This window comes from Panthera onca, chromosome B2 (genome assembly GCF_046562875.1).
Source record: "Panthera onca isolate mPanOnc1 chromosome B2, mPanOnc1 haplotype 2, whole genome shotgun sequence".
NCBI lineage: Eukaryota > Metazoa > Chordata > Mammalia > Carnivora > Felidae > Panthera > Panthera onca.
Window position 1 is genome coordinate 36,451,741 of NC_138343.1, and position 489,500 is coordinate 36,941,240.

Sequence of the window (489,500 nt, forward strand, 5' to 3'; positions counted from 1 at the left end):
GCCCGCACAGGCGGGCAGGTGGAAGCTGTCTGTTCTGTTCGCTCATGCAAGTGGGAAGCAGGGTCATCAGGTGCAGGGAGGTTGGATAAGGAGCAGGAAAGGTTTGATGGAGATGTTAAAGGTGGACTTCTACTGAAATGAAGTTTTAGCTCTAGGCCCCTCACTCACCAAGACCCCTTCTAAGTCCTGGTGGCCGGCCTTGGCAGTGAATCTGCCTCTGCCCACGGTTTTATAAAATTTGCAAGGGTGAGATTCTGTAGCTGCAGTTGGTTAAAGCTGGTCTCTCTCCACTCCAACTTTCTCTTCTGTTGTTGGGTGGTGCTGAGGTGATGTGGGCATTTTGGGGATTTGGCCAAGGTGAAGTCGAGTTGGGGACATATTTGGAGTGGTAGGACGTATTTGTGTGGTTTGCTGTCACTTCGGTGTTTACTGGGTTATTGATGGCCTTCCTGGGGAGAAAGGATGGCTTTCAGAAGGACACTTTGCTACCGGCCATGCTGATCACCACGCTGACTAGAAGGAGGGGAGGCACAGAAGGGAGACAAGATTTGGAATGTTTGGGAGGCTCCTGGATGGCTCAGTCGGTTAAGCGTCCGACTCTTAATTTCGGCTCGGGTCATGATCTCATGGTTTGTGAGTTTGAGCCCTTTGTCGAGCTCTGCGTGGAAGGTATGGAGCATGCTTGGGATTCTCTCTCTCTACCCCTCCCCCACTCGCACACACGCTTGCACTCTCTCTTTCAAAATAAATAAACTTAAAAAAAAAAAATGTTTGGAGCCGGAGGCTAGTCTGTGGAAAATTCTTCCAGTCATTGGATGTGTAAACTTACAAGCACAAGACTTGATTCTCATCCATGCCTGCTCAAGATGGAAATCTCCTCTTGTTAGGAGCATGCTGGGCTGTGCGGCACATACAACTGTAAGTGCCTGTGCCTTGTGCAGTGCAAAGCGTGTTAAAGATTAGCCTAGGAATTCCCGACATGCCCTGGAATCCTACACCTCACACGTGGAAGAAACCTAATGGTGGTTTCCTCACATTTGACAAAAGTTCCCAAAACTTATGTCCGTGCCAGTGTGAGTTGTGAAGAGGAAAGAAATGTGAAGTATCAGTAATTCAAAGTTTGACCAAGGGATGAAAGATTGAGGAATCTCTTTGCTCTTGAATGGCATCAGGAAATCATGCAAAGGGTGATCCGACAGCACAGAGCCCAAGCCTTATAGACGCACAGCACAGCCACTGAAACCATTGTGTTGGTTTTCTAGAATTCTTGATGTCTGGGTATGTGTCAACTTTGAAAAATGGGTGATTCGCTGTGATTTCTAATTCTTCATCTTTGAGCCTGACTTTATAATCATATTCTTTATTCTTTTTCCTAAAGAGGGCCCCATAAAGGCTGGGAGAGAGTTGAAGGCATGAAATGGTGGCTTAGTTCCCAGCAAGACCTGAGGGGCCCCACAGCCCTTCCCCTGTGTCACAGGCCCAGATGAGCTTGGGTCTGAATGTAAGTCGGCTAAATAGTTAAGCACTCGCTTGGGTCAGCCGACAGACTCTCCTGATGAGGAAGCAGTGTGCTGGTGTGAGCACCTTGTCATCCCACAGGCTGGCACTTTGAGTAGCACTGGATGAGAAATGTCATGAAGATACCAAGGAGCCCTTCCCCTTGAACATGTGCTGGCTGTGGAGACTTGCTTTTCTGATGACTAGCATATGGCAGGAGTGATGCTTCCTGGCTCCAGGCTAGATCTAAAAGGCATAGGATAAGACTTCCACTGGGCTCTCTCTCACACATGTGCCTTGGGAGCCCAGGGCTGATAAGTGAGTCACATCCTCTGGGACAGTGATGATCAAAAAATGGAAAATAAGTGTTCGCAAGCATGTGGGGAAATGGGGACTTTCATCCATTGATGGTAGGAGTGTACAATAATATGGCCATTGTAGAAAACTGTTTGGTGGTTCCTCAAAAAGTTAAACTGAAATTACCATATGCCAGCAATTCCACTCCTTGGAATCCACCCCAAAGACTTGGAAGCAGGGACTCCAGCATGTGTGTGCACACATGTTCACGACAGCTCTATTCACAATAGCCGAAAGGTAGAGACACAGCCCAGGTATTCACTAGAAGATGAACAGGAAAACAAAAGGTGGTATAGCCATACAATTCGGCCACAAGAAGAAATCAAATACACATGCTACAATGTGGACAAACCTTGAAAACATTATGCTAAGTACAACAAGCCAGTTACAAAAGATCACACGTTACATGATTCTGTTTAGGTAAAATGTCAGAATGGGCAAATTCATAGAGACTGAAAGCAGGTGGGTGGTTACTAGGGGTTGGGGGGAGAGGAGAATGGGCACTTAATGGGTATGGGTTTCCTTTTGGGGTAATAAAAATGTTCTGGACTTAGCGGTGCTGTTTGTACAACATTGCAAATATACTAAATGCTACTGAATTGTTCATTTAAAATGGTGGGTTTTATGTTATGTGAATCTCACCGCAATTAAAAAAAAAGCCTGGCTGCCCCAAAGCCGGTGTACTGGAGAGACCATGTGGAGAGCCCAGGATGAGAGAGGGAAGTCCAGGAGCCCAGCTGTCTGAGTCCCCAGGGCACTCGTCAGATACGTGGGGAATGAGCAAGTCTTCAGATGAGCTGGTCCAGCCTTTCTGTCTGACCCAAATGATACCAAGGGGAACAGAGATGGCTGTCTCCACTGAGCCCTTAGCAAACTGGAGATTTGTGATCAAAATAAGTGTTTTAGGCCACTAGGTCCTGGGAGGGTTGGTCTGCAGTAATGTGAGCTGAGCAGGTGATGTCTGACAATTGCAGGGAGTCCCCAGCCCCCTGGGCATCACAATGGCAAGTGGGTTCAGCCAGCCAGGTTCTTGGAGGGTGGCACTGGGGATCAGAGGTGGTAGTGCCAAGCAAGGACAGCGGAGCACCGTGGACCAGACAGCTGGTGGGGGGGTTAGATGAGGGGTGAGGGCACCCCAGGGTGCCCAGGGTAACCAGGAACAAGTGTGTGGTGGCAGCCGTCACGATGGACTCAAGCAGGTGCTGATGAAGCAGTGGATTCTGGCACCTTCACTGAGCTCCTCAACAGTGACCGACCATCCCCTCCCAAGTTTGCCTGATCAGCCCCAGTGGCAGGGGGGGTAGCCCTGACCCCAGGAGGCAGGACACAGATCTTGTCCAGCTGGGCCTCTCCCAAGTGCCTCTCTGCCAAGGGACCCCCCCCCTCTGGCCTGCTCCTTTGCTGGGGAATGTGGAAGATTTCTCCATCCTGGACACTCCCCTGGGGGCTCACAGAAGTCCTTGAGAATAATCTGTGGAGCTTTTACAAAAATTTCCATGCCCAAATCCATCCAAGACCAGGTCAACCAGAATGTGTCAGGTAAGCATGGCCATAGATGTTTGTTGAAAGCTCCCGAGGCCGTTCTGGGGTGCAGTTAGATTGAGGCCGCCGCTCAAACGCAGCAGCATCCTGCCCCATTCTTTTTTTTTTTTTTTTTTCAATATATGAAATTTATTGTCAAATTGGTTTCCATACAACACCCAGTGCTCATCCCAAAAGGTGCCCTCCTCAATACCCATCACCCACGCTCCCCTCCCTCCCACCCCCCCATCAACCCTCAGTTTGTTCTCAGTTTTTAAGAGTCTCTTATGCTTTGGCTCTCTCCCACTCTAACCTCTTTTTTTTTTTTTTTTTTCCTTCCCCTCCTCCATGGGTTTCTGTTAAGTTTCTCAGGATCCACATAAGAGTGAAAACATATGGTATCTGTCTTTGTATGGCTTATTTCACTTAGCATCACACTCTCCAGTTCCATCCATGTTGCTACAAAGGGCCATATTTCGTTCTTTCTCATTGCCACGTAGTATTCCATTGTGTATATAAACCACAATTTCTTTATCCATTCATCAGTTGATGGACATTTAGGCTCTTTCCATAATTTGGCTATTGTTGAGAGTGCTGCTATAAACATTGGGGTACAAGTGCCCCTATGCATCAGCACTCCTGTATCCCTTGGGTAAATTCCTAGCAGTGCTATTGCTGGGTCATAGGGTAGGTCTATTTTTAATTTTCTGAGGAACCTCCACACTGCTTTCCAGAGTGGCTGCACCAATTTGCATTGCCACCAACAGTGCAAGAGGGTCCCCGTTTCTCCACATCCTCGCCAGCATCTATAGTCTCCTGATTTGTTCATTTTGGCCACTCTGACTGGCGTGAGGTGATATCTAAGTGTGGTTTTGATTTGTATTTCCCTGATAAGGAGTGACGTTGAGCATCTTTTCATGTGCCTGTTGGCCATCTGGATGTCTTCTTTAGAGAAGTGTCTATTCATCTTTTCTGCCCATTTCTTCACTGGGTTATTTGTTTTTCGGGTGTGGAGTTTGGTGAGCTCTTTATAGATTTTGGATACTAGCCCTTTGTCCGATATGTCATTTGCAAATATCTTTTCCCATTCCGTTGGTTGCCTTTTAGTTTTGTTGGTTGTTTCCTTTGCTGTCATCCTGCCCCATTCTAAGAGGGCACAGAGAGTGAGTGTATTTGTAACCATCAAAACACTAATTCTCAAAGTGGTGTACCCCAGCTAACAACTCATTAAAAAGGTACTGGGGTGGGGACACCTGCCTGGCAGTAAGTGGAGTGTGCGACTTGATCTTGAGGCTGTGAGTTTGAGCCCCATGTTGGATGTAGAGACTACTTAAAAATAAAATCTAAAAAAAAAAAAAAAGTACTGGGTGGATTTCTTCAAAAATGTCTTCCCATTTTTTCCCCTTTAAACTTTGGAGCCTGTAGGAGATAAGCAACAGCATGTGACACAGGACATCGGACTCTGCCCCAAACAGCAGTGTGCTTTTCTTCTGTGGGCATCTGTTGGGTTCTAAACAGATCACCCATGAGCTCCTCCTCCTCAGGGGTGTGGGCAGGACCAGGGGCAAACCGCTAACCTTGAGCAGCCGTGTGGGGAAACCCCAGCAGGTGAGCCAATGGCACCAGGGTTTTAGGCTGTTGGGGTGGCACACCCTAGCTGGGGTGGGCCCTTTGATGGAAACAGAAGGACACATCTTAACAATGCTGCAGATGCCAACCAGGCCCAGGAGACAGCACTCGCTGGTTAGGTGCCCCAGATCCCACGGGGCAAGGATGACACAGACTCAGGAGGGACGTGGTGGCCTGGCTACTCCTGACAGCTGGGCTGACTGGAACCAGGCATTGACTTACCTCTGCTGCACCTGATGATGCCTTGAGGCCATGGGAAGAGCACCCAGAAGCCCCCCAGCCTCCTCGGCAGTGGATCACTGGTGTGGAAATGCAGGATGCAAGACCGGTGCTGCTCCCTGTAAACCTGACCAGGTGGAAGGCCTGAACACGGCGGAGCCAGGGCCCCCGGACAAAGGAATTCGTCATCTTGGAGCCTGTTGTGACCAGGAAAGGTCCTGCCCAGCATTAACCAAGGATCAAAGCCAAACGGGTTTAAAAAGCAAGAGGAAAGTGATTTCATGGCCAGAGAATATTACTGGGAAGAGTTTACAAAGGATGTGACGTTAAATTGTGTCGGAATCCCACTAAGGAAAAAAAGAGCCAGGGCCTCTGTGGAACCATGCCGTCTCCAAGTCTGGAGCATCGTAGACCAACATGTGTCTCCTGTTCTCACCAGAGGCCCCGCCCAGGTAGGGTCTGTTACCCTATCCCCCCAAAACCCCTATGTTCCCATCAGGTTCTCCTGCTTGGCTTTCCCCTTGTGGCTGTCCAAGGTCAACGTTTGCCCCCTGCCCCGCCCACCAACCCCCAGAGGATCACACCCCTGAGGAGGAGGTGCTCAAGATGTTCTGGGCTCAAGTTTCCAAAGGGCACCGAGAGGCGTCTCCAAGGAGAGCATCAGATCGGGGAGCTGAGGCCTGGGGACTATGTGCCTATGAAGTACAGCTCAGAACTATGTCTAGAGCAAGAGAAATGCAGACCAGGCCACCGCGTTAGGCCAACAGGTAATCACAACAGCTGGCATCTATGACACACCTACTTGGAGCCAGGTGCTGTCCCAGGAGACTGTCACACACTGATGTCACCCTCCCCAGTTGTATGGAATGTCACTCTTGGCTGGCAGAGGCGAGGTGACGGCGATTGTCTGCCTAAGTTCCTGGCTGCTTCTCTCCAGAACAACAGCAGCTGCTGGACACTGGGTGGGGCCCCAGCAGGAGGACCCAGCACATCCCCTTCTGTCCCCATGCTTTATGCAGAAGGTGCCAGCAGAGCCATGACCACTTGAAGACTCGCTGTGTGTGTCATTCTGAATGCCCTCCGTTTGTGGTGTGTCTTGTTCTGTGTGTCAAGGTCAAATCAAGCTCATGGTTTTAGGCAATCCCTCTGTTGATCTTTCACCATTTCCTGAGTTTCTCAAATCTCCTCCTGGTTTTCCACTCTGGTTATTTTTATTTTCAAACTCTGTATCTTTTTGGTCATTGCTTGTGATTTAGAGGAAGGGGGAGGCAGTGTGTGCTCATTTTACCTTATTGCACACGCTAAATTTTAGTCAAGACAGCCAGATTGTACTCCAAATAGCAGTCTGCCATCTTGAATTCAAAGTCCAGGATCTTTAAAATTTAAATAGATGAGACCTGTAGAATATACTGGAAGCTTTGCAGTCCCAGACAGGTGAAGGGACAGAAAATGCGTAGCCACTTCAAAAGGGTTCATCCTAACAAGCCCTGGGCAAGTGTGTCCTGGGTGCAGATATTGTAAGATAACCATTGGTCACTGGTGGAAAAATATTGTCAGTGGAAGAAGAACTAAGACTGTCAGAGGCAGGCAAATGCTGTGCTTGAAGTCTGATGCCAGTCCTTAGTGAAATGAAGGAAGAGTGTATTAGGTAAACATTGAGAAAGGAAAGTGGGGACCCCAGGTGCCCACACATGAGTTCATAGCCTCAGGCACTGTCTCAGAAGTGGTCAGTTCCAGAAAAGAAGCCCAGAGAACCAGATACCATCAGAATCGGGCACCCCACCCCCAAATTCCATCAGTCCTCAGCCCTCTTCTTTTCTTGAACCCTCAGGGGATTTGACACACCGATCTGCCCTCACTTGGGCTATCACCACCAGGTGTTCAGACACAGGGTCTCCTGGTCCCTCAGCACCTTTGCTGCTCCTTCTCACCTCCTCAGGCTCTATCCACTGGGAGCTCTAGGGCTCAGCTCAGGACCCGTCTCTTCCCTGCTTGGTGATCTCCTCCCAGTTACCTGAACACTGGTGGTGACACCTTTCTCCCCAGCTGACACCTCAGCCCTTGGCTCGGGGCTCAGGTTCCCAGGGGCTCGCACATCTAGTTCAGTGTTCCTCCAAGCCAGGGTGGGTTGTCAGCACTGTAGCAATGGATGCTTGAGAATGCAGATCCTTGGGCCATGACAGCCCTGGAGTCCAGACCTGTAGGTCGCAGGTGTGGTCGTGGACACGTTATCAAGTTCCCGGGGGATTGATCTGTGCTGTGGTCTGAGGACTGCTTCTAGTACTCATCTCAAACTTCTAGGAAAAAACCCGACTCTCTTTCCTGGTACAACCATGACAGACTTTCCACACCACTCTCAGAGAAAACAGAAACCCAGCACCCTGAGCTAAACTGAAATTAACAGGGCCATCCTGACATGTTCTGGTTCCCATAACAATACAGTCTTGAATATTTCCTGCAAACCAATACTGAGTTAAAGCAGTATTATCCCTAACTTCTGCGGAGCTGATGTACCAAGGTAAATTGTGACCTTGAGGACTAGGGATAAGTGAGAAGTAGCTCCTTTTCCATCACAGACAGATGAGTATGAACTTGAGCACCTTGTAAAGTTTGTATGGTTTTCCTTAAACGCGTGTTGGGTTTGTGTTTGTTGAGCAGGTCCTTGAGAAGTTCAGCTTCCTTGCCTTCTCTCTGGACAAACCCAGCATGTCCCAAGCAGGCTCCCCCCATCCCTGGTTCTGTGAAGGCCACCCCACTTGGAGTCTACCTTGACTCTGTGGCGTCTCTCACCGCACCCACCTACAAATCCTGTCACCCTGCCTGCCCCAGCCCCTGAAGCTCAGCGAGCCCAAAAAGCACCCCCTCTCCCCAGATTTCTACAACAGCCCTCACCCCTACTGCTCTGTCCCTTATCCCTACAAGAATTCTCCAGTCAGGAAGCCATTGAGCCTGTTAAAGTGTGAGTCAGACCAGGGCCCTCCTCTGCTCACAAACTTCCACCAGCTCCACGACTTAGAGAAGAACCCAATGTTCTCTAAGGATCCTGGGGCCCTCCCCTGCCCACTGGACCTGTCACACTGGGCCTCACGTCCCACCCCTGCCTCTCACTAGTCCCCACCACACCAACCATGCTGCAAGGCAGGGCCCTCCCTTTTGCTCTCTCTTCTCCTGGAAAGAACCCCCCCCCCCCCTTCCCTTGGCCTCAGTCTTTGTCCCTTGTCCCCAGGGCTTTGAAAGCTTCTCTGGTTTCTACCTGGGCAACCACTTCTAGCCCTCTCCTTCACATGAGCACACAGGCGTGAGCCACATTTACACTCGTGTATGTTGTCTCTTGTCTGTCACCTTCCTCTGGAATGTAAGTGCCATGAAGGCAGGCCATTGGCCTGTTTTGTCCTCTTTGATCGTTGCTACATACCCAGCACTTAGAAAATGACCTGAGCTGCCTTTCAGCTGGAACCGCCATCTTCCAGTAATTCACCAAAATGACCAACACAAAGGGAAAGAGGAGAGGTACTCGCTATATGTTCTCTAGGCCTTTTAGAAAACATGGAGTTGTTCCTTTAGGAACATACACGCGAATCTACAAGAAAGGTGATATTGTGGACATCAAGGGAATGGGCACTGTTCAAAAAGGAATGCCCCACAAATGTTACCCAGGCAAAACTGGAAGAGTCTGCAATGTTACCCAGCATGCTGTTGGCATTATTGTAAACAAACAAGGGCAAGATTCTTGCCAAGAGAATTCATGTATATGTTGAGCACGTTAAGCAAAGAGCTGAGACAGCTTCCTGAAGCACGTGAAGGAAAATGATCAGAAAAAGAAGGAAGCCAAGGAGAAAGGTACTTGGGTTCAACTGAAGCACCAGCCTGCGCCACCCAGAGAAGCACACTTTGTGAGAACCAGTGGAAAGGAGCCTGAGCTGGGAACCCATTCCCTATGAATTCATAGCATGATAAATGTAAAAAAAAAAATAAAAGACTTTTCAAGACTGTAAAAATGATTCTTTTAATTGAGTACCAGCTTGGTATCTTCTCCCCCGAAGAAGTATTTAAAGCAAACTTTAACTGTGTCCAAATTCATTGGGTGATGGCTTTATTCCAATTTTGTGGGTTTTGAGGCACCTGGATGACTCAGTTAAGCATCTGACTTTGGCTCAGGTCATGATCTTGCAGTCCATGAGTTTGAGCCCCGAGTCAGGCTCTGTGCTGACAGCTCAGAGCCTGGAGCCTGCTTTGGATTCTGTGTCTCCCTCTCTCTCTGCCCTCCCCTGCTCGTGCTCTGTCACTGTCTCAAAAATAAACGTTAAAAAAAATATGTGGTGGGGGTTTTTTTGCTGAAAGATGTGAAGTGGTTTATTGTACAATATACTCAATTTATTAGGAACTGCCAGATAGTACTTACAAAATATTTAATCGTAGTTTGAAAATAGTCCCTCTAAATCACTAAGAAAAAAGAATTTTAAAAAACAGATGAAAGTTTATCTGTTGCGATTGCATTTAAGCACGGAAAGTTGAGTACTTGTAATTGTATCAGGTCTTTTTTTCTTTTTTTAACATTTATTTTTGAGAGACAGAGAGCATGAGTGGGGAAGGGGCAGAGAGAGGAGGAGACACATTATCCGAAGCAGGCTCCAGGCTCTGAGCTGTCAGCACAGAGCCCGATGTGCGGCTCGGGGCTCGAACTCACAAACTGTGAGATCATGACCTGAGCGGAAGTCAGATGCTCAATTGACTGAGCCACCCAGGCAGCCCTGTATCAGGTCTTAAATAGCTATGTTTTAAGGATAAAGAACTTCCTTTTGAAGCCTATTACTTAAAAAGATTGTTTAAGCACTCTGGTTCCTACTAAATTGTTTTCCCTGTCATTTCCTGTTAAGTGTTTTTCTATATGGTGTTAGGAAAAATTTATTTATTGGAAATGCTCTTTGTTGGCCTAGGTCCTTTGCACTTGCCTTTGCCGGAGACTACCTACACTTTCTAAAGTTGGTGAATTTCTGATTGTCCTTTGTTCACCTTGCATGTCATAAGTGAACCTTCCCTGATGCATTTTTTTTTTTTTAACGTTTATTCATTTTTGAGACAGAGCATGAATGGGGGAAGGTCAGAGAGAGAGGGAGACACAGACTCTGAAACGGGCTCCAGGCTCTGAGCTGTCAGCACAGAGCAGGACGCGGGGCTCGAACTCACGGACCTCGAGATCATGACCTGAGCCGAAGTCGGACGCCCAACCGACTGAGCCACCCAGGTGCCCCTCCCTGATGCATTTTAAGGAGAGAAATGAAACTGTTTGGAATCAAAGGAGAAAGTCTGGTTTGGGATGATAGAATTAAATCCCTTATATCTGTTACCACGGGAAAAAACAAAAAAAACAAAAACGACTTGAGCTTGGTGGTGTTCACAGGCTGAGGGGACTGGGGGAGCAGCTGCTTGGTGAACCCCAATGCTCTCTGGGGTGGTTTGTCTTGTTCAGTACATCAAGGGATTGTTGGAAATGCTGTCAGTGCTAGACGATCAAAATCTAGGCACTCACATGATGGTGCCTAAATCAAGTTTAAAAATGGTCTTGACAGTAAGTTCCAGTGCTCAGCTAAAACCACTGGATGGAAGTTGGCAAAGAGAAATGTCAAGTCCTGAGTTTAGGTTCAGAAAAGAAACTACGTTAGCAGTAGCACAGCTGCCCGATTCAAGTGAAAAGGGCTCAGTGCGAGCCCAAGGTGAGACGTGGCCAAGTGCAGGCTTGCGTTCTGCACGTGGAGTCAGGACTCCGCCTCCACGCATGGAGTCAGGGCCCACTGCCTCCTGTGGAGTTAGGTCCTCTGGCGCTTGGAGTCACACCCCCGCCCCAGCGTGTGGAGTCTAGGCCCCGCCCCCTGGCACGTGGAGTGAGGGCCCCGCCCTCTGGCGCTTGGCATCAGGGCTCCCAGGTGCATGGAGTCTTAGCCCTGCCTCCGCACGTGGAGTCTCGAGTCTCGCCGGGTCCCCACGCATGGAGTCTAGGCCCCGCCCCCAGGCGCGTGGAGTTAGGCCAGGCAGGCAGCAACGGAGCTGCAGGAACGTCACCCTCACTTGCAGGCGTCATGCGGGGGCCACATGCAAGGACAAGGCGCTGAGTGAGAGCGAGCTGAGGGTCGAGACACCCACAGGGGAGCACCTGTGAGTCGGTCGTACAGAAGAGAGAAAAGGATGGCAGCCGGACTGACCAGGGCCGCAGAAACGACGAGGGAACCGGGCCTGGGCTCAAGGTGATGGAATTTTCTCTCCACCAGAACTGGCATGGAACAGGCACTGCAGGGGCTGAGAGGGCTCACAGGGGCCTGGAAAGGGTTTCCTGGGCCGTCCTTGCTCAGAGAAAGCTCCAGGGAGTGTGGTCACAGGGCGAGTCCTGGAACTGCATGTAGGGGCCCCACCCAAGCGGACAGCGCTGACTCGGCTGACTCCGGAGATGTCTGTCCCCTCCCTCCCAGAGGCATGGAAAACAAGGGGGGGCCCTGGGGCTGGCAGAGGCGCTGAGGGGAGAGGGACGAGGGAAGACAGACACAGGCAGCCGTCACTTTATTTTTAAGAGGAAACGCACAGCAGCAGGCTCACAGACAGGACCTTCCGGGTGTTTTGAACTCATACATTTGGTATATTGGATAACTTAGGTTGCTCTGCAAAATGAGGAAGAGGCTGCATCCTGTTCACAAATTAATGCTTATTCTAAACAGCAACCTGCCCTTTGGGCTTTTTTAGAACTTTGGACGGAGCTCCTGGAGTCCTCCATAGATGGCTGAGAAGGGCTGTTCCCACCCCGGGTCCAGCATGAGCCCCCCACATCCCGGAGGCCTGGGAAGGGGGGTGGGGGCAGCGCCCACCAACCTCTGCAGCCCAGAAACCCGAAGCGGGTGGAGCGTCATGGTGTCTGGTAAATTCAGGGTATACACAAGTTTGGCAAGAGTAGCTCAGAGGTCAAGCCGCATGCCAGCCCCGGAACATCACCCTCTCCACAGTCCCCTGGAAGCTGAGCCCCAGGCCCACCGCACCTCTGGCCTTTCCAGGTGCTGGGCTGGGGTGGCCTCAGGACCTTAGTTTTGGGGGAGGTTTCTGTTTCTCAGAGTGGGCACTGCCTCCCAGAAGGTCACTCTGGAAGGGAGCCCCGAGAGCTGAGCTGCCCTCCAGGGGAGTGAGTCCAGGAGAGGCGGCACCCAAGGGCTGTGGTCAGTAGGCTCTGTGCCCTGCTGTCCTTGCCTATAAGCTTCTCAGATCTCACGGTCAGTGCGTGGCACCGTGGATGGGGGTGTGGGCTGCTGAAAGCGAGACCCGACTGCTTGGGACAGGTCTCGGAGGGAGCACCATCAGGCCCCAGTGGAAGGAGATGTGGATGGGGACTAACCCTGACCCCGGGGCTGGAAGCAGCCATGGGAGGACCAGCCTGCCCCTGCCCCCTGGACAGCAAGCAGAGGCCACCCACCCCAGCGATGTGTGTGTCCGTCTGGGTCAGGTGCCCTGTCTTGGGCCACAAACCCCGGGGCTGATGTGACAGGATGGGACTATTTGGTGATGGATGGGTGGACAGAAGCGTTGCCAGTGTTCCCAGGGCATCCATGGAAACCCAAGCCCCAGAGCCCAGATGCCTATCCTAAAAGCCTCTCAGACCTGCTGTTCGGGGTAGCGCTGCCCCACCCTCATTCTGTACAGAGCTGAGGCCTCCCTCCCACCTCTAGATGGGATGGAGCCGCTCTCCGCAGGTTCTCAAAGTTGGCATTCTTCAGCTGTCCCAGCCCAGTGACAGCCAGTGACAGCTGAGCAGGAGACAAAAGCGGAGACAGGTGTAGGCTGCTGCCTCCTCTGCCTCCCCCTGCTCCCCCCTCTCAGGGCTATAAATACTCAGGATGCAAATGGTAAATGCTCTAGATGTTCATTATAAATTATAGGTGGATGATTGTGAATCTTTAGGCCATGAGGCCCCTTGGGGGAATATTTCAGTTCTTTTAAAAAAAAAAAGAAGAAACTAACCTGATGGTCCAGGAGGGCCCCTTCATAGCCTGGCTTCTGTCTGGGAGAGGCCAGGGTATGGGGAAGGATGACTGGGGGTGGGGCAGGGGGCACTACCACCCCTCAGTGAGTCAATCACAGAGGACACGAATGACCTGGCTCAGGTCAAGGGTGACTCTGAGCCAGATGAGAGGGAGGGCACCTTTGTCCCTACTGTTAGGTTGGAATGTTATTCCATGAGCATTGTTACTTTACTGATATATTTTTTGTAATTAGAGCACGCGAGCCGAGAGAGGGTGGAGGGAGAGAAAATCCCAAGCAGGCTCCATGCTCTGCGCAGAGGCGGATGCTGAACCCACTGAGCCACCCGGGTGCCCCTTTAATGTTTTTTAACCATTTAAGAGACCAGTGATATTCAAAAAGTGTGTGTTGTTGGGGTGGGCGGGGGAGCTCTTCTATACTTGTTCCACACTCCTGCCACGGAGACAGGTTCTGCCCGCATCCTTCCGGCAGGAAGTCCTGCCTAAGGGATGTGGGGGTGTGTGGTGGGGGAGCTCACAGTCATCTGAACAGACCCTGTCTGCAGAGGCAGGAGGCACAGGGCCCTGCCAGCCAGTCTGATGGAAACCAGCAGAATCGCCATGTCCTTTCCCACGACACTGCACAGGGGTCAGGCCGAGGCATATGGGAAGCTGGTCCTATCCTCCAACCCAACCCTTCTCCATGTATGCTCTCCTACCACTGGGGCTTCTAGAATCCTGTTCAGTAATTGGGGGTGACCAGTCACCTTCCAGGAGGAGAAAGAGTCCCAGTTGTCCTGCATGGTGTGTAAACCATTCCCTTCTCCTTTTCCAGAAACTCCTGAGCAAACACCAGGCACTGGGATGACTTCTAATTTAATACTATAATAATAAAACCCACGGTGGTACAGAACCATGAGCTGCATTTTAAATTCCTAGGGCCACTAATGAGCACTGAACTCCTGCTGGAGCTGTTGTCAGGACAAACACACAGAATCGATGGCTGTGGCCGCAAAAATAAATGGAGCATGGCCTACGCCCGCCGCAGCCATCACCAGCGACGGCCACCCTGACCTCGCAGCATCCAGAGGAACCGACCACCTGCACAGAAGGCAGGATTAAAAGGTAACACCAAAATGCAAACGCTAATGAGGAGAAACTCCTGGAAGGAGAAGTTTAATTTTCTTTCCCTCTTTTCACACCGTTTTTCCCTGTCCAAAGGGAGGTTCTTGATCGAAGCCTGCGGTGGGGCATGTATGCTCCCTCTATTACCCAGTGGCCCTGGCACACACCATGCTCTCCTTTTTATTGAAGATGATACCTTGTTTTCTTTTCCAAGTCTCTATCTAGAAAGAATAAGTGATTACAATTTTGTTATCTTCTAAAAAAAAAAAAAAGGTGAAGTGGATGGTTCAGATCCATCTGCACAGCGATTTGACAATTGGGGTGACAGTATAACTACAGAGCAATTTTTTGCACAATTGAGAACTCTTTTTTTTTTTTTTTGGCCAAGGAATCAGTCTAACAAACACATCCCACTCTTGCTGAAAATAATTTCTTTTCCCAACTCTTCTAGGAATAAAACACTTTTAATGTATTTGTCAGGAATCGACACTTCATTTAATAAGATTTAAAAAGTGACAATTTAAAGAGCAATTGAGAAGAGTCCCACATTCATCACGGCTCATGGTTCTAACTAAAATCAGAAGAAGAAAACCAGAAAAAGCACTGAGACCATGAGAAAACAAGCATCTGTGTCTGGGTGGGTGTGCGCACGTGTCCTACTATTACAGCTGGTTCGGGTCCCAAGTGCTCAGCAGCAACCTCACCTTTCAGACCGCCTTGACCAGGCCGCCAGCCCCACTGGGACACGCCCCGCCTGGCCTGCTGTCACCCCGGCTGGCCCTCCCAGGAGCCACCAGAAGGTGAAGGCCATCCCCCGCCAAAGCCCCAGTGCGGTTTGTTTTTTACTCTCCTGAAAAATATGATCTAAAATGACGAGCAGGGGATTCTGGCAGTGTTCTGTTTCCTGACCTGGGCAGTGGTTGCACAGTTTCTAACTGAGAAGCATCCCAGTAAAGGGCCAGGGGCCACAAGCACCCCTCTGTCTGTCTCCCCTGGGGGCCAGGCCTCACCAGGCCTCTCCTCAAACCAAACACCACCAGGGCTGCATCCTCACAGGGGTGGGGGAGCCACAGCCCCTCATCGGCCCTGGCCCCCTCATCGCTGGGCCGTTTCCCTCCTCACACTTCACGGCGGAGTTAGCCTCCACCGCCTGTTGGGTTGAGGACTCTGTGGGCACCTGGGAATCCTTCCAGCTGTGTGCCAGGCTGTCTTATCTGCTCTCCCATTCAGCTCCCTTAGTCTGTTTAAGCTTCGGGCCATTTTGGTCTAGTTGGCTGCAGGGAGAAGTCCCCCGCAGGGCCAGCCAGGGCCCTGAATGCCAGTCAACTGAGGACCTCTTCTCGGCTGCCCACTCACCCCTGATTCCCCGGAGATCTGTGCTTCACCCGGCATCTGTTTGGTGCCACACACCTCCACCGGGCTCTGCAGGCCCCATCCAGAAGGCCCTGGCCCAGCTAGCAGAAGGAGCCCCTCCCTGCTCCCGGATCAGAAGGCCCATCACGGGAGATGGAGCCCACTGGCCTGGTAACGGGAGGTAGACCAGAGCAGCTTCTGAGCTCTGTCGGTGTCTGCCTGGGGTCCCGAGAAGGCTTCCCTGCAGGCAAGGCCTCCAGTCAGCACCGGGAGACGGCATGGCCAGCTGATGGCTTGCGGAGATGCCTTCAGAACCACCCCACGCCTCCCGCCCACTGTCGTGTGTGATCGGCATGGCTTCATCTTCCCCTTCTTCCCTTACTGGATCAAAGTCCATTCTCTCAAGACCTCATAGCGACGTGTGGAAGGTGGGAACACCGATGGAAATCTGTGGGAGAGAGGAGGAGACAGCAAGCCGCTGGCTGGGCAAGGCCCAGATGTGGGTCTGGTGCTAAAGCCTCATGGTCTGTGCCTTTTCGGACGGGACGGTGAGCTGCCAGACCAGCTTGGTTACCTGTGCCTGGGATGGCGACATGTACCGCGTGGGGCAGTGGGGCTGCACGGTCTGGACATAGAGGGTTGGAACCTTCCAGGTCCTCGCCAGCCCGCTCCCCTCTTCCCAGGTCAGCAGTGCCAGCCCCTGAGCCCAGGGACTCCTCTCTGGACAGGAGACTTCAAAGTTGAGAAGGAACCCTCTGAATGGATACTTTCCAAACATCGGAACTCAGCCCTTGCTGACTTATGGGGCTCCTCTGTTCTCGCTGGGCAGGACTGCACTGCTGAAGGAAGTGCCGAGTGGACAGGAATTCTCCAGGCTAATTGGCAACCACGTGCTGAATGCTGACAAAGGCAGCGGCCAAGTCACAGAGGGCAGCCACCCACGGCAAGCAGGAGGCACTGCCATCTGTTCCAGGAGCCTCCCTCCCCTCACGAGCTGCCTGGCACCCCTCAGGGGTGCCGTTCACCCCACACAGTGGGGAAGGGGTCACATGCATGGGCTGAGGGCAGAGGGGGACCTGGAGCCCCCTGTGGCACAAGCAGGGACGCTGGCCCCATGGTTTCTCCTTCCCGCCAATGTTCAATCAGAAAGCCCACCTAACTTAACTGTTTAATCATGCGGTTTGATGACCCCCTGTTCCCATGTCAATAGATCACTCAAAACGAAGGTATACTGGGGAAAGCATTTAGTTAGTTGGGCCAGTGGTTCTGTGTACGCCCACAACCGATATCTTTCAGACACCAGAGAAGAGCCCCCATGAAAGCCCATCTTCCTCCAAGTGGGGTCACAGGGTATGCAGAGGACCTGGGTGTGCATCTGGGGGACCAGAGGACCACGGTGCCCAGCCTGACTGAGCTTCCCGTGGAGTTGAGTGTGACAGAGCCCTCGGGTGAGCTCCGGAGAGGAGTGAAAATCAAAAGGCAGTCTGATCAAGTTCCACGGGGTAGTTAGCGCTAGACTGGAAATTACTAAGTGAGAGACATGACAGAGCCAGATGAAGCGACGGCAGTCAGAGAAGATGGTCTCGAGGAGGATGAGGAGAAAAGCTTCTTAGAACGGCTTTTTCTTCCAATCCCCAGTTGAATCGTGTGGTCTGGGGGTGAAACACAGCAACCCCCGAACTGCAAAGGCCCAGTTTTGTGTTCCAGACACCGACGGGCAGGAGGGCTGCCCTCCACCAGGCTCAGCTAACCTGTGGTGGCTAGAGGGAGGGTTCCACCCAACTGGAAGCCGCTACAGACTTATATATATACATTTACATACGTGTGAACATTAAATTAGCGGGTGGCATAAGAACTAGTTCCTTGTCAGCCTCCCAAGCTTAGAGGCGAGGTACATTTCAGGAATGACAGGCGAGTCACTCAGGAACTCGAGTGACCATTAACTCCAGTGTCCTCGCACTGATTTGCTGTGTGTTTTCTTGAACTTCCACAAAGGATTTTCCTGGTCAGACCGGGTGCCATGATGAGCCGAATCTCAGCCTCGTGCAGGCCGTGTGCACAGTATCTCTGCTCCACCCCAGGCTTAACCGTTCAAAACCAAGGAAAGAAAATTACAGCATCAAAAGGGATTAAAACAAGTGATTTGCTGTTTGAGCGTTTCAAAAAGAACTGGAACACCTATGATTCAGCAAATGGATGCTAACTAAGAAATAAAAAATCATTTAGTTGCCAGGGCGATGTGTTCCATGAAAGTAAACACTCTACGGAAACCCATTTCCTACAGGGAGCCTCCAGGTAATAAAGGCCTAACATATTCTCCTCCGCTTGAGTGCTGGCGGGCCATTTCTGTATTCTGACACGGGCCTGTCTACCGCTTCCTCCTGTCCCCTTTGCCCGGGTTAGATTAGAGAGGTAGGGTGTTAATGGTGGGCTTGATGAAGATTGAAGACCCATTTTCTCCCCCTGGAGACCAGCCTGATTTGAACAAATTGAGGAGAACAAAGCAGCCCCTTTCTGTCCTTGGGAGAAAGCCTGTTCTGTGTCCATTTTTGCAGCCAGGTCTGCTCCTCCCCGGAGGGGGAGAGGGGCAGTCCACAGAGATCCCTCCTGGGAGGACACCGGTTCTTGCCGCTGCCCCTGGGGTCCACCCACATCACTCCACATCTGTGCCCCGGTTACTGGTGTTGCCGGTTGGGAGAGCGGGAGACGGAGCCTGGGCTGGAAGGCAGTGAGCTGCCACCGGGGGCCTGCAGGGCGTGGGGGTCGAGCGGCGGCCCCACCAGGCTGGGGTCCCCCGTCCCCGACTCCTCACTGTTGTCCTCCTTCTGGCTGCTCTGCTGCTCTGGACACTCAAAGTGGACACAGTGGAACACCTGCAGAGAGAGAGCAAAGGCCGGTGAGCGACGGCCATTGTCCAGCCTCCGGAGGCTGCCGATGTCCTGCCCGCCGCCCCTGCGCAGACCTGGGACAGTGACTAACAGGTGACACATGGTTCAGTCAGGTGGGGTGAAAGTACATGGGCCGAGGGTCTAAAAGGTACAGCCAGCACGACATGGATTCCTATAGACTGTTCTCACCGGATGACTCCATTTTTGGTTACCTTCATCATATGAGCTCTTCTTTTTAAATTAATTAATCCTTGCATTTGGCAGCAGGGTTAAAAGTCAACAGGGGTTGACTGGTGACAGCGCAAAACTGTAGTAAAACCCCCTGCATTGTACACTATAAATGGGTGAGTTGTATGGCAAGTGAATTATATTTCAATAAAGTTGCCCTTAAAAATAAAAAGCCAGCAGGGTGTCACCCTGGGGGAGGAGCAGCTTATCTCCAAGGGTCCAAGTGAGTCCCTCCCTCTCATGCTCTTCCTGTGCCCTCAGGAAGGGAACAGCTCCTGACGTGTAATTATCTGCTGGGCAGCATTGCTGGGGAAGGGGCTTCACCCTGACGTGGTTTGGGCCAACCTAGAATGAACACCCTCACGTGGATTCTGGACTTCAAGCTGTTATTACAAAGCTGTAATCATCAAGGCAGTATGATACTGGCACAAAAACAGACACACACATCAACAGAACAGAATAGAGAACCCAGAAATGAACCCGCAGCTAGATGGTCAATTAATCTTTGATGAAGCAGGAAAGATCATCCAATAGAAAAAAGACAATCTCTTCAACAAATGGTGTTAGGAAAACTGGACAGTTGGGGCACCTAGGTGGCTCAGTTGGTTAAGCATCTGATTTCGCTCCGGTCATGATCTTGAGGTTTGTGAGTTTGAGCCCTGTGTCTGGCTCTGTGCTGACAGCTCAGAGCCTGGAGCCTGGTTCGGATTCTGTGTCTCCCTCTCTCTTTGCTCCTCCCCGGTTCACTCTCGGTCTCTCAAAAATAAACATTAAAATTTAAAAAAAAAAAGGAAACTGGACAGCAACATGCAGAATGAGATTGGACCACTTTCTTACACCATACACACACAAAAAATTCAAAATGAATGAAAGACCTAAATGTGAGACCAGAAACCATCAAAATCCTAGAGGAGAACACAGGCAGCAATCTCTTTGACCTTGGCCACAGCAACTTCTTACTAGACACGTCGCCAGAGTCAAGGGAAGCAAAAGTAAAAATGAACTATTGGGATGTCATCAAGATAAGAAGCCTCTGCACAGCAAAGGAAACAATCAACAGAACTAAAAGGCAGCCTATGGAATGAGAAAAGATATTTGTAAATGACATATCAGATAAAGAGTTAGTATCAAATATCTATAAGGAACTTACCAAACTCAACACCCAAAAAACAAATAACTCAGTTTAAGAAATGGGCAGAAGACATAGATACTTTTCCAAAGAAGACATCCAGATGGCTAACAGACAAATGAAAAGATGCATCACCAGGGAAATACAAACCAAAACCACAATGAAATACCACCTCATATCTGTCAGAATGGCTAGAATTAACAACACAAGAAATAATAGGTGCTTGTGAGGATGAGAAAGGGGAACCCTCTTGCACTGTTGGTGGGAATGAAAACTGGTGTGGCCATTCTGAAGAACAGTATGGAGGTTCCTCAAAAAACTAAAAATAGAACTACCCTATGATCCAGCAATTGCAGTATTAGGTATTTACCCGAAGGATACAAAAATACAGATTCGAAGGGACATAGGCACCCCAATGTTTATAGCAGTATTATCAACAATAGCCAAACTATGGAGAGAGCCCAAATGTCCACTGACTGATGAATGGATAAAGAAGGTGTGGTATATATACAATGGAATATTACTCAGCCATCAAAAAGAATGAAATCTTGCCATTTGCAATGATGTGGATGGAACTAGGTGTATTATGCTAAGGGAAATAAGTCAGTCAGAGAAAGATAAATAGCATATGATTTCACTTATATGTGGAATTTAAGAAACAAAACAGATGAACACATGGGAAAGGGGGGAAAAAGAGGAGAGAGGGAAATAAATCACAAGAGACTCTTAACGATAGAGAACACACTGTGGGTTGATGGAGGGAGGGAGGTGGGGGGTGGGCTAGATGGGTGACGGGTACTAAGGAGGGCACTTGTGATGAGCACTGGGTGTTGTAAGTGATGAATCACCTGAAACCAATATTTCATTGTATGTTAACTAAGATTTAGATTTTTAAAAAAAGGAAAAGAAACCCTCACATGGAAGAGCCAGCCACCCCCAGGAGCCAGGAAAAGCTTACTACCTGGAAGCATGACCGAGTTCTGTACTCAGTGTTGGGCCAACTATTATGTGAACAGGGCACAGCACAGAGCTCAGCAAGTAAGGGGGAGGCATGGCCAACCCTGAGAATACACAGCATGGGGTGTGTGTGTGTTTGTGTGTGAGAGCCTAACATACCCGCTGTGAAACAGAAGGTGTGTGAGCTGGGGGTATAGTGACAGGGGACAGTCAGGAACTCTGTCAGAGGTGGGCCTTTGGGGAAGCTGACCTACGCCCTCCCCTGCACACACGGAAGTTCCTTTCTTCACTAACAACCATATCCTTCTGGGGTTCTAGCCCCCTGGGGCCTGCCCTGAACTCTTGAAGGGGAGGAATCACATCCTCTGCAGTGGTGGTCTCTGGTGTGGGGTACACAGATTCACTTTCCAAGGAGCAAGCTGGCAGTTCTGAGGGAATCCGTTTCCAGGTCCTCAATATCTGTATTTTCCAACACTGTCTAAGAACATGACTGAATTCACAACACCCTTCCCCACCTCACAGAAGGAAAGCACAGCCCCCTCACCTGCCCTCAGCAAGGGGCCCTGACACCTCCTGGCCCCCCTGAGGGTGAAGATCCGCTCAAGTGTATTCGTGCCTCATGTAATTTCTTAAACGTAATTGGGATTTTTCCAGAACTAAAACATTTTCAAGATACACTGGCTAAGGCCCATGAGTAAAAGTTTTGCACAATGACTTTCGGATTTGGTATGCCTTATTTAATGAATTGGTTAAAATCATGTCACCAAATATTTATTCCTAGTAATTGGTCATCTTCCATCTTACAAAATGTTTATTTTTTAACCTCATATTTATAAAAATAATTGTATTTAAACTTAGTAGCTCACTTCTCAACCTTAAATGTTCAAAGGATTACTTTTTTCCAAAGTTCTTTTATGGGATAAGTGAACAAAATGTTTGAAGGCCATGACTGCTGTACTTAGGAGACTCGAAGGGGAAAAAAAAAAGTTAGGGAGGGTGGCAAACCATAATCGACTCTTAAATACTGAGAATAAACTGAGAGTTGATGGGGGAGGGAGGGAGGGTAGGGTAGGTGATGGGCATTGAGGAGGGCACCGGTTGGGATGAGCACTGGGTGTTGTATGGAAACCAATTTGACAATAGATTTCATATTAAAAAAAAAAAAAAAAAAAAGCTAATAGGCATGGCTTGGAGGGAAGGAGAGGGCATCGGGTTTAGAAGTGTTCCAGGCAAGGGGAAGAACACAGGGGAGGAAAGGGCCCAGTGATGTCGGAGGAAAAGATCCGAGTCAGCAGGGCCGGCGAGGTCTCTGAGGCAGGAACACCCCATGACATGCTCATCCCATGTCCCACAGAGCTGGGCCTGTACATCAGATCCAACAACAAAGACTGACCTCAAAAGGACCCGTGCTGGTGATGCACTACTGGGATATTTGAAAAGACTCATCTGGCAATGAGGGCAGGGTGGTCAGCTTGGGGCCCACACGCTGTCCTCAACAAGGGGTGAGAGCTTTGGGCGGGAGGTCAAAGAGGCCAAGGAGAGGAGTTACAGCCCATGAGGTGATTAAAGAGAAACACACACTGATCTTGGTTACTTGTTAGAGGTGAAGTTCAGCAAAGTGGGACAAATCCAAGAGGGGTCCCAGACTTCTGAGATGAGCTGGCACAGGAGGCTGGAGCCCAGGCATCTGCTGGAGCCCAGGCAAGAGGGGCCGCACAGGCTCACTGGGGAAACTGAGAGGCGAGGAGGGCTCTGGCAGTGGTGGATCCCAGCGAGAGGCAGGGGGGTGACGGGAGGGAGGCAATAGGGGCAGATGAAGCCTCACCTGGAATGGGGTTTAGGGATGAGTCCTAAACCCTTAGGGACTTAGGGATGAGGGCCTGATGGCACAAGAGAGTCTTAAACAAACTGGTATGCTAGGCTAGGCTGGGCTGGGACAGGAACTGAGGCTGGGGGACCGATGGGGCAGAAGCCCAGCCGCTAGACCCAAGCATCCTGGACAAACACCTCGTTCTCCCTCTCATCCCCAGGCTTCTACTTAAAGAAGTAAGTGGTGGAATTTGTAAAGTTACCACTGAACTTGGCTGCAGATGCTGAGTGTGTAACTGCTTTGTAGTGATATTCATGCAAAGGGCTGGTGGGAGCCTGGAGCCTGTGCAGACAGTGTGCAAGGCAGGCTGTGTGCCACAGGGGCATAGGGGCATGGCACACTCCCGGCCCTTCCCTGGTCACCCAGTGCTTCCTGGAGAACTGCAACCCCTGCTCCCTTGGATGGGGGTCCACCCCTTCTTTCCCAGGGCCTGCTGGCTGGAGAGGAGCCATTCAACTCTGGATCTGCCCATGTTTGGTGAGTCTGCTCCTGGATGAGGGTCCATCTGTAGTGGATATGGCACTGGTATCCTGGGAGTGGGCAGGATGTGGGGCAGGGCTGGTGGGCACCTGTTTCTCTCCCCAAGGGAGGAAGTGCAAGCAGAGGGTGGGGGGCGGGGGGTGGACGAGGAACCATCTCTCCTTTGTCCCGGGGGCTCTATGTCCTCCACGGCTCCAGTGTGTGCATGCACATGCATCGTGCACACATACACACATGTGCATGTACACACACACACACACACACACCCTTTTTACTGTAGAATCAAATTCACAGAAGGCAAATGTGGTATCAACTATGAGATTATAAATTCTGTGCTTACCTTCCTGCATCACTATTTTCTCCACATTCCCACTTTAATTCATTTATCTACAGCTGTTTCAAATTTCACATCTCAAACTCTAACGTGAAGACTGAGGCCATATGTCTTCAGGTCTATCCTGTTCATTTTGGCAAAGCCGGTCTCCCTCAGAGCGAGCAGATTCCACTCCCTGAAGCTCAGGTGGCCCTGTCCTCACCATGGTGCTTCCTGGGGGCCTCACGGTGCCAGCTGCCCTCAGTACCCCCGTGCCACCTTTCCTCTCTTTCCTTCCTCTGCCTGTTCTAGCACATCTCTCTGCTTGGGCCCATCTGCAGGTGCTTACTGGTCAAAAGTTCAATGGGAGAGCCTTTCATGGGGATTTTAAACTGTCTGGGCCATTGGCTCTGACCTGTACCATGCAGGGCAAATTTGAACAGCTTCCTGGTAGCAGCTATCCATCTATTCCCCTCCATCAATTTAACGTTCTCACAGCTTTTCAAGTGACAAGACCATCTTTCGGTGGGTTAGCGACAGTCCTCTGGCTTTATTAACACTCCTCTTTCCAAGTAAGGAGGGGGTGGGGGGTTGGGAGGGAGGGGATGGTGCTGTTGGGCACAGCTCTGCTGCCTGGAGCCCCACCCCCACCCCTGCCCCCTCTCCCAAGCCCCTCCCTGGAGCTTTTCCTAAGCCAGCAAACATCCTGTTCTCTTTCTCAGTCCGACCGACCAGTCACACTCTGTCCCCAGAGCCCACATCTCCACCCTCTGAGAGGGAAATGTTCTGAACATGCTGTACTTACTGCACCTTCCCCTTTCCAACCCTGAGCCCTTTTCCTGTCCCATCGTGCTGTTGTTTGTGTAATCCCATCGCCTGCGTTCTCAGCCCCGATCTCCAGAGGTTATCCCTCAGGCCCCTGAGCTGATGCTAATCCCTGCACTGACTGAGACTTATCCCCCTCCTTCTCCTCAGTGTCCTTAATTTCTGGGTGAGCTCTTGCCCCACAGGCCCTGCGAGGCTTTAGGCTCCCCTACCAAAGCCCGGCCCCCTCCTGCCTCTGTCTACCCACCTTGCAACCTTGCAACTCAAGGACCAAGGTGTGGCTGCCCTTTCTCCCATGCAGCCCTTGCACAATGATAAACACATCAGTACAAATTCTGGATTGAAAGATAAAATTTAAAAAACTCTCAGTGAGGCTGGGCGCTAACAGCTGGTCCTTCAGAACATGCCTCTCACCTGGGAAAGGGTCCACATCAGCGACACTACCATCTGCTCTGCATGGTGCTGGTGAAGCCTGGGAAGACTGTATGTAGTGGGTGCCTAATGAATGCTTGCTGGCTTGCTTCTTGTTGCCCTCATTTCCACTGTCATTCCCGCTTCTAGCCTGCATTTCTTTCTTAACTTGGGTGATGCTGACTGCACAACCGTCTTTAGCCCATTTGACCCACCTGTTTTAAAATAATAGTGCAAACGGCTGTTATCCCCAACACACCTCACAATGCTGACAGCGAATCTCCACTGGCTGTTTTGTGTTCTGCTCTGGCTATTCCTCCCTGAGAAATCATAGTCGCTGATCCCCTGCCACCAGTGGTCAGTCCTTCCACCTGAGGTAGGGCAGACTGGAGGCCGTGGAAATCCCAGCTGCCTGACTGTGTTCATGCGGCCCCGGGGTGGGCACACATGTGACCGGACCAGGGGATGGGGCCACACCTCCGAGCTGAGCTTCAGTTTGGGACTTGGAATCCTGAGTGTCACTGAAGGACCAATTAACTTTAACATGGGTTCCCTGAGCATCTCCAGGGAGCCAAGCAGGCTCTGCCAGATTCAAAGGCAACACACAGGAAACAGTTAATTTTATTAAGTCACAAACTGGTGTAGTGAGGATTTTAAGTGGAAAAGGGTGTTTTACAAATAGAAAGGTGGGTAAGTCTTACCCAGTGACTGGAGTCACTGAAGGGGTAAAACGTGCAGTGGGAATCAGAACGAGCAGGCAAAGGGCGGGCGGGAGTCGGGAAATGAAGGGTGCCTCTGTGTGCCAGGCACTGAGGACAGAGCGAGCCCCACACAGGCGGCAGGTGTGGCTAGAGGAACTGGGTGAATGGGGCCTGGAGGTCAGGAGGTTTGAGTGCATTCATTCACTCCACAACACTTATGATGCACCACCTGCATGCCCACCATGCGGGTCCTGGCCCCTCAGAGGGTGCATCATCTGATGAGGACAAAGGACACCTCACTGGACAGGCAAAGGCTCTGGGCCTACAGGGAGCCATGAGGGTGTGGTGGGGTCCCAACCGGCCCGGGGGAGTCGGAAATGCTTCCTGGGGGAGGAGATGCCAGAGCTGAGTCGGGAAGCTTGAGGCAGCCAAGCAGGAAAGGCCAGAGGAGGGAGCCCTTGGCGCAGCAGGAGAGGGGAGGCTACTGTAGCTCTAGCCTTGGGGGGGAGGGTGATGATGGAGAGAGCAGGAGGGTGCAGGCTGGGTGCAGTGGGGCCATGGCCCAGGGCAGTACCATGAGGGACTGGCCAGACCTGGGTGGGGAGCAGGGGACAGGGGCTCTGGACAGAAGAGACTCTTAAAAAGGGATTAAATTTAAAATATTACAAAAGAAATACATGTTTATGGTGACAACTAATAAAAGTGGTTAAAGGAGGAAGGTAGATGACAACAAATCCTTCAACACTGAAACCCCCTGATGTAGACTAGCCATTTGGGATAAACAGAAAGAGTCCTTTTTAAAGGAAGAGTAACAGAACTGGGTAACAGATGAGGTGAGACCGACACAGGAAAGAAAAGGCTCCGGGGATTTTCTGGGAGGACAGAGATGGCAGCAGCGGGTCCCAGGGGGCTCCCGGCTCAGCCAACCTCTGAGGGCCCGTCCTCATCTTCAGATCCTTTCCCTGCTTTTGTTTTTCACACTTCAACTGCCCCACTGAGCACAAACACTGACCAGGCGCTAAGCAGGGGTGCCCCTGCCTGTAGGAGTTTACTGTTCTGCAAAGGAGGCAGCAGTGTGCCCAAGGTCACATGCGTGGTGGCATTCTGCCTCAGGGCCAAGCAGCTCTGAGCCGGCTCACCCGTCTGCAGAACAGTGTGCAGGCTGGGCTGTGGTTGAGGATCCACCCACCCGCCAGCTGAACCTAACACAGTACGAAGCCAACACCCGCCACGTCCTGGGCTACGGCACCTCACCACCATCATCTCGTGCAAAACTGCGGTTCCCCCTGTCGGGACCTTGGGCACCCAGAGAGGAGGCCTAACTGTTCTCAGGAGCGGGGGTGGAAGGCGAGCCTGTTGTGGGGAAACTGGCTCCTTCCTCGGGGATCACGTTGGTCGGAAGGGGCCTGAAGCGCCTCCCTCCTCCTGCCGCAGGGCCCCTGCTCTCACACGGAAACCAGGGGAGGGAGCGATGGCTCGGGGGCGCGGGGTGCCATCGAAAGTGTGCCGCCTGCCCGCCACACCCTCAGGCTGCTCTGCCCAAGTGCACCTCTGGCCTCCCTCTAGGTGGAACAGCCAGGTTCTGAGTTTCTCTTCGCTCAGAAGCTTGTGCAATTCAATTTCTTTCCTGCGAACCTTCCCAAGACTGCAATACCCCTCGGAAACGATGTGACCAAAAGTGAATGAGGCATACAGGGCAGAGTCGCACTACTGATTTATGCAAAACCATTACGACCGCCGCCGCATCATTTTCCCTTCCCCTTTTCGGCAATCATGTATCCCATTAGCCTGTTTGATTGCCGCCGCTCACAAAGGGGCACCTTCGCTGAACCAGCTTCAATGGCCTCTGGATCTATCCCTGGAGAGGAGCCGGCTAATTTGGAATGTAGTCGTGTGTATGAATCCGACACAGCCTTAGTCGCTATCCGGGTGTCCTTTTTTTGGTAGCTGCTGTTTATTATCACTTTGCCTTTCCTCTCTGGGAGCCATAATTTTCGACATGTTTGAGATAGTCTGGGGTGTTCTTTTTCTCTGTGAGCCCTGGAAAGGATGAGCACAAACGCTCTGGCCTCTTCTCGGTGACGGGGCTGGCTCCTTGGCTGGCCGCTGTCTGCCGCCTTTCATTACAGGGACTCTCCAAGCACGCTGTGCTCGACACATCTTCAAGGGTTTTAGAAGCAGAGAAGCCTCTGCTAATTTTCCCAAGTTGCACTAAGAGTCCGCCGTGAACTGTAGCAGAAATTGGGAAAATTTAATAAATGTTGATCCGTGGCTCTACCTTGCTTTTCTGGTTTCTCCTGAGTAATTTTCACAGACTGCTTTCATGCCAACCAATACAAATAGGATTCCTGACCCAAGCTTTCAGCTTACATTTCCAAGGTGACATATCTTTATAGATACCACCTCTCAGTGATATCGGCCCGTAAGTCAGACACAGAGACATGGCTTCTGAATTATGCCACCCTGAAGACTGCCGATCTTTCTTCACCCCACACCCACTGTGCGTTCAATGAGCATTGACAGATCCTGACGCTTGTGACAATTGACATCTTTCTTACACTCACCTCAGGGGCAGAGGTCAAGAGTCCCCTCTGTAGGCTGCGGGGATGTTTTACTTTTTGTTCCTTTAAAAATGAAGTCCAAGTGTCTCTGACAAAACACCCCTTTTTATAAACAAAAGTTCTGTAATTGTACATCTGAACAGCCCAAACCATTGTTTTCAGTTAGGAAACCCTCTTCAGAGGGAGATATTTCCAGACTCTGAACAATACTTTTTCAGTATTGCTTACAGATGATAGGATGCCCACATCGTTTTGCACAAATATTTAGTCCTAATACATGTAGAAGTACATTTCTTGGTGACACTGCTTTTATATGGCAAGTTTTTAAACTTTCCAGTATCACTTTCCCATATTCATGTAGGCCAGGGCACCCACAGATCCCTGGAACTTCACTGCTTGGAAGGTTCTGGAAAAAGAGTCTTTCCAATACCTATCAATACAGGCAGCCCCACAATCCCCAGTTACTGTTTTTGATGTGTGCACACTCCAGAGTTCCAGGGAGAGCGATTTACTCTCTTCGTAATTAAGTTGGCCCTGGAGTATTAGTGGCTTCTTTTTATTTTTGAAAAACTAAGAAACAGAAACGGGAGATGTTCTAGCTCCCAGGCAGAGCCTGGCAGGTGTGGCCTTACCAAGGCCCCCTTCCCACATCAAGGGAGAGTCTGTCTGTGGCCACTAGCCCCGGAAGGCCGGCACGCGTAGCCCCAGCTTTCCGGGAAAGTTCTTCACTTCCTCCAGGTGATGTGTGTCTGCTCCGCGTCGCAGCCCCAGCTGCTTGGAGATTTCGGGCCGGCTGCTAACTGCTGGCTCGGCACTAGGACGCCATTCAAGATTATCCTCACAAGCCGGGTTATCTCCCTTCTTTGCTGCTGGGTGGCCCCACGCCTCACCCACTCAGGTTCTTTGGGTGCCGCCTCCCAGGGCAGTGGTTTGGTGCCGAGTCGGTGCGGCTGCAGCACGGCACACACGAGGACCTTGCGGATCGCAGCGTAAGTGCAATGACACATGCTCACTGCTGGGTCGTTTTCCCTCTTCCCAAGCAAGTCTTCCATAATAGGCATTTAAGAATAAAGATGCCTAGAACAGGTCTTCTTTTGTAATTATGCTACAAATTAAGTATCTTCCTGCTTTTTCTGTCTCACTGGGAAGGAGACTGGATTTAAGATCGAATTCACTCTCCTTATTTCAAAGACAAGTGTCCTGAGAGCCAGGGAGTGAAGTGACTTGTTGGGGGGTCACAGAGCTGGTCGGGGGGGGGGGTGAGGCTGGCACCAGTGCTGGGGTCTCCCGAGCCACACTCCACGAGGCCCTCCCTCCCTTCCTTCCACCCTCTGCTCTCTCCTCCTCCACTCGTTCCCTACTTTGCCAGCCTGCACATCAGGGTTATTTCTCAGAGCTTACTTCTAGACCCTCTCCAGCCCTTTCTTCTTAGCCCGACTTCTGAGGTACTTGACCTGGATTGCGAGCTACATGTGTACTCCTTAAATCCACATTTTTGTGTGGATGGCACCTGTAACTCCCGCTCACTGTGTCCTACAGTATCTTGTAACTAAATGCTTCCACAGACTTTCCCCCAGCCACCACAGCCCTGCCATTCTCCAAGGTCATGGGGATGACAGCCCGGTGCAATCTTTAGCTCCTCCTCGTTCCTCAGATGCAAGTTGTCACAGGTGATTCCTGAGAGCTTATTTTCCTCAGAACACTGCACTATAGCTATGGCCCTCAGTCTGATTTATGGAGGGGCTACTGTGTGTGGGGCACGGGGCTGGGTGCTAGGACACGAAGATACCATGACACTGTCTCTGCTCTCAAGAAGTGCGGTGGAGGGGCACCTGGGTGGCTCATAATTAGTATCCAACTCCAGCTCAGGTCATGATTTCACTGTTCGTGGGTTCGAGCCCCGCATCGGGGTCTCTGCTGTCAGCGCAGAGCCTGCCTCAGATCCTCTGTCTCTCTCTCTCTGCTCCTCACCCCTCTCTCAAAAATAAACATTAAAAATTAAAAAAAAAAAAAGTGCAATATAGTGCGGGACCCAGGCAAAGCCTCTATTAATTAAGCAAACTCCTAGATGCCAGGCTGGCTTACCTGTCCCCATGCCCGGGGCCCTGCTGTTCCTGTGCTTCCCTGGTCTCTGGCCCACACCTGGTCCCGCCCTTGCAAATACCACCTCCATCTTGCATATACCCCACAGGGCATCCAGGTGCCACCTGAAACCTGGCTTGTGCTCGTTATTTCTCTTCCTGAGTAGGTTTTCTTTGTGCACATCCCTTCCCCATCACTGCCACATGATGCCCCCAGATGGCCCGGTTCCTTCTCCCTGACAGAAGTGGGAGTTTGAGGGCTGACACTGCGTCTCTGTAGGTCTTCCGAGGGAGAGGCTCACTGGTCCACTTTCTCTGTATCTCTCTGTGTCTCTGCCGCTGGGATGTCTGCTTCAGTTCTGGTGCTGACCGACCGGAAGTTCTGGCCTTGAGAGCCAGCCTATGACTGCTGTGACGTGTACCTGCCTTTGGAAGCTTAGAGCACAGCCTCCGGAGGATGCTGCCAGGGAAATCCCGGGGGGACCAGAGAGGGAGTGATCAGACCTGGTGGGGGTTTCTGGGAAATAATTATCACCAGGCCAGGAAGGAGCCTTTTCCGTTTTGTTTTGTTTCTAAAGAGCCCATTTCCCTGTTTTTGTTTTTTTCCCTTCACTAGAGCCACATGTTGCTATGGGAACGAGGATGGCACTGGGACCCACAGCCACTCACCGGCCTGACAGAAGCCTGTAAATAAATTCTGCCTCACTCCGGGCTCTGCGCTGAGTGGTCCTGGAGGGCAGCTCAAGCAGCCACTTGCTGACACTCTGTCCTGCTGGTGCCGGCGTGCGCAGGACCCTCCTGCGGCAAGCTCGCGAGCTGACTGCTATTCTGCCACGGCGAGCACGGAGCGTGCGGGGGAGTCTGCAATCGCCCACCCTCCGCAACCCTCCACGACACGATCTCGTTCGTGTCTATGGGGTCCCCAGGGCCAGGATCATCTGACCCATTTCACGGATGAGGAAACCCCCTCCTCCGGCCCCGGCCCCGCATCCACGCACGCCAGCTGTGCTGCTTGGGCTGGCAGCCCGCACTGCCGTCTCCACCGCGGGCTGCCCTCCACGGTGCCACGAGTTCAGGCGCCCCTCACGTGGCTGACTTCCACCAGGCGCGAGGCTGAAATCCCTCTAAGGAAGGGCCCTGCCGTGGTTTCTCTCCTAGGCACTGGCTGGCACAGGAAGTGTGCCCACAGAAGCCACTTGCTAAGTCTGACTGTGCCGCGGCAGAGATGGGCTCACCTCTGTGGCTTTACTATTTATTATGCATTTGTGGGACACAGAGCAGCCTGGATGTTTTGAGAGACCAATTACCCGGATTCAAATCCTCACTCTGTCACTCACTAGCAGCATGACCCAGCAAGTCACTTAACATCACTTGGCTTTAGTTTCCTCATCAAATTTTCCTTTTTGCTTGAAACATTTTGGCTGTGAAAACCATGCACCAAAGAGTACATGGAAATGCAAACGTATAGCTTGTTGAATAACTATGTAACAAAAGCCACGCAAACTTTCAAGAACCCAGGAACATTGCTGGTGTACCATGGTCCCTCCACATGGCCGGCCCTTCCTGATCCAAGCCTCCCCACCCTGAGGAAGCCACAATTCTGGTTTTAATAATAATAATTCCTTTGCTTTTTTTTTTTTTTTTTTTAAGTTTTACCACCTGTGTCCACATCTTCAAATGTGATAGGTTACTTTTACCTGTTCTTGAAGTTTTAAGAACATAATCCTAATTTACGTATTCTTTTGTATCTGACTTCTTTCCCTTGGCATGCTGTGATATTCATCATGTAGATCACAGCCCCCTGGATGACGTACTAGGCTTGGCTTATCCATCTCCCTGGTCAGATGACTGGGTGGTGTCCCACTTGGGTCTGGTATGAACGAATGGTGCTGCTGTGAACATTTTCATTCTTGCATAAGAGCTTCTTTAGAAAACACACGAGTGTGAGATGCTTAGTCTTAGGGCAGCATGCAGATGTTCAACTTTAGTAGATCTTACCAAACCATCCTCTTCAGCAACTACAGCAGGTCATACTCTCACAGCACTGGATGTGAGTTGCCCGCTGCTCCTCATCTTTGCCAACACTTGGTACTGAGCTAATTCACTTTTAAAAAAATATTTTATTATTATTTTTTAATATGTATTTATTTTTGAGAGAGAGAGCACGAACAGGGAAGGGCCAGAGAGAGAGGGAGACACAGAATCTGAAGCAGGCTCCAGGCTCCGAGCTGTCAGCACAGAACCCGACGCGGGGCTTGAACCCACGAACCACGAGATCGTGACCTGAGCTGAAGTTGGATGCTTAACTGACAGCCACCCAGGTTCCCCTGAGCTACCTCATTTTTAAAAAGTGAGTGAGAGTAGAATCTACTTCCATATGACGGTTAGATAGTGTAATAAACCTAAAGGGTTTGGAATAGAGCCTGCCACACAGTAAGTGCTCAGTACACATGAGCTCCTGTTTTATAATTTATAATAAGAATAATCATTATAAAGGGTCTTGAACTAGGACATGCTGAGGTATGTGGCTTATTTACCTTTCCACTTACAAAAGTGACTGGTTTAAGAAACTCTTCATTGTGACTACAGAAAGTCTGCCTTAGACCACCACAGTCTCTTGATGGTGAGAACCTGTATTACTGAACCCTTTACATGGCTGATTGATGCACAAGGGAGACTGAACAATTCCTTCACTCACTCAGCCAACAGGTACTCTATGCTGATGCGCACCAGGCCCATGTGAGGTGCCTGGGATACAAAGATAAATATGACACAGCCTCTTTCCTCAGCTGCACACACACAATAGGTGAAGTGGGACCCTGAGAGCAGCCTACAGACCATCAGCTCTATCCTCAGCTTCTGTTGACTTGGCAAAGGTTTGCATGTGGCTTCTTGGGAGCGGGACCCCAGTCTTTCTATATTGCAGATAGTTTCTTCTATAGTCTTTTTGAGCCCCCAGGGGCCATCTGTGCCCCTGAGCTCTCTGCCTACTGAAAAATCACTCCAGAACGTGCTCTCAAACCCGGGTTCCCATCCAAGCCATAAAAAGAAACAGGTACCACTTCTACTTCCTTTAATACACGGACAGATTTGCAGACAGCTCTCATCTGGACCTCGTCTGGCCTCTGAGGATGGAGGCATGTCCCTCTGTGGCCCTGCTACGATAATTAATGAAATGGAAACGAAGGGGTCCACGCAAGGTGCTGCTTCAAAAGCAGCAGGGCTCCTCCACGGTCTCCAGAGCTGAAACTGGAGATCTGCCGTGACGTTTGTGGTGTTGTTGACAAGGCCCGGGTTGCGACCGTTTCCAGAAAAGAGAGCCTCAGAAAGCTAAACAGTACCTGCCTCCTGAACACGCAGAGTTGATTAGCAGTTGAGGAAGATGGGCAACCACGCGGGAACGACCTCACGACTGCCAGACTGGCGGCTGAGACCACCATAACGTGACTGAGGAAACAGCCCAGGAGGACCTTTCGGGCCACTGGCCCTGGGGAGAATCAGACAAATGGAAACAACTGAAGGAGAGCAGGATGAGAGGGCGGGCATGCTAAAAGACGCGTGTCTGCCATCTAGTGCCAAGCAGGACAAGAAGACAAAGGAAACCCTGCGCGTGGACAGAGAAGACATGCAAGAAAGGCAACCGAGGGTAAAGGGGAGAAACGCGAGCCGTGTGGGAAACACGCCAAGCACAGGGAGACTGTGGAGCAGGGGATGACAGAGCACACGCTGGCGGGGAGGGAGAGGAAGCGTAAGAAGCGAAGATAAGTGACAAGGATGATGCCAAGTACACAAGGAGCGGGAGGTCACACGAGGCAGCGGTGGAGTCTGTAAGGTAAGCGTTAGGGAAATTTATTGACAGAAGTCGTAAACGTAGCTAAAAGATGAAATGAATTCATTGCTGCGGTGCTCACAAAGGATAGATGAGAGACAGATGCCAGCAGCAGACACACACTTCCCAGAGGAAAGGGATGAAATGCTGCAGGAAATCAGAAGCGTGCCAAAACAGGTGATCAAGAAATCTGAACCTCCACAGTGGCTGAGGCTGCTGTCACCTGAGAGCCCGATCGCAGGGAAGCGGGGAAATTAACATGCAGCGGTCGCAGGCGGACCTCGGGTGCAGGAAGGCCTGGCTGGTTGGGGTGGGACGCACACCCACGCTGGGCAGGAAATCCCAGGCTGTTTCAGCTCAGAGGCCTCTGCTGTTCCAGCAGCAGCCGGGATCCGGGGTCGGGGTAGGTTCCAGCACCACAGCCGCAAGCTGCTAGTAGCCCCAGCCACTGACACACTGTGCGGGCCACTTTCCACCTGCCACCAAAACAGACCGCCCGCGCCCCCCAGGAGTGTTCAAGTCAGAGGAACCTCTGAGCTGGGCCTTCCCTGCCATCCCCTGTCAGACCTTCTCCCTGGAAGGGGCAGCACCTGCAGAAAACAGTCTTCCTGGGAGATGTGGCAGTTACCCACATTTCTCTGTTACCCACACATGCTCAAAACCAATCCCATCTACGCTTCTTGAAATTAGCACAAAGCCTGTGGGTTGGTAACACTCAGTATCTAAAGGTCCTGCTTCTGACTAAATGAAGGCCACAGGTGTCATTTGGCAAACAAGCAGTGACAGGCTGAGGAAGTTCTGCCTCTCCCTATACCACCCTCAACTGTGAGACAGAGGGGCCCAGACCCCAATACCCTGATGGCAGATTTCTGTCTTCCATGGGACTAGAGATGGGCTTACCCTGGACCCCACCTCCCTGCCATCCTGGTTTCCTGACTCTGCCCCCAGCCTCCTTTCCCTGGCTGTCTGTGCCATCATGGCTCTCCTCCAGGGCTGCCTTCCCCAGGAGTCCTGCCCCACCAACCTTAGTCACCCCTCTTCCTATACTACAGCCTTGTCTCTCACACCTCTGAACATCACCACCCCAACTTAGACACATTCCCACTGTTCTCTAAGATAGGTGATACTTTTTCCAAAACTAGTATGCTGTAGGAGAGAATGCTTTGAGAGCTGCCATATTCTTTAAAGAAAACAATTTCTTTTGGTTAATATTTATTTTTGAGAGAGAGAGAGACAGAGTGCAAGGGGGTGGGGGCAGAGAATGAGACACAGAATCCGAAGCAAGGCTCCAGGCTCTGAGCTGTCAGCACAGAGCCTGACCTGGGGCTTGAACCCACGAACCATGAGATCACGACCTGAGCCGAAGTTGGACGCTCATCTGACTGAGCCACCCAGGGGCCCTGAGAGAGTGCTAGATTCTTGACACTCAGGGAGATTCAGCACTTTTGCGTCTTCTTGTGTGCTCTGAGAAAGACAGTTTGTGGGTGTTGCCTTATGATCCCATTCATTATTCATGTTATGATTTCAGATGTTTCCCAGTTGGCAACACCACATTGAGGCTTTTTTCCCTGAACAATAACTGACTCAGTCAGGCAGCCTGGCAAGTTGCTGCTCAGCCAGATGCAACAGATCACTGGTTAATTAGTCAACCTGTACAGACGGGCTGGTGAGTGTACTTGGAGTTCCCTGCATAGACAGTTCTAGAAACTCATTGGGAGGAGAAGGTCTTGCACTCCAACTTTAGGGTTCTGTAATGGGAAATTATTCCTCATTTGGTTACTGAGGTAGGTGACAGGGTTGGGGCTGAGTGCCGGGAGACCCTCCTAGATACATCCCAGTGCTCCCTGGCCTTCTCTGACCTAGAATTCCTTCTGCTGGAATACTAGACTGCAGAGTCCCATGTAGGGATTAAAGACAGAACTGGTTTGTTTTTTGGGGATGTATTATATAAGAAGTGACTGCACATGAAAAATATTCAATTTTAGCTTGATATATTATGTGAAGATAAATTTAAATTGTTTTCCAACTTGGTAAATAAAAAACACATAACTTAATGTAAGTATAAGTGGCAAAAAAATTGGGATTGATTGGCAAAATTTAAAAAATATGCTGAGTAATGTATGGGACGGTTGAATCACTATATTGTACACTTAAAACTAATATTAACACTGTATGTTAACTTTACTGAAATTACAATTTTTTAAAAAGATTAGAAAAAAATTTTTAAAAATAGGATATTTGGTTTGGGCCTCAAATATACATTGATTCAGATTCAAATTTACTTTTGTTACCTCATCAAAAAAAAAAAAAAAAGTGCTTTTATGACCTGATATTTAGAGTTCTTTAATTTTGTGCCTTAACAAATATCAATTTGTTTACTTTTACAATTTTCAGGTTTGGTTAGAAATGAAGAGGTAAGAGAGAAAGTTTCAGACTACTGTTTATAAGCTCTGCTCTCTAAGAAGCACACTGTAGGCACACTGTTCTAAATGAATAAAATGCAAATGCAAATGAATAAAAAGGCAAAATGAGTATAAATTATCACAATATTTTCAGTTTTGAGAATGCAAGTTGAAGTACCAGAAACACCCTGGTATGCTCTGGAGAATTCTGATTTGACAACCACAATGCACGAACCCAGGGCCAGCTATGTAATGTGCAGGGCTCAGCACAAAATGAAAATGTAGAGCCTTCTGTTCAAAAAAGCAGGAATAAAGCTTTATGTTTTCTCCCACAGTTCCTCTCTTGACCGGACACAGGGTTTTCTTTTGCTACTTAATGTTGCAATCCCTTGGGCAAGGGGACTCCGAGGCCAGGGCAGACCCACATAGGCGCCCGGGGCCCTATCCCGTGACTCAGGTGAGGGTCACACCAGACCCTGACCCTCCCTGCAAACACGCTGGGCCTCCAGGGGGAGTGGAGCGTGGTGGGAGGCATGGGTCAGGCTAGGATGGGGAGGCTGGGCAGGTCTAGGTACCAGGGGTCAGTGGGTGGCTGAGAACCTGTCCTGGGAAGGTGAGAGGGGGCAGAGGTGGGTCTGTGTGTAAACTGAGGCTCCCGGCCCCTGGTGAGTGCTCCACTTCCCCATGGGGCTCCCATTATGAAAACAAATTCACAGGTTAAATTGTGAAGAATTCAAGATGGTGCTGGAGAACATAAACCCCAAGCACAGAGTCCCCTTCTGGGTGTGGAGCCTCACGCAACTGCCCTGGTCATATGCCCATGAAGCCAGTCTTGTGCAGAGCTGAGAAATACCACGTTGAGGTGAAAACTACAGAATGGTTACTATTTTGATGCCTTTCATTTCCTCTTGAGTTTCAGCTTTCCTGTTCCTTATGATTCCTGTCTTTAAGTTTATTTATTTTGAGAAAGAGAGAAAGAGAGAAAGAGAGAGAGAGAGAGACAGAGAGAGCATGCACACACACAAACGAGAGTGGGGGGAGGAGCAGAGAATACCAAGCAGGCTCCATGCTGAAGCACAGAGCCCGACATGGGGCTCCAACCCACTGGACTATGAGATCATGACCTGAGCCAAAACCAAGAGTTGGATGCTCAACCAACCGAGCCATTCAGGCACCCCGTGATTCCTGCCTTTAACTAGCAGTCCTTCAGAGGTTCACACTCAACACTCATGACTGTATAAAAAGCAAGGGTGTAATAAGCAGATGAAGCCAACAGAGTGGCCACTAGTGCTCACTCAACACCCGAAGAACAGAAAAGGTAAGTAACGAACTTACAGTTGACTGACACTATTCACATCTTAAATGGAGTGACTGAATCCGCAGGTACCCCTGTGAGCTCACTGGAAATCCATATTGTCGAGGGGATGACGGTCCAGGCGTGCCTGGCTCATGTCTGGTTTACACTTGCCGTCCTAGTGTGATTAGGAATCATGCCCTCCCTCACACTCAAGTGTCCTGGTTTCTCTGTTCACCAAGGGCACTGTCTTCTCTCTCCTGATCCAAGGGATCCAGTGCATTTTTCTGGGGCCATTTACATTCCCGAGAAAACAGCCTGGTGGTTTGAGGCTCAGACCCATCACCTGACTGCTGCCCTGACTGTGGGTACCCAAAATGGGGGGAAACAACCTGCCCACTCTCCCCCCGTTAACTCCAAAAATGAAGGGACGTCTACAAACAACATGATCTGCTGGGGCGATCCAGACCTGGACACCAGTGGAGGAACAGGCCCACTCACAAACATTTATGTGCAGTCTGGCCCAGGACAGAATAGACAAGCAGAGAAAACCAGCAACTGTCTTCCACGGTGGTCCCGTGGGGCTGGGGTCCCTTAAACACCATGTTCAGAGCACTGAGGGACCTCTGAAATAGCTGTCGTCTGGGAGGGCAGAAGACTTGAGGACAGGGTTGTTTGACCTCTCAAGGTCTCTGTGGTTGCCGATTCCATAGGGAGGCTGGTGGGAGTAAGCAAAGCCATAGGAGTTGGCTCTCATTTCCCAGTGAAGAGACATCTAGAAATGATAATGATATCCTCACTGTGCAGGAGCAGGACTTTCTTCTGTACCGAGCTGTCTGAACAACAGGCCATTAGCGGGGAGAACAAACAGTTCCACTTAACTCGGGATGTAGCATTTACCTGGACATCATGAAACAGCACAGCGTCTTTCATGAAAGGAGACCCTTACCTCATTTGCTGTGTTGTGTGTTCCCACGATTCGGATGAAGGAGGCAGGCTGTCTTTCAAAAGTTACAGATTGCCAGGACCTGTGAGAGGAAGCACAACCATTTGCCTGGTTAGATTGTACGGTTAACCCTGTCGGCAGGCAGGGGGAGCCAGGTGCTGAGGAAGGAGGGTGCCTGTCCTCTATCCTCAGGAGGCCTGTGAGGTGGCAGGGGCGGAGGGGGCGGGGAGGGGAATGGGAACAGGGCTCTCCCTCATGTGTGCCTGAGGAAGGCAGTCAGTATGTAGTGTCCCTACCTTCTGTGAAGGCAACCTGGGACTCACATAAAGCTCCCCCGTCAACACACACAAAGTACAGACCAAGTTCACGAGGGAACAATTGTGAGGCCGAAAAGTGATCAAGGTCAGTGAGAGTTCACAAAACACATTTCCTCATCTGTGAAACGGGCCTGTTGGCTGAATGGGCGTGCGCCTGAGAGGCATGGTGGGTTCTGGGAGGAGAGTTTTGAACCAGGGCAGGAATGTGGACTGAGCAGGGCAGGGCAAGGGGAGGGGGAGGAGGGGCTCACTCACTGCCATGAGTGCAAGTGGTGGCACCTGGGGAAGAAGACGCGGCTTCTCCACAGGCCTCCACCTCCCCCCCTTTCCTGCTTCCAAAGGCATCCCCCCAAGGGCTTATTCTCAGGACCTGCCAGTCTCTGGGCGGGCTCAAAGCCAGCTGCTTTAAAGCCCAGCCAGGCAGGCTCTGAAGCAACCCCGAGAGGAGGAGCTCTGCTCTTGGTTTAAGGCTCACAGCTCATCAGGATGCACTGGAGGAGAGCTCGGCACCCACGACTGTAAACTCCAATAATATTTTCTGTAATAAATGTGAGGAGTTCACAGTTGTTGCCATCCCTCCTCCGCTCACACAGTGGAGATGCCAGCTGCTGGGAAGCTGTTTCCTGTAATTGTCTAATTACCAAGCAATGCTACCAAAGAAAATATATGTATTTGTGGTTTGTTTTTTCCCCCTTTGGTTTCAGGTGTTCCATCTTCTCTCTCACTGTGAGCCTCCCACTGAGATTGATTCACTGCTGCCCGGACACCCAGGCCCCTTCAGGTCATTAAAAAGTCGTTACCATCCTGTGTGCAAAGTCTGTGCCTCTGAAAGCAGTTTTCTGGAAACAGCGTAAGAAAAATCATTCTCTTTGCAAAAATGCTATCATTCATATGTGAAGGTGATGCCATCTGATCATCCCCAGAGAGTGCACTCTTGGTCCCTGTCCTCGGTTGGGGGGGTGGGGTTTGCTCCCACACCCATGTGGCTCCCCTGGGGAGTCTGCTGGATGGGATGCAGCCCGTGGGCTGGGGCCAGGGCTACAGAGGGAGGCCCTGTGGGGCTTCAACCCTGGACCTGGGCTCCCACAGGCAAACCTGTCACTTCTGAAGTGAGCTGTGTGACTGACGGACTGGCATCCTTCCTCTGGCAGGTCAGAGGAAGCGAGGGGTCCACGCTGCGTGGGGCAGCAGAGGCCCATCCCAGTTCCTAAGGGAAGCACACACTGAGTCTGGGCCACTGCCTGCTTCTCAGATCAGCCCTCCAGGAAAGGGAGACAGAGCCAGGACAAGTGACAGCAGCCGCTGACAACTATTATGTTCCGATTGGTTTCAGAAAAAGGACTGGAGTGGAGAGGGGCTGGGTGTGGAGGAGGTGCAGACTGTGTTCTTAGGTTTCTAGCTGCATGCCTATCAAAAAAACCCTTAAGTGCTTCTGGACATAGAGGTAAAACTTGGCTCACGGTCTTCAACAACATGCTTGTGTCCCTGAGAGTGCTGGGGGATCCAAATGATGCCTCCTGAGGTCCCACCTGTCCTCCTCTCACAACAGGGCTGGGAGCCCAAGGCAGTGAAGGGAGGGAGATCTCGCGGGAGTTGCCTTGGGCAGAGCTGGGCTCCCTGGGCAGCGGGCTCACGGCTTGGGCACGTGTGCCCCCTGCCTGTGCCTGGGGAAGCAGGGCTGGCAGGGCAGCAGCCCAAGTGGGAGGGAGCATTTGTGGAGTAATAAGATCAGAAGGCCTCAATTTAATACCAATCCTCCATTACACCGCATTAATATCTAATCACATTAGAGTTCATTTTCACTAACACAGCCTGAGAGTTGCAAGATGATTTCATTTTCAGCAAAACTGGATACCGACCCTAAAACAAAATATCAGGAGGAAGGGATGCTGGTTAGGGTGAGGTAATGAGCATCTCTCCCTACCCAAGTATCAGATCCCATTTCCCCTCAACTTCTTGCAAACAACTTTAAATGCTGCTCGATGGGGACATGATAAGGTGGCCCCGGAAGTCCTTGTCACGTTGGGGCCGTGTATGCAATCACCGTGCAACTGGAGGACGGCTGCCTGAGCCGCGATCTCACAGCGCCAGGAAACTACAGTCATCACTCAGTCCACACGAGGCTCCACTGCCATATTTATTGAGCTTTACTGATAGCTGTATAAAATATCCCTCCTTGCCAAGTACCCTGAGTCCCTTCCTTAGCAGGCAGCATGCCCAGGGAGGCAACGGAGTCTTAGGGGCGCGGCACCCATTTTGGCTCATGGCCATGACTGGGTGACGGAGGAAGTGTCTGCACAAGAGCAACGGGTGTCAAAGCACATGTGGTCTCTGCTTCGAGCACTTACACTAAAACAGAAAGCCCTACCCTGGACTGAAGTCCCAAGCTGTTACTCGCAGGAGGGGCTCTCGACCACAGGAACCACTCCCCGCCTTGAGCTGCAGGCTCAAGAACAGGCTCCCCCGGTTACAGAAGTAACCTCACCTGGAGTGCGCTCCGAAGGACCGAAGGACCGGGGAGTGTAAATATGTATCTACACACAGATGTGTTCAGAGGGAGATCCGAAAGAATGTTTGTCAAAATGTTGATCAGGATTTTAGCTTTGGATGAAAGAATTCCCAGAGATATTTACTACACTTTTGTACTTTTCTGCACTGTCTGAATTTGGTAGAATGTAGAGGTAAGCATTTTTGAAAAGTACCTGTCCTGCCTACTACTCAAGGTTTTAATACAGATCATGTGACATGAAGCAAGTGAACATGCCAACGCTATACTATTATGCAAGATATTTCTAGTGGGGGGAACGGGGCAGGGCAAGGGGGGTGACAGTCAAGACAGGAGGCTTTGATCCTGGCCCTTCATGAACTAGAGGTGGTACGGCACACTGGTTGACAACATGGGCTCTGGGTCAGAATCTCAGTTTTGCACTTTTACCAGCTCTGTGACCTTAGGCAAGCTGCTTAACCTCTCTGGGCTTCAGGCTCCTCATCTGTAAAATGAAGATAATAAAAATATCTAGCTTTTTGGGTAAAGATTAAATACATTAACAAGTATAAAACATCTAGAACCATGTACTAAGTACTAAAGCACTAAAAATGGTACTGTTATTACTACCGGAGATGGTATTGTTATTACTACTATAATCACTATTCAGCCAAAAGAGTCTGGACAGGACACACTGCTTTCCTGGGCCTCATCTGGGAGTCACCAAGTTTGTTACTATGCGATTTACTGACTACTGCAGAGGTTCCCAGGGGTACCCATGGCACCCCATCAGCACCCATTTCTTGGAGGCAGTCAAGGTGGCTGGGCTTTGGAGGAATTATGCAAGCATTTCTTGAATATACTCTAGAGCCTGGCACCTGATTTTCCAGGGGATCCACGCAAGACGTAGTACTGGCCCTTATGGGCTTCCTGATCTCTCTGGGGAGATCAGCTACCCTTCTGTGAACTACGGAGAGAGAACAATGTCAACAGTGCATTGGTCCCAACTCACAAACTGGTGGTGTTCCAACGCTTCCCTTGTAATTGGTTGTTTGAAGCTTGGAAGCAATTTTTCCAGATAAATAAAGTTATAAATTTTGGTTGGGTTTCCAGACCCACCCATAACATTCAATTTAACCCATAATGAGGCTGAAATACTATATATATGAAGTTAAAAAAAAAAAAAAAAGGAAGAAAATGATGTTGTTGCCATCGTGGTAATTAAACAAGCCAGAAAAACAAGAGCTCGAGAACAGTCTCTCTAAAGCTGCTGCTTGATGAAGGATTAAGTACTGTCAGGCGCATGCAATCAGGCGCCTGTGGCTGGCATACGGTAGGTGGTCTGTTTAGGAGTGAAAAAGTAGGCCAGGAGCTGTCCTCTGTCTGCAGACCACTGCGTGGTCACAAAGTGCTTCGCGATCATGATCTATCACATTTGGTTGCCAGCAATCTGTTAGGTACCGAGGCAGCCAACTGCAATCCCATTTCTGAGGTGAGACACTGAGGCAGAAAGAGAGGTAATCTGTCCACATTCCAGTGCCACCAGGTGTAGAGTCAACAGAAGCCAGATTTAATGGCTGTCTGTGCTCCTTCCACCCAAGGGCACAGTGAGGAACTTTCTGACCGAGAGGCTGGGGCACTGACTAATCCCTGTCGCCTGGGTCCTCGAGTTTCAGACCTCATTTATGTGCTGGTACCGTGATGCCAAGCTGGAGATCACGCGTGTGAGCGGATCGCAGGCTGACCTCTGGGTCCCTACATGCAATGGCGGTGAACTGGTTGGAAGGGTTCAATGGGGCGATGGTGTTTGGCACACGGTGGGCGCACAGTGGCTGCAGGCTGCTGTTCTGTCTTCATACTCACATGTATGGAAGAGCGAAGAAGAGGCTCCCTAGGTGCTCCCTCTCCACACAGATCAGCATGGAGACATGGAGAACACATGGGGTCGTACTGACAGGCAAGTCAGGGGACTGCATCTACAATGTGCCCCCCACCCCTACAGCCGCACACATTACTCATGGAAACAAGCATGCTTACAAAATATTCTTAAATATTCTGGAAGGAGATAGGCTGAGTTCATGACAGTGGTTGTCTCAGAGAGAGGGTGAGGAATGGGTTTGCTGACAGGAGTACAAAGGAGGCTTCATCATTAACTGGAATGTTTTATTTCTTTGATTAAAATAAAAAAGATGAAGTGCATGTGAGAAATATTAACTACAGTCAATTCTGGGGATGAGTATGTGAGTGAATGTTATAATACTTCTTATTCTTTTCTGCATTTTAAACAGTTCTTGAAATAGAGAAAAAAAGAGGGAGAAGAAAGGCAGTGAAACAGTGCCTGTGTTTATACGAGAAAGAATTTACCAGGGGTGGAGTTAACCAAAGGGCAAATATAAAACGTAGGGGGCTAGGTGGAGTCAGCCCCTCGGTGGGCATGTGGATTGCCAGGTAGCGCCGCTGGCTCCGGGGACACGTGCGTCTTTGTGGGAGCAGAGGACAGGAGAGCTGCCGGCTTGGGGAGGGGTGCAGCGGCCATCTGTAGGTGCTAGGCTTGTGTGAATGGCTCTGGTGACAAGGGCCACCAGAGAAAGGAAGGCAGCAGGACTCAGCTGAGATTGGCTTTCCATCCTAAGCCTCATCCTACCTTCTCTGGGGGTCCTGTAGATCCTGTACCAAGGGAAGCTGGTCTTTTAGGTTCTGGAAAATTATGTGATTCTGATGCCTATGCTATAAAGAGAATGCCAGGGTCAGAACTTTTTTGGAGCAGACCTGGTAAACACTGGGGAGATGGCCAGGGCCACACTGGCAGTTAAACATGGCAAACTGAACACACGGGTTAATCTTTGCTCCCTCCACTAAAAGGGCAGTAAGGAAATCTAATATATGCATCATATCAAATAGTAAATATATGTGTTCTAACACACACGCACGCACACACGCCAAGCAGAGAAACAGTGAAGACACATTACCCTCTCTGTGTTTTTGCCTGAGAGACAATGCACAGGAAGCAAGTAGATTCACACTACAGAACCCTAGAAAAGCTCGTGTCCCTGCGTCATCAGTTACCTTGGAAGGTGGGGGTTATACAGGGGACTCAACTATAAGAACTGGTTGAAAGTAGGTGAAAGGAGCAAATTGACTCCCCATATCCCTTCTCCTTCCTCCTGTACAGCAGGGATGAGCACTCTCCCACCTTGGCAGAAGACAGAGATTTCACTCTGGAGTCCTTGAACAGAAAGGGTCTACTCCAGGGGATCGAGGCACAGTAGAGGGTGGGAACCTAGGGGTCTATGAAGAAGGATTTACATGAAGTGAATGTCTCAAATGGTGAGACTTCCAGTCCCCTACCCACCTTGTCTTGGCTTTCAGGCCACCGTCATCCAGGCTTAATCCCCACGCAAGACACTGGAGGATCCCTCTGGAGACTCTAACCAGCCCAAGAGGAAAGACCGAGAGCCACTTATCCAGTTTCTTTCTTCCTGTCCCTCCAGTCTGCTTTCCATAGATATTTATTCAGTGCTTACTATGGAGTAGGCCCTATTTTAGACTCTGCCATCAAGAAGCCTACATTCTAGTGGGAGAAAGACAAATAAATATAGGGCTAAGTAGAAAAGTAAAGCAGTGTAAGCAGATTCAGAAGTGCACACTGCTTTTAGAGAACATATTTAAGGAGGTTCGCTCTGGTAGGTGACAAGTGAGCGAAGACCTACACCAGCGGAGTAAATGGCCACATGGATCTGGAAGAGTGTTCCGGTGAGAAGAAACAGAAGGCAGCTGTTGTGCTGGACCTGAATGAGATCAGGCAGGGATCTCCCAGTGAAACACCAAATCCCTGTCTGATAACCCAGAAGGAAGCCCGCAAACCCACCCTCACACGAAAATCTTCCAACCAGCTTTCTCATCACCTAAGGTTTGAAGGAGAACAGCCAGTTGAGGATCACCAAAAATCCTAAGATGGAAAAGAGAGACCAAAAGCACAGAGAAAAGAAAAATAATTCAGAAGATACAGTTATAATTCAGTAGACAGAATAAAACTTCAGGAATAAACCCCTATACACTGCCAGATAGATAAAAGAATTATTATACTCTTTAAAAAAATTTTTTTTTTGTAATCTTGATTTATTTTTGAGAGCGAGACAGAGTGAGAGCGGGGGAAGAACAGAGAGAGAGAGAGAGAGAGAGAGAGAGAGAGAGAGAGAGAGACACAGAAACCAAAGCAGGCTCCAGGCTCTGAGCTGTCAGCAGAGTCCGGCGCGGGGCCTGAACTCACGAACGGTGAGATCATGACCCGAGCCGAAATCAGATGCTTAACCAACTGAGCCACTCAGATGCCCCATACACTCTTGAAATAAGAATAAGATGATATGAAAGGGGATATTCAGAGAACAAGAAAATGCTCTTATCAATTGAGGCTATGTTGAAATAAAAAATCTAACAAAGCTTAAGTTGAAATTTTGTGGAACATCCAACAAGACAGCAAAGATAGAAAATAGAAGAAAAAGGATAAGAAAATGAGAGGACCAACTAAGAGGTCCACTATCCAACTAGGAGGTGTCCCAGAAAAAAAGAGCAGAGAAGGTATGAGCTATAATACTGTCAAAGTAAAAAGAAATTTTCCCATATATGGAGGACATAACTTACTAAATTAAAGAGCCCACTGAATGGTCACTACAATAGGTAAGAACACAAAACATATTATTGAGAAATTTCAGAAGATCTAAATGTTTCTGGACAGGGCAAACGCAAATCAACCTAAAGATGAGGGAACCAAAATTACATGAGATTTTTCAAGAGCAACACTGGGAGTCAGGAGAAGATAGAGCTGAGCTGTTCCTTCTAAGTGTTGAGGGAGAAATTAGTCCCAGCCAGAGGGCTATTCCTAGCCAAGTCACATATTTGGATAGAATAAAGAAACTTGGATTCAGGCATATAAATCTGAAAACATTTACCTCCAGGGTATTCACTAGAAACTTCTGGAAAATGTACTCCATCAATAACAAAGGATTAAACTAAGGCAAAGAAAGTTACAGGATCCAGAAAAGAGATGACCCAGGAGGATGGGAAGGGAAAGTTGAGGACGAGAGCTGAGCAGAGGCTTAAGGGGACCAACCCTGCAGGAGAGGGAAGGCAGGGCTCCAAGAGGGAAAAACCAAGAGGTGTTAGGCTGCGGGGATTTGTGTGGCTCTGACAAAAATAAGTGATATGTACCTATAAAATTAATGAATGACAGATAATATGGAAAACAAAGTAATTTTTAAAAATGTTTATTTACTTTTGAGAGAGAGAGACAGAGAGAGAGAGAGAGAGAGAACGAGCAGGGGAGGAACAGAGAGAGAGGGAGACAGAGGATCCAAAGCGGGTTCCGTGCTCTCAGCACAGAACCAGATGCAGGGCTGGAACCCTCGAATCGTGAAATCATGACCTGAGCGGAAGTCGGATGCCCAACCAACTGAGCCACCCAGGTGCCCCCTAAGTAATTTTTAACTCCAGGAATAACAAATTATATTACAAAGAAAGGCAATTTTAGCAAACTATGTGGCTTAGCCCAGAACAATAGTCAGTCATACTAATGCCAATGCTAAATGCTAAAAACTGATTTAACGGGAGTGAGAAGAGGGGAGAGGGAGAGAAATACGATCATGGGAGGGAAGGGTAAGGAAGCTAAATCCTTATCTTCCAAAGTAGGGAGATGATAGATAATTTTGGTAACAGCAGCAGGATAAGCATATAGTTTAGAAACCTGAACCAGGATAAGCATATAGTTTAGAAACCTGAAGGTACTGACCAAAATAAAGGTCTATAAGACATGAACATGTTTGCCTCAAAGTCTAAAAGTCTGATCATGTGTTATGGTGGACAAGTGGGAGGACACAGGCGCCCTCACACCCCGCTCGCTCAAGGAAGTGCCAACCAGCAACATTTTAGATGTGCATACCCCCAGAGCCAGCGATTCCTCTTACATCACTTGAGCTTATGACACGTTTCCAGCCTGGGGACCCAGGAGTAAGGACTGCAGTGTAGCACTGCTTGAACGGCAAGAGAATAGACACAACCCAAATGCTCCTCACTGGTCAAGTGGATTATGGTACATCTCTTTCCCTATGATGAAAGACCGTGCAGCTGGAGAGGGCAAGGGAGACGGAGAGGGTGGGGGAGGGAGAGAGGAAGGCAACATTCTAGAGCTCTCCTAGGTATAGAAAAATCTGTATGAAAAAAAACAGGAAAATACACACATTTGTTTATGTATAAACGATCGAATCTCTGGAGCAAGAGGTGGTGGGTGAGATACATTTTGCTGTCTTTAGTCCTTAATTTTTAACCATATTAAAGGCATTTGCTCTGAATGTATTATCCTTTACAAATATTAAAAGACTGTTGGGGAGGAGGAAGGCAGGCAGCTGCCTCTGGTGAGTGGGACCTGGGCTGGGGGCGGTGAAGCAGCATACCGCTGCTGTTGTTAATAAATCTTGTGCTGCTACCTTTTAGTTATTTATTTAAAAATGTTCTAATGTTTACTTATTTTTGAGAGAAAGAGAGAGAGAGAGCGGGGGAAGGGCAGAGAGAGGAGGACACACAGAATCTGAAGTAGGGTCCAGGCTCTGAGCTGTCAGCACAGAGCCCGACGTGGGGCTTGAACTCACAAACTGTGAGATCATGGACCTGAGCTGAAGTCAGTGCTTAACCAACGGAGCCACCCAGGTGTCCCTCTACCTGACTTCTAAAACAACGTACATGTATAACTTGGATAAAAAATAAGGAAATTCAGAAGCTGAAAAATACAAGCAGAGCCGAGAAGAGGAGACAAACCTACGGTGAGGAGGCATGGAAAGGGTATGTGGGGAATAGATTTATTTACAACCTTTGGGAGCAGGGCCGGAAGGCAAACATGAACCTTCGGAGAAGATTCCTGTAAAGGAAGGGAATATTAAAGGCTGTCCCCTATCAACTGAGCTGCAGTGACATCGGAGCCCTCTCGGAGCTGTGTGGTGCTGAGACGTGACAGGTATTAAAGGCCTTGAGTGAGCCTCCAGACTAGCCTGAAGATCCCTCTGACAGTTCTTTATGAGTGCGCCTCTCATGCTGACCCCACAGCTGCCTGCCGTCCCTTCGCACGCGCTGTTTTTACTGTCTGCCTCACAGCTGCGACAGGCCCAGGATCCCACATTCATCTCTAATCAGATCTAACACCTCACTGGGGCCTGGGCATGTGAGGGACGGTGCATCTTGTACAGCACTGGGGGAGGCGAGAATTCTAGAGTTGTGACAGTCTTTAAACGGGCCCGGCGTGTCTCTCCCCTGCACATCTGGTGAGCACCTGGCACATCCAGGGAGCACCTCCCTTGCCCCAGAAGCAGAGTAACATGGTGTCCTATGCAGCAGAGAGGCAGGGTCGGCCCAGATTCTGATGAACCCCTTCCCAAGAGCTCCCGGTCCTCAGATCGTGGACGCCAGTCTAAAGGGAAGCCTCTGTGTGGTGCAGGTCTAATCTGGCACCATGGGAGGAAATTCTTTTGTCTTCCACGATGCTTAACTGGAGTCTATGGCTGTCTCACTGCCCTGACTTCCAGGGAATTCTGGGTTCGCTCCATTTACCCTGTCTGTCTCTCCATTCAACAACTATTTACAGAAAGCCTTCTACATGCCAGGCCCAAGAAAAACACTGCTAAGTTAGTCTAACCTGACTGCAGACCTGAGGTGGCAGGAAAACAGATTGTTAGGAGCACCTGGGAGTTGTGACCATTTAGTCACATGCTGATCAGCCACATGCTTACTGAGATCAAAGGTCACACAGGGGAGGCTCCTAAGCATATTTTGCTGGTCTACTGAGGATTTTTAAAAATCCGAGTTATCTCCCACTTAAAATTCGGGAGATTTCACATAAAAATACAAACTTCTAGTTTCCTTTGAAAGCTAGAAGATCTGGCATCCTTGGGTCCTCTTTTCTGCAGAGACAACACTGGCTAGAGCTGAGGTGAACAAGACAGACTGAGGTCAGCGGGCTTCTGGTGGTCTCCATCACTCTCTGGAGCCTGTCCTGGCCTGCTGTGCGTGTTCCCATCACCCATTTGGCCCAAGGAAGTGGCCAGGTTTCCATCCTAGCCTTAGAGAGAGCTCAGACAGTGTTAAAATGGAACAAATTAAATATCAAACTCTTGAACAGGAATTGTACCACCTCCAAATTCTTTGGGAACCTAGCACCAGAATAGATACACAAATTATGTTTCATTAATTAAAAAAAAAAAAAAAATCCGGCTCAGTTGGTGGAGCATAAGACTCTTGATCTCGGGGTTGTGAGTTCAAGCGTCAGCTTGGGTGTAGAGATTACTTAGAAGTAAAATCTTTACAAAAGACTATCTTCTTACACTGTTCTATTCTTGGCCTTGAGAACTGGTACGACTGAGGGCAGAACAGCGGATACCGATAGTCTTTAGTCACTGCTGCTTGTCTTCCCCTGGGCTACAGTCAGTAGTAGAAGGTTTTCTGTGGAGCTTCCAAACATTCCGTCCAACTCCCAGGCCATGCCCCTGACTGATTACACTCAGAATCCCTGGGGGTGGGCTCTGCATGAGTCCCACTGAAACTCGTCAGGGCATTTCACTGTCCAGTGGGGGTGGAGCCCTTCCCCTGGCTGGGGATGAGGGTTGGGGGGCAGCCTGCTGGGACAGACACGTGTGTCCCTTCCTATTTACAGTGCAGGTGAGCCGTCCCCTACTTTCCTCCTGCCCTGGGGGTTTCTGGACCTATGTGGGCATTTCATGCTTTCTGGCCTCTTTTCTCTGGTGAATGCACTTGCATTTGCTGTTCTAACATGAACTGGTCTTGGGTTTTACCTTCCCTGCTCCTAGCATAATTTTCCCTTTTAGAGGAGTTTCCTCTCAAAGGAAGGGTCAGGACCCTCCTGCCAGCTCCTTGTAAGAGTGGAGCCGGGAACTTCCTACCCTGTGGCAGCCACAGGAAGGTCTGTGTCCTGGGGATATTCGTAGAGTGTTCAAATGAGCAGTGGGGGAGCAAAGGGGAGAGGGGCCGTTTTAATACTCTGCATTGCACTCAGCCCCCCATCCCCAAGCCCCCGCTCCCACTCTGTGCCATCCACTCCCTGCCACGGAGCGCTCCTTGATTCCCCTAAGGGGATGCAGTAATTGATGATTAGCATTCCAAAGCTTGGCTTACATCCTGCTAGCCCGTCATATTTAATTACATTTTAACTATATTCGTCTTCGATAATAGCACGAACATAATTTAGATAATTATCTCTCTCTCTCTTATTCTCTGACTCTGTCTGTCTCACTTAGAGCTCCTTGCAACAAAAATCGCTTTCTCGGCTCAAACACATAAACAGACTCTGGGGCCAAGAGCTTTTCTTTCTCTCTCTCTCTTGCAGCAGCTGTGCTAGAAACGCAATGGTTTTGAGTATCATGCAGAAAAAAAGAAAATCTATGTGTCTTCCTGCCTCTGTATTCATGTTTGTACACAGCCGGTGGTGGGAGTTGGTGCGTGCGCGTGTGTGTGCGTGTGCACGCGCCCACGTTTGCACCTGGGCAAGAGCTTTTGCGCGGTATAGCAACAGGGGAGGCCTGGTCAATCAAATTAGTGTCTATAAGGCACCCTCGTGGTCTGGCATTTCTCTCTTCCAAGGTTTAATGGCTTCTCTCGCAAATTTAAACTCTGTTGAAACAGTTCTAAATGTCTGGGAAGTCTTTTGAAGAGATGTGTTCTTTCTAATAGGGTTTCTGTCACACTTGGATCTTATAATTAATGACCTTTACCCTTGCCTATTATCTGCCTCCTCCAAGAGCCCATCAGGTACGAGAGGAAAACTTGGGGCTCTTCCAAGGGAGAGTGTGTCTCAAGCCAATTGCTACAGTGTTAGGAGTCCCTGCAGACCTTCCCAACCACCACTGGGTCATGTGCTATCCGTGCCATCCGAGTCCCCGGCCTAATCATGCCCCTCCTCTCCCCGCTGAGAGTAAAACGTATTCTTCGGGAGCTTTGTTAGTTTTCCTGGCAAAGCCAGAGAGAGCTGAGCAATTTAGGTAGGAAGATTTTATGTTACAGAGTTCACACCTCTAAGGTTTTTGAACGCACGAGGGAATAAAAAATGGCCTCAGAAACAGCTACTATCCAAGATAATCCTGCTCAAAGTCCAGAGATCCAGAGCCCGCAAGGATGTCGACACACTACTTTACAAGATACAGTGTGGGGATGGGGAGTCCTTACCCCTAAACACTTCAGGTACTGTCCATTTCCTTGGTGTCCTCAAAGGCTCCAATAAATACAAGATTTCGTATAAAAACATTCCCCTTGTCTGATATTGAAGGATTACCCACCAGTCACTATCTTCTCCAGACAAATTCATTATTCATTTGGCTCTCGGTCCACATCAGAGACAAAAATCCTTTTTTTCCCCCATGAAGAATAAATACCACCAAGTAGTCCCCACACTGGTGACAGCCAGGCAGGAAGAGGTTGAAAAGGGGAGTGTCTGTGTAGTTAACAAACATAGGGACTCTTGCTGCCCCTTATTTGGGAGGCCAAAATTCCTAGCTCACTCTGGAAATAAAGACACAGACCAGACTTCAGGAAGCCAGGGAGAGCAGTCTAGACCAACATTTTGCCACCAGTGTGTTCAGTCCACCCACTGACTCTTCTGATGTGACTAGGCCCAGTACTGGTTCATGTGCAGAAGGGAAATGAACCCTTTCAGCAACATGATGGTTCTGGCAACTGAGTAGTAACTCTCAGCCCACCAGAGAAATTAGAAACATCAATGTGGTGACCCGGGAAGTTGTGAGGTCCCGTCCTTGGTGATGTCAAAGACCAGGACAGGAGCAGCCCTCTCTCTATCGCACAGGTTCTGGGCCATTCACCTCGCTCAGTGATGGCAGCTGGGGAGAATGCTCTAACTGGGTTTCATGTATTGTGAAGTTCCTGTCTAGGACGCATTTGGCTACTTTAGGCCAGGCCTACGGTGGGCTTGAGGGGACACACTTCTTCTCCCTCATGGCCCTGAACAGGCTCCACATACCTTGATTTGCTCCATATTGTTTAGGAGGGATGTTCCTACTTTTGATCGTTTGCTGCCCAGCTCAGGTGCTTAGGAATTCTGCTGAAATCTGCCTGAAATGTAACAACCACCTGGGTCTTGGTCTCCACTGAATGGATGGAAGAGCCAGCCATTGGCCATACTTTTCTGCCAGCAGGTAGCTCTAGAGGCTGGTGGGGGCGAGAGAACATTCAGTTTGCTCTTCCCCAGAGGATCCCCTATCCCCGGCAAGTACAATGCTCAACAGAATTATTGATTTAATGACGTGAGTGGCTCCTTTCAGCCTGCAAGGAGAGCAGACTCGCTCTGAAAAGGATGTTGCCTCTGAGGAGAGAGCCTCCTCCTCCTTGGCTCTGTGTGACTGTCCCAACGCCACCTCCATTTCTCCTCCAGAAGCACGTTCCCTCGGAGATGCACGCTGGAAATGTGAGGACCATGCCTGAGCAGGAGCCAATTTTCAAATGTTAAGAATTTGGCAATTTTGTTTCCTAGTGTTTTAAATACCAAAAGGATTGAGAACACAATGAGGACTAAACAGTCCTGCGTTGCAGGTTTTAAAAAAGGGCTGCTTTTATGGAAATTCACGCCAAATGCCTGTGCAGAACAAAACTCGACCCTGACCTCAGAAACCCACCACAGCACATACACCTAAGGTGAGCCAGTGGCCCTCCAGAAGGACTGCCAGGCATTCTCTGAATCAAATCTGACCAATTTCATAACTAAAATTACACCGAGCTCCTGCGGGTATTCCAGATCTGATGACATATGCCAAATTCGTTCAGCACCTAACACTGGGGAGATACTCAGTGAAAACTTAAAAATAGACTCTCCCTCTCCAGCCATTAAGGGCCTGATACTTGCAGCTGAACAGGTAAGAAATTGGGGGCATTGGGGAGAGCTTTAAAAATCTCCAGAGTACAAAAGAATGTTTCTTTATGATGAAACCTATCACTCTCTGCATGGAGCCGTCCAAGATTAGCCTAGAGCCGCTGAACGCACTGGAGTCTCTGATATGAGTTCCACAATAAAAAGGTGACAAGTGTTTCTGGCAGGTCCCATAAAGGCCCTTTCTGGAATTTGCATAAATTGCCACATTCAACACAATTAAAGCCGATGTAAGGCAGTATGTAACAATCTTTCTTCTGGGACATTTTCTGTTAATAAAAAAGTGGAACTTAAAAAGATAATTTCTCTCTCTTTTCAAACACTTTCTTGATAAAAAGTCACTACCACCCCCCACCCCAGCTTAGCATCAATGGATTTCTGGGTGCGTGTGCTGTCTTGCAGGCCCCCTTGGCTCTCCTGGTTCTGAGTCACTCTCTGACCTCTTCCCTGGACTCAGGCCTACATGCTGGCAGGGAAGAACTCCGCCCTGTGACCCTGCTCTGCTCGTCTTAGTGTCTTCAGCCACACCACCGTAGTGCAGGAGGGAAAGAGGCAGCCCTTGGCTCCCTGTGAGCTTATAAAACATGGTGGTCAATGCAACAGGACAGGAGACAACCAGGGCAGGTATGAAGTACCAAAATTAGGTTAAATAATTTAGGTAATTTATGACACAAAAATCAAATGCCAAGACAGGTAGGGGGATTTAGCTGGGCAAGGAGAGTGGTTGGAGGTATGGGAGGTCAGGGGTCTGTTTGGATCATTTTAATAAGCCATAGGAGCAAAATCAGGATCAAAACCATAGGTGCAAAATGCATGGGAGGCATCTCACTGAGTCCCCTCAGGCCAGCAACCTCAGAGATTCCCTTCCTGTATTTTGTAAACCTAGACGTCGTGTGTACACACAGGTGTGTGTGTTTGTGTGTGTACACATGTGTCCGGGACCAAGATCTGATGCAGTGCATCTCTTAACACCTGCTTTGAATTTTGCTCATGCCCCAAGGCTAAGACATCAAACAATGACTTCTTTACTACTTCATAGTAAACAAGCAGCCATGAAACACGCACAAAAATATGGTTTCCTTTCAGGTTGTGTTTTAATCTACCCCTAGTTATTTGCTGTGCTAGTCCCCTGCCCTGAGGGCTTTGCAGAGTTGAAGGCAGATGCCAAGAAGTCAAACTGCATTCAACAAGGTTAAAAGTTACCCTTGGCACGTGGAAATCTCCTGCAATAAAATACTGTAAGACGGTTGCTGAAGCTTAATCAGCTTATTGTTCTGTATTATTTCTTGGGGAGGAAGGTTTCTAGGTGAAGGGATGGGTGAGAAAACTGACCAGTAACTCTTTCTGATTCCATTGTCAGCCTTTAAAATCAGATAGATCAGCTATTAATCTCAGAAAGCCAGCAGTGAATGTGTGCAATAAATTTGTCATCATTTTATGAATAAGCTCTCGGTCATGAGGGCTTACTGTCTGGCAATTCACCTTTTCCATGATATTTTCTATCAATTGCATTTTGGAGCAGCTTAGAAAGAATATTATTTGTGTTCCTGGAGCTCGGGACATAAAAAACCCTCAGAGTGATGGAGATGTACAGGCAGGCTTCCTGTCTGCCCCTGGGCTTGCTAAGCAAACAGTTTACTGATGCTTGAGTGAGCACCACCAGGGGACAGGAATCACTCTTCTGGGTCCAGGAGAGCACTCATCTCCTCAACAGTTGCTAATGAAGGCCCTGTTAGCACTAGATGACGTTGCACACGCCCATTGGCTTTCTGTCAACGACTGCCAAATAGAGCTGTTGGTAATCACAGCTGGCAAGTTGTTTAGTCAATATTTTTGAAAAGTTCAACCAAGTGTGTGAAAGCACAGAGTAGATTTTCCTGAAGTTGCGAGAGGATTTACTCTTTTCCCTGCTTCGTTGTGGCTCTGCCCCCATCAGGATCACGCTGGTGTCCTGCTGTGTAGTCCTGAAGGGCTGTGGGGTGTGAGGTGTAGAAATGGATGAAATTTCAGCTGTTCTGTCATTCAGCTTGTTTTTTTCCATCAAGTCAGCGGAATTCTAGATCTGAGACTCTGAACTACAGATGAACACAACAACAACAACAAAACCCTAACCAACAGTGCCGTCACTAAGAACAGCTCCAGCTCTAGCTTAAAAACTGCCCCCGGGAGAAGGCCCCTCAACATCAATTTTAAAGCTTTAGGGAGGATATCAATATTTCTGCCCTTCACTCCTCACGAAGGACCGTTGCTCTATTCTACGACTAAAGATGGCAAATGTCCTTTTTGGAGCCATTTCCCCGGATGTGACAAAACGTCGTGAAAGAGAACCACACTGAACTTGGAAAGCAGCGGGCACTGCTACATTTGTTGACTCAGAGCATATAACTGGGGATGGCTGCCCCATCTTTGGTGGTGGATATGGATATCCATCTTTGTTTTCATGATTTTCGTTTTCTTCATTTTTATAATCTTTTCTGGGAATGATCATGACTCCCAACTTTGGGTCAAAATACCCTGTTAGCAGTAGACTTGGGACCAGCAAACTGGTATAGGCTCTGCCGAGCTCTTCAGAGGGGTCTTGTCTCAGCCTTCTTTTTATAGTGACTGAGTCGAGTTAGGGACACTAAAATGCATTCCACAGCAATGCAGCATTTGGGAAACACAGGTTTCTGCTGAAGATCTTGGATACTGGGACTCCCAGGTCTGGGTCCCTGCATGTACAGTTGCAGGTTTATTTTCCATCTTCTTAAACTTCTCCCCCCAGTACAGGGGTGCTTAGCAGCTGATGACAGCATCTGAAGAATTTGCCGTGGCACTGAAATTCCCACTGGTTCTCATAACTGAACCAGTATACCCTGACCTGTGCTGTAGCTGTCACTAACACCCTCATGGTCACTGAAGAATACAGGAACCACCTTCTGGAGGGAACACTGACATGCCCTAGGCTCAGGGCTTCCCACAGGGAGGGAGGAGGTGTAGTCCATAAGATTCTGATGCACATTCTGATGTACTGTTCCAGGGGGTCTCAAACTCATCAGCAGCATTTGGAGGGTATGTTAAACAGAGACTGCCAGCCCCCACCCCCAGAGTTTCTGATTCAGCAGGTCTGGGGTGGAGCCTGAGAATTTGAGTTTCTAACAGGTTCCCATTTCCCAGGTGATGCTGATGAACGGGGGACCCCACTTTGAGATCCACTGTTCTATTTTGTAACAAAGAGGACAAGCCTATGTTACACTAGGTAGAAGGCAGCAAGCTGGAAAAATCATAGGTAGTTTTAGAATAAGGCGACCAGAAAGACATAAGAAGACAATTACGTGGTAGTGAGGATGGGGGACTGACATGGAAGTGATACTGTGGGCAGCAAGAAGGTCTGAGAGAGAAGAGAGAGAATCTGAAGCAGGCTCCATGCTGCTAGTGTGGAGCCTGATGTGGGGCTTGATTTCATGAACCGGGATATCATGACCTGAGGCGAAATTAAGGGTCAGGTGCTATGAGCCACCCAGGTGACCCAGCAGGAAGGTTTTAAATCCAGCTTTCCAAAGTACTCCACAGGTATCCTGGTCAGGTGAAGAGGTTTGCTGGCCAAGGATCACTACCCTGGGAAAGGAGCTGTGTTGGAGCAGGAAGTTCATCAGCCAGTAGTGACAATATCCGGGTTTTGGCTGGTTCTACCACTCACTAGCTTTATGGCCTTGGGCAAATCACTTGATCTCTGGAGTCCTTGCTGTCACACCTGGAAAATACCTATCCTGCAGGGAGTCAAAGGAAGCAGAGGCTGGGAGAGCCCTCTATAAAGTTACTATAAATGTCAGAAATCCCTCTGCTGCCACACTACCTGTGTCCTTGAGGGATTTCCACCTGCTGTGGGACCCACCTGACTCTCCCTTCCCTGCAGTCCCTACCTAGTTCCATCTCCCCCCACCCTAAGTGCGGGGGGGGGGGGGGTTCTGCAGGAAGTTACTCAGCACTAAGGTGAGCCCTGCTTTGGACCCTGTTCTCAAGTAGTTGGGTCCTAGGAACTGGCTCTCACCTCATTCCTTGTCATTCAACAAGCACGTTCCAGTAATTATTCTGTACTCAAGTCCACGCCTACCCCCAGGGTCAGCAATCTTTTACTATCAAGGGCCAGAGAGTAAATATTTTAGGCCACATAGCTCCCTGTCACATACTATTCTTTCTTTATTTGTTTTTTACAACCCTTTAAAAATGTAAAAACCATTCTTAGAGGCCATATAAAAACAGGCTGTGGGCCAAATACAGCCCTAACCCCTGCTCTGCTGAATTCCCTCCATTCCCTAAAGTCCTAAGGTCCTGCTATAACCTTTCCAGTCCAACAGTCTATTTCTGAACTCCAATATCCAAGGTGGGGTCTCTGCACCTTGCTTGGAACACTCCCTAAGTACCAGCTCCTAGGCTGTGCTGTTTCTAGAACGACCTCCTGGACCTACCAGACTTCCTCCTAGGACTGCTTATCTGGACTTTTGCCCCTTCCTATTGCAGAGATGTTCTCAAATTTTCTCTTCCATCTCAGCAGGAAGTTGAACCCATGTCCAAGTTCTGACGTTCTTGATCTGGAACATCTACCACCAGTTGCCTGAGTTCTAGCCTATAGGCTGAGTGTGTGTAACACGGACAGAAACTCAACATGGAGAGCCATGTGAAGCCATGATGACTGGGCAACATAACAAAGGAAACACTGGTTGTCTTAATTTTCTTTATTCTCAAATCCCAATGATCAGCAGATTGCGTATTTCTCAGGCACAAACCTTTAATGACTAGTTACACAGGATATGTCATTTCTATGAAATTTAATTTCTAGGTGGGTATGACATTTTGTCTGATAGGGGAAAACAATCAATTTGTTGAGTGTGACTTCCTACACAGTTTTTTGTGAGTGCCCCCCACCCCCCGGAGTGTGCACCAGGTTTGTTAACACTGGCAGCTACTGATGACTGACTAGCTCTTTGTGGAGGGTTCAGTGGGTAGAAGCCACACGCTCCAGTGCTGCTCAGTCTGTTCCTTCAGAGGGAGCACGAGGACATTCATTTATCACATTCTCTTCTTTAGACTAAATAGTCTCTCCTTACTGAATTAGCCACCCACGTCCAGCTTCTTAACTTTCCTCTTTCTGATTAATTCTCAGACTTGAAGCAACCTCCAATTTTGTCCTACCATGTAGGACAGTGTCGGCATCTCACGTGCGACCTGACTGCAGAACAACACAGCCGCACAGGTTTGTAATTCACCAGAACGAGCGAGGCTGGGTGGTCATGACCGCACAGCTTTGTAATTCACTAGGAACAATGAGGCCGGGTGGTCATGAAGTGGGTGTGTGTTCTTACAGCAAAATGAACTCAGCAGTCACTGAAGATGAAAAAGCAGACCACGTTGGCCATTTTTGCCATACGAGCCGTCTAGAAACATTTGTTACACCTTTCCACAGATACGATGACCTAAAATACACACGCAAATGATTTCAAACCTTGAGGAAGGCATTCAGCGGTCATCTTGCAGATGCCCTCCACAAAGGTGACGATCAGACCCTCTTTGGCAAATTTATTTTTAATACGGCAGATTGATGGTATTTAACATGGTAATACGGTCTATCAGATTCATGATTCATGAGCTGACATGGCTACCTGTGGCTAAAATATCCAAATAAACAACCGTGGAAGTGAATTTGTTAAACATCAAGATAAAGGTAGGGCAGTCACTTCTTAGGCTGCAGCGTCTGCCTGTCTGGACTGCTGAAGGAGGAGGTGGGGGTGAGTGAGCAGGAGCGCAGGGTGTGTCGCGGGTGGTACGTGTGGTGAGGACAGTATGCTAGGGTGAGCACGCCCCGTCAGCACAGGCCCCCTCCACCTCGGCGCTGTGGTTCTGGGTTACTGACCTTTACCAGCCCCACTGAAGAGCAAGCTGTGTCCTCGTGGCGCCAAGCTGAGTAGAGAGAACCTTTGAATGGGAGTTTACTCTTGGCTTTCTTTGAATAAGCTTCTTTGGCAGTGAGAAAAGCTTCTTACCTCCCCAAAGTAGCTTGTACTTGAAATACGGCTTCTAAGAAAGGGGTGTCACCCTATCAGCATTTTCACTGGGATTTGAAGCTACCCTTCCTGCGTGGTTTGACAATATACACTTGTACTGGCCAACAAGGGATCTTTAACTCAACTCCCATAAAGTTTTACAATGCGTGATTCATTTCAGAAATGAGACCTGATAATGCAGATTTATCACGATGAGAAGCCTGCCTTTAAAATGTGATTTAATGGTGCCTATACTTATTCACTGACATCTTTATAAAACTGTTAGTGTGGAAATATATTTGTCTTTTTGAAAATAAGTCTTCCTTTTACAAGTATTGTGCAATACCAGAGCCATACATTAAAAATGCAGCAGAAAGAGTAGCAGTGGTTTAATTACGCTGAGGCAACACTGCGCTGAGCACTGCCTTCTTCAGATTCTGGCTACACCACCAGGCACGGCAACCATCTCCTCCTTTCCAGCAACCTCCACTCATGCATGTGAGTCCCCAGCTCAGGGCCGCTACTGTAACCAGAGGGTAGAGAGAGGCTCTCCAAGGTCACACAGATACAATAATGCTGTAAATAAACAAGCTACTGATTATGATTTAATGCTGCTTTTCTTCCTACCTTAACTTGGTTTATGAGCAGATCTTGATGATTTAACCTTTCAGCCAATTAGAACAGAAGGTTTGATTGACAGTAAATGAATAAATAACATTTTAGTGCAGGAGATAGAATCATCCTCCCCTATTAATCAGTCCCTCTGCCCGTGTGCAGGTAACACGATATTTATCATGCCACTCTGCTACAGTCCCTTGGGGTGTCATTTCATGGCCTACCAGTAAAAACTTCACATTTACAGCAACTGCCCCTCTATTACTGTCGATAACATCTAATTGATATGTCAAACCTCCAAGGAATGCAGTAAATTGAAACACTGCCTCCCCCAAAGAAAATAAACTGGCAAACAGGTAAGTCAGCACCTGCCTTCTTATAATCCCAGACGCCTCCCGTCCAAAAGCCTCCCACCAGGAGCCCACTGCCACCTTCTTTATTCCAGGCTCAGACACTCAACACCCCACTGTACACACACGAGGCCAAGAGCACCACCAGATTCCTACCCACAGAACGTCAGGGAACCCTGAGCACGGCCCGAGACAAGCCAGTGCCTTTAAATCATTTTGCCAGTGAAAGCCCAGCTAGACTGTGGGCGCCACGAGCATTATGTGCTGTGCAATTTGGAAGAGAGCAGTAACAGCCCAGTAACAATACTGCAGATTTCCTCTGAAGACCAGGCAGTGCTATCAGAGATGTGATCTCATTTACCTTCCAAATATCCCTACGCGTAGGGAGGAACTGGCATAATTACTCATTGTTCAGAAGAAATGAAACCCAGAGAAGCTAAGAGACTGGTCTAAGCACTTATCATGAATTGGATACATCTGACACTGAAATATAAGGTTTGTCTTAAAAAACAGGACTTTTAGCTACTCAAACATAGCACTTAAAGGTACTAATAAAAATGCTTCAAAATCACACTGATGAAGAGAGAAAGGACTAAATTCGCATTGATAACTCAATCATTTTATTGACTTGACAAAAAACCTCTGATTTTAATAATGGACAAAATGAGATGCAGAATATAATCCCAAGGAGGCACCATGAACTGAAAAGGTTCCAGCTAAAGAATATACAACACTCACCTCTGTCTCTCAAAAATAGGAGCACCACATACATCAAAAGTAAATGAGACATCCATATAAAATGTTCACTTATAGCTAGACATGTTACACACATGTAAGCAGGGGGGTGGCCACAGATGGTCTTTCTGGCATATTCCATTCTATCTCCTCTCACTGCTTTCTTTACCCATTCTGTACCTTTTTTTTTTTTTTTTTTAATAGATCTGATGTGGTGTGAACCAGCAGAAATGAAGTTATAATCCTGAGTTTGGGAGAAGATTTGTAGATTATCACAATAAAGAATTTAAAAGGATTCTTTTTTCTTAACTTTGTTTAACATTTATTTTTGAGAGACAGAGAGAGACGGCAAACGAGAGAGGGAGACACAGAATCCGAAGCAGGCTCCAGGCTCTTAGCTGTCAGCACAGGACCCTATGTGGTGCTCGAACCCACAAATTGTGAGATCATGCCCCGAGCTGAAGTTGGATGCTTAACTGACTAAGCCACCCAGGTGCCCCTAATTTAAAAGGATTCTAACAGCTGAACCCACCGAACTGTAGTGCCAGATAACCACCCTTCTAAACACGAGAAGTTGTCCTTGCATAGGCATTTGGGATTTAGATACTCAATTATCTTTCTTTTTACCCAATTCCTCCCCCATCCACAGGTCTGTCCCCACCCTGTCACACTGCTCCTGCTCAACCTTTCCATTTCAGCCAAATGTTTTCTTTTATTTCATTCTTGATTTGTTTCTTTTTTTTTTTTTTTTAATCATTTAAACCCAGCCCCAACATCTTCCCCTAACTTGCCCAATTTCTCATCTTGCTTTGAAATCCCTGTATTGGTCGGTCTTCTTCCCATAGTCTTTTGGAGTGTCTGGGAGTTCTTTATAATTCTGAAGTATGGATAATTCAGTAGTAAGATTTATTCGAGTCTTTTGGCCTGCACAACCTCTTTTTCTATGTTGTCATTCCTCTTCTTGGATTTATCAGTCTGCCTGGCTCAGCTGGCAAGCCCCTGGCCTTCTGAGCAATATTCCTAATGTTGGATATGGTCACGAGCATACTTCTGGATGAGGGCCATCTCATAATGATGTGAAAGAAAAGGATTGTCAAAATCCAGTGTCACTGCTTGGGGGAAGATGATCCTTGGGGCAAAACCAATGTTGGATGAAAAATACTTAAAAACCTTGCACAAAGCCTTTTAGAGATTACCAGCCAAAGTACACACAATGTACAAAGAGTAGAAATGGAGAGGCTCTGTCTACTGGAAGGTGTGAACATGGGCAAGGAAGTGCCATGAAAGAAGGGTAAACATGTAAAAAAAAAAAATGCTGTGTAAGAGCAAGATCTGCGGAGAGAAAATGATCTATTACTGAGCCAAACAGTAGTATGTAGCTAATCCAAGCAGAGAGCTGACTTTTTTCCCACTTCTAATTTTCATGATTTATATATTTAATCAGAGTTATCCAAGTATCACCCATTACACACTTGTGCAGCTTAACATGGGACTTGTTTCAGAGCGTGCGTGTCAGGTGGTGCTTACATTGCTTACAAGGCTTGGTCATTCAGGATGGGATTGTAATTTCAAGGTAATAATGAAGTGTGATGCTGCAATTCCACAATTTAATTTGGGTAAACCCATAAATGTGGGTCAGAAAGTCACAGCTTAAGGTAAGTAACTTCTGATGGAATTCTTGCTGGCATGTGGTGAAATGTATGTCTTAATGAGCTTCCCTATGAGATGGGCACGTATAGTCGCCATGGACAGGAAGATATGAGAGTATGCTTTCTTTGTGGATGCTCCCCAGGGCGGCCTTTGCACTTGGCCCTGCATGCTTGGTCAGAGGTCCACCTACCCAGCTCTGTGCCTCCAGAGCCTCAAAACCACCCATCTCTTCACCTCCCACAACACCAGGGACAAATGGAATGAGACAAATTGGTTAAGGAAGTTGCCACTTCTTACCCAGTGATGTGTCCCTAGAAGCTCTGAGATCCATTTGAATCAAGTCACCAGCAGTCAAATTCAGTGGTCATGGGAAGAGGTGGGATGCTCAGGATTCATGAAGAAGCTAGTCCAGAAAAACTGGTGAAGGTCAAGGACTTCCCTAGTTGATACGATCTAGGAGAACAGAGGCATTCTCTGGCTCTATAGTGGCTAATGTCCTCCTGCAAAACCACTCCTTTAGTAACTCAAAAAATATTAATATGTGCCAGGTATTATATGGGTATTGGTAATGTAGATATGAACAAAGCAGACAAGGTCCTACTTTCATGAAACTTAAAGTCTACAGCAAAGACAGAAATTAGTAAGTAAATTACAAGCAACATAATATTATAAATTGTGACAGGTATTATGAAGGAGAAAAACAGGGTGCTATGAGAGAGACTAACAGAGGAGGCCAACTTTACTTTGCCTGGAAATGGTCATTTAACCAGTGTGGCTCAATGGTCACTTGAGCAGCCAGGCAAAGAGCAGAGATTAGGGACTACCTTTGAGAGTCCAAAGAAGTGTCAGAGGCAATCTTGGATCTGAAGGAGATTATGACTTAGATGAAGAGATCTAGTGATGTCTTACTTTTGCACAGAGTTTTACCACTTGGAGATGACCTCATTGTACACGGATTTGAGGCAGGTATGGCACACACATAAAAAGAGACTAACAATACTTGTGCTCAATGAGCGAGCACAGTCCCTTGGCTGGGATGGAATATAAGGCTAGAAGCCAGAGGCAGATTGACTTCTCTGCTTTCCAAGCATCCCAAATCCTAGGGCACAGCAGCCTGCCTTGCCCCAGGGTACTTACCTATTCCTGTTTCCTTACAAAAACACCTGCCCTGACTTGCCCTCTGCTCCACCCACAGGAATGTTAGTTAGGCTTTGGTTCAAGTTCCTAGAAATAGGTCACCACTGGTTTTAGAGAGGGGATGGGAGCATGAAACCCTCTCTTTGGAAAAATGCTAAAATGCTGATCCCTATCTCGGTGGTTGGATTGCACAATTCAAAGTATGGTGACTTAGAGAAGTCATGGTCTCCGGGGGTCATCCCAACAGGGGAAGGCGAGTGTTCGCCTTTTTATAGACATGGGATGCAGAGAGTCAGAATGGAAGTGCCCCTCCAAAAAGATGGAGGCGCCCTAGAGCCCCACTTCACCTGCCCCTCCTGCAACCACGAGAAGTTTGTGAGGAGAAAATGGACCATGCCAGCAACACTAGGATCATCTCTTGAACGGCACGCCTAGAGGAATCCCACAAGCCCATCACATTACCTGTCAGAGGCAGTGGACGTTACAGAGATTAGACAGATGCCTGTCAGGCAGCCAACCAGTAACATGGCAGAGGACCCACTCCCCTGGCAGTTGCACCTGCTGTGGACCTGCCCAGCAGCCCAGCCCTTTGTGTGTATGGAGTGGGTACGGATGTGGTTGTGAGTGTGCATGGCTGTGAGGGTGTGCTTGTGGGCATGGATTCACCTCGCTTTGAAAGCCTTTAACTTGCTGGCTCCTTTGCCCTTGTGTCCTGTCATCCCGGGCAAGGGCTCTCCAGGACTTCCCAGGCTCCTCACCCACCTCACCAGCACTCCACCCATTTGAACTGGACTGCCTGCCCCCCTTTCCTGCCTTCCGAGGCCTGTGGCCTGAGAATTAAAGCTGCAGTCCCACTGGCCCCTAGGCTGGGCCCTGGCAGAACAGCTCCTTTTCATATTAAGTTGCTTTTGTAGAGGAAGAAGGGGCTGGGTCTGGGATGGCTGTCAGTCATGAGCCCTTAAATAATGCAGTGATGAAAAACAAACAAAACAAAGCAAGACAGGGCAACAGGAAGGTACTTGAAAGCTTTTACAGATTTGGGACAGTGGGAGCCCCTGCTGGTGCTGCAACCTTGAGAAAGGAAAGTCAGTAAGTGGGGACTGAATGGCACACAGCAGCCAGCAAGATGGTGGAAGTTCGTAAGGGGTCTGCGAGTATGGGTTAAGCCATGGTCGAGAAGAGTCTGGCTCAGCAGCTCCAATCGGCCCGAGAACAATACACACAACAGAAGAGTGTGAGAGAAGAAAGGTTAAGAATCTAGGGATGATGCCAAGACTTTTGACTCTGGAAAAACAAGTATTAACACTCGCAAAGCTGAGACCTGGACCCAAGAACACTTGTCTCATGGTGCTTGCTCAGGTGTGAGTGCACATGTGTACACGCACACGCATGCACACAGTCACAGAGTTACTTCCCCCAACGTAAGCGGCGTCTGAAGCCATTTAACCACAGCCTCTCACAAACATTAACACACTAGTTAGACATGAAAAACACTGCTGTGGCCCATCAAAGGCAAGCTATAGCTCACAGAGTAGCCCTGAATAAAACAAAGACCTAAAGACAGCAGGGTTGCTTTGGAAGCAATAGACTTTATGACCACAATTTGACCCAGGATTTTACAGCTGAGACAAGCAGAGGTTTGGGCAGCGCGAGGCTTACAACACTTCACAAGAGTGTCCTGGAGTGGCTTTCTTATCCAACGTGTACCTCCAGCCTCCCCTGTGCAGGCCACTTAACAGGGAGACCAAATGCTGTACCGCAAGGAGACGCAGAACATCATCCAGACAGACGGTCAGGTAGTTCCTTTCTTCAAGTTTTCAAAAATGCTGGGATTCTGATTTCTCTCCAAATGGGACCACTGTTGGGGTCTGTGCTTTGAAGTCCTGGCTATAGGCATTAGTGCTGCCACTTGCTGTTGTTTTAAGAGTACATACTTATTCTGCACTTCCCAGCTTAGATTCTGCTACCCGCTGGCTTCAAATTCCTCAGATTTCTAATCCAGAGATTCTTGAAGGAATGAACAATGAGCCTCTCAAAAATGGCTGTAGAATAAAGAGCCACATGGTGAGGCTGGCCGGATGCTACAGAGCCCTAGACACGCATGGCAGTGACTGTCCTTGTCTCCGCTGCTCTGGTGGGGCAGGACAGAAGGAAAGTGGTTGATGGCACGAGGCGGAGGAGACAGCAGGGCCGGCCGGCCACAGTGGCAGCCAGAGTCAGCTGGCTGAGGAAGTGGTTCGAGAGTGCTTCAGAAGTGGCCTCTGCAGAAGTCCGCGACTCTGTGTCTGTGAAGAAAATGAGGGGCCACTCTGTCTTGTGCTTGCGGCTCCTCCTGCTGATGGGGCTCTGAGGGAGAGCATGATGGGAGAAGGCCGCAGTCTCTCCATGCTGAGAACTCAGGCACCAGGACACAGACTGGTGGGCAGACTTGAGAACAGTGGGTTCTGCTGCCATCTGGCACTTCTGGAACAACATGTGTGTGGCCCAGAAGAAGCCCTTCTGCCTCTGTTGGGCCCTTGGCTGTCCAGCCTGCTGACTGGTTGCCCCAGTTCTGCCCCACTGCCCCGGGCGGGGCACTAGAGCACAGAGAGAATTTTTCTTGCTCTCCCGAAAGGGCTCCCCACCCCACTTCAGCTTCTTACCCGGAATACTGCTCCCATTCTAGTGTAGATGCTCGTTAACCCTTGTCTCTAACTGCTGCTTCCCTGTTTTCCTGTCTCCTGGTTCTCTTACTGCCAATTCATTCTAGTTACTGTTGTAAGCACAATCTACCTGAACAAAGCACACCTTTAGCAGTCCTCTCTTCTGCATTAGAGGAGACCAAGGTTACACTCCCCATCATGGCATCCAGGGACTTCCACAGTCTGGTCCCAGGTTGTCCCTCCAGCCTTCTCTCCAGCTTGTTCCCTGTTGTCACACTATACTTCAGGGGCAGCCCAGGGTACATTGTTGGACAAATCCTCCTCAGCCCCGAACCAAGAAGGGGAAGTCCCTGGACCTCCCACCCCACTCTCTAGTCATGCCAAACCATGAACACACCAAGCTATTTCACATCCCATGCCCTTGCACACGTCACTCCTGCTGCCTGAGGCACCTCCAAATACCCCTCCCCACCCTACATGGTGCCCCAGCCAGCATCTACTCATCTTTCAAGATTCAGTGTAAGTGGTACCTCCACCAAGAGACCTTTCTTAACCCTTCTCAGCTGGAATGGTCGCTCCCTCCACTGTGTCCCCATTGTACTCAATGAATACTTCTACGGTGGCATCTGGAATACTCTACTGCATTCATTCATTCACTCATTCATTCATTCATTCATTCATTTATTTATTTATGTATCTGTCTCTCTGGACCGTAATGGAGCACCATAAGTTCAGGAGCTTAAAAAAAATTGTTAAGTGGGAGAGAGTAGATGCTCATTAAATGTGTGTTGAAGGTATGGATAAAAAATGTTAGTGCCGACTGCTGGGGTTCATAGAATTAGTCTCTTTTCCACAAGATGGCTCTGCAGACATTTAAAGATCATTATCAGGGGCACCTGGCTGGCTCATTTGGTAGAGTATGTGACTCTTGATCTGGGGGTTGTATAAATTCAAGCTCCATGTTGGGCATAAAGTTTACTTTAAAAAAAAAAAGAGAGAGATCATTATCGTGACCTCACAACCCACTTCCTTGGTCTTGTCATACCTGGGTCTTGTTTTATCCTTGGTTCCTTCAGTTGATACCCTGCCCACTCCCCTCCATCATGAATCAGCTTCCTGAACTCTTATCATCTAGTCATCTTCAACGTGCCTCTTTAAATATGGATGCATGCGTCCTGACCAACACAGAGCACAAGAGGAAGGTCTCGTGGGTATATGGACACTATGCAGCCAGCGCAGACTAAGACTGCCTCACGTTTGTAGCAGCCTCATCCTAACAGCTCATACTGAGTTTGTGGTCAACTAAAACCACAGCTTTTTTTCACATAAACATTTCTCAAGCTTCACTGCCCCCATACTGTGCTGTACAATTGATTTTCTGAACCTAAATGGAGGGCATCACATTTATTCCCATTAAAACCCATCCTGTTGGTTTGGTGCCACATTAGAGGATGGAGAGATCATTTTAAATCTCACGTCTGCCTTCTGTCTTCTTTCAGGGCATTGATTAAAACAGTGAAATGTTGAAATGTCCAGGACTAAGGACAGAGTCAAAAGGTATATACCAGGAGCTCTTTCTCTCCTCTCTCCCATCCCTACTCTGGCTCCCCGTCCAGTCCATCAGCAGTATGTTTTCCATAGCCAACCACTTCCCATCATCCCCAGTGTCACCAACTTAGTCTGAGACCCTATCATGGCTTTTCAGGGTTATAGCACCAGCCTCCTTACTGGTCTCTCAGATCCATATTTACCTCCCTTCAATTCATTTCTCACACAGCCACCAGAGTGATCTTTAAAAAGTAGAAATCAGTTCATACCACTCGTTTGCTTAAGACCCTCCAACAACTCCTCATTGCTCTTAATTTTTAATTTGTTTATTATTAATGTTTATTTATTTTTGAGAGAGAGAGAGACAGAGCATGAACGGGGAAGAGGCACAGAGAGAGAGAGAGACACACACAGAATCTGAAGCAGGCTCCAGGCTCCGAGCTGTCAGCACAGAGTCCGATATGGGGCTCGAACTCACGGACCGTTAGATCACGACCTCAGCCGAAGTTGGATGCTTAACTGACTAAGCCACCCAGGCGCCCCTCCCCATTGCTCTTAGAAGGAAACTTGCACTCCTTACACCAAGACCTAAAGGTCATATACGATCTGAGAGGTCCTGGCCTCTCCATCCCATCTCATACCACTCTCTGACTCCTTCCTCAAGCTTTGGCAACCCCAGCTATTTCTCTGTTCTGCACATACACCAAGTTCATTTCTTCTTTGTGACCTTAAATTTTCCCGAAATTCTCTTTCCCCAAGCCTTTGTAAGGCTGGCTTCTATATCACTGAGCTCAAATGTCACTTTGTCAGAGAGGCCTGAGCTCAAGTAGCTGCTTTTTGCCTAACACAGCCTCATCACTATCTATTATTCTGTTTGATTTTTTTCATAGCATTTATCCGTAGCTGGAAGTTTCTTATTTATGTTATTGCCTGTTTCCCCCTGCTAAGATGTATACTTGATGTAAGTAGGTATCTTGTCTACTCTTGTTCAGTGCCTAACACTTAGTGGGTGCTCAATTTATTTCTTAAATGGATGAATAACAGTGAGAATTACGGAATCAGGAGAAACGAAATAAATTTGCTATGACTTCCCTTGTATTAATAAAAATGGTTCTTGGTTCCTTTCTTACCATTGTTGTTATCAACTTTGGTTTGTTATCAATATTTTATGATGCTATTAAAGAATCAAACAGAATTACCAGCAGTGAGTTAGGTCAGACAATAATTGGTAGTAAAAATGTATTATGTGAGATAACACAGACATGCCACTTAAAAACCTCTGAGAGACCTCTAGTATGATGCTGGTGCAGAATTAACATGTCACATGTAGCTCTGTGGTTACAGGATTAGATTGTTTTCACATCACAAGGACCATTTATGAGGGCTGTTGCTCAATCAGGTCAAGTTCATGTAAATGTCTCTAACCTGTGCATTTATATATGCTTATTCTAGTGTAACATTAGGGGCAAGAATCATTCTGATTTTAAAATTTGAATTTTATTGACTTAGAGTCCCATTACAATGTCAGACTCTATAGAAGGAACTCATACTGTTGACCTGGTATCCAACATATTAAGTGGGCTAGAAATGGGGCTGCAATGGCTCAGTGGTGGCCCAGCCACATGTGAGGAAAATAGGACCATTCTTTTTACTATGTAAGCAAGGCCCTCTGGTCTGTATTTTGCTCTCTTCTCACCCCAAAGCCCCAGAATGAAATCTCTGAATTTGCATTTGTAAATTAAAAATGCATTAGAGCAGTAATCCCTGGCCCAGCCACACAGGAGCAGGAAACAGGAGAGAAGGGAAAAGTGAATTTCTTAACCATGCCTCTCTTCTTCCTTCTCGAAGGAATTGCAAGGACAAGGCAGAGAAAATGTAGTGGGGAGAAGTTATGTTTCTCTGCTGCGGTCTCAGTGTAGTCTCTTTCTAGGAGCTAAGAGCCCACCAACAGCAGTGTGGTCCTTCTGTGAGCCAAAGCTGCAGGGGGTCTGGAAGCTGGAATTCATGCTAACAAAACGGGGCAATGTGAGGGCCTTCCTACTGTGAGGAGCTGTCCCTAGTCCCTAACACGAGTCCTTCCTGCTTCGTGCAAGGGTACTTTTAGCCCCCACCTGGGAATGCTCCACTGACTCTTTGTTCTGTTTAAAAAATAACAGCTTTAGTGTGATATAATTCACGTACCATAAAATTCACCCTTTCAAAGTGTACAATTCAATGGTTTTTAGTATATTCACGGAGTTGTGCAAACTGTCATCACAATCAATTTTAGAACAGTTTCATCTCCCCCAGAAGAAACGCCTTGCCCTTTAATGGTCATTCCCCATTCTCCCCAACACCCTCAGCCCCTGGGAGCCCATGGTCCACTTTCTGTTTCTATGATGGATTTGCCTATTCTGGACATTGCAGATACATGGATCATATAATACACAGCTTCTTTCATGTAGCAAAATGTTTTCAAAGTTCATCCGGGTTGCAGCATGTATCAGTACTCCGTTCCTTTATTTATGGCCAAATACTATTCCATGGATGTACCACATTTGTTTATCCATTCATCAGTTAGTAGACTTTTGGAGTGTTTCCAATTTGAGGCCACTATGACTAGTGCTGCTGTGAATGGACACACATGTCCGAGCTTTTATGTGGACATACGTTTTCACTTCTCTTGAGTGTATGCCTAGAAGGGGAGTCTCTGGGTCCCGCAGTTCCTTTTTGACGACTATGTTATCCACGAGCTCCTCAAGTTCCAGCAGTGACTTTTAAGTTCTAGATCAGGACACACATGGTCTCCTGGATCCTTCATGCACATTAGCATGTACTGAACTTGTACCAATGGCAGGAACATGGAAGTGAACAAACCAGATTCAGTTCTGCCCTCCTTACCATGCAATTAAAATACTTTCTTCTGAACCCTTTAAGTGGCTTCGTCATTTAGCCAGGCCTGAAATCCTCCGCTTCCTTGCTAAGTCTGTGAGTCCAGTTTCAGGGCTGATCAAGGAAGAGCGGTTCTCACATTTAGCTGAGTTGGGGATTCTAGCTATTCCACGTTTAGTCTGGAGGGGTCGTGATGCACTTCATAGAGAACAAACACTAGGCTGGGCATAAAGGATGACCCAGAATTCGCCAGAGAAGGGGCAGGGGTTAGGGATGGACAATAAAGACCAGCATTTGAGGTAGGAGCAATAACATATGGACGTTTCAGCAAGACGAGAAAGCACAGATCAGGTCCAGAGAACAAGAAGGGGCCCACGGCATTGAAAGCAGAGGGCGGATACAGAAGCAAGAGGAAAAGAGGTGGATGTGAAGTTTGGGGTCAGACTGTAGGATCTTGCAGAGATCCTACAGATGTCAGGCAGAGACACCTGGATTGTGGGCAAGTGGTGGTATGATAGCTCTGTTTTATAATGGCAACTATAGAGGCAGAAAGGGAAGAGAGACAGGAGGTGGAGCGGGAGGCTGTGGAGACCAGCTGAGAGTCGGTGAGAAGACAGAAGCAAACACAATCGATCTAGACAATGGAAAGAAATGAGTTGAGTATGATTAGATGTTTCTAGGTTGGGGGAATAAATGGATGTGAATATAGAAGAAGGCATTAGCTTGTGTGGGACAGCAGGGGAGAAGGAAGTTGAGAAGAGTGGACCCTGAGGAGTCTGTGAGACGGCCCCCTCGGGGTTCTCGTTAGAGGACACTGTGGGCCATCATGTGAAGCTGGTCGTGGAGGTTTCTCCATCCCCTGCTCTCTCTGGACGTCTACAGCCCCACAGGCTGCTGCTGTCCCTTGCTGACAGAGGATGCTTTTACGGGCAGGGGTAAAATGGAGAACCCCGGTGCTAGCTCTCTTGGCTCATAACTACACGAGTGCCTCAAACGTAAAGGAAACCAATGAGATATTTCCTTCATCATCTCTCTACACCAGCCTCTGAGAGACACAAAGACAAATGAGTGGGGCTGGCATAGTCTCTGCTTCCTAACAGATCAGTCATCCATGCATCTGGCAGGTACACTCCACCTCTCCCACCCCACCCCTTTCTCTTCCCTGAATGAGGTTTTTTTTTAACAATAATTTTTTTATTGAATGTCTGACGTGTAACTTTGTGTAAGTTTAAGGTGTACAGTGTGTTACTTTGATACATTTACATATTATCATATGATTGCCATTGTAGTGATATTTATCAGTTACATAATTATAGTATAACATTGTTGTCTATATTTATTATACTGTGCAATAGATCACTAGGACTTATTTACTACTTGTTGCAAGTTTGTACCCTTAAACACCGTCACTCTTATGCACCACCCCATCCCCTGGTAACTGCCATTTTACTTTGTGTGTGTGTGTGTGTGTGTGTGTGTGTGTGTGTGCGCGTGTGTGCGCGCGCGCGCGCGTGCGCTTTACAGGTTTGGCCTTTTTAGGTGCCACATATAAATGATAAACAGTATTTATCTTTCTCCGTCTGACTTATCTTGCTTAGCATAATGTGCTCAAGGTCCATTGATGTGGTCACAAATGGCAGGATATCCTCCGTTCTCACGACTGAGTAATACACCATTATGTATACACACCACATCTTTTTTATTCATGGAATGACTTAGGTTCTTAGGAAACTCAGAGACTTTTTTGTTTGTCAATAGGCTGAAAGTTTTGCCTTCCAAGGGCTTCCTAGGGAGACCTATGATGTAGAAAGTCCACTTTCCAGGGCTCAAGGAGGAGTTCAGTGAATTCTCAACCTGATTCAGGACACAGAACAATGAGTATGAATGTAGTGCTGACTCTCCCTTGTGTGCAGTGCATGCCAAAATATGTGTTGAAAGAAGCCCCTTTTATGCTTTCCAATGATTAGAGATGTAGAAGTAGCTTCAGCCAGAAGTATTCGGGAAAAACTCTTGGAGCCATCAGCACCAGTCCAACACCAGAGGCGAAGGTGGTCTTGTCTGCCCAGGCTGAGGAGAGTGCCAGAGGAGCAAATGGGAGGGGGTATGCGCTACACATGGAACCTCCCGCCTAATCTGAACCATCCCGGCAGAAAAGGAGGGTAGAAAACAGGGAACAACCCAGAAAAGTTTTTATCATGTTCCCTAAGAAACCTGAGATAAATAAGGATTCTTAAATAGAAAGAGATAAAAGATACAAGAGAGAGGTAGCATAGCATAAAGTTCTTCCCAGAAGGTTCCTGACTGTCATTGGACTTAGAGCTGCAGTTCATTTAATGAGGCCTTTTTATTTATTTATTTATTTTTTAATTTTTTTTTTAACATTTATTTATTTTTGAGACAGAGAGAGACAGAGCATGAACGGGGGAGGGTCAGAGAGAGAGGGGGAGACACAGAATCGGAAACAGGCTCCAGGCTCCGAGCTGTCAGCACAGAGCCCGACACGGGGCTCGAACTCACGGACCGTAAGATCATGACTTGAGCCGAAGTCGGCCGCTTAACCGACTGAGCCACCCAGGCGCCCTTAATGAGGCCTTTTTAAACGAGTCTCTCTGGATCACGGATTACTATCACATAAAGAGGTCAAGCTTCCTCCTAAAGCCCAGGCTTCCTCCTGCCTGCTCTAGCAAGCTCTTCCCAAGGGATGCTCCACTCATCCTGTTCCTGAATCCACCCAGTGAGGAGCTAGGCCTACAGGGTTTTTAATCCAAAATGTAAGCAGGGTGGTCACACTTCCTTAGATGGGAGACTACTTCTCTACAGACCTGTAGGAGGGCTCAGGTTTTTGATCTCCTGGACAGAGAGCAATAATTTGGTTTGGATTAGTTTCAATCTCATTTTCCACTCTTCCGTAGTGATAACCTTTATCTAATTAATTCCCTGTAAGTCTGAAAACCTGTGTTCCCATTCCATTAAGAAAAAATGCCCCCCAAATATAATCCCTCATCATTCATTCATAAGTTCATTCATTCATTTGCTCACGAATCATTTCTAAGCTCCTACCACATGTCAGTCTGTGTGCTGAGTTTTGGTGATTCAGAAACAAATAAGACATAGTCCCAGACCCTCGAGGAGTATCAGACAAACCTGTAAATATATCTGAGGACACAGTTAATTGCTGTAACCACAGCCTCAACACCAGCAGTGGGTGTTTCCAGAGGAGCACAAAACCCCCTTAACCCCATTCTGTTACAGCCGGCACAGGGCTAGGCAGAGAGCAGGGGCTCAATGAAAAGCGATCCACGGCCATTGCACGATTAACGCGGCTTCACTTTGCCTGCCAAAGCCTTTCAATTCTTCCCTTTTGGCAGATAGAGTTTACCATGAAGCAATAGCCTTGCTACTAAATGACAGAGGAACACGCTCTGAGGGTGGATGACCTTTGTATTCATTTAAACAACTCAACCTTTCTCAACCAGAACAGTCATCCACCTCCACTTGTGAACCTGAATTCGGCTGCCACATTTGCATGCATAATGTACTGAAAAGCCTCCTTTATAATGTTTACTTCTATGTTTCTTCCAAATGAAATCACTGAAGGGCAAATTTGATTTTCAAATCAGTTTTAAAACATCTGCCTTCTAAAAAAGTAAGAGTAAAGAGATAAGGCTTTTAGATTAAAGGCAAGGGCTAATTATTTTAACTGATACCACGGTGTCCATGCTAAAAATACAAATGTTAAAACATTTTTAATGCATACCCACCATCTACTGGATGTTAATATTTCATTAGGAAACGGCTTCCAGTCATGAGGTGTGTACTTAGTGACTGTAGAAGGAAGAGGTGAACTTCCTGACCCTTCTTTCAACACAGAGTCATTTAACCTCTATTCGTTGTTCTACATGACCACGTTTCTTTCAAATATAACTTTAGTGTATGTATTACAGCTTTTATCTTCAGGAAGCTCAAGGTATTTAATATATTTCATTTTATTTATTTATTTTTCACTCAACAACAAGAATATCAGAGGTTGCAGGCCTCTCTCTAGAGGTGGAGCTCCTCGTAGCTGTTTGGGCCCGGTTCATGGCAAAAAATGAGAGTTTCCAGGGGCTAGGGAGAGGACAGAGAAGCAGCTGGCTCTACCTCACATGCAGGAGTTTATTAAAGCTCATATATATATTTTATATGCATAGCATACATGCATGTTGGTGTCGGTACATCTGTCCAGCCAACACATACCCTAGTAGGACTTGAGAATTGTGGTATGTAAACTTTAGAAGGAACGTTAGAGATAAATCCATTGTACTTTATGTTTTACATAACTGTTTCACATTTTTGTTGATAACAATGAACTGTACTATTTTAATAAGTACAGTTCCCAGAGCCTGCACATAAGCCTTTGGTGTTTTACAGAGGTGGAGACAGAGGTACAGGGAGAGTAAAGGACTTGCCCTAGGATGCTTGGCCAGTCAGAGGCAGAACTATGGTTGAGAGCCAAGCCTCCTGATGTCTAGTCCAGGGATTTTTATTCTGCATGTGCAGTTAATGGTACTGTATTGCACACTTTCCCTTTCTGGTGGAAAGATACTGGTAAGTACTTCAAGAACAAAATCCCTAATATAAAGGCTGAGATTGAAATATTTTACATTAAACCCAAACAATTCCAACACAGATTTTCATTTTTTATCCATGCGTACGTTATTTCATCCACTAGCCTGTGCCCTCCTTGGGGGCGGGGCTCTGATGTCTCTACCAGCCGGGGGCCTGGGAAGCAGTAGGTGAACAGTAAACTGCTAACCCACAGGCAGCCTGCACTTCACACTCTCGGTAGTCAACTGGGGCCGCCAAGATGCAAGCACCAGCCCACTCCCATGCGCTCTTGACTTTTGTGGTCAGGTGGATGCTTGCCTGGCATAGTTCCAACCTCACAGAAGGTACCTCATAAAAATGGGTTGAATGAATCAATCAAGATCTGCACAGGCTTCCTGCCGGGAAAAAGGAAGCCCTGAGAAGGGGGCAGGTGGGCCTGAAGGGCTAGAGCATCGGCTGACGTGAAGCCAAGGGCTGGCTACATTTCCCTAGCCCTAATCTTTTAGAAACAACCTTCAGGACTGATGTACAAATGCAGCTGTGAAGGGAGAAATGATTCTGAAATCTGAGCCTGGCGAGGAGGACTCGGTTTCAGCGTGAACTTCATTTGGCCCTCAGCAGCACTGGCTGAAGCAGAACAACTGAAGTCACCAATTTCAAGGTTTAAGATAGAGAGGTCAGTAACGAGGACGAGCCTGACATGCTCACTTTAGCGGCAAGTGGCCCCAGACCTAAGGTGCACACCAGATGGAAAGGTGACTGAAGAACAACTAGAAATCAGGTAAAAAAAAAAAAAAAGTAAATAACACAATTACAAAGATGTCTGTAACCAACACCTCCTATTTTTATCAAAGTGTCTGCTTTATCCAAAGCAGACATATGTGAATATTCCTTTGACCCTTAGATCTTCCCTTTTTTGTGCCGTGGCTCTCTCTGGAAATCTGGTGAAGCCTATGAACCCCTTTCTCAGAATGTTTTCGAATGCATACAACCAAACATGCAGGGAAACCAATGATAATGAACTACAGTGCTGTCCACAGACCCCATGGACAAAAGGACACTGAAAGACACCTGGCAGGAGGCAAAAAGAATAAGCCTCATCACCTGACATAATTGTGCTACGTGGCATAAGACTTCAGAATCTGGACAGAACTGGAGACTCTAGACCTCCTTCTATCAGAATCTTCATTTCTTAAGAAAACATGAAGTTAGATGCTCTTATTAAGGGAAAGGAACGCCTCATTAAGAAACGATGACATCACTCATCATCAGGGAAATACAAATCAAAACCACAATGAGGTACCACCTCACAGCTATCAGGATGGCTAACATTAACAACTCAGACAATGGCAGATGTCAGTGAGGATGTGGAGAAAGAGGATCTCTTTTGCATTGTTGGTGGGAATGCAAGCTGGTGCAGCCACTCTGGAAAACAGTATGGAGATTCCTCAAAAAACTAAAAATAGAACTACCCTACAACCCAGCAATTGCACTACTAGTCATTTATCCAAGGGATACAGGTGTGCTGTTTCAAAGGGACACATGTACCCCCATGTTTATAGCAGCACTATCAACAATAGGCAAAGTATGGAAAGAGCCCAAATGTCCATTGACAGATGAAAGATAAAGAAAATGTCCTATATATATATATATATTTATATATATACACACACACACAATACTCGACAATCAAAAAGAATGAAATCTTGCCATTTGCAACTACGTGGATGGAACTGGACGGTATTATGCTAAGTGAAATTAGAGAAAGACAAAAATCATATTTCACTCAAATGAGACAAAACAGATGAACATAAGGGAAGGGAAACAAAAATAATATAGAAACAGGGAGGGGGACAAAGCATAAGAGACTCATAAATACGGAGAACAAACTGAGGGTTAAGGGAGGGATTGTGGGAGGGGGGATGGGCTAAATGGGTAAGAGACATGAAGGAATCTACTCCTGAAATCACTGTTGCATTATATGCTAACTTGGATGTAAATTAAAAAATAAATTATTTTTTTAAAAAAAGAAACAAAGCGGTTTTTATATTGCTTTCCCCATGCCCTTTCCCCCATATCCTCCCTGGTATTTACTTTTCCTCCTCAGCTTCCCTTTCGAAACAGAATGGAGACCAGGAATTGGCAACACTCGTGCAAATTTTAGGTCTTCTCTTTGAAAATACAATTCTGTTTTTTCCACAGCAACCTCCCCTTTACTTTACTTTTCACTGTAGTAAAATTAACAAATCATCTGACTTATACATTGCTAAAGAACAACACTGGTCTGTAACATCATTTCGAACTTAGAAAGCTCCCCCAACCTGCAAATCCAAACATCCCACACCCTACCGAAGGCTGAGCAGTAACACCCAAGTCAAAGGTAGGGCAAACCACTTCTGCTTTGAAGGAAAGACCACTGTCATCACACCTGTCTGCCAACACACAAGTTCTGTCTGTATCGGGGGTCTCCATGTAAAGTTCCTAAGTAAGAGGATCACAAGAGCTATAAACCCTACCTTAATTAAATCAATCTTAGTACACCCAAAGACAACACGCTAGGCTAGAAATCAAATCCCAGGAAACAAGTGGAAAATGTGGGCACCGGGTAATGGTAGGGCTCCAGAGGTTTTGGCAGAAAATGGGTCGTTCTATTGGCACTTGATTAAAAATCTGCTTCCACCTGGGTCAGTGCGTTTCACAGGCACGATTCAGCTCTGCATGCAGAGTAGCCGTGTCAATGGAAGGCCCCGCGGGAGGAAAAAAAGAAAAGCAGTAGCTCCCCAAACCCCAGAGCCACTGAAATGGTATATCTGGATTCGTATCTGGGAAACAAAAGAGCTGCGAGAATATGATGTACCAAATGGATGAGAAGCACTTTCTTTGAGCAACACTGTCACCGCTGTGGGGTCTGCAGGAAGCCAGGTCTCTGCCCAAGCACACGCTCCTCCCCACATCTCCCTGATCAGCGGTCTAACTTGGTAAAAGCGCGACTTGCTTGCTTTTTAGTTCTAATACATTGTCTTTATAAACCGCACACTAGTTCTTGTGTAATTTCGATGAATCTTCAAGCAGACATGAAGAGCAAACAATCACTGGGCTTCAGTTTGCTTTTTAGGTGACACTTGGAAAGAGAGTCTTTTTTGATGTGTAATGTTGTTTTTGAACTAGACTACAGGCAAGTGGTCCATCTTCTCTTTTCCTCGTGATCCCACATGGAGCTCTGCACGCAGAGAGGATCAATCTATCACTTTGATGGAAAAAATGCAACCGTTTGTGCCAGAAAGGCACAATCGTCTTTTAAATGTGAGGTCAGCTCAGGCAACTTCTGCACCTTAGTTGCAGCCATTCACTGACATCCTGCTGTTAGCAGGTCAGACACACCGAAGTGCCAGGCAAGAAATCCACAGGAAGGCCAGCTCTGTGACAGACAAATGGCAGTGCCCAGTGATCACGAAGTACCAGGGCTCCCATCAGCATGATTCATAAGATCTCCCTGATATCACAAACTCAACAGCTGTTGGTCTTGCTTAGGCCATCTGATAGGGATAAGTGGTTACCAAGAGGCCCGCAGAAATGAACGAATGAATAGATAATGCAAGCAGCATCTCAGAAAGGGAGAAGACTGTCTGATGAAAAGGCAATCTTAATTCATTACAGGGAAACACTGAATTTTATGGTCTTCTGAGCATCAAGGGAAAGTCAGGAGATGACTTTAAACAGAGGTGGAGGGATTTCAACGTAAAGCTTGAGTCCATTTCTTTTCTGAAAGTATTTCCCAATGATTAAAAAGAAATCATAGTAAGAACCCCATCCAGTCTTGACAGTGTGTGACTCGGAAGAGAAAAGTACACAGCATAATAGCCCTCTTCCTCTCAGGGAAGAGCACCAAGTCATCTAGGGTAAATTCACTTTATACCTAAGATATAATCTCTTACAGGAAATTTAAAACAATAACTTGAGACTTGGCAGTTTTATCATCCAAGCTATTGGGCTAAGCTTCAAGCTACTAATCCCTTGAGGAAAAGCATAGCCAGGAGACAGCTAAAACGAGCTTAAGAATGTATATAGTCATTTTATTATAAATGGCTACTTTGGAACCATTTTGTTTGACTTTGACTCTTTAAAGGCAAAGATTAGCCAATATACATTTTGGACACACTTGGAAAACAACCTGTCAATTTATCTGTGAAAAGAGAGATGCCTCTGAAAATTCATGCATCATGTCGGTGAGGGTGGGGGGGCGGTTGCCGGAAAAAAAAAAAAAAACCCACATTTTGGCTATTGCTAAAAGCCAAGCAGAAACCTCCTGTTATCAAGGATAAGTGGAAAACTACTGCTTATTATATGGTATTACACAGTTTATAGCAACTGCAAGTGCTCATTACAAACTGCACATCACACTTATCATCAGAGAGGGCAGCGAGAGCATGGGCACAGGCGTGCAACAAAACACGCTCAGTTTGCTAAGCATCCCTACGGCTGAGGTTATTGTTACCAATACAAAGGTGACAAAGAAGTGGACTGGCTGAGTTTACAGGCTGCAATCCTGCCACCTCCGGGAAGATCTGTGCTCAAAGGCACACTTGAACTTCCCTCCAGCAGGCTGAAGGGAGGAGGAGTGATCTTTATTTATCCACCGAGGCCAAGCCCACTCCCTTCTATGTAGTATGTGTGTCCAGATTTAGCATGCTGCTTGCTCCCATAAATGTTATCTCTACTGAGTCATTCAGAGAAGATTTGGTCTAGCTAAGTGTGTCAGAGTCCACAATTGCCTCTATTTACATTTAGATCAAGGCCCTTCAGTTACTGCTGGTCCTGAGCTGATTGGAAAAGCTTAAATATAATGAGCCCATAGAGGAGGAAAGTGCCCACCCAGCACAGTGCCTGACCTAGCGCAGTGGCTCGAAGGCTGTCTGCTGTTAAGTTAATGGATGGATAAACAGCAAGTTTGGGGTTAACATGGGCCCATGCTCCACAGACTGGGGGCTTTAGCAGAGCAGTGATTCAGTATTAGTTGCAAGATAATCTTGGTTAAGGAAGTGGCAAAAGGAGAAAATAGTATCTGAGAGTATCAGGTGTTCCATTTCCAAATATGAATGGTTTAGAAGAATGTGCCCTATGTTCCCTTCTCATCTCCTCAGAAATTTATAAAGTTAATTAATATTAATGTAAGAATATGATATTAATGCACTGTGAAGGCATAAATTTGAAAATCAGACAAGAAATCCAACAATGAATGCATTTGTTGATGACAGTACACACCACGTCTTACGAAACACCTATTGTGGTTCTCTGTCCCCACAGGGCAATAGAACCACTTCTCTATGTATTTGAGGCCTTCGATTAGTCTACCTGGAGGACCTACAAACAGACAGAGGCTGTATATGAGGGGCTCAATGGGGCTGTGAGAACATGGACTTTAGAATCATACCCTCCTGTTAGTTGAAACCTGTGATCCAACATTACGTTAGTGGAGGTTTGGACTTTTATTTTATTTAGGAGAAATGAAGTGAGAAGATTCAGAAACGTGAAGCAAGCCCAAAGCTTCCATGAGCCTCTCCTCCCCCCCCTTACCCCCTCCCTGCGGCTCCCGGCACACCCTGGAGAAAAGTCTATACATTTCACAGCTCCAGCAGTCAGAATTTCTATTAAGCCTATGTATCTACTGCCAAGTCCTATAGAGAATTCAGTAACTCCCTAGAGAATAAGGAAGGAAAAAAGAACAATATAAATAAGTTACCTTCATCTAATAGCAGCAGTACCAACAGGAGCTGCCCTCCTTTGCCTGAGCATCACCCCCACCTAAGGAACTTACAGTAGAGGCTCTGAGAACCAGAGATAAGAAAGCAAGGGATATTATCCAGGTTTTTTCACCAGAGAAAAATCAGGAACTCTCTGGTACAAGCTGAATGTGCAAAATGCCTGGAAGGAGAAATACAAACAAGACGACTATTCGTCACCCCCTCCAGGTCCAGACTGTGAAGCCACATTCCTGGGAGTGCAAACATTCTTTTGCTCAGTTTAGGTTTACTATGTGGGCTCTGTACTGTGGTATAAATTTGGATAAAGAGGTGAAAAGTGTATGAGCAGAAAGCACTCAGTAACTCCCTCCAAAGCAGCTGGTAAATGTGGCAATTCCACATGATCACCAATCTGCAACTACACTTTAAAACTTTGTAAGAAATGTTTATTACTGATACTCAGTACGTAATTTACAACACCGTGGTGAAATTCGTACATTCCATTTCAAGGGCTTGTGAAAAGAAAATGTCAACTATGGGGGAAATATGCTTTATGGATCTTGGCTGAAAACAGACGAAAAACACACATGCAAGTCTCTTTTGGTAGAAGGGAATAATCTAATAAATAGCCTAATGAACAGGGTAATGATTTTTTGTTTTTTGTTTGTTTTTTTGGGTTTTTTTTTTGTAGGCAATAGGAAGGAAAAGGGAAAAAAAAACAGAGACTAATAGACTCCAAACCTGGATAATGAAGCCCTAGGTGATTTGATATAGAGACTAGGCTTTTAAAACCAATTTGTAAAATCTGAATTATGATACAGCTAACAGGCTGGATACATTAATATTCTGCGGAAGAAGTAGTAATGAGAGCAAGGTAAGAGATCATGTGAAAATATATGTGGATTTCTTTGTAATCTATAGTCTTCATCAGGCCTTCTGGAAGGTGAGTCTACTTCCGACTTGTACCTTTATGTGATTTTCAAATCTGAAGTTCACAGCTTCCTTTGGTTGGGAATGACTAGGTTCAAAATACATCTTCTCAGAAAAAGTCCCTAGCTGCATGGTATATTCTGATCATGTCTATATTCTCATAGCCTTCATATGACTGTCTCTCACCATGGGCTTATTGGCTATGCAGCATTCTGGGAACAAGGGATGCAGAATCAGGAGATCTGGGTTGGAATCTGGATCCATCAGATGAGAACTTGAGGAGGCATTTGTACTCTGTACCTGTCTCAGAGTCCCATCTGTAAAATGAGAGGCTTAGACTATGATTTCCAAGGTATTTTTAGTTAAACTATTTTATGACTACAGGATCCTGTTTTGTATTTTGTACTTTGTGGGTGTGGGTGTGATGGTTCCTAAATATTCAGAAATTGTGGACATCCTGTAAGTTCCTTTGGAACAGTGTCTTGTGTCTCCTAGTATTTGCCCTCACAATGTAGCTTTTATCTACCAGGGTCACTTAATAAATATTAGGCTGAATCAAAGCTGGCTGGGCTATGCATTTGATTACAGATGTAGAAACCAGAGACTACTCTGGAAAGATCTGGCCTGTACTTCCAGGGGATAGATCCCAGTGCATCTTGAAAAATGGCTAGCTCTTTTTTTTTTTTTTTTAATATGAAATTTATTGTCAAATTGGTTTCCATACAACACCCAGTTCTCATCCCAACAGGTGCTCTCCTCAATGCCCATCACCCACTTTCCCCTCCCCCTCACCCCCCATCAACCCTCAGTTTATTCTCAGTATTTAAGAGTCTCTTATGGTTTGCCTCCTTCCCTCTCTGTAACTCCCCCCACCCCCTTCTCCTCTCCCCTGGTCTTCTGTTGAGTTTTTCAGGATCCACACATGAGTGAAATCATATGGTATCTTGTCTTTCTCTTCCTGACTTATTTCACTTAGCATAACACTCTCCAGTTACATCCACGTTGCTACAAAAAGCCAGATTTCATTCTTTCTCATTGAAAAATGGCCAGCTTTTTAAAAAGCAAACTTCCTCCCAGCCTAGCCCCTTATTTTCTCCCTCCTCTGACACAGAACCAAGAAAAAGTGAATGTTGTCCCAGCTACACAGAAACAAAGTACAGTGGGCATTCAGCAAAGGGAGCAGTTGGCTGTATTTAGGAGGAGAAAGATCAAGGAAGAACTCACAGGACATTTTGGGCTGGGTCTTTAAGGCAACTGGGGTGGGTTAGAGACTCAAAGACTGGCCAGTGGCAATAATCAGCTGATCTAAAGCATGGACTCATTTGACAGCAGCAACTGGGTCAGACTTAAAGGAAAAATGATACCTACAAGGAGAGAGTTGAAGAAATAAAGGTAAGAAAGTTTGGTGAGTCAGATAACTATGGTCGTTATATATTTGAAATCTGAACATGAAGTCTAACAGTAGGGCAGAATATTTGAAAACGAGATGTTTGGGAAAAGTTGGTCGTGTGGAGACCGAAGGTGATCCAGGCAGAGATCTGAGGCTTTTCTCATTTGGCCACTGGAGGAGCCTGTTCAGGGGAGGAAAGGAGTCATGGCCAGACGGATCTGGCAACAGTGTTCCAGATACCAAAACAGCAATAGACGCAGATAGAGTACAGATTGGGGGAAATCACTACAATAAGCTAGGTGAGAGGTAGAAGGTCTGAGTTAAGATGGAGGCAATGGAAACAGAATAAAGAAAAAAGGGTGTAACAGAGAAGACATGGTTCCTGAATGGCTGTGGAGGGGCAAGGAGAAGGCCAGAGTCAAAGGGTAAAAGATGCCCAGGAGAAGGGGTTTACCACCAACACAAGCAGGGACATCAAAGGACAAGAGGCTTACAGGGAAAGATGATAAGGAGCTCAGTTTTAGACAAGGTGAGTTTGAAAAGCCATTCTAGACGGGGCCAATGTTTAATGGAAAATATGAATGAAAGAGACAGCTGAAGCCAAGAGAATAAATCAGAGAGCCAAGGAAAAGTGCCCTTTTAGCTCTAAAAATTGGTTCTATATGCATGCTGGATCTCTGAATTCACAGGAACACTTTTTCCTTTTTCTTTTTTTAAGTGTCTTTTTTTTTTTTTTTTTTTTTGAGACAGAGAGAGAGTGCATGCAGGAGTGGGGAAAGGGCAGAGAGAGAGAGAAGAGAGAGAATCCAAAGCAGGCTCCACACTGCTAGCATGGAGCCCAATGTGAGTCAGTGTGGGGCTGGATCTCACAAACTCCAAGATCATGACCTGATCTGAAATCAAGAGCCGGAAACTTGACTGAGCCACCCAGGCATCCCTTTCCTTTTTCTTTTTTTTAACTTAGAAGAAATATGAGCTCCTTCACACTCTGGGCTAAAGCTGAGTCAGCATTAATCATGGTGAGATTACCAAGACAGCACTCCTCACTTGGACCCAGAGACAAACGAGGCAGGCCACTTTAACCAGATATGATCAAACTATACTGACTTTCCTTCCCACTGCCTTTGTTCACTGCCTAACAAATAGGCTCTACTTTCTTTTTGCAGATGTGCATGCTGACTATTCATTTTTATAAATGGATTTCTATGAGGACTGCTATTCTAGTGTCACTGTGTGCTCAACTTGCTTGCCTTCACTGAGGTTATGTGACTCTGACTGGAGGCCCCTTGAGGGGCTATCTGCATTGATTTTAACGGCAATGCCTCTCTCAGGGAAGGTCATGGTAAGGCTTGGTCATGGTAAGGGGTACCTCCTGAGCACCCGTCTGGACAGTGCTGGGACAGGACCCTCCGCAGCCATCCTGAAACCAGGGGAAGGTTTTCATTTTTCATTTTTTGCCATTCCTCTTACAGGTCCATACTTCTTTATCGTTCAGAGCTCCAGGACTTCAGAGTAAGGTCTGTTCGGTTGGACAAACTCTACCCTGGTGGGACAGGTACATGGACTGCCTTGGCAACTGGTTTGGAGTTCCCTTCTGGAGAATAAGGCCAGGTTTTTTTTTTGTTTGTTTCTTTGTTTGTTTTTAACCCTTTCCTCTAAAAATCCAGAGAAGCAATTAAAACATATTAAGCTGACAAACTTGGGATTTTAAATCAAATCAATTTCCGAGGTGAAAGGGCACAGCTGGCAAACAGTCTGTAAATCACATGGCCCCTCTGTAAAGAAAAACTTCACTCTAAGAGTGGTTAAAAATAAAGGTAATGGACTTCCAGCCAGTAACCAATCTCGAGTGATAAACTGTTACTGGGGGATCCAAGTCATTAACTTGAGGGGCAAGGATAGATGCAGAGACCAGAGCAAACTGAACCTCTGGCAAGGACTGAATCTGTGAAATAAGGCTGTGAATGAATCAATGATGGCAGATCAATAATGGATTCATAAAGAGAAGTTGGGAAGACATATTCCTAGTTCTACAAGGACTACATGATCAGGGTCAACGAGCACCTTTTATGCTCTCCCACAAACTCTCCTTTGCTCCATGTGACAGCCTCTGAACTGGGATGGACAGACTTCCAGATTGAGCCCTGTGAAGACAACAGCTCCAGATAGTTGCAGGACAAATGAAACCAACATGTATCATGATCAGAGACAGAGTGGTAGTGCTTATCCAACCATTCATTCAGACAACAAATGCTAGGTCCTTGCTAGGCTACCATGGGTAAGAATGAAATGGACCACATCCCTGCCCTGATGGAGCTTACATTCTAGCAGAGAGGAAAAACAGTGACCTAATACTACGCTAAGGAATGGGTCCCTGCAAACTGCAGTATCAGCTGTGAAGGAAAATATCTTGGTTCTACGAGACGGAATAAAAAAGCACTCTGATTGAGATGGGTGGTCAGGGCAGATTTTCCTGAGAAAGTGGCCCGTGAGTCAAGGACAATGGGGGTTAGCCAGTCAAAGCACAAGGTGTGGGTTCCAGACAGAGGTCATGACGTGTGCAAAGGCTCTGTGGGAGGGCAGACAGCATGATGCATGGTGGGGCCCGAGAGGAAGCCAGGCTGATGTGAACATAGAGAGCATAGGAAGACTGATGCAGGAAATGCCTGCAGAGGCAGGAGGGGGCCAGATTGTGTAGGTAGTCTATATCATGTGAAGAATTTGGGTCTTTATCCAGAGAGCAATGGGAAGCCAGTTAAGGGTTCATGCAGATATAATATCAGAATTGTGCTTCAGATGTGCCACTCTGGCTATAGTAAGTAACTTGAGGGATGGTATAGAGAGACCATGGTGGGGGCAATTAGCGGAGTGGAGGACAGGACAGAGATGACTGTAGTTGGGCTAGTGTGCTCTTGATTGATTTTTGTCATTTAGAATGTAATATTAACATGAAAGTCATTACCATAATGAAAGAAAAATCTTTCTGACCATGCATATTTTAAGTGTGTTCACACAGCTCATTGAGAAAGTTTTACTGAGGTATGCTTTGTTTTGTTTTGTTCTTTTTTTTAATAGGCACGGAAAAATTATTGTCTTCACAGAGTAACGTGGCTCCTGGGTTAAGTAAGGGGAGGGAAAAGAGCTCTTAGCTTCTTCCTTCTGGTCATTTGCTATCTGAGGGGATTTCATTTCCTTCATGCTCCTTCATCAAATGTTGTGGTGTGGAGAGGCCTTCCCAGTGGTGGTCCACAGAACCTGTTGATATCTAAATTCAGAACTTAGTTCACATACTTTGCATAAAAATCTACTATCCACATGGCTTCCAACATATGGGTAAAGTTTTGCATAAAAAGTTTAGTAGAACAACAGATAAACACTTTCTCTAGATGAGTAGGTATGAGTAACTGACTCCTTACTGATGTTTTCTACTCCAGAATATTCATCTATTTCTGGTACTTTATAACTGCATAAATAACAGTTTGATTAACAAGTGTCTGCAAGTCTAATAGACAGATGCCTTCTACAAGGCAGGCTCTGACATCTTCTCATTAACACAGGGGTCTGCCTAGTACCAGACTTGTCCTCCGTGTGTGTGTGTGTGTGTGTGTGTGTGTGTGTGTGTGTGTGCTATCTGAATTCTGTTATTTTTTTCATTTTTCATTTTTTTTTTGCCATTTCTCTTCCAAGTCCATATTTCTTTATCGTTCAAGTTCTAAGACTCGTGACAAAATTAACACCAATGCTTTTGCCCTTTAAAAAAAACACAGGAAAGAACATGACTGGCTTTTTTCATTACTGTCAAATGCTGTGTAGAAAAATGGAATTAAGTCTGAAAAGAGAAAAATAAAATCTCCATAGAGCATTTTAACAGTGACAATTACACAAGCAGAGCCCATTAATTGGCTCACTCTTCTTGAAGGAGCAGGCAAGTGTACTCCTCCAACCTCACGGGGATGGGCAGCTGGGCAGGTGAGGGTGACCGTCTGTTAGCACAGCACAGACTTGCAAGAACTAGTAATATTTCAATATAGGACCTCTGCCACAGCCAAGAGCTGCAATCCTGTCCTGGAAACTAAAACTTGACACTTGGTATGAACTTTTTCTGTCAGCGGTCTCAATGGAGGAGACATTTCCTTCTTTAAAACCCACTTTCGTTCTATTGCATCACATTAGTGGTGCGAGCTCTCTACACACAACCCCCAGGGTCACATGGTTAGCTGTGACCTCCTGGAATCAGCCCAAGATTTTCGTTTTGTTAAGGGTCAGGCTAAGAAACAAAGCTGGCGGAAAGAAGGCTTTTTCAACTTTAGCACTGACAATGGCAAAGAAGATGCAGAAAATAGCAGGCAAGGTAAATAGCCTAGGTTCAAATGTCTCATTTTTCAATCTTGCTATGCTTTAGAAGAGTTTTCTGAGGCTGTAACTCTGTACCTTTAATTTATCCTATTGTCCTCAACCACTGCAGCACTCAGAAAAAGAAACATGACTCCTCTTTCTCAGGTTCCTGGTGAATAAATAGCATCAACTATGGAAACAGACCCCAGGACAGAAAGAGTTGCCCTTCGCCAGGACTAAATGACAGTATATTCAGCAAGGGGGACACACTGCTTCTCGCATATTAATATCATCATGCTGAAGCCCAGGGAGAAGGTGAACTGACCCCACAGAGGCCTTGCCAGGTGACTGAGGCTGTCAAAGTGCTCCTCAGGGAACGCACAGGGGAGAAACGTTTAAAGTTAAGATGCTATAGAAACTGCCTGATCCATGGGACTGCTCCAAGGTCTCAAGCAGGCCAGACCTCTATGAGAGGGAACACCCAGGTAGAAATGGACTTTTGAAGTCCTGGGGAAAGGCAAAAGGAGGAGGCACTCTCCCAGAATGGGGCTTTAAGAGGCTCACGGGAAGAGGCAGCTCAGGTGTCCTTTTCAGGAAAGCACAACTCGTGCTTGGGGTAAGTGGCTGCAAGGTTCTGAAAAGCTACTAGGATATTGCTATGGACAGCACTTACTTAATTTCTTTAATTTATTGCTGGCAGTGAATAAACCATGCACTCTGCTAGCATATGCTACTCAAATAAAGGCAAGGACAAACATCTACAAAACATTTATGGCTGCAGCAAGAAAAAAAAATCTTTTCAAATACAGTCTTCTTTTTGATTGTAAAAGAAATATATGTAAATTGGTCAAAAATATAGAAAACTAGAAATACTTTACATAATCCCAGTACATAGAGGCAGCCACTAACAACATTTTGGTGTATTTCCATCTGGCTTTCTTCTTCCATATTTCTTTTTCTACTTGTGATATAATACTCTTACAGTTCTGTACTCTGCTTTAAAAATATCTTATTATATAAGTATTTTCTTAAGTTATTAAAAACTCTTTCACAACATTTTTAATGAACACTTAGGTTGGAGATACAAACTTATTTAAAAGGGAATCTGGATAATATATCTGGCAGGCAGACAGATAGCTTGTGAGCAAATTCAGCTAAAAACTAGAAATCCTAGGTAGTTCTAAATTATGATCATAGAATTCTCAAGTGGAAAAAAATTCAGTATTATCAATGATTAATTCTTTATATCTGATAATTTATTTATATTTGCCAAAACGTTTGCAAAGGGCACAGTCTTGGAAAGATAATGGCTGAGGTCATTACTACTTCTACAGACAAAATTATCAGTCAATGGGACCATGACAAAGTGAAGAAATGGTTAAAAAATGAACATGAATGAGGTCAATATGTTAAGGAGTACATGCTAGCAGGAAAAAAGACAGCTATATAACATGGGACAAGGGCAGCCAGGCACAAGGAAGGAAAGGCAAAGGATTTAGGGTCACTGGGGAGTATCAACAGCCCATGTAATAGAGCTTTAGGGAATTCAGGTTCACGATGGATGACACTGTAGGCACACTGACCTTTCTCCCTTCCTGAAAACCAATGAGGTGACATCAAAGAAATACAAAGGAAATACACTCATAAAGGTGCTGCAAACTGGAGGGAAGGATATAAGCAAATCAAAATTTTTGTGAATTTCTAGAAAATGGCAGGTGGATGAAATATTATTTATAAATCAGTGGGGAGCTGGGCAGATCTCCATAATGAAGCAAACTAAGCAGGATAAATGAAAATGGTCCACATCCAGACATATCATTATGAAATTTAACACCTCCAATAATGAGAGGATTCTAAGGCTTCTATAGGGAAAAATACATTACTACAAATAAGAAGAATCAGATTCTATCAGATTTCTCATCAGCAACATTAGATGCAAGACAGCAATAAATCCAAGCTTTCAAAATGCTGAAGGAATGGAGTTCTATACCCAAACTATGATTCAGGCATGCAAGAATTCTAAAAATTTGCCTTCTACATACCCTTTGTTTCTGAAAACAATTCTGAATACATTTACTCTGTGCAATGCCTCTGAGAGATCTTGACTGAGACCCAACCAAGTTCTACTTGGCTTCGGATTCATGCAGGGGAGCGAACAGAAGACCATGCCACTAGAGCAGCAGCAAGCATTTCTCCTTAGTGGGAGTCCTTGTAGTGGTCTATGCAACTGTACGGGAGCTATTCCTGCTGGCACACAAGAGGACAGCTCAGGTGAGTGGGCAGGGGTGGAGCCACTCTGGCTTAGAAACCCCACATTCCAAATCCAAACTATTATCTCTTGTAATAGCTCCATAAACAAAGATCCTAGAATTTTCACAAGGGACATGCCCAGTCACAAAAGTTATTGTACTCAGGAAACCCAAAGCTATAGCTTCCAACCAGATATTTACAGTCCTTCCAGGCCAGATGCAATTTGTTAGGGGTAATTTTCATCATAAGCAATGTCGTCTAATAGCCGACATTCTACTTCTATCATGTTTTCAGGAGAAAAGATCTAAAAAGGTAACTGGGCCCAAGGTCAGTATCTCACTGCAAAGCAAACAGGGGTTTGTTAACCCTTTACCCACATGCTACAAGAAGAAAAAGAAATCCAAGAAAAAGTGAAAACCAACCTAGAAAGAAAAAGAATTGTAAGTTATATATATATAGGCCTAGGAAGCAGTCTGTTCAAAATTAACCAATGAACAAATAGTGTGCCCCAGAAGCTTCTGTAAACAGGAAAAAAGAGGTAATTAGAAACTCCAAGAAAACAAAAGCTGGCTAATATGAAGCTACTTATTTATTACTTGTAGAATAATTCTGAGCACTTGTAAGAAAACCAAATCTATTTGATCTGAACACAGTACAATTGTTTCAAGAGGGACACAAGTTTAGTGATATAGAATAATATTTCCCTTACTATAGATCCACTGAATTATAGATCTGTAGTGAATAATGTTTACATAATCATAATATTATAATGAGGTTTTACTGGCTTTCCCTTTTCAGGACCAATTTATAGTTAACACATGGAAGATTTAACTTAAGTTAAATATAAGTTACCCAACAGAAAATAAGTTACCCAACAGAAAATAAGTATCATAAATCTTTAAAATGTCAATGTGGTGGGACAGTTAACAGAAGATGGGAAAGGGAAATGTAGGGTGGTAATTTCTTCATACATAGTAGGGAGAGTAAAGAAATACTATCTACAATTGATGGATCAAAAAATAGAGGTTTAAGTATATCGTTTAATTTAATTTTTAATTTTTTAACATTTATTCATTTTTTTGAGAGACAGAGAGAGACAGGGCATGAGTGGGGGAGGGGCAGAGAGAGAGGGAGACACAGGATCTGAAGCAGGGTCCAGGCTCTGAACTGACAGCACAGAGCTCGATGTGGGGCTTGAACTCACGGATCATGAGATCATGACCTGAGCCAAAGTCAGATGCTTAACTGACTGAGCCACTCAGGTGCCCCAGTATATTGTTTAATTTTAAAAGGTAAGTAATAGCAGGACTAAAGAGAAAAATATAACAAAAAATGAGAGGTAGTTAAGTTAATAAAGCTGATAAATTAATAAACAGATATAAAAATATTATTTATAGTTGAGACGTTATGAAAACTAAAAAAAAAAAGTCAAAAGTACTTCTGAGCACAAGATGGGAAGATAAAATTTTACTTTTCACTTCTATCTTCCTGTATTGTTTAAATTAATCTTTCATGCATGTTTTACATTTATAATAAAAAAAACTGCTATTAGTGCCTTACTGTATCAAAACAGATGTAGGGCTCAACAATTTAGAAGACAGTAGAGAAAAGGAATCAAAGACTGAAGGTGACGTCTTTGGAATAAAGCTAAAAGGTACAGAATTATATTATGTGAAAAAAGAGGGGTAAAAAGTAATTTCAGAAAATCATTTGCAAAAACATGGATAAACCTTGAGGGTATTATGCTAAATGAAAAAGGTCACACAGAGAAAGACAATACTGTATGATCTTACTTAAACGAGTAATCTTAAAAACAAAAACCGAATTTATGGAAACAAAGAACAGATTGGTGGTTGCCAGAGGGGTGTGTGTGTGGGGGGGAATGGGTGAAGGGGATCAAAAAGCACAAACCTCCAGTTACAAGATAAGTAAGTTCTGGGGATGTAATGTACAGCATGGTGACTACAGCAAACGAAACTATTGCATATTTGAAAGTTGGTAAGAGATCTTAATAGTTCTCATCACAAGAAAAAAAACCTGTAACTATGTGATATGTGAGATGGTAGTTGTGTCAAGTAAACTTATTGTGGTGATCACTTTGCTATATATCTCATTGCATTGAATACCATACACTTACACAATGTTATATATCAATTATTTCCGAAAAAGCTGGAAAACACCCAAAATCTGCCTATTCAAAAACATGGCTACCTGTGATGGTAAATAAACCTTTATCCTAAAAGTAAAGCAAGCAAAGCTGCAGCTATAGCCGAAAGGACTCAGGGTAGCAATAAAGGAAAATGTCCTGTTCTAGGAGCATAGGGTCTTAAGGGAAGACATTTGGAGAATCTCATTCTCCAGGTCTGTCCAAAGTCTGTCATTTAATTTCCTGACATGGGTAGAGTGCTATCAAGAGGCAGGGCTGTGATCTCTAAAGATCCTATAGAATTTCATTCATAACATGACTCACATACTTTATTTCAATAAAAAGCAGGCTATAATTTTTGAAGCTAGTAGAATCTTCTCAAGGACTGCTCTAGAGTATATTAGTTAAAAAGGGAAGGCTTTCCTGTTTTATCATCTGCATATCTTCTATTATATTTTTTAATACCTAACTAAAAAATGAAAGGCACAACAGATCTGGGTTATACCTATAAACATAAAATCATAACCTTTGGTTCCACTGATTCTTAGGGGGTTAACAGGCACTTGCCTTCTTACTCTTAAAATATATTATTTATTTATTAATCTCTAAAACACCTATTGCTGTAGCATATATGTGCTAACATGGAAGGTTAAAAACATAAATTATTTAAATCCACCAACTAATGGACATAAAATATAAAAAAAAAGGGGGGGGGGGAAGATGTCAATGACTTAATACAAAGCTAATGGGAAGGACTTAATGAGTGAATGCCTTTTTGAATCAAGCAAAAACCCATTTGAATAAATATAAAACCATTATAATATGTATCTGTGTCAGCAGTTAGTCAACCAGTTCTTGTCAAAAACTCATACTGTATAACACCTTCAGTAGGGGGACATAAAGAGATGAGGAATCTAATTTATAACACATAAAATGACAGACAAGATGGGTGATGGTAACCAGTGAGATGTGTAAAAGATGGGGAAGCAGAGGGTCTGGCCTGTGAGCTGTATACTCAATGAGCAATGGCTCTGAAAAGATAAATGGGCAGTTGTTCATGGGCCTTGAAGGCCTTCCTATTGTATGGAAAGGGTTCTGGGAGCTTGGAAATAAGGTAATCACTTCATTTCCCTGTTTCCATCATCTAGCTTGGTTTAACCCTCTTTAGTAATGCTTTGAGGTACAATGGAAAGAGCCCTTCATTTTCTCTTTTAGAAAGAGAGGACAATATCCCACAAGGTGTTTTATATTCAGGAAAAAATGAGACAAAATACAGGAAAGTGATGGAATACTAGTTACTGAATAATTGCTAGTTTTCTCATCCAATAGCAGAGATGGCCACAAGATGTGTGCTCCACTGAGAAGTGGCTGCCCAGCAGAGCCATGCTTCCCAGCCCGACCAGCATCCAATGTGGTAACTGACTACTTCTCCCCAGTGGAATATAAGTGGAAGGGATGGTCACTACACCTAGGCCAAGGCCGTTCAGAAGAGCCAGGTATACCTTCTTTCTGTTCTTTCCCCATTTGCCAACCAGATGCAGATGCTGCTGCTGAGGCCCTAGGAGAGGGCAGAGCCACAAGAAGGAAGATGCCTGGGTTCTTCAGTCAAGTGTGGAGAAGAGCCACCTGACAACCACAAACACCCCTACTGACTGTTGCATGATTGAGAAATAGCTACTGTGTTAAGGCATTGGAATGTTGAAGCCACTTTTTGTCACAGCAGCAAGTGTTACCTTAACCAATGCAAACATTAAACATGCTCTAAGATAAGTACTATAATAATGACAGTAAGTGTGTCAGACATTGCATCAAACAAGCCGTTATTGATGCTATTATGAAATCCTGGCCAAGTAAGTACATGAAAAGACGTTCAACATCATTAGCCACGAGGAAAATGCAAATTTAAACCACCACTTCACTCTCACTAGGATACCATGAACGAGAAGATAGACAGTGACAAGTACTGGCAAGAATGTGAAGAAATTGGAACCTTCCTGTATTGCTTGTGGGAATGTAAGACGGTGCAGCTGTTGTGGAAAAGTCTGGCAGTTCCTCAAAAACTTAAACACAGAGTTAGCATAAAACCCAGCAAGTCTACTGCTAGGAATAGATCCAAAAGGACTGAAAACGTATGTTCATACAAAATCTTGCACAGGAATGTCCCAGCAGAAATACTCATTTTAGCCAAAAAGTGCAAATAACTCAAATGTTCACCCACTGATGAATGGATAAACAAAATGTGACATATATATTTCCATATGATAGAATATTATTCAGTCAGTAAAAAGGAATGGAATGCTGACACGTGCTGCAACACAAAAAATAAGTTTGAAAAAAAATATGTACTAAGTGAAAACAGCTAGAGGAGATCACATACTATTTAATTCCACTTGTATGAAATGTTCAGAATGTGCAAATCCATAGAGACAGAAGGGAGCTTACTAGTGGTGAGGGGCTGTGGGAACTGGAAGGAGATGAAAAGACTGCTAATGGGTAGGAGGTGTCCTTTTGCGGGGGGATGAAAATGTTTGAAACATTAGATAGTAGGGATGACTGTACAACAGTGTGAATACACTAAAAATCACTAAATTGTGCATTTAAAAGGGTGAATTTTATGGTATGTGAATCATATTTCAATAATAAAAAAAAGAGAAATCGCAGCTATTTTCTTTACCTTGCCTCCCAGTGAATCTGGCTCTACACAAAAAGGCACTGAGCTCTTTTTAGGTAATGTTTGGGAAAAGGTATGATTCTAAGATGCTGGAAACATGCTAATCTTGATCTGAGTGAGTTATATGGGTATATACACATGTAAATAATCATTCTAGTCATGATCTCAGGCCAGTCAGAACCCACATAATCCTTCCTCCTAGCTTCCCCTACAACAACGTAAATGCAGAGGCTCAATGCCATATACATTAAATGACTAGAGACCTACATATCAAGCTTTCTTTGGTTTAGGTAACAGTGTAGCTAACACTGAGATGAGATAAATATTTAAAGCTAACCTTGAGAATCATATGTGGCTGGAAAATGGAGTCCCAGAATAACTACTAAAGTGTGTATCACATCAGCAAAATTCTCGAAGGAAGAAACAAGTTCTAAAGAGGTAGTGTGCAGTGACGGGGGCAGGGACACAAAAGAGGATTGCATATGGAAATCCTTCTTTTCCCTGCTCAGGTACATGCCATTTTCTTTTTTTAATTTTTACTTATTTTATTTATTTTAAAATTATTATTATTATTATTATTATTATTATTATTTTTAGAGGGAGAGCAAGAGAGTGTGAGATGGGGAGAGGGGGAAAGGAGGAGGGAGGGAGAGAGAGAGAGAGAGAGAGAGAAAGGGAGAGAGAGAGGGAGGGAGGGAGGGAGAGAGAGAGGGAGGGAGAGAGAGAGGGAGGGAGAGAGAGAGAGAGGGAGGGAGAGAGAGAGAGGGAGGGAGAGAGAGAGAGAGGGAGGGAGAGAGAGAGAGGGAGGGAGAGAGGGAGGGAGGGAGGGAGGGAGAGAGAGAGGGAGGGAGGGAGGGAGGGAGGGGGAGAGAGAGAGAGAGAGAGAGAGAGAGAGAGAGAGAGAGAGAGAGAGAGAGAATACGAAGCAGGCTCCACAGGGCTTGACCCCACGACTGACCCTGGGATCATGACCCAAGCCGAAATCAAGAGTTGGACGCTCAACCAACTGAGCCACCCAAGCGCCCCTACATGTCACTTTCAAGAGTCAAGTTCAAACCACAAAATAAGGAAAGTTTGTTTGAGCATATAAATTCTCACCGAAGTACTTAATAGTCAAAATTGAAATGAAGGATCATTAGGATGTTTTCAACCTCCAAATAAGAACGTAATTTGGTGATTCCACAAATCTTCATTAGAAACTTCTGAATTCATCAGATAAGACTCTTTTAACTTGTAATAAATTCTGAGAAATGATGTAACTTACTTGCAAGAGACTTTAGTTCTGTCGGCCACCATGGTCCATTGTTGCTGGTTGGTGGAAACCTCAACGTAGTAGCTATAGCTTCGATCATCACAGTCCCAAAGTAATAACCTGAACAAAGAAAAATACGTTAAGAATGCTGTGAATGTTCTCACTGGCTGTTTTCTGAGGCTGTGGGCATGAGTGAATCCATGTCTGCTGTACCCCTCCTCCCTGCCTCCTTTGCCCCACCACACTTCCAGGACTGGAAAAAGGAAGAGAATCCCAGCAAAAGTATGGTAGGAGGAGGTGGAGTCAGTCTGAAGAAGAAGCAGTGTCTTTTTAGGAGTTTATTTCACAAGTCACCCAATCTCAGGCAGCCTCTGTCAAAGTTCTTTGGTTGGCTTATCGGTGAGAAGATGGCCCCAAATCCTCCTTCCTGATTCATCTCCAGTTGACTGGGCTGACCAAAAGTGATATCCTTGAGACTCCTGTTCATGGGGATGCTTTCTAATTGGTAGTAACTAGTAAGTCCCAATGACCTTAACTATCATGTTTCAAATTCCTTCTCATTCTTAGCAGACTTTTTGCATAGCTGTAGTATAATGATCTGATTTGGAGATACAAGCAAACATATTCATTAGTAAAACTTTTTTATTATTTAGAGATTGATTATTTTGGCTCTGTTCTTCTTATCTCCTTTTGAGTCCAGATAAGAACCAAAGCATAGACTATGTAATTTAATTTACATGAAGCTCAAAAGAGACAAAATTCATCCATGGTGACAGGAATCAGAACAGTGATTACCTCTGGGAGAGGTAATGATTGGAAAGGGTATGAAGGAACCTTCCAGGATGCTGGAAATGTGAGGACTCTGACTGAGTGGTAGTTCATGGGTATACACACAGTAAATACTCATTCGTACTATATATAAAAGATTTGTGCACTGTATGTGTATTATTCCTCAATTTAAAACCTACAATAAGAAAAAAGGATCTAAGAATTGCAATACAGGATTAGACTTCGGTCCAGCATTTTGCTTCTGACAGTGCCACAGTGGTGAGGGACGAGAGACCACTGTTTTCTATGATTTCAGCTTCCAAAGTCCTTCCCATACAGGATATCTTACCGTTTTATATTTGGTCATGCACATTTGCTTCCTCCACCAGCTAGAACAGAAAGTGAGCTCCCTAAAGGCAGAGCCTATGTGTTCTTGATCTTTCTATACCCAATACTTGGCACAGTGTCTCAAAGAGCCTATACTCAATGAATGTTTATTTGTTATGACGATTATTATCATAATAGTCAACATACCTTTAATGTTCACACTGTGTACCAGTCCCTGTGTTAAGTGCTCTATATAATTTATCTTATTAAATCCTTCCAAAAATCCCCTTAGCAAGCATTATTCTTCTCATCAAATTATATATAATTATATATATATATATATATATATCATATATATTTAATTTATATATTCCATCTAAATACAAAATATTTAATTTGAGAGAGAGAGAGAGAGTGAGCGCAAGTGAGCCTGACATGGGGCTCAATCCCATGACCTTGGGATCATGACCTGAGCTGAAATCAAGAATTAGATGCTCAACCGACTGAGCCACCCAGGCACCCCTCTCATCAAATTATAGACGGTGAAAGTAAGGCTTAACACTGTTGGGTAACGTGTCTATACTCAGTTAGTGTTGGCAGATACAGGGGGTTCATCAAACCTGGTATCCTGGCCAAAGCCCATTTCTGTCATCCTTCTGCCAAGTGCTTCTTTACTCCCAGTTTATGGGCCTGGGTCCCAATTTACAACCTGCCACCTATGACTCTACAAAAGTAGTTCATATTATTTCTCCTTAATCTTGTGATTATAATCAATAAACACCCTTGCAAAGCTCAGTTTAGTGTCACCTACAATGCTATTATTGGGGATCAGAAATGCCACTGTGTTCCCCTTTCCCCTTACCCTTTGTTCCTTATTTTCAAGTGTAATTTTGTTTGCTATCAATGACTAAACCCACACTACCTAATATTTTGGAATTCATCTTTTAAGCAAAGCAGAAACAGAGTTTGCCTTAATCTATCTGAATATTCACCTTAATTCACCTGAGTATTTAATCTCTCAAAGTACTCTGAATGAATCAGACAGGATTCCACCCTATTGTTTTTAAGTGTCTAATAATTCTGCTCTTTACCAGTTTGCCTGGTAAGAAAGCGAATCATTTCCCTCATTAGTCATTTCCTTGTATATTATTCTAGTTTCTTAGCACTTTTATGCAGTTAGCTTGTTAATTTACATTCATGTTGAGTAACTTGTAAAAGTGTAATTTTTGTTTCTATGTTTGTCTAGCTCTTGTAAAGATTATAGAAAGACTGTTGATCTTTCTCTTTTTAAAAAATTCTACTCTGAACATATGGGTTCTGTTCATAGTGTATGTTTCATACATGTTCTGGGCTGAAATAACTTATAACTTTGCCAGAGTAGATTAAAAACAAGAAAAAAACCCCTTCAAATTAATTAATCATTCTCTTCACTTAACAGCCTTGGTAACAGGCTTTTTGGGAGACAATGTTGAGGTTATTTTCTCAAGGGGATTTTGGATCATTGATGCAGAGCCAGTTTTATGATAATCCCTATCCTTCTGGATAATCATGAGTTAGTGTTTCTACCAGTGTATCCAAATGAAAATAATCAAGCCTTTTGGGATAGAATGTAACTAGATTCCAAAATATTTCATGGAAAAATACTGGGATGTGGGAGATAGGATATGAAGAAGATAAAAAGGAAGACCAGTTATAAGTAAGCACCATAAATGCTCTGGTAGAAATTCTTGGGAGTAAAAGGATATTAAAAGAATTTTTAAGGTTGCACACATTTTGTCCCATAGTAGCTTTTCCTATAAGCCCTCCAACTTGTTCTGAGACAAATGTTTGTTTTAAAAGGAACATCACCTGTGATTCCAGGTGTAAACACATAGACATGGTGCAATTTTTCTTGTAACTTGTTTCTTTCGCTTAACGACGTATTATGAATACGTTTCTTTTGTATCTATCAAATACTCTTCCTCATCACACGTCCTGGCTTCACGGAATTTCACTGTATGGATGCCCCATAAATTATTTAATCGGCTTCTTATTAGTGGTCATTTAGGTAGGTGACAGTATTACACTGCTAGTAAAACTCTGTGATGAACGTCCTTACACTACATCTATGACTGTTGCCTGTGAAAGCTTCTGTGGGTGAAGCTGGAGCAGGGCACGTGAGGCCTCGACGCGATTACCAAACAGCTGCACGCTTCTCCCTTTCCCCTAAACAAAAGTCTGAACCAATTTATACTCATACTACCAGCAGTGCATAAGAGATGCCTGTTTCTGTGTGTCACTGCTGATAATCATGTATTATCTTTAAAAACACTGCCAATTCGATAGATGAAATCTCTGTCATTAATTTGCAGCCTTTCACTTATCATTGAACTTGAACATTTTACCCATTTTCTACTTATATTTATCCTTTTGTTAATGACTTACAAGATGCCCTCTATATTTGACGGATATTAATCTGCTGCCTATCATAGTTGGCATGCTGAAGATATTAATTTTTATTAGCTCACTCTATCGATCTTTACTTCAATAATTTCTCCTGGCCTAAATTCTTTTTTCTGAACAGCAGCCAAATGCACACACTGGTTGAGACATCTCCTTTCTATTCCTCTATTAAGAGTCCCTGAGGGCTGGAAATGGGGGGTCATGGTGACTCCTGAGTAGAGAAGGGACACTGATGGATCTCAGGTTATCAAGCCACTTACACTTTGGAATTTTTAAGATAGATTCTAATTCATGTGCCAGGATGCATATTTGCTTGGAATTTCGGCTTAGCCAGGCATGAAAATACCTTTGTTGATTCGACTGAAAAAAGCAAGCACAGTCTAAGGACACTACAGGAAAAATTGGCTCAATCTCTTTTTTTCCACAGAGAGGAATTTTGTTCTAAGAAGGCACAATTGAAAAACCCACCAACTCCCTCACTTCTTTCCTTGCCAGCAAAGTCTGTTCCCACATCTGTGCACCTGCAACAACACAGAGATACTTCTGATTTGTAATCTGCCAAGGAATGTTTGCCCGATGAGCTTGCCCAGGGCAGACACACCCCCTCTGACCTTAACTGAGAAGAGTTTCTTAAACATATCCCCCTACATCTACACACCTCCACCCAGACATCAGAAGCTATTTTCAAAAGGGGCTGAATAAAGGAAGCTGCTGGCCAAGATCTATTGGTGCAGATCAGGTCTGTACTCAGCTGTTGCCATGAACCCCTCTACCTAATGAGCACTGCATGAGATGCCTGGTGATATTAAACACTGTCTCCTCCATCTTCCCTCAGACTCATTGTGGAGTCTCCCTTAAAAGCAGTGAAGTGCTGGGCTTTTTGTAATTGATTAGCAGATGTGATTTTGCTTACATCTTCCATAAATGCCCTGGCTGGCTGCATACCATTGATTACCGGGGTTCGGTTTACAGCAACTAATTGCTCTCCTTGCTGGTGTTTTGATACAAAATTCAATAGTGAATATGTTTTCAAAACTCCTGTCTTTGCGGCTTGAGTTAGAAGTGACTTGAGGCAAACCCAGTGGACTGAGTTTTCCCTTCTTTAAAATAATTGCTCTCTCATCAGTCTGTGAAGAAAGTTTTCAAATTGTAGCATTCTAATTGGAGAGTCTGCATTATGCATGCGATGACAAACTATGTTGTGCTGAATGGCATTTTTTTCATCCCTTTCTTAAGGGATTAATTCTGTGCCAGATTCTGAACAGTGCTGAGGTTTAAACAGTGGAGATCAACAGCCTCTCCGCTGAACTGGTATCTTTTAGGTCAGAAGCAAGTGTCTGTTTGCCTGTTTCTAACTGTCCGCTGTTCGTGGGAGACTCCACTGGAAGGCCTGGGGTCACCTCTCCTGCTGCTGCCATGTTTCCTTGCTTGGGCAAAAGCAGGCAACTTGAGAGAAGAGAACTGCCAAGATATTAGTAACATAATTTATTATCAAACCCATTTCTAATCTCTTGGTCAAAATCAAAGAGAGTCTGACCTCACAGGTTTGGAGACCATTCTTTGTTAAAGATCTTGAGAAATTAAGTTCTTTAGAAATAATTTTCTTCTGTTCCACAAATACTTACTGAGTATTGACTAAGTGACATTAGGCAAGTCACTTAACTTACTTGTACTTCAGTTTCATCCCATGTGAAATTAAAGATCTAGATTCAACGGTTTCTAAGGGCTCTTCCAGTTCTAACATTTTATAATTTGCTGTGACAGCAGTAGAGGTGATGGGTTGTTTGTTTTTTAGTTTTAGTTTTTTCTTTGCATGTCTGTCCATTATACAGTAACCTCCCTCTTAGAGAACTGTTTCTGGCCTAGCCCTAAGGTGGACACAGGGGGTTCCTGAGCTTGGCTTGTGGACCTGAGTGCATGCTGGGAAGACACATGGCCCATGCTGTACCAACTGAATTTCGTTTCTCAAAAATTGAGAATTACGTAAGATTCTAGCTTAATTGGTCCTGTTCACTTAAAATAAGATGATTAAAATGCAGGCCTTCTGGGGTGACTTTCTTTCATCAGAGACACAAAGAAGCAAAGAAAGTTACCTGCAATGAGAAACAAAGAAGACAGATGATGTGGCCCAGGGAGGGTTATCTGGGCTCCCAGCAGGATTCTAGTATCTGACTATAGTCCCTATGAGGGTCACCAGAGTTTCTGCCCTGGTGTTCTATGAGAAATCTCCCCATCATTTTAATAAACTTGCCATATATGGCTTAAGCCATATTTATGTGGTTTCTTTAGCTTGGAACCAAAGAGCCTAAGATAAGCTCCTAGCAGAGAGTGCATGAGCCAGAAAAGCTACTCAACTTACAGCAGAGGTTCTCATGATGAGGATGATGTGATGGCTCTAGGACCAGAGAGATAGGAGGTGAAGGACAGGGATGGTGAGGAAGCTCACTTTGAATGGAGATCTTCATTCAAGTATGAAAGAAGATTCTTGATGGAAGCTGAGAGTGGCAGGGCTGCATTGGGGGTGGAAAGGCAACCTAAGCTTTGGAGCAAGTTCTGTGGGGTCTGCAGAGCTGAGGGAGGGGGCCTTGCAGAGACAGGACACTCAGTGTAGCTGATAACTCAGGACCACCAGTGACAAGGGGGATTCAGGGCAGGGTCAGGGAAGACAAGGGCCAGTTGGAGCAGTGGCCAGTTTGAAGCTGCTGAGGAGTTAACTGGGGCCAAAGGGGGCTGACTGACTTTCAGAATAGAGAGGGACTACAGGTCGTGAAGCAAAAGAACAGATGCAGCAGACATAGAGGCGAGGGAGAAGGGTATGGAGCTGTGGCCACAGAGGGAAACTTCAGTAAGCAATGGGAGCCCAGTTTTCACTCTCCTGAGTGAGGAGCCGGAAGACAAACATCATGACAGAGGCTCCACTCTAATCGCTGCTGCTGAGAGGCAGGGGGGAGCCGGCAACAGCTGCCAGAAGGAATTATACTGCTTCGGAGGAAGAGTATTTTCCTGGGGGAGAAACTGGAATTTTCCCACAGATGAGAGAGACCCTCACTGTGGGCTGTCACGGGGCTCAGTCACGCAGCTTCCTCTGCAGGTGAAGAACAAGGTCGAGCTGAGACGAGCTGCTGGAGGACCACGAGCCCAAAATGAGATTCTCAGCAGGAGACTGGAGCCAAGTAACAACGTTTGATGGAAAGTGCGGGAGGCAGAGCAGGTGGTTGCCCTGCAGATTCCAGACATGAGAACCCCCGAGGAGCGGCCACCACAGGGGTCCTACAGCCTTTCAGGGCGAAGGGGACACCCTCCTTCTTCTGACAGCAGGAGGAGGGAGACAGGCTGCTCGCCAGACGGAAGGGGATCTTGGGAGATGTGTTAGTCACAGGGCATCACAGAGCCTACGCACTGTCTGCAACCGCGGAATTGCCCATGTCTCGGACACAGAGGGCGGTTTCTCCAACAGAGGAAGAAATAATGGCACTGGCTAACAAGATTCTCTTGCAGCTGGTGAGGGAAAAGACAGGTGCAAGCGCTCGGTCGTCTGGCATATGCAGTTTCTGCATTTAGTCACTGAAGCCCCAGGATGAAAAAAAAGTGAGGAGATGGGGCAAAGCATACACTCGGGCTTCACCGTGCAGGCTGGTTTACTGAGAAGGGAGGGAATAAAAGAAGGGGCTTTCTCTCCTACAAATCCTACATTCCAGGTAAATTCTATGGCAGTAGAGAAATGCTGATGGAGAACATGCCCGCAGGATAAGGCTATATGGATAGCGGATGGGACAAAACTTTCCAGGAGTTTGAGACAGTACAAAACTCCTGACTTTTAACAGCTAATTGAGACTATCATTTCACTCCTTGGCGGGATTAAGGTTTTAATTTCAAGTTTTAGGTGATAACATACAAGGCAGCATGGCTGCCTCTGCAACGTTCAACAAACACCAAGGCTGGAACGAACAGTGATAGACTAATCATAATCCCACCTCACATTCACACAGACCTCACTGGCTTCAAAATGTTTTTGCATGCATTATCACATTTGGAAAAAACCCACAATTTACAATCAGCACATTTCCTGCTTTCAATGCAAATCTATTCTTCTAAGTTACTTGGTTAATTTTCTTACAGGGGCCAAACACTGCCCAAGCAATCTTTCACAGATTTCACTCAATCACTTGGCAAACCCTTTATTAATAAATAAGGTTTGGCCTAGACTTATGATCTAGATTCCATACGACACAGTCCAATTTGACGGAAATTCTTTCATTTTATGCTCTCAGTGTGGACATGTGAGAAAATCTTGTCCAGGCCAAACAGCCCTTAAGAAGAAAAGCAGTTTTCGTCTACTTTTCAAGGTGCCTCTTTCCAATACAGTCCCTTCCTGAAGCAGAACGTTGGCATCAAAACCATCGGGAGCCATTTCACATGGTCTTGTTATATTTTACAAGGTGAAGTCTCATTATGTTGTAGACCTTTTCGGCAGTGACACATTGAGCAGGGGTGCAGCTTTCACAGATCTTTCCCTGTGTTTAAATTTGGCATCATCAATGTCCCTCTCGGCAGCAAGGCCATCTTCCTTGATCCCAGCAGCTTCCTCATCATGACGCACACATAACATCAGTGACATGGGTGCAATTTGGCCCACCAACAGGGTTGGAAAAGGATGTGCAAGAGGTAGAAACAGAGAGGCCCCACCCAGACCACAGGGCTTGGCTCCCTGCATATCAAGTCCAGCTCACTTTTAAGGGGCATTTGCTAGGAAAGGCTGTTGTGATTTAAAAAGGCAAAAATTGGTTTCTTCCGTTAATGGCCGAGGACAGTATCCATTTGTGAGAGCGTTTCTGTTCCCTGTACCCAATTCTATGAAATTATTCGAAGGGTGAGAAGGTGCTGGCATGTTTAAGAGCTCAGAGCTCACTGATCTACCAGCTGTGTGTTAGGGATCTGATTCACCGGATTTTAACTCACTTTTATGACCCCTGTAAAATAAGATGGCCCCAGTGTGAGTCTTCATCCAACAGGTAGAGGAGTAAAGTGTCACCTGGCTCCAGGTTCCCTGTATAACACTATCCAAAGGCCCCTCCTTTAACTTTCAGACCAAGTCCAGCCAAGAGGAACCACCCTGACCATGCTTTGAGAGTGCAGGGATCATGCATGGCTAATGTCTTGGTATTCCCCATGGTCCCGGGCATGTCATAAGCTCTACTGAGTTGAAGTAAAGGAGCTATGGGGAACAGGACAGGAGAGGATGATGGAGAGAAGACAGGGAACTACAGATAAATCCCCTTTCTCACAAAACCCAGGTAGCTCCATCTTTTAATGCTCCATTAAATTACTTTTCAAGCTGAAACACCCCCCTAGTCAGTCCTCCACTCCCACTCCATTTGCAGGGTCTCACTTAAGAGATAATTTATGAAGGGGCACCTGGGTGGCTCAGTCAGTTAAGCGTCCGACTTCGGCTCAGGTCATGATCTCACAGCTCGTGAGTTCGAGCCCCGTGTCAGGCTCTGTGCTGACAGCTCAGAGCCTGGAGCCTGCTTCAGATTCTGTGTTTCCCTCTCTCTCTCTACCCCTACTCCACTCATGCTGTCTCTCTCTGCCTCAAAAATAAATAAACATTAAAAAAATTTTTTTTAAAAAGAGAAAATTTATGAAGTACATTAATGCTCACTGCTATTTCTTCTCTTGAGCTTTTTCTCCTGCCCCTCCTCTGACCACATGCTAGTATGTGTCCACATGCACACAGCCTACAAAGCTCCAAGAAGCAGAGCCAAAGAGAAATTTAATAAGCTCCACAGCTCCTTTCTATTCCCTTAGGTCAAGTTTTTACAGGAATCCGTGTCTGTGGGAGAACTCACAATTTAGCTACAGGTAGATCTTTGTATTACCTCAACCTGGTGATAAAGGGAGAGAATGGAGAGGCAAAACAAAGGTGGGGAAGGCTTGACTCTGAATATTACAGCGTTCCAGCAGGGCTGAGCAATAAGGCAAAAATCTTCCTATTCAGGCAGGTAATCTCTTTATTTTTGTTCTCACCAAATCTCTCCCCTGGTCTCTCTTAACACAGCCAGTACTATTTTCCTATGTCTCTCTTTTTTTTTTACCAGCCTGACCTTTTCACCCAAATCAGATCTGGGCTTCAACCTTTGCTCCAGCTTTGAATCAGCTCCTTTTCCCCACAGGGCCCAACCTATAAAGTGCTGGGCTCTTGACGAAAATGATTTGAAAGCACTTGCCCATCCAATACAGGCCCTCATCTGCCGTCAACTGCACCAGCTGTGTTAGCCACTGCTTGTTCCTCTTTCATGTCCCCTCTCTGCTAAGTCACTGCCCCCTCCGTCGGATTCCCAACTCTAGTATTTATCCTCCTCGGCCCTGCACGATCAGATGCTTGTCTGCACTCTTTTCTCATGCTCACCTGGTCTAAATTGCCTCCCTTTCAGTCCCTTCTCTAATGAACTTCCTTCACGAAATTCTTCTGTGAAGGCTTTCACATGAAAAAAAAAAAAAAAAAAAAAACTAGACTCTAAAGCAGAAAAAATAAAACTGTATAAGTTGCAAGTGCTATAAAATTAAAACACTTAAGCAGATTATTCTATTTGAAGTCTGAGGTGTCTGACAAATCATAATCCTCCGTGCAGTACATGACTTACCATTAAAATAAAGACCACATTAGTGAGAATAATAATAGGGGCATCTCTACCACTACATAAAAGTGAGAATCCTAACTATGACAAGTTCTTATAAACAAAAGATAATTAATTAATTTAATATGTAACTATGTGAGAAAGCTTTTGAAGAATGGCAAGAATTAAGGGAAAAAAACAAGATTTTATAGAATTTTTTGTAATGGCTAGAGGAAAAAATGGCTAATTATGTTTTTCAGTGGAATTCTTTTGATCACTGGCCGCTCAGTACAGGTTTCTTGATCCAGGTCTTCAAAGCTGGGATGATAAGTTTTAATTCAAACGTTTTCAGCTGAACATGAATAACTCTAACTTTTCTAACTGCTAAACAGCTGTAATCAAATCAAACTCGTGTGGGTTACAGGACCAAAGGCTAAACAGGCATTTGCCATTTTTTTTTTTTTTTTTTTTCTGGAATTGCCTATACTATTTTCCCCAGGGTGGAAGGCCCGGGCAAAGGCTCCGAATTCAGAGGGGCCAAGGTGCCCCCCACTGCTGCAGGAGATGGAAGAATGCAGTTTTCTGTCTCATAAATACTCACCAGCATTGCAGAACAGCTTCCCCTCCCTCCCACATTTGTTTGGTTGAAGGATCATCAGATGGGAAAAATACTGCCTCTTTAGAATGCATTCTGTAGGAACTACCCTTTTAGAAATAACCCTTCCGGGTGCCAACATGAATATTCACCAGAGTGTACCGAGCACAGGGGCCAGTCTCCATGCCATGGACACTAATCCTTCAAAATGTATTCCAGGCAAGCTACCAGGGTAAACTCCTGTATAGAAACTGGGCTTTCTGATGATGGATATTGGATGGCTGAAAGGAGAAAATCTGAGTGAAGGAGGCAGGGATGAATAAATCACTCATAATCTGTCGAAGGCCCTGATGTAGCCATACCTTGCCATTGGGACTCAAACACAGCATGAGGATGCATTAGAACATTGCACTCTGCGAATTAAATGGTTTCTTTTGTTGATCTGGCTTGTGCTTCCTCACCAAGAACAACAAACATTTATCTCCCTTCTGCCCCATAACCCTCAAACCCCCTTTTTACTTTCTTTTTATTTTGGCTGATAGGATATACACGGACATCCTGAGAGCATAGTCCTCATACCACGCAGGCACCCAATGTATGTATGTTCATGTACATGCACGTGAACACACACACACACATACACACACACACACACACACACACACACACCTCACCTGCTATATCACTGCCCTGACTCACCTTCAGAAATGTACAGGCAGAAAAGATGAACAACTCTTACAAGCCAGGGAAGAAATCATACCCAAGGTAGCAAGATCTCAGATTTCTAAGTATCCTCCCACTCTGGCACCAAATCCCAATAGTCAACATTGATAATCAAGTTGAGAGGCAGAAGGAGACTGGCTAAGACAGCCTGTCTGAGTCACACGTGATACTGTTGTAACTAATGCTCTTCAGATAACCAACAATTACCTAGCCGACGATGTTTAGGTGCCAGAGGCTGGGAGACAGATCTGGGATAACTTCCAAAGAGGTTGGTGCTGGAATTAGTCCAGCTCTTGGCACAGTTTGTACCCTGGAAATTGGGGCATTCAGGTGCTTGGGGGCTCCTGGTAGCTCAAAGGAAGAAGGAATGTGAGCAAGGAAGAGGAAAACAGTGTGGCCTCAAGTGGCATTCTGGGTCAAATGATCTTCTCAGTCTATTTGGAGCAGGAAAAGCTCCAATGACTCTCCCACTGCCTCTGAGGGACACAAGGACATTCCGAAGCAATGCGGTATAACCAGAAGCAGTGGTGGCAGATGGGAGACAGGGGTCTCAACTCTGCCTCGGTCTTGGAACCCTATACTTGCAGATTTATAATCTGTTTAATGGGGCGTGGGGTAGGAGAAGACAGGGAGATGAATTTTAATTTAGATGATTTGTGGTTCCTTTTATTTTAATCTGTTTTTTTTTCTATAATCACAAAGTAGTACACAATAAATCCTTTGGTACTTCTTAGAAAGTATCTATTAGTATTAGATATCTTTTAGTAGATACAATTAGCATCCTTTACTAATTGTAAAAAAAAAAAAAGGTAAACCAACATTTTAAAAAATGTTCTTTGGTGGCAGAACCCCTTCACAGACAACATCTTAGAAGAACCTCAATCTCCATGACAGATGAAAGTAAAACTGCTCTACCAGGGTCAGAGTTGGGGATGAAGTCTCATTGCCAGGCTTTCTCATCAGCCTGTCCTTGTGTCAGCCCCCAAGGCTCACCTCCTATACACATGGTAGGAAAAACCACTGAGTCATGGTGTGCATGTTGACTGACTCCCAACTAAACAGTGATATTAATATTCATGTCTCTTGATAACAGGCTTATAGGTATTATTACTCACATTGTTTGGAACTATAAAAGGCAAAGGGGCTTCCCTAATTCTTTGCTCCCACCTGTATGGACCAGAGCTGTTAGTGAGGAAAGGAACTGGATAGATTAAGCACAGATAAACTGTGGCCCGTGGCTGCCTATTTTTGTAAATAAAGTTTTATTGGAACACAGCCATGCCCAGTCAGCAGCTGAGCAGTTGTGACAGAGACTATGGCTTACAAAGTCTAAAATATCCACTACCTGGTTCTTTCCAGAAAAAGTTTGCTGGCGCCAGGAACAGGCAGAAAACTAGAACTGTTCTTATTGAGCAGTAAAGAGTTATGGCACCAAGGCAAGAAATAAAGGTATAGTTTAAACCAAGGCAGAGTTTAGCCTAGAAATGTCTAAAATCTCTTTCTTCTGTTGAAAGTGTTTCAACAGATTTTCATATAGCAAATTCCATGTGGAGTTTTTCGATTCTGCTATAGTCCTGTCTTTGTTCTGTGACAACTGTACTGACAATTCTTGGCTTGCCTTTCACCCCAAATTTCTGGTATTTCTCCTAAGGGTAAAAGAACAAGAAAGGAAACGAGACCCCCCACCCCTCAAAAAAAAGCTCCCATTAAAAATAAAAATCTGAAAACCATTCCCAAACCCTCTCTACTCCCTGAACTGATGAAGTGTCCAGGAGCCACATCCTCAAATTGAAGACATGTGCAAACAGGACAGTCGCTACTGACCACCACTCTCCAGATGGCATGGAAATAGTAGGATAAGGCGAAGAGGTTCCAGGGATGTTTAAAGTCAATAACCAATACGTGCACACGAAAGTTATACAGTCACTGATAGGGTGGTTAATATGACAGCAGTAAAATAATGTATCAGTTATAGGGGAAGATGACACCACAGACGAAACCACACTAATTAGGCAGACAGTGTTGTTGTTTATTGGTCACCAGGAGAAAATAGATATGTATGGATCCATCCCCTTGCTATCTCTCCAGCTCTGTCTACTGTGAGTATAAAAAGCATCTTACAAGATAGCTGACCGGGGCAGTCTATGACCACAGAACAATAAAAACCGTAAAGTGTTTGGTGTGCTAACAGAGCTTTTCATCTGGAATCTTTTAATGAAACCAATTTTAAAGGGATGACTCTGTTTAACATGTTCTTCCCAAATAGTTCCAACCAATCTCCATGAATTCTCTACTTTTTCTGTGAGTCTAACATATACAGCTAAAATCTCACTACAGTGAACACAATCGTGACATTTACCTGTTCAATCAAGAAGGCTGTTATCAAAAGGATATTATTTATCTGATTTACCACCAACTCTCAGGCAATTCTCTATAGACTATACTTATCTGTTTCTAACAGTGCTACTATAAACTTCCTAATAAAGATACCTATTTGATTATAGATGCTTTATTATTTTTTTAACCTCCAGGAAGAAATGAATATAGAAGATTAGATACCAAGAAAAGATTTGAGAAAGGTTTGCATTAGGCATCAGAGGACATTAAATGGTAGATGCCTAAGGGACTTAGGAATAAAATCTTATTAGCCTAGACCACAACTACCCTTCCCCACAAGGTTCTTGTATACACCAAAGAGAGTCCCAGCAAGTGAGAAGCAAGTGAGAAGGGATACGTGATCACTAGTGGAACTTTTGGCCCAAAACTCTTATGCAAAAGGCATAAGACGTGGAGTACTCCCTATTCCCGAGTTGGTTATGCCTCAACAATTTCAACCAAAGCAAGCTAGGTGGCCTGCCTTGTCTCTTCTTCAACACCCAAAACTTATTCTTGGTTCTTACCACTACAATTTTAGAAAGGATCAACCCAACAATACCACCGAAACAGAGTGAGCGGTAAGAGATCATTGGCTTCTGCTGTCAGGCACTGAACTGTCCCTGAGCTGAGGCTTACCTTACCTTACCCCAGCTGCCCTAAAAGATAAAAGAGGAAGAGTGCCCAAGGACAAAAGGATGGGTATGCTTACCATTTTGTTGTGAGGGCAGAAGAGAGAAAAGGAGTGAGGAGAAGCCTGGGAGAGGTTGGGACAAGGAGGGAAGGCAGGACATCACTCTAACAGAGTTAGTCCTGGCCCATACCACTTAGGGCCCAGTGGGAGACCAGAGACACAAGAAATGATTCCATTGAACTGTGGCCCACTCTCAGTCCTACAAACTCACCAATATGATCAGCATCTTTCCTGGAAAAAAACTAAATGCTTTGACCATGACCAGCATTTTGGGGAGGAGTGAAGAAATAGTGGCAGGAAAAGCAGAGGGTATTTGAATTTCTTCTCTCAAGATCTAAAATCATAGTATTACTATCATCACCCTCTGACTGATTGTACTTCTTATTTCAAGTGTTCCAAAGCCATGTGGTATTTGTCTTTCTCTGACTGACTTATTTTGGTTAGCATAACACTCTCTAGCCTGATCCACGTCATTGCAAATGGCAAGATTTCATTCCTTTTATGGCTGAGTAATATTCCATTGTGTGTGTGTGTATATACAGGTATGTGTGCATGTGTGTATATACACCACATATTCGTTATCACATTCATCAGCGCGCACGCACACACACACACACAACATATTCTTTATCCGTTCATCAGCCCAAAGCCAGAAACACTCACTATAATCCTACGAAACAAAATACCACATTCCAAGAACTCAGAGGAGGGAAAAACTGGAGGTGCTAGGGCGGCTACTGCCCAACATCCCCTTTGAAAGTCAGAGATCTTTTAATGTATCATTTTATTTAGGACAGATGGATAGGAGTCCAGATCTTTTAAAGACTTAAAAAATTATTTCTAGCAGGACTTTTGACATAATTCGTCTGCCACTACAAAATAACACGGATATGCAGTGAAGTTCTGATGTGAGAATGTGATAGGTACAGAAGAAAAGTCAATTCTCTATAACTTGGTTAGGTAAGTAGGTGCTTTGGTTAGTTAAGTAAGTATGTCTGGTTAACAGACTCTGTATGGACTGCCGATTTTAACAAGAATTCAGATATGATAAAATATCCGAACTAGATAACTAGAGTAAAACCACACCAAATAAAATTTATTCACCTTTTGATGTATTAGAAGGTACCTGGGATCTTGTCCTGCCTCTCCAATTTCATTTGGTGCATCCACTGTCATTATGGTGGTAAAGCATGAAGACCAGTTACAGAAAACAGCAACAGTTTGTAACAAAAAGTGAAGTGTTTTTCAAGAGATAAACTTCATGACTAAGAAGTCAAACATATATAATGAGTAATTCTGCTTGTTTTGGATCAGAATTATCCAGTAGGCAGATAATAGGCTTTTTATTTACAGAACATTTTTGAAGCTGAGAATAATATAAAATACAATTATTATATTTACTCTTTTGGATAAACCCAGAAGCTACAAGCTCAAAGGGTGTCTTTAAAAAATAAATAGAAAAAAAAACCCTATTGAATTGTATACTTTAATTTTTTTTTTTTTTTAACATTTATTTATTTTTGAGACAGAGACAGAGCATGAACGGGGGAGGGTCAGAGAGAGGGAGACACAGAATCTGAAACAGGCTCCAGGCTCTGAGCTGTCAGCACAGAGCCCGACACGGGGCTTGAACTCACTGACCGTGAGATCATGACCTGAGCCGAAGTCGGCCCCTTAACCGACTGAGCCACCCAGGCGCCCCTTGAATTGTATACTTTAAATGGCTAAATGGTATATGAATTATATCTCAATAAGGCTGTTTAAAAAAAAAGACCACATGAAATATGGGGATTTATAAAAATTCCAAGGTAGATGTGAAATGTCGAGTAGGAGGTAGGGTTCTGTGGCAGAACTGTTGACTGGATGAGCCAACCCCTTACCATGACCCTCAACTTCCTCTCCAACCTTGCCAGGGCTGACCGTGTAACATAGTTCAACCCAATAACTAAGTGGAAGTCAGTTGGGTGGAGCTTCAAATAAAGCTTTGGCTTTTCCTAATAAAAAGGTGCAGACTTGGCTGGCAGGTCTCTTTACCCTTTGCCCTTCTCCTTCCTTCTGCCTAAATGAAGATGAGGTAGTTAAAGCCTTAGCAGCCAACATTTTCCTGCGGCCAAAATGCATGTGAAAAAGACCAAGAAAATTGAAGAGCTCACCGAACTGCAGAACTAATACCAGCAACCATCCACCTGTGGACATTTTGTTATGTGAGACCAAAACAATTAAGCCAAAGCAAAATAAACAAACACACACCTTTAAAAAGTCTTAATCAGATTCTCTGTTATTTGTAGCTAAATGCAGCCCAAATGCAAGCTCCTTTGGGGCAAACGAAGGCTAGCAATAAAAACAAACATAGTCAAGGCTTAGCCACAACATTTAATGAAAGTTACTGTAACTTACACCCTTAGGAAAGAAGATGGATTGAACAGAAAGTATGATGCCTTCTCTCATTTTCTTTTTAAGGCCATAGGAAGCTCTTGTAGGCTTGTGCAATACACTGGAATCTTCCCAGCTAGGGTTTTAGCACTGGCTGCATTGTCATGTTCATGGTGGAGAGAAAGAGAAGGAACTCAAATTATACTTTGGTTTCTTCACCTCTTACATGGAGACAATGAAGCAACTAAAGCTTCAGAGCTACTGTAAGACATGGCAAGTAAAAGGACCATTAGCCATTTCTAAACATTAAACTGTATGGAACATCTCAACAGTCTAGACTGGTATTCAGTTACAGTAAAAGAATAATGTGGCAGGGGGGCTTATGTCATAATCATTGCGGGACATGGTTTCAGATAGCATAAGGCAAAAGGAAGAAAGAGGATCCTACTGTGAGGTCTTAAGGGGGGAAAGAAAGAAAATCCAGGGAGAAGTAAAAGCATACTCTGCATTTATCTAGGTAACCAATACCCCTTATACTGAATCTAATACATTGTTGAAAGATGCAACAAAGCAGAAAGACAAAAAAGATTCCTCAGCTGGATCTCAGCCCCTGAGTATCCAGGAAAGTTGTTGAAAATAGTCCCTGAGGGGCACCAACCAGCCTGTCATCATAATCATTTTTCCTTGGAGAAGGATGGAGGTGGGCAGAGGGGAGAGGCAACAAGGGGTGTTGGAAGCATTTTTTCTTGATCTCAGTCCTTCTGCTGGTTCAGAATGTTTCAATCAAATGCCTCTGTGGTTACCAGTTTACAAAAGGCTAAGCTTAAAAAGAGAGAGATACATAGTATCAGGTGCTACCAAGCAAGATGCATCAAAAGCAACTTAACAAGGTGACAAAATTGGGCTCCTAGGGGAAAAACAATCTCTGATTTAAGGGCATCTAAGGAAGTGAGGTTTTTTCAAAGGTAGATTGCTGCATTGGATTAATTCAAGGATTAACCTTAAATGTCTGTGACCCTTCATCAGCGTTAAGAATAGCTTTATTCACTTAATACTTAAAAGGTATACTTAAGCAATTTGATGTATTAAATTTGTAGTAATTTTGGGCAATTTGCTGAAAGCTCTATGCTTCTGTAAGTTCTCATGAGAAAAGCTGCATTTCTGTGGCCCTGTATGGCCTATGGGGCCAGGTCAGGGGAGCAGTGTGTAAATTATCTGCCAAAGTGAAACCACATAAAGAGTAGGTTGATGCTTTCCTTTCATCTGCTCTTCCAAGGTGAATGATTCTGGTGTTTAAAATGACTGTTTAACAAACTACTGGTGAAGTAGTATTCATTTTAGAGGGTCTTATTTTTTTTTAAGTTTTTAAATCCAGTTAATATACAGTGTTATATTAGTTTAGGGTGTACGATATAGTGATTCAACAGTTCCATACATCACTCTGTCTTCATCACAATAAATGGCCTCCTTAATCCCCATCACCTGTTTCACCACCCCCCTTCCCACCACCCCCCCCCCCCCCCCGCCCCTGTGGTAAACCAATCTTAACTCTCTAGAGTTAAGAATCTGTTTCTTGGTTTCTCTCTTTTTCCCATTGCTTATTTGTTTTGTTTCTTAAATACCACATATGAGTGAAATCATAGGGTATTTGTCTTTCTCTGACTTCTTTCACTTAGCATTATACTCTCTAGCTTCATCCATGTCATTGCAAATGGTGAGATTTCATTCTTTCTTACAGGTGAGTAATATTCCATTGTGTATATACACCACATCTTCTTTATCCATTCATCAATCAATGGACACTTGGCTGTTTCCATATCTTGGCTATTATAAATAATGCTGCTGTAAACATCAGTGTGCATGTATCCCTTTGAATTAGTGTAACTTGGTGTTCTTGTGTTCTTTGAGTAAACACCCAGTAGTGCGACTGCTAGATCTTATTTTTAACTTTTTGAGGAACCTCTATACTGTTTTCCACAGTGGCTGCACCAATTTGCATTCCCACCAACAGTGCACCAGTGTTCCTTTTTCTCCACATCCTCACCAACACCTGTTGTTTTTTGCGTTATTGATTTTAGCCATTCTGATAGGTGGGAGGTGATATCTCATTGTGGTTTTGATTTGGATTTCCCTGATGGTAAGTGATGATGAACATTTTTTCATGTGTCTGTTGGCTATCGGTATGTCTTCTTTGGAGAAATGTCTGTTCATGTCTTCTGCCCATTTTTTTAATAGGGCTATTTGTTTTTTGGGTGTTGAGTTTTATAAATTCTTTAAATATGTAATATGGATACCAACCTTTTATTAAATATGTCATTTGCAAATATCTTCTCCCATCCCATAGGCTGCCTTTAGTTCTGTTGATTGTTTCCTTCACTATACATAAACTATTTTGATGTAGTCCCAATACTGTATTTTTGCTTTTGTTCACCTTGCTTCAGGAGACATATCTAGAAAGAAGTTGCTACAGCCAGTGTCAAAGAGGTTACTGCCTGTGTTCTCTTGGAGGATTTTTATGGTTTTAGGCCTCACATTTAAGTCTTTAATCTATTTGGAATTTATTTTTGTATATGGTGTAAGAAAGTGGTCCAGTTTCTTTCTTTTGCATGTTGCTGTCCACTTTTTCCAACACCATTTGTTGAGGAGACTGTCCTTTCCCCAATGGATATTCTTTCCGGCTTTGTTGAAGATTAGTTAACCATATAGTTGGGGGTTCATTTTTGGTTTTTCTATTTGTTCCATTGATCTATGTGTCTATTTTTTGCCAATATCATACTGTTTTGATTACTACAGCTTTGTAACATAACTTGAAGTCCAGAATTGTAATGCCTCCAGCCTTGCTTTTCTTTTTCAAAATTGCTTTGGCTATTCAGGGTCTTTTGTGGTCCCATAGAAATTCTAGGATTGTTTGTTCTAGCTCTATGAAAAATACTGTTGGTACTTTGATAGGGATTACGTTAAATGTATAGATTGCTGTGGGCAGTATAGACATTTTAAGAATATTTGTTCTTCTGATTCATGAGCATGAATGTCTTTCCATTTTTTTGTGTCATCTTCAATTTTTGTGTTTTACAGTTTTCAGAGTATAGGTCTTTCATCTCTTTGGTTGGGTTCATTTCTAGGTATCTTATTACTTTTGGTGCAATGGTAAATGGGATAAATTCCCTAATTTCTTTTTCTGTTGCTCCATGATTGGTGTATAGAAATGCAACAGATTTCTGTACAAAAATTTTGTATTCTGACACTTGACTGAAAGTTTATCGTTTATCAGTTCTAGCAGATTTTTGGTGTGTTTTGAGTTTTCTATACACAGTATCATGTCATCTGCAAATAATGGAAGTTTTACTTCTTTACCAGTTTGGAAGCCTTTTATTTCTTTTTGTTGTCTGATTGCCGTGGCTAGGACTGCCAGTACTATGTTGAATAAAAGTGGTGAGAATGGACATCCTTGACTTTTCCCTGACCTTAGGGGAAAGGCTCTCAGTTTTTCCCCATTGAGGATGATGTGAGCTGTGGGTTTTTCATAGATGGCTTTTATTATGCTGAGATATGTTCCCTCTAAACCTACTTTGTTGAAGGATTTTATCATGAATGGATGTCGTACATTGTCAAATGTTTTTTCTGCATCTATTAAAATGATCATATGGTTCATATCTTTTCTCTTATGGTTGTGATGTATCACATTGATTGATCTGTGAATATTGAACCACCCTTGCAACCCAGGAATAAATCCCACTTATTGGGATGATTTCTTTTAATGTATTGTTGGGTTCAGTTTGCTAGTATTTTATTGAGGATTTTTGCATCTATGTTTATCAGAGATACTGGCCTGTAGTTGTCTTTTTTTGTGGTGTCCTTATCCAGTTTGGTATCAAGATAATGCTGGCCTCATGGATTTAATTTGGAAGTTTTCCTTCTTTTTCTTTTTTTTTTTTTGGAATAGTTTGAGAAGAATAGGTATTAACTCTTCTTAAATGTTTGGTAGAATTTGCCTGTCAAGTCATCTGGTCCTGAACTTTTATTTGTTGGGACTTTCTCAATTACTGATTTAGCTTCTTTGCTGCTTATTTCCTATTTCTTCCTGTTTCAGTTTTGCCAGTTTATGTTTCTAGGAATTTATCTATTTCTTCTAGGTTGTCCAATTTGTTGGCATATAATTTTTCATAATATTATCTTCTAATTATTTGTATTTTTGTGGTATTGGTTATTTCTCCTCTCTCATTTATGATTTTGTTTGAGTCCTTTCTCTTTTTTCTTGATAAATCTGTCTAGAAATTTATCAATTTTATTGATATTTTCAAAGAACCAGCTCCTGGTTTCATTGATTTGTTCTACTGTTCTTTTTTTTTTTTTTAGTTTCTTTCTTTCTTTTTTTTTTTTTTTAATTTTTAGAGAGAGTGTGAATGGGAGAGGGGTAGAGAGAATCTCAAGCAGGCTCCACGCTTAGCACACAGCCTGATGTAGGGCTCAATCCCACAACCCTGAGGTCATGACCTGAGCTGAAATCAAGAGTTGGACACTCAACTGACTAAGCCACTTAGGTGTCCCTTTTTTTTTTTTTAAGTTTGTATATCATTTATTTCTTTTCCAATCTTTATTATTTCCTTCTTTCTGCTGGTGTTAGGTTTTGTTTGTTGTTCTTTTTCTAGCCCTTTGAGGTGTAAAGTTAGGCTGTTTGAGATTTTTCTTGCTCCTTGAGGGTAGGCCTGTATTGCTATAAGCTTCCCTCTAAGATCCCCTTTTGCTGCATCCCAAGGCTTTAGATGGTTGTGTCTTCTCAATGAATTACTTTTCTTAATTTTTTTTTAAAGTAGGCTCCACAACCAACATCAGGCTTGAACTCATGACCCAGAGATTAAGAGTCGCATGCTCTCTTGACTGAGTCAGCCAGGCACCCCTGGACAGTTGTGTTTTCATTTTCATTTATTTCCATGTTTTTAAAATTTCTCCCTTTATTTCCTGATTGACCCATTCATTGTTTAGTAGCATGTTATTTAACCTCCATGTATTTGTGATCTATCCAGACTTTTTCTTATGGTTCTGGTTTCATAGTGTTGTAGTCAGCAAAGATGCATGGTATGACTTCGATCTTAAATTTACTGAGGCTTATTTTATGGCCTAATATATTATCTTTCCTGGAGAATTTTCTATGTGTACTTGTAAAGAATGTGTACTCTGGTGCTTTAGGATGAAATGTTCTGAATAGATCTGTTAAGTCCATCTGGTCCAGTGTGTCATTCAAAGCCATTGTTTCTCTGTTGATTTTCTGTTTAGATGATCTGTTCATTGATGTAAAGGGGTGTTAAAGCCCCCTACTATTATTGTAGTATTATTAATTCTTTCATGTTTGTTAACTGTTTTATGTATTTGAGAGCTTCTATGTTGGGTGCATAAATATTTACAATTGTTAGATCTTGTTGGATTGTCCCCTTTATTATTATATAATGTCCTTTTATTAGAGTCTTTGTTTTAAAGTCTATTTTGTCCAATGTAAGTATTGCTACTCTGGCTTTCTTTTTATATCCATTTGCATGACAGATGTTTCTCCATTTCCTTACATTTATTAAAAAAAATTTTTTTAAATGTTTATTATTTTTGAGAGTGGGAGAGACAGCATGAGCCAGGGAGGGGCAGAGAGAGAGGGAGACACAGAATCTGAAGCAGGTTCCAGGCTCTGAGCTGTCAGCACAGAACATGATGTGGGGCTCGCACCCATGAACTGTGAACTCGTGACCAGAGCCGAAGTCAGATGCTTAACCAACTGAGCCACCCAGGCACCCCTCTATTGCCTTACTTTTAATCTGTAGGTGTCATCCTAAGTCTTTTGATTGGAGCATTTAGTCCATTTACATTCAAAGTAATTACAAATATATATTTATTGCCATTTTATTACTTGTTTTGTGGTTGTTTCTGAAGATTTTGTTAAGGAGTGTCTTAAAAAATTTTTTTAATGTTTATTTATTTTTGAAGGAGAGACAGAGTGTGAGTGGGGGAGGGACAGAGAGAGTGGGAGACACAGAATCTGAAGCAGGCTCCAGGCTCCAAGCTGTCAGCACAATGCCTGATGCGGGGCTCGAACTCACAAACGGCGAGATCATGACCTGAGCTGAAGTTGGACACTCAACCAACTGAGCCACCCAGGCGCCCCTTAGAAGTGTCTTAAATAAAAATTCTGAACAATTACTAAGCATGTTTGTACATGAAATACTGGGTCAAATGGGCTGATAGCACCTATAAAAATGTCTTCTTGATGGGTTAATCTTTGAAAAGTACAAAAATTTTTCTTTTCATGTATCCAGCTATATTTTATGATGACTAGTTGTCAAGTTCTCTAATCACTCAAGAGAAATAAATGGCTGACATGTGAGGTAAATCAAACACATACACACACAGATTCTCTCTCTCTCTCTTTCTCTCTCTCTCTCCTTTTTTGGGGGCATTTAACCTTTCCTGCTTTTCCGAAGAACATCTGAATTCTAGTGCCCCTCCTGTATTTTTAACATTCAACTTAGTTGCCATAGCAATACTTTCTGGTCTTGAAATACCTCTAGGATGAAACTGGCTAAGACATATTTACCTTGCCCCCAAACTCTGTTATCTGTTTCTAGGCTCGAGGATTTCTAGTCCCCTAAGCATTCACCCAGCTCAGACTCCAGTGTCTACTGGGAACCACACATACAATTTCTTATTCAACAGTTTTTCTGGGAACCAGAGTTCTGAGGTCTGGGGGTGATAAGAGAAGACTTTAGTGCAAGGCAGATAGGCTGAGAGAGAAACAACGCTTGGTAAATAAATCATGGATCAGTGAGACAAGGAAGAATTCTTTGGTTCAGGGCTGTGACAGAGATGCTCAGCATGACTGATATGAAGCAAATTTCGTAAAATATCTTTCCAATTTTGACTAGAATTATAGGCAATCTTAATCCAAGCCAGAGGAGTCATATATTTAGATGTTTGTTGTATTCCTTAAACTATAAAAAGGAAATTTCTAGCTCTCTAGGTTGCAAAGAAGGCTCTCCTGATGTAAATAGATGTACTGCTTGCCTATGCGGCACTCAGAATGAAATGGAAGCGGCATGAAACGTGTGAGGCGAGTGCCCTTACCTGTGCTAATGTGAGTGAGCACCTGACTCCGGAGCTTAATTTCAGTCATTTGCTGGAGATGCCAAATCTTTAGCAGTTTCCTCACATACACTTAGATCAGACACACTGAGCAAATATGATGTCCAATTTAGTTGATAGATAGAACTCCCTTTCGCTGCACTAACATACTACGCTGTCAGTTCAGTCAATGAGTGTTTATTGAGTACTCACAGCACAGAGTACTTGTACTAGGCACCTGGAAACCACCGCCAGGAACCCACGTCCATCTCAGTACTATAAAATCACTATCTTCAACCGGATATTAACCGTGCTCCTATGAGAGACCGAGGGCAGCACAGATGTCGAAAATACTCAAACAATTACAAAACATCTTTTGCGTCATTAGCTTCAATTCCTCTCCCCACCCTATCGACCAAGGCTTCATTTGGAACTATTAAATAGGAAAGGAAATTGAATGGTTTGTGATTCCTCTCCTTTTTCTTTTCTGTGCCTATCCTTTGGGAGGGAAGTGGATGAGCAATAGCTTGGCAGGGTGGTAAGCAGTGGGAAGAAGGGAAAATAGCAGTCGAAAAGGAGTCTCCATAATTTACAAACGGAAGAGATAATCTACAGTTGGTTGTAGCCGTACAATAATGAAAGGGCGGCTGAACTGGGCCTGGGCTTGACAGCTCCCAGAGAAAGAAAAATACACTGGGATGAATAAGGACCATAGAGGCATACCTAATTTTTTTTTTTTTTTTTTTTTTTGAGATCAACTTGCTATTGCTTCATTTTCTCTATGTTTAATAACTGCAAGAGAGAAACTGATTCATGTTTTGGACATTCTGCACCACATTAACTTCTATAAGCGGTAGAACTTTTTTCCCTATTAGAAAATAAAAAGAGGCTCATCCCTACAGACTGAAGAGATCATGAATACCCACCAAGAACATACTTTGGGCTGGACCCATTTTGTCCTTACATATTATATTCATATAACATTTTCCAACTGAGGAGCCTTAACTATTTTTGTGTCATTAACTCCTTAATCCTCACAGCACTCAGACAGACTATGGGCAGTAGCATCTACATGCACGGCGTCATCTCTGGATAGCCTACTCACAATGAGGTTTGTTAGTTAAAGCATTCGGGGCGTTTTACTTACGGCATTGCACATATCAATTACAAAACAATCATTTTCAGGCAAATGTAAAAATTGTTAATTCAATTGACTATCTTATAATTAGGGTTTCCACAAAGTGCTGTCACTGGTTAGCTGAAAAAGACTGAGTGACAGGCATACGTAATACACAGCATATGTGATTCTCATACCAGCCAGAAAACAATGATAAAGATATCATGATTAGCAAGTAGAAAGATAGTAAGTCTTAAACTAAGGTGACAGAGGGACTATAAACTAAGACATTAGGTAGATTTGGTTAGTTATTATGACTTTACCCTGGTCTTTTTATGTGATCAGGCCTCTGAAGGTTTCCTGTTATTTAAATTTTAATGTTTAAAAGGGGCACGAAAATGATATAATTACTACTCAGTTACCCACACGTAAGGTACATTGCAGGCAGTTTCTCTCTTTTTCTCTCATAGACAATGAATAACTCTGGCTGTGCCTGTACACCTAGCAACAACAAAGCCAAGCTTCTTTATTTCCCAGTTACACTGCCTGCTCTGGCTCTTAGGAGAGAGAAAAAGAAGAGGGAGTTGGGGAGCAAGTTTCCTGTTGAGCTTTAAGGACTGGACACCTCTGTGGTTTCTCTTCCAGGAGTTGGCTGGATAAAGGCAGGTCAGGAGCAAGGAAGGCGCTTCTGAAGGCATGATGGCCTCCCCACCAGACCCCTCTTCTCCTCAGCCCAGAAAACTCTTCTCTCATGGTGCTAATGAAATGCAGGGATGGCTGTGTGGTGGTGGGTGGGATGGTTTTGGGAGTTGGTGACTGAATACAGAAACCAAATGGCAACAAATCTCAGGGCTGTCGCCTCTCCAAGTCACCTCCCTTGCCTTGCCTCTTGCTCTCAGCCTCCCTCACCCTGCTCTAGTCACACTGGCCTCCTCACTGCTCCTGCCACCTGGCAGACATGCTCCCTCTTGGGGCCTTGGCACTCTGTGATGCTCATCCCCTAGGTCCCCAGATGGCTTGCTCTTCCCTTTCTTCGGGCTCTGCACAGGCCTTCCCTGACCACTGCATCTAACACTGCACTGTTTCTACCTGCTAGTCCTCCCTCCTGATTGCTCCGTGGCACTTCGAAAAATCTGACATATTACAGTGTTGTTTACTGTTTATCTCCCCCTGACAAGAATGTCAGTTCTATGACAGCATCGATGTTTGTTTTCTTTATTCGATGCTCTATCCCCATGGCTGAGAACAGTGCCTGGAACACAGTAGAAGGCTCAATAAATGTTTGCTAAATGAATGAAAGAAAATGGGGGGAGGAGGGATGGTCAGGGGTTATGTTTCACGATCAGCCTCTCCAGGATACCACAAGGTACTGGTACCAGACACACTAGCAGAATTAGGTTTCCGAGGACTGTGGTTAGGAGCAAGCATCGCCAGGCAAAGAAGGCGGCTCTGCCTTCCTACCTGCCTACAGCTAAATGCTCAGGAAAGGAAAAAATGATTTCTGAGGATGAAAACAGACAAACAAAAGACATCTCTATCCATAAAACACTTACATCCTCCCTTAGGAAAAAACATCACAGTGATTAAGACAATTCATGTTTGAGTCCTTTGCCTTCCTAGTCACCGTCTACAAAGAAACCTGAATTTTTAAAGCCAATGTACCATGTGACTGGGCTTCCTTTCCTAGAGGAAGAGTTTCCAGGATTGCCAGATCTCCTATCTCCTAGACGGGGAAAGTGTTAGTTACTCAGCTCTGTAACACTCTCCCTCTGGGTGTCGATTCAGAATCATTGAGCTTTTTCAGATACAGTGACTAGGAAAGCAAGTCAGTCATCACAAGCAATAGAAGCTGCGGGTCAAATGTCACTGACTAATCATCCTGTCATTGGTCAATTACCTACCCCCACGAAGAGGTGCCACTGATCTAGTTTCCTATCAATAAATGTCTGTCTGGGCACATCAGCAGCTGCTAACCATGGCCCGCCAAGATATCCAGCATTGTCCACAGGCATCGGTGGTTAAGAAATCCCTCTCTCTTTCTTCTTAATAATGTCACAGAAGAGGCAAATGCAGATCCTGACAACATAATGTTAGTTTCACAGAAACGTGTCTCTTTGAGTGCTCAGCCAGTTACATGGGGCTTCAATTGCATGGATTTTCTCACTGCAAAAACAATAGCTGGGCTTAAGGAAGTTTGGAGGCTGAGATAGACAATTCTACCTTTGGTTGTGTTCATGCTCATTATCGCCACTCTGAGTCATGGAAAGAAAAATTAGTTCAGGGGAACCATTTTCATTCCATGTTTAAAGAAAACCAAATGGGCACTGTTTTCTCTTGCTTTAAGCCCAGTGACACCTTTTTCTGGAGTCAGATTGAATATCTCTGATTCTCTCGGTAGAGCCAGAAGTCAAGGAGGCTTTGTCACACAAAGAGCCTTTTGGCTCACTCTGAGTTGTCACTTGGGCAGTGACCTCACGTGTTCCTGCTGGATCTAAAATTCTAGATCTCCTACTGCACCTGCTATAATTTCCCCTTCTACACATTTTCTCTGACAGGGATGCTTATTGTGAGTTGCCACAGGCTTTATATATCAGGTGAGGCTGTGAGGAGGCAGTAAGTAAATGATTATAATACAAATATAATTCCTATTGGAATGAATATATAGAGAATGAATGGGATCACTGAAGAAGGAGGTCTAGATCAGCCCAGGAGATGATGGGCAGTTAGGGTAGCATTCCCAGAGGAACAGAGTCTTGAAGGGGGAGTAAGAGCTGGGTAGAAAGGGGTGAGGAGAAGGCAGTGAGAGACACTAGCAATGGAACAGCACGTTCAAAGAGTTGAAGGCATAGAGGTGAGAGAGGGGTGGCATGTGCAAAACTGCAGGAAGCTGGACAGGCTAAGACGGGCTCGTGTAGGGGTGGGTGGAGAAGCACAGGACAAGGCTGTGTAGACAGAAGCAAGTCAGATTGTTCTTAAATGCCTTCGTCTGAACTTTCTCCCGAAGGGGCGTGACCGCGTCAGATCTGGGGTGAGGAGTTGGCTGCAGGTGGGGAAGGAAGGGCCAGATGGAAGTCTGGAAGACCAGGCAGAGAGGAGAAACTACAAAGGTACGACTGCAGTGGGCGTGGGGAAGGGTGGAAGGCTTTGTGAGATATGTAGGAGCCAGTACGGACAGAACTGGTTGAAGAGGAGAGGCGAGGGAGAGGAGTAAATTCAGGAAGATTGCCGTACTTTTAGCGCAGTCTACGGATAGATGGGTGGTACCACTGAATGAGCTGAGGGAAATCTCAAGGTGACTTGAGCAGGGGAAGGGAGGATAACGGAATTCCATTTCCGGCGTGTCGGTGTGAGATGCATGTGTAACATTGTTGGGGGCAGAGGTGGAGTACCAGGTAAGCGGGTAGAACACAGGGAACATTACAAGAGAGTGGGAAGAGCCACTAAGCTGCCAGTTTGCTTCCATCTTCATTGGCGAGAAGACTGGTCTTCAAATTAGAAATGGCAGAACAACCGTAAAAAAAGGGAAAACTGAAGCCCCAAATAGGTGAAGTGAAAGAAAGAGAGTATCTAGTCAATTTAAACGATTCCAAGTCTCCTAGCTCCGGTGAGTTACACCCCACGCCTGCTGAAAGAAATTGCAGATGTAATCTCAGAGCCACGATTGGTAATCTTCAAGAGACTGTGAAGACTATAAGGAGTGCCAGTGACCGGAGAAGGACAACTGTTCCCCAGATTTTTAAAGCGAAGAGGAATAGATTGTAATGGGAAACATTTGGGTAAGTTTCACACCATCTATGACAAAAATTCTAGAATGGCTTATTAAATAGATGGCCTATGACTGCTTTACTTCACACCCACAGCTGAGAAAAAAGGAAGGACAGGGATGTTGTTTGCTATCTGACAGAAGTTTATTTGCACTGGTAGCTTGTCCAGACTGACTGTGGCTTCTCTTCCCCCTTCCTAAGCACAAAGTGGGTTTGTCTGGTCTGCAGTGCTTCTCTATCTGTGTGACTTGTTGCCTATGTTACACAACCTGTATGTAGCCCTTTATGAAAAGGGGTCAACAATTTAAATGAAGAAATCCACAGTCAGAATTCTCCCAGCAATCCAGCATCACTCGTCAGGGGGCCCCTGGGGACTGGCAAGCTGCAGTAACCTCTGTGGTTATTAGCCTTAACATCAATAAACCTTTGCCTGTTAGAATCCTACTACCTTATTTTTTTGGTGTTATTTCTCTCTTTATATACGCTGACTTTACAATGAGAACAGAAAACAACAAGGCAAATGTGGAAGACAGTGATGGGGCAGGGGGGGAGGCAGTCCTGTCCCACCCACATCTCCATGTGGGTTATCATGTAAAATACCTTAACTACTGCTAAACATAAATATAAATATGTAACATAAATATATATATATTAGTCTTTCAGAGGCCTTGTTAGAACCTTCATAAAAAAAAGCAAAAAAGGGCAGCCTATTCAACACCCAGATGGCTCTCTTGAACTAAAGTATATTCTCTAGGGGATATCATTAGTCTCGCGTTTTAAAATTATATGAGCCTATATGTCAAACAATGTTGGGTTAAAGTTCCTTTCTTAAAAAACAAAGCAAAACAAAACAAAACAAAATGAAAACAACCACCCCAAGCCCAGATTTTTCATTAAGAAGATTTTTTTTTTTTTAGTACCAGGTCTCATACTCGCATTTGTTTGGTTCGTATGTAAAGCCATTTATTGAAGTTGAAAATTAGTTTTGATTCTACATAACCTCTCTTGAATTATCCTCTAAGCCCCTAACCAACTCAAACAGACTTAAGAAGGAAGTGAGCCAGAGGCCTGGGTGGCTCAGTCAGTTAAGCTTCCGACTCTTGATTTTGGCTCAGGTCATGATCTCAATGTTCATAGGATTGAGCCCTGCATCTGGCTCTGAGCTGACAGTGCAGAACCTGCTTGGGATTCTCTCTCTCTCTCTCTCTCTCTCTCTGCCCCTCCCCTTCTCATGCTCTCTCTCAAAATAAATAAATAAACATTTTTTAAAAAAGGAGGTGAGCCGTACCCAGGGAGAGCCTCTAATCTAGTCTCTCTGCAAGTCTAATCTTGGTGTATCCTCCCACCAGAAGATCCAAACAAGCACCCTGTATCTCTCTCTGTTCCCCCTTCAATATTTAGAGCACAGAACAGAAATGTATCTTCACTGAAGTTAATGGTATCATCATTGTTCTAAAACAGAATTTGCACATGTGTCTTCCATTTTAAAAGTAATGAATGAAAAGGAATCTCCTTACCGTATTGATCCGATCATGTACGGCTGTGCCAGTTGAACCACAATTGCACCACTTCCTAGCTGATGACACGTATAGCCAGAGTCCCAATCATAATTCTTGGTGTCCCCATTCAGCAAGGCATTTCGGCTCCGGCTGACTCCTTCAATCACACTGGCACAATCAGCAATTGTTGCAACATTCTCCATGGGAACTGTGAGTGCAACATAAGATTCAGCATCAAGATAAGAGAAGCCAAATATATCCTGATAGTGTGCAATGAACAAAATTAATTACAATCTCAAATCAATGATAAAAGGGAAATTAGAACATCTTGATTATCTCAAGACATGAACACACTTTCCATGCCAAATAGCTTCAACACAAAAAGTTGAACCTAAGATTGGAACAAACCAAACAGCATGTAATAATTAACCCTGAAGTATTTTACTATAAAGAAATATGACACTGCATAAAACACAGAATGGATAAATACATTTGAAAATATTACTATAATAGGAAACTACACAGTAATTGACCTCAGTGAACTATAGCTATATACAAATAGATGAATCAAAAACCATAATGTTGCTTCATAAAAAAACGTGACTTCTAAAAAGCTAAAAACTCAAAAAACAAAACACATAATGTCTAGTGAAAAAAGCGAGGCACAAGAAAAACACAGAATATGAGTTCATTTATACAGAGTTTTCTAAAAAGGCAAAACTAGAAATACACTTTGTTTAGGATGGAAATCCAGGGAATTATTATATCAAACTCAGTATAATGTGTCTGGGAACGGGGAATGAAATCTCGCAGGGCGTCCTACCAATGGGTCCAAACATTAATTGATTTCATTTCCAAGATGAAATCTTGGAGGGGCTTCAAAAGTGCTGGTCTTGTTGTGTTCTTAAGCTAGGTGGTGGTGAATACACAGGCACTTGTTTTATTAGTATACTCTAAACTGTATATATTTACTGCACTTGGTAAATATAATAAATTTGTTTGGAGAAACATGATATAATAGATTGTTTTAAAATTCATAAAGCAGGAAGATGATCTAGGAAATGGTACCGATCCCTTTTCAGAATACACAGCTGCCCTCAGCCAGGACTCGTTTCCCTTTTTTGTTTGTTTACTATTCTGAACATTTCAACACATAATGCTCTTCTCTTTGTTCATGAACTGCTATATTTTGAGCCAGCTTTGTTTTGATTTTGAGTCTCTCTCTACTTCGAATCCATACCAATCTGCTCACTTATAAAAGTAAAGGGCTTCCACAAAATGACAGCTGTCTAAAAATGAAATATGGGGAACCTGGCTGGCTCAATCGGTGGAGCATGTGACTCTTGATCTCAGGGTTATAAGAGCCCCATGTTGGGTGTAGAGGTTACTTAAAAAACCCACAAAATCTAAAATAAGAAAGGAAGGAAGGAAGGGAGAAAAGAAGGAAAGAAAGAAAGAGAAAGAGAAAGAGAAAGAAAGAGAAAGAAAGAGAAAGAGAAAGAGAGAAAGAAAGAGAGAAAGAAAGAAAGAAAGAAAAGAAAAGAAAAGAAAGAAAGATGGATATAGATTCTCTGAGACGAGTACGATAAAAGGCCAGGGCCTTTTAAGTCCCCCTGGGACCTTTTCTGTGCATTTACTAGTGTTGGGGTTTTAATGTAATTTATTATTTAAACCAAATCTACAATTAAACCCAGCTACTTACATTCAAGGTCTATAACTTACTTTATTTACATAATTTAAAAATAGGTGAGCAAAAAGACAATTTTTCATTAGATATATACTATACTTTTCAGTATATTACATACTCTCTGAAGAGAGAGGGTAAGCAGTAGACTATCACCATACCAAAACTTTCTACCTTTATAATGATGTAGAGTAAATAATCTTAAACATACATTCTACATGATGCATTGCATTTATTTTCCAAAGTTGGGCATGCCTGACTTGAGTCCTCATCTTACACAGCTTCACTAATTGCTTTGTTCTCTGCAGAGGAAGCCATCCACAGATTAAAAAAGGGAGAAGGGAAAGGAGGAAGGGAGAGAGGATGGATTTTTGGTGATAAATCCCTTGACTATCAAGCTTAACTCCAAAGCAACAAGCAAAAACACTCTAAGCAACAAGAAATAACCTCTGAGTACAGTTTCCTGGCAGAGAAGGAGGGGGCTCAGAAAGAAGTTCCCTGTGACTTTGGAAAGACAAGAAAGGACTGTATTTGGAGGCTAAGTCATGGTACCTCTATCTCATGGAAAAGGGGAAGTATTGCGTGATTTGGAAGGCAGAACTTAAGGAAGTGGCAGAAGATGCACAGTAATTGAGTTGAGACATAAAATAATACTGTAGTCTGAGGCATCTGGGTGGCTCAGTCTGTTAAGCATCCGACTTTGGCTCAGGTCATGATCTCACGGTTTGTGAGTTCGAGCCCCATGTCGGGCTGTGTGCTAAAAGCTCAGAGCCTGGAGCCTGCTTCGGATTCTGTGTCTCCCTCTTTCTCTGCTCCTCCCATGCTCATGCTCTGTCTCTCTCTGTCTCTCAATAATAAACGTTAAAAAAATTAAAATAATACTGCAGTCATAGCTTAGGCTGCAGTAACAGCCCCCATTCTCCCTTTCCACAGCACATATTTATTTTTTGTGTTCCCTGTGAATACACAGTATTCATACATTGTATCACACAAGGATCCAAGTGACAGGGGCTTTGTATTGCTATGGGTTTTCTCAATTACAGCAGCAATGAGAAGTGACCTGTGTCCTGGTTCTTAAGACTCTTCCTTCAAAGTAACACATGTCACCTTTGTCACATTTGGTTGACCAAGGCAAGTCACAGGACTTTACCTAACTTCAAAGGGGGTGGAAAAAGTACAACCCTGCTGTGTGCCCAGGAGAAGAAAGGGGAATGCTTGGGGAATAGTATTAACTTTTAGCACAAACACTAAACCAGGATGAAGGAACTTTCAACGGAAAGATAAATCTAGTCAATTTATGTAAAGTATATGGCATATTTCAATGCATAAACATACCAAAATATATTTATCTAGTCTCCGCAAAGGGACATTTAGATTGTTACCACCATTTTCTTGGCGATCACAAAGGTGTCTTCTTGTGTACATGGCTAAGAGTTTCTTAAAGGAATACATAAGATATTGTGCAGCTCATGGCTATGAGTTACCTTCAATTTTCCTGGATATTGCCCAAATGAGTCACCAAAGTGGTTGTAAAAATGTACACTCTCAACTCATTGCACCACATCCTTATCAGCTCTTGGTGATGTCAGACAGATGAGTGTGACATATCTCAATGTGGTTTTAGTTCTTCATTTTTTTTTGTTTGATGAAGTTGAACTTTTTTTTCTTTTTTCCTTTCTGTAAACTACCTATCTTTTGTCTATTTTTCTGTTGTCTTTCTAATTGATTGCAGGGTGCCAGTCTTCTGTTGGTTAATGTCTTGAGATGAAATATTCATCTTTTCCTTTAAGATTGGTACCTTTCTTGTTTATATATTCTTTCATACCCTCATTTTATAAAGATATTTTCCTGTATTTTATTCTACAAGTTCTCAAATTTTGCTTTTCACATACTTATTTTTGGTTACCATAACACAGAAAATCTACTTTCATTTTTTACCCATAAGTTTAGCTAATTTCCCTACCACCATTTAATGAACTCTTCCTCCCACTGATTTATGAGACTTCAGTCACATACAAAGTTTTCATATATATTCATGTCTCTTCTTAAGATCTGTGCTATGTTTCACTGATTTGACTAGCCTTGTGTCTTTACCATGCTGTTTTAACTACTGGGATTTTACAGTAATCTTCAAATCTGATACAGTGAACACCTCTGTTCTCTCTCCTTCCCCCTTTTCTTTTCCTTTTTCCTCCAAATTGTCTTAGATATTCTTGGCCCTTTTAGAAAAAATTTTCATTTTACCCAGTCTTTCAAATACAGTGGCATAAAATTTTTCAGAATGCTTCCTTTTTCATTCCAAATATCTGTATTTGTACCTCTTCTTTCAGTCCTATACAGGCTTGTCTACTTATTAGCGTTTTCAAAGGACCAACTTTTAATTTTGTTGATTCTTTATTTCCTATTTCACTAAATTCTGCTCTTCTTTTTATTTCTTCTTCAACTCCTTTTAAATTACTGTTTTGTTTTCCAACTGCTTGAAGTGAATACTCAACTCATTAACCTTTCCTCTTTTCATACAGTCAAAACTTATTTACCCACACTTACCAATTTATTCACCATTACTGTTTTTTACATCCTCCTTTCTTCTTGGCCCACCTTCTTCCTTCTTTCTAAGACATGTCCACTAGCATCCAGCAAAGTCTCTGTTTGAAAGTGCATGTTGCCACCACTCTTGGAAAATAGGTTAATTAATATGGAATTCTAGTTAAAAGCTGTTTTTCCCCAGCACTTTGATGATATTATTCCATAGTCTTGTGACTTTTACTGTTATGTCTGCTAAAGTCTGCTATCCCCCTAACTGTTGTAATTGTTTTTGTCTACAGTTAATTTTAAGATTTTCTTTTTGGTTTTGGTGTTTGGCAATTTAACTGAGTTGTACCTAGACGTAGGTTACATTTATCCTTCTCAGGCATGAATAAGAGCATTTATGGCTTTTATTAAGTCTGGAAAATTTTGGCCATTATTTCCCTGAATATCAATTCTCTCTCCTTTTCTGTTTTGTTGTTGCTGTTGTGCTTCTCAAATTCCTACTGGACCTCTGTTGGAAATTTTCATTCTTTCCTCCATGTTTCTCAACCTTTCTTTCATTTTTTTCCTCTTTGTACCCCTTTCTGAAGCATTCTGGGCAATTTCTTAAAATTACTATTTGTGTTCACTAATTCTTTCGGTGTGTCTAACCTGCTGTTTAACCTGTTCACCAAGTTACTGAAATTTCACTATTAAACAAAAACTACAGTTTTAAAAATAAATGAACTAGAGCTATGTGTACCAGCAAGGGTCAATCTCACAAAGAAAGTTGGTTAAGGAAAGAGCCAAATCAAAAAACAAAACAAAATACTGAGTATGATTCTACTTCTGTTGTTTAATGATACACACTTAGGTGGTGAGATCAGAAAGCAAATCTAGGGAACAGTAAACACTGAAATCAAGAAGAGAGTGGAGAAGCATGAGTGGGGGCTGGGGAGGGACACACACAGGGCTTTAGACGTTTGGCAGTATTCTATTCAGCATAGTGGTCAGCATGTGAGTATTCCTACCCCCCAGACTTCACATATATGTTCTTTATATTCTTTTGCACATATGGAATACTGTTTGTTTTCCAAGTTTCACACATTTAAACACTGTTTTTTAAACACACAGACACATCTCAACATACACACACAGAGATAAACTGTATTAGTGAAATCTACCCCAAGTCCCAAATTTCCTTTTAAGAAACAGCTTTTGCTAGAACTCTACTGGCAACTTGATAAGCAACTGTATCTACCGGTAAGGTACAAAATCAAAAGATTACTACTTTTCTTAATTCTCACTCCTATTTTTTGATAACGAGTCAAATTAACAACATAATGACCAAATTATACTAAATGATCAAAAGAAGAAAAGAACGGGGACCTAGGCACAAACCCAGAGGATAATGACATTTTATAGGCAACCAAGATGAGACCATCATTCCAGCACTGTGCCGATTCTTAACATTCTGACCAGTATGCCGATCCCATCTAAGGGGACAATTGGAGAATTAAAATGTGAGTTTCATAAGGCAGGGGCTTTTCTTGTTTTCATTGCTCAAGTCCCAACTGCTAAGAAGCAGGGCTGGCTGAGCATACATAGTAGGTGTTAGATAAATACTTGCTGAATGAATGAATCAGAGACAGAAAAAAAAAAAAAAGGATGCTTATGTAAGTTGTGGCGCTTAACCTTGCTTAACATAGTTCCTCACCAAAAGCTAGAAAATCTCAAAGTTACTGAATAAAGCAGGGAAAAAAAATGCTTTCTCGGTGAAAGTTTTCTTAGAAAAGTAAAGTATGATCAATTTTTGGGTCCTGACCCAAACATTAAAAAGAAAGTAAATACGGTCAGTGTGGAAGAGCTGCTGTGTAAGCATTCCACACACCTTCAACCCTCTTGACTTCTCCTTCCCTAAAAGTTTACCCCACATACAGAAAGCATGGTCGCTCACGGTAGACAAAAATATCTTCTGGCGGAGAAACCATTCTGTGGAGAGGAGGAACGTATGTGACAGTGTGGCTTTTACAAAACAGAAAAGCTCTTGTATGCCTGCAGAGAGTGCTATCTGCTTTAGTTACACTACAGGAATCCTTCCAGAAGAGGTTTGTCCTGAAAGTCACTTCTGGGCCTACTAACACATAGAGACCATGTTTTCCATGTCAGCAGAAAGTAATTCTGTTATTAAGTTCCTCTTCCTAGAAACACAAACTTCGGCCTGCCTAGTTGAACGGTCTCAATAATTACTCAACGGTTTGAATAAATTTTGTGGTCTTTTTTTACTGGGAAAAATTAGAGAGTGATTCTGCCTGCAAAGCACAGAAGGTGCCATTACTGTTTTTCTTCTTCGTAGGGGCCAAGCCACCCCCCGTCTGAATGTTCATCACAATCTTTCATAATGCGTCTGATAAATGTATTAAAAACACCATCTGGATGGGACTTGGCTTTGTGCTGTATTTCCAGTCTTCCAGTTTCCTCTCTTGTCCCCCTGGAATTTCTGCCCCAATTTGTGTCACTTTGTTTACAAAACCATACTGCCAAAATCCAGCATCTTGTGTCTGTCTCTTTCTGTTTTTCCTTCACCATCCTTCGGCAGCAGGGGTGGCCAACAGCTTGCCAGTAAATTTAATTCAGGAGTAATAAATTTTTTAAAAGGCAGTATTACTTCACTGGGACATGACCTGAGGGCCACCTGTACCAGCTCCATTTAAAGATAAGACTGACATGTTAGTTAACTGTCTCCAGAGATCACCTTTGAGAGGTGAGGGAAAAAACCCACTTGAGGCAGATTTTTAAAAATGAAAGGACATGTGGCACTTACAGAGGACCGTCATCCTCACAAACCATACCTGTGTTAGGCTTTATTCAATGTTTCCCTGGCTGTTTTTATTACAAACTGTTTTCTAATGGCACAGTGACTCATGATTCTTCTCCACTGCTAAGATTTTCACAAAGAATTTCTTTCAAAAAGACTACTAAGGTTATTACCTTAAGATCACACCTAGATATTCCCCTACAGACAAAAACTTTTTATTTTTACTTTTTTAAGTTTATTTATTTAAACTTAAAGAGACAGTGTGCTTGTGAGTGGGGGGAGGGGCAGAGAGAGAGGGAGAGAGGGAATCCCAAGCAGGCTCCGTGCTACCAGAACAGAATCAGATGTGGGGCTCAATCCCATGGCTGCAAGAGCATGACCTGAGCCCCTATCAAGAGTCGGAGGCTTAACCAGCTAAGCCACCTGGGCGCCTCCCAAAACTTTTTTATAAAAAAAGGGGCTCGCCCGAGGCTCCTATCCGCAGGCCTATACCGCAACTTTGCAGAGCATGCAAACTCCCAACCGGATTGCAATCCAACCTTTGGTCCAGTTTTCAAAGGAGAAAATACCCGCAGCTGTTACATCTTAACAGCTGTAAAAGAACAATAGCTAATTAGAGCACAAGCCCATCATTCTTGGAAACTATGAAAAAGCTACAAAAATGTATTCTACAACACTGGCACTAAGTTACATTAATTCCTGGTTTTTATCTATCAGGTTAAAAAAATCACTTTTCAATCATATGTTACATCAATCGTATCACTGAAGAAGAACCATTGATCATTTAGGGCATGCAATGTTTAAACTTTTTTCCCCAAATTTCCCCCAGTTCCCAATTCTGTGAGAAGACTGCTTCCTAACACAATTGCAAAGGATTTGGACAGGATCACCTCTCCGCACTCACAGGGGAAGCCCAGGAGAAGAAAACAGACCACGCCTTTTGAATGCTGGACCACCCCCGACCCCCCTCACCTTCCTCTGTGTCTCTTTCCTTTTCTCTTTGCTTTCCACTCTCCTCTGTTTGAGTTAGTATGAATCTGCATGCTCCCATCATTCCTGTCTAGCTTCACTTCCGGATGTTATCAAAGTTGCCCAAATCACGCCAACTCCTGAGACTGTAAGGGTTTTGACAGTCATGCTGGGCTCTACTTAGCCAGTGAAAGGAGGAGGTAATACTTTTCCAAAGTTCAAATGTGCCCCCCTTCCCCCTTCCCCAAACATATGCAAACTATGTAAGGCCATAGCTCCAAACACTTCAGAGGGAAGGTGAGAAATCAGAGGTGGTTATCCCCAGGGCCAAGGTGAGGTGGGTGGGGCCAGTGGATCTCAAAGGTACAAATTCACTAGGATCAGTGAATTCTCTCTCATACTGGGGGCTTTGAAGGAAAGCATGGTCCAGAACTAACTGTTTAAGAGGTTTACTCTCTTAGGTGTAGCTTGAATGCTGGAGGTTTTAGCTGTGAAAATCTTCAATGCAAAAAGACCTTAAAGAATCAAGCATCAGATGTTTAACAGCAGTAACCACTGCAGTGTATCAAAGAGGGATTCACTCTGTAGGCGAGGCCTTGAAATTTAGGACAAAGGCATTTCCAGGTGTAAGAAAAAAGATATCCCAAACATCCAACTATGTGTTTGAACTAATAGGCAATATCTCATTGGGGTGACTTTTTCTTTTTTCTGGACATAATCTATTAGAGAAAGAGCCTCTACATCTGCCCCTACATCAGGACAAGTGATTCAAGCTCATACAGGGGGAAATACCTAACACGACAAAGAGTCGCTGAAACTGGTTTTGAAATTTTTGGAAACTCTCAAAAAAATCACAAAATTATAACGTAAAAGGCATTTTTTTCTATGAGTGGTATCATTAAGTTTTACATGGATTTAGTTTTCCTTATGTCCTAAAAGATGGTGAAATCAACAGAATTATTTTTGTTCCCCACCACTGGTTAAAAGGTCTTATCAAGCCACAACCATTTTATGACTCAAGATCAGAGCTGTTACTATAGCTAGGGGGAGTATTTCTCATTCATGCTGGGCATAGAACAAAGGATGTGCAAAAGGTTTTTACTTCTTTCCCCATGAAAGAAGTAATGGTTTGCTCAATACTTACTTTTTAAAATTTTTTAATGTTTCTTTATTTTTGAGAGAGAGAGAGAGAGAGAGAGAGAGAGTGTGTGTGTGTGTGTGTGTGAGAGTGAGAGCAGGGAAGGGAGAGAGGGAGACAGAATCCGAAGCAGGGTCCAGGCTCTGAGCTGTCAGCACAGAGCCCAACACGGGGCTCGAACTCACAAACCATGAGATCATGACTTGAGCCGAAGTAGGAGGTTCAACCGACTGAGTCACCCAGGCGCCCTGCTCAATACTTTTTTGTAAGGAGATTTTTTTTTTTAAAGTTCCTTTAATTAAGCAGTGGCTTTCTTTTTATATAAGCTGAAGGATGCATCTGGTTCACACTTTAACAATTTTCAATCAGAATGATTCTGGGATCATGGATGACTCTTGAGTTTTAAGATCCTGAATGATATTTCCTTAAAATGCATCAATAACTATAAAATTTGAGTTTTTACTCAAAGTAGTGTCAGTAGTGAGGCATCCCAAACATTAAGTGGAGCCCTGTACATTGTACAGAAAATGTCCTGATCGGATCTGTGACAAGTATGTTCCTACAACTCTGCTTTGGCAGAATCTTCCTGCCACACCTTTTGGAGGTAGACAGAAAAAGGTTGGAGATAATGCCAAATTCTCACATGTTTTAGCTCCCACAAACCATCCTGGACTGAGTTATGTGAGAAGGAAAAGAATCTCTGAGAATCTCAAGGGAGCAAGACTGGAATTTAGAAGAAACAGATAGGTAAAAGTGAGTCTCAACTTCTGAATACTGGGCTCTCAGAATTAAGACTCTGTAGTCAGACCACACTGGATGCCTGAGGGAAAAATCCTGCCTCCTGGGCACTCTCCCAGTTTTAGTCTGAGGGACCACCCAGGGCTGTGGGGGAATGGAGCAGTCCCCCTGGGTGAGGCACAAGTGATGCCTCCTCACTGATGAACTTGGGGTCCCTGGGAGAATCTGGCTACCTGGCTTCAAAGACTGACAATCAGAGTTTTCCAAGTGACCTGGAACAACTCTATTCATACCTCTAAGTAGTTCTCAGGAAAGAAAAAAAAAAGCCTCAGCAAAACCTACAATGTATACTACCTTCTGGAGGCCAAAGTTAATCCAGATTGAGGAAACACAATCATGCTGCATTTTCCAGTAGACTTACAGTGTGTGATGAAAAAAGTCTTTTCTAAAATACAATAAAAAAGTAATTTAAAGAGAGCCTTTTGCTACTATTTTCGATTATTCTTTCAATGGTTTACACTTAGTGCTTTGGGAAATGAAAAATGGGTGCAAGTATTTTTAAATGAACTTTATTATGAATATTGTCAAACCCGCCTAATAAGAAGCATCTCATTTTTGAGTTCTAGCTTTCTTCATATCATATCTACACACTTTAATTCTGAGAGGGGAAATGCTGCTCTCCCCTTCCCGCCTTCAGCTCTGACATCCAATGGACCAGGCCATGGACTGAATGCAGGCACCCAAAGAACTACCCTGAGTTCCGGGGATGGTTTCTTAGGCTATCTTGAGGAGGCCATTTAACTGCTCTGGGACTGAGTTTCTTTCCTTAGTGAATAATCCTTTCTTCTCTCTACCTTCTTATGAATATTGACAGAAAAAATTAGATGTTTACAAAAGCACCTTGAGACCAAAAAAGCACAAGACCCAGGACTGGTACTTTCTTAGCCATGAAAGAGTCAGGGTTTTGGCCATGTGGTATGGGTAGGTGGGACCCGCATTTCAGAAATCTCGGTATCATACAAGAGGGGAGACTCTTTTTCCCACGGGGTACCCCATAATTGCAAAAGGACAGGGCGCAAGGGAAGGAAGAACCAATAACAATTCTACTGACCTGCAAAAACTATTAGCACCTGCTAGTGTAATATGCAGCTGGCAGTTTCAGAATAACCAAGAAAGCAGTTCCTTCTGGTCGATATTTGCTGGGGACAGCAATTTCTGACCTACTGAATCAGATCAAGATCATCTGAGTCATTAGACCAAAGAAGCCTCTTTGTGCTAACGGTACAGTGGCTGGGGGTCTCTTTTCATTAAACTAAGGGGTCTGCCTGCAGCCTGTCTTCTAGAAGAGTCACTGCTTTGAGGTTTCATGAACTATCACAACTGAGTGAGCAAAATCAAAACACATTAAAAATATTGCAGACACAAATGGGCATATCATTTATCAGTGAGGCAGGCAGTGGTAAATGCCATGTGGCTGCCCCACTCTTCTTGGGGGAAGGCAGGAGGGGGCACAAGGAGAGAGGGGAGGAAGAGGGAGAGTAAAGGTTCCCTACAGTATTTAGATGGTCTTCAAATGTTCATAATTTCCTTAGGGTGTGCTCGTTGCCAGGTTGACAGATGTTGCTGGAAAAACCTGTACTATTCTGAAGAAAGGCTAACCTTTCAAGAGTGGGAGCGGGGGAGGGAGAGAGCCCACGTATTCCAGTGAAGAGATGACATTAAACCGGACAGCAAACCACCCTGAGCCCGCTGGATCTTTGAAAGGCTGTGTGATAACACTGCCAAAGAGAACTGTCCTGGGAGAAATCTCATTTCACCATGGCCTTCCCTGCCATGAGTTTAAATTAGTTTTTAAAACTAAATATTAGAATGCCCTAGACAAGTAACTGATTATTAATTATTGCTTTTTTAAACTGCCCTGACTCTGAGTGGTAACATTCCCCTAAGAGAAGTCATGGATAAGCCATTTTATACTCTCTCCTAAGCGTTTGTCCACTTTCTTTTTTCATTCTTTCTTCCTTGCTGTCCTTTATGCATAAAGAGAAATGGGTTCCTCAAAGCAAACTGCCAATGATGTTAAACAGACTTCCCAACTGGGTGCAAGCTTACATGCTTCCTCTCCTGCCTTGGCTCTTGACATTTCCTAAAGAATGCCTCCCAACTGAAGATCAAGTATGTTGAGGGCTAATTTATGGGACAAAAAGCCCCAGTCCTTTACCACAAGATAAGAGGAAGCAAACACGTTAGGGCTTGCCTGTTTAAGATCCTCAGTTCATCAGTCAGTGTAGCAGAATCAGCATTTGAACTGGAATCAGCATTTGAACTGAGAAGGAGAGGGGAAAGCCCAATGCGCTGAGGCCTCACTTTTCAACATACACTGCCTGTGTCCTCTTCCTGAGGGCTGTGGCTTCTTCTCCAACATCGCTTTCTGGCATTCCCAACTCTGAACCTCCTGATCAAAAATCCACATGCTCTTTCTCGTTAATGTGACCATGAGTCATTTCTTCCTGTGCCCTGGCTACACCCAATGTTTTTTTTCTATCAGCTCTGATTAAGGAGTAAGTCACCTAATGTCTTCTCATGGAAGGCAGATTAACCAACCTATCCATTTAAAGATTAACAGTAATGTGCCATAAGGAAAATTATACCTCCAGCATGAAAATCTGCAATTGGGGAACCATTTTACAGGATCACACTCATTTATATCAATTATCTTGTTTATCAAAGACAATGAAAACCAAACTGGTAGTAAAAAGGTACAGAGTGCACTGTGAGGAATAATTAGGTCTTACCCTCCCAGAGGCCGATAGCCATTTACCACTTCACTTTGGGAGGTGATGTTTACAGTGTCTGTTTTATAACTCTCTTCACATTAACTTTCAAATGTCAAAAGCAGGCAGTTAATTGTTTATTATACAAAATGTCACAAATGTAAAATACTGAGGCATAAAATTATTATAACTGATCTACCACAAGAAATCCTGCCTTTTAGATTTTATAGCTTGTTTGTCAGTCTCTGGATCTCAGCTTAACTGCCATTATATGGACTGTGTGTGCCGGGTAGTCGCTGTCTGACGAGTAATGTTCTCTGCATGCACTGTGTCCTCAGCCAAATGAGAAATAAAAATAACATGATATAAAAATTACTATTATGGTTTAAAGTGGTATGTACTAAGAAGAATGGGAGATGTCAGAATAGTGATGTCACATGTCCCAGCTGAGACTGAGATTCAGAGAATCATGATGCAGTTGTCCAAGTGGCTTAAGCTCACAAGAGTGAGTGTGTAACTGCTCAAGTTCTCCAAAGCCACTGGGTATAGACACCAACACCCTGTGTCTGCCCCAGAAGCTCTTCACCATGGAATATGCACCTGCATGAGAATTTCTTCTATATCACCTGCTAAATTTGCAGAGATTGAATCTCCTCCCTCCATTACCTACAATTCCAATTTTGCAAAACTCACCCCTTCTGGCAATGCCTCTGTCTTTAGGCTCAAAGAACCCAATTTTTCTCTAGAGCCATAAAAATCAGAAAGATGGGAAGGAGAAGAGGAAAGAAGGGAGGAGGAAGGAATAAAATAAAGCAGTGTATTTCTATGGGCAAGGAAATGAGAGTCCAGGAAGTCAGTTGGGGTGAGAGTAAGGCCAAGAAAGCTCCTTTATAATGTATTAGATATAATTTATACGAAATTTTTGTGGTTACAATTTAGTAAAACCAACGCATGGATGAAAATAGTTATGAGTTGGTCATGGAGCTCCTGTTTACAGCCATCTGTACACACGATGGAAAACACACCATTTTTGCATGCACGGTCGGTTAACCCTCTCTTGTATCACTGAGGTGATGAATACTTGTGAATTTGCTTGGCTAATCCACAAGACCAGTGAAACACTGGTAAGAAACCCATAGCTACCAGAGCTCATCAAGTCATCGAAGTTATAGTTAGAAAAGAACCTTGAGAACCTTTTAGTTCAAGGAATAAATAATTTATCTCTTATTACAAATTGATCCAGAAAACAGAAAAGGAGGGAAAGCTGCTCAAGTAATTTTAATATAACTTTGGTTGTGAACTGACCTAGAGATGGGTCAAAAAAAGAAATTTACAGGCCCATTTTATTTAAGAAAATAGACGTAGGGGCTCCTGGCTGGCTCAGTTGGAAGAGCATGAGACTCTTGATCTTGGGGTTGTGAATTTGAGCCCAATGTTGGGCACAGAAATTACTTTAACTAACTAACTAACTAACTAACTAGAAAGAAAGAAAGAAAGAAAGAAAGAAAGAAAGAAAGAAAGAAAGAAAGAAAATAGGTATAAATATTCTAAAATAAATATTAACCACCACCAAATCCAATTACTTAGAAAATACATCATGTTCAAGTAGCAATTATCTTAGGAATGCAAGTAGGGGTCATCATCAGAGCATCTATCATTTCAATGGATTAAAGAAAAAAAAAAAAACAAACTCTGAGTGATTCTGAGCAAAAGGGTGTTCCAATGGGCTCACCCTGGCTCGAGTGTGAGAACAGTGGGAAGGACTAGAGAGGATGCGGGAAGAGCCAGGGGCAGAAACATTACGCAGCAGTTGGGGGGATGGTGGTGGCTTGCACTGGGGTGGTAGCAGCAGCAGTGGCAAGAAACTCACTAGGAATGAAAGAAGTGCAAATTGAACAACACTATGACCTTAGGGCCATCAGGTCACTGTAAGGGCAAAGAACAGAACACCCACCTTGTATGTGGGTTAAGGGGATGGGGAGGAAAAGCGCTCTCATGCACTCCTGGTGCTGGGAATGCGAACCAGCAGCAGCCATACAGGAAGGCAATCTGGCAGCAAGGGGCAGAATGAAAGCCGTGTGCTTTAGTGCTCAAGGATCATACTTTGAATACAGGTCCCAGAGAAATCCCCATGCAGGTACAAAGGAGATAGATACAAGGACATTCGTCACAGGGCTGTTTTTGAGAGCAGGAATCTGGAGGCAACCTAGGTATCCATCACAATGGGGAATGAATGAGTAAAACAGGTAAGAGAATAACTGCCTACCTTACAAGACTGTTGAGAGGGTTAAATGATTGTACATAAGAGCTTAGATAGCGTCTGGCAAAAAGTAGGACTATATAAGTTTGTTAATATATTTATAATTATTATGATGGAATGCTAAGTCACATTAAGAAGCAATGATACATAGGTCTTAAAAACATAATATTCCTTGAGAAAAGTATGAAAATGAATAAGATTTATAGCATACGAACATTTTTGAAGATGAAAACACATATACAAGACATGCCAATGTTATAGATTTTACAAATATAAGTGCATATTAAGGATATAGCCAAACATGCTCAAGATGATGTCACAGAGAAGGAGAACAGAAGCAGGGTTCAAAGCAAAGAAGAAACACAAATTTAAAAAAAGGCCTTGCTTGGAACACCGAGGATGATGTATTAATGCCCTGAGGTATATGATTAACACAATTATCTACACCCAAAGGATGCTTATTTAAAAACAAAACAAAAAAGAAACAGATCATTCGGTTAGTTTTTTCATTTTATAGCTGAGAATTCTGAGTCTCAGAGAGATGCTGTCTTATATTACATGGCAAATCGGCAGCAGAGTGGGAACCAGAATCTGGGCTAATCTTCTGGTCCTCAGAATGCAGCACACCATTCTGTCCATCCATCCATTCAATAAACATTTATTGAGTATTGGGATTCCACGTCCTGGGAATATAGCAGTGAACAAAACAGACACGGTCCCTTCTATTATCAAACCATGTGAATAAAATGTATCATTGCAAATAAAACTAAGAGCTTCTGAAGGGAAAAAAATCCATATCTATTAGCATCATACAAAGGTAGAGGGTCAGGTAAAACTTTTCTTAAGAAGTAACATTTAAACTGAAATTTAAAGGATCAATAGGAGGTTACCTAGATAAAAGGGGTGAGGTGTAATGGGGGGAGAGTAAGGGACATTCCGGAGAGAATGCCAAGTGCAAGGCCCCGTGGTCAGAGAATGCCCTGTCCGTTCTGGGAATGAAGAGAAGGCTTGCGGCTTGAACAGCAGAAGGCTAGATGGGAACTGGTATAAGCTGAAGCAAGTATGCGGGCTCCAGCTTACACACGGGTTCACAAGCCACGGTGAAGACTGAATTTCTCTTAAGAGGAACGGGAAGGCTCTGAGTGACTCTGGGCAAAGGGGTGCTCCATGGGGGTGTGGAGAACAACGGGAAGGGCTGGAGAGGATGCGGGACCCTGCTGAGTAGCCAGGCATGACAGCAGTGCTAGAGCCAGTGGTGGCTCGCACTCGGATGGGAGTGGCCGTGGGGCCAAGAAGGGAATACATTTGACATTTGGAATGCAGCATCGATATAAGTTATTTCTATAATATAAAAATATCTCTGATGATACATGGCTTCGTGTGCTTCCACAGCTCGCTGAGGTTTTACTGAGGTGTGCTTCCAGTTTTTTATAACCAGCAACTACTGAACATTCTCCAAAGGATCACTGGGAAAAAGTCTGATAATGCTCCTGGGTCAACTGGCTCCTTGGTTTCGAGCAAGAAGGAAGGAAATGGGGCTCTAAGCTCTTCCCTAAACTATCGTTTGCCACCAAAGACCATTGCTGTGTCAGCCGGCTTCGCTGGCCAATAGCAAAGCAGTAGCTGCCCAGTTAGGACGGGGGTGCAGCGTCTGCCTCCGGCAGGCACAAGGGCCGCCTGTGGTGCCTACAGTCCTGAAGTTAGAACTCAATCAATTCATCTTTAATATTTTACAGAATCATTTCCTGAAGATTCTAATTTGAACATCTAACACCTTCTGCACTTTTACATCTCACTTGAGCCCCTCATTTTTACACTCCACTTTATTGCCATTTTAGTTGATTTCAACACAGCTTCATGGAAAACAACTTCACCAACGACCATTGCCTGTCATTATGAGGGCAGGATTGAAGTAATCCCCTGCTTCAGTACTGGGTGGTTTTTATGATAATTTTACCACAGGTAATGTTGTGATTTTAAGTACATTTCTCTCTTGTAGCACTGTACCAGTTCCTGTCTTTAAAAAGCTAAGTATCGAATGCAGCTATAAAAGAAACATACCCATCTTCACAATATTAACGAGCCAATAAATTCAAAAAGATTGCTGCGTCCCGGACTGGCTCACCTACCAGGCACCCAGTATCATGCAATCACTTAATTTTACTCAAATCAGTGACACACCCAAGCCCTGTTACACTGAATTATGAGGCAGGAAAAGGCCATCAGGTTTAGAGGTCCCCTCCCAAAACATTTTACACAGCAGCCTGCTCCAACAGCTTCCAAATCCCAAGGATTTCATTTGATTCACAGAAGCACGGCCCTCGCGTTGCTATTTTAATAAATAAGGAATACTGTAAGGCCCCAAAGGCTATTGGAATTTTTCCTTCCAATTCCCTCTTCTCATTTTTAAACATCTTTCTTGAGGTATAATTGACACACAGACCATTTCACATATTTGAAATGTAGAATTTGATGAGTTAGACATATGTGCACACCCATGAAACTATTAGCATAATCAAGATAACAAACCTTTCCATCATCCTCGAAAGCTTCCTCATGCCCCTCTGTAATCCCTCCCCCAGCCCCAGAGGACTGTGAATCTGCTTTCTGTTAGTATATGTGAATTTGTATGATCTAGAATTGCTTGTAAGTGGAATTATACAGTATATCTTCTTTTTTTTGTTTGGCATCTTTCATCTAGATTCTCAGGGACTCCTGGTTTACTTGACAGAATCATCATCAGGTGAATCACTATACTTCACAAAGAAATTCCCCTACCTAACCCAGAAATAGGACTTAATTTAGTGGGCTATATTTGGGAGCACGTGGGGTGCTGTGGTGCCTGGAGGGCACCGGTGCTGGCCCTATCCACCCTGCCTTGTCTCTCTCTTAGGATAGGCAGTGTGGAAATAGCTTTATTTGAAAAAGAAACATTAATATTTTTTTCTGATCATAAAAGTAGCACACATTCACTGAAGAAAATATATAAATGCAGAGAATATAATTAAAAAATTAAAATTGCCTACAATCTCATCATCCAGATAACCTCAATTAACATTTTGATGTTCTTCTTATTGTCCTGTTATAACAAGGGCTGTTTTCATGAACTGTTATAGACTGAATTGTGTCCCGTACCCTGCAAATTCATAATGTGAAGGGGTAACCCCCACTAACCTAGAACGTGACTGTATTTGGAGATAGGACCTTTAAAGAGATAATCAAGATTAAATAAGGGTGGAAACCTGCTCCAACAGGACCGATGTCCTCATCAGAAGAGGAGGAGACGTCAGGGATGGGAGTGCATGCTGAAAAACCCACGTGAAGACGCAGTGAGAAGACAGGTATCAGCAGGCCAAGGAGAGAGGCCTCAGGACCAACCTAACCTGCCGACACCTTGATCTTGGACTTCCAACCTCTACAATTGGGAGAAAGTAAACATCTGTTGTTTAAGCCTCCCAGGCTCTGGTATTTTTTTATGGCAGCCCTAGCAAATTAATATACAAACATATAAAAATACACATACTATCTTTAAAATACTGGCATCAGTTTGGCTATAAAGATGGCATCCTGCTTCTACTTTATATTACGAGCATTTCCCTATGTTATGAATGATTATATAGAAATTTTGATGTGTGAACGTGCCAGAATTTATTTCACTATGCCCCTATTGTTAGACATTGCAGTCCTTCCACTTTTTTGGTTATCATAAATATGACACTGCATTATACATTCATGTAAAAGAAATGTTCTTCCTGCATATTTCCTTAGGATAAATTACTAAAGTAGTAGATTGAGGGGTATTTTCAAGACACTTCATCTATTGCTAAACTGCCTTCAAGAAAACTTACACGTTTCTCCACAGTATGACATTGCCCATATCGTGACAGCCTCACTCATACGAAGTATTTTCATTTAAAATATTTTTGCCAACACGATTTTGAAATGAAACTTGACAAGCTGATTTTCAAGTTCATTGGAAAAGAAAATCTGAAAGAATAGCCCAGAAAATTTAGAAAAAGAATAGCTATAAATGTGGATTTGCAATACTAGGCAGCAAAATAGATTATAAAGCTGCAGTTATTTAAATGATGTGTCACAGAATCTAGGATGGAGAGATCCAGGATACCTGCTATTTTAAATCAATGTGGGAAAGGATGAAATAATCAATAAAGGATTTCAGAACAAGTGGTCACGTATTTTATTTTTATTTATTTTTTTAAGTAGGCTTTATGCCCAACATGGGGCTTGAACTCACAACCGTGAGATCAAGAGTAACATGCTCTACTGACTGAGCCATCCAGGTGCCCCCAACTTGTCACATATTTTAGAAATAAAAGGGGAACCCCTTCCTCAGACCAAACACAGAATAAAACTTAAATGGATTGAAGAGCTAAATGCTACACACACATGTAGCAGTAAGACAACAAGAACGAACCACTGACAACAGTGAAAGAGGAGCACATTTTTATATTTTGGGCTGAGGATGGAGTTTCGAAGCAAGTCACAAAATCCAGAAGCAAGAAAAGAAATGACTGACAGGTATGACTAAGTCAAAATAAAAAACTTCTGCACAACAAGGACATCACAAAGTTAAAATAACAGTGAGGGAGAAGATATTTGCAACATGTATAAAAGACAAAGAATGATTATCCATAATCTACAAATAATAAAAAACACAAGCAATCAAAAAAGAAGTTGAGAAAGAACATGAAGATATAATTCATAAAAAAAGTAGGAATGGCCAATAAACATAAAGATACTCAAGTTTAGCAATAACTAGGCTAATACGTGTTAAAATGGAAATATCTTATTTCACTGTATATATTTTTGTGTTTGTGTTTTGGTGAGAAATGATTGTATTGCTCATGTAAATGAAAAATTTTAAATTAAAAATACTTGCCGATAAAAGAGGACAAAAATGGTATCTTAGTTTGTATTTCTTTGATTATTAGTGAGGCCACACTCTTGTCAAGTTTATTGACAATTATGCTTTTTCTTTCCTTTTTAATAAATTGCTGTTTGTGCACATTACCTGCTGGGAATTCATTTTTTTTTAATGAATTTATTTTATTCATTTATTTTGAGAGAGAGAGAGAAAAGGGACAGTGAGTGGGGAAGGGGCAGAGAGAGATTCCCAAGCAGGCTCCGCACACTGTCAGCCCAGAGCCCAATGCAGGGCTCAGAGCTCACGAACCGTGAGTTCATGCTCTGGGCCGAAGTCGGACGGTTAACTGACTGAGTCACACACGTACCCTGGGAATCCACAACTTTTTTACTCGTTTGAAAGTACTTTCTTTATATTAAAGGTAATTACTCATTTTCATGTATGCTGCAATTATTTTTTCCCAGTTTGTCAAACACCTCTGAGCTCTATTTGTGCTTTCTGCCTTTGCTTTTGTGCCGAGGAAGTACCTCCTCAACCTTGAGCTCAGATAAATACTTATTAACAGTTCTCTGTGGTTCTTCTGGAGTAATATTATACAATCTAACTCTTTTTTTTTTTTTTTTTTTTTTTTTTTTTTTTTAGCGTTTATTTATTTTTGAGACAGAGAGAGACAAAGCATGAACGGGGGAGGGTCAGAGAGAGGGAGACACAGAATCTGAAACAGGCTCCAGGCTCCGAGCTGTCAGCATAGAGCCCGACACGGGGCTCGAACTCACAGACCGCGAGATCATGACCTGGGCGAAGCCGGCCGCGTAACCGACTGAGCCACCCAGGCGCCCCTATACAATCTAACTCTTAACAGGAAACTATTTTGGTATACAGTATGTGGGGAAAATCTCAGGTGTTTTTAGTTACCAACTGCTGCAGCATTTACTATATTACCTTTCCTTTCTCAACTCATGGGAAATGTCATTTTTATCCTGCACTATATTCTTACATATGCTAAGATTTAATTCCGAGTTGGCTTAATTTATCTACCAGTTTATTCTTGCATTTAATGCCATACTACTGCAGTATGTAGTACTAATTTTAATACCTTAATACTAGACCTCTCTTTTTTTTTTTTTTTTTCTGTTTTTGGGAAGGGATTTCCATGTATTTATTCTCTTGGAAAAATTCTTTTTAACTCAAAGTTTTTTGTTCTGTTTTGTTTTTAAAGCACAGTTGGGATTCTGAGTCGTCCTGCATAAAACTGGTAGATTAAGATGGGAAGAACCAACATTTTTACTGCATTAAAGTTTTCCATCCAGAAATACGTCTTTCCATTATTCAGTGTTTCTTAAAGACTTATAGTTTTAATTAGAACATGTGGATTTATTAATTTTATTCCTTGGTAGGTATTTGTTGTTTGTGAGGGGAAGAAAAGTTTAAAAATTCTGGCAGATCTTCCTGGCGTGCTCCCCTCATAATCTACAGTTACGGCTCCCACCTTTGCTTTCCTGACCCTGCTCCCATCTCTAAAGGCGTAAGAGGGGTTTGGAGATGGCTGATCCTTGGTCACAGGGCTAGGGATGGACTAATGTATGGCTCATGGGTTGTTACTGGGTGTTTGGCAGTTTTCAATGCTATTATGAATGGAATTTCGGAATTCCCCTCATTATATTTTCCCTGGGTTGTTTTTGTTTTTGTTTTGAGAACACTTTATTTGTATTTATTATTGTGACTGGCTACATTCCTCAGAGTTCTTGTTATTTCTAGTAATTTTTCAGTTCATTTCCTTGGATGTCTTATCATATCTCATCTGCAAATAATGGTATTTGGTCCCTTTTCCTCAATATTTATCACACCTATTTGTGTTCTTCCCCGGGTCCCCACACCAGAACTTCCAGACGTACCAATGTTAAATAACAGCGGTAATCAGGGCCCCTTCATGGGCATGCAACCAGTGCTCTCAGACAGGCCCTGCACTCAGAAGCAACCTGCCATGAGTTTAACACTCTATTATATTGGTCTTAAAATTCTTAACAATCTTATCTCTGAATTTATGTTTTTTAAGTAAAGTCTGATGGAACTATGGAGCAAGCCTATGAATACAGGAGATACGCAACATGTGTGTCCACAGTTACCTGCTGCCCCCTCAGTACAGAATTCCAGTGAACCCACACCATATAGGTGCTGAATGAGACTCAAAGCAAGGACGACGTAAACACACTGTGAGTGTGACTGAGTGAGTGAGGCTGCTGACAGCCTAGAGAAGCCACACTTCCCCAAGGTAGAACTTGCCTCCAAGGGAGAAAGAAGGCAACAAGTGCTCCAAGAAGCACTAATGACCAAGGAACTGCCTTGGAACTTCTGTCTTTTTTCACTCCTGTTTCCCTATTATAGCCAAATATTTATGCTGGTAGTAATAAGATAAAAAAGGAAGGGAAAGATCAGGCAACCCATAGTTCCTTTCCCCCTCAGTCCTTCCTTATTAAGGAGGCTTACCGATTAAGCCAAGGGTGGAGAGTTTTTATGGAATGTCTGTGAATTAAGAAGTGAAATAAAAAAATTCAGTTTTGCGCAGAATTTCCACTGTTCTGGTAAGAACTAAACACATACACATGAGCTACCAAATGTGAACTGTAAAATTTTGGTTCCACACGTAAGATAAATGTTCTTTTATCTGCATTTAAAACCACCAATACATGGGGCGCCTGAGTGGCTCAGTTGGTTGAGCGTCCGACTTTGGCTCAGGTCATGATCTCTCAGCCAGTGAGTTCGAGCCCCGGGTCAGGCTCTGTGCTGACAGCACAGAGCCTGGAGCCTGTTTCAGATTCTGTGTCTCCCTCTCTCTCTCACCCTCCCCCATTCATACTCTGTCTCTCTCTCTGTCTGTCTCAAAAATAAACGTTAAAAAAATTTTTTTTTAAATAAAATAAATAAAACCACCAATACATAATATAAAGATGAATAAAATTTGTGCTAATAATTTAAAAGTTTATTTTTTCAGGGCACCTGGGTGGCTCAGCTGGTTAGGCGTCCGACTCCTGATTTAGGCTCAGGTCATGATGTCACAGTCATTAGCTTGAGCCCTGCACTGGGCTTCACACTGAGCATGGAGTCTGCTTAAGATTTGCGCTCTCTCTCTCTCTCTCTCTGTGTTGTCTCTCTCCCTCCCTCCCTCCCTCTGCCCCTCTCCCCTGCTCATGCTCTCTCTCTCTCAGAAAAAGTTTAAATTTTCTTTACTTCGAATGACATTAAATGGTAAACAGAAACATCATGCCACCCCAGATGTTCCATGGCTTAGGTAGCAAAGGTGGCTCCCGCTGGGTCTGAGTGTCACCAGCCCCTCCCCCTGGAGACTGCTGTGGTAGGCCATCCTCTGTTCCCCTGTAACCCTGTGCCATCGAAGGCTGTGATCCAAAATGCCAATATGTCGGAGGCGATGCAACAGGGCTTGGTGTTGAAATGGAACGTGGAGAAAGCCACTGTAGCTCATATTAAGAAGGAGCTTGACAAGAAGTAGCTCCTCTCCCCAACCTGGTACTGCATCCTAGGGAGGAACCTGGCTAGTTATGTGACACATGAAACCAAACACTTTAAGCTACTTCTGTCTGGGTCAAGTGGCCATTATGCTGTCCAATATGTGGGCTATGTCACACACTCAGTGACCCATCTAAAAACAAGGACCACAGCCTATTCCAAATACCAGAGACTGAAATCTTCAGCCTCGCCTTAGGGATCACCTCAATCTTTGCCCCTTTATTGTGTTCTTTTGTACAGGGAATTCTCCACATGAATCTGTTGTGGTCATAAAACAATTAGCAAAATGGCTCACATTCTATTTATTTTCTATTCCATACCTCTGCCCCATGTTTTTTTTCTCCTCAAAATCCATTCCTTTAAAAAAAATAAATCTGTTGTTGAAAACATACACACACACACACACACACACACACACACACACACACAACACCACGCCAACCAGAAAGATTGCAAAAGAAAGGAAAAACATTTTTTTCAAAGTGCCTTTAAAGAAGACATACAAATGGCCAGTGAACATATGAAAAGATGCTCAATATCACTAATTATCAGGGAAATGCAAATGAAAACCATAGTGTGATATCACCTTACACCTGTCAGAATGGCTAGAATAAAAAAGATAAGAAATAACAAGTGTTGGGGGCACTTGGGTGACTCAGTCAGTTAAGTGGCCAACGTTTGATTTCAGCTCAGGTCATGACCCCACGTTTCACGAGATCGAGCCCTATGTCGGGCTCTGCACTGTTAAGTGAAATAAGGCAGAGAAAGACAAATACCATATTATTTCACTCATATGTGGAATTTAAGAAATAAATGAACACATGAAGAAAAAAAGGGAACAAAAACATAGACTTATGCAGAGAATGAACTCTCCTTGCCAGAGGGGAGGTGGATGGAGGGATGGGTGAAATAAGTAAGGGGATTAAGTGTAAAATTAATGTGATGAACATAGAGTAATGTGCAGAAAGAGAAAAGGGAAACAAGTACCTTTAATAGCATTTTGCCTGTTCTTTGAACAGGGGTTCCATGTTTTCATTTTGCCTTCTGCCTTGCAAATTATATAGCTGGTCCTGGGAATTATAATGGGTATTTTTGTTTGTCTGTTTGTTTGTTTTAGGCTTTATTAGAATCACCTCTGATTAAGCCTCACTATTTATAAAATGGGTCATTACTGAATTGTTATTGATAGTAAAATACTGGAAACACCTACATGTCTATCAAAGGGGACTGTTTAAATAAATTACAGGGCCTCTATTTAATGGAATACTGCACAAATGTAAAAATCAAAAGCATGAGAAAGCTCTATGTATACTGGTAAGGGAAGATCGCCAAGAAACACGAATTGAAAAAAATGTATGAGAATATGTGCTATGATTTTTAATAAAAAGGGGGAAATAAGTATATATATTTGTATTATCTATTTAAATATTAAATTAGGGGCGCCTGGGTGGCTCAGTCAGTTGAGCATCCAACTTGGGCTCAAGTCATGATCTCACGGTTTGTGAGTTCAAGCCCTGTGTCGGGCTCTGTGCTGACAGCTCAGAGCCTGGAGCCTGCTTTGGATTCTGTGTCTCCCTCTCTCTCTGCCCCTCCCTCAGTTGTGCTCTGTCTCTCTCTCTCTCTCAAAAATAAATCAAATGTAAAAAAAAAATTTTTTTAATATTAAATTAAAAAACTACCTACTAGGTTTGGGGTAGAGGCCTGCACTAGGGACTAGACCAACAAAATTAGATTTTACACCCCCTTGACCACTGGAACATCCTTCATAGTAGGTGCCAGAGAAACACCCTGCCTATTTACAACGTGGCTACTCTTAATGCTAGTTTGAGGGAGAACCATGATTTGTGAGAAAGTGATACTATTGCATAATGTTGGATTTACGCTCCATGATGTCCTATTTAAGACAACTTGTGCATGTTTACATTAACCTGGATGAACAGACACACACACACACACACCCCACTATACCACTGTTACAAACAAGGGGATATATTAAGTAGGATCCAAAAAAAAATCAATCCTGTAAATTACAGAAGCAAATTCTGTAAAATTAGAGCAATAAAATCTTTTTCAGGTTGTCTTTATTCTCAAACAAAACACCACCACCACCAGAAACAAAATATAGGTATAAAGGAAAATGAAACTTCCATGTGCACCAAGGACCACACACTAGACTGAGAATCCTAAATGGTTATGAGTAAGTTGCTTTCTAACCATTCCTTCGCCCTCTGCCCAACGTAAGAACTGGAGCCCATTCCACTGGCGAACACAGGCTCACTAGGGAAGGAGGCAAACTGTGTTACATTCTGTGGGCATTACTGTGGGGCATTTACTTTATCTGAGTTTGTTTTTAAACTCTAAGATCCTGTAAGAAGACAGTGCTTAACCTTCTCCTCAGGAAGGTTGAGAGACCACAACTAACTTAACTCTTACTCCAACCCTTTGACCAGATGCAAGGTGGTCCACTGGAACGGGCACCAGCTTTGAAGAAGGTCAGAGATAGACAGGCCTTTGCACACACTGATCATTTTCCGTGATTTTCCCCTGACCCTCCACTTTCTGACTTTGTTCAGGGACTGACCCATTCATCACCTCCACTGGGGGCTCTTCCCTGACACCATCCCCAACTCAGGTTGGGTGCCCCCATTCCAGTGTTCATGTAGCATCTGCTGAAATCTCCCAATAGATGAACTATTTTACTGTGTTGTCACCTTCTATTTAAGTGTCTTTCTCCTCCATTAGCTCACACGATCCTCCAAGGCAGAAACTACACCTCTGTATTTTTCAATCCCCAGTGCCTAAGATATACTTGGCAGCCTCTTAATAAATGTCTGCTTAATGCCAAGTAATTTACAGTAGATAAAGAAGTTAAGCTTCACCGACAATTAGAACCAGCTTTAATATCTGGTTAGAGAAATAGGCTGGGAAAAGCATAGCCTCTTGGTCTAGACTAGTCCACACTCAGTAGTGTCATTTTAGGAAACCATATGCATTAAGGTCTTTAGGGCCCCTCTGCCACCTCCTGCAAGCTTGCTTCGATGCCACATTGTAACACGTTCACCCCCTAGTGAACTCTCCCACCCCCAAATCTCTGTTTTTGCTCCAGAGTACACTTATTATTTAAACACAGTTGCAAAGCACAGAAGTCATATTCTTAGTTCAGTGGATGCCAAAAGCCCTTCACAGCACAGATTTGTAACTGTTTATTTCCCCAGGAACTTAACGGAATTCTAAACACACTGTTACAATTTCAAAATACTTTCAGATGACAGGAGCAACTATAGACAACCTATTTCTATTTCCTGCTTCCAGCTCTTCTGAGCGCACTGAGCATCAGCCATTTTTGCTGCTATGTGAATTAGCACTTTTGTAGTGCTCTATACTATTTATTGAATTCTTCAGGGCCCAGCTCAAAATACCATTAAAAATTTTTAATATTTATTCATTTTTTTGAGAGAGAAACAGAGAGTAAATGGAGGAGGGGCAGAGAGAGAGAGGGAGACACAGAATCCGAAGCAGGTTCCAGGCTCCAAGCTGTCAGCACAGAGCCCGACGTAGGGCTCGAATCCACACACCATGAGACCCTGACCTGAGCTGAAGTCAGACGCTCAACCGACTGAGCCACCCAGGCACCCCTCAGAATACTACTATTCTTCAAGAAGCCTTCTCTTACCAGGCAAGAAAATATCTCTACTCCTTCAGAGCCCAACTAAATACTCTCAGAGTATCTCGGAGGCTAACGTTCCCCAAACCACATCTCCCAAGCTTGCCAGCTTGGTTTTTGGTGAAGTTCTGCCAGTAGAAGAAACTAGTGAGAGACCGGAAAGTGGGAGGAAGAAAGGAAATGTTTCTATCTGCTTCTGGTGGCAGATGAGCACGGGCTCCCATGTTCCTGTGCAGACAGCACAACTCCATGGTGGCGGTGGCAGTGGCGGTGGCAGTGAGTGCTCCCAGAGCTTCAGAAACAGAATTCCTGTATTTGGGTTGCCCTACATCAATTACTAACAAGAAACTAGAGCAAAAGAGCCACTGGTCCTCATGGATACGTCCCGGCAGACACAGAGGTAGCCCTTAAAGGCCTAAACCTGGTACTGGAAGCTTCTTGTTCTTTGGAAGGATTAAAGGACCTTGAATTTTGAGCCTAGGGCTCCATGCTCTAGCCTACTATCTCTTTCTTAAGCTGCGGTAGAGCCAAAGATAAGGACGGAGAGGGACTTATGACAGCTTATGTTTCCCAGAAGAAGTAGGAGACCTTAAGAAGGGAAACTAGACTCATGTAATGCTAAATACCACAGTCTAATATCAGTGTAAAGTGTTTACTGCTCCCCCAAGTCTTACTAAAAGCATATTCTCTATTCATCTACAAGACTCATAAGAAGAGAAGAGCTATTTAAAAAAGAAAAAATGCAAATGGCCCTTAGACATACGAAAAGATGCTCAATTTCTCTCAAAAGAGAAACGTAGTTAAAAGCGCACGAAGACACCATTTCTCACCTAGCAAACTGGCAACAAGCCAGAAGCGTGATACTACCCTCCGCTGGCAAAACTGTGGGGAAACAGTCATTCTCCTATACTGCCAATGAGAACGTCAAAATAGTATAATCCCTGTGGAGGTGATTTTGGCAACACCTTGCAAAATTAAACATGCATTTACCCTCTGACCACGTAATCCCCTTTCTAGGAATCTAGCCCAAGGACAGAGTCGGAAAACCAGGAAAAGACTTCTACCCAAGGCAATAGCACAATTTGTAGGGGAAGACAGAAAGCAACCCAAATGTTCATCAACAGAGAACTAGTTGAACAAATAAACTACAGTACATCTATTCTAATGACTACCATGCAGCTAGAAAAAGGAATGCATTGTATCCTCCTATATAGCTAGTTCTGGGAGGAGTGTTAAGTACAAAAAGGCAAGCCACAGAAAGAAAGTAGGAATAGCACATGGTGTGCTACCAATTATCAAAGAATACTGACGAGGATACAAAATATAAATTATATGTAATATAACATAATAAAATATATTGGTTTATTTATTTTTCATCATTTAAAATAGAAGGATAACCCAAAAAACTCAAGGGTTTTGAAAAGAGATCACCTATAGGAGTAGAAGGGACAGGAAGAGAAGCTAGATTTCTTTAAATACAGCTTCTTTGCAGACTTCACTTTGGAACTGTGTATATAGTTTACACAGTTATAAAACAAAACAAAATTTCTTTAAAGGCAATTCCCAAACACTGAAAGCAAAATGGAGTAAATGAATCCAACTGTATACTGAAACAGTGGCATGACCACACAGAGAATTATTTTAGATGACTTTATAACAGTAATTTTAATATATATCTCTAGTGGGATATACCCTAAGGGCCCCCAAAATAATTGCAAAAATCTTAAACTATTTTCAGTAACCATACGGTAGCAATGATACTGTAATTCTGAGGCTGTTTTGTATGTTCTGGGGACAAAGCGAATGAATTATTGTGCTGTATCACTGGTAACCAAGATTTTTAGTATGGGAAAAAGGAGCTGCAAGACGAAAGGCTAAACAAAAACTTTGCGTACTGAATTTTAACTGGATGTGTCAGCATGCACTCATGATATATTTAACCTGTCAAATATATGATAAACACATAAAGAAATGTGCACGCATTTCCTAGTTCCATCCACTGGAAAGACCCAGAAATAGTGACCATCCCAGCAGCAAGGGCTTAGACTGAGGTTTCCAAATGTCATTTCCCACTGAAAGGAAGCAGGGCTTCTTGCAGAAATGGCTGATTCCAGATCGGGGCAGGAAATGTACAAAACGAACCCAGGATGTCATGTCCTGCCAGAAATCAAGGAATTATTAAGGACTATGGAGGTCATGTCAGAAGGACTCAAGAGCCAGTATGAAAAGGCTAAAGAAGGGGACAACTTGAATGTCAATAATAGTAACTGCAAGTGATCAAAAGGTGTCCAATTTGTTTAATCCCATAAATTGAAAATGATGTGTATTCCTCTCCCTTCCCCTGCCAACAGTCCCCACCAACAATTCTCAGTGGTCCCATGTGTAAGAGGGTAGGTAACTACCTACCTGAAAATGGCAAATACACAGAAAGGGTGTGACATTTACCCTTCTTTTCCCTGGCCAATTGCATCTCAGAATTATCAAATAAGCGTCGAGGAAATTTTTCTCTTCCTAGCCACTAAATAAAGAAGGAAGGATACGATAAGAAAATAATCATTTTGCAATTGCAAATTATGAAATAATGAATCCAGGAAACAATCATGAATGAAGGGGAACATCCAAAAGAGAGAGACAATCAAAGATTTTCTGTGTTTCTTAATAAACATATATATACTACCACCTACACAGCATTTTTACAAAAAACAAAACAAAACCAACCCCCCAGAACCTGAATCAGATTAAGCCTCTATCTAACTACTAAGTTACAAAAAATACCACAAAAAACAAAAAAAATGACAATGTTACCATGGGGATTTAATCACCCAAATCTAGCTGTTAGAAACTCTACAGGACAAAAACCTAGTTTCTTCAACAAATAAATCCATAGAGAGAAAAACAAGAGAGAAAGAGATGGACAGAAATGTGGAAGGGAACCTACAGATTTAAAGAGACTTAAAAGTCATACTGTTTATTGATAGTATGGACCTTATCTGAATTCTGATTTAAATAACCTGTAAAAGCACATAAACTCACTCTAGACTTTGATCCAATTAGGGACATCTGAGCACGGACTGGATATATTTTTTTTAATGTTTTTTTTGAGAGAGAGAGAGAGAGAGAGAGAGAGACAGAAAGAGGCAAAGAGAGAGAATCCCAAGTAGGCTCCTCACTGTCAGCGCAGAACCTGACACAGGGCTCAAACTCATGAACCGTGAGGTCATGACCTGAGCCAAAATCAAGAGTCACTCTTGAACTGTAACTTTTTATGAGTATTAAATATCCTGGAGCACCTGGGTGGCTCAGTCAGGTGAGTGTCTGACTTTTGATTTTGGTTCAGATCATGATCTTAAGATTTGTTGGTTTGAGCCCCCTGTTGGGCTCTGCACTGACAGCGTGGGGCCTGCTTGGGATTCTCTCTCTCTCTCTCTCTCTCTCTCTCTCTCTCTCTCTCTTTCTGCCCTCCCTCGCATGCTTGTGTGTGCACGCTCTCTCTCAAAATAAATAAATAAATAAATAAATAGGGGCGCCTGGGTGGCTCAGTCAGTTGAGCGTCCGACTTCAGCACAGGTCATGATCTCACAGTCTGTGAGTTCGAGCCCCGCGTCGGGCTCTGTGCTGACAGCTCAGAGCCTGGAGCCTGCTTCGGATTCTGTCTCTTTCTCTCTCTCTCTCTGCCCCTCCTCCACTCATGCTTGCTCTCTCTCTCTCTCTCTCAAAAAGTAAATAAAAATTAAAAATAAATAAATAAATAAATAAACTTAAAAAACAATACAATAAAAAGTTACAGTTCAATTTGGGGATATTACAATGACATCGTCATTATGGGTACAAAAAAAGGGGGTCTTACTTTTTAGAGACAACATACTGAAATATTTATGGATAAGATGATAAAATGTCTGGGACTGGTGTCAAAATAATATGACAGACAGGAAGTGGGCAGCATACAGACAAAAGTAGGTTGTCTGTAAGTGAATTTAAATGCAAGATTAAATGAAAGGAAGCTTTGGCAATTATTATGAAAAAGTACAAGGACTTGGCAAATGCCATTGTGTATCACAAGGTGGAGTGCTAAGGCAAAGCAAATGCCTTCTTTGGGAGGTTGAATGGTTGTAAAATAGCGGTCATATCTATTCTAATTATTCCTTCCATGCCTCACGGGTCAGAAGGTTAGAGTTCTATCAACACCTCCTAACAAAGAGGAGATGGTCATCACAGGCTGACTCTCACAGGCGAGGATACATCCCAGCGCGATCCAGAAGCAGCCACCAAATGAGAAGGGGCTGTGGGGGCAGCAGCCGATGAGCTGGGAGAGGCTGACACCAGATCTGGTCAGTGTGGTCGAGGTAGGGCCTGTTCCCAGGGATTTCCCCACAAATCTGCACAAGTGAAGATGTGTGAGGGATGGACATGCAAGAAACTCTCCGCTGGGAAACAGGACTAAAACCACACAAAGCTTACTTTTTCCTGGCATCATGGTATGTTGTAAGAAATGATCCTAAAATCTGATTAAAAGAAAAAACCACCACAAATATGTTTAAAGTAATCTTGAGGCCTACAAGGAGAGTACTGCCCCAATGGGAGTAGCGGGAACTATGAAACAAAGATCAGGAGCTGTGAAAGAGAGAGGTTCTGAATCTTAAACCGTAAAAGGAGGGTCTGATACCCTACTAGTCATTCACGACGATATTATGTTACTTTTTACTTTTTTTCCTCCCTGAAAGCCGGGAGTGCATAGCAGTGGTTCTCAAGGAAGAAGTGTGTACTTCACAGGGCACAGGAAGGAGTAAACAGCAGGCAGCTCCATCTAAAAGTGACTCCAGATGATTCTGACGTACACTGTGCCCCCATTGGAGAACCACTCCCTTCTTGGAGGCCCCTGACGGGCGGCTGGCTGAGGCCTGCGTGCAGCCAAAATGCACCTGAGATCATCAATGTGGAAAGTTGGCCATTGCTATTTCAAACGCCCCTTTAAACTAAGCAGCGCTGCCATGTCAGACAAGGATAATGCAATCCCCCTGCACTCCCCTACGACTCACACCGCCTCCCTGTCTGCCCAGCGCGGGGACAGCTTGAGCTGTGAGGATGGCAGGAGGAGGGCCAGACAGGATCCCACTTCAGGCCATCCACCGCCAAGTGCACGCACATACCTGCCAACCTGCCCCACTGCTCCCATTCAGTTGAGGGACGATGACAGGCAGATGATTGCAGTGCTCTCTGCACTCAAACTCACGAGCATCAGAGAAAAGGGCTCGAAGAAAAGTGTTTGACCAGAAACCAAACACACTTCCTGCATCTCTGCAATCTTCTTTCATCCCCTGACATGTCTGAGACCATTATGGCTTCTGATAATGCTGACTACTTCGCTTTGGACAAAAAATGCAGACCAACAACAACATCCCTCACCACCACTGATCCTGAGTTTCATCCTGTAATGGATTCTCATGCCACACAGACCTGCTTCTTGGATAATTACCATGTCCACAAACCTGTTCTTCCTCCAATAAGAAGGGGAGACTGATTGAAGTAGAGGGTGCCTGCTATGCAGCATGTTCAAGAACGCAGTGCACGGGGTCGAGATGGGTAGCCAAGTGGTGTGCACGCCAGGACTAGGAAGGTGGTTGGGTTTCTAAGATCCTTCTCGGTAAGGACACCCCTAACTACACAATCACATGCACAGTGGGGCCCACATATAACAGAACATGGGTAGCAGGTGAAAATATGTGCCCTCCTTGCAACCATCCATCACCACAATTCCATACAGCCCACAGAATTAAAAGCCTTAACAATACCAGGAAATGTTTCAGCACTGTCGACTTTCAAATTACTTACAAGTCGCCACAGTGATTAACATTTGTATTTAATATCAAAAGTTACATGCACAACAAAGGTAATACCAAATTATTTATCTTAGTTGAGCCCTAAATGTTCTCTACACATTGGAATAATTTCTACTCCTGCTACACTATTAATATTAGTCTTCCAAACTTCCCTAAGTAAAGGATTACATTTAGGACACAGCAGGTATTAAGGAAATTTAGACTTAGGACCTTCCCAAGAGTTAGGAAACATTTACAAGTTACACTCATCTTTCCTGTTCTGGTCATCACCATGTTTTCAGGACGTGTGTCCGTATGTTACGTCCCAGATGGAGGGGACCTCAGAAGGAGAGAAGACGTGGATCCCTTTATAAAGGGACAAAATTCTATTTTAGAAATAGCAAGTCAAGGGCACCTGAACGTACAGAGTCCCTTTCCAAAGAAGCTGCAGTAAAGACACAGATCTGAGGCACTAGTGAGTCAAACTAGGATCTCTGCAGCACGTGTATAAAAAGCCGGGGGCATGGCTCGCGCTATCTAGGGTGCCAAGACCCGGGATGGGCTGTAAACAATGCCAGGCTAAGTATTATCTAAAACAAAAACAAAACACAACAGAACACAACCAAATAGCAACTAAAAATACTCTTCTGAAAGATCAGTCAGACAGTATTTCCCACAAGATAACCTGACTTTCACAATGACAATTCAGTTACTCCGGTCTTATTTAAATTACAGGCAGGCATTTTCAGCCAAGGTGAGCTTGGCTAAACAGTGCAAACATGGACTGATGTGTCCATGAAAAGAAGATACTCTCACAGTGAGCACAGCATTCATATCCAATTAAAGGCCAAAATACTTCCATAGCCTTGGAAAGCATGAGCGTTGGATCAATATTCTACAGACTTCCTCCGTGATCCTACCTACCATTAAATATAGAAAAGCCTTTGGTGTAAAAGGCTTTGCCTGACTATCATAAGCATTCCTCACATAGCAAGTCTGAATGCATCACTGGAACATTATCAATTCTTAACTCCTAGTGCAATATTTATATTTTTTAAGGTTATTATTATTTTGACTACTTCTAAAAATATAAGACTTCTTCTATGTTACTCAGCCATAAGGCATTCAAATCAACCAATTTTTAGTCAAAAGCTGATTAAGAGGTGGGTTAAGATGAGTTAATGAGATAGCAAAATATTTGAAGATAAAATATCTAAGCATATATACAAAAATGTAATTGTGATACTTACCTATCAGCCCCTTCTCAAGAGTGAAGGTTTTGTTTGTAAACATACATTCAAAAGCCACAATGTGAAAAATCTTGTTCACTGTGTTGTGAGTCCCAACTATTCGAATATACCTGGGGGTAAAAAGAAAATCTGTTGAAGAAAACAAGCTTCTATCACAACCAATCCAGAGACAACAGAATAAAGTACATTTTGTACACATACAGTGTGCTAGGACTGAAGTAGACTTTGAACTTGACTTCAGACCCTCTACCTGCTCCTTAGGGCTAGCTCCAACTGAGCCCAGAAGAATTACGGCAGAATTAGGGACATACCACTTTCCAGAGAACTAAGCAGAACTTAGATTTGATTTACCCAGAAATTCAGACCAGGTGCTATTCAAGCTCAACCCCTGAATGTCAGTATAACTGCATGTCCATGAGGCATTTACACTGGAGAATAACAAACCGCTTCCACCTTCGTCTTGTGGTTAGGAATGTGCCTGTGCACAGGTGCACAAACACTCGCAAAATCAAATGTTTTCCAACTCAAGGAAAGATTTCAGCCATTGGAGGCAAATGCATGAAATCAATGTTGCCTTCTTGTGTAAAAGACAGATCCACCGAAACTGTTCACAGTTTCTTATATTTCAACACTGCTCCTAGATCCTTGTAGAAAGTTAACCCTATATACTTACGCCAGCCCCCACCCCCACCCCACTTGACTGCTGGGAAGCCTTCTCCTGACCAGAGGAAGTGATCCGCAGAGGTACCCAGCCTGCTCGGCAATCTCCCTCCTGGCCACATGGATCTGGCATCCGGACACAGTGCAGAGTTTCATGGGGCAGTCCTTGAGCATCCTGGCCTGCCCACCCTCTGCGTCTCCCTGGAGGCTTCACCTCCGACAAACAAGCATTAACCTTGGAGTGACTTGTTCCTTTCACTCTCCAAAGGGACCCGCCAGTTCACAGGTTAATGAACAGACAAACTCATTCTTCTGAGTGTCACACAAATCCCTGGGGAATGTGCCACACACACTGTCTTACCGGGATTCAAAGGAAGAACCAGGAAAAATAACTAGATTAAGTGATAGCACTCTCCCAAATTATGAGCTATGCACTCTGAAGGATGGGGCATATTAAATGAACACATTTCAATTAGGCGATGACAGACCGGGCAAGGTTTTAGTAATATCCTTCCTCTGCTGTGTAAAACAACCTTCGACTTAGATGATATAATTTTACTTCTGAGTTAATCGCTGTTCACTAATTCGGTAATTCCCTTACATTTCTCATCACTCCAAGTTAACTGTATAATGTAAATGCCAATTTAAAATATTCACATTAAGGAGACTGTATTTGGGGTTTTTATCTCATAAGCTATCTTCCCTCCTGTTCCTTCAAGCATGAATCTCACAGCATTCCCGGTACACCTCATTTAGCCATCTGCTCCTTGACATGAGCTGGCCACTCATCTTCATAACCCATATGAATGCTATCTCCCGGGCATGCCCACTGCAGGGAGACACCATCCTTCCTGTGTGGAGAGTCACCGCAACTGCTGCACTCATCAGAGCCCTCTGGCTAAGCAGGAGGCTGGCCCCGATCTGTTCCCTCGAGCCCTCAAGGCAGATAGAAGGTACTGATGTTACTGGGTTTGGGTGGGTAGGTGCAGTTCGTGTAACATAAGTTCTAAGTGGTCTGTGTAGAACAGGAATTGTGCTGTTCTCTACTGCTGGTGGTGACAGGTCTCTACGGACTTGCTGGAAGGGAAGGGGTGTGTTAAGCCTGGAACAGTGGCCTGGATCTAATTTTGTCCATTTCCTTAAACTTGCAAGAACTCAAACAGCATAGCACTTTCAGGTGCTCATGGTCGTGACAGCCTGAGTGCTGCTGTCTGCAACCTTGGAGGGAATGGAGGGAATGTGGTTTGGGGAATTTGATCAGATCACTTTCCTGTTCCCTAGGTTGAGTCTCCACCAAAGGAGAGGCAGCTCTCCTAACACTGTACAAGGTAGAGGAGCCAGGAAATGACAGATAGATCAGAGCCTTCCTCGTTGGCAGTTCTTAAGGTTAAGACTCCACGCTGACCTAAGGGAATGCAGTAATGTCCCCCCCCCCCACTTCTTTTTAAATCATTACATGGTACCATGTTCTCAACTTTAGATAAACTTAACCCTGGTGCAAATACCAAAAATAAGAGAAAATATACAACCTCTCCCTCCCCCCCTCATCTTCTAAGTGTAGGAAACTGCAAACAAAAGACTGTCCTGGAATACATTTTACAGCTTTAATGATGGTGCTTATGATAACAAACAAGATAATGTATATGGTTCGAAGAGCACTGAGAGATGCCTCCAGATAGAAAGTTCTATATAAATGAAGATAATGTTATCTCTGCCGCATAATCCTCAGGTCAAATTAGCAATTTGCCACTGTACATCACACTTCTTGATTAGCCTGTTACACGTAATGCTCATAACAAGTTTAATTATTCTGGTTCTACAATACTTTCAAAGTCTCCACAAAATTATAGCATAATTCACAAAAATGGCATGAAGTCCTTATTCAAATACATTAAAAAAAAAACGGTAACCAAGTCACAAGAAAAACACCACACTCCTCTTTCTCAGCAGGGTGTTGTTTAGCACAGGACTCTGTTCTTCACTAAAGGTCTGTGCTAGAAGGTGGGAAACAGGCTTCCACTAATCCCTCAACTTCAGTGACTGGCAGGGGTACCTGGAGCTCTACACTGAGAACTCAGAGGCCTGGACCCATGAGCAGTGCTTAGAGGGAGAGGGACCAGCACAGGTACCATCTCTGATGACAAGCATGTTTCTTTCATGGTGCTCACAATGGAGCATCCCTGAGGCAGAAGAGAAGTTATTACCTGCACTATTGAAAGTCCAAGGGATGGGGATAGGAGAGGGTCTAGTCTCTCTTTCTTTTTTCTTTTTTTTTTTTTTTTTTGAAAAACAAAGCCAGACTTGCTTCTGGGTCATAACACCTAAACAGGAGTGGATATCACATTTTCTCTGCCACAAAAGATTTTGAATAAGGGGCAGAGCTTAAGATTAATTTTTTCTCCTTTCGGCATCTCTCCAAAGCACAGTCAGACTCTCATTTAACCTGATAATAAGGGCAGTGGCAGCTAGTGACTTCATCAGTGTGCAGAGAGGAGCACTGCTGAAAAATCTCGCAGCCGGCCTTTGTTCTCTCAGAGATCCTCAACAGCAGCTCAGACAGTTGGAAGATAATTAAAACTTAAACAGCGCTGAGAAAGGCACATATGCAACAGATTGGCCATTTCTGAGGGGGATGAATGCTGTCCACGTGAGCCCTCATGTAACCGTCTGTTTCTAATGTGCTCCTCCCTTCCCCGGGTTAGTTGTCTCCTCGTCCCCGACAGGGGCAGGATCCCGGAACACAGTTCACAACAGGATGTTTCCAGGCAGAAGTTTCCAGGAGCTGTAATATTGTGGGTGAAAAGAGATTCTTTCTTCTTTAATGAAATGAAACCTAAAGCCTCCAAGGAGAGCACTCTAAAATTGAAAGGCACTATGGAGTTTTGAAGAGTGTGCTTTCGAGTCTAACAGGACCACAGTTGTCGCCCAGCCGCATCACTTAATTAGTTCTGTCACTTTGGGCAAAAAACCAAAAACCAAAAACCAAAAAACAAAATGCCTTAAACTTTTGAACTTCAGTTTTCTTCTCCATAAAATGCGGTCTGTAACACACACCTTATAAGATATTTAAATGAGGTAAGAATTTAAAGTGTTTAATGCAGCACTCGGCATTAATCAGAAATTCGAAGAGTAGAGATCACTGGATACAAAATATCTTGGTTTGGACCCTGAGAACGCTGATTGTCTGGAAGAGTGTCCCTAGCTGTGGCTATTAAGAAGGTTCGTCTAGGAGGAGGCAGGCCCACCCAGGGGCAGACTTCAAGAACACAGGCTGGCACTCGCTCTTCCTCTTCGGGCACCACAGCAGAGGCACTGTGGCCACAGCAGTACACATTCCAGCTGCAAATGACCTGGCTCTACGGCATTTCATTCTTCAAGCGTCTAGTCCCCAGAAAAGTCTATTTAAAATGTTCTTGACCTGAGTCAGCTTTACATGAAGAAGCAAGCCAAGAATCTTTTGCCCATATTGAGTCTAGTTACCCAAGCCCACAGAAGAGTTTCGTTTCTGTGCAAACTCTAGAAGTTTGGAGTTTTAATTCATTAAGGAAAACACGTTAGCATTTCCTAACAGAGAGACATCATAATACTGTGTCCTAGTGGGATTTTGCTTTGGAGACTCACTGCATTCCCTACCAGTTCTGGGAATGTACAGATTCCTATTCCTCACCTATTGTTCTATCATTTCTTGTCAGGGTGCTACCAGATTGGATTTGTAAGTCACATACATCTTTAACATACTAAGGGAAGTACAGTAAAGTAGAAAGTATAGAAAAATAGCAACTTGTACATTCCCACTCTAAATCCTTTGGTATTCTCTAGTCTTCAGTTCTGGTGGACCACAAGCCCACCTGAGGTTACAGTTAACCCTTAACCTTTGCCTCTAGTTACAGGATCACCCACGTCTGTACTGAGTGGGTTCTGCTACCAGATAAAATTGAATTCAGTAAGAAATAGTTAAATGAGCTCTCAAGGGAACACCTGAAGCCAAAATCCATCAGAATTCTATTCTTTGGTAAACAAAGTTTTATTCTCGAGGTGAACTTCATACCCTTGGGTTAAACACAGACTCTTGAGGAAACTAGATTCAGCCTGAGACTGTAATGCAAGAAGGGCTCCTTAACATTTTGGCTCTTCCTCTGAGCTAGCCAGAGAACTCTGCTGCGGCCAGATGCAGCCATCTAGCGAGAACCTTAGCTCCACATTTGCTAGGGACTTGCAACTGTGTGGGGTTTGGATTCATCACTTCTAAGACTTCCTGTCTGACTTTTCCTTTCAAGGAGGTGCTAAGAATGTACATAAATAATTCTCTGACCCAAGAAGCAGGTAATGTCTGCAGGTCTCTCCAGTATGGTATTTTCTTCCAGTTCTGTGTACGGTGTTAGTGTTCTTATAATCAAACCGCAGACTGGAGGGGGAAGTGACTTCAGGTCTTGTTGCTAAGGCAGCAAGTGGAAAACAGTTTACTGCCAGAATGACAAAAAGCTTCTAGAAAAAGCAGGTTGCAACAGAAAAGATTTGTTACTCTTAGAAAACCTTCCCTCTGGCTGATCTGTGGAGCTATAGATTCTCCTCTACTGACTTCAGCAAAGGGCCCCAGCAGCATTTGCTTATTTGGGAGAGGAAGAATTATTGAAAGGTTAAAGAGTCTGGGTCCAGAGTTAGCCTAATCAGAGGCTACCCTCTCAGAGAGCAGCCCCCATGCTGTCTGACCATAAGGCCTGCAGAGGGAGCGATCATGTCCCAGCACCTCCACTATCCAATTTGAAGGGCAAATGAAAGAAGTCATCTTGGTTTCCCGAGAAAATTGATGCTGTATCGAATCAAGTGTGCAGAAGGGATAAGATGGGTAAATATTACTAACACATCGTAGCCCGGTGCTACCAAAATACAAAGTCATTTCAACATTAGAGATAAATATTTAAGTGTTGTTTTTTTATTTGGAAAAAAAGTGAATTTTCAATAGTAGGCCTTCTCCCCACCCCCAAATATGTAGAATTTATCCTGTCATAATAATACACGTTCAACTCACGTAATTATATTTGGAATTAATATCACAAAAAGAACTTAATTATAATATTTACATAAATCCTGTGAAAATGATATAATACATAACATTTAACTTCCTGATTGCACATTAACCAGTCAACAGTCCTTGTAGGGATACGGGGTAAATCTGCTATTAACAAAGATTTAAGAAACACCTACTAGGTGCAAGAAATTGTGCTAAGCACTGTAAGGAATGGACCTAAACAACAGGACACACACCTTCATCTGAAGAAGGTTACAGTGTAGTTCAGAAGGCAAGACTAAAACACATTAGTAGTAGGGGTCAAGAGAAAAACATAAGAGCTTCTTATCTATTCATACATGGTGAAGAGGTTAGCCAACTCTTATAACACTGAATTTAGCACTATGAACTTTAAAAGTCCTCTCTGTGAACTATTTTTGCTTCAAAGACCAAAACAAAACAAACGTGGCTAAAAGAAAAATAATCCTCAGACTCTCTCTCACATACACATACACACAAATGATCAATGACTCACCTGACGAGTATTAATTCAGTATTTACTATGTGCTAGGTACTGTTGCTGCATGTTGGGATATGGGATTGAACAATACAGATAAAATCTCTTCCCCGTGGAATATTTATTTCAGGGTCAGGGGACAGACAAGAAATAAAAAAAAAAAAAAAAAAAAATCAAATAATTACCCACTGGTTGATAGGTGATCTATTTAACATTGAACTTTATAGACAAACTTGCTAAACTGGAAGAATAAACAGTTATATAACCTCTCCCTGCAGGAATAAAAGGGTCAAATGGGAAGGCGCGACACTGAGCCTGAGAACACAGATACACTGTAAATGAGTCTGATGTACAGACACAGTTCACCTATTACAGATATTTAGCAGGATACAGGCAAAAATCTAATTAAGTAGGCTTCTTAAGCCTGGAAAGATCTGGAAAGAGGAACTGATTTGAATTTCATGTGAAGAAATGTCTTATTTATTTCATGGTTTAGTTTTCTTTTTATCTTTGCTTTTTTTTTTAGATTGTAATTTTCAGGGGATTATAAAGAGACAAAATGGGAAGTGGAAGATATAAAATGAAAAATGAATAAGGGAGACAGGGAGGGAGAGGAGGAGGGAGAAGAGAGAAGGGGGGTAAAGGGAGGGGTGGGGAGTGGAGAGGAGTGAGGGAGGGAGGGGAAGAGAGAGAGAGAGGGAGAGCATGAATATGAATAAACCAATCCCTTCTTCTGTCTCTGTTATGTGCTGATGTGAACAAATCCCCATGTGGGAATACTGTTAACCAATTTTATTACTCAGTAAAACACTGAAACCAACAAAAAGTATATTTTAAGAAATACAACTAAATTACCAAAAGTTCAACATTTGCATTTTTTCATTAACTTTTCTCCTTGCCCAAGATGCTGGGGGCCGGGGAGAGGATTTCACTACTTTGATCTTTTAAATGGCTGCATTATCTTTTTCAGTTAATCCAATAGGCTGTGCATTCCCACGAATGTAGACAAATGAGTCTAATGGAATTGTTCACTAGAGAAAAAGCAGAAGAAAATTAAATTTGTTAGTTTCCCTATGAATCTGTAAGAACTCATTTGGTGACCATGACCTGTAGCAAGCCTGCTTTAGGATCATGGTGGGTAAGGAAAGGTACTCTTTTTTTAAATCTAAGACTATGGTAGGTATATGCAATTTATTATAACTTAAAATTTTAAGGGTCGGAGGAGCCCCCCCCCCACCCTGCCCCCACCGCCTTTGTCCTTATAGAGTAAAAGATAAGGAGAGAAGGAAGAGAGGTAAAGAGAAGGAGAAAGAATTTGCTGCTCCCCAAAGAAAAATCTAAGAATACTTCTAAGAATGTAAATATTTGACATACTGAGAAGATAAAAATTGCTCAAGACAGTCAGAATAACAGAAGTGAAAACAAAGTCAAAGTCAAGAGAATAATAAAGAGATCATGGGGGTAAGGAAATTGCAGATCTTCACTCCAGACCCTTGAGAAACCAGCAGTGCAATTAAAATAAAAGCCACCAACTTCTGAACACCTCCTATGTGCTACGCTTTGCAATGCATTATTTCCTTTAATGGAAAACCCATACCCCACACACACATACCATCAGGCTGGAGATATCAAAGATCAACAGAACCTATGTCCCCCAAAGCCTCTGAATTCTTTACATGCTATGCAAAGAAACCTGTGTTTCAGGCAATAATAGTTCCTCAGAGAACTAAGTGAAACCCAGAAAAGTCCGACTCTTGCCATATACTATCCCCAACTGCTTCGATGCTCACAGGAAATTTGAGGGGTGCTCCTTTGCCCATTGAGAAGTTCTAGACCTTTACCTAGAAAATGGATGAGGGGGAAAAGAAAAAAGTCCCAGAGGTTTACCTAGCACATTAGTTTGAGCATCAATATAACTATGTACAAACCTACCAACAAGAGGCAGAGAAATCAAAGTAAATAAAACTACAGAAAACTTGGGAAGAATGCTCACCGCCAACACCACAAAATATGCAACTGATAGCAGAAGAGAGAAACAGAAGTCTTTTTGTCCTGGGTGCAAAAGTCAGTATGGATATGTACAATGTCCTATATCTCGGGGGTCATTAAAGCTGGGAGTGAAGGGCTGATTCCAATGGATTCAAGCTTCTGAACAGCATGAAGGATTACTGATTTCAGCACTAGACTGCTGTAAGGGATTTTGCTGCTAAAATCTGTCAGTGTGGTAGAACTCTCACACGAGCAACAGAGAAGAAACAGCAAGATGCCCCAGCTGGCACTATTTGGTGGTCTACAGAATCTGCAGCTAGAGCACGGGGTGAGCAGGCATGGGCCGGGTCCAAATCTAACAATCTGCCCAATCATTTGAAGACACTTCCCCGTATACCTTTTGTGTTAAGAGTCCTGTGTACTACTGAGGTTCAGTTTTTGAAGCCTGTTCCCAGTCCATATTTCTGCTGGATTAGCAAGCAGGTTGGGAGGTGTAGTAGTCTGGCAAGGCTTTTGTTCCCCCTCCCCAAAGCTTTTTGAGAGTTCAACCATTCATGACTTAGACTTTACTGGTACAGTATTAGTGCTAAGCCAGTGGTCAGAGAGAAAATGTCAATCCTTACACTTGTTTCAGAAATTCAAGGAGAGGAAAACTTAGGAGAGGAACACACATCAAGTAAAATGCATACTTGGTAAGAGGGAATTTTCTAATAAACAAGAGAATTTTATAATATGACCAATGGTCATGGCTACTGTTGTGGTGTTTGGCCTCATTAAAATAAAACTGGCTTAACTATTTCTTTTTCTTCTTTTATATTTTTAAGATAAAGTTTTATACATATATAGTTTGAAAGGTCAAATCGCCTGTTTTATTATAAAAAAAAAATACTCCTCCGTGCTCCATTTCCTCCCCTCTCTGCAGACAACTGTTTTTACCTGCTTACGTGGATTATTTTAGGATTTACTTCACATCTATAATTATCACACTTTTAATGCTACTTCTTGATTTTCTGATTTTAGGCTTTACCAACAATCTACTATCGTGGAGGGTAAGTATATAGCTCTCCCCTCTCCACATGCACCCTTTCCCATCCCCCAATTTAGATTACATTGTAACTTCAGCTGAATCAATAGTCAGTGTTTACATTATGATTATGTAAACATTATTCATAACAAATATATGGAAGTACTTTCTTTTCCTGCACATTTTTTTCACTTACAGAGTTAAAAATAGTCTTGATTTTTGTTTTCCTTAGTTTTGTATGTGCTCAATACTAACTCACCCCCTCTCTCCCAGTTGTCCCTTATTTGAACTAAAGCTTCCCTCAAAACATTCTGACACATCAGATATTTCTAGTTATTTCCTCTTCCTGAAGAAGTCTTCCCAGGCCTCTGGCTAGTTTCAGTCAAGTGTGGGTACCCTCTGATGTGATGCAGGTGTTATCCTGGGATAGGTCTTCCCCATCTCCTTTCATCTATCTCCTGTGCTCGACTGTCTCTGTTGTATCTCATGCTGTCTTCTTTCCTGATCTACTTGCTCATCTCGGTGGAGAGCATCTCCCAGTAGCTTGCTCAGAAATGTTATCTGGAGGGTAAAGATTTTAAGGCTTTGCGTGTCTGAACATACCTACGGCCTACCTTCATATTTGATTTTGACTGGTAATTTGCCTGGGTATAGAATTTTAAGTTGTTAGTAGTTTTCCTTCAGAACTTTGAAGGTGTTATTCTACTGCCTGTCAAGCTTCTAGTTTTGCCATTGAGAAGTCATGCTGATACCTTATCTGGTTTCTCTTTTTCTTCTTTTTTAAGAAAAACTATGTCCTGCTCTGGAAGCATGTAGATTTTCTCTACATCCTTAGTATTCTGAAATTTCATGAAGATGTGCCTTAGTGTGGGTCTATTTTCTTCCCTTAGTTTGGCCACTCAGAAGGCCCTGCAATCTGGAAACCCATATACTTCAGTTTTGGTAAATTTCCTTGAATTATAGGTACTGACTGCTTCCTTAGAATTTTGTTTTAATCTCGCTCTCTTTTTTAATGTTTATTTTTGAGAACGAGAGAGATGGAGCGCGAGTGGGGGAGGGGCAGAGAGGGAGGGAGACACATAATCCGAAGCAGGCTCCAGGCTCTGAGCTGTCAGCACAGAGCCGATGTGGGTCTCGAACTCAAGAACCCATGAGATTATGACCCGAGTCAAAGTCGGACACTTAACTGACTAAGCCACCCAGGAGCCCCTAAATCTCTCTTTACGAAGCTCTTTGTTTTGGATATTAGCAGTCTTATCTTCACCCACACTTTTACAGTTTCTCTGTTTGCTACCATTTTGTCATTTGGTTCTACTTTCTGACAGAGTTCTTCAACTTTATCACCTGTGGTAACTACCAAGTTTTTCATATCTGCTTTAATATTTTAAATTTCCAAGTATACTTATTATTCTCCAAATGTTCCTTTTTTATGGTATTTTCTTGGTCTAAGATTGCCATATTTACTCAATCTCTCTGAAGAAAACAATGTGTTTTTTTTTTTTTAATTTTTCATCTCCATGTATAGTTTTGTTTTTGTTTTTGTTTTTTTCCTGTTTCGGTCTTTTACGTTTCATATTAGTTTCCTCAGATGTCTCGCTGTCAAGAAGGTTATTAGGAAGGAACCTCTGGACATACTATAGGAAATGCTGAGAATACAGTTGCCTAAATGGGTCACCTGCTAGGAAAACCTGACTTTCAGATTCTTTAGCTCTTCCCACTTGGGACAGGCAAATTACGTAGGAAGAGGTTTTTAATCCTCTGCATGGATGGTATGGGTCTGCCTGCCAGAGTTCCAGAGGCTAAGTGATGAAAGAGGGCAAAGGGTATTTGTCTGTGTGAGTGTTGGGGGGGGGGGGGTGTGCATAATTACTGTGACGGGGGATTCTCAGCATACGCCACTTACATCTTTCTATATAGCATGGCCTTCCTCAACTGTGCATGGTATCTTTCCTGGTTCAGAGACACTGTTTGCCCCTCATCGAAGAATAAACTTCCAGAGTCAGACAGAGAAAGACAAATACTACATGATCTCACCTACATGTGGAATGCATAAAAGCCAAACTCATAGAACACAGTAGAATGGTGGTTGTGGGGGGTGGGGGGAGAGGGGAGGAGAGAAATGTAGAGACGTTAGTCCAGGAGTACAAACTTCCAGTATAAGATGAATAAACTCTGGAGATCTAATGTATAGCATGGTGACTGACTACAGTTAACAAAACTGTATTATATACTTGAAATCTTCAAAGAGAGAGATTTTAAGTGTTCTCCCCACAAAAGAAAAGGACTTCTATGAAGTGATGGAGGTGCTAACTAACTCTACTGTGGTAATCATTTCACAATGTGTAAGTGTATCACATCATGTTACACAAAGTCAGATATCAATCACACCTCAGTAAAGCTGGAGAAAGAAAAGAATACATTTCTACTTTTCCATCAGAGTGAGGGAGAAGCAAAGTTCTGTGGAGCAGGGAAGGGAATCTGAGCTCTTAATTGCCGCATAAACACATAGTCAACCAATCTTCATTTTAGCCCTTTCCTATCTGCCTTATTCACTGTGGCTTCAAAGGTGCCTGGTTCCTCTAATTCTTAAGCCTTTGAGAATTCGGTGGTTTAGGAATGAGTTTTCTTGAGCCTATTAAATCTTTTACCACTCGTTTATCTGCTTTACAGCTCCTTCTTTTGTGTTTTTACTTCCTCTTCCCCTTTTCCTTATCCTCGTAGGTTAATAACCTAAAAAAAAAATCCCTTTACTGTCACTTTAGTGGAGTATTGTCCTAAAAGTCATGACAATCAATATGTGTTCAATCTGCCACCATTACCTGAAACCTTAACCATCTGTCACAAGAGTATGTCCATGGCTGCGGTTATTCCTATAAGATACCGTTTTAATCCAAGATCTCCGCCAGACTTGGGTCTGAGACCTTGGGTCTTCCAAGCTGCTATGGCCACAAGGGTACAACCTTTAAAACTGTCTGGTAGTTAGGACGATAATACGAGAGACAATAACCATTCTACCTCATTTCCTTCCCTGTCTTTAGTCTGAGGGCTACAGCTCTGTATCCCTTCTTGTCTTGACATCACGTTGTCACCTTGTTGCCGTCCCTCCATCTCATTTCCTTGCCCCATTCTTTCTACCAGCTCTTCAAATGGCTGTCTCTGATGATTTAGCTATTTTATTTATTGGACTGGTTTTTCACTAATTAAATGTCCAAACAGGGATATGTCCAGACAGTCCCACAAATTATCAGCATTCTGCAGAAAGATTCAAATCACCGAGTGATTTGGTTAGCCACAGTCTCCCTCTCTCCAGAAGAAAACGGGTGCGGGGGAGAGTGTTAATTCCCACTGAATAAAAATAAAATAATTCGGCTCATCCTCACCCTGAAACAGCTGCACAGACAGCACTGGCTGCTCTGTTTATCTTGATAACTGTGGAAAAACACCGTCTCCTCCCCTTCCCACTCTCTCCAGAACAATCACCATGCTCCACATGCAGATGGGGTGATTTAGACTCTCTGGAGCACAGACAGGCCTGTCTGGTGTTCTTCCTGCACATTCGCACTGCACCCTTCCTTTGCTGCTGTCGGCAGGACCCAGTTGGTTCAGATAACAGCTGCTGCAGGGGACTTGAGAGATTCAGCTGTGGGTCGCCTGGAGGCTTCCTAATGCCCCAGCTCAGCCAGCTGCATCTAAGCAGAGCCACGGGAAGCCAGTGCCAAAGTAGGAGAAAGTACATACTGTACATCCTCCTTAATCCTTGCAGTTACTGCGACCGCGGCAAGAGGAGAAGGGGAGGAAGAACAAAGAAATACCTCACAGGCGTGGGGAGCAGGGCGGCCAGGGGTTCTAAATTAGGCAAGGGGAGAGCTAGATGCAAGTGGAGGAGGAAGACATCTTTCAACAAGGGTCCATTCAATTTTACTGCTTACTCCAGGGCATCCAGGAAATTCTCAAGTTTTTTGTTTGTTCTCATTCAACGAATCAAGACAGGAATTAAAGACAATAGGAAATGATTTCCAACTGACTGGGAGCTTTTCTTTAGGCTGAGGAAAGGAGTTAAAGCACACAAGATGACCAACCACCCAGGCTTTCCCGGGACTGCGATGGTCTTAGTACTGAAAGTCCCACAGCCCAGGGAACCACTCAGTCTCAGGCAAACCAGGATAAATGTTCACCTCATGCCACCAACAGCTACTTCCCCTTCCGGGGCTTATGTGAAGCTGGCTGCATTCATATTCCACTCAGCACCTTCCTTATCTTCCAGGGCCACTCCTGCCACACAAACACTTTTCAGCCTATATCATGCACAGTCTAACAGACAAGGGCATTAAAAGGCCATTCTGTGCTTGCCTCTCAGTGGAAAAGGGAGCTGTGCCATCCAGAGTTCTCCCTGCTTCCTTTCTGGAGTCCCTATCAGACACACAGGCCTTCTAGCCCACACAGCTGAATCAAAACGATGGTGGCACAGACTGAAACCATGGCTTGTCTCAGGGCCTGGAGAGACAGTGCACCCCTCAACAACTCTAAAATGCTGAACTCTGAAAAGAAGGAAGCCAAAAAAACTCAATTACACAGAGGCTGGTAATTCAGAGTGCACATTACTCTGGCTTTCTTCTCTGCTCTCCCCTCCCTCTGGCCCCACTCATTAGGCCATTTCACTGCTCATTAGCAGGGAGGAGGAGGGGGCAAGTCGATCTAGCCGATTTTTCTTTTTATGAGCAGGTTTCTAGGGAGGGCGTTCAAACTATTGGCTCCAGAGGCTTTTCCGTGGAGACAGAGAATTGAGAATTGGGGATTGGGCACTATGTTGATTTTAATCACTCAGATTCTCTTAATTCCCCAATAGGATGAATTGTTGGTCCTCAGTTTTCATTGAAGGGCTAGCAAAAGTATAAATGTTAGACAAAAAGACAAAAAAATTACTAGTTAACCACACAGGGTCCCATCTTTTTGAAAAGATTATTTGACAAGCTGGTAATGCTGCCAATTTACAAATTCATATAATTAGATGATTGTATGTTGTGTTTTAAAAACTTACAGACTAGGGACACCTGGGTGGCTCAGTCAGTTGAGTATCTGACTCTTGATTTTGGCTCAGTTCATGATCTCCTGATTCATGAGGTCGGGCCCTGCGTCAGGCTCTGTGCTGATGGCATGGAGCCTGCCTGGGATTGTCTCTTTCCTTCTCTCTCTCCCCCTACTCCTCACTCACATTCTCTCTCTCTAAATAAACAAACTTAAAAAAAAAAAACAAAACACCTAACAATTTACAGCCTAAATAAGAGAAGTTCTAGCTTGTTCAGATTAAATGTAAAATAGTAATTTGAGAAAGTTACCACAAGGGCAATTCAGTTCTGGTTTAATCACTTAACTTCTTAAAGCCTCAGTTTCCTCATCTGTAAAGGGAAAAATAATAGCACCTAACTTAGGGGTAAAATAATACTGGTATTAAGATTAAAAATACATGTGCCCAGCAGCCAGTACTTGACCAGGCACATAAGTTCCGTAATTGGTAGTTAACATGTAGTCGGTACTCAAAAATGTTAAATGAGAGGCACCTGGCTGGCTCAGTTGGTAGGGCATGTGACACTTGATCTTGAATTCTTGAGTTCAAGCCTCAAGTTGGATGTAGAGCTTACTTAAAAATAAATAAATAAAAATAAAAGAGGGGAATTTTAAAAAATGTTAAATGAACACATTTAGTGTAATTTAGCATTTTTTTTTTAATTGAGGAACTACTGTATACTCAGCACTGTTGGCACTAGATATAAAAACAAATATGAGTAAGTCAATTCCTCAAAAGTCTACCATTTTAGTGCAGACAGGTAATTAAAATAGATAACTAATAAATGTTATTATGCAAATTCTATATAAAATAGCATGGTGGCACCAAGGATCATCACCTAATCCAGACTGGGAAGATTAGAGGTGGCTTCCCAGATGTGATTGCTGCATACTGAAAGATGAGTAGGTAATTCCAGGGAAAAGACGTATGGGGAAGAAAAATCCAGGGGGAAGAGCAGCACATGCAAAGTCTAAGAATGTGATACCCTGGAAGGTCAGCAAGACTGGGCAGCACAATGGGACTAGAGTCTAGACTGTCTGGGTCAGAGCAGAAAGAGAACTGAAAGCACAGGGCCTGGCTATAAAGAGAACAGCAGGATGATGGCTAGAGGGAGACTGGAGAGTCAGGAGAGGGGTCCGTTTTAATTATAAGTGGAAGTGATACAGGAAGCTTTATTTTACTTTATTTTTTTGATACAGGAAGCTTTAAATGCTACAGGGGAAAAAGCTGTGAGTAGAGAGGCAGAGGTTGCTGCTTCCTAGCAGTCAAGAGGGGAGTGGGTTCTGACTTAAGGGTACCCCTTTCCACCTCTAATGAGTCAGGGTCTCACTGGGTGCCTCCACTAACCTGTTCAAGAGTTGAGGAGGTCTGTATCAGTGGTTCTCCACCCTGGCTGCCCATCAGGATCACTGAGGAGATTTAAAAATATATGGATGCCACCCTTAGAGATTCTAATTTAATAGAGACTGTACTATATAGTCAGGGGTGGGAACCATTAGTCTAAATCATAATAAACACCTATAGTCATACATCAATAAAGACACCCATTTCAAAAGCAAAGACTGATTAGTTTGGGATTAATCCTCCCCTGGATCACTGGACGGCTGCTCTACTTTTTCAGTGTACCTCCACTTATTTTTCTGGCTCCATTATTAGCTACCTCTATCATATGCCCTATGTTTGAATCATGGGTCATTCCTCAATGTGCTTCAGGTGTCTATGCCTTCCTCATGGAGTTTCTGCTCCCGGGCATACCCTTCTTTCCATACTTCCTTAGTGAAACCTTAACATCTCCCGTAAATCCAGGCTCACACTGTATGTAATATCCCATGATACTGATTTATCCCGAGAAGCATTAACTTCTCCCTGATTAGTGCTCACATAACTTCTATTATAGCATATCTCACATTGTATGACAGTTCAGTGTCCATTTTCGGGCCTCCCCCCATTGGATTTTGATTGTTCTGAAAACAGAGACCTCATTTTCCTTTTCAAAGCACCCAGTACGGTATCCAGTGGAGCGCAATGAATGCCCTCAAATGTTTGCTAAATGAATGAATGAATGTGGATAAACAAAAAGTGATCATTGTAAGAACTGCATTAAGGATTTAAGAATTTTTTAAAAAGGATATAGTAATTTTAAAAGACAGTTAAAATTCATCAAAGCAAATGATATTTATGTGAAATTACTTCTTAGAGGAATATAAATTATTCCCAAAGGGCAAAGGACAAAGAATTTTCCAGCAGTGTTATACCAAGTATGGAAGTAGATGCTTAGGCTTTAGTATATTGGAAGTCTCGATTAGACAGTATTTCTTTTTTCAAAGCCTTTTTTTTATAAGGTAGCTGTATCCTGGTGGGACAGTGCACAGTTGCAGGAATGAGGTGGCAGGATTTGATGAGGATAGCAGAAGAAAGGAAAAACACCAGTAAGGATTCTAAATGACAACCGTCAGCAGGTTAGAGAATTGCTTATAAATACAATAGAATTAAATAACCGTGGTATGATAGCAGAGTTGCTCAAATATCATCACAGAGGAGAGATAAAAATTCCTCTCTAGAAAGAGGATGATATTGAAATCCGGCTTTCACTCATGGGAGTGTCAGTAATAGGAAAGAGTAGCCCGGAAATGATAGAACTGAATGATTTAGGGGAAGATGAAGGTAAAAGTAAGAAAAAAAAACCCCTCAAAACTATCCTGATTATTGCTATGAGAAGGTGCATATTGCCTACTTCTATGGGACTCATCAGCATGTGCTTTTTAAAAGTTACTCTCACTCTGAGAAGTCTGCAGGTAACACCCTCCAGTTCTAGCGGCAGGATTACGCTTGCCATGAATGCTCTGGGCAAACGTACCTGGGAGAAACAGAAAGGGAGGAGACAAAATTATTTATGTCATCAGAGAAGTACAAAGAGAATATAAAATGGCTTGAGAGGTATATTACTAGGAGTAATGGAAAGAAATTAAGAAAATGGTGAAATTAGGTTGCATATCAGACATTCTCTCAGCATGATTTTTACTGCAGTGTGAAAGCATCTTTTGGAATAATAATGTTAATTTTAAATGCCCTCTTAATAAAATGCTCAGGTTGCTACAGCCTATTAGGCAGCAATTAAAACCTTGTGAGCTCTGCCACCCCTTTCTTGGGTCTGCTGCAGCCTGGCTGTCACAGGAAAGGCCTTGTGAATCTTGGGCACCATGGGGTTACGCTGGCCAGGTAAAAGATGGAAGTCCCATCACTCAAGTCATTTAAAATTGGACACAACATGAGAGAAAATGCAATGGAGCTGAGTGGAATGAACTAGAGAAGCTAATGTAGCATTAAAAAAAAAGTCACATTCATCGGTGCCAAGGGACATTTGGAGGACACTGTGTTTAAATTTTGGACTCATTTTTCAGGAAGAAGTGTCAACGGTCCTTGGTCTTACAGCTGACTCTACACACAGGCCCTCCCTCCTAAAAATATTAAGCAAAGCACTGACAACCTGATAGAGAACAGTTTAAATCTTTAAATCTTCAGCTCATGAAATAATTTCCTTTTCTTCCTTCTTTGGTTCAGTGATGATGATGTCATCATGCATCTGTGGTTTGTTATTTTTATATGGACACAAAAGCAGACAGAAAATACATTAAAGTGATGTGTAATTTTCCATGCAAATGCTTTCAGACTAACAAGAGTTGTGCTTTATGATTAAGTGGAAATTGGTTATTTGCTTTAAATATTTATGATAAAATGTTTAGAATTAACATTTAAGTGATTCAATCCACGAGATATGAAACTCTGCAATATTCCTTGGCTGACCTTGGCAACTCATGTGATATGGTACGTATGTCAACTTAGCTGTGGAAGGGTTTCATGTTAATAAGCCACCTCCACAAGTAGCGGTCAAAGTGGTTTTGTGCCTAGTTCTGCTACCAAACCCAGGCAATCTAGAGCAAATCCTTTCACCTTACTCTTTCAGCTCTCCAAACAGGGTAAGATGAAAATACTGACATATGAGTGACTGCAGAAAAACCTAGCCAAACAGGCTGATGCATGAGACAAGGTCCTGTGGCACCTGAGAGATGATGCATTCTCCCTGCTCTAAGACTTGTCCCAGAGATTCCTCAAAACCACTGAATAAAGCCCTAGGAACACTGAATCCTATGACAACAGAAATTCCCAAGTACTTGAGGGAGACTGAACAATCCAGGCCCCAGAAGGTGTTTTCAGGACAGTGTTAAACTATAACACAACATCAAGGCTAATGTCAAACGGTTTATAATGCTAAATTATAAGAATTATGGCAAGGAAAAAACAATTCAGCATGGAGTCTATGCCAGGCACTATACTGAGCACTTTACACATTTTATCTCATCAAATCTTCATAATTCATGAGGTAGACATTACTACTATCCCTATTTTCAAGATAGTAAAATGAGGCACAATCCTATGTTTAACCAACTTGCTCAAGCTCACAAGCTGGGAAGAGCTACGCTTTGAGCCAGGCTACACATCAAAGCTTCGTTTTAAACGTTCACTAAAACTGCTTGGCCAGCACACAGCAGCTATGGTAAGTCATAGGTTCCTTTTTTATTTTTATTTTTTTTATTTTAAAGAATTTTTTAAGTATTTTTTTAAATTTATTTTTTGAGAGAGACAAGAGTGCGAGTTGGGGAGGAGCAGAGAGAAAGGGAGACACAGAATCTGAAGCAGGCTCCAGCCTCTGAGCTGTCAGCACAGAGCCTGACACGGGGCTTGAACTCGCAAACCATGAGATCATGACCTGAGCCAAAGTCAGATGCTTAACCGACTGAGCCACCCGGGCGCACCACAGGTTCCTTTCTAAAAAAAAAAAAAAATACCAAAAAAACTTAAACTTGCATCTGTCCATAAGTCCCAGGCCATGGCCTTGGGGTCTAATCTCCATAGCTAAAACAGGAAGTAAAAATCTGACCCACTTACAATCATGGTATGCATACTAGTAACCGTAACAAGCTACCACAACTGGTACATAATACAATCCCTCGAGACCAAATCAATCCGTACGTAACACTTTTGTGTCTCCTTAATAATTTGTAGATGAATGATTAAAAAATAAATTCTGCTTTTAAAAAATGGAAGGAAAGACTGCTCACAAATTAGACAATGCCGGTTTCCAGAAGCAAGGTTCAGAAGAAACAGCAGAAAACACAGACTTTTGTTTCCAACATTAACTGGATACCTCTCACTCAAAAGGAAGAGAGAACATTGAAGACGGTTGCTTCCGTAAGGTATCTGGTTCTGTAGTGCTTGAGAGTGAGAAAAATGCCAGCTTTACTTGTTAAGAATTAAAAAAGGAGAATATGATCTGCTTCATAAGTGGATAGGCTTGATCTATCAAAATGTAAAGAACTTGCAAGTTAAACATTTATTAAAACCCACCGAATCTGATTTTCACTTGTCAAGAAAAGAGGTGCACAATTTTAATTTGCAAAATACGCACCCCCTTCCTCGCCTCCACCACAGCAATTAAATGCCTCCTTAAAATGAAGTGCAGGCATATTGCTCGGCAGTTTCCTCCAGCTTCTTTTCAGGGAAAATCTTTTCCTGTCTACAGATTAATTCTGACAGCTATCTGGAGTCACCAAGGAACCACTCCATTTCCCCAGCACTGGGAGTGCCAGTCAGCTGACACAAAAAGCAGGGTCTGAAAAGGAAAGCTGTCCCCAAAGCATGTCATAAAAAGCATGTATATACTGTAGACTTCATTACAGGGCACAACCAAAGAGTATGTGTAAAACAGAGGCCCGGCCTTCCCTTAACAAAACAGTATTATTGGTTTGAGAATTAAAAACAAAAGAGGCATTTAAAATCATAATTTTGGGAGTTGCTACACATCAAAATGCTCCTAAGTAGTTTCAAGCACACAACTGTGATTGATCCCATGAAAGAAAGTGGGAAAGAATGATAAATGTAATGGTGATCTGTCTTTAGGGGCCTTTTGGAAGAATGGAAAAAAAAAAAAAAGGCTTTCAGTTTTATGACCATTCACTAGTAATGGAAAGAAGAATGATCTTTCTGTCTAATGATACAAGTTCAGTCTCTTCTAGCATTCCCAATTTGTTGCTATTGCAGTTTTGCTGCATTTTGGTGCTTGGGTAGGAAAGGTAAGCACATAGCATGCTCTGAACGTTCTGACTGTGGAGGCCTGAGACTAGCACCATTTTCAGTAATAAGGCTTCAAGATGAGTACAGGTTCAAAGGGCCGAGTTGTTTTCCTGAAGTGCAGTTACCCTATGAAAACCCTCACACACATATGTTTAAAAATCCGAACACTTTAGGACAAGAGTTAATGCAGATAAATGATTTCTGGCTTAATGAACCACAGTGGCCAGAAACCTGCTGATCTTGCTTTCCCCTTCCAAAACTTGCTGCTCTCAGCTCTGGTCCCAAGGGTGACCAATAATTTACATTAAAATAAAAGAATGGAAACATGAGTGAAATTTGGCTAATTTGACCATATTTTTTCATAAGCAACTAATAAAAGAATTAAGATAAGAAACATACATAATACATTACACGGTGAAGTGACAGCCCCTTGATACTTTGTAGTGACTTAGGTTTTCTGGGACACAGAGCGTGATCTCTGACAATGACACGGCAGCAATGGCTTGCCTCTGAAATGAACTGCTGCTTTTACTTCTGAGGGAAAGAGAAGGTCCTCAAAGAGCATACCAGGTCCTCTTTGAATTCTGTAAAGCTCCTCAACATTTAGATCTAGTGTCATGGGCAGTGAGGCCTCAATAGACACTCAGCGGAGGAACTTATTAGCCACAGAAGAGAAGGTAGAGAAAAGGCCCAAGGGAGTACAATTCTTGGAAGCTTCTAGCAAGTGCAGACCACAAACGCTGCTTTCTTTCTCACTTAGCAGACAGAGTTAGGAGACATCTCTATTAATGGGGAAGACTGGTTTTAAAATGTGCTCCCAACTCTAGATGTTCATAACCTTAATTATGTGCATCATTTTGAAAGAGGTTTGTACCAGAAATGGAACGAACACACACACACACACACACACACACACACACACACACCATTTCTGGAAAATGCAGTGTTTTCCCTTTATTCCTGGTCCTCTTAGTAACTGCAGCTTACTGTACTAGAACTTTTCAGAAGGTATATACTGGGTATGTGTGTGGTGGTAGTGACAGTGATGGGTTGTAACAGATGGGGGGAAAAGGTGGGCTGACAGCAATAAACACTACAGATTCTTTTTGTTCTCGACTTTCAGACACGGATGGTAAGGAACGCCCACTGCTTCTCTTACTCCACATCGATGTCTTGCACCCTTTCCTCATTGTCACTCTGCTAAGGAGCCTTTTAAGACATTTTCTTTCTAATCGCTCCGATGAAATTTTAACACCACAGGTACACTGCATATATGTAAGTCTACACTTTATACAGTAAAAAGAACACGGGTTTTTTGTTTGTTGGTTTGTTTGTTCTTTGCCCCCTTTCAGAATGCATGCTTTACACCAAAGCTCCATAACAATTTTTTGATTCATGGACCTTTCTGAGAATCTGATGGAAGCTATAGACCCTTTCCTCCCGCCCTCTCCCCGCCCCTAACACATCTGTACAAAATTTTATATACAATCAGAACATTTATTAGAACCTCTGGGGCCTGTCCATGGGCCCTAGGCTAAGCATCTCTGCTCTGCATGCTCTCTTGGGGTTATTGTATTCTCATCCCTCTAACTACCATTTGAGTACTCTGGAATCCCACTTCATCTCCAAGTTTCAGACTCAGATGCTGAGACCGAGAGAAATATCTATTTCAATGTCCCACAGATACCTCGAACTCAATTGTCCAAACCAAGCTCACGGTCTTCCACTCAAACCTACTTCTGGATTCCAACTCAGTTCCTATCACCCTGTCTCCCAGTCTCCCAGGCAGAAAAAAATTTGCATTAACTTTGATTCCTTTCTCCTCACTTCACAGTCGTCCCATCAACAAGTCTTGCTCATTGTTCTTCCTTAATGTTTCTCAAATGGGTCCCTCCCTTCTACTGCTCTGCTAGTTCAGGCCCCATCCCCACCCAGGACTCTCAAATGATGTCTCTGCCTCTACTCTTGCTCTTCTTGAGCCAATCCATTCTTCAAACTTCTGCCTAAGTAAGCTTCCAAGGATACAAAATCTGTCAGTTCTACTTAAAACCCTTTAATGACCAACTCTCTGGGGAAAAAAGATACCCAGACAAACCCATACACACATGAAGTCCCAGATTCCTAGCAGAGCCTCCAAATCACTTGCTCCTGTCTCATTTTCATGCCATTCACGCTGCACACTTGGGGCTCGGCTGTTACCAACTGCGTGCAAATTCACACGGCACATCATGCCGCTTCACATTCCTGCCATTTCTTCTGCCTGAAACGTCCTCGGTATCTTTTTTCCCTTCTGCACCTTATGAAGTAATTGCTCTAAAAACGTCTGTAATGCTCACGGAAGAAAGACAGGTAGGTAAGGGAGGAGGAATGACAAGAAGCATCTTAGGCAAAACTGGAGCTTTGGCCCTAGTGCCCTTCTGGTGTTGGACTACCCTGTCCTCCTGGACATAGCTCTTTGGCTACTTGACCACAACGGGCCAATCAGTTTCTATCTCAAGGAATCTGGAATTAGGAATCAGGATCCTAGCTGGTTGGCAGGTATTTCTTGAACTGGGAAGTAATATAAACCTGAAATGAAGGCAACCATGGCTGGTCACATATTCACAGTGAAGAAGAAAGTCTGCCTGTGCATAGAAGCAGTGATGAGAGACAAAAGACTGGAGGGACAACGAAAGCAACACGAGCTCACGATCACTTTCTAGTCCCTATTCTGGTCTCAAATGAAGCCTGACCACATTTCCTTCCTGGTTCTAACGGCTATCCCGGTCTCCTGGTTCTAACGGCTAACCCGGTCTCCTGGTTGTAAATTCCCAGTTTGTTTCAGCTAGCCTGAGTAGATTTCTGTTCCTTGCAACAGAAGGGACTTGATGATGTCAGCATCGGTTCAGCACTGATCCAACATGGGATCCACATCACCTTCTTTTGTTTCAGAGCCAGTGGTACTCACTCGTCCTGCCTCTTTGAAAATAATATATTACTTTCTGTGTAAATGGGAGGGCAATCATAGCAAAAGTCATAAATGTACCTCATTTAAATAAACTATCCAAGCTTTGATGCTCCAAAAAACATAAAACAGAATTGAAAACAAATGAATCTTTGCTTTGGGCTTTAAGGCTTATGAATTAAATCAGCTATTAATCAGACTTGGAAAAACACTGGCTTCTTTCCCGTAGTCGTTACTATAGAATTATTTTAAAGAATCAATAGAACTCACTAACCTATATGACTTTCTGATACTTTCACTCTCCAGTTTACTCCAGAACTTATTGCTAATTACTGTAGGTCTAAGAGAATACACACACAAGTGACAAAAGATATAAATTATTTACAGGGCTATTCATCTGCAATGGACATCCCATCAGATTCAACCTTGTAAGTGTCACAGGACCAGTTATTTTTAAATCAGATTGTATTTTATAGGAAATAATAAAGATGCTACAGCAGCACAATAAATTCACACCAACAGCAGATCTGCATTTCATGGCAACAAATGTCTCTACTCTATTAAGCAAGTACTGAAATTTGCCCTTAAGATGCCAGAGAGTCAAGGGTTCCCCTCGAGAGCTTCTGCAGACTTGCAGGTGACTGAGGCTAAGGGCCTGGTGTGGGACATTTTTTAAATCCTCCCCACCCCCACACCCCTGCCCAGTTTCCATGTGGGAAACGAGACTCTCTTGGATCTGAAGGGACTTGCTCTAATCTAAAAGGACCTTGTTCCTGGCATTTATTTTTCTCATCTGAAACATTTTTTCTTCTCTGCCGTGATCCATTTTGTCTCTGCAACAGAACCATGTTTATCATCCAGGACTTATCGCATTGCTCTTGCTGACTGACTGAGTGGTCAGCAAAAAAACAAGTTGATGAGTCTAGGATGTGAGTACTTGGCAGCCCCCCACTGCTTTAATGGATCTCAGCAGTGTCAGTTTACTGAAAGGCGATCCAGTGCGTCTGGGACAATTTACCATTCCGTGTATTGTGCACAGATGAGACCTTTTATTTTGCTAGAGTTTAACTTTGGCTTTCTCTCCAAAAGACAGAGAAATTTACACTCTGAAAATGTTCCAATAATCAAGCAGCAATGAATAAAATCAGCCCTGAGTGATGGTGATGGATGCGAAGGCCACTCAGGATTACCAGATCATCCCTGGCCAGGGGGACTGGGGGAGACTGTAGGCCCTCCTTCTCAGGATCTCATCCCGCACATGACAGACAGGCCTGTTCTGCCCAGGGGTGTTTGTGAGACACAGACCTGTGCAGAAGCATGGGGTGAATGAGATGGATGGCTTCTCAAGGTCACTGCCATGGCCATGATTCATTAATGTCGAACAGGCTGCTGCTCTGAGCTGTGTTTTCCTAAAGCAATAGACTCTACTGTCCACCTTCTGTAAATAATAAATCTCTCAGCTTTCCAATCTTTCTGTAATCTGCACACCAGCGCATTGAAAATAATGTAAACAAGGTTAGCTCACAAAATAAGGCATGTACCCACAGTGAATCGAGTAAGCATGACGTGGTTGATGATCTTTCATTTCTCTGAACTGTTAGAGCAGTATCTAACCTGTGCTTGCAACTGCGAAAATAAAATTTTTAAGTTATGGTGCCTTTTATGGCCTCAATGCCTGTATCTACTTTTTATAAAATCGAAGGAAAGATTATTAGTGTATAGTTTTGGACCATGCAAATAAAACAAGAGAATTTTATCCACAGGCTAACACCTCAATGTAACAACAAATCACAGCGCCTCAACGTAAAACAAGTATGTTCAGTTAGATGTCCTACTCCTGAGAATCCCATGGGAAAAGGCAGTACATATGTTTTGCCATCTCCTAGGCCATCAGCCACATGTGTCAATAAGGAGACAAGTGTCCCTGGGCCATGAGCAACAGAATCTTAACCTTATCTTTGGCTCATTCATAACCCCAAACCTAAAATGATTAAAATTTAAATATCACCAAAATCCCTGGGAAATTGTATCTTTGTAAAAACTGCCAGTTTATTCTCTTCTCACATGGAGTCACACTCATTATTAAAAGATGCTAAGCCTAATCACAGTATGATGAGGTACACTAATTTGTCACTTCCTCAGGCTATTTCTGCAGCGGAGAGCTGGGGTTTTAGTGGGTTGGTATGGACTGACATAACCCATTTTCTAAAAATCAAACATAGCACTACAGCAGCTCGAAGAAAATCCTGCTCCATCAATCTACAGATCTTTCAAGAAAAAAAAAAAAAAAGAACACTTTAAAGTATGAAGAAGCAGAACAGGATAAAACCCCTTTCATCCATATTTTCAGGAAAAACAAATTTATCATTTTCTGTGTTATATTCCCTTTTTAGGGAATACACGTTAGGCACTGTCAGCATTGAGAGCATGGCCCACCCATCTGGTGCTAGAAAGTCCTAGAAGGGCTGTTCAGACTCCCCGGCTTTGCCCTCTATACCCTCCACTCAGACCACATGAGCCTCTTTTCAGTCTTCCTTCCAACAATTCCCCCAACCTGACATGATTTCTACCCTTTTCCACCTGTGATATATCCAAATGCCTTCCCTTCCAGCCAAAAGCATCCCACACTTGCCATAAAACAAGTAGAGCAAAGGTCTATCATTCTGTGAAAACGCTAAGCTGGACTTCCTTCTCCATTTGTTTCTTTTTCCACGCCTTTCTCTACCATCCCCCCCTTTTTTTAATATTTATTTTATTTTCTAGAGAAAGAGAGAGTGTGAGCGGGGGAGGGGGAGAGAGAGGGAGACACGGAATCCGAAGCAGCACAGAACCTGGCACAGGGCTCAAACTCATGGACTGCGAAATCATGACCTGAGTTGAAGTCGGTTGCTTAACCAACTGAGCCACCCAGGAGCCCCATCCTCTCCAGGTTTTGTATGCCTTGCATATGTATGTGCGCACCTTTCTCTATCTTTCAGAGAATTAAGTTCTTCTATTAGCTTTTTTTTTTTTTTTTTTGCAGCTTAAGGTCTGCTGGCTAACTGTGTGATGACCAGAACCAAGAACTTAGAAACCATGATTTGAAAAAAAACATGGTGTTGGTCATTCCAGGCCACCCTCCTCAGGAAGCTACACAGAGAGCCTTAAGGGATCAAGAATAAAATGTGTCATTTGCTGCTTCCCAGAATTCTCTGGACAATACTGAAAATAACCTTAAATTCAGAAAAATTCCTGACTAAGCTTTGGATCTCATTTAGTAGGTTTTAAGTTCACTGAATATAGGAACCGTGATTAAGTCATCTTTGTATATCCCACATTATTAGTACATTATTTAAATACCCTATTTGTGTTAAAGGAAATTTATTGTGATAGTTTCCTTTTTAATGAGACCATAAAATATGCACTTTAGAAAAGCATTCTGCTATATTTAGTATTGGGAGGTACACACAAACTTGTTAATATTGGTTTAATACTCAGGTTTAAAAGTTAATATCAAAACTATCAAGGTCAACATTTAACTCTGCTTCAATGCCTAGCATTTCTCTGAAATAGAAGCTTTTTATTTTTTACTTTATTTTTATTTATTTAATTTATCTTTGTATTTTTATTCATAGAGAGAGGCAGAGAGAGCACAAGCAGGGAAGGGGGCAGAGAGAGAGAGGGGGAGATAGAGAGAGAGAGAGGGAGAGGGAGAGGGAGAGGGAGAGAGAGAGAGAGAGAGAGAGAGAGAGAGAGAGACAGAATCTCAAGCAGGCTCTACAATCAGTGTGAAGCCTGATGCAGGGCTTGATCTCACGACCTTGGGATCATGACCTGACTGAAATCAAGAATTGGACGCTCAACCAACTGAGCCACTTCTAGGCACCCCTAGAAGCTTTTTAAATATCAACACTCTAGCTACATAATAGCAAGAAGAGACAGCATAGAGATTATAGTCTGTGAACTTCAAAGCCAAGTTTATTGAAATGTCTGTATTATTACAAATACCATTATTTGAAAATTTTATAAATTATTTCAACTTACTGTTTCCTAATAAAAGAACTAGAACTGTCTCCCCAAGACTTCTCACTTTTAGCATAATCACCAGAATGAACAAACTAATTAATGAAATGTTTCAATTTAAAACAAATTATTCGAAAAAAATTTATGCATGCATGCAGATACCACCCCCCCAATACACACACACACACACACACACACACACACACACACACACACGACCTACAGAGAGAACTAACCCTGCATAGAAATCAGCATGAAATCAATACCTTTTATGTGGCCTTGAAAACACTGATAGACCTATGGATACACTTACTGTGTCTTAGAAAAGTATCACTGGCTTTCTTCCCTGACTATAGTAACAAGGAAAGTGATTCAGAGTCAGCAGCGACATTTTAGTGATCTTTGGAACACAATGCCCAAAAAACACAAGGCAGTGTCCAGCAGCAGCTGAGATGTGATAGTCATCACTCTGGAGATTTGAGGAGGGAAAAAGAGGCTTACAGTTGTCTTTCATATTTTCTTGTCTTTAAGGCAGGACTACCGAATCACTTCTCAATATTCCTTCCATCTATGGAATTCTAAGTCCCCTGATAAAACCAGCATTGAAGGAGAAGTCAGGAGGCAAGATGTGCCAGGACTACGTAAGTACAAGGAAAGTCAGTAGAAGAAATGCTGCTGAGTTGTCCACATGAGCTCTTGCTCAGAATGCAAAGTGACTGACAGTCAGTATAATAATGAGATATAAATTTGGTTAAAATCACGTTCAACAGGAACTGTGGAAAGGCTTATTTGGACAACTGAATTGCTTGTATCCTGCTTTTCATTAGCATCAAATATTTACTGAGCAATCATAAGATGCATACTACTGTGCTAGAAGTTGGCATTAAGAAGTTTTAATGTAACTTAGAAAGTCTGTGCTCTGAAAGTGCTTGTAATCTTCAAGATGAGTTCAAGCAGTACCAGATGCTAATCACTGCATCCACTAACTGCTGAGGATGGGAAGTTGGCAAGCATCTAAAGTCAGAGAGCTGAGGCTGGGAACAACGTTTTCCAGATAACAATCCAGCACTGCTAACCATAGCATGAAGGGTTACCAGATATTTGAACTCTGGCAACAATATCAGACCTTTTCTTGCTCAGAGGAATTTAACCATTTGAATTATTGAACAGACTTCTTCAAGGGAGACAAGGTCTGTGGGAAAGGGCAAGCTGGAAGATTCAGCCATGCTTGAGTCACTAGGGGTGGACGCACACATACACATACACTGCACACTGAACAATTCTAGTTCTTTTAAGATACTGGCAGTATGTTTTGGACATCAGTTTATTACTAAAATAAAAGCAAATTTGGACTTAGCAAAAACTTATCTAAAGTAATTAACCTTCAGCCAACCAAAAAAAAAAAAAAAAACCCATGCAGAGGTAACTATAATAGGAAAATAAAGCCCTGTCTGCAATCTCATGTCTCATTCAATATAACCAGAAAGCATAATACCCATATTTGGGGCCCAAAAGCTAACACCAAATTATCCCTTGCTGCTTAATGAGCATGAGAAATCACAAAGGAAAAGTTCCTTAAGAAAAAAAAAAGATGTTATACATAGTGAAGAGAAATTAGGGAAAGCAATGCATGTGGAAAAAAGGGGGCAATTCAAACAGAAAGACTGTAAGAGTTTGGCACATACCATTTAGCTAAGGGCTGACTAAACAGGGTCATACTCTCTACAAATAACATCTAAGAGTATTCCAAGGATGAAGAATTTTTTGGGTAATATTTGTTAGTGTGCTAGGGAAACAAGGAATTGAGGAGAAAAAGGAATTAAATTAAAGGAAAGAAAATTTATCCTCGATGTCAGAACTTTTCCACATCTATATAATATAAATACCATGTATGAAGGTTAATGTATAAAAAATACACATCTCAAAACATGCAGATATGTGTGCAGATAGACATTTAAGTTAAACAGAATGAAGGCTGTAACAAAATTATTCTAAACCTAGAAACAAGAGCTGTGTTAACTCTCTGATAAAAGGGAAATCATTATGTAAATCATTAACCACTAAGAAACCTCCTAACACCCTGCAATGTACATCAAATTTTATTGCAATTGTGTACAAAGAAAATTGGAGACAAGCTGATGTATTCTAATATCATTCATTTTACCTAGCCTACGCACTCTGGGTACTCAATAGCTCTGTATGCTTATTACCTTATATTTGTCCTTCTTGGAGTGGTTATAATCATAAAAAGCTATCCAGTACCTTGAATGGACTGGATAATTAGAATTACAATGACTGCCATCGGAATATACTGTGTGTCATAATTTCCTTTAAGTGCATTATCCTACTGGTGACACCTACCCTCCCAGCATGCCTTGTATTAAAGGCTGCTTTCCAAGGCACAGAGTTAAGTTTTTTGAGCAAAGTTAGGTTTATCTCAACCAATTTCTTGAGTTGATGGATGAGGTCTCGAATATTTCATCAGGTTCACTTACTTGAACCTACTATATTTCTTTTATAACTGTCTTGTTTGGTTCAGAAAGTACATAAATTTTTGGTTGAACTTGTTATAAGTGTATTTTGATATGTATATAAATGAAAAGTAAACACTTTACATAATGATTTCTTACTTCTTTGTAGAAGATGCATTTGAGAATGTAACTATATACTGCTGCCTAATATATTCTTCTCAGAAGAAACCATGTCAGGCACAGCAAGGAAGCTACTCTGGGGCTAAGACTAGTATTTCCATCGGAAACAATTACTCAGAGCAGAATGAAATCATCTTCTCTATTTAGGGATGAAGGAACAGACATTATTTACCATGGCACCTTTTAATAATATCAGAAACCAGTGAGGGTGTACAACTGTTAACAGCTGAGGCCAAAGCAATCCTACTGTCTAAAGATGAGGAATAAGATTTAACCTCTACTTTGAGTTTGTTTCTCAGTTTACTGTGTATTTCATTCTTGGATTCATAAAAATCAAGAACACACATATGTGTACACACACACACACACACACACACACACACATCTTCTTTTAGATTTATCCAGAACTATTTCTCATTTCAATAATTCTGGACTTTCCTAGGAACTTCCAGTTACAATATTTGAGAACGTGGATGTTCCTCTTTTTTTTTTATAATCATGTTTACCTAACACATTAATTTTCCACATAGTACTTTTTCCATTTTGATAGAATTACTACTTTTTCTAATCTATGAAATGTTGTATAATCAATAGGGAGGTATAAGGAAGAAACATAGTAAGTTCTTTTTTAAGAAAGAAATCTTTAGATTCCTTCTTGAAAAATTCTTTTAGGGGCGCCTGGGTGGCTCAGATGGTCAAGCATCTGACTCTTGATTTTAGCTCAGGGCATGATCTCATGGTTCATGGGTTTGAGCCTCATGTTGGCCTTTGTGCTCACAGTGCAGAGCCTGCTTAGGCTCCTTCCCCCTTCCCCCTCTCTGCCCCTGCCCCACTCATGCACCCCTCCCCCCAGAATAAATAAACATTTAAAAAAAATCTTTTAAAAGATATAGGCAGGATTTCCATTTCCAGCAACTAGCTGACTATATATGCAGAGAAACTCCTCCCCAAGAAGAATATCTAAAAATAATGGATAAAACATATTTTTAAAATTCTTTTAAACATATGGTTAAGTTGGCAGTAAAGCACAGGAAATAACTGGAGGCAAGAATCTTTGAAAAAGAACCTTTCACAGGAATGAGCAAGTCTTAAAGCTGGTGTTTGCCCTCTGGTTGGGCGGCCAAACCAGGACATTTTTGAGTACGGGTAGTTAAGCTGTAACAAACTCAAACTTTTCCAGGCACACCAGGATATATGTCACCATACCTTGAAGTCTTTTGCTGATCCTTGGTAGCAGTTTGGATTTTAACAGGCCACATGTGTACATGGGAGAAGGTGACAAAGCCTAGGGGCTGCATAGAGTGAGATGTTGACCCAGAGACCCCCCCCCCCCCCCAAAACAAAGCCCTGACTCACAAAGGGTGATACCAGAATAGTGGTTATGTTAAAAAAAGAAAAGAAAATTAAAAAATTAAAGAAATTTGTCTTACAGAAGAAGACAGCCATGTTTAACTGGAACTTGACTCTTTCATATATGTGAAAAGAAAAAAAAGGGGGCAAAAAGAATTCCTTTGAAAATTCCAAAGCACAAATTCACTCTCATTCAGGTTTCAGGACAGAATCCATACTTAACAGGGTAGCATTAAGAAACCCTGAAATTAAAAATTAAGTTTCAAATAATCCTTGTTGGTAGTCTGCCCTTAGGTACCATAGAGAAGCTAACCAAGTCATCCATGGAGGAACACACAGGCAGGTCTCAAATAATAATTCCCATAAAAAAAATTCCAAGGAATATGAACAAACAATAAAAACAATCACTAAAACAAGTGGAAAGAAGCCTCATGAATGAGAGTCAACAGAAACAACAAACACCATAATCAGAATGGTATAAACTGTAGAGACTAGAATCATCAGATTTAGAATATAGAACGTGCTTAATATATTTAAAGGGGAGACAAAGTATGATAATGCAACATAAGACTACCAAAGTTGAAAAGGCATATTTAAAGAACACCACACAGTACTTAGATTTAAAGATATATAATTTAATTTTTTTTTAACATTTATTCATTTTTGAAAGACAGAGAGAGACAGAGTGCGAATGGGGAAGGGGCAGAGAGAGAGGGAGACACAGAATTTGAAGCAGGCTCCAGGCTCTGAGCAGTCAGCAAGGAGCCTGACGCGGGGCTCGAACTCACAGACTGCAAGATCATGACCTGAGCCGAAGTCGGCCGCCCAACCGACTGAGCCACCCAGGCGCCCCAAAGATATATAATTTAACGGGGCGCCTGGGTGGCTCAGTCGGTTAAGTGTCTGACTTCAGCTCAGATCATGATCTCACAGTCTGTGAGTTCGAGCCCTGCATTGGGCTCTGTGCTGACAGCTCAGAGCCTGGAGCCTGCTTCAGATTCTGTGTCTCCCTCTCTCTCTGCCCCTCCCCTGCTCATGCTCTCTCTCTGTCTCAAAAATAAATAAAAACATTAAAAATTTTTAAAAATATATAATTTAAATTACTATCTAATGAATAAGTCAACCAGAAAAATCAAAGACAGTTGGAGAAAATAATAAGTTAGAGCTAAACAAGTTACACAGAATGCTGTGTAGAGACACAAAGAAATGGAAAATATGAAAGAAAGACTAAGAAATATGAAGAACAGAGTGAGAAAGCCTAAAATACATCTAGTCTAATCAAGATTCTAGGAAGAATATAAAGAATGAGAGAGAGGCAATATTCAATGAGATATCAGAACAGTATTTTGTACTGAAAAATACTAATACTCAGAAAAAGAAATCCCAAAGAACCCCAATCTGGATAAAGAGAAATCCATACCTAAACACTAGAGAAACTGAAGAACATTAAAACCAAAACGTAGATCTGAAAAGCAGCCAGGAAAAAAGAGAGATTACATGCACAGGCTGATTAGACCCTGAGACTGACCTCTGACTTCTGAATAGCAACAATGGAAGACAGTGTAATAATATCAAAGAGTTATAGAGAAAGCTAGCATTGACCAAAAGTTCAATCCTGAAATCCCTTAAAACTCCAATAAAAAGATTTTTTAAAAAGTCAAAGCCAAAGGACAGGAAGAAAAGGAGAAAAGATAACAAAATTTTGAAGGCTGGGAACTGGCATAGCAGGCTAGTTCTCCACAGATTCCTAGTTAGTAGTGGGGGAAGATAACAATCAGTCTTTATTATGCTACAGAATCCTGAAAAGTCTCAGAAACCAGCAGTCCTTGATACTTCTGGAACTAGGGGTAAAGGAGAGGTGAGACAGAGTGAAAGGTATTAACCGTTAAGCACTTAACTGCCTAGATCCCTCGCCACCCCGTGCCACTGGGTAAGCCTTTGTCCTAGCAAAACACTTGATGGTAAATCCTTCAGAGAGGATAAAACAGGCTTTGGACTAGAAGTTGGCCTAGGCAGTTGAAGACACGGGCTCCTTACTGAAATCAAGTGATTAAGTGACCATACTTACTGAGTTATGCTGAGATACCCAACCCTCTTTCCCTATTCAGCAACTGGAACAATGTCAGCTGGACCTTTCCTCTCTAGGCAGATGTTTCTTCTCTGAGGAATCTCACTAGCTTATGGGAGAAAATCCTAAAATATTCGCACCTGGGATTACACAACAAATGGCTTACCAATGGCTCTCAATATTGGCTGCTTATTAGCATCATTTTGGAAGCTCTGAAAAAATAGTGGTGCCTGGGTTCCACTCCCAAGAGTGTCTTGGGGGAGGGAAGGTGTGGGGAGATGGCCAACAGTTGAGATTTTTAAAAAATCTCTCCAGGTGATTCTAAGGTTCAGCCATGGTTAAGAACCACTACCTTACAGTGAAACTCAAAAACATATTCAAAGCTTCCAATCAGTTTTTTGTCTTCTGTCAGTAATAAGAGGGAAATCAAGGGTTACTTAAGAGGACATATGAGAAAGTCTTCTAAAACAGGAGAGACAAGAAAATAAAAACAGGGAAAAAACCCACCACAACTTGGAGGAAACAGAAACTCTAAAAACAACAACAACAACCTTAAGATAATTATTTAGGAGCAAAATTGAGCTCTTGAAAATTAAAAGCAGAATAGCAGAAATTTTAAAAATCAAAATAAAAGTCAGAAATTAACATGTGGAAATATCACAGAATATATAGCTGAAAAACAAAAACAAACTTTAGAAAAAGGTAAGTAAGAGAGAAAAGATAAGAAAATTGGAAGACCAATCCAGGAAGGCCAACATTCAAATAATGGAAACTTCAGAAAGAGACATCCAAAAAAAATTGATAGGAGAAAATTCAAGGATGTAGACTTTCATACTTAAAGGGCTAAGAACAATGATCAAAATGAACTAGCGCAAGCATATCCCTGAAACTTTGTAACATCAGACATAGAGAAAGGCTTAGAAAATTCAAGAGAGAGAAAAACAAAGAAACAGAAAACCAGGGATCAGATTTCTCAAGAACACTGAAGCCAGAGAGCAATAGGAAATGCCTTTAAACTTCTGAAGGAAAATAATTTATCCCAAATCATGGAATATAGGAAACAAGATCTATCAAAGAAGAGAATCAAGGGGTATCTCCAGAATGAATCAAGGGGTATCTCCAAGGGGTATCTATGCTCTTTTGAAAGAGCATAGATGACCACTATGACCATCGCAGAGGGTAAGCAATCTGAATGACGGGAGCAGTGTAACTCAAAAGGCAGGAATACTGAAGGCTCTCATCACCACACCTGTGGCCACTGGACACTTTGCAGTCTGATGCAACTTCTGGAGTATGTGCTCTACTAAAGCAAGGGAGTGAAACAAAAAATGGAAGGTAGGAAATCAAAGAAACAGAGAATACAACTCAGGAGAAAGGCAGAGAATTCTGTGGATAGCTGCACAGAAGAGCCCAAGAATAACAGGTGCTTATAAGGCTGAGATAGCAACCAGAGGAGAATAGAGGTCTCCAGGAAGGATATGTATCAGGAACAAAAACGGAATTGATAGGGAGTGCTCAAAGAAAATTTTATTTAGAGGCTATTAGAACATGTGAAAAAAATCATGAGTAGCTACTAAAACCTAACTTTAGGGGGCACCTGAATGGCGCAATCTGTTAAACTTCCAACTCTTGATCTTGGCTCAGGTCATGATCTCACAGTTCAGTTCGTTAGTTCAAGCCCCACATCAGGCTGTGTGTTGACAGTACAGAGCCTGCTTGGGATTCTGTCTCTCATTCTCTCTTCCCCTCCCCCACTTGTGTTCTCTCTCTCTCCCTCTCAAAATAAATATATAAATAAAAAAATTTTTTTAACTAACTTTAGGGGAAAAAAATCAGAAGGGAAACAATTATATTATGTATGCTTGGGTGTGAATAATATTTGCATGACAACAAAATAAACAAAGTAAAGTAAAAAAACGCTTTAACTGCAAACTGTAATAAAGCTACACTGGGAGACGGGGGGGGGGGGGGGGGGGGGGTGGGCAATAGCACAGGAGACATGGCAGTGTAAGGGAGCCAAATCTTCATCAATAACCATCATAATAACTCCTTATTGAGTGAATAGAAAATGGCTACAATTGATTAATCAAAAGAATTAATGCATCACTAGAAAATTATAGGTATGTGTAAATGCCTGAGGAAAAAGCTGGAGTCATCACTTTTAGAGATGGAGTCTGTACTGAATAAGGATGAGTGAGTGTGGCAACAGCTGTATTTGTTATATATGCTTTTAACTGCTATTCAACTTTTTAATCCATATGCATATATTACTTTGATAAAAAGAAAAAGAAGACAATCACAAACATATACTAAAATTAAAATATTTTCAAAAATAAAGGTAAAATAAAGACAGAATTTTCAGAATTTCAAAATGAAGAATCTTCAAAGGACAAGCATTAATTACCAATAGGTTCTTTTTTTTTTTGTAATATGAAATTTATTGTCCAATTGGTTTCTATACAACACCCAGTGCTCATCCCAACAGGTGCCCTTCTCAATGCCCCATCACCCACTTTCCCCTCCTTCCTTCCCCCCATCAACCCTCAGTTTATCTCAGTTTTTAAGAGTCTCTTATGGTTTGCCTCCCTCCCTCTTTTTTTTCCTTCCCCTCCCCATGGTCTTCTGTTAAGTTTCTCAGGATCCACATAAGAGTGAAAACATACGGTATCTGTCTTTCTCTGTATGACTTATTTCACTTAGCATAACACTCTCCAGTTCCATCCACGTTGCTACAAAAGGCCATATTTCATTCTTTCTCATTGCCAAGTAGTATGCCACTGCTTGTGTGTGTGTGTGTGTGTGTATGTGTATATGTGTGTGTATATATATAACATACACACACACACACGTATATATATACATATATATGTACACACATATATATGTGTGTGTATATATATATATATATATATATATATATATATAAACTCCCACCAACAGTGCAAGAGGGTTCCCATTTCTCCACATCTTTGCCAGCATCTATAGTCTCCTGATTTGTTCATTTTAGCCACTCTGACTGGTGTGAATTACCAATAGGTTCTTACTTAAATTTTTAGTGACATATTTCAGAAAGAAGGAAGATGATCCGGCAGGGAAGATCTGAGATGCAAGAAAGAATAGTGTGCCAAGAATATGAAATATTTGTGGATAATGCTAAACACATATAGACCAGGTAAAACAATAATAATATGTCACATTGGTGGGGTTAAAAAAATCAAGGTATACACAAAATTCTGGATGGGGGTGGGGGGAACAGCATTTGGTCAGATAAGGGATAATGGGAGATAAATGTCTTCTTTTTGTTTTTAAATTTTTAAATGCTTTATTTACTTTTGAAAGAGCATAAGCAGGGGAGGGGCAGAGAGAGAGGGAGACAGAGGATTCAAAGCAGGCTCCGTGAGGAAAGCAGCCCAATGTGGGGCTTAAACTCACAAACTGTGAGATTATGACCTGAGCCAAAGTCGGACGCTCAACCAACTGAGCCACCCAGGTGCCCCAGAAGATAAATGTCTTCTAAGATCCGGATGAAATCTAAATAGAGGGTAAAAACATAGATTTATTTCCCAAAATCTAGTATAGCCACTAAAGTGGAAACAGAATATTTAACTTCCAAACTAGTAGAAGGGGGAGAAAACAGAATGAAGAAAAAATAACAAAAAAATCAACATAAAAGAATACAAGGAAGGATAAAAGAAGAAATTTATTTTTTTGTAAAATAAGAAATTTAAAGGAAAAAAACTGGACAAATAGAAAGCAAAATATTATATCATAGAAACAGACTGAAAATACAGATGACCCTTGAATAATGTGGAGATTAGGGGCACTGACCCCTTTCCTCCCGTCCATGCATTTGAAAATCCACATATAACTTTTGATTCCCTAAAAATTTAACTACTAAGATCCTACTGTTTACCAGAAGCCTTACTGATAACATAATCAGTTACAGACTTTGCATGTTCTGTGTATTATCTACTATATTCTTACAATAAAGTAAGCTACAGAAAATGTTATTAGGAAAATCATAAGGAAAAAAGAATACATTGAGAGAACCATACTGTGTGTGTGTGTGTGTGTGTGTATGGCTGTGTGCATGTGTGTATAAAACAATCCATGTGTAAGTTCCAAAAAAATCCACATGTACTTCAAACCCATGTTGTTCAAGGGCCCAATTTATTAGGAATCACAATCAATATACATAGACTAATTCTGTAGTTTGAAAGACAAGAAAGCCAAACTCAAGAAAAAAATCCAATGATACACTGTTTATAAGAAACACACAATATCAGGACAAAGGAAGCCAGAAATTAAAGGTATGGAAAATGATCTATCGGGTATATATGCAGAAGTTAAAATAACATCAAAGAAAACATTAGAGTGAAAAGCATTACTAAAGAGAATAATTACACACTGATAAATATTTTGTTTCACCAGAAATATTTAACAGTTCTAAATGTGTATGCATGTAGTGACACAGCTTTAAAACACATGAAGCAAAAGTGACAAACTTATGAGAAAATGACAAATCCACTATCATTGGAAGATTTTAACATCTTTCTTTCAGCATTTGATAGATCAACCAGACAAAAAGTCATAAAAGATACACAATATGTCAGCAATACAATTAAAATAACTTGGACACAGGGGCATCTGGGTGGCTCAGTTGGTTGAGTGGCAGACTCTTGATTTTGGCTCAGGTCTTGATCTTAAGGTTTGTAGGACTGAGCCCCATGCTGGGCTCTGCACTGATAGCATGAAGCCTGCTTGAGATTCTCTTTCTCCTCTTTCTCTGCCCCTGCCCCTGCTTGTGTGCGCACTCTCTCTCTCTCTCTCTCTCTCTCTAACTAAATAAATATTTTTTAAAAATAAAATAAAGAGAATAACATTCCCAATAACTGGAACATGCACATTCTTTTCAAGCACACCAAAGACATTTTTTACCAAAGAAAAAAAGACTACACTTGTCTATAAATTTTAAAGGCTCATGATCACATAGATCACATTCTCTGATTGCAGTCAGTTAACTGAAAAATTAACATACAAACATACATACACACACATTTTAAAAGTAACTTTAAAAAACCCATACATCTGTAAGCTCAATATATATTTAAAAATTTTTTTTAATTTATTTATTTATTTTGAGAGAGACAGAGAAAGAGCGAGCGAGCAGGGGAGGGACAGACAGAGAGAGAATCCCAAGCAGGCTCTGCACTGCCAGCACGGAGCCTGATGTGGGCTCGAACCACAAACTGACCGTGAGATCATGACCTAAGCCAAAATCAAGAGCTGGACGATTAACCGACTGAGCCATCCAGGTGCCCCTCAATATATTTTTGAATAACCCACGGGTCAGAGAAGAAACCAGTAATGGAAACGAGAAAATACTTCGATATGAACAATAATGAAAATAACACTAAAACTCATGGGGGGCTGTCACTGGAAATGGTGGGGTATAAGAAGCTCCAGGACTCCAGTTCTTTACAAAATCAACTCATGAGCTGGCAGAAACCGTCAGAATCAACTTTTGCAGGATTCTGGAGTCTAGTCAAAAACTGAGAACCACTAGAAGAAGGCTAGGTGAAGAAAAGCACCTGCTTGCAGGAAAAGAGTGCTTGTGAACCTTAAACTGCCGACTTACCATCCTTCGTCCCTCGCACCTCACACCTCAGGGCAGTGGCTGTGAAGAGAGCAGCTGCATTCCTGGTGCAGGTCTCCAGCGCCAGAGGGAACAATAAGGACCTTATTTCCAGAGAATTGTGGTTGTGGGTTTCAATCTATCTGGTGGTGCCCTTAAGGACTGGTGTGAGGAGTTACCTTTCTTTTGCCCAACGTGTAACGTTCCCAGGGCTCAGCTGGCTTTCTGAGTGGCTATATACCAAAAGCACTTAAGTACAATTACTGGCTGAGCAGCCTGGACAAGGGACAACAATGGGCACAAATGATAGACTGAGAAGCCTGAGAAAGAAGACGATAGAAAAGGAGACACGTGGGGGATTGAAAAGCTCCTGCACAAGGGGGGACAGAGAAATCCACAGGCATTCCAAGGGCCGGGTACAGGCTCAAAAAGGCCTGAGAAACCCTTAAACTTTCACTCCTGGCTGGCCTGCAAGCTCTGTGCAAGCAGGAAGTAAAGGCTAAATAAAGCAGAGTTGTAGACAGGTTGGTTAAGCACTGAAGCAGTTCCTCAACATAGAACCAATCTGGGAGAGGTTTTTCCTTTCTTTCCTTGGCTCCAAGTGTTTAAGGAAATTGTCAAAACACTAGGTCAAAACACTGTGCAATAGAACACAGACCTCAAAAGCTGCACATACCAAAAAATACGTTTTTTTAAAGTAATTTTAAAAAGTCATTAGCCGTTAAATAATAGCAACCCATAACTAGCAGCAACAACAAACCCTGGGAAGGGGGGGGATTTTCAGAGTTGTCACATTATTATCATATTCAGAATGTTCAAGTTTCAGGAAAAAATTACAAGACATGCCAAGAAAAAGGAAAGTATGGTCCATAAATGGGGGTGGGGGGAGAAATTAATACAAACTATCCAAGAGGAAGCCAAGAAGATACTAGATTTACTAGACAAAGACTTTAAAACTTGTAGGCCATAGATTATGTGCACCATGGTGGGAAATCTATAGTTTAAAATGCTTACATTAGAAAATAAGACTGAAAATTACTGAATTCGATATTGAATCAACTTGTTACTAACTTTTAAAGTTATTAGAAAAACAACAGCAATAGAAAATGGAAGAGATAATAAAGATAAGAACAGAAAACACTGAAACAGGAAACAATGATATAATGTAGAGAATCAGAAAAACCAAAATCTGTTCTTGGAAAGGGTTAACTGTAATAAGATGGATCAGAAATAACAGTAAAAAGGGATAAATAAACAATAGTAGGCACAAGAAAGAGAACATAATTACAGATGCTACAGAGATTAAAAACTTAAGAAATTATGAATATCTTTAAGCCAATAAATTTGAAAACCTAATTGAAATGGACAAATTTCTAGAAAAATATGAATTACTAAAACTGACTCAATAAAAAATAGAAGACTAGTTCCATAAATAATAAGATATTTAATTAACAGCTAATAATCTTCCCACAAGACCCTGAAGGCTTAACAGGTAAGTTCTGCCAGACAGTCAAGAAACAGACAAATTTAGTATTTAAAAAAAAATATTTTAGCGGGGAAAAAAAGCAAAACCCTACAACACATTCTGAGACTGATAAGACCTGAAAACAAAATCAGACAAGGAAGTACAAGAAAATTCTAGTTGACCTGACTTACGAATGCAAATGCAAAACTAAATATTTGGTAAAACGAATCCAACTATATACAAAAAGTTATCATGACCAAGTTAGATTTCTTCCAGGGATTCCAGGTATGTCTAACATTAGAAAATATTATAATCTACTTCATTAACTTTAAACAAGAAAAAAACATATGATCATCTCAACATTTTCAGAAAAAGCATTTGATAAAATTCAGCCACTATTCAAAAATTTTAAAAACTCTTAGCCAACCAGAAATATAAGGCAATTTCCCTAACCTGATAAAGGGTAGGTATCAAAATCCTGTTAGCAAATGTGTTTTTAATGGTAAAATACAAGCATTACTTCTAAAATTTAAAAACAAACAAATATGAGAAAGATGACCATCAGTGCTCTTTCTGTTTAATATCATTCTGATTTCCTACCATCAGAGTAAAAGAAAGGGAAAACAAAACCAAATGAAATTATTATCCATATAAAATATTGCAAAGAAACTACAAACAATTATGGTAAATAAGGGTTTAGCAAGGTTGCCAGATGCAAGATCAAAATCCAAAAGTCAGTTACTTGTCTATACATTTTGTAATATGCAGAGTATATTAAAGATACTATATTTATATGCAGTAAATATATATATTTTATGCATATATATATATTTGCCATATATATATTTGCTACATATATCTCTAAAATGTCACAAAATTTGTAACAAAAAGATGGAAGATGTAGAGAAAATTATAAAATATTATTGAATGACAGTAAAGAAAACCAAAACAAATGGAGAGACACAGCACATTCATGGATAAGAAGACCCAACATTGTAAAGATGCCGAAAGTACTGGTAATGTTTGATTTCTTTTAAACTTAGTGATGAGTAATGGGTCTTCATTTTATTAAAACTGTTTAAACTGTACCCAAACATTATATGCCTTCTTTTGCATGTATGGTCTATTTCAGACAAAAATTTTTACGGTCCAGCTAATAAGGTTTTAAGAAAATTTTAAAGGGACAGTCTTAGTTTAAAGAAGTTTAAAAAATTCCTTTCAAAAATCATTAAGTATATCAAATGTTCAGCCAAAAAATTAATAGCTCACATACACATGCATATATATGCACACACAACACTCAATGATAAGGAGGACTGGAATAAAATCAGAAGGTAGGTTCTGTGGAGACAGTGACAAAGATGTTGGTGAGACAGAGGGCATGGACTTTGGGTGGGATTTTGCCCTAATCCCAGGATGACTGAATGCACTGTAGCAGAGACAGTGCCTTTTATATCAGACAACTGGCGAGCCACATGAGAACAATATTCCCCTCTGGCAGGCTGACATTATAGGGCTCAGTGGGAAAACCATACGCCTAATTTTCACGGCAGCACATAAGGAACAGTGACTGACTCAGTTGTACTATAAGTACAAAATAAGAGTATTTTCTATCCTTAAATCTCACCTAAAAAGTTTTCTTTTTCTTTTAAGCTTGCAATTGATTCTCTCTGTAAAGTGTCTTGTGATACTGTGAATTAGGCTATATAAAAATAAAGCACACTGCATTATATAAAGTTTTACTGCCTCTCTGCTATAACATCAAATGTGCTTGATTCTCCAGGCCTAATTTGTATATCTTTAGATTCACTGAGTAGTTTTCACCTTATGAAGAATTCAATAAAATGGTATTAAAAGAGACAAAGATTGCTGTCAGCTATAAATTCTTTTTTATCTTTCCTCTGAGCCTCGGCCTTTGGCAAATGGTTCTTTTGGATTTGCAAATGCATCCCAGCAGTAAAGGTCTGCTTAGTTCATACAGAAGTTAGATCAGTTAGCATTAATAAACTAGAATAACCCATTTCTAAAAGATACATATTAGAAAGTCTTCACAACTAGTGTTTCCTTAGTCACATAATTGATAAAGAAAATCACGGTGTTTTCAGGCCCCAGTAGACTGGAAAACAGTTTGGCTGGGGTATATTTGATAACTCCTGAATGACTTCAAATGTCACAAGAAGACAATGCTTGAATATGGTGGCCAATTCAATAGGGGAAAAAAAAAGGATAAAAGACATCTAGGCTTCACGGGGAATCTTCTCTCATCTTGCTTGGAATATACTGACAAAAATACACTTGGTTCATATCAAATCTAAATGTGCAGGATTCTTTTAGCTTTGACCTCAGTTCTCTACTATTGGCTTCAACCTTAGTCTTTGGAAGGGGGTTAAAAGCCTACGATCTGCTTCAGTGTCATTTTGGGCAACTGAATGTATGCATTCATGATAATGATCATGTGATATGCAGGCTCCTATAAAACCCAACTAACATAACAACCAAAGTACTATGAACAAGGTATGCCATTTGGACTTATCCTTAGTATCTTAGTATCAAACTTAGAAGTTTGAATCTGTGTTCATTACCGTGAGACTAAAATGCTATAATGATAATTATTACTGTGTGAAAATCATTACAAAAGTATTAACTTTATGTATAAAATTATTAAAAATCAGAATGGTCATATAAAAAGGGATATAGATTAATATTGCAAATATTAAGAAACAGATTCACGAGTTATCTTTAGGAAGACCATTATATGCTTTTTGAATCAAAATATCTCTATAAAATTTTTTAAAATACCAGACCAACTATTAGAGATTAAATAGTATCCTAATTCTAATCTTCTTAATATTATTTGGTGAAATGTTATTCATAACCATAAGCAAAAAACCTCTATTTAAATTTATTTTCTTTCACATAGGATACAAGTTTCAAGAAACAATTCCTTTTTTAAAAAGCTTTTTTTAAAAAAATTATTGAGAGCAAGCAAGAGCATGCATGCAAGCATGGGAGAGGCAAAAGCAGAGAATCTTAAGCAGGCTCCACGCTCAGCGCAAAGCCCAACGTGGGGCTCCCATGACCACGAGATCATGACCTGAGATGAAATCAAGAGTCTGATGCTTAACTGGCTGGACCACACAGGCGCCCCTCAAGAAACAATTCTATTTGAGAAATCTTCATGTCATGTAAGGATAAATTTAAGATAGATGTCAACTTCGCTACCTCAAACTTTCATAGGAGAGAAGACTCTAACATAAATAACATCCATGATACTTATCTTCAATTTAAATAGAATAAATATGAAAAGAAGAATACAGAATTACAGAAAAATGAGCTGCCACTAGGAATCATGAGACTTTAGTTCAAAGTGTCTATTATCATGCAATATAGTGGTCATAGGATCAATTTAACAGGTGGTAGTGCTGACGGTGCTGGTTCCTATCATATTGTGTCAAATTTTAAAATTCTGATTCCTAAAACTGTAGAAATTGTAATGATATTTATATTTGGGATACATTTTCAAATTCTTTGTCAAAAGTCCTCTCTCTATTTCTGGTCTCAATTTTACATTTTGCCAAACTATGTATCCGGTGTACCTCTAAAGTGACATTCTATATTATGTTGCAAGAAGAGATAACGTACAGTATAACATACAGTAGAATGAACAATGAAACACTTATGAATTTCCTTGCGGACATTCACCTTATTAGGAACTTCAAGGTAAATAATCATTTCTATTTCAACTACTTCTATGTTTTGAGTGAAGATCCACGCATATTTGTCTGCTTTGGGGAGACATTATATTAAGTCTAGATTATAAGGCAAAAACCGTAGGAAGGGATCCTGTGTCTAATGTGCATCATTCAGCAGTTGCTATCCGGTCAGTGCAGCAGGGATTATGGGTGATGGCCACATGACTGGCTGTATGGATTTGGGACAGACCTTCTAAATGAGTAACATTCAGCTTGTTCCATCTGTGCCCAGAGGAGAAATCAGCCAAATAGATAAGCTATTCCACTAAATTCTTGGGGAAAGAACTTGCCCAGATGCCAAATACATTTATGCAGAATCATAAAGGAGAAGACCGGATTCACAGGGTGTCAGACATTTGTGGGTCGAACAGGCCTGAAATCCAGAAGAGGAAAATAATGGTCCGTTTCATTAGCATTCCCTGTTCTCAGAACTAGGTAACATCACTTTGATTTAAAATGCATGTGCTCAACTCACCCTGATAGGATGTGCCGATGCTACTCACAGTCCATAGGGCTATCGTCTAAAGTGAAATGTAATCTCCAAGTGAAAAATATAAAATGATGGAAAAAGTATTTTCCTCACTCAAGTGAAATCTGGTTTTATGATGCTCTTGCTCAAGAGACATCTGTTAGCATATTTGGATTTAAATGTTCAGATGTGTACTTTGTGCCAAGAAAATGCTTCTAGTATGACTGCCCGACAAAAAGTCTGCTTTAGTAAAACAGCTTCGAGGTTCACAGTTTAATTGGCTGGAGCCAGACCGCGTGGCTGTAATCAGGGCCCCTCTCCTACTTGGCTTGTACAATGACAGCCGCTTTAGCTCTCCAACATTAGGGGCTGTTTTGTTTTGCTTTTTAAGGAATGAAGAAAAGGAAGATGGTAACACTTAGCACCTATATTAGCTGTTAGGATTATAGTCCACTTAGGACTTTTATAATGATTTGTCTTACAGCTTTCTGTTTTTCACCAAGGAAAAGGGAACAAAGATACTTTGGAACAGGGAGCTATTTGTGGATTTCTGCACACAGTGTATTAGCTTTTTCTTATCTCCTCTGTATTACCAGAGTTCTTACTGACTGAAAGTGAATACACCAGCTGAATTTAGTGTGTTGAAAGATTTGATATGGTCCTTTTCAAATGAAGTGTGTTGAAAACAGCAGTCCCCATCAATTCTTTGGCCAGTACCTTCTTTCTGATGGTACATATTTTGTATATACATATACAAACACCTATGCTGTTTCTAAACTTTAACCTTGAAATGACTTTGTTCCTAATAAATACTAATATCCAAAACCCGACAACCGTATAAACTGGAACTTAAAGTTAAACCTTCATGACTTCTGAAATATTAAAATGTCACCATAAAAAGTACATTTAAAGGGGTTACATAAATTGGATTTTATGATGCATTGTCTTATCCTTTCTCAAGAATGAAATTTGAGCTGTGTTAGACCACAGGTACTGGCAAAAACAATTTTTAAACAAAAGGGGGCAAATGACAACAGTACAATAATTTATTTTTAGGACTATGTAATGTACCAAACTCTCCACTTGACCTTTTAACTGTCTTTAACTGGCAGGAAATCTGTGATAATTTATAGTTTACTTGATAGAGGTGAGGATTTAATAAAGAATCTTTTTAACTTATTTTTACCAGATTTTAAAGACATATATTATATCTAGAGCCAAATTTCTTTCTGCTTAATCTTGCTGGGAAAGTTTCATTTCCTTTAACTCAATACATAAAATCTGCACCTTTGTCTGCCAGAGAAATATGCTCAATACATGGTCTGTTTCATGGCTTGATACACCACAATAAATTGTTAATGATACATTACTGCACCAAAAAACAAGCAAATGCAATACCATGTTCTTTGTACATTTCAAACAGAGCCTGGGAATTTGAAAATATTCCCCTTTTAACCCTTCAACATCAATATCACTGCCAATAAATATGTATTAAACACGTGTGCACTACACTTATAAACCCATGCTAAATGCTGCTGGGTATTCACATTCGTTCACAACTGAGTATGCTTTAGAGTGACTACAGTATACAACAATGTAATGAAAAGTATGTAATTATTCACCATCTTTTTCATGAACCACTCAAACAGGAAATATCCAAACTGATTACTGCTGGCTGATGTGATAAAGAAATTACACAAGGGATCAAGAAGACTAACTCACCTGAAAAAAAGAAAATACTGAATAAAAAAATTGGATGCCTTAACTTAGTATATGATAGCCTTAAAATCCTGGGTGCTATGAATATTAAAATACACCAGAATGGTACATTTTATAAGTTATATTTTCTCTTTGGCTTCTGGGCCTCAAGCTTCATGTTGGTGATTCATGATTTATATTGTCAGTCAAAGCTCTTAATAAAAATACAGCTTTATGTCATTCAGTTGGGAATAGGATTTCTTCCTTCTCTCTCTGTAGAGTCTCACATACATATTGAATATATTCTACTAGTAATTATGAAATATAAGGTTATAAGGGCCATCAGTGATTGTTAGCATATGCCACTCAAACTTCTCTCTGATGGTACAATGAAATGATTGGAAATGTTGGTGCCATCACCTATCTGTGTATGTAGGGCTATAAGAGGGGAGAAGGCTCCTTGGACTTGCAACACCTAGCCTTCCTGTGCAGGCTTGTCTCACATACACTGACCTCTATCATGTGGTCACAAAGAGTGCTTTCCAAAGTGGGGTGCATGCACTCCAGGGGCTTGTAAAATTATTTTTTTTAATCTTTTTCTTTTTTTTTTTTTTTTTTTAACATTTATTTACTGTTGAGAGACACAGTGCATACAGGGGGAGGGGCAGAAAGAGAGGGAGACACAGAATGTGAAGCAGGCTCCAGGCTCCGAGCTGTCAGCACAGAGCCCGACGTGGGGCTTGAATTCATGAACTGTAAAATCATGACTGGAGCTGAAGTCAGACGCTTAACCAACTGAGCCACCCAGGCGCCCCAAGGGGCTTGTAAAATTTTGATTCATTAGTTCCAGAAGAAAATACTAGATTTTATATTACCATTACCTTTATTGTAGGCTTTTAAAATGCTTATGTTTTTGTGTTTTATAATATACATACTGGTATGGGAATATATGCATATAATTTATAAACAAATAAATATACTGGGGTGCCCACTTGTATATTTTTTGTAAAAGCTTCAGTAAGATAAAATTCACATACCTTATAATTCACCTATTTAAAGTACACAGTTCAGTGGTTTAACAGTTTATCCACAGAGGTGTACAACCATCGCCACAATCAATTTTTAGCACATTTCATCACCTCAGAAAACAACCCTGTATCTTTTAAGTCATCAACCCCCCTATTTTCCTCCCATTTTTTTAGCCTTAAGCAACCACTAATCTACTTTCTGTCTTAATAGATTTGCCTATTCTGGACATATCATACAGTAGGAGTCACAAAATGTGTGATCTTTTACGACTGGCTTCTTTTACTTAGCATAGTATTTTCAAGGTTCTTCTGTGTTGTAGCATGTATAGGTATCTCATTCCTTTTAATGGCTGAATAATAATCCCCTGCACAGCTATAACACATTTTCTATATCCATTCGTCAGCTAAGGACATGTGGGTCTCTTCCACCATGTGGCTATTGTGCATACTGTTGCCATAAACGTTCATGTTCAAGTTTCCATGTGGATACATATTTTCATTTCTCTTGGGTATATACCTAAAAGTGGAATTGCTAGGTTAAATGGTAACTCTATATTTAACTTTAGGGGGAACTGTCAGACTGTTTTCCAAAATGACTGAACCATTTTTACATTGCCAGCAGCAGTTTATGAGGGTTCTGTGTTTCTACATCCTTGCCAACACTTATTGTTATCAGGGACTTTTTTTTTTTAATACCACATTTTTTCCTTTCATTTGAGTATAGTTGACACACAATGTTATATTAGTTTCAGGTGTATGACTTAGTGATTTGACAAGTTTGTACATTATGCTATGTTCACCAAAGTGTAGCTAACATCTGTCCTGTTACACTGGCGTTATAGTATCATTGACTATATTCCTTTTGCTATGGCTTTTATTCTGGTGACTTATTCGTTCCATAACTGGAAGCCTGTATCTCTCGCTCCCCTTCACCCATTTTGCCTAACTCTTCACCCCTCTCCCCTGTGGCAACCATCAGTTTGATTCGGGCTATCCCACTGGGCATGACGTGGTGTTTCACTGTAGTTCTGGTTTGTACTTTCTTGATGACTAATAATGTTGATTATCTTATTCACATGCAATTCTTTAAACTAATGGTGTGCATGACCAAAAAAATTCTGAGACCACTGGTATAAAGTTCTCTGGCAATTTCAGGGCAGTTATCCAATGAAAACTCCAGAGAACATTCTGAAGCAAACATCGCAAGGCATTTAGACAAGAAAAAAGACACTTCCACAGATGACATACAAATTAAACCAAAAAGTATGGGAAACCCGTGGGAGAATCAAAGATCCACCAGATATAGACATCGAGATACTGCCTCCAATTCAGGGATATTACACCACTCTGAGGGACTTGTCGGAAATCACCTTCACTGTCACCATCGCGTAAGCTAATGCCTGTCTCTACCCTCATTGCAAAGAGGCGGTGGCAGTGATCATAGTTACATCCTGGGCACACCATCAGCAGTCCATGAAAGGCAATCTAGTGACAACTCTGAGGAGGCACTCCACCAGGACCAAGATATTAGAGGCTGTCGCCTGTATCTGTGCAAACAGCTCTTCTTAGTACAGAACAGAGAGAACTACAGAGGATTTTAAAAATATAGCAAAATATATAAACAAGTGCTCTTTTGGGGCCAAAATTATATACATTCTATATTTTGGTATTACGGGACAACAGACAGTCAACATTTCTGCTTAGCAAAATTACTTTTGGAAATTACACAGGCTGGTGAAATCCCAGTCTGGGAAGTATATGCCTTCTACTCTAGATAGGACCTACGGTCTCTCTAACTTACTCTAGTCATTCCTGCCCTTTTTTTTTTTTTTTTTTTTTTTTTTCAGAGAGAGAGAGAGAGAGAGAGTGGGCGTGTGCGCATGATCTTCAGCTGGCTCCGTGCCCAGTATGGAGCCTGACAAAGGACTCTGTCTCACGACCCTGAGATCACGACCTGAGCCGAGACCAAGAGTCAGATGCTCAATCGAGTGAGCCACCAGGCACCCCTCATTTCTGCTTTGATATGCTTGTTTCTGCTCTTTCCCTAACCCTGGAACACCAAGTTTTCAAATTCTACCCAGTCAATTTGTCAGTTTACTCAAATATTTACTGAGCATCTAAATGGAAGGCACCATGCTTGGCTGAAAGAATTAGGAAGAAGACTGTGTGTGCCAAGATGATTAGCTCATGAACCCTACTCTCAAGGGTTTTATGTACTATGCTCTCCATCAAGTCTTTCGTGATAGACTGATTAACAATTTCTGAATCACATCAACTGTTAATAGCACTATGAGGGGCAAGACTATTTAAAGTTGGAGCTGCTATGGAAAATCTAGCACATATAGGTCATGGTACCTACTACCTGATGCAGTCTTTTAGAGAAGGCTTTTTGGATGAGTCAAAGCTCTAAATAGGAAATAATAAAGGCTTGTACCTTAAGTCAGATCAGCAAAGCAGCACTTCCTATCTCCCTAAATCTAAGAACTAATGTCAACAAATCTTCTGATTATTTTACCAAGAAAGAAAATGCTCTAATGATTAATTCTTTTTTAACTAATCCTTTTTATACCTCTAACACCAGAGTGGCTGTTTCTGAATAAAAAGTCTCTTGTTTCTCTTTTTTCACTGCCTTTCTCTCTCTAATCCTCACCCTGCTGAATTTAATTGCCTTGGCAATGCCAAAACAATGTCTGATCCTAATAGGTCAGCATTGATCGCTCTAAACCAATTGGTTCCTTCATTAGCAAGAAAATGAAGTAAAGAAAAAAGGCAGGTGGCTCTCTGAACAGGCAGCTGGGCTTTTGCTCCTCTTACAGTGCCTCTCTCTCATTAAACAGTAGCTGATCGATTGGCAACTTGCTCAAAACCCACAAAAACTATTCATCACTTTTGACACAGACCTGTTTTAACAGGCCACTCAACTCAAGATCTGGATACCCACACGGTTTATTTGTAGGTCCCATCACAGTCTTCCCAGACAGATCTCTCTGAAGATCATACGGAGAAAAAGGAGGACACATCACCAAACAACCACTCTCTGGCAGGATGCCAAGTAAAGCCCAGCTAGGAGCGGTGGGAGCAAAGGCTTCCCAGGAAGACAGTCTGGAGTCTGTGGCCTGGCAAAAGCAGGCAGGGTGAAGAACGAGTCTTGGTGATATCAGAAAATGGAAGTAAGCAGGGATCTAAAAATATCGGTCATCATCAAAGGGAAGGAGAAAAAAACAAGGTCAAAGAAGGAAAGGGAATGCAAAACAGGAAAGAAAAGAAAACACATACAGGAAAAGCACAATACTCTCTACACTACTTTGGTTGGTTGAGAAATAAACTAAGGAAGAGAGCAGAGTAGGAGTTTCATCAGATGGTCTAGAGAACCACCTCTCTCTGCCAGAAGAGATGTGTGTCACTTACTGCTGGGGCAATGCTGATGAGGGAGTGTGAGGCAAGCTGAGGGCAAAGTACAGGCTAACAGCACCCCCTCCCTGCCCCCCAGGTGGGCTATGGGTGATATTCCTCAGATACTCTTGGCTGCTCAAGAACAGGGGAAAAGAAAGAAAACAAATGGTTGACTGACAGAAATCACAGGCATGCAGGACACGAGTCTTTCAGTTTACGGATAACTTCGTAAACTGCAAGAAAAAGGCAATCTCATCCATAGCCTAATCTCCAGGAACCTATAGACTCCATTTCCTGGAGCCCTAATATCACTCTCATCAAGATGTAACGGGGTTTAAGTGCTTGCCGTGGTGATGTGGAAAACAAAGGCAAATGAGAAATGAAATTCCCTTACTGCCTACAGCCCACTGACAAGTCCTTGAATCAGGCCGAGTGACCTTCCTCTAGGAGCTCAGTTGCCTCGGTGATGACACTTCCCTATGGGCAAAAAGGAATCTTGGCTTATTATTATCCTGATCCCCACCCATAGGTTCCCCAGGATCCTATGGGTCTCCTTAAACACACAAAAATTCCTTTATCTTTAACCCCCAAGTATATGTTGGCAATCATCCTCCAAGCATATAGCCCACTGATATCCATCTGAAGGGTCTCAGGACTAAAGTTTTACTAAATAGTAATAAATGATGTTTTCCTAGCAACAGCTAGCCTCTCAAAGTCCTGGAAACCTTGCTTCCAAAATTCCTTAGAGACTTAACACTGTCCCTAAGCCCCTCCCAACCTGAAGGTTTATAATCAGTCACTCTTCACAACCCCAGAGCAGCTCTTTCTGCCCAGGGGTCCTGTCCCCGTGCTTTAATAAAATCACCTTTTTTGCACCGAAGACCTTTTCAAGAATTCTTTCTTGGCCATTGGCTACAAACCCCCACCATCACCCCAAAACCCCATCAATTGACTCAGATCGTCACGACACAGTGCTAAGCACTGCTTCAAGCCGGGCAAACCTATGTAAGGAAGGGGTATTCCCCAGTCTTGACGACAAAGCATCTACTTACGATACACCAAACACCACACTAGGCTTTTACATAAAATACCTTACTGAACCCGATGACAATCTCACGGAGGGGTCATTTCAATCTTCATCTTACACATTAAAAAGGTAAGATTCAGAGATATAAAGTAACTTGTCCAATGACTCAAAGCCAGTAAGAAACAGCAGTCAGAATTTGAATGTAGTTCTGTTCAATTCCAAAGCCCACAACCTTTTAATGAACCGCTAGTAGGGAATGTGAAAATGAAAATGCAAACAAAAACAAATATGGACTTAATTCATAAGGTATAAAAATAAATAAAAATATGAAATAAGACCATAATTTTTTTTTTTAACGTTTATTTATTTTTGAGACAGAGAGAGACAGAGCATGAATGGGGGAGGGTCAGAGAGAGGGAGACACAGAATCTGAAACAGGCTCCAGGCTCTGAGCCGTCAGCACAGAGCCCGACGCGGGGCTCAAACCCACGGACAGTGAGATTGTGACCTGAGCCGAAGTCGGACACTTAGCCGACTGAGCCACCCAGGCGCCCCAAGACCATAATTTTTAAAGGAAATGAAAAGAGTAAAAGGACCACATCACCACATTTTATTTACCAGGCTATTGCTTTCATCCTACTGGATTCTTCATAATTAGCCCTTGGTTCTGTACCCTCTGGGCGGCAGGACCAGCATTACTGATAATTAGCCTCCCTTTCACTTGCTACCTTTATGTTGCTAGCAGGGTAGCTGAAGAGGACTGGCCTTAAAAACAATCCAATGCCACAGTAGTAGGTCAATTTTCTCCTAAATTTCAAATCCAGAAACAGAAACAATTTACTTCAACTTACATGTCAGTAATTCCTTGTGTTAACAGAATCAAGACCTAGGAAAAACTATTCACTTCTCACACAACTTGAAGCTTTACCAGTTATTCATTAAAAAGCACTTATTGATATGTTGAATTTATTTACCATTCACAAAACACCTTTCATGTTCAAGGCATCCGCTTAAGCTTGAATAAACACTGCTACAGTTATTAAACACAAATATAAATGATCTGAAAACTTATTACAATGTTCACTTGCAGGGGAATATCAGCAATAATTGAAATTAGAAATAACCAACAGGTGAATTTTTGTAAATAATCAGATTTATCCCTAATGACAGATCCATAGAGATGTTGAGTCTCTAGAAATCTTTATTCCACTAAGAAGAATAGGGGGAAAGAGTAGAAAAGAGAAAGGGATATTTATTAGGGGCCTGTCATCTGCTGGGCTCTATGTTCCATCCTGGAACACAGAAATGAAAAGACCAGTGCACTGTTCTCTAGGACTTCAGATTCTAGTAGAAAAGATAAGATGTCTGGTAAATCATTCATCCATATATTCACACACCCTTTCCTTCATCTTTCCGACCAACCTGCAACGTTTGCCAAGTGTTGTGCTGGGCACTGGGGATACAACAATGAACCAGAAAGACCTGGTCCTGTGAACTCAGAGCCTAAATGGGGGAAATAGGCCAGGAAACAGGTAAATGTTACAAAATGTGATAAGTGCTATGACAGGAGAAAGACAGGGTACTCTGATAGCATGGAATAAGGACACCATTGGTGAAGGATAAACAGGAGTTAGAAAGGCAAACAAGGAAAAGAGAAATAAGAGAGAATTCTTTTTGTGGTAAGCACGAACAGTATGTATGAATGCTCAGAGATAAATCAGATCATGTTAAAAGGACTTAAAGAAATTCTGTAGATGCACCATTCAGTAGTAGCCAGTCTCCCATATGGCCCTTGCTGGCTGCCTTCTGTTATTCATACCCCTACAAAGAGCTGACCTTTGCAAGCAATAGGATATTACGGAAATGACGATGTGTGACTTTCAAGGCTAGGTAAAACAAAACACAACAAAGCACTGTGGCCTCTACTTTATTCTCTTAGATCCTTCTCTGGGAGAAAGCAGCCACCATGCTGTGAGGACTCTCCAGCAGCCCTCTAGAGGAGAGGAACTAAGGCCTGCAGAGAACTGGCTACCTTTAAAAGTGAATCGCTCAAACCTAGTCAAACCTTTAGATGACCATAGCCCTGGCTGACATCTTGGCCACAAGCCCATAAAAGACCCTGAGCTAAAACCACCCAGCTAATCTAGTCTCAAAATCCAAACCCATAGAAACCATAAGATAATAAATGCTTATTGTTTAAAATCATTATGCTTGGGATAATTTGTTACCCAGAGATAGGTAAATAATACATATAGCAATCAAGATAGGGATGGAGGTGGTTGAGACCAGAAGCTAGAAAGGTAGACAGGGCCAGATCAAGTAAAACTCTGAATAAAACATGTGTTGGACTTTATCCTGAAAGCAATGAGGAGTCATGGGAGGTTTTGAAATAGGGAAATGATGGAGTCAGGTTTGCATTTAGCAAGAGCACCTGACTACAGTGTGGAGAATGTACTGGAGAGACACAAACCAGAGACACAAAGCTCATTCACTGTACTGGATGCAAACTTGACGTAGACTCTGTGATTCTCTCGACCTCCTCCAACATTCTCTTTAAGCCATGCTGAGGCACCCTTCCACAGGTGCACTCGGATAAAATGCCATACTACTTTCTAAACAGTTGTCAAGGGGCAGAGGAAATACAGAGAAATTAGCTTTCCAAGTGGTGAGCCCTAACTGATGGTGACAGAAGATGGGAGAGAAATATGTCCACTGAACAACCTGCTATGTGTCTTTGCACTGGTTGTGAGGTGGTGACCAGCATGGTAATTTACTGCCTCACATTTTTCCTTATCTGACCTTTACCCTCACCACTCTGGGATGGAACGTACCAGAGGCAATGTCAGCACTTTAATCCTTGCTTCAGGCTCTGTATTTTATAGCTATGATGTTGCATCCAGCAGCCACTAACTACAGTTGCCTATTTAGAGGTAGAAATGTGGCTAATCCAAATTGAGATGTGCCGGAAGTTTAAATTACACACTGATTTTTGAAGACTTAGTATTAAAAGAGAATTTAAAACACCTCATTAATAATTTTTTTGTATTGGAAAATGTGGCATATGTAAACAATGGAGTATTATTCAGCCTTTAAAAAGGAGGAAAACCTGCCACATGTGAATACATGGATGAACTTTGGGACATAAGAACATTATGAAATAAGCCAGACTCAGAAGGACAAATACTACATAGTATCAGTCATATGAGGAATCTAAAATAGTCAAATTCATACAAGCAGAGAGTAGAATGGTAGTTGCAGGGGCTGGGGGTGGGGCAGGCATCAGTCAAAGTCAAAGTTTCAATTACACAAGACGAATAAGATCTAGGGATCTATTGCACAGCATATACCTATAGTCAACAATAATGTATTGTTATACTTAAATATTTGCTAAGGGGGGTAGGATGTATGTTAAGTTGTCATCGTCATCTTCTTCTTGATGAAGATCATCAATATCCTCAAGATCATCTATAAAGAGGGCAGCAGGAAACTTTAGGAGGTGATGGTTATGTTGTTAATGGCCTAGATAGTGGTTTAATGGGTATATGCTTACCTTCAAACTCACCAAGTTGTATATATTAAATGTGTGTAGCTTTCTGTTATATCATACCTAAAAGTGGTTTAAAATGTATAATAAATAATTTTAAATATGGATTACATGCTGAACTGATTATATTTTGCATATAATGGTTTAAATGATTACTGAAGCAACGTGGATGGAACTGGAGAGTGTTATGCCAAGTGAAATAAGTCATACAGAGAAAGACAGATACCGTATGTTTTCACTCTTATGTGGATCCTGAGAAACTTAACAGAAGACCATGGGGGAGGGGAAGGGGAAAAAAAAAAAAACTTAGAGAGGGAGGGAGGCAAACCATAAGAGACTCTTAAAAACTGAGAATAAACTGAGGGTTGATGGGGGGTGGAAGGGAGGGGAAAGTGGGTGATGGGCACTGAGGAGGGCACCTATTGGGATGAGCACTGGGTGTTGTATGGAAACCAATTTGACAATAAATTTCATATTAAAAAAAAAGAAATGATTTTCCAACAACAAAAAAATGATTACTGAAGTTAATTTCACTTATTTCTTATCTTTTTGAATGTAAAAGTTTAAAATAACACACATTTAGACAAGAAAAGGGCAGTTAGTTGTCACAGTGGAGATGCAGAAAAGAGGATGGATGGGAAGGAATCTGAGGAGAAAGGACCTGCCAAGACTGACAGGACTGGCTGCAGAAGGAGAAAGAAGGGAGAAACGAAAGATGATGCCGAGGTTTCTGGTTGGCACAAGTGGGTGTCTTTCACTGAGATGAGAACATAGGAAGAGGAACGTGTTAGAGTGTAGAATTAGTTAGCTTGAAGCATTCTGTTGTTCACTCTAAGGAAACTACACAGTGGCCATTTCAGTGTGTTAGCTACAAGCACAGGGAGATATTCAGGCAGGAATTGAAGATCTTGCTGGACTGGTGTCACATGAGCCCATGAGATTACCTGGGGAGGGTGTGCAAAGTGAGAAGAGCAGGGAACACAAATAAACAAACACATTAAGGATATTCTGGATTGTGATGGGTGTTATACCAGAAATAGAGCAGGATCAAAGGACAGTGAGAAATGGGATAGGGCTGGGTCGCTATTTAAGTCTGGGAATAATCGAGATGGGAACAAGGAACAATGTTGGATGGAGAGAGAAGGAGCCTTCTACATAGAAGAAACACCAAGAGCAAATGCAGGCAGTTGTGAAAGAGCCTTGCAAATTCAGGAAACAGCAGGAGTCTGGTCCTACTGGAATCTAACAAAGGAGGAATGGGACAGGAGAAACCACAAGAGCACAAAGCGAGCAGATGGTGAAGGGCTTTGTATTTCAAGCTAAGGACCCTGGATCTCATTCTGTAGGCCAAGCAGGGTGGGGGAGGGAGGGGTCCTGGGAGTTTTAAGTAGAGGAGTGACATGACCTCATTTGATTTTCACAGCATTCTTTACAGTACATGTTCCTAACAAAAAGGAGTCCCCATCCACTTGGCCCTGACATATCATTGAGTTCCATGGTGCACAATTTGAAAACCACTGGGCTAGATGATTTCTCCACGCCTTAAAATCTAAACAGCCTATGGTTCAAGGTTTGGTGAGGAAAGTATAAAATGGTACTCGTGCCAGTTGCACAAGTCTCTCCCTCTCCCCTTCTCCATCCTCCTTCCTTCACTCACTCTCAGGTGATAATATGTGGTGTAAGCCTGAATGTTAGGAGTATATAGGCATACGAAGGAACCAATGTTCACTTTAAAGTAGCATAGCACATATTTAGGCAAAATACTCAGGAAGAAGGAAGTTAATACCTTCTTGAGGGCTGTCATTGAACAGCTCAAACTAAAAAGAAACAATGAAAGTTACAGGCTGATTATCCAGCAGAGACTTCATCCAGGCCTGCTCACCATCCCCCATCCATGTGCTCTTCAGCTCTTCATCGCACACTTATCCTCCCCTCATAGGCAAACAAGTCAGGAAAACAAGAAAATCCCCAAACAAATTAATTATGATAGTGAAGGGGAAGTAAGCTAGTGGCTGAAAGACAGTTTAACATTGTCTGTTTATTGCAAATGTGTAAGTTTAAGCACTTCATTTTTTTCCCCTCTAATTTCTCATACCCATTAAAAAAATTTTTTTAATGTTTATTTATTATTATTTTTTTAAAAAAAAATTTTTTTTTAACGTTTATTTTTGAGACAGAGAGAGACAGAGCATGAATGGGGGAGGGTCAGAGAGAGAGAGGGAGACACAGAATCTGAAACAGGCTCCGGACTCTGAGCTGTCAGCACAGAGCCCAACGCGGGGCTTGAACCCACGGACCACGAGATCATGACCTGAGCCGAAGTCAGCCGCCTAACCGACTGAGCCACCCAGGCGCCCCTGTTTATTTATTATTTTGAGAGAGAGACAGAGTGTGAGCAGGGGAGGGGCAGAGAGAGAGGGAGACACAGAATCTGAAACTGGCTCCAAGCTCTGAGCTGTCAGCACAGAGCCCTACATGGGGCTGGAACTCACAGACCTCAAGATCATGACCTGAGCCGAAGTCGGACACTTAACCGACTGAGCCACCCAGGCGCCCCAATCTCATACCCATTTTTAAAAAGTAATTACTTTATTTTATGGCTAGGACAAGTGACTTGCCCAGAATCACATACTCTTTGCTCCTCAGTTCAAAGCCTTTGCAATCACACAGCTTTTCATTCCATTGCGGGTTTTCTAAGATGAAATGCATTTCACAACACTAAGATGGAGAAACATTTGTTTTCACTAAGAAAAGGTTTGTTTTTAAAATAAATGGTATTCAGGAATAGCCTTCACTAATGTTACTTATGATATAATAGTAAGTCCTTTGGTGGGAAGAATTTGCAAACATTTTACAAAACACTGAGAGATGCTTGTGTCTCAAAAGCCAAACGAGTTTCTGAACAAAAACTAAATTAAACCCATTATAAAAAGCTTTTCAATGGACCACATCTAAATCCCACTGACTTCTTAATCTCTCTAGACTTTAATATAATGCATATAATACTACCTAGATTCAAAATATTTAGATATCTGGAAGTAAAGCTCTAAATCTTAAAATTGTCAATTAGTTGAACTACCAATACTACATGCATATAATCACATGAAAAGCAATGGTGCAAGAGAAAGAATGCTAGATTTGGGAGTATGAAGACTTTAGTTTCTGCTATGCTATCTACTCATCATGTGAAATGTGGCCACTTAACTTTCCTTACTGTCAGTAAAATGAGGTAATTGATGAGCTAGTAAATAATTTTAACTCTACATAGACATGCTTACCAACTAGGCTGGATGGGTCTGGTTATCTATGGCAGAGACTGTGAATTACCTACCCCAAAATCTATTCTCCTCGTCTTTAAACAACCTTGATTTTTTTTTTTTAATTTTTTTTTTTAACGTTTATTTATTTTTGAGACAGAGAGAGACAGAGCATGAATGGGGGAGGGTCACAGAGAGAGGGAGACACAGAATCTGAAACAGGCTCCAGGCTCTGAGCAGTCAGCACAGAGCCCGACACGGGGCTTGAACCCACATACTGCGAGATCGTGACCTGAGCCGAGTCGGACGCTTAACCGACTGAGCCACCCAGGCGCCCCGATTTTTTTTTTTTTTTAAGCTCAGCACATAGCTGCCTGAAATAAAACCTACATTTCCCAAATTTCCCTTCAGCTAGCTAGGAATAGCCATTAGACTATGTTCTAACCAAAGAGATGTAAGAAAGAAAAGTTGTGCAAAACAGCCAGGAATGCTCCTCAAAAGTTGCTAATTCAACTGGGATATGCATTCTTCTGCACTTCTCTTCTTCCCACTGTCTGGAATTTTGTCTTGATAGCTGGAGTTCCGGCAGCCATTTTGGACAAAGAGGCAATCTTGAGAAAAGAAGCTAGTACTCATGATGGCAGAACAGAAAGATAAAAGCAATCTGGTTCTTCAGGTTTTCGTGGAGTCACCATGTCAGTCATAGAATGCCTACATTCAACTTTATTTTACATGAAGGTATATTCTTCTGTGCTTAAGCCATTGTTATCTTGGGTTTTCTGTTACATGATATGGTACTTTTCCTATGTGGTCTCATAAAACCATACATTTCCCTAATTTTACTACTTAACACACTTGTACTGAATTGCTTGTTTACCTGCCTGCTTCCCCAGCTAGGGCTTTGATTTCAGTGAGGGCAGAACTGTGTCTGTTTCATTTGCTTTTGAATCCACAGTGCCTGGCACATAGTAGATAATAAATACCTGTACAATGACTGACAACGTTCTCTGTAAGGAAAAGGAGAAAGAAGGAAAGACAAAAATGAAGGTGTGACAATCAATGCATCTAGGCATCTGCTTTATAGGGTTACCAGAGATCAGAAAAAAACAGTATATGTAAAGGCACTGTGTAAGTTATAAAGTATATTATACAAATTAATTAACACCATGTAAATGAGAAAAAACACATTATCATACCTCCTAGCTATACCATATTTTGCAAAGCCACTAGAATTCACAATTACTTTTTTCTGTAGACCTCTCTTCCTTATGGAGATTGTAAACCTTCACCTCTCTCCTGGAGCACTCTACTCAATCCCTGCCCCCTACTTCTTGGAGAAAATGGAGGCCATTGACATGGTGTCTTCCAACTCTCCTACTTTTCACTATTTTCCTCCTTCCCTGTCAATCTTCCTTTCTAATACACACCTCTCCACTCTGTTCTGGCCCCACTCCATCCTGCCTCCTTCACCAATTCCTTCCTCCCTAGTATCTTTAGCTGCTCTCTCTCCACCAGCCACTTCCTCTCAGACCAGATCCTTAAACAACACACCTGTTCTCACCCTACTTGCTCTGTATGAAATTATCCCCTTTCTTATCACACTTCTTGAACTCATAGTTCATACATGCTCCTTTCATTTCTGCATCTCCAGCTTAACTTCTTAGTCTACCCTCTTCGTTCCTTGCTCTACTGAAACTGATCTTAAAGACTGACCGGTGACAACATAAGGGCCATGACTTCTCACAGTCTTTGTCCTACTTGACAGCCTTAAGGGCATCTAGCATAATTACTCACCCTCTCTTCTCAAAAGTCTTCCCCCCCCCCCCACCTTCTGTAACACTCTCCCCATCTCCTCCTGCCTGTCTCATCTTTCCTTCTCAGGTTCTTTTGCACCTGCATCCTCTTGGATTTACCCCAATGGTCATTCCCTAAGAATCCCAGATCTTCTTGTTTCAGCAAATTCACTCTCCAAGGCTAATTCAGTCTCTTCCAGAGCTTCAATGACTTTTAAACAATAAAGTTTACCTGGCTTTCTGACTATAAAAGTATTCATGCTAATTATAAGCACCTTTAAAAAAGGTTTTTTGTTTGTTTGTTTTAAAGCATATACTTTGTGACAGGCCTAGGCTAGGAATTCTTTTTCATTCCCACATATAACTGGCTTCTTGATTCTACTTTCAAAATGTCTCTCAAAGCCATAACCTTATCTCATGTTCCCTACTGCTCCTTAATCACTCCTGCCTGTTGAGAACCTCCTGCTCCCAGGCTCTACAATGGCTCATGTTCTTGCTAAAGTATCTCTCTGAAATTAAAATTTCCCCAAAGAGGGAGAGAATCACCTCTGTACAAAAGAAAAATGATCAACTCTGATAAGGAACAAAAATTAGAGACCAGAAAAATATTTCCATGTTACTTAATCTATTGCCTGGCTTTAGATTACTGTGCATTTTTCCAGTAAGACAGTATGGTCGAATGGTAAGAGATCTGGGTTCAAGTCTCAGCTGTGCCACTTATATTTATTAACAGTAGGGATATGGGCAAGAGTTTGTCACCGTAAAATGGAGATAGAGGTAAACATTAAATGAAAATAATTCAGTGGAACATACTTAGTGTATGACATGTAAGTGCTCAATAAATGTTATCTATACATATTCTCATCTTTACAGAATTGCCAAGAAGATAAAACTGGCTTTATCAACTGGTTCCAATATATTTGAAATTATAACAGCATGTACTCTTAAAAGTATTGAATAAAATCAGGATACAAAAATTAGTTGCATTTCTATACATGAGAAATGAAAAAAAAGAAAGTGAAATGAAAAACATAATACCATTTATAATAGCATCAAAAGAATAAAATGGTTAGGTATAAAGTTAATAAAAGTGAAAGATGTGTATACTGAAAACTACAAAATATTGTTTAAAGAAATTAAAGAAGCCCTAAATAAATGAAAGACATTTTGTGTTCATGGGTTGAAAAATTTAGTGTTGTTAAGGTAGCAATACTCCCCCCCCTTCCTCCCACCCCCCCCCCCACCACTAAAGCAATCAACAGATTACGTGTACTCCTTTTCAAAATCCCAGCTGGCTTTTTTGTAGAAATTGACAACCCAATCCTAAAATTCTTATGGAAAGAACCCAAAATAGCCAGAACAATCTTGTAGGAAAAAAAAAGTTGGAAGACTCACATTTCCTGTTTTCAAAACTTACTACAAAACCACAGCAATCAAGATAGCATGGTACTGGCATTAGAACAGACACATATAATAAAGGAGTAGAACTGACAGTCTAGAAATAAGCCCATTCATCTATGATCAATTTTTGACAAGGGTGCTAAGACAATTCAATGGGGAAAGAAGATTCTTCCGATAAATGGTGCTGGGACAACTGGATATCTACACACAAAAGAATGAATTTATAGTCTTGCCATACACCATATGTAAAAGTTAACTCAAAATGCATCCAACACCTGGGGCACCCAGGTGGCCCAGTCAGTTAAGCCTTCGACTTCAGCTCAGGTCATGATCTCACAGTTTGTGAGTTTGAGCCCTGCATCAGGCTCTCTGATGCCAGCAGGGAACCTGCTTCTGATCCTTTCTCTCCGCACCTCCCCAACTTGTTCTCTCTCTCTCTCTTTCAAAAATAAATAAAAATACCTTTAAAAAATGCATCCAAGACATAAATGTAAGAGCTATGATTACCAAATGCTTAGAAAAAAAACACAGGTATATATTTTCATGGCCTTGGTTTAGGCAACCATAGTTTCTTAGATATGAACCTAAAGCACAAGCAAAGAAAAAATTAACTGGACTTCATCAAAATTAAAATTTTTGTGCTTCAAAGGACACTATCAAGAAAGAAAAAGGCAACCTATAGAATAGGAGGAAAATATTCCCAAAACATGTATCGGATAAGCGTCTATAATACAGAATAAAGAACTCTTAAAACTCAGTAATAAAAAGACAACCTGATTAAATAATGGACAAAAAAAAGAAAAAGAATAACTAAATGAAAAAGCAGGAAAAGGATCTGAATATTTCTCCAAAGAAGATATACAAATACTCAACAAGCACAAGAAAAAGATGCTCAACATCATTACTGATCAGGTAAATTCAAACAAACCACAATATGCTATCATTTTATAGCCACTAGGATGTCTATCAACAAAAATTCTGGTAATACAAGCGTCAGTCAGGGTGTTGAAAAGTAAGAGCCATCACACACTAATGGTGGGGATGAATGTATAATGGTGCAGCTGTCAAAAACAGTCTGGAGGCTCTGGAGGGGCTCAGTCAGTTCAGTATCGACTCTTGATTTCGGCTCAGGTCATGATCTCAAGGTCCTGAGACTAAGCCTGCTCTCACTCCCTCTCCCTCTGCCCCTTCTCTGCTATCTCTCTTTCTCCAAACACACACACACACACACACACACACACACACACACACACACACAAACATGGTCTGAAAGTTCCTTAAAAAGTTACACATAGAGTTGGTATATGACCTAGTAGTTCCACTGCTAGGTCTATGCTCAAGAGAAGTGAAAACATGTCCACACAAAAAGTTGTACATGAGTGCTTATAGCAGCATTATGTATAACAGCTAAAAGGTGAAAACAAGCCAAACATCAAAAACTAACGCGTGGGTAAATAAAATAGTATATATCCACACAATGGAACATTATTCTGCCATAAAGAAGAACGAGGTACTGAAACATGCCACAACACAGATGAACCCGGTAAACATTACGGCAGGTGGTAAGTAAAAGGAGGCAGACACAAAAGGCCACATATTGTATGAAATACGTGAACTATCCAGACTAGACAAGTTCATAGAGACAGAAAGTAGATCACTGGTTGCCAGTGGGGGGAAAGCCTAATGGGGAGTGGCTGCTTATGGGTGTGGGGTTTGTTCTGGGGGTGATGAAAATGTTACATCAGATAGTGGTGATGGTTGCACAACCTTCTGAATGTTGTCGCACAACTAGAACCCACTTAATTGTACACTGTAAAATGGTGACTTTTATGATATGTGAATTGTATCTCAATAAAAAATAAATTTAAAAAAGGTAAGCTAATCTAGATCTATTCCTTTACAACACTAGACTGCTGGGCAGACTTACAGAATAACCCTCTTCTTTTAACATGGAACAGTTCTGTGAGTCTTGAGTATTTAAAAAAAAATTTAAGTATTTTTTAATAATTTTTTAACGGTTACTTATTTTTGAGAGAGAGACAGAGTGTGAGCTGGGGCGGGGCAGAGAAAGAGAGTGAGACACAGAATCTTAAGCAGGCTCCAGGCTCTGAGCTGTCGGCACAGAGCCCGATGCGGTGCTCGAACCCATGAATGTGGGATCATGACCTGAGCCGAAGTCAGCCACTTAACTGACTGAGCCCCCCAATTTTTTTAAGTATTAAATTCTATCCCCAATGTGGGGCTCAAACTCACAACCTTAAGATCAAGAGCCACATACTCTACTGACCAAGCCAGCCAGCTGCCCCAAGCCTTGAGAATTTTAAAACAGCATCAGGCCCGGTTGGGGAAACTCACTAGATAAAGGAACAGGAGAGACAAATCTGCATCTCATCCAGCACAATTCCAAAATAGAGGACGCATTTATTACTGACAGCATAGCTAGGACAACGAGAGAAGAGGCAGACATTTAAAAACTGAAAGCTTCAGCCCAAAGCAAGTCAATAAAAAAAGAGAAAGCAAAGCCCCACACTACTAAACACACATGCCTTGGTCTGCCTGGCACGCAAGGGATATCATCCTGCCAAAAACCAAATTCAAAACAAATACCAAGATTCTGGGGAGGGCAAAGCTCAAACAAGCAAAAAGCATTTCTAGTTGTTACCAGCAGATAAGGGAAAATAAACAGATGTGTTTCATTCTGGGCTTGTTATTATCAAATTTGCCCTGGCCAGCAAAGCAGGGGATAAAAGTGGGGCTGTTTTCAATACAGGTGAAAACGTAGGGCTCAGCTCCGGGTGGCCCTCACCTGAAGCACTTTCTACGTCAATTAATTCTCTCAGGAAAGAGGCAAATTCAGAATTCTCTTCAGATTAGAGCCCTGGCCCTTTCTTTTCAGTGTTTTAAAATTCATACTGGGAAGTGGCTGAGGCAGGAAATATTAGTATAATCACTGAGGCTTTCAGTGCTTATTGTCAATCGTTACAAAGCGATCCTTGTCAGATTCATACCTCTAAACAACCAGAAGAAATCAAAGTCGCAGTGTGAGAGTTTCAGGAACAAATACAAAACTGCCTGATGGTTGTGGCTTTGGCTTGGCACAATTCTAGGAATGAATGGTGATCTCTGGCTTCTGTCCAGAGCACTAAATAGAAAGTCTTTGTCTGAGGGAGGGCCCGTCCCCTCACAACTGACCTGGGCAAAGCTGTCACTACATGTGTATCACTCGCTTTGAACCTTTTTAAGAAAACAGATGCCCTATAACTGAAGATAATTTTGAAATTGGCACAACACTGAAAAAAAAATAAATCCAATTGGACAGTTGTTGTAGGGCTCCTGCCAACTTCTGGTTTCTTGCCATGGAGAGTAATGATTCCTGTCAGTCACTTAGAAAAAGGATAGCTTCTAGAAAAGCCAAATCGCTATGACCTAAAAAACAGCAACCCTGCATCAGCACATAAAAACTTATAGGAAGTTGGAAGTCTGAAAAATCGGATTCAAATTCAGAAACTTAATCTCTGTTCCAGTACTGAAGCTATAATGAGAAGTAAGCTCTGGCAAAAACACGTACTAGCCATTTTATTGGTGCGATTGTTAAAAAAAAAAAAAAAAAAAAAGAAGAAGAAAGAAAAAGGAAGGAAGTAAGGAAGGAAGGAATGGAACACACAGCTAGTGTTGCATTCCCAGTGCAAATGATACATTGTTTTGTGACTGCACCTTCAAATTATTTTAACCCGATTTGTTCTTTGATTTCTAAAGCCAAATGTCCTCAAATAAGTAGAAAGGAGTGCAATCAGGAAAAGCAGCCATAAAGCCTACTCGAATTTCTTCGTTAATCATAAATATTCTCATATTAAAATAATGAACAATTCAGCACTCAGACTAAATCTGCAAGTCACGTGTGTGCAACACTTACAAACTGAATTGTTAAAGAGCCTCTGGAGGATTAGTTGGTGAAGTGTGGAGATGTTGGGGGGTGGTGGTGAAATATGGGAGCTTCAGAGCTCAGTAATAGTGGTAAGAATGTCAACAGGCATTGGCACCAGCAAAGAGATGTATAAGTAAGCTACCCTTCAAATGGGCTAAATTTTAGGCCTCTCAACCCAGAATCTGAGCTTCTATCCAACAGGCAGTCATAGGTCCTTAGGTGAAGGACAGGAGAAGATAAGGAAACAAATTCTTTGCAGTTCAGAAGGAGGGGGACCTAGCACCTTTTTACAAATCTTTGGCTCCAACAGAGCTCTAACATTTTAGAGTCCCCAAAAGAGAAACTATGTGGCGTATCAGCACAGGCCAAAGGTGAAATTCTTTGCCAAGTTGTAAGTACTGTTGACATTTTGATCTATAGTCTGAGAACTGATTAAAAAAAAAAAAAAAATCTCCAAATTCGACTATCAGCAACTTTATCAGCAAGTCCCACGTCACACCGTATAGGACTATACATACATTACCATTCCATTAAATTTCTTGTCAGAATTGGCACTTGGAAAGGAATCTTAGATTAGGGAATTAAATTTTCTTACAGTAAGGACTTGGCATTCCCAATTCCACAGAGTTTGGTGGGAGTACAAAAGACTGGGAAAGTTTTCTGATACCCTTACCCTCAAAAACAGTGTCAGAAGATCAAAGGACCGATCCTGGGTGTGTGATCTCATTATGACACTGGGATAAATTAAAGTTTCTAAATGCATCATATCATCTGAAATCAATAATCGCCCTGGTGAGGGAGGGAAGACAGGTACTTTTATCACCTTGCTCAAGGAAACTCAGTGACCGGTCTGAGAAGGATTCACACAGCTAATAAAGGACAGAACCAGGTCCTGAAATGAAGTCTTCAGAGTCCAAATTCCTTGTTCTGGTCCCGCTACCTGACTGACTTTTGTAAACAAAGACACAAATATAACCAGTGGTGTAGAGATGGGAATGAACAAGAATAAAAATCTGTGTTGCATCTGAGAGTAATTCTCAGATTTTGATTTTATTTTCCTACAAGTCTGGAAAATTATTTGATGACCACACTCTAACTGTTTAAACTTTTATTTTCATTTTGAATCCGACTTGCAACACATCTGTTGATCACATAATGAAACAAAATTGCCAGAGATTAAGCAATGAGTTGTTTTCAGTAAATTTCAACATTTTGTTCTCACTCCAATTCAAATGGTAGCTTTCAGAATGAGCCCAAATTGAAAGATCACTTCTGAGCAATAAGAGAGGAAGCTCTTTTGGCATCAGTTTTGAATTCCGGTTCTTTGAAATTTTATGTTCAATTCTTTATCAGGTATGTTTACCCTTTCTCACGTCTGTGCACAAGCCTGGCTGTGTGCGAATCCGGCTAAGGAGTTCGATCAGTTACTGTTGTTCCTGTGTGCAATCTGTAGTATCCGCTTGAGTAGTGTGGTGGGGTTTTGAAGAATTCTGGTTATGCATTTAAAGTCATTCTGTCAATGTGCTAGACTTCAGTTCTAATTTAGAAAAGGGAGATAGCTCGGGTGGTTAAATGTGGGTAAGTATGCAGGATAAAATCCGTTAAGGGATTGTTTTCAACAAAAAGCAAAATACTATCTCATTCCGCCAAGGTGTTTTCACAATGTTTTCCTATGTTAATGGCTACAAGGATGATCAATAGGAAACCTTGAAAAAACTATGCAAATGATCATCAGACCTGGATTTAATTAGAAAATGAACAAAATCCATGATGCCTGTCTACCCATCCAGATCGATTCAAGAATCCTTGCATTCAAGAACCTGCATGGGCCTCTCTGATGGATGATCAGATGCATGATCAAAGGAGAGCTGCTTTACGCTTTCTTTTTGGAGATAATGGATTTTTTTTTCTCCAGAAAAGGAGTACCAATGAAACAGTTAATATATAACCTGAAAGTAAGCTTTTTTATTTATTCACACTTGAAGGCCGTGACTTCAAATCATAGCATCTAAGTAGTGAGTGAACATGATTCCCTGAGGTGGCCCTACAGACAGCAGTAGCCAACTTGTGTCACTGCCACCTGTGACTCACTCTCTCCAAAGGCCATCCCTGCCATGTACTTTCCGTTGTCATAATGCAGTATGAGTGACAATGCAACATCTTATCCATTTTCCAACTTAAAAAAAAAATGTTCTCACATCTCTTATTCCTTCTGCCCACTTATTCTAATGCCCGAAGGTTAAATGCATTGGAAACTTGGAAGAATCCAAAGCTTTGTAATGCAGATAGAGCAAGAGGTCTACCAACGTTTGTTTTTCTTCTGCCTGGGTTGAAACAATTCTAAGACATTCATACCTTAGCCCCCTGTCAAGAGACACAGTCTGAGGGTCATTATGGCTGCATATTGGTCTAATAAGAAAAATTCCTGAAAAATCATTTAACATACAAGCTAGAAATACTCCAAAGAAAATAGCTTTTGACTAGAATCCACAAAGGAAAAAAAAGAGATCTATACAAAAAAGAGGCAACAGTTTTTGTTATTTCCTAAGTCTTGGCTGCCAACAGGACTTCCAAATTACTTTTGTCAATATACCTCTTTCTCTGCCACTAAGGCTAAAGTAGGCATTTCTTCCATTCCGCCCTCAGTCCATTCTGCGCACACACACAGCCTAAAGCAAGGACCAAGAGAGAAAGTGGCATGAAATTCAACTGCTTTAGCTACTATTGCAGGTACTAGTGCTAGAGAAAAATAGATACCCAGACAACTCTCCAAAGAGAAATATCTGGTGGCCTAGACTGTAAAGTTAATTACCTTAATTCCTTAAGCAAGTTTAATTTGCAACACCATGGCATTACTTTCAGAAGATGGTCTATACAGGTCTAAGAGGTATTAATTCGTTTTGAGATGAAGGATAATGCATAAGATAGAGACCAGCCAGCAGTTGCCTTAATTTTAATTTTTAATCTGTAAAAATATTTCTAAAATACAGAAAAACAGATACTTATGACTCTACCTTACTTTTCTGCTTACAAATTTCTTTAAAAGGCTATCTCTAGAATGTGTGTGTGTGTGTGTGTGTGTGTGTGTGTGTGTGTGTGTGTGCGCGCGCGCGCGTGCGTGATTTCCGGAGTATAAAACCAAAAGCAAGGCATAACTCAAACTAATTCACCTAGTCATCTCCTTATAGTGAACCCAATTCCATAATTACTAAGTTCTGAAACTAAACTATTACATTTTCTGGGCTATAACGCATCACTGAGTTTTTATTTTAAAACACTGCCATTTTCTTTGCATTTTCTAAGAAATTGATGACTTAAAAAATACTGATGGTTTTATTTGAATATTTCTGTATACCTGATAAAGTCGAAAACATCTATCTTTCTGTTTTAGAATTAGAAAGAAATTTAGCCAATGAAACAGTCTCAAAAACTTAAGTTTTTCTAGTTCCACAAAACTGAAAAACTGTGCTACACAGGATTTAAAAACAGTTCTAAACATTCCTATCACTGATAAGGCATAAAAATGTTACTTGGTCTTGTATCTAGTATGAATTAAATGTCTTAAAAGAGGTAGTTCATTAGAAAATGTTATTAAATAACTAACTCAAAGATGCAACAGTGAAAATGTCATTTCATGAAACCATCTATGATGAATGAAAGTGGTTCTGAGCATATATTTCCAGCTCAACCTCTTTCTCTTGAGACTGCCTGCCTGCACTGAACTCTTCAAAGCTCTTCAAATTCAGCCTGGCCCAAACTGATGGGCAACATGTATAAGAAAGAACATGGCATAAAAGTAGATTTGAACAAATGGTAAGACATTCTATGTTCCTGGAGAGGAAGACTCAAAATCATAGGATATCCCTATTCCCTAATTCCTAACTTGTAACATCCCAACAAAAATACCATCAGTCCCCTCCCCCCTGAAATGACAAGTTAATTAAAAGGCTAATTTGGAAGGATGATCAAGCAAGAAAGGCTAGGAAAAACCTTGAAAAAGAAGAGCAGATATTACAACATGTTATAAAGCCTCTATAAATAAAGTAATGTGGTCTTGGCACATGAATAAACAGCTCAGTCGAATGGAGAAGAAATCCAAGACACAGGATCAAATTGTACATGAAAATATATACATACTTTACAAAGGAGTTAACATCTCAGATCAGGGCTTGGAAAAGACTGACATTTTTGGTAAGTAGTTTCGGGTTAGCATTCTTCACATCATACAGGAGGATAAGTTCCTAATAAATCAGAGATTTAAATAGAAAAAAATGAAAAAATATTAAGTATTAAAGAAAATGGGTAAATCGCTCCATATCCTTGGAGTGGAGAAATGTTTCCTAAGGGACTCAAAATCCAGAAGTAGAAAGAAAGAAGGCTAGTAAATCTGACTACATAAAAACAAACAAAATTGTACACAGTGAAAAGACAAAAAACTTCCAAAAAACCTCCATATACAAAACAAAAAGTACAAATAACAAAATGAGAAAAAATATCTGTGTAACTCCTATCACATACACAGGTTAATATTCCTAATACATAAAGAACTCTTAAAATTAAAGAACTAAAACTTGTGCAGAAAACTGGGAGAGAGAACTGAGCAGAGTTCACAGAATCGTCAAGCATCCCTGAAACGTGAAATTATGCTCAACTTCCCTCCCCTTAAGAGAAGTAAAGATCTCTCGTCAGGTAGATTTCCAAAAGCTTGAAAAACATACTCTGTTGGCAATGTTGTGGGGGAAACCAGCCTCTCATATATCGCGGGTGGGATCTGCATTTGAGGGAAGGGATGAGGTCCTACCACTGTGTGACAGGGTACTATGGAACTGGCATGCCATTTGCACTATGTAAAAAAGTCCACAGTTGGGAATTTTGTACCCTGCCTTAGAGATTCTCAATCCGGCCTGCTGCATATATATAGCTGTACATGATGGGTGTGTACACCACCACAGGGGGACTTTCACATGGCTATTCAAAGTGGTGCCCATTGGAGCTGTTCAATATATAGCCCTGCTACCAAGTACCTAACCCTTAGGAAATCATTTCTTCCTACCAAACTCTTATTTTGATTGAAATTAAGTTTTTTCCTTTCTTCCTAAACCTCACCTCCCTCTCCTTCCTTTTTTCTTTTCATTTTCTTAACGACTCCCTCAAGGAGGACTATAACATCCCTCTTCTCAAAAGCATTCTGTCTCAAAGTTAGACCCCTCTCTAACCATATGGCCTGAACTAGGAATGGCAAACTGTAATGTCCATGTGGGTGTCATGGGCAGGGGGCAAGGAAGGGCATACTGGAGAACATACACTTCTCTTCAGTGTAGCCAAGGGGGATTGACAAAGTTCCCTATTTTTCAAGAGCAGCTAGGGATTTGGATTTTTTATGGGAAATTCCCCAATTTTTAAGTTAACATCCAATTCAGACTTCTTTACATTGTACGGGTCAAGCAAAAATGCCACTGTTTAGACCTCCAGTTTGTAAGCTCTATTTTAAATGTTTTTGAACGGGGCTTATTTTTTAACTGATTCATCATCTGGTTGCTCTTCTCTAAAGCAGCCGGTTAGACATCATTTGTCCAAATACAGATCAGAAGGGGACATAATTTTCTACGAATGTGACGGGACTGGTGCATTGTGTGACATCTTAGTTTTACATGTCATTTCCTATAGAAGCATTCTAGAATCTCAGTCTTTAAAAAAATAAAAAAGAAGTAGTGCATCATCCTGTGTTGGGACTTTCCCACAGTCACAAAACTAATTTTTTTCCTGTAAGAGTTCAGATTAGAAGCCAGCTGCTTTGATGCCTGATTCAGGCCCTCTGTCTCACTGACTTACTGTGTGATTTTTGAGAAGTTCCCTATGCATAAAACGGGAATAATAATATAGTATCTACTTAATGGGGCTGTTGTGAAAACTGAATGATTTGATACATACCAAGTGTTCTGCACAACGTCTGGCACATAAATTTATCAAAGCGACTAATGCTATCAATGTACCTATGTCAACTTTATGCACATTTAGCAATTATACAATACAGAACATCCCCAAAAGGTTCACCAAAGTTCAGATGTTACATTTATTATCTCTTTGGGTTTGTGGCCTATCACTGAAGGAGACTTAACAACTGACAAAATTTGCTATTTGCAAAAATAGTCATTGCTATTCAGTGCCTAGTATTTGTCAAGGTGCTTATTTTAAGTGGATTGTTTGATGATATGTTGTAGTATCTTCCTTGCTATCTGGAATAGGAAGACATCTGTAATTACCAGGGTCATCCAAAAGCAATTCTCCAGTTTTTTACAGCTGTCTTTTGTGCTCCCTGGCATCTCAAAAATAATAGCTAATACTGGCTCTACCAATACATTTCACTAATTCTTTGAATCATACAGGATGCAAGTCACAGGGCCCTGCTGTTATGAAGTCATCATTTTTTCCCAACCATTTATTATTTAAAAAAAAAAAAAAACTTTTCTCAGACCTATATCCTCCCTCTAGCTATTGCCCTTTCTCTTTTCAGTCCTTCATATCAATCCATACTTTCCTTTTTCCCATTCATTCCTCAGTGTGCCGCCATTGCTCTTCTGCCCCCACCACTTCACAGGACTTGTTCAGGTATTTTTCAGTCTGCTGACTGCTGGGCATTCTTTTGTGACACCATTCTTTCCTTTTATTCTTCTCCTCTACTTTCTATGTTCCTCATCAGTACCTTCCTTTTTTATGCATGGCTCTTTTCCTTTAGTTTGTCCCTTAAACACAGGTGTTATCCAAGATATCACCTGGCCTTCTCTTGTTTTCACTCTGTAGACCTATCCTAGGCAATCTCACCCAAAATCATGACTTCAGCTACTATTCTTAAACTAAGAACACCCAAATTAATCATTTCTAAGCTCCAAACCCACACTTCCAACTGCCTACTGGACATTTCCGCTGTAAGGTTCCATGGGGGGACTTTAACCCACAAACATCTAAAATAGTAATCATCAACTCAATGCTCCCACCACAGAAACTTTTTCATTTTCCAACACAGCAATGGTACCACTATCTACATAGGCATTTATGGTAGGCACAACAGGTAGGTAGCCCTGTTCTCAAAGATGTCCATGTCCTAATCCCCAAAACCTGTGAACAGTCCAGGTTACTGGCAAAGAGGAATTATTGTTGCTAATCAACTAACCTTGAGATAGGGAAATTACACTGCATTATCTGGGTGGGAAAATAAAGTCTAAAAGGTCTTTAAAGAAGGTAGAGATCCAAAGTCAGAGGGATATGATAGGAGAAAGAATCAACCAGCCATTTCTGGCTTTGAAGATGAAAGGAGACCATGAGTCAAGGAATCCAGGAATGTGGGCAATCTTAAGAATCTGGAAAAAGACTGAAATAATAATAATCATAGCAAAAATAATAAATTAATAAAAAGGCTTCTCCCATAGAGGCTCCAGAAGGAAATGAAGCACTGGTGACACCATGATTTTAGTCTGCTGAGACCCATTTCAGACTTCTGACTTCCAGAACTGTAGGGCAATAAATTTGTGCTGTTTTTGAGCCACTAAGTTTGCGGTAGTTTGTTATAGCAGCAATAGGAAACTAATCCAGCACCCAAGGCAGAAGGTAGAGAGTTACTCTCTAAGTATTATTGATGTATCATCTAATAACTTTCAAATCTAATTCCTCTTCTTCATCCCCATTACCACCATATCATCTTATTTTGTCAGATGATGATCATAGTTTCCCACTGTTTTTTTCTGTGTTTGGTTTGGTAGTCTCATCCAATTTCATTCCTATCCACTGATACTTGTTGCCTGCTAGAGGAGTTCTAAAACAAACAAATAAAACAAAAAAAAAGCATCCCTTCCTTAATCATATTTCTTCAAATACTTTATCAATGACTTCAGGACCAAGTTCAAATATCCTAGCAGAGCCTATGAAGCCCTATCAGAACATTGGCTATATGGGACATTAAAATATTGCTGGGGGCTAAACATTGCTAGAAACATAAAGAGATGGAGGAAAACTACACTTTAGAGAATTCCAAAGTACCAAGCACTGTATGAGGTTAGAAGCAAACACTGGGATATGGGAAGGCTGGGGAGGGGTGAAAGTCCCTAGGGGTAGTCCTGAGTGGCACAAACAGATGTTGAACTGCCATCTAAGAAAGGCCTATCCCTTTAACTTCAGAACATGACCAGAAAGGCTCTGCAATTTGGGACCCAGTCACCAGAGCACTTGCTCAGCCCCTTTCTTCTATAGCCCTCAGTATCTCTAAAGTACTATTAAACAATACTTCTAAAAAGGGAACCAAGTAATTTGTCTGCTCAAATCTGGGGAGCTATGTTCTCTCTCATCACCTGTGGCTCTATCTGCAACACCCAGGTTCTGCTCAAGCACCTTATGTGTCTGTAAGGGCAGCTCCTAAGAGGTAGAGCTTGAGTTAGCCCCACCTGCCTGAGTTACGTGCCCCCTGTCAACTTTTACACTGCCTGGGACATTCTCTACTGTTACATGCATCTCATTGAGATATAAGGGTTAACTGCTTTTTCATCCATTTCCTCTGCCTAGAATGTAACCTCTCTGAAGGTGAGCCTTTGTCATATTTACCTCTGTGTCCCAGTACCTAATAAAGTATTGACAAATAACTGGTAGTCAAACATCTGTTGATAAATCAGTATACGAATATTAGTTTTAGTTGACTTTTTCATTTTCCCACAGTATGAGTAACATTTGTTTTCAGTAACTGATTATCACAACTTACATTTTCCCAAAGGGGAAGATGGGGAAAAAAAAAAAAAAAAAAAAAAAAAGGAAAACCTTTTAAAAGTCATTTATCAGCTTTCTACCATGGGAAAAGAAAGCAGCTGAACAATGTACCCTCGAACTCTTGCCTGCTATAACTGAAGAATGTTTTTTTCTATTATCATTTATGTCTTTGCTTATGGCCCATAAAGAGTCAGATTTAACTGCATTGAAATTTTAAGGGAAAAATATAAAGGATCTTGATGAAACAAAAGTGTTGGTATGAGATGAGCCTTCCAAGGGAAATAAATTACACAAAATCACTCTTTCTGACTCTAATATACGGAGAAATACGTTTAGGGTTGCACAACTATCATGTAAATGTGTTATGGTCCAGATGCAGAAATTGGCCTAATTGTATATAAGACTGTCCATTTACAGAATGGTCTGGACTTCTCTACCCAATTGAATTCTGGTCCTTTTTCTCTCTTGAGCTCTACCACTCCCAACACCTCCTACCCTACCCCTAAAAAGAGGAGAGGAAAAGGAGGTAGGAGGAAGAGAGAGTGAACGTATGTATGAGTGCAGTGGGCGAACTAAAGTTTCCTGGCTGCTCTATGAAATCCTCAGGAAAATCCCCAAATGAAGCCTAAACTGTTCCAGGTTCCTCTAGAATAATGATTTTCCTCCTTATGGCAGTATTTCTCATCATACTTTTCATTACCATCCCTCCTAAGGAGCTGTTGTAGACTTTTTTTCCTAATTATCCTCACCCCCAGTGAAATTTTAGTAGCACAACGATCTATTTATTTATGTACTGCATATACATCTATGTTTTATACATAAGAGTAAGATTTTTTTTGACCCTGAGAGACAATCTTCACCCCTGTGTATAATATCCTCCCTTGATGAGAATGCATGAGGGTGTGAACATGGTAACCCCTGTTCTTAAGCAAGGTGGGCCAAAGATCACCAAACCCATTCTTATAAAATAGCCATGTGTTTGCATTTGAGGAAAATTAGTGTGATGAATTTCAGGTATGGAACATGCCTTTATATAAGAATACTACTGGTATGCATTTCGTAATCTTCTTATGTGGCAATCCTATCTCTTTACTTAATACGTGGGATAGAGCCCTATGTTCTTTGCTCTCCCTCCCACCATCCTGATGCCCCAAGGGGGATTCTGTTTATGGGACATTAGGAATAGATTTAATTTTTGTCTGCAATTTCTGTTCCCAAAAAGTTCTACAGAAAAGGGTCAAGACATCCTTTCCACTTGCTGATTATTTTTTTGGGGGAGGTTGGCTATGGGCAAAACATTCCATATCCATTCCTATTACCCAGTAAACACCATTAGTTCTAGGGTACTGGGATTTCAAGTTCTTGAAGAATCCTACTTTTCCATGATGAATGTATAAGCAAAATGGGCATATCTATACGATGGAATATTATTTGGCCATAAAGAAGAATGAAGTACTTATCAGTGCATGTATCATGCTACATCATGGATGAACCATGAAAACAAGCTGAGTGAAAGAAGGCACTCACAAAACACCACATATTTTATGATTCCTTTTACACCAAATATTCAGAGCAGGCATATCTAGAGATAGAAAGATTAGTGATTGCCTGAAGCTGGGGTTGGGGGTGGAGATGGGGAAATGGGGAGGGTGATAGCTAAAGGGCATGGAGTTCCTTTTGAGGGCAATGAAAATGTCATAAAAATAATTGTGGTGATAGTTGCACCACTCTTGTGAATATACTTAAAGCACTCAATTGTATACTTTAAGTGGTGAATTGTTTGGTATGTGAATTATATCTCAATAACAAAAAAAGAGGTAGTGCTTGTAATTTAGAAATGTTTGGAAATCACATTTATGAGACCCTCTGATCAGTCCCTTTCTTTGTCTAAAATTTCAAATTCATGGTAATTAAAACAATCAGAGTATGATGTACTCCAGAAAAAAGAGAAAATGTTCATTTTAGAAAACTCTAAAATAAGGGCTCAGAAGAATTAAGAGGGGCACCTGGGTGGCTCAAGTTAGTTAGGTATGTGATTCTTGATTTCAGATCATGTCATGATTTCCCAGTCATGAGATTGAGTTCCGCGTCATACTCCATGCTGGGCTCTGGGCCTGGAGTCAGCTTAAGATTCTCATTCTCATTCATACTCCCTCCCTCCCTCTCTCTCTCTCTCTCTCTCTCTCTCTCTCTCTCTCTCTCCCTGCCCCCCCACTACCCCTCCCCCACTCATTCTCTATCTTTAAAAAAAATTTTTTTTTAAATAAAAAGAAGTATTAAGAGAAAACATTTTAACACTTTTTATGGTGGTCATAACAAGCTTCCTTCTCTACCAACTACATGTCCAACAATGGAATATAAATTGCACTAGACCTGAAACAGTCAAAACTGATTTATCCCAAGGTACTCATAAATCTACAAATTTTGCAAAACTACTGAAAACATCTCACTTCCCTGACAAAGAAGTAAAAATAAATAAATAAATAAATAAATAATTAAATAACCCTGTCAAGCTTTTAATTACTCTATAAGTAGATGACTAAACCTTTTTATAAGACTAATAGATTCTGTCATTAAATAAACACTATCCTGCATCGTTACTATGGTGACAATATCTAAGAACTTATATGAGTCTGTGAGGGTATTTTTCTTTAATCACTGTATAAGAGTTACTGTGCACATAAAGACCAGTGGAAAACAACATGAATAGACACTTTTCCAAAGAAGAATTCCAGATGGCCAACAGACACATGAAAAGATGCTCAACATCACTCATCATCAGAGAAATACAAATCAAAACCACACTGAGATACCACCTCACACCGGTCAGAGTGGCTAAAATTAACAACTCAGGAAACAACAGATGTTGGCAAGAATGTGGAGAAACAGGAATCTTCTTGCACTGTTGGTGGGAATGCAAACTGGTGCAGCAGCTCTGAAAAACAGTGTGGAGGTTCCTCAAAAAATTAAAAACAGAAGTACCCTATGACCCAGCAATAGCACTGCTAGGAATTTATCTAAAGGATACAGGAATGCTGATTCATAGGGGCACATGTACCCCAATGTTTACAGCAGCACTTTCAACAATAACCAAATTATGGAAAGAGCCTAAATGTCTATCAACTGATGAATGGATAAAGAAAATGTGGTATATATCTACAATGGAATACTACTTGGCAATGAGAAAGAATGAAACCCTGCCATTTGCAGCAACATGGATGGAACTGGAGGGTATTATGCTAAGTGAAATAAGTCAGTCAGAGAAAGACAGATATCATGTTTCCACTTATATATGGAACTTGAGAAACTTAACAGAAGACCATGGGGGAAGGGAAGGGGAAAAAATAGTTACAAACAGAGAGAGAGGCAAACCATAAAAGACTCTTAAATACAAAGAACAAACTGAAGGTTGATGGGAGCGGGGCAAGGGAGAGGGGAAAATGGGTGATGGGCATTGAGAGGGCACTTGTTGGGATGAACACTGGGTGTTGTATGTAAGCAATGAATCACGGGAGCACACTGTATACACTGTATGTTAGCCAGCTTGACAATAAATTATATTTAAAAAAAAGGAAGTCATACAATAAATTCAATGCAGACACACACACACACACACACACACACACACACACACACAGAAAACAGCATGAAGGTACTAAGGTGGTATGTTTGGCAGGGGACTCTGCTCACTCACTATGTAAGAAACTCATTTGGCACCTCTGGGGCAATGCCAACAGTGACCCAAACTTGTGCTTCAGTAAAATCCCTGGATCGTAGACCTTTGTGATTGCTTCTGACTTGTTAAATTCAAGATCACCAAGATGTCAACAGTAGGTTTTATCAAAATGGTAAAATACTATGCAGCCGTTAAAACTGACACCTGTGTTGACTACACACAAAATGCTTGAAAGACAATGCTACATAAGAAAAGCACAAAAATTTTAATTTAAAAAGACCTTAGAACTATTGAATATGGTAAAAAAGAAAAACTAAAATGTTACACTGATATGACTAGATGAAACTTTTCGGATTTTTATTTCCTTTTATGATGTCTTAAAGCGTATTTAACAACAAAAGTGTTTTAGAAAACATTTAGTTTTAGAAGGCAAAATTATTTAGATGGCAAGATTATTTTGTTCACTTGTTTCTGAACATGTTTTGGTTTTAAAATTTGTTCTTATCTTTTAACACTTTCCTTTGTTTATATACAGATTGTAGGCTGCCTTCTAGATGGGACAGCTCATCTCAAAGATGCCTGCTTCTGTATGCCAGCCTCAGGATAAGGCACATGGAGCAAAGGACTTAAGGGATTCACGGTAACGTGGCCAGCTTTAACAGTGCTGCATGTTTAACATTTGCATCCATGACCAGACAACTGCATGAGGAGACGCCACTGAATTCTGAGGTGGTACCAAATAGCAAGCCATTAGCTAGGCACTAGAAGTTCTCACTAAAGCTAAAGTGTCAATGGAATAAATAATTAAGTTCATTATGACACGTATACGGTACATCAATAAAGCAAAAGACAATAAAGAAAGGACTGGAAATAGGGAGTACAAATACTAAAATACAGACAGCTTGGCCAAAAACATGCATGTTTGCCTCTGGAAATACTCATCACTTGCTCTTAGTTTCCACAGACGATCAGAATGAGCATGAGGTAAGACTGAGAATAACAAATTAAGAAACAGGTCTTCAACCGGTTAAATAAAAAACCAGTGCCATCAAATACAACTGTAAAACCTCCCTATCAAGTTAATTCTCTAAATCGGAGGTTTTCCGTGGAGGGAGGGTAGGGTATCACTCTAGGAGGCATCCTGGAAAAGGAGCACCTTATCTTCTAGTCTAATCCTTTCCTTTTATTTCTTCCTTATGCCACAGCAAGAACATAATATTGATTCATTCAAACCCCCTTTTCATTGTGATATAACCAACACGTAGAAAAATGGATAAAGTACAAAGGGACAATGTAGCGAATAGCTGTAAAATAAACCCATGCCCAGCACCCCAGAAGCCCAGCACATGCCCCTTCCTGGTAAGTCCTGCCAGATAGTCAAGCCAGTCTTCCCACCCCGCTCTTCTCTTTCATAGGTGATTTATTTTTGTTCCTTTATATTTCTTTATAAATTTTAGAATCAGCCTATTAAATTCCACTAAAAAAACAGTTGGAGTTATACTGATTTTTTTTAAATTTATTTTTGTGGGTAGGTTATGTTTTCTAAAATTTTATTTCAGGATGTTAAGGGCCATTGCATAATATTTCTTATAAAAAAGGGAATGTTGGGCCTCATAGATATAACAACCAATGACCTAAATGATTTAAGGATGTGGCACTCTCCTCTATTTAATATTCTAAGACTAGATCTTCCGTGAAAAATAAAATTTACTGAAGATGATAATTGAGAACATACCCATTTAAAAACCCCATTTCTCAGATGTCATGACTTGCCCATTTAATTATTTTACCCAGGGTTTTCCAGGCATAGGTATGCTTTGATACCCTTTAGGAGTTTAAGTGATTTCACCAAAATCCATTAGCTCCTTTATAACTTATCATAAGAGGACCAAAGCACACATACACTAATGCCAAACAGGTCATTATAAATAAACTCCTCATTTTTAATTTGGGCAATAAAAGTCAAAATGGTTAACAAAAGTGGAAATCCATCAGGTCAAAGGATAAAAGTTACTACTGGGATTCTGTAGTTAAATCATACAACCCAAAAAATGATAAATCAAATAATGAAATGGGTTAAAAGAATGTTTCTGGAATCTCAAAAAGTTAAACCAGACCTGTTGGCCTATTCCCCCAAGGTGAATAAATGGGTATATTTTTAACTGGCTCATGACATGAGCCAGTGCCATGTTCGGCACTCTGACTTACTGGTTGCATGACCTTGGACAAGTTAATTGACCTTTCAGAAGTTTGGCTTCCTTATCTGTAAAATGGAAATAATACTGACATTCAACTTTTTGTATGGATTACTGGAGATGAGTACACAAAGCACCTAGGAGCTAGGTATCTAAGAGGAACTAAGGAAGTGATGGCCATCAGTGTTATTTTTATACTTACTGAATGATCTGTGAATGAGTGAATGAGTTTCAATGGATTATGTCTCCAGGCATTTGCATCTTAAGGCTTTTACTTCTAATTGTGGAATGAAAATCTTTTTCTCCTTTAAAGGAACTTCAGGCATCAGCAAGCAGATGGCAGAGTACATTCAAAATTCATCCCACAAGGTCATACTGTCCATGCAGTTTATAAGGAAGAAATTCTGAAGCAGTTGAGAAATTCTCTGTGATACAGAAAAAGTAATCTTGCCCAACAATTGGCTCGATGACAATGCTCGAGTTCATTGTAAATTTTCTGTCAATTATAGACCGCAAATATTAGGTAAATTTTCCATCCTACTAGGCTTGAATCTGAATGAGTTACAAAGTTTCTAAAAGTTAATCTATCTTCAAAATACAAAGGTATTTTCTACTGGAAATATTCAGAAGAATATACTAAAAGATAGTACGATGTATAGAAAAGACAGTGAACTTGTGGCCAAGAGAACTGGGTTTTCATTTTATTTCTAACACAACATTAGTGTGACATTAGGCAATAAATTTAATTTCTATAGGTTTCAATGTCTCATGTAATTTCTATAGGTTTCAATGTCTCATGATAAGTCATTCTTCAAACTCTGAGATTCTAACTACAAGTTACACCCAAGGCAGAGAATGGGAGAGGGATTGCCCCTCACAATCACATCGTATTTAATGGCAAGCCCAACCCAGAAACTAAATCTAAATCTAATATAATTCTGGCGTCTTTATGAAAAGGAGGATCAGGATGGACCTCCAAGAAGAGAGGACGGGCTATCTAGAGCTGCTACAAGCCTATTCCTAGGGGTTGCAAGAAATAATGAAGAATGTCTTATGTGGTACAATGTGTGGAGTAGGAAACAGAAATCACCCAGCCTTCAATACTCCCTTAAATGCCTGAAATGAAGCTTTGAATTCCTGGTCTCCCCAGGTTCCTAAGTGCAGTCTCTCTAGGCTCTGCATCTTATATTCCAGGCTGGCATGACCTCTCTGCCCTCTACAGCAGCACCATAAAGCTCACACTGACCCTCCTGGGACACATCAAGAAGCCAATATACCTCCATCCCTTTAGATGCAGTGAATGCTCAGCCCTAGGTGCATATTAAAATTACCCGAGGAGCCTTAAAAAAATTCTGATGGTAGTAGACCTACCCCAAACCTACCCTCAAAGTCTCAGTGAGGGGGGTATGTAGGCATCATGGTTTTATAAAAACTCCCCAAATGATCCCCAATATACAGCTGAAGTCAATACCAGGGGAGCAAGAGCAGCCTTACACTGCACGAGTTAACCAAGCACAGAAAAGACACCTCCCTTAGAAGGGAGAAGAGGGAATCCCAGGAACTAGAAGGACTAGAGTTTTATTTTTCTAACCTGTGTGTCAAAGTATTTGTGTGTGTGCTTATGAGCTCACAAAATGATTAGGTTATATTGGTCTCAAGAAAAACTGTTGAGAGTAAAGATAATTATAGGTAACAGAGAATTAACAAAAAGAAAACAGCACAAAAGATCTACTTTCATATATAAAAGAAATGCTAATTGTATTCTCTTAGGTCAACCACTCTCTATTTGACTAATTACAATGCAGCACAATAACGATAAGGTACGTTATTACGTGTTTTGCGTTAACTAAAGTAAGTTTTATTTGATTACAAGATTAAACTGTTCCTGTACACTTAACCTTCATAGTTTGTTACTCCAGAACAGTGTAATGTTTGAGGGAACATTGCTCCTGGGCACTAGGAAGTGTTAATGTTCAACATTTGCATAAGTGAAGGTACTTTTCCATATTTGCATAAAAGGAGGTAACTAGGTCCTTTCAAAGGTATGGGGAACAAAGAACAGCTACTCCCAAGGTTACCGGTTCTCAGAGGGGTGCTTTGTCAACGGTGGTGGGAATGAGGGTGGGGAAGAAAAGATGGGGCTGCGAAGGCTAATAAGTGAGATACTTCCATGTGACATTTAAACATCAAGAGGTGCTACACAGAGGACTTTTTAAAAAGGGGCCAAGGAGACTGAAGTGATGACTTTTCGACAGGTGTTGGACACTTGGAAGAAAAAACAGCACAGCATGGAACAGCACCCCAGATGAACTGACCACTCCCTTCCTGATGCCCTAAAGACCTTTGTACACTCCTCTATATTGAAAACTGCTCTATTAATGCATTCTTTTAGCATACTATATGGTCCTTGAGGGCACGGACCATGACTCATTGCTCTTTGTTTTCCCATGTATTCCCAACACCAAGAAGAGTATTTGATACCAAACTCTCAATAAATACCAATAAATGAACTAATGAATGGTTCCTGAATGACTGTTAAATAACACAGCTTATCCAGTCATTGAGATGATTTATTCATTTGGCTATGTCATCTACTGCATTAGTTCTCTCCATGTGCTTATTATATTTTCATCTAGATTGCTGAAGACCATTGGTTAAGACACAGCCAAGAACAGAATTCTGTCACACTCCACTATGGGGGTGGCTGATTTAAGAACCAACATTCAATATAATTTCACCACCTTATCAAGTGCCTTGCACACATACATACTTAAATGTTAGCTCATCCTTACTTTTGAAAATGTCATGAGAAACAGCATCAAACACTTTGCTAAAATCAAGACATACTATGGCTACAGCACTGCCCTGATTTTCCAATAAAACTCTAAAAGAAAATCCATTTATTTGGGAATGACTTATTTTTAGACATCTCAAATTGGTTACTAGAACTATGCATTTTTCCTTAAATGCTTATAAATCATCCGGTTAATTAATCAATCACTAGTTCTAGAATTTTACCACGCACAAAAAAATCAGGCGTATTGTTATTTGTAAAGAGAATCTCTTTTTTTTTTGGGGGGGGGGGGGAAATCACCTGTATTATTAGTCTTCTGTCTAGAAATCGTAGTAAATGAAAAATCCCAAATCAGATCTGAAAGTTCCCTGACTCCCCTGGGGTGTAATTTAGCACAGCCTACAGATTAGAAACTAATCTAAAGCTACAGATACTTCTTTACTCTTCCTTTGACTCTCTTACACCCTGGGCTTCAATTTCTTCTCAACCATGTTTGTTTTACTCTTTCCTTTTTGAAGGCCAAACTCCTTACTGAAGAAAATAGAAGTCAGGAATTTAATAATTCTGTTTTATCAGAGGTAATACATGATACCAGATCATCTTTGCAACATGAGGACTATCCCTTCCTTATTATTTCCTTATTGTATAGAATGTAGCTTTGAATTTTTTTAAACCAATTTTTGTTACCTTATAATATTTGTCCAGATCCTGAGCTCACTGTGAATAGTTCCAAGTCTTCCTTTTTTTTTTTTTCTTAAACTATTTCACCTTATACTTCATTTTGAAAGGTATGCCATGAAACAAAATTACCCCTGTTCCATCCTCAAATCCACTATGGCTGTGTCCATATTCTGCCTCACCTCCACATACATGGAAGAAGTATCTCTGTTCCCCTTCAATGTCTCTCTTGGATCATATCCTTTTCTTGACTACTCAAGGACATTTTCTTAATAATTGTTCCCTTTCCTTCTTTTATCATAAAATTTTCCTTCTCTGCGGAATCATTCCAGGTAACATACAAACGCAAGACATCTTCCAAGCCCCTCCCCTTTCTAGTTACTGCCCCATTTCTGACCTCCCCATTCTCCCCAGCCTCTCCAATAGGGACTTCACTCCCACCATGCCACTGATGTGGCTCTTTGTTAAGGTTGCCATCAATTTACCCTTTGACAAACCCAATTATCAGGTCTGTCCTCCTTTTTACTCTTAGTTTACTTTCAGCATCATTTGATACAGTCAATTTTTGTCTTTTAACACTTTCTATACTTTGCTTCCATGGTGCCATCCATACCCTTTGGGTTTCTCTCACATCCCCTTACAGCATCTTCTCAGTTCTTCGCTGACTCTGCCTTTTCTCCTGACCTCTAAATGGTGGTGAGGCCCCATGCTTCAGTCCTTGCCCCTCTTCCCTTCCCTTCCCTTCCCTCTCCCCTCCCCTCAATGGGCAATCTCATCTAGTCCCATGGTTTTAAATATCCACCTATAATACTGATAATTATCAAAGTTCATCTCCAGTCCTTACTTCTGAGCTCAACTTATACATCCTATTGCCTACTCAACATCACCCCTGGATACATAACACTTCAATCATAACAATATTAATAACAGTAGCAGCAATAGTTAACATTTATTGAGAACTTAATAGGTGTCCAACCCTGTCTGAAGTGCTCCAGAGGTATTAATTCCCTTAATTTTCATATCAACCATATACCACAGGTGCTGTTACAACCCTTCTTTTTAATGATGAGGACATTGGAACAATTTGCTCAATATTCCACAGCCAGTAACTGTTAGAAATATGTATGTGAATTGTAACATGACCAAAACAAAACCCTTGATTCCCATCCCTGACATGGGCTCCTCCCATGGTCCTCCTCACCATCTTACATCTACTTGCTTAACCCAAAAACTTCTCTCCTCCCCAAACTGTATCTACTTCTCTGGCAAATTGCAGATACATCCTGAATCTGATCACAGCTCTCTTTTTCCACTAGTAGCACACAAGGCCCAGCTCTGATCACTTCTCCTCTAGGCCATTTTAACTCCTTACTGGTCTCTCTGCTTCTTTTCTCCTCGGCCTATATCGCCACTGCAACAAGAGTAAGACTTCTTTTAAGTTTTTTAAAAGTTGCTTAAAATGGCATCCCATCTCACTGCAATAAAACTCAAACTCCCTGACAGAGCCTGCAGGGCCCTAATTCATTAGGATTCTAGCCACATCTGTGGCTTCACACATTCCACCATCCCTCTGGCCACACGGGCCTTCCTTCTGGTCCTTCTACATAACAGAGCTCATCCTAGCCTTGTGGCTTTCCCAGAGCACTCCTTCTGCCAGGAATGTGTCCGTCCCCCTGAGGTCTTTACTTACCTGATTCCTTCCTGCCATTTAAGCTTCAGCTCCAATTTTATCTTCTTGACCATGGAATTTGAAGTTTTCCATTCCTAAGCCATGTTTTATTCTCTTCTAGCATTCATCATATCTGCAACTGTCACATTTATTTCAATGTTTATTTACTATCTTTCTTTCTTCTACCATAAAATATAAGCTCCACAACCACAGGGACCTTGTCTATTGGGTTCCCTGCTGTATCCTCAGTGATTGCAACAGTGAGTGCGTGGCACTCGATCAATATTTGTTGAATGAGTTCATCCGAATTCAAAGAGCTTTCTCTTTCATTCTCTCTCTGGTACTAGTCCACATTCAAAGTCTATGATTATACATTAAATTTCATTTTAATTGTTTCATGTATGTACATGTATATATAAATACATACGGTAGCTATCTATACGTAGATATAGATAACATGTATATTTACATATACAGATAGATATATATACTACACAGATATAGATATAGATAAGGATATAGAAGAGATTATCTGTGTCTATCCATGTAAACACTTTTAGAAAGGGGAAATATGCTGTTATTTCTTTAGTATCCCCCCAAATCTAAGAACATATACAATGCTTAATACAGGTTTGACTTGTTTTACCACAGCTAAGGAGCTATGTCCTTTGGTTCACTGTTAGCCTAGGGAAACATGTCGGGTTTTCCTCTTAACCTTTCACAAGCATGGGTCACGGAAAACTATTAAATATGACCCTAGAGAAAAAATAATTAAACATTTGCTCTCAAAAACAAAAATCTAGAACATACCAAAAACCAAAAACAACCAGCCTTTAGAACAGAAGTACTCCATAAGATCTCTATCTTTCTAATAATCCACTGAGGCATAAGTATATTCTGGTATAACCACAGGTCTAAGGGAATGTTCAATATTAACACTCTGAATATAAAGTTAACAACATGGAGCAAAATCACTAAATGTCATAAATCTCTTAAGTATCTTGAACTTGATATTATACAAAATCTCTGCCTTGTACTAATAAGCAGATAAATAGGAAGTACCATTCTATTAAAGGTAAAAAATGAGGCTAACAGTTACAGATTCCTGCCCACAGCTAATAGAAGCATTAGAGTGAGGAACATCCAAAAAACACATTCCAATTTCTCATCTTAAATCCCAATCTCCCACTCACTCCCACCCCCATATTTTATTGTCTAACACTGCAAGAAAAGGCTACAGAATATTTTATAAATGAAACTAATGAAGCAACAGCCACTCAAATTCTAATCTGGATGGATATATGTTAACATCAACATTCTCATTCATGAAGGCTTTTGTTTAAAAAAAGGGAGCAGGACAGGGGTGCTTGGGTAGCTCAGTTGGTTAAGTATCCGACTTCGGCTCAGGTCATGATCTCCCGGTCCGTGAGTTCAAGCCCTGCCTCGGGCTCTGTGCTGACAGCTCAGAGCCTGGAGCCTTCTTTGGATTCTGTGTTTCCCCCTCTCTCTTCCCTTCTCCCGCTCATGCTCTGTCAAAAATGAATAAACGTTAAAACAATTTTTTTTTTAAATTAAAAAAGGGAGCAGGATAGGTTTGGATGCCTCAGTCCCTAGCTCTGTGCTTTTCCCTCAGCAAGAACCAGAATCTCTATCTGAGTCAGCTGTTGGCATTATTCAGGTCACACGGTGAACCCCTCACAGTATCTGTAAACAGGAAGTGCAATAAATTACAAGCCTATGATGATGATAGTTGTAGTCACAGGAATATGTATGTGTGCCCCACTCTTCGAGCAACCAGCTTTTCCTCTGCTTCCTGTGATACCTGAAGCAAACTAGTTTCTTCTGTCCTCTGAAAGATGCAGAATCAAACATGGTGTCACAAAAAGCTGGGCTGAGGAAAATGTATACTACACTAATATACTAATTAATACAAATTACAGTAAATCCAAGGCTTAAGGAGTATGAATACATAAATGCAGAATCGACGATGACGTGTATGTTTTAAGACTGAAAGGTCAAAGTGACACAAAGATAGAGGGAGAACAGGGACATTAATGGCAAGAAACCCTGGATGTGCCCTACTCCCCTACTGTAGACATGGAAGGGTGACAGCAACCAGTAACTCCTTACAAGAGGGAAGAAGGTCCTGCTCAGTATCTTGCCCCTGGCTCCAAGGCTCTGAGGTTTCCCAACTCAGCTCACAACAGCTTGAGGAAGAAGAAATAGAGGAAGATGCAAATATCTCATTTAGATTCATGTTCTTTTCCCATTATTATTCATTTTTACTTCTATTCACTGAAAAAAAAAAGAAGTGTGAAAATAATATATGTCCTTTTCTGGGTTTCTTGTTATTTCTTTGAAAAAGAATGGCATCTTGAGAAGGACTGTGAAAGTGGTAATACCCTTTCCACATGTTTTCTAATGCAGTCATCTTTAATCTTACATCCAAGACGTATCTGTCTCACTTTGCAATGCCTGTAGAGCACAGATTCGAGGCTTTCTCAGTACACAGTCACGTAGAGGAGGTGGTTTCATTAATAACAATTAACGGGGAAAGATCACACTGAAATGGGCAAGATTAATCTAAAATACAGTTTTAAAGCACAGGACAATGTCCAAATGGAGACCTCTGTATTTAAGGTTTGAAAACCCAGCAGTCAAGTCTCTTTTCTGGGTACAGGTTGGGAAGAGAAAAGGGATAAAGGAGCAGAAAAGGAAAAGGGAAGCAACTTGTGCTGAAGGGTGACATTTCAGACCCACTCTCAGATTTTAAGAAACCTTTTCAAGGTTACACACCTGGATGAGCATCAGAGCTGGAATTCTAATCTAAACAAAACCCACCAGCTCCAAAGTCCAGTGATCCCTGGGGACAGAGAAGGAAGACACTTTCACCTACATCGACAGCATTGACTTTGAAGTTCTGAAACATCTGTAGCTACTGTTTGAGAATGCTACTGTCTCGCTGCTCTATGGCAATGTGGTACATAAAAAATTGCTTTCACATACTCTGGACTTTTAATGTAAGTGTGGGTAGCAGACAAACGGTAGAAGTGGGTAGATGATGATTCCTATGCAAGGTGCAGACTAGGAGCTAACAGCCTTTCAGAACTAGGATGGCATGTAGATGACTCCAATTCTTCTGGCAGGGCTATGGGAGTGATGGACAGGGCACAAGCTCAGAGGGAAGACACAAATAGATCTACTCAAGTATCTCCCAAGTACTACCAATAAGGCAATGTTTTCAAATGTAAACAATAGGCAAGGAACTTTTGGTCATTCAGACCTCAGTTAAGTGAACAGATTCCTCTGAAAGCTACCAAGGAAGAGCAAGAGTTCATTCTTTCAATCTTTCAAGTATGTTTATTGAGCATCTACTGTGTTTCATGTACAGTTCGAGATCCTGGAGGACCTAGGAGGGATTTTAGTGGGGAAGAGACAGATAGTAAAAAAGTTAAATAAGACAAAATAAATTAGTAGAATACATATGATGGGTGGTGATCAATGCTATGAAGAAAAATAAAACAGTGAAGGATGATATATACGCATTTGGCAATTTTCAAAATAGGGTAGTCTGAAAAGGTCTTACTGAGAAAATGACATTTCAGTGAAGACCTGAAGGGAGGTTAGGCAATGAGTCATGCCGATATCTGGAGGAAAAAGCTTCCAAAAGAGGGGACAGCAAATTCAAAGATCCTGAGGCTAGAGTATGCCGTGTGTGTGCAAGGAGCAGCAAGGAGGTCAGTGTGGCTGGAGTGGGAAAAATAAAGAAAAGAGTAGTAGAAAGGAAAGTCTATGAGGTAAAGTGGCACTAGATAATGTGGGGCTCTGTAGGCTACTGTAAGCAGTATGACTTTTAATTAGGGTGGAATGGGAAGTACAGAAGAAGCTAGGAGTGTTGCCAGCAGTAAAATAATCTGACACTTTAAAAGGATCTGTTTGGAGGCACCTGGGTGGCTCAGTCGGTTAAGTATCCAACACTTGATTTCGGCTTAGGTCATATCTCCTAGTTTGTGGGATTGAGCCCACTTCGGGCTCTGTGCTGATGGGTGTGGAGGCTGCCTGGGATTCTTTCTTTCTCTCTCTCTGCCCATCCCCTGTTTTCTGTCTCTCAAAATAAATAAATAAACATTTAATAAAATAATAAAAGGATCAGTTTGGCTGTTAGGTTGAGAGAAGACTCTGGGGGGAGGGGGCAAGGGTTGGAGCTCAGTTACTGGGCTTTTGTAATAATCCAACGGGGGGGGGGCAGGTGTTCAATAGGGGTGGGGGCAGTTGAGACACTGAAAAAAGATCATGTTCCAGAAATATTCTGAAGGTAGAACTAACAGGACTTGCTGACAGACTAGAAGATGGCAAGGTTTTTGGCCTGAGCCAAATGATGGGAGTTGCTATTTGCCAAAGTATGGAAGACCACAGGAGGATGGGGGTTTCAAGGGCTAGCTCAGGAGTGTGACTCTGTTTACGTTACATTCCAGATGTCTCTTAGACATTCAAATAAAGGTATCAAGTAAGCAGATGAATTTATGAGTCTGGAACTCAAGGGAGAAGTCTGGGCTGGAGATATAAATATGGGCATCTTCAGCCTAGAAATGGCTTAAAGCCCTGGAGCCCAGATGAGATCACCAACAGTGTGAGCCTGAGTATAAACAGAGAAGAAAAGAGGGTCATGGGCAGAGTCCAGGGAACTTCAATTTTAGAGGGCAGGGAGACAGGGAGGAGCCAGTGAGGTAGGAGGAGAGTCAGGGAGAGTGCTGTCCTGGAGTTAAGTAGATGAAGTGTTTCAAGGAGCAGAGTGTGACCCACTGAATCAAATGCTGCTAGTCGGTGAAAGAGGACCAGGTCTTAACAGACCGCCGGGCTCAGCACAGTGGAAGTAACTGGTGGCCGTGATGAGGGCAGGTGGATGGTGAGTACAGCATCTCCAGACCTCTTTTACTACTTGTCAAATGAATGTCAGACCAGATCATTTCTAAGTCCTCTGCCACCTTAAAATCACACAACGTTTAGCAATTCATTTTAAGTGAAAGTTGTTTCACTTGATCTGTCTTTACTTTTCTAATCGAGCACTGGCCAAAACCAGAATGTTTTTTGATACTGAGGTCTAAGTTAGAGAAGTAATTTACACTTGTATTTTTTCTATAGAAAACTATAACTCATTTTATTGTAGGACTCCCAGAAACACCCTGTGGAGAGGTAGAGAAGCAGCATGACCACCTATGAAACTGCAATAAAGGGAATTATAAGCCCGGGGTAAAACAAACAAACAAACAAACAAACAAACACTATTCTACAGAACTGAGAGCTAACATACTAAGGTAAAAGAGAAAGTCCCTCAGGAGCACAGAATGCTAGGTGACCCAAACCAAGGCCAAAGCTTGTGGCACTGCTCACAGCTCAAAAGGGTTCAGTTTTGACACTGGTTTTCACTTCTCTTGGGTGCTAGTGGTTCCTCTGGATATAGTGAGCCTCTCTCCATTTATCTCATTCCTACAACTTTTTAGAGAGAAAAGAGGTTGCAGGAGGTTTCTGAATATAGAATCCTGTATCAGATGCTACAGTGTCACAGAAAGGAAAACCTATCACTTCCAACCTGGGGGACAGAGGGAAGGCAATCGCAGGTAACATTTATTGAGCATCTACTATGTGCCAGATCCTATTCTAAGTGCTTTACATACAGTACCTCATTATTCCTGACAACAACATATGAAGTACAGTAGATGTTACCAGCAGTCTCATTTTACACATGGTACAAATACAGTCACGCAGTCACACTGCTCAGTGACACTGCTAGGAAACACAGAGCCACCTCTGCTGTGAGCACTGAGCCCCACTTCAGAGCCTCTGTCTCCCTCTCTCTCTCTGCCCCTCCCCTGCTAGCACTCTCTCAAAAATAAACACACATTTAGAAGGCACAGAGCCAGGACATAACCTAGGCATTCTGGTTCCAGGGTCACTCCCTTAAACATGAAGCTTCCTCCCCAGAATTCCACAGAAGAGCAAAAGTTCCTATTCTAAGGGCCCAAGCAAAACCATGGCAAGACAGATTGGCTCCCCTGTACCAAAATGTATAGAAACACTAAAAACAAAATCACAGGACCTTCGTAATGCTAGTGTTGGGGAGCAGGTTTTTGTTAGATTCAACTATTATTTTGTGGGGACAAGATTTAGTCTGTAATAAACTTGAATTCATATAATAACAGAATCTTGCTGGAGGTATGTATAAAATAAAAACAAAAGTACTGAGTTCTAGACAGTAAGGAGATACCCACGCTAATAATGATGCCACCAGAAAGCTCACCTTATCTGCTCTGGTCAGTGACAGCTGCCCCTTTCCTATGAAGAAGGAAAGTTGGAAAGAGTAATGTAGAATGATGTCACTTGTGATAATGAATACAGAAGTAGCAAAGCTTTAAAAAAAAACATTGTAACAAGCTCAAACTGCAGAAAATCATCTTCATTTCTGCTTTTATATGTGCAAAAAATATTTACTTAGCAGGCGAATGGACTGTGGTGATATGACCTTGTGACACAAAAAGCCACATGGAACAATTTCCCACACAAGAATGGATAATACTTCTATACTGACTTAATCAAAGAAAATAGATTCAGGCCTTTGTGAGAGATTCTAACAAAGACTGAAACCTGAGTGGCGCCTGGGTGGCTCAGTTAAGCGTCCGACTTCAGCTCAGGTCATGATCTCACGGCTCGTGGGTTCGAGCCCTGAGTCGGGCTCTGTGCTGACAGCTCAGGGCCTGGAGCCTGTTTCAGATTCTGTGTCTCCCTCTCTCTCTGCCTCTCCCCCATTCACACTCTCTCTCAAAAAAAAATAAACATTAAAAAAAAAAAAGACTGAAACATAGTATTACAGACAAAAGTCCTCTATGAACAGAAAATACATTTAGATTAGTTTAGATTGGTCCTGAGTCCATGTGAAGAGATGCAAATGTGTCTTTCCCTGGCTGAATCTTTTCATGCCTCAATACCTAGAGATGTGTCACAGCCTAGCTGCTCACTTTAATTTTTGGCATGTTTTTGTAGTCATTTCACGATGCATACCTGTCCCTGTCTCACTCTCCCCTTATCTTGGCATTTCCACTCCTGTTTCCCACTACAAGTGTCCATAATGCTACATCCTTATGTCTTCCCCTCCAAAGGCTTCTCCACTATTCTCTCTGTTGATGGTAGGGAACAGCAAGCACTCAGCATTCAAGCCAGGAATCAAGAAACTGGCCTTAACCTCTCTCTCTCTCTCTCTCTCTCTCTCTCTCTCTCTCTCACCCCTCCCTCCCTCTCTTTTTCTCTCCTTCTCACTCCTTTCCAGTCTCTCTCATTCTCTTTCCACCCACCTTTCTTCTCCCTCCCTCTCACACCACTTCTAGCTCCCATACACACATCCGGGTAATCAGCCCAGCTGAAGACACAGCACATTCAGTCAGTGTAAACCACCAAAAGGGACTGACCACAGAAAAGCAGCCTCTTTAAATGGACCCTGTATTTTGCCCATGTTGCATAGGTAATCAAAATCAAACAACTATAGGCACACCTCAGAGATACTATGGTTCTTCTAGTTCCAGACCACTGCAATAAAGCAAATATCTCAATAAAACAAATCATTTCTTTGGTTTCCTCGTGCATATGAAAGTTATCTTTACACAATACAGCAATAATAGCACTGTGTCTAAAAAACAATGTATATACCTTAATTAAAAACATTATTGTTGGGGCACCTGGGTGGCTCCGTAGGTTAAGTGTCTGACTCTTGATTTCGGCTCAGGTCATGATCTCACAGTTTGTGTCAGGCTCTGCGCTGAGCACGAGCTTGCTTGGGATTCCTCCCCTCTCCCAGCTCCTCCCCTGCTAGTGTGTGCACTTGCACTCTTTCTCAAAAATAACATAAATAAGCATTAAAAAAAAAACTACATTATTGTTAAAATATGCTAACCATCATCTGGGCTTTCAGCGAGTTGTAATCTTTTTGCTGGGGGAGGATCCTGCCTTCATGTTGATGTCTGCTGACTAATCAGGGCAGAGTGGTGGTTGCTGAAGGCTGGGGTGGCTACGGCAATTTCTTAAAGTAAAACAACAATGAAATCTGCCACATTGATCAACTCTTCCTTTCATGAACTATTTTTCTGTAGCATGTGATGCAATTTGACAGCGTTTACCCCACAGAACTTCTTTCAAAATTGGAGTCCATCCTCTCAAACCTGTTCCTGTTTTATCAGTTTTGTTTATGGAATATTCTAAATCCTTTGGTGTCATTTCAAAAATCTTCACAGCGTCTTCACCGGGAGTAGATTCTATCACTGTCTTTGCTCGTCCACAGGAAACAACCCCTCATCCATTAACAGTTCATCATGGGATTGCAGGGGCGCCTGGGTGGCTCAGTCGGTTAAGCGTCCGACTTCAGCTCAGGTCATGATCTTGCAGTCTGTGAGTTCGAGCCCCACGTTGGGCTCTGTGCTCAGAGCCTGGAGCCTATTTCAGATTCTGTGTCCCCATCTCTCTGCCCTCCCCCGTTCATGCTCTGTCTCTCTCTGTCTCAAAAATAAACATTAAAAAAAAAAAACAAAAAAAAACTAAAATCATGAGATTGCAGCAATTCAGTCACATCTTTGCTGTTAACACCCCATCTGCAGATACTTCCTTCACTGAAGTCTGAAACCCCTCAAAGTCCTCCATGAGGGTTGGAATCAACTTCTCCCAAAATCCAGTGGATGTTGATATTTTGACCTCTTTCCATGAATCACCAATGTTCTTAATAGCATCTAGAATGGTGAATCCTTTTCAGAAGGTTTTCAATTTACTTTGCCCAGATCCATCAGAGGAATTGCTACCTATGGCAGCTATAGCCTTATGAAATGTATTTCTTAAATACATTTTGAAAGTTGATATGACTCCTTGACCCATGAAATGGATGCAGAATGGATGTTGTGTGAGCAGGCATGAAAACAATATTAGCCTCGTTGCCCATCTCCATCAGAGCTCTTGGGTGACCAGGTGCACTATTAATGAGTAGTAATATTTTGAAAGGAATCTTTTTTTTTTTTCTGAGTAGTAGATCTCAACAGTGGATTTAAAATATTCAGTGAACCAGGGGCACCTGGTTGGCTCAGTCAGGAAAGCATGTGACTCTAGATCTTGGGATCATGAGTTCAAGCCCCATACCGGGGGTAGAGTTTACTTAAAAAATAAATAAATAAAATATTCAGTAAACCATGTTGTAAATAGATGTGCTGTCACCCAGACTTTGTTGTTCCATTTATAGAGCACCGGCAGAATAAATGTAGCATAATTCTTAAGGGCCTTAGAATTTTCAGAAAGGTAATTAAACATTGGCTTCCCCTTGGAGTCACCAGCTACATTAGGCCCTAACAAGAGAATCAGACTATACTTTGAAACTGTGAAGCCAGGCACTGACTTCTCTCTAACAATGAAAGTCCTAGAGGGCATCTTCTCCCAATAGAAGGCTGTTTTCTGCTTTGTCTACATTGAAAATCTGTTACTTAGTGTAGCCATCTTCTTCATCAATATCTCAGCTAGATCTTCTGGATAATGTGCTGCAGCTTCTACATCAGCACTTGCTGCTTCCTCTTGCCCTTCTGTGTTACATAGATGGCTTCTTTCCTTAAAGCCTCTACTAGCTTCAGACTTTTCTTCTGCAGCTTCCTCACCTGTCTCAGCCTTCACAGAACTGAAAAAAGTTAGGGCCTTGCCCTGGATCAGGCTTTGACTTAAGAGAATGGTATGGCTGGCTTGATCATCTAACGAGACCACTAAAACTTTCTCCATATCAGCAATAAAGCTGTTTCACTTTCTTGTCATTCATGTGTTCATTGGAGAACTTTTAATTTCCTTCAAAAAGCTTTTCCTTTGTATTCATAACTTAGCTAACCGTTTGGCACAAGAGGCCTATCTTTTGGCCTATCTTGGCTTCTGGCATGCCTTCCTCAGTAAGCTTAATCATTTCTAGCTTTTGATTTAGAGAGACATGCGACTCTTCCTATCACTTGAACACCTAGAGGCCACTGTAGGGTTATTCATTGGCCTAATTTCATTATTGTTGTGTCTCAGGGAACAGGGAGGCCCAGAAAGAGGGAGAGAAAGAGAATAGCTGGTTGGTGGAGCACTCGGAACACATACAACATTTATTGCTGTCCTATGTGGGCGTGGTTCGTGGCTCCCCCAAAACAACTGCAATAGTAACATCAAAGATCACCAACTACAGATCACCATAACAAATATAACAGAAATTAAAAAAACCTGAAATATTATGGGAATTACCAAAATGTGACAGAGAGACATGAAATAAGCAAATGCTGTTGGAAAAATGGCACTGACAGACTTGTTCAACACGGGGTTACCACAAACCTTCAGTTTGTAAAAAATGCATTATTTCTGAAATGCAATAAAGCAAAGCACAATAAAACAAGATACGCCTATACTCTCATAAGGATTTGTTTAGCAGCTTTCTCCATCAGTAGATAATGAGGTGGACTCTGTTCATGCCAACACTCTTGTTCACCCTGATACCTGCCATTTATTGAGTGCTAACTCTATGCCAGGCACTGAGTGCATCTCTACATTTATGATTTCATTTAACCTTGGACTATATGAGGTAGGATCTATTATTAGCCATATTTAATAGATAAAGAAATTGAGGCTTAGACAAGTAGCTTACCCAAGGTCATACAGGTGAACTTGAACCCAGGTCTGTTCGATGTCAAAGCAAATGCCTAGTACACTAGACGAAGTGGTTAGGCAGAGTGGAATCAATCTCTTAGCACATACTGCAAAGTCCTAAGTCAAATCATGCACACAAATCTAGACAAATCAGAGCAGGCAAAATTCCTGTGTACCTGGCTAATCAGAAAACCAAAAATTATCTTAAAAACTCCTCGTTTTTTTTTTAAATGAACAATAACTTTTCCCCATGTAATTAATATTTTTCTTCTATATAAATGGCAATTTTACAATGCATCAAAAGAACTGTCATTGCTCACATTTTTGTTAAGGGTACTTAACTGCAGGGTTTTTTGTTTTATTCATTCATTCATTCATTTGTTTATTTATTTATTTCCAGTAAGGAAAAATATATCAAGCTCTATAAAAGCTGATTGGTCTTGAGACAAAACACTGTAGTAGAGGGGAGACTCAAAAAAATCTTGCTGCTTTGTTAACACTCATGGAAGTACAAATGACCCATCAATTAGAGACAGAGAATTTGGGTCAGTGTATACAGCAATTTGTTACAATTCAGCTGTCAATTTTGGGATCAGAAAGGTAGGAAGAAACTCAAGGGACTTTTCAATCACCTGGTATGACAAGCAACAGACAGAAGATGCTGCAAATAATTCAGCAAAGTCAAAAAGAACCTAAAACGTTGGTAATATTTGGAAACTGTGATTGAGTTCATGTAAAGCCCACTGGCATCCTTATTCTGGAAGAAAAATATCAGCAGGAGAAGAAATAAAAGGTCTAACAGTCATCAACCAATTTAACATGTTGCTAAAGGGCAAGAGAGCGGAAAAATTCAAGGAGGTTGGAGTACAGGCTCTGTCCAGTTATACTGAACTTTGACATAAAAGAGCTAATTGACAGACATCTTTTCTTAATAATTAAGATTACAAGACAGGAAAAATTATTATTGGGCTTCCTCAGGTAAAGGAAAAAACACTGTATCTCCCTTTTTGCCCCCCCCCGCCCGCCCCAACCAGCCTCTTTGTTGGAAGGCTATACAATATAGTTTACCACACTGTAAAAATACCCCATCTTCAAACAATTGACATTTAAGCTTTTGAGGGAAAATTCAAAGTAGTTGCTAGCATGCAAAAACTAAGTTAAAACTGCAGCCATTGGACAATGAAGTCTGCAGAAGGTACAAGAACATTCTTTGGTCCTGGTTCAACAGCTTAGAACAGACCTAGAACCGTACATTTACATAACCCTCCAAAAGGCAATTTATGACTTAAATTCAGCTTGCTCAGATGCAGCTGTGGTTAGCTTAACCCCGAGCCCCAGCCTAAGAACTTCCTACAGCAGGCAGGGTGTGCCAAGCACCACACAGGAGGGAGAATGGGATGGAAATGGCGGACTGCTCTGTCCCCAAACTGAAACCCCTCTTGCATCACCTAGATTCTCCATTTTGCCCTACTGGAAAGTACCTGGAATGAGATGAAAGGTCAGCTAATTTCTCTAGATACAGACACATGCAAAATTCTTCACACATAAGGAAAGGAAAAAAGACAGGGAAGGGGAGAGAAAAAAGAAAGCATTAAGAAGTACCACATAATTTCACTCATATGTGGAATTTAAGAAACAAAAAGAACAAAGAAAAAAGAGAGACAAACCAAAACACAAAACAAAGCCAAAAAAAAAACCCAGACTCATAACAATAGAGAACAAACTGATGGTTACCAGAGGGGAAGGGGGGTGGGGGTGGGGGGATGGATGAAATAGGTTAAGGGGATTAAGAGTACTCTTATCATGATGAATACTGAGTAATGCATAGAATCGCTGAATCACTATATTGTACACATGAAACGAATATAACACTGTATGTTAACTATGCAGAAATTAAAATTTAAAAAATGTTTAAATTAAAAAATTTAAAAAGAAAGTATTATGGTAGAAGGAGGTTAAGAGATGCATATTTTTATAAGACTTAAAAGACTGAAATTAAGCAGAGGAGGAAAAAAAGGGACAAGAACAGTATTCTTTCTCATTCTATTTCATTCCAAAATTTAGTAGCTGACAACTACCGAGCACACAAGCCAGTTCAAGTCTCTTTCTTTTTCTCAGTGGCATAAAATCTCTTAATAAAGGTTATTGCAATCAACCCTTTGTCCCCATGTTTCCATTACAATATTTATGAGGACCATATGAGAAAATAATTGATAAAACCACATGGCCCATCTGGGTACTATTCACTCACAACTCAGAGACCATGCAGTAATAATGTTTAGTTCTGGGTGCTACACTTTACAAAGGTCACAGAAAAACTGGAATGCATTCAGAGGCAAGCATCCAGGACAGGGAAAGGACTCAAGACCAAACCAATGAGGACCTGGATGTGTTCAGCCTAAGAAGAGAGGCCTTCTAATACTTGAAGGGCTCTCACATGGGAAAATGCCTATTATTGTTTCCTATGGCCTCAAGGTGGGATAGTGAACATCAACAGATAGAATAGACAGAAATTTCAGCTCAACAAAAGGAAAAGCTTGCTTAGCAGGGCTATTCAAAGAGGGAATACGCTGTCTCAGAAGACAGGGTCCCAGTTCATGCAAAGGGTAGATAACCACTTAGATGCTAAGAAAGGGTTTTGAGCACTGATTGAAAGTTTGGGACCAGGTCAGTATTTCTTTAAGTGTAAAATGAGGAGAAGCTGAATTAGAACCACTTGATGTGCTTGACGAACAGAAAATAATAGGAATTCAGGAAATAATGCAAGCTCCTAGACTAGACTACTCTCTAGGTTTCATGACTCAGAATGGGGGAGTGCCTGGGAATCTGCACTTTAACAAGCCCTCAAGATGATCCTAATGTACACTCAAGATTGGGGACTAGACCAGGTGACTTCTGAATCTTCATCTATCATTTATCCTCAATATCACTCGGGCTGTCCAACCAGTTTCCCTGCTCTGATCATTTATTTGTGTTGATGCCTCTGTCAGGAAACATCCTCACTCCAGTCTTACTAACTCCTTTTCTTTGGCCATTGAAAGCCCATCCACCCCCTCAGGAAACAGCTTCAACAAATGATTTCTCTGCTGATTTTCCAAGCACGTGTGACACCTAATTACTCTAAACTGTATCACTATTTTTAACTACACCAATGGAACTTGTTACTACACAGTGGAGTTAACAACACATACCTGGAGGGAAAGGTCTGTGTCTCAGACCCATTTCACCCTCATTATTTGTACAGAAGTTGGCAAGTTATAACGCTGTGTTATAAACATAAATTTAACACATATCCGCTGAATGAATGTATGTCTTATATTGTATTTTGTGCTCACTTATGTGTAAGCTCCGTGAAGGCAGGTGCTCATCTCTAGTCACTGTGGTCCTAGTGCAGTGCTTAAGTAGACCAGAAGGTATGATAAACTTTGAATCAAACTCACTGATGAGTGACAGCCATTTCTTTCCTGGGTTTTAAATAAGACATTTTTACAAAACACAGTTGTGTCTCATCTAGTACCTGCCACTACTTACTTCTTATAACTCCCACTAGCCTTAAATGTGTACTTCAAACATCTACAAACGATCAAGAGTTGCAGAAGAGAGACATAAAGAGTAGCGGTCTCCACTCTGTCTGTGGTACAAGGATGGTGACCACACAGGAAGACAAGAGTAGTGCCCAAGAGCAGCCCAAGTGTCATGTGAAATACAGTAATCATCAGTCCTTCCAACCCATGGAGGTCCTCACTTCCACACTTACCCTCAATGGTGGTTCCCTTCTGTCTTCTCAATATTTTATGTCACCAGCCTGTGGTAGAAAAGCCTCCCCTTCTCCCTGCCAGGGATACCACAGCTAGTGCCCTATTTGTTCCTTCTTTTCTCACTAAACCTACCGGATAAAAGGTTTACCGCTATCTCTGCTTTTCTACAATTTACTCCTGGCATTTTTTTCTGAAGTTCTTTTGATTTACCTTTGATAATTTCTCTTATGCCCATCTCTTTTTCAATCCTGTCTGGCACCTACTGTCCTATACGAGACTAGTTCCTAATCAAAACTGATGACCTTTGATCTTTGGCTTTGCAAAGAAGTCTTAATGTATCTGAAAAATTACACACTGTAGTCTATTTAAGGAGAGGGAACCTAGACATATAAAAAATGCAAATGCTATCAGAGAAATAAATGTTTTAAAATCTTCATTCTCTTGGCACAAAAACAGACATTCAGATCAATGGAACAAAATAGAGAACCCAGAAATGGACCCACAAATGTATGGCCAACTAATCTTTGACAAAGCAGGAAAGAATATCCAATGGAATAAAGATGGTCTCTTCAGCAAGTGGAGCTGGGAAAACTGGACAGAGACATGCAGAAAAATGAACCTGGACCACTTTCTTACACCAGACACAAAAATAAACTCAGAATGGATGAAAGACCTAAATGTAAGACAGGAAGCCATCAAAATCCTCGAGGAGAAAGCAGGCAAAAACCTCTGTGATCTTGGCTGCAGCAACTTCTTATTCAACACATCTCTGGAGGCAAGAGAAACAAAAGCAAAAATGAACTATTGGGACCTCATCAAAATAAAAAGCTTCTGCACAGTGAAGGAAACAATCAGCAAAACTGAAATGCAACCGACAGAATGGGAAAAGATATTTGCAAATGACATATTAGATAAAGGGTTAGTATCCGAAATCTATAAAGAACTTACCAAACTCAACAGCCAAAACACAAATAATCCAGTGAAGAAATGAGCAAAAGACATGAATAGACACTTCTCCAAAGAAGACATCCAGATGGTCAACCAACACATGAAAAAATGCTCGTCATTCATCATCAGGGAAATACAAATCAAAACTGCAATGAGATACTACCTCACCCCTGTCAGAATGGCTAACATTAACAACTCAGTCAACAACAGATGTTGGCGAGGATGCGGAGAAGGAGGATCTCTCTTGCACTGCTGGTGGGAACGCAAACTGGGGCAGCCACTCTGGAAAACAGTATGGAGCTTCCTCAAAAAATTAAAAACAGAACTGCCCTACGACCCAGCAATTACACTACTAGGTATTTATCCAAGGGATACAGGTGTGCTGTTTCAAAGGGGCACATACACTCCAGTGTCTATAGCAGCACTATCAACAATAGCCAAAGTATGGAAAGAGTCCAAATGTCCATCGATGGATGAATGGATAAAGAAGATGTGGTATATCTATACAATGGAGTATCACTCGGCAATCAAAAAGAATGAAATCTTGCCATTCACAACTACGTGGGTGAACTAGAGGGTATTATGCTAAGTGAAATTAGTCAGAGAAAGACAAAAATCATATGAATTCACTCATATGAGGACTTTAAGAGACAAAACAGATGAACGTAAGGTAAGGGAAGTAAAAATAATATAAAAACAGGGAGGGGGACAAAACATAAGAGACTCTTAAATATGGAGAACAGAGGGGCGCCTGGGTGGCGCAGTCGGTTAAGCATCCGACTTCAGCCAGGTCACGATCTCGCGGTCCGTGAGTTCGAGCCCCGCGTCAGGCTCTGGGCTGATGGCTCGGAGCCTGGAGCCTGTTTCCGATTCTGTGTCTCCCTCTCTCTCTGCCCCTCCCCCGTTCATGCTCTGTCTCTCTCTGTCCCAAAAATAAATTAAAAACGTTGAAAAAAAATTTTTTTTAAATATGGAGAACAGAGGGTTACTGGAGGGGTTGTAGGAGGGGGGATGGGCTAAATGGGCAAGGGGCATTAAGGAATCTACTCCTGAAATCATTGTTGCACTAGATGCTAACTTGGATGTAAATTTAAAAAATAAATTACATTTTAAAAAAAGAAAAAAAAGAAAATTGTCATTCTTTCAGAAGCACCTACCAATGCAGAAGGGCTCTTTTCCCTTATGTTTTCTAATCTCTGCTTCCATCTTCCATTTTGTCCTAATAGTAACGGCAATAATACTTCTACTCAGCATAACCATCATTAGTTGAGCCCACTAAGCGAGGTACTTTACATATTGTGTTTACTCCCCTATAATAACCATGGTATTATTCTATTTTCAGTTGAAGAACTTGAGGCCCCAAAAGGTCAAGTAACTCAATGCCTGAGGTCATGCCACTACTAAGGGATTAATCTGAGATCCCAGCCCATGTCTATTTGGCTCCAAAGCCAATATACCACAATACCACGCCATCTCTTCATAACACTAATAGCTTCAATTACTTCTGCAATCACTTCCAAACTTTCAAATGGGTGAGTGTAAGAAAAGCCATGTTTTTAGTGAGATAAATCTAGTGGTAATATGCAGGATGGATTGGAAGGGAATTAACTTGAGGTTGGGAAACCAATTAAAGATGTAATAATTTAGGCATGAGTCCATAATGGCCTGCAGTAGGATGCTGGCAATGCAAATGGAAAAAAGAGACGGATATGAGAGAAATTATGAAAGATGAATCAAAAGGACTTGGCGGCTACTTAAACCTATGAAGAGAGAAAGAATCAAAATGGACTTAATTTAAAAGTCTGTGTGACCAAGAAACTATATGACTGAAACAGGAATGACAAGGGCAAGATCAGAGTTTGCAGGAGAGGAAATGACAAAATTTTCTTTAAGTTTATTTATTTTGAGAGAGAGAGAGAGAGAGACAGCACACACATACGCATGAGCAGGGGAGGGGCAGAGAGAGGAAGAAAGAATCCCAAGCAGGCTCTGCACTGTCAGCATCAAGCCCGACTTGGGGCTTGATCCCACAAACCGTGAAATCATGACCTGAACCAAGATCAAGAGCCAGGTGCTTAACCAACTGAGCCACCCAGGAACCCCATAAATTTCTTGTTATAATTATGAAAAGTAAAACAATGATGTGACCAAGATGCAGGAAGGTGACTTTAGAATATACCTATCTTTAGAGTAAAAATGCCTTTCTGCTTTTCCTTGACGTGACCCTAAAATTATTGAAAGGGACTTCAATTCACGTATTCACATGAGAACACTGATCTCTGATTGGAGTAAATACCCTTGTGTCCCTTGTATGCAATCTCTTTCTTTCTCCAACTTGTAAAAAAGTGCAATGCCTGCAAATTCCACCGTCATTCATTCAAAGGAGATGGTTAATAGGTCTCATCTGTTTAGCTGGAAAGCATATAACAGGTCCTTCATAAGAAGACCACAGACAATCGTTTGAGTGAAAATTTATGCAAAGTAACAGATTAGTAATAGTTTTACACCAGCAGGGCTTCATGTCTCATTATTTTATACTGACTACTAATAGAGTTTAGTATTAGAATTTGAAAAGGAACAGAAAATGGAACGGTCTCCCAGCAGAATTTATTGTACTCTTTCAGCTATTATGGGTTTCATTACAGATTTCTACTCCAAGGCGTTATTCTTTGTTTTATTTTCAAAATGTGGCTCATACTTTAAAAACGGCTTTCTGGGAAACCTCTACATTTGCATGAATTCAAATGAAACTCTGTTCTCTGTCTGCTGTCATCATTCTGTTCAGCAGCTTGTTACATATTTTATAGGGTTAGGACGTGATTAACAATGGACTCCTCTACAGCCTTCCATAAAACAACAAAATCAACAGTGAGCCTCAGCAAAGTAAACACCCAGAGTGCTTTTAAATATTTGGCTTTATAGTTTTTAAATGACAAGTTTTAAAAGAAATGCTATGATGTAGATGAGGATGTAGCTCCGGAACCACCCTGTGATTGAGGACAGCCTGGTAACTGGATAGATTCCGTATGAAAAATGCTTCCTACTTAGCTCTTCAACATTCTCTTATGATATCCACTGGAACATCAAATGTCCGCCTGCATATTGCATATCATCCCAAATGGAGAGAGAAGATGATAGAGGGGATTAAAATGTTAAAGCTGCTGTGACTGTCACGTAAATAAATCAAGCTGCTTTTTGGAAAGAGGAGACGTCAGAACGTGGGATAAGTTTCAAATGGGGCAGGCATGTTGGGAACGCATTCTACATCCATGTATTCCACAGACTCAGGAAACAGAACCATACACACCAGGTCGTGCATCAGCTGCTCAAAAAGTGGTTTCCTTTTGTTGAGGGAGATAATAGAAAAATAAATGCTGGGAAGTTTTTCAGAGGAGATCAAAAGGTGTAGTGAATAATGACTCTGATGTACTTCAAAATGGAAATTCTTCAGGCAAGTAGGTCTGGGTTTCAAGTGATTAACCTAACATTTGCACAATGGATTGCGACAAAATATAATGAAGTTAGCGTACAAAACACTGTCTGACAAGTGTTAGCTCAATGTTCATATCCTCTGGTGGACCCAGCTGTTTTAGTAGAGATGAGCACAAAGTATTAAAAATTATGTACCTTCTTAGTCTAATTATTTTTGAGGTGAAAGTTCACATATGGAATGCTGGGTATTAAGCACTGAAAATCATCCCGCTCTTAGGAAAATGCAAGTTTAAAAAAATATCTTTCCACAAGTAGTTTTAAAAAGCAACATTAATGTAAAATTAAATACTGGAAATAATAACGTAAGTTCATGATAAGAAATTTAAACCTCATTCATTTAACAAAAGCTAATAAAAAATGAGAAGAATCAATACAGCATTATCAGCTTGAAGAATGTCATTGTCGTGTGGGCTGCCTGAGAGAAACCAACACTTCCTGTAACTAGATACCTCTTTACTGGAAAGAAGATAAAAACTGAATTTTGTTAGCCCGGTGGTACAACAACCAGCACAATGAAACAAAAAACCAAAATCAAGGTTTACAGAGCAATGCCCATGATTACTCTGTTTTTAAGTTTAATTTTAAATTAATAGTTAAAATTACTCTTTTTGGTGTATTGGTCTTTGAATTTTATTTTATTTTTAAAGGAAAACCTTACTTTTTAAAAATTATTTATTTTGAGAGAGAGAGAGAGAGAGAGAGAGAAAAAGAGCACGCAACTGGGCACAAGTGGGGGAGGGGCAGAGAGGAGGAGAGACAGGATCCCAAGCAGGCTCCACACCATCAGTGCAGAGCCCAATGTGGGGCTGGAACTCACGAATCATGGGATCATGACCTGAACAGAGATCAAATCAGATGCTTAACTGATGGCACCACCCTGGCACCCCGTTCTTTGAATTTTAAAAATTGCCACGGCGACAATCACAGAGCAGTTTCATCAATCCAAAACTTCCCCTGTGCCATTTTCAGTGAGACCTCCCCCAACCTCTAACCGTGGCAACCACTGATCTGTTTTTAATTGCTATAGTTTTGCTTTCCAAGGAATGACATGCGATGGAAGCATACAGTATGTAGTATCGGGTTCTTTCACTTGGTGTAATACATATGAGATTCATCCATGCTGCTGTGGCTGTCAGTAACCTGTTCATTTTTTGACTGCTGAGTAGTAGTCCATAATATGGATATGCCAAGATGTGTTTACTCATTCACCAGCTGAAGAGATATTTGTGTTACATTCAGTTTTTATACGATTATTAATGATGTCACTATAAATACTCCAGTTTTTGTGTGGAATGGCTGTGTCAGATGTAGGTGTATGTTTAACTTTCTAAGGAACTGCTGATCTGCTTTCCAAAATGTCTATGCCATTTTGCATTCCTACCAGCAATGAATGAGAATTTCAGATACCCTCCAACCTTGTGAGGACTTAGCATAATCAGTTTTTTGGTTATTTTAACAAAAGTAATCCTAACAGGCATTTGGTGGTATCCTATTGTGGTTTTTGCTATCTCATTGTGGTTTTAATTTCCATTTAAAAAAAATGTTTATTGGGGCACCTGGGTGGCTCAGTCGGTTAAGTGTCTGACTTCAGCCCAGGTCATGATCTCGCAGTTTGTGGGTTCAAGCCCCATGTCGGGCTCTGTGCTGACAGCTCAGAGCCTGGAGCCTGTTTCAGATTCTGTGTCTCCCTCTCCCTCTACCCCTCTCCTGATTGTGCTCCATCTCTGTCTCTCAAAAATAAATAAAATGTTAAAAAAATAAAAAACCATTTACTTATTTATTTTGAGAGGAAGTGTGTGGGGGAGGAGCAGAGAGAGAAGGAGAGAACCCCAAGCAGGTTCCACGTGCAGCATGGAGCCCAACATGGGGCTCAATCTCCCAAACCATGAAATCATGACCTGAGCTGAAATCAAGAGTCTGATGCTCAACAGACTGAGCCACCCAGGCACTGAAACCACAGAGAAGAACAGAGAGGCAGAGAGAAGGGCAAGGCTAACCCCCTTTGGTGGGAAAGAGCTTGGCCAAGTTCAAGGAAAGGAAGATAGCCCATCATAGCTGGAGCTCAACAAGCAAAGCAGAATGAGGCATGAGACGAAGATGAAGAAGCAGAGGCAGGGAAAATCTTATAGGTTTTGGAGGAATTTGAAGGCAAGACACCAATGAAGGGTTGTAAGCAAAAAAATAATTCGATCTTCCTTAACTTTAAAGACTTGTCTGGCTACACTGAGAATTACTGGAGAGGTAAGCAAGGAAACCAGTCGGGAAGCCACTACGGCCCAGGCAAGAAATGATGCTGGCATCAAATGAAGTGCTGGCAGTGCAAAATGACTGCAGTGGATGGATTTAAGACTTCGTTTAGAGCCCAAACCAACAGGACTCTCCCGTGGGCTAGAATGCGAAGAACAAGAAAAGCGGAAGCATCAAAGATGACTCCTAGGCTTGGGAGCCAAGGAAATGGGGTGGATAATAATGGCATTTACTGGGATAGAGAAGAACTGACTGGGGAAGTGAAAATCAAAGACCTGTTTGGGACGTGTGAAGTCTGAGATGTCTAAGAGACACCCAAGTAGAGATTTCAGGTCAAGAGCTGGGACACAATAATAGAGAAACTTGGACTAGAGAAAGAAATCTGAGAGCCAGGAGTACATACGTGTGTTAAGAAAGGAGAGCACAGGAGAGAAAAGTGGAATTCAGGACAAAGCCCTCAGCATTCAACATGATACTAAAATATGTTTACCCGTCTCTCTTCCCTCACTGGCTTGTTAGTTCAAGTACACAGATCATGTCTTTTTCATATCTATATTTAACAAATCTTGGTGCCTGATACTTAACAAGTGCTTAAAAGTGGCTGTGGAACTCTCACAGGCATAATACGTGAGGGAAGAGAACATCAGGATGTCTAAAGTGGACTGGAGTGGCAATAATGAGCAGCTCTAAGGAGACGGTAGTCCCAACAGTAGAAACTTCAAGTGCTAGATTTTGCAGTGTCCGTGATGGGCAATTAGTGTCTCAAGCAAAAGGGGCTCTTCAAAACAGCAGTCAATATATTTGCTAACAAATTAAGGAAGCTGGCTTTCAAGGGGAACTTTTGTTGAGGACTCTCTTTCTACTACTTTTACTTTCCTACCAGCAAAGTAATGATGAGTTCTTTCCCTTCGTTAAAATTTACATGTTAATAGGTCAGATGACTGAGTTAAACTGAGACTGAATATATGTGGATTTAAGGGTCTGAATGTAAATAATTTCCCTGGTGTTCTTAAGAATGCAAAGGAAGTCTAGAAGTCCCTGCCATTGCTATCCTAGTGTCCTGCCTCATTTGATTTGTCACCCCAAAAGACTTAGGAAATAGCCAAAATAAAACCTCAAGATAATTCTATCATGATAGAAGAGTCTTCTCAATGGTTTCATTTTATTGGTGGGAAAATCAGTAAAAACTGGGATTGAAAGATTCCTAACAGGAGAAACTCCCAACCAAATATACTAAAAATCACTCTGGCCATTTTTAAAATCTATTTTGAGTTTTCATTACAGCCACATATTTCTATACAGACACACACACACATAAATATCTCACTTTGGGTCAAAGGTCATTTTGATTATTTGGAAAATGGAAACTGGTAATTTATTATTTATATGAATAATAGCAAATTGAAGAATATATAGATTCTCTTCTCCCCTTCCTCTCCTTATTAACAAATGAGAATACACAAAAAACTTAAGTGTGACATAAAAGGCCATCTTATAAAGCATCTTTAGCAGTTGGATACTTTAATTATTTAACATGAAACTTTCTATTAAGGTATTATTTCAAAGATGCCAAGCAAAGTAGAGTTCATGTTATATAATAATCTGACCATACTTCTTCAGCAGAAACATTTACTTATCACTAAATATGCATGGGCTCCCCACAATTCTCCAGCTACTTTAGGTGGAGCCATATTACTGGTTCTGGCCAATGCACTGTGAGTGAAAGAACATGTTACTTTCATGCTGAAAAAGGCTAGTGTGTGCCTCTCCAACTCTCCCTTCCCCTGCTGCAGTGACCAAGGAGGCCACATGTTCCAGATGGTACAACTATAAGATAGTGGAGCGTCCAGCCTTAAGAGACTCTGTGGAACAGAATCTCTTACCCAGGGTAGATATGTAATGTCAACAAGAAATAGACTTTCGTTATGCTACATTACTGAGATTTTGATTTTGTTGCTGTTGTTACAACATAGCTTAGTCTATCCTTATTAATACACCTTCACAGATGAAAATCATATTTATAACTACGGATAATCGGGAGATCAGTTCAGAGACTAATTTTGGTCAAAGAACCCATTTCACACTGCACAAACTTATATTTTATTTGCAAGTATAATTATTTGCAAAGACTAATTCTTTTAAAGTAGAAGTCCGCATGCTGTCTTTGATGTTAAAAAAGCCATTCTGTTTCCTATTGTTGCCTCCTGAATTGATTTGTATGTTGTGGTTGGCAACATTCCATGCACAAAGCCATAGATTTCTGTTTGTTTCATCATCTGTAGGGGATCATATCGGGCTAACTTATGATAGAGATATCAACTAAAAATCCTACACAAATAGCCTATTTAATAGTGTGGGGAGTCTGTAATGACTTCAGAAATAATGTTTGCTTACACTTTAACACGTAGTTAACAGACTAATTGTTACAACAACTAAACTTCCAAGGGTCTACAATCTAAATTTTATTCAGTAAAAAAAATGCAAATGATCTTATTTCTACATGAATTTCTCTATGTATTTAAGTTTTGTGGAGTTTTTTTCCTTTCTAACTTAGTAATATCACAGCAATCATCAAACAGTTGGATCTGAGAAATGATAAAACCAGTCTGCCCCTTATGTCATTTCAACCCAGGAAGCTGACAACACATTGCTATTTGTTTTTTGGTTGGTAACAACATAAGTCTGAACATCATTATGCACGCTGCAGTTGTGTATTTATTTCTCCTTCCAAGAGAAAAGAAAAAAAAAAGAATTTACTAGTGTAATATAAGAACAATAGGATACTTTAAACTAATAGCTAGTGAATTTATAATAAACAAAAAGAAATGTTTCTTCATATACCATATAGACACTCAGCAACCCTTGGAATTTGTTACTAATCATTTCACAACCAAGGCTTTTTTTTTTTTTTTTTTAAGCTGGATAACTTAATAATTGATGAAATCTTTAATTTTTGTCACCTAACTATAAAAGTAATTAAATTTTGTGCTTTAGGAAATCACCCCCCTAATTCTGACTAGGACTTTCATTCTCTGTCCTTTAAGGTGAAGGGAATGGCATAATAAATTTTACAGCCACATACCTCCATGTTTCCATCATGAATACCTCAGGCAAGCTGGACCCACATTCAAGTCCTAAAAATCTCTTCCAGGTTGGTAAATACTCCGAGCTTTAGAATTCCATTCCCCTCTTCAAAGGAAAGTGGTTTTGTCTGCTTTTAACAGATTTATTGGTATTTAACTGAAACAAACAACATGTAGTTGTTTGTTATTGTAGTTGTTGTTGTTATTGTATTGTAGTTGTTATTGTAATTGTACATGTAGTTGTACTGTAGCAGTATTGTAGTTGCATTGTTGTTGTTATTGTATTATAGTTGTTGTTGTAGTTGTACATGTAGTTGTTGTAGTTCAGTTATTTAACTGAAACAAACAACATGTAGTTGAAGTGTGCAATTTGATCATTTTTATAAGTTTATTTTGAGGAAAGAGAGAGAGAGAATGCGCGCGCAAGCCCACACATGTGCCTGAGCAGGGGAGGGGCAGAGAGATCCCAAGCAGGCTCCATGGTCAGTGAGAAGCCTGATGCGGGGCTCAAACTCAGGAACCGTGAAATCATGACCTGAACCAAAATCAAGAGTTGGATGCTTAACCGACTGAGCCACCCAGGCGCCCCTATAATTTGATCATTTTGACATATGAAACTATCACTATAATCAAGGTAATGAACATACACATCACTCCCACTCGTTTCCTTGGGTCCCTCTGATATCCTACCCTCCTATATCTCCCCACTCTCCACCCCTGTTCCCGATCTGTACTGCTTTTTGACACTATAGATAACTGAATTTTCTAAAATTTTGTATAAATGGGGATCATACAGTATGACTTTTTTTTCGTTTGGCTTATTTTGCTTGTTCAAGTAATCAAACAAGGAAGTCATTAGACTGAGGTGGCTCCAATGCCTTGGTAGCCTATGTAAGCAAAATGAAAGCTAAGCCAGAATTAATTCCTATAAATGCCTCAAGGACAAAAAGAACCAATTACAAACAGCCAACCAGGCTTTCCCAAATAATGCAACCACTTAAGCTACAGCCAGTCAAATAATCTCCTTGCTTTGCTTCCATTTCTCCTCTACAAACTTACAACCCTCAACATAACTATTTTCAGGTTCCTCCATATTGTTGCATATATCAATACTTTCCTTTTTTTTTTTTTTTTATCACTGAGTAGTATTCTATTGCGTGGATGCATCATAATTTATCTCTCCGTTTATCTAACGGACATTAAGGCTGTTTCTAGCTTTTGATATTACAACTGAAGCTGCTGTGAATACATGTGTCTAAGTCTTTGTATGGATATATGCTTTCATTTTTCTGGGGTAAAAATCTAGTTGTGGAATAGCTGAATCATAAGGCAGATGCATGCCGAACATTTTAGGAAATTACCAATTCAAGTATTGCCAAACTATTTTCCAACGTGGTTATACCATTTTACATTCTCACCAGCAGAGCAGCAGCGTTAAGAGTTACAGTGCCTTCACATCTTCACCAACACTTGGTATGGCTGGTCTTTTTCATGTGAGCCAACCCCATAGTGGCATCTCATTTTGGTTTTAATTTGCATTTCTCTAATGACTAAGGATAGTGAGCATTTTTTTCAAGTGCTTATTTATTATTCATCTATCCTCTTTGGTGAACTATTTCTTGAAATCTTTTGCCCTTTTATTCTTGTTTTTTTTTTTTTTTTAAATTATTGAGTTATAAGCACTCTGAGTCCTGACTCCAAATTCTTTATCAGATATATGACTTGCAAACATTTCCCCCTAATTTGTGGCTCATCTTTTCATTGTCTTAACAGTGTCTTTAGAGGAGCCAAAGTTTTTACATTTGATAAAGTCGAATTCAATGATTTTATGTTTTTTAATGATTATGTTTTTGATGCTGTACCTTAAAAACTTTTGCTTATGCCAAGGTCACAAAGGTTTTCTCTTATGTTTTCTTCTAGAATTTTTCTAATTTTAGGTTTTATATTTAGGTCAGTGATCCTTTGAGTTAATTTTTCCCACTGTACAAGGTATGAACTGAAGTGTGTTGTGTTGTGTTTTTGGCTTATGGACATCCATTTGTTCCAGCATCGTTTGTTGAAGACTTTCCCTTCTCTACTGGGTTGCCTTTGTACCTCTGTTGAAAACAAGTTATCCATAACTATGTGGATCTACTTCCACAAGATCTTCTCTTCAGTTCCATTCAATCTATCAGCTTTTATATCAATCCCATAATGTCTAGATACATAAATCTTAAGATCGGGTCATGTTAAGTCTCCAATTTTGTTCTTCTCTTTCAAAGTTGTTTTCATTAATCTACCTTCTTTACATTTCTTTCTTTCTTTTTTTTTAATTTGAGAGAGAGACAGAGAGAGAGAGAGAGAGAGAGAGAGAGAGGCAGAGAGAGAGAGCATGCGAGCAGGGAGAGGAGCAGAGGGAGAGAAAGAAAGAATCTTAATTAAGTAGGTTCCATGTCCAGTGTGGAGCCTGATGCGGGGCTCAATCTCATGACCGTGAGATGATGATCTGAGCCAAAATCAAAAGTTGGACGCTTAACCATCTTAGCCACCCAGGCACTGTGACATTTCCATATGAATTTTAGAATTTCTTCAAAAGTGCCTGCTGGGATCTTAATTGGGATTGTACTGAGTCTACTGATCAGTTTGAGATCTGATAGCCTAACAATATTAAATCTTCTGATGCATACACACAGTATACCTCTCCCTTTACTTAGGTCTTTAATTTCTCTCAGCATTGTTTTGTAGTTTTCAGTGTCTTGCCTATCTTTTGTCAAATTTTTGATGCTATGGTAAGTGGCACTGTTTCAAAAAAATTTTTTATTGCCAATTGTTTGTAGATATGATACAGAAATGAAGTTCAGTTTTGTACAATGATCTTGTATCCTGCACCATTGCTAAAATCATTTATTAGCTTTAGTGGCTTTTTTTTTTTTTTATAGATTCCATTGAATTTTCTACATGGATGATGATGCTGTCAGAGAATAAAAACAATTTTACTTCTTCCTTTCCAACGTGAATTCCTTCTATTTCTCTTCCTTGCCTTACTACACTAGCTAGAACTTCCAGTACAGTGCTACATGGGAGTCATGAGAGTAGACATCCTCCCTGACTTGTTCCTGATGTTGAGATAAGACATTCAGGTTTTCACCTTTAGGTTTTATGTGAGTTACAGGCTTTTCATAGAAGGGTTATCAGTTTGAGAAAGTTCCTTTCTATTCCTAGTTTGATGAAGGTTAAGAATGAATATTGGATTTTGTGAAATTTTTTCTGCCTCTACTGAAACGATCACATGATTTTTCCATTTTAGTTTATTAATATGGTGAATTAATTTAGTGAGTTTTTGAATGTTAAGCTAGCCTTGCATTCCTGGAACAAACCTTACCTGATTATGATATACTGTCCAAAAAAAAAAAAAATATATATATATATGTATATATATATATATATATTTTTTTTTTTTTTTAATATATTTCTCTTAGAGAAAGAGAGTGCAAGCAGGGAAGATGGGCAGAAGGAGAGAGAGAATCTTAAGCAGAGTCCACACTCAGCAGGAAGCCTAACATGACGCTTGATCCCATGACCCTGGAATCATGACCTGAGCCCAAATCAAGAGTCAGATGCTCAACCGACCGAGTCACTCAGGCACCCTGATATATTGTCCTTTTTATGGATTGTTAGATTTAATTTGCTAAAATTGAATTTTAGAAATTCTTTAAGAATTCTTTACCTGTGTTCCATGAAGAAAACTAGATATTGGTTTGTAGTTTTCCTCTTAATGTTTATGTAATATCTTTGCCCAATTTGGTATTAGGGCCTCATTCTCACAAATGAATTGGAAAATAGTCCCTTCTGTTCCAATTTTTCTAGAAGAGTTTGTGTGGAATCCATGTCATTTCTTCCTTAAATGTGTCATGGAATTCACCAGTAAAGTCATTTGGGCCTGGCATTTCTCTGTGGAAATGTTTTTAGCTGTAAATTTATATTCCTTTAATAGATACCTGGACATACTGGTTATTTATTTCTTCCTGAGTGACTTAGGTAGATTTTGTCTTTCAACAAATTTGTCCATCTCAACTATATTGTCTAATTTATTAGTACAAAATTGTTCATAATATTCTCTTATTATTTTAATATCTGTAGAATCTGTAATGATTCTGTAACCTCTTCCAAGTTGATTGAAACTCTGAATTCCACATTTCCATTTTCTTCTTGAAAAAGGCAAAGTGGGTTTTTTGTTTTATTTTTGTTGGTTGGTTTGTGCTTTGAACTAAAACTTCAAAATATTTCTCTATGGATACAATCCAGTTATGAAAATGGGTCAAATATTTTAACTGGGGTATGCACTTTATCTAGAAATCATTCAGTATTTTAAAACCACAAACATAAAGGTAGAAAAGCCAAAGACATAGGTGTGTGGTAGGGTAGTGCTAACACCCAAAAGAAAGGTTACACTGAGTGAACAGAGCCAGAAATAAATTTCTGACATCATTTAAAAATCTGGCATTGTCAGGGGTACCTGGGTGGCTCAGCTGGGGTTAAGGGTCTGATTTCGGCTCGGGTCCTGATCTCAGGGTTCATGGGTTAAAGCCCCACATGGGGGCTTTCTCCTGTCAACACAGAGCCTGCTTCGGATCTGCTATCCCCGCCCCCCTGCCTCTTTCTCACTTGCTCTCTCTCTCTCTCTCAAAATAAATAAATACACTTAAAAAAAAAAAAAACCTGGCACTGTTCAATCATATTTTAAATAAACTAGAAAATCGTTGAAATCTGGACCACTCTTCACACCCAGATGAGCTATATTATCGATAAATAACACCACCAAAGTTCAAGAACAACAGCTAACAAATGTATGCATAACCAAACACACATAAGGCATCCAGTAAACTTCAGTCAATAAATCAGGGAACTCTTACATTAAAATGTGCTAATGAGAGAGCTGATTAAACTAAAATGCAAATGACAGCTTTTCCTATTTGTGGTCTTGAATTTAGGGAAAGAGAAAAAAAAGATTACAGAAGTAGAAAAAGTTAATAAGACTGTTTCCCAAACCCACAGAGAGAGAAGGCTATGGAAAAGAATCTCATCCTTTTTTTTTCTTTTCAGCTTTGATTTCCAGAAGCTGTCAGGTCTTTCTTTGTCCTCAAGGTTTCTCCCCCTAGACCTAGGGAAGAGATGCCTGTCATTTTCACAAGAACAAACATAAACCTATCTACCTGGTTCTGAATTTACGCAGCTCTAATTAGCATCACTATGTACAAATACCTCAGTTATAATCCAAGGTAGAAATCACAGAAATTATCTCCATCCTCCCAACAGAAGAGCAGACCATAGTGCCAACTTAGATATTAATCACGAGTATGAGGAATAGTTTTACTTGGGTATCACAAAGTTAGAGTTAGGAGAACTTTAGATAGACAGTTTCTTCCATCCACATCCATAGCGTCAGCTTGTGCAGTCAACTGAAAACCTAATCTACCCTATGGAACATCACTCCACATTTCCACCTGCCTGCTCGACAAAGCCACTTTGATATCTTAGTGGCACTTCACTTTCATCACGTCTAGAAGATTCATCAACTCATCAAAATCTTATCTCCTCCCTCCCCTTAACCTCTCTGTTCAGGCTGCACAACTTTCCTAGATTACCCAAGCTTACAGTTTGATCATAGTGGACTCCTGTATCTTCACTCCCTATGTTTTACATTTAAAGAGTTACAGCAGAACGGGGAGTAGGGTTTGGGGGGAGGGTGTGAGAACATATTTAGGAAAGGGCAACTGCACTTCAGGGATAATCAGGGAAGGCTTCCTAAAGAAATATTTATATTAGGCCTTGAAAGATGCCCCCAATTTTTTAGACGTTAGGGCCTCCCCATGATATCGCTGCATAGTCTGGTTTCCTTCTGCTAGACTCCTAGAGAATTTTGTATTTCTTTATCTCACTTAACACATACTGCTTTCATTAGAGTTCTTTTGTAACTATCAAATTGTAAGCCGCTTGAAGGCAAGAATCATGTTTTATTTTCCTCTATACTCTCTAGGTTTCCTAAAATAGTATTTTAAGATTCAAATCAAAGCAGATAATGGGACTCAGAAGATTATCAAAACACTAAAAATAAAAAATTTTTAAATGATAATATAAAGAAAAGAAAGTAGCTCCATTCCTTAATAAGGAAATAAAATGTCAATTTTTTCATGCCTACTATTCTTGTTTATATGTTTGTAGAAATCTAAAGTTGCATCCAAAGACAAACAAAAAAAGCCTATTCAGATATGCTGGACAAACGGCCAACAAGTAAATACCCTGACTGAGGCAAAAGCAGTGGATGGCCTAGCCCAATGTACTCCACAGTGACTTCAACAGTACTTCCAGATCCCTCATCTCCAAATAAAGTCTCTGAGACCTGTCTGGCCATTTCTCCTAAAGAGTAAGGAAAAGGGGGACCAGGAGTTATCCCAAAGCCTACTCTTAAAATACCCTGCCTGATTTGTGGCATGGTAACCTCCTCATCTTTTAAGGCAGGCTTTGATAAAAGACCATTACACAGGCAACAGAATTATTTCATCTGATTTTAATCTGGATTCTACAAGCGATCACTCCACGTTCACCTTGAAATATATGACCTGTATTCTGTAGCCACATCTTTGCCCTTCCAATAAACTCTCATATCCACCTGCATTCCTTACATGTGACATGCTCTTTCGTTTTCAGACATTTGGAAGTCATACAGAATAATTTAATGTTTAATTCAAAACTGCCCATGTATGCCAGAATTTAGAATTATCTCAAAATTTTATTATTGGCAGAAAAAACTATAAAATATTTCCTCAGAAATCAAAAGACATTAATGTAATATCCTGTAGACCAAATTGTTTCACCCAACACCAAGGATTTCCAGAGAGAAAGAACAGAGAGGGAAAATTTATCTAGCGAGTGGTAAATTTCAAATCCTTATTAAAGACATAAATATATTTTGTTGCCAGTAATCTTTAAGGCCTCTGCAGACTGTGTGCTTTGCAGTTGTTAAATGGGCTTTGTTTTCCTTTTTATAAGAACAGAAGAAATAACCAGGGGAGGAAAGAAAATGACAAAGTGAAGAACCCAGCCACGAAATGCAGTCCAATTTTCACATTTATCATCCTGCCTAGCACAGGCCTGAGCGTGGATGGGAGGCCAAGTTGAGAAGGGAGGGCAGCCATGGTCCTCCCCAAAGAATCTCCATGTAGCCAAAGTCTGTCTTGGTCTTGAAAATGAAAGCATAGGTTGAAGGTGGGATGGATTACAGCTCAGGAAGTTGCAGGAAATGCCTTGTCTGTGGATGTAAATGTTGGTTTAGGGAGTGCTCGTTTTATTGTCAACTGAGGAAGCGGGCCTTTTTTGGAAAACCTTTGGTACTTAAATCCTATCCCATTTTTTCTTAATAATCTAGTGGTCAGCTTTTGGAGAAAGCTTTAGCATTTTAATGTGAACATTTGTAAGTTTCTAAGTTAAACATGACCAACAAGAGAAGAGTTGGTGGAGTCCATGCCTAAGAAGAGTGATGACAGCGTGATGATGTGAGCTATCTAAAGGCATGCTGAGTCAACACGCTGCTAATAAAGCACCTTTTACTCTTGGTCTGAATTCAGAAGGGATGAGCTTTGGATGACCTCCTGCTTCAGTCCAACAGGCCGAGCAAAATGCCGATAAGTACCGTTTGGAAAGTGCCACCTCAAAGGATTTAAAAAAGTCACATTTAATTATGTGATTCCCCACTTCTTCTTTAACATGCATTGAATGAAGTAGTAAAATAAAAAGACAGTCATTCTCCAAGATTCATTTGCTACATTAAAACTCTTTGAGAGTTGTTTGTAAAAAATCTTCATCACAGATGACGGCTCCTGGCACTCTGGGGAGCCATGTAAACACAGGATGATAAACTTCTTACCACAGCATCCCTATTTTAGGGGAAGAACCGATGGCCTTGCTTTCCAGCCAATGTATATTAAATAAGTTCTAAGATTTTCCATTTAAGAACCTGGCTATCAAATCTCAACATACCTTTAAAAGGTGATAAAAGCTCAGCTCTGGTGATTTAATTGGCCACTTAAATCAGTCTGTTTTTGAGACACAACATCTTTCTGACTAGTCAACATGCACCAGTTTTGCATTCACTAGGTGATGCCCAGAAGCTATGCTGTTATCAGAAAGAGGAGGATGGGGTCAGCACATGGGCTGCCTCAGCCAGGGAATCAGGTCCATCAGGTTGGCAGGAATGAAACAAGCTTGTGTAACTAGGATTTAATCATAATGAATCTGCTTTCTTTCCCTCGTTTTTGCTAGTGAAGGATAGGACAAGAGCTGAACACTTTCAGTTAACCAGTCTAAATAACTCGTAGTCACTGAAGGTTACTCAAAATGATCCCAAGAAACTCTTCCAAAGTCTTAAACCTTTCATTCTCTAAATCATCTCTTCCGGCTCAAGGACACTTAAGAGGAAGAAAACAAAATCCCATTCCTTGAAATTATGTTTCTTCACGATCAGAAAGAAGATAGGGCTTACATTATTTCTGGTCCATTTAATAAATATTTTTTAAAAAATAAAAACATGGTCATTATGGCAATAATGATTGCCTCTTTTAAGCTGAATATATTTGCAGTTTCAATCCTCGATAAACCACTTAGAAAGATGGATAATACGGGAAATAACAGAGCTTCCTACAACATTCTGCAAGATTCCACTTTGTCTTTGTAGAGAATGTAGATATTGTATGTAGATTTTCTGCAAAGCACACTGAAAATTCCATAAATCCCATCCTGCAGGGATTTCACTTTTCTGTAGACTTTCCACCATACTTGAGTTCCTATCCCCACTAAATATATGCCGCAATACCAACATTTCCATAGACAAAGCACTGCACACTAATAAAACACAACACTGTTTACATACAGTGCAAATATATAACATATTTTTAGCGTAGGTTATGAGCAATATTTTTAGATGGATGGAGCCTGCAGTGATATTAGTAACAAACTTCTACTGTAAATTAGTGGCCTAAATAGAAATTTATGTTCCATAAAACCCAGCATGAAACAATAAGTTAGAAATATTTAAATAACATTTTACAGAGCGTTAAGCAGCAAGTACAACTGTGTCAGGCTGAGTCGGTTACTGAAAAAGAGAGCTGGGCACTGTCACAGAAAGGTGCCCAAGCAGCAAAAGACAACGCCTTAGACTCTTAAGTAACTTAAAAAAAAAAAAAAAATCACGTTGTGACCTACAGATTGTGCCTGACTACTATCCCAAAGGTAGTCTCAATCCTGAAAACAAGTGAAAAACCACCAACCAGTCCAGGGATAAATTCGATGACTTCTAGAGATCCAAGGCCAAAGGCACCTATGTGAGATGGGCTTTTTGGTTTATATTTTTATTCATTTTCTAAAAATATGCTAGGTCTATAATGTGAACAGATGAGCTCATATCTAGGTTTGGCTTTCTAAGATCCATAATCCTGCTCAAGTCATAATCAAGTCCATTCTTGCATTACTCACATTTCAGAGAGCAAAGAATATTTCTATTACTTCTTGGAGAAAATCAGCTTCCAATTTAAATTTATGTTTGCAATTCTGCAAAATATCAAGCCTTTAAACACTACATTCAAAATTTAACATTATAAGCCTGATACTATGATTAGATCCCAGCAAGTATATGAAAACACTATGGAAGTTCCCCAAATTTGTAATTGAGATATTTTTCCAAAATAATTGAAGTAGGAGTCAATGGCAGTGGCTGGGGTAGGAAAGGAGGAGGAAAGTTCCAACTTATTTTTCTTCTCCACACAGAACAGGGAGGTGTCAAGGCTTCTGTAATTGAGATGGCAGAATGCCATGTCTTCAAGGGAGACTAAAATGATGGCTTTATTCTTTCTATTTCCTCACCTGCCATTTAGAAGGATAAATGTAATATTCTTTAAAAAAAAAAAAAAAAAAAGCAAACTGCAGCGCCTCAATTGGAAAATAAATAAATAAATAAATAAATAAATAAATAAATAAAGTTCTCTGGTTCATGAGTAACATCTCCAAATAAGAAATGAACAGTAATCTTGGGTTAAGGCTTTGTTTCATTAAGGCAAGAGATTGGTATTGAAATGCTGGATTTTTCCAATGGATTATTCCACTTATCCCCCATTCATCCTTAAATTCAATGTGCCCAAAATTGGGTTCATCATTTCTCTCCTAATTTAACTAAGCCTAACCATTTCTGTTAATGACATTTGCATCCTACCAACCATCTAAATTCAAGTCCTCATTCACCGTTTCTGATTCTTCCTCTTCTCTTCCTCTCAGAGACAATATGGAAGCTCATTAAGATTATAAACTCTAAGAAGACTGGGCCTATGACTGTTCTATTCACCTTTCATTTATTCTTTCACCTCCACCATATGACAAGGACAGTTACAGACACTGGGCCAAAGTGAGCAAGACAATCATGGTCCCTGCCCTCACTGGGCTTAGGGTCTAGCAGAGGACTCACATTAAATACACAAAAGCATCATTACAAATTGTGATAAGTGCTTTAAGACTGAGTTCTATGAGAGGGCTTAATTAAGATAAGGGGCAGAGGTAGTCAAAAAGATTTTCTGAGCTGGTGAAAACTGAGCTAAGACTCAAAGGTAAGCAATGAGGTAGTTAGGTGAAGATTGGGGAAGAGATTCTAGGAAGAGAGGCAATATGAGGGAAGACCCTGGGGTAAGAAAGAGCCCAACACATTTTAGAAAATGAAAAAAGGCCAGAAGGCTGGAGGTAATAAAGTAGGCAGTACAGTGGCCACAATGATGGCACAGGGTTTTATCCTGGGAATGATGGGAAGTCTAAAGGGTTATGGGCATGACTTGATTTCTGTTTTAAAAAGAACACTGTAGCTTCTAGGTCAAAAATGGAGTGAAGCCAAGAGTGTAAGACAGGGAAGCTAGTTAAGAAACGACTGCAGAAGTCCTAGAAAGAACAGACAGGGACTTGAACGAATCCAAGCCATCCTCATTCCCAGCGTCTGGCACAGTTTCTGGTTCACACAAATGAATGAATCAATAAATAGGTATCAGCATCAGTTATTACAGTCTTCTTTTATGATACGCTTGCTTGTCCCAGGGTAGAGGCATCCTCCAGTCTCTTCCTGAGATACAATTACAGTTACTTTCTAGAGTCAAATTAGTAATCAATATCATGATTTAAAAAATTTAGATTGTATCTCAAGTCTACAATATAAAGTTCGAGCTCCTCAAATGCCACATTAAATTCTATTTAAAAGTAGAAGTACAATTTTTTTGAAATCTCAAATAATCACAAAATTTATATACAAGAACAAGAAAAAATGTACTTATAGGAATATTCATCATGGCATTATTTACAATATCAAAGCAAATAACCTATATGTGCTTCAATAAAGGAACAATCAAATTATGGCACCTCTACCTAATGAAATAATATACAGTCCTGAAAAATGTTTTCAAGGAATATTTAGTAATGTGGAGAAAAGTAATACAATGTTAAGTAAAAAAAAAGCCAAAACCAAAAAAACAAAAAACCAACATAAAACATATATGATCTGAAGTTCATTTGTAAAATACACATACATACACATGACCAAAAAGAAAATCAAAGATTAAAGTAGTGATCTATGGGAGTGCCTGGGTGGCTCAGTCAGTTAAACATCCAACTCTTGATGTCAGCTCAGGTCATGATCTCACACTCTGTGAGTTCAAGCCTCACATCGGGGTTTGCACTGACAGCATGCAGAGCCTGCTTGGAATTCTGTCTCTTCTCTCTCAAAATAAATAAACAAACTTAAAAACATTTAAGGTAGTAATCTATGGATTAGGAAGTTATGAGTGATTTTTACTTTCTTACCATGTTTTTCTGGTGTTTTCCAGAAAATCTCTATGTAATGTTTCCATTTCAAAGGCAAAGACTCCAGCCTAACTCCTAGGCTGCCCTCCCAGTCTTTGCTCAGAAGTCTGTGGTTCTGTTTCCCAGGGACCTGCTTCTACCCTTGCCTGCACAAGGCCTGCTCCTGCTCCACAGCTCTGAGTCCATGAGGACTACCTATAGACTTCTTCCATTCAAGTTTTACATACTGAGATTGTGATATCCATTCATTAGCCATTCTGCTAATGTTTGAGCATCTTCTCTGGGGCTGCAATGCTGTACTGCTCATGGCAGCACTGTAGAAGTTCGCTGTAGAGTACCTCAATCCCTGCTCCCAACCTCTACTACACAAAGCAGTCATCTGACACCACACATGCTGCCTTGACTCATCAATGTCTTTTCTGTGCGTTGAGCTCTTGCTTCTCTGTCAAATTGACTATGTTTTTGTTTTTTCATCCTGTCCCACAGCACCAAACACAGCCCCTTCTATACAGCCATTTAATATTTGGTGCTTGTTCGGAATGAAGTGATTCCACACTGGGGGCACTGTTTGGCTCTTGGAAGTCTACCAGAGCCATCATCTCCTGTTGCTTCATGGCCAAAGGCTGCTGCCATACTTGCCACTTTAAATCACTGATTGATTGTTGGGGCAGAGAAGAGACCTGAGATAGGGTCTAGCTGAATCACTGAAATCAGTAAAAGAGAAAAGTGAGACTCCATTCAGGTCCTTGGGAGAGAGAGTGGCAGAGCCAGGCCTAGAAACACAATGGCTCCAATTCAGCGGTCTTTTCCCTGGCCCATCCTGTGGCTGGAATTCCAGCAGCGCCTCCAACTCTTCCAAGAATGTAAAATGGCAAGCAAGTTTGGAAACATCCATTCCGTATCTTGGATGTCCATTTGACAAGCTGGAGAAAATGAATTTGGGATTGCCATTGTGTTTTTCACTCTTGTTTAATCTAACTGTTGAATATCAAAGGTTCATTGAAAGTAAATGAAACTAGTGTGTTTAAGGTTAACCACTAGGCATTTCAGAAATTGTTTTCAAGGCAGCACAATACAAAGGCTAGAATAACCTGATCACAAATTCCTCCCAGGGATACAGAATTAAGAGCATAATTCAGTGTACCCGCAAGGCTACACCTTCCCTCCTTCCACCCCTACAGTACATGAACACAGGCCCAAAGAAAGCCAGGGTGTGTGATATGTGCTTATGAACGAGCAGGGAAAGGATGCTTTTAGCCACCCCAGGAAGATGGATTAAAGTCATTGATGAATAATTATTCTGATAAAGCACCAACATCCTATGAGGTTAGGCTATGATTTCAGTTGACAGCTTTGTCTATAAACATTGGTTCTAAAAATAACCAATTAACGATTCATTTGAATCCTGCTCTGATACTGTCCAAATTCTGGCATTTCATGTCATGCCATCGTCTTTTACCGCATAAACTTCAGTTTTATCAAGGCAAAGAGAGTAAAATATACTTTCAAGTGAAAATAATACAAATAACAAAGGATCTATTTTACTGTTGCGAACTCTGACAACTTCCTCTTTGCATTAAAAAAGATAATAAGTGTCAAACCAGTTATTACAACACATGACAGCTTCAGAATAGAGACAGCATATCCAACTCTAGATTATTCAGTATGGACACATGGGAAAAGAGCAAACAGTTTTTCTAACAGATTTCTCTGCCTTAATGCCAACATGGCAAATAATCATATGAAAATGTTATTACTCTACCTAATTTTCCCTTGGAGCTTTTAAATAGAAACTTTTGCTAACTGATTTTTAAATACACTCAGGGAGGGGATGGCAATACTCCGAAGGGTCTTGCCAATGCCGTTCAGGTGTACACGAGATGACACCTGGGATGGGTGGGATTTGAGGATGATTAATAAGGGCTGAGGACCAGGGATATGCGACAGAGACAGACGTCTTTCCTGAAATGGAAATGAGGCACAAGGTGGGGAAAAGAAAAGAGAAGCCTTAATCTGTGCTTCCTTTCTCGAATCGCTGGGGATGGCAGTCAAAACTAGAGGAGAGTACAGCCATTCAGAGGTGAAAGGAACAGAAGCAAAATGAAGTAGTGGAAAGATGGCAACATTTTATTAGAGACCGAGTTTCTGTTTCATTTCAACGAGCCTGTCTTAGCTCCACTGCTCTAACAAAACACCATCGACGGGGGGCGGGGGGGGGGGGGGTGCTTAAATAAAAGACATTCATTTCTCACAGTCCCGGAGGCTGGAAAGCCCAGTATCAAGGTGCTAGTTGATTTGGTTCCTGGTGAGAGCTCTCTTCCTGGCTTGCCCATGGCCACCTTCTCACTGTGTCCTCAAGTGGTGAGGGGGAGGGGAAGAGGGAGGGGGAGAGAGTGAGAGATCTGGTCTCTTCCCTTTTTTATAAGGACACTAATCACAACCTCATCTAAATCTAATTACTTCCAAAGATCCCACCCAAATACCATCACATGGGGGGGAGAGGGAGGTTATGACCTCAATGTATGAATTTTAGGGTGACGAACATTCAGTCCATAACATAACCTTTATTTAGTACCTACTATATGCTAAATGTAGACTGAATACAACTGAATAGACATGGCTTCTTTCATAAGTGCCAACTCTCATCTATAGGACATGCCAGGGGCAGAATCATGCTTATCATAAGATGCTCAGCAGCAAGACTGTATTTTCCTTTACACCTGAAAAAATCCTTGTTTAGCAAACAAAGTTATCTTTATATGAAATGCTTTTAAACCTGTACTTTGTATTTACCTTCATACTTTTTAGATAAGACCTACTTTAACTGTTGCCAATTCTCACATTCTGATCTCCTAAGTGGTATCTATATTTGCCAATTTTATTTTCGGTCACCCTAATGTTATCATAACTTAATGCTATCAGGGAATAAGAAAGAATCAATGCTGATTATAGTTAAGAAAGTGAAGATGAAAGCAATACTTACTGGGAAGATTTGTTTTTCATAAAGCCTCAACAAGAGGTCCTCTTATCCTGGAGCCATTTAAGAATCACTAACTTGGCTTAAACTGAAGAGCAACGATGCTACAAATACATCAGGAGAAGACGTCAGTAGCTTTCTAGCGAGGCAGCATGGTTTCACAGAAAAAGAATCCACGCAAGGTCACTGAGTCAGGCAGACCTAGTTTTGAAATCTGGTCCCACCATTTATTTATTTATTTTTTTTTTTTTGCTTTTATAAAAAATGGCGTGACTTCTCTGAGTTCCAATCTCTTCCTCTGTAAAATGAGAATAGCCGTGCTGCACCAAGGTGCTGTGCAGGATGAGGTGAGATGAAAGTACGTGCAAGTGCCCAAGAGGAAAGAGCCTGTGGTCGATCAATATGCTGCTTCCTGTCTGTCCCCTTCCACTAGGAAGGGAGCTGAGGTCCAGAATGTTTACCGTCAGTCTCTGCTTGGGTGTGTAGGTATTTGAGAGAAGGGGCTGTGTGCAAAGGAAGATTATATATTTGTGACTATTCTGCTTTCATGAGCCTTACCATCTTTAACATATTTTGTTGCTACTTTACTCATTTGAATATCACATTAATTTACCTATATATATATATATCATTTGACATCTCCACTTACCGGCCTTTTAGGCATCTCCGGGCATGTGTATATAGGTAAATGGTCTTTTAGTATGATCTTTCTCTATCCTGTCTCCTGTTTTGGGGGTGGGGTAGGGTGGGAATTACATGCCTGGCAGTGATAAGGATGGTGCCAGATCTCATCATTCTTGAACAACCACTCTCTTTCCATTCTGCATCACTGAATTTGACTCTGTCTTCACTGAGAGGAAATGTGGACAGACAGACAATGCAGAAGACTAAGAAAGGGAAGAAATGGGGGTTCTTGGCTCCTGGATGGGCTCTCACCTACTTCACTCACCTTCAAACTTTGTGTGAATCCATTTCAGCAATTGCAGTGAAGGGCTGAGGAATCCTTTTTTCTTTGAAGAAGGGAATGAATGATCACCAGACTAAAAATCTGAGGAGACTTCGGAAATTACAAGAGAGGCTGCTACTGTATAATGACTAAGTTGCCTTAGTGTGTCTTGTGGGCTAAAACTTCCATTTCGTTTTCATCATACACAGGACCAGCATTATAGCTCCAGGAAGAGCTACAAGTTGCATTCCCTTTGGCCCATCTAAACATCCCAAATAGTATCACATTCTACCTGAAGATGTGCCCCTGAAACAGACTGACAAAGCTTCAATTATCTTGGTTGCGAGCGAAGACAAAGTGAGAGTCTCAGGAGTTCTCAAAAAGCTTGAAAAGTTCTCTCTACACTATGTTGTTACAGATGGAAACCACAAGCACACGACCTAAACTGCAAGTGTAGAGATTTCCCTGACTTTGTTCTGCCTGTAAGATAGTTTCTAACTATGCCATGAAGGGTGAGTAGAAGCTAACAGGGGTCCAACATGAAACCCATCAAAGTGATCAGAGTTCAGACACACAACTCATTCGGTCCCTACCCCTGTCCCACCCAGCTTCCCACTCTCAGTGTCACTTAAACCCTGGTTAATCCAGTACCGACCGTCCAAATTATTTATAATTCACAGTGTACCTGGTGAAAGACAGAAAGGACAAACATAAAAAGAATACTGTCCTTCATGTTAGTAAAACCATAAATTGGCTACAAGACAAATGTGAGGCAGTGATTATGTTAACAACACAATGGCAAAGTTATTCAAATCTTTGGAAGAAAACAATCCCATTTCTTCAAAACTTTCCAACATTTAAAATCCAGGTCCAAGCTTGAATCACTGCTATACAAGCAACACTCCCTTTCTGGACCACATCTGTGTGACCAGGCCACTGATGTTGCCATTACTGCTCAATCAACACACCCTGGGTCAAGAATTTTTATTTCCAAATCGAAGCTTGTTCAAAATCCTCCTGGGGAAGCTAACACCTGGGCACCTGCAGCAGAGTAAAAATTCTCTTCTTTTATGGCAGTAGCCTTACGTTTAGAAAATGCTTTTCCACTTGTATCAACTTCTCTAAGGCAAAAGGAAATGAAAGACAGAAACCATGGGCCCCTTGAGTAAAATCCCATTGAGTAGGAGAGAGAAATAGGAAGATTTAGCTCTAATTTGAGGGGACCCCGCGATGATGTGAAAGGGAAAGAAAAGAGGAATGGCGTGTAATCTAGAAGATTCAAGTACATTCACAGATAGATACTTTCCCAAGCTGTACAAAAATCTGGCTTTCTTTAAGGAGACAACCACGGCATCATGTAACTCAAATTAATTCCTTTCTGAATGAGAGCTGAGTAACGAAGACAGAACTGACAAGATGGCACAGCACAGTGAGGGAAGAATTGTATTCCCAGCTGATAACCTGGTGAGATGTTATGTTGTCAGTTTAATGTAAAATAAAATGAGGCCACACGTCGGAAAAGTGTTTTGAAAAGTAAAAGTCCAGGGGAAAGATGAAGACAGCATTTTCATAAGTCTGGAGAAAATGAGCTCTTGTGGGGTGGGCAGCTCTGACTGTGACCTTTCTTCAGCTGGTACCCCACGGGCCGCTGGGAAGAGGAGAGACATGATGGAGAGGCCAGTGCCTGCCTCTTTCAGCGACAAGGGGGACAGCAGCACCATTTGCTAGCATCTGGCAGCCAAAAAGAGAAAGAAAGCCTGGTGTGGAGACCTCCCATCCATTAAAGGCAAGAGAGTGAAAAGTGGGAGAGGAAGCTCCCAATATCAACAGCAGTGACCTGGGGTCACACAAGAAGGAGTTATAAAGGAGTAAAAGCTTCTTTATTCAGATGGTTCCTTTCAAGGCAACTCATTTCATGATACTTAATGCAGCCGGCTTAAAGAACAGTTGGGTTAGATATAACTTACAGTACGTCCGTCACACAAATCTGGAGTGCCCATGGAACATTAATTTCAGGGCCGCATTGGATTATGCTCTTACAACCAGTGTCTTTGCCAGGGGCAGCTTGTAACTCAGAAAGTCATGTTTCATTGAGGATGTGCTGTGTAATGTTGAAGGGGAAAGTTAACTATTTTGTTTTGCTGTGGTTTTTTTCCCAGTCCAAGTAGAAAGCATTTGGGAACGAGCTTTGCATGCTAAACTGAACCTTTCTTTTTTTTATTTTCATGTTTGTTTATTTTTGAGAGAGAGAGTGGGGGGAGGGGCAGAGAGAGAGGGGACAGAGGCTCCAAAGCGGACTCTGCACTGACAGAAGATAGCCTGATGCAGAGTTTGAACCCACACACCACAAGATCATAACCTGAGGCGAAGTCAGACGATTAACCAACTGAGCACCCTAAACTGAAATTTTCTATAAAGTTGTTCTCACTCATTTTGGCACAAATCTGCATGGGCCATTTCTCTTTAGCATTTAATCTTGTTCTTAGCACACAACCTCCCTGCTAATCTGAGATCCCCTCAAACAAGCTGACCATACTGGGATTTGCTTTCTCCCATATACAGTTAAGTGTCACTTTCTTCTGAATCTATGTTTTCCCCATGTGTTTTCCACCATAGCATGCCAGACACTAACTCGTCCCTACCCAAAGGGGCTGCTAAAATTCCACCTCCTTCCAGGTGATGGTGAGGTGGTTCCTTTTTTAGCCTTAACTACTCCCCAGTTCTGGTAACTAGTAACAATTTATTCAATTTTAAAAAGATTAATTCTCCTAAGTAATATAAGCACTGAATTTTATGCATGCTCCTGAATTACTTTCCTTTCTACTGCATGTTTGTGTAGCTGTTACATGAGTCCTTTGTACTGATGTAGCTGTCATTCCTTCAACTCAGTTCTTGCCAAACAGTGAGCAGTGTCTGGAGATACAAAGATACCCACTCTTGTTGAAGAGATGCCAGTTTAGTGGGAAAAACAGACATGTAAACAGATCTGTATGTAAGATACATGGCCTGCAGAAGGAGAAAAAAATATATTGCACAAATAAATCCGCACAACAACACACACAAAAAAATCTAGAGGGCCATAACATACCAGAAAGATGCAGCAAAACACAAGGATTGTGAACATGAAGGAAATTCTTCCATTTTTGTCTCTTTCAATCTACCCATCTATATTCAGTATATATCCATTCTACATGTACGCTGCCTTGCCTTCTGTTATAAGGGAAGATGGAACCTCATCCATATCTAAAGCCAAACTTCCACTTGAGTTCGAGGTCCCAGTCCTTCTTTCACTTGGCCCCTCCCTACAAAGATCCACTCTCTTGCATGGTCAAATCCTCCCTTCCTGCAGAATCACTCAATTCACATACAATAATGCCATCCTCCCTTGACCTTTAGTGCCCTTCCAGCCTCTTGGCCACTCCTCTGCTTCTCTTCCCAGTGATATGCCTCTCCTCTTGTGTTGCCTGCTATCCCTATTACCTCCCCCTCCATTCTCTCCTCCCATGACGCCACTGAATTGGTTCTTAGCAAGGTCACCAATAAGCTCCACCTTACTAGATCCATTAGTCAATTTCCTGTTCTTACCCGCCTTGGGTAGCATCCCTACCCACTTCCCTTTCCCCTCTGCCCTTACTGAAAGACTGTCTTCTTCAGGCTTCCATGAAGATTCTCTTTTTTCCCCTGGCAGCTCCTTCCCGGTTTTCAGTATTTGCTTTTCCTTGCCTGCCTAACTTCCTGTCCCCTTTATAGTCAATTTTTATAGTGGCTACAGTGATCTTTCAAAAATACATACCAAGTTATTTCATTCGCTGACTGAAACCCTCCAATGGCTTCTTAGAATAAATTCCATACTACCAAGGCCTGTGTTTCCTGGCTGCTGCCTCCTCTCTGCCCTCATTTATAGCCACACCTTCTCCCAACATCCTGCAGACTATCACCAGATTTTAGACATATACAACTTTCTTTCTGTTCCTCAAACACCCTGGGCTAGTTCCCACTTCACGACCTGTACCATGGCCATTCACTAGCCTGGGACATTCTTCTCTAAACTCTCTGCATGCCCAACTTCTGATCATCCAAGTCTCAACTCAAGTGACTTCATTAGAGAGGTCTTCCCTAATCATCCCATTCTAATATCCCTTTTCTGAACTCAGTCACCTGCTAGCTCATTGCCCTGTTCCAGTTTCTTCAAAACAGAGCAGTATCATATTTCTTTCTTTTTTTCTTTTCAAAATTTATTTAGAGAGAAAGCACATGAGCATGAGTGGGGGAGGGGCACAGAGCGAGAGAGTGAGACCGAGAGAGAGAGAGAGAGAGAGAGAGAGAGAGAGAGAGAGAGAAAGAATCCCAAGCAGGCTCTGCACTGTCAGCACGGAGCCTGATGCGGGGCTTGAACTCACAGACCCGTGAGATCATCACCTAAGCCAAAACCAAGAGTCGGACGCTTAACCAACTGAGCCACCCAAGTGCCCCTATTTCTTGACACCTCATTTGTCTACCTCTCCTGCTTGAGTGTAAAGAGCATAAGGGCAGAGACTTGGTCTCATTCATTTGTTTATGTCCGGCTTCAGGCACAGTGGTCAGTACACTGCAAGTGCTCTGCAAATATTTATGGAATAGATAAATGAAACGATGATGAAATCCTTGTTGAGGACACCATGCCCAGCTCTTTGCTCTTCAACTGCAGAAGAGCACAGGAAGGGTAAAGATGACAAATAAAAATAACCAGGGCATAGGGAAATCAGACTCATGGCAAAAGGTTAACAGAATTAAAATTAATGAGGATGTATTTTATTTTCATTCTTCAGGAGATCATTACTGGTATGTATGTGTGTATGTATGTGTGTATGTATGTATTTGTATGTCTAACAAGGATAAATAGAAAGAGATGGACTGCAGGCTAAGTAGACTAAAACTAGGAGTCCTAGAGTAGATAAGATGTGAGTTAGAGTCATAGAAGCACTTCCTGGGATTGACTAGTATTTGAGATTGTAATTAATTCCTGAGGAAGAACACTAAACATCCTTTTAAAACAAAAAGGGATTGTTAATATGCAAAATATATAAAGAAGTTATGCAACTCAACCCCCCCAAAAACGAATACTCCAATTAAAAATTGGCAGAAGATATGAACAGACATTTCTCCAAAGAAGATATACAGATGGCCAACGGACACATGAAAAGATGCTCAACATTCCTCATCACCAGGGAAATGCATATCAAAACTACAATGACATTTCACCTCACACCTGCCAGCATGGCTAAAATCAAAAACACAAGAAACAACAAGTGTTGGCCAGAAAGTGGAGAAAAAAGAACCCTCATGCGCTGTTGGTGGAAATGCAAACTGGTGCAGCCACTGTGGAAAACAGTGTGTGTGTGGGGGGGGGGGGGGGGGGGTTCCCTCAAAAAATTAAAAATAGAGTTACCATGCAATATACTGGGTATTTACCCAAAGAATACAAAAGAACTATTTTGAAAAGATATTATGTACCTCTATGTTTATTGTAACATTATCTACAATAGCCAATTTATGGAAGCAGCCCAAATGTCCATCAACTGATGAATGGGTAAAGAAGATGTGGTAGGTACACACAGTGGACTATTAGCCATAAAAAAGAAGGAAATCTCGCCATTTGCAACAATATGGATGGATCTAGAGAGTATAATGCTAAGTGAAATAAGCCAGTCAAAGAAAGGCAAATACCATATGGTTTCATTCTTATGTATAATTTAAGAAACCAAACAAGGAAAAAAGAGACAAACCAAAAAACGGACTCTTAACTATAGAGAACAAACTGGTGACTGTCAGAGGGGAGGTTGGTGGGGGATGGGTGAAATAGATGAAGGGGATTAAGAGCACACTTACCATGATGAGCACTGAGTAATGTGTAGAGTTGTTAAATCACTATATCGTATGCTTGAAACTAATATAATACTCTATGTTAATCATACTAGAATTTAAAAAACAATAAAAAATTTTAAAAACAAAGGGATAATAATAATCCTCTACCAACTGAGTAGCCCCCAGGAGTGCCAAGAGCCATACCAAGGCTGTGTTATAAGCCTGATTTCTTTCGACACTTAACAGCAACTCTATGAGGTTATTGTCCTCATTTTAGAGGCAGCTGAGGCTCAGGACGGCTAACTAAACTGAAAGCCCACAGTGGATAAATGATCAAGTTGGGACAAAACCCATGTCCGTTTGATTATAAAATCTGCACTCTTAACTAAGTACTATGTTTAGAAAGGAGAGTTTAAAGCACTGGATGTAGCCCTCCTGAAAGTGTGAGAGTCAACTTTTTGAGTCTTCACCCAAATCTAGGATTCCAAGGTATTTCCAGGGATAGTACAAAGAAAATCATATAAAAAACAACTTAAAACAGTCCTATAATGCAGATTTCATCTCTGAGCTTCTGGTTCAATAGACATTTGATGAACCAGACAAAATAATGTGCTTTCGGTTACCCATTATATAAATTCTCTTCTGTCATCCTGAACGATTACTTTATTTATAGTCTGACGACCTGGCTTAGAAATATGGGGAAAGAAGAACAAGTTTGCAAGCAGCACCAGCTATGAGAAAATAATTTCTTGTTTCTCTACGGCTATGAACACAGGTCAGCAAATCATGGCTTACTTGTGGCCTCCTAGCTAAGAATGGATTTTACATCTTTTACTTATTTTTTTTTTAAGTGTATTTACTTATTTTGAGAGAGACAGAGACAGCACGAGTGGGGCAGGGGCAGAGAAAGAGGGGGAGAGAGAATCCCAAGCAGGCTCCGTGTTGCCTGCGCAGAGCCCAATGCAGGGCTCGAACTCACAAATCCGCAAGATCATGACCTGAGCTGAAACCAAGAGTTAGGCGCTTAACCAACGGAGCCACCCGGATGCCCCAAGAATGGATTTTACATCTTTTAAAAGGGTTGTTTCAAAGAAAAAAGGACAAACATGTCACAGAGACTTTTGTGTGGCCCAAAAAGTCTAAAATATTTACTATAGGCCCTTTACCAAAAAAGATTGCTGACCCCTGGTCTAGAACTTAAAAATGGATGCAAAAATATAAAATAGTTGTAACAGAGAATAAAATACCTGCTTAGAAAAGGCAACTCTAGGAAGGTTTTAGAAAGTATCTATGAAGGGGTTCTTTCTGTTTTTTAAAATACCACGGACAACAAAACTTCCCAGAGTCAAGATTTTAAGGTGGATCTGGCCTCCCAGACTAGGACCAATGAGATGATATAAGGGGACATAAAAAGGAAACAAGATTCCTGAAGAGCTTGGGGAAAATCAGAATGATCCAATTTTGGAGCTGCAAGGGGCGTTGCAGAAACTGGGAACCAACTCCTTCACTCTGTAAATGAAGAGACCATTGGTGGAGGAGCAATGAGCTTCAGGCCAGAACGTATTCACACAGCTCAGTGGTTCACGCTGGCTCCTAGGCTGGGTCTATTCCCACTGTGCCGAGTGGCCTTCAACTCACTACAGAGACACAATCTGCACACCGAAGAGAGGGAGACAGCTTTTAAAATAGGGCAGATGAAAACAAGCAGATCTGCACAGAACATGTGATCTAAAGGTGAGTTCTCAATCACTCTTTTAAAACTTTTTTTGAAGTTTATTTATTTTTGAGAGAGAGGGAGACGGAGCATGAATAGGGGAGGGGCAGAGAGAGAGGGAGACACAGAATCCGAAGCTGTCAGCACAGAGCCCGACGCGGGGCTCGAACTCACGAACCGTGAGATCATGACCTGAGCTGAAGTCAGACACTCAACTGACTGAGCCACTCAGGCAGCTCTTTAATTATTTTTAATGTTTATTTTTGACGGAGGAAAAAAGAGCATGAGCGGGGGAGGGGCAGAGAGAGAGGGAGACACAGAATCCGAAGCTGTCAGCACAGAGCCCGACGCAGGGCTGAAACTCAGGGACCACAAGATCATGACCTGAGCTGAAGTTGGACACTTAACTGACTGAGCCACCCAGGCGCCCAAGTTCTCAATCCCTCTTATAAAAAATGTTTCTTTAACTTTAAAAGTAGTACACATTCATTACGGAAAATTTAGCAAACGTAAAAAAATTTCAAGAGAAGAGTAATCATTCATAATCCCTCTGTTCAATGATAAACACTTAACATTTGGTGTATTTCCTTACAGCTTTTAAAAAAGTGCATATACACATATGTCATTTAAAAAATTAGAATATCACTTATTTTAGTATCTTTTTTTCCCACTTGTTACAAGTCAACTCGTGAACATTTTTGTGTCATACAAAATTCTCCTAAAACTGTTTTAATGGTGGGACAATTCCATTATATTTATGTATCATAATTCCTATAACTAATCCTCCCAGGACAGGCATGTATGACAGAACGTTTTACCCCACCCTTATTAGCATGACTATGAGCATAATTCAGAGTATTTTCCCATCTGATAAGCACAAAATGGTTTCTCTTCATTTCACAAGGAGGGTGGTCTTTTCTTCACATAAACATTTATTTTCACACATTCTTTCCTGAACTCTCTATTGCCACGGTCACATATCCTATTCCCATTTTGCTTCTAGGTTATTCATCTTATTCTTTTTAAAAGCCAAACAGTAAAGACTTCAACTTTTTTTTTTTTTGGTCATAAATTTTGTATTTTTCCCACTTTGCCATTTACCTTTTAATTTTGTCTTTTTAAATGTGTTGTTTTTTTAACCTCAGCAATGTAGCATTTCCATCTGGTCAAATCCCCTGCCTCTGTTCTTTGTGATTTTGACAGAGATCAGTATAGCCCAGTGTTGATGTGGGGCCATATCTCCTGGTGCTGGCCAACGACCTACATTTAGTCTCCAAAAAGCAGCCAGTGTAACTCTTCCAAATCTGCCCGGCCTGCACAGGTTCTGCTCGGCGGTGGCCAGATGGCAGGAATGTGTAGAGGAAACCCTACTGGATGGCTTAAGAGCCAGGGGGATAAGATGCTAGTCCTGGGTTTGCTGCCCACTTGCTGAATGTCCTTAGGCAAATCCCACGGTCTCTCTGGGCACCATATGCCTCCCCTATAAAATGAGAGGCATGGACACTACAATCTCAAAAGGCATGTCCAATTCAAAGGCTCGTTCTTATTTGACACTTGAAGGCAGGGAACTCAGTACTAGATGTTCTAGTTGGAATCCACACCCCAGAGAGACCTGTCAATGAGAAGAGTGGAGAAGGTGAGAGATGGCAAAAGAGAGTCTGACAGGAGAGAACTTAAAGTCCTTTTGACACGAAGGTTATATAAATTCATTTCAAGCTGGCCAGCATCATCTGCAGGGTCAAAGGCAGACAGAATCCAAGCTGGAAAAGGGCTCAACATTAATGTGTAGATTTTTCCAGAGAAGGCACCAGGTAACCTCACTGTGGCTTCCTCTTGAGTCAGTTGGGGGGTCTATACATGTTAGATAATGGCATAAAAGCCAGAATAACAAAGCCCCCAAAGGCACTTGGATGAGAAAAAGCAGTGAAAGTTTTGAGGTGAAAGGGAAAAGCTGTCACTAGGTGTGAGGGTTGGGTTGAGAGGAAGCTTTTCAAGGGAAGGCATGAGGGGGACATGACAAGGGACAAAAGACCATGAAACTCAAGCACAGAGAAGAGACGTCTCAAGAATAGGTTGGCAGTGGTGACAGAGATGAAAGCGATGTCCCCAGCCCTGTGAAGTACCTGCAAGACACAATACTGTGATGCAACAGTACGCACTCTCAACTATTAAGACGCTGGCAAGAGAGATAAGGTGTTGGTTAAAGAAGAGTGACACTGTGTTATGGGCACTACCAGCAAACTCCCCAGTCCAGGCTACACACCATCACAAGAAATCACCTAAATGAGCTACAGCCCTTCTTACCTTTATTTGGTAACTGACTAGTATTTATTTACATGTACTTAACAAGGAATTATTTTTTCTTGCATAATATTAAGTGGTAACACTGGTTCGTTTTCTTCACTTTATTGCTACTTGAGCAGTTATTTATCTTTTTCATCTTAGCACTGATTAAAACATAAAATGTCTTCAGGAAATGTTATGTCTTAATTTATGGTTTAATTTAATCTTTGCAGTCAAACATTGATAACATTGCATCTATTAAAGAAATCAGCCTATCTATTAACACACACCAATAAGTACATTTAAAAAAAAAGGGGGCGCCTGGGTAGCTCAGTCAGTTAAGCGACCAACTTCAGCTCAGGTCACGATCTCACAGTCTGTGAGTTCGAGCCTGGCATCGGGCTCTGTGCTGACAGCTCAGAGCCTGGAGCCTGCTTCAGATTCTGTGTCTCCCTCTCTCTCTGCCCCTCCCCTGCTCATGCTCTGTCTCTCTCTGTCTCTAAAATAAATAAAAACATTAAAAAAAATTAAAAAAAAAAAAAAGGACCTCATTCTCAAGTGAGAAGAAACTACAAACCTAGGAAGAAATGAAGGAAGAAAAACAAATCCTGAGTCCTCCACCTGGCGCAAGAAGGCTTATTAGGAATAGTTAGAGTTGCTTCCCTGTGTTTCAGTGATGCCTCATCCATCTGTTTACTTCCAGCACTTTCCTTTTCAAGCCTGTTTACTGTTTTTCATAAAGAAGAAGAAAAGAGCCATTTGCCCCTTCCAAAAACATAGGAGGTAAAATAAGACAAAAACAAAAACAAACAAAACAATAACAACAAACAACAACCACAATGTTAGTAGATTTTTTTACCCTCTGGCTCAAAATTTTTAATAAATTACAACTTCGTTATTATTTATGATGTCTTGGATAAAACCGGACAAAGACTAACTATATCTCATTTTAGACATGAGAAAACTGACACAAAAACAGCCTAAGCAAGTCTAGAACACACAGGGAAACAAAGGCCAGCTTTCCCCTGCAGGAGGGCTCTCCTGGGATTCATAGCCACCCCTCAGGGTCCACAGCAGCCTTCAAAGAAGAGAGGATGGAGGGAAAGAGCAGGAAACCGAGCTCAGTCTCAGCCTCAGACCACACTAATACTGGGATCTCGGGAAAGTAATTTTAATGTTCTGATAGCTCCAAGTCCTTCACTATAAAATGGGGCTATAATATTTATGAAGACTCCCTGACATAGTGTTTATAAAGATCAAATGGAAGGCAGGCCTCTTTATAAAGTGCTGGGCATCCTTGTCATTTATGGACTTGAGAGAGAAGAACAATATAACTAAAACAATGATTTTTAAACTTGTATCATCCTGTCATTCATTAATTTCATAAACTCATCTCCTAAAAGAGCCATATGGCATACATTTAAGAATAAACATAGTATTTTGTGTCAACTATTTTGTTTTACCCAACTGAGATAACTATTATGTGAGTTGTTAAGAAAGAGACAACAAGCTCCAGAGTCACATCTGATAGGCTCACGTCACCAAACCGAAACTTAACACCTAACCTACTGTAGTTTCAACCTCCCCCAGGAATGGAACAAGTCAGTCTGGAATTCCTTGGTCATCAGTAGTGAGGTGATCCACTTCATAGAACCCTTCCATCTTCCAAAGAATATGTCCTGCTCCCATCTGCCAACAAAAGCCTCCCATTTTGTACAGGTCCTCTGAGCTCCTTTCTAGCTGCTAGATTGATCAATTGTTGAATAAAGCCTATTAGATCTTCAAACTGACTCAGCTGAATTTTGTTTTTTAACAGATTTGGTGGCAGTAGCGGGATCTTAAGCAAATCCTGATGATATCTGGGGACAACAAAAAATACAGGCATGGTACCCTGTGAACTGTCTTTCTCACCATTTTTGAAGGCCATCAGGGAGTTTCTCCAGGGCGTGAGCTCCGCTCTTTTTGTGTTGTGCTCCTGATCTAATTGGCTTTCCAGCCTGCAATTCCCTTGTTGTTTGGAACCCCAGTCCAGTCTCCACTTCTCATTTTTGGGGTCCACTAGGTTCAGTCCTTTCCCCAGTCCCAGTTCCAGATTGGGAATTACTGGTGGTACATACAGGCCCTTCTCTTGGCCACTGTCTAGTAACGGCTCTTGGTTACTGCTATGCTAAGGTACATGTATATGTTTGTCTTATTTTGTGAAGACCAAGGCTATTGCTAATAGGGATTTCTGAAACCAAAAAGCTGCAAAATTTGGTGTGCACAAGCCAAGCATTTAAAAGCATTAGAATGTTCACCACCTACTCAAAGACTCCCATATTAGGATAAGTTGGTCAGGGAATGGGTTAGAGTGATACTACATCACCCACCGACCTCAAGTACATTTCTGTGCAAGGTACACTGTAAAACACCACACAATCTCCAATCCTGCAGTACCTCCCTCTTGTATTAATTTGGCTCTGAGACCCCAAAGCTTAGATAAAAGAATAAATACATAAATAAAAAAGAAAGTTAGGATCCTTTAATTTCAAAGAATTGAACATACCACCTACTTATTTTATGTCTAATAACTATGGTCTCAGAAGCTGTAAGCATACACAAAAATGCAAAATCTTACTGTGTCCTGAGAACTTGGTGTGGTAACCATTTGTTGAGGGCCCCCAAAATATGGGTTATACCCCATCTACAGCTAGATATGGCTAGACATAAAAGGTGGATTAAACTCCATCTGTGGCTAGGGTCCTACCAAACTGCTGCCAGCTCTCTGGGGGAATTACAGGCAAGAATTACAATGGCCATTATGAGAAATGCTCCGACTGGGAAGATCACTGAAGAAGTGCATGGAAAAGCAAGGGCTCCCAAATGAAACAAACAGAATGGGATGCCTATTTTAACTGGCATGAGAAGCTTCCAAAAGGTTTTAAAATTCCAAAATACTTTCATTGAAAAATTTGCTGCAAGAGACTAGAAAAATATATATATAAACATATAAGAGGTACCTAAAACAAAAGATGGCAAGACTGACTTAACTCCTACTGCCTTTCTCTGTCCTCCTTTATTTGACACTCATTCTAGTGATCCTCTGTCTGAATTGCCTTTCCTCTCTGAAGAGACTATTAAACAGTTACCTTTTAAAATGAGACCACTCGAGGTTATAAGGTTCCTCTTCAGGTATCTCATTCCCAGGTCAAAAGCTGATCTAAAGCCATAGTCAAAGAATTTCCCAAACCCAGGGAGGATCCTCAAAAGTTTTTTTAAATGGGTTACCTCCTGAGATTAGTGGATTGATAAAAAGGCAGAAAACAGAATGGGAGGCCACTGTTCTGACTGAACTCCTTGCCATAGCCGAGCACTTTGAAAGGACTTTGAAACAAAACTGTAAATAAAGTCGTCAAGTTAGTGGCTTTATAGATGCTCTCATATCTGCTCCCAAAGAAGGGCCCCTGTATGGGTCCCTCCTGGGGGTTGACAGGATTCCAAGGGTTTTTTCTAGTAAACTGCTATTATTCCCTTACATAGCAAAGGGAAACTAAAATTAAAATTAATGAAAAACCTTGTCCAATTCTGGGAGATATCGGAGCTACCCTCTCTAAACCCCACTCTGAGCCTGCCGAGTAGATCCTGGGGAAACTGGCAGAAGTCAGCAAGAGTGAGAATTTTTATCAGGGTCAGCCCTCCCAGATTTCTGCCTGTAGTCCCCAGTAGAAAGAGGAAAACAAAATATCTTTTGTATCCTCTTTGGGGACCTCTCTTACATCCAAGAGGGTTATTTAATACTCTCAGAAATGCTGCTGTTTGTCCTGACTGAAAACTGGTAACATAATTAAAAGGATTTGTAAATATCTCTCTGGTTAAAAGTTCAGAATCTGGTAGGCCTTGTCTCTAAAGCTAAAGTACCCAGAGGCAAAGAAAAACCTTCCAAAGCCCTTGTGAAAGGATTTGTGGGTGGACCAGCCTATGGTATTATTTAAGTTACAACCCCATTGTTTAAAGAATTAAAACCAACTGTCCTTATCTCACAAATCTTTACAAAAGCAGAAAAACAACTTAGATCCAACTTCTTTTATCATTAGTGAGTTCTGTACCTGATTCACAGCAGTAATTTTAAAACAGAAACTATAAGGTCTCTGTTGAGGGTGTCTATACATAGATGTGCTGTGGATTTATGGTATTTTTCTACCTCTGGATAGTTATCATTAAGATTAATTTGTAGAAGAGCTCTATTTAATTGGTATTAAGAAAATGAAGTATTTACAGAAATAAAATTCTAAGAACAGAAACCAACCCAAATGAATTTCAGGTTCACAGAAACTGGGAAAAAATATTTGGTATTAAAATAAATTTAGGCTTAGGGGTGCCTGGGTGGCTGTCAGTTAAGCATCTGACTCTTGATTTTGGCTCAGGTTATGATCTCACAGTTTTTGAGTTTGAGCCCCTCAGCACAGAGCCTATTTGGGATTCTCTCTCTCTCTCAAAATAAATAAATAAACATTAAAAATAACTAATTTAGGAGTGTCTGGGTGGCTCAGTCAGTTAAGCATCCGACTTTGGCTCAGTCATGATCATGGGTTCGAGCCCCTCATTGGGCTTTGTGCTGGCAGCTCAGAGCCTGAACCCTACTTCAGATTCTGTCTCTCTCTCTCTCTCTCTCTCTCTCTCTCTCTGCTCTTCCCCTGCTTGCACTCTCTCTCTCTCAAAAATAAATAAACATTAAAAAAAAAATTTTAATGACTAAAGTTTGTTGGTTTAATTAACATAGATATGTCTTCAGATATCCAGATTAAAAATAATGCAGACATACAGCTTTTATTCTCCCTCCACTTACTAAAGGTCAAATGAGTTCATGTTATCTCTTACAAAATTTGTCAGCAGGAAAAATAGCTTGGGATGATGGCTGACTTTGTCTAATGTCTCATGAAGTTTTTGTAGGTAATCTACACATAACTGTTAAGAACAAGTAAATTAGATAGGTATGAGTAAGATAAAAAATTTTTAAAGTTTCCCCAAATCTTTTCAACACCCGAAACCTTTAAAGTTTTGCTAAGTTAAAGGTTGAATCAAGTTAAATTCATTGAATATAGATTATTTCTAAATAAGATAAAATACTAAAACATTAATTACCAAACATAGGTTTTTCTACTTTTTGCTTCCTTTTGCAGAGGAATTAAAGATATGTGGGTCTATTAGTAAACATATTTTGTGCCATGCTGAGAAATTTACTATGAGAAAGCGTATGTTCTAAAAATTATAAAAAATATTTATAAATTTGCCAAGCTATACAATGTTCACAATTGTTTACTTCTTTATTTTCATTAGAAATTAGGTTTTTAAGGGTTAAGAATTCTCACATATGTATCTAAAACTACTAGAAATATCAAGAGAGACAACTCTGTATACAAGGAAAGTAGGATGTGTGTGTTCAGTAAAAGAAGATATGAGGAATGGAAATGCTTTTTTTGTTGAGGGAAAAGAATGTAATTTTGTCCTAAAGCAAGGCTGCTTATTTCAAAGTGGAAAAGAGGAAAAACAGGACAAGCTGTAGGAAGTCTGTGGGAAAAAAAATGTTGAGTAAGGAATTCTGTGTGCGGTCAAGCTGTACAAGACCAAATTTGTTATAAGGGTTTTGAAAAAAAGTATCAATAGTATGCTTATGTACAACTAAGTCTTAATTTTCTTTCATCTACTAAAAAGACAAGTGTTTTTAGTTTACTGGTCTACTCTTAATAAGTTATACAACTATTTAATTTTGTGTATTTGTCTGCAAAATCTTTAATTGTCACCATGATTAAACAGATAACTAAGTATTGTTTCACACTGACCTATGATCCTTTTCAACCAAGTGTTTTGAAACCTTTTGATATTTTTGACAAGCTTTCCAAAATCAAATTCTAAATGAAGTCTTTTTGATCTTGAACTAATTTAGAAACTTTCAAGAGAGTCTCTGGAACCTCTTAAGACTCATTCTCTCTCCTTACAAAAAGGAAGATGTTAAACTAATTAAGTGTATTTGACATAATAATTCACATGAGAAGCATTTTCAAATAAGTGATGTTAAACCATCTTTATGGATATCCTTGTATGCATATATGTTATTAATATAAGTGTTCCAGAAATTATATAAAATCTCTAAAAATCTGATATGTAATATTTGTCAGTTATATTTCCAGTTATTAAAATATTGTGTGTCACAGAAATAACAAATTTCTGCCACAGAAATGACAAATTTCTTTGTCAATTCCATTATAATCAGCTCTCTTCAGATCTTTAACAGTGGCTTTTTTTTTTCCTAAGTAAGCTCTATGCCCAAGGTGGGGCTTGAACTCCCCACCCCGAGATCAAGAGTTTCACGTTCTACCAACTGAGCCAGCTGGGTACCTCTAACAATGGGAATTTTTAAGTCTTTTGTCATCTACAGGCAGTTATTGTTTTACATTGATGCTTTCTTTGCAAAAGTATTCTTACAAGAGTACTTCATCTTCAAGGAAATTCAAGAAAAGGACCTTTGACAAGTACAGGTTTCTGACAACTTTAAGATCATAAAACTGAACTGGATAAGAATTTAAGAAGTTTGGCAGCCAAACTTCAGGGACTTGAACTCTGAATACACATCATAGAGGTAAAAAAGGCTCCACCTGACATGTGGTCTTATGCCAACGTTGGAGACCTCCAAAGCAAACTGACTAGGAAAAGAAGTAGCTGACATTGAGGTAGACTGCTTCATCCCAAATGCTGGATCAAGACTTTGTATTTTAACTAAACATGAAGCCTTCTCTTCTCTCTTTTCTTCACTCTGGCATTGGCCTGGAAAGATAATGCTATCATCCATAGCTCCCAAACTATTGGTAAGGGGGTGGGGGGGGGGGGGTCACCTTTCAGACTGCTGTATTTGTCATCAAAAGTCCCATCTGTCTGTGATGCTAGCTAGCAACACTGTGGTCAACGTCTCTGTCTCTGGTTAACAACCCCAAACACTGAAACGTGTGACTGGGCTCTGTTCAAAGAGAGGGACATGGGGGATAACCAGAATAAAATCACCTCGTGGTCTATAGACCCTAAAATTTTTACTGGCCTCTATGCCTGTCACCTGTCCTGTCTTGAGCCACAGATTCAAATGGGAATTATCAGGAAACATTCATGATTCAGAATTTGCTTCCTTTGGCAGGGTGCTACCTCCTTGGTTAGAAGTGAATACAAGTGAGGTTATGATCAGGAACCTTTCCTTAATTCTCAAAGTACTACGGAATCTGCTGCTAACCCAACAGTTGCCCAGTGAAAATCCTCAGACTCTCTGGCCAAAGTTGTCCTTGATAATAGGATAGCCCTTGATTAACTTTTAGCTGAGCAAGGAGGTGTCTGTGCTATGGCCAATACCACCTGCTGCACCTGGATTAACACTTCTGGGGAGGCTGAAACTCAATTACATAAGATCACTGCAGAAGCCACTTGGTTTTAAAAAGGTGACTCCATCAGTGGGCTCTTTCTTTGACATATTTGATTTTGACTGGTTTGAATCTTGGGGAACACAGTTCCAGAGTGCACTCCAGACATTGGGAATTACCCTTATAATAACCACGGTAATCTCCCTGGTGTGCTCTATTCTCTTAAAAGCCTTAAATGCATGTTCACACCCATTAACTACCAAGCAATGGATCTCCCTAAGACAAGAAACATTAGAAAAGGAATGAGAAGAATGACTGACTTAAAAATTGTGAACCTAAGAGGCACATGAGTGGCTCAGTCAGTTAAGCGACTAACTCTTGATTTTGCCTCAGGTCTTGATCTTACAGTTTGTGAGTCTGAGCCCTGCACTGACAGTGCAGAGCCTGCTTGGGATTCTCTCTCTCTGCCCCTCCCTCGCTCTCTCACTCTCTCTCAAAGTAAATAAATGTAAAATCAAAATCAAAATCATGAGCCTTAAGTTATGACCTGTGAATACCACAGAGATCAAGCAGAAAATGTCATGATCTGTGAATACCACACAAGGGACCAACAAAAACTGAGAGAACTTCAGAGTGGCAGCTGGAAGTGGCACTGAAATTTTGGTCATGTTTCTTAGTTAAGCTGAGAGTCTGATAAAAAAAAAAGAAGACACAACTGGCCCCAAATGGAGTCACTTACCTTAAGCCCACATCCCCAAACCGAAACTTAACACTGAACCTAACTGCAATTTGAAGCTTTCCCAGGAATTTAATCTTAATGGGTCAGTCTAGAAGTCCCTGGTCAGCAGTAGAGGTGACCTGCCTGATACAACCCTTCCATCTCCCAAAGAAAGATGAGGCAGTCCGCCTTTTCCTTGTCCTGCCTCCTTCTGCCAACAAAAGCCTTCCATTTTGTACAGCTCCTCCAAGATCTTTTCTATTTGCTAGATGGGATGACACTTGATTCATGAATCATTGAATAAAGCCTATTAGCTACTCAAATTGACTCAGCTGAATTTTGTTTTTTAACAGTATACACAATGTTTAAGAAATACATATTTTAATATATGTATGTTTATAAAACATACACATATAATGTTTAAAATTATGATAAAGGAAAATTATGTTGTGGTGCAAATGTCATATAAGTCTTTAAAAAAATTGTTGATAAATAAACCAGAGCCAATATGTACTTTGCTCATTAAATTAAATGAGACCGCCTTTTGCTCATGAAGTTAAATTTAAATTTTCTATTTAAGATTTTATTCACAAAACAAAATAGTGCCACTGCATATACAGGATCACATGAGGACATAAAATACTGTGAGGAGTTGACAATTTTTTTTTTTGGCGTTTTTTTAAACTAAGACAATTCTTATCTAGATTTTAATCTAAAAATAATGAGCTGCTTCTGCATTTTTAAGCCTTAAAAAATTGTCCAGTTTGTAGGCAAAACTTCCAGAGTTTAAAATAACAAAGCATACTGTGACCTAACAATTAGACGAATAAAAGATATTTATCAACAATTCCAAAAAGCAAAAATATTCCTTTCTCTGGCACCCTGGAGGAGCCATGTTTAAGGAGAAAGAATCATGTATGCCTACAAACAGAGAACTGTAATGGGCAGTTCTAATATAACACATCACAGTAGTATAAGCAAGCTGCCAGAAAGGTGTTACCTGGTTTTGACTTATTCTCCTCTGAACTCCAAGACCATACCAAAGCTTTGAAAACAGCAGGGGCTTTTGGCTTTTGTTTGTCATTACTACTAAGAGTCAATGGCAACCAGAGCTGTGTTCCTGGGGTCTTCAGGCAGGAATGCTGAGGCTCCACCTTTTCCTGCTGAAAATGAGGTTCTCACCGACTGCCATGACTAGTGATGTCAACAAGTACTTCCATCTCTTCTCCCTCCTTTTAAGGTGGGAGTAATTTGGTGATTTCAATCATTACTACATTTATTTTGGAATAACAAAATAATGTTAGGAAGCTCCTGTCATAATGCATTGCAAAGACAAGTTTTCAGAGGGGAAACGATCTACATTTAATCAGTTTTGCTACCAACCGTAGCTGTCAGTATACTGAAATCAAATTAACTACAGAAATAGCAGGGAGAGGGTGGAGTGTGTGTGGGGCAGAGAGCAGGACTGAGGGGAGGTAAGCACTGAACCAAGATCAGCCCGGGCTAGGGGGGGGATACCTCTTTGCAGTCTGATCATGCAACAAAACGAGGAAATTGGTTTTAGTGTTTTTAACTTCAATTAGTCGAATTAATTAATGCTAAAAACAATGTTAACAGTATATTATTTTCATCTAGTTAAATAAAGGATTATACACATTTGAGTAAATTACACAGCATTAAACATTTAAATAACTTGAAATGAAGCCATTACTGTCATTCAAACAAGTTTCTACAGCTAAGGGCTGAATGTTAAGTATGAACTGATTTGGCATTACAAGAATATAAATCCTTTATCTTTTTAGTGAGAAGAACAAATGAAGAGATTTGATGACTTATGACTTGAATAGGTAGTTTGCAGTAGCACAGCGCCCTCCAGTGGTCAAAGGCTCAAAATGCAATTTCCAAAGGCAGAGAGAGGTTCAATAGCAAAATTTTTCCATGGTGAATGGTAATAACAAAACGTTAGCTCCTGTTATTTATTTATTTTTATTAGAATGGCTTATCTCAGCACATATCAGTACATTTCAACATGTGGCCATTTTTCTATTGCCAATTTTCCTCACTGAATTTAAAGTCTTTTACTCAAATCTAAGTTGCTCCTAAAAAATGTTCTGGAGAATAAAAAAAGAAATCAAAGTGAAACCAAAAACCTTACACAGAGTCATGACAATGAGTGAATTATTTTCTGTAAGCCCAGAAAAACGGCTGGGATGCCAGCACTAGAGTGGTATTAACTAATTTTTATGTGTTTGAATCTAAACTCTAGAGCAAGATTATAAAAATCACAGGACTGTTCTACAATGAGTACGAAGAGCAACTTAAAAATTATAGAAATGTCTTTTACTCATTTTTTCTATATGTGAACATTTGTTTTTACATAACAGTATCAAAGATTCATTGTATGTACATTATATTCTCATCATTACAACTTCTATCAAAATGGATCCAAAGTTAAAAATCTCCAAATATTATTGTAAAGAAGCAGGGAAAGATAGTTACCCTCACAGGTTATCAAAAAGGCTCCCCTAGGCCAACGTATAATACTTTTATTCTTGAAAATACATTGATTTCCCGTATGAAAGGGGATCATCATTCTAATTACAATAACAAGTGAAAACAGAGCCCAGTGATTATAACGTTCTTGGTTTTCTAGTCTATAAACTGCAAGGTATGGAAAACATTGCCCCAGACCCTACAGCAAATCGTTACCAGGCAGAGTAAAGTCATTATTTTCCAAAGAATAATAAGGATTACCTAATTAATTTTTTCTTCTTCTGCCTACCCAAAAGCCAGAAAAGTTTAAACATGTTTTTGAAATGATCATTCCTTTCATTGGAACCAACAGAGCAACTAACTCTACAGTGTAAAGAGAAATGGCTTTGAGCTTGGATTCTGACTCCACCACTGCAGAGCAACTTAACCACATAACATCCCTGTGCCTCATCTCATGAAGATCATTCTTCATCTATGAAAAGAAAATAATTATTCTCATCTCATGGGAACACTGTGAGGATTCTATGTAATGATGCTAGTAAAATACTCGGCCCAGTGCCTGCACTCACATGGAGATCCTCAAAGAATGCTGGTTTTCTTATACCCACTCTCACCACTAAAAGAATGCAAAAGGGGCACCTGAGTGGCCCAGTCACTTGAGCATCTGACTCTTGATTTCGGCTTGGGTCATGATCTCAGGGTGCGTGGGATTGAGCCCCACACTGGGCTCTGTGCTGACGGTGCAGAGGCTGCTTGGGCTCCTCTCACTCCCCCTCTGCCCCTCCCCTGCTCGTTCTCTCTCTTGCTCTCTCAAAATAAATAAGTAAATAAACATTAAAAAAATGCAAAAGTCCTATCCTCCTTGTAAGGAGGACTGGAACCAAAGTAAGAAGAGATGAAGGCACATGGATAAATCAGTAAAACCCACTTAGGATTTCATCCATGAAAACTCTGTCCTCTCTTACTATTCATACATGAGAAGACCCAAAGATGATTCTGGAAGCAAAATCAGTGAATTCTGGGGAGGGAAGGAAAGGAAACACAACTCACATTTGTCCTGGGCATCTTACGCTATTGTTGTACCAAGTCTTTCTTATTATTTAAGGCACCACAAGTCTCCGTCCCGCAGCATTATGACTGTGATGGGAATCGGTGATGCCGGATTGCTTCTGTCCGAATAAGGCTGCAGTGGGGGGCCCAACTGCTGGGCAGGTGGGTCTGAGGGTGGTCAGGACAGCAAAGAGGAGGATCAATAAGAGAGACCCATGGGGACTGTGGCCAGGAGATGCGGATGTGCTCATGAATAAGAATGTCTTACTTATCCCCTCTTAATTACTTTCATCTGTTTTTTTCTTTATAGTTAAGTATTTAAAGCAGTGAGGTGGTGGGAAATGGCATGGGAGTCATATCAACATCTTTTCTGGGGAAGATGGGCACATGTGTAGTCTGAACATGCACTCTCAGAATTATAATAACATAGACTATATTTGCAAAGCAGGCTCTCCGCCCTTGGTGACCGTGAAAACAAAGCAGTTGAACAGGTTGGTGTGAAAGTTACCTATGCTGTGCTCTGTCACTAGCAACAACAGGAAAAACGCTTGTGGCAAAAAGCGAGCGGACCCCACTTTCACACTGATCTCACGTGACTGAAGTAAAAAAAAAAAAAGGCATTGCTCTAAGACTGGCATTGCCTTGATTCTTTGTTACAATTCTTGCTTTTTAGTGGATATCTTAAATAACATTAAAGGAGGCGTAAGATTTCTATATTTATTAAAAAGAGTATGAGCTTAGAATGTTGAGAAACATTTCTTTTAGAAGATGCAAATCAGAATCAGGAAAATGAGAGGGTAAAAGGGAGAGAGGGCTCAAGGGACAACTTCTAAAATTCGGGCTTTAGGCTAATGGTCACGCCAATTAAAATGAAAATAGTAAGGTTTCTAGCTTTTGCCGGCTTGCCAAGTACCCTGATGACTTACTAGCAGCAATGGCCATTATGCCTCCTCTCGCTGTGTCAGTGTCCTACACAACACCCTAAAAGCATGAGACAGCTGACGCCAGATCCCCAAGGGGGCCTAGTGACACAGACAGAGACACACACCGAGATCCACCTTGAGGGCGGAAACTCTCAACCAGGGCAGCAAAGGTACCACATGTTCCCCCCACCCCCATCCACACAGGAAATACCTTCTTCTCAAAAGGGAGAGCTCACAATACAGACCTAGGACCATCTAGGGAGCAAATGACAGATGGCTTTAGATGCATAAGGTAAAAGACGGAATTGGTTTTGGTGACTCTCTGAATATTCATAGAATCTATAAAAGTCCAATCCTTTTAAGATGCAGTCTGTTAGAAATGAATATGCAACTGTACCAAATAAAAACACTGTGCTTCTCAAAATGTACACATGGAGAGAACTTCTCCCAACCTCTCATTGCTGTCACATATAATTTCTGGATGAAGAAGTATTATCTGAACTTTATATTGATCTGCGATTTATATTCTCTAATGTAGGTCCAAGAATATGCTTTCCTTTTTTTTCCCCCTTCAAATTACATTCCCTCTTTTATCATTTCACTCATCACAAAAGATGCCATATTCAGTAAGATACTTCCTAAGTATAGCGTTAGAAGCTGGCTGGCTAGCTCTTCCAAACAATCAGGATTCCTGGACCCCACACATAGAGCAGAGTGGGGTCCCGTTCTTCAAGGTTCAGAATTCATTATAAAGAGAACGCTGCGGGGAGGAGAGAGAGTAAGGGAGAGGGAAAAAATGAAGCATCCAGTAAGAACTTTCCTCTATACAGATGACTGCCCCTTACAGCCAGACCTATTACAATGAAAACCATCATGTACTAGAAGATTTCCCAACCTTGTTGCTACAGAACTCTCACCAACTAGCTGAGCAGCCATTACAGCAAATAAAGGCTTCAGAGCGCCTATTCTCTCAAGTCCAGGCAAGGCTAAAAGCATTTTTTCCAAGTCTTAGTTAAACCAGCTTGGCTAGAACCAAACTGCAAGCAAACCACCAAGGTGGCAACAGCCAGGGTTATACAAAGAGGCATTCGAGGAGAATAATGTGTTAGGTCCCCTGAAAACAAATGGATTGAAGGCTGAGGTGCCCCTTGGTCTTAACACTGCTATGTTTGAACTCTGTTAGCTTTACAAAAACACCTGACTTTCCCATTAATACAAATCTTTAGGAAGATCAACATTTGAGTGGTTCCTGGCAAAGCATCAGAGACAGAAATCTGATCACTTATAAAAGTGGTTTACTGTACGAATTTGGCTGGCTAAGGCACTGGTCTATAATATCTAAAACCAAATTCAACCTATCCCAGTATTTTCCTCAGTGAGGTTTTTCCAGGACTCCTATGAGGTATCAAGGACCACTCACAATACCAGAACTAGTCTGTCATCCACATTCCATATTCATGGAGAAGAAAATGCTATTATGCACACTTCTAAATAGCAGATTGTGCTAAATAGGTATGTGTTAACATAAGCTGGATTTCTGTCATTATTTAGAGGCACATATATATTTCAAAATGTGTATGGTTCTATTTTGTTCTGTTATCTAGTACTGAAAAAATGCAGAGTGGAAAGTAACCCTGAAAGGGTTGGAAGGGGCACACTGGCCTTTAAATGCTTTGGCCACACATCCCTTCTGCCCAGAGCCCACTGGCCTGAGCGAGTCACATGGCCCAAACCTGACAGCAACAGAGGCTGGGTCACGTAAGGGACATATGAAATAGCTGATGGGCCCTACTACTTCTGTACATCATCCCATTTAATTCTTGGATTCTAAAAATCAAGAAGCCCCACACCGCTCACTCTCCACAATAAGGATACATGTGCATCATTGTCTGTGGAAACTTTCCCCTATTACTGATACTGGGCCAGTTCTCGGTTCCATGTTGATTTTCTCACAAAATTATATCCAAAACGCATGGGGCCCTAAGGATATAAATTCCACAGAACAAAAACCTGTACAATCAAGTTAAATTCCCACACGTTTTTCTCCATACCAATTATGTACCATATTTAAAAAAACAAAACACATTAATGAATGATCTAGCATATCTGGAATCTTAAACAATGCCTGTCAGCAACGGCTAGAGGTTCATCTTTGATTCTTGGCCTTCTGCCGAGCCTATTTTCTGTCAGCTTTCTTATTTTCTTTTTAATTTTGCTAAGTGAACACTATTTTGACAAGGGGTTAAGCAATACACAAAAAGCAGAGAAAAAATATTAACAAATGAAGCACTTTTGTCTCATCCTCCTCAGAACACTGTGCCAAGCCCTGCACATTCCACACTGCAGGCTCAGAAAACGCTGCGCGCAGGGACCGCCTGCTCGGCATTCAGCACACAAATCACTTTGACTGTGATCACACCCATTTATCTTTATTTTTAAAATCTCCTCATTGTTGCCCATGGCACTTGAACATTATTATTACTAATCCAGCTACTCCTAATAATAGTGTTTAAGTAACTTGTCATCTTGGGAACTTTATAGACAATAGCTAATTAATTGTCAAGCATTTAATGTAACAGGATTCTAATCTCCAACCTCTGAAGCAGGGTATTTATTTGTTATAATGGTAAAACTTCGGTTTGAATTGCTTATTTATGCAATATATATTCTCCATCACCTCAATTCTAATTTTTATATCTACTTTGTAAGTAAAATAAAGAATCACATGCTGAAAGACCTAGACAGCACACTTCACAAACAGTAATGAATCTCTTGTGACTTCTTTTATTCACACTACAATAGATTCTATATTACCATGCAGAGAAAAACAAAACAAAACACCATAGATTATTTCCCTTGTTTGCAAGATATGTTCACAGTATTCTGATAGGAACAAGAACTTGAAGGTGCGGCATGCTATGTCTTAGGAGTTAGGAGCAAATACAATATTCTGTTGACATCTTGTTCCTGCTTTCAAACAACCAGGTACGTTACATATGAACTGTCACAACAGCTAAATAAGTTTCCTGTCTAAATGTGCCCACATTCTTTTCAGAGGCCTCATCTTAAGCTGAGCTCCCTATCTCAGCTGAACACTGTGGTAACAATTTCTTAACTTGCAATAGTCATTTCGAATCAGTATTTTAAAAGTATAAACACCACCACTTTTATCTAGTAAACTTCCCCTTACACACACCATACATACTTTCCATGTGACAATGTAAATGGGCTGAATCCTGCAGAAAACAGAAAGGTGTCAAAGAAAGAGAGATAGAATCCCTTTCTCGGGCCCTTAATGAGGTCTCCAGAGCCAAAGGCAAACCAATAACAAATTGTACTTTCCACATATTGGGGAAAAAAAAAAAAAAAAAAAGGGAAAAGGCAAGGGGGGGAGGGGTGAGCTTGTCATCTGAAATTAATTGAACTTAGCCATGCCAAGAAAACACTGGTAATAAACCCTCCCCATCTAAATTAAGGGTTTTATACCATGAAAAAAAAATAAAAATTTATGGCAGTAATTTCATCTGGGTTTTTCAAGAAGTGCTTGCTGATTTTCTTGTACTCAGTAGAAAAATCCCCAAGGAGCAATGCAGACTGCAATAAGGCAGACTTCTAAAAAGATACCATTTAATTTCTCACTCCTCCCCTTGCACTATTACCACACTTCCACTTTTCTGTAACTCAATATTAACTCTCTCGATACGATTCTCTTCCACAAACTCTCGGCAATATTTCACAGAGCAGGGGAGATGTGCTCAATCTGCATGTGCCCATCCACTGGTCTTGGCAAGAGCAGCGCAAGTGAAGAGAACCAGAAGCCCCAGAAGCACACACATTTATTTGTCTTTGGCTTTCCTTTATGACACCCCGCCATCTTAATTGAAGGCACCAAAAGTCATAATGGCCTCAAAACAACTCCAGAACAACTCTATCACTCAACACCTTTAGCTGGTGACAAGAACTGATGAATGACTTCCAAGGGGGGAAAAACCCACAGAACCATGGTTCCCAGCCTTCGGGCGATAGGTGGCAGGGGCAGCTACGCAGGCCAGGTACAGTTATTTGCGAGGGTTTTGCAAATCCCCACGGACACCAAGCACTGCCTGTAAACCAGCTGTGTAATGTATAAAAACACAGTCACAGGATTCATTTTCTAATGTCCACAGACACTGCTGTGACAATTACAATAGAAATTTATTAAAAACTGTAACCAAATTACCCATAGCTTTTTGTCATTTGCTCAATTAATAGGTTATATAGGTAAAAGAGCTAATTTACAATCCTAAGATATTTTTCCTATTGACAAAGAGAAGGAACAATTGATGTGTTAATATTTTCAATGCTTTACATCCAGGCACATGGTAGGCACGTGGTATTTGTTGCCCACAGATATGAGTATGTTTTCCTTCTCTCTTGTATCTATTTTTGCTCTGGTTCCAGTACCTGACAACCTACTTCATCAATCACCCCATCTTCTGGTGTACACACGAGAGCAGCAGCTCTCAAGTTATGGTTTGGCAACTCCAAGGGATCTCTGAGAACCTTTCAGGAGGTCTAGGAGGTCAAACCTTCTTAATTCTAAGAAATTATTTGCCTCCTGTGTACATACATTTGAGTTGTCCACAGGCTACACAATCTGTGAAATCACAACAGACTGAATAAGAAAGAGATATGAGAATCCAGAGGTCTTCTACTTATAAAAGATATTAAGGAGATTTGCAAGGCCATTAAATTTATTTTGTTTTGGAAAATATACAGTTATTTTTCATTAAAAATACTATTTATGTCAACCTGGAAGGGGCTTATAGTATTGCATTTTAAAATGAATAAACAAATAGATAATTGATAGATACACCCTACATAAACAAAAGCTCTTTGAGATCCTTAGTAATTTTTGAGTATAAAGGGCTCCTGGGAATATGAGTTTAAGATTACTGTTACAGAGACAGCAACGTTCTGGTATCAGCACAGAGTTTGGTTTCTGTTCCCAGGAAAACTGCTGATCCTTAGAGGTATACAAGCAGATGCTGGGTACTCCCCTGGTGGGCATGTTGAAGAGGGGATTCAAATGTTGCACTGGACGGCTGGACCAGCTGCTCTCCGTGGTCCCTTCTCACACGAGATTCTGCAGTTCCATCTTAGAGGGAACCTAAGGAAGCTTCCTTCCTAAGTTGTGGCTACTGACATGGAATGTGAATAATACTTGATGTCCCTTCATTTTCCTACCCACAAAACAATATGAGCGTGTTAATGGGCAAATTAATACTTTTCCATGGTTGTGTGGACTTCATGGCAGTACATTATTTCCAACATTTTGGAAGCAAGGTGACTTTTTTATTTTGCTTATTGGGTTCTTTTTGTAAGAAAAGTTCTCTATTCCATGTTCAGCCCCCCACAGCTTTCAAATCACACAGCACAGTACCATTACTCAGAAGAATATGGACATCCACTTACATTCTCCAAAAATGTCCTTATGGTCAAATAGTAAGGTCAACAGTAAGGCAAACAAAGATTCCGTTGACAGAAATTCTGCAGGCAAATAAATTCATGCCAAAGCTGTAGACGGGTGGGATACTTTAATCTTCGACACAGGTCTTGCTCCTGCATAGCATGGAAATAGGATGGCTTGGCCTTAATGATCATACTGTGCCCACAGACACCAGTACATTGTTTAGAATATATGGTGTCAGATCGATGAAGAAAAAGAACTATTAGAAAATAAAATGACTATGCTTGTGTAATTCAATTCAATTCAATTCGGTAAACACTAAGTGAGTGCCTGCTATGTTCCAGTCATTATTCTAGGTGATCATGGAGAGAAGATAAATGAGACATAAGCCCTACTATCGAGGAACTCACACTCTAAAAGGGAAAACAGGTAAATCACTGTAACACAATGTGATGAGTGATATAAAAGTAGGTGTTTAACACTATGGAAACACAGATGAGAAAGCAATTCATTCAGTCTGACGGGAATAGAGTAAAATAGACATTACATATGTAAAAGGAAGGGTGAGAGGGAGAAGTTTATGCCTAACTCATCATCTCCAACCTCAGCTGAGCATGCTCACCATCTCCTGACGATCCTTCCATGTCTCACTTCCATTTGTCTGTTCTCCACAGGTGCTATTTCAAACCTCCTCCATGCCTTTCAATCTCCTATGCAATACCCTACAGTCCTACCCTTAGCAGCTGTTCCTGCCACCTCCCGCAGAGAAGAGAGAAAGAGGCACCGGCCTCTGGCTACCCAACCCACAGCCAGGCCTGCTGCCCCTCTATGAGGAGGCCAAGGCTAATCTCTCCACTAAGACTACAGCCCACCTATTCTCCCTTCTCAGGAACCTCTGCTCTCCAACCTGTCCCTCCACAGCCTCCCCTCGCTCCCGATTCCTTATCACTGCCCCATAAACATGCTTCCCCTGCACCCCTCACAAGAGGCTCTCTTTCTTTCAATCCCCCATGAATCCCAGCGCCAGGAGGTAGAAGAGGCAACTCTCCTTGTTCCCCACCACTACCCCCAACCCTCCTCTTCCCCTTCTGCCTGCAAATCTCCCTGCTCTCTCAAAGCTTAAGCCCCACCCCAGGCTGCCACAGTTCTCCACCAACTTCATACTCATGCCACCAACTGGAAACCTCTACTCCTGGCTCACGGCCCTCCACTCCCATTCCTGCTACCATGTGTCAACAGGATGGACACTGCACAAACAATATCTCAGCCTGCCTTGTCCTCAAGATCTTCTTTTGGGGATCCCTCTTCCACTATATGTCAGCGACCCAAATCCACGGGCAACTCCCTGACTTTATCAACAGAAATCATACCTCAGCCAAAATTCTAAATTCGCACACCCCACATTCCAACACCCCTTCCCATCCTTTCTGTTCATGTGCCTTAAGCATCCTCATGGCTAAAAATTCTCTCCCTGTCACCATGTTACAACCCCTTTTTGTCCCCTTTTGTTCCCTCCTTTGTTGAGCTTAGACTGCATGGTCTATGTGTAAGCATTTCCTTGCAGTATACCCTGACTTCCCTTGTCCATCATACTTGCCTGGCAAACTCCAGCACGAGATGACCCCAAGTACCCGCTTCTCTGAGCACAAACCTAAGTAACAGTATATATTTAGAGAAAAACCACACAGTCAGAATTCATTTTAAAGGCAACATGGCAGGGCACCTGGGTGGCTTAGGTGGTTAAGCATCTGACTTTGGCAGCTGGCTTTGTTGCTTAGTTGGCTAAAGCACCTGTCTCGTAAGCATCTGACTTCGGCTCAGGTCATGATCTCTCAGTTAGTAGTTCGACCCCACGTCAGACTCTCTGATGTCATCGGGGAGCCTGCTTCAGATTCTCTCTCTCTCTCTTTCTCTCTCTGCCCCTCCTCCACTTGCTCTCTCTCTCTCTCAAAAAAAACAAAAACAAAAACAAAAAAATACATTTCTTAAAAAATCTTTAAAAAAATAAACATAGCATGGCCCAGCAATCTTACTAGACTCTGTTTTCAACTTTCTAGTAACAACTTCATATTTTGAGCCTTCCAGCTTCCTCCTTTTTCACTGATGTCCATATCTTATTTCACTGAGAGTATAAAATGTCCTCATGTTACTACCACCCAAACTGCAAAACTATGGACATCTCAGACCTTCTTTCTCCCCCACTAGAATGGTGAAGGTGTCCCTTTCCCCACAAAAGCCCAGTCCCTTCACAGGTGCTTCAGAACCCATCTCTTCTTATCTATTCAAGAACTTTGCACCTTCAGGTAGACCTCCTTTCCCAAATCATCAATCGCTCACACACTGCTAGTGAAATGTGAATTTTCACAGCTTTTCAGGAGAGTAATTAACAATACCAGCTAAAATGACATAAAATACATATATCCTTGAACCCAGTAATTCTGCCTTTAGAATCTTTCCTTGCAAATAAATTCACCAGTGTGTAAGGATAAACACACACCACACACACACACCCAAACATGTGGAGCAAGGTGGGCGGAGGGAAGAATGTCTATGATAGTCTTATTTTCAACCGCAAAAATGAAAACAAAGCAAATGCTCACGGAACATAAGACTGAATGAGCTACGGCAGAACCACACCATGGACCATCATGCAGCTAATGATTCAACAGATTCTAGTAGATCTAGTGCAATTAATAGAACTCTACTTCACTTGCTGTCTTTGACTCATCTTTTGTCCCCACTATAACACCTAGATCTAGTGCAATTAATAGAACTCTACTTCACTTGCTGTCTTTGACTCATCTTTTGTCCCCACTATAACACCAAAGTGCTTTTGCAGTGGTCACTATTACTCCACACGAGGCCTAATGCATGGTCACTTTTCAGATCGTATGAGAACCATTCTAGAATTGCTCACTCCCTTCATTCCTGAAACACCCCTCTCTCAGCTTCCAGTGTAGCATGAGTTTCCTCCTATGTCGTTAGCTGCTTTCTCAATTTTCTTTGCAAGCTTTGTCTCTTCTGACTTCTATATGCTAGTATTTTCCTCAGGGTTTGGTCCTGCATCCTCTTCTCAGGTGATCCTGCCCATTCTCATGGCTTGAAATGCAGCCATATGCCAACAAACTTTAACTCTCTAGCCGCAGACCAAACCTCTCCTCTAACCTCCACATAGCTATATCCGAGTGCTGAGCCCAATCCTTATGCAGCTGAATTTTAGCATGCATAATATAGGAACTCTTAATTCCTCATGTCCTCCCAGGCCCAACCCACACTGAAAATCTGGGCCCATCTCAGTTTCTTCTCCCTCAGTAAATGGTGCCATCATTTATACAGACACGAACCAGACACTGAAGTGGTCCCTCTTCCCCATCCCTCAATCCCTCAATCATCAGCTAAATCATGCTGATTCTTATCTTCATAATACATTTCACTATCGATCTTCTTCTCTCTACCTCCACCCTAATCCAACTAACCACTAACTGATCTCCTTGCTTCTACTCTTGCCCTACCTCCATTTGTAACCCATTCTCCACAAAACAGCCACTGGACTTTTTCAGAACTTAAATCAGACTGCATCATTTTAGCTCTTCCAATAGCTTCCCACTGCTCTTGAATAAAACATAAACTATATGACCTAGCTCACACTATTCTCCCCAGGTCACCTCACTGTGGCCACGAAAATCTTCTGTTCCTGCTGGTTTCTAGACTACACCAAGCTCCTTCCTATCCCAGGACCTATACACTTAATACTCCCCTGAATGAAATACTCTTGCCTAGGTTCTTTACATCCTGTCTCCTCTGCATCCTTTAGATGTCAGTTTAAAAGTACACCTCCTCTAACAGACCTTTCCTGACCACACTATCTAATAAAGAAGGTCCTCTTATTCTCAGCCCTAGCATCCTGCTTATTTCCTTCATAGTACTTCTCATTATTTTTGTTTGTTATTCAATTACTAAGAAGCCATTCTACTACAATTAAGATCCATGAGAACAAGGATTTCTTCTCAGCATAGAACACAGACTCTGACTCACAGAGAACCTTCAAAGATCCATCACTCTGGGCAGGGGTTGGGGGAAGGATCAACAGAATGATCACATTTCTCCTATTTCAGCAATTCTCCTTCAACCCTTCTGCCTCTAGTTACTACCATCCATCCTATCTCTGTGGCCCCAAACCTCCTGAAACAATTGTCTACTCATGATTAGCTTTCCAGTTTTATTGATATATAATTTACACACAACACTGTATTAGTTTAAGGTGTTTACAATATGATGGTTTGATACTACTCATGATTATTTCACCTTAGACCCTTCAACCCACTTCTCTCTATGCCATGCAGCTGCTCTTCCTTCTGATAGTTGTCAAAGCAAACGAGAATTTTTTTTTACTAACCTCTTTATGACATTTAACCGTGTTGGTCATGCCTTCATTCTTAAAAAGTTTTCTTGCCTTATATGACAATTTACCCCCTTTATGTTCCTCCTACCTTTACCACTCCTTTAAATATCCCTCTAAGGCTTCCTCTTTCTCCTCCTTTCCTAAAATGTTGGTGCTCCTAAGGGTTCTAACCCATCAGAACCCTCTCTCCGTACACAATGAATCAATCATCTCATGCACCCATAAAGTTTCAGTTACAATAAATATGTAAATGTCCTCTAAATCTTTATCTGTAGCTCAGATCCTATTCCCATGCTTCAGACCATTTGCCTAAATGTCCAGCTGACACCTCTACTTAGATGTCTAACTGACATCTCAAACTCAGCATGTTTAAACTGTACTCATCACCTCTCTTCGCCAAATCTGCTCTTTCTCCTGTGTTCTCATCTCAGTGAATGGTATTTCTCCCCATCCCATGAGCCCAAGCCAAGAATCCAGTCTTTGATACACTGATGTCTCTCACCCCTAGCCCTAGTAACACATCTAATATTAACCAAGGTCAGTATACTCAATCAACGAAATACTTATTCTTGTAGGTGATTAATTTTTTTTTAACTAATGTTTCTTTAAATTGTCCACAACTCTGTATTTCCACTATTTTGATTCAAGCCACTGATATTTCTTGCCCAGCTATCTGCAAAAGTGTTCATATTTTGTTCTAATCGCCCTCCCTTATTCAATGGTCTTCAGGACATTATTCCAATTTGTTAACCTGGCTGACAAAGCCCCGAATGACCTGGACTCTTGTTTGCCTCTCCAGTCTCATCTCTCATTACTCCTTGCCTCCTGTTCTCTGCTCCAACCACAATAAACTACCAATTTCCCACGCTCTCTCTTCTGGCAGTCCACACGTTACTCCTAAAAGCCTGAAAAAGGCTTCTGCCTTCTACTCTGCACCCCTCCACCAACCCTGATCTTCCAAGACTAGGCTAGGTGATCCTCCTTTGAACTCGCGAACTATCCTGCAGCCTTACTTCAGAGAACTGTGATTACCTATTAACTCATCAGTAATCCTACCTATGCACCTCAGAACCACTGAATCAGAATCTCCAGGGCAGGGACCCCGTCACCTGTACTTTTTAAAGGCTTACATGTATAGCAAATGCACAGCCAGGATTGAGAATAACTTGTACCCTCCCAGAGGACAAGAAACATGGAGTTTATGGTTGAAAACCAATACCAGCAGACTGCTGGCGCATTCAAGTTACTCAATAAATATGTGGCAAAGGAAAGAAGGGAACAGGCAGTGGGTGGATGAAAGGGAAGGGAAGGGCGGGGAAGGATAGGGAAAGGAAGGAAAAGGAAGGGAAGGGATGAATTTAAAATAATCCTCAAGAACAGGTTTGGATGTTCTTTCACACATGCATAATAGGATATATCATCAGGAGTCCAATCTTTAAGAACACAATTTCTATTCTGCTTTCAGTGTTATTCAGTTTTTCTTTGCTACAGTTAAACTGTATTCTCTTTGCATCGACTATAAGCAAAGAATGGCAGCTAAGATATGTTAGGCTTAAAAGGTTCAGTACAAATCAGCTTTCACATCTCTAATACCGCAGGCTCCACCTACTTGACCTTATAAACGCAGGCTAGCAAGGCACAATACGCAGAAAAATGCCGGCCATTTGAGCGCCTGTACTCTGCTCAAAACGCAGACTGAGAACGCCTGAAATAAAGCAGTGGAGTGGGTTAAATGGTTTTGAACCTTTCAGAGAGAGCAGTAATATACAGTGCTTTGGTAGCAAGCATGCATAAAACATAATAAAATGGCACAGAATTAACACTTTTCAAAAGAAAAATCTAATAAAACCCTGTATTTGGGGAAGAGGCATTGCATATACAAGGCAGGAACATCTTTATATCTCCCTTGTTGCTTTGAGCGTAGCAGCCTCGGTGTATATTTGTTGAATGAATGCCTGATGAATGATGAATGAATGTGGTTCTTACAGGATTACTCACATTTTCCTTCCCTGATCAAAGAACCAGCTACTCTTAGCCTCATGTTTCATTAAAAAAAAAAAAAAAAATTATCAAGTGCCTAAACCAGCTGGTAATGCGCCAGTACGCAGCATTCTCAAAGAGCTGCCTAGGCTTGGCTTTTGCGTTTCAGAGCTTATCATACAAATCTTGCTGGTGCCATTCTCTCATGATGCCCTAAGTTTTCACATACACTAGTCCCTCTGCCCAAAATAAACTTCCCACCTGAGAAACTCCAACTCATCCTTGACAATCTATATGAACATGATTTTCTTTATAAAACATTTTCTTAACTCCCCAGAAATAATCATTTCCTCCACCGTGCTCCTCTCCCAGAGTAGTTTGGAAATACCTTCAGTATATTTGAATCCCTACATATTAGAATTATGGTGATTACCTACACATTCATTATGCACAATTCACAGTATGAAGGGAGACTGTCAACTTTTTTCACATACATCTGAAAAATTTTTACAGGGAAGAGTAAAGATCTGCCTGCATATAGATGACAGGAAGGACACAAGGTACAATTCTGGGGAAGACTTAACCTCACATATGTGCAAGCAGATGAGAGATAAATGAAATGGCGTGCGGCTCTCCAAAGCTCAGAGTGGGCATACTGAGCTCGATCCACAGAGCAATGAAAAGCTACCACCAAGTTTAACAAAGGAAAGGGATGGTATGGTTCACCTCACCCGCGTAATCACACTGGGCCTGTGGAATGTGTGCACACCAAACACCATATGGTGCCTATCAATTAGGTGCAATCAACTGAGATGACCCACATAAAATTCACTCTTCCAGTAAACTGTGAGCTGTTTAAGAATAGGGATGTGGGCGCGCCGTCTCTGTCTCTCCAGTGCCAAGCAAAAGGTGGGAGTTCGCTTACTGAACTGAAATGAATTCTTCTTTAGCAACTTTACATACTTCACTCTTGCAAAATCTTTACCAGCTTCTATAACAGAGCAGACGTGTCGCTGGGAGGTAAACTACTTAGTCTGACCCTTTCACAAACAAAACAAAACAAAACAAATAATCCTTTTAGAGGCAGTAATCAACAGTTTAATAGATTTCAGAAAATACTTTCATTATCCTTAAGAAGTAAGCGTTTAACTATGAAAGGGTAGGTTTTAAAAATGAATCCATATCATTATAAATTTTTCTTTAAATAAATATATTTAACTAACCACTATAGTGATATACTATGCTAGACTATACTGGTTGAGACTTAAGTATTTCCATGTACCCTAATGCTGAAGTTTGTGATACATGTAATGTAAAAATAACAAGGTTCGAAAATACACAGAATCTAAAAACACCAGAATTGATGAAGATATCCCAAGGATCCGGTCAAAAAGCACTGGTTTTTGCCTGGGTTAGTCCACACATCCCAAGTATAAATTCTGACGGATTCATGGTGCCCTACCCTTAACCCAATGCCTAACTATGAACCTCATTAAAGCCCAGGGAACTCAGGGGTTTATCTGGCTTATAGAATTTTTCTTAGAAGGTTGATTTAATAAAAGCATGTTTTAAGAAGTGCTCCCATTGTGCTTTAAAAGTCCCATGATGCTTTCAACTACCCTGATGTAAATGAAAGAGAAAAAAATGCTCCGTGGGCTGATAATAAAATCAAATTAAGAGTACTGCTCATGAAAATGAACCAAAGAAATGGTCCTGCTTGGGAGAAAGAGATTCATATGAAGACATACACACATACATGTCTATTTATGGCCATTCTCACAGACTACTATTGACTGTAAAACTATCGGGAGAGGTGGGGTAAATAAGCAGAAGTACCAATGTCACTGACATTGTGTCACTGACACATTCAGGTGTGACTTTTGTTTTGTAGGGAAGAGGCAGGGGAGGGGTGTCTATAGCACACCAGCACCGGGGCAGTGCTCATTCAGATGATATTTTTATTTTTGAAGGCTTAGTAACATATCCCAGGTTCTGAAATGCAGTATATGAGCCCTGACTGTAGAAACAAATTGTCAGCTGTCTCATAAAGGACAACCTCATTTAGAAGAAGGCAAATGCTAGCACAGAACAAAAGTAAATAAAGATGGCTACATATGCTCTAGTTTCCAAACTGGAAAGTGACAGTGATGAGAGAAGCAGAAGAGGGAAAAGACTAAACACGAAGAAGAACAGCTGCACCAGTAACAGACTATCTGACTATTCGAGCAGTTTAATAATAACACGCGGCAATCATACCAATTAAAATCACAGGCGACTGGGTGCCTGGGTGGCTCAGTCGGTTAAACGTTTGTCTCTTGGATTTTGGCTCAGGTCATGTTCCCAGGGTCATGGGATCGAGCCCTGCATTGGGCTCCATGCTAAGTAGGGAGTCTGCCTAAGATTCTCTCTCTCTCTCTCTCTCTCTCTCTGCCCCTCTAACCTGCTCACGCTCTCTCATGCTCTCTCAAAATTAAAAAAATAAAATCCCAGGTGTGAATATTTAGATCCAGAGATTGTAAGGCTAAAGAAACCATGAGATCCTGCCAATTCACACCCTTCTCCTGCTATCAGGGAAGACCACACAAAACCCAGAGAGTGCTTTGTAAACTGCGATGCTTTACAGAGACACAAGGGACTGCTGTTGCTCCTAATGCAGCTCTATGTGTCTTTTAGTTGTCAATTTATCAAGAGTCCCAATTCCTTCCGCATTTTTTCCTTTTCTGATACACAGAGTTGTAGTTGTTATTATGATTATTCTACTTTTTCTTTCCTCAAGAACCTTCGAATGGCATGCGCTACCCAGGTGGACTATCCTGTAGGTGTCAGGCATGAATGGAATACATAGTTGACATGGGCATGAAGCATGAACATGATCAGGGACACCTCATTCCCATCCACAGAATGTCACCTATACCTATCAAAAGTCTCACATGTGCCGGGAGCCCCCATAGCCTCACAGAACCAACCGCTCATTAAAGGTTAGGGCGGAAAGGGGAAAGGGAATGGTTGGCCTTTCCTGACAAAGAAGGAGGGCTCAGTGATGTGCTTTCAGTGAGTGGAATAAAAGAAAAGGGTTTAAAAGGGTCAATGGGCAAGCATGAAGAGAAGCTTAAATGTCTGATTTCACCACCCACCTTAAAAGGACTACTTCATCCAACTGAACTAAAATAGACCACTACTAGCTATTAGAGAACCACCTAACAAAGAAAGACTTTCTACAAGTGACCTCTGGTTACCCTTCAACACTGCAGCCCTTCCAAACAAACCAGCAGCAGAGTAAATGTAGCCAAGGAGAACCTAACAGTTATATTTTATGATTTTATTTCAATTTTTCGTATAATTTTTAGTAGATCTACTTATGTGGATATAATTTAATTCTAAAGTATTTGGGAAATACATTTAGTCCAGTTGTGCCTGAAAAAAAGGAAAGAAAAAGTAATTTTCCAGTTTTACAGATGCTTCCAGAATTCTGTCTGAAGATGGATTAATCTACAGTTACTCAGCTGCAGAATATTACTTCTATTCCACAGACTTTGTATATGAACTATTAAATCCATTAGATCGATAGCAATTCCTCCCACCTACTCTTAAAGAGCTGATTTAATGAGAACATCATTTTCTTATTCAAGGCTTTCTTTCTTAAGGGAACACAGTCCTATGTGAACACAGTCAACATTTCCTCTTACATCATGACAACTTCATATAAACAGAGCCTGCGGCAGGGCAGTGAGGCAAAATGTTGTGGTAAATAAGCGAATTTGTTTACGAGACACCATTATGGAATCTGAGCTTAAAATTGGACTTAACTTACAAAGGTTAAGATATAAGAAAATCAACATTAACTATTTTCTTTCTCAAAAACCTTCCAAATGACACAGGCACTAGTGGCATCACAAAACAGAAAAAGGATGTGTGGTTTTCATACTACTAAGTATAGAACTGTTCACCATTTAATATTTCACTATCTTCTCTCTTCACTCCCCTTCTACAACTAAAAAATAATAGAAAGAAGTTTACCCTTTGTTCTCTCTGGACCTGAATATTAACAGAGATGACACGGATACTATGTCCGTTGTTCTTGGTGTAGACAATATGAGCAATGGGGACCTCAAGACATCAGCCACCAAGCTCTCCTTTGAGCCTTTATACACAAAAAGCACAGAATAAATCATAAAATACTACTTAGCACACCAAAAATTAAAAATGGAGACAGAGGGTGGGTCAATGTGCATTGTCTCACAAATATAGTTTCAAAGATAATTGGTAATGTTCTCTTTTTCCAAAGAAGTGAGGGTTAAATATAGTCACTTTGTACAGAGACTGATGATCTTCAGGATGTGTAAATTATACATTAGTTACATAACAGACTAAATCACAGTCATCAACAAAAGAACATTTGGCACGATTCTTGAATTTTTATGACTCTAGCTCATAAGTAGAGCCTCAAAACGGAGAAAATATCTCACCTTAAATCAGCCCTACAAGTAGCCTCACACTTCATGGTTGGTAACAAGTGTCCAAGGTGAACAGAAGAGAAAGGCAAATGAACATCTTCACTGGACCAGAAAATGGAGGCAGGGACTTTTTATTTTCAAGATTTCCTTAAATCAAGTAAGTAACAGTCATTCCATAAATTGCTTAAAACAGGAAGAGGGTCAAATAACCAGATAATACAGGTAGAAACTATGCTATAACACTAATATACCTAATGTGACTTTATATCCCTAGGTAAAGTCTAGACATAAAGCCTGGTGAAAAAACCCACAAATCCTTTCAGAACACCTTCAATAATCTGGATAGCACACACCAAAGGCTGGCAAGGGATTCTCCCACTTTCAATGCAGCTCCCAGGGCTACATGGCCTCCCAGTGTCCATGCCAGTGCCGCTCCCTGTAGGCAATGCAGAATGGGTCGGGAACACTCAGTTAGAGACATGCTAAGGATGTCCAACTGCTCTGCCTCAGTTCCTATGACGACACAGAAGCAGGAAGTCTCCTCAGGCTTATTAGATGCAGCCAATTAACATTCATCTCTGACAAGCTCATCTTTTAATCGCCCACACAAAAACAGCTACCATCACTCTGTAATACCTATTAAGCAGATACAGTGATCTGACTAAAGTACACTAATGGAAAAAAACAAAGAGATCTTCACCCAAGAAAATGGAAGAAACAAACGAAGAATGCAAAAACCAAACCAAGTCAGAAAGGACATTCCTCCCTTTATTCTATCAGATTGTGCCTCTTCTGTCACCAATTCAATACAATTGTCTCTCTTCACGCTGAATAAAAAGCAAAAATTGCTCTCTGAAAAGAAGGTGGCCTTGTAAGAACTTTCAGAATTCAAAGCCAATATTCAGAGGATTTCCAAGTGTCTGGGGCTCCAAAGAGCCCATCAATCCTGATAAACTTGGAAAGACTAGACAATCTCACAGTGCCCAGAGCCACTCCATTCAGTCTCAGTCATATTTCAGGAAGACTATGGAGAAGTCGATGTCGACCTAGATCCACAACAACCAATATGATTTGTGAGCTCTGGAACATTGCCAACACCTCTTAAAGAGATTCCCAGACCAGAGAAAAGCAAAACATTTCATAAGGTGATAATCTTAACCTTCATAGCCTTGGGTAGCAAAAACAGTCTCTGACTTACTGTCTGACTCACTTTCTGACTCTTATGTTTCCAAGTAATTAAAAACCAAAGTACAGTAGTCCCCCACTTATCTGTGGGAGGATACATTCCAAGACCCCGGTGGATGCCACAAACCACAGATAGTACCAAACCCTGTATCTACTATGTTTTTTCTATACATGCATACCTATGGTAAAGTTTATTTTCTAAATTAGACACAGTAAGAGGTTAATAAGAATATTAAAATAGAACAATTCTAACAATGTACTATTGAAGAAGCTATGTGAATGTGCGCGCTCTCTCTCAAAATATCTTATTGTACGGTATTCATACCCTCTTCTTGTGATGAGGTGAGATGATAAAATGCCCACATGATGAGATGAAGTGAGGGGAAGGACATAGGCATAATGATGTAACTTTAGGCTACTACTGGCCTTCTGATGATGATATGTCAGAAGGATTATCTGCTTCCAGACTGCTGTTGACCACAGGTAACTGAAATCGTGCAAAGTGAAACCATGAATAAAGGGAGACTACTATAAAGCTATATAGCAAGTAAGTTCAATTTCAATCTTCTTAGGAATATTGGGACACAAACCTGCGTACCTTCTCTGATACCTGCAACCACCTCCCTCTCCCTCCTGCCACCTCCTTACTCGGCTGGTGCCTCATCCAAGTCACTTTTGGACTTGGATGAACTACCCCACTGCAGGGCATCTATCATCCCAAGTGGCCATAAAGGGCCTGGGTGATTCAGCTTAGGAGTACAGGGAAGTCAGCTCCCCAGGGCACAAACCTTCAACAACTAGGAAGAGGAGACAGGAGCAAACCAGGTAGATAAATTCCCCTTTCCTTATCTTTTCCAAGGACTACTCCATGTATGGTTCCTCCTTGCTACCCTTTCAGAGAAATCCTGTTGGCAAGTAAACATGCCCACTGCGTGACCTGCTGTGTCTCTTCAAGCCTGTAGTGAAGCAACAGCTACTCAACAACACATCACATCCATTTCTTTGCATCTTTCCTTGCTTCACCTCCTCTTGCCCTTCCCCTTGCAGACCTGGATCTGTACCTCTCAAAGGAAGCATCAACACTTTACTCCTTGCCTCAGGCTCTGTTTTCCAGAAACACAGGCTTAGACATTAGGCTTACAGGAACTATTCCAGGTGAAATTAAGAAGAAACAATTAAAATGCACATTTTAAAAATATACTAAGAATCAAACACTACACCAGTGGCTGATGTGGGGTTGATGATTTCAACTAGTTCTTGCCAATGACATATGGAGGTCTGATAGGAGGCTTCTGGAAAAGGTTTCTTAGCTCTTTTGAGAGACAGAAAAAAAGGAATACTATTGCACCTGGAAGTGATGCCTGGACTTGTAACAGCCATCTTATGACCATGAAAGGATGCAGTCTGAGGACAAAGCTGACACAGCAATGGCTTAAAGCAGTGAGAGCCTAAAGACAGAAAACCTTAGGTCTCTGACAATGCCGTAAAGCCACAAATTAACAGCATTTAATTTGAAGCTGGTCAATCTCTGTACTTTTACATAAGGAAGCATACTTCCTTATTATTTAATCCTCTTTGAATCACAGTTTCCTATTACATGCAGTTAAAAGCATCTTCACTGATGCATAAAGGATCTGGCTGGTTGAAGAAGAATCTGAGTACCTACCATCACATGCCATTATAAAAGGGATAAAGTTAGATTTGAAAAATAACTGGTCTTTGCCCTCAAGAGTTTACCATCTATTGTTTAAGGCATATAAAATACATGATATATAAATTAAAGAAAAAAACGATGAAGCACAGTTACACAGAATCAAGAAATCGCTACTCTGGGACATCAGATGTGGCTTTCTAAAGAAAATGAAAACCAATATACGTGTTTTTACATAGCATAAAGTCATGCTGTCTAAATTCAATTAGTGTAATTCAACTTCTAGAAAGCTCTCCTGCAGATATCTACAGTTCTATCTGTCCGGAATCCTCTTATGGTGGGAAATGCTGCCTCCTTCACTCTAACTATGTGAGCTCAGGAATGGGCGCCAGACTCAAAGTAGGTGAGTCACAGCAATTTCCTGGGATTTTTTTTTTTTTTTTTTAATCTTAAGATCATAAAAAGTGGGCATCTTAAGGGTTTGAGTTACACAGGTGTACAGATTTGTCAAAAGTCAGCAAATTTAACTTAAAATTTGTGCATTTCTTTGCATGCAAATTTTACGTCAAAAAAAAAAAAGTAAACAAATACTGAACTCTAAGTTAATGATATGATGCTAAAGGACTTAGGAGGAAGTGTACCGATGTCTATAATTGACTCTGAAACGTATTTTCAAAAGATGCACTATAGATAACAGGACTGATAGATATGTGAAAAAGGAAATATAAGTAACATGCTTAAAGAGTAGATCTTTTTGTTTGAAGAATTTTATAATAAAATCGTTTTTGGGAAAAGCAAGCTGTGGTCCCACCCTGCTGCCAGTGCTGTGAGCTATGGCCCAGGAGTGATCTGTGGTCCCGTTTCCTAAGGTATGGAGGGGAAACTGCTTCTGAAAGCAATTACACACAGAGAACTAGGAATGAGGAGGGAGTGTTTTGAGGAGTCTGAGCTGTCCCTGGCCTCAGCTACCCCTGGGGCCCAGTTGCAGCCCTGAGAGTTTAGCGGTTATATATCCCAGCCAAAATATTCTGTTTCCACCTAAGCTAGTTCAAGGTGGGCTCCCATCACTTACACACCAAGCCATCCTGACTAATATACAGCCTAAGGTAATAATAAGAGCTGTAAACAAAGAAAGCTGCTCACTGTAACATTATTTACAAGAACAAAATACAGAAATGACCAAGTGGTTCAACAAAAGAAAAATGGTGAGATTTTGATGGTATACTGATGACATGAAATAATAGTCTCAATAACATTTTAAGTGAAAATCCCACAAAGTATATATACTTGTGCACATACACCCATTCATATAATTTTGTAAAAAGAAAAAATAAACTTAGAAAAAAGATTCACAAAAATATACGAAATTGTCAACATACGTTTATTTGTGGGTTTAGAATGACTTTGTTTAAAAGTATCCTTTATTGGGGAGCCTGGGTGGCTCAGTCAGTTAAGTATGCAGCTCTTGATTTTGGCTCAGGTCATGATCTCATGGTTGTAGGATCGAGCCCCAAGTTGGGCTTCACCCTGAGCATGGAGGCTGCTCAGGATTCTCTCTCTCTCTCCCCCTCCCCAACTCATGCTCTCCCTCTCTCTCAAAATAAATATATAAAGATTTTTTTGAGAGAAAGGGAGTGTGAGTGCACATGAGTGGGGGAGGGGCAGAGAGAGAGGGAGAGAAAATCCCCAGCAGGCTCCCGCTGTCAGTGCAGAGCCCAAAGCGGGACTCAATCCCACGAACCATGAGATCATGACCTGAGCTAAAATCAAGAGCTGGATGCTCAACCAACTAAGCCACCCAGGTGCCCCAAATAAATATTTAAAAAAAATAATTTTAAATGTATGCTTTATTTTCTAAATTTTCTTCAATGAGCATATATTACCTTCACAAAAAAAAAAAAAGTCATTTTTAAGAAATTCACTGCTATTAGCACTCTCAACAAAAGCCAAATTATGGAAAGAGCCTAAATGTCCATCAGCTGATGAATGGATAAAAAAAAACTGTGGTTTATATACACAATGGAGTACTACATGGCAATGAGAAAGAATGAAATATGGCCCTTTGTAGCAACATGGATGGAACTGGAGAGTGTTATGCTAAGTGAAATAAGCCATACAGAGAAAGACAGATACCATATGTTTTTACTCTTATGTGGATCCTGAGAAACTTAACAGAAACCCATGGGGGAGGGGAAGGGAAAAAAAAAAAAGAGGTTAGAGTGGAAGAGAGCCAAAGCATAAGAGACTCTTAAAAACTGAGAACAAACCAAGGGTTGATGGGGGGTGGGAGGGAGGGTGGGTGATGGGTATTGAAGAGGGCACCTTTTGGGATGAGCACTGGGTGTTGTATGGAAACCAATTTGACAATAAACTTCATATATTGAAAAAAAAAAGAAATTCACTGCTATTAAAGATTTAAAAAAAACATACCTTACAGTTTGCTTCCTAGGCACCATTACCACCATAAATGTCCTAAATGTTCATGAATATTCCTTATTAGTTACCCTACAGGTTTGAGAAATAAATGAGATAATACATGTAAAACACTGAGAATGGTGCTCAACATACAGTAGATGTTAACCATCACTCTTAGCATCCTCACGAACATCTTGTCTGACGACTGTTTCCTACCTTAACGACTGAACCTAACACAACAGGCATCATTAACTCACTCGTTCTCACCTCTTATTTCTGAATATCTGTTTCTATAACTAGTATTCTTCCTTTTATATAGTGTTTCCAAATACCTGCTGGGTGTGCAGCCCTGTCTGAGGTGAAACACCCCAGGCCACTGCCCGAGAGTGTGTGCCTCCTCCCTTCTGAGGCTAAGCCCATGGGCTCCACTCTCCAGCTCCTTTCCAGTTTACTACATTCCCCCAAAACTTTAATCTCTCCTTTCCACTGGCTTCTCTCTGAAAATATGCACATCTATCATTTTTGGGAAAAAAATGTTAACTTGGACCTACCAGAGCCATCCAATATTTCTTCTTCTTCCTTTCACATCCTTACTTCTCAGACAAAAGTCCCCAAATCCGGTTTCTTATACTCTATCAAAGCTTTACCTCCCAAGATTATGAATGGCTTCCTTATCACTAGATTCAATAACAACTTTAGGTCTCATTCTGTTTGTTCTGCAGCTTGACACTGCTCATTATGCACTCTGCAAACACTTCTTTAATGTGAATTGTTAACACAGTCTTGGTTTCCCCCCAATTCTTCGGCTGCTTTGTCATATTCCCTTAAACCAGATGTTCTTCAAGGAGTTGGCCTAGCTTTTCCCATTTTCTCTCTCAAAGATCTTGACTCTTCCCACGCTTCAAATATTAGTTCTAAGGAGATGACTGCCATATTTCTACCTCCGGCCTCAACTTCTCTCCTTTCGGTCCTTCATATCCAACTCCCTGTCAGACATTTCCAATTCTCAATCTAAGCATGTCCAAAAAATCTGATACTCTATCCACGGACTGCTTCTTATTCTGATTTTCCCTCTGTAGTTAAAAATACCAAGTGAAGGGAGAGCACATACTAGGCAGGAGAAAAGTGCTCAAAAGATAGGCAGGCAGAGCCTTTCAATTTTCCATGACAATGCCTCTTGCAGAGACATCTCTTCTCCGTTTTTACTGTACCCATCCCACTTCAAGTCTGTGCGATGGCTATAATGTCACTGGCCATCACTAACCACCTGTCTCCACCAATCAATCCAGCAAACTACTTCGTATCAAAATTAAAACATGCTCTTACTCTACCTGCTACAAAGGTTTACCTGCTACAAAGGTTAAATCCAAACTCCTGACAATACACTGAAAGTCTGAGAGTTGGGCATAAGTCTGCCTTTCTGCCAGCATTCAAATCCTCATGTTTCAGACAACTCCATCCCAACCAAACCAATCTAGTGAGTGCCCTCTACCCATCATGCAGGCTCCCTGCCTTGTCTGGACAGGTCTCTCCCCTCCTCTAAGATCATCCAAATTCTGTCTGTCCTTCAGCTTAATCCACCCCAAAATCTTCCAACAGTGTTATGGTCTAGAATGTTTTTTATTCCTGGTATTATTACTATAGCATGCTTAGTATATACCAGGCACTGTCTTAAACATTTTATATATATATATATATATATATATATATATATATATATATATATATATATATTAACTAATTTACATTTCACAATGCTACAAGGTGGGTACGATTACTATCTCTATTTAAAGGTTAGGGAAACTGAGGCACAGGAAAGCTAAGCAACTATCCAGACATATAGCTGTGAGCGGCGGGCCCACAGTTCACACCTGGGTAATGTGGCTCTAAAGTTTATGTTTTTTAAACTGTTGTGTTCTCCTGCTAATCTGGAATCCTTTAAGATTTCTTGCCTATATCATACTGTCCATTTGTCAAGAAGCTGCTTTGAGACATCTCTTCAATTATTAGAAGGAGACAAGAGAGATTTAATGTTTTTCTCCTTAGCCAACAACACTACTTGGAAAACAAGAGGTTAGATTTCTCCAGTTACTAATCACTATTAATAAATCTTAATTAATAGATTAAGTAAAAAATATCAGAAAGTGTCAGAAATAAGAGTTGCTAGCCAAAATTTAAAAATTGGGGGATGGGGGGGTCACTTCAAACCATTTCCAAGTATAGAAGGTTATATCAAAAGCATATTGAAAAAAAGCTGCTTAGTGGCTGGGTTTTCATTTCCAGATGATAGAACAATCCATATGCAGAATATTAGGGAAAAAAAACTCTTTAGTGGTCATATATTACAAAATGTTCTAAGACAGGCTAAGGGATTTCTCTTCTCCTTAGGATTCTCAAGAATGAAAATTGCTGGAGCGGCTGGGTGGCTCGGTCGGTTAAGTGGCCAACTTCAGCTCAGGTCATGATCTTGTGGTACATGAGTTCAAGCCCCACACTGGGCTCTGTGCTGACAGCTCAGAGCCTGGAGCCTGCTTCAGATTCTATGTTTCCGTCTCTCTCTGCCCCACCCCGCTTGTGCTCTGTCTCTCTCTCTCTCGGGAATAAATAAGGAAAGAAAGAAAGAAAGAAAGAAAGAAAGAAAGAAGGAAAGAAAGAAAGAAGGGAAGAAAGAAAGAAAACTGCTTAAGAAAAACTGAGTAGAGTGATGGATTATTTTTAGAACAGTGAATAAGGCTTAAATCAATGTTTATTTAATAAATGGATGAGCTACCTTGACCACAAAATTATCTAAGTTGTTTCCTGTAGAACACAACTTTTACACAGAACTGCATTCCAGTAAGTCCAACATTGTGAGTCTTCTGAAAAATGTACACACTGACTACAATATGGAGTTATGTAGTTCTAACCATTCAGAAACGAGTTTTAGTTTTGGCACAGTGATAGTTGTTTTGGCAGCATTGAGGCAGACTTCAATTCTTCTTCAAGCCACTTTTACTTGCTAAACATTATATAATAAAACCACAAGAAGGTAGTCTCTGTCCACTAGCTAAATTTTTCATGGCTCATGATGAAGACATGAGTTAACAAAGATCAGAATCAGTCATTCACTCCCTGGGGAGGGTGGCACCAAACAAGGGAAGGCCAGCTAAATCTGGCTATCTTGTCAGTGTCTGGGTGATCAAGCCCTTAGAAATGGGCTCACTCTTAGTAAAATTCACTTAAGGCTGGAGTAGGCACCAGAGTGGTTTATTAGTTTACAACAAAAAATACTTTGTCACATGGGTGAAAGCATACTGACATGAATAGCACATTCCATTCCTGTAGTCAAACCACTTCAATATTAGTCAAAATGATAACCAGAGACTAATTTCTGAGAGAAGGAAGAAATATATCACTATGATTTCCAGCCACTTCTTTTTAATCGTGAGAAATCAGTGTCCTAGAAATCAGAAATATTTATAGCGTGAGACGCTTGGGTGGCTCAGTTGGGTAAGCATCCAACTCTTGGTTTTGGCTCAGGTCATGATCACATGGTTCCTGGGACTGAGCCCCACATCAGGCTCCATGCTGAGCATGGAGCCTGCTTGGGATTCTCTCTCTCCCTCTCTCTCTCTGCCCCTCCCCTGCTTGTGCACGTGCATGCTCTCTCTCTCTCTCTCTCTCAAAATAAATCAATAAATTTAAAAACAAAAAGGAAATATTTATAGGTTGCATGATTGATGCATTTTTTCTGTGTATAGAGAATGGCATGGGACACAGGAAGGTGCTTGATGAGTCTGTACTACTCCCCAAAAGAAAGTTAGGATTCAAATGAACAAAGGCATCAATCAACAGCCTTACTTTTGGGACTTGAAACAACTACTCTCTTATAAAATGCTTGGATAAACTCTCTTAGAATCTATCTCAGTGAATTTCCCTTTACTATCCTTTCACAAGTGGCCAACAGTCCTTCGGACTGACTTTTTTTTTTTTTTTTGTGGATATGTAAATACACACAGATAATCAAAGACTCCTGCAGGGCAAAGAGCAATTCTATCCATTTCTGCTGATTTTGCAGATCTACTGTATCAAGTTAATCTTCCATTTTAACACAAGGGTGAGTGTGTCTCTTACATTTTTATTTCTCTTAGAGATGTGGAGATGAAGGAGAGTTAGGGAAAGTGCTTCACTTTAACTACCACGTACTGACAATATGACATTGAATCTTATGTTACGGACAAAGAAAATATTAGATATAAGATGGAGTGGCATGCCTTTACAACTTGTTCTCCCTCTTTGGCAAATTTTAGCTGGCACATGGCTACCCAACTGAGATTTCATTTCCCAGCTTCCATTGCCAATAGGTGTGGCCAGTAACTAAGTCCTCACCAACAGAATGCGAGTGGAAGTGATGGCTAATTATTTCCAAGTCTTGATCTAATACACTGGGCATGCACTCCTCTGCTACCATGAAACCACCAGAGGAACCATGGAAGTCACATCTAAAGATGGCAGGGTCACCCTGGCAGTCTGAGTCCCATGAGGTTAGGAGGGGGAGCCTGCCTATCAGCCCTCGATTTCTATTAAGTGAGAAAAAAATAACTGTGTTTCTATTTTTATCAAAGTCACTGGGTCTCTTTGACAGAATAGCTTAATCTGTTCCCTTACTGATACAGATACTGGTAAAATTAAACATCAGAACTGCATATTAGAACCCGCAACCACTCTTTGCAAATTCATAGTAATGAGGTACCAATTTGGGAGGAAAAGTCACCTAGTGTAAATCTATTCCTACACACTCGATACCTAGGAATTCATTAGTTTCTTAAGATGAAAGAGTAATGGTTGACTCCACAGTATTAAACCCAAAAGATGAGAAAAATCACAAATTACTTTGGGGAAATTAAGGGGTTCCTTAGGAGCATATGCATTGTCTATACTAACAATAAAAAAGCAAATACGAGTGGGAGGAATGGTAAGGGTATTCATTCTGATTTTAATGCTGAAATCCAGATACATTTTAGGAGTGACAGGTATTATCTACATAACAGTTTTTATATATAAGCAGGAGTAATTTCAATACCTCCCAAATTATCATCTACATCAGTTTTTTAATCAAAATTTACTAAGTCCACAGCCCTTTGTTTACCAAATTTTTAATTGCTTGCACCACATTTAACTAATATCAACAGTGTCAACAACTAATGTAATATTAAGTTTTTGTAATTTGGTTCAAACAGGTATTACCAACATCAGCCTTATTTAAATGTATTTACTCCTCTAATCAAATAAACTCAGGTTTAACACTAATTTCCAAGATGGGCAGAAATGAAGTGAAGAATCTGAGACTCTGGTGTCCCAATTCCTTTAGGACAGATGGGTGGTCTTGAGAGTATTTATAACCAGATGACCACTGCTCTGCTCAAGAGTCATACTGTGCCACAGCCAACTTTTGATTATTTATGTTAACTGAAGGCAGAAGCACAGACGATCAAAACCAATCTGCAAATCACTTCTAATTGGCTTTGAAATGTCTATTAATTTTTTAAAGAGATTTATTTGATTATCTTTTTCTTGGGATAATATGAAAAATGATTTGTGTTTCTTGGGTCCAAGCCAAATGATGGGAGCATAACTGGAAGCTGGACCAATTCAACATGGGCATAAAAATACACTGCAAATAAAACAGAAGGCAGAGTAAATTATAAGAGATAAATGAGATTTGACTAGAGGTATTAAAAATAAAATATTTTAAAGCACGATTCTGTATTAAGCTGTATGTGGGATTAGACTCATAGAGATGTGACTAAGGAAAAATTCTGTGCTATGTTAGAGTGCACAAGTGAAGGGAAATAAATAGATCTAGAAACCCCTTGGTGGTTGCATTGCCAGTGTTAAAGGTTTCTCACAGAATGAAGGGCAGGAATGTTGATGTTATTAGCGTTTTCCTCTTAAAAGTTAAGGTTAAGATTCTTTATCAATACCTACAATGCATAGGGCATGTGAATCATGAGCAAATTGTATATGGGACTGAAATCATTTAGGAATCAACAGTATGGTAGGGTCACGGGAATCAGAACAGGTGGACCACAGAAAAGCAGGGCTGTCCTTCCTCTGCCTGGCTCCGATGTCAGTGTGCCAACATTTTGGCCTGAGTCAAGTTCTGTCATCTGATTTTGTACAGCGCCTAAGAAACTTGGCATTTAATAAGGGCTAAGTAATAATACTACATGTAGTGGAGGTATAATAAATTAATATGAAATGCTCCACAGTGGGACCCATTTTATGGATGAGGCTAGTAATCCATGACCATAGTTGTGATAAATTGGTTTGTATTACAATAAACCTTATTGTATTACAACAGACTCACTGACTTACAGCATGTTACACACTTGCAAACCCCAAGCCCATAAGGCATTTATTTTTTATTTAAGATTTATAAAATCATGTCCATCTTAAGATGCCTCTGGTGCCCACAAGGTATAAAAGCAGATACAAAATCCTAACGAAAAGAAAAGCTAGGCTCTGTTCAGATTCACTTTTTGTTCTTTTTTTAAAGCACTAAACAAAAGCAGTATGTCTTATACCTGAAGGTCAACCGAAAGGGCCAACTTTATAAAGATTTATAAAATAAAAAGTCTAACCCAAGAAAACATTGTTATCTCTGGACACCAAAGCTTGAACCAACTAGCAGGAGAGCTTCAGGGGTGCTTCACTGGGAGTGAGTGTTGAGATATCTAAAGGCTTAAACATAAATTTTTTAAAAATAAAATTACCACTCTGAATTTAACTCCAAAGCAAAGCAGAGCTGTGATATATATCTCCTGCTGTGTTCTAAGATACCAGATGCTAGAGTGGCAATACTCTGCACACAGCATCACCCTCGCATGGTCTGCACTGAGCAGGGTCCTCCTCTTTTACATCCATTCATAGGTTGATCAGAAGGACAGCAAGCCAAGAAAACACAAAAGCTGTCTTAATGTTGCACATAGGTGAAACAGAAACTTAATGACTATGTTTCTGGTAGTCTCAGGTGAAAGATCCCCAAAGTGAGATGTATATTATTCGTATTCATTCTGATTTTTACTTTCAGGCCTCCCACACTACCCCCTCCCATATAAAAAAGCATGAAAAATTTTACAAAATGAATTTCAGGGTAGCAGAATGTTTAAAGAAACATATATCATTACTGATAATAGATAGTAAGTTTCATGGGTCTTATTGGTTTTGTTTTGACTATTACCTTACCTATGCTTATATAATGATTTGCATATAGTAGGTGCTCAAGTATTTGAGGAAGGCAGGAGGAAGAGGGGAAGGAGGGAAGAATTCAAACAGGATGGACTTTAGTGGAGCATGAACATAGAGGGTGACTATAAAATTTTCATTCTGGGATTGGCCTGAAATCCCTACTGAGAATTAGTCAAAACACTGCTTTTTCTCTCTGCTTCTAGCAAGTTTAAGATAAGACTAGCCATTTCCTCTAGTTGTATATGAGTAACTCCTTATGAGTTTGAGTTTCTAAGCTTCCTAGGATCACTGTTACACTTACTAAAAAGATAAGAGGAATATTTATTTTCTCAAGCAGGAAACATAAACTTAATTACATGTTTAACCCATACGTTTACACAGAGAGGGGTATAGAAAGAGGAAGAGCAGAGATGCTTATCAAAGGAATAGTTATGCCTCTCAGGCTAGACACACACCCTCTTCTGTACTCTCTCTCAATCTTTCACCCTAGCTGAGCGCATCTGCTCCTATAGCTTCAACTCAACTATATGCCAGTTAACTCCCAATATACATTTTCAATCAAGACCTGTTTTCCATGTGCCAGTCCTTTTCATGCAACTTTCTCTGGAAATCCCCATTTGGATGACTCACAGGCATCTCAAATCCAAAATCTCTCAATACCAAACGTTTGGTGTTCCTGCCTTTCCCTAGATTTCCCTATCTCAGTAAATGGACCACTATGCACCCAATTGTACATGCCAGAAATTCAGTGTCAATGGTGAGGCTTCTGTCTCCGCCACCTCTCCTGTACCTTCTATAGCCACTCTATCACCATGTTTGTCATCACAAACCCATCTGTTTTTCCATATCTCCACTGCCATCACCCTAATCCAGAGATTGCAAAGTGCCATCTTTGGAAACCTATTCTACCTGCAAGGCTGTTCTGTTTGGCCCATAATATTTTCATAAATTACTTACATTAGTTACTAATACTTACAAATTGAAAAGTTTAACAAAAACAATTTGGATTCCTGGCTTCTCTTCGAAAATTAAAAGACATGGCAACATAGCCATATAATTCCACTTGGATTAAACTTGGTAGGGCTCAGAGGAGGCTGTGTCTGTCGACATAGGGCTGATACTTTCTTGGTCTGTTTGCTAGCCATCTCTCTCCACTGTCTCCCAACAATTAGGTCAAAAGTTGCCATTTATCAATGACGTTTCAATATCATTTTATGTAAGCACGCCACATACTTTTCAAAAAAAATGTTTACTATTTTTATTTATTTTGAGGGGTGGGGGAGAGGGGTAGAGAGAAGGGCTCTGTCTGCACAGAGCCTGACACAGGGCTCGATCTCAATGAAGATCATGACCTTAGTCAAAATCAAGAGCTGGACACTCAACTGACTGAGCCACCCAGGCGTCCCAGCCTGCCACATACTTTTACACTACATGACCAGTGAAAGAAAATGAGTATGTGAATCCATAAATGCAAGTTCACATTTAAAATATGAATCAGATCATATCACTTCCCTAGCTGAGTTTTCTAATGACTCCACAATGATTTAAAGTAAAAACATAAATTCTTTGGGGCAAAGAATAAAATACCTAGAATTATGTTTAACCCTGGAGGTGAAAGACCTGTACTCTGAAAACTATAAAATACTGATTTAAAAAACTGAAGATGAGGGCGCCTGGGTGGCTCAGTCGGTTGAGTGTCCAACTTCAGCTCAGGTCATGATCTCATAGCTTGTGAGTTTGAGCCCTGTGTTGGGCTCTGTGCTGACAGCTCTGAGCCTGTACCCTGCTTCAGATTCTGTGCCTCCCTCTCTCTCTGCCCCAACCCACTCGCATTCTGTCTCTCTCTCAAAAATAAATAAACATTAAAAAAATTTTTTTTAATAAAAATAAATAAATAAATAAATAAATTGAAGATGACACAAACAAATGGAAAGATATTCCATGTTCATGGACTGGAGTAATTAATATTGCTAAAATGCCCATACTACCCAAAGTAATCTAAAGATCCAATGCAATCCCTATCAAAATACTAACAGCTTTTTTCACAGAACTAGAACAAATGACACTAAAATTCATATGGAACCAAAAAGACCCCAAATAGCCAAAGCAATCTTAAGCAAGAAAAACAATTCTGGAGATATCACAATTCCTGATTTCAGGATATATTACAAAACTGTAGTAATCAAAACAGTATGGTATTAGCAAATAATAGACACACAGATCAATGGAACAGAGTAAAGAGCCCAGAAATAAACCCATGATTATATGGCTAATCTATGACAAAGAAGGCAAAAATACACAATGGGGAAAAGACAATCTTCTTAACAAACGGTGCTGGGAAAACTGGACAGCTACATGCACAAGAATGAAACTGAACCACTCTTTAATATCATACACAAAAATAAACTCAAACTGAATCAAAGACCTAAATGTGAGACCTGAAACCCTAAAGGCCATAGAAGAGAACAAAGCCAGTAATTTCTCTGACATCGGCTCCAACAACTTTTTCTAGATATGTCTCCTAAGGCAAGGTGAACAAAAGCAAAAATAAACTACTAGGACTATGTCAAAATAAAAAGCTTTTGCACAGCAGAGGAAACCAACAAAACAAACAGGCAACCTACTGAATGGGAGAAGATATTTGCAAATGATATATCTGATAAGGGGTTAATATCCAGAATAAAGAACTTATGTAAGTCAATACCAAAAAAAAAAAAAAAAAAAAAAAAAAAAGCCAACAATCTGATTAAAAAATGGGCAGAGGACCTGAACAGACATTTTTCCAAAGAAGACATACAGATGGCCAAAGGATACATGAAAAGATGCCCAACATCACTAATCATCATGGAAATGCAAATCAAAACCACAATGAGAGATCATCTCACACCTGTCAGAACGGCTAGAATCAAAAAGAACAACAAGTGCTGGAGAGGATATGGAGAAAAAGAAACACTGATGTACTACTGATGGAAATGTAAACTGGTATAGCTACTGTGAAAAACAGTATGGAGGTTCTTTAACCAATTAAAAATAGAAACACTATACAACCCAATAACTCTACTACTGGGTATTTACCCAACAAAAACACTAATTCAAAAAGATATATGCATTCCTATGTTTATTATTTACACAGCCAAGATATGGAAGCAACCTAAATGTCCACTGACAGATGAATGGACAAAGAAGATGTGGTGCACATATACACAAGTGCACATGCAGGAATATTACACAGCCATAAAAAAGGATGGTATCTTGCCATTTGCAACATGGATGGACCTAGCAGGTATTATGCTAGGTGAAATAAGTCAGACTGAGAAACACAAATACAATACGATTTCACTTGCATGTAGAATCTGAAAAACAAAACAAATGAATAAACAAAAAAGCAGAATCAGACCTATAAATACAGAAAAGTGATGGTTGCCAAAGAAGAAGGGGATGAGAGATGGGCAAAATCAGTGAAGGGCAGTGGAGGATACAGGCTTGCAATTGGACTGAATACATCACAGAAATAAAAGGAACAGCACAGGGAATGTAGTCAATGATACTGCAATAGCGTTGTATGGTAACAGATGGTAGCTACACTTCTGGTGAGCATAGCATAAGGCAGAGATAAGTTGAATCACTATGTTGTACGCTTGAAACCAATGTAACATTGCGTGTCGACTGTACTCAAATAAAAATTTTAACATGAAAAAAATATGTTCCCACACGTGGAAAATCTTGTGCATGTTTATGGCAGCATTATTCATAATAGCCAGAAAGTAGAGACTACCTAAATGCCCATTAACAAAAACAAACAAAAACAATATATACAATATATATATAGGTATAGGTGCGTATATATATAATATATATATAATATATATATATTATATATATTCACACAGATATACCAACTTCTAGAACATACACTCCACTACAGCAGGAACCACAAATGTCTTATTCGCCTTTCTAATTCTACTGTTTAGCACTTAGTAATAAGTACTTGTCAAATACATAATGTACTACCATAATAGCTCTTGCAACTTTCAATGGGCTTGGTCAACACTCATTCCCAGCCCCTTTTCTCATTTCCACTAACCTAGAAGCTAGCCTCTGTTGCCAGTTGGGGTGCCATATAACACATTCTAGTCACTCAACAAATACATATTACAATTGTTCAAGACGCTGGGCAAAAAACCTTACCCCCGGGTGTTTATCATTTAGTAGGGAGGGACAGATAATAAAATAAGTTAGTAGTTTATACAGTATACTAGAAGGTGATGAAGATGAAGGAACAAATACAGTGTGAAAGGGATAGAGGGAGAATGGTAATGTGTGTCAGTGAGTGTGAGTGTGCATGCGTGTGTGTACAGAGGGGGCTGCAATTTTAAATAGGGGATCAGGAGAGGGCTTACAGAAAGGGTGACATCAGGAAAAACTGGAAGGAGGTAAGGGAGGAGGCATTCTGGGTAGAGGGACCAGCAAGTGCATGGGCCCCAAAGAAAGGGTGCATCTGGCATGGAACAGCAAGAAGCCATTGGGGCTGAAGCAGTGATGAGAGGAGAGTTGCAGGAGACGAGGTCTGAGAGGAGAGGGGAGCCAGATCATACAGGCCTTGCAGACTGCTCAAGAACTATGCTTTTATCCTGAATGACATGAGTTCCTGGAAGGCTTTAAGAGGATTTTGACTTATGTTTAAAAAAGAAAACCCTCTGGGCTTATATAGTGGTAATGATTGCACAACCCCGTGGAAAAGACTAAAAATCACTGAATTGTACACCTTCTAAAAGGTTGAATTTTACGGCACGTGAATTATGTCTTAATAAAAAAAAAAAAAAAAAAACCACTCCAGAGGTTGAGAATGGGCTATAGGAGTGCAAGAGTGGAAGCAGGGAGATGAGGTATTAGGCCACTATAATAACCTAGGAGATGGTGGTGACTTGGATCAGTGCAGTTGCAGCAGATATGGTGAAAAATGGTTCCAATTCTGGGTGTATTTTGAAGGTAGGGCTAACAGGACTTGTTGCTGGAGTAGATATGGTATACGAGAAAAAGAAATTCAGGGTGACACAAAGGTTCTAGCCAATCAGCTTTTTCTTTCTGGATACAGGTGCTGCTCCTTCCTCATAGTCCTCCTTTTCCCTGCCTGGACTACCGATAAGGGCCTGGAGGTGGGCCTGGAGGAGAACAGACATTTGGTGACCTACAGAGACAAGCATGAGGACAATAACATACTAAGGATATCAGAACGGAAAGGCAGAAATAGCCTGGCTCCTGAAGGCATTGTTGAACTATATACCAGATTACCAACCTCCAGTTTTCTTATATAAGAAAAATAAGCACCCTAATTATTTAAACCATTAATAGGGTTTCTTGTGATTTGTACTAAAATGCATCCTTAACTAATATGCATGGTAATATTTTTTAAAATATGTTATGTGGGGTGCCTGCATGGCTCAGTCAGTTGAGCATCTGACTCTTGATTTCAGCTCAGATCATGATCCCAGGGTCATGGGATTGAGCCCTGCATCAGGCTCCGTGCTGAGCGTGGAGCCTGCTTAAGATTCTCTCTCTCTCCCTCTGCCCCTCTCCTCCACTCATGCTATCTAAAATAAATAAAAAATTTAAAAATAATAAAAAATAAAAATATGCTATGCTTTGTTTTGATCATCCAAATGATTTTTAAGTATACAGTTCAGTGGCATTAAGCACATTCACCATGTTGTACAATCATCAGCACTATCCATTTCTGGACCTTTTTTATTATCCCAAACAGAAACTCTACACCCATTAAATAGTGACTTCCCATGCACCACCACCTTCAAGCCCTGATAACCTCTATGCTACTCTCTGTCTCCATTAATTTGCCTAGTCTACATATCTAAAGAGAAGAGTGTATTATCCTTTTGTGTCTTGTTCATTTCACCTAAGGTGTTTTCAAAAGCTTATCAATATTGTACCATGTATCAGAATTTCATTCCTTTTTAAGGCTTAAGTAATATTCCATTGTATGGACAGACCACATTTTGTTTACCCATTCACCTGCTGATGAACACTTAGGCTGCCTCCACCTCGTCACTACTGTGAATAATGCTGTGAACATCAGTATTCAAGTGTCTGCTTTCAATGCTTTTGAGTATATACCTAGGAGTAGAATTGCTGGATCATACGGTTTAATTTTTTATTTATATGTTCAACTCTCTATGCATATTTTTAAACAACAGCTTTTAAATAAATTTTTTATGCCTCACTTTTTGAAGATTTTTTTCCACAGCAGCTGCATCTTGTACATTCCCACCACCAGTGCACGAGGGTTCCAATTTCTCCGCATCCTTGTCAACACTTGCTGTTTTCCATCTTTGTTTTTGATAACAGCCGTCCTATTGGTTGTGAAGTGTTATCTCATTGTGGTGTTGACTGGCATTTCTCTAATGACTGATGATGCTGAGCATCTTCATCTTCACCTGTGTTTACTGGCCATTCGTGTATCTTCTTTGGAAAGATGTCTACTCAGGTCCTTTGGCCATGGTGAGCTTTTAAAAATGCAAACCTGCTAAAAATACTTTACTAGCTTCTCCAGGAGCGCTCTCAGAATAAAGTCTGAAATCCACAACATGACCTATGAGGCACTATAGGACCTGTCCTGAGCTCACTACTCCAGCTCCATTTTGTACCTCTCCACTCTCGCTCTGTTGCTCTATCCATACTGCCTGACTCTGCTTCTCTCAGTGCTTTGAACTCCTTGCCTCTCCTGTCATTACCTCCTTGCCATTCCTCAGGTCTCAGCTTCAACATCATTTTCTCAGGGAGGACCTCTTTTCCTTTACAGCCTTTATGGTATGATAAGTGAAATAATATAATTATGTATATGACTGTTTATTATCTGTTTCCTCCTCTGGAATATAAAGTCCTTAATGGCAGGAGCTAGCCAAATTTTTTTTTTGTTTTATTGATAATATAATCTAGCACATTGTAGGCTTTCAAAACATATTTGTTAAATGAAGACATGCATGGGGGCACCTCGGCAGCTCAATTGGTTAAGCGTCTGACTCTTGATTTCAGTTCAGGTCATGATCTCATAGTTTGTGGGATCAAGCCCCAGATCCGGCTCTGCGCTGACAGCATGGAGCCTGCTTGGGATTCTTTTTCCCTCTCTCTTCCCCTCCCTCCCTCTCTCTTTCTCAAAATAAATAAACATTTAAAAAAAATGAATACACATATGAAGCTTCTTTCCCATTGTGAAAAATTTGCTAAGTTCTAAAGAGGTTTTAAAAAAATCATTCCTAGTCACCAATATTTCAAATTTTCAAATTTTGCAGTGTAAATTATATAACACACTATTACACCCTTATTTTTGATACTTGTTTAGTTACCTCTGATTCAGTATTATGTGTACTATAGCAAATCTACAAGTACGCTATTCTCTAGGAACACATCAAAAACATTTATATGTTTTATTTTCAGTAAGGAATGATAGAATTATTTCAATTTCATTCATTTTCATTCCACCAAAATGGTACAGATTTGCCAGACTGAAACAATTCATTTCCCTTCATTTACACACTTATCTGAAAGGCAGCATGAAGTATGCCATAGGAATCATTTCTCTTCGAAGTCTATTACATATGCTTTGTAATTTACTGGAAATTGAAATCATCAGTAATCATATCTTCCTGTTCCCTTGTCAGGCTAGAGTCCTTTTTTTTTTTTTTTTAGAGCTTTCTTTTCAGGTTTTGCCAACACATTTTTAAAAGTCATTTTCCCTCTTCTTTTAAAATGAAAATGTGCCTGCAAAGTTCAAAATTTTAAAATAGAGTATTCCTCGGTTGCAGCTCAAAAAAAAAAAAAAAAAAAAAAAAAGAATGGAGCAATTTCCAAGCAAAATTTCTTTTCTGTCCCATTCAGGCATTATCTTTCCCTAGAGAAATGTAAATGAGTAAAGAAGCAAGGTCCACACATAAAAAGAAAACAGTATACTAAGATGTTTACCAGAAAACCACCCTATAATTCAAATATTAAGGGTCATTGTCAACATGTTTAGGCCAGGAGCACAATCTACCTTTAAATTGTTGTAACCTGATGGAAGGGATAAACGTTTGACATAGTATTCCTCTGAAGAGAGCAGGGTAAAAAGATGAGCAATAAATCCATATGGAAGTGGATACGGGCCAGGCAGACATTATAGAAAAGAAACTAGGAAAAATCAATAACTGCAGAAAGGGACAACACAACCCAGGAGTAAAAGGAATCTGTAAATTCTAAGGATTTAAGATCTTTTGGAAGATTTTCATTGAATTGGGGTGTTTCTCCCAAAACTCCAGCCTCTCATTTAAAAATTAAAAAAAATTAAGGTTATCTTCTTAACCAGAAGTTCATAATATTTTTAAAAAGCAAGCCACGATATAACTCCTTTTAATGCTTCTGTGCCCAGTTCCATAAATGTGCCTGGCACTTCAAAGTCATTCATAAAACATCCCTGGGCATCCAATGAGCTATCATTTGTAAAATAAAACACAATGCTAAGAGGGTTGTCACAAAACCCAGTTATTTACCTGTAAGCTTCTCTTTATGAAGCTCTAACACCCCAAGTAGCTATTATGGTTAAATGGATAATGATGTAAAACACCTAGGCTGTGCTGGCACAGAGGAAGCACTCAATAAATATTAGTTCTCTTCCTCTGCGTGCATGGCATTGTCCCAAGTCTTAGGAAATGCTGTGTTTCCAAACTGACACTCCTGTTCAACTGATTTGGAGGACAGTATCTCTGTTCCCAAGCAGGGGCTAGCTTGGTATTTTTCCATCCTATTTGAGGATCAGAAAGAGAGATTTCAGTAGGTCCTAACTTAGGCACTGTCAAAGTAAAGGAGGGAAGCAACCCGAAATGACAGCTGTCAGGAGAGGGAAAAAAATCTTAATGGTAATAACTAGGTTTCTGCAAAAATAACTTTTCCCAGACAATTGATAGCAGAAGTGACTATGTAGCTAAGCCTCCAGAAAGTAGGGAGCCACTGCCCTACTTCTTTCCTTTCTTTCATAGTTAAGTGTCTCAAAAATGCTACCTATCCACGCTGTTCCCATTCCCCTCTTCTCTTCTCTTTTGAACCTACTCCAATCAGGCTTCCATCCCACCATTCACCTAAAACTACTGCACAAGGGTACAGGGCCAATTTATTGCCAAAGCCCATTGCCAACTGTCAGTCTCCATCTTACGTGACCTCTCAGCAGCACGACACAGTTGGTCACTCCGTCCCTCAGCTTCCAAGACTCCATCCTCGTCTAACTGTGCTCTAGTGTGCTGGATCCTTCTGTCCTCAACCTCTTAACACTGCTCGGATCCAGTCCTGCAGCTGTAGGACACATCTTATGCTGATAATTCCTCAATTTATAGATCTAGCCCAGACTCCCTTGGACTGTAGATACACATGCAAGTGCCTCTTCAATGCCTCCACCTGGGCATCTAAGACGCATCTTAAATCGAACATGCTCAAACTGAGTCACCCTAAAACCAACCCTTCACAGTCCCCTTTATCGAAGTTTACCACAATTCCATCGTTTCGGTTGCTCAGGCCAAAAGCCTTGGTGTCATCACCGATTCTTTTTTCTTTCTTTCTTGTCTCCAAATCTACTGGCCAATGTCATTAGCTCTACCTTCAAAACATATTTTTATCAAAAGCATTTTTCCCTACCTCCACTGCTTCTACGCCCATCCAAATCATCACCATCTTTTGCCTAAATTATCCTTATGACCTTTGCCCCTCTTCTCTAGCCTAACCTCACCATGAGCGTGAGATGATAAGATCCCATGATTTGTCTGCTCAACACCCTCCACCGGCTCTCCATCTCACTCAACCAAGCCCCACAAACCTGCCCCCTTTCCGTTCTGACCCCATCTTGTACTATTTTCCCTTCTGCTCCAGTTCTAGTGGGCTCCTAACCATACGTACAGCACAGCAGAATATTCCCAAGTCGGGGCCAGGTGCTGTTCCTTTAGCCCGGAACACTCTTTGCCCACACTGGCAGGTTCCCCAATCTTCTTCAGGTCGTTACTCAGATGTCATCTTTAAAATGAGGCCTTGCCTATTTGAAATTGCTAATCCTACCCCATAAACATCTTAGTCTCTCTTCCCTGCTTAAACTTATTTATTTTGTTTATTGTCTGTCTCTCCCCATTAGAACATAATCTCCACAGAGACAGGCATTTTTGTGCGATTTGTATTTTGCTGAAACCTCAATGCCTACAGTACTCAGGTTGTTCAGATTAGTCCAGGATATTTTCACAGGGAAGGTGATGCTCAGTCATCAGGTGGGGTAAGTTCATTCTGGGCAAAAGGCATATCATGTTTACAGATACAGAATAATGAACTAGTATAGTATACATCTGGAATCCATAAGCAGTTTGGTTTTGGTTGGCTTAAGGTTTCAGCAGGAAGTGAGGCTAGAAAATAGAGGTCTAATACTTACTAAGCATTTACTACGTGCCAGGCATTGCTTTAATTCCTTTACACTGTTTTTAAGCAATTCAACCATCACAGCAATCCTTCTTGTACATAGAGGACACTACTGTTATCTCCATTTTCAGGTGTACAAACGGAAGACAAAGACATTAACTGACTAGCCAAAGCCACTCAGCTAATAAATGAAAGGCAAACTTAAAGCCAAGCAGACAGACTCTAGAAAAGTACTCCTAACCATTAGACCGTATTACCTCTGTGCCAAGAATATCAGATTTCATGGTATAGACAAGGTTTTTTACACTGGGGAATAACAGATTAGTCTGTACCATAGGAAGACGACTGACTACAGTGTGGAGAATGGACTAGAGAAGGTCAAAGAGAATAGCGAGGTACAACCTAAAGATTCTGAAGGCAGAACTTAGGGCAGGAAGGAGAGAGAAGGGCGGGCAGGTCTTAGACCCAGAATATAGAAATTAGTAGGAGTTTTGGTAGTATTATGGCTGAAGTATTATGGCTGCTCTGCCATTTACCATTCTCTCTGTATATATTTACATTAAAACAAATCAAAAGCTGAAAGAAAATCAAAGTACCACTCTATCACCAGTTAGTTTAACATCCAAATACTACAAAGCAGGAATCTAGTGATGCTGGATTAGAGCATTCGGCTTAGGATCAAGATGCAACTAAGGGCCTCTACAGTTCCTTAAGTTCAGCCAACCACGAGTACAGGGACCTGAAGCAGCGTCAATCACACTCAGGCTTCGTGCAGAGAGAACGAGAATGAGATGCTCATGAAATGAAAGCTTGATTACATGAAGTGATCTGGTTCAATTTACTACACTGCCCATAGGAAAGGAGAAAGTATGAAAGTAGTCCTGAAGGAGAACCTGATGGCAGAAGCACCTCACTGAGGCAGGAAACCCTCAGGAGAGAGAACAAGATGGCAAGGCCACCCCAATCCCAGAGATAAAGGAAATGAAAGGCAGAAGACTCGATAGTTGTGTGATTACTCAAAATCCACCAATCTTACTCACTGGTCAGTACAGTCAGTGTCCTGGACTCTGACTGCTTCAATCAGCATATTGTTAATATATCATCACAAGGGGGAAAGAGCCACCAGACACTAAATGTGATTAAAATGAAGGGGGCAAAAGACAAACAGGATCAGCACACCACGGTCTGTCAATCTGAAAGTAAAATTAACTCCAAGCAGTGGTGAGGGGACTATAATTTTCACCCAATACTGAACAGAATTAGAGGGAACAGGCTGGTCACTGAAACAGATCCAAGAAAAAAGCTGCTGCCTCTGGCAGTGTTACCTCAGTTCTAGCAGCTTTAAGGCTAACATTTTGAGTGTTCAAAAAGAAAAAACCAGATAGACCTTACCCCTCAGTTCCTACTAACAGAGGGGTGGGACATATGGCCTCTCCAGAAGATCAAGAACAAAATGTCTTGGGGCACGTGGGTGGCTCAGTTGGTTAAGTGTCCAACTCTTGGGTCATGATGTCACAGTTTGTGAGTTCGAGCCCCACACTGGACTCCATGCTGGCAGTGTGGATCCTGCTTGGGATTCTCTCTCTCCCTCTCTCCCTGCTCCTTCCCCACTCGCTTTGTCTCTCTCAAAATGAATAAATAGACTTTAAAAAGTAATAAAGAACAAAAAGTCTTTTGAAAAGATTCTAGGGGTGCCTGGGTGGTTCAGTCTGCTCAGAGCGCAACTTTGGCTCAGGTCATGATCTTGCAGTTCGTGAGTTCAAGTCCCATGTCAGGCTCTGCTGATGGCTCAGAGCCTGGAGCCTGCTTCGGATTCTGTGTCTCCCTCCCTCTCTGCCCCTCCCCCGTTCATGTTCATTCTCCCTCTCTCTCCCTCTCTCTCTCTCTCTCTCTCAAAAATAAACGAAGACATTAAAAAAAATGCTAAAAGATTCTAGATAATGTAGGATGCTGTCTGGCATAAGAGCCCACAGTTGATAATTCTTCCATCCCTGAAAAAAACAGAGATGATGGCAAGACCTCCCATTAGTAATCTAGCTGAATGAGCCAACCTAAAGGATCTAAAACTGATCACTAAGCTATAGTGAAGACAAAGTTCTGCATCCAGTGGTTTTCTAGACTGTTCGCAATACTGGCTACATGGAAGACATCCAACAAAATATCCTCTTTACTGGTTTAGTCTTCCAAGTGTCAATTTTTCTGCTACAGAGGCTGACCCCCTCCCCCCTCATCCCCCATGATCCCGCTGGGAAAGCTCATTAGGCTTATCAAGGAAGTATGCTTCTGGGCTAAAGAAAGTTAATAATTTTAATACAGTCTACCTGCCTTTGAAAACATATAATGCCACACAAAATGAGAATTTACTAACACACATACTCACAGAAAACAGGAATATAAAAAACTCTTCCAATTATTTAAAAATCACCCACATACCTGATGTTGTTTCCTTTAGGATCCAATTGGGCAAAAATGATGGTACAATAACAGGCAAGGCCACTTTTAGATAATTATATTTAAACATAAATAAATTTTAAAAGACTTACATAGCACTTAATTTGGTGATTTGATAGTCTGGAAAATCAAAACATATACAACTTTCAAATTTTTCCATTTATTTTGAAAGCCACAGTTTTAGGTTGAAAGCCACAGTTTTTTGGTTGTGTTTCATTGATGCATCCCTGACACTTTATAAAAGTGACTGTTTCATAGGTCATAAAAGAATCTTTTGGCTTCTCATAAGCGCAACCGTCTTGCAAGGAGGTTTAACTGAGTGCTCCCTGTGCTCCCTGGACTTTACACTGGAGGGTTATATTGCTAGCTCCTAGGAGGCAAACTGCAGAAAACAAGTGCACAATGAATATTGGTCAAATGAGTGAATGAAAAAAAAAAATGAATGAATGATGCTGCCAGTGTGCAGTTTAGAATAGCTCCCTTGATCTGGGGGTGAAATCTTGGCAGGAATATGGAGTGTTTTATAGAAATTAATTAATTTCTGGATAGGACCTGAAGATAGCAGCACTGCTCTAACAGAGGGAGAAGACCTTGGAAGTTCTGAGGGAAAATCCTGGAGAAGGCAGCCAACAAGACTGGGCACTGAGAGACAGAAGTGCCCCAGAGGAAAATACAGACAGCAGTGTGGGGTAAAGAGACTCTAGAAACTGGCCTTTCTTTGCCTCTCATTCCTCCATGCCCATGCCCTCCCTCCATGGCCAGGTAATTCCTTTAATCTTCATTCGCCCCACCTCCATTAAACATCCTCAAGTACTGCCTACATACTTCTTTTTCACTGAACTTATCAGTTAGAATTTTACATTAATCTGTGTGCCTGCTTGATGACCTAACTTCACTGCTGGTCTATAAGCTCCATGAAAATGGGGACCTGTCTACTTTTTGCTCATCCCTGCTTACCATGTGCCCAGCACAGTGCCTGACTCATTAAATATTCTTCAATGAGTAAATGAAAAATAATGTCTAAAACAGGTTTTTAAACGCATTCAGAATGGGATGAATGATGTTAAACCTTTCCTTCTCTCTCCCAGTGAAAGCCTCAGAAAAGTGTACATTGGTTGCTAATGCTTCTGTTGGAAAGGGGTCTTCTGGAGGAACTCAAAACTGCATGGAATTTCACATCTGGGCAACCTGATGCAGCACAAATTTAGCACATAAGGATAAAGGAGACCAAAGGCAGCAAAGCTGTAGAGAACTAAGTCCTGGGATTTTTCACATATCTTAGGAGAAATTTTGGACTTTCTAAGACCACAGAATTGGGAGTTTCAGGCACTCTTACCCAGACTGCATGGAGTGAAAGACTCCAAGTGACCCCTGGGTTATATATTTATTAACCTGGACCCTTAAAAGCTCATTTAGAAACATAAAGATCTAGGCAGAAAGAATATTACCTATGAGCTTCAATGGAAAAAATGACAACAAAAAAACCCCACAAAATTCAACAGAGGTTTAGATAGTAAATGTAAGAAAAAAATAAATTATGGTTTTGAGACTATTTCATACTCTTATAAATACTGCAAACTTATTACAAAGAAAATGTTTTTAGCAAATTCTGTTCTTGCAAGATCATTAAAACACACTATTATAGGGGCACCTGGGTGGCTCAGTCGGTTAAGCGTCCGACTTTGGCTTAGGTCATGATCTCACAGCTCGTGAGTTTGAGCCCCGCGTCGGGCTCTGCTGACACCTCGGAGCCTGGGGCCTGCTTCAGATTCTGTGTCTCCCTTTCTCTCTACCCCTCCTCCGCTCATACTCTGTCTCTCTCTTTCTCAAAAATAAACATACATTAAAAAATAATAATAATTTTAAAAAATTTAAAAAACCACATTATTAAATAATAAAGGTTATAGGACTGGTCTTATACCTCATTTGGGCATCAGAGTAAATTATCCTAAGAATCAATTAATTAACTCATTCATTCATTAGCTAAGTCAAGATGCAGACCTTGAATGCTAAATAAGGGCCAAGCACCAGACCAGGAACAAGAAACCAATTATTCAGGCAGCCAAATGTAATTCCAACCAGATAATATATTTCTGTAGTTTTATAATATAATGGAAAACACCACAGTTACAAATCGCTTCATCACATTTCCTAAAATTTTACTATGTATGTAACATAATGCGAGGTGTGTGTGTGACAAAACAGCTAAAACCTGCCCTGAAGGAGCTCTTGCTTCAACATACACCTTTTTAAATTTTCTAAAATATTTTCTAAATAATCCAATCTAAGAGATTTATACTGATCAGCTAATTGGATGGAGGTTAAAAGGAAAAAAGTGAAGTAGACATACCAATGTATTTACCTGTTTTCTTCTTATAACAAACAGATGGTATACTTTGATGGAAATACATTCTTAATCATACTAATAAAAAGAAACCATATGGTATTGAACCTTTTCAGCTCTAAGAAGGTGAATCTCAGAGTAAAATCCTTGGACAAATATAAATTAAGATTTATGGTTAGCATGATATATGAGCTACGTGATTTGCCATAAAATGGGGGAGAAGGAGCTAGTCACACATGTCATACTTTTCAGTGAAAAGCAATCTCACAACTTTCAAGAGATTCATGACATGTCCCTTACACAGGTACTATAGACAACTCCACAAATCCTGCAAATGTTTTGTCCCCAGATCAAGGGACTTACCTAAACCACACAATGACTAATTCAACCCCTCTCAAAGGGATGAACTTTTCCAATAAAGAAAAATAAATTGAAATGCCAGCTACTTTAAATCAAGCACTTAACTAACATGTTGCTACTTACATTGCACAGATAAATATTCTGGCCTAAGTTCAAGGGAAGCATGAATGTAAACGGGGGTCATTATGAATGAGCTCTATTTGGAAAATGGTTTTAAGGTATACATTACTTTGCAGGTCTCCAAAAAAAAGAACCAATCTTCTGATTTTGCTCAGAACAGGGCTTGCAGGTTGTTGGAAGTTACCAGAAAATCAACTGTGCGTTATACTTTCAACTGATATATGTTCTCTACACTAATTTCAAAACTCAGAAAATACTGAATTCACTGCCACTGCCACCCCCTTGGGGTATTCCATGGGCTCCAAGACTTTAAAAAAAAAAAATCCGAAAAGGAACACCATCTCCAGAAATAACGGGCATCCAGAACCTTGGCTGTAGTGAAAGCAGCCGGGAGGGTTCATTCGGCTCCACTCTTGCTGTTTCAGCTGAGCCTGCCAAGTCTATTGGTGGGCCAAATTAAGGCTGGTGAAGTTACAAACACGTTTTTCTTTTCAAATGGATTAGGAAGTTCCAAAATATCTGAGTCTGCGTAACATTAAAGCTATGGGCAATGTTACTGAATAGAAACAAAAACTTCGAAAACATAAATACTAAGGCATTCATTTCCCTCAACCGCTCCCAAACTGGAAATCTTTATTTAGGGAATGCCTTTTGATTTAATGAGTGACCTGAAGCCCTTCCTCCAACACATTAGTGTAATCTGTTGGTTAGTCATTCTTCTGAAAGAGATTGTTGCTCATCAAGTTTCTGTCTCTTTGCCTCACTGGTTGAAAGACATTTTTACTTGGGATGAGTAAAATGTTTGTTTGTTGCTGCTGATTGTTACCAGCATAACTGGAGAGGAACAACATACAGAAACATAAAGACAGGTATATAACCCAGTACAGGAGGGTCTCATTATTTGAGGACAACAGTTATATGAACAAGGACATTTAAAGTCAATTCACTTAAAACAGGGACCAAAATTTCACGGTGAACGTGAGCGTTTCATTAAGTTAAGGAAGTGCGAGGTTGAATACAAGTGTATTTTATCTTCTATTTCAGAAATAATAAATGCAACTCTGTGCTGACCAAAATACTAGTAGTAACAATTGTTCAATCACACCATTTAGGTATATTTTTTCTAACATTTCCCAACTAACTTTCCCAGCACAATTATAGTGACAGACATTCTTCCAAAAATACAGCTATCACCAAATTTCCTTTAATTTTTTATAGTCAGATCCTTCTCTAAAATGCCTAACACGTCATTATTCTGGTGGATTTTCTTTTCTGCAGTCGTTCACTGGTCTAACACTGCCAGATTTCATTTGCCAATGACTTTGCGTGCAAGTCTGGCAGTTCTTCAACATTACTTTTCTTGATTTCATTAAATCTTTATTTCCTGTATTTTTGCAAAATCTGCATTTGACTCTGCAACCGAGTACAATGATTTTACATCTTCCCAACAATCACTGAGACACTGTAACTAACAGGATGGACAAGGAGAGTATTCATCAGGAATGAATGTCTGAGTGGGAACTAATTTTACACGTGGACAGTTCACGAGTGAACATTTTTATGTTATAATGACTTCTGTTTCCCCATGAAACCTTTGCAACTATAAGACATGAGATAATGTAGATGCAGATAACAAGGAGAGCCATATATGAAAGGCCACAGCCATCATAGATACGCTGGTCTTTGGGAACTAGAAATCTTCCTCAGAGGACTACAAGTATATTCCAGAAACACAACCTAACAGTTTATATTTTAACATTGCCTGTCTTCATGACCTATCATCAGAGGATAGACTGAATAAAATGATACCTAGTATGCATCCTACTCTTTGATAATGGAAATGATTTAATTCTGGCATCATTTGCTAAACCACAGCAGCAAAATTAAAATCTTGACTTATTAATTTAAGCATCCAAATGTATATCTGGCAGCTGTAAGAATCTGGATCTACTGAGGGTACTAAGTGCTTTTAAAAGATTAAAAAATATGTAGCATACGGTAATTATCCTTGTTCTAGAAAGTGAGTGAGTGAGTGTGTGTGTGTGTGTGTGTGTGTGTGTGTTGATTATCCTGCAGGAAAAGCTATTACTTCAGAATCCTAAAGTCCAAAATAAAACAAAAATTTTTTTATCTATGAAGCCTCACAAGAAAACAAAGATAATGCCACAAGATGATAAACAGAGATGGAAAAGACAGCATTGTGTGTTAAAAAAGACCTTTAGAGTCAGACAGATCTGGTCCTCAATCTCAGATGCTGTGTTCCAGCTGTGTGACTGTAAGTTCATTGTGCTCTCCAAGTCCCACTTTCCCCATGTGTGAAATGCAATGGTTGCTTAGCTCCCAGTTAAGGAGAAATACTTAATGAAATACTTCAAAGTGTCTGGAAAATTGTGGGTAGTACCTGAGCTATAAACCATATCTTAGCTGAATAAATACCTCCTTCTTTCAGGCATTATGACCGTAGTTCTTATGACCGTATAAAAACTTCCAGAAGTCTCTAATGAGGCTCTACTTATCTACGAAAACAAGGTGCTATGATATCATTATGTGGAATTTGTCAGCATCCTTGATAAAGCCAGTATTATAAACAAAGCTCCTCCCCCACTAAATAAGGTCCCAGACCCAAGCACATACCTAATGAGCCTTGCAAATAAAAGTGAGTTATGTAAGTGAATGGATTCTTTGAAGCCAGATACACCTGGGTTAGAATCTTATTAGCCCTTTCTGATTTTGAGATCTTGGACAAAGTACTTAACCTTTCACAGGGTCTGTAAAATGAGAATAATCAAACCCATCTTTAAAAAATTATTTTAAGGGGCGCCTGAGTGGCTCAGTGGGTTAAGCATCCGACTTCGGCTCAGGTCATGATCTCGCGGTGAGTTCGAGCCCCGCGTCAGGCTCTGTGCTGACAGCTCAGAGCCTGGAGCCTGATTCAGATTCTGTGTCTCCCTCTCTCTCTCTGTCCCTCCCCTGCTCACGCTCTCTCTCTGTCTTTCAATAATAAATAAATGTTAAAAAAAATTTTTTTTAATTATTTTAAGAACTGAAAAAAGTAACTTATGTAAAAGCACCTAGTATTCAGAAGACTTCCATCTTTATTACCAACACTCTACAGATAATGTCATTTTTAAAATATCAACAATTTGTATTTTAAAAGAACAAACTCCAAACCTCCAGAGATCAGTATGTGAATCAGAGTCCTTCAGACCCACATTCCATAAGGTATATTTTAAAACACCTTATGACAGCAATAAAACACATTCCTGAGGTCTGTTCCAAAGATGTCATATCTATTGGTCATGTCTTCTCTAAGATGAAAACATAAATAAGAAACTGATAAAACCAATGGGATAATGGTCAAATAATGAGTACTGTTCAATGACAATGTTCAAAATAATCTTTCAATTTACCAAGCAATTGAAAAGTTTGCAAACACTGCACTGCCCTTCTAGGTACAACACAGGAAATGGCAAAAAGCACTGTGTGTATGTGCAGGCGAGGAGCAGAAAGAGAGGGAGAGAGAGAATCCCAAAGCAGCCCCAGTGCTGTCTGTGCACAGCCCAATGCGGAGTTCAATCCCACGAAACGGGAGATCATGACCTGAGCAAGAATCAAGAGCCAGACGCCTAACCGACTGAGCCACCCAGGTGCCCCTCTAGACTTTTCTGAGTCTCTGCAAATACTCTCTCCTTTCTTGCCCCACCACCATCTATTGCACTGGACTAGTTAAACTCTCACCCATGCCTCAACCACCCATTTTTTCTGAACATTAACCTGAGAAACTGATTTCACCAAAGACAACCATACAAGGCAGATGGAATCTACCACTGGCAGATCATGCTTACCAGGCTCAAATAAACAGTCAAATAGACTCAAATAGACCCTCCCACTGTCTGCAACAACTACGAATTTCTGATCTTTCTCTACTCAAACCTGCAAGTTCCCTTTCACCCACAGCTGATGTTTATTCCATATGCCCCATATGAAACAGAAGCCATCACATTGACACAGCCTGGAACTGGGTTTGTTCTTTCTCTTCCCTTCCTCCTGTTATACAAAATGAAGGTGCTTCTCATTCCTTTGACTATCTTTCTCTCTTCCTCTTCAATCTCTCTCTCTCTCTGATCCTTTTAATCAGCATTTAAACATGCTTTCATACCTCTATCCTTATGGCATTTCCACTTCTACCTTCCAACCTGTATCTTTATTCACCTTCAGAGCAAAGTTTCCCAAAAGAGTTATCCATTCTTTCTTTCTCCGTTTGCTTACCTCCCAGAGCTTTTTCTTTTTTTAAAGTTCAACTGTAACTAAAAAAAAAAAAAAAAAGTTATAGCAAGTATAACAAAAAATAAATAAAAATCAAATATCAAATATTATTGGGGCGCCTGGGTGGCTCAGTCGGTTAAGCGTCCGACTTCAGCTCAGGTCACGATCTCACAGACCGTGAGTTCGAGCCCCGCGTCAGGCTCTGGGCTGATGGCTCAGAGTCTGGAGCCTGCTCCCGGTTCTGTCTCCCTCTCTGTCTGCCCCTCCCCCGTTCATGCTCTGTCTCTCTCTGTCTCAAAAATAAACGTAAAAAAAAAAAAATTTTAAATATCAAATATTATCTTTTTACTTTCCCTACCCCATCTTCATTTTCCTTAAGTAATCAGTATTAAAGTTTGATGTGTATCTGTCCGTCCACACCATTCTCTATGCTCATATAAATCCACACAGACATTTATATACATATGTAAGGTAGTTTGCTTGTTGATAAAAGCAGCATAATTAACACACTATCTGCATCATGTTGTTTTTCATCTAACAATTTTTATGGAAATCCTTCTAGGTCAATTCATTTAGATACAATTAATTGTTTTTAATTGAAATGAATTTCCTTCTTGACAGGCATTTTGGTAGTTTCCAGTTTTCAATGCTACAAATAATGCTGCAGTAAGCATCCTTACACACACACAAGTTTCTTTGAATGAATTTTACTAGGAGGAGAACTGCTGCCCCAAGGAGTGTGTGCACTGTAAATTTCATGACACATTATAAATTTATTTCTTCAACCATTCTACCCTGGCTTCCACCCCTACCATGCCAGCTGCTGCTAAGTGGGGCAGTGCACGCCATGTTGCCAGGGCCAAGGGATACTTTTCATTCCTCATCTACTTGATCTTGCAATGACATCTGACATCTTGGCCTGCCCCTCCTTCCTGAAGCCACACTTGCCTGCTTGTCCTTCTGTTGGCTGCTCCTTCCTCGTTTCCTTGGTTGGCTTCTCCTCTCCTACTTGATCAAGTTCTGGAGCACTCAGACTCAGTTCTAGGTCCTCTTCTCTCCTTCTAGGCTCTATTGCATTCTCTTCTGAATGTTATCAACTCTCGTGGCTTCAGATACCATGCTCTAAGACAACAGCTCTTAAATTTCTTATTTCCAACTCCTTTTTCAGCTCCTAGCCTGTACATGGAACAACACTTCTTGGAATTCTCACAAGCTGAAGAACACATCTCAATTCCTTCCATTTCTCCCTAACTTCCCTGCCACCATTCTTATACAAGCAACTGCCCTACCTCTCCTACTAAACTGTAGCAGAGGCCTCCCAACTGGTCTCCCACCCACCTGAACCTACCCCCCAAGGACATCGGTCTTCAAAAAACTTAAGTCAGATCATGTCACACCTTTGCTTTATACCTTCCCCCAGGACTGTATATTTGCTAGCCCTCAGGCTCCTTAATGTGGCGCTGCCAGTCCTGAACAACCTGGCCACTACCTACCTCTGCCTCTCTACCATGTCACCACTCTCCAGCCACAATGACTTATTTTCATGTCCTTAGAAACAGGTCAACTTCTCTTCTCCCTCAAAGCTTTCCTGTCTCTGCTCCAAACGCTTTTCCCTTTTGCTTTGCCTGCTTAACTGCTAATCATCACGTAGGTCTCTACTTAAATAGCACTTCTCTAAAAGACCTCCCCTGACTCACCCGGCTGAAACTGTGTTCTTCTGTTATACTCCCAGTGCTCACTTGCGTCTTCCTTCTTTGCCTTTATCATACTTCCTTTACTTGTAATTATCTTGTTCTAATATCTGACTCTCCTGCTAAGCTGTAAACTCTACAAGGGCAGGAGATGTATGTTTAAGGCTCTCCACTGGAGCTCTACTACCTAGCACGGTACCTGTCATGTAGCAGGCACTTGGTAAGTATTTACTGAATAAATGAGGAAAGCATACTTAATTTCATTTGGAGAGATTAAGGAAGATTTCTTGGAGGAAATGGCATTTCAACCCCCTACATGAACGGACCAGATTTCAGTAGTTAAAGATGAAAGAACATTTCAGAAAGAGGAAACTGTTTGAGATCAAATCTTGGTACTAGAGATTTTGTAATTCAAAATCCAACATAATCCTGCCACCACGCGTGAAATAAAAATCTTGCTATACCAAAGCAAAGCAGCTGAACTCGCAGAGCGTCACCATTTGTTTCCTAAGTGCTAATTCTGCAACTAGCTCAAGCTGGCTTCCTCACAACTTCTGTACACCAATGTCATCCCACCTCCTGGCCACCTAGGTTCCAAGCTTTGAAGCTCTCTTTGACTCAACTTTTTATTATTCTTATCCCATATTCAACCAGTCTTTGAGTTTGAATGGTTTTTCATTTGTCGTTCACACCTGTTCTCTTTCTCTGTGTTAACCAAAGACATCCTAATTCAAGCCCCCTTCACATATGGAATTACTGCAAACTTCTAAATGAGGGTTTCGCAACCTCGGCACTGCTGACATTTTGGGTGGAATAATTCTTTGTCACAGGCGGCTGTCCTGTATACCGTACAGGCCCACGAGATGCCAGTAGCACCCTGCCCCTCAAGTGTGGCTGACAAAAATGTCTCCGGACATTGCCAAATGTCCCCTGGGGGGTGCAAAATCACCCCCAGTGGAGAACCACTTTCCTAGATGACCTCAAGAAAAAGCCCTCTAAAATTACCCAGTCAAAACTCAACTCATTTTTCCAGGCCAACTTAAATTTCGTCTTTTCGATGAAAATATGGATGCTTATCAACAAACAGATGCATAATTGTTTAACTTTACAAATAATCAAAAATCTGCACACTAAAACAAATGAGAGCCCGCAGTTTGCTTATCGGTTTGACAAAAGATTAAAAACAATGATAATGCCCATTGTTGATAAGGCTGCGGAGAAACTGGTACTGTCATATACTACTGGTAGGAACAAACTGGTATAATGCTTTTGGGTGGCATTTACCAATAGGTCTTGCATTTGAAGATGATCATATCCTTTGACTCTGCCAATGTGAAGAGATAATCAAATAAGTATACAGACTAGAGTGTTCTATAACAGTAAAACTGAAAGCATTCTAAGTCCCTCAGTAGGAGACTGTTAGGTAAACAACAGTACATTCAGAATACTGTGCTTTCACACTCAACAATAGCCAAATTATGGAAAGACCTAAATGTCCATCAACTGACGAATGGATAAAGAAATTGTGGTTTATATACACAATGGAGTACTACGTGGCAATGAGAAAGAATGAAATATGGCCCTTTGTAGCAACGTGGATGGAACTGGAGAGTGTGATGCTAAGTGAAATAAGCCATACAGAGAAAGACAGATACCATATGGTTTCACTCTTATGTGGATCCTGAGAAACTTAACAGAAACCCATGGGGGAGGGGAAGGAAAAAAAAAAAAAAAGAGGTTAGAGTGGGAGAGAGCCAAAGCATAAGAGACTCTTAAAAACTGAGAACAAACTGAGGGTTGATGGGGGGTGGGAGGGAGGGGTGCATGGGTGATGGGTATTGAGGAGGGCACCTTTTGGGATGAGCACTGGGTGTTGTGTGGAAACCAATTTGACAGTAAACTTCATATATTGAAAAAATAAATAAATTAATAAATAAATAAATAAATAAAAAGAATGCTGTGCTTTCAAAAAGGATAAAGCAAAAAAAAAAAAATAATGAATATAAATATATACGTGCAAGGTTTCAAAATAGTATATACGCCATAATACCATTTTTATAAATTACACGTTTACATACCGTGATACACAGAAGAAAGACTCAATGAGTATTTGTCAAAATATTAACAAAATTTTTATCCTCAAATTACATTTTGAATGTATGAGAGGAACTGTTAAGTCTTCTTTAAAAATCTCTTGGAAAAGTCCAGCTTAACGAACTGTACTTTAAAATTTTCAGTTTACTTAAAGCAGACTTATACATTTATTTGCCACCTTTATTTCAGGCAAGTATCCTGAGTTGGAATATTCTGTTCTGAGCCATATTTTTGCCCTAGAGAAATCAACGGTAAAAAGGAAGTTTACAGAGAGAAATATATTTTTGTGCATGACAGCTTACCGGTGTGATGCATCCATGAATCATATTGAAAATATGTCCCTTGAAATCAAAGAAAACAATATGTTTATACAAAGAATGTGCCCCAAAGTTCCCCAATAAAGGAAAGTGTTTAATCAAAATATTTGTTGACAGCTGGTTAGTGCAGATTCTAAAGTAGAAAAGAAAATCAGTGTCATTGTAGTCTTTTGTGTACAAGAGCCGAATATGCAAATTAGCCCAAAATGGAGACTCATTATCTGTTTTACACTTCAAGTGTGATTTTAAGCACTGTAGGTATATATACACACACACACATCCAGAATACACATATATCTCAACAAACCATGCACATCATCTGTTCAGAACTGAGAAACGCATGCATGCTTCTACAACATTAAATGGAAGGCAGATGGTAGGCACTGATCAACAGAAATAAAATAAAATCCTTCTAAATCCCACTCCCTCTAACATTCCTTCTAATTTTTTTCTTTAGAAAAATATCAAGCAGTTCTTCATTACTGTTGATTTGCAACTTCAAAATTACAATAGGCAATGCAAAAGGGGATTTCAGAGAGGGAAAAATGTCTTTTGGCACAGCCTCTCTTTCATAGACTTAGGCAAGAGATAACACTAACTTTGAAACTCATAGCATACTGTAGTTTTATCAGTATCTAATGTGTAAATTAGCTCTTTCTATAACTGGAGCTTTAGCTTTCAAAATACATAATTACTGATCATTTTAGTCTGCATCACATTTCTTTTGCAGGGTGAAAAGAACTAAAACAGCTGTTACATCCTAATAGCTTCCTAATGTGCACAGAATTTCTATGACTATTAGAAATTAAACCTACAGCTTCCTATCAGGCAGAACATATTCATGTGTATATATGACCCACATTATTTGGAAGAACAATTATTAACTTATGAAATTATAATTTGAAACATAATGAAGTAAGACTGTTCAGGAAAATATTACAGCTCTTAAATGGGGTCAAAGCCACCAGTCCACACCAATCAGTTCCCCCACCTTTCCTCACATCATCGATAATGTGCTTTGGGCTGAAGGGAGTCCAAGGGTACATGCGACCACCATTCTTTGCAGGGTTCGAGCCCTCTATTTTCATACTGGGAGATGAATTTTTAGAAGGTGAACCAAGTTTGGCACTCTGCCCAGAATTTCTGGCAGCAGACAAGCAATCTGGTTTCACTTCTGGTCCACTCTCCCCTGAGCCAACCTTGTATCCACAGAAAGCACCCTGGTCTAGGGAACTTGTGCCATTTATAAAGATCACTGAGAAAGCTCTGATGGTTTTATTAACCATGGGGCTTGTACATATAGTCCTCTTTGAGCATATTTTCTGTGGAAAGAAATATTACAAAAACTAGTTTCCTAGTATCTCTTTCTAACATTGAGGAAAAAACAGCAATGTTAAAAGGATTTTTCCAGAAAGACAGATTATTATTCAGGCAACTTCCTTCAGGAATGTTAGAAGGCTAAAGAGATTCAACAAGATAGCTGATGAGCAACTACTACCAAAGGAATATACAGTGAGGTCCAGGAACTACAATAAAAAATAATTAGAGGGGCGCCTGGGTGGCTCAGTCGGTTAAGCGGCCGACTTCGGCTCAGGTCACGATCTCGCAGTCTGTGAGTTCGAGCCCCGCATCGGGCTCTGTGCTGACAGCTCAGAGCCTGGAGCCTGTTTCCGATTCTGTGTCTCCCTCTCTCTCTGCCCCTCCCCCGTTCATGCTCTGTCTCTCTCTGTCTCAAAAATAAATAAACGTTAAAAAAAAAAAATTAAAACAAAAAAAAAATAATAATAATTAGAGAGGCATACAACATATATTATGTAATTAATGTCTGAATTGGGTGATTTAAGCTATAAATGTTAAAAGGTCAGAGCAATCACTGCCAGGCCGTGTGGGGTGATGTGTTGATATGCACAGGCCTAACTCCCCACTGAGACTATTATTAACTACTTGACCAATATCTTCTTTATGTTACCATTTCCAAAGTAAACAAGAGTAAAAACGGTTATATAATTCACAAATAAATCTGTGTTTAAGTTTTTTTTCCGATCTCCAAGATCTCAGATCTAGGTGTCCTTCCCTCTTCTTGATCTTTCAAAAAGCAAAGTCAGTGAAGCTTTACTCCATTGATACCATGCTCTTATTCATTCTGGAAGCTGTGCTGGAGGTCCTGGAAACTCTTTCCCACCATTTCCATTAATTCCTGGTTTCCTATTCCCGTCCCACAGCTCACCTATGCTGGAGGCTCCTCACTCATATTAAGAAGCCCAGAGTCCCAGATGGCTTTGTATTCTATTCCCTCCTTGCGTTCTACTTGATAGACCCATAATCCCATGCCAAGTCGCACAGTACCTGGCCTCCCGGTTCAGGATTTCCTAAATTCCATAAATAAGTGTTGGGAACACTGCAGTACCAAAACAGATTCCAAAAGAAGATCTCAAACAGGAAAGCTGATTTCCTAATGTCCATTTCTTTACATGCAGCACATACTCAACAACGAAATACTTACGAAAATGTATTTTTTTCTAAGCAAGAGACACACTGACTCAAATTCTGGATCCAAAACAGGAACTTTTTCTCTGCTTCTTGGGAATTTTTACTCTTTTCTGAATATTATTTGTGAAAATTAACCTAATTTACAGTTCTCCCCAGGGAGTCTTCTAATCTCGTTGAAAGACATTTAAAAAAAGAAAGAAAGAAAGAAAGAAAGAAAGAAAGAAAGAAAGAAAGAAACTTTAAATAAAACCAAGTCCCAGATACCTGAAACAGTTATACAAGGTCACATAAAGAGAGAAGGATTGTCATTCATGTACATGTCTCTGAACTTAGGGAGGTATGGGAAGATAGAGGGTAAACAGACGATTTTGACTGATGAGACAAAATAAGGCATTTTTAATAAGAACCAAGGATGAAGCTACAGAAGCAGAAGGACCAAATGATGAAGAGTCTTGAGAAGAGAGTTCAGGTTTGGCCAAGTCCAGTGCAGACTCTGACTTCGGCAAGTGTCCTGCATACACAGAACATCCTTTCTCCATTTGTCTGCTGGCTCAATCCCTTGGTCCTTTATGACTCAGTTCAAATCCTGTCTTCAGTAGGAACCCCTATAATGATGCTCTTGCATACCCTATATATTCCTTTATCATTGCACCTATCGTATTTTACTTTGTCAGTCCTTGGAAGGAGAGCAAAAACTGTGTCTAGTTCATCCATTTATGCCTGACACCTAGACTAAGTGCCTGCAATACAGCAGGTATTCAGTAAATGTTTGTTAGATGAATGTCTACACGAATAAATCCTGTAAGTAACAGAGCAGTGCTGAGGAGAGTGAAAGCATGGGAAAAAAGATTTTTGATGCTCAACCAGAGAGGTACTATCTGAACTTAATCCTGGACCTAACTGCTTGGGGAGCAACTATTAGTGCCACCAAATATAGTTCCCGCCCTTCCAGAATGAAAAACAGACAACGGCTGTTTGTGACAATAACAACAGGTCATTAGTATTATTAACATCATCTTATGCAATAGGCTTATTAAAAGGCAGTAATTTATATTCTAAAATTATAAAATAAATGCAAAAGAAAAGGACAACCCTGTTCTGTTTTCTCATATTCCAATTCCTCTACTGAACACACAACAGTTCAACGTGTTATTACTCTTTAAACAAAACAAGCAAAAAAAGCCTGGATGTGATTTAATAACTTAAGCACAAACAGTCATGTCTCCAAGGTCTTACTGAACAAAACACAGTGGTTTTTTTTTTTTTTTCTTTTGGCCTAATAAGAGGACTGTAAGTGAAAATAATAAATAGAAAATTTCTAAACTTAAAAAAAAAAGTAATTCAAGAGAGAATCTATAATATATGAAGTATGTTTCTAAATACACTGGACGCAAAGCAAATCAGGAGTTAAGAACATCAGGCTCCCTATTGTAATAATAAAGGCTACAATGATCTTATTGGGAACTAAGGGGCCAGGGAATTCAAAGCTCTATTGACAAACTGACAATAAAGGATTGCTACACTCCCTTTGGCACATTTTAAAAGAGAAAACTTCCCCAACTGTTCATCATCATCCTCATCCTCATCCACATCGTCAGTGGCCTTGTAGTCTGGGTGGCTATGACCCCCATGAGCAGAACAGAATGCGGCCACACCGGGCCCTGTCTTTCGGCATTCCTGGAAACTGCTGCTGCCCCAGAGGCAGCAAGAGCTTCTTTGGGGCTTCATGTCTCCTCCTGCGCTAAACCAGAGCTATTTCTTTACCTCATATCCTACAAAGTCAATGTAGGGCCCTGATGTTAACTACAGTCAGATGGGACCTGCAAATTTAGCTTCCCTAAGGCTCAGTTTCCTCGTTTGTAAAATTAGGTAGTTAGCGGTATTTTCTCTCGTAGAGCTACCGTGAGGATACACAAGGTAATGACGTGGCTGGCCCAGAGAACATGCTCCTTCACTGTTAGACTGTCCCTTCCTGTCTCTCCCGAGGTCCTGTAATCCTGTCTCTCTTTTCTTCATCCTCCTTTCTTTTGCTCCCCGATTCCTTATAACTACTTAATGGATCTATCTCCTTTGAGTTACTCTTTTATTTCTTTCAAAATTCCAAAGGAAGATTAAAAAAAAACCCACCTTATTTGTATGAAACTGACAAATGTACTACAGAAGCCCACATAGCTGCTATACTTTGCAGATGATGGGTGAAGAGCTGGCTGCTATCTACAGACTTCACACATAATGTTTCATGTGAGTTGAAAGACTTAAATAGTACAAATAGTTTCACATGTTATTTCACAAATATTTCACATATTTATTTCATAAGTCACAGACTTCAGAACAATCTATGTATAAATATGGTTTTATTTAAAAAACAAAAAACAAAAAAGCAATTTCAACCTCTTTGGTCTCAAGTAAAATTGTTATGATTTAGTGACACCATGTGGCTGCACTTTGCTTTGCATTCTCAGAAGAAAATGTTCCTGCGTGCAGGTTTGCTCTATACTAGTTCAATTATGACGTCAAAGTTGTAGGTACAATTCACACTAAGTATGCACTAAAATGTTTCCTTTTTTAAAAGTGAAACTATTCCTTTCTTCCCTACATCTGGATAAGGCGTTGCTTGAATTCTGAAGATGCCAATCACATAAAGAAATAAAGCCTCAGCATAATCCTAGCTACAATTCTAAAGCATCCCGGTGAACCAATGAGTAAGTGCCTTCCTCGAAAAGTAAAGGAATGTATCAGTGCCCAGTTACAGAAGCAGGGGAAAACAAGAGAGAAAAGAAAGAAGACATGCAGCTTTTGTATAATGTTAACATGGTTGGGAAAGAATGCTTCCATAAATAGCAATGTTTATTTTCTCATTTGTTTTATGTCCTGTAGATCTATAGCACTCTGTGGGTACCATAATCTAATGAAGATGGGTAAAAAAAAAAAAAAATACTGCACCTAATGATGGCAGAGATGAGGAGGGACCTGGAATGTATGGTAGCAATAAAAGAGATTAAAGTGTCCTATGTGAAAAAACAGTGCAGTTTTAGTATCCCTCTAATGAGGCCTCCTACAGTAGACCAGTTACTCCTGAATAACAGTCAATGTACACCAAAGAAAGGCTAACTATCTAAAACAATGACCAGAAAATATCACTCCTTTCATCTCAAAGAATACCCGCCTCCCTGCTCAGGCCTTCTCTGACCACCTTTTTAAAATACCCTCCCCAACACCTCCCCTGGACCCCGGTCACTATCACAGTACCATCTTCACAACACTTAAAATGACTTGATGCATTATCACTTGTTGATGTTGGTTTCTCCCAAATTCCATGACAGCAGAAACCATGGCAGTCTTCTGCAGGTGTTATGGCCTCGGTATCAAGTACAGTGCAGAGCACAAAGTAGAGCTTACTGCAGAATGAGTAAGTGATGAATGAGTGAATGAATGAACGAACTGATAAATAAATGAAGAAAAATCTATTTTCTTAGCTGGTGAAGCATGCCTGAATTTCTTGTTGTAAGTGAAAGTAGAACAATTCTAGTGAGATATTTATCATCATTTATGGCCTTTAATGTGACCACTGAGACCAGAAGACAGGCCGGCAGATGCTCTATAACATCCTTTCTTTTTTCCAGGACACATTTGGCACTTTATAATATCAAAAGGAGGGAAGGGAAACTACAATAATTACAACACTTTCAGCAATAGACAAAGAAATCAGTGAAACAGAGTGGAGAATATGCTAGAATTTAGCATATGATAAGTATGACTGTTCATATTCATGTGGTAAGGAACAATTATTAAATAAATGGTCTTAGTCAACTGACTATTCCTACTGAAAATACACACAAAAAATATTCTGGCTGAATTAAATATCTAAAGACAAAAATAACAAATAGTAGAAAAAGTTTATAAAAATATAATATTCTTTAATGCTAGAATGAGAAACACCTTTTCTAAACATGATAGCAGACCACCAGGGATCATAAAAAAGATTAACAGATTAGACTACTTAATGTATATACATATGTATGTATGCAGGTATGTATGCATTTTTTGGACTTCATTTTTTAAAAAGTGAAACTCTATATGGCAAAAAGTACCAGTGAAACTCTAAAAACTGAAAACAAATTGTACATGACAGGCAAAAGGATGGCATATGTGTGTGTGTGTATACATAGATATCTCAATGTGTATACGTCAATATATCAGAATAAGTTCTCCCAAGACAGAAAAAGATAATTGTGTCAGAAGAAAAATATGCAGAAGACAAAAACAGGCTTTTCATAAATGAGAAAGAACAATGGCCATTATTAAAAACTATTCTACCTCATTGATGATAAAAGAAATCTAAATTAAAATAAGTTGTTGCTTTTTTTTTTAATAAATCAAGGCTCACAATGGCAAAATGTTGACAAGCTTACGTTGGTAAGGACTCAAAGAAACAGCACTTTCATGTGTTTTTGGTAGAAATTGGGTACACCTTTACCAGAGGGCAAGCTTTATCAGTATTTAAAATATGTCCTACATTATAATTTTATAATAAAAATGTCATGAACAAGACATTCCCATTTCTTGTACTTAAAAACAAAAGGGGCCATTTGCAACTATGTGGATGGAACTGGAGGGTATTATGCTAAGTGAAATTAGTCAGATATAAGACAAAAATCATATGACTTCACTCATATGAGGACTTTATGAGACAAAACAGATGAACATAAGGGAAGGGAAACAAAAATAATATAAAAACAGGGAGGGGGACAAAACCTAAGAGACTCATAAATATGGAGAACAAACTGAGAGTTACTGGAGGGGTTGTGGGAGAGGGGATGGGCTAAATGGGTAAGGGGCACTAAGGAATCTAATCCTGAAATCATTGTTGCACTATATGCTAACTAATTTGGATGTAAATTTAAAAAAAAAATTTTTTTAACGTTTATTTATTTTTGAGACAGAGCATGAATGGGGGAGGGTCAGAGAAAGAGGGAGACACAGAATCTGAAGCAGGCTCCAGGCTCTGAGCTGTCAGCATAGAGCCCGACAAGGGGCTCGAACCCACGGACCGTGAGATCATGACCTGAGCTGAAGTCGGATGCTTAACCGACTGAGCCACCCAGGCGCCCCATTTGGATGTAAACTTTAAAAAATAAAAAATTAAATTAAAATAATAAAAAAATAAAATAAAATTACAAAAAAAAAGGGGGGATGCCTGGGTGGCTCAGTCAGCTGAGCACCTGACTCCTGATTTCATCTCAGGTCATGATCTCACGGTCACGGGATTGAGCCCTGAGTTGAGCTCTGCACTGAGCATGGAGCCTGCTTGGAATTCTCTCTCTCCTCCTTTCTCTCTGACTTTCCCTTGCTCACAGGCATGTGCGCGTGCTCTCTCTCTCAAAATAAATAAATAAACTCTTAAAAAAAAAAGAAGAAGAAGAAGAAGACAGAAGCCCCGTTTTGTGTTAACTGAGGTCATCCCTCTGGTGCCACATTCCTGTCAAGCCACACCCTTCTCAATACTCTTTCTGGCCTCATCTTCAGTCACTGCTCCTCCTGACTCCTCCCGTGTCTCTGACCAGCCCGTACAGAAAACACACCTGCCTTCTAGTCTTTTTTTCTCTCTCTTCACAGGCATACCTGGGGGACGGTGCTTGCAGGCCTGCTATTCCTTCCCTCAACTCCCAGGTGTGGCCCCAGGATCACCTTGGTAATTCCAGCTACTAGCTGCCTGCAGGCTCTAAAATCCACCTCTACCCATTCACACCCACATTCTCAAGTCCTCTCCTATTTTAGCACTGTTGTATGGCTGCCAAATTATTAGCACCATGTTGAGAAACAGCCAGAAAGTTTTTTAAAGCACTCCATATTTGCCACTCCTTATTAGTGTTTTTTGCTCAGTCCTTGGCTCCAGCATCTAGGAAAGATGTGGAAGGGCTTGAAGAGAGCTTACTAGATAGCCAAGACAAGGTAAAGGTTGGAGAATTTATGGGTAGAGCAGAAATTGCCTTTTCCTGAGAAAGAGGAAGCTGGTAAGACATAACGTGGTTCTGAGTGCATCTGAAAGATTATACTAACGTGGACAAGTCAATTTTCTTCATCCTTAGGTGGGGGCTGAGCAGGGGGAGTTATTAGTCTAGACTTTGGCTCTAGAGAACAGTCCCCACTTAATCTACAGCACATTCCTAAAAAAGGGCCCAGAAGACAGAGCAGATCATTCCCTCCACTCACTATTATGGTTGGAATAATCACTCTGACTTTGAAGCCTGACATTATCCTTATTGCCACTAGATAAACTCTACTACCTTGACGAAGTGAAGTGCTGCTAACTGAACTACATTCCACATGATATACATAAATGGCAAATTTTATGCCATATATATTCTGTTACAATAAAACATGTTTTACCAAAATGAAAATACATTAAATCCGTTAGAAACACACCAATACGCAGGTTATGAGATAAAGCAAACCATTTAAGGCATGTTTTGGACTGCTATGTATGGACTGGCAATATGGAAAAGTGTTAAGAAGACTAGGCTCCTGAGGTCAGGAACAGTTTCCTCATAGTGAGAGCCCCCATGGCCAAAGAGGATGGCAAGAACGAATCTCTTTCTCTGAAGGTCAAACACCAGTTGAGAGCCTCAAAAATTAGAAAAATAAATAAATAAATAAATAAATAAATAAATGCAATTTAAAAATAATAAAAATAATAAAAACAAAAACAATAAAAATAAAAACCACTACTGACCGAGCCTCTCCTTTGGGCCAAGCACTGTACTCAATGTTTGTACATATGCCATGTCATCTAACTCCCCACAGCAGACCTCATAAATGGTGTTGTGATATTCCTGTTTTTTTGCTGGTGTAGAAAACTAGGGCTTGGAGAAGCACAGCTTAACGAAGATCACCATGCCAGTATTCAGTGAAACCAGAATGTAAGAAGAGCTCTATCTAGCTCCACAGCCCATGGTTTCTATGACACAGCACTGATTTCCGTGCAATCCAGCCAAGACTCAGAGAGAGCCAGTTAGTCTCACACTCCCCAACTCACAGTCTCCTCTTCTGTGCATATAGTTGATGTAATCTTTCATCAACACCTCGTACCCATATCCTTCAGGATTAACCTCAAAATTCAGTTTCCTGATGAAAAACAGGAAGTTACCTCTGCAAACAGTACAGAACCACGTACCACTCCGAGACCTTTCAAGCACTAATATATATTTTAACAAATACGTGGATAAAAAGTGCCAATGAATGTATATACATATTAATGCTGAATCAATTCTCTTCATTACGCAGTCAGGGCCTTGACCCCACGAAACCTGTGCTAACATTTATAGAGTACCTACTGCATATGAAGTCACAGCCTGAGTACCATGCAAGAATACTGAAGGATTAGAATCCATACTCCTTGCTTCCAAGACTTTGTAATTTTAGTATCAGAGGCAAGACAAATACTCAAAGGACACCGAAAAACAAAGGTGATGTACAAATGTGCAAATTAACTAAATAACGCAAAGTAATTTATATGTACCCAGTAATGTTCCTGGAAGATGTGTATTTAGAACATTGTTTAGACAGTCAACAAATGAGTGTGAAGATAAGAAACACCAAGTATAAGACATCCTTGGATAATCAACTGAGACTTAGTCTTAGGTTCATTTTTAAAGGCTACCAAAATTCCAGTCTATTACAAAAGGCAGTTTATAAAGGAATGTAGTAATTAACATTTAAAAGTGGTTATAAATCTTTTTAAATTTATTTCTTAACTACTATGGATATCAAGATTCTTTCCTTGTCTTGTTATCACCATCTCTAACACTATCTTTGCTCAGTTTTTCTTGACCAGGGCTGGGAACTGGCTATACCAAGACAAAAACCAGCATCATGAATACAGCCAAGCTCTACAACACATAAAAGCTACATCAATAAAAAGCAAGGCCACACAGAAGAGACTAAATAAGGAAAGGGGAGTATAAGTAATACCCATTAGTAAATAAGGTGAAGTATATTTTCTAAAAGCCAGAGATGGTGAATGAAGGCATAAATCTCCCTCCACACGGTGGGAATTTCCGAGGGGGTAAAGCATACAGCCTCTGTCATGGCTACTATTATATTCATGATGATTTGTTCTGGGAGTCCAGTTCCTCTTGTTTCAAATTAAATGCAACCCATACAGTCCTTCAGTCCACATCAGATGCTTTGGTTGCTATGTTGCTTACTTTTTAATCCAATACAACCATAATAACTTGAGTCAATGCAGACTCAATCTTCTCCTTCAAGTTGGGGCCCCTCTGTCACTCTCAAAGTATCCCTAGGCAGCTCTGAGACACAAAATCTTCACTCAATTTCTTGTCCTTCTTTTTTTAATCCATTCAAAACTCCTGATAAAAGAGCAACTGCCAGACCTGCAACACTTTAGTCTCTCTTTGGGGAAATGAAATTGATTTCCTTCATTTTTACACAAGAGGATCCCTGGGTAACAATATTGTGTCCAGTCATACCCATAAAAAAACAAAAAACAAAAAAAAAAAAAAAACGCAACATTCTTTACTGTACCAGAAGGCGGAGAGCTTTTGTGGAGTTTCTTTGGTGGAGGTTAAGAATTCAGCCTGATGCTGTTAGGTCCTAAGTTTATTAAGTATAAAGGTTATCTTCTGACCTGGAGAGTAAGTGCTATTGGGCACCCCATCTGCTCCGAATCAGTCAGCTGGGGTCATGATGAGGGTAGGGATGGGAGTGGGTAAGAGGCCAGAACCACATTGCTCCTGGTTTACACCCCCAAATACCTTTCCTTCTCTTCTTGCCACACCTGATTAAATGAACCAATCATTTTCTGCTTTTGATCTTTTGACTCTAAGATAAGGAATACCTGAGGGCAATTTCCAAAGGGAAAATTACAACAGAAAAGAAAAAAAAACAGCAAAACTTTGGGCACCACCTTTTCCAACACCCAAATTCATTAGTTGTATAGGTTTTACAGAATTCAGAAGGTTTAAAAGATGGCCTAAACCTAAAGGAAGAATATGAAATATTAGAACAGTAGCTCATCAACATTTTTTAAAAGCAACCTTCTATGGGATTACAATATGTAACAACAATAAGAACGAAGGTGCTCTAGTTGAAGGGAGGGTGTGAGCCTGGAGCCCCACCAGCTCAGCCTCCCCTGCTCCCAGCCCAAACCACTAGAAACACTTGGTTCTGTCAAACTCCACTGATAAGCACCAACCTAGAGAAAGAACACAGCTACTCAGAACATGCACACTAACATATAAAAATCTCCTCCTGGCTCTGAGGACTACCAAGGAAGCCTCCAGAAATATCTCCCATGGCTTTTGCGGGAAGAACACAACCCCTACCAATCACTCTGCTTTCAGTATATAGCATGGAGCTTAAAAAGCATCTCTACTTCTCAGTGTTCGCTCTCCCTTCTTGTTCTTATGGGCCTTCTGCCGAAGTTTGGCACAAAATACTGTGGATAAACAGTTCCGCAGTATACTCTAGAATTGAGATGCTTAATTTTCCATATTTTCTCTAAGTTTTTTACTTGGGATGCATTTAGTAGCTGATATCCTGAAAAAGTCTTCTTCCATGAGACAGAAAAAAATGTAGTCCATTTCTCAAAGTCCAAATCTCCTTAAATAAACATCAAAATCATTAATTAGCCATGAGAACTAACCTGCAGACACGGGCTGGAAAATATAATTTCTGCCAAGAACGACACAGATACTGCGAATGATCAATCACTCTGATCCAATCAAGTTCATCCATTGACACTTCAATGAAGTATGAGTAAGACCTATGAATCAAAAGGAAAAAGGCAGAAAAAAACAAATTAAAATAACAAAACCACATTATACTTTAATAAAACGTTAAAGGGTACAAAAACTACAGTATTCACTAATTACATTTTCTGCCTAATGGTCATATTATTCTCCATAACAATCAAATTCAGAAAATAATAACATCTGCATAGATCCCTGTATTGTAGCGTTCACCACAATGTATCGAGATTATCCCTCGGGCACGTCTGTATGCTTTAGTAGACCACAAGCTGCTTAAGAACAAGGATCACGCCATATTCATCTTCACATATTCGGGGTTTAGCACGCTGTTTGGCACATATCTGGCACACAAGACATTTGCTCCTTTTCAAACAGAGCCAGCTACCTTGCTCCTACTACATCAGCAGATTAATAAACCCATGACAAGAGACAGGACAGAAAACAGACAAGTAAGAGGTATGCCTTCTCCTTCTGCCTTCCCTAGTCTGGGTGCTCAGCCCTATTCTCTCAGGAAAGCCAACTCAGAATGGTTCCCAGGAAAGGCCAGCTTATCTCCTGCTCCCTCCCAGTCTCCCACAATCCCACATATACATCCAGCCTGAAGAAAAATAAATGACATGGGTGAAGAGATAATGTGTGTTTCTTTGGGATACAACAAAGAATTTGGCAGCTAATAATCCAGCAGTAATGAAAACAGCCTATCACCCTCCCCTAGTCAGCTACCCTGGACCATTAGATGCTGGTCCCATGCTGAACCAATCTATATTCCCCTGTCATAAGCCAAATTTAAATTTGAGATGCAGTTATTACTTGTACTGTAATATCAACAGGAACAATCTCGGAAGATTTAGGTGACCATAAATGTCAGCCTGCAACCAACAGTTGTGACCAGAAAAGGTCAGCTTATTTTGTGTCATCCCCTCATTTTCTGCTGCCCCCTCATTCCCATTCATTTTATCGCTCGGTCTCAAACTGGTTATAACCTTTTATTGAACCTCTCTGGGTTATCAGGAATGCAGGATATAACTTTACAACACATGTCAGAATCTTTTGGGCTTAAGATTCTGCATTTTCACCTTTGCTTAGAATGATAACCACTTCTGTGAGAAAAGAACTGCTCTGTGGGAAAGTTAAGTCCCCCGTGAATGTAAAGCACATACTAAAACAAAGTGGCCCATAAATATTTAACATCATGGAAACGATAATAACTACTTTCAGTTTCAAACATACTAACCTTTTCTTTTATTATCTTTATACTAATTTCATTATTAATTAAATGAGTGAATATACGCAAAGCTTTGAGAATAGTACTGATCACATAAAAGTAATGAAAGTGCTATATAAGTATTATTATTGTTATACTGTTATTATTAATCCAGAGACTCTTGGAAATGATATGTGAATTAGCTCCATTTTGCCAACTAACATCATATTATATCCAACAAGATACATATCAGAAAATACATTCTTTTTTTTTTTTTGAGAGAGAGAAAGAGAGAGTGTGAGTGGAGTGGGAGGTGGGGGGGGCGGGGAGGGGGGACGGAGGATCCAAAGCAGGCTGCACACTGACAGCAGAGACCCCAATGAGGGGACTGAACTCACGAACCGTGAGATCATGACCTGAGCTGGAGTCGGAGGCCTAACTGACTGAGCCACCCAGATTCCCCAGGAAATACATTCTTAATAAAAAAGAAACAGATGAAGATAACCTGGGGACCTTGAACACCTATGCCTATGGGAAACACTGACTCCTACCTCATAAAACTTCCTCATCTTTGGTTCAAATGGCTTAAAAGAGTGATGGCCAGTGGTGCTAAGAGAAATGAATTAACGTGCAAGATTTACAAGGTATCATCACCATTACTATCAAGTCCTCCATACCCAGGCTCAGTGGCATGAGTAGGGCCTAGGAGACTCTATAAATTTCTGGGTATGTAGGGTTTAGGTTAATGATGGGCAGTGATGAGAAAGACAGTTCTTGGTCACCTATACTGCTCTAGTACTTCTGAGCATCATGGCTGAACCCTAGAAACCACAGTGGGCGAAAGTGTCAGAGGTGCTAGAAGGAAGGCAGAATCTTGAAGCCACTACAAAACTGGGGGGTTCCTAGCCTGGAGCCCATCAAATTTTTTTCACAAACTTCCTTTGTTTTCAGGATGATTATTTATACATATACTAAAAGAGAACTTATTTTCTTCATTCATAGGGTAAAATGCATTTAAAAGGTTATAATCAAGTAAATAAGTAATGGTAACCCAGGTGGTGAAATACCAACCACTGAAAGTAATATTTTAGATGAGTATTTTTAAAGAGTAGAATGTTCACAACTACAAAGTGAAGTCAGCCTTCAGACATCGAATCTTCATTTTATAAAACTATACGGTTTTACAGGTTTTTGTTTTGTGTATGTACGTGTGCGTATAACTAGTTAAATATATACAAAGTTGGATAATTACATCTATACTAGATATATGCAAAGATTATTAATGGCTGGCAAGATTACTAACAATTTCTATTTTCTTCTTTGTGCTTTTCTATATTTTCTATGTTTTCCATGATAAACACATATTCATTACTTTTATAAACAGAAAAAAAGCAAAAAATGTTTTTTTAAAAGGAATATAGCCTTTCACTCTTCTCCCAGAACTAAACTTCAGGAGAAATGGCAAAACAATCCCAAGGAAATAAAGCATCAAACTGTAAAACCAAAGGAGATGACCACAAAATGAGGCCAATTCAATCAAATATAATGTCATTTTCTGTCCAAGTCATGCTAATCACTCACCGGCTATCTCGGTCCCACAGGAGTATCCGTATGTGATTGATAATAGATGGCTGACCTAGCTTAATCTCAATGCCAGAACGGCAGTCATCATCAATTGGGTGCCTAGAAAATCCATGATCCAAATCATAATTTTGAGTATCACCATCTAATAAGGCAGACTTCAGCTCCCCTTTTACAACCTGGGCTCCATACTTCATAGTTGCAATATTTTCTTCTGGTACTACAATTAAAAATAGGAAAGCAAGGTTAATGGTTACTTAGTAAATTATTCTATATTGTAGGGAAAAAGACAAATTCTAACATTCTAGTTGATTCTATTATGTGCATTTAATCAAAAGTGGCAGAAACAAGTCTATAGAGATAGAAGACATGGAATGTCTACGAGGGTTAAGATACCACCTACCATTTAGATTTAATGACGCCAGCATAGCCACAAAGTGCCTAAGACTAGTGCTACGAGGAAGAAGCTGATAATAGTAGGAAAAAAAACAGGTACTAGGGCAAATAAACCAGCTCTGCAGAGTTCACTCTATTAGGAGCTTTAATTTACTATCTACAGGACAAAAATGCCATATAAGATGACCTGTACCCACCATCTGGACATATAAAAGCAAAGCAGAGAGGTCAGATATCTGATAAGACAACAGAAGAAGACACGTTCCAATACAGCGGAGATACTGGACACGAACCCTACACACAGACATGCTGAAGCAGTTAATCTAGCTAACAACAGTATGTTTAAAAGAAGATCTATTTTTACTTTAATTGAGATTTTTAAAAACGGAAATTCAGTCTGTCATCAAAATCATTATTATGGTTATAATTAAGCCCCCTCCCCTCTCCAACACTACTAGATTTATTAAGTGTCATTTGTTCCTGGAACTCTGAAGTCCTCTATGCAAAGGCTGCTTCACAGAGCTAGAGCGTGTTTTCTAGGTGCCGACATTCTGACTGACACTCTCTGCGGAAAGACAGGAGGCAGCATAAAGCAGATGTTGAGAGCCTGAGCTTCAAGGTCAGAGTTCAAATAGGGGCTACACCTTTAACGAGGCAAATGACTCTGGGGAAGTTACCTTCTCAGAACTTCAGTTTCTCAAGAAGGCAGTATCTAGACCCAGATGTTTTTGTTTATTTGTTGCAAGGATTAAATGAGATAATGTTTGTGAAGCACACAATAAGCTCTCTAAGAAAAAACATCATCATTATTATTATGAAACATATACTAAAAAACAGACAATAATAAGAGAACTAAGTAAGTTCACAGACTGTAAACAAATACTGAATTCTCACAGTACAAGTACATCTCAACTATGTGATTTGAATAGGGGAAAGTGTGAGCTTAATTAGACTCTTAGCGAAAGGGGGTTAATTCATCACTGCATATTTCTTCCAAAATGTGGGTTTTAAAAACATTTTTTGGGGCAGCTAGGGGGCTCAGTCAGTTGGGCATCTGACTTCAGCTCAGATCATGACCTTGCGGTTCGTGAGTTCGAGCCCTGCATGGGACTCTGCAGTGACAGCTTGGAGCCTGGAGCCTGCTTCAGATTCTGTGTCTCCCTCTCTCTCTCAGTTCCTCCCCCACTTGCACTATCTCTCTCTCTCTCTCTCAAAAATAAGATAAAAAAAAATTTTTTTAACATTTTTCAAATGAAGCCAGGTGAAGGGAGTGGCTCCAGAAGATAACAATAAATGCTGCTGACAATGGGGACTGGACAGGTTTAGTTAACTTGCAAAAGGCTAAGGCAACTCAGAAAAAAAAAAAAGAAAACAAAACCTAGTCAGGCTCAACCTTTTTCGTGATGAAGTGATACAGGTTTAGAATTTCCTGAGTTCTCTTAGTTCATGGTAATCATATATATGCATTCTTGTAGTCTGCTTCCAGGAGCCCTGCCTGCCACCTGCCTTGTAAGGGTTTCTGATGGGAAGACACACTTACCCCTCTCTCCAAACCCTTCCCAATAGGGTCGCCTGAGACTCAGAGGGAAGAAAACAGAGCCTGGTACGGTTTAAAAAAAAAAAAAAGAAAGTTGGATTTAAAGTGAGAAAACCTAAGTCTAAGACTCAGGCTCTACTCCCCACTCCCCCTGAGTGAGGCCTGTCAGTCTCTATGGATCGGTTTTCTCATCTACAAATAATGCTGTGCCCAACCCACTCACTGGATTACTGTAAAGATCATACTACAAATGGATCATGGGAAGTGTAAAGCATTCAAACAGTCAAAAAACCCTTACCGAGGACTCAATCTGTACCAGGTACCCTGGAATGCCTCAGAAAGGAAGACAGAGATGGGCCCTGCCCTCCTGATGCCTCCAACCAAGAAATGGAGCTTTTCATAAAGCAAGCAAAAACTTCCAATCTCCACTTTTCAGTGCTAATAATGCGTAACACTGGGTAAAAAGAGGTATTTTCTCCCTTACTGCTCAGTGTAAAATGGGGGGGGGGGGGGGGAGTCTGAAGCCCGTTGCTGCAGACCACTGGAACCCATCTCCACCAGTTCTGCCACCACCAGTCAAGACCAAGCCAAGAAGGGGGGAACTCAAGCTTTCCGACTTAGAAATGGCTGCCACCCTTTGATTTTCTCTAAACACAAGCATCTTCTTCTCTAAAATTTATCAAGCTCGCAACAACACACTAGGCATAAGGGTTTCAAGTGACTGTAACTAAAAGTCTAAAATGGAAATGAAAGTGCTACTGCAAGTCTAAAGTCTTCTTCTGAAGTTTATTTCAAGGGCGCTTGAGAACTTTTCTAACTGTTCTTGACACAGATTCCCTGAAAGTATCTTTCACTTTAAAATGGAGAACACTTACACAAGTGGCAAGCCTCTCATGGTGACCATAATCGGAGTATCTCATGGGATAAAAACACAACCCCTAAGTATTTGTGCGTGTCTATGTGCACGTGCGCACACCTGCACACACGCACAAGACCCACAGTTAAAGGTAAGAAGAAAAGTGACCATAAATGTATTCTTACTGCCTAATATCTATCAGTCGAGAAAAGAGCTCTCAAAAAATATAGGGTGTTAGAGATTAAACACATAGCAGGTAACAACAGTTTTCTTAACATTTGTGATTTTTGATACACTGTACAAACATGAAGAAAAAAAACAAGCTTTGAATTTCCACAGGTAGGCAGAAACAAGCCAAGTATTAGAAAGAAAAGCTAAGGAGAAATGGAGTAGGACCTGCTGCTAGCGACACAGTGCCAAAATCTGAGTGGTTCTAGGTTAATTATCTTGTGTTTTTCTTTAGTTGTGTTATGTTCTTACTCCTCCTTTATTGAACTTTCTATTACATCTAGGCTGAGATAGCTGTCCACCCCTGATGGGTCATTTGGAGCCATACCTGGTTCTCTGCCCACTGCAATCTCTTTACCTAATTCTGTGCCCCAATCATCTTCTACTCCCCAACCTGAAAACCCTGAAAAAAATGTGTGGCTCCTCCCTTCCAACACGTATGGCACTACACGTGGCCTTCTTGACAACTCTTGTCTTCCCTTGACTCGCCCCATTATCTCCACTCTCTGCAGGCCTCCTTTCCACATTTAACAGTACTGGTGCTCAAACACACCAAACACAAAACAGAGATAGAAAATAACCCCGGCAGGAGACTTTACCGAAGAGCACCGGCCTCCTGAGTCAGAGCAGCACTGGTTCCAGCTCAGGCATTGATTTCACTCAGTAACTTTAGGCAAGTTACTTATAAAGATCACAGAATGAAAACTTCTAAGAGCCGAATGGGACCTTCATCCTATTTATTTAAAGAAAAAAATTTCTAAGCTGCCTTCTGTGTGCTGGACTGTGCTGGACTCAGAAGCTCACCATCTAATACAGACAAGTGTATATCAGACATGAAATGCCTCCACAGAAGAACACTCAGGAGAGATTCTTTGTGAACCCCCCTAGTTTACAGATGAAGATACTACGAACTATAGAAGATAAATAAAAGAGGAGTCAAAGGGTTGTGAAAGTATTAAAGGTTCACTGCTGTTATTATAGCCTATATGTGACAGGTGAGACATTTTGAAATCTAGTCTAGAAGCAAGGGATGGATCCATTCAGTCACTCATTTACTGTGAAAAGTCTAGATTTGGGCACTGTGCTAGGTGCTGGAAAAACAGAGGTGAAAGGCATAATTACAGTCCTCAAGAAGCTCAGTCTTGTAGGAATCTAGGCAAGAAAAGCAAGAGGGGCAAGCTTTCTCCATCTGAGTTACTGGAAACTATAAGAAGGGCTACGTGGTACCATGTACCTACAGCACAGATTTAAACACACACACATATTTACATATCAACCAATAATTTAACTTAGCAGTCCTATGAACAGACTGACTTTTACTCAATAAAGAAATTTTGAGAATGGAAGTTGTGATAAGCTCCCTGCTATAAACATGAAGAAGCAATATATTACTGTACCTTTTCTCAAAGTCTAAAACCTAAGACATGCAATACAAAGTACAACTCAGCCCAAACAGAAAAAGCACTAACTTTCAAGGTAGAAAGGGCTCCATAAGACAAAACTAAGCATTAAAGGAATGGTTTGAGTGCTAGTAGTTCAAACACCCTAAGGGGGGAAAAATAATTTCATTAAAAATTAATTCCTTTTCCCCAGGTGTATGTATAAAACTAGTCAAAACCACCTTCTCAGGAAGACTAACCATCAATGGTAAATTAAAAGCATCCTTTGGGTACCCCCCCCTTTTTTTAAGGAGGAAAAAATTGCTGCAATTTGGTTAAAATCCCCAGGATATACAGCTTTAAGTGTACAACTTTCCAGAAACTAATATTAATAAACTCCAAGTAAGACCATTAGTATCTGTGCTGCCCCTAGTCCAGAACAGAACCTCTCCACAGTTCATGAAAAGTCCCCAAAGACACAGAAACTATACCCTGGGAAAACAATGACACAAACAAATTTGGTCAATAGTTTCAAAATAAGCAGAACTATTGTTCCAGAACAGCCCAGGAACAGTTCTCAAACTTTAGACCCTTTTTTCCTAACAGTGAAGAAATGTGATAAAACAATATGTTTGGATAACATTTACCTAGAAAATAACCTATATTTTTAGTATCTGATAGGAAAGTGATATGCATCCTTAGTATTGATAGTATTGATTTTGCTATCCATATAGTTAAAAAGTCTGAAAAACAGCCTGCTATTTTTTCATTTCTCAAGTTCACAAATTAGATAAAAGATTCCCAAACATTTGTATAATCTCTTCCTTGAGACCCCACTGAATTATTCCAGAATGAAGAATTTAATACTTATGAGTAGTTAAGTACAGTAAATATATCATTCCAGAACTGAGTAGTCCCTTTCATGGTGATTTCATGGGTTTATTATAACCTATGCCTAATACCTATACTTATCAGTTGGTCAATTCTAAGCTACCATTAACTATGTGAAATGTCCAAAGCATCTCCCTCCCACAAAAATGTACCAAACCTATCCTAACAGCAAATCCAGTTACAGGGTCTTCCCAACACCTCAAACCAAAGCCAGGGCAAGAAGGGGAAAAAAGAAACTTATACAAGAGGATCTGACAATGAGAACTTAGAAAGTCTAAAATTATATTACTTGTCTTGTTATCTCTCCCCCGTCCACCCTCCCACACTTTAATCCAAGGCTGACCCTCAACTAGGACCACTCTCTAGCACCTCCAATCTCCACCCGGACCTCCCTCAACCTATTCCCTCTGGCTACCAAACTATTTCTCGACTGCCTTTCATCCAATTTACACACTGGACGGTCAACACATGGTACTTACTATCTTTTCAAACCTATGGCCTAATTCCCCCCGTTTAGTCAAGCTTCTGCCCAGTCTACTCAGCAACCCACCACAATTTATACCCCAAGGTTTTCTCTCAATTCTCGTTCTTCTTATATCTCAGCATCACTGGACACCTGTGACCACCCTCTCCATATAAAAGTTCTCTCCTCTGTCGGCTTCTGTAACCCTACCCTGTTTTCTTCCTACTTAATTCTTCCTTCTCTACCTTTAGCCCCTTGGCTAAAGCTCTTCTCCAAGTCTCAGACTTTGATCTTCACTTCTTTCTCTACACTCTAGCCCAGGTTTCAACTTTCTTCACCAGTTCTGATTGCTTCCTAAACTCCAGTAACATGCTTGCACTGCTCTTAGACATTTCTCCTTGAGTTCATGCACCAAGTGTCTCCTATATGGTATAGAATATGTTAAAGGGTACAAAGATTAACAGGCCTTAGAAAGATCATCTCTGCCTTCAAGGACCAAAGACAAACAAAAAATTTTAAAACAATGTGACCAGTGTGATAATTCCTACAGAGACACATAAAGATGAGGAAGAATACAAATAATGATAATATAAACAATCATTTCCTTGATTGAGCTTACAGATGTTATTTGCACGCATTATTTCTTTTTTTTTTTTTTTTAATGTTTATTGATTGATTGATTGATTGAGAGGGACAGACAGTATGCAAGCAGGGGAGGGGCAGAGAGAGAGGGAGAGAGAGAATCCCAAGCAGGCTGCGCACCAAGAGTGGAGCCTAACATGGGGCTCCATCTCACAACTGCAAGATTCATGACCTGAGCCAAAATCAAGTGTCCAATCGCTTAACCGAATGAACCACCCAGGCATCCCTGCACACGTTATTTCAATTAATTCTCATAACAATATAAGGAAATGTTAAAACCAAAGGTAAAATTCCTTATGTAACTTAATACCAGGTCACACAACTAGTAAGTGACTCATTCTGGATTTGAGGTCAAACTTGTCTGGCTCCAAAGCCAGTGCTTTTTTTTCTGTGCCCAATGAAAAGGAATCTAAATCTGATGGGTCAGGAGAGAAGTCCAGACTAAGGACACCTATTTAAGATCAGTCAGTTTTCAAGAGAATGTCTGAGCCATGGTCAAGGAAAAGATCATTCAGGGAAATGACTAACATGAGACAGAACTCAGAGTACTAAGATGTTCCAGAAACCCTCAAACTCAGTAAGTCTAAAAACAAGCTCAGCATCTTTGGAGAACTACCACATTTCATCAATTCTAAGACAGAGTTTTTCTTTTTCTTTTTTTTTTTAAACGTTTATTTATTTTTGGGACAGAGAGAGACAGAGCATGAACGGGGGAGGGGCAGAGAGAGAGGGAGACACAGAATCGGAAGCAGGCTCCAGGCTCCGAGCCATCAGCCCAGAGCCTGACGCAGGGCTCGAACTCACGGACCGTGAGATCGTGACCTGAGCTGAAGTCGGATGCTTAACCGACTGAGCCACCCAGGCGCCCCATAAGACAGAGTTTTTCAAGTTTTAACATTTCTGAAGTTGAGACACAGACATGATGGTATGTCATGGTTTAACTGGCAATACTGTTTCCTTTCTTAGTGGTACATAACACAATGGGACCTCAAAACTTCTGGTTTCTTAGATTTGATAAAATATGGTTAACTTCCTCCTAAACTTAATCCTCAGATTTAAATCCCTTAAATCACCAAGATCTGATTTTTTAGAATACAAAATTTCCATCTTCCCTACTACCACTCTAGTTTATCAACCTTACACAAGTCAGACACCTACCCAGCTGGTCTCCCTGAATCATTTTTCACTATTTCAAATCAACAAGTATTACATCATGGATCAATCTTTCAAGACCACCACCATACTCATGTCTCTCTTCCTCTTGAAAATTACCTTCTGGTTGTGTATAAGCCAGATTCCAAGCTACTTTGAAAGACTTCTATGATTTTGCCTGAGCTGACCATTACAGCCTGTGTTGTTTATCAATGCAAGCCTTCTACCTCTAGCTGAGCTTTCCTGATGACAGTCCTTGAAATGTCCCACCTCGGCTCTCAGTCATAACCAGTCCTCCCCTGTGAATACACTCTGCCCCAATACCCCTCGCATCAAATGTAAGGATTCATCTCAGGCTTCATAATTTCCATGAAATCTCCCTCAACCCTTCTGAACCTAGATTCCCCTTAGAAGTTCACAGCATGGGCTCGTCTTAAACACTGTTGTACTGAACTTTTCATGGGAGTAGATCTTATTTCCACAAGGAAATTAAAAAGGCTCAAATGCAGAGACTATTTTGCATTTACACACACAGCGTAGTGGTTAATTACACAGCCTACCTAGTAGGTTTGACTCTCAGCTCTGTATCTTTCTGTGTGACCTTCAGCAAATTATTTAACCTCTCTGTGCTTCAGTTTCCTCATTTGTGAAATGGAGCCAATAATGGTAGCTACTTCAAAGGGTTGTTTTCAGAATTAAATGATCATGTAGAGGGGCGCCTGGGTGGCTCAGGAGGGTGAGTGTCTGACTTCAGCTCAGATCGTATCTCACGATTCATGAGTTTGAGTCCCATCTCAAGTTCTGTGCTAACAGCTCCGAGCCTGGAGCCTGCTTTAGATTCTGTGTCTCCCTCTCTCTCTGCCCCACCTCCACTTGCACTTGTCTCTCTCTCTCTCACAAAAATAAACATTTAAAAAAATGATCATGTAGAACTATTACTGATATATATATAAGCACCTTGTAAGTGTTAACCACTATTATATTTATTAATAAGAAAAATCACATAAGTGTTGGAAATGTAACACAAGTGTTAGCTACTATTATTATTTAGAATATCCATGTTCACAGGACCTAAAATAGTAAGTGTGTAGCACATACTCAGTGCTGATGTGATGAAGGAAGGCACGAAAGGTCTTAGCATGAGAAGCTGTTTGGGAAAGTGTCTATTTCTGACATTTTAGGGAACAGCTAAAGAAATCCATCCAGAAATGGCAAGAAATCGCTATTTTGGGGTCTGCAAAGGCTCATCAGTCTCTGGAGGAATTAAGAGGAGAACAACAGGAAGCAGAGCTGTATGTTCTTAGACCCACACACCACATATACCTGCAACTAGAGTTTTGTGGCTCGTTTTGTAGCTGAAACTCTCAGACGAGGGAGAAAACTTCCTAAGGAACGCAGGATAAGCAGGTACTCACTGAGCATGCCTCTGTAATTGAGGTCCATATCCCGGCTCTCAGATCGAACTTTAATAGCATCCAGAATGGCATCAGGAGACAACAGTCCTGAAGGCCTCACAACATTCAGAAGTTCAGTGAGGCTCATCAGAGGCAAACGCACAGCCTGCATGATTTCAGCATGATTCTCCTTTGAATTGTGCTTACACCAATTTAACAAGGCTAGGAAGATATCTTTTTCGGGAGCTGCAAATGAATCTCTTAATACGATGTTTAAAAGTGCTGTCTGAAAAGGACAAAACAAAAAATTCCAGTTATCAAGGAGCTCAACCATGTGTATGATCAATCAGCAAAATGTTACAGAACTGCATGTATCACTTATATCTCAGCAACTCTCTTTGACCATCTTCTTTCTTTAACCTTCGTGCCATATGCTCTCTTGCCCATAAGGGCTCCATGAATAGCCACGGGCATCTTTAACCACTACACCAAATGTCTAGTTTTTCCAACACATCCTCTGTGCACCTATCTTCAATAAAACAAGAAGAGAAATGGCAGCATGGGGAGCTGTCATTCCATGCAGGTTCTTCAGGAGAGTTTACATTTAGAAGTCAGTCAGCGGTGCCTGGGTGTTTCAGTCGGTTGAGAGTCCGACTTCGGCTCAGGTCATGATCTCGCGTTCGTGGGTTTGAGCTCCACATCAGGCTCTGTGCTGACAGCTCAGAGCCTGGAGCCTACTTTGGATTCTGTGTCTCCCTCTTTCTCTCTGCCCTTCCCCTGTTCACATGCTGTCTCTCTCTGTCTCTCAAAAAAAAAAAAAGTTAAAAATTTTTTTAAGTCCGTAAGATACAGCTGGAATTTAAAATTCGAAATCTTTTGCTCCACAGCATCACTGCACTCCCATATTTTTGGTTCTCAGATTTCTAGACTGACCTCCAGTAACCTTGGTGTGACCCTTGAAGACCCTTGCCTCTAAAAAGTAAGTAGGATAATAAAAATCATAGTTTACACTCAAGCCAAAATACATAGCTTTCAAATAGGTTTTTTCATGTGAAATATTCAGGTTCTAGGACAAACACAAAAAAGGAAAGGAGAGACAACCACCAGGGTTCAGAGAATGATTTTGAGCAAAATAATGTGACTATTTTTTTCAGCCAGCAAAACAAAACAAAACAAAACAGCAGTGACTTAAAGACATCCAATGATACATCAGATCTCTTTTATGAATTTTCCCTCCCATAATACGGAATTATTAGTTGCACTCTCTGTTGGAGAAATACAAAACCAAAACATAGTATGCAACACCACAAAGGAACCTATTTGACTATCATCACACTGATGATACCGCTCTGTAGCACAGTCTCTTTTACACTTAGAACCTACCAGAAGAATCTTAAAAAAGAAACCAAAAGCAATTTGCCTCTCTTTTATATGATCTACACAGAGTCTCAGTAGCCAGAGGCAGGTGGCTAGACAGATGACCTCTTCTAGACCGATGATTTTTACTTTTTTTAATCTCAGTCTATTGTTCTACTCTTACAGCACAGATCTAAATTGTACAGGGCATGCCTGTGAAGTTCTTGCAGATGATGACACACCTTAGAAAGAGAGAGGAAGCCTTCACTTGAGAGCACCTCCTGAGCATTTCTGTCCATAAACAAGCAGCACATGCAAGTTAACTTGGGAAGTGAGTAGAGGCTGGCAACATCAAAAGTCATGCAGACATTCTGAATGTTAAGTATGGTGCAGAGATACTCAGAGGTAGAGTCCTCCAGCTCTGGAAATCCATATTTATGAGCTAGGCTCAGAAAGTCCAGCAACACCTCCTCCTTCTCATCTGTCAGCGTTGCCCGCCCGGTGTAGATGTATTTTAGCAGCATTGTGAATGCTTCTGCAGTGGTGTCTTGAAGAGGGATTTCTGCTTCGGGCTGAGATTCTCGCATCCCACCATACAGTAACGCTCTGCACATGAGAGAAGAAATGCGTAAGGAAAGACTCCAATAAGATTTGCCACAATATCATGAAACGATGGTTAGCAGCATTATGCAAACGTAAATTTGTTTAGTGACACAAAGATTCAGGTGAAGAAATGCATAGTAATCACTTTATTTCTCTAAAGGAAGAGAAATTATTTATATAAACTATTTTGGATTAATTCCATAAACAATTGGACTAATGAAATTATCTTGAGACCTCAAATATGTAATAAACATTCATTAAACAGAAAGATGAAAGTACTCTTTTGAAAGAAACAGCAAAATCCATATAAACATATTAAAGGTAGATAAGGATGTTTAAAAAATAAAAATCTGTAGGAAAAGATATAATCAGATAAAAACAATTACAGACACTCAGATGCCATTCTCCCCTGTCAGACTGGCAGAAATTAAAAATCCTGTTAACTATTCAGTGCTGCAAAAGCAATAGAAAAACAAGTTCTCTCATGCACTGCTTTGAGCCTATAAATAGGCACCCTTTTGGAGAAAGTAATTTAAGTAATCTGTTAGGACTCAATTCTAGAGAAATAATACAGCAAAGCAAAGATACATCTTAAGAATGTATACTGAAACAATGAAAATGTTGAAAAAAAATTGTAAATGTCCATCAACAGAAATGCACTTAAAAAAATGGATATATGCATTCTATACAGCTATTACAGAGATAAAGAAGATCAATATATACAGTCTTGGAAGATGTCCAGGATACGGTAGATAAGTCAAGTTGTAGACCCACATGGGTTGCATGGAAAAAAGCATATACCACATAATTACACGTGTATGCACATAGGTAATGTGGATATATCTATTTATATTGAGAAAAATCAGGGGAAATTCATCTTACACTATTAACAGAGGTTGTCTCTGGGGAATGGGATTAGATGGCTGGTAGGGAAGGACTTCCATTTGTTACTTTATAAATTAAAAATGAAACTGGTGATGGGATTATGGGTGATTTAACTTTTTTTTTTCTCCTGTCTTTTCAGTATTTTTCAGATTAAAAAAAAATCCCCATATTATTGCTTATCTGCTCATCTAAAAAATGAAAACCAGACAATCCAGTCAGGCAATGAATTTGAATTTCTACTTCTATTACTACAGGAGGAATAATATGAGCCAGTTAAACCTCTAATCCATCAGGAAAGAAAGGGCAGCCAGAGGAGGACCAGGGAGGAGTGCAGAAAAGGATAGTACAAGTGAGAAAGGAAATGTGTAAAAGTGAAAACAAGACAATAAGGAGGGGAAAAAGAGACTCCCCCTTCTCCTAAGATTCTCAGAGCAGGACTAGCATTTCAAGGGTTCCCTCCATACCTGCTGGAACTTCTCCCACCCTCCCCAGGCCAACTTGGCATTCTGGCTTGCCTCAGGGCAACAGCTGAAACCATCCAGGCAAAGATTCACAAATATTCTGAGCATACTTCTTCACCCAGTTATATACTCTGCCTAAAAACACTCTTAAAGGTTTTCATTAATCCAGAGAGCACCCCACCCTGACCTTAAAATTACTAGATTAAAGAATACTTTCCTAGGGAGGGCTCGCCAAGACTTACTCCCCCTGCAGAGTGATCCATGGTATTTACCTAAATTCTCAATACTTTAAAAGTGGTTTTCATGGGGCTCCCTTAGAACACTAAATATGAACCCCCAACTTGTGAAAAATCCCCTCTTGTACAGTTAGTTTGTCCTTATGTGGGAATTGATAGGCTTTATGACAACACTAGGGCCTCTCTTAAATTTTCTTTGCATATGAACAGTGTCCGCAATGAGAATCTAAGACAGCTTTGGTAATGACTCTGAATTGAGCCTAGTGAGCCATCATAGATTATAAATGTTTAATATCCACAAAGAGACACCAAGAACAAGTTCAGTAAGCGAGGGGAGTACATTCCATTCATTCAAAATGATCTTCAAATTTCTAAAAGTATGTGAGTTTCTTTTAAGAATATCCTGAACATTTAAAGGTACCCACACACAGTTGTCTCAAATCATCTTTGAAAGAAGAGAGGCATATAATATTAACAAATATAAAACATAAGGCTGAAAAGTTCTGACCTAATAAGGAATGGTCTCTCAAACACTTTAATAGTAATGAGTGGACCAAAAGTAAGAAAAGGGACAGAAACACAAAGGAAAAGTGTGCAGAGGATAGAGGCTGGTAACGAATAATGACTAGACCAAGGCCAGCAGTCAGGGTTGAGCTGACCACCAGCAGGGGGAGTAGGACAGTGTGCGCTCTCTTTTCGAAGCTCCTGGCTTTATCGACAGTGGCATTTTATATGTACAAAATGGAATGCTCTAAAAATGTTTAAAATGTACTAAACGCGTTCTAGATAAATGGTAAATATTTCCAAGAGACTCACTTCACAACAGTGTGTGTGTGTGACTCTAGATACTGTTCTGTTGACTTACTTAACTCTAATTGTAAAAATCAGACTACAGTTTTCACTAGAAGGTAACTGAAATTTTCTCTAAGCCTTTGGCATCTTAATTTTTAGATATCGAGTTTCCCAGGTAAATCCATGATTTTATGGATATGGACTCCATGGACTCCAAGGATATATCAAGGATAAATTATCACTCAGTCTATAATTCAGTGGTGATTCCCATTTAACAATTATTAGGTAAAATGTAGAGTCATTAGAGCTTAGCTTAACAATTAGCCTGGAAGCTAAAGGTCTGAGTAACAGACAACAGTTATGTATAAGGAGGATTAAAAAAAAATTTTTTTTAATGTTTATTTACTTTTGAGAGAGAGAGAGAGAGGAGAGAGAGAACTTGTGCGAACGGGGGAGGGGCAGAGAGAGGGAGACACAGAATCCCTCTGGGGAGGAATCCCTGGAGACACAGGCTCCAGACTCTGAACTGTCAGCACAGAGCCCAATGTGGGGCTCAAATTCACAAACCATGAGATCATGACCTAAACTGAAGTTGGACACCTAACCGAATGAGACACCCAGGCACCCCAAGGAGGATTTTTTTACATTAGTCCATAAATATTTTGCTTAGTTTTAATTCTAATGTAACTATGAAACTTCCTTTCAATAAATGAATTCCCTTTAATCTAATGGGATTGCCAAATGCATATCTTAGAGATAGATCTGTTGGGTTACCTGAGTCTCAGTGGTCTGAAACTAAGAGGTATACATATTTACTAGCAAGTCCAGAGGTCAGTCTACCCACACAACAAGAAGCCTATCTGCCAATAAATCAATAAATCAGCTGAAGTTCAACTGTGAGAAGTAGGTGAGGGCAACAAAGATTCAGCCTGAGAAATATTCTCAAGACCTTGAAAAATGGTTGGTGTGAGACTGTCTAGCCTGGAAAGCCTTCTATCCCACTAATTCTCAGATGGTTTCTGAAGGAAAAGGTGATTAAAAAGTAACAAAAAGTCTACAAAGATGGAATTCTTACAGATGCTGAATTGAAAGACTGCTAGAATTTATTGTTATGCTTTGTTACATATTTTTCATAGAGTAGAAAATACCAGTGTTTTCCACAAGTAACTTGAATCTTCAAAAAGTAATATACACTTACCGAAAATATTGGCACCTCGCTGCTAAAATTACCCTGTGGGCAGGAAAGCGTTTCTTTTCCACAACAAATGTGACGTCGCCATATTCTTCCCCTATCAGCAAGGCACCAATATGTTCAGACAAAATGTGCACATGATCAATTTCGCCCACAGCAGTAAAGGGGCGAAGAGGGTGACTGTTACTCATCTTGTAGAACAGGTGATAGTCGCTGATCTGTTATATAAAGGAGGGATAAGAATTAGTGGGGGAGAGGGAAGTATACTTAGAAAATCACATACCACAAACATAGCTAAGCAAGAATTTAAAGTACTTTAAAAAAATTCACATGAGAGAGATTTTATCTTTACTGGTATCTTTATCAACCAATTTATTCTGGGAAGTAATTGAGCCTGACTCCATTAATTCCATTCCCTTCAATGTCTTATCACACTAGGAAAACAAAAATGCCAGGTCTTCCAATACAAAAGAACTTGGAGCCATCATATTCTAGAAAACTATGCCCAAATACAGGCCCCTTATTTATCAGAACCTCAGGAAAGGAAAATCAACAACCAGAAGAACTCCTCTTTATAGCGTAGATCTATTCAATGAGGTAGGGTATCACTAACTACACCCAGTTGAAAAGTCATCCAGGCATATATCTAGACCTAAATCACAAACAGAATAAACTAAGTCATCAGATTTCAAATAATTTCAGGGATTTTGGTCTGAAAATATCTTAAATATTTTATAAAAATCATAATCTTCTAGAGTCACAAAAATAACCTGGCATTAATGAAATCTTAACCCTCCCTCAAAAAAAAATAACCCCAATATTTTTCTCAAGACTGTAATTTCTAGTATAAACTTGCAGCTCTGATAAGATTGCTTACCAAAACATCATTACACTTCAACTTATTTACAGGCACTTCCTTGCTTTTGCATGCAATGCTTTTCTACAGATGTAACTGAAAATCAAAGGTCTGAAACATCATTAATAGATTTACCTGTTTGAAAGGGGAGTTATGTTCTTTGAAAGCTAAAAGTGTTTATATTCTCCAATCTCTCCAATATTTGCAGGTACAATGTTTTTAAGGGTAAGTTACCCAGCAAGTGAGTAAGAGCATTCACTGGCATTCAGGTGCCCAAGGTGGAGATGTGGCTGACAGCTCAGCCTCTATTGCTACCCTTCTAATGCACCAGAGACTAGGGGAATGTGCCTTCTTCACTACACATCCACACCTTCTTGAACTCTCCACTTGGACCAGGATTAAAGCTTAAGCCACTCCAATCTTTAAACTTCCGTATCTAGATCCATTATTAGCAAGGTGTACAAAAAATGGCCTTAATCCCCAGATACTGCAGTGAAAGATCCTCACAGACCAGGTTCCCCAGTTACTTGCTACTCCATGTTCACCCCCAGCAGACAGAGCACCAGCAAGGACAGCGACACAGAAGGACATGGAGGATGAGTGAGGCAAGGAGACACCTGCCCCAGGTAAGTGGACAAGTTCCTGGCCCCTTATCGTAGCAGCATCAGAGGGCTAACAGCATAGTTCCCTAGTTGCCAAGGCAAATTCCTCTTCTTCAACTGCAATCTCCATTTGAAAGCCTTAAAAACTGAATCATCTCCAGTCACCTGTGTATGAAAGACCAAATTCAGCTTGAGCGTCAGCAAATAATGCATGATTTGATTGTTTAATGCAAGATACAACAGTCTAATAGAGGAGTTGTCAAACTTTCTGCAAAGGGTCAGATAGTAAACATTTTAGGCTTTGCAAGTTATACGGTGTCTATACAGATCACTGAAGCCAAAAACAGCCATAGACAGTAAGTAATGAATGTGCATGGCTATGTTCCAATAAAATTATTTACAGAAAGGGACAGATAGAACTCTCAAGACTATAGTTTGCCAAACCGTCCTCTAACATATGATCAAAGATTGTACTCTAGACAAAGGATCAGACTGTTTTCTAGTTTTTGATTTCTGGCTGGGTTACCCAATCAATGTTCAAAATAACATGGTTATTTTCTGTGTTAGCCATGAAATTGCGGAATCTACTGGGAGCTGACTTCAAAATCTCACTCCTCTTCAACATGAATTCTCACATCACTATCCTATATTTCAGGGATGGTGCATGGCTCTAAACAAAACAGACTCTTTCTCTGCCTGAACAAATGCTATGCATATACCAGTGACTATATTCTCTGGTATAATATTCTCTTAAAATTTTATCTAGGTCATAAGTGAGACTAAGTGACTATTAATGAGAAATGACTGATTTTTGGTTAACTAGCACAAAGATAAATTTTTAATTCTTCAACTGATATATAATAAACATTAACATTACATTTATAAATATCTTAATAGGTTCTCCAGATCTGTACTTCTAATACATACAATTTCATTTTGCTAAATTTATGGTTTAATTATGCTTTTCCGACTATCCACTTACTACGGAATAAATACAATTTTTATTAGCCATGTAGAAATAATTTAATTAGACCAGAGATTGTCAATGAGCTTACACACACTGGAATCACATGAGGAGTTTTAAAAAAGGGAGGGGGGGGGGGGTGCGGAGAGATGCTTGAACCCTACCCATCAGAAATTCTGATTCAATTGGTCTGGAATGTGGAATCACTTTCCAGAAGTTGATTTTAATGAGCAGGCCGAAAAGGAGCCACTGATTTAGACTCTGTTGTCGTATGGTCACATAGCTTACTCTGATGCACAAATATACAAACAAAATTTCTGCTGAGAAAGTTCATTGAGGGTTTGATTCTGTTTTGAATCTTACTGCAAAGAGGCAAATGATTCTAACAAAATTACCAACGCCACAGCTTATAAACAAAAAAATATTTGAAAATATTTTTGCCCAAAGCCCTAGATTATTTACAAATAGTTTGGGCCCACCCACCTGCATTTTAAAAGGCCTGTTTTAGAAACATGTACCAATAAAGTTAATTTTTTAAACTGCCAATTTTAATTTGATAAATAAAATGGGGACAATGTTAAAGTTAATGGAGCAAAACTGTTTCTTGACTTGTTTCTTAAGCTTTAAACCTTATTCTGCCACTATCGACATATGTGATCTTTGACAAATTTTCTAACTTCAATTAGACTGTTTCCACACCTGTAATGACATGGTTATAGACTTTTTTTAAAGTTATATTTTATAACTCTGCTACCGCCTTTTAATATCAGTGTCTTGGCCTGACATATGAAATCAACTCTGTGACTCAGCATTTGATTGTAACTCATGACTGTGATTTATTACAGCCAAAGAATACAAAGCAAAATTAGCAAAGGTTTTGAAAAAGCATATGGGACAAAGTTTGAGAACAAGACATAATCTGTCAAGGGTCCTCTCCCAGGAATCTGCCAATTCCTCTCCCAGGAATTACATGGGACATGCTTAATGCCCCCAGCAACAAGCTTTGACAGCACGTTAAATGCTGCCAACCAGGAAGCTTGTTAGAGGCTTGATGCCCTGGGGATTTATAATGGGGGCTGTTCCAATAGTAAGCCCCTGCCTGGCATGTATCCAAATTCCAGACTCCCAGAAGGACTAGAGTTCAATACAGACCATACTGTTTGTACAAACTGCTTAGAGTGAGCCACTCTTATCAACTGGTGGCAGGAACACTTTTAAAATCTACGTTTCCATCTAGATGCCAGACAAGGGCCAACCTTGCAGTTCAGTCCTTCTATGTTAGACATTTTCTGTATAGTTCCACAAACAATGAGAGGATCTAATGATGTTAGCAAAAGCAATGAAAACAAGGAATTTAAAAGCCTATCTGATGTACTTCTTGAATCTTAGATTTGGCCTGGAGAGAGGAATACCAAGAAAATAGCCTACCTTACCTGCCCAAATGTATTCCTGACCCTGGACCTCCCATTATGCCAGATCCAAATAGTTTTAGGGACAGCTTTCTTCAAAATTTCAAGCATCAAATAATTCCAGTGTTATTTAAACAATTCCTACACATGGGAAGAAGTAGTTTTCTGCTGCTTCTTACGAAGCCAATTTAACCCTGACAGGAAGATGCGACCATATCTACAAACTCAAAAACCATCATAAATAACAAAAATCCTATGTAAAACATTAGAAAACAGAATTAAGCAGAACAATTCATGACAGAGTAAGTCAATTCCAAGAATGACAGACGAATATTAAGAAAAATAAGTCCTCAAATTAAAAGGCCAAAGTGGAAAAAAATCATCATATAATTAGCTCAATAAAAGCTAAAATATTTTTAAACAATCACTACTAAATTTATTTTTAAAAGTTCTAATTGAATAGGAATAAAAGTATATTTCCTTTTATTAGGATACTAATACTTCCTTAACTTGATACATACATATAGTTTAACCGTAACGGATATAAGCATCTAATTAATAATAAAACACTAGAACCATTCCTAGAAAGATCAGAAATAAGACAAGGATGTCTACTCTTATCACTATTAACATTTTTCAGAAACAAAAGACAATGCAATTAATTAATCGAACCAAGTGAAAGTTAAATGGATTAGAAAACAAAGGGGCAAAATAATCACTATTTGAAGATAATCTGATTCCCCATATGAAAAATCCATGAGATGGAACTGGAGAGTGTTATGCTAAGTGAAATAAGCCATACAGAGAAAGACAGATACCATATGGTTTCACTCTTATGTGGATCCTGAGAAACTTAACAGAAACCCATGGGGGAGGGGAAGGGGAAAAAAAAAAAAAAAGAGGTTAGAGTGGAAGAGAGCCAAAGCATAAGAGACTCTTAAAAACTGAGAACAAACTGAGGGTTGATGGGGGGTGGGAGGGAGGGGAGGGTGGATGATGGGTATTGAGGAGGGCACCTTTTGGGATGAGCACTGGGTGTTGTATGGAAACCAATCTGACAATAAACTTCATATATTGAAAAAAAAAAAAAAAAAGAAAGAGGTAAGAAACAATCTTTGAATTATAACATAATTTTAAGAAGTCTGTCCTAACATGTTCTTATTATAGACATAGTTCTAAGGATTCTCTCTCCTCTGTGCACTTTGTGCTTCTATGTTAAAGAACCAGAGAGTGCATCAACATAGTTTTTTTTAAATATTTTTTCTGAAATCATCTCTCCTTTTGAAATAAATAATCAAATTTAAAAAAAAGAAAAATCCATGAGAATCAACTGAAAAAAGATAAAGGAGGAATCAACTGAAAAAAATAAAATCAACTGAAAGAAAATAAAGGAGGTTCACTAAAGTAATCTCAAAAAATTATTATATGAAAATATATAGCATCCTTCCACACCAAAACCACCAGCTAGAAAATATAAAGAAAAAGACTTGCAGTTTATAATTGCAAACCCATCCAATACTTGGGAATAAATTCATAGAATAAGTAAATTATCAAACTCTATAAAAGAATTTAGGAGAAATAAATGAAGAGACATACATTGTTTGGACATAGAAAGATTCAATGTTTAAAGAGATCTATTACCCCTAAATCACCATATGAAAAATTCTATTGTACTTTAAATTGTGAACACAAAATGTTTTGAAACCTCAAAATTCAAGAAAACATTCTTGGTAGGGATAACACAGTTAAATAACAATAATTTGGTAAATGGGCACGGACAAAAAAGTTGACACTGAGAAATAAGAATTTTATATTTATCAAGAGGTGTTTCAGGTTGAGAAACACAGTTCTAATTAATACAGGAATTAAAAGTAATCCTGATCACAATCACAACAGAGTTTTTAAATTAAGTTGGGATAAAGGAGTTCATCTGGAAGAATAAATATGAAATTTGGTGTGTGTGTGTGTGTGTGTGTGTGTGTGTGTGTGTGTGTGTGTATTCTGGAAAAAAAAACAGTGGGGGCCCAGCTCAGTGGATGAGAAAGCAAATCATAAATTAGAGCAATTAGAACAATGTCATATTAGAGACAGATCACTGGAACATATTAGGCCAGAAATAAACTATACACAGGAATTCACTACAAATATATGTATACACACACACACACACACACACACACACACACACACAGCATTTCTATTCAGTAGTGGGAAATATGGATTTTTTTCAATAAAAGATGTTGGCTAGCCATTTGTAAAAAGTAACCTGGATATTCACACAAGAACACAAAATTAAATGCATAAAGATGTCAACCTCAGCACTTTCTGTAACAGTAAAAAATTGGAATAAATGTAAATGCTCATTTAAAGGTAATTAGATAAACAAATAATGGTAAATCTATAGAGTAGAATAGTATATAATGATTTAAAAAGAATAAATTTAGATACCATTGACATTGAAAAAAATCTGAAATATATGTATTTATGTGGAAAAAGGCAAGCTGCAAAACAGTACTAGAGTAAAATGTTATTCTGTTAAATAAAGTCTTAAAAAGCAAACGTCAAATTGTTAAGAGTTATTAATAACCCAATGGATCAGGGTTAATTAATGTGAAAATTTTAAATAGCGCACTACATAGCTTTGTAATGTTTAAAATTTTATAAGATTTTTCATTTATGATAAAACTTTATACAAATATTTCAGTAACTTTGGCCACTAAAATTACAAAATAAATTAGTTCAGGTATGAGACAGCAAGTGTTTTAATTTGCCACAACGAATAGTACCTGATTTAGCGACTAAAAACAGTAAGCAGAGGGACTACATATTATCTCTACAGATGAAAATTAATTAACAACTTGGAGACAAGGACAAAAAGTTCATTACACTGAGACAGACATTACGCCAAGGCAGGAATGATTATCAGATACCTGGGTAGCATGGCCTACTAGGGCACTGTATCTGATATATCCCAACTAAAGGTCTTCACCTTAGAGGTTTTCAGTTCGACTTTTTCTAGACTGAAGGCACATTGTTTCAGATGCAAACAGTGCTCTGAGATTTGCTCCTGTTGACAACCCCAGTCTAAATTTGCTGACGTTCACAGGATAAGGCAAGGGTAATCTATTCACTCAAGCTGTTCCTTCAAGGTGGGAGGAAAGAGAACAGGAAGGCAGAGGGAATACGGACAGACCTACTAGAAGAGAGGGCAAGAATACCACCACCAGAAAATGGCACCATTCATGAGAGCATATAGTTACTATGATTAATTGAGGGTTCCAGGACTTCATATGGATTTATTTACAAGGGATTGTGGTATAGAAACAACACTCTTTTTCATGGTTGGGTAACTTTCATGGGTTCAAGTGCATAAAAAAAAAAAAAAAAAAAAACGACAAATGCAGCAGTACTAATATTCTAAGGGTTATTGACTGTTTACTGTGCAATAAGAAACCCACACCCATTTGTTCAAACCAAAATAATAAACAATGTCCATCAATAAAATGAGATCACCATGTGTCGTTTTTAACACTGTAATGTTATAATTACTTCTTAAGGAGCCTGAAAACAAGCCTACCTAAATATCAGTTTCTTTACTTAAAGCTCACTTCTGAAAGAACTGCTTACAAACTTTTAAGAAGGGCTTTCCACCACATTTTTTAGAATTAAAGTTTATTTTCCAGTGTTTAATCAGGACATAGACAAAGAGCAAACTTCCACCAGGTGGAGATGCCAAGGAGTCCTTGAATGCTGTATAAATCCCCCTGGGAAGCCCTGTTGGCCCCGCCTATTTCCTGGCTGAAAGGCCTTTACGGCTAAAAAGACCTTCTGCTCTTTAATTACAAAATATAAATGATCTTTCTCTTGAGGAAAGCAATGGCATTTACAAGCATATGGTTTAGCAATTTCTTTCTGCTCTTGGTACCCATGTGGTGTGTAACTTGAAGTAGTATTCCTTAAACTTTAAATTAATATCGCCTGGGGAGATAAAAGATATCCTGTCTGCATCTTAAGCACTGTCAAAAAAATCACATTCTACTTTCTCATGGGAGGGATACCTCACTTCTTTTGATATATACTCTACCCTTGTCATCCAAAAGTCTGAATAAACAGGTGTAGACTGCCCATATTGGTAGGTGTAACCTTGACTCTGATATTCTGCAAATCTAATCCTAAACCTTGCAGAGTCCTGTCACTGGGGCAGTAAGGGCTGTGTGAGCAGCACAACTGTGTCTCACAGGCATTTTCTGGCTTCAGGATGCCCGAAACGTCTTTCCCTGGGAAAGATGAAATGATTTCTAACATCCAGTCCCACTCCAAATTCCTGTCACTCTATGATTTTATATGTTTGTAAATAAATGTTTATGGATATACACAGTTTGGAATACTAAAGAACTATATTATAACAAGACCATTTAACAAGATTATTTTATCGAAGTGTATATAACTCCATTTACCAATTACCACATTGATTCTCCACTTTGTCAAGGGACAACCTAGTTTCTGAATCTGTATATGATTCATCTGATAAAAGATTTACTGAAGAAAAAAATAGGTTTATTGAGCTCTCTTCTATGATACAGGCCCAGTGCTAGGTGACAGGAACACAAAGATTAATAAAAGATAAAGTTGCTACCTTTGAAGAACTCACTGTCTGCTGAGGAAGCTAGGACTTCGGAAGGCAAATAATACTAATTCTAGAACTAGCAAGCCATGATTTTATGATGTTCAGAAAGTAAAATACAGCCATCTTCTGTAAGTACCACACTAAAGCAACCACAACTATGCTAAACAGGTTATTAAATGAACAGGAACTCAGAAAATTATGTTATATCCCTGTATCAGAGTAAAAGTTAATATTCAAACAACTGGCTACTACTTTTCTCCAAAAAGGGATGTTCACATCCCAGAGCAAGTACAATACAAGCCATAGGAATTTGGTGAGAAAGCCTTAACGCTTCTACTGACATTCATTTTTAACCTAGAAAAATAAGAGGGAAAATTAAGCTTTAGTAATATTTAATATGTAGATGAACATTGCCTTCTCTCATGATCTACATGTCAAAAACACTCACTTGTCTAGGATAAATAAGCATCTAGGGAATTCAACAAAGACATACGGCTCAGGAAGTATACTCATTTGCTCAAGTAAGTATCAGGTTTACTTATGCCTGCTTATGTGAATTTTCCAAATGTTATCTGGTTTTTAATTAAATTATTGCTCACAAAACGACAAATAGACTAAAAAAGGTTCCTGCAAGGAAACCGCTGATTGAAGATAATGGAACAATGCCAAAACAACAAGTAAATGCCCATTATGATAATTCTACTCCTAGTAATCAGATTTTATAATACGTCCTAGAGATCTAATGCATACTACAGTGAATATAGACAACAAATTGTATTATAACCATCAAACTTGCTAAGACATTAGAATTTAATTATTGCAACTACTAAAAAGAAATGCTAATCATGTAACATGATAAAGGTGGTAATTATGGCTACAATGGCAATCATATTACAACATGCAAACATATCAGATTAACATGTTACACACCTTAAGTCTATATGATGCTATATGTCAAATATGTTTCAGTAAAAAAGTGACCTCCAAATTTGAAATAATCAAGAAGATCATTTGAAATATACACTATTATTAACAATGAACTTCCAGGGGCGCCTGGGTGGCTCAATCGGTTGGTTGAGCATCCTACTCTATTTCGGCTCAGGTCATGATCTCAGGGTTTGTGGGACTGAACCCTGTTTTGGGCTCTGAGCTGACAGTGCAGAGCCTGCTTGGGATTCTCTCTCTCCCCCTCTCTCTCTGCCCCCTCCCTGATCATACTGTCTCTCTCTCTCAAAATAAATAAACTTAAAAAAAAAAAACAACAACGAACCTTCATGCAAAACGCATTAAAACATGTTGAACAAACATTGGTTGAATGCTTTAACCCAAAAATAAGTTTAAAACAAAATTATAATCTAGTAGCAAATTAACTATTTTGCAGTAGGACACAGAAAGTACCTTTTACCTAATAATAATGGTTACGATTTACAGTGGACTTACTATAAGCCAGGCAGACTCTTAAGTATTTTATACACGCCATCTTATCTAATATTCAAAGAACTAGCTTAGGAAAGTACTGTTTTTAATTCTATTTTACAGATAGGAAATTGAGACACAGACAAGATTAGGCACTAGTCCAAGGGCACAGACAATAAACAGCACATCCAAACTAACATCTGTCAAAGGCCTGAACTAACAAGAGCTATGCCACAGTGACATGGAAGAAATCAGAAATGACTCTATGATTCCTGCCAACTAGCTTCCCTGACCAGCAGTCCTCAAATTCTTTTCAAGACACCCTGTTTAGATTAGGTAAAATATGCCTTGGCTGATAGAATGAAGTGTCATTTTTCAAGCCAGCTTTTGGAGATTACATACACATCTGCTTTACTAATATAGGGAGAATAATTCAGATTTTAACTGAATGTAGTTAAATTCTAATTACTGAAAAATTACAGACCAAGAATATTGTTAATACAAATATGCATCCATGTACAGTACAGGGTTAAGAGAAAATCTATAACAAACTAAGGTGACAATGATACAACTGAACAGCAATTTATAATAAAAAAACAAGAATAGAAACAACTGTGAAAAGTACAACCAACCCAACATACACTGATAATATGGATCTCTCTGAAAATGTAAAATAATTCTAACTTAAGCATGTTCATACATGGAACAGGAGCTTTGCAATGTTGCTACAGACTACACAGTAGCCAGAATTATTAGCAGAATATAAAATTGTATACCTGAAACTAAAATAACACTGTATGTTAATTGTACTTGAATTAAAAAATAATTTTTTAAAAAGGTACTGAGAGCACCACGGCATTTATCCAGATATATATTAAAATACTGCTAACATTAAAAAAATTAAAATCCTTTCTAGACTCTAGTATTATGCTAATGTGGGTTTATGAATGCCATTTTGCATACCCTTAACACTTCACTTGGTTGGTTTTTAATAAGTTGCCAAAGGATATATATAAATGAAAGACTATGAGATCGACTGACACTTGCCAATATTTTTTGATCAGGGCTCACCAGTAGCCTTGGCCATTTTTGAGAAGCATTCTCCTAGATAAGGCAATGCTTCTGGCTCAGTTTGGCAATGATATCTAATTTTGTGGTGGTTGGGGGAACCTATTCTATTACTCCATCACAAAAATATCTAAGATTCCCAAGGCAAAAACAGCCTAGTATATAATTTACAGTATTAATTTTATTTTCTGTCTTCAGTTTCTCTGGCTCCAATCTCTAAAACAATCTTTCCCAAATACCTGCAAACAAACAAAAGCGTTTAAATCAGCTATCCTAGAACAAAAATATCAAATGACCCAAGGGAGCTTCCTTCTGTTGTTTTAAAGTTTCCCTAAATACTGAAACTTCTTCTTTCTTCCCTACAAAGTACTTTCTTAAGCTCATGCTTCAGAAAAGCATAAGGTGAAACTTACTATCAGATTTTATTAACCTAAGTTCTGAATGTTTACCCAAAGACATGCATTATCCAGCTACCAACTTCCCTCAGTCTCTCAGGTCATGTTTGTTCTACTGTTTAAGCCCCTATAAGGCAACCATCTAAAAGATGGGATGACTTTTGGGAATGACAAGTCACAGGCTACAACTCTAAGAAGTGACTATCACTTATACTTCTCAGAGTTTATATAAACATCCTTTTTCAGGTGCTCAGTCTTATTGGTCCCAAGTCCATTGAAGACTGCATGAACTGTATGCTGGGAGCAAAAAAATATATATGCACCTAGAGCCAAAAAGCAATGAATAAGTCATGATGAGTGCAGAGGTTATTAGTTGTAATAATATTTGAAAATACAGGACAAGCCATTTCTGTTTAATTTCTTCAGTGGCAACTTATGGGTCTATAATATTTTGCCCAGATTTAAATTATATGATATTTTCCTAATTAATAAACATTATAGCATGAACTCCCATTAAAGCAGTAGAATAATCAATTGCAACAATTTAATTTCTTTGTAGCAAAGCTACTGTGAACATTTGCATTACTGTCTGTGTAAAGGAAATTGGCTTTTCATTTGTAGATGTTATAATAATGTTCTACTGTGCATACTTTGATGCAGTTTGTTAAACCCCATATCCAGGCTACTTTCTGTGAGCTGTGAATTTAAAAAAAGATCAAGTCTTAGAAGTCAGTCCACCTAAAAATCTTGACTTGTAAGTTTATTTGTTGCCATTCTAGAACATAATCTAAAGGAAATGTTCACAATTGATACTAGTCTTCCTTTTGTTTTTTTCCCCCTTTTCTCTTTAGTTTTATGAGCATTGTCTTTAATTCCTTCAACATAGCATTCTCTACAGCAATGAAAAAAAAAAAAGAATAAAAATCAGAGTAATTACCATCCTGCAGACTAGGAGTTACTGTCTGAAATGACAGCCACTGCTCCAAATGTATAGCCAAACTAAATCTATAGCCAAATCCAAAGCTATAGTGCATATGTAAGAATAAGGGAACGAACAGCACATGTCAAGCAAACAACCTTCATTTAGCAACAGAAAAACTTAGCCAAAAGTTCAAGTTCATGTCTCCTGAGCTTAGGAAAATTGACCTTTCCTGTAAAACTGTCATCTTGTCATGTTCCAAACAATCTTCCCCTAAATCTTCCACAAACCCCCGTGAATAAGCAAATATGTGCCCTGTCTTTCACCCTCTTCTGGTGCATGTATAAACTTCACTTACGCTGTGGGAGCATAAAACCCATAAAAAAAGAGAGAGAGAGAGAATACTGTATTTTTTTTTCATTCTGTTTTAGAACAAAGACTCTAAAGGATAGTATATGGGTCTTCTATATTCTATACACTAATACCCCCAAGATGCTACTGAATAATTGATGAGCTTATGATTAGACTGCCATCCTCAGTTTTGAACAACATTCACGGACCAAATTTAATTCATATCTAACATTGAATTCTATCTCTTTTATCATGATCAAAATATGCATCAAGGCTGATCTCTGTTCCTTAGAATTTCATCAGCTGTTTCTTTACCTACAGTCATAATCTTGATATGTGACCAGCTCAGCTACAGCACCAACTTGGGATATCACTGACACAAATTCTCATAGCCCATCAAGAAAAGATACTAAGACCATGCCTTTATAAGAGAAACAAGGCTACAATGCAGGCACCTAAGGAATAAATATAGTCACACAAGAGGAGAATCTATTCATACTTTAGAAGCACAATATTTCTGAAGGTCATTTCTAAGAGAAAAAAATATACTGTGATTAATAAAGTTTTTAATGCTATTAAGTTAGATTTCATTTCATTGAAGCGGTATTATATTATTTGACAAACACAAAATGATCAAATATAGCAGAAATGCTCTAAGTTCATAAAGAAAGAAGCAGCTTATGTTTTACTTGGCCACCCAGGTAGGGTTTAGCTGCTGCTGAGGAAACAAGATTCTTAAAACACTGTGCAGAACCATGAGTATATCTAAAGTAACCCATACACCCTGTAGATAAGGTGAGTTTTAAATAATGGAAGAAGGTCACTTTTTAAGGATATTAAGTAAAAGATGTTCCATGCAGATAAGATGGCAAAGGCAGGAGTCTTGGGGTAATATCTGCAAATATGAGACTGAAAAGTAAGTTTGTTTTGATTAACAACAGAGAAGAGATAGAAACAGATACACAGTCTGGTAGAACCTCACAATATAAAATGTGTCTAAAACTAAGATGCCTCTAAGGGAACACAGATCTGAGACTGGGAAGTACTCATAAGTTCTGCTGGGTTAGATCTAGGCAAACCATTTCCAGTCCCTGAGACTCAGTTTCTACCTTGGAAAAGGAGTGGGAGGGGGTAGGCTACATTCTGTGATAACTTCAAGTTCTAAAATTCTATAGCTAAATCATATGTGTAGAAGCCATGCTCTTATATACTGTTAGAAGTATAACAAACTGGTTGAGTTTTGTGGAGGTTAGTTTGGCAGAATCTGCCAAATTCTTAAATATATACTTCCTATAACTCCACAATTGTACTTCCAGGGATATATAAAAAGTTATTAATTTAGCATTGTTTGTAACAGCAAAAAGCTGGGGGACTAAACGTCCATGACTGCAGCAAATGGGAAATAACAGCAATAACCTCTGGGGAGGGGAGGGGGTGGGGGCCCTCAAGGGAAAGAGTAGGAAGTTTTACATTTAAACTCATTGTACTTCCAAAGTGTTTCCTTCTATTAAAACAATAACTGATTTATCTTTTACATAAACGGTATTTCAATAAACTTTAAAAAGTAGAAACTTAAAAAAGGTGGTAAGATATTTTTATCAAAAGGCTTTTAAGAAAAGGATGAAAACACAAGATCTGACTTGTACTTTACTGAGAAGCAACGTGAGTAGAAATGAGCAAATTCTGATGCACAGAGAAATTTAGTAAATAACAGATTTTTAGGAGTTACCTGAAAATGAGTTACAACACAAAATCCTAGAGAACAGTAACTAGGTATTGCTCCCTGGTGTTCCACAAGGACAACATTCAATCAATAAATATTACATTGAAATGATCCAAGCATAGGCTGTAGGCTATAGACCCAAATGTACAACTGTGTCATTCTTGGGCATCAAGGATAAAAATATATGTGCTCATCTTAAAAACATCTCTCAGGGCGCCTGGGTGGCTCAGTCTGTTAAGCGGCTGACTTCAGCTCAGCTCATGATCTCACATTTCGTGAGTTCGAGCCTCACGTCGGGCTCTGTGCTGACAGCTCAGAGCCTGGAGCCTGCTTCAGATACTGTGTCTCCCTCTCTCTCTGCCCCTCCCCCAGTCATGCTGTCTCTCTCTGTCTCTCAAAAATAAAGATTTTTTAAAAAATTAAAAAACAAAAAAACCATCTCTTGGGGCTCCTGCGTGGCTCAGTCAGTTAAGCATCCGACTCTTGACTTCAGCTCAGGCGATGATCTCACAGTTCGTGGGATTAAGCCCTGCATTGGGCTATGCACGGAGCATGGAGCCTGCTTGAGATTCTCTCTACCTCTTTCTCTCTCTCCCTCTGCTCCTCCCCTACCCTCACGGGGCAGCATGCTCTCTCAAAATAAATTAACGGCTTTAAAAAAATCTCTCAACTACTTACAATCAAATGTTTTCATCAACAAGTTTTCCCTCCCCCTAATATTCAGCAGGTATTTGATTTCCTAATTTCCACTTTACTGTCTATGGTTACACTCCTGTATCATACTTTGCATACTGTTTCTCATATTTCTCAAATTCTTTCAAATATTTTTAAACTTACAAAACCACTTTATTATACAACACCTTTCTTGGTGTTCTCTAAGTCTCTAGTGATGCAAAGCTTTTTCAATAGTAAATGCCATACGTACTTTTATAGAATATAAACAAACATGAACAACAGTATAAACCTGAGAGCCAACATTCCCTTAAAATCTTTAATATATCATTATCCTATTTTTCCATTCACAAAAACATAAAAATCCTGTCTATGTGCTTTTAGCCAATAGACAGGTTTGCATTTTCCGAACAAAGGAAGTCCATTCTTTCTATACTTCTACATTATTTAGCTTGTTAGGATGAGCCTGTGTTGCTTAATTATAAGGGGTAGGACCAAACCAGAAGCAAGTGTATGAAGGAAATGATTCAAATAGTTCTATAGATACTTGCTTCTCAGCCAATCTTCAACAACTGGTGAAGGCTTACTAGGAACCTAGGTACAGTGGGAAGAAAGTAACAGGTGATGAACATTACCCGTAAATAGGAACTAAAAAAGTTCATTATTCTTCTTTCTGTGCTTTAACAGATCATTGATCTGTGACTTAAAGATCATAAAGCAAATGATAACTATAATTTCCTCTCCAATCTTCCCCACAATGTATGAAAGACATTCCAAAAACAAGTTTTTAGAAACCTCAGGAGGCTTAAATCTTTTCCATAGAAACAATGTTGCAATATCTGATGGGCCAGTCACAAATGCTTGTTTAGTCCCAAAGCATCTTAAGGAATGGACCACTATGAAAATAAGCCGAGGAGTAACAATATGGGCAAATGCTGAGTCTCAATTTGGAAAGAAAAAAGATACCTTACTGGCTGGCTTCAGGGAAAAGAACAGAGGAAACTCTTCTCTACCTGTTCCTGCTCAGGGGTCAGACCCAGGAATTACTGCTCTGCTTTCTTCCCTTTCAGTTGCCTCATCTGCTGATTTCCAGCACACTTTTTTCTCTCTCTAGTTGACTAAAGCAATAGAAAGTGCTCGGAACTTTCATCCACCTCTGGAGCTGCATTAGCCAAAATGGTAGCCACTCATCACATGTGGCTATTGAGCACCTGAAATGTGCGAGTCCAAACTGAGGTGTACTGTACATATAAAATATACACTGTATTTCAAAGACACAGTAAAACATCTCATTTACTTTTCTATGTTGAGTAGATGTTGAAATGATAATATGGGAGATATACTGGGCCTAATAAAGTATTTTTAGGATCGCCTGGGTGGTTCAGTGGTTAAGCATCTATCCGACTTCGCTTTAGGTCATGATCTCACAGTCGGTGAATTCAAGTCCCGCATTAGGCTCGCTGCTGTCAGTGCAGAGCCTGCTTCAGATCCTCTGTTCCCTTCTCTCCCTGCCCCTCCCCACTCATATTTTCCCTCCCTCCCTCCCTCTCTCTCTCTCTCTCTGAAAAATAAACAAACATTATAAAGTTTTAATTTTTAAATTAATTTTCTTCAGATCCTCTGTTCCCTTCTCTCCCTGCCCCTCCCCCACTCATATTTTCCCTCCCCCCCCTCTGAAAAATAAACATTATAAATTTTTAATTTTTAAATTAATTTTACCTATTTTTATTCTTCAACATGGTTACTAGAAAATTTTGGATTACAAGCATGGCTTGCATTTGTAGCTCACCTTATATTTCTATTATAGTTTTCTGACAGAAATATAGAATTTCTATAAGATAGTTTATCTTAGGAAAGGCAGTAAAGAGTATCTCAAGTCACTCTGCCTGAGTTCAAATCTTGGCACCACCATATACTACTGTGTAAGCTTTGACACATTACTTAACCTCTTTCTAAGCCTCTGTTTTCTCTTCTGTAAACATGGCAATAAGAAAATGCTACCTTGGAGGCTGTTGGTAGAATTAAATGAGGTAAAGAAAAGCAAATACTATGGTAACCGGCACATAATAAATGCTCAGTAAATATCTACCACTACTATCATTACTACTACAACTACTACTATTATTACAATTCACTACCAGTGCGTGATGAAGAAAAGGACAAAGACACAAATGGGTAGAGAGATGGAGAGAAGTTACAAACACGGACTGTCCGGAGAGATTTCTCTGTTTAAATTTAAAGAGGCAGCCCAGAAAGGACCAAGTCCACTTTGCCACACAGGTAAAGAACTAAACCTAGGCTAGCATCAGCTCCCAAAGACACAGCCCATGTGGAGACCTGCATTACTCAACGGCAGGCAGTATCTAGGTATTTCCAGGACATTCTCTTTCCATCGAAAGATGTCAGAGAAAGTGTGGGAACAAGTAGTTAAAGGCACTGCCACTCTTGTAGCAGTGTGAGGACCCTTAGCCTTGACTCTGGGAGACACGGACTTGCTGACAAGGTATCAGCCAATCATTTCTCCTTTGGCTACTAGCTACTTTGTAAATGAGAAGAAAGGGCTACAAATTCTCTGAAGTCCCTGCCAGCTATGAATATTCTTCTCCCCTCTTTCCAAAAGGGCTGCAGAGCAAGAGTAGCTTCCTAAGAGTCCCATCACCACCACCGTAAAAACATCCAACTCCGGCATAGACGTTGCCTTCCCACTTGTCGAGCCTCTAGTGAAAGCCAGGGATGTAGACCTGATGGCTTTTCTGAGACGCCACTGTCTTCTCTCAGACAACCAGGACTTTTACTACCAGCACTTTTTATATTCCCCTCGTCTGGCTAATTCTGTCTCTTCTTTCAAGGCTCAGAACAGGTTTCATGCCTTTCAGCAAGAGCCTTCGCTGATGTTGCCAATCTGGGTCAGGCGCCCTTTTTACATGCTATTTCCCTCTATCACTGCCCCCATTACAACACACTAGGATTTTATTATACACCTGCCTTGTTGGTCAGTAAACTCACAGGGGGCAACAACCATGACATGGTGCCTAGAGGTACTCAACAAATACCGAGTGAACATAACATCTCCCTCCTCTTTATATTCCCAGAATCTAATACAGTGTCAGACATACTTAAGCCCTCAAAATTAGCAAAAAAGTTCACATAGATACTAACAGACCTCTTCTCCGAATTCCAGACTCCTATATACTGCCTACTTTACATCTTCACTTGGGTTACCTCAGAAGTACTTCAAAACTCACTTCATACTCTCTATGTCCTCTCTCCCATGAAAACACTGTCCCCATGCAGTGCTGCCAGCTCAATGAACCCAATTCGAGAAACCAGAACGACACCTCCCTTAAGCTCACTTTCCCTCCCTAATCCAGCAGGAAGTCTTTCGGTTTTACCTCCTAAATGAACTCTGAAATCGACTCGCTTCATGGCAAGTTCTATGCTACCATTCGAGTCCAAGCCATGCTTGTCTCTCACTCGGACCATCACTTGGCTCCTAACTGATCTGCCTGCTTCCACTCCAAACCATCCTCCACACAGCAGCCAGACTGGAATCTGTCAAATTTTAAAACTGATTATGAACCGTTTCCTTCAACCCCTCCCTTTAGGACACCCACTCTCGCTTAAAACCCTTTAAGTGGCTTCCCAACGCTCTTAACATGAAAGAACAACAGAAAAAAAGAAAGAAAAAAAAAACACAATTAACGAGGCCTTCAAGACTTGTGGAATCTGCCTCCTAACTACTCGGTTATTTCCCCTAATGTTCCCTCACTTGACAAGCTCCCTTACATCATGGAGCCTTGGCATAAGTTGTTCCCCTTCTGGGACTACCTTTCGTCTTTCACCTTCCATCTCCCAGGTGCCATTTCCTCAAGGCAGCCTTCCTTGACTTCAGTCTAGTCTGGGTCCCTTGTCCTCTACACTCATACACCGCAATCATTTCCTTCACAGAATTCATCTCTTTGTGTTTATACAACAGCCCTCCCCCTGACAGGCCATTTCTCAACACAAACCTTATGAAAATGTGTATCAGACTGGTCGCCCTGTTGCTTACAACTCTTCAACGCCTTCCTATCTCATGTTAAATAAAAATCATACCCTTTAACACGGCTCTGCATGCACTGTGACCAAGCACCTCCCCAAACTTATTTCCTACCCTCCTCCTCGTACATTCTAGTCCAGCCACTCTGGTCTTGCCTTCCTTAAACACAGACAAGCTGGTCTCTGAACTCAGGGCCCTTATAATTATGTCCGCACTACCAGAATATTTTGTCCTCAGAGACCACTACTGACTACTCACCATTCAGGTATCTGCTCCCTGATCACCTCACCTAAAGGAACATCCACCCTCCACCCCACTTCTAACCCTCTATTCTGTTTTATTTTCTTCACTGCATCACTAGAAGATAACCTCCCTGGTAGCAAAGACTACCCTGTTCATCTCAGTGCCTAGAAAAATACCTGTTGCACAGTAGACAATACCTCTACAAATGCTTAAAATAGCTAGCAGGTCCTGTTTCAAATAAGTGAGGTCCATTGACATAGATAAGAGACAGAGGTATGAAGATTTGATACCAGCGGCCATGCAGTAGGCGAAATTGTAAGACAGCCCCCGTGATTTCCACCCCTTGGTGTATGCATCCTGTATAATCAATCCCCCCTTGAGTTTGGGCAGCACCTGTGAATATGGAATAGTCATCCATGTGATTAGGCTACCTTATATATAAATGTGTGTGTGTGTGTGTGTGTGTGTGTGTGTGTGTGTGTGTGTGTGTAAGCAGACTGGAAGAATTCTCCTGCTGACTCTGAAGAAGTTGCCGGACTACAAGTAGGCCATGTGATTAGGGCCCAAGAGTGACCCCCCCTCCCCCCCCAGCCCAGCTTACAGCCAGAAAGAAAATGAGGGCCTCAGTCACATGAGTGCAAGGAACTGAGTTCTGTCTATCACCAATGAGCTTGGGTAGAGGACTCCGAGCTTCAGATGAGATCATAGCTTCTGCAGACCCCTTGATTTCAGCCTGGGGACACTCCGAGCAAAAATACAGCTATACTGTGCCTGGACTTCTGACCTACAGAAATTATGAGATAAAAATGGCTGCTGCTTTAAGCTGGAAGTTTGTAGTTCATTGTTATGTACCAATAGAAAACTAATATAATGGCCATCAACCCCATCAGACCCAAACTTATTTTTTATAACAAATATCTTGCTAACCACCCCCTGCCCCAACACACACTGTTCTGAAATACAATTCAGAGATTTAGAACCTACTCAGCAACTTAAAATAAGACACTGGCTAAAATGTAAGGGAAAAAACAAAAGAAAATAATTTATAATAAAATAATATGTATCTCAACCACATTAGAAAACAAAAATGCCCCTGTAAGTTTTCAAAATGCCCTCTGAGAGATTCCACATCCATTGAAAACATCTGCTTGCCAGGCACAGTGTATCTAGAACACATTGGCTTCAAATTGGGAGAATATTTAACTCTTAAAATGCCTAGTACTGGTTAATTTTGCTTCTTTTACATTACTGTTGTAGAGCATGTCTTTGAAAGTCACATTAGCATTATATTTTTCTCCTTTTTCCAAAATGGGCTTAAGAAGGTTTGAAAGCCTCACAATTCCCTTTTTTCCCTCCTCCTCCTCAATTATTAAATACTCACTGAGCACATGATACTGTTCCTTGAAATTAATTTTCACAATTAAATAGCCCTTTAAAGCCTCTAATTCATTTCCCAACTCTCATCTTTCAGATGTGAACAGAGAATCACCATCATCTAGTGGCTCATTATACACGCTATAAAATATTTCACCCCAGCTGTGAAGCTGGCCATAGTAAATATGTTTTGTTGCCTTAATCAAGATTTATGATAATATAATAATGCAATTTTAAAGGCCAAATGCCAAAGTACTTCCTAAATTAATAAAAATACTTAGCACTTAACCTATAACACACTTTAAAATCATCACACAATCTTGCAGGTAGCGATTTGCCCATGTGCCCAGGGCTAGTAACAACTGATGGAGAGCCTGTCACCAAGCCTATTTACTTGATTTATTTTACAGTAGCTTTCTAAGGCCACATACATAATGGGTACTCACTTTGTGATGGGAAAATAAATTATTTAGTCCGAACAACCTGACAGTGTTACTATTAAGTTATTAATTCACTGAGAGGGGGGAAATTCCCTGAATAGCCTTTTTTTTTTTCATGCCCAAATAGCAACACTAATAAATATTCACAGATGCCTAGAACCCTAGAGCTGGAAAGGACTTAAGGATCAAAACCACAGCTTTTTATAGAGGAGGAAACTGAGAAACCTATCCAAGGTCACAGTCATCAGTGGCAGAAGCTGGGGTAAGATAAGGAGACATAGGACTACAGGATCTCAATTCCTCATTGAGAAAATGAGGATAACCTCACCCCCAAAATGGTGGCTATGAGGATGCAATAAAGTATAGAATAAGACATGCGAAGGACATAGTACAATGGTTGATACCTTTTCCTTCCCAGGGTTTCCTTTACTAATTTCTCCCGTCACTTTTTTTTTTTTTTTGGCCAAAATATCATTTAGGATGGTGCACTTTGGTGATGATTTTCTGACACATACACTGCATTGACAACAAATTAGACCAAATTACAGTCCATTCAGGTACAGAAGGGCTACTGGGAGGCTACACAGGAAACAGCTGACCCTAGCTCTCAGGATTTGAGTCTACACTCTCCGAAGGTTTCAAAAACATTCAACTTGTTGAACTGAGCCCAAACCAGCCTCCCTAAGGTTGAGAGCATGAAGAGTTTAGAGGTAGCTGTTCACCCTTACACCTCACACATATTTTCTAATCCTTTTTCCAGTTTTTACTCAAACTTTTCATAAGATTATCCACACCCCTGGCCTCCTCTTTCTAAACTCCAATTCACTCCTAAATCCACTGAAGTCTCACACGGCCCATCACCCGACTGAAACCGCTCTAACCAAGGTCATCAATGACTTCTTAATTGGAATACCCAAGATTCACTTTCCATTCTTATCTTTCTGGATCTCGAGGTAGCATGTGACACTCTTGAACATGCCCTTCTTGAAACTCTACTCCCTTAGCCTCTGTGACACTCTCCTCTCCTGGTTCTCATTTTACCTCTGAGTCTCTTCTTTCACTACTTCGTCTTTAAGACACATACTCCCCAGGGCCACGCCTTCCTTGTGAGTTTATCATTCCTCCTGGTTTCAACTGCTGGTTGCCAACTTCCAAATCTCTATCTCTCAGCCAGACCTCTCTCTCTTCTGTATTTCAGATTTGTGTGCCTGCAATATGATTCCACCACATGTCCCCACTGGCACTTCAAATCAGCATACTCGATACCAAACTAATCTTCTCTTCATGCAGGCCCTCCTCCAGTGTCCTTTACCTTAAAAGGTAGTATCACCACACAAGTAACTCATGCTAAAAACCTGTATATTTCCCTTGACTTTTTCCTTTCCCTGACCCCACCCTGTGTAATCAATTAATTAGATCTTATTTTACCTCCTAAATATTATTCCTCTAATTCATCCTTCGTATACCTATCCAATAGCTTCTACTCTAGTTCAGGCTTCAACCATCTCTCACCTGCACTACTTCAACAGCTTCCAAACTATCTCCCCACCTCCCATTTTATCCCCCTTAGTTCCATATCCACTTGGCTTGCACAATAACCAACCAATAACCAACCAATCATATTTTCACTTGTGAATGTCCAAGAGGATTAAATAACTACAGAACACTTAATATAGTCCCTGGCATATAGTAAGTGCTGAACAGGTGGTTTATTAGTAACTTTATAATTAATGATCATATTATGGTCATTGGAATGGTATACAAGTTCACAGACAGGACATCCATAGGCCTCTCTGAACTGACCCTTGCCTACCACTCTAGCCTCCTCTCTGAGGATGCCCTGCCTCTCACTTTATGCTTCAAAAACACCACTGACCCTGACACACTTTGCCATCTCCCTGTCAAAAATACATATTCCCTTGACCCCCTGCACAGGTTAAAGCCTTATTCTTTAGGGGTAATAAGGTATCAGATTCACCAGGAAGCCTTCTCTGAACATCAGTGCTTATTAAGAATCTCCACAGAAGTACTGATAGACTAAGTATTCATGGCATATAAATTCTAAGCTAACAGTCTTGATATATTATTCTCACAGCACTTACCACTTTATATTACAATCATCTACCTTTAAATCTACCTCCCCCACTAGTTTACAAATCCTTTGTGGACAGGAAACAAATTATTCTCCTTTGTATTTGCAGCACTTGATATAACTTAGCAGGAGATCAACAGATGTTTGCATGGATGAAAGGGAAGCTGCCTGGGAATCTCATCTCCAATTCCATCTGAATTAGGCCAATTCTTACTACAAAGGAGTCACATCATACTGAAATTTAACTTACGTGAATTCAATTACTTATACAGAAAGAGGAGTCAGAAATAGCTGGAGCTACCCATCACTCCAGACTCAATGATTCCATTCAGTGTTCCTTGCTGTAGTCAAGCCTGAAACAAGATATGAATGATTTGGGAATTTTCTCAATCACTGATAACCGGAGGTGGCAAAAAAATTAATTGAAGGCCTAAGAGAAACACTGACAACAGAAAGGAAGAGAAGTGGTAGAACAGAGTTATCCTGCCTTAGGAAAATTAACTCTTTCTTTAAAAACTCTGGAGAGGGTGGGTGCCTGGGTGGCTCAGTCGGTTGAATGTCTGACTTCTGCTCCAGGTCATGATCTCCTGGTTAGTGAGTTCAAGACCCACATGGGGCTTGCTGCTGTCAGACTGTCAGCGCAGAGCCTGTTTCGGATCCTCTGTCCTTCCCCCCATCCTTCCCCCCCACCCCACAACTTGCACTCTCTCAAAAATAGACATTAAAAAAAAAAAAAAAAAACCTCTGAAAGAGTGTTTTTTTCACATCAAAAGAATGTAATACCATTGAAATAAATTGTACATAATTCCTCAGTAGTTAACAAAGTGTAACATTACGTTAATATTTGGGTAATTAAACCTTACCGGAGGGGTGACAGAACAGTAGAGCAAAGAAATCAATGCAAACAGTATAACTGCACACAAGATGACTACTGACAGAATAGGGAACTAGGTATCGGAGAGAACTTTATCAAACACCAGTTACATAACTGCCAAGACAGTTTCCTAGTGGTGCTGTAGAGGCAAGCCAGGAATTGCTAGTAAGGGTGAGGTGTTAATAAGCCAAATTAAGGACGTCAAACAAAACTTCTAATAAAATTAAACTCCATAATCCAAATTACCTTATTTGGGGACATTCCCTGTATTAAGAGAACCATGACATGGGATTCTGTAGGCATTAAAGGGTCTTCTAAAGAAAATTTTCACAGTACTTGATTTTTACATTTTGTCCTGACTTTAGAATATAACCACTAACCCACTTCCACCCCAACTATGTGACTCCACTATATTCTCCTGCTAATGCCACCATCTGTAAGAACAGACAAAGCACTGTGCTGGCAACTGGAGCCACGGGATTCCACTGGAGTCCCCAAGACTTGACTAGTTCCACAATAAGCAAAAAAACAAGTACACTGGCACCAAGCATCGAAAAGAGGGCGATGTTTAGTTCTGCCTCGGTAAGCCCAGACCAGGGGTGTGTGAAAAAAAGCAAATCCTGTGAGGAAAGCAAGTCCATGCTGTTCTTTCTGCCCTTAGGGGAACCTCATTTTAGCTACCTCCTAGATTATCCAGTATCCATGCTACACTTCATCTGACACCATTCCTCCTCCTCCTCCACTAGACTATAAACTCCTTGAGGGCAGGGACTAGGTCACAATGCTTGATGGAAGATCTACCAAAACAGTCTCATCCATTAATCTCTTTGTTGAAGCATCACAAAGTACTGCTTTATGATAGCACAGATTTTCTGTGCCCAAAACTGTCTAAAACTCGTATGAACTGCTTTCTGAAGAAATAAAGTGGCCATCGAGAGGGAACTTATTATAATGTATCTGTTAAAAGGTAGTATTTTTAAAAAATCATGACACATACAAATATAAACCATATCAAATGGTTTATATTTTAATTTAATGATTTTATTTAAATCATTAATTAATGAAGCATTCATTAAGATATTATAATCAGTTAAATGGAGAAGTCAAAGAACACACACACACACAAGACACACGCACCCTATGTGGAATACTAACACTGCCTTACAAATAGATGCAAAACTAGTCTATATCCTCAGGACAACATTTGATTGCATTCCACTAGACAAAACCCACTTGGTCCCTAGGGATAAGAATCATCTGCATTACTATCAGTTTTCTACAATTTACAGTTATAAAACAGCTCAAAGAAAATGAAAGGTACAGACAGCCTGGAAGAGTGCACTAGATAGGGCAGTCAGGGATATTTTATGCCCATTTCAGTCCTCCGCAGTTTTTTCCTGACAACAACCACACAATGGAACACTGTAAGGGCTGCTAAAAGAGAATGAGGCAGGCTTTTCATTTACTAATATGGAACAGCCCTCAAGATACAATGCAAAAAAAGCAAGGGCAGTAATGTGGTATGTGACATTTATGTTTAAGAACAAATACCAAATACGCCATATACACACGGAATATTTCTGCAAAGGTATACCGGCATCTTTACTACTTTTAATCACCTCTAATAGAATGGAAGAATCCATGAGTGAGAGCAGATCTTTGCCTATTTTATTCACTCCTCTGTCTCCAAACACTGTAACGGTGCCTGGTGCTTCAGTGGCACTCAGTAAAAATCTGCTGAACAAATTAATAGATCAGTGGTGATAGTGGCTGCTCCCAGAAGGAAGAACTGGAGGTCTGTTAGGTACGAATGAAAGGAAGACTTACTTTCCACTGTGTACCCCTTTGTATTTTTGAATTTTGTACCATGTCCATAAATTACCTCCTCAAAAAATGATTTTTTTTTAAAAGTTCATTTATTTTTGAGAGACAGAGCACAAGTAGGGGAGGGCAGAGAGAGAGGGAGACACAGAATCCGAAACAGGCTCCAGGCTCTGAACTGTCAGCACAGAGCCCGCAAACCGCGAGATTGTGACCCAAGCCGAAGTCGGATGCCTAACTGACTGAACTACCCGGGTGCCCCAAAAATGATTTTTTTTAAAAAGGTAATGAGGGGCGCCTGAGTGGCTCAGTTGGTTGAGCGTCTGACTTCAGCTCAGGTCATGATCTCACGGTTTGTGAGTTCGAGCCCCACATCAGGCTCTGTGCTGACAGCTCAGAGCCTGGAGTCTGCTTTGGATTCTGTGTCTCCCTCTCTCTATGCCCCTTCCCACTTGCGCTCTGTCTGTGTCTCTCTCTCTCTCAAAAATAAACATTAAAAAAATTAAAAAAAAAAAAAAAAAAAAGGTAATGAGTTGATGTTGGCTGAGGTGTTGGTTACAAAGGGTGTTTCTTCATTAAGCTGCCTTCTCTGTTTCTAGGATTTCAGCTAGGTACTGAAAACTATGGTAGGAGTATTAGCTGGCTTGATGTAAGTGATAATATAAAGACTCAAAAATAAATAGAAACATTTAAGTAGGTTACCCACTTTAGAAAAGTTTGCTGTTACCTACTGATATTAAAGACCTGTATAATATATGACTCAGTAGTTCTACACTATTATACCCTAAGGTAAAATATGTTCATGAGCATGTATAAGAATATCCTAGCTAAAAAACAAAAGGCCCTAGAAACAACCCAAAAGTCCACCAAAAGCAGAAAGGATAAATTGTATAGTCCTGAAATGGAATACTATGCAGCAGTGAAAATCAAAAAATTAGCTGTATGCAACAAGATGAATAATCTCAAAAATGTAATATTAAACAAGCCAAACACAAAGAATACACATTTATGACTTCATTTATAAAAAGTTCCAAAATAGGCCAAGTAGCTTATAAGTATTTGAAGTGTATACTTAAGGGATAAAACTTAAAGTAAGAGGAAGTAATATTATAAAAGTCAGGACAGTGTTTACTTTTGGGAGAGATGCTGAGATTGGGAAGGGCCAGGAAAGGGCACCTGATGAGTGCCTAGGGACCAGCAGTGTTTTATTTTTTATGTATTTTTTAATTTTAAATGTCTATTTTTGAGAAAGCACAAGCGGGGGGGGGGGGGGCAAAGAGAGGGGAATAGAGGATCCGAAGCGGGCTCTGAGTTGACAGGCTGACAGCAGAGAGCCAGGTGTAGGGCTCAAACTCACAAACTGCGAGACCATGATCTGAGCTGAAGTCAGATGTTCAAACTGACTGTGCCACACAGGCACCCCCAACAGTGTTTTATTCTTAAGCTGAGGGACAAAAAATTGGATGTTACTTTAAACTAATTCATTAAGTGCAGTATTTGTGTTCCACATACTTTTCTGTTTGTGTGCTATGCTGGACAACAGAAACAGGAAGTTTTAAGATATAGACATTTTTTCTTTTTTTTTTTAATATAATTTATTGTCAAATTGGCTTACATACAACACCCAGTGTTCATCCCAACAAGTGCCCTCCTCAATGCCCATCACCCACTTTCCCCTCTCCCCCAACCCCCATCAACCCTCAGTTTTTCTCTGTATTTAAGAGTCTCTTATGGTTTGCCTTCCTCCCTCTCTGTTTGTAAATATTTTTTCCCCTTCCACTCCCCCATGGTCTTCTGTTAAGTTCCTCAAGATCCACATAAGAGTGAAAACATATATCTGTCTTTCCCTGAGTAACTTATTTCACTTAGCATAATACCCTCCAGTTCCATCCACATTGCTGCAAATAGCAGGATTTCATTCTTTCTCATTGCCAAGTAGCATTCCATTGTATATATAAACCACATCTTCTTTATCCATTCATCACTTGATGGACATTTGGGCTCCTTCCATAATTTGGTTATTGTTGAAAGCGCTGCCATAAACATTGGGGTACATGTGCCCCTATGCATCAGCACTCCTGTATCCTTTGGGTAAATTCCTAGCAGTGCTATTGCTGGGTCATAGGGTAGTTCTGTTTTTAATTTTTTGAGGAACCTCCACACTGTTTTCCAGAGCGGCTGCACCAGTTTGCATTCCCACCAACAGTGCAAGAGGGTTCCCGTTTCTCCACATCCTCGCCAGCATCTGTTATTTCCTGAGTTGTTCATTTTAGCCACTCTGACCAGTGTGAGGTGGTATCTCAGTGTGGCTTTGATTTGTATTTCCCTGATGATGATTGACCTTGAGCATAGTTTCACGTGTCTGTTGGCCATCTAGAAGTCTTCTTTGGAAAAGTATCTATTCATGTCTTCTGCCCATTTCTTCCCTGGATTATTCATTTTTCAGGTGTGGAGTTTGGTGAGTTCTTTATAGATTTTGGATACTAGCCCTTTATCCGATATGTCATTTGCAAATATCTTTTCCCATTCTGTTGGTTGCCTTTCAGTTTTGTTGATTGTTTCCTTTGCAGTGCAGAAGCTTTTTATCTTGATGAGGTCCCAGTAGTCCATTTTTTGCTTTTAATTCCCTTGCCTTTGGAGATGTGTCTAGAAGAAATTGCTGCGGCTGAGGTCAAAGAGGTTGTTGCCTGCTTTCTCCTCTAGGGTTTTGATGGTTTCCTGTCTCACATTTAGGTCTTTCATCCATTTTGAGTTTATTTTTGTGTATGGTGTAAGAAAGTGGTCTAGTTTCATTCTTCTACATATTGCTGTCCAGTTCTCCCAGCACCATTTGCTAAAGAGACTGTCTTTTTTCCTTTGGAAATGTTTCTCTGCTTTGTCAAAGATTAGCTGGCCATACATTTTTGGGTCCAGTTCTAGGTTCTCTATTCTATTCCATTGGTCTATGTCTCTGTTTCTGTGCCAATACCATACTGTCATGATGATGACAGCTTTGTAGTAGAGGCTAAAGTCTGGGATTGTGATACCTCCGCTTTGGTTTTCTTCTTCAGTATTACTTTGGCTATTCAGGGTCTTTTGTGGTTCCACACAAATTTTAGGATTGTTTGTTCTAGCTTTGAGAAGAATGCTGGTGCAATTTTGATTGGGACTGCACTGAATGTGTAGATTGCTTTGGGTAGTATTGACATTGTAACAATATTTATTCTTCCAACCCATGAGCACGGAATGTTTTTCCATTTCTTTGTGTCTTCTTCAATTTCCTTCATAAGCTTTCTATAGTTTTCAGCATACAGATCTTTTACATCTTTGGTTAGGTTTATTCCTAGGTATTTTATGGTTCTTGGTACAACTGTAAACAGGATCAGTTTCTTTATTTCTCTTTCTGTTGCTTCATTATTGGTGTATAAAAATGCAACCAATTTCTGTACATTGATTTTGTACCCCGCGACTTTGCTGAATTCATGTATCACTTCCAGGAGTCTTTTGGTGGAGTCTTTTGGGTTTTCCATGTAGAGTATCATGTTGTCTGCAAAAAGTGAAAGTGTGACTTCTTCTTTGCCAATTTTAAATGCCTTTTATTTCATTTTGTTGTCTGATTACTGATGCTAGGACTTCCAAAACTATGTTAAACAACAGTGGTGAGAGTGGACATCCCTGTCGTATTCCCGATCTCAGGGGGAAAGCTCTCAGTTTTTCCCCATTGAGGATGATATTAGCTGTGGGCTTTTCATATATGGCTTTTATGGTGTTTAAGTACGTTCCTTCCATCCTGACTTTCTTGAGAGTTTTTAAGAAAAGATGCTGCATTTTGTCAAATGCTTTTTATGCATATATTGACAGGATCATATGGTTCTCATCCTTTCTTTTATTAATGTGATGTATCACATTGATTGATTTGCAAATATTGAACCAACACTGCAGCCCAGGAATGAATCCCACTGGATCATGGTGAATAATTCTTTTTATATGTTGTTGAATTCGATTTGCTAGTATCTTGTTGAGAATTTTTGCATCCATATTCATCAGGGATATTGGCCTGTAGTTCTCTTTTTTTGTGGGGTCTCAGTCTGGTTTGGGAATCAAAGTAATGCTGGCTTCATAGAATGAGTCTGGAAGTTTTCCTTCCATTTCTATTTTTTGGAGCAGCCTGAGAAGGATAGGTATTAACTCTGCTTTAAATGTCTGGTAGAATTCCTGAGGGAAGCCATCAAAAGATACAGACATTTTCTATGCGAGCTGGGGTCCCAGCAAGAAAGCGTCAGTGTGAGCTTAGGATCCTGGGCCAAAGAATACATACCCTACAGGACAAATAAGCCAGCCAGAAGGGAAACAAATGAGTCTTCCTTCCCCCTTGTGGGAGGTACCTTACATTCTAGTCAGCTTGGTTCATGTGTTCCTGCTTCTCACAGATTGTTCACTTCTTTCTCCACTTTTGGCATCTACTAATTTCTTTAAAAGCTCCTACAATTTTACAAACACCCTGTCCATGGTTCCTAAACTTTAGTTGCAGCAGAACCACCTAGACAGAGCAATAAAACAGATCGCCAGGCACCATCCCCAGAGTTTCTGAATCAGAAGCCACAAATTTCCACTTGAAACAAGTTACCAGGAGACTTTAATGCTGTCCCTAGAACCACTGCTGTATAAAGACTCTAATGCAATAATCCAGGCAAGAAATTGAGGATTTCAACGAAGATAAAAGCAGTAAGAATGGAAAGGAGAAAATGGATATGAGGGATTATGAACAAGATAGAATATGAGGGTACAAGACAGAAAGTCAGGACACTCAGGTTTTCAGCTTATATTTTTTCATGGTCCCTTGCATACATAGGTTGAATGAATTTAACTTCAAGTTCTTGATGTCTGCTCATATCAATATATTCTTAAAATTATAAAATGCAGATATCAGATCTTCCTGACATGTGTGCACACTCATTTACACAGTATCATACCCCCTAACTAAAGCCAGTGTTAGATGCCCAGAGAATTATTTCCCAGCACTTTACGGTTTCTGGCACATAGTAAGTAAAATACTTAAATATTAACAGAAAAAATAAATGAGAGATAACAAGAACCAAAGAAGCATGGTGAGTAACTAACTAGTCCATCATGAAACTACAACTTAACTCCTGAAATTTCTTTATAGTACTTATATCTTTGCACAACTAGTGTTTGATTTCCTTATACAGTGTAAATCTTTTAACTTCCTATCAGAGATTAGAACTAATATTTGCTCTATATGCTAAAGTCCTCAGACACATAAGATCCAAAGTATACCAGCAAACAAGGAAAAAGCCTTTATATTGAGGTTCCTCTCAATCCACATTTCTGTGATCTTATCTCCTCCTGTTCCCTTCCTTCACCCATCCTACTGCAAACTTCCAAGGTACAGGGAGTATACTATTTGCTTACCTTGTAAACCTGCAAAGTGCCTAATTCAAGACACAGACTATCCTCCTGACACTTGTTACTGACAATTATTTTGGACTCTCTGACATTAAAAATAAAAGGGGGGGAGGGTAAAATATCTAATTCAAAGTCACAGCAGCTAGCTAATGCATCAGCTATTTGAAAGAAATTTTCTGTAGTTAGTGTGTGTATGTGTGTGTGTGCGTGTGTGTGTAACATTAGAAACAGTACCCTATGACTCAGCAGAGATATAAGAGAATGAATGAAATCTGCACATGAAGTACATGCAATCATGCACAAGGACAGTAGTAAGGGGCTTCAAGGTTCAAACAAGCATTGTTATGTGCCAAGTATTATGCCAAATTCTGGAGAAGACAGAAATAAGAACAAGATGAAGTCTACAAAACTGGAAAGCACACTGGTGGATCTACAGTCTGCAGGCTGCTACCTCCCTATCCTTCTCTACACTCTCTCCTGGTTCTCTGTCCACCAGTTTTTGTTAGTCTCTATGCCGGTTTCTCTCCTTTCATCCATCCTTTAAGTCAGTAGTCCTCAAAGTGAGGTCTTGGGAACACCAGCATCAGCATCTCCCGAGAACTTGTTCAAAATGCAAATTCTCAATCCCCACTCAGACCTACTGAATCAGAAACTGTGGGGGTGGGGCCCAGCAATCTGTGTTTTATCAAGGCCTCAGGAATTTCTTTTTTTGTTTTGTTTTGTTTATATCCAAATTAGTTAGCATATAGTGCAACAATGATTTCAGGAGTAAATACCTTAAATGTCCCTTGCCCATTTAGCCCACCCCCCTCCCACAAGCCTTCCAGCAACCCTCTGTTTGTTCTCCATATTTAAGAGTCTCTTACGTTTTGTCCCACACCCTGTTTTTATATTATTTTTGCTTCCCTTTCCTTATGTTCATCTGCTTTGTATCTTAAATTTATCATATGAGTTAAGTCCTATATTTGTCTTTCTCTGACTAATTTCACTTAGCATAATACCCTCTAGTTCCATCCACATAGGTGCAAATGCAAGATTTCATTCTTTTTGATTGCTGAGTAATAATCCGTATATATATATACATATACATATATACACACATATACGTATATATGTATATGTATATACATATATATATATACACACATATACGTATATATGTATATGTATATACATATATATATATATACACACACCACATCTTCTTTATCCATTCATCCATGGATGGACATTTGGGTTCTTTCCATACTTTGGCTATTGTTGATAGCGCTGCTATAAATATAGGGGTGCCTGTATCCCTTCGAAACAGCACACCTGTATCCCTTGGATAAATATCTAGTAGTTCAATTGCTGGGTCATAGGGTAATTCTATTTTTAACTTTTTGAGGAAGCTCCATACTGTTTTCCAGAGTGACTGCACCAGTTTGCATTCCCACCAGCACTGCAAAAGAGATCGTTGGGCCTCAGGTATTTCTTTTTTTTTTTTTTTTTTTTTTTTTTTAATTTTTTTTTAACGTTTATTTATTTTTGAGACAGAGAGAGACAGAGCATGAACAGGGGAGGGTCACAGAGAGGGGGACACAGAATCTGAAACAGGCTCCAGGCTCTGAGCTGTCAGCACAGAGCCCGACGCGGGGCTCGAACCCACGGACCGCGAGATCATGACCTGAGCTGAAGTCGGCCGCTCAACCGACTGAGCCACCCAGGCGCCCCGGGCCTCAGGTATTTCTAATGCATGCTCAAGTTTGAGAACCAATCTAAATTTAATCTAAGTGTTGATGTCCACAAGTTCCATTCCTTGTTCTTTCCAGTTCTCATTCTCCACTCTTCTGGGTAGTTGTTTCTTCTTCTACTACCTCTATAACTGTCACTATTACTACCACTATTAATAGCAACAGCTATCATTTATTAAGCATTTATAACCTAGGCATTATGCTAATCATTGTGCACATTCTATTTAATCTCCACAACTATTCTTTGAAGTATTATTAACCCCACTTTTCAGAAGAAATTAAGGCTTAGAGATGTTAAACAACTTGTCCAAGGTCACCTGACCCAATCAGTAAGTGAAATAGACAAGACTTCAGGTTTTCCTGATTCCAAAGTCCACAGTGTTAACTACTACACTACTCCTAGAATAGTACTATTCTCTTGGCCCTATAGACTGTTACAATTATTCCTAAACTGTCTCATCAACTCTGGAGTAGAATTTCCAATCACCCAGTGGACCTCTCCAAACTCTACACAGGGACCTGATAATTAACATGCCATCATTTCTTCCCTCCACTGCAATTCTGTTACTTCTCCTGTATTTTCTAATTTAATGTCATCATAATCACCAGTTACTAAAGCTAGACACATCTTTAACTTCTCACTCTCTCTCACCTCTAACTGGTCATAACATTTAGAGATTTTAACAACTCTCTATTAGAGAGATTTTAAAATATCTCTACAATCCATCCATTCCTGCTGTCCCTCTTCGGGCTCCCAGCATCTCTTACATATACCCTAACCGGTCTGCTAGCCTCTCCATGCCAATGCAGCTCTGCACGGGAACTGCCAGTTAACTTTCTTATGAGTCCACTTTCCAAGGCCCTCCATCACCAACACGGGGGTTGGAATGGGAGGAGGGAAAATATAGGCTTTTTAGAATGGAATGAAAACCCCTCAAAGTTTGGCTGCAACCATATCTTTCCTGTCTCATCAAGAAACAATTCAAGGTTTTCCAAAAACCCTATTGATATTAATCTCTAGCAACTGTGCTTATGCTCTCCCCTCTTCCTGGACTGTGTGTTTTCCCTTTTACATGTGGCAAAATTCTACTTAACCTGCAGGGCTAAGTTCTATCCTCTTCTTTTTAAAACTTTCCCTGATTCTATCAATTTTTTTTCCTCCAAAGTGATCAATGCCCTCAGCATTTTACTTATTCCAAGGTGATTAACTCTTATCATAACATCCCAAGTTTAGGGGTTTGTCTCGTCTAATGAACATGTAGTAACTCACAGGGTTTGGGTTTACCGTGTCATGTTCTTTGTCTTCCCAGCACCCACCACAATATCTAGCCATAGCCAGCACCCGATAAATATTTGCTGAGTTGTTAAATAATGCAACATTTGGTGTTGCAACTTTACACATGGTAGGTTAGCAATTCAGCTTCAGGTTTAATGGGCCTGAAGAATTTCCACATAACAACAAAAGATATTATGAAGAACAAAGGTTCAATACTCAGCAGCAATATCTTTAATTTTCTCAAATCTTTTTGTCAATGCTTTTTAGCATCCTTCTTCAAACAGACTCCTTTCCCAGCAAACGTTACTTGTATATTTTACAGAATCAGAGGTTAAGTACAAACCTCACAGGGCACTCTAAAAGATAATCCCAAGCAAAACTGTGTCACTGAGAATAGCTGGATAATTGCTTTGGGTACATCATTTCAGATTTCCAGTGGAAAGGCCCAAGCACATTAGGTAGATTTTAGAAATGGGGACACGCGCTGCTGACAAAGTACATAAGATACACTCACATTAATGAGGCATTTATTCAAATTAGTAATTGACATCAGAAGTATACAACAACCCAATCCTGATTCAACCATAATATCCCTTAATTTTAAGTAAGGATAACACTTATTCTTGTCTAAGACTATTCTAACACAATTCCCATCCCACCTAGCAAGCAGCCCCTATCTTGTTATCAGTGAGTGCCTTAGTCTTAACACTTTTCCTTCCCAATCTGCTAAACCTTCTCTCTCCAATATCTCCCTATCAGAGACCTTAAACTACACTCACCAGACATGTAGGTCTCCTCAATATCTCCCTCATCAAGCACATTCACACAATTTTCTCAACATGATACCTTACCTCTTCTCTAATTCAAATTTTATAGCTCTTTCAAAGACCTGATCAAATCTCACCTCTTCCAAAGAGTTCATTAACTCAGCCCACCACAGGTCTTATCTTTTCTAAATTTCTACTGCACTTAAAGTATAGCATCTCACATAGCACCTGTTTACATACTGCCTCATTTGGTTTCATAATGATTTGACATATTTTTGCTCATACATTTGACATACACATAACAAACTATTTGCTTTTTTTTTTTTTCCAAGTAGGTTTCACACTCAGTGAGGAGCCCAATGCAGAGTTTGAACTCACCACCCTAGGATCAAGACCTAAGATGAAGAATCACACTTAGCCAATTGTGCCCAGAGTATTTACACTTTTTTAGAAATTTATTTATTTATTTTTATTTTAGAGAGAGAGCATGAGCAGGGGAGAAGGGTGGAAGAAGAGAGAGAGATTCTTAAGCAAGATCCATGCTCAGTGTGGAGCTCGATTCAGGGCTTGATCTCATGAAAGTGAGATCATGACCTAAGCAGAAATCAAGAGTCTGACGCTAAAAAAAAAAAAAAAAAAAAAAAAAAAAAAGAGTCTGACGCTGCACTGACTGAACCACCCAGGCACCCCCAGTCTATTTGCTCTTTATCAAAAAAAAGCCAGGTTTTCTATGTCATTTGTACCCATATAACTCTTTTCCCTTTTCCCACATATAACATGATGGGGGGGGGGGGGGGGAGAACGTATATTAACTCCTTGATGGACTAAGCTAGATTCATTGATAAACACTCATACACAGTGTAATATATGACAAATACCTTATTGTATGCCTACTCTGTGGCAAAACCTGTGTAGATGCTGAAGATAAAGCCATGAATAAAAAAGACACGACACCTGTCCTAAAAGCTACCTAGTCCAGTGAGCAAGAGACACTGAATTTCCAGTACTCTAGGTGCTACAGAGCAAGATTACTGGTTCCAAGACGTAAGCACCTCAGGCAGCATACTTCACAGATCCTCAGTTATGAAACTGAACCACAAAATTTTAGAGCTGAATGAAAACTTACAAGTTATGTTTCTTCAATTTTCTTGCACAGATCCTGATTAAATTTCAGTATCATCTACCTCTGTTCTAGGCATTGCCTTAATGAAAAGTCAGAAAATACCGACTTTTTCCCTATCTTCAATACTCTTTTCTCCCAAGGATGGCAACTACAATCACCACACATTGACTCACGAGGGGAGCCAGCGCATTGAAAGCACTGGGCTGATGATTTGCTACACCTTCACACTCAGGCTTGTCTGTCCACCAACATTTTCCAGCCCACACGTTGAACAGAATCTGTATTTTGTGCCTAGGAAATAGGACGTCTGTACTTCTATTAAGGAAAATAAAAAACAGTGCCTCCATACTTTTTTTTGGCCCTAGTAATGACAGAAACACAACAGGTTCTGAGAAATAAAACAGCTGATTTGAGTCCAGAGGAAGTGAGAATTTAGGATGGATATCTGCCCCCTGGCCTTAAAATCTGTAGCAACGTGATAAAATGCCTAGGGCAGAGTTGTATGCGTGCATTACGCACGTGCACACACATGTGAAGTTGGAAACTCCAGGCAACAGGTTAGCTGCCCCCTATCAGTACTGACAATCGCCTTCCCCAGGTCGTGGGTGTGTCTGACGCCGCACGCAGGCACTGATTCACAACTCTCTCCATAACAACCGGCTCCTCCTCGGAGCCCAGCCAGGGCAGGGGCGAGGAAGGCCCCAGCAGTGCCAAACTTTCCGAATCCCAGCCCTACTACGTCCCCGGTTCCACCTCCTCTCCATCCCGGTCAACCTCGTCTCAGGCAGGCTGCGAGGCTGTTCTGGGAACCCGGGCTTCTCCTAATTCCGACTCCTCTGTCGGGGAGCCTGGCAAAGCCACCTCGACGCCCCCAGACACCTACTTCCCACTACACCTTCCGGGAACACGCAGTCTCCGTCCGCACCTCGCTGCCGCTTCCCGGAGCGCCAGCGCCTAGGAACTGACCCTCGCCAGCCCCCGTCCCCTCTCCTTCCCCGCCCCCGGAAAAAGCGGCAGAGGGGCGTGGAGCGGCGCGCGCGGGTACTGTGGGGGTGCGCGTCTCCGCGCCCCGGGCCCGCGCAGCAGGTGCGGCCAGGCCCCACCTCCCCTGCGAGGTCCCGGCTACTCACCCCAACGATGTTTCTCTGCGACCTAGCCGCCCGCACGGACGCCTCTTCCGCCTGCTCCGCACCCCCCTTATAGCCACCGCCCCCTCGGCCGCTGCCGTCGCCGCCGTCCTCGCCGCCGCCGCCGCCGCGGCGCGCGTCCGCCTTCACGCACACCGCCGTGGCCGCGCACGCGCCTCTGCGCGCTGGCGTCACTTAGCAACCGGTCGGCAGCGGGCGGGATCCGAGGGTTTAGGGCTCGGATGTGGCCTTTGGCGGGTTTTGCGCCGTTTCCCCACCCGCCCGACCCGTCGCCCTCCTGAGTTGGGGGCCCCAGGGTGTGGCTGCCCTGCCGGCACCTGGCTCCGGGTAAGCACGTCACCACACGTCACTGTGTGGTGTCACCGATCGCGTCACGGCAGATGGGAAGGTCCCCGTCGCGAGGTTCCAGGGCGCCTGTGGCGGAAAGAGCAGCTGCCTTGTCCAGACTGGCGCGGATCCTATGGGCTACTTCTGCAAAGTGCAGGAAGGTTATACAAAAGGGGGACCAAAGCGGGCTGAGGGTGCGGTTAACGCGGAAGACTGCTGAGTGACACTCGTTAACCCAGCAACAGGGTGTGATGGATCGAGCCTTGAACTCCCGTTTCCTCATTTTATAAATGGGGTAACGGTACCCATCCTGCCTACACTGAGGAATTGTGAAGCTAAGATAAAATACTGTATGCGGAGGTTCTTTGTAAAGTATAAAGCCCATTAGACTTTAAAATATTTTTGTTAGAAGGCAGTCGAGCAGGAGCAGATGAGAGCATGGACTTTGGAGTCAGAAACTTAACTTTAAGTCTGATCCTGGCTGATGTTGGATAGTCAGTTTTGCTTGACGCTTGGGCAAACTGGGGTGCCAGGGTTTGGAGACTAACCAAAAAGGACATAATTTCAGGCAAAAGGTGTTTTATGAGCAAAGGTATGGAAGTGAAAAATGGACAGGAAAGAGGTTAGGTCTTGAGGCAGAGAGGCCAGTATTGAGGCCATTGCTGTATTCCAGTTAAGCGATAAGAGTCTTAACAAAGGTATTGGCAGTAGGAATGTAGGGAAAGGAATAGATGTGAGTGCTATTAAGGTGGTAGAATTGACAGTACTGAGTGGGAGGTTGGAGGATACAGTGAGTAGACCAAGTTTCTAGTATGGGTGCCATAGTAGATGGTGGAACCGTTTCACAAGATGGGAAGAAAAATGAGTACAAAGTCTCTGTACTAAGTTAATAGATAGTGGTGTTGACAGCCTCGGAGGATGATCAGATTTGTGGGATGAGATGATGATGAGTTCAAATATAGATATATTTGTTGGGGAAACACTCTCCACTCATGATGTCTCTTTCCATCTGGAGTGAATCCATTAAAATAACACTCCTGGCCTCTCACTGCACCTGCCCCAGCTCACTCCTCCCTGGAGCAGTAACTTTCTGATGGTGATTTTAAAAGGAAAAACTAGGGGCACCTGGGTGGCTCAGTAAATTAAGTGGTTAAGCTAAGTGGTTAAGCACCTGATTGTTGGTTTCAGCTCAGGTCATGACCTCACAGTTTGTAGGTTCAAGCCCCATATCGGGCAGAGTGCAATGCCCTGGTGTTCTCCTGTTCTGGAAGACCAGGACCTGGGGTGGGGTTGAGGGTGCCCGGTCCAGGACTACAAAGTTAGTAAACCTATTTAATTTCAGAGTTTGGCATTATGAAGCTTGCTATCCACAGGCAATATTCAATACCAACTTTGCCAGTTGTATCATACAGAGTAATGGCCCCCCAAAGATGTTCATGCCCTAATCTCCAGAATCTGAATATGCTCCCTCCCTTCCATGGCAAAAGGGACTTTGCAAGGTGTGATTAAGTTAAGAATCTTGAGATGGAGAGATTATCTTCGATTATCTGGCTGGGCTTTGAGGCAGGAAGGTCAGAATCAGGGATAGAGATATGATGAAGGAAACAAAGGTCAGAGAGAAAGAGAGATTTGAAGACTCTGCACTGCTGGCACTGAAGATGGAGCCAAGGAATGCAGACAGCTCTGCAAGCCAGAAGAGGCAAGGGAATGGATTCTTCCTTAGAACGCAGAAAGAACGCAGCTCTGCCGATACCTCGATTTTAGAGGAGTTCTGATCTCCAGAACTCTAAGGTAGTAAATTTGTGTTCTTTACTAAGTTTGTGGTATTTGCTACAACAGGAATAGGAAACTAATAGTCAGTAGTAAAGATGATGGTTGGTCTTCTGCCACATTCTCCTTTATCTGAAAAAGAAGGGTGCAAGTTCCTCAGGTTCCCTCAAAGACTGCTGCGTTGTAACTGTGACTTGATGGAGGGAACCTCCATATCCAGAGGAAAACATCCAATAAGCAGTTGAATTACACAGATCTATGAATGAGGAGAGAAGTTGAGTCAAAATAAAATAGATTTAGAGGACGTTAACTTGTAATTGGTAATTTAAGTCCTAGGCATGGATGAGATCAATCAGGAGAAAATCTAGAAGAAACAATAAAAAGGACCAAGGAATACAGTCCCAGGAAGCACTGACTTTAAAGGGGAGTGACAATGGGGGGTGGGGGAGAGGGGAAAGTGGGTGATGGGCATTGAGGAGGGCACTTGTTGGGATGAGCACTGGGTGTTGTATGGAAACCAATTTGACAATAAATTATATTTAAAATAAATAAATAAATAAATAAATAAAGGGGAGTGACAGATGAACAGAAGCCCACAAAGAAGTCTGAGGAACAATGGCCAGAGAGATAGAAGAGCTAGGTGAGCATAATGCCTCAAAAGCCAAGGTTGGAAGGAATTGCCAGATGGAGATGGGGTCATCAGAGTCAGAGATTACAAACAGGTTAAGTATATCAATGGCTGAAAAGCACTGACTAGATTTAGCAACACAAAAGGGATTGGTGACCAATAATAATGGCTTTAGTAAAGTAGTGGATATAGACATCAAATGACTGGGGTCTGAAAGGCAGGTCAATATAGTGGATTGGCCTTGGGACTGGTTGATGGGAGTTTGAGACTCTAGTCTTGCTTGGTTCTGGCAGTTAACTAGCTGGGTAACCTTGGGCAAATCACTTAACTCTTCCAGGCTTTGGTTTTCTCTTGTACCGAAGGAGAGATCAGGCTGAGCCTATGATTTTCACATAAATTCCTAGATAATCCCCCCAACTTTATATTAGACTCATTTGCTTGTAACAGCACACTTCAAATCCTACTTAGATTATTTCACCAAACATTGAGTGTCAGTATATTTATATACTAGCTTCTGTCCAGGTGGACATGACCCAGTTATCTGAGAAGCTCACAATTTTGGAAGGGAGATAAACACATAACGATATAACTAATTGCTGTAGTTCTTTTTAAAACAAAGCAAGGTACAAATTGAATGAACTCTTAACTGTAACACAGTACACTATGTGCTGTAGTAGAAATCTGTATGAAGTGACATGGAGTATGTATAAAGTGATACAGATAAGGGAGTAACTGATTTTGTCTAATTGAAATCAAGGTATTTACCTACTCTCTCAGGTAGGCACAGCATACCTCAAAGGTGGATGTAACTGTACCAAGACATTTTCCACGGTGATTAAAAAACATGAGAGCTCTGCTAAGCCAGTGCTGATCATTTAACATTCCATTTAGGTAGTTTTGTTGTGATCTGAAAGATTATTCATGTACAGCTACTTCCCAGCTAAGAACACTGTTTAACTGGAAAAAATGGACATACATAATAGTTGAATGCAAGAGGAATTTTTTTTACTTTTCTACCAAATCCCAGAAGAAACAGCTATTTGTTATATTTCCATGCTCTATTACATTTGCTCATCTAATTCTCGTGTATTATCTCATTTAATTTTGCAAACATCAGCTTTATTGTATCAACAACTGACATTATATCTCTGTTGTAGCAGGTCAGGATACAAAGTTTAAATAATCTGATCAAGGTCATACTAACAACAGTTAAGTAGTACACTAAGATTTGGACCCAGCACAGGCATCCTCCTTCCAGGAAACCTTCCCTCAGGCTCTTGGTTTAAGTGCCCTTCCTCTGTACTGTTACATCATGTGCACACCTTTATTTTAGCATTTACTGTAATTACGATGATGCTTGCTCTGTTCCAGGTCCTGTTTTAAGTACATAATAGGCATTAGCCCACTTGAGCCTCATACCAGCTCTTTGATATTTGTGATATTAATCACAATACTATAAATCAGGAAATATTTTTCCTGATTTTCACAAATTAATAACTGATGGGGCCAGGATTCAGCCCTAGGCAGTGAGGGTCTAGAGTCCATGCTTTTAACCTCCAGGCTGCTACCTTTATACCAAGCACCCCCTGCTAACATGGAGGAATTCTAGACGATTTAGTTTCCAGAACTCATCAATGCAGTTACTGTAGGAATGTTGTTTGTGTGTGATATTGCTTTGTATTCCTTATTAAATGAACACAAGAGAATTTTTTCTCAGGCCAGATGTCATGAACCACTTGGCTATACTTGAGTAACTGATATGTTTTCTCTGTATAGGCAATGTGAATTATATAACTGGCTGTTGTCTCCTTTCACTTTGACTGCCTAGAAGTTCCAAGTAAATTTGTGCCTCAGCTTTAGTAACTGCGTTGGCCTGCATATCTGTATTCTGTTGGTTTGAAATTTTTCAAACTAAAAAGTTGGGGGAAAAATAATCTAAACTCTTCTTTATTTTACAAATTTTTGACAGTGTACATTTATAATTACAAATTTAAAAAAGCAAACAAAAGCATGCTTTCATCAAATGATTTCTCAGACTTTACTCTGTGGACAAGAACTAGTTTCAGGTTAAATTCCATGAGTTCAATACAGAATCCTAGTTCCTAGGAAACCAGGATTTCTGCATTTCTTGTAAGTCCAGATGAATAGAATTTGTGTTCAGATATATCAGAAGATATTTCAAGTAGAAGCAAGTTGTGGCCCTCCTTGTTTTTAACCTGTTGCTAAGTAATTTGAAACCACTTTCAATCTACCATGGATTCTTTTGACATATGCTACCTTGCTTTAGAGATAGGAAGTTGATTATCTTCCTTAATGCTGATATTTTATTGTAATGATCTTTAATATACAGTTGATTTTGTGGTTTACCATTGGCTGAAAGAATGGATAAAGATCACCTGTCCTAAAATTAAAAGTATTATTTTGGTGCATGTTCTCAAGTTTAATTGGCTTCGATCCAGTAACTTAACACCAGATTCATTTCTTTATTTAAGGGTATATTTTGCAAGTAATTCCTGCAGGTAGATTTACTGGATAATCCACTAAAAGTCATTCATTTCAGGGGAGCATTCAGATTTTTCTATAGCCAACGTGAACAACTGATAATTTCTTCTTTGAAGATTTTTCAATCCAAATCTTCATTTTCCAACAGGGCATTCAGATGCCTCAGGGATGAGTGAGCGCTGTACTCTTCACACAACAGATTGTTGCCAAGTCGTGATAGGAGCATCCAGGGTTGCCAGACTTGAAATCTATTGATCTCTAAGTATTGGTAACTAACATGAATTTTGTCGAAACAAAACAAACAAAACAGTATGTGGATTTGCAGACCCTCTGCTCAATTGGGTAGAACTTTATGGACTTAAATACTTATTAATTTTTCTTATTTTTGAAGAGTTGTTTTTAAAGGAAAATCCTGGGTTCCTTCTAGTTTGTCACTCTGTTCACCACTTTGTAGACAGAAGTGTTTCTATGTAGGTGAGAATCTCATTGGGACTTATTCTTCACAAAAGGCTGTCAACGATCTGCTATTTGCATTACTGAATTCTAAATATGAATTAGCCTTCAGTCAACTACAGAATATTAGCTGGTTCATTAGAAAATTACATACCTGATTGTATTATCCTGAGCTCATACACACATAAACCTTCCTTGCCCCCCTACCAGGAGCCTTTTAATGACTTGTTTTTGAATATTGTGTCTTCAGCATACATTAAGGGATTCTAGAAGAGACAGCTCCACAGAGCCCACTAGTGTGTTTACTGTAGAGTTTTTGTGCATTCAGTCATTTTATGTTTCTCATGGAAAATCCCATGAGAGAATTTTTTTTCAGAGCCAAGTGTCATGAAATGCTTGGCTATCCTTAAATAACTGAATATGTCTTCTTTACAGACAAGTAGATTATATAATTGGATGTGTTTCCCTTTTCACTTTGGCCATGATGAAGCTCTGAGTCAAGTTTCAGTTCAGCTTTAGTGCCTGAATAGGAACCTGTGGCCTGCCTATCTGCATTCTAATTTGTTTCCTGGTCCTAACCTACTTAAATTTGGGTTTTCTATTGCTCAGACTTATTTATAACTTTCCACATGCTATGTGTAATTGCACTAGCCACCTCAATTGATTGTGGGAAAATGTAGAGAAATGAATGATAAACATTTAATGATGACTACCTTAAAGGTAGCCACTTACCCTTCAAGCAGGAGTTGAAACTTAAGTTTCTTCCATGCTGATAACAATGTCTTGTTTATAAGGTCTCTAGGGTTTCACTTCAGCTAAATAAAGCTAGGAATATGAATTATTTTCAAAGAAGTTTTAATGTCATTGCAAATCTTTACCATGTCATTCTTTTAATTTTGCTTTTTCCTTCTGATAGAGGTAGATAAAGTAATGATTGGCAAACATAAGTAGGAAACTTCAAATCCCTAATTCTCCAACCAAATAATTTCTCAGAACCTCTCTATATTCTTTTAGTAAGCCAGAATTTTTGTAATCTAATCTAAATTATATTCTTGGTTTAAATTCCTTTCTACCATGTATTAGTGATCTGATTTGTATTCACTGATGTATGTATTTGCACATATATGCTTTAACTGAAGGTACATGGAAAATCTTAAAGCAGAATTCATCATTGTCTTAATACATCTTTTATGTTGGTTAATTTAAAGGTAGAAAGGCAATTGAATACCCCATAACAATTAGGCATTGTCATCAGACGATAATGTGCCTATGATGTAATATTTTAATCTTGTAATTATCCTGAGAATAGGACAATAAGCCTTCTTTGAAAGTGTAAGTTAAGAAATAACAAGTGTTGGCGAGGATGTGGAGAAAAGGGAACACTTATGCACTGTTGGCAGGAATGTAAGTCAGGGCAACCACTGTGGAAAACAGTATGGAGCTTTCTCAAAAGATTAAAAATGGAACTACCATATGATCCAGCAATTCCACTTCTGGGTATATATCTGAAGAAAACAAAAACACTAATATAAAAACATATATGTGCTCCCATGCTCACTGAAGTATTCTTTAAAACAACCCAGATACGGAAATAAAGTGTCCAACAGATGAATGGATAAGGATAATGTGGTATATATGAACAATAGATATTATTCGACCATGAAAAAGAATGAAATCTTGCCATTTACAATAACTTGGATGAGCCTTGAGGGCATTATACTAAACGAAATAAGTCAGACAGAAAAACAAACGCCCTATGATCTAACTTAAATGTGGAATCTAAAACAATAACAACAAAACCAAGCTCAAACGTCCAGAGAACAGATTTGTAGTTACCAGAGGCAGAGGATGGAGAGTGGATGAAATGGATGAAGGGAGTCAGAAGGTACAAACTTCTTTTTTTTTTTTCTTTTTTTTTTTTTTCAACGTTTTTTATTTATTTTTTGGGACAGAGAGAGACAGAGCATGAACGGGGAAGGGTCAGAGAGAGAGGGAGACACAGAATCGGAAACAGGCTCCAGGCTCCGAGCCATCAGCCCAGAGCCTGACGCGGGGCTCGAACTCACGGACCGCGAGATCGTGACCTGGCTGAAGTCGGACGCTTAACCGACTGCGCCACCCAGGCGCCCCAGAAGGTACAAACTTCTTATAAAATAAGTCATGGAGATGGAATATACAGCATGGTGGCTGTAGTTAGTAGTATGGTATTGCATATGTGAAAACTGCTTAGAGAGGAGATCTTAAAATTCCTCATCAGAAGAAAACCAAAGAGTGTAAGGTAAACAGTTACAGTATACCACAAATTTTGTAATCCTGTTTTGTCATTTCTTAATATACCAGGAACCTCAAAAAATTGAAATAGCACAGACCTGTTTCCTGTTTCCGTTTTTATTCACAGGTTACCATGTACCAGGCACAGAGGGTGCCTAAAGGACTAATAGTCTAAAACTGCGCTGTCCAATATGGTAGCCTCTAGCCACATGTGACCTTTTACATTTAATTAAATTAGAAATTTGGTTCCTCAGTAATACCAGTCACATTGCAAGGGCTCAATAACCACATGTGGCTATAGGCTGGACAGTGCATGTGTAGAACACTTCTATCATTGTACAAAATTCTATTGGAGAGTGCCAGTCTAAAAGTCTCATAGGAATTTCAGTCTCATAGGAATTAAGAAAGGTCATGTGTTAAGTGTGTGTAAGAATGACCTGGGGCAGGGCATCTGGGTGGCTCAGTCAGTTAAGCATCCAACTTCAGCTCAGGTCATGATCTCGTGGTTCACGAGTTCGAGCCCCAGGCTCTGTGCTGACAGCTCAAAGCCTGAAGCCTGCTTCACATTCTAGGTCTATCTCTCACTCTGCCCCTCCCTTGCTCTCTCCTCTCTCTTGCTCGCTCTCCCTCTCAAAAATAAACAAAAAAAGAGTGATCTGGGGCATGTCGCGTCCCACTGCCAAAGATTTTTAAAAAAATTTTTTTTTAATTTATTTTGAGAAAGACAAAGAGAGGGAGCAGAGGGGGGGCAGAAAGAGAGGGAGAGAGAGAATCCCAAGCAGACTCCGTGCTGTCAGCATGGAGCCCAATGTGAGGCTGAAACTCACGAACTGTTAGATCATGACCTGGGCCGAAACCAAGAGTCGGATGCATAACCGACTGAGCCACCCAGACACTCCTAAGAGATTCTGATTAATGGATATTGTGAGTCTTTCTTAACAATACCTCCAGATGATTTGATACAGAAGGTATGCATATTTCATTGAGAAAAATCAATTTAGGGTCAATGGGAATAGCCCAATGGAGGGATTCTGTATTTCCTACCTAAATGACATCTGGGTGCTTAAGCCAATTTAAATTTGATTAGGAGCGGGGCACGTGGGTGGCTCAGTCAGTTGAGTGTCTGACTTCAATCTGGATCATGATCTCATGGTTTGTGGGTTCAAGCCCAGCATTGGGCTCTGTGCTGACAGCTCGGAGCCTGGAGCCTGCCTCGGGTTCTGTGTGTGTCTCTCTCTGCCCCTCCCCTCCTCATGCTTTGTCTCTCTCTCTGTCTCTCAAAAATAAATAGACGAAAAAAAAATTTTTTTAATTTGGTTAGGAGAGATAAGAGTGCTGGAACTATAGTCATACCTTGAGAGTTAATGGAGCATTGTATACCCATTATGTGTCTAGAGACATATCAAAGATTATTATAAGTATCTTTAATTTTCATGTTCTCTTCAGAGTCATTGGAGGCGTGTCTGTCCCTTGTCTTTTCCAGCTTCTGGTGGCAGCCAGCGTTCCTTGGCTTGTCGCCACATCACTCCAATCTCTACTGTCACTGTCAGATTGTCTTGTTCTCTTCTGTGTCAAATATCCCTCTGACTCTTTCTTACAAGGACCCTTATGATTGCATTTAGGGCCCACCCAGATAATCCAGGATAACCTCCTCATCTCAAGATCCCCAATTTAGCTACATATACAATGACCATTTTTCCATATAACGTACCACTCATGGGCCCCAGAGATTAGGACCTGGTTACTTCAGGGAGCCATTATTCAGCCAAGTGCAACACATTTATACTTACTTTTATGGACTTAGAGAATGGTGTTGAAGGACAGGTATACACCAACTTTTTAATGTAAATTTCTTCAAGATAACTGTTATTGGAGGAGGAGAGGGCAACTATTCACTTTTTTTCTATATACTTTGTTTGGCTAGCTAAAGATAATAAAGTAGACAAACTTTAAAAGGGAGAAAGAAGAGCAAAACTTTCAGCTAAATGCAAACAAAAAGAAAGCAGAGGTGGCAATATTAAGTTCACATATAATGCAATTCAAAATCAACAGCATTACACAGAGAAAGAAAGGATATTTTGTATGATAAAAGCCCAAGAAGTGAAGATCTGTTATAAATCTTTATGTATCAAACACTATAGTAGCAAACTATATAAGGCAAAAACTTTTCAAAAATTTACTTAGGGGACTTTAGTATGTGTTTCTCAGAATTCAATGCACCAAGTAGACAAATAAGAGGAAGAGGAGGGGGAAGAAGAAAAAGAGGAAGGAGGAGGGGGAGGAGATAGCAGTGGCTGTGGAGGTTACTTAAATTCTCAGTGACTTTGATCTAGCAGTTGTAAATAGAACTTAGTAGCCCATAACAGAAGATACATACTGTCCGCGAGTGTCAAGCATATGTTTGTTCACAAAGAAAATTATAGTAAATTTCGAAAGGAAGAAGTGATACAGTTCTCATTCACTAGCCACAATGCAGTAAATGACATCTAACATCAAAAGCTTTACTATGTGACCAAAACAGTTCTGAGGAAAAGGAAAAACTAGTATTTTTATTTTTTTTATTTTCATTTTAACAATTACCTCTTTATTTATTTATTTTTTAAATTCCACTTCAGTTACCATACAGTGTTAAGTTACTTTCAGGTGTACAATATAGTGATTGGACAACTATACATTACTCAGTGCTCATCGTTAAGTGCACTCTTAATCCCCCTTCACCTATTTCATCCATCCCCCACCCATCTCCTCTCTGCTGACCAGTTTGTTCTCTGTAGTTTAGAGTCTGTTTTCTGGTTTTTCTTTTTTTCTTTGTTCGTTTGTTTTTTAAATTCCACATGAATGAACTCACATGGTATTTGTCTTTCCCTGTTTTATGTCACTTAGCTTCATACTGTCCACATTGTTGCATATGGCAAGATTTCATTCTTTCTATAGCTGAGTAATCTTTCACTGTGTGTGTGTGTGTGTGTGTGTGTGTGTGTGTGTGTGTGTGTATACACATATATAGAGATATATACAGATATATATACACACACATATATATCACATCTTCTTTATCCATTCATCTATCAATGGACACAGGCTGCTTCTATAATTCGGCTAGTGTAAATAATGCTGCAGTAGACATAGGGGTGCATATATCTTTTCAAATTTGTGTTTCCATATTCTTTGGGCAAATACCCAGTAGTGGAATAACTGGATCATAGGGTAATTCTATATTTAATTTTTTGAGGAAACCCCATACAGTTTTCCACAGTGGCTGCACCAGTTTGCATTCCCACCAACAGTGCAAGAGGGTTCCCCTTTCTCCACATCCTCGCCAAAACCTGTTTTCTTGTGTTTTTTATTTTAGCCGTTCTGACAGGTGTGAGATAACATCTTATTGTGGTTTTGATTTGCATTTCCCTCATTAGTGTTGTTGAACATGTTTTCATGTGTCTGTTGGCCATCTGTATGTCTTTGGAAAAATGTCCATGTCTTCTGCTCATTTTTTAATTGGATTATTTGGTTTTTTGGGTGTTGAGTTGTATAAGTATATATTTTGGCTCCTAACCCTTTGCCAGATAGGTCATTTGCAAAGTATCTTCTATTCAGTAGGTTATCTTTTACTTTGTTGACTGTTTCCTTTGCAGAAGCTTTTTATTTTGATGTAGTCCCAACAGTTTATTTTTGCTTTTGTTTCCCTTGCTTCAGGAGACATATCTAGAAAAATGTTGCTATACTCCATGTCAGAGAAACTGCTGCCTGTGCTGCCTGTGCTGGATTTTTATGGCTTCAAGTCTCACATTTAGGTCCTTGATTCATTTTGAGCTTATTTTTGTGTATGGTGTAAAAAAGTGGTCCAGTTTCATTCTTTTGCATGTAGCTCTCCATTTTCCCCAATACCATTTGTTGAACATTCTTTTTCCCATTGCATATTCTTGCCTCGTTTGTCATAGATTAATTGACCATATAATCATGGGTTTATTTCTGGGCTCTCTGTTCTGTTGATCTATGTGTTATTTTTGTGCTAGTACCATACTGTTTTTATTACTACAGCTCTGTGGTATATCTTGATCTGGGATTCTAATGCCTCCAGTTTTGTTCTTTTTTAAGCCTGCTTTGACTATTTGGGGTCTCTCGTTCCATACAAATTTTAGGATTATTTGTCCTAGTTCTGTGTAAAATGCTGTTGGTATTTTGATAGGGATTCCATTAAATCTCTGGATTGCTTTGGGTAGCATTGGCATTTTAACAGTGTTTGTTTTTCCAATCCATGAACATGGAACATCTTTCCATTTGCTTGTGTCATCAGGAAAAACTAATCTTTTTAAATGCACTTTTCAGATTTTAAAGTAGTATTGATAAGTAATCATTCAAGAAATTAGAAAATAAAACAAGATAAACTAAGAAATTTGGGGGATAATGATAAAGAAGTGTGCCAGTTATTGTCAGAAAAATTCTGTGTAACGAGCAGTCACAAAAATCTCAGTAGCATACAATAAGCACTTATTTCTTGCTTGTGCAGATCAGCTAAGGTCACTCTGTTTCAGGCTCTCGGACACCTGGGATGGCTCTGCTCCATGCATCCCATGCTGGGCTCTAGGCTAGAAGGGCAGTGGCTGCCTGGAGCATATTTTTCTCATGGTGATGGCAGCCAAAGGGTCCATTTTACAGCAAAAGAGGTGTAGCAGTGGACACATGGCCACAGAACTTACTAGATCTATCACGTACTGCACCAACAGAGTGGTTCTGAACTTCCTACTTAAATGGCATGTGGATGCCTGAGCCAGTTCAAATTTGATTTGGAGAGATAAGAAGCTGCTGGTACGAGAGTGTGATGAGAAGCTCTTCTGAAGGTGTAGCTGAGGTGTCCACTTGGAGATAGAAGCCTGCAATGATGAGACGCCATCTGCCAGGGCACATCATATACCCTAAAGCAAGTATCATTATTAGTATTGTACACCCAATAGGCATTATATGGGTTCAGGAACCAGTGGATAGAACTGTAAGCAGCCCCTGCCTGCCACCATTGCTTGGTTATTCACTTGGGGCATTTGTGCTTCCTATCCCTACAGATCTTGGCCCTGCTTGTTTGGAGGTTCTTGCTCCCAAATCCGGGGAACACTGAGTTAAGGGTGGATTCTGCTAACAAGTCCTCCAGGTGTTATAACTTGCCACTAATAGCCCCAAGTAGGATAGCTATTATTGCTTTTAAACCTACTTTACTCCTGATAGTTTGCTTTGCTGTTGTGCTGTAGTTGTTTTGTGCAGTTTGCCTCCACAAACTATAACATTCACAGAACAGGATCCCTGTCTTATACTTCCAGCCTTCTGGTTTTATGAAAACACTTAATATTATTGATTGTGTGCTCCCAGTCATGCTGAGCACACTACAATAATAAAATAATAATTGGATATAAATCCGTTAAGGATTTATATGAGATTTATAAATCCTACAAGGATTTATATCCTATTATTCATGTGACATGATGTTTTAAAACGTTAACTTTTCTCCCAACATTTCTGTGACCCATGGCCCTTCTTCACTCAGGCGGCTAGAACACACGCCTTAGGAATGTTACAAAAGGAGAAAAGCCTTTAACTTTCAAAAATATAAGCCTTTATGCTGTGAGTTGTGAGGAGACAGGTCACGAGGGAGAGCTCTGAGACCTGGTGAATCCCCAAGAAGAGGCCGTACCTTCCTCTGCGCCTGTGGGTTAAGGTAAAGGGAAATCAGAGTCCTGAGACAGAGTATCTTCAGATCTGAATGGAAAAGGGCCCTTTTTCTGACTTCCAAGGTAGAAACCTGGACGTCAGCAAGATCCCTGAAGAAATGGTGTGAGAGATGTCTAATAGGTAGGACCATATATAAACCTCATGAGTTAAGTTCCCCATGGAAACATCCCCTTGTGATGTAGGAGCTGCAGAACCATCCAGTGCTCCCTTGGTAAATGTTGTAGAGGAGAACCCTTAGCCCCAAAGATTTCCCTGACAGCATGGAAATAGTGGAATGGAAATAGCTGACATAACATGGAAATAGCAGAATAAAATCACAAGGGAGGGAACAGACCTGAAAGAGCCTCGGCAATAAGAATGAATGATGGACTAACAGCAAGCCACATTAGATCTATAACAAAGGACCAAACAGGACACTTGACATTTTAGCAAATGCCAATAGAATGGTTCTCCTGTGGAAGATCAGATGCTCACATTCCCCCAACCTTCTAGACATTACAGGAACTTAAGATTTTACCTCAGAGAACAGCAGCAGGAGAGATCCTGAATTTATTGAGATTCATTTTCTACCTAACCCCCTCAGAAAATGGGGCCTTTAAACTATGTGCAATAGGAATAAAAATTCATATTCTTTCACCTCTGAGTTTGTAGATTAGATATGAATCCCTTATATTCATTGCTACAAATAATGAGTGTTTTACTATATAACAATGGGAGAAAAAATTCATATTTTTGGAAATATACTTCTCTGAGATCAGTGGCTTTAAAAAGGAGTCTGTACAACAGTGCTTCTCAAACTATTGTGCACACTAATTGCCTGGAGATCCTTTGAAAATAAAGCTTCTCATTCAGTAGGTCTCAAGTGAAGCCTGAAGATCTTAATTTTTAACTAGCCCTCCAGTGATGCTGATGCTGCTGATACAGGGACCACCCTTGGGAGTAGTGAGGCTGTTCAATATACTGGTAAGAGGATTACAATATGTTGGTCCTCCAAATATATTGACTAGCACTTTCTCAAATAAACACAGGTGACATTCATGCTCGAAGTGTGCCATTGACTTGAGGTCCAATTTTGGACTACAGTTTTTCGTTTTGTTTTTTAAATTTTTTTATGTTTATTTTTTATTTATTTTGAGAGAGAGAAGAGAGAGAATGGGGGGTGGGAGGGGCAGAGAGAGAGGGAGAGAAAGAATCCCAAGCAGGATTTATGCTCAGCGTGCAGAGCCTACCACAGGGCTCAGTCCCAGTCATGAGATCATGACCTGAGCCGAAATCAAGAGTCACACACTTAACTGACTGAGCCACCCAGGTGCCCCTGGACTACAGTATAAAATAAAATAAAAAATGAATATAAGAAACAAAGAAAGTTCTTACAGAATCAGTCAGCTAAGAGCAGACAATATAGATAAAAATACAATGCTTACTAACTTCCTTCATGGATTATCACTTGTTTCAACTTTTTTTTTTTTTAATGTTTATTTATTTTTGAGAGAGAGAGAGAGAGAGAGACAGAGTGCGAGCAAGGAAGAAACAGAGAGAGGGAGACATAGAATCAGAAGCAGGCTCCAAGCTCTGAGCTGTCAGCACAGAGCCCAATGAGGGGCTCAAACTCATTAACCATGAGATCATGATCTGAGCCAAAGTCAGATGCCCAACTGACTGAGCCACCCAGGCGCCCCACTTGTTTCAACTTTTAAAAAATTAAACATTCTCTCTAAATGTTAAAAGAAATTTTGAATGTCACTGAATTGAACTTTCTCATCTAGAATGTTGTCTTTTTAACTTAATATAACTTACTATAAAAGCATGTCATAATTTTTAATATGTCACCATCCTGAACAGAAGTTTAAGTAGCAGACAAAAACATGTTAAAATACCTCATTGTATTCAAAAGGTGAAAAAAATCAAATGTTAGCAAATCAAACAATATTTCTCATTCTTTTCCAGATTATAAAAATGATGCTTATTTTAAAATATTTTTTTTTATTTTACATTTATTTATTTTTGAGAAAGAGTGAGACAAAGCGTGAGAGGGGGAGGGGCAGAGAGAGAAGGAGACACAGAATCTGAAGCAGGGTCCAGGCTCTGAGCTGTCAGCACAGAGCCTGACGTGGGTCTCAAACCCACAAACTGTGAGATCGTGACCTGAGCCGAAGTCTGATGCTCAACCGACTGAGCCACCCAGGTGCCCCAATACTTGCTTATTTTAGAGACTTTAGAAAATACAGAAAAATATAAGGACAGAAATAAAATCACTGATAATCTCAGCAGCCAGGGATAATCACAATTTGATACATTTCCTTCTGGTCATTTCTTTGTGTACTTGTTTTCTTTTAAAACAAAATCAAGAAAGTAATGTACATAAGTTCACATATTGCTTTTTCATTTAGTGTATCTCATGAGTATCTTTCTATATCTTTAAATGTCTGTTTAAAACACAAAGTGTTGAAATAGATAATATTCTCTCACATGAGGATGCTATGATAGTTAACTATTTCCCCATTTTTGGACAGTTAAGTTGTTTCTAAGTTTTTGCTATTATGAATAATGATGGAAGCAATAAATAGCATATAATTTTAAAACTAAACTGATTATTTTCTAGGAAATAGAACTCCCAGAATATCACAATAACACTGGATAAAAGGATCCAAACATTTAGAAAAAAAATGTAATGTTTATTTTTTTTTTTTTTTTCAACGTTTTTTATTTATTTTTGGGACAGAGAGAGACAGAGCATGAACGGGGGAGGGGCAGAGAGAGAGGGAGACACAGAATCGGAAACAGGCTCCAGGCTCCGAGCCATCAGCCCAGAGCCTGACGCGGGGCTCGAACTCACGGACCGCGAGATCGTGACCTGGCTGAAGTCGGACACTTAACCGACTGCGCCACCCAGGCGCCCCATGTAATGTTTATTTTTGAGAGAGAGAGAGAAAGAGACAGAGAGACAGAACATAAGCAGGGGAGGGGAGAGAGAGAAGGAGACACAGAATCTGAAGCAGGCTCTAGGCTGTGAGCTGTCAGCACAGAGCCGGATGCAGGGCTTGAACTCACAAACCACGAGAACATGACCTGAGCCGAAGTCGGACGCTTAACCGACTGAGCCACCCAGGATCTGAACATTTTAAAGTCTTTAATGACTCTTGAAACCTAATGCAAAATTGATGTGTCAATAGTTTGGATTAAGTCTATGAAAGTGCCTGTTTCGTTACAAGTACAGCAGTCCTAGGTATTGCCATTTAAAAAAAATCTCCTGTAATCTTTGCTAATATTGATAGGACTCAAATCGATGCATTTACAGTAAAAATTCTCTTAACCAGTTTCCACTTCACTGATTATTGCTTTGATTTGACTTACCATTTCCTCAGTAAAGAACTGATGCCCTGGCGGGCTGAATAACTATAACCAGTTGGTCACTCTCTTGGACACCTGCACACTTCCACTTACCTGATGAGTTGTGTGCTTATCAAGTCAGTCGTGTCCACTGACAGATCACATGTTCAAGAGTTATTCTTGTAGTTATAAGTATATAATTTAATGAAATATATAAAACAATAAAATGAGTTTATGTACAAGGAAAGCTGAATATCCTGAAGAACTCTCAAAGACAGCTAAAATAACTTGCTCCTGAATTAGAGGCAAAAAAACATGTGAATAAGGAGAAAAGCATGAAACTATGGATTCTGAACTCAGATTCCTTTGTAAATGCTTTAAGTTCACACTCCACTTTAAAGAAACTAGATTTTAGATCTTAGGCCAGTGGTTCTCCACAGGGCATTACTGACCCCTAGGGGTAGTTTTGGAAACTCGTGGGGCATGGGTTTCACAACTGGTTCTTACTGGACAAGGGATAGGGCTGTGAGACATCCTGTAAAGGCCTGCACAACTTTGAAAAATCTCACCAAGTATTCATACAGGTAAAAAGCTTGCATTTCCCTTCAAGGAAGTGGGCTTCACATATTGATTACCTTCCATGGAGCACAGAGTGGAAAGAGGGTGGGTGGAAATTGACTTCACAGTGAAGAAACAACAAAAGCTACCTCAGCCAAGTGATCAAGATTAATAGCAACATTGATACATCGTGTTGATAATGTGCACCCTTGATCAGAAGTGCTGAGGACACTTTATAGGCTTTCTCCTAAAAACCCATAATACCAGTTTCATTATGAGAAAAAATTCATATTAATAAAATTCCAACTGAGAAACACTCTATTTAGCACTCCTCAAAACTATTAAAATTCTCAAAAACAAGGAAAGTATGAAAAGCTATCACATCCTACTGGAGTCTAAGGAGACACGACAACTATATGTAATATGGTATCCTGGATAGGATCCTGTAACAAAGAAAAGTAGCTGAAAACTAAGGAAATGTGAATAAAGTGTAGACTTCAGTTCATTAGTGGTGACAAAGGTACCATACTAATGTAAGATTTTAAAAATAAAGGAAACTGGGCATGGGGTATATGGGAACTGTGCTATCTTTGCAACATTTCTATAAATCTAAAACTATTCTAAAATTTCTAAAAATGTAAAGTACAAATTTGCAACCAGTAGGTAAGTCCTGCACAGGATAGTGCTGATAGGCAACTATTATATTATAACCTTCAAAGTGGCTAAGAGACTAGATCTTAATGGTTCCCACCACAAAAAAAGACATATTTATGTGACATGATAGAGGGGTTAGCTAGCTCTAGCAATCATACTACAATATATAAATGTATCAAGTATACACCTTAAACTTACTCTATCAATATTACTTCAATAAAAAAATTATAAACCCACCTTTTTATTATCTGAGCCTAGAACTCCTATTTTACTTGTTACTTATATCATTTTAATATTCGCTAGGGACAAACTTTCCTACCTACAGAAGGAATACTATTCTTTTATTCAAAACTTCAGCAAGAATTTGATCACCATTTTGGAAAATGACATTTTTAACAGTAACATTATTCATGTTCTTTGGCCAATAACACATACTTGTTATCATCATTACATACATACGTAAACTTACAGCTCTTTATAAATCATGAATTCGGTCTTTATTTTAAAATATCCAGGGGCGCCTGGGTGGCTCAGTCAGTTGAGCGTCCGACTTCGGCTCAGGTCATGATCTCGCAGTCTGTGGGTTCGAGCCCCGCATCGGGCTCTGTGCTGACAGCTCAGAGCCTGGAGCCTGCTTCTGATTCTGTGTCTCCCTCTCTCTCTGCCCCTCCCCTGCTCATGCTCTGTCTCTCTCTCTGTCAAAAATAAACATTAAAAAAAAATTTATAAAATATCTAATAGTGTTGGGCACCTGGGTGGCTCATTTGGTTAAGCAGCTGCTTCAGTTCGGGTCATAATCTCACGGTTCATGGGTTCGAGCCCCACATTGGGCTCTGCACACACAGTGGAGCCTGCTTTGGATTCTCTCTCTCCTCTCTCTGTCCCTCCCCAACTCATGCTTTCTCTCTCAAAAATAAATGAAAAAAGATAATAAAATACCTAATAGGGTTAACAGTACTTGAGTGAGCAGTTTTACTTTTTCACACCTAAGAGGAAGCACCTGACTTCATTGTTTTCTAGTGTAGTAGTATCTGGGCATTTGTATGTTAAAATTCATGTTGTATTACAAATTGGTTTCACTTTTCCTTTATATTACAATAGAGTCACTGGACTGACCATTTCTGGAATTGTGTATATAGGTAAATTATATGTGAATTTCATTTTAGGATAGTGGGTGTGATCGATGTTATAAATGTTCCCACGTAATAATAAAAAGAGTCTGCTAAGTCTGATAGGGTTGAGAACTACAATCTCAGACCAGGCTTTTCAAGGGCAGGAAATGTCTGATTTCTTACAGGTCCTCAACATTTAGTTTCACCCTGTTGCAGTTTCTGTGTATGCTACTCAGAAGCCGTTATTTGCTCCTCCACATTGTGGAAGTCTCAGTTTTGACCCAGTGCCCATCCTCAGGTGGGCAAGTAAATATGATCCATCTAAGCCAGAGAGGCCATTCCCTTTGTCAGTGATTAAAAACAGGCAAGTGATCCAGATGTAGTCAAGACATGAGGGGAATGCTGAGGAGTTTTGGGAAAGGCTTTAAAGTCATTAAAGACACAGGAGGAACGAAAGTCATTTCTTTTACTGGACATTGTTGGATTATACTGGACACCTGGAATCGTGGTAGGCATGCACCTTTGATCATGAGTATTAGTAGCCCAGAAAGAAAATGCTGAGAATGTCAGTTTGGGAAGGGTGGAAGGAAACCAGCGATCTTGATATTTCTGAACCCTCTATCAACCCATTTTTAGAACCTCTGAAGTGCTTGACATCTGATAGTGTTGGGTCTTTTCTTATTGCCAGCAGCAAGCATCCTTACTAATATAACCCTCTTCACAAGCAGTTGTGTTGCTAAGGAGTATTTATACACACTGTAAGCATCGTGCTCAGAATGCTATGTAGGGAAGCTACAGGAATTCTCTCTCAGCCATCAGCACCTACTTCAAACCACTGTATTATAACTGAGTCCCAGGCTTAGCTGTGAAGGACTCACATGAGACTGATTTTACATTGACAGCTACACAGTCTTGTGGTCCAACTGTGGAAAACAAGAAAACTTGTGCTCTATGTCACTATTTCATATCACCACTTTTAGGTAAGTTAATTGGGAAATCGCTGAATTGTCCCAATCCCTCACCTGGTGATCCAATATACATCTTCTCAATGCATACAGAGATGAATTAAGGAATACACAAAGGCTGTCTTTTGGCAAGTTTTACTTAGCAAGTAGAGCAAGCTTCTTTCCATAGAAACAAGGTTTAAATGACTGACTTGTAAATCTAGTCACCCTCCCATTTGATAATTCTAGTACCTAACATGTGACATTGGTCTTCGTTGGTTCCCACAAGTCACCTTTTGATAGTTGGTCCTTCTTCTTTTGTACTTTTCCTCCCACATTGCTTTATCCCTATTTACTCTTTCCACCTTTCCCACACTCCCTTATATACACTATCTGCTTTTGTAGGATATGCAGATTTACAGCTATTCCAAGTTCAGAGTGAGCCTGTAAGCCCTTTCAAATTTCTGCAGGCTTTCTTAAAAAGAACTGGACAGTTTACAAATTAAACACGGTCTTATTTAAAAGTGTACTTTATTTCAGTCTGTAAGTCCTGCTATTTGTTTGACTTGCTCACATAATCCATTCCATCCAAAAAAGAAATGTCAGGTGCTTGTAGCCATGTTAGCACAGTTGGCACAGCCTACCCAAAGGTCTTCCACTGGAGCCTATGGAAAATCTAAAATGTCAGGTAAACCACAAACTGGACGTTCTTATTCTCTGGGCCACGAGATTGTCAAAATCAGTTTGGTTTCTTAAAATCCACCAAATATCAATGGCAAGGAAGACCATAGAGCTGCTCTCTGATAACTAAGTAATGTTGTCACTGAACATAATTTACCCTAAATGATTACTTGGCATCAGGAAGACCTTGGGGTAGGGGCTTTTCACGAGTAATACAAGCGCTGCTTGCCCAGGAATAAGCAGGTGTCCCCAGAGCAGTTGTGTGCTACAGACTTCCTCCACCCTTTCTTCCCTCTCCGTGGTTCTCAGGGCCCAGAGCTGAGAGGACAGTTGTGTTCAAGCTCACTGGAGGTTTGCACAGCAGAGATGAGTGGAGAAGGTATTGTGAGGCACTAATTTTTGAGGTAAAATCTAAACGCTAAAAATGATCATCAGAGCTCAAGCACTGGAGCCTATTTATATTGCCTTCAATTCCATTAAAGTTATTTACGTGTCTAGCCTGCTTGCTTTCTCTCAGGATGAAGGATAGCTGGGAGGTTTAAACCAGATACAGTATGCGACAGTCTAGCCCAGTGTCTGCATACCCAGTAAATATTACTCCCATCTACCTCCCCATCCCCAAATAAAGAGGTTAGTCCTTGAACTTTGAAAGTACTTCGTGAATAAGGAGAAATTAGTTTTCCTATCAACATCCTTGTCAGTCTGATTCTGAATTGCTCCCAAGACTACCTTCTCTTTTGTAAAATAAACACCTAATACTGTTTGAAATATACATGAAGTTTCATTTTTGTTCACTGTTCTTTACTTTCCATTGTGAAGTTATTTCTGAGGAACTGAAACCCCAGAAGGTAACCACAACAAAAACTTGTCAATTTTTTTTTTTTTTTTTGAGAATGAGGATTCAAAGGCAGACTTGTAGAGAAGTCATATTCATATTTAGGTAACAGAAGCCAAATGCAGCCTCTGAAGGGAACTGTTCTAATTATTATCTAAAAAAGTAAAGTTATATAACTACATTCAAGGACACAAGACAAAGCACTACTTTAAAACCAGAATGACTGAACAGTTAGGTGAAACACATAGCTGAAATAGAAAAGGGGAATGGACTTCAGAACAATTTGAATTGGGACAATGATCCTTCAGTCCTAGATGTTTCTATTATCTGAATATCTTGATTAACACTATTTCCTTTTTACCTCCCACAAGGTCTTCACTGAAATCGCAAAGCAGTATTCTCACAGAACTAAATAATGGTTGTCATTTTGTTAGGATTCAAAATTTCAATCCAGTAGCCATCAGGATCTTGAATAAATGCCAGGCCTTTCATTTTACCTGTAAGATAAAATGATTTTCATTATAGAGAGACTTTAAAATTTTTTTTAATATTTTTTATTTTATTGTTCATTTAGAATATTTTTTATTCAAATTTTATTTTATTTTATTTTTATTTTCTTAAATTTACATCCAAATTAGCATATAGTGCAACAATGATTTCAGGAGTAGATTCCTTAGTGCCCCTTACCCATTTAGCCCAATCCCCCTCCCACAACCCCTCCAGTAACCCTCTGTTTGTTCTCCGTATTTATGAGTCTCTTATGCTTTGTCCCCCTCCCTGTTTTTATATTATTTTTCTTTCCCTTCCCTTGTGTTCATCTGTTTTGTCTCTTAAAGTCCTCATATGTTTGTCTTTCTCTGACTAATTTCACTTAGCATAATACCCTCCAGTTCCATCCACATAGTTGCAAATGGCAAGATCATTCTTCATTGCCGAGTAATACTCCATTGTATATATATACCACATCTTCTTTATCCATTCGTCCATTGATGGACATTTGGGCTCTTTCCATACTTTGGCTATTATTGATAGTGCTGCTATAAACATTGGGGTGCATGTGTCCCTTCGAAACAGCACACCTGTATCCCTTGGATAAATGCCTAGTAATGCAATTGCTGGGTCGTAGGGTAGTTCTATTTTTAGTTTTTTGAGGAACCTCCATACTGTTTTCCAGAGTGGCTGCACCAGCTTGCATTCCCATTTATTCAAATTTTAATCTGCATTTTAACAAAATACGTTGTTTTGTTTATAGTTTTAACCTTAAAAAATTCTGTCAGTGTTGCCCAAATACATGTTTCTGAGAATAACTCACATAGTATCTTCTACACATAGCTGGAAGCCAACCCTCCTGAAATAAACTGTGGGACCAGCTGCAATTTTAGGAATCAGATTTTTACTTCATCTTCATGATATATTTCATGCTACCCGTTGAGTAGTCAAAGAGACTGTCTTATTTAAAAAAAACTTGTTTTGTATTTATTTATTTTGAGAGATGGAAAAAGCACGAGCAGGGGAGGGGCAGAGAGAGGAGCAGGGAGAGAATCCCAAGCAGGCTCCACATGGCCAGCACAGAGACCGATGTGGGGCTCAAACCCATGAACTGTGAGATCACGACCTGAGCTGAAACCAAGAGCTGACACATAACCCACTGAGCCACGCAGGTGCCCCAAGACTGTCTCATTTTATTTTATTTATTTTTTTTTTTAATTTTTTTTTTTCAACGTTTTTTATTTTATTTTTGGGACAGAGAGAGACAGAGCATGAACGGGGGAGGGTCAGAGAGAGAGGGAGACACAGAATCGGAAACAGGCTCCAGGCTCCGAGCCATCAGCCCAGAGCCTGACGCGGGGCTCGAACTCACAGACCGCGAGATCGTGGCCTGGCTGAAGTCGGACGCTTAACCGACTGCGCCACCCAGGCGCCCCAAGACTGTCTCATTTTATTTTATTTTTTTTTTTATTTTTTTTTTTTTTTTTTTAACGTTTATTTATTTTTGAGACAGAGAGAGACAGAGCATGAGCAGGGGAGGGGCAGAGAGAGAGGGAGACACAGAATCTGAAACAGGCTCCAGGCTCTGAGCTGTCAGCACAGAGCCTGACGCGGGGCTCGAACTCACGGACCGTGAGATCATGACCTGAGCTGAAGTCGGACGCTTAACCGACCAAGCCACCCAGGCGCCCCAAGACTGTCTCATTTTAAAGAGGAAAATAAACTAAGGAGGTGTTGGAGCAGGCAGCATGGCATACCCACACAGCCAAAAGAGTCATTGGCTTGGGGCATAACAAACTCTTTAAACACTATTCTAAGTCACTCGAGCTCTGCCAGTCAGTCTTTCTCCCAGGAATTCATAACTGGGATTGAGAAGCTAGAAGGTCTAGTAGTAGAGTTGTTTGCTTAAGTGCAGAAATGTGACCTCAGCAATCTATTTTGGGACCAAGATGCTAAATTAGTTGGACTCCTATCTCTCTCTGGCTCTTTTCCCCAAGATCAGCCCCAGAGGAACATATATGGAAAATGAAAGAAAAAAAAAAAGTGAGACACCCTTGGGGTGATGACTGAGGACTGGAAAAAGTGGGGGTGGGGTGACTGTTTTAACCTGGTCCATGTGGGAATGGATAGTTTGGGCCTGGACCAGAAGGCAGTCCATCACAGCTGTGGGAGAATAAACAGAAGGGGTTTTGTTAATTTGGCTCTTGCTCCTCCCTGTGCCTTGGGCATCAGCTCCTACCCCCACGCTGGGGGAGGTTCAAACTACTGGTTCAGATGTCCTCAGGAGTAATTAAGGGCAGTACCAAGTCTTATGCCTGTGAGGAACGGACAAAAACAGGTGAGAAACAACTGATCTCCCCAGCCTTCACTTTCCACACAAGGTTAGGGAATAACCATCTCGGAAGGAAGTGCCTCCTACTAATACTCCTTTTCTCTGAGGGACAAGGGGGAAGATGTGACCTGAAGAGCTGCTCTGCAAAACATGAGGTGTTTAACTCTCGTTTTCAGGTGGCTAGGAATCTCTGCCTGGCCCATCTTCCTGAGATTGTGTGAGCTGTTAAAGAGTGGGGTCTAGCCTCCCCCAGTTCACATTCTCTGATGCACTGCAACAGTAACAGTTGCAATGAAAAGACTCCTCAGAGACCAAAGTAACAAGAATTTGAGGAACATAACCATAAAACAGTGGATTATAGATTCGAACAGAACAAATATCAAACCAATGGGCCAAGAGCTATTAAAATATATAAAAGTGGGGGGTGCCTGGCTGGCTCAGTCAGAAGAGCATATGACTCATGATGTCACGGTCCTGAGTTCAAAGGAAAGTAAACTTAAGGTTTTACATTCAACAAAACTGCCATTCATAGAGAAAGGTATGGGTCTGAGGTATACAAAGTTAAAACTTTTGCCTCACAAACCCTTTAAAAACTATTTTGGTTGAGATTCTTAGTAAAGGGACAGAAAAACCCACAAGATGCTGTAAGAGATACACAGAGAAAAGGTCGTCAAATACTTTGATATATGTATTATTTTCAAAAAGCCAAGGCCAAGTGGCACCTGGCTAGGTCAGTTGGTAGAGCACGTGACTCTTGATCTCAGGGTTATAAGTCTTAACCCCACATTGGGTACAGAGGCCACTGAAAAATAAAAAAAAACAAAAAACAAAAAAAACACAAGGCCAAAGAAAGGAAAAATATATCAGTAATATCCCACTCTGGGAGGATATCTGGATATCAAATCTTTTCATGGAAAACAAAAGGATTAAAATGAAATGTGAACTCTTTCAAACAAAATTGAAATAATAAATTATGATGGCAGAAACAGATCTAAGTAAAATAATCATAATATGTGTAAATCCAACAAAATGTAGATATATACACTATTTCTAGAGACGGACTTAAAACCTAAGGACATGCAAGGGTTGCAGAAGAATGAAAATGAAATACCAGCCATTATTAACCAAGAAGATGTGGTGTAGTTACATGAAAATCAGATAAAATAGGCCTTATGGAACTTGTTTTTGGATGGCTAGATACATGCTGAAATAGTAAAAACTGGTGGCCAGTGACAGAATGTGGTAAAGTCAAAAGTGGGGGAGAGAGCCTAGGATTTTTTTGTTTTTTAAGTAGTCTCCATGCCCAGCGCAGAGCCCAACACGGGGCCTGAACTCACAACCCTGAGATTAAGACCTGAGGTGAGACCAAGAGTCAAATGCTTAACCAACTGAGCCACCCAGGTGCCTGAGAACATAGGTTTTTGATGGCTCTTCCAGACTCTAAGTCTAGTCCCTTGTGAAGCCACCCTAGTTGCTGTCTTAGTTCCCTAAGATACCCAGGTATTTTTCCAATAATTCCTCTGTTTTCCTTACACTGGTTGAAACAGACTTCTTCAAAGTTCCTTGCACCCAGAGGGACTGACTATATCAGTACCCACTGTGGGTGCTTAGTAAATGTTACGTAACTCAAAGGAGAGGCCTGCGGAAAACCAGTAGCAGACTCACCATCATCAGGTTTCTTCACAAATTTAACTCCCAGTTCTTCAAATCTTTTACAAGCACCATGTACATCAGGAACAGCAATTCCAATGTGACCTGAGGTGGTCATCCCCAAAACAAGGCAGGCAGAAGGAAGAAATAATTACTTCAGGGTATCCAAGTATCACAAGTAGCTTCCAAAAGTAGTTTATTTCAAAATATAAGACACCTGAAAACAGACTGAGTCAAATAAGTTCAAAACATATAGTAAAGAACAAGAATCTAAGTCTTGGTTGGGTATAATAACCAGTAGCTCTGGATAATAAATTATGTAAAAGAGGCCTGATAGTGGGGCTCATGCATAGTTCAATCTGTTAAGAATTACTATATCATGAAAGAGTAATCCTTTATTCATACTGAATAGGTTTGTTGTGGACACTGCATACATAGCAGCCAATATAAACCTACAATCCTGTCATCCTAACTGAGAGATTATAGACAGGGGCAGAAGTGTATGCTAGCAGAAATGGGGATTCTTATCAACCACAGGTTTTGTTTTTTAAATTAAAAAGTCCACTGGAAGTATAATACTGAGACTGAAAAGTAAAATCATTGTGAGAGAGTAAATGTAGAGTTTAGGTAGAGACTACAAAATTAAACAATTCCTAAATCAAATTTTTCCTGGAAAATGAAAATAACCATACTCCTAAGAAGTTGATTATTCTTAATATGTACACAATGCACAAATCACACAAATCCATGTATATTACATACGCATAGGCAAACGTACCAAATCCTCGAGGGTCTGAGTTGCCACTGTGGTAACTCTGGGTCTCATCATCTTCGGTGCCCCAGTTGCTACAAAAGGAGGGAAAACATAATTACAAGTGACTGGTAGAACAGATATTCTGAAAAGAAAATTGCAACAATCTCTTTGAAATCATACCATTTAAATATACTTGGTTTATTCCTTACTACTGTAAATATTAAGTTTTCAACCACAGAAAAGGCAAATGGGCAAAATATGATTTTAATTAGGCTAGGGAGACAATAAAACCAGGCATCTGGATAAGACCAATAATGATACCAACAGCAACTGTCATTTATTGTACTTTATTGAGGATACTTTCTTTGAGGACTTCATTAAATCTTTAACAACAGCTCTGTGGGCTAGATTTGAGTCCCCATTTCATAAATGAGACTGCCATGGAGGGAGGTGACAGAACTTGTTCAGGGTGGCAGAGCCAGACTCATGTCTAGTCTGTCTGATTCCAGAGCTGTTTTGAATCAGGGACACACTAAATCACACACTCTGAAATAAATGCTCTTTTGTTAGTTGTTCAAAAGGACACAGAAACAACGTAAAAAATTAAAAAAAAAAAAAAATTTCTAAAATCCTGAAGTTATGAAGACGTTAGTTACAGTGCTTCAACATTCATTAGCTGTAGTTTGGCAAGTATCTTGCCAATTCAGTCCTACATTCTCTATCTAAAAGGCAAACTAGCCCTACCCCCTTGCCCTACCCACCAAAACAGTACAAAGACCAAAGATCCATGATAAAAGACTCAAACTGTTGTAAGGAAAGAAAGGTTTAAGAAAATGTAGAATATATATAAAAAGATAAAAACTCATACTCACTGTGTCAGTTCAAGTGTGGCTTTCCTGGAGAACACCCATGCTACTTTTTCATTTTTATCTTTTGGGATGTCATTTTTTTCCTCATAAGCCAAGAAATAGATTGAAAATTTCATAGTGGGAAAATCTGATTTTTGGAGTAGCCTACAATTAAATAACAAGTTAATCAATTAGCAATAGGAAAATTTGACTCATATTAAAATCAGTATGACAATATTCAAGTTCTACTAAGAATAAAAGCCCTATGTAGTGAGGCTATTTAATAGGAAAAACAGGAAAATCAATGAAAATATCTCACTAAAAAAAAACCTATTTATCTGTAAATATCAGTGAAATTAAAAAATTTTAAAAAGCAAACTTTCATAATTCAATTTTTCAAATATAATAAAACTTATTTGGGATTATGGTACTTGCTTATAAATGGCAAAATATCCTCAAAAGAAAATTTTGTCTAATTTTGGTGAAAAATACAACGTATTACCTTATTGTTCTTTCAGATATATGGCATTCAGTTAAATAAAATACATTTACTGAGTTCTTACTATGCCAAAATTAGGAAAAGAAACTAAGGATAAATGGTTAAAAGAGAAGGAAGGACAGATGAGTATCACAGAAAATGGGAATGTCAATGAGAAAGTGGTTAACCATATGAGATCCTGCAGAAAGGTCAAACAGCATTAAGACTGAGAATGGGTCACTGGATATGGAAAGGTCCTGCGAGGCCACTCTCAGCAGCATGGGGCAGGAGAGAAGGGAAGGTACCCAGGTAAAACAGCAAGCATGGTTGACCTATATAGGTGATCGGTGATAATGGGAAAGAGGGCAAGGGAGCAGAAGGCAAGAATCATGCTAGAATGGAGAAGACTTAAGATTGTTTGTAGGTTAAGGGAAAAGAGCCATGTAAAGGCCACTTTTATGCAAACAGGCTTGAGCCATGGAATGTAGAAAGGGCCTATAGGGACCACCTGGCTGAACACAGACAGGCCCATCAGGCGCCCCACCTCACAGGCCCTAATTAACCAATAGGCTACTTACAACCAGGAAGAGCTACCAAAAAAGGAAGAATTCCATACATTGCCATACGTCCTCATCTTTCCCTTTAAAAACAGCCCCCACCCACTGCTTCCTTGCAGACACCTCTCCTTTGCTGTCTTGCCCCCCACTCCCCTGCAGTATATTCAATAAACTTCTATACCCTTTGTTCTGCCTCAGGTGAATTCTCCCACCTCCCGTGCCACAGCTTCCTCCCAACTGATTGTTGCCCCACGTTTGGGGCACAGCCTCTAATGGAGAGACATCCTATTTAGACACCACAAGCCAGCAGAAAGGGAATAACTGATGTGAGACAAAGAGTGAATGAATTACTAATCCTAAAGTTTTAAAAAACGTAATTGAAGTCATGGCCTATAAAGTGAGTTTAAAGAGTATAAGATTACTTTGCAAGGAGTAGGGTAGAATGAGGATGTATGCAATTTTATTTAGATTATTGAGGATTAAGCGCTCAAAGATGGCCCTATTTGTAATCAATAAGAGGGAATGGTTGAAGCCTACCTAGCAAATGGAAATTTCTAAGTTCTATTTCAAGTCTTTCAATTATCACTGCTATGTAATATGCCTTGGTCCACTGAGACCCAGACATTGACTTATCACTAATAAGATTTACTCTAACATGTTTATAATAAGGCATCAAACACCTCAAATACCGTCATGAAAAACAATCTCTGCACTTACTAAAACAGATTGCACAAGCCTTACAGACCAATCACGTGGGAACTAGAGCAAATAAACCTGTTGTATAACCTGCTTTTCTCAGCTGAGTATATCTTTCAGTATAATGTCAAGTTGCACCCTGTTTGGAGGCTCTTGAAAAACAAGGTCAACACTGGAGTCGATCAGACCTGGATTCAAATTCCTGCTCTGCCATGTACCCATTGTGGCATCTGGGGCCAGTAACTTAATGTCTTTAAACTCTGGTTTCTTCCTTCATTTGTAAAATGGGATATAAACTATTTCATAAGCTACTACGGAAACTGTATGAAGAAACATATACAGTGCCTAGCAAATACCAAGTCTTCAATGTATTTGTTTTCACTCTTTTAAATGTACTGTAAACATACAAAACTACTTTCTCTGGAAAGAATAACAAGAAACTGCTAAGAGCAATAATCTTTGGGGAGAAGGACTGAGAAAGGGAGGTGACCATTTTTCATTTTGTATTTTTCTGAACTGGTCAGATTTTCTAAACAAACATATGCTGTATTACTTGAATTTTTCTCTCAATGGAAATTAGGCAGTAAAATAAAAATCATTTACTTTTATTCTTTATGTATCTATATTGTCAGAAACAAACAAACTCTCATGTTATCTAGGGAAACAAATCAAGAAAAATAAAAAGCTTTAAGGATTACAAGATCAGTAGACACTACCTATTCAGCAAAAGAGAACACATGCTGTAAAAATGGGACGGATGGCCAGTTTTCAGTAAACTCATTTATTTGCTAAATAATGCATGTTTATAACTACATCTTTTCTGAAGTAAACAAGAGGCCATAACATTGAAAGGATTTGAACACATTAAGGGTTAAACTTGCAGCTCCCAGAGAGAACAGAGGTAGAGAACACACAAGTACTCATCCCTTGCTGTCCAGAGAGCCTGGTTGGCACAGAGAACTTGACAGAAGCCCTGGCAGGTCAAACCTAGTCCCAGACTCCTGACCAAAAGGACTTCTGTGATTTTTTTTTTTTTTTTTTTTTTACTTTAGTTTTGAGAGAGAGAGAGAGAGCGAGCAAGTGCACTCGCACAAGTTGGGGAGGGGCAGAGATAGAGGGAAACCCAAAATCCAAAGCAGGCTCCAGGCTCTGAGATGTGCAGGGCTTGAACTCATGAACTGTGAGATCATGACCTGAGCTGAAGTCAGACACTTAACCAACTGAGCCACTCAGGCGCCCCAGGACTTCTGTGACTTTTGAAGAAAAGTTTAATCTGTTTTTTTTTATTTTTAATGAAAACATTCCCTGTATTTACAAAACTATGGGCACAGGGAGGGGCCAAGATGGCAGAACAGCATGGAAGTTTTTTTTGCCTCTCTCGCCCTTGAAATGCAGCTAGATCAACACCAAACCATCTTGCACATCTTGAAACCTGATATGAGGATCAACACAACAATCTGCACAACTTGAACCAGAGAACTCAGCAGGTATATGGTGCGGAGAGGTGAACTGGGGAAGAGAGAAACCATGTAGGGCAGGGAGCTGGTTTTGCTCGTGGAGAGGATAGAGACAACGGGGAGAGTACAGGAAAAGCACCCTGCCCCCTGAAAGCAGCTGAAGAGAAAGAGTGGAAACACCTGCAAGGGACTGAATGAGAAAGGGAGAAAGGAGAAAGGAAAGGGTTTAAATACCATTAATGACTCTATCTACAGGGGAGTAGAGTCTGAAACTCCGCAGCTTAATACCTGGCAGAGCTTTGATGGGAAGGGTGAATCCCCAGGAGCAGACGGTGAGGTCTGAGGGGTCCTCATGCCACACAGGGAGAGGCAATTCCCCTGCTGGGAGGACATATGGGAGAGGCTGTGCAGCCTCCCCACAGGCAAAAGTCCTAGTGGACCTGGGAAAACAGTCATATTCGCTAGTGGTAGAACAAGGACATTAAGGATTCACTGAAGCCTGGCATCAGATGTGTGTTGTGACTTACCATTATCCCTGAAAAGCTGCAGCTACACAATCACGCAAACTTTTTCTGGGGTGGGCTGGCACCTGGCTGCAGTCTCACAAACTTTCCTGGGGGTGGACCAGCACCTGGCCATTGCTCAGCATCTGAGGTGGTCAAAGCCGTAGGGCCCTCAGAAGTGAGGGGTTTGGAAACACAACCCCAGTTGAGCTAAAACTCAGGAGGGAGGTGCCGCCTGCCAAGCTGATGGCTTGATCACTGACAGTATAGAAGAGGGAAGTAGACAGAAGCCAGAGACAAAGGAGGGGTGCTTGACTGCCAGTGGGTGAGAGCACAGAGTTCTCATACTAGAAACTGGGTAGCTGGGTGACACCATTTTCACACCTCCAACACATGCGCATACACGCCTACACACGCCACAATGATCCACCCCAGTAAACTAAGCAGCACATCGAGTGGAGAACAAAGCTGTTACACCAAGCCCCAGCCAAATGGGTCAATGGTGCTCCAGAAGAACACCACAAGTGTCTCTGCCTGCTTAGTTTACAGACTATAAAGTGCTTCATAGTTTGACTTCTAGGGGAAACTGGATGTAATTTCAATCACATTTCTTTCTGTTCACTGGTCCATCTATTCAATGTTTTTTCTTTTTCTTTTCTTATTCTTGAATACAGAAAGAGAAAAAAATTTCTTTTTATTTCCTTTTTTATGAAAAAGATTTTAATTTTTTCTACAATAGTTTTTACTTTTTTGTAAATTTTTAAAATTCTATTTTACTTTCATCACTTCGTTTTATTCTATTTTACTGTATTCATTTTTTTCCTTTTCAAACATTTTCCTTTTTTTCTTTTTTATCTTTATCATTTTTTTCTCTATTGTATCAAGCTTCTTTCAACAACCAGACCAAACCACACCTAGAATCTAGCATCCTTTATTTGATTTCTTTGTGTTGTTTTTAATTTTTTCATTTTTATTTATTTATTTATTTTATTAATTCTTTTACTTCCTTCAAAATGATGAAATGAAGGAATTCACCCCAAAAGAAAGAACAGGAGGAAATGACAGCCAGGGACTTAATACAGACACAAGCAAGATATCTGAACCAGAATTTAGAATCACAATAATAACAATACTAGCTGGGGTTGAAAAAAGCATAGAATCCCTTTCTTCGGAGATAAAAGAAGTAACATCTAGTCAGAACAAAGTTAAAAATGCTCTGAGATGCAATCTCAAATGGCTGCCATGGTGACAAGGATGGATGAAGCAGAAGGGCGAATCAGCAATATAAAGGACAAACTTATAGAGAATAATGAAGCAGAAAAAAAGAGGGAAACTAAGGCAAAAGAGCACGATATAAGAATTAGAGAACTCAGTGACTCATTAGAAAGGAATAACATCCGAATCATACAGGTCTCAGTAGATGAAGAGAGAGAAAAAGGGGTAGAAGGCTTATGTAAGCAAATCATAGCAGAAAACTTTCCTAACCTGGGGAAAGACACAAACATCAAAATCCAGGAAGCACAGAGAACTCCCATTAGATTCAACAAAAACCGACCATCAACAAGGCATATCATAGTCAAATTCACAAAATACTCAGGCAAGGAAAGAATCATGAAAGCAGCAAAGGAAAACAAGTCCTTAAACTACAAGGGAAGAGAGATCAGGTTCACAGCAGACCCATTCACAGCAACGTGTCAGGCCAGAAAGGAGTGGCAAGATATATTCAATGTGCTGAATTGGAAAAATATGCAACCAAAAATTCTTTATCCAGCAAGGTTGTCATTCAAAATAGAAGGAGATATAAAAAGATTCCCCAAAAAAAACTAAAGCAGTTTGTGACCATTAAACCAGCCCTGCAAGAAATTTTAAGGGGACTCTCTGAGGGGGAGAAAAGATGGAAAAAAAAAAAAGACCAAAAACAACAAAGACTAGAAAGGACCAGAGAACACCACCAGAAACTCCAACTTTACAGGCAACATAATGGCAATAAATTCATATCTTTCAGTACTCACTTTACATGTCAATGGACTAAACACTCCAATCAAAAGACACAGGGTAACAGAATGGATGAGTAAACAAAAATCCATCTATATGCTGTTTACGAGAGACCCATTTTAATGACCTGAAGACACCTTCAGATTGAAATTAAGGGATGGAGAACCATCTATCATGCTAATGGTCAACAAAAGAAAGCCAGAGTAGCCACACTTATATCAGAGAATCTAGATTTTAAAATAAAGAATGTAACAAGAGATGAAGAAGGGCATTATATCATAATTAAGGGGTCTATCCACCAAGAAGATCCAACAATTGTAACATTTATGCTCCAAACTTGAGAGGACCCAAATATATAAATCAATTAATCACAAACATACAGAAACTCATTGATAATAATAGGGGACTTCAACACCCCACTTACAACAATGGACAGATCATCTAAACAGAAAATCAACAAGGAAACGATATTGTTGAATGACACACTGGACTGCACGGACTTACATATATTCAGAACATTTCATCCCAAAGCAGCAGAATACACACTCTTCTCGAGTGCACATGGAACATTCCCCAGAATAGATCACATACTGGGACACAAATCAGCCCTTAACAACTACAAAAAGATCAAGATCATACCATGCGTATTTTCAGACCACAACACTATGAAACTCGAAATCAACCACAAGAAAAAATTTGGAAAGACAACAAATACTTGGAGATTAAAGAACATCCTACTAAAGAATGAATGGGCTAACCAATACGTGAAAGAGAAAATTTAAAAGTACATGGAAGCCAATGAAAATGATAACACCACAGCCCAAACCTCTGGGACGCAGCAAAGGCGGTCATAAGAGGGAAGTATATAGCAATCCAGGCCTTCCTAAAGAAGGTCGAAAGGTTTCAGATATGCGACCTAACCTTACACCTTAAAGAGCTGGAAAAAGAACAGCAAATAAAACCCCAAACCACCAAAAGACAGGGAATAATAAAGATTAGAGCAGAAATCAGTGCTATTGAAACCAAAATATATATATCTATCTATATATATATAGATAGATAGATAGATATATGAACAACAGATCAATGAAACCGGGAGCTGGTTCTTTGAAATAATTTAAAAAATTGATAAAACCCTAGCCAGTCTGATCAAAAAGAAAAAGGAAAGGACCCAAATAAATAAAATCAAGAATGAAAGAGGAGAGATCACAACCAACACAGCAGAAATACAAACAATAAGAGAATATTATGAGCAATTATATGCCAATAAATTGAGCAATCTGGAAGAAATGGACAAATTCCTAGAAACATAATAAAACTACCAAAACTGAAACAAGAAGAAATAGAAAATTTGAACAGACCCATAACCAGTAGAGAAATCGAATAATCAAAAGTCTCTCAAAAAACAAGATTCCAGGGCCAAAAGGCTTTCCAGGGGAATTCTACCAAACGTTTAAAGAATTAACACCTATTCTTTTGAAGCTGTTCCAAAAAATAGAAGTGGAAGGAAAACTTCCAGACTCATTCTGTGAAGGCAGCATTACCTTGATTCTAAAACCAAATACCGCACTAAAAAGGAGAACTACAGACCAATTTCCCTGATGAACCTGGATGGAAAAATCTTCAACAAGATATTAGCAACCGGATCCAACAATACATTAAAAGAATTATTCACCACGACCAAGTGGGATTTATACTCTGGGATGCAGGGCTGGTTCAATATCCACAAAACAATCAATGTGATTCACCACATCAATAAAAGAAAGGACAAGAACCACATGATCCTCTCAATAGATGCAGAGAAAACATTTGACAAAATACAGCATGCTTTCTTGACAAAACCCCTCAAGAATGTAAGGATAGAAGGATCATACCTCAAGATCATAAAACCAAATATGAAAGACCCACCGCTAATATCATCTTCAGTGGGGAAAAAATGAGCACTTTCCCCCTAAGGTCAGGAACACGACAGGGACGTCCACTCTCACCACTGTTATTCAACATAGTATTGGAAGTCCTAGCCTCAGCAATCAGACAACACAAAGAAATAAAAGGCATCCAAATTGGCAAGGAGGAAGTCAAACTTTCACTCTTCACAGACATGATACTCTCTATATGGAAAATCCAAAAGATTCCACAAAAAACTGCTAGAACTGATCCATGAATTCAGCAAAGTGGCATGATATAAAATCAACGCACAGAAATCGGTTGCATTCTTATACACCAACAATGAAGCAACAGAAAGAGAAATCAAGGAATCGACCCCATTTACAATTTGCACCAAAAACCATAAAATATCTACAAATAAACCTAACCAAAGAGGTGAAAAATCTATACACTGAAAACTATAGAAAGCTTATGAAAGAAATTGAAGACACAAAAAAATGGAAAAATATTCCATGCTCATGGATTGGAACAACAAATATTGTTAAAATGTCAGAACTACCGAAAGCAATCTACATATTCAATGCAATCCTAATCAAAATTGCACTGGCATTCTTCTCAGAACTAGAACAAACCATCCTAAAATTTGTATGGCACCAGAAAAAGACCCCAAATAGCCAAAGCAATCCTGAAAAAGAAAACCAAAGCTGAAGGCTTCAAGATGTATTACAAAGCTGTAATCATCAAGACAGTATGGTACTGGCACAAAAACAGACACTCAAGATCAATGGAACAGAATAGAGAACCCAGAAATGGACCCGCAAACGTATGGCTAACTAATCTTTGACAAAGCATCCAATAGAAAAAAGAAAGTCTCTTCAGCAAATGGTGCTGGGAAAACTGGACAGCAACATGCAGAAAAATGAACCTGGACCACTTTCTTACACCATACACAAAAGTAAACTCAAAATGGATGAAAGACCTAAATGTAAGACAGGAAGCCATCAAAATCCTTGAGGAGAAAGCAGGCAAAAACCTCTTTGACGTTGGCCGCAGCAACTTCTTACTCAACACATCTCCAGAGGCAAGGGAAACAAAAGCAAAAATGAACTATTGGGACCTCATCAAGACAAAAAACTTCTGCATGGCAAAGGAAACAATCAGCAAAACTAAAAGACAACTGACAGAATGGGAGAAGATATATGCAAGTAACGTATCAGACAAAGGGCTAGTATCCAAAATGTATAAAGAACTTATCAAACTCAACACCCAAAAAAATAATCCTGTGAAATGGGCAAAAGACATGAATAGATATTTCTCTAAAAAAGACATCCAGATGGCGAACAGACCATGAAAAAAATGTTCAACATCACTCATCATCAGGGAAATAGAAATTAAAACCACAATAAGATACCACCTCAGACCAATCAGAATGGCTAAAATTAATAACTCGGGCAACAACAGATGTTGGTGAAGATGCAGAAAAAGAGGATCTCTTTTGCATTGTTGGTGGGAATGCAAACTGGTGCAGCCACTCAGGAAAACAGTGCGGAGCTTCGTCAAAAAACTAAAAGTAGAACTACCCTATGACCCAGCAATTGCACTACTAAGTATTTATGCAAGGGATACAGGTGTGCTGTTTCAAAGGGACACATGCACCCCAATGTTTATAGCAGCAGTACTATCAACAATACCCAAAATATGGAAAGGGCCCAAATGTCCATTGACGGATGAATGGATAAAGAAGATGTGGTGTGTATACACACACACACACACACACACACACACACACACACACACACAATGGAGTATTACTTGGCAACCAAAAAGAATGAAATCTTGCCATTTGCAACTATGTGGATGGAACTAGAGGGTATTATGCTAAGCGAAATTAGAGAAAGACAAATATCATTACAACTTCACTCATATGAGGAATTTAAGATATAAAACAGATGAACATAAAGGAAGGGAAGCAAAATAATATAAACACAAGGAGGGGAACAAAACACAAGGGACTCTTTTTTTTTTTAACGTTTATTTATTTTTGAGACAGAGAGAGACAGAGCACGAATGGGGGAGGGTCAGAGAGAGAGAGGGAGACACAGAATCTGAAACAGGCTCCAGGCTCTGAGCTGTCAGCACAGAGCCCGACGCGGGGCTTGAACTCACGAACCGCGAGATCATGACCTGAGCCGAAGTCGGACGCTTAACCGACTGAGCCACCCAGGCACCCCCACAAGGGACTCTTTAATACAGAGAACAAACTGAGGGATGCTAGATGGGTCAGGGGTAAGGGGAGGGGCTAAATGGGTAAGGGGCATTAAGGAGGACACTTGTTGGGATGAGCACTGGGTGTTATACATAGTGGATGAATCACTGGAATCTACTCTTGAAATCATTGCACTATATGCTAACTAATTTGGATATAAATTTTAAAAATTAATTAAATTATTAAACAAATTATGAGCACAAATAGTTTACTTACGTCATTCCAAGAATTCTAGTATAAAAATCCAGTGACTTTTTAGGATCTTTAACTCGTAGCATGGTCTGCTGAAACAGAAAATCCTAAGGAGAAACAGTGTATATTAAACACATTTGACTTCTGACACTCGTTACCAACATTAATTGTGCTTTCTGTAGCGAGATACAGTCCACCTTTGCAATGTAATGTTTAAGAAGAAAGCATTCTGGGGGCATCTGGGTGGCTCAGTCAGTTAAACATCCAAGTGTCTGATTCTTGACTTCAGTTCAGGTCATGATTTCACAGTTCACAAGTTCAAGCCCTGCATCTGGCTCTGCACTGACAGCATGGATCCTGCTTGGGATTCTCTGTCTCCCTCTCTCTCTGCCCTTCTATCCTTTGCACATGCTCATTTATTCTTTCAAAATAAATAAACATGAAAAAATAAACCAGTCTAAAAACTACTTTATCTTAATAAGTAGATCTTAATGAATGTAATTAAATTCTTCATTCACACCTTATAATCACATATAAGGCAGCTGGCTCTCAAATTACATGCTTCTAGAATATTTGGATTGTTTTTCTAGGCAGGTGCTGCACTCCTAAAGGTCTTGGTTTCAGCAAGCAGCTGGAAAAGAGCAAAGCTGCCCCTGACTTCTAGGTGCTGGCCTGGCACTCACAACCAGGCCTTGGGTTTCCCCTGGTGAACAGAATCTCAGAAACTCTTACAAAGTCACTCTGTGACTGCAATGAAGTGAGATCAAAACAAATGCAGCAAAACCAATTCCACTTCATACTCTTATTCAGCACAGATTGAAAGAAGGCACTGTTTCAACTTTGGTGAGGTAGGTAGGATCTATACACAGGTTTTCAAATGATCAAAACTATCTGAAAAAATATTAATTACTACTGTATTCTACTACTACTTAGCTATCTAGTTACCTGCTTTAAAAATGTGCAGAATTTACTTAATTTTAATGATTCAAAAACATTTCTGTGAACAGCAATTACTGTCTTACAATATAATAGAGCAGCTCCTGGTACATTTACTACTACTTGTCCCTGTATTGAGATGGTCCCTAGAATTCCTGTTTTTACTTTACTTTTTTTTTTTTTTAAATGTTTATTTATATTTTTGAAAAAGAGAGACAAAGCATGAGCAGGGGAGGGGCAGACAACAAGGGAGATGCAGAATCCCAAGCAGGCTCCAGGCTCTAAGCTGTCAGTAGAGCTGGACGCAGGACTCGAACTCACGGACCATGAGATCATGACTTGAGCCGGAAGTCTGACGCTTAACCGACTGAGCCACCCAGGCGCCCTTTACTCTTTTAATGAGCTTTCAGTCCCCTCACTCACCATTAAGCTATGAGCTGTCAATTCTATCAGCAAAACTCTCCTTTCTTGGATACAAGAGAGCTAATTTCCCTGAACTTCTCACCAGCCTAGCCCTTGACCACCTACCCCTCCTGCCATACACACTGGTTGTTACTTTTCTCTCTTACCACATCCTCTATGGTCTATTCTTGGGGAGAGATCCGTGAAATAGTTAATTCAGATCACTCTTCTACTCAAAAACCGTGGGAAGTCTCCCCCATTTCATGAAAGCCAAAGCCCCTCCAGTGGCCCTCTCTGGCTCTGGCAGGCTCTCTCACCTCTGCTCCTGCCCACTCACTCAGCCTGCTGTCTTCGGCAGCTCACTCAGGGCCTCTGCTGGAAGGCTTTCTCCAGAGCCACTTCTAACCTTCTTAACTCTGCTCAAATGTCATCTTCCAAATGAGGCCTCAGCTGACTACTATAACTCTCCACTTAGCCCATTTTTTCATTTTCTTTTTCCATAGCACTCATTGCCTTTCAATGTGCTATTTACAGTATTTTATATTTATCTTTTGTTCTTCTTTCCCCCATAAAATATAAACCCCATAAGGGTAGGGATGCTTGTTTTGTTTGCTTGATGCAACCTCGGGGCAGAATCTGGGAGAGTAGGTACCCAATAAATATTTGGTGAGAATGAGTAAATGAACTTTCAGTAGATGATGTTTCTTTCCAATCAAGCTGCATCCAACATTACTAGCCTTTTCTTCAATGAAAAAAAAAAAAAAAATTGAAATCTAAAATCCTTTTAAAATCTGTTCTGTAATGGCCCAGTTTACCATTGCACCAATGACATTGGTTATATTCATATTTCATCTTTTCAAACTCTTTCTACCAACATTGGTATCATTAGACTATGATGACTTTATTATTACTTCCGTTGCGTCCATAAACTCTGAGAGAGTTCATGCTCTTTGACCAAGATGTTTCCTTTTTAAAAATCTAAGGAAAACATTACAAATTCTGGCAAAGATTTATGTACAAGGACATTCATCATAACACTTAGATAACAACTACATGCCGGACACTGTTCTAAGAGATTCACAAAACTTATATAATCTTCCCAACAACCCTATGAAATATGTATTATTACCATCCCCATTTTGCTGCTGAGAGAGTGTCACAGAAAAAATTCCATCCCAAGCAGTTTTGTTCCAAAGTACTTGCTTTCAACCACCTTGGCTAAACTGTCTCTAACAACAAAGAAACCAATAAATTACGATAAAAGTATAATTGAATATTATGAATACATTTAAAATGCTGCTTTAGAGGTATATTAAATGGCATGGGGACATGCACATGACATAATAAGTTTAAAAGAATACATATATGTATAATTTATTTAATATGCTATTAAGATTAATTACATATTTTTTTCTTAACGTGTATTTATTTTTGAGAGAGAGAGAACATGTGCAAGTAGGGAAGGGACAGAGAGAGAGGGGTACAGAGGATCTGAAGCAGGCTCCATGCTCATAGCAGAGAGCTTGAGGTGGGGCTCAAACCCCAGAATGTGACATCATGACCTGAGTGGAAGTCAGATGCTTAACTGGCTGAGCCACTCAGGTGTCCCAAGATTAATTACATCTTAAAAGTAATGTTAGAAACCTTTAGTTTTATTATTAACATGGTTATGTACTAAAACTATCTAAATACGTACACATAAAAGAATATTAAAATGAACTTTTACAAGTCTATACATAGATAACAATACTGTATTGTATGTTTATTTGAGAGTTGTAAGAAAGATCTTTTTTTTTCTTCTTAGAGAACATGTCTTAAAAGCTGTCCGCACATACATATGAAGAAGGTAACTATCTGAAGTGATCAGCACATTAACTAACCTTATTGTGGTAGTCATTTGGCAATATATATGTATATCAAATCACTACAATGTACACCCAAAACTTACACATTGTTATATGTGGATTATTTCAATAAAGCTGGAAAAAATAGTTTAAAAAAGAGGAAAATGGAAAGATATAGCATTTTTCTGAGAAGACTCAATATGATAAACAGATTATTTTCAAAGATGAAATGTAAACTCTAATGCCATTTTTAACATTAAAATAAGCCTATACATACATGGCTGAAAAATTAAAGGTATATTCAATATCAGTGGATTTATTCATAAAAAAAAAGAGGCTTATAAATCCTTTGCTATAAAAATGTTATTTGGATGATATAAAAAACAAGCAGGGATTGCTTTTTATAAAATGAGAAAGTTATTCTATGCTAACAGTTTTCTATTTATCACCAACATATTCTGTCAACTCTCTGTACTACTGGTAAACCCTTGAATGATCTTGAGAAAAAGTTCCTTTCCCAAAAAGATCCTAAAAATGACTATTTATTGCTATGGTTCTAAAATATTGTTTAAAATAAATATATCTTGTGTTTAAAAAGGTAGTTCTTACATTCATGTCTTGTCTCATCAGACAATTTTTTGTCTTTCCTTTATCATGTTCTAAATTTTGAACAATGAAAGATGTCTCTTATGCCTAAACTATCTTTGGGTTTTCTGGGATGGCTACTAGGTAACAAAGGTTTGCTTCTTTGCCTTATAAAAAGAAAAAGGATATAGGAGCACCTGAGTGGCTCAGTCAGTTGAGCATCCAACTCTTGATTTCAGCTCAGGTCATGATTCCAGGGTAGTGGGATCAAGCCCTGTGTCAGGTTCTGTGTTGAGCATGGAGCCTGGTTAAGATCCAACCCCCCCCCCCCCCCCATCTGCTTGTGCTCACTGTCTCTAAAATAAAAATTAAAAAATAAGAATATAAATAATCATCAGGCTTTGGATGGGGGGGGGGCACATTGTCCAAATTTCATTCACTGAAAACTACTTTGAAAAAACTTTAATGGTGCAGTCAAGGATGTTTCTAGTGCACAATCCTGACAAAATTATAAAGGTGAGACATGGATGTGAACCAAAGGGTCAAGGTCCCTTAGAGCATCTCTAAATGGATTTTTTGGTGTTAAGATGTGAGACTTACGTAAATCTTCATTTTTTAACTTAAGGGTGTTTAGCTGCTCCAGCACAATTTGTTGAAAGCCTATCCTTTCTCCATTGGACTGCATTCTCATCTTTGCCAAACATCTATAGAGTATGTTAGTGTGGGTCTACTTCTGTGTTCTCTATTCTGTTCCACTATTCTGTATCTTCTCTGCTAACACCACAGAGTAGTGAGTACTGTAGCTATAGAATAAATCCTAAAATCAGACTTCCACTTCATCCTTTTTAAAATTTGGTTATTCTAGTTTATGTGCCTTCCATATAAATTTTAGAATAATCTTACCTGTATCTAAAAAAAAAAAAAGGTTTGTGTTAAACATGTATATCAATTTGTGGAGAAGTGACATCTTTACAATGCTGAGTCTTCCAATGATGAACACAGTATGTTTCTCTCCATTTATTTAAATCTTTATCAGTACTATTTAATTTTCAACATATAAGGCCTGTATATGTTTGATTTATACCTAAGAAATTTTATTGAGCAATTATATTTTTAATCTTGGTGTTCATGTATTCTCTGCTTAGTATACAGAAACAGAATTGATTTTTGTATGTTTATCTTTTATCCTGCAACCTCAATAAACTCATTTATTAGTCCTAGAAGAGTTTTTTGTAGATTCCTTAGGATTTCCTATGCACAATCATGTCATCTGCAAATAGGGACAGTTTTATTTCTTCATTCCAATCTATATCACTGTTACTTCCTTTTCCTCCCTTACTGCACTAGCCAGAACTTGTAGCACTATGTTGAGTAAGAGTGGTGAGAACAGACATCCTTGTCTTGTTCCCCCAAATCAGGGAAAAAGCATCACCTTTAAGTATAATGTAAGGTTTTTATATATGGTCTTTATCAAGTTGAAAACTTCCACTTCATTCCTATTTTTTTCTAGAAAAAAAATTAAACATAAATGGTGTTGAATTTTTGTCAAAAGTTTTTTTTTTCTGCATCATTTAACATGATCATGTGATTTTTCTTTAGCCTCCTAAGACAGTGGATTACTTTGATTGATTTTTGAATACTAAACCAGGCTTGCATACCTGGAATAAACCCCACTTGGTCATGGGGGGTTTTTTTATTGCTAGATTATATTTGCTAATATTTTGTCAAGGACTTTTACATTTATATTCATGAGGGATATTAGTCTGTAAATTTCATTTTTTGTACTGCCTTCATCTGATTTTGCTACCAGAGTTATACTAGCTTTAAATGTTTTTTTTTTTTTTTTAATTTTTTTAAGTAGGCTCTATGCCTAACGTGGGACTTGAACTCACAACCTTGAGATCAAGACTCACATGCTCTACTGAGTTGGCCAGCTGCCCAGAGTAATACTAGCTTTATAAAATGAATCAGGAAGTACTCCCTCCTCTTCAATTTTTTTAAAGGGATAATGTAGAATTGATGTTAATTTTTCTTTAATATTTGGAAGAATTCTCCAGTGAAATCATCTGGGCCTTGAAATATCTGTTTTAAAAAGTTATTGATTATGAATTCAATTTCCTTGTGTTATAGAGCTATTCAAATTATTTCATATTGAGCAAGTTATGATAGTTTATATTTTCTAGGAACTGGTCCACTTCATGTAAATTCCCAAATTTACATATACAGAGTTGTTTTTAATATTCCCTTATTATCTTTCTGATGTCTGCAGTCTGTAGTGGTATTTCCTATTTAATTTCTCATATTGGTAATTTGTGTCTTCTATTTTGTCAGTCTTGCTACAAGTTTACCAATTCTATTGTGTTTCTTTTTTTCAAAGAATTAGTTTTAGTTGTTTCTCTCTAGTCTATTTCTAATTTCAATTATTTCTGCTTTTTATTATTTCCCTCCTTCTGCTTCCTTTGGGTTATTTTGCTTTGGGTAATAAGCAATCTTATTGATAAGAATGTGGTAATTGCAGGGGACTTTAATAGGCCACTTACAACAATGGATAGATCATCTAGACACAGGATCAATAAAGAAACAAGGGCCGTGAATGATACATTAGATCAGATGGACTTGACAGATATTTTTAGAACTCTGCATCCCAAAGCAACAGAATATACTTTCTTCTTGATTGCACATGGAACATTCTCCAAGACAGATCACATACTGTGTCACAAAACAGCCCTTAATAACTATAAAAGAATTGAGATCATACCATGCACACTTTCAGACCACAATGCTATGAAACTTGAAATCAACCACAGGAAAAAGTCTGGAAAATCTCCAAAAACATGGAGATTAAAGAACACCCTACTAAAGAATGAATAGGTCAACCAGGCAATTAGAGAAGAAATTAAAAAATATATGGAAACAAATGAAAGTGAAAATACAACAATCCAAACGCTTTGGGATGCAGTGAAAGCAGTCCTGAGAGGAAAATACACTGCAATCCAGGCCTATCTCAAGAAACAAGAAAAATCCCAAATACAAAATCTAACAGCACACCTAAAGGAAATAGAAGCAGAACAGCAAAAGCACCCCAAACCCAGCAGAAGAAGAGAAATAATAAAGATCAGAGCAGAAATAAACAATATAGAATCTAAAAAAAAGTTAGTGCAGATCAATGAAACCAAGAGTTGGTTTTTTGAAAAAATAAACAAAATTGATAAACTTCTAGCCAGGCTTTTCAAAAATAAAAGGGAGATGACCCAAATAGATAAAATCATGAATGAAAATGGAATTATTACAACCAATCCATCAGAAATACAAGCAATTATCAGGGAATACTATGAAAAATTATGTGCCAACAAACTGGACAACCTGGAAGAAATGGACAAATTCCTAAGCACCTACACACTTCCAAAACTCAAACAGGAAGAAATAGAAAACTTGAACAGACCCATAACCAGCGAAGAAATTGAATCAGTTATCAAAAATCTCCCAACAAATAAGAGTCCAGGACCAGATGGCTTCCCTGGGGAATTCTACCAGACATTTAAAGCAGAGATAATACCTATCCTTCTCAAGCTGTTCCAAAAAATAGAAAGGGAAGGAAAACTTCCAGACTCATTCTATGAAGCCAACATTACTTTGATTCCTAAACCAGACAGAGAACCAGTAAAAAAAGAGAACTACAGGCCAATATCCCTGATGAATATGGATGCAAAAATTCTCAATAAGATACTAGCAAATCGAATTCAACAGCGTATAAAAAGAATTATTCACCATGATCAAGTGGAATTCATTTCTGGGCTAGAGGGCTGGTTCAACATTCGCAAATCAAACAATGTGATACATCGTATTAATAAAAGAAAAGAAAAGAACCATATGATCCTGTCAATCGATGCAGAAAAAGCGTTTGACAAAATTCAGCATTCTTTCTTAATAAAAACCCTTGAGAAAGTCGAGATAGAAGGAACATACTTAAACATCATAAAAGCCATATGCGAAAAGCCCACAGCTAATATCATCCTCAATGGGGAAAAACTGAGAACTTTCCCCCTGAGATCAGGAACACGACAGGGATGTCCACTCCCGCTGCTGTTGTTTAACATAGTGTTGGACGTTCTAGCATCATCAATCAGACAACAAAAGGAAATCAAAGGCATCAAAATTGCAAAGATGAAGTCAAGCTTTCACTTTTTGCAGATGACATGGTATTATACATGGAAAACCCGATAAACTCTCTGCTAAAACTGATACATGAAGTCACAGGATACAAAATTAATGTACAGAAATCAGTTGCATTCATATACACTAATAATGAAGCAACAGAAAGACAAATAAAGAAACTGATCCCATTCACAACTGCACCAAGAATCATAAAATACCTAGGAATAAACCTAACCAAAGATGTAAAAGATCTATATGCTGAAAACTATAGAAAGCTTATGAAGGAAATTGAAGAAGATATAAAGAAATAGAAAAACATTCCATGCTCATGGATTGGAAGAATAAATATTGTTAAAATGTCAATACTACCAAAGCTATCTATACATTCAATGCAATCCCAATAAAAACTGTACCAGTATTCTTCTCGAAGCTAGAACAAGCAATCCTAAAATTTGTATGGAGCCACCAAAGACCCCAAATAGCCAAAGTAATATTGAAGAAGAAGACCAAAGTGGGAGGTATCACAATCCCAGACTTTAGCCTCTACTACAAAGCTGTGATCATCAAGATAGCATGGTATTGGCACAAAAAGAGACACACAGACCAATGGGATAGAATAGAAACCCCAGAATTGGACCCACAAAAGTATGGCCAACTAATCTTTGACAAAGCAGGAAAGAATATCCAATGGAAAAAAGTCTCTTTAACAAATGGTGCTGGGAGAACTGGACAGCAACATGCAGAAGAATGAAACTAGACCACTTTCATACACCATTTACAAAAATAAACTCAATATGGATAAAGGACCTGCATGTGAGACAGGAAACCATCAAAACCCTAGAGAAGAAAGCAGGAAAAAACCTCTCTGACCTCAGCCGCAGCAATTTCTTACTTGACACATCTCCAAAAGCAAGGGAATTAAAAGCAAAAATGAACTATTGGGACCTCATCAAGATAAAAAGCTTCTGCACTGCAAAGCAAACAATCAACAAAACTAAAAGGCAACCAACGGAATGGGAAAAGATTTTTGCAAATGACATATCGGACAAAGGGCTAGTATCCAAAATCTATAAAGAACTCACCCATCTCCACACCCGAAAAACAAATAATCCAGTGAAGAAATGGGCAGAAAACATGAATAGACACTTCTCTAAAGAAGACATCCAGATGGCCAACAGGCACATGAAAAGATGCTCAACATCACTCCTCATCAGGGAAATACAAATCAAAACCACACTGAGATATCATGAACAAATCAGGAGACTATAGATGCTGGAGAGGATGTGGAGAAACGGGAACCCTCTTGCACTGATGGTGGAAATGCAAACTGGTGCAGCCACTCTGGAAAACAGTGTGGAGGTTCCTCAAAAAATGAAAAATAGAACTACCCTATGACCCAGCAAGAGCACTGCTAGGAATTTACCCAAAGGATACAGGAGTGCTGATGCATAGGGGCACTTGAACCCCAATGTTTATAGCAGCACTTTCAATAATAGCCAAATTATGGAAAGAGCCTAAATGTCCATCAACTGATGAATGGATAAAGAAATTATGGTTTATATACACAATGGAATACTACTTGGCAATGAGAAAGAATGCAATATGGCCTTTTGTAGCAACGTGGATGGAACTAGAGAGTGTTATGATAAGTGAAATAAGTCATACAGAGAAAGATACCATATGTTTTCATTCTTATATGGATCCTGAGAAACTTAACAGAAGTCCATGGGGGAAGGGAAGGGAAAAAAAAAAGTTAGAGAGGGAAGGAGGCAAACCATAAGAGACCCTTAAAAACTGAGAATAAACTGAGGGTTGATGGGGGGTGGGAGGGAGGGGAAAGTGGGCGATGGGCATTGAGGAGGGCATCTGTTGGGATGAGCACGGGGTGTTGTATGGAAACCAATTTGACAATAAATTTCATATTAAAAAAAATAATAAATCTATCCAGTGATGTCCTAAAAAACAAACAAACAAAGTGCTGCATCACCCCCAGCAAGGAGTCTTCTTAAGGCTCAAATAAACAGACTCCACAGGGCTTGGACAGACTCCACAGCCCTCAGGACAACCACAGGCTGAAAGGGTTTGTCAGAAAAACACAGCTTGCCAACAGAGCAGTGTTAGGTGTTCCTTTTCAGCAGGAGTACCTCAAGATGTCCAGCAGCTCAGGCACAGGGAGAAGATCTGCACTGGTAGGAGCCAGAATCACCCTGGTGTAGAAGCCCTATGTGTACCACAAGCACCAGTGTCTCCAGTAAAAATCCCATGGGCACAGCTTCCAGAATTTCCCCAAGGGACAGTTACAAGAGACCAAAGCCATGACTTCCTATTAGATATTGATAATTCTCCCTCTCCAAATGCAATTTACCAATCAGCTTATCTTTTATCATAAGCAATATCGCTAAGTAACAAACATATTTTTAATGGTTTCTTGGGAGACAGCTAGAGTTAACCAAATTCACATTCTCATCAAAGGGTTAAGGGCTGATATGCTTCTAGGTATCATATCTCCTATAAAACAAAAATGGATCAAGTTTTGGTCTTTCCTGACTTCTTAAAACTACAGTTGCCTTGAGTGAAAGACCCTTTTGGAAATACAAGCATATCTGAGGGGAACAAAATTGTCTTCTATTAACAGCTGGAGAACATGGTTGATGCACAGGATGGTTTGATATGGTTTTTTTCTTCACTATCTTCCTCCTTCTAGAGTTATTTGCCTGACTCAACCTATGTCAGAATGTGATAAATTGTTCCTGAAAATAATTCAGCAACTCCCTTTACATTTATTCTGTCTTATCTAAATTGGTTTCATGTGGTTCTTTCCTTCCCACTCTGTAAGTCAACAGCCAAAGACATACTTCAAGTGTACTCACCCTACAGATAAGAGAGACAGAAATAGATAGGAGACACAAAGGAATTTTTTTTTTAATTTAAAATTTACCTGTGAAATTTGTAAACACCCCTGCCAGACTACTCTTACAACAGATGAAAGAAACAGGAAAATCCCAGAAGCCCTCAGGACCACCAGGACTTTAAAATCTCATGCAAAGGGACAGAAAAAACACACAAGTGTCAGAGAAATAATTCTTCACAAGCAATATGGCTCAAATGCTGGCTCCACCCCCATTACTTTGAGTAAATCGTTACTTTTCTTGAACCTCAGTTTTCACATCTTTAGAATGGGGATAATTATAGTTCTCTGCTTGTAGGGCTGAGTTGGAAAGTATATGGGATAGTGCACGTTAGTGTTTAGCATAGGGCCTCTAGAATCCCTTGTCAGCCCAAGCCAGAGACCTGAAGTCTTCCTAGATTTCTCCCTCTCCACTTCTCTGTAATCCATTCCAAGTGTCCTATCAACCTGACTGATTAAACGCCTCTGAAATCTTTCTCCTTGTCTTTTTTTTTTTTTTTTAATGTTTATTCATCTTTTGAGACAGAGAGAGACAGAGCATGAACAGGAGAGGGTCAGAGAGAGAGGGAGACACAGAATCTGAAACAGGTTCCAGGCTCTGAGCTGTCAACACAGAGCCCGACACGGGGCTTGAACTCACGGACCGTGAGATCATGACCTGGGCCGAAGTCGGACACTCAACCGACTGAGCCACCCAGGTGCCCCTCTCCTTGTCTTTATAAATGAGCACCACCTTCCTCATGTCCTCACTACTTCCTCCCTGAATGTCTGTCATAGCCTCCCTGGTCTCTGCTCCTTGCAGTTTTCCCCAGATGCAATCCACTGACTTTCCCATAAAGCACCAGAGTGATCTTTCCATAGTGAAAACCCAATTGTTCACTTCTGGGTTTAAAATAATTCCTTCAGTGGTGCTTCACAGCTTTTAGGAGAAAGTCCCCAAAACAAGCACATATTGGTTATTGCATACTTCTCTAACTTCATCATTTGTCAGCATTACCCTAAACTGGTCATTTCAAACATTTCTGGTAAACCCTTATCAGTTAAAAAAGAGAGCATCAGCCCCAATAAATATGTATTTATTTTAATTATATACATTTACAAATATACTAATAAAACATATATATTATAGGGGCGTCTGGATGGCTCAGTATGCTAGGCATCCGACTTTGGCTCAGGTCATGATCTTGCAGTTCATGGGTTTGAGCCCTGCATAGCGCTCTGTGCCTGGAGTCTGTTTCAAATTCTGTGTCTCCCTCTCTCTCTGCCCCTCCCCAGCTCATGCTCTGTCTCTGTCTGTCTCCCAAAAATGAACAGATGTTAAAAAAAATACACACACACACACACACACACACATATATATATATATTATAAAATATATTTACCAAATAGAAATCCTTACATGGTGAGAAATCTTTACAGGGGCAGTGAGTGCTCATATTTTCTTTGGACATCCTGATGATTGTCCTGTGTACCTTCCCCTCAACTCCCATTGCCTATAACTTAGTCTCATATTACCTGTAGATTCCTGCATCAGTTCTCAGAAGTTATTGTGCTTTTTATATTTGTATGATTCTCTCTGCCTAGATTCTCTCTGCCTATAATGTATGATTCTCTCTGCCTAGAACAGTCTTTCATCCATCTGGCCACTGTCCTTCCTTCCTCCTCTCCATTCTCTCTTCCACCTACCCCTGCACCAATTCTATCAGCTTAAGTGTCGCCAAGACTCAAGAGTTTTCCCTGACCCGATCACCTCCCACTCAGATGGGACAGGACTCCAAATTATTATATTAAAGGACACTGAGAGAGTAAAAAGAATTAATTTCAGGAGATTATCACTTAGGGGAAAAAAAAAGTATTTGGCCTTATGAAGACAGTTGGCCAATAAGACTACCCAGGATGTGGGACAGCTATACATTCCTTGACCTGCCTTTATGACAAAGGTGCAAATGATCAACAGGGAAGTTGACTTTCTACCACCGCTACCCTATACTTTCCAAACCAGGCCCTCATCATTTATTTCACCTTCTGGAAGAACCTTTTAGGTGTCCTCGTCCCCTTCAGGCCTGGATCCCTCCAATCAATTCTACAAAAATGCTGTGAAACCCTGAATGGTTCCCTACTACCTATATAAAATCCAACTTCCTTAGATGTGACATTCAAAAGCTCTCTCCATGATCTGGCTCCAACCTACCATTCTAGCCTTTTCCACCACTGCTCCACTGCTTAGATAACCTGAACTTCAACCAAAAACATGTAACTCACCTCTCCAGAACATGACTTCACTGCATCATTTTGCCATCTCACCACATTTTTGCTCATATATTTCCTTCACCTAGAATGCCTCCTCCCATATAACTCTGTCTCCCAGGTGATTCTGGACCCCCATCCACCTTTCAAGACATAGACTCACCCCCACCTTCCACTTGATGCACTCCCTGATCCCCACAGTTGAAACACAACCTTGAATTATATCACTTTTCATAGAGAACATTAATACATTTTATCTTCCTAGCAGCTCTCTTTATGTTGCTTTTACAAACTCAGCTCAAGTACCCTGCTAAGATCACTGCAGCCAATGACAGAACTGGAGGTTCAGATGTAGGTCTTTGGACTTCAAATACCCCATATATATACCATACTACAGATGCTACCTTCAAAAATTTCTACCTCTTGTGCTCCAAGGGTGGTTTATAATTTCAATAGCACATTTATCTCAGCTCCATCTTATATTGGAGTTGGTGTCTGTTTGATTGAGACCTCATCTGGTTCAGCCCAGTATCCCCCATACATACTATGTTTTTATATATAGCAGTGTGTGTGTGTGTGTGTGTGTGTGTGTGTGTGTGTGTGTATGTGTGTGTTTATATATATAAATAAAATCAGCAATCAGACTGAATCTAATTTAGGTCTTTTACTTTCCTTCATGTCAACTTCCAAAATTACTGCTGAAGTCAGTACTCCAGAAGCAGAACAGGGTGGAGGTTGGGAGTATGAGCTCCTCTCTGGGCAAGTTACTCAAGTTACTCAATACCTCTATCCTGGAGTCTTCTCATTTATAAAATGGAGATAACAATTATGCCTTCTTCGTAGAGTTGTTATGAGGATTAAATTAAGTAATGTACTTCAAACAACAACCCAGGGCCTGGCACACTCAAGCTGTTATTACCTATCCATTTTATGTCCCCTACATGGTACCTCAAGGGCCAAAAATTACTGATTTCAAGAAGTAATTACTCCAAACAACCAAGAGAATTTTCAATTATATGTAGTGTAAATTAAGAATGCAATGGGCACCTGGGTGGCTCAGTCGGTTAGGCATTGGACTCTTGATTTTGGTTCAGGTCATGATCTCACAGTTCGTGAGTTTGGCCCCACTTCGGGCTCTCTCTTCCCTCTTGGAATTCTCTCTCTCTCTCTCTCTCTCTCTCCCTCTCTCTCTCTCTCCCTGTCTCTCTCTCAAAAATAAACTGTAAATAAAAATGCAAGAAAATGATTTTAATACATTTTATAAAAGTCTCTGAAATATTTTTTTAAATAGCCCAGCACATAAAATCTCCAGTTATCTAGGAAATTAATTTATACTGAATGACTCAGTTTATATTTTGTGAAATAACTAGGTATTACTATTAGAGGAAATACAAGTGAAATGAGTGTGAAAGGAAATTTCTTTCTTTTCCTCCCTCCCTCTCTCTTCTGTCCCAATATTTCTCAGTGACTACCATTTTGCCTAAGCTAAGGACCAGGTGCCAAAGGCTTTAGCAATGAGAGAGGTGTCTGACTCTTCACCCTGAAGGTAAAGAGCAAGCAGGGAGCAAACTCAGTTCCTCTTTGAGGTCTGCATAAAGCACGTATTCAATCTTCAAGGAATTTAGAAATTCCCCCATCTAATTTAAAAAAATACAAAGTCGTTTACTGACACTGACAAGTACACCGGAATAACCCCCACTCCCCGCCGCAAGCGGCAGTTGTGTCAAATCCTGGCAGCATGGAGGCACCACACCTGAGTGAGTTACACTGACTGGGTAGAGACATGTTAAGCAAGCTGGAGGGAGGCAACAAGTCATTCCTCTTACTGGGTCTCGGCTGCAATGAGAGGATCGGTGAAAGAATTTCTAAGATTCCCTTTGGATCTAAGCTCCACGATTCTGTCACCTTTCTTGGGGGCCACCATGCACAGGGAGGGCAGAAGTGTGACCGTGAGCAACCATAAAAACCAAGCAAAAGCGAAATTCTGGGCGCGGTTAAACTCGGAGATCAGATTAGTTTGGAGGAGTTAAGCCAGCAGCCAGAGCAGGCTGGGAGGGGCCGGCGTGGATAAGGACCTTCGAACCTGGACTGGGAGTTCTGAAGCTCCTCTTATCCGCCATAGCTACTGGCCCGGGGAACACGCACACGCACGGATAAGGGATCTGACCCTGGCTTGGCCGTGGCTTCCAGTTACCGTCCCCAAATAAACAAGTTAATACAAGAAGGGTCGCAGTCTCTGAGGAAATGGATCCTCTCACGCATCCCCTATTGGACACCACTAGCCATTTACCCAGCCCATTCTGGTCCCCCCTAGGCAGCCAGAGCTGCGGTGGCGACGGTCGGATGGGGTTCGAATCCAGCCGGAGCCCGGCCTGGCTGTGCCGGGGACGTGCGCCCTCCCGGGGCCCGAGCTACGGCCTGCGGGGCCGCGACTTGGGAGAAGTAGGTTCTGCGCCCACCTTGGTGCTGGGGTCCGGGTCGGAGCAGCAACCGAGGGCAGCCTCGTCGGTAAGGCCGCTGGACACGGGCTGCGGTTCTGCCATGGCCGCACTGCTGTATTACTGACGACCGTCTGAGAATGCAGCAACCAGCCACAATCCTCCCGGCCTCTCCTAGGGACGGCGCCGCGGGGAGGGCGGCCGCTGACTTCCAGCCAATCGCTGCGCGTACAGCAAGTTGACTCTCTGCAGATTGGGTCCCAGTAAGTCAGCGCCTCCAGCCACACGACTCTGTGCCTCAAGACTACAACTCCCAAGGTGCCTTGCACTTGAAGAGGGTGGCTGGCTGAGGAAACACAAAATCCCTGCGGGCCGGAAAGAGTGGTTTTCTGGGTATTGCTTCCTGACCTGATTTTTTTTTTTTTTTTTTTTTTTTTCCTGCTTAATTGTTAAAGTTCAGGAAGCACCCAGACCTCAGGGATGCAACTTGGTAGAAAATTGAAACCTGATGAAAAGAGAATTGGGAGCTTTCCTTTTTAAATTATAAGGATCCAAAAGTATTTTCTCAGTTTAAGCAGTACAGAATAATTGAAACAACCCTGACTTAGTAAAAAAAAAATCTAGACTCAAGTTTTGGTTCCACTATTTATTCGCTATAGAAGCTTGAATAATTACTGGCCCCCCTCTGAGCTTCCTTGCAGGATTTTGGTGAGGTTCAAATGAGGTTTAAGTCACAGTTTCACTACTTATGATTTAAATGTCCACAACTTGCAGTGTGTGTTTACATTAATTTTGCTAAGGCACATATTTTAATTGTGTTCACTGGAAGACTTGATTATCACTGTTCTTTGATAACTGGCACATAGTATATGCTTAGTACATATTTCCTGTGGTTAAAAGACTAAGTGATCATAATTGGTGTAAACATAATTTAGAAAAGGGCCTGGTGCAGGGAGCCTGGGTGGCTCAGTAGGTTAAGCGTCCAACTTCAGCTCAGGTCATGCTCTCACGGTCCATGAGTTCAAGACCTGGGTCGGTCTCTGTACTGACAGCTCAGAGACTGGACCCTGCTTTGGTTCTGTGTCTCCCTCTCTCTCTGCTCCTCCCTCACTCACACTCTGCCTCTCTCTCAAAAATAAATAAACATAAAAATAAAAAAAAGAAAAGGACCTTATGTTAGTAAATTAATGAGGAATGAGATTTGACAAAGGGTTTTTAAATGAATAGGAGGGTCTATTGTAAATTAGCAAGAAGATAGATACATGTTAGGGATTTTGGTGGCAAGAGGTTGGGGAAAATGGGAGTTTATTGGCTCACCTAATCAGACTGAAGCAGGGCAGGGATGCATCTGGCACCAAACATATAGCACCAGGCACCTGGCCACCACCAAGGTGTCTCCATCTCTCATCTCAGTTTCTTTCCTCATCTCCACTTCATTTTGTCCGACATACTTACTTTTCCAGTCCAGCAGCTTAGAGCTCTCAGCCTCTCAGCCTCTTACCTGAGAGGGAGCAACCACTTCCCTAAATTCCAACTTGATAAAATAGGAGGAGCTATGACTAGCCTAGACTAGGACCTATGCTAACTCTTGTGGTCAGGGCACTGTGATTGGCAACCAGGATTAGAACCACATGTTTGAAGTGGGAGAAGCAGCAGCTCCCCCAAAGAAGAGGGAGGCTGTTCTTATAAAATAAGAGGACTTGGTATACTGGAACCACAGAACTTCAGCATGGAAATAGACCTTAAAGCTGCTAATCCAGGAACTGAGGCAACATAAACCCTCCATACACTGTGCATCACTGAACTATTCCATAGAAGCCCAGACAAAAGAAATTTGTCTGAGATGTTTTATTGAAAAGACATTCCAAACTGTTCTTTTCCTCTAACCCTCTGGTAAACTTTCAGGATATAAGAGAAATAAACCATATAAATGGATAGGAAGCCTTAATATCATAAAATATTGATTCATTTTAATGAAATTAACCTATTAATGTAATTTTTTTTAGGTTTATTTATTTTGAGAGAGAGAGAGAGCACAAGCAGGGGAGGGGCAGAGAGAGAGGGAGAGAGAGAGAATCCCAAGCAGGCTCTACACTGCCAGCGCAGAGCCTGATGTGGGGCTCAAACCCACGGACTGTGAGATCATGACCTAAACCAAAACCAAGAGTTTGACTGAGCCACCCAGGCACCTCTGTAATGCAATTTTAATAAAAATGTTGATGGATTCTTTATTGAACTGAAGAAGCTGGTTCCAGATTCTATTTTTAGATCTCCAAATAGGCAAGACATATTTGAAAAATAAACAAGTAGGGGGACCTAAACTTCTAGATAATAGGATTTACTATAAAGCTGCAGTTACACAATGTGGCAATGGCACTGGTAGGCAGAAATCAATAAATGGAAATTGTGATATGCAGCTCTAAGATGTCGCCAATAATCCCTACCTCCAGGTATTCGCACTTTTGTGTTATCCCCTCCCCCTGAGTATGGATTTAGTGACTTACTTCCAAAGCATAGACTATGGCTGAAGTGATGGCTTGTCACTTCTGATATTAAATTATGCAGTGATTCTTGTCTTGGGAGATCTTTCTCACTTTCTTTTTCTCCAATCTCTCACTGAGGGTAGGCAAGCTGCCACATTGTGAGCAACACTATGGATAGGCTCATGTGGCAAGGAACTGTTTGATGTCTCTTATCAATAGCCAGTCAAGACCTGAGGCCGGCCAACAGCCACATGTGTAAGCTCGGACGTGAGTCCTCTCCCAATATGGCTTTGAAATAACTGCTGCCCTGGTTGACCCCATAATTTTTACTCTATAAGAAACCTGGAGCCAGAAGTATCCGTCTAGACCATTCCCAGATTCCTAACCCACAGAAACTATCAGATAACAAAATTTTGTTGTTTTTAGCTGCAAAGTTTTGGGATAATTTGTTGTGCAGCAATACACAACTAATATATACATACACATATAAAAACTTGATATAGATTAGAGTTAGTACTGCTGATCAGTAGGGAAAAGATACATTTTTCAATGGATGGTTTAGGACAGCATAGTTTATCTATATGAGAAAAGAAAAGATTTCTCTATTTCATACCATAAAGAAAAACAAGTCCAAGTGTATTAAAAATATAAATGTGAGGGGCACCTGGGGGTGGCTCAGTCATTTGGGCATCTGACTTCAGCTCAGGTCATGATCTCATGGTTCCTGGGTTCCAACCCCATGTCAGTCTCTGTGCTGACAGCTCAGAGCCTGGAGCCTGCTTTGGATTCTGCGTCTCCCTCTCTCTCTCTACCCCTTCCCTGCTCCCACTCTGTCTCTCTCTCCCTCTCAAAAATAAATAAACACTATATACACACATACATATATATATGTATGTGTGTATATATATATATATATATATATGTAAAAAAGCAAAAACTTAAAACATAAAGAGCAAAATATCAGAGAATATCTTTATGAATTCATGGTAGGAATTTCTTAATGTAAAAGTACAAAATATAAAAGAAAAAAGGATCTTAACTAAAACACACCATAAAAAAATTAAAAAAAAACCCAACCACAGAGTGGGAGAAGGTAGGGGCAACACACATAGCCATCAAAGGATCAGTATCAATAATAAGTAAAAACTCTTACAAATCAATGAAAACAATATAAGTAACTGAATAGAAAACATGACAAAAAGGAAAAACAGGCAGTTTACGAAAGAGGAAACACAAATACCTAATAAGCATATTAAAAAAATGCTCCGACTCCCTGGTAAACAGAAAAATGCCATTTAATATAAAAATGAGGTTCCTTTTTTGCCTTTAAAACTGACAAAAATTTAAAAATCAAAAGTCTGTGTTGATGTGAATGTAGAACTGAAATTCATTCATATACATTTGCTGATATAAACCCAAATTATTATAAAGACTTTAAAATAATGACAGTATCTAGTAAAGTTACAGAGAGTACATCCTAGGATCCATGAATAAGCATATGTCCTAGAGGATTATTGTGACTATACTGGTTTAACATGGTTTGAATAGAAAAAAAATTGATAAAGCCTAAGTGTCCAAAAGCAAGAAAACAGTGTTATTTCATGCAGCAGAATACTATACGTAAGTGAAAATGAATGAATCAGAGGAACATAGTCCAACATGGATAAATCTCACAAATAGAAATGAAATAATTAAAAGTTGCAGAAGAATCCATATGGCAGAACACCATTTTTGCAAAGTTTTAAATTGTGCAACGATAGAATGTATTGCTTGGGGCTAAATATACTTAGAGTGATGGGGTCAGGAAATGCCTAGGAATACACAACTCCAAATACAGGAACATGATTTCCCCTAAGGGATGGTAGAGGAGAAGAGGGGAGGGATATACTGGAGATTTAAATATTTCGACGTTGTTTCATAACTAAAGGTGATGGTGGATAAATGGATAATTGTTTCATTCTTTATGCTTCCCTGTATATCTTAAATATTAAATAATATACTTTCAAAAGCTTAAAAGTAATAAGTGCCACATATAGAAATAAAAGGAAAGGCAACAGTAATGGGGAAGGAATAGTGTAAAACGGTCACTATTTGAGAAGACACAAATGCCAAATAGAGCATAAGTGTTTCTTTTTTTTGGTAGAAGGATTATTAGTTTCCTACAGTTGTAACAAACTGTCAAACCTGTGGTGGCTCAAAATAACAGAAACTCATTCTCTCACAATATTAGAGGCTGAAAGTGTGAAATGAAGGTGTCAGCAGGGTTATCCCCCACTACAAAGGTTCTGGGAGAGAATCCTCCTTCTCCTCTTCCAGCTTTTGGTGGCTCTTGCTTTTCCTTGGTTTACAGCAGCATAAATCACTGCCTCTGTCTTCACATGGCCTTTTCCCTATGTCTAAAATCTCTCACCCCTTTCTCTTCTAAGGACACCAGTCACAGGATTAAGGGTCTGTCACAGTACTCCAACCTGTCTTAAGGGTTAACTTGCTTCAAGCTTATGCACTCCTTGCTTGCTGAACTAAGTCCCTTGATCTATAGCAGAACTTACTTTCCTTGAGATTTTCAGACGACTGGCCTTGAGAAGCAAAGGACCCAACTTTCCTCGACCCAACTTTCCTAGAAGATAAGGCCTGACTACATTGGAAAACAGTTGCCACTGATGCCAGCAGGTCCGTTCAAGGTCATGTCAACATAGGACAAATCTCCTGGGCACCTGCTTCTTCTGCACATAGCCCCCTCCCTTTTTTCATGCCTCCCCTGTTTTAAAAATATATTTTTTAATGTTTTTATTTTGAAAGAGAGAGAGCGCAAGCAGAGAAGGGGCAGAGAAAGAGAGGGAGAGAGAGAGAATCCCAAGCAGCCTCTGCATGTCAGCACAGAGCCAGACCAGGCGCTGGAACCCACACAAAACATGAGATCACGACCTGAGCCAAAATCAAGAGTTGGATGCATAACCAACTGGGCCACCCAGGTGCCCCACCCGTGCCTCCCCTTTTAAAACCCTCCAGCTTCCCCTGAATGGGGAAGATGGTCTTTGAGACATTAGTCTGCCCTCTTCCCAGGTTACCAGCTTCCTGAATAAAGCAACCTTTCTTTGCCTGCCATCACTTGTCTCTACAGTATTGATTTTCAAGCATTAAGTAAGCAAATCTGAGTCAGGAACTGATTCTCAGCCCTGTAACTATTATTATTAGTGTACATAGTAAGGGACAAAAAATACTGAACTGGTAACAGGGGTCCTGAATTTTAGTCATGGGACATGCTGCCCAGTAGCTCAATGAATTAGTTCTGAAACTCAAATGGTGAAGCTGCTCTCTAGTCCTGGATGTCCTCATTTGTAAAACAAAGTGCAGGAAATAAGATGATATCCAAGTTCCCTTCCTGTTCCGAAAATCTATAACTCCATGATGAGTCTGTTTTTCAAGCCTCAGCCACTGACAGAAAGATCACACTATTGACAGAAATAAAAATGTCAAAACAATCAACTGAAGATGTCTAGATTTCGTAGGGAATATGCAATTAGAGTACAAAGATTATCAATATGTGTTATGTTATAATTGTCCTAATATAGCCACAATTTAAGTAGCCAGACATTCAAATAAAACACATGTAAATATTGAGTGACTATCTACAGTTTAATGTCTTGAGTTTACTCTTCCAGGATTATTGGTTTATGGCTGAAATAGCACATTTTTTTACCTTGTTTAGTTGTCCATTCTATTTGGCCAAAAAAGAAAAAGAAAGAAAAAAAAAAGACTGCCAATGCAGAAATCTAAAATACCTGGCAATAGGTACCTAAGCAACTAATAAAATGATGTCCATTGAGGAAAATTAACTTAACCATAAAAGTGTTTTAAACATACTCTCAATAGATTTTCTAATCTAATCTTAACTGACACATACAAAAAATATGTATAGGCTCTTTGTAGTGAATTGAATTGTGTCCCCCTAAAATATGTCCAAGTCTTAATTCCTGGTACCTGTGAATGTGACCTTATCTAGAAATAGTGTCTTGCAGATGTAGTTAATGATCTCAAGGTGAGATCATCCTGAATCTACAGTGGATCTATTACCAGACAAAGAACCAGGTCCCTCATTGTATTTTCAAGGTCTTGGGCAACCCAACCATTTACTGTTTTATATATGCTGCATGTTTTTTTCTTTCCATGAAGCCTTAAGAGAACTCTCTAGAAGATGTACTTTTCCCATATCTCAGGCATCGTCAGGAGTGTTATCATTTGGCAGTATTCCATGAGCCTATTTTCTGTCAGAGGTCATTAAACTATTACACGGATCACGGTGCTACAAACCTAATACTGCAATGCACATCTTTAGAACAAAACCTGTGTCCCTATTTGGCACAGTATTATTTGTTTAGAATATATTTTCAAAAGAGGAATTTGTAGGTTAAGGCACATGGATATATTTAAGGTTCTTTAAAATATATAACATTCTGTAATTTGTTTGTTACTACATAGAATCTATAGACATACTCTGGGAAGATGGCAAGGACTAAACCATAAGTGCCAAAACTAGATGATGAGACAAAAAAAAAAAAAAAAAGGGGGGCCAGAGAGAAACCCTTTATTACTCACAGCCCAACAAACAGCAGGAATATCATCACAAGGGAAACCAGTTCTGAGCCCAAGTACCACTGGGCAACACTGTGGCTCACATGCAGCTGGTGGATTGGGGGGGCAGCTAAGGAATCCAGGGCTAAGGGCTCATCATCTTTTGTAGCAAGCAGTAAACCAGCCAGTGCCCCTCCCACGGGAAGTGAGCAGTTGGTTCTAGGTCCTAATGTGATTGCTGTCATCTACTTAATTGCCTAAACACTAGCTAAAGATACAGCTCAGAGTCAGAGGACAGTTAGGTCTTGCAGTTTGGCATAGTTCCCTGTGGACCCCATAACTTCATACTGCATAATTACCGCATGGTACTTCTTAACATGGATGGACCATGTTTTATTGAACTTTACTTGTGATTTTTATAGTCATTGCTGGCTTTGGGATGTTTTGTTTTTGTTTTAATCAGTTGTCAGATCTTCCAGTTCTCATTTTGGACTGATCTGCTCTACAGTCAAAGACTGACTCTAATACCTAATTAAAACCGACACCAGCCGCACCATGTCAGGGAGTTATAAGGAAAACAGAAACGTACTGGAAAGGGCAGGGGGGTAGACTTTGAAAAGAAGTCCATTTTCTTCAGAGTCTTTCTGTTCTCTGTATTACCAGTCATAGGTTTCTGAGCAAACAAATTCAACAGAAAACAATTAACATTCTCAAGTGAAACGCTAAGTAGCTTCAGAAAAGTGTAAAGGTCATGGGGGCACCTG

General features: G+C 40.9%; 2 protein-coding genes and 1 pseudogene across 4 annotated transcripts; 1 reads left to right on the top strand and 2 right to left on the bottom strand.

Moving 5' to 3' along the window:
• Positions 1 to 4,178: 4,178 nt before the first annotated feature.
• On the top strand, positions 4,179 to 10,816 carry LOC132667025 (large ribosomal subunit protein eL21 pseudogene; annotated as a pseudogene). The gene is made up of 2 exons (XR_014137702.1): positions 4,179 to 9,757; positions 9,984 to 10,816. The product of XR_014137702.1 is annotated as a large ribosomal subunit protein eL21 pseudogene (transcript).
• Positions 10,817 to 14,814: 3,998 nt separating this feature from the next.
• Positions 14,815 to 428,379, bottom strand: BTBD9 (BTB domain containing 9). 2 transcript variants are annotated; one of them, XM_060615395.3, is made up of 11 exons: positions 428,262 to 428,379; positions 390,948 to 391,159; positions 387,015 to 387,378; positions 385,438 to 385,702; positions 376,479 to 376,698; positions 373,588 to 373,707; positions 160,631 to 160,740; positions 126,623 to 126,812; positions 96,224 to 96,331; positions 38,614 to 38,692; positions 14,815 to 18,568 (listed from the first exon to the last, which is right to left on the bottom strand). In XM_060615395.3, the coding sequence occupies exons 2-11, from the start codon at positions 391,130 to 391,132 to the stop codon at positions 18,371 to 18,373; spliced, it is 1,839 nt and encodes a 612-aa protein (XP_060471378.1). In that variant the 5' UTR covers positions 391,133 to 391,159; positions 428,262 to 428,379; the 3' UTR covers positions 14,815 to 18,370. The 2 variants fall into 2 exon arrangements, with proteins under 2 accessions (XP_060471378.1, XP_060471379.1); XM_060615396.3 differs by lacking the exon at positions 428,262 to 428,379 and adding an exon at positions 428,015 to 428,099.
• Positions 428,380 to 449,060: 20,681 nt separating this feature from the next.
• GLO1 (glyoxalase I) lies at positions 449,061 to 481,875 on the bottom strand. The gene is made up of 6 exons (XM_060615400.3): positions 481,703 to 481,875; positions 466,191 to 466,273; positions 456,160 to 456,300; positions 455,312 to 455,379; positions 454,549 to 454,638; positions 449,061 to 450,559 (listed from the first exon to the last, which is right to left on the bottom strand). Exons 1-6 carry the CDS (start codon positions 481,784 to 481,786, stop codon positions 450,471 to 450,473), a joined length of 555 nt encoding a protein of 184 aa, XP_060471383.1. The 5' UTR covers positions 481,787 to 481,875; the 3' UTR covers positions 449,061 to 450,470.
• Positions 481,876 to 489,500: the final 7,625 nt, after the last annotated feature.

What these genes read in the sequence shown, in the direction of transcription:
- BTBD9 (XM_060615395.3), bottom strand. Translation starts at nt 391,132, where the DNA reads ATGAGTAACAGTCACCCTCTTCGCCCCTTTACTGCTGTGGGCGAAATT. An exon ending in TTTCCAGCCCGTGTCTGCAG is followed by an intron (nt 160,741 to 373,587) that starts GTTAGTTCTCAT and finishes TTTTACCCCCAG; the next exon opens with GTATATTCGAATAGTTGGGA. An exon ending in CACACAACACAGCAAATGAG is followed by an intron (nt 18,569 to 38,613) that starts GTAAGGGTCTCC and finishes CTCTCTCTGCAG; the next exon opens with GTGTTCCACTGTGTCCACTT.
- GLO1 (XM_060615400.3), bottom strand. Translation starts at nt 481,786, where the DNA reads ATGGCAGAACCGCAGCCCGTGTCCAGCGGCCTTACCGACGAGGCTGCC. An exon ending in ACCCGGACCCCAGCACCAAG is followed by an intron (nt 466,274 to 481,702) that starts GTGGGCGCAGAA and finishes GTTTCTCCTTAG; the next exon opens with GATTTTCTGTTTCAGCAGAC. An exon ending in GCCACACTTGAACTGACACA is followed by an intron (nt 455,380 to 456,159) that starts GTGAGTATGAGT and finishes CTCCTTTTGTAG; the next exon opens with CAACTGGGGCACCGAAGATG.